Below are 545,890 nucleotides of genomic sequence, written 5' to 3'. Positions count from 1 at the left end.
GATTGTTCTCCCTTCAACAGAGCCACTGTGGCATACAATAAGCATAGAAGTAGGAGATTGTCTTTGTGATAGACTTGATTTTCAAATACTGAGAAAACATTTATTATATACATGTTATAGTATAAATGTATATAATGTGTTTATATGTGTGTGTGTTGTTTGGGGTTCAAACTGGTGATGCTCAAAGCTAGCTTCTGGTTTTGCCCTCAAGGATCATTCCTAGCAGGCTCATGGGACACTGGAATGTCAGAGATCAAACCCAGGTTGGCTATGTCAGCACTCTCCATGCTGTACTATCACTCACTTTATTTTACTTAAAATTTAAAAAAAATTTGTTTTGTTTTGGGGCCATGCCCAGCTGTGCTCAGTCTTTGAACTCAGGAATCACTCCTAACAGACCCAGGGGACCATCCAGGATGCCAGGGGTCGAACCTGGATTGGCAGTGTCAAGACAAGCACCCTTCATTTTCAAAAGTGAATGAGTTCATCATTTTTTGGTTTCTAGGTCACAACTAGTCATACTTAGGGGCTACTTCTGGGTCTGTGCTCAGGCCTTACACTGAGGAGTACCTGAGGTTGCTGTATGCAAGCTAAGTGCCTTAACCCCTATTTTGTCTCTCCGGCCCCGTTTTCTTTTCAACGACAGTTGGTTTTTGAATGAAGCATAATTGATGAATACAGTGATTGGTGACTCCTCGAGACTGGCCTCCAGGAGAGTATGGAGTTGCCCTACTGCTCTGCCGGATCTAACATTATATATAGCACCCTTGTTTGTGTACTCTCTGTCCCCAAATGCTCCAAAAAGTCAAATGTTCCAGAAGGGATATGCCACATCCTGAGTCTCGGGAAATGCAAATCAAACCGACTGTGTTCTAGCACGTTAGCTACACAGGAGGGCTGGGATACAACCTCAGAATCAAACCTGGGCAGTAGATGGAGCCATAGGAACCCTCACACACTGCTGGTAGAAAGGAGAAGTAGCTCCACGGACTGGAGCTCACACTTTTTGTGCTGGAGGATGGGGTCTGATCTCCTGTAGCACCAGGACTGACCCCTGGTGAGCACCCCGGCGGCAATAGCCTACAAGGAATACTGGGTGAGTCCCCACCTCCCAACAAATAAAGAAAAACACCCCCAAGTGCCCTTTACTCAGAGAAATAAAAATCTATGTCCATACAGGAACCGTTCAGAAAGATTCATTGTTCATTATTCATAGCAGTTCAAGATGGAGGAGTAATGGCAGAGGTTCTTTCTCCCTAGATTCTCAGGGGTCCCTCTACAGTCTTTGGGGAGCTCTCTTTAATGGTCTAACAAGACAAGCCCCCAGGAACTGATGCCTGGTGTCTCTGGTGCCTCTTCATGAAATCAATAGTCAGGCACAGAGGTCTTTTAATTTTTTTCCTTTTTGGGTCACACCTGGTGATGCACAGGAGTTCTTTCTGGCTCTGCATTTAGAAATTACCCCTGGCAGTGCTTGGGGGACCATATGGGATGCTGGGAATTGAACCCGGTCAGCTGCGTGCAAGGCAAATGCCCTACCCTCTGTGCTTACTTCATCAACAGTGCTTGCTGTTCAACTTTGATACTTTGTGTGCACTCCAGACATTGTCATTCACAAGAAACTGACCAACACTTAGTATTGTGGTAAATCTTTTGGTAAAAGGAGCAGGCTTTTCTCCACACCAAGCACAGTGAGACCTTTGTCCTGAAAGGGACCTACATGCCTGGTTGCATGTTTGGGAGCAAAAGATGTGGAAGTCCTTGGTTTGGTGAAAAACAGCAGGACCTTGAAGATAGGGACCCCAGGAATGGGACGCAAGCAAAACCGTAAGTCCTTGAGCATTTAAATAGTGATATTTGAGCATTGTGTAGGGAAAGAGGCTTGGCGCAGAGCCAGCTTTGTCTTGCTAGACCATTAAAGAGAGCTCCCCAAAGACTGTAGAGGGACCCCTGAGAATCTAGGGAGAAAGAACCTCTGCCATTACTGTTAGCTGTTAGCTAAGATTATTGAACCCTTTAGAGCCTTGGGAAACTTAAGGGCGTTAGGCTGCCCCTGGGCCCTGGAAAAGGGTGTGAGCAGAGACAATAAAGCAGCTGGTGGGAAATGGACACTGCTGAAGGAGGAGGTGTTGAAACATTATATGATTGAAACCCAATCATGAACAACCTTATAACTGTGTATCTCACTGTAATTCAATTTTATTTTTTATTTATTTATTTATTTATTTTCTGTTTGGGTCACACCCGGCAATGCACAGGGGTTATTCCTGGCTCGTGCACTCAGGAATCACTCCTGGCGGTGCTCGGGGGACTATATGGGATGCTGGGAATCGAACCCGGGTCGGCTGCGTGCAAGGCAAACACCCTACCCGCTGTGCTATCACTCCAGCCCCACTGTGATTCAATTTTAAAAGTAAATAAAAATCATTTAAAAAAATTAATAACGAAGAAGCAGGACAGGTACTATGAAGAACGAGAGAAGGAGATGAAGTTATCACTTTAGTGAGTAGGGCATTTGCCTTGCACACAGCCAGCCCAGATTCAATTCCCAGGATCCATATGGTTTCCCCAACCAGCCAGGAGTGATCTCTGAGTACAGAGCACCAGGAGTATGCCCTGAGCACATTTGGGTGTGGCCCTAAAACCAAAAATCAAAAAACCAAAATACCCTTAAAGTACATCTCAAAAAGAACAAGAGAGAGAAAAAAAAAAGGGATGGACAGGTATAAAGTACAGGAGAGCAAGAGCAGCACAATTAAGAGATCGAGCAGCTAGCTGCCACTGCCACCGCCACCAGAGAGACTAGTAGATGTCACTGTCCACTAGCTCAGAACAGGAAGGCAGAACTGCCCCTGTTAGGGTTAGCTTAGACAACTGCTCTCTTGCATGCCTGAGAGCCTTGCGGAAACCCTAAGAGCCTTAGGCTGTCCCTGTCCTCAAGAGAGCCCAAGGAACAATGAGCCTAGGAGAAAGCAAATGGGAACTGTATGTCAGCCAGAATGTGTGTGGCTCCAGTACCAAACGTTAGATTCCTCCCTCAGGGCTGTCTCTTCCCTAGGCTACTTCACCTTCTGAACCCAGAGACTCCCGGGCAGGTCTGACTGCTTCACAAACGGTAGAGAAGGCAGAATCCACAAATTCACTACTCAGCCCCCATAGTCCCAGAATCATGATCCCTATACTTGGTGTAGTTGAGAGTTTTGGGAGAGATGACCCTATGCAATTAGTGGAGTGACTCTGCGTACAGAGATGCCAAAGCTGGACGACTGTGGAGCGCTAAGGTTGATGGTGAGGATAAAATTAGTGAGCACAGTGCTGAGGAGCTGGGACACCTAGTTCTAACTTCCTTTCTTGTCATCAATTTTATGACTTGGGGAAGGGGCCTCACGTCTCAGCATATCATTTTTCTAATCTTTAAAGTAGGAGTTTGGACCCTGGAGAATCACCATCGCAAATGTTTGATGAATTGACTTAGATCAAAGCTGCCCTGTGGGTCTCCTGGAGACCCTGAACTAGAGGAAAAACTCGGGTAATTAGTCATTAATACCTCCATTTGGATTTTGATTCCATTTCCCTGATCATTAGTGACACAGAGTATTTTTCTCATATATCTTTTGACCACCTCTATGACTTCTTGAAGAGTTCTGTTCATATCTTCCTCCCATTTCTTTAGGGGGATGGTTTGTTTTCTACCAGTGCTTTATATGTATGTATATATATATATATACAGATATATATATATATATATATCTTTGATATCAATCCTTTATTTGCAGTGAAGAAGCTCTTGAATTTGATATAGCCCCATTTGCTTATCTTTGCACCCATTTACTTGGCCAATGGCATCAAATCATTGAAGATACATCTAGATTCAATGTCATGAAGTGTTCTACCTATGTTTTCCTCAACATAATGATCTATTGCAACCCTAAGCTTCAGATATTGTGGGGCTGGTGGCAGACCTCTGTCCATGGAGATAAAAGTGTGGCAGTAAGAGAACACTGAAGTAAACTTATATTTTGGATTTGCTTTCTCTTTTATTTTCTGTTTTTGTGTTTTGTTTTGGGGTCACACCCAGCAATGCTCCGGGGTTCCTCCTGGCTCTGCACTCAGGCATTACTACTGGTGGGTCCAGGGGACTATATGGGATGCTAGGGATTAAACATAGGTCGGCCTTGTGAAAGGCAAATGCCCTACTTGCTGTACTATTGCTCTGGCCCAAGATTTGCTTTCTTTTTGTTTCATTTTGTTTTGTTTGGGGGCCACACCTGGCAGTGCTCAGAGCTTTCCCTTGGCTCTGTGTTCAGGTATCACTCCTTGTGGCAAGGGGGATTGAACCTGGGTTGGTCTTGTGCGAGGCGAGCACTCTCTGTACTATTGTTCTGGCCCCCTGCTGCTTTCTTGTTTTAGCAACAGGTAGTCAGATAAGTATCTCTGGAAAAACTAGCTTCAAGCACTCTCCAGAAAATTTATACGTTTTTGAGTCCCATTGAGATGTCTTCCCTTCAGATTTCTATCTCTCTTATTTTGTTTTGGGGCCACACCTGGCTTTGCTTAGGGCTTAATCCTGGCTCTTCGCTCAGGAGTCACTCAGGAGTGTTGCTCAGAGGACCATATGGAATGCCAGGGATCAAACCCCGGGTAGCTGAGGGCAAGGCAAGTGCCCTACCTGCTGTACTATTTCTCCAGCCTCCAGCCTTCTCTTTGAGTTGTAGTTATTTGTATCAAGATGCTTTGACATGAGTCTGCCATTAATAAAAGTCTTTCAGAACCCATAAGAATAATTATCATCATAAAATAAAAGTGTATATTTGTGTTATATTAGCCAAAAACATTGCATGGGTGTCTGTTTTTGGCCACCAAATATCTGAAACCTAATTTCTGGCCAGGGACTGCAGATGTTCTGGAGAAATTCACCCTGGCTTCTCCACAGGTGTGATTATCATAGGTGGCACCTCCTCACTAACAGGTAAACAGGACACAGGGTCGGGTCTTATTATTTATTTATTTATTTATTTTTCTTTTTTGGGTCACACCTGGCAATGCACAGGGGTTACTCCTGGCTCTTCACTCAGGAGTTACTCTTGGCTGTGCTCAGAGGACCATATGGGATGCTGGGAATCGAACCTGGGTTGGCCACGTGCAAGGCAAATGCCCTACCGGCTGTGCTATCACTCCAGCCCCAGGGCTGGGTCTTTTATTATTTATTTATTTATTTTGCTTTTTGGGTCACACCCGGTGATGCACAGGGGTTACTTCTGGCTCTGCACTCAGTAATTACTCCTGGGAGTGCTCAGGGACCATATGGAATGCTGGGATTCGAACCCGGGTTGGCCTTGTGCAAGGCAAAATGCCCTACCCGCTGTGCTATCACTCCAGTCCCCAGGGCCGGGTCTTTTATATTGCTATCAAGCATGCATCAAGGCAGCAAGATTAATTACCTAAAAGGGGTAGAGGCCAAGACCTGAGACATCCCCACAGATCTATTTTGGTACTCTCTAGATCTGTACATGGACAAAGGACAGCAGGATGCTTTGTAGATCTTTGGGAGCATCAGCGTAGCAGTGACAGAGGGACTGTGGACCTGAGGGGTGGGGCCTGGATGGGGGCCCGGGGCGTAAACCTTGGTCCTCTTGCCTGGTGTTTTCACTGTCCCACTCACCACTAGGATCCTTGAGCTTCCTCTCAGCTTGTCTTCACTCCGGGCCAGGTGGCTGTTTGGTCAGCTCTCCTACTGCTCAGCTAAGTGCTTCTGTTCTGAAAATAGGTCATCTCTCAGGCAGCCTGAGGATTGACCTGGGGAGGACAATCACTTGCTAAGGAGCTTTTGCCATGAGGCGATCAATGTCAAGTTTAAAGGATGTTTCCCAGCACAGAATGCAGCGTCTCTGCTGATGCTCAGCCTTGCTCCTACTGGGTGAGGGTCCAGGCTCCAAGTAACTCAGGGTTCCCCCCGTCAGAGTCCCCCTGCCCGTCCACCAGGTCAGGGTGGACCAGTCTCTCCCCCATTCAGAACAGAAACCCACTTTTGGAGAGGTCACCTCCAAATGGCCACACATTCAGGCTTTACTCCACATGGAATCTTCTGATCACTGCCCTCTAAATATTGCTCTAAATATTGAGAAAGAGACCACTCTTTTCACAACTATTGTCTTGAGAATTATCCGGGATCTTGATTCTCTTCACAGAAGCCTTGAGCCTCTAAAAGGCTATGAAACATTCATTGAGGGAAAGGTTGAACTGCTCCGCATTTTTATGTACACTACGATCTGCAATTCCTCACAGAGGAATGGGGTGCCACAGGATTTTCCTTTTTCAAATGAACTCCAGAGGGAGCCAGAGAGACAGCACAGTGGGTAGGGCGCTGACCTTGCACACAACTGAGCTGGGTTCCATTGCTGCCATCCCATATGATCTCCTGAGCAAGCCAGGTGAGATCTCTGAGTGCAGGGCCTGGACTAGGCCCTGAACATTGTGAGGGGTGGCGCCCAAACAAACAAACAAACAAAAAAAAAATCAAATGAGCTCCAGGGAACTAGTTGCCTTTCTAGGAGCTAAACAAATTCTTTCCTTTTTCTAAGCTCTAGTAACTCAAGCCCCATATCCCTAACATAGCAGACAAAATATCAGTGATTAAGCACTACTTGTTGGGAAGAGTTAAGTGATTAGTTGTTGTGGGTATGAATGTGTTTTCATTGCTTGGACAGGTCCCTGGGTATAGTTTTCAGAGGCTGGTGGCTTCTCTGCCCATCTTGCTGCCCACAGGTGGTATTTGAAGGGGCACGGGCTCTCTTAGGGATGTGGATGGAGGATGTTGGTCCAGAGAGAGCAATACTTTCTGGGGATAATTTTCCTGGGCTTCCATCCATCTCTCTCCTTTTTGCAGGACAAATCTGGTGAGCAAGAAGAGCTTCTGTGAGACAGGAACTGGTGTTGCTCAAATCAGAAGAATTCAATTTTTCCATGAATTCACCTGAATATTTCTTCTCTTTGCTTTTCATTGTACCTTGTGCTGAGTCTCTCTGTAGGGCATTTGGAGTAAATGGACCACTGAGAGTCTCTGATGTGGATTGCTCACAGCTACCCTTGCCTCTCCTTGGTGACACTGGCACATCTGCTTTCTATTGCTAGGCAGCTGAACCCATCCTCCTGGGAACTGGTATAAATCCATGGGAAACACTACTGCAGGCCTCTCCTGAAAATGCCATTAGGCGGTGCCTGCCTTCTGCAGTTTATATCAGACGGTGCCTCTCCAGACACAGGAATACTTTACCTGTGAATCACAAGGTCCCCCAAAGTGTACCTCCCTTCCCCCTCTAAGGCCCTATAACTTTGCATCCAAGTAACTTGCTTTATTGGCAGCTTGTTGGAGATTGTGGAAGATTCTTATCCTAACCCCTGAGGGAGTGCTTTGGCTTCTGTTCCTTGCTGATGACCCTGACCTCCAGATTGAGGATGTAGATGTAGATGGACAGTTGCAGATGAGCTCTTGTGTTCCCATGAAACCCTGTGTGAGACTCAGTGTGGCCTCGGTAGTCTCTGTGAGGAAGGGGCTGGCCACTGACCTGGCTTTGTTCCCTGTTCTTCACTTCACTTTCAGCTCATCAAATAGCTGATCTCTTCTCTCTCATTGAAGGTCTTAGGGAACAGAAACTTTTGGTGGGGAACTGTCTGTAGTCACATTAATCATTTGGGAGGTTCTCTGCTTGTTGTCACTAATGTTAGATCAAGGAACATCAAACCCCCCAGCCTGTGTATGTCCCTGGACTTTTTGGACTTGGGTAAAGGTGGTGTATTTACCTCTGTCCCTGCATTGTATGTCAGGTCTTCAGACAGGATCTCACTCTACCCTTTGGCTCCTCTCCTTGCCTCTGACTTGCCTCGTGGGCACCAATTGAAACCCAGACTCCTCATTGAAACTGAAGGACAAGAGGAGCAGACTGAAGTGGAAATGGATCTGGGACTTGAGATGGAATCCCAGTGAGAGATAGGGGTTGAGATTGGTACAGGGCTAGATGAATTGGCTTCTCCTCTGGGCTGTGGTGGGTAAGAGTGTCTGGATCCTAGGGGTAGAGGGGAAAAAACAGACTATGCAAGGTTGTCTATACAAGGAAGTATTCCCCAAAGGAAAGCTCTGAGGACTGGAGGATAAGAAATAGCCCACCGTAAGTACATGATTGTAGAGAGGATGAGAGAATTGGCCTGAGCCTGCCAGATGAATTGTGATACTGAGAAACTTGAGTTGTTATTGTCTGTTAGTGTTGTCACAGAATTGGTCAATTTGAGTAGGCCTGTCTGGAGAAGAATTCATCAGCGCAGAGGACTGAAATGAGTCAATGTTAAATTACAGTCTGCTTATGATCAAAGTGTCATCAATGGTGGGTAAAGTTGAAAGTCATGGTTGAAAGTGGCAAATTTCCTAAGGAGTCGCTGTTTTTGAAAAAGTGCCATTAGGGTTGGAGCAATAGTACAGCTGTGTGAGTTCACAATGTGGGTGCATGATTCATTTGGTGGCTGAGAGCACCCTCCCCAGGCCTCCCCAGCAGAGAAACAAAGAGATGGGGGACCACAGACGAATGGTCAAAATGGCCTATTTAATGCAGAGCTGTTAGCATACTTACAGAACATCTGAAAGGTTTTCAAGGTATAGAACTACACGTAAGTGTGACTGACTGGTCATTTACAGAGGCAAATCATTTTGATGGTGGCAATTCTCTTTGGAGGATTAACTCAAGGAGACACTCTGTCTCCCATGGGAGAGATTTTCCCAGGGGAGGCAAGCAAGCATTATGTTGCTTTTCCCTTTCCCTAGTTACTAGTAAATATTAAAAATCAAATTTACTTCTTATTAGTATTTTCAGTTATTTGGATAAACACAGTTAGAGATCTAGATTCCAAAACCTAGTTCTCTGGGCTCTAAGGGCAAGCAAGGCTTTTACCATAAATCCCAGACTAAGACCTCAGGCTGGTTCAGCTTGTACTTTCCCATGGGGATCTTGTCTCTTAAGTCATAACGACTTGCATCAAGACCATACTTTAATGCTTTCTAGACTGTCTCATTTCGACGCTGGGGTAGCTTTGCTGCTCGCCCTGGGTCCATCCAGGTTCCACGTTGGGACTCCCCCTTTTGGGTTGTTAGGAACTATGGCAACTGAAGCCTGAGTTAAGTAATTATGATGGATGCCCAGGAGTAGATCTACTTCAGAGTTAATCAACTCCCAATATTAGGAGTACATCATTAACGGTCTTTCTGTGTTTAAGCAAAGAACATTTCTCTATAGTAAAATATGAAAAGGCTATAGGGGAAATAGAAAAGCAAGTAAAGCAAGTAATTCATTACAAATACAAAGCCCAGAATCACCAGAACGTTTGACTTATAACTAACCAAGACTGACTTGAGGACTCTAGTGACTAACACAAAGGAAAGGATCAAGATAAACTTGGGGGATTAGGGGTGTTTGCAAGAGCACTTTAAGTTTTTCTTGGGGGGGGGAAGGAAAAGGGGCAATTCACTGATGAAGCCTAAAGAATTTAGGGTTAATATCCAACACAGCAGGTAGGGCACTTGCACTGATCCAGGTTCAATTCTCAGCACCTCATATAGTCCCCTGTGCCTGTCAGGACTGATTCCTGATCCCTGAGTACAAAGCCTCCTGAGTCCTGGACACTGCCTGGTGCAGCCCCCCCACCAAAAAAAAATAGCAAACAAAGCCAAAAAGTGCAATCAGTGAATAAAGGTTGCTTAGGGACAAAGGATCCTTGAGATGGAAGAGAGGATCTGTTCTCAGAGCCTCATGTGGTGGTAGAGCTGGCAAGGCAAGGGGGCTTGGTGGGGAAAGGAGCACTAGGAATTGGGAAAGTGAGGAACTTTCCCCAAAATGCTGTGGTAGGAGATAGCAACTGAGCAGAGAATATGAGACAAAGCCCAGAAAAGGGATCAGTGGGTGATGTGGGAGAATGGAGAGAGGAGAGGTGGGCGGGAGGGGGGGGGGTGCGGGGAAGGGGAGGCTACACAGAGGAACAGATCCTGGAAAGTGAGCACCAGCTACATGAATGTCACATGCAGATCTCCTGTGAGCTGAATGGGGCAGATATGCACCTGTTACCTCAGCGGTTGATGTTAAAGGCAAGAAGGCAGTGTAGAAAAGTGAGAGCTGTAACACACACTGTACAGGTGTAAGCATCATTTTGGTTGGAATCCTGGCACTGCTGTTAGTGTGTTATGTTTTAATCTCTGCAGCTATAAAGCTGATATAAGGAACTCTGCTTACAAACGCAGTAAGTCACTCTAAAACATTGATGTTCCTCACATACTTCTGTAGTTTTTCCTAGACACAAATTTACTGTCATGAAAAACTTCACTTTCACTCCAAACACCCAACTTCCATAAGATTGACATGTTCTGGTGCTGGAGCAATAGTACAGCGGGTAGGGCATTTGCCTCGCATGCAGCCGACCTAGGTTCGATTCCCAGGATCCCATATGGTTCCCCAAACACCGCCAGGAGTCATTCCTGAGTGCATGAGCCAGGAGTAACTCCTGAGCATCACCAAGTGTGACCCAAAAAGAAAAAAAAAAGATTGACATGTTCTGGCCTCTCAGATATGGTTTTCTAGGAGATTGGGAACTCATGTGCTTTTAAACGCAACTCCACTTTTGGTATCATATGCTGGAAATGTTAGCATTGGAAAGCCATATCTGGGCAGGAGAGATCTTGGTAGACTAAATGAAAAAAAAAAGTGTGTCCTGTCCCCCAAAAAGAAACAAAACAAAATGCCATCACTTTGTCTCTTTTTCATGACAAAGAAACACCTCTATTCCACCCCTTATCACAAGGGGCTCCCCTCTCTATAGAATTTTATTTAGTCCCAAAGCTCTTTCCAATACCTTTGGCAATATAGCATATTCTCAGTCTTGTTCAGCACTTTTGTTTGATTAAATGTTGGTGAGAAAAGAAAGAATTCTTCCTGACACTGAACAATGAAAAATGAAACCAGTCTTGGGTTTTTTTTTTCTTTTTTGTTTTGCACCCCACCGTGGTGCTCAGGGACTACTTCTAGCTCTGTGCTCGAGGTTGCTCCCATAGTGCCTGGAGGACCATGCGGTGCCATGAATCTAAACTGAGTGTCAGATGTGCAAAGCCCATAAAACAATGTTCTTGGAGATCAGGGTTTTTCTAGATGTAATTTTCTTTGCACTCACAATTTTCCAAGAACCTGTGACCAAGTCCCTCAGTGGGAACAGGGAATGGAATTGGAACTGCTCTGTAGCAGAGGTTCTTAGTTGGGGACTGGCTGAGTGCGATGGCTTGTACTCCTACTCAGTCTTCCTCTAGTCAACCACATGTTAAACCTCTCTATGAGTATAGCCAGACGCTGCACACCAGTTCCAGTGGACACTAGTCATCTATCTGGGTCCCCCGACCTGGTGGACCCCTCATCACCCTGCCACAGTACCTGGCCCCGAGAGCAGTGTGGCACTGAGCACCTTGCCCTATCCACACATTGTTTCACAGCTCTGACTGCAGCCCTGTACAGAGATTTCCAAGCCTGAGCCCAGCCCTTGCCCATAATGCTACAATGCCCTCCACAGAGCCCTCATGCAGCTTAGGAGGGAGCACGTGCACAGGGCACCACAGAGCAGGAGCAAGGCTGGGCAAAGGCTCACGTGATGAAACAGCACCATGGTGTTCCATCCCAGGGCCCTCTGGGAGAGAGGTCCTCCCAGAAGAGGACTGGGGATGAGAAGAGAGGATTGCTGGGATTGCCTGGGTGACCTGTAAGGGCTAGAGGTTTCGCTCACCCCCAGACATTGTTGTTCACTGATGGTGCTGCCTCTAGCTGCGATTTCATGCCATCCTGAGGCTGCGGGGGGGGTGCGGAGGGCAGAGGACCCATCCCCAGCATACCCACTGATGCTGCTAGGGTCCAATGCCTCACAACTTACATGGGGCCCTGGTTGGAGGATGGCTCTGTGCCAGCGCTGGGGTGCAAGAGTTCAAAAGAGAAAGCAGAGAGGGATCTAGGAGGCCTTCTGTGCCCTGATCTTGGGCTCCACCCACTGTCACCCCTGCTGCAGTTTCTTTGTTTGGAGAAAGCCCCCAAATGAAGGAGAAATGCCTTTCAAAGGGAGAGCTATCTCTTACTGTGAGGACAGGCTCTAAAGCCAGCCAGTGTCCCAGAGCTGTTTCTGCCCGGCAGGGTGCTCGGGGAGTGTCACCAGTCCTTGTTGATTCCCGGCCCCCACTGTGTTGCTCTGTCCCCCACAAGATGTTGGGCAATTCTGATGCAGGCAAGTGGGGTGCTAGGTTCTGTGGGCTGGAACTCTGGTCCCTGTGCTTGCAAGGCCGGTGTCCTTGCCTGCAGAGCTCTCTAGCAACCACGATCAGATTTTTAAAGAGTTGCTGGACCTCTAGAGAAACTCATGGGTGATCGGTGGAAAAATTGCTTAAACTGTGTTTTGCCAAACAAAACCTCCTCTGTGTCTGATAGTGTGAGAACTGCCAGCAAAGCAACCCAGTATGGCATGGTGGCCCCAGAGCGGATCCCTGGAAATCTGACACCCACTGAAAGAAGGCTGGGCCTGAGCTCCAGGGCCTGAGTCTCTCCATATGAAGCCCCTTCACCCACCCCATCCCACAACAATACAAACCATGGAAACTGAAAGCAGCTGGAGGCTGCTGGGGCTGAGGGCAGGGCAGGGGTGCAGGGGTGACTGCCCCTTGGAACCTGGTATCCTCAGGGTAGTGAGAAGTTTGGGAACTAGACAGGGGGACATGGTTGCTCGACAGTGCGACTACAGTTCTGTTTGTTCTGGTTTCACCTCAATGAACCCCAAAGAAAGTCAAACCCATAAAAGTCATCCCTCTTGGGCTCAGCAGGCAGCCTCCTCTCCCCCTGGCAGGACCTGGCGGGGAGAACCCCTGACCAACTTCCCCACTGTGGGGTGAGCAGGTGGGGTCTGAAAGTCAGCCCAGCACAGGTGAAGGGCAGAGATGAGAGGTCCCTGGAGGGGGCAAGGGAAGTGGGTGCGGAGATGTGGCCAGGAAGGGCAAGACCCTGCACTGTGAGGTTTTCAGGCTGGCTGCCCGCAGGAGATCCCAAGAAGGATTCTCAGCTGTGAGAACTTGGTGGCAGCCTAGGGGATGATGCCCTGCTGTGGACAGTGCTGGATGTCCCAGGGTGTTCCCTGCATATCCAGTTCCTGCATATTCCCTGTAGCTCTGTTAGGTGAGGGTGACCTGGGGAGTCAGGTCCTGAGACATGTAAGGTCACTGCCTTTGAGGTGGGAGCACATTAATCTTGCCATGGCCTTCTTCTCTAGTCCCCTTTCTCCACCCAATTCTGAAGCCTGGAGCATCCCACCAGTGACCTGGAGAGCTGAGAGGGTATGAAATGTCTACTAAAACTCCCTAACCAAGCTGTTTTCTCCAAGTCAGATTGTACCAGCATATTCTTAGGGGTCACCTTGGGTCCTCCCTACAAGTCATCAACCAAGTTAGGAATTCTGTGAGTGTGTGAGGGGGTGGTTAGGGTGGGTAACAATATTGCCGCTGGAAAATAGATGTGAACTGTATATGGTTCCTGAGACCAGGGCCTTGGGCCACTGGGTGAAGCCATTCATCTCCCCTTTGGTTCCCATTGCTGGTAAGTTCATATTTTTTAATGAGAAAACTCAGGAAATGAGAGGATTCTGGATGACAACAAAAACCCAATCATGAATACCTTGTACAAGTAGGTTCTTGAATATTATGGGTGATAGGTTACCAATTGTAGCTGGATTCTTGAGTAAAAATAAAAACTGATGACAATTTTTGCCAGTAGTTAAGGAGAGACTTGCCAATGGGGTAGTGAGAACACACTACCACATTTTATTTTAATTTTATTTTTTATTTATTTTATTTTATTATTTTATTTTACCTCATTTTATTTTATTTGTAAAAATCATTATATAATATTGCTTTTTTTTCCTTTTTGGGTCACACCCGGCAATGCACAGGGGTCATTCCTGGCTCTGCACTCAGGAATTACTACTGGCAATGCTCAGGGGACCATATGGGATGCTGGGAATCTAACCCTGGTCGGCCGCGTGCAAGGCAAACGCCCTACCCACTGTGCTATCACTCCAGCCCCCACGATTGCTGTTTTGATGGGCAAAGTGAGCAGTGTCCAGATAAATTCCAAGAGTACCAGCAAAGATCATTGCTCACAGGTCATTTAATAGACTGCAAAAGAAAACAATCTTATCTGTAACCCAGGATCCATGGTGAACTATGTTTCAAACAATGGGCATAAATTTCACAATTTCCTAAAGAATTGGAAACTAGGAATAAATGGCAGAACGACAAAGTGGAAGGAAAATACTACACAAACGCTGTTCATTGATTATAGACACTCAAGACATCAAAGGATGTCTGTCCTATCCCAGAGCCACACTGTTTTGATAACTACAGCTTATACTTGCATTTGAAGTTGGAGAAAGAGAAGCCTCCCATCTTCTTTTTTCCTAGTATTGCTTTGGCATTTGGGGGCAGTGCCTATTATTCCATATGAAATTCAGGAGTGTTTGATCTATGTCTTTTAAAAATGTCTTGGGGGGAGAAATGCCTCCAGACCCTGCACCAGGCTGAGGCTCACCTGGGGCACCCTGGGAATGAATCTGTTGAAAAACTCAGGTATGTGAGTTTTGTGACCAAACTCTCTAAGGTCTCTCAGAGTTAGGGGTTGGGTGACCTCTCCCCATCCCCCTGTTCTTCCGGGAGCCTAGTAGTCACGCCCATGAACTGCCTCTGGGCCATATAAGCTCATTAACCGACCATAATCCAGAGACTCATAAATAAATCTCAAAAGAGACCAACAAGCTGTAGAGATGCTTCTGGACCCCACAGTCACCATTCAGTTAAAAATTTTACTCCTACCTCACTAATAAAAATAAATAAATAAATAAAAATTTAACTCCAACTTGTTAAAAATATTGGACTTTCTTGACTGTGATATCTCAAATTCTATACCACTAATATTCTAGGAGTAGCACACCACAATGGCTGGGATGTGAAGTAGAAGGTAACCCATCTTGACAGATAATATTAGCACACAAGGCTTAACCTGTAACAACACCTTAGTAACCTCTTATACAAGGGTCTAATGGCTCCAGGGTGAGATACAACAATCTTCACAGACTTTCTTCTAAGGAAAACGTTTTTTGATCATCTTTAGTGACTTATTCATGACAAGTAATATAAAATAAATTATTTAGGCTGTGCTATTAGGTTAGGTTTAGGTGGTGGTTAAGAAAATTGAAAATAATGGTGATGAGAAGGTGCAATGGTGGCAGGATTGGCACAGCAGGTAGGGTGTTTGTTTTGCACGTGGCCGACCTGGGTTTGATTCCTCCGTCCCTCTCAGAGAGCCTGGCAAGCTACCGAGAGTATCCTGCCCGCACGGCAGAGCCTGGCAAGCTCCCCGTGGCGTATTTGATATGCCAAAAACAGTAACAACAAGTCTCACAATGGAGACATTACTGGTGCTCACTCAAGCAAATCGATGAACAATGGGAGGACAGATACTGCTTTTGGCAGAAATGCGTCTGGTCCTGCAGTAGGTTACCGGTGCTGGGTCAACCCAGGTGGGAATAGGTTTCGTGCCTTGGCCTGTTCCCCCTGGCGGCCTGGTGGCCGCCATCCTCCAGAGGCCACTGGACAGTCAGGTTTGGGCCCGCAGTGACGAGACACTCAGGGCCTCACGGGATGGAGGTGGAGCCGGTCCTGTCCTCCCCACCCCAACGAGATCCCAGTTCATCGCCCACGAACGACCTCTCTGGCTCCTGATCAAGCTGCTTAATGGGAAACAAATCTTGAAACCCAGTGGCTTTTGGCAGAAATGCGTTGAACCCCACAGTAGGTTACTGTTGCTGGGCCACCCCAGAGGGGAAAGGGTGTTGTCACTCCACCTGCTCCCCCTTGGCGGCTCGGTGGCCACCATCCTCCAGAGGTCATTGGACAGTCAGGCTTGGGCCCACAGTGACGAAACTTGTTGGGCTTCATGGGATAGGGGTGGAGCCGGTCCTGTTCTCCCCGTCCCAATGAGATCCCAAGTCATCGCCCACAAACGGCCTCTCTGGCTCCTGATCAAGCTGCTTAATGGGAAACAAATCTTGAAACCCAGTGGCTTTTGGCAGAAATGCGTTGAACCCCACAGTAGGTTACTGTTGCTGGGCCACCCCAGAGGGGAAAGGGTGTTGTCACTCCACCTGCTCCCCCTTGGCGGTTCGGTGGCCACCATCCTCCAGAGGTTATTGGACAGTCAGGCTTGGGCCCACAGTGACGAAACTTGTTGGGCTTCATGGGATAGGGGTGGAGCCGGTCCTGTTCTCCCCGTCCCAATGAGATCCCAAGTCATCGCCCACAAACGGCCTCTCTGGCTCCTGATCAAGCTGCTTAATGGCCATGATCCCAGAGACTCAGAAACAAATCTCGAAACCTAGCAGCTTTTGGCAGAAACGCGTCCGGACCCCACAGTAGGTTACTGTTGCCGGGCCACCCCAGGAGGGAAAGGGTGCTGTCCCTCTGCCTGCTTCCCCCTGGCGGCTCGGTGGCCGTCATCCTTCCGAGGCCATTGGACAGTCAGGTTTGGGCCCACAGTGATGAGACATTTTGGGCCTCACAGGCTGGGGGTGGAGCCGGTCCTGTCCTCCCCACCCCAACGAAACCCCAAGTCATCGCTCACGAATGGCCTTTCTGGCTCCTGATCAAGCTGCTTAACGGCCATGATCCCAGAGACTCAGGAGCAAACCTTGGAACCCAGCAGGTTTTGGCAGAAATCCCTCCAGATTTAAGTGTTAAAATTTTGGAATTTCAAAAACGCACGGCCAATACTGCAGCCATATGACATCATATGTTATTCATAACCAGCAATAGAAAACAAATAATCTACTGTTGCCTTTTCAGCAGATCTGAGTGTTGGGGTAAAATCTCAAATAATAATGGTGGGTCTGGTGTCAAAATATTGAATGTGATCAAAGTAGAGAGAGAGTAATGTGGAAATCATCTGCCCCACAGGTAGGGGGAAGATGTGGGATGGGGGTATACTGGGGTTGTTGGGGGTGGAGAATACTGGTGAAGGTATGGGTGTTTCATTGTACGACCGAGACTAGACCCGAAAGCTTTGTAACTGCTCTCATGGTGATTCAATAAATAAAATTATAAAAAATAAAAAAAAGTAAGATGGAGTTCATGCACAATTCAATCAGCTAACCAGTGGCTGAATAAATAGCAGTACTCCTACATAAAAAAAAATGATTCTCTCTTCCATTTCATTATTTGCATATAAAAAGCAATGGGTTTTTGTTCATTGATTTTGTAGCCTGTCACTTTGTGGTAAGTCTACTGTTTCTTCTTCTTCTTCTTTTTTTTTCTCTTTCTTTTTGTTTGGTTCTGGGCCATATCTGGTAGTTTTTACACCTGGCTCTGTGCTTCAGGATCACTCCTGGCAGGCTTGGGGAACTATATGGGGTGCTACTGATCAAGATAAGTGCCTAGCTCTCTGTACTACCATTGCTCTGCCCTCCACTATTTCTATGAGTTTCTTTGTAGAGTCTTTTGGTTTTCTAAGTAGTATCATGTCATCTGTAAATGGTGAGTTTGACTCTTTTTCCGACATGAATGCCCTTAATAAGTTTGACTTCATTTTTTGATCTGTTGCTCTCTTGCCTTATTGCTATGGCAAGGACTTCCAGTACTGTATTGAATAGTAGTGGTAAGAGTGGGTAACGTTGTTTTGTGCCAAATATGAGAGGAAAAGCTTTTAGTTTTTCACCACTGAGTACAATGTTTGTTGTGAGCTTGTGGTAAATTGCTTTAATTATGTTGAAGAAAGTTCCTTCAATGCCCATTTTATTGAGAGTTTTTAATTATGAATGGGTGTTGGATCTTGCTAAATGTTTTCTCTGTGTCTATTGATAATGATCATATGACATTTATTTTACCTTGTATTGAAGGGTTGTGTACGTTGACTGACTGCATATTTTATACCATTCTTGCATTCCAGGATGACTTCCACTTGGTTGTGGTGAATGATGTTTTTGATAAACTGTAGAATTTTGTTGACTAATATTTTATGGAGGATTTTTTGCATCTATGTTCAACAGGAATATGGTCTATAGTTTTCCTTTTTTTAAATGATGTTTCTGTCTGCTTGTGGTGTCAGAGTTAGGTTTGCTTCATAGAAACTATTTGGGAAGATGGCCATTTCTTTAGCTTTCTGAAAGAACCTGAAAAGGATTGAGAGTAGGTCTTTTTAAGGTTTAGAGGGCCTAGGCTTTTATTTTGGGAAGATTTTTTATTACCTTTTTGATTACCTCGATAGCATTTAGTCTGTTCAGGTGTTCTGTTTCTTCTTGGTTCGACCTTTGGAGGTTATAGAAGTCCAAAAATTTATTCATTTCTTCTAGGTTTTTATGTTTCATAGCATAAAGATCATTTTTTCTTTTTCTTTTTGTGCCATACCTGGAAGTATTCAGGGCTTATTCCTGGCTCTACTCTCAGGGATCATTCCCGGTGAGCTTGGAGGACCATATGAGGGTACAGGGGATTGAACCCATGCCGACCACAATCAAGGCAAGCTCTCTACCTACTGTACTATCACTCTGGTCTGGCATAAAGATTATCGAAATAATTCCTGATAACCCTTAGAGTTTCTGTGCTATCTGTTTTTATGTCTCCCCTTTCATTTCTAATTTTATTTACTCTAAGGTTTTATTTTTGTGAGTTTGTCAATTTTGTTTATTTTGTTTTTAAAAGCAACTCTTGGTTTTGCTGAGCTTTTGGATTTGGGGTGGTTTGTTTTGTTTTTAGGCCACCTGGTAGTGTTCAGAGCTTACCTAGGTTGGCTGTATACAAGGCAATCACCCTACCCACTGTACTATAGTTCCAGCCCTTAAACACTGCTAGTGGAGTGATACCGCTAATCATAATTCAATAATTAATTCTACTCTAAATTTAGGGCTGGAGCGATAGCACAGCGGGTAGGGCGTTTGCCTTACAAGCGGCCAACATGGCCGACCCGAGTTCGATTCCTCCGCCCCTCTCGGAGAGCCCGGCAAGCTACCGAGAGTATTCGATATGCCAGACACAGTAACAGTAACTCTAAATTTAATTCTAATAATAATTCAATGATTCTAATCATAGCACTGCATTGTCCTCCCATTGTTCATCGATTTGCTCGAGCGGGCCCAGTAATGTCTCCATTTTTGAGACTTGTTGTTACTGTGTTTGGCATATTGAATAGCTTGCCAGGCTTTGCCGTGCGGGTGCAATAGTCTCAGTAGCTTGCTGGGCTCTCCGAGAGGGGCAGGGGAATCGAACCCGGCTCGGGTGGGCTGGCTGCATGCAAGGCAAACGCCCTACCTCTGTGCTATGGCTCCAAATTCTAATCATAATTCAATAATTATTCATCTCTATTATGCTTAGAGAACTTTAAATTTCACATGGCATGTTTTTAAATTCTAAAATCCTTTTATTTTGCCTTTTTTTTTGTGCCACACCTTGTACACTTAACAGGTAATTTTCTGGTATTTAAGGAGTACTTACCAAGGCTAGGATGTAAACACTACTACTTACTGAAGTTTGTTACTAGAGTAAAAAATAGCCCTCCAAATCCCAGAGACTTAAATGAACACTTCCCTCACAGGACATGTCAGGGGCTTGGGTGGTTGCTCTAGTTCTGTTCCATGGTCTCCATTATGAAATCTAGATGGACGGAGGTGTCCCAAGGTTGGATTGCTGTTCTGGGGAAGGAGAATAAGAGCCTCATTCACAATAAGCAATGGCTCTGAAACCTCCCAGATCCGTGCAGGTCATGATCGCTCAACTTCATCGATAAATATAGAGCCAGGAATAAGTGCTACCAGATATGGCCCAGAATGGGCACTGGTGGAGGGATGGGTACTTGATCAGCGTATGATGGAAACGTAATCATGAAAGTTTGCAAGTCTGTAACTGTATCTCATGGTAATTCATTAAAAATAAATAAAATTAAAGAAAATAAAGAAAGAAACAATAGACTTATAATACAAAGTGGCAGGCTACAAAATCAATGAATCAATGTGTAGCCCAAAAACAAAAAGGAAAAAAAAGAAAATCAAATACTTGGGAATCAATTTAACAAAAGAGGTGAAGGACTTATACAGGACAAACTAATAAATCACTATCTACAAGAAACAAAAGAGGACACAAGGAAATAAAAACACATCCACTCTTCACAGATGGGAGGGATCAATTTTGTGAAAATGGCAATCTTGCTTAGAGCACTACTCATATTCAGTGCAATTCCTATAAAAATACTCATGACATTTTGGGGAAATATTTTAATTAATTTTTATTTTTTTATAAAATTGTTATGATGATTTATTACACTCAATATTCCAGGCAACTGGAGGAGGCCCATGCACTCAATCTTCTGGGAGTCATCATACTCACTTTACAATGGGCTGTATTTCTGATCTGGTTTTGAGAGGCAAACATTGAAATCAGCCACCAGGATGACCTTCCCAAGTTACTTACCTTCTCAAATTGCATAAGTTACTATGTTACTTAAGGTACTTAACTTAGGCCTCCGTTTTACCATCTATAAAATGGAAGATAATGATACCAATATGGGAGGTTTATGGTGTTAAAAGAATCAAGTAAGTGGTGACATATAGAATAGACCTGGCACATGATATAATAAAAACTGTTCTCCTCTGGTAATTCTCACCTCACAAGTTGACTCATACAGCATCATCTTTATCTTTCCTGCTCTTTTGTTTCCTGCTGAATAACATCCTTAGCACTTACAAGTGTAGAGCAGAAATTCAAGGGCTCTGAGGTTGAGTAAGTACATCAACACTTGATACTGCCTTTGACCTTAGCAACTATGAGAGCTCAGGTGAATAGCTAAAGTTCTGGGTGCTTCAGTTTTTACTTCCTTAACATGGGATGGTCTTCCTGTCTCTCAGAGTTATTGTGAGGATTATATGAGATAATGTACACTGGTGGAGGGATGGGTTTTGGAACATAATCATGAACAACTTTGTCATGGGTGATTCATCACAGTGATTCACTAAAAAAAATCATCATCGTGATTCACAAAAAAAAAAAGAATATGAAATCATTAACTCAAAAGATTGTATTTGCCTATAAGCTATAAGCTCACTGCAGCTACTACAAAGTAACTAAGATTTGAAAATAACTAAGTGTCCCTTGTTAGATAATTGGATGAAGAATTATCATATACACACACATAATGATACCCTATTCCTTAAAAAAATGAAAATTTACTATTTTCAACAAATATGAAACTGGAAGGAATTCTGTGAAGCAAAATGGGTTTAAGGAGGGCCTGGGTATAGATCAATTAGTAGGGCACCTGGGTTGCAGGCATGAGTCCATGAGTTCAGTCTCCATCACCACCCCACATGTCATGTGTGATCTTAGCAAGATGGTATTTTCATTGTAATCCCATGTATCACAATAAAGTGTATAATCTCTGGCACATCTTAACAAATCATGTGCAAGCACCAGAACTAAAAGTATGTAACCCCTGCAAGAACCACAATGAAGTTTATAATTCCAGCCATTTAACAACAAAGGGACATAGAGGGAACATTTTTTTAAAAAAAGTGCAAAATGAGGAGCTGGAGAGATAGTACAGTGGGTAGGGCACTTACCTTGAATGTGGCTGACCTGGGTTTGATCCCTGGTATCCCATATGGTCCCTTAAGCACTGCCAGGAGTGATCCCTGTCTACAGGGATAACCTCTGAACATTGCTGGGTGTTGCTCAAAAACAAAAGTCAGAAAAATAAATACTGAAGGAGTTCCCCTATATGTGTGATATAAGGAAATAAAACTGATAAGCGTACAAAACAAAACAAAAAACCCTAAAAATACTAGGGCAAGGGGTATAACTCAGTGGTAGAGCCCTAGACTTGCATGTGTGACACCCTGACTTTGATCCTTAGGACTATAAAAATAAACAAACAAAAAAGCGCCAGTGGACATTGGCAACAAAACTGAGGGCACTAGATAGTGGGGGAGTCCAAAAAAGAATAGAAAGGACCTAATGAATGATTGTGTTACTTTTTTAATAAATAATTATTTTAATGCCTCGATCGTGGTTATAAGAGTGATTATTATTTATTGGAAGCTAGGGATTATACATGCTTTCATATCAATTTTATTTTTAAAAAGACCATAGAGGGGGCTGGAGAGATAGCGCAGCTGGTAGGGCATTTGCCTTGCACGCAGCCAACCCGGGTTCAATTTCCAGCATCCCATATGGTCCCCTGAGCACCATCAGGAGTAACTCCTGAGTGCAGAGCCAGAAGTAATCCCTGTGCATCGCCGGGTGTGACCCAAAAAAAGCAAAAAAAAAAAAAAAAAAAAGACCATAGAGGTTGATGTTCTTTGGTTGTATCTTGAATTAAATTAGGTCAAAGCTTCCTGAGGTGAGTTCTTGTACCAGGCTGCAGGACCAGGATTCAACCAGGAATCTACCCTGAAGCAGCCCCTTCCACTGGATCATTTTGCCAGCTGCTGTCATGAATGCTGATTCTTGAGGATCCTGATAGTCCAAGGGACTGCAAAGGTGAACTGTATAATTATGCAACACTTTCTTTGTCTAAGATGGGGACGCACTGAGGCAGCTGGCCAGAGACTGGAGTACATGCTTTACAAGCACTGTTGGGAGTGGTGATCAAACAATGTGGGGTTCCAGGTAGCACTTGGCCCCAGCATAAAACAGAACACTTAATTAAAACTTTAACTTCCGATAATGTCAAGGAGGGAAGAAAAATAAGCATTTCAGTTTTACTCACAAAAATGCAACCTTTCAGATTATTGTCAGTTAACATTAGTTCAAAAAGGGAAATTTTTTTTTTTTTTTTTGCTTTTTGGGTCACACCCGGTGATGCACAGAGGTTACTCCTGGCTCTGCACTCAGGAATCACCCTTGGCAGTGCTCAGGGGACCATATGGGATGCTGGGAATTGAATCTGGGTCAGCTGCTTGCAAGGCAAACACCCTACCAGCTGAGTTATTGCTCCAGTCCCCCCCATTTTTTTTGTGGTGCTAAAGATTAAACTTAATAACAAAATAGGAAACTAACACCCAAGAATGGTCGAGATTAGTACCAGGAATTTTACTCCATGACTTGGAGGCCAACCACACATACTAGGGGAAAAGGGAGCTCAGATGGAGAGCAGAACACCAAATAAAGGTGTTGGGAGGATCCTCCCAGGATGGGAGACGCATGCTGAAAGTAGACTATAGACCAAACATGATTGCCACTCAATGTTTCTTTTGCAAACCACAACACCCAAAAGGAGAGAGAGAACAGAGGGGAATGCCCTGCCACAGAGGCAGGGTGGGATGGGGGGATGGGGGGTGGGAGGGATACTGGGATCCGTGGTGGTGGGAAATGGGCACTGGTGGAGGGATGGGTATTTGATCATTGTATAATTGAAACCCAAGCACAAAAATGTGTAAGTCTGCTACTGTACCTCATGATGTCTCACTATTAAAAATTTTTTTAATAAAAAAACACAACTGAAAACAAAACAAAACAAAAAAGATTAAACTTAAGACCTCATATACAAGGCATGTGGTATACCACTGAACCACATCCTTGCCAAAACAAACAAAAAATACAGGGAAAAATTCTTAAATCTGGATGAACAAAACATATTGTTCTGTAATCAAAACATATTAAATATATCCATCCTCAATAATTTAGTCCCAAGTAGAAATTTCATAATTTTTAAAAGCCCAGTTTTTTTTTTCATAAACTACATTTTAAAATTCTCAGTTCCATGATAAATCTTTACTCTGGCATATTTGTCAAAGTCTTTAACTGTGTATCCTTTTGAACACAAAAAATGGAGTAAATTCTGACAGGACTTTAAATAACCATTATTAAAGTTTTTTTTTTCTCTTTTGGGAGGGCAGGAAGGGGTGATAGACCCAGAGATGCTCAGTGATTACTCTGTCCTGCCATGTGCAAAGCAAGTACATTAATCTCCAGCTCCTTAAAGTTCTTCTTATAATGTAATTGACATGGCAGTTTACTCAATTTTATGACATATAATGTTTAATTGCCCAATTAACCAACATGACAAAGATTTCAAAAGCAATTAAGAAACTTCTGTAGGGCCAGAGATAGAGATCAATGGGTTGAGTTCATGCTTTACATGCAGGTTTTTTTTTTGGGGTTTTTGGGCCATACCAGTGGTTCTCAGGGTTTATTCCTGATTTTGTGCTCGAGTGACCCCTGTTGGTTCTCAGGAGATGTATGTGAGATTTTGAGGATTTGAACCAAGTCATCAGGGCCACCACATGCAAGGCAAGTGCTTAATCCCATGGAGAACTCAGTTTGATCCCTGGTACCGTATAGTTCCCCGAGCATCCCTGAGAGTGACCTCTGTGCTATGAGTAGTTTCTCACTAACACTGGGGATGGTCCCAAAATGAAACAAATAAACAAAACAGAACTTCCCTCTAGTAAATAAAACTTACTTCTTTCAAAATCAAGATTTAGATTATTCTGATACCATATGATGTCTTCATTTTCTGGGTAGACTAACAATTTACAATGTACAAGATGATTGTGGTTTAATAATATTTTGGGATTGGGGATGTGATTCAAGTGGTAGAGGACATGCCTTGCAAATTTAAGCTCTGGGCTTAATAATTGGTACTGCGTGTCCTCTGCCCTGCTGTCTCCTGAGCATCACTAGGTATAGTTCTCATAACAATAAGAAAAAGAATATTTCACCCTATTAGTTAATGAGAGAATACAAAGGTTGATTTGATATTAAAATTTAACTTAAATAACTTAAATTTTTTTTTTAAATCTCCCAGATAGTGTTTAGGAGGCCTGGGGACTCCTGTCAGGGATTCTCAGCCAGTTGGGCTGGTGATTTAATCCAAGAGCTTGCAGATTCCATGCTTCTGGGGCCAGTGGTGATGCTCAGGGGTTTGCAGGGATACACCCAGTGATAGATTGAACCTGTATCTGGCACATGTTAGACATCGCCCCAATAGTTGTACTATCTCCCAGTCTCCCAATTAAAATAGTTATTAAATAGATTTATTTGTTCTGATATAGTTTGACACATATAATTCTTTTCCCTAAATTCCTTTCTCATAAACTTTTTTTTTTTTTTTTTTTGCTTTTTGAGTCACACCCAGCAATGCTCAGAGGTTACTCCTGACTCTGCACTCAGGAATTACTCCTGGCGGTGCTCAGGGAACCATATGGGATGTAAGGGATTGAACTCAGGTCAGCTGTATGCAAGGCAAACGCCCAACCCTCTGTACTATCGCTCCGGTCCCTCTCATAAACTTTCTTCCAGGCAGGGATGTGACTCAGTGATAGAGCATATAACTTCACAATTGAGAACTCTAGGGTTTGACTTTTGGCACTCTATTTTTTGGTTTTGATTCTTGGGCCACATTCTGCGGTGCTCAGGCCTTATTCCTGGCTCTGCTATCAGGGATCACTCCTGGTGGGCTTGGGGGATCATATGGGGTACTGGAGATCAAACCTGGGTCAGTCGTGTGTGAAGTGCTCTGCCTACTGTGCTATCTTTCTGGCTCACAATCTCTGGCACTTAAAAAAAATAACTTGGGGCTGGAGAGATAGCACAGCGGGTAGGGCATTTGCCTTGCATGTAGCCGACCCGGGTTCAATTCCCAGCATCCCATATGGTCCCGAGCACCATCAGGAGTAACTCCTGAGTGCAGAGCCAGGAGTAACCCCTGTGCATCACCGGGTGTGACCCAAAAAAGCAAAACAAAAAAACCCTTAAAATACCCTTCTTCTGGGCTGGAGCGATAGCACAGCGGGTAGGGTGTTTGCCTTGCACACAGCCACGTAGCCACCGAGTTCGATTCCTCCACCCCTCTTGGAGAGGCCGGCAAGCTACCGAGAGTATCTTGCCCGCATGGCAAAGCCTGGCAAGCTACCTGTGACATATTCGATATGCCAAACACAGTAACAAGAAGTCTCACAATGAAGACGTTACTGGGCCTGCTCGAGCAAATTGATGAACAACGGGAGGACCATGCTACAGTGCAGTGCTACCCTTCTTGTACATATTCAAATCTTTTCTTACTAGGCTCATTCATTTTGGTTCTCTCTTTTGGAAAATAATTTTATTTTTCTTTTATTTAAAAGAAATTCAGGGGCTGGAGCAATAGCACAGCAGGTAGGGCGTTTGCCTTGCACGCGGCTGACCCGGCTTCGATTCCCAGCATCCCATATGGTCCCCTGAGCACCCCAGGGGTGATTCCTGAGTGCAGAACCAGGAGTAACCCCTGTGCATCACCGGGTGTGACCCCAAAAAGCAAAAAAACAAAACAAAAAAATAAAAGAAATCCAATGTCTTTTAAAGGTAAAGGTAAAGGCCCCAATGTCTTTTATCCTTCCTTTTCTGGAAACACATTCCTTTCTCCTTTTATTCTTATTTATTTATTTTGTTTTATTTTGCTTTGGGGCCACTACTGGCTGTGTTCAGGGCTTACTTCTGGTTCAGTACTCAGAGATCACTTCTGGTGGAGCTCTGGGGACCATATGCAGGGCCAGGGATTGAACCTGGGTCTGTTGTGTGCAAGGCAAACACTTTACGGGCTCTACTATCTTTCTGGTTCCTCTTCTAATTTATTTTTATCTTTTTAAATTTAATTTTCATAAAGTTGTTCACATTAATTGATTACATTCAATATTCCAGCACCAATCCCACCACCATTACACCTTCCCATCACCATTATTTCAAATTTTCCTACCGTCATTCAAGCCAGGGCAAATGCTAGATAATTTATTTTCTGTGCTTATTATGAACATCATGGAATTTTAAAATTGTAAATGGTTAGGGTCCAGAGACATCTCTGTAGGGAGTTCATCTATTTTGAGATTCATTTGGGAGTCTCTGGATCAAGGCCGTTGATGTGCTGAGATGGCACCTGGAGGCAGATCCTGGGTGTGACAGCCAGGACCCCAAGTGGGCAGGGAGACAGGTAGGGACAGCCTGTCTCTGCTGCCGTCATGTGCCCTGGAGTCTTAGTCCTTGAACCCGCATACCTGGGTTTTTTTATTTGTTTTGGCTTTTTGGGTCACACTTGGCAATGATCAGTGGCTACTCCTGGCTCTGCACTCAGGAATTACTCTTGGTGGTGCTAGGGGGACCATATGGAATGCCAGGGATTGAATCCAGGTCAGCAATGTACAAGAAGGAAGCCCTACCCACTGTACTATTGCTCCAGTACCATACCTGGGTTTTGCTTCTGGAAGCTCATGGCTGCCAGGGTTTCATGTGGCGGAGCTGGTGGAGAGGGCACATCCGCTCCATCTGAGGTGCCCTGGTGGAATTATTTTTACCTTTTAAAAGTCTTTTCTTTTTCATGTGTATTTGTTTTATTTTTAAATCTTTCTGGAATTTGGGATCAGAAAGATAATACAAACAGGTAAGGTACTCTTCTTGTGGCCCACCCAGTTTCGAGCTATCACCCAAGCCAAGAAAAGTAATTTTTTTAATAACTTGTCATTTTTTTAATTTTTGGGTCACACCCAGCGATGCACAAGGGTTACTCCTGGCTCATGCACTCAGGAATCGCTCCTGGCAGTGCTTGGGGGACCATATGGGATGCTGGGAATCGAACCTGGGTTGGCTGCGTACAAGGCAAACGCCTACCCACTGTGTTATCACTCCAGCCCCCACGAAAAGTAATTTTAAATATTATTTAGTACTAGATTTTAAAATTTTATAGAGGCCTTTGCTGTATTCAGTCATATCAGAATACAGCATTTTTTTTTTCTTTTTGAGTCACAGCCAGCATTGCACAGGGGTTACTCCTGGCTCATGCACTCAGGAATTACTCCTGGTGGTGCTCAGGGGACCATATGGGATACTGGGAATCGAACCCACGTGGGCCGCGTGCGAGGCAAACACCCTACCTGCTGTGCTATTGCTCTGGCCCCAGAATACAGCATTTTATATGTGAAGCCCAGATAGAAGCAATAAAATAATGCTCCTGAGCAGTGCTCTGAATGTACTAGTGCTCACCTATGGTACTGGGGGTCACCAAGGAAACCCCAGTAGTGCCTGGGGGGGCATATGGTGCTGGGGATCAAAATCAGGTCTCTGTGCATGCAAGATATGCATCCCTGACTACAGAATTACCTTCCCAGCCTCCATAGTGTATTTTAATCAATTAGTTTTACCACCTCCCTTAATTATTTTTCAGGGCTTTAGGCCATATCTGGCTGTGTTGGCTCAGTGCTCAGGGGTCCCTGCAGAGGTGCTCCAGTGACTCTACAATGTGGAGGATCGAACCCAGGGCCTCTGCACAAATCATGCACTCCACACCTTTGACCATCTCCCAGGATCCTGCCACCATGATGTATTTTTAACTTTGTGTCCATAAAGCAACCTCTAAGGACACATATTTAGGGAAGAGGGAAAGAAAATCCTGAGATGGTCTGAGTTTAGTCTGAAGGGAGAATCCTTCCAGGTGAGAATGCAGGCTCACATCACTAGCTAGTTCTCAGATTTCTCCTGCAGAAAAAAACTGCTTTCTTCTTTGTCACCAGATTATAGCTGTAATCAGTTCATCTAAACAGAATCAGATAAGGTTATTGAATGGAGGACTGGGAGTGGGGGAAGGCTTATAGTACATTTCCAATAGTTGCCATAATAACAGACATGCATGTGTCCACACAGACTAAAACAAATTTTAATGAATGAGGGTCCCAAATTATGGGTAAGAGTCCTACCACTATTCCCGCTCCAAAACAGTCCTCAATAAAATTGCTCAGTGTTCTGCTTGTGAGGGAGGGGAAGAGAGTTTGGAGGCATGCACTCCGGGGTGACTTTTTTTTTTTTTTACTTATTTTCCAAGGAAAAATAAATATGTAATTGTGTTTACATAGTCAGAGTTGATCAACTTAGCCAAGGCATCTTTCTCTTGTCTGGAATTGTGTGAGAGGCATCCAGCAATGGGACAGGAAAGAGGAACAAGTGCCCAAGGTGAAGAGTCATGGCATCTACACAGGAGATACCAGAACAATTCTGGATCTGGGGCCTGGAATGAGGGCAAAATGGCAGAGAGTGCCTGCCTTGCAAGCATATGGTTATAAGGTTATAAGTTCCAGTCCCTGGTGTCCCATGTGTGATAAGCATGATCCAGGCAGTTCCATTTTAGGCCGACAGCACTGCTATCTCTTATTCCCAGTACCACCAGTGAGTTCCACACAGTCATGTGTGAGTAAGCACCACAAAAAGCTGGTGAGCAACACAGCTAAAAGATGTATGAGTATTGTGGTCACGGGAAGTCCATGACCTCTGGCAAGTAAGTGTATGAGCACATCCAGGGTCTCTGGAAAGCACCACATTCTTTTTTAATCCCCTAATTTTATTTTAAGATTTTATTGCACACTTACTAATTGAAATTAATTAAAATACAAGGTATCAATTTAAATGTGCTGGGAGCATTACAAAATAATTGGTTCATAGAACAAGTATTTACTTGCAACCAACATATTTCTTTCTCTTTTTTTTAAATTGAATAACCAGTAAATACACAGTTACAAAGTTGTTCATGATTGGGTTTCCGTTATACAAGGTTCCAACACCCTTCCCTTCACCAGTGTACATTTCCCACCACCAACTTCCCCTCTCGGCCTCCCCTGCCCCTCCTTCACCAGTCTGCCTCTATGGCAGGCACCTCTCTCTTGCTCTCTCTCTCTCTCTCTCTCTCTCTTTCTCTCTCTCTCTTTCTCTCACTGTGTGTCTCTCACCACCACATCCTTAACTTGTATGCTTCAGCTGAGAGTGTGGGTCCTGGTGAGCAAGTGTACAAACACTGCAGCTAAAGGAGTGCAAACCTCAGTGAGCTCCGTGGCCAGTTGTGCAAGGGCCACAACCCCATGTGCAACCTGGCCAGCACCACAGTTAAAAAGTGTGGGAATGGGCTGGAGCAATAGCACAGCTGGTAGGGCGTTGGCTTTGCATGTGGCCGACCCGCATTCGATTCCCAGGATCCCATACGGTCCCCGGAGCACTGCCAGGGGTAATTCCTGTGTGCAGAGCCAGGAGTAACCCCTGAGCATTGCTGGGTATGACCCAAAAACCAAAAAAAAAAAAAAAAGTGTGGGAACACCACTGTGGGGTGTGTGTGTGTGTGTGTGTGTGTGTGTGTGTGTGTACAATCCCCTGTCACTGCTGAAACCACAACAAAGGAAAAGAAAGGGGGAGGAAAGGAGGAAATAATAATTTTTAAAATTCTGGATCTGAGGTCAGTTTGTCACAGCAGAAATCACTCCTGGCTGGCACCTCAACATTTACAACCGTGCAGGTCAAGTTCTCCTGCTGCTTGAGGAGGTAACTGAGGGGCAGAGGAAGCAACTGGCAGCAGGCTGAATGATGGTGAATTCACATCCTGGAGAACTGTCTTGTCTGCTTTGCCAGAGATGCAGTTTATAAGGAAAAAATAGGAAGGAACATACACTTAGGCAGCACCAGTTGCAGGCTGGTAGCTGCCAGGGCAGTCAATAGTGCCATTGTGGTCTGGTCCTGGTGCTCTGCTGTCATCTAATGGGTTCCAGGTGAGTTCTAGTGGTGTTTCTGTTTTGCAATTCCTAAAGCCTTCCGATTAAGGGGTCTTATAATCATATTTAAAAATTTTCTACATGATGTTTTCCTTCTTGAGGATTTTGGGAGTAGGACAAGGGAAAAATAAATGTTCTTTGCATTTTAGCAGGTTCTGTCTGTGCTAGTTCAACAGCCCATGCCCAGAGGAGTTTGATTTCAGTTTTGTTCTTTATTCCATTTGGGAGGATTTTAGCCAGTCATCACTATCACTTCAAATCCTTTTTTTTTTTTACACCATTGTGAACATAGTCTACATACCTTTGTTCCCCCTCCAGCGTTGGGCTTTACTCATGCCAGGCATGCACTTTTAGCACTGAACCATATCCATTGGCCTCCTATGCGTCATTTGGATGTTTTCTTCCAGAACACCTCTCGGATCAGTAATTATAAAATTTCTTAACTCATTGTATGAGTATACTTTATTCACCTCATCTGCATTTGCTGTGCATCTCAGCTGTTTTTCATTTTTGGCTGTTACGCAACAGGAAGCACGAACATCTTGCGCAAGCTCTAGCTAATTCCCGGGAACGCACCGTCAAAAGCTCTGGTGCGGTTATAAGGACCCCGAACTCCGACTCCATCTCCCCGCCCACCGCCCTCGGTTCGCACCCGCCTCGCGGGACCGCGCCTCCTTCCCTCCCTCGGGGTAGTGTGGCGAGCGTCCGCCAGGGGGCAAGAGGGAGCCGCGAGGCGGGGCTAGACCACGCATGCGCACGGCGCGGGGAGCACGTGCGGAGGGCGGCCGGGACGGGAGGGGAAAGGTAGAAGGTGAAAGGTGAAGGGGCGGAGAGTTGCGCGGGCGCTGGGCCGTCGAGAAAGAGAGGGCGGGCGCCACGCACCGTACCGCGGCCGGGAGCGCGCACGCCGCGGCCCGTTCTCGCCGCTGCCGCCGCCGCCGCCGCCGCCCGGGCAACTGCTCCGGCCACAGGTACGCGCGTCCCCAGGGCGCCAGTCGGCGCGGCTAGCCGGGGCCTCCGGCGTGGAGGCGGGGGGGAGGGGTCCGGAATGGGGGCCGCGGGGGAGGGCCGCGCGGGCGTGGGCGCTGTCCAGCAGGAGCGCGGGCCGGAAAGGGGGCCGGGCCGCGGCGTCGCCACCCCCACCGGGCCGCGCCCCGCGTGGGAGCCCTGCGGCTGTGGGGGTCGCGGCGTGGCCCCGCGGTCTCGGCAGCGGCGGCCTGGGTTTCCCCGAGTGCCGAGCGGCGCCGCGGAGGCGACACTCGCTCCTCCCAGGGGGTCCCCGGTGGCTTCCAGGGTGCCGTTCTGCCCCAGCTCAGACTCGGCTCAGAGGGCTTTGCTCGCCCTCCGGGGGTCCGGGCTCGGGGGTGGGGGGGTTCTGGAGTCACGTGGGCACTCGCGCGGTTGGAGTTGCGGAAAGTTGGTCGGGCCAGGCGGAGGTGGTGTTGGCACTGGCGGGGGGGGGGGCTGTCAGGACCCCTCCCCTCCCTCCCCCCCGCGTTCGAGTCGCGCTGATGGGTGGTGACACTTGCGAGCGGCCCCGGGGGTTTGGGGGGGGGGGGCACGGGTTCTCCCGACGCGCTAGAATGGTCCTTGTGCCCGGGACCGTGGGATCTTTCACGGCGTGACCCTTTGATTGATCTGACCACGCGTTGATGGAGTTTGGTCGCTCACTGGCCGGCGACTCGAGTGAGGACCGAAGCTTCTGGTGAGCAGGTTAGCGCTGAGCCTGTCTGGTTACGCCGGAAAGAAGAGATTTTACGTGTTTCTGGGAGATGCCTCACTGATGAACTTCAACCCTCCCTCCGCCCACTCCAGTGTATTAATACAGCCTAGGCATTTTACGTATTTTGCACCATTCCCACCGGTCACATTGATGTTTAAAAAAAAAATCCAAATATATTTAAAATACCTTTCTATAGTTTCTTACGTAAAAAATGGAAAGAATTGTTTCTCGTTGATCTCAAACTGATTTCATTTGTGTGGTCTGTTGTTTCCTTGGTGTTTGTGGCAAGAACAGCACCTCAGCTGTGGCACTTGCCTAGCACGGGCCAAGCCCTCTGATTCCTGATACTGCTTGTGGTCTCCAGAGCACAAAGCTGGGAGTAGCCCCGAGCACTGCGGGGTGTGGCCCAAGTTTGAAACAAAATACAAAAAGCATCTCCAGTCATCCTCAGTTTACTTATCAGTGAGATAGGACACCCTCATTCCCATAATTTAAATTCGTTTACCATGAAGAGTTGGGTAAAAAGCATACTCCTAGTGTATGATTAGAAAATGGAAATATAGCAATTGAGGTGCACTGCCCCAGCTGGTGAACAAACCCATCTCTGTGAGGTTCCCTGCAGGTGCGATAGGCGTTGGGGTGCTCACACACATAGGAGTGTGTCTCAAGGACACTTAAATTCACGGGCGTTTGTTTACCTTCATTTGCTTGCCTCCTGCCTTAATTGTAGCCAACTCTGAGAAGTGCATCCATGGATTGTATCCTCACTCCTGCCGGTGGGAAGACTGCCTGTCCCCAGATAGAAACAGGGCTCCCAGGTTTATTCAGCTTGTACCTGGTGGATCCAAGTCTCCTGTCTGTTGGGCTCGGCCACCTGAACTGCTTCCTCTGTAACTTGCACCGTTCCTGAAATGGCCAATGAAACAAAGTCCAGATAGCTTCTTTTGCCACCTGAAGTAATCATTCAGAATAAAATATTTATTGAGATTTTGTGCTGTCTAGGTACTCTGCTCGGTGCACTAATAATAGCTTATCTCATTTGTCATAATAACCAGGGGAGATGACTGTTATCACCCCCTTAACTGATGAGTTTTCACGATCCTATCTGTCTGCCCCTGGATAACCTTGTTATGTTAGTTAGAGGCAGAGCTCAGTGCTTACCCCTGCTTATTTGTCAACAGAGTGCCTGCTTGATGCTCTTCTTGTACCTCCTGGCTTCACCATCTTTTCCATTGTCTGTTGACAAATGGGAGGTAGCACAAAGAGGCAGTAGGGGACAAGAGAGGAAGCAAACATCACAGACTTGAATTAGAAGGTGAAGCTCAGCAGGGTGGAGACAGTAGCTCGTCTAGAGTACTTGTGTCCTGCCTATAGCTAAGAGTGCTTTATGGGTCCTATGTGACCCATTCATGAGCTTGCGTTGTAGTCCAAAGACGGGTGTGTGTACTCATCTGGGGTGGACATGAATCTCAACAAACAAAACTTAATTATCAGGTTTACCTCAATTCTAGTTTTCATTGATTTATAATTTATACTGTGTATTATAGTAACATTTATAATTTATATAAAAATATACCTTTGTTGGAGATATGTGTTCAGATTTTTGGTATAGGGATCATGAGCCAAAAACATTTGAAAATCACTGGTTTCTCTTATATTTAGCATTTTCTGGGAGTGTGAAATATCTAAGATAATATGCCAGTTGTTTGTTTTATTTTGGACCTCCCAAGTAATGTTCATGGAGCACCCACTCCTGGCAGTCTGGACTGGAAGTTCAGTGCTCAGAGCTGAGACTGTGCAGCTGAGGCACTGTGGTGCCAGCATCACCAGGGCTATCTCCATGATGCTCAGGAAGCCATGGGTACCAGAGACTGAATTGGATCTGGCACATAACAAGGCATGTGCCCTAACCATGGGACTGTATCTCTGTCCTACCATTTGTTCCTGAGTTGGAAGTTAGTATGATAAAGGATCTGGTATTTCAATAGTTTGTATGTTCTAAGTAGATAGACCTCTACTTTCAAATTTGAAGCTATCATCATTTCTGTAGCCCTTCTGAAGTTTAAATTTTGTTTATCCCCTTTTGTTTTAGCCAGAGCAGCAAAATCATTAGTTATGCCAGGATGGCAGTTGTAGCTGTTTTCCAATGTTAAAGTATTTTCAAGTAATGTAAATGTTGAAATTCCAGAGGCACTTTGGTGTCACCTTTACAAGCTGGGTTTGATGTACTTAGTGACACTGTACTCTTCTCAATGAGCAGTTCCAGAATTCTGCCAGATTACGAAAAGTATTTCTCATCTTTCTGCTTATCATTTCACAATTAAAAAGAGATTAGTATCTTGACATGAGTTTGCATTAAAGTAATTGAATGGGTTTCGAGTGAGAAATGTTTTCCTGGGCTGGAGCAATATAGTGCAGCGGGTATGACGTTTGTCTTGCACGCAGAGGACCTGGGTTTGATCCCTGGCATCCTATATGGTCCCCTGAGCACTGCCAGAAGTGATTCTTGAGTGTAGAGCAAGGAGTAACTCCTGAGCATCACCACATGTGACCCAAGAAGGAAAAGCCAAAGCCAAAAAAAAGAAAAAATTTTCCTAACTAGATAGACATCTAGATAGACATTGCTTCATACCAGTGATCCTCAGAGCGAATTGAATCACATGGAGGCCGAGTTTGTTTCGGCTTTGGGGTCACATCTGCAGTGCTGGGGCTACTACTAGTTGGGTAACATTTGGAGTTAACTCCCCATGCAGAGCATGCACTCTAGCCTTCTGAGCTATTTCCCTGATCTTGGGAGAAGAGTGTTAACCCCACTTACAGAGAAGGGGGTCCTCTAGGTTAGAAGTAGGCCCTGCAATTTGAACTTTAAACAAGTGAGTCTCATGGGGCTGGAGCAGTAGCACAGCGGGTAGGGCATTTGCTTTGCATGCGGCTGACCTGAGTTTGATTCCTAGCATCCCGTATGGTCCCCTGTGCACTGACAGGAGTAATTCCTGAGTGCAGAGCCAGGAATAACCCCTGTGCAATGCCGGGTGTGACCCAAAAAGCAAAAATAAATAAATAAATAAAAATAAACAGGTGAGTCTCAAAACGTGGGGGGTGGGGAAACCATGAACATTCTATGGCCGAGAACCGTTCTCCTAGCTGGCCCACAGCGTTCACAGGGGAACGGAGAAACAGGGCCTCAGGATGGTTGGTAGACTGTATTTCTCTCTCCTCCCCAATGTAGTTTGATCTCTTACAGCACAGTAATTTCTTTTCCTTTCCCTGTCGTAGTCATCCCTTTTCCCTAGCCTCCTCCTTCTCATCCCCTTGTCCTTAGCTTCATTCTCTCTCTTCCCCTTACAGCACAGTTATAAGGAAATTATGAAATGTGGGGGTACACATAGGTGGGGTTGAACATTGTCATAACAACGAATAGATGTAAAGCCACTCCTTCAGGGGAAGCTCTAGGAGATTAGCTCAAGGACAAATCTCATCTGAGGGTTCAGCACTCTAGATTACTGGGAGATCTGCTCCAGGGTGGGATTCCATCTAGGGTATATTGCTTTCTCCTTTCCTCAGCTGCTAATCCATTTAATCAATCACAGTAAATTTATTTCTTACTAATATTTCTAGTCATTTTGTATAAACACAGTCAGAGATATATTAAGCTTAAAGGTTGGCTCTTTCTGGAGACATCTCACTATATATCCCAGAGTACAGTCCTCAGGCCGGGTTAGTCTTTCCTAAACCCCGAAGGGTCCTTATTCAGTTCTTTTTCGGTCATGACAGAGTTTGTTCCATGACCATGCTCTTATTATACTTATGGTGCTTGGCCTGCCCCCTTTCGATGCCAGGGTAGTTTACAGCCTGCCCTGGGTCCATCCAGTCCCTTCATCAGGACCCAGATTTTGGGGTTCTAGGAAGTAAGGGCAACTGAGGCTTAAGTCATGTAAATAGGATGGATGCCCAGGAGTAAATATTATTTGGAGTTAACTCCAAATGTTACAAAAGCATAGCATCAACTGTCTTCCTGTGTCTATACAAAAAGGATATTGCTAAAAAAAAAAACCCATGCAAATGACATAAAGGAAAGAGGAAAGCAGTATAGGATCATTAGTGCCTCATGGAATTGGGTGTGCCTCAGGGATTGTGGGAGTAACTTAATAAACTTAAGCTCCCTTCGGGAGGAGCAAGGACAACCCAGTGTTATCCAACAGTTACCAGGTACTACTGGCCTTGGGTACCATATTTTGAGAGCTCTGGCTCCATGCACTTAAAATCAGTGCTTGCCATGCTGTTAACAAGTGTGTGTGTGTGTGTGTGTGTGTGTGTATGAATATGCACACGTGCATACATGTGTAAGTGCCTGTCATGCTGTAGCTTACAGCTCTGTGTGAGTGTGTGTGTGTGGGGAGGAGGAGGGGTGGTTTGAAGGCTCCACTATTGTTCTGGCTCCTCATTGTAGTTTTTAAATATCTAGGGTTGGTAATATGGCTTTACTGGTAAGACCACCTGCTTTGTGTGAGACCCTGGATTCCATCCTTGGCACTGACAATTCTTTGTCAGTAATTTTTTGGGGGGCCACAATTGATCGTGCTCAGTCGTTACTCCTGGGCATGCATTCAGGAATCACTCATGGCAGAGCTCAGGGACTGTAAGGGGTTCCAGTTATTGAACCTGGGTTGACCCCATGCACAGCAAAAGCCATACTCATTGTACTATTACTCTGACCCCTGGAGAAATGTCTCCATTTCTCTGCCACTGCTTTATTCCCCTGCCTCTTTGAAATTAAATAGGTTTTTACAGCTGAGTTTCAAGTTTTCTGGATATTAATATTCTGGATACTCTGGATATTAATCCTTTGTCAAATATATTATTTGCAAATATTTTCTCCCATTCTGTCTTTTTGCACAGTTATTAGCATAAAATATTAGCATATTTTGATGGATATAGTCATACTTTTTTTTTTATATACAGTTGTCTGTTTTTCCTTTGTGGCCTTAACTTTTTGTGTTATATTCAAGAAATTATTGGCATGTTCAGTACGGTGAAGCTTTGCCTTGTATTTTCTATGAGTTTGAAGTGTTTTTGCTCTTATATTAAGTTCTTCGATCCATCTGTATTTACTCTTGCTAAATTTTATAAAAAGTTAAATTTTGAAAAGGTTTCTTTTTTAAAAATTAAAGTCAATTATATCAACAGCTCAGTAAATCCTCAATGACTTTAATAGCACCATTGTGAGATAGAACAATTTTCATTTACTGAACTGTTTTTTGATAATTCCACTTACCATCTCATTGTAACAAGCAATATAAAATAGATTATTTTGTGTTGCCTGCTGGGGGGCAAACTTGGGGGGGGGGTTGGTTGTATGGGAAGCCATGGACAGTAGTGGAGGGAAGGTCACATTGCTGGTGAGATTGGTATTGGAACAGTGAATGCCCGAAACAACTATCTTATGAACTGTTTCATAAACCACGGGTTTAAATAAAGTTAGAAAAAATAATAAAGTGGATGATGACATTCAAATATACACAAAAGCAGAGAGCAGTGAATTTGTGTGTGTCTGTGTAGTGTGTTTGCGATCCGTTGTCTGCAGTTAATCATGAATTCAGAGACCCTGTTTTTTTGTTGTTGTTGTTTTGTTACCTTTTGTTTTAAAAAGGTCCTCATGCATGATCCTCTTCTCATAAGTTAATTTTCATTTTCAATATTAGGTAATTTTTTAAATGGTAAAATAGATATATAACAGTATTTACCATTTATATGTGTATGATTGATTGTCATCAGTCAGATACAGTTCATAATGTATAAACATCACCACTCTCTTTTTTTGTTTACTTGAATTACCTTGAATTACAAAGTTACTCATGATTGAATGTTAGGCACCCTTTCAGAACTTTGTCTTCTTTTCAAACAGAAACTCTGTATCCATTAAAGAACTCTACTTTCTCCCCTCCACCCCCCCAACTTCCTGACAGCTGTCCTTTTACTTCTCCTGAATTGGCCTATTCTAGCTCCCTTTTATAGTAGAGGCATGCTATCTCTCATCTTTTGTGTCTGACTTACTTCTTTTTATGTTTTCGGTGTTTAATCATGTTGTAGCAAGTACCAGAAATTTGTTTCTCTTTCAAGCCAAATAACAACACTATCATTTCATCTCCCAGTGAACATTTGGGCTATTGTGAATAAAATACTGTTATGAGCATGAGCGTACAAACACTTGTTCATGTGTCTACTTTCAGTTCTTCAGGTATATTTCTAGGAGAGGAATTACTGGATCATTTGGTGATTCTGTTTTCTTTTATGAGGAACCATCAAACTATTTTCCACAGTGATGTGCAATTTTACATTCCCATTAGTAATGGATGATAGTTCCAGATTCATCCACATCCTTACCAACATGTATTCCATTGCTCTAAAAATAAGGGATAGGGCTGGAGTGATACATAGTATAGTGGATAGGGCACTTGCTTTGAGTGCAGCTGATTACATCCATTCTGCTTTTTGTTTGTTTCAGATCACATGTGACAGTGTTTGGGGCTACTCCCTGAGGAAGGTGTGGTGGGAGGTCACTCGCTGCATTGCTCATGGGACTAGGTTGCTTGAATCAAAACTGGCCTCATACATGCAAAACATGCACTGCCAGCACTTGAACCCATCTTCTAAACCCTGATACTTGTATTCCTGGGTGGCACTATAGCACTGTGCTCCTGTTGTTCATCGATTTGCTCGAGCGGGCACCAGTAATGTCTCCATTGTGAGACTTGTTACAGATTTTGGTATATCGAATATGCCATAGGTAGCTTGCCAGGCTCTGCTGTGTGGGCGGAATACTCTTGGTAGCTTGCTGGGCTCTCCAAGAGGGATGGATGACTCGAATCTGGGTCTGCCACATGCAAGGCAAACACCCTACCTGCTGTGCTATATTGCTCCAGCCTTATTCCTGAGTATTTAAAATTTTTTTTTTTTTTTTGCTTTTTGGGTCACACCTGGCGATGCACAGGGATTACTCCTGGGTCATGCACTCAGGAATTACTCCTGGCGGTGCTCGGGGGACCATATGGCATGCTGGGAATCGAACCCGGGTTGGCCGTGTGCAAGGCAAGCGCCCTACCCACTGTGCTATCGCTCCAGCCCCATAATTCTTGAGCACGGAGCCAGGAGAAAACCCTTAGCATTGCTTGGTGTGGGCCTTCCTCCCCCCCAAAAAACAGGGATGATGATGATGATGATGATGATGATGATGATGATGATGATGATGTAATGAACTTCTGGTTAAAACAAAAGATACAGTTTGGGAAGTCAGAAAAAGTTCTGATAATGGATGATGACTGTACAGCTCTATGAATATACTTAATGAACTTTAATGAACTTAAAACCACTTAAAATGGTTGGCATGACAAATACTATTTCATTTTTATTGTTGTGGAACCCAGACCCAGCAGTACTTGAAGGACCGTTTGGGATACCCTGCCAGGGCATGGGGAGTCATGCAGTGCTGGGGATCAAACTAAAACCCTCATACATGCAGGGTATGTGCTTCACCATCCCTAAAATGATGTTTCATTTTGTTTTGGGGCCACATCTGAGGGTGCTCAGGGCTTACTACTAACTGTGTGCTCGGGGACCCATATATAGTGCAGGACATCAAACCGGAGATGGCCATGTGCATAGTAAGCTCCTGTACTATCCCGCCCCCAAATGTCCAAATATCATTTTTTTAAATTTCATTTTAGGCATTGTAGCTTACTAAACTGTTATTCATAGGGTTTCATGCATGAAACATTCCAACACTACACCCTCTCCGCAGAGTTTCCATTTCCTCTGCCACTGGTCCAGTGTCTCTCCTCTTCCCTGTAGTAAGCTTCTAGCAGAAGACTTGTTCTTAGTCCCTGCTATGGTGATTTCAAGTGAGAAATCACACTGTGTTTGTCCTCTTCTAACCTCACTCAGCATACTTTCCAGATCCATCCGTGTAGCAGCAAATTGCATGATTTCACTTTTCCTTAAAGTGGAGTAGTATTCCATTTTGTATATGTAACATAGTTTCTTTATCTACTCATCTATTCTTGGACATTTGGGTTGTTTCCAGATTTTCACTGTCGCTGCCGTTGATTAGTGCTGCAGTGAACATAGGAGTATAAATGTCTTTTTAAAAGAGGGTTGTTGGGCCCTGGGGCTGGATGCCAAGAAGTAGAATTGCTGGGTTATCCATATGTTCAATTCCTAGTTTTTTGAGGAGTGACTATGTTGTATTCCCATCAGCAGTGGACATTCCCAGTTGACATTCCCACCAGCAGTGAATGAGGGTCCTCTTTTGTCTACATCCACGCCAACGCCAACACTGGTTGTTTTTGTTCTTTGTGATGTGTGCTGATCTCAGTGGTGTGAGATGATAGCTAATGTCAGTTTTTCACTTTGTAATTTACTATAAAAACAACTGTGTTGGGGCTGGAGAGCTAGCACAGCGGGTAGGGCATTGGCCTTGCACGCGGCCAACCCGGATTCGACTCCCAGCATCCCATATGGTCCCCTGAGCACCGCCAGGAGTAACTCCTGAGTGCAGAGCCAGGAGTAACTCCTGTGCATCACCAGGTGTGACCCAAAAAGCAAATACAAACAAACAAAAAAACAACTGTTTTCTATTGCTTATTGTAAACATTTAAACCTAAATGTTTGAAAGACTCTTAAATAGGTGAAAACAAAGTGTTTTATTATGAGTTGCTTGAGAATAGTCTTTATTTTGGGCTTATTCCTGGTCTAGGAATTGAAACCTGATGGTAACTCCTGAGACCTGGGTCATATGACATGATTGCCTCAAATCTTTCTCATTCATCTGTAAAACTAGGCTGTTGTTTTGGGTGAACCCTTCTCTCCAGTTCCAAAACTTTCTCTTCATTTGCATACTAAGTGTCTGAAGGACACGAACAATCCAGTCGCAGAAGATTTGGAAGAATTGTGTGGTCCTAGTGTTTGTCACGGTCCACTACTGCCCTGTTAGTTGGATATTGCTTAGGACCAGATGAAGATTCCAAAAAAGAAGCAATTAAAATTTGTAGTAACTCTTATTTTAAGGCAAGTACCCACTCCCACTCCTTTTAACTTTGGCAAAACATGGGGAATAGGCATCATGTAGATGTAATTTCCTTTCATCTGTAAGACCACACACATTGTGACTTGACAGGGACTTATAGCATTTAGAAAATTTGCAAGTCCAGCACATTACCTGGTGTGGAAGGAGTGTATGACTGCAGGTGAGCAGGATGGCCAACTTAGGTGGCAGGTGGGGCATAAAAGGGAGGGAGAGGGCTTTTTGGGAAAGGTGTGATTGGCAGTGGTAGGTGAAGTTTGCAGCCAGCTGCTGGGGTAACTGCCTGTTTCCCTGGAAAGGATATGTCTTACCTCTTGGCTCTCTGCTTTGTCTTTTTTCACTGATCAGTAACCTTTTTCCACACAGTTGTGTTTGGGGACCATGTCTTCTGCAGTGCTTGTATTAAAAGCAGTTAAGATAGTGATAAAGTAGAGATCAATTCATTACACACCATTGACGTGCTCCTGCCAGTCCGTGTTGGCATGAGACTGAGGATGCTGTCTCCCTGGACCAAAGTTCTTAACTTTGAAATGACAGGACTGCCTCCTTGGGACCCTGGGTCACTTACATCTCTGAGAGATTCTTTGCTCACATTCTTAGCTGTGGTTGTTTCAGTACTTTGTTAGACATCTCTGACCAGGTTTGGAGAGACAAACTTAATAATGTAGGTAACTGGTCTTATGGGAGAAAATCCTTAATGTGGATATTGAATTGTGAAGAGGATTGACATCATATGCATGGTTACTTCTGATGACTGTCATAGCCAATTAATCTAATTTGGTCTTCCTTTAATCTGGGTGTTGCTATGCAATCTCACCCGTTACTTTATTTATTTTTATTATTATTATTATTATTTTGCTTTTTTTTGGGATCACACCTGGCGATGCACAGGGGATACTCCTGGCTCTACACTCAGGAGTTACTCCTGGCAATGCTCAGGGGACCATATGGGATGCTGGGAATCGAACCCAGGTCAGCCACGTGCAAAGCAAGCACCCTACCCGCTCTGCTCTCTCTCCAGCCCCTCACCCGTTACTTTAAAATTGTCAGTAAAAAATCCTCCAGATCTTTTATTTACAGACAGCATATTCTCTGAAATCAGCTGTAGTTCTTTAACTGAAACTCTGTCCTTGTAAAAAGTATAGTTAACTTTTTTTTCTTGAAAACTATTTCAGTTTAATTTTGACCCTTACAGAAGTGTTGTCTATAGTCTTGATCACCAGTGCACTTTGCAGATCAGCTTTTCAGAAAACCTTTTTTCTCCTAATGAGGAATGGTTTGCACTGACATACTAATTCAGTGCAGTGACTTTCTGCTCAGCACCAGGGGAGATGTTGGGAACTGTTGGGAATCCAAGGGTGGCTCAATTCTTACCATCTCCTGAGAGAAGTCAGTGACAGGAGGATGAGTGAGATAGAACCACACAGCAACTGAAGCTCAGAAAAGAAGGTTGCTACTTCCACAAGAAAACTTTGTTCACTAAAATTTTGGTAAGAATGCATTCACCAGGCACAAAATTCAAAAGGTACTACAGAGTGTAATTGGGGACAGTTTCCCTTCTATATTGGTCCTGCTACCAAATTCTTTCCTCAGAGGCATAAGGTGTTACCAGTTCTCAAGTGTTGGTTCAGGGAGGTTCTGTGCCTAATTCAAACAAATACAGAGGGAGCTCTTTTCTCTGACGTTGAAGTAGACATTGTATCATTTGTGATAGTTTATTGTCAGTACATCACAATTTCCTTGTTTTCATCAAAATACTATTCCACAGTTAGCATGTACCTTATTTAACCAGAGCTGTTCTGAGGACCTTCCCTCTTTCCAAGAGGTGCTTTGCACAGCTTGTGGGTCTGACTGGCTTTCTGCTCTCTTTTTTAGGGAAAAAGAAATTTACTCAACAATATGTCTCTCCCCCAAACCCTCAGTTGTACCTCATGCTCCTGTTTCAAGCCATTGTCCCCCTGGGGGTGGTGTCTCCCACTTTGAAAGACTAGTTCAGTTCCTGGACTTGAGCTGTGACGCTGGGGCCACATCTAATGATAATCAGGGAGCTGGGAGGTTGGGGGCCTCTGCAAGCAGAGGACATCAGCCCTTGAGCCCTTGAACTCACTTCCCAGTCCCTGGAGTGGTTTTAATTTTGCTTTTGCAGACAATAGTAGTGTTAATGACCACACATGATCACATGCCTGGGTCACCTACTGAAGGCAGGAGTGCAGAGTTGATGTGTGTGTTCTTGCCAGGTAAACCTCCATCCTTTATGCCATTCTCTTCATTGCTGCTGTTGCTGTTGTAATGAGGAGGTGGCAGAGTCACACACTTGGTTATGGGGATTGCACATTACGTGTGGTGCCAGGAGTTACAAATGTCAGTGCAGCTGGGGTTAAACTTGGTGTGTGGGGTAGTGCTGGGGATTGAATTTGCAGGGGTTCTACCACTGAGCCTTCCCAGAGTTCTCCATGTGTTGTTTTTAAAAAATTCCCCCCCATGCCCCTCTTTTTTGTTTTGGGGACCAGGAATCTCACACACCCTTGGTTGCAGTGCTCACCTGGTCCTGCCAGAGCTGCATGTAGAGCTCCCCTGTGCTGTGCGGGTGCGGCCGGGCTTGCTGAGGATTGCTCTCTTAGTTGTGCTCATGTGTGTTCTCTGTGTGGTTCTCCTGGCCTCAGTAATCACACACTATTGTTGTAGTGCTCACACTTGCCTGATTGTGCTCTGGAGATTGCACCTCCTTTCTGTTTTGGGGCTTCCAGACTGTGATGCTGCAGGGACTGGCCAGTAGTTGTGGGCGACATTGGAGGTTGAACACATGCTTCATACCTTGAAAATGTGGAGGCTGTTTTCCACAGAGCCTGTAGAGTTTTCATCCACATCCCCACCTCAGCTAGGGATGGCACTGTCCCAGCATCCTCATCAGCGTTGTGGCACACTTTGGCCATTGCCAGTTTGATAAATGAAAAGAAATTTCTCTGTGTAGGCTTTTTCTCCCCCCCCACCCCCAAACTTTAGTTACTTTTGCAGAAAAACTGATAGAAAGTAAATACAGTTAGCACTCATGATACAAGGGGTAGTTTTACTGTTTACCACCTGTTGCTTCAAGGGTGAAAAAACATTTCCATTTTATTTCCCATGGAAAAAGCTGTTATCCTTTGTCTATTTTTCTGTTTCCATGCTTAAAAAAAACTTATTATAGGGTTGGAGCAGTAGCACAACAGGTAGGGTGTTTGCCTTGCACGCGACTGACCCGGCTTCTATTCCCAGCATCCCATATGGTCCCCTGAGCACCACCAGGGGTGATCCTGAGTGCAGAGCCAGAAGTAACCCCTGTGCATCGCTGGGTGTGACCCAAAAAGCAAAAACAGAACAAAACAAAACCCAACTTATTATAAAGTTAATTGGGAGTAGATGATACTGGGGTTAAGGCTCTATTTCTGCGCTTTTTTTTTTTTTTGTCATCTGGAGACAGGGTTGGGGACTACACCCAGAGGCACTAAGAGGTCACTCCAGGCAGTGATGCTAAGGTGACCACATACAATCCCTGGGATTAAACCAGGGTTGGCCACATGCTTGGCTGTACTTTCTCCCATGCCCACTCTCCACTGCCTGCATTAGCTCTGTATACTGCAGTGGACGGCCCAAGCAAGGTTGGTACAGTCATAGATGTTGTAATCCTTCAAGAATTGCATCATTGTCTGCTTAGTGTCTTCATTGGTTGCAGCAATAGCCCGGCCAAAGGTCCTTCCTCAGGTAGTAAGCCTTAAAGTCACTGTAATTCCTTAGTGGTTAGATCAAAAAGGTGGCATTCGGAGAAAGAAACACCTCTTGATAATGGAGTGAAGATCACCAGTGAAAGGAATATTATCAACATAAGCAAAATTCTGAAAGGTATGTTACTCTCCAAACGATACTTTTCCATTTTGCTGTGATAACAGTTCCAGGTGGTGTCCTGGAAGAGAAGCTGAGCCCTGCTCCCCACTCCCCTCCCCCAGCCCCAGTAGTGCTCAGGAGGCCTACAAGGCTCTTTCTGGATTCTCTGCCAGTTGAGGCCCTAGAGAACTGCTTGCCACTTTGGTCCTGTGTTGGTCAGCAGCCATCCTAACAGTGCTGAGGGCTTCTTAACTGGGGCTTTCACACTACCTCTTCAGTTGCAGTGAGTGCTTGCTAATATACCTGAGCGCTTTGGAGTTAGCAGTGAGCCATATTGAATTTCTGTTTGTCATCTGCAGCTTTGCCTCCTAGCAAGCATGTCTTTATCAACCCTGAATAACTTTGTATCTCTGGAATTCAAGGTGTTTCCATTATTAAAAATAAATAAGTTTTAAAAAGGAAGGAGAACCCGAAAACGCGGCATTGAGTGGGTGGTCTGCAGGATGAAAGTCCTTTGAGGCATCTTTTCAGAATAGGGTAGGGCTCATCCTGCTTCATGAGGAAGATCTATGGACAGCTGCTATCCACTCTTTTTAAAAAGGTGGTTTGGGGCCACACTCAGCAGTGCTCCGGGCTTACTCTGGGGTCTTTGCTCAGAATCAGTCCTGACAGGGCTCTGGGAACCATATGTGGTGTCGGGGATCAAACCGGTGTCAGCTGCATGCAAGGCACGCATCCTACACACTATACTATTTCTTTATGCACCCCCCCCAACCCACCTTGCTGGGAGGGCCACACCTGGGAGTGCTCAGGGCTTGCTTCTGACTTCGTGCTGGGGGTAACTCCTCGAGGTGCCCTAGGGACTGTATTTGGTGCTAGGATCAAACCAGGAGCGAGTATTTTATGAGGCAAGAGCCTTAACCCTATGTAAAGTTAGGTAATCTAGATAAAATAGACAGATTTCTCACATAGAAACAAGATTGACTCAAGAAATAGAAAACCTGAAGTATTTTATTAAGTAAAGAGATTCAGTTAATAATTAAAAATTTTCCCATAGTAAAGGCCTCAAATCAGATAGTTTTATCACAAATTCTGACAGACATTAAAATCTGGCACGTGTGGAGGTGCTTGGAGATTACCCCCGGGTGGTGCTGGTGTTTGGACCCAGGGTTCCAGTGTGCAAAGTATTTGCTCCAGCCCGTAGATCTATCTCCCTGACCCCTCTGCCAAACATTTAAAGATGATTTATTCTGAAACTTTTTTTTTTAAGGAGTGAGTACTTTTCAAGTCATTCCATGACCGTGAGATCAGCATTTCTCTGACGTAAATATCAAAGATAGCATGAAAAAAAATACTGCATGGGGTTGGAGATATAGTACTGTGGGTATAGTATTTGCCTTGCGTGCAGTTGACCCCAGTTCAATTCCCGACATCCCATATGGTCCCTCAGCACCTCCAGAAGTAATTCCTGCGTGTAGAGCCAGCAGTAATCCCTTAGCATCACCTGGTATGACCCAAAAAGCCAAAAAAGAGTACAGTATACCAGTATATTCCTTATTGATATAAGGAATATATAAACAAAGAAGTTCTTTTTTTTTCCTTTTTCACTCTATTTTATTATTATTTTTTTAAATTTTATTGAATCACCATGAGATAGTTATAGGCTTTCATGTTTGGGTTACAATCACACAATGATCAAACACCCATCCCTCCACCAGTGCTCATTCCCCACCACCAATATCCCTGGTATACCCCCCCTTCCCACCCTCCCCCTGCCTCCATGGCAGACAATTTTCCCCATACTCTCTTTTTACTTTTGGCATTGTTTTGCTATATAGCTACTGAGAGGCCATCATGTTTGGTCCTTTATCTATTTTCTGCACACATCTCCCATCTCGACCGATTCCTCCAGCCATCGTTTTCTTAGTGATCCCTTATGTATTCTAGTTGCCTTCTCCCCTTTGCTCATGAGGCAGGCTTCCAGCTGAGAAGCAGTCTACCTGTCCCTTAAACACAGAAGTCCTTGACAGAATATTTGCAAATTAAATCCAGCAGTATTTAATAGGATTATATCTAGAAGTGCAAAATTGGTGAAATGTAAGGGAAAAAAAATCAGTGAACCATTTAATATACCTTATTAGTCAAACAAATTAAAAAAGCCACATGATCAAAACACACACAACTCTTTTATGTTATAATAAACCAAAATCCCCACATTTCATAAAGTAGGACTGGGAGTGGCCTCAGCCTCATCAGGGCAGCTATGAAAAACTCCCCCTGGCTGCTTCAGCCGAGGACTGAATGAACACTCACCTTACAGGGTCAGGAAGAAGAATAGGAGCTTTCTTACCATAGCAGGTCGACATGTCCTAGCACTCCTAGCCAGGACGGTGATATAAGAACACGAAGAGGTGTCCAGATTGAAAAAGAAGCAGTGGAAACTAGGCCATCATCTTATGCATGTAGCCTAAGCAATAAACACACACACACATGCACGCACACACACACGTGCACACGCACGCACACACACACAGGGTCACTAGTCAATCAAAACTGTAAATTAAGAACCTCAGTATCAGAACATAACTATTGGAACACCTAAAAAAAAATGTAGCAATAAACAGATGCTAGCAAGGACACAAAGAAAATCTGTGCCATGTGGTGGAAATGTAAGACAGCACAGGCAGTCTCTGGGAAGTGCTTTGACAGCTTCTTTGAAAATTTAGACACACACACAAAAAAAAAAAAAGAAAAGAAAATTTAGACTTACTATACTACTCAGCAGGGGTTTTTTGGTTAGTGGGTTTGTGGTTTTTTTGTTTTTTGGGGAGTTTTGGTGCTTTTTTTTTTTTTTTTTTTTTTTTTTGGTTTTTGGCTTTTGGGCCACACCTGGCCATGCTCAGGAATCACTTCTAGCAGGCTCAGGAGACTGTATGTGAATCTGGGAATTGAACCCAAATTGCAAAGCAAGTACCCTATTCGCTGAACTATTTGCTTCTGCCCCCTACCCAGAAATTTTACTTCTAGGCATTTCTTCAGAGCAGTGGTGTGGCCATTAAACATCTGCAGGTCAGTTCAAATATGGCTGAAGCTTAGGGGAGAAGTTTCAGCAGATGAACCAGGGAAGCTTCGGGCAGAGCCTGGACTCTGTTTTTACATCTCTTACCCTGCTGTCTCCACTGCTATTGGCACATTTATTAAAAAAAAAAACAAAATTTGGGGGGAGGGGGCACACCTGGCAGTGCTCAGGAGCTTCATCTTTGTGGATCCAGGTGTGGTGCCAAGGATTCGTACCAGGGTCACAAGCCACCACAGCCTCATGCAAGGCAAGAAACCCTTTTGGTTGTTTCTTAATAGTGTGAGTTGGAGGTAGAGAATTTTTTTTTTTTTAATCTAGGAGCCTTTTGCTTTTTTTTTTTTTTTTTTTGAGTCACACCCAGCAATGCTCAGGGATTACTCCTGGTACAGTGGTTCGGTATTTGCCTGGTAATGTAGGACAGCTTGGGTTCAATTACATTAAAGGGGAGTGTGATGCTAGGAATTGAACTTTTGGCCTTGTGCGTGGCTTCAGAACCCTTTGAACTCTCCCTGGTCCCTGAAGAGACTTTAAAGTGGTGAAAGTTTGGTAAGTACAGAAACAAAATGGACCATCATCGTGGGGCTAGAGCAGTAGTGCAGTCCCTTAGCCTCCAGGACCTCCATTCTTTCCACATGTTGTGTCTGTTTAAGTTCCTGAAACTGTGAAGGAGATCCCATCTGAGGCATCCTAGAACTGTTGGGCTGTGTGAGAAAAATTGGTTTTTGGTTCATGTTGGGTAAATCTTGCTTTGAAATAACTACACTAAAATATTTGTGGAAGTAGAGATGGAAACCTGTTTTCTTGCAGGTTCAGGTAGGTAGGTAAGGTAAATGTAGTAGAATTTTTTTTTTTTTTTGCTTTTTGGGTCACACCCGGCGATGCACAGGGGTTATTCCTGGCTCATGTACTCAGGAATTACTCCTGGCGGTGCTCGGGGGACCGTATGGGATGCTGGGAATCGAACCCGGGTCAGCTGCATGCAAGGCAAACACCCTACCCACTGTGCTATTGCTCCAGCCCCAGTAGAATTTTTTTGTAATAAGTAATATTTATACTTATTAGGTTTCTGGATTACACCCGGTGCTCAGGGCTTGTGCCTGACTTTGTGCCCAGGGGTCACAGCTGTTGGACCATAGGCAGTGCTGGCTATATAACTGATGGACTGGGACCTCTTGGTTTTATAAAAATTCGAAAGAAATATCTTTTTTGTTTTGTTTTTAGAGCACGCCCAGTACTCAGTGGCTACTCCCAGATTCATGCTTAGAATTTGTTCCTGATGGTGCTCAAGGACTGTGCAGTATTAGAGATAACACCAAGGCCTCCTGTGTACAAAACATGCACTCCAGCTCTGACCCTTAGAATTTTTTTTAAAGCTCTGTTTTCCAGGTGCTGCAAAAATTTTCAGTTAATAAAGTTTGATGAAAGATAAATAGCAAAGTTCGTGTCAGAAAAATAAAAATGTGTTCATTGCAAATGCAAGAGAATAACTTTTTTCTCATCAGAAGTCCATATGTTAAGAACTGGGCTTTAGAGATCCATGTCATTGCGTACCTTGCCCCCTTCCTTCCCTCCCTCCCCCCCCCATGCATATACACTTAAGCATTGCTGATTTGTGGATTTGTGTGCAAAGACCAGAGGAGTTGGGGCTAGTAGGGTCAGGATTTCCTGGTGGTCTTGGTCTTGGGGACACTTAAGGGCAGAGTTGCATGGCTTATCAGAGGACCTGGGTGGTAAGCTGATAGCCATCAGTCTTCTAGGATCCTGTTGAGTGATCTCTGAAGGTGTGTGCCTCATTCCTGTTTGCTTCCTCCCTGGGGGCAGTTTGTAGGGTTGCAGAGTTTCTGGGCTTGCTTTGATCTGTTATTCTAGGGCAAGTTTGGCCAAAAGTTGAGTTACTGTGAACACTTCTACTCTTTGTCACCTGCTGGGTCTTCTGTGTTGTTTATTGGGTGGACCTGGGGTTCTGTGTATTTTCTTAGAATCTATTCTAGAAAGGTGCATAGTTCTTCGAGAAATTGTGCTTTCAGCAAGATGGAAGGCGGCAGCCATTTCTTACTGTGCATTGATTGTGGGTAGATTCCTTTTGCTTCTTATTTCTGGTCTAGACACTTTGCAGGAATTCTCCTTTTGGCCTGAATTTTCATCACTGAATGTAACTAAGCCAAGAGCATGAATTTAACAGAACAGAAATGGATTTAAACTTAGATTCCATTGGCGGTCTCAGGAAAAGAATTCTGGATTCCTAGACCTTTGGTGCAAGTTTTCAGTGATAAGTGTATTGGTTTAAGGGTTTTTTGCTTGTAAGTAATAGAAATTTACTTTAGCTAGCACATACAAAAGAGGATTTATTGAGAAATATAGGATGGCTTACTAAGAAGAGCTGATGATTTTGTCTTTTAAAGGCTGGATCGGGGGACAGAGTGATAGAACAGAGGTTAAGGTGCTTGCTTTGCACACAGATGATCTGGTTTCAATCCCTAGCATCCCATATCATACCCCAAGCACTCCTGTAACTCCTGAGTTCAGAGCTAGGAGTAACCCTGAGCGCCGCTGGTGTGGCAAAACAAACAAACCAACAAACTGTAATGACGTAAATAAAAGGGCTGAATCAGAGTAGTTTGTAATCTTGGGCCAGGAACTTCCTAGGGATAGGATGTGTACCACTATATCCAGTCCCTGCTTCTTGTGCTTAGAAGTCAAAGTTCATGGAGAGGCCCAACAGGCCTGGGGGTGTGTGGAGGCACTTTGACAGTCATTTCAAGCTAAGTGCTGTAGAGAGAGGTGTTTTCCCTAGACCAAATTAGGCTGTTGTTATTAACGACGGGAGCAGCTGCTGAAGTGTGCATGTATGGGGTTCTTTTTCCTCACATGTTCAGGAACAACTGCAGGGCCAGCATCTAACACTCCACTTAATACAGCTGCCAGAGTACATTTTGACTTGAATTTTATCTCAGGGGACTACGCTTTTTGGTATATTTAGGTTGAGGGTTGATTCTGCTAAACATACTTCAGAAAGAGAGAAAACACATTTGGCAGAGAGCAGCTGAAGGTGATGTGTTACACAGGGCTGTTTCTTGGTGCCACCTGTAAGAAAAATGCCCTTTAAAAATAGTTCCTACAGAAGAGGGTTGAGTGTTTCTTACAGAACCGTTGGCATATTTGATTTGAGTGATTTCAGGCTGCCCAGTACTAGGAGCAGGCTGAGGTCTGTGGGCGCACGTTGCTATCGATAGCTCCATGATGGCTCCAGACTTTGCCTGTGAACCTCCTGAAACACTTCCCAGCCCACACACTGCTACCTCCCCCGCACCCCCCAGTGTGCAGGGCCCAGTACTCTTGTTAATTGGCTTTTCTTCCTTCTTGCCAGGTACCTGCAGATGGTGTCCATTGTCAGTGCTGTCCAACGTTTGCCAGGCTGATCCATGGTCACTTTCCGGGATGGCAGCAAGTTGACTTCAGCTGAGGATGACCCTGACTGAAAGGCTGCGGGAGAAGATATCTCAGGCCTTCTATAACCATGGGCTGCTCTGTGCCTCCTACCCCATCCCCATTATCCTCTTCACGGGGCTTTGCATCTTAGCCTGCTGGTATGTGTCTTGGAGCTGGTCAGCCAGTGCCGTGGGACAGTAGGTTTTCTAGCTGACTGCTCGGTAGCCTTTAGTCTGTGTGTGCTGTTTACACGATGAATGGGAGGCTCATTGGAGCTGCTGAGTGGAGAGCTCTAGTCCTGAGCTGTGTAGCCACAGACCCTGAAATGGTCCAGACTGTCCCTGAGTGATGGAGCATATTTGTTCATGTCACTGGTAATCAATCTCAGAAAAAGATGTAGACACTTATAAGCAAAATGTGAGAAAATGGAATGGCATGTACCTCAAATGTTCCTCCGGAACTGTGTGGGTTTCCTCCCAGGATCTGGTTAAGAGCAGGAGTGTTGCACGCAGAGTATATGTGAATCATTCTCTGGACTACTTCTGACAGGCTGGTCCCAGGGGTTTGGTTCTCTTCTCTCCCTTTCTCTTGGGATTGGCCACTTTCCAGTGTCTTGCTGGTGCCTGGACCTGCTGTGCTTACCAGGATCTCTGATGAGAGTTATAGCAGCTTCCGTCCAGGACCCTGTCATGTGTCTTTCTAAAAATTTCTCTGAAGAAGTCAGCTTGTCTCAAAACCTTGTCTCAGCTGAAAGCGTTCTCTTTCATTCTTATTTCTGGAGCAGCTGCTAGAGGTAACTTGGGGTTTTGAATCACTCAGTTGCCTTCACTTTGGGTTGGTCCCCAGCCCTTCCCTCCAGTAAATTTTGTTTCTGGGACATCTCTTTGGTATGCATTTGCCCATGGGAATGTGGAAAGCAAATGTGAGGTGGATGACAATATTGAAGTAAGCATATTTTGTGTGGCAAAATAAATTGCAGAGGTAATGGTTTCCTTCCACAAAGGCCGCTCTAGCTGTCATTTTGGTCATTTTTGTCTTTTTGTCATTTGCTTTCTGGTTGGGGTAGCCAGCTGTGACCAGGCAGCTTCCGGAAGAGAATGTAGGATATGTGTCACTACTGCCTGGGTACAGTTTTGCCTTATCTTTGAGTAAATAATAACTTCGTGTGTTTAAAAAAGACTTCTTGGATTTATGGTATATGTATGAGGGTGGAGGGTGGTGAGGGGTGGTGTTCTTGTGAAAAACTTCATGGGGGGCTGGAGAGGTAGTACAGTGGGTAAGGCGTTTGCCTTGCACACGGCCGACCTGGGTTCGATTCCCAGCATCCCATATGGTCCCCTGAGCACCGCCAGGAGTAACTCCTGAGTAACCCCTGTGCATCGCCGGGTGTGACCCCCCCCCAAAAAAAGAAACCTTCATGGGGGATTGGAGACATAGTCCAGGGATTAAGGCATTTAACATGCATCCTTGTATGCAGCCAAACCTAGTTTAAAGCTCAGCAGTACATACGGTTCCCTGAGCACTGCCTGGAGTAATTCATGTTAACAGAATCAGGAGTAGACTGTGTGCACCTCTGGTTGTGGTCCAGAAATGAAAGAAAAACTTTATGAAATGACTAAAGTCTCAAGGAGGAGACTTCCTTGACTCGGGGTGAATTATGGGAAGGAAGGTTAGGGAAGAGTAGAAGTGTTAGTAACAGGGGCCAGAGCGATAGTACAGCAGGTAGGGTGTTTGGCTTGAATATGGCCAACCCAGGTTTAAGTTTGATCTCTGACAACCTATATGGTTCTCCAAGCCCTGCCAGTAGTGATCCCCGAGTACAGTCAGTAGTAACCCCTGAGCACTGCAGATTGTGGCCCAAATACTGCCTCTTCCCCAAGTGATTGTAACAGAGTGTTTAAGACTCAGAACAGGCCAGATGCTGCCTTACATCCCACAGATACTTCCCCTTAGATACTTGAGAAAGGGGTGGCGATGCTCAGGGTAGAATTGGAGGTAGAAAGGAAAGGATAATAACTAGTCTTCATTGGCCACCAACCTTATAGACCTTCGGGTGCTTTCTTACATTTCATCTGGTCACCTAACATCCTTGGAGGTGGTTGTTAATCCCTAGTTTGTTGTTCATTTTTTTTCTTTTTCCTTTTTGGGTCACACCCGGCACTGCACAGAGGTTACTCCTGGCTCATGCACTCAGGAGTCACTCCTGGGAGTGCTCGGGGGACCATATGGGATGCTGGGAATCAAACTTGGGTCAGCCGCGTGCAAGGCAAAACGCCCTACCCACTGTGCTATCGCTCCAGCCCCTGTTGTTCATTTTTAAGAGGGGAGATACCTGGTGGTGCCAGGGGCCACTAAGCGCCACACCCAGTAGTTCTGGAGGGGGCATATAGGGCCAGACTCAAACTCAGGGCCTTGCACATTCTGCCACTTGAACTGTACCCCCTTAGTTCCTTGAAGGACGGTAAGGGCAAGTTTAGTAGCAGAGCTAGTAAGTGGCAAGTGCTGTAAGTGGCAGATAAAAATCTGTCCTCCTTCTGCTTCTTCAACTTCTTTGAAGAGCACTGTTTGTTACTGGTACTTTTCACTGCAAGTTTGCTTCTTTAAACTAAAGGCCTGAGAAAGGGGACGCTGCAGCTGGGCCTGAAACAGAGCCAGAAAGACAGAACAGAGAGACCTTTTGAGAAGCACTGGCCTGACCTTTGTGACAAGAAGTTGAGGGGGAAACATGAAAATTTGATCTTGCTTCCATTATAACAAAAGTGGCTGTTCCACATGCCAGACATTGTACCAGAGCAATGTCTCCCTTTGAAAACACCAGTCTTAATGGGGGACAGACAGTGTGCACAGTAGAGATGACCCATCAGGAAGTACCGGAGAGACTTCTTGTGAGGTGGGCACCGAGCCACGCCCTGCAGGAAGCACACGGTGATGGCTGCCCCACCTCTGGTTCAGCTGCTGGTTGTGGCCAACTAGCACAGCACTCCCCAACCAAGACAGGGCAGCTCCTCCCAGAACTTGCTGTTTCTGTGAGCCTCATCCCCTAGTCCCACCCAGTTGCAGTCATATTTTCTTGGCTTTGCAGTCACCCTGTTTTTCTTTGATGAGAAAAGCTATCCTGTATTATCACAGACTTGGTGCTGCATACTTATTTTCCCAAACTGTCTTTTCTTTCAAAAAAACATTTTAAAAGAGAAAAAAAAAATTTGGTCAGGTTTTCTTGGGCCATTTCCAGTGGTGCTCAGGGCTTACTCCTATCTCTATGGTCGGGGGTCACTCTTGTCAGTGCTCTGGTGACGACTTGCTGTACTCGGCATCAAAACCAAGGTCAGCTGTTTGATGGCAAATGCCTTGACCTCTGTACTATCTCTCTGGCCTCTAAAAATGTTCTTCTTCTTCATCTTTTTTTTTTTAAAGGGTTGGAGTGTATGCTCTACTACAGGAGGCTTGGGATCAATCCCGAGAACCTCATGGTCCCCCCACCACTACCACTTGCAGGGCTGAAAGTGACCTTGAGCACTGTTCCAAGAAGTAGCCCCTGAATCCTGCAGTGTAAAGTCCTAAAACAAACGTCGTAGAATTTTTTAAAAATTGGGGAGATGGGTCACACCCAGTGGTGCTTGGGCGATTCTGTTGTGCCAGGGATCAGCCCCACGGTGTCAGGGTTCCAGCACGTGTGGCCTGCACTCCATAGACCTTTTTGCCATCTCCCTGGTGTGTGTGTGTGTGTGTGTGTGTGTGTGTGTGATGTTCACAGTTAATCCCAGGCTCACTCATGCAAGGAGAATATTCTACTGCTAAACTACATCGACCCTATTATGTGATCTTAAAGGACTTTTGTGGAGTGCGGGTAGGGTCCACACTAGGCAGTGCTCAGGGCACCTTGCAGTACCTGCAATTAATCCCAAGGCTCACAGTGTTTGCATAAGCTCCAGTTCTTTGAATTGTCTGAATCTAGAACAGACTTTCAGGTAGATGAAATGTCTCAGCCTCCAAAGATGATAGAAGTACTCTGAAAATCTGCAGGTTCTGGGATTTTGCAGGGGGGTACTTGAGGTGGGTAGAGCAGGGGCATGGACCTTGGTATCTTATTTATCCCAAAAGCTTGTCTGTTCCAAGCTGTTCTCGCTTTGTCAGAACCTCAAAGTGCAAAAGAAAGAAAACGGGGGTTGGAACCAAAGCATAGCAGGTAGGGTGCTTGCCTTGTACGCGGCTTACCCGGGTTCAGTCCCCCCAGTATCCCTTATAGTCCCCTGGGCACAGAGCCAGGAGTAAGCCCTGAGCACCGCAGGGTGTGGCCCCAAAAGCAAAAAACAACAAGAAAACAGGGTAATGGGCTGCTTTTTATTAGTGCTTGGGTTTCAGGTAATTGCTCACCTGTGACTGTTCTGGGACTGAGAGACTAGTTCAGCCTGAACCCCAAGGACTCCTGCTCTTACTCTCCATCTCCCATCTAATAGCCACCTGAGCTGTAGACCCCGCTCATCACTTCTGCCTCCCTGAGAGAGGGACTGACTGCTCTTTCCCCTGGGAAGTCTGATGAAACTTGTAGCAAGTCAGCACTGTAACAAAAGCTGCCTCTTTCCCTTTGCTAAAGGTTAGGAAGCCCAGTAGGTTTGCTGCAGGACCAAAGCCCAGCCACAAGGCCAGCGGTGCTGTGGCCCTGGAGCTGCCCTGGGAAGTGGGTGCTGGAGGGGTAAAGGAAGGGTGCCTGGTTATTTGGTTGGTGATTGAATCTTTGTGATTCTATAGCCTGATGCTTACTTATGGTTAAAGAGGGTAGATTTTCACTCAGAGAACGAGTTGCCATTCTGAATCTCTTAAAGAATGATAGCTTTGCAGCCGACTCCCTGGGTATTGGAGAGCAGAGCTGGCCCCTTTCCTTGTCCTCTTTTCTCTGGAGAACAGCGGTACCTCCAGCCTGAAGCTTCAAGCTCTTCCCCTCATCCACCCACGTCTCAGGTGTCCTGGGGATCACATGTCACATTTGGGTAGTGTGCATCAAGTAAGCTGTGGAAGAGACTCTTTACATATGATTTTCTTTCTGTGCCTGTGTGTCTGCTCTCTTGACACATTGATGTTCTCTTTCCATGTGTGAGAAAGCAGTCTGAGTAACTCAGGCCCTATGTGTTGCAGTTGCAGAACTGAGACCTGAATTAGCCTCAGCAGTCAGCTCACTGCAGCCAGAGGCTCCCTGCAGGCAGGAGTTCCCCTGGTCTCACAGAAAAGCTCTGCAAGGCCTGTGGATCAAAGACTGCTTGATCACCCTGGGTTTCCTCAAACAGCAAGCAGACAATCTCAGAAATATTCCCTTTCCTCTGGGGATGTGGCCCAGTGGTAGAGCACATGCTTTGTACATGAGTTCTTGGGTTTGTTCTCTGGTATGACAATAAATACATTAAAATAAATTATACAAAAATATATATGTACACACACATATACACATATATGACTGGATTGATAGCATAGTGGATAAAGCACCTGCTTTGCATGTGACCAACCCAGATTCTATCCCCGGCACCCATATGGTATCAAAGCCCCACCAGGAATGATCCCTGAATGCAGAACCGGGAGTAAGCCCTGAGAACCACCAGCTATTACCCAAAATCCAAAATAAATAAGGCAATTGTTCTCAACAGTAAGAGAGAAATTTTCCTTAAAAAGAGAGAAGAAAAGAAAACCCCTGATTTTTTTTCACGATTCCATACTTGATCTTGTGCTTGAGCATTTCCCATACCTGTTGTTCCAGGGAGGTGCCTCATGCAATGTCTTCTCTGAGTGTCAAGTCTGGGCTGTGTGTTCTGTCTGCCATGATCCTTGATCTCCCTATCATAGATAATGGGGGTGAAATGTAGAACCACAGAGACATCTACACCATGAAAATACAGGAACATGTACAGAAAGAGCAGGTACATGGACCCTTCTAGTTCATGTGTTTGCTTGGTCAAGGGCTTGCCCTGCAAAAATGCCCAGCACCTTCTCTGCCATCTCCAACTGCCTTTCTGAGCCCAGCTTCCTTTCTGCATTCAAGCCCTGTTAGATCAGCTTCTGATGGACAGTGGAACAGGGAGGGGCAGGCCAGGGGGAACCTGTCAGCAAGACCCTGTTCCAGGGAGGGGAACTACATGGGAGGCTCCATTCTGAGCTCTCCGCACATTGTTGCACTGGACTTCACATACACAAGTTCAGTTTAATGAGCATTGATTTGGGCTCTCTGTAAGGTGCTGAGGAGCATAAACCCCAGCCCCTGGGCCCTTCTGATCTCGGGTTCCTGTGAAACCCACCCCAGATAGAGCATCTGGTGGGTACATGATCAGCACACATTTCTCAGCTCTCTTCACTGTGCAGATGTGAAAGGGCATGCCCCCCTGTTCACGGGTTCCTTCTGTCAAGCAGATAGGTCCAAGTCTCTAGGATCCGGCAGAAGCTGCCGTGGGAGCATTGAGCAGGCCCAGACTGCCTTGGGCTGGGGGTGGAGGTGCTATGGACTGGAAACAGAAGCAGGACTGTGGCTAGAATTGGGAGGGCGGGGGACTGTTTTCGTGTGGGCGCTCCTGGACAAGGAGTACTTCTGACTTCAGTGGGAGGTACTGTGAACCTGTCCAGAAGGTGTGAAGTGCAATGGAAGGAACGGTGTGTGGTGCAGGGAGTTGTGCCATGGGCACTGAGAGAGGGCCTCCACAGCACCAACATCCACTTCAGCACTCCTACCTGAATGCAGAGTTGCTGGGTACTGCATATCTTCACTGTTTTTTTGGATTGTTTTCGGGTTGTTGGACCACCCACCTGATATTCCATGGACCCCTCGCAATAATTCTTGGCCAACCGGGCTGGTGATGCAAGGATGGGAAGATGCAGTGCCACTTGGGCCCCAAAGTGCCAGGGGTTACCTGAGCCACCCCACGGGTACTTGGGGATCTCCTAAGGCTGTACCCAGCAACGCTCAAGGAACCGTGTGGTACCAGGGATTGATTGGGGTCAGCCACATGCAAGGCATATGCCTTAACTTCCTTACAATTTCCACCCCTGCATTAATTTTTTTTTTTTAAATAGAGAGCAAGCCCAGTGCCCAGATGAAGTGGATGAGGCCTGCTGTGTTGAAAGTGGGGCCTTGCAATGCTAAGCTTGTACTCTACCACTTGAGCTTTCTCCCCTGGACGGTGCATATTTCAGACCTTGAGTCTCTATTATGTAGCTCTTTTTTTCCCCCTTGTTTTATATGATTTTTTAAAAATGTGAAAACCAGAACCTGGGATATGGCTCAGAGTGGTGCACATGCCTTGGGTTTGTTTTCCCAGTACCGAAGAAAAGCAGTTCAGCAGTATCTGATAGGACACCCTCATAACTCAGGCCTTGCAGGCAGAGGGGCACAAGTGAATCTCCAGCTTGCCCCACGTGCTAAGTGTAATCCAGGCAACACTGCTATTTGGGATCCCGCACACCTCAATCAAAAAGGCGTGTGCTCCCCAGGGCACCAAGTGTGTATGAACACAGCCAGATGTGCTGCCCCTGAAGAGGACTACAACCAAAAAGTGTGCTACAGTGGGTGTGCTTTTGTCTTGCACATAACTGACCTGAGTTCTATCTCCAGACCACATCTGGGCACCTGAATCTTGCCAGGTGTGATCCCTGAGCGCAGCCTGGGGTAAACCCTGAGCACAGCCAGGTGTGGTCTATCCCTCCCCTTCCCCAAAAAAAGCATCACAATAAGGGAAGTTGTGGGGGAATGAAAAACAATGTTTTGATATAGAAACTATTCTTAGCTCACAGAGCACACACACACACACACACACACACACACAAATGCGTTGTGGGCCCTGGTTTGCCAAGCCCTTCTTCGTGCAAATCACAGCATTAAGGGCGAGACCTGCCTTTAGGTCCCAGCACCTGTCAGCTGTCTCACTCAGGCAGCCCCAGGAAGACTCTCAGGCCAAGAATGCAATTTCTGGCACTTGGAATTTGAGCTAGCACACCTGGAAATAAGGTCAGAAGGGCTTGGGGAGGCACCCACAGTCTTTGGGGATGTGTTGGTTGACTCTGTGTGGGGAGCCAGAGCAGGCTCCGGCAGGGTGTGACAGCGGAAAGGTGTGTTGGCCTAGGGCTGGGGTGGAGTTGGGAGGAGATCTGAGTTGCATTTTCCTAACTAATTAGGAGACAAGGAAGTGATTTCAGGCTAGAAACTGAATCTAGCCCTGGAGTGATTTGCTAGACCAGACTCCAGGTGAGAGTTGAGGGTCGCTTTGGTTAAGTGGATAGTGCTGGGGTGAAGAGATGTGGGGTGAGGCTGGGTATATTTTGAAGATGGAGCCCCTTGGCATTTCTGAGGAGCAGATAAACAGCCTGAGAGGCTGGCGGGGTGGGGCAGAATCTGATTCCTTTCCCTCCACTGCTGTAAGATCTGGGCAGGCCAAAAGAAAATATGTCCCGGAAACAAGGTGTGCAGAAGCAATCTGAGGATGTGGAATCAATCACAAACTGCTTTTTTCTTTTAATTTCTGTAGTCCTTTCCCACCTGTGCCACACCTGGCAGAGCTCTGGCTTACTCCTGGTTCCGTAGCCAGGGATTGAGCCTGTTTCTGTAGGTGCAAAGCAAGTGTCTTAATTTGCCTGTGCTATCTCCCCAGCCCCAGTAGCCTTTACTTCTGACCTTGGAAAAGTGAATGTTGCCCTAGCCTTTCTTTTTAGCTTTCCACTAGTCTAGAATTTGGTAGCCATGGGAGGTATTTATTTATTGTGTTTGTGTAGACTCTTGTCTGTCTTTCTTTTTCCCATATTAAAAGAGAGATGTGATCACTTTGGTTTTGGGTCACCCAGATGGTACTTGGGAGCTACTCCTGGTATGGTGTAGGGGACTGCTCCAGACAGTGGTCATTCACGGTCAGATACCTGGGCTACGTGCATGCAAAGCACATGCTCCAGCTCAGCTCATAACTTTTAAACAAAACAGAAGTGCAATTGTATGGGGCCAGAGTGATCGTACAGTAGGTAGGGCACTTGCCTTGCTCACAGCTGGTCTGCGTTCAATCCCCAGTATCCCATATGGTCCCCTGAGCCCTGCCAGGAGTAATTCTTGAGCCAGAGTCAGGAGTAAGCCCTGAGCACCACTGGGTGGCCCAAACACCAACACCCCTTCCCCCCCCACCTCAAAGACAAATATGAGATGATAGACTGATAGGAAGAATTCATACTCTGGTGCCAAACTGCCTGTGGTTATGCACTGATTCTGTTCGCTCATTTTTGCTATTATTTCTGGGTGCTGTGTTCAGTTGTGTGAGGCTTGAGTGAGCAAAGGTGAAAGGAATCAACCGTTGGTGCTTGGCACCAGTACTTCTCAATAGGTTCTCAGTGGGGGTTAGAAACTGTTGCTACAAGCACAGACATAGGCAGGGCTACTGTCAGTGATAGGAACCATATGGTGGCAGATGAGGCACTTTTTTGTTCTTTTTTTTTTTTCTGGGGTCATACCTAGAGGTGCTCAGGGCTTACTCTTGCCTCTGTGCTCAGGGAATCACTCCTGACATAGTTCGGGAACCATACGAGGTACCCAGGGTTGAACCCAGATGGGTCATGTGCAAGGTAAGCCCCTAACCTCCTGTAGCTCTGGCCCCCAGAATGGAGCACTTTGGCAGCTCACAGTAGGAATGCTACTTTGTGCTACCAGACTTTGCATTGGCCTCAGGAGAAAGACTTCTGTGCAAGTGCCGCTTATAGATGGCCCCTCTGAGCTCTAAAGGCCCTGGGCTCTCTTTTTCTGTTTCTTGTCCTACCACAAGAAAAGAGAAAGGGAAGGGAAGAAAAGGAAAAATTACGTAGGCAAAGTGTTGTAGCAGCACAGAGCTGTAGAAGCAAGGGAGCTGTGTGCTGGGCAGAGCTGGAGACTGACCATGCTGATCAGCCGTTCAAGGCCTATGGACTTTTTCCTAAAAGATTTTATCCTGTGGGAGATTTCCCAAGAGATTTTATCCTCAGGAAGATTTCCCAAGAGATTTTATCCTCAGGGAGATTTCCTAAGAGATTTTATCCTGGGGGGATGCTGTTCTTTCCTTTCTGCCAGTTGAGCCTAGTCTGTTAGAACCCAGGGATGTTTTTAATATTTCAGATTTTGAGAAATGGCCTGCCTTCCATTTTGATCACTTTCTGCATGAAAAGAAAATGGTGAAGAAAATATTCTGCTGTAGTGACACCAAAGTTCCAGCAGTCTTAGCCCTGGGTTTGTTGTATTGCAGACCCAGGGCTAAGACTATTTCCCCCGCAGAACCTCAACCAGATTCAGGGAGAGCTTATGAAAGCAGCAAGAAGAAGCAACTCTTCACACACAGAACATTTTTAGGAAGAGTAGTGGTTGATTTGGTTGATTTCTTGAGTGCTGGATTATAGCTTAATGTTAGTGTCCTTATCTCAAACGTTTGAGTCTCTGGTTAAAGCCCTAGTATTCCCTCTTCACAAAATGTTTGATTTCTCCTTACAAGATGGAGACCAGAATAATATATATTTAAATATTTTAATTTATTTTATTTTTGCTTTTTTTTGGGGGGGGGGGAGTCACACTCAGCGATGCTCAGGGGTTACTGCTGGCTCAGCACTCAGGAATTACTCCTGGCAGTGCTTGGGGGACCATATGGGATGCTGGGGATCTAACCAGGGTCAGCCGCGTGCAGGGCAAACGCCCACCCCGCTGTACTATCACTCTGGCTATATATTTAAATTCTTGAAAGAAAAAAAAATGAGGGGGGGAAGGGGAAAAATCACTTACTGTATTTTTTCATTATTTTACAAAACAATCCTTTAATAATAAAGGAGATATTAAGAAATTCTGGATAGACAAAAGCTGAGGGAATTTGTTTCCAGTGGACCTTCCCTACAGAAAGGAGCAAAGGAAGTTCTTTAGGCTGACATTAAAGAACACTGAGAGGGAATAGAAAGGGCAAGGGAAGCATAGTAAGGGCTGGAAAGTTAGTATAGAGGTTAATGTGCTTGCCTTGCATTGTGTTGTTCACCAGAAGCAGCACATATAGTCCCTCAAGCACTGCCTGGTGAGGAGTTTGAGCACTGAGTCAGGAATAGCACCTGAGTGCCACAGGCGTGGCCCAAAAGCGCAATAAGAGGAGGGGAGTGGGGAGTAAAGGAAAGGAACACTAGTAAAGTCAAACATAGGAACAAGGGCAGCCGTACCGACCACACATACTAACCAGTACCTGATTTGCAACTTAATCTTCTCTGATTCAAAGGGAAATGTATTAAAATGATTTTTAATGTTATTGAGGGCTGGAGCGATAGTGCAGCGGTAGGGCGTTTGCCTTGTGCACAGCCAGCCCGGCTGAGCCGGGTTCGATTCCTCCGCCCCTCTCAGAGAGCCTGGCAAGCTACCGAGAGTATCTCGCCCGCACTGCAGAGCCTGGCACGCTACCCATGATGTATTCGATATGCCAAACACAGTAACAACAAGTCTCACAATAGAGATGTTACTGGGCCCGCTCGAGCAAATCGATGAACAGCGGGAGGACAGCTTGTTTGAATGTTATTGAACATACAACATTTAGTATATTTTATTTAATAAAAATTAAAAGAGAAAGACAAATATCTAAAGCAATAGTTGTATGCTATTAGGATAATTTTAGGTGTCTGATTTTAAAGTCAATGGTTCTTAGTTTTGTTTCCTTTTGGGGGGGAGGGGGTCACACATGGTGATACTCAAGGACTTACTCCTGGCCCTGTGCTCAAGAATCACTCCTGGTGGATTCCGGGACCGTATGGGGTGACTGAGTCGGGTTGTGAGCAAGGCAAGCTCCCTGCCCAACTGTGCTATTGCTCTTGCCTCCTAATGTCCTCCTTTTTTATGCCTGTTCAAATCTTCTATTGAGCGCTATAGCACATTATTCAGTCCAGGTGGTTACAAGTTGTGAATCATTATAATCCTCAAGGTAACCACTAAAAAGGTAAATTAAAGTATGTAGAGAAAGGAGTGGTCCAGCTTGTGACTTGGTGGCAGGCCTGGCTTATACGAAACCTTGGCTTGTTCCCAGCACTACAAAATAACTAAGTAAAATACAGTCAGGAAAGAAATCCAGATAGCATACTACAAAAAACAAGGAACCAAATTAAAAAAAAAAAAAACAGTGATGGAAGAACTGAGAAATAAAAATCACATAAAGCAGGGTCTGGAGCAATAGCACAGCGGGTAGGGTGTTTGCCTTGCACGTGGCCGACCCGAGTTGGATTCCCAGCATCCCATATGGTCCCCTGAGCACCGCCGGGGTAATTTCCTGAGCGCAGAGCCAGGAGTTACCCCTGTGCATCACCAGGTGTGACCCAAAATTTAAAAGAAAGCAAAAAAAAAATCATATAAAGCATATAGAAAACAACTAATGACATAGGTAAATTGTTCCGTATCAGTAACCATATAAAAGTTTAGCGTGTAAAATTCCTCAGTTGAAAGAGAGTGGGTATATTTAAAGAAGACAATCCACCTGTTTGTGGTCTGCAGGACACTTTAATTTTATTTTGGTTTTGGAGGTTTGGGGCCACACCCAGCAGTGCTCAGGGCTTACTCCTGGATCTGTGCTCAGGGATCACTCCTCGTTGGACCATATAAGCTGCAGGGATCTAACATGGGTTGACCATGTGCAAACACCCTAGTACACCCTGGCTGCTGAACTGTTGCTCCAGCCACAAGGGGCACTTTATTTATTGTTTTATTTTGTATTTTGGGTCATTGCTGGCACTACTCAGGGCTTACTCCTGGCTCTGAGTGCGAGGATCACTTTTGGCAAACTGTGGAAACCAAATGGGATGCCGAGGAATGAACCTGAGTTGGCTGCATTCAAGGCAAATGCCCTATCCTTGTACTATCTCTCCAGTCACCTAAACAGACACAGTTTTTAAAAAAATTTTATTTTTACTGGATCATCGTGAGATACACAGTTACAAAGTTGTTCATGATTTTCAGTAATACAGTGTTCCAACACCCTCAGGGACACTTGAGATACATACAGCTCTGAAGGTTGGAGCACAGGACTGGGAGAAAGTATAGATCTTAGGAACCTGCCTAGCATGCACCCCATGATTCAGTTCTCCACACCACGGGGCCCTCGAACATTTCCAGGTATGGCTTTGGAGGTCCCTGAGCACTGACAGGTGTGACCGCAGAGCCCTGAGCAGCATAGCATCTTGGACCTTTGCCTCCAACTCACAGCCAGATTGACAGTTGACAATGGGGTCTCAGACCTCCTGATCACTGCTTGCTTGGGATCTCCCTAAAAAAGATTGGAATACAAAGCAGTTGAATATTAAAAAGAGGGAAAAGAATGCTATATGCTGAACAGCAAATAAAAGAGTGCTGGGGTATTTATATAGCACTGTATAGCACTGTCCTCCTGTTGTTCATTGATTTGCTTGAGCGGGCACCAGTAATGTCTCCATTGTGACACTTGTTACTGTTTTTGGCATATCGAATACATCACGGTTAGCTTGCTAGGCTTTGCCGTGCGGGCGTGATATTTTTTAGTAGCTTGCCGGGTATTTATAATTAATTAATTTATTTTTCCTTTTTGGGTCACACTCAGCAATGCTCAGGGGTTACTCCTGGTGGTGCTTGAGGGACCATATGCGATGCCGGAGATTGAACCTGGGTCAGTTGCCTTCAAGGCAAATGCACTATCTGCTGTACTATCCCTCCCAGCACAGCAGATAACTTTAAGAAAGTCATGGCCACCAGAAGCCACAAAGAACATTAATTGATAGTGCATCATTATAGCAAGAAGCGATAACAAGGCCAGATAATCTCATCAATGGCCATGATCCAGAGACTCATTGTCCTCTCTCAGAAGAGAGCATAAAATGACATGCCATAGCCATGCTGCTGGACTCTGTGCCAGACTCTTTCTTTCTGGGCACCCCAGAGAGGGGTGAATAAGGTCCCTTCCCGCCCCAAGGGACCCAAACACTGCAGCTGAAATCCTCCAGAACTCAACCACCGCCATGCTCACGGCCACTCTCCACACGCTCCGGCCAAGCCTCACCCACAAGTAAACCTATTCCTGGACAACTCATAGCTCGCACCACTCATATTCTAGGAGTAGTGCACCACATTAGATGGGGTTTTAAGGAAGACGGTAACCTATCTTAGAGGAGAGTATATTTACACACACACACACACACACACACACACACACACACACACAGGCTGGAGCGATAGCACAGCAGGTATGGCATTTGCCTTGCAGCGGCCGGCCCGGCTGACCAGGGCTCGATTCCTCTGTCCCTCTTGGAGAGCCCAGCAAGCTACCAAGAGTATCTCACCTCCACAGCAAAGCCTGGCAAGCTACCTGTGATGTATTCGATATGCCAAACACAGTAACAAGTCTCACAATGGAGACGTTACTGGGCCCGCTCGAGCAAATCAATGAGCAACGGGAGGACAGTGGATAGACAGTGGATAGTGGATCTATACACACACACACACACAAGCACAAGCACATAAGGCTCAACCTTTAACAACATAATGGTAATCTCTTATAGAAGGGCTTAATGGCCCCTCGGTGAAATACAACAGTCTTCACACACTCTCCCCTAAAAAAAAGTTTTTGGAGCATTTTCAACGGTTTATTCATAACAAACAATACAAACTAAATTATTTCGGTTCTGCTTTGGAGCAGGGGTTGAGGCTCAGGATGGAAACATCCAAAATATGGTGGTGGAAAGGTGTAATGGTGGTGGGATTGGTGTTTGAATATTAAATGTAATCAAATATTGTGAAATAACTGTATAAAAATTAAATGTAAAAAAAAGAAGAGATAACAACTATAAACTTGTACACACAAGAAGCCCCAGACAATCTGAAGCAAAAATTGGGTAGGGTTGAAGTAAGAAACAGTGTGCAGTAATAGCTAGACTTCAGTCTCCCACTGTCAGTAATGGGTAGAAGAACCAAACCAGATCAGTAAGGAAATAATGGAACTTGGGCAACGTTCTTTGCCAGTTACAGTATCTTCAGAACACTGTAACCAAGAACATGGTACACTTCCTTCTCAGATTAGCACAGGACACTCCAGGATGGACACTGTGTTAGGTCACAGACAAGTCTATAACTTTGGGGGTAAGATGGGATCACTCTTGGCAGTACTTGGGGGACCATGTGCTGGGGATCAAACTGGGGTTAACTGTGTGCAAGGCAAGTGCTTTAACATTTGTGCTCTGTCTCTAGTCCATGTCTTGAATCTATTTATTTATTTAATTTTTGCTTTTTGGGTCACACCCGGCAATGCACAGAGGTTACTCCTGGCTCTGCGCTCAGGAATTACCCCTGGCGGTGCTCAGGGGACTATATGGGATGCTGGGAATCGAACCCAGGTTGGCCGCGTGCAAGGCAAACGCCCTACCCGCTGTGCTATTGCTCCAGCCCCTTGAATTTATTTTTAAAGATTAAAATAATATGAAAAATTTTAAAAATCGAACTAGAATGAATCTAAAGATCAGTAATGTTTACTGTGTGAAGAAAACTCGGAAATTCATGAATATGTGTAAATTAAAAATTGTTAAAAAATGTCAGTGTGTCAAAAAAGAAAATAGAAAACTTGAGATGTTGAACACTAGAACAGAGTATACCAAAGCTGATGTCATGCGGTAAAAATAGTACTAAGGGGAAATTTGTAGCTGTAAAAAAGTACTTGGTTATCACCTGTAGCACTGTTCCTGTCCTCCTGTTGTTTGCTCAAGCGGTCCCAGTAACGTCTCCATTGTGAGATTTGTTGTTACTGTGTTTGGTATATTGAATATGTCACGGGGAGCTTGCCAGGCTTTGCCGTGTGCGTGAGATACTCTTGGTAGCTTGCCGGGCTCTCCGAGAGGGGTGGATGAATCGAACTCTGGCAGGCCTGGCAGGCCGCATGCAAGGCAAACACCCAACCGCTGTGCTATCACTCCACTGTAAATCCATAAGGAGTTCACTTTATAAAAAACAAAACAAAACAAAAATAAAACAGTCTTCCAAATGTTTTGAATTGGTTGGTTTTCTAGAGAGGGAATTTGGAGCATGTGAAATTGCTGGTAGGAATATAAATTCTAACTACCTTGGGAGTTAGATCATTCTAACTCCTTCTCACAGTATACCCTATAGAAATGCTTCTACAGTGGCCACCAGAAGCCAAATCTAAGAATGATCATCATCTGTTTTTATTACTTCAAGCTGGAAACAGCCAGTGTTCTTCAGCATTGGGATAGATAAGTGTGACCTCTTCGTGCGTCAGTGGATGGAGAAGAATGACTTGTGACTGCATGCTCTGGTGCAGATTAATCTAGCCAAGATAATTTGTGAGAAACAGCCAGTCAGAAGGACTGGTATATCAGTGGAATTGGCTGATCTCTTTTATATGCCACTCAGAAACTTGGCAAAATTAATCACAGGGATAGACATTCTAATCGCGTGTTCAGTTGGAGGCAGGAGGGGAAGCAAGATCACTGTCTGAGGTCTTAGCTGTGTTTTCTAGCTTGAAATAGTGCTTTCACAGGTTTATCCTATTTAAAGATTCTTTGCTCTGTATGTGTCTTGTTCTACATAAAAGTTAATTATTTTATTTGTTCTGTATTTGTGGACAGTAATTAATAGTTTTCAGAGATTGTTCCTGGCTCAGTGCTCGGGTGAGGGGGGTCACTCCTGGCAGTGCTCTGGTGCTGGGGAAACCATGCAGTGTTGGGGATCAAACCCAGGTCTTCTGCCTGCAAAGCATGTGCTCAGCTCATTGACTCATAGTTCCTTAGCCCTAAAAGTTAGTTCTCAATTTTTAAGGTTCTAAAAGCAGCTTTCTGTGAAACAAAATGCATGTTTTTATAAGGCCAAGGTTTTCCTTAGCAGATGGAGTGTCCATTGACCGTGGTTGAGCATTGTAATGGAAATCAGGGCTTCTTAAACTTTTCCACTTGCAACCCCTTTCACTTAAGAAGTGCTACGCTGGTGAGCACTGCCAGAAACAGCTGGGGTGCATGGCATGTTTGAATTTTGTTTTTGTTTTTGTTTTTTGGGCATGCCCAGCATGCTTAGGGGTAACTCCTGGCTCAGCATTCAGGAATTACTCGTGGTGGTGCTCAGGGGACTATAATATGGAATGCTGGGGATCTAACCTGGGTCGGCTGCATGCAAGGCAAGTGCCTTAGCTGCTGTACTATTTCTCTAGCTCCTTATGTTTGAGTTTCAAAGGGAAAAAAAAATTGTAGTTTGTGCCACATCTGGTGGTGCTCAGGGATTACTCCTAGCTTTCTGCTCATGGACTCCTGGCTCTGCTCAGGGGAACCATATGTGGTGCCAGGGGTTGAACTGAGTTTGGCCATGTTGAAGGCAAGCTCCTTAATCCCTATACTATCTCTCTAGCTCCTGAATTAGTTTTGATCATTGTGTACTCAGAAACATTTCACTCTTGCCAGATTTCTTGAAGTTCCCACATTCAGTTATGTGACCCCATGACACCACAGCTCACAGTTTAAGAAGCTGGGGTATGAACCATGTTCTCAGTGTGTTGTACGCAGTTTTCATGATGCCCCTTTAAATTGGAACAGTTACCCTCTGTGGCAAAACCATTACAGTGAGACCAGTACCGTGGCTCAGTGGTAGAGCTCTTGACTTGCAGGTGGGACGCCCTGAGTTCATTTCTTGCTACTATAGAATCAAACAGAAAACAAATGAAAGCAAGCTAGCATGATGAGCTGTGAGAAACTGGTATAATGGACCCTGCATTTTCTGCATGAAAATAAAAGACCAGTAGAATCTGCACTGTTTGAAACATTGCTAACCTATAGTAGATTAGTTTATGTAACCAATCAGAGAAGGAATAAGTAGGAATAATTTAGAACAAACTGAATTGAGATCCTTCTGGATTTTTGTGCTTATTTATTGTTTTTGTTGGTGCCAGAGATCAAACCTGGGACTCCAGATACAAGGCATGAGCTTTGCTGCTGTGCCATATTACCATCTTACAGTTAATTTGAGACATTTGCTTTTTTCATGGGGTCTTTGTTTTTGTTTTTGGATCTTGCCTATTACATTTCTAGAACATTACATTTCTAATTTAGCTTGCTGAATTGCAAATTGAAGACTTGTAAACTTCATGACCAATAATAAGTTTGAAATTCTGACCTAGATGGCCTCTGCGTGTCCTTCTGGTTTATGTTTTGAGTCATTTGTCCACTTCTGCATCCTCCAAGCAACATGAAGTGAGTGGGGTCACCGTGGTTCTGGAGCCACTGTTACCTCAGCACAGACTTTCCCCCGCAGAGTCTAACTCTTCCCTCTTTTTTATTTATTCCAGTTACCCCCTGCTGAAACTCCCCTTGCCCGGAACAGGCCCTGTGGAATTCACCACCCCTGTGAAGGATTACTCGCCCCCGCCAGCGGCCCCTGACCACAGGCCAGGAGAGCCTAAAGAGCAGCCTGAGTGGGTGAGTGAGCAGTCACTGCACAGAGCCCGGTGCAGCAAGGACTGTGAGACAGAGTGGTGATTCTAGAATAGTTACACGTTGAGGAACGGTTTTGGAAAAGCATCACTGAAGGATGTGGTCCCCAGAGCTGTGACCAGCTGGTCTGGCTTCAGACCATGGGCTTTTCGCACACCATGCACAAATGCCAGGCAGTGTCCTAACTGACCATCTCCCTCTGCCCTGGGTGGCCAGGACAACCTCTGAGCATCCCTAGTGAAAGTTCTGTCATCACAGTCGCTGCACCATTTGATATTTGTAGGGGCAACTAAGTTTCTCATATTTCTTAAGTCCTGTTTTGTCCTTGGGCTGGAGCGATAGCACAGCGGGTAGGGCATTCGCCTTGCACGCAGCCAGCATGGCCGACCTGAGTTCAATTCCTCCGCCCCTCTTGGAGAGCCCGGCAAGCTACCGAGAGTATCTCGCCCGCACGGCAGAGCCTGGCAAACTACCTGTGGCGTATCCGATATGCCAAATACAGTAACAAGTCTCACGATGGAGATGTTACTGGGCCCGCTCGAGCAAATCGATGAATAACGGGAGGACTGTGACTGTGACTGTGATTTTACCCTTATAGTGCAGGCACCTAAATAGAATAGTTCTGGTTTGGTTTTGTTTTGGGAGAGTGGGAGTTGAGTGTCACACTCAGAAATGCTTAGGGGCTATTCCAAGTTGGTGCTATGCCAGGGATAGAATCTGGGGCTCCAGTATGCAAAGCATGTGCTCCAACCCCTGTTTTGTTTAGTTTTGTTTTAATTACTTACACAGTTAAGGAAGCTGGTGCCCAAGATTACGAGGTTACTCAGTTACTTAAAACTTCAGGTCTCCTAACCTGCTTCCTCTGACCAGTACTTCTCAACCTTTTTTCAACCATGGCCTTCATCTGCCCTGTTGCCCCCACCTCAATCTCCCCACAGCCCATCAATTGCCCTTTAGATGGTTTTGTGTTGTTGTTGGTTTTGTTTGTTTGTTTGTTTGTTTTGTATTTTAGTTTTTGGGCCACACCTGGCAATGCTTAGGGGTCAGTCCTGGCTCTGACTCAGGAACCACTCCTGGCAGTGCTCAGGGAGACCACATGGGATACTGGGGGTCGAATCCCAGTCAGGTGCACGCAAGGCAAGTGCCTTACCCACTGTACTATTGCTCCAGCCCCATGCCCCTCAGTTTGATGCCATGCCCTCCCCACCACATGTAATGTGATTTTTCACTTTGACTTCTTTGGGGTATCCTGGGCATGCACAGGGGATCATCTGAATTTCCCGGTTGAGAAACACTGTTCTCGCCAGCTGTCTCACAGCACAGGTGTAAATGAGGAAGAAACTGTCTCCAGTTGCAGGACTCAGGAGTAGGCTCTCACTCACTCGCTGTAACTAGAGCCCGGTTGGAGTCTCACAGCATGGCTAACCTGTCTCCGAGCCTTCAGCCTGCCTGCTGGTGGATGGCAGAGATTCCCTTCCCATGTGATGCTTTGCTGCTGCACTTGCTAAGTCTCTTACTGAAGGAGAGGAAGCCAAGGGTGGGAACAGTGCGTCTCTGACAGTCATTCACACTGCTTCCATTTTCCTTGTTGGGCATTGTAGACAGTAGGTAAACTTGGCTGTGCAGTTGCTGATCTAGATTTCCATCTGGTATGACACAGCTGTACGTGAAATCAGTGGGAAGTACACCCAGACTTCAGAGGGTTCTGTCCAGGAAGTCGGGTAACATGGCCTGGTGCTGGCAGAAAGTTCAGTACGTTCTTGTCCCAACTTGAGCATTAGCTCCCTCTGGGACCTTCTTGGCTCAGACTTTTTACCTTCACAGACTTCTCCATGTGGTTGTACTGCTTAATGGAACTAATGTTCCCAATTCCATTAAGGAAGCCCATTGGTAGATGTTTCGTGCCATTTGGAATTCAGAGAACCTGATGTGTAGTCCTGACTGTTGTCTTATTTGTTGCTGAGTTCTCTTAAGCTTCTCTACAACCTCAGTTTGCTGGGGTGATGGTAGTCAGTAGGTGCACAAAATAATTGAGGGCTAGGGATTTTCCCATTTTCTTCCTTTCTGGTGGGATCCCCATTCCCTGTAGGATAGACAGGAAAAAGAGGCTTTGCTGTGGTCACCTGGTATTGTGCAGCACAGTGGGTTACCTGTCTCACTACCATTCACGGACTATGATCACCGCAGAGGCAAAGGAAAGAATGCTCAGTTACGTGGAGCATGCAGTGTCTGGGGGTCACATCCACACCTGGCAGTGCTTGGGGATTCACGCGGACCGGCAGTTGAACCCGGGATCTCACATAGACAGGGCATTGCTTTGCCACTCAAGTCTCATTCTCAGCTCTCAGTTTCCCTTTTGATTTCCTGATAGTGGCTGTATTAACAATAGCCATCTTGCTAATAATTATTAGTTATATTATTTTGATTTGGTTTTGGTGTTTGGGTCACTCTTGGCGGTGCTCAGCGAAGGATCATACTGTGCCAGGGATTGAACCCTGTAGTATGTGAACTCAAGCTCTTGCCACCATTTTACCAGCTCTGTGTTCTTGCTTCATTCAGCCTGCATCTGTGTACATGCGGGGGGTGGGGGAGAGGGGGGGAGGGAGAGGAAGATGGAGAGAGGGAGAAAGAGATGAGAGTGAGCAGAAATACCTACCTGTATTCATCCCAGTCCTATGGGTGCTTTCTGCATGGCTTCACTGCTACTCTGAGAGTGAAAAACGATGGAAAAGTAGGAGGCTCAGGCATTGAGAGCACAGCACAAAGTGCTCTCTCTCTCTCTCTCTCTCTCTCCCCCCCCCACCCCCCGCATGTACACAGATGCAGGATGACTTAGCAGCTTTCCTTAGCTAAGCCATATGGTCCCTGTGGGACCCCTAGAATTTTCTAAGGGGCCACAGGTGAGCATCACATAAATAGGGAACCATGGCACAATATTAGGGAGCCAAGGGGCTGGAGAGATAGCACAGCGGGTAGGTGTTTGCCTTGTACGCAGCCGACCTGGGTTTGATTCCCAGCATCCGATATGGTCCCCTGAGCACCGCCAGGAGTAACTCCTGAGTGCAGAGCCAGGAGTAATCCCTGTGCATCGCCAGGTGTGACCCAAAAAGCAAAACAAACAAACAAACAAAAAAACAATATTAGGGAGCCAACCAGTAGGACAGGGGAGTGACAGGAAGAAAATGAAGTTGGAAGGGGGTCACAGTCAGACACAGGTTGAGAAGCAGTGACCTGGAGGACAGACGAAGCTATACCACCAAGTCTGACCACAAGGAGAAGACAGAAAGGTTAGTTTAAAAGTACAGCGGCTCTGGAGCGATAGTGCAGGCATGTAGGATGTTCATCTTGCATGTACCCAGCCTGGGTTCAGTCACCCCATATGGTCCCTCAAGTGCCACCAGGAGTCATCCCTGAGTGTAGAGTCAAGACTTTGTCTTGAATACAGCTGAGTGTGGTCCCAGAATTTAAAAAATTATTTTAAATGTAAAATAACTCTAGTGGGACCAGAGGCATAGTACAGCAGGGTGGGGGCTTGCCTTGCAGGTCGCCAACCCAGGTTAGTGTTGCAGTCCACAGGTGTTTCCCCACAGCTGAGTGCGGCCCCAAAACAGAGTGGAATAAGTGCAGTGGGGTCGGAGAGAGAGCTCTCAGGCATGCTCTGGCACTGCTAGGTCCCCTGAGCACCAGCAGCCAAACCACACAAAGCAAGCAAACAAAAGAGTAAGCTGTTTGGTTCTGAAGTATGTTGTTTCCGTTTTGAAATGGTCCAAATAGCCCTGGGGGTAGACTAGAGGCCCCAGACGCTGTCACCTCCAGGACTGGTTCCACTGCAGGCCCAAGGTTCTACTGCACGGGCTCTGGGAGCCCAAGGAGGGAGTTGGGGGTCAGGAGGGTCAAGGGTGGAGGGGGGGTGAAAGTCTGAAAGTCGCAGGTGTGCTGGGAGGGGCTCCTCGCTCCCCTGCTGTCCTTGGACTGTTTGGGGCTGGAGGACTCAGCCAGCGTGGCGGTCTCAGGCAGCCTGAGTGGGGCGGCCGTATCCCCGGCAGCGAGCTATAGAGCAGGAGACGCAGGAGGGGCAGCCTCGTGTGCTCGGAGCCCTCCCAGGGAGAGGGTTGTTTCAGGTGGTACTTCGTGCTCAGCGTCCTGGCTCCCGCCTCTGGGCCTCAGTGTCCCGCGGGGATCCATGGCCTGCTTTCCCTCTGCAGCTCGGGTGGCCTGTCCCGTGTCAGGGACGCTTAGGCTGTCCTGTCTACTGTCACGCCCCACGCAGCTGTCAGAGCCGCTCCCCGCCTCCTGCTCAGCTCTCAGTGCCACAGCAGGACCCCCACCTAGCCTCCCCGCCCTGGCTCTCGCCCCGCCACAGCCATTCTAGCCCTAGTTTGGGGGAGTGCGCGGTGCCACCCGGGCCTAGAGTGACCCTTCAGCTGTCCTCTGTGAAGCACCGTGGTCCCTCATGCACTGACTCCTCTATCCTTGAGGATACATGGCAGGCTCCAGCCAGGAGAGTGTGTGGTGTTTGCGCAGGTGACCTGAGTCCTTGCTGTGCCCTGCAGGACCGGGAACTGCAGCACCTTGCTGCCCGGGACTGTGGCACTCTATGAAGTGGGTGCCACGCTCTTGCTCACACTCTATCTTCACCTGTGTATGCCGAGTGCTCGTGTTGCTGTGGAGCGTGCATGTTGAGTGCTCAGGGGGATTGCCCCCCTTCACGAGACGGAAAGGAAGTTCAGAGAAGCCTGTGGGTTTCCAAGGGTCGGGGGTTGCTCAGAGGGCTGAGGGCTCAGAGGGCTCCGGGAGCCCTGGGCCAGCCCCCAGCGCTGCAGCGTCCCGCTCTCCAGGTGTGGCCCCAGAGCAAAAGAATCAGTAGAGTAAATCTGGGTCTTTTGCTCTTCAGGCACCACCGCCCGGCCAGTGCTTCCACTCAGGGGCCAGGCACCATCTTTTGGCAACCTGACAGGTTCTTATGGGGTTGGCAGGTATTTTTCATAAAAGGCTAAGTAATGGTTTAGGTTTTAGGAATCACACGGTCTCTGTTGAGCCCTGCAGTATGTGTGAGCATCAGTGGTCTGGTCGCACTCCTTAGTAGCTGTGTGCTGGTGCTTGTGGGTTAGTGACTGAAATGGGCCAGAGTGGGGGAGAGGAAGGGGGTCATTCAGGACCAGCAGCAGCTTGCACCTGCCCTCCTGTCTGCCAACTGGTCCCTGCTCTGCGTGGACAAAGCTCACTTTACCTTTTCTGAGTCCGGGCTTGTGTTTCCCTGTGCCAGGCTGACCTCTCTCTCCTGCTCCTTTCTTTGGCAGTACGTGGGTGCCCCTGTGGCCTATATCCAGCAAATATTTGTGAAGTCGTCAGTGTCTCCTTGGCACAAGAACTTGCTGGCAGTTGATGTGTTCCGCTCACCTCTGTCCCGGGCTTTCCAGCTGGTAGAGGAGATCCGCAACCACGTGCTGCGAGACAGGTACCCTGCTCGGGGACCCAGCCTCCGCGTTCACTCTCACCTGAGGCAGGAGCAACCTCCTGTGGGGCTTCATCGAGCCTATCAGAGGAGGAGGTGTGGTGGGCCAGCCTGCGGGCACACTTGGCTGCTACGGCCCACCCCAGGCTCTGAGGAGGCGCTCACTAAGGGCTCGATGTTCACGTCCACTGGGTGAATCACCTGCTCTCCTGAGCCCTATGAGGGGGCTACAGGGCAGTGAGGGGACCTCAGGCCCAGCCCAGGGGCTCTAGGAGGACACTGGCTTTGTACGTAGTCTCACTGCTAGATTTTAGCTAAGGTTTTGTCAAGCATTTCTGTGAAAGAAATGAACCCCATTAATTATCACCCTACCCCCTCTTCCCACTGACTTGACCAAAGGGTGAGTGGGTGGCATAGACTGCTCGCAGAACTCCTCTCCCTGAGGCTCTCTAGAGGTCAGCCAGCCATGTGGGGGGTGAGGGGAGGTGTTGGTTTTTGACCCAGGGGCCATCTTCCTGCTGCCCAGGCCCCAGCAGTGTCCAGGAAGGCCCATGCTGGTACATGCAGCAGGGGACTTCTCCTGTGTCCTGTGCAGTGCTGGGAGCAGGAGCCTGGAGGAGGTGTGCCTGCAGGTGACAGACCTGCTGCCAGGCCTCAGGAAGTTCCGGAATCTTCTCCCCGAGCATGGCTGCCTGCTGCTGTCCCCTGGGAACTTCTGGCAGAATGATCGGGAACGCTTTCATGCTGATCCAGACATCATCAGGACCATCCACCAGCATGAACCCAAAACCCTGCAGACCTCGGCGACGCTCAAAGGTATCCCAGGAACCTCCAGGACGATGCCCTCGAGCGGGCTTAGCCTTGTTTCCAGAGTGGGAGGCAGCGGGTGGAGCAGGGACAGTGGCTGCTCTGCCCTCACAGTGGCCGTGTGTGTGTGTGTGTGTGTTACTCCTGCAGACTTGCTGTTTGGCGTGCCCGGAAAGTACAGCGGGGTGAACCTGTACACACGGAAGAGGATGGTCTCCTACACTATCACTCTGGTCTTCCAGCGCTACCACACCAAGTAAGGGCCGCCGTGCTCTGCACTTCTGAATGGCCCAGAGTGGGCCCTGCTCTAGGGAGAGTGTCCAGATTGGGGCCAGAGCCAATAGGTAGGGCACTTGCCTTACCCGTGGCTGACCCAGGTTCAATCCCTGGCGCCATATGGTCCCCCAAGTACTGCCAGGAGTAATTCCTTACCACAGAGCCAGGAATAACCCCTGAGCACCACCAGGTGTGCATGCACCCTCCCCCAGAGAAACTGTCCAGACTGTCAATGCTCCCAACCCCAGAACTTGCGATATAAAAAATTAGTATTCTTGGGGCCAGAGAGTACAGGGTTAAGACACATGCCTTGCACACTCCAGCTCCGGCATGGTCCCTCAAGTCTCCCTAGAGATTGTTCCTAAGCACAGCACCAGGAATAAGCCCAGAGCACCTCTGGGTGTGACCCAAACACCCTCTCCATACCTGTTCACACAACCCCTCTTCACACACACACACACACACACACACACACACACACACACTCAGAAGAAGAGATTATGTCCCTCAGACTCAAGAGCACTGCTGCTCGTGTCTTAGCAGAGATGACCTGACAGCTGGGTAAGGGTTCACCCAGAGGCAATAGAGTTCTCAGTGGCACTGCAGACAGACCCTTGCCTCCCCACCCAGCTGTGCAGTCAGGCTCCTGAGCTAGCCTGACTGCTCTGTCACTGTCCCGATGCCCCAGGGGGAGTCTGTCAAGACACACCAGAGAAGCTTCCTCCAAGCCCTGCTGCATCCTCCTTCCAGAGTCTGTCTCTGGACCGAGAGGGACAGTCCATTTCCCCCATCACCCCTGACCAGGTTCCTGGACAGCCTGCGGGCCCGCCTGATGCTCCTGCACCCCAGCCCCAACTGCAGCCTCCGGGCGGAGAGCCTAGTCCACGTGCACTTCAAGGAGGAGATTGGCATCGCCGAGCTCATCCCCCTCGTGACCACCTACATCATCCTGTTTGCCTACATCTACTTCTCTACTCGTAGGTCCATGCTGGGGCTGGGCCCCTCTTGTGCCGCGTGCCTCTGGGGCCTTTTCAGGCACAGATAAGAGAATTCACCCGCTGGGCACAAGAGCCACCGTCCTTGGCTGAGTCTTGGGCTTAAGCAAGTCTAGGACTCCTCTTGCTTTTCCTGGGTTCGGGTTCCCAAAAATTGTGCCATGTCCTCACTGGGAAGTGTACAGGACTGCACTTTTGGTCAAACCAGGGGCTCCCCTTCATTATTGGGGTGCACTTTGCTCCTAGAGGACCTCTGTTAAGGGGGCCTGTTTTTGGCAGGGACTTCTTGGAGGAGCTACTGTCCTGATGTGTCCTCTCTCCCCTCCAGGCAAGATCGACATGGTCAAGTCCAAGTGGGGGCTGGCTCTAGCCGCTGTGGTCACGGTGCTCAGCTCGCTGCTCATGTCTGTGGGGCTCTGCACTCTCTTCGGCCTGACTCCCACCCTCAATGGCGGGTAGGTGTTGTTGTCCTGTGTACATGCACACACACACAGACACGCACACACACACCCCCCAGGTTCATTGGGCCATGGGCTCAGCTGTTAGGACACAGAGCCCTGTACTTTGGCATTTGACCTACCCTCATACTTGCTGTTATTGTGTCTTCACAGTTATTTCAATATTTCAGAGGTAGCATTTCTAAATTACCTGGTATGCACGTGGATATAAAATACACAGTGTTTATTTTGTATTAATATATATCATGTGTAATATATATTATATATAATAATACACATTGGGCTACACTAGCACATGACAGGGACAAATGGAGACATTACTGGCGCCCACTCGAGCAAATCGATGATTAACGGGAAGTCGTATCTGTGTGCCTATGGTCATGTTTTGCTTATATGGGGTGCACTGCATGCACATGTTGATATGTGATGCATATGTGTGTGCATATGTGTATTGTGGATGTATGTATTATATACATGAATGCTGCTCTTGTATGGCTTAAGCCACAGATGATTATGAGGTAGAAAAAAATTTTGTTTTATTATTAAAACATTTAAATACCCCATAAAACAGATCATTTTTAGAATAAGTCTTTTAAAAGACTTTTCACCTTTCCACAGTTTGTTTTCCCTGGCCCTTTCTCTCTAACATTCCTTCCCTGGTTTTTCCTCAACTCCAACTCAGCCCTGCCCACCTGTCTAAGAATCACTGTCATTCATGGAAGGTTCATGGAAGGGACTAAAATGTCTGTGTCTGGTTTCTGTTACATTTCTCTTGGGGCGGTGGGGGTTTGAGGTAAATACAGGACTTCCCAGGCAGTGCTCAGCCCAGGGCCCCCACTGGTTCTCAGCCAGCCTGGTTCGATGCAGGGGCTCAAGGATGTGGTGCTGCTTGGACCCAGCAGTGGCAGTGATTGCCCAGGCCATGCCAGCAGTCATGTTCCTAGGGGTTCTTGTGAGTCTGTACGGTGCCAGGGATCTGACCAGGCATACACTGGACATGTACCTAGCGGCTGTACTGTCTCCCAGCCCTTTTCCTTTCCTTGCTTCAACAGCAGCTGCTCCTTTCTTGCCCCAGGCGGTGTTCACTTTCCCACATTGCCCTTCGGAATCTCCCTTTCTTTCTCCACATAGGAGCCTGGCACCCTCTGTGACTCATCCCCCTCTCCAAGCCCTCGCTTAAGCCAGCAGACCGTGAGAGGAGGAGGGTTTCCTTAGAAAAGGCTGTTCCTGGGCCTCCCTCCCTCCTGTCAGCCTGGATGACAGTCTGGCCTGGGAAGCCAGGGGAGCTGCTGTAACCTGGTACCTGGGCAGCTAGAGATTTGCCTCACCTAATTCTACCTTCCCCACACCGAGTGTGCTAGTGGGTTGAAACAGGACAGACTTATGCCCTGGGAAGGCTTTGAAGCAGCTGAAAGTTGTGTGGAAGGAGGCTTATTGAGTGCTGGGCGAGAAGGTCAGATTTCTGCCCTGTGCATTGGCGGGGGGGGGGGGGGGGGGGTGGTCATTCATCAGGGGCCCAGGCTCTGAGAACCAGCTATATGTTGAGGACCTTCTTCAGCACTGTCTTCACCCTCTCCCTCTCTATCCTCAGCGAGATTTTCCCCTACCTTGTGGTAGTTATTGGGTTAGAGAACGTGTTGGTGCTCACCAAGTCAGTGGTCTCGACCCCAGTGGACCTTGAGGTGAAACTCCGCATCGCCCAAGGTAAGTGTGTTGTGTGTGCACGCTTGCTCATTCATTAAAACAAAGGAGAGTATGCTCTGAGGACTGTTCTTGGTCCTGGTTAGTATGTCAGAAAGATCAGACGAGGATCAGAGCGGTAGTACAATGGGTAGGACCTTTGCCTTGCATGTTGCAACCTGGGTTCGATCCCCGGCATCCCATATGGTCCCTTGAGCATCCCAGGAGTAATTCCTGAGTGCAGGAGTAACCCCTGAACATCACCAAGTGTGACCTAAAAAGCAAAAAAAGGGAAAAAGCAGATGAGACTTATCCAGGCTGGCACCTGGTGTCTTCTCTTTCCACCTCACCCCATTCCCTAGGCCCAGCCCCCTAGGACTAGCCACTCAAGAGAGGGTCCTCCTCAGCTGGCAGAAAAGCCCCCCTGTGGCCTCAGTTGCAGGAATTGTGGATCCTGTGAAGTGAAGGAACGAGCCTAGGCCTCAAAGTCACTCTTGCACATCCAGATCCTAAGCCTTACCTGTGAACATTGACGCTGGGGTGGGCCACTCATTGATTGCAGGCCTCTGTGCGCTTCTAGAACAACCTCACCCTAGATGTTCAGAGGAAAAGGAAAAATGTCTGGAAAATGGCTCTTCCACTCCAGTCAGTTAGGGCCCTCCATGTTGAGCCAAGTGACAGCCTACAGGAGTGTGCCCTGGGGAGGGTGTCAGAAAGAGCACGGTCGCTCTTGTCCCTCAGCCATTGTACTGCTCTGAGGGAGCTGTGCAGTGTGCAGAGGCTCACTGCTCTGGTGGGTTGTGCTTGGCTCTCGGCTTTGCTCATTTCAACCCTCACGAAGACTGCCCAGTACCCTGCAGGCTACCAGGGCAGCTTCGTGGAGCCCGAGCTTTGGCCATGTCCTGAAGGTGGCCTCAGAAGGCCGGTATCTTCCCCCAGAGCCAGCTACGACCACAGGGATGTGCGGTCCTGCAGCTGGAAGAGGCCAGGTATTGATCTATTCTTCTCTGTAGGTCTCAGTAATGAGAGCTGGTCCATCATGAAGAACATGGCCACAGAGCTGGGCATCATCCTCATTGGTTACTTCACCCTGGTGCCTGCCATCCAGGTAAGATCTGGGGCCTGCTGCCGAGCTCCCCAGCAGTGCCGTCATTGTACCAGCTGCAAGTGTGTGTGGACCATTCTGGGAGCTGTGGGCCAAATGGAATCGGGTCCCAGGATTTTCTCCCAGAGGCCTCGGCACACCCTGGGAACATGAGAACTGACCACCTCTGGGCTGCTCATGCTCCATACGGTGTGTCTGAGGTCTTGGTCCGTATCAGGAGAGGAACATGGAAATCTGAGCCAGAGCTTAGAGAGCAGAGGAAAACCCCGTTATCTTTTTAAGGGCAGAATTCCCTCCTCCTTCATCAGCCTTGTGTGGTTACTCATCAGAGGATTTTTTGAGAGCTCCGAAGGGATCAGGGTCAGGGATAGGGGCCTCCTCTCCAGAAGGTCAGCGGATTGGGGAGGGAGCACGTCCTCCATCCATCCTCGGCATCCAGGTGGGGGGGTTCTCTGCTGCCCCCTGGTGGGGAGAGAGGGAAAGGGGAGCACTGCCTCCACAGCCACAGGCAAATTGATATGGACACAAGCACGTGCACAGCCATTACCACGCCCCTGCCTGCCCTGCCCTCCTGTCAGAAGCAGATGCCAATGCAGATGCCCAGTGGGGCCCTGCAGCCAGGGAGCAGCTCTCCCAGGTGTTGGCTGCAAGGTCATGTGGCCTCATTTGCTCTCATTCCAGGAGTTCTGTCTCTTTGCTGTTGTGGGGCTGGTGTCTGACTTCTTCCTCCAGATGCTATTTTTCACCACAGTCCTGTCCATTGACATCCGCCGCATGGAGGTAGGTGGGGGCTGCCCCTTCTCCACAGCCCTGTGTGGGCAGCCTCCGGGCCAAGGCACTGACCACTGCACCCCCAACAGCTGGCGGACCTGAACAAGCGGTTGCCCCCTGAGGCCTGCCTGCCCCCGACTAAGCCGGTGGGGCGGCAGGCGCGCTTTGAGAGACAACTGGCTGTGCGACCTTCCACGCCCCACACCATCACACTGCAACCATCTTCCTTCCGAAACCTGAGGCTCCCCAAGCGGCTGCGTGTTGTCTACTTCCTGGCCAGAACTCGTCTGGCCCAGCGTCTCATCATGGTACTTTTCTCCCCAGCCCTCTGTGGGATTTTGCTCGGTTTCCCTGTAAATTCTGCACTTTGCCTTGGAGTTGGGGTGGGGCACACGGTATGTGTGTGTGGCAGGGGGTGGTGGGGGAGGTAAGAAAATGCCAGGAGCAGGACTGGTTACCCACCACAGAGGCCCCCACAGAACTAGGATAGGGGCTTCCCGGAACAACTAGGCACTGACCTCTGACCCGTGCTCACCAGTCCATCTGAAATGAAGGCTAGGGCAAGGAAGTGCTCTGGCCAGTCCAGCGGTGTGGCCCTGATCCAGGCCAGAAACCCCCCAAACCTGACCATGGGAAGGGAGTTGTGTCCCTCATTGATAGTTGGCCCGCATGGAAGGGGGAGGACTTCAGGATGCACAGGAAGAACAGATTGGGGCCTGTGTCCTCTTCCAGTCCCAGGCCTGAGGTCCACAGCTATTGGGGTGAGGGGTTCCTAGATCCCACTGAGCTCCTGATGCCCCCTGCAGGCTGGCACCGTGGTGTGGATTGGCATCCTCGTTTACACAGACCCAGCAGGGCTGCGCACTTACCTCGCTGCCCAGGTGACGGAGCAGAGCCCGCTGGGGGAGGCCGCCCTGGCTCCCGTTCCAGTGCCTGGTGGTGTGCTGCCTGCTGGCCCCCCGGCCCCTGCCTTCTCCATCTTCCCACCTGAGGCCCCTAAGATACCTGAGAACCAGACATTGGCAGGGGAGCTTCCAGAGCCTGGGGGGCCACCAGAGGGTGTCCACGACAGCCCAGTCCCAGAGGTGACCTGGGGGCTGGAGGATGAGGAACTTTGGAGGAAATTGTCCTTCCGCCATTGGCCAACACTCTTCAGCTACTACAACATCACACTGGCCAAGAGGTGAGTTGAGCAGTGTCAGCTGCCTCCACTTCCGTTGGTGTGCCAGCTCTGGGCCCATGCATCCTTTCCCTCAGATGGGAGACCCTCTGCTTTGAGTTCTACAGCCTTTCCATGTCATTAAAAACCCACTTGTGAGGCAGGCACCAGGGCTCCAAGCAGCTGCCAGCAGTGGCCCTGGATCCTTTTTCTGGGGGCTCCTGCTGGGGTGTGGGGGTGGACTCTTGTCTCCTCACCTCACCATGCTGGGAAGATGGTAGGAGGCAGGTTGGGATGTGGAGGCCGGAGCGGGGAGGGTCCTTCTGAGAGTTCCCCATCTGGTTCCAGGTATATCAGCCTCCTGCCTGTCATCCCAGTCACACTCCGCCTAAACCCCCGGGAGGCCCTGGAGGGGCGGCACCCTCAGGACAGCCGCAGCGCCTGGCCCCCTCTGGGACCCCAGCCTGGTGGGCTCTGGGAGGCCGGCCCCAAGGGTCCAGGCATGGCGCAGGCGCACAGAGACATCACCCTGTACAAGTAAGACCCACGGGGATGGGGTGGGGGCGGGCCAGGGCCTCGGTGTACTTCACGCTCCCACCTCACCCTGCGCAGGGTGGCAGCTCTTGGCCTGGCCGCAGGCATTGTGCTCGTGCTACTGCTGCTCTGCCTCTACCGGGTACTCTGCCCGCGCAACTACGGGCAGCCCGGGGCTGGGCCTGGCCGGCGGCGGCGCGGAGAACTGCCCTGCGATGACTATGGTTACACACCGCCAGAGACAGAGATCGTGCCGCTGGTACTGCGCGGACATCTTATGGTGAGCTGGGGTCCCCAGGGGCTGGCCACCAGCAGTGCCCTGCTCACACCCACACCTGCCCATGCCACCTCCACAGGACATCGAGTGTCTGGCCAGTGATGGCATGCTGCTGGTGAGCTGCTGCTTGGCCGGCCACGTCTGCGTGTGGGACGCTCAGACCGGGGACTGCCTTACGCGCATCCCACGCCCAGGGTAGGTGGAGGTGCCACCTGACTTCTTGCTCATCCCGCATCCTGTGCCTCCCCCCCCAACCCCCAATACTATCCATGCTTTTTGGGCCCCCAGCAGGCAGCGGCGGGACAGTGGCGTTGGCAGCGTGTTCGAGGCTCAGGAGAGCTGGGAACGGCTGTCAGATGGTGGGAAAGGTGGCCCAGAAGAAGCCGGCGATAGCCCTCTGCTGCGGCACCGCTCCCAGGACGCTGCTCCTCCTTCCCTCTTCGGGGACCAGCCAGACCTCACCTGCTTGATCGATACCAACTTTTCTGCGCAGCTACAGCCCCCCGACCCTGCCCAGCCTGAGCCCCGGCATCGGGTGGGCTGTGGCCGCACCTGTGACACCCCAGGCTATGACTTCAGCCGCCTGGTGCAGCGGGTGTACCAGGAGGAGGGGCTGGCTTCTGTCCACACCCCAAGCCTGCGTCCCCCTTCTCCTGGGCTCACAGCACCCCAAACCCTTGAGGATGAGGGGGGCTCTTCTCTTGAGAAGGGTTCCCTTCCCCTTACCTGGGCCCCCAGTGCAGATGGCTCCATCTGGAGCCTGGAGCTTCAGGGCAGTCTCATCGTGCTGGGACGGAGCAGTGGCCGGCTGGAGGTGGGCAGAGGGGCCGGAAGGGTGGGGCGGGGGGAGCTGGCCTTGGCTCATGGGCACTGGGCTTGTAGGTGTGGGATGCCATCGAGGGCATGATGCGCTGCAGCAGTGAAGAGGTCTCCTCGGGCATCACAGCCCTTGTCTTCCTGGACAGAAGGTGAGCCGCGTCTCCACTGCGACTCAGCTTCCCTCCTTTCATAGAGGGTAGAAGGCCTTAGAAGGCCAGTGCTGTGATGTGAGGGAGCACATATGAGGCTCACCCGCCTCATGAGTTCTAAGCCCCAGGCTTTATTAAGCCTGTCCTTCCCTGGGCAAGTCTCCGGGCTGTGGGGGTTCCTATCTTCACTCCCTTGGTGGTTTTTAGAGCCCCCATCTCTGGTGTTTGCTGGGAGCAGAGACCATGCAGTGGTTGGCCCTGAGACAGGGAGAGCCACTTTGCAGTGCTGTTCTCTTCCAGGATCGTGGCTGCCCGCCTCAATGGCTCCCTCGACTTCTTCTCCTTGGAGACGCACACAGCCCTTAGCCCGCTGCAGTTCCGAGGTCAGAGGGCCTGGGCTGGGAAGGGTCTGCAGCCACTGGGTGAAGTACAGGGCCTTCCTGCCTGCAAGGTGCTTCCAGAGACCCCTCATTTGGCTTGTTGTTCCTAGGACGGGGTAATTCCCCTACATCCCCCATGTACAGCAGTGGGGACACGGTGGCCTGTCGCCTGACACACACAGTACCCTGTGCACACCAGAAGCCCATCACAGCCCTGAAGGCTGCTGCGGGACGTCTTGTGACTGGAAGCCAAGATCATACCCTGAGAGTGAGTATCAGGGAGCGGAGCATTTGGGGGTCAGTCAGGGAAGGCTTGCATTGTCCTGAAAAGGATTCTGTGGCCCCCATGAGATTTGGGCAACCCCAGAAAGTAGCTCTTGTCTTGTTCTAGGTGTTCCGTCTGGAGGACTCGTGCTGCCTCTTTACCCTGCAGGGCCACTCAGGGGCCATCACGAGTGTGTACATAGACCAGGTAAGGGGCCAGGCGGGCTGCAGGGGGTGCCAGGTACCAGGCGGAGTGAAGACTCCCAAGCCCAGGACACAAGAACTGTCCTGTCATCAGTGACACAGCTTCCTTGGGACTGTCCCTCCAGACTATGGTGCTGGCCAGTGGAGGACAGGACGGAGCCATCTGCCTGTGGGACGTGCTGACAGGCAGCCGAGTCAGCCACATGTTTGCGCACCGTGGGGATATCACCTCTCTCACCTGTACCACCTCCTGCATCATCAGCAGCGGCCTGGATGACCTCATCAGCATCTGGGACCGCAGCACAGGCATTAAGCTCTACTCAATTCAGCAGGTAGGTGCCCCCCAACCCCCAGTATTCTCATGACTTAGAGTAGACTTCAGACACTTGAGCTCACCCTCTCCTTGCCTCCAGGACCTGGGCTGTGGTGCGAGCTTGGGGGTCATCTCAGACAACTTGCTGGTGACCGGCGGCCAGGGCTGTGTCTCCTTTTGGGACCTGAACTACGGGGACCTGTTACAGACAGTCTACCTGGGGAAGAGCAGCGAGGCCCAGCCTGCCCGCCAGATCCTGGTGCTGGACAATGCGGCTATCGTCTGCAACTTTGGCAGTGAGCTCAGTCTGGTGTACGTGCCCTCTGTGTTGGAGAAGCTGGACTGAGGGGGCTGTCCACACCCTCTGGGCTGCGGGGCTGCCCTGTGGCCATGCACTGGACTTAAACTTGGGGAGGAGCAGAGGCTTCAGGATGCTGCCTTGTGATTGTAATATTAAATTTTTTTTTTTTTTTAAAAACCTCATCTGTCAAGGACCTTTTGAGCCATTTGCATCTTCACAGTGTTTCCAAAATCTGGGAGCTGGGTTAGGCCGGCAAGATACCCGTGACGTATTAGATATGCCAAACATGGTAACAATCGTCACAATGGAGACGTTACTGGGCCCGCTCGAGCAAAACTGATGAAAAACGGAGGACAGTGACAGTGACCATCCAAATAAGGCTGCGACTAAGCCTTGCATTTAATTAGACCCTTCTCACTGGCTCCAGTGGCAGGAAATGAGATGGTTACAGGGGAGGGAAAGCTCAGTGAACCCTCAGCCATCTGACAGGGTGGCCTCTAAGACACGTACAGTGACGGTACACCATGTGAGGCAGCAATGGACAGACAGTGGCCACGAACAGGTTGGTTTATTACTTCAATAGCAAAGAGCTGAAAAATGTCATTTCCCACAAAGGAACAGAACCTGACCCCAGGCCTGTGATGCACCTCCACCCACATGAGTACAGGCTGGGCCAGGCAGGGCTGAAGGCAGCAGGAATGGGAGGAAGAGAATAAGCCCACGGCATAGGCCCAGCTGGGCATGAGTGAGCAGACCGGGAGATGTAGTGTAAGGACCAGGCAGGGAACCTGTTCAGGTCTTATTGAGTGTCCAGAGTGGGTCCAGAAGGCTCAGGGGATCATCGGTGGGCTGGGCAGCCCGCAGACCCTGCCCATTATGGGCCTGCAGAAAGTTCTGCTTGCTCATCCTCTGTTTCCCCCGCAAAGAGTTGTCCAAAGAGAAGGCCTCAGGAGTTAGGGAAGCCAGCAGCTCCAAGGATGAGGAGGGCGGCTCCAAATGGGGGGCCTCAGGAACTGGCTGTTCCTCCTCAGGTTGGGGGGTCTCAGGCAGGGGTGAAGAGAGCGGGGGAGGGGAGGAGGGTGGGAGCTGAGTAGACTCTGGAACACTGGCTGGTGGCAAACCTGGTGGCTCTACTGGGGCTGACAGGCTAGCAGCTGGACAATCCAAGCCTCCAGAAGGCCGGATGCTCAGTTTGGCGATGGTGGCCTGGATGGAGCTGATGGGCACATCCCCACCAAGGACCAGGTCCTGCGAGTCCTGAGGAAGGTGATTCTAAGAAGAAAGAGGAGGTGAAGAACAGGAGGGGATTCCACAAACCGGCCATCCCAGCAGTCACCATGCTTCCTTCCTCACCTTCTGGCTGCTGCCTGCGCCAGCCACGGGCCTGCATGGAGGGGGAACACCATGGCGCTGCAGGACCTGCTCCACATGTCTCACTACCGCCTCATGGCAGAACCGGAGGTGCAGCTGCAAAAGTACATTCAGCAAGGTCAGGGAGATGTGGCCTTGAGGGGTGGGCTCGGGCCTCCCACACCCGCCTGCTGCCCAGCCCCTCACTTTCTCCTGCAGCATGTGCTTCCTCTGCTGTCTCATGCGCCGCACTAGCTGAGGTAGCTCGGGGATCCCGTTTCCGGCCTCCACTTCCTGCACAGCTGCATAGAGCAGCGCAAAGGCTCCTGTGCGGCCCACTCCAGAGCTGCGGAGGAGAGGGGTGTGAGGTCAGGAGTCCCTGCATCCTACAGGAGCTCCCCTCAAGTGGTGCCCCCGTCCTTACCTGCAGTGTACAATGACCGGGGTGTGCAGGGGGCGCTGGTGCAGGTAATGTGAGTGCACCTCCTGGATGAAGCGCAGCAGGTTGCTGGGGCTGTCAGGCAGGCCTCTGCAGAGGTGAAAAGGAAGCAGGGGCTTGGGGCAGACTCAATCTGAGGCTCCCTCCCCCTCACTCCCTTGATCATTAAAGACCGTAGACGCACAACTCAGGCCAAGTGGAGAAGTGAAGATGCACGAGTGAGCGCTTGAGGCTTTGGTCCCGGAACTGCAAGCTCAGCACCCGTTCCACATGGGTGTCAGTGGTGCGGACGCTGCTCAGTGCAAGGCTCAAGGCGCCATGCACCATGGGTTGGCCTCTCTCCGTGGGGAAGTAGCGGGCCACCTTTTGCTGGGGGGCACACATGGAGCAGAGTTAGGGTGAGTCTTCTGGGGTCCCTCCCTCGCACCCAGCTCCCTCGTACCTTCTCCATCTCAGCTTCAGACACCAGCATGACAATGACGGACACTTTCTGCTCATGTACCATGAGCCAGAAGTCAGCTGCTGTACCAGGCAGGGGGGCCTGAGTGGCCACTAAGGGTGGACAGTACGGTGAGAGCCCCTCCACCATACTGGCATTGATATAGTCGTCCTTGCCAGAGCGCAGGACCACACGGTTACTGTCGTAGGGCATGACGTCCTGATGCCGGTTCTTCAGGGAGTAGCAGCGAGCAATGGCAATGGAGCGGCCCCGGGCATCCTGCTCCTGGGCCTCCTGCAGCTCCCTCCAGACAGTGTCCAGAGCCCCTGCATCACCCAGCTGGCCCCGGAAGGCCTCCAGCTCCTGCTGCAGCCGCTGCAGCCTCTCAGGGCGCTCATAGGGGTCCCGCTCAATGAGCCGCAGGGCCTGAGGCCGCCGACCTTCTGTGGCATCCACCTTGGTGGGCTGCAGCAGGGGCTGCCCTCCTCCAGGAGGCTGGGTGCCACCATGCTGGCTCTCAGGGCTGGAGGAGAGCAGGTCTGCAGTGGCTGCGCCCCGGCGCGGGCAAGATGGCGGCTCTGCAGCAGGGGCCCGTGGAGGGACCGGGCTGGGCCCCGGAGAGGGGGCAGGTGAAGGCACCAGGTGGGGGCTGGGGGAAGGCTGGCTGGCCGGTGGGGGGCCTCGAATGGAGAGAGGGGTTGCCTGGGGGCCTAGAGGCCTGGGCGAGGGGGCAGGGCCATAGGCCAGAGAGTGATGAGGAGGCTGAGGTGGCCCGGGACTGGGGAAAGGCAGTGCTCCTGAATGGGGGGGCAGTGGGTCCTGAGAGGGGCCAGGGTAGATCTGAGGGTGCACTGCAGGTGGTGGCTGCCCCAGGACACCAGGCTGAGGAGCAAAGGGATAGGGGGATTGTGTGGGCGTGAGTCCTGGGGCTTGGGGTGGATACAGATGTGGGTGCTGAAGTGGCAGAGGCTGCTGGTGGGGCTGGGGCCCAAAGGTAGCTTGTGGGATGTGAGGTTGAGGCTGAGGCCCCATCCTTGGTGCTGCAAAACCTGTAGGGATTCCAGGAGAAAAGTGCTGGGTCGGGGGAGCTGTGAGGGGCTGCTTGGGTCCTAGTGGGTAGGTGTAAGGAACAGGCAGAGGCTGTGGTGGCACAGGGAAGCAAGGCTGCGGGGGAGGGGCAGGGACTGGGTTTGCTTGTGGTGCCATGTGACTAGAAATGGGGGCCTGGATGCTATCTACTGTGGTGGTGGCTGGCCGAACCCCCAGAGCCAATTCAGGGCCTGAGAACTGGGAGGGTGGGGCTGAGGGCAGGCCTGCACTGGGCTGGGGGTGCCCAACCCTCCCGTAGGGGCCGCTCACCACACCATGTTGCGGGGAGGAACGGGGCACCAGGCCCAGCTCTGGTGTATAGCCGGGAGCTGAGTAGAGGGCAGGTCTAGGTGCCATGGCCATTGCAGGGTGCCCGGGGGCTGGAGGTACCCTAGGCTGCAGTATCTGGGCAGGGCCTGGGTAGGTACCAGGGGGTAAGGGGCCTGGGAGATAGTGGGGTCCTGGCCCTGCAGAGGTGGGGAAGGGACCAGGAGGAAAATGGAGGGGACCAGTCGTTCCCAGGAAGGTGTCAGGAGGCCGGGGGCCGGCCACCATGTCGGGGGGCAGGCTGCGCAGTTCCTCAGGCAGGTCTGTCTCCAGCGCGTCCCCCTCCTCCCTGCGAGGCAGCAGTGGCTTCGGGGCTGTGGGTCGGGGTGGCGGCTTCTTCTTCAACTCCCTGTGGAAGGAGCGGAGGAGGCAGTGAGCCTGCCCATCCCACCCCAGCCAGCCAGCCCCGTCCAAGGCAAGGCAGCTGCACCCACCTGTCCAGAATCTGCTGACGGGCAGCCTCGCGGGCCTGGCAGGTGGACTGTGCCCGCTCCAGGAGAGCCGCCACCTTGCTCTCCAAGTCGGCATAGAAGTCCTTGCCCTCCTGAGACTTCTTCATCAAATCCTCGTAGGCTTCATAGGAGGCCACCAGGGTCTGCAGTGTGGAATTCCATCTGGCAGGCAGAAGGGCAAGCAGGCAGGCAGTGAGCCGAGCTCAGCTTCAGCGGGACTCCGGGCACACCCCAGGCCAGACACTGACTTCTGATCCAGCTCGCTGAGCACCCGCCGCACGGCCGCGTACTGCACATTTGCCTCGGTCAGTGCCCGGAGAACGTTGTCCTGGGCAGCCAGATTCTGCTCCAGGTAGACCCTCAGCTGGTCATACTTCTTCAGCTGCTCCTCGAATAGTTTCTAAGGGACATGTTGGAGACACTCAGGCCTCACCACCTAAAACATGGAGCCCAGAACCAGAGCGCCCTGCCTAGTTCCCCTTACCTTCATCTCTGAGTGGTCCGCAGTGACCAGCGAGGCAGTGATGTCATCCTTCTGGATGAGCTCGCGCAGCTGCTGCTCCAGGGACACACGCTGGTCCCGCATCTCCTGCACCTTGGCCAAGATGCGCTTCAGGTTCTGTAGCACAGCCTTGTCCTCTGGGGGCAGGAGTGGTCTGTGAGGCTAGAGAAACCTCTAGTACCACATACCCTGAGGACTGGACAGGCAGAGCTCACCTGGGGTGAGGGCAGGGGTGGGCAGGGCGGCCCGGACCTGGTCGAGCGGCCCACTAAGCAGGCGGAGGTTGCCGACGTGCAGATTCATGGCACGGTGCAGCTCGCTGTTGGTGAAGGAGGCCTTCTCATGGACCTCCATGTACTTGGCCCATTCGCGCTTCACCTCTGCCAGCTCGGCCTTAGAGACCGCTGGGCTGGACCCTGCCTGGCCTAATGCTTCTTGCAACTTCTGGTCTAGCAGCTCATCCTCCTCTATCAGATCCCTGATGTCCTTCAGAGAGGCCTCTACATCCGTGAACACACCTGACAGCACTGTGGGGAAGGGAAACAGTTTCTCAGGTCTGTCAACACCCCGAATCAACAATGCCTACTACTTGTGTGCAGCCCACACTTCATTGGAGCAATTCAGAATCTGAGTGTAGTAAGAGAGGTGCCCTTTGGTCTCCCTGGACAGGGGACACCAAGAAAGCAGGGATCATCCATGCTTCCCCTCCACCTGTTTGTTCTTCCAGTCCTTACCTTGCATGGACTGGACGAGGTTCCTGACAGTGTCAGGCCGGACGCTAAGAGCCGCACACTTCTCCATGAGCTGCGGGGGGATGTGGTTGTAGGCATCAAGGTTGTCCACTGTCTCAGGATCCAGCTGCATTGAATCCATGAACTGGCTGTGGGGAGCAACAGAACCGTGGGGGTGCTGGGTACTAGCCCAGCTCCTTAGATGGAAAAGGAACTCCTGAGGGTGTATGCCTCGCCAGGAAAGCCAGATCTTGAGGTGTGAGAAGAGCAACTCAGCATCCCGACCTCTGCTACTAGGTGTGGCCTGGCCCCACAGAGCATGGTCAGGGCTCTGCTGACGCCAGGGTAAGAGAAAGGAGATACTTCTAAAGAATTGGGGTTCTACCACTTGCACATCAGCAGGGAGGGCAAATCCAGAAAGACATGGGAGTAGACATTTTGCTCCTGTTAAGGGTAGCACGGGGAGTTCTAGTGTGTACCTCCCACCACCAGCCCTCAACTTACTCCAAGACCTCATTTTTGTCCTCAATCTTGGCCAGCATCTCCCGAAGTAACTTGGCTTTCTCCTCACTGCAGGAGTGACAGAGCAGGTGCTGGAGTCTATGTCTCTTGAAGACATCCCAGGCCCGCTATGATTAGGGCAGGCCCACCTCTCCCACCCACCTGTACAGTGATGAGGCCTCATGGGCTGCCATGGGTACCAGTTTGGCGAAGATATCAGGGCCTGTAACAGCAGGGTCTGTAGGGTTTACTGGCAAGGGCTTCACCAGGGGCGCACCTGGGGATGGGGGAAAAAACATGGAGATGGAGAAAGACCTCAAAGAGATAGAGCACCTGCTCGGCATACACAAAGTTCTGAGTGATCCTAATCGCAGGGCTGCACCAGTGGGCTCTCAGTCTCACCAAGGGACTCAGATTCCTGAGCATTGCTGGAAGAACCCCCAACATTAGAAAAAAAATCGTGGAGACAGGCCCATGCAGATCTCTGGTCTGCACTCGTCTATCCCCTCAGCTTCCCCGCCCCCCCTCCAATCCTTAGCCTCAGACCTTTCACAGGTTGAAGGGTGTCCAATGCTGGGACAGCTTCATGGTAGATGAAGTCATTGTCTTTCTTGGCCGAATTGTACCTGGGATTAGAGGAGGTAGTGAGGAGTCTCACCAGTCACTGAGACCTAGCCTCCAATGTACCCATGGCACTGCCATCTTCCAAAATCCAGACAGAGGCTGAGACCCCAGTTGAGAAAGATGTAGGACCAAACCCATGAACTCACTTTCCCCCAATGACATCCATAGTGAAGCGAAGCGCATCCTGCACAGTGTCAGGCTGGCCCTGTGGGGTTCAGAGATGGGAAGCCTCAACACCACCCAAAAGCAGCACCAATACAGCCCTCAGCGATATAGTGCTTGGCTGTATTTCCTCCATTGTACTTCCTCCACATTACCTTGGCCAGCTTGATGGCTTCATTGAGCTTATCCAGGGCACTCTGGAAGTATGCAACCTGCAAAAGCAAAGTGGAAACCTAGTTCAATCTTCCTTCCTTGGGCCCCATTCCTTCTACCCCCCCCCCCCCCCCCCGCATCCTACCTCTGCCCTGCTGGGTCACCCATCAAACCCTTAGCAGACAAAATTCTGATAAGGCAGCTAAGCTCCAGGCTCAGTTCAAAACATAGTCAGTGGTACCTTGTTCTACCTTATGCCACTAACCAGCCCTGCACTCAGAAGAGAGCCTGCCATGCCTCAGAACTGTCTTTTAGGAGTTGAGGGCTACAACGTGGAACCCCACATGGGGCAGACTGGGTCCATAGTGGGGAAGGGACAGACTAGACTAGGAGCCCACTAACCAAGCTGGGACTAGTCATGCATCCCCCTCCTTGTCACAGCTCTCTTACCCGCTCTCCAAACTTCTGCTGTTCCTCAGCCTGCTTTCCCATGTGAAGCTGGGAAAAAAAGAGTCACCATTTACTCCCTATTCTGTGGCACTCAGCCCTGCCCAGACCTTGCAGCTACAGCATCCTCACATGAGCCACAGCCGCAAAGTAGTAAATCTTCATCTGCACGAGCTTCTTCCAGTCCTTCTGAATCCGGCCCAGCAGTGAGGCTGTGTCGGGGTTCTCCAAGGCCCGGCAAGCCTCCTTGTAGTAATCTACCACCTGGGAGTCAGGATGGGCTCAGTGTGAAGGGGGGAAGGAAAGCCAGGACTAAACAGAAGGTTTGTCCTCTGTCCCATGAGGATTATTATCTGCCCTGTCCCTACCTGGGCACTGATGCGGGCCACCAGAAAGCTCTTCCTATTGTCCAACATGGACTTCTCCAGAAGGCACTCCTGAGCTTGGCCCTAGGACAAAAAAACAGTTTGCTGCCCAATTCACACAATGGCCTACCTTCCCAGCAGCCAGGTTACAGAGCTCCCATTTCCCCTGCTATAAGAAGCAAAGCCATGCTTGATCCACTTGGGACTGCAGAAAATCCAAGGCACTGCTCCCTGGGCTCTCCCTACAATGACCCCATCAGCCACAATGACCCCTCCTCCCCTGGATTCAACATAGTTTCAACAAGGGTGCTCCTCACCAGCATGAGGTTGACATTGAGAGTGAGGATCTGACGGCTCATGTCAACACTGTAGGCCTGAGGGAAGTGCTCTCGGAGGTAGGCGAATGCTCCCGCAGCACACTGGAAGTGAGTACAGGAAACCTTCATGCCCTGGGGGGTGGGGGGGAGGTAGAGGCTGAATCAGAGTTACCTATGTCCATCTCGTGGTCAGTTCAATCCAGTACTGCAGGCTGAGATAATCAAGCACCTCCCAGTGTCGAATAGCCCACACTGAAGGTCTCCTCACCTCCTCAGACACCCGCTTGTCCATGGCCCCCAGCATGGAGTGCAGCGCTCCTGGGAAGGGAGAAGACCTGGGTCAGGGTCAACCAGCTGCTCCCCAGGGGGGTCTGAGTAAGCACATGTTCTATGCCTATGTCAAGGGTAAGGCAAGTGACAGAGCTGTCATCCATAACCGGGAAAACATATCTGAGAACTGGGACTATTGGTCAAGGCTGGGACAAGTAGGGAAGCTCAGAAAGTTCAAGCACCACAGCCCCCTGCTCTGCACCACAAGGAGGTATGGGGGGGATGTCCCTGTCCATAGCCCCAGTCTGGAGGTCTTGTGGGACAGCTACAGGGCTCTGAGGTGCCCCAGGCTTTCCAGTGTCAGGCTAAGGCATGGAGGTAGGGGGATGTCTCTAAGCAGCAGCACTATGACAGGTGGCCCAGCACAAAGGTGCCCAGCCTAGAAAAGAGAAACTGGCAGAGCTGTGAGCAAGGCAGGAGGGACCAGAGCCTAGGGGCCTCCCCTCTATGAGCCCACAGCCACTGCTACCCTGGCTGTGAGGCGGGTGATGAAGGCACTCGGGTTGCTCACCAAGGTTGTAGAGAATGCAGGCCTGCTCGTATTTGATGTCCTCATGGGCCACAGACTTGCCTGAGAAGATCTCTGTCCTGCAGACATGCCACCCAGTCACACTGAGGGAAGGGGCTGGCCAGGGCGGCCAGATGAGGGGGTCAGCTACCCCAGAATGGGCTAGAGGGAAGGAGACCTGGGGAGACCGCACCAAGCCACACCCCACACTGAGCAGCAAGGAGAGAAAGGGTTTTCCCAGGCATCCTCCATCCGATTCCTCAACCTTCCTCAGCTCTTACCAGGTGACAGGAACAGCAGCCTCTTGGCCTGAACCCATCGGGACGCGACTCTGCAGGTAGTGGAGCTGGCCCAGGTACTTTCGGAGGACACTGCAGCCCTCAAAGTCCCGTGGAACACGGACAGCATTCTGGAGGGCAGAGGGGAGAAGCGGGGCTGCCATTACTTGGAGTACTGGACAGACAGGCCTATCCACTCACACAAATGCCTGGAATATAAGAGACCACAGCCTCCATGGGATGCCGCTGAGCTACACCTGCTGTCCAAGAACCACAGCGTCACCAAACAGAACAGATACGTGTGTTCAAAAAGGCTACTCTGCACACTGGTGGGGTTTGCCTCCACTTACTGACATGTTTATTTATTTTTTCAAAAATGAGAATTCAATTTACAGGCATTAGCTTTTAGGGCTATCTCTTTAACATATGTTAGCATAGTAATTATCCCTGTTTTGATAAATAGAAACAATTTCCTTTAATCAGATCCAACATGCCTAGAGATCTCAAACTTTCCACCTCCATCCTGCAGGCCAGAGGTCCAGATGCAGCTTTTCCCCTGCTCCTGCTATCTGGCCAGACCCTCCACTCTTGTCAGTTTTTGCCCAGTTCTACTCATGGGTTTGTTTGTTTTTGTAAAAACTGCAAGAGCAGAATACCTGCAGGGGAAAACCTGTTTGTTATTGAAGCTTTCTGTTACTCAATTCAAAGAAACCTTTTTAATTACTTTAATCCAAAAGTTCCCAATCTTATTTGGCTTATCACCCCTTTTCAGGAAGAAAAAAAAAATACCCAGTGCCCCCTTGGAAATGTACCTTCTGTAAGTGAACAAACAGAAAGCACTCCCCATTGTACCCCCAAGGCTATCATCTAACACTTTCCTTAGGGTGCCTACATTTTTTTATGTCAGTTATTATTATTGTTCAGAAATTAGTTGTAGAAAGAACTGGTAACTTCAACCAAACCCCAAATGTATGGTAATAAAACCATTAGGAGTATACATAATAAATCATAACACTCCCCTAAATAGGCTTTCCACTGCTCACTGCTGCCCCTTGTCCTTTGTTATGCTGTTTCCAAGTCTTTCACAATGCAGCACACAGCAGAACAGTTTCTTTAGGTGTAGTACCCATGTTTACTCCAGTAAACATGGTTGTCTGATGAACCACTCACTACTGTCTAGGATGGCTGGGACAGGCCCTGCCCTCATTCAAGACTGCCAAATGAAACCACTCTGCCATGTCACACTCTCTGGACCCCTCATACTACTCAGTGGGCTTATTGGGGATTGGAAAAGGGGAAGCTAGCTCTTCAGTTCTCTTTATTGTCACCTGAGACTTTGTTTAATGCAACTCCTGTCACACTAGTTACTTTTTACTCAAGGAATTTTATTTAATATACCACATAACTTCACAGAAACTTTGTTGCTAAGTCCACAGGGCATGCAAGAATGCCCATATTAAGAAAGGATTCTGAAGCAAGTAATGCAACTCAGCAATAGAGCACTTGCCTTGCATATGTGATACTATGTGTACAATCCCCAGCACCCCAAAATAAATAGTTGACATATACTTGTTAACAGGATTAAATAACACATGAATGACTGGAACTCCAGCCCATACTTGAGTAGGGCTGGAGAGATAGCTCAACAGGCTAAGCACAATACTTGTGGGAGCCCAAGTTTCATCCCCAACACCATAAGCTCTACCAGGAGTAACTCCCAATCACAAGACCAGGATGTACTCTCGAAGCACTGTAGAGGAAGGCCCCAAAACACAACAAAGTAAAATTTCTATTTGGAAATTAAGCACTGCCCTCAGCTTAAAGCAAGAACAGACGAGGTTGAATTACTTCCAAATTATTATTATTTTAAAAGGTTAAGGTGCTTGCCTAGCATGCTATGGCTGCAGTCATAACCCTGGTTTGAAGTCCAGGACCACATCAGCTCCAGGAATGGTCCCTGTGCACCAATGGTAGGGTCCAAAAGGTAACAATGAGTTCAGGTGCACACACTCCGCTACGCTGCTACACTGGGGCAAGTAGATCCTATTCTCACTAATTCCCACAGAAACAATCCTATATGGATGTAGATATATTTACTGGTAAAAACCAAAAAAAAATTATGTTCTCCAAAAAGAGACTAATTAAATTACAATGCAATATAATGGTCAGAGGCCACTAAAAATACTATTGTTATATGTTCACTGATACCAAAGGATAGCCACAACATTAAGTGAAAGATGAAGGCTATAAATTAGTATAGGTGACATATAATCCTACTGTGGCTTTATAGGATAAATAAATATGACACATACTAGGGCCAGAGAGAAAGTACAAGTATTATGGTACCTGCTTTACATACAGCTGGCAGTTCAATCTCTGGCACCACATATGATCCCCCAATCCCCACCAGGAGTGATCCCTGAACACAGACCCAACACAGACCCAGGTACCATCTAAGCACAACCAACTATAGCCCAAAAACCAAAAACAAATACATAAATGTAAGAGCATATAAAGCTATATAACATATAACATGTCACATAGTATATAGACATATAACATATGTCACATAGTATAGAGTATGCTGTATATTACATAGTACTTAAATGCATATAATATAAATAAAAATAGCAAATATATAAATAAAAAATAAATATACACACAAATCACTGCGAAAGATTGTTTTGCTGTTTCTGAGATGCTATTACCTCACACATAAAAGCCTTGCACACTCCTGCTGAATGAGCATGTGTTGCATGTGTGACACTGTGGGATCCACACCGCAAAGAACCATAGTCCTACCTGTCGAAGCAGCTCCAGCTTCTTCAGTTCCTCATTGTAGGCTTCTGGGTTCTCTCCGTAATTCTTTAGAACAAACTAAAGAGAGAAAAGATTGTAAACCAAAGAGAGAGGAGATTCCCCTGTTGCCACCCTCTGAATCCTGAGCACTCACTAGTCAGGGCTTACAATCAAGAGGACCCATCTCCTGGATGGACCCTATGGGAAACTGAGGTTACTCCTCATGCTGCAGCCCTCTATGAAGTCAAGGCCTTTCCTAGTTCCAGACACCAGAGAACTTACACTGTCCTCCCGTTGTTCATCGATTTGCCGTATGGGCAAGATACTCTCGGTAGCTTGCCAGGCTCTCTGAGAGAGGAGGAAGAATCGAACCCAGGTTGGCCAGGCCGGCTGCGTGCAAGGCAAACGCCCTACCACTGTGCTATTGCTCCAGCCCTTTATTTCCTAGAGCCCACAAAAGCAGGGTCCCGATGAGGGACTGGATGGAACCAGGGCAAGCGGTAAGCTATGTGCTATTCTGGCATCAAGATGGGCCTGGCCAAAGCGCCATAATGCCTAACTATAAGAGCTTGGTCATGGACAAATGCTGTCATGATCCAAAATGTAATAACTAGATTTGGACCCTGCTAGGATTAGAAATGATTAATCTGGCCTGAGTGCTATAGTCTGAGTCTGTGGAAAGATGTTTCCAGGAGAGCTGCCCTACAAGCCTCAATGTTATCTCTTACTGTGTCCATACAAAAATAACTAGTATTAAGATGTTGATAGAGTTATTGTACTAAGGAAAAGAGAAAAACAACTTAAGGAGTATTTTGCCCTTGGGCAGAAAACTTATGGGGGGGGGGGGAAGAAAACTGTGGAGAATTCCCCACAGGATTACATTCTCAAAATTTCAAGAATTGGACCCTGGGGGCTGGAGCAATAGCACAGAAGGTAGAGCATTTGCCTTGCAGGCGGCCAACGGGTTTTGATTCCCAGCATCCCATATGGTCCCCTGAGCACCGCCAGGAGTAACTCCTGAGTGCAGAGCCAGGAGTAACCCCTGAGCATTGCCGGGTGTGACCCAAAAGAAAAAAAAAGAATGGGACCCTGGAGCTGAGGCAGCACAGGTACTAAGGTGCTTGCCTTGCATATGGCCGACCCAGGTTTGATGCCTGTTACCAGTGCTTGTCCGTTTCTTTGCTTGCAGAAGCCTGTATTCTCTGGGTGAACATGTACTTCTCTCTCTCTCTCCCCTCATGTGTTTCTAAGTAAGTTTCAATAAAAACTACATTGCTTCTCACACACACAAAATAATCATCTCTATCTGCAGCACCAAATATTACATTCCAGTCATGTGCTAGGCACTAAGTTGAGGGCCTAAAGAAAAAAAACCACTCAATCTTTACACAGTCCAAAGAGGTAAACATAGGGCTGGAGAGATAGCACAGCGGGAGGGGCGTTTGCCTTGCACGCAGCCGAGCCGGGTTCGGTTCCCAGCATCCCATATGGTCCCGAGCACTGCGAGGAGTAACTCCTGAGTGCAGAGCCAGGAGTAACCCCTGTGCATCACCAGGTGTGACCCAAAAAGCAAAAAAAAAAAAAAAACAAAACAAAAAACAAAGAGGTAAACATGATTGCCATTTTAAAGGTGATGAAATGAGGAAACTGAGACAGAAAGGCTGAGGCATTTGACAAGGTGACAGCACCACTAACCAATGAAATGACTGAACCCAGGCATCAAGACTCCAGAGTTCATGTTCTCAGCCACATATTAGACCAATCCCTTCTGACTTTTTTCCTTTTCTTTGAAGGGAACACACCTGGTTGTGCTCAGGGCTTACTTCTGCCTATGTGTCCAGGAATCACTTCTGGCAATGCTCACCGTATGGGATCAAACCCAGGCCAGCCTCGTGCCAGTACCTTTGTCGCTCTCTGTACCATCTCTCTAGCCCCTCCATTCTGATTTTTTTTAAGTAAAACAGATTTATTTGGAGGGTTTTTGAAGGGAAGGAACAGGGAAAGAGTGAGAGAGAGACAGAGACAGAGAGAGACAGAGAGGCTAACACACTCAAGAGAGAACGTGGGCTTCTCCAGGGGCAGAGAAAGCCCCTATACACATCCCAGCATTAGACATTAAAGTACACATCTCAAGAGGAGAGATGCGGGGCTGGAGTGATAGCACAACAGGTAGGGCCTTGCATGCGGCTGACCTGGGTTCGATTCCCAGCATCCCATATGGTCTCCCGAACACCGCCAGAAGTAATTCCTGAGTGCAGAGCCAGGAGTAACCCCTGTGTATTGCCGGGTGTGACCCCCCCAAAAAAGAAAAAAGGAGGGGAGATGCGGGCACCACATGTGCTCAGCCATGTGGGCACAAGCAGCACACGGGCTCAGGCAGCATATGCGCCTCCATTCTGATTTTAATTATTTATTTATTTATAGTAGATTTTTTTTGGGGGGGGCTCACACCTGGTGATGCACAGGGGTTACTTCTGGCTCTGCACTCAGGAATTACTCCTGGCGGTGCTCAGGGGACCATATGGGATGCTGGGAATCGAACTCGGGTCAGCCACGTGCATGACAAACGCCCTACCCACTGTACTATCACTCTAGCCCCCATTCTGATTTTTAAATACTGCTCTCAACCTAACTGTAAAGGCTAGAGAGACAGTTCACTAGGCTATCTTTGCATGCTTGAGGTTCAATCCCTGAGGGCACTTTCAGGAAGGACCCCTGAGCACAGAGCCTGGAGCACTTCAGGGTATGCCCCCCTACAAACATACACATACACACAAAACAAAAACAACTGAGGGGTTGGAGTGATAGTATAGCAGTGAGGCATTTGCCTTGCACATGGAAGACCTGGGTTTGATCCCTGGCACCCTATATAGTTCCCTGAGCCCCACCAAGAGTGACTCCTGAGAGCAGAGACAGGAGTAATCCCTGAGCACAAATGGGTGTAGCCCCCCCAAAAAAATTCTACAACAGTAACAGAAAACTAATCCCTAACCAATATACAGTTAATCAGAGAAGCAGTCAAAATATTTTCTAAAAAAAAATATTGGGCGATTTTGGGTCATATCTCGCAGTATTCATAGCTGACATTTAACTTGTGCTAGAAGGACTATGAGGTGCTGGAAATTAAGTTTCGGTCTCCCACATGTGTGCATATCCTCAGCCCACTGACCTCTCTACAGTCCAATATGTACTTTTTTTTTTTTTTGCTTTTTTGGGTCACACCTGGCGATGCACAGGGGTTACTCCTGGCTCATGCACTCAGGAATTCCTCCTGGCGGTGCTCGGGGGACCATATGGGATGCTGGGAATCAAACCCAGGTTGGTCGCGTGCAAGGCAAACGCCCTACCTGCTCTGCTATCACTCCAGCCCCTGTTCTAAATTCTTATAAAGAATCCTCTTTAGGGGGCTGGAGTGATAGCACAGCGGGTAGGGTGTTTGCCTTGCACGCAGCCAACCCGGGTTTGATTCCCAGCATGCCATATGGTCCCCCGAGTACCGCCAGGAAGAATTCCTGAGTGCAGAGCCAGGAGTTACACCTGTGCATCCCCGGGTGTGACCCATAAAGCAAAAAAAATAAGAATCCTCTATAACTGCTTATGCCCTGAACTGAGGAAAGACACTATGTGAAGAAGTGGCTTCCACCTATGATCTCTTTTTGCTTGAGAAATTTTTATGCAACCCAAGTATATAAAGTAGGTAAAGGTAAAGGCCCTCCCGTTGATCGTCGATTTGCTCGAGCGGGCCCAGTAACGTCTCCATTGGAGACTTTGTTGTTACTGTGTCTGGCATATCGAATACTCTCGGTAGCTTGCCGGGCTCTCCGAGAGGGGCGGAGGAATCGAACTCGGGTCGGCCATAGTTGGCCGCTTGTAAGGCGAACGCCCTACCCGCTGTGCTATTATACAAATCAAACATTTACTGACAACAAGTATTTCAGAATCTGAGGCTAGACCTAGCAATACTCAGGAGTCATTCTCTGGCAGTGGTTAGAGACTGTGAGGTACCAGGGATCAAACCCAAGTTTCCTACACATGAAGTATATGCTCAGCCCTCTGACCCATCTCTCAGTCCATAAACTTTAAAATAAATTTCACAATCCCCACATTTAATTAGGCAACCCTATATGGGATCATGATGCAGTTTAAGCAGCTAAGCTCTCAAGTAAGGGACAGAGACCAAATCAGTTTCTCTGTGGTCAGAGCTCTGCAGTTAAGAAAGAACACATGTGGCCAGGATCTGAAGCTCCCAACAGAGCCTGAGAAGGAAAGCCCAGCAGCAAAGCAGAAGAACGTGGACGCTGACATCATATACCAAGTGTAAATAAAAAAACATCAACAGGCCCCAGTATAAAAGGTTCTTAGAGGGTGGAAGAACCAAAGAACCTCCAGAGCCCAACCAGACTTTGGAGCAGTTAAGGATCCTTTTCAGAGGGAATAGGACCTAAGTTAATTCCATGCTGAGAGAATGTCCAGGAAGAAAAACCGAAGGGTGGAGGGGTAGGATGAATGTGGCACATAGGGAAAGGAAGTAGTTATGAGTGAAAAAATAGTAAAAGGGATGGGGCGAAGCTGGTAGGGTGCATGCCTTGCATGTGACAGACCAGGTTTGATCCCTGGCATCCCATATGGTTCTCCAAGTACTGTTAGCAATGATCCCTGAGATCAGAGCGAGGACTGAGCACTACCGTATGTGGCACAAAAACAAGATGGGGGTGGAGAGAGAGGGAGGCAGGGGGAGGGAGAGAAAGGGAGGGAGAGAGGGAGGGAGAAAGAGAGAGGGAGAGAGAGAGAGAGAGAGGGAGAGGGAGAGAGAGAGAGAGTGCAAGAGCAGAAACGCTATTTCCAGAGAGAATAACCAACACAGAATACCAAGATATCAATTCCTGGCGATGCCTCTGGGATGCTATGAGATCTGGGCTTGTTTTTTCATCTGTAAAATGGGATTAATCCTCTACAGGCACATAATAGAATTCACAGACAGACCTATCATATGGACTTGGGCTTATTTTTGTTTTTGCTTTCTGGATCACATCCAGTGATGCTCAGGGATTACTCCTGGCTCTACGATCACGATCACGACCATCCTGTTATTCATCGATTGCCTCGAGCAGACCCCAGTAACGTCTCCTTCGTCCTAGCCCTGAGATTTTTAAAAAAGTGCCATATTCAAGGCTCACGATCACGATCACGACCATCCTGTTATTCGTTGATTGCCTCGAGCAGGCCCCAGTAATGTCTCCTTCATCCTAGCCCTGAGATTTTTTAAAAAGTGCCATATTCAAGGCTCTTTCAGAGTTAGGAAAATGAGACCCATCATTGTTACTGGTATTTGGCATATTGGGTACGCCACGGGGAGTTTGCCACACTCTGCCGCGTGGCAGAGGAACATAGGCATGCGGGTCCCGGGACTGAGATCTCCAAGCCTACTCAGATCGGGGCTGAGCATCCTCCACCCAGATCCTCCAAATTCCAGTAGGCGGGGGTCACACCCACCAACTGGCCCCCTGGCGCCATGTAATCCCATCAACGGCCAAGACTCAGAGACTATAAAACCCAGCTCCCAGAAGAGAACAGCGCAGAGTCTCCTGCCCCCACACCTGGCTGTCCTCGCCGGGGCCCCCTGGAGGGGAGCGGGTTGAGTTTCCCTCCCCACCCCGACCAGGGCTCCGGCAGCTGAAGACCTCCAGAATCAGCCACCACCATGCTGAGACAACTCTCCGCACACATGAAGGTACTGGCAGAGGAACATAGGCATGCGGGTCCCGGGACTGAGATCTCCAAGCCTACTCGGATAGGGGCTGAGCATCCTCCACCCAGATCCTCCAAATTCCAGTAGGCGGGGGTCACACCCACCAACTGGCCCCCTGGCGCCGTGTAATCCCATCAACGGCCAAGACTCAGAGAGCACCCTGGCTCTACAGTCAGGAATTATTCTGAGTGTAGAATAATAGTTGGTGCCTGGGGGACTATATGGGATGCTGGGGATTGAATCTGGGTTGGCCACATGCAAGGCAAACACCCTACCTGCTGTACTATCTCTCTGGTTCCTTGGGCTATTTGCTAAACAGAGAAGGGCATTACCAGGCTAAAATAATGTTTCCAATAAGCCAAATCATGTGCATTAATACTTGATACTACATGAGGTATATTATTAGTTGTTACAGGTGAGAAAAGTTAGGAACAGATTCATTATGAAGTCATCTACAGCAGCTTAAGCATATACCTTTATGTAGACGAGGTGGGATCTAAGCCACACCCTGATTCCAATGTCTATGTTATTTCCATGATACTTGCCCATGTTACTGCCAGCTCTTTTACTATGCAACAAACAGCACAATAGTTTTATAAGTAGATAGGCTCGCTGGAAAAATTGTCAGTCCTAGGGTCAGAGATAAATAACAGCAGATTTAGAGCCAACTAGCACAGCAGTAGGGCGTTTGCCTTATAAGCGGCCAACATGGCCGACCCGAGTTCGATTCCTCCGCCCCTCTCGGAGAGCCCGGCAAGCTACCGAGAGTATCTCGCCCGCACGGCAGAGCCTGGCAAGCTCCCCGTGATGTATTCGATATGCCAAATACAGTAATAACAAGTCTCATGACGGAGACGTTACTGAGCCCGCTCGATCAAATCGATGAACAACGGGAGGACCGTGATACCGTGATACCTGATGTGGAAAAAACAGAAGATGAATGGTCTACAGGAGTCGTCTAGGGGTGGGAGTAGGGGGTGAAGTTAGAAAGGCAGACTTGATGAAAAATAGAAGCAGGTCTTAAAGAGCAGAAAGAGTCTCTGGAAGCTGGTGAGAAAGCAGGCTTTGAAAACTCAATTCAACTAGACTGGGGAAGGGCAGAGGCCAAGAAATCACCCAAGTGGCTTCCTTATGGTACATCTGCCCCTGATGATAAATTACTGTGTAGATCATGCATTAAAAGGTAAGCTCCACAAAGGCAGGAATCTTTGTCCTCACATACAGCCCTGATACCCATAACAAGCAGTCAGTATAATTAACCAAGCTATGGATGAACCCCTCAAGCTAAGTGAGCATAATTAAGCACAAGTGCAGTTGGTTTGGGACAGGTGTTTAGGACAGTGAATGGGAAGAATTTCAAACACTAACACTTATAGTCAAATCACTCACTAAAGAGGACCAGAGTCATCCTTCATTACTTTTCAGTGAGTCAGCATTCAGGCTTCAAAGTACATGTAAGAAGGTGTGGGGACAGCAGCATTTTCCCACCAAGAAATTGGGTGTCTTGGTATCCTGACCTAAAACTCAGCATCATAGAGCAAAAGCACCTTGCTGTTTTGGCTCTCTTTTGATGCTATTCCATAATTGAAGGCATGTCCATCAGGAGTGAATTCTGAAAATAATCATTATGAAAAGTTTCTCAGAAATCCAGTCCTCACAAAGAACACAACCCTTTATCTATCTAGAAAAACAATTCAATTCTCAAAACCAGCTCCTTGACAAGCCTTAGGCTGATAATTTCATACAATGCACACTTTTACATTAATGTCACCTCTAGATTTTAAAAATCTCCTCTACTTGCTTAGGAATTCCATGGGGCAGGAGGAAAACAGGGGGGAATCTTAATCTTCATCATCTGTAATACAGGGTTCCACATAGTGCTAGATAGGTTTCCTCAATAGGACCATTTTAACCCTGCTATCCTAATATAATTTCCCTTAGAGCAAAGCTACTCTTTATGTTTCTCAAAGCTCAGAACAGGGGTTAAAAAAGAAAGAGTCCCAGGTGTTGGAGCAATAGCACAGCGGGTAGGGTGTTTGCCTTGCACATGGCCGACCAGGGTTCGATTCCCAGCATCCCATATTGTCCCCCCAAGCACCTCCAGGAGTATTCCTGAGTGCATGAGCCAGGAGTAACCCTTGTGCATCACCGGGTGTGACTCAAAAAGAAAAAAAAAAGAGTCCTAGTGAAAGGAGATACAATGAGAGCTCTAGGACTGGGGAGAGTAGAAAAGGAAGTATGCCCAGGCAGCAGTGATTTTTTTGCAGTCCTCTCTGTAAGGAGTCCCAAGGTACCCAGAGGGAGTGGGCCACTTCAGAAACCAGTCTACCACAGACTGTTGTTCCTTTTCAGTGAGTTCCTACTTTTTTTAATTTTAGGGGCCTAGCTTTTTAATTTTAGGGGCGACAGGGGCTTACTCCTGGCAGTGCAGGGAGGGACCATATGAGGTACCAGGGACTGAACCATAAAGGCAGCATGCAAGCCTTAATCCTTGTCTCTCTTTGGTTCCCATGTCACAACTTTAACCTATCAAATGGAGCTATGTTTCCAAAATCCAAAGAAAAACAGCTGATTTCCAGATAGAACGCTTGTTGTCCACATAGCTAAACTGGCTTCGATCCCTGACACTCCATATGATCCTCTGAGCACTACCAGGAGTGATCCCTGGATGCAAAGGCAGCTGAGCACCACTAGATGTGGCCCAAAAAACAATAACAAGAAAGAAAACCAAAGACCTAAGTGGTAGTACAGCAGGTAGGGCATTTGTTTTGCACATGGATGACCCAGTTTCGATCCCTGGCATTCAATACAGTCCCCAAAGCACAGCCAAGAGTGACCCCTGAGCACTGCCGTGTGTAACCAAAAAAAAAAAAAAAAAGGTAAGGTAAAGGCCCTCCCGTTGATCATCGATTTGCTCGAGCGGGCCCAGTAACGTCTCCATTGGAGACTTTGTTGTTACTGTGTCTGGCATACCGAATACGTCACGGGGAGCTTGCCAGGCTCTGCCATGTGGGCGAGATACTCTCGGTAGCTTGCCGGGCTTTCCGAGAGGGGCAGAGGAATCGAACTCAGGTTGGCCATATTGGCTGCGTGCAAGGCAAACGCCCTACCGCTGTGCTATCGCTCCGGCCCGGAAAAAAAAAGAAGAAATAAAAACTGCTGATTTCTAGGAAATAACTTCTTCATGGGATACCATTTGAGGTCCAATAGCTGATAAGCAGATTCTTATGGAAGCCCAGGAGTTCTCAAGGAAGTCAGTGTTCACACTGAATCTTGGATCAGAGCATCAAAGAGTGAGTTCAAACAAAATATTTCCTAGGAGTTTCTGTGCTAAGAATTGCCCACCTTATTGCCATAATTTTCAGTAACTATTTCAACCATGGGCTGGAGCGATAGCACAGCGGGTAGGGAGTTTGCCTTGCATGCAGCTGATCCAGGTTTGATTCCTCCACCCCTCCAGAGAGCCTGGCAAGCTACCGAGAGTATCCCACCCACATGGTAAAGTCTGGCAAGTTGCCCGTGGCATATACGATATGCCAAAAACAGTAACAAGTCTCACAATGGACTGTGTTACTGGTGGCCGCTCGAGCAAATCAATGAACAATGGGAGGACAGTGATACAGTGATCTCAACCATCTCTAAATTTCCTCAATTGCATCCAACTGTTTGAAAAAACATTTTTCTGAATGCCACTGATGTAGAATGGACCCTGATTAGGATGTGAGTGTAGAGGTGACTTTTGGATAACTTATAATTGAACACGAAGGTAAAATGTAACACACAATCTCACCAGAAAAATGATAAACACAGGGATTCAGAAACTCTGGAGCCCCCTTGAGAGAAGAGTAGGCCATGTCCCTGCCCTGCCCAAACCCTGGCAGCCACAACCATATTTCACAGCTGCTACCATACCAATGGCCCAACTCCATTGCCTTATGACTAATCTTTGCAGAGATGTTAAACCGAAGAAAAATTCCAGATACACGGATATTCAGGCTGAGAACCTGAACAGGGTGCACAGCCTCCACTAACCTCTACATTCCATAGCTGCCACCATGTAAACTCATCCATCCGCCCAGTTTTACAGATCCTGGAGATACTAGAGTGCAAGGCCACTCCAATTCCACAATTCTGACACTGTAGTAGCACACCAAATCAGATGGAAAAGTAACATAAAAGTCAACTATGCTCAATAAACAAAAATAGTAACAGAAGGCTCAACTAGAACAAACAACTTCATAAACCCTCAAACTTAATGACCCCATAGTGAGATACAAAAATTTTCAGACTTTCTCTTACTGACATATTCTTTTGATAATTTCATTAGCTATTTAGCTGTAACAAGCAATAAAAAATAAATTATTTTGTGCCTGCTAAGGGGGTAGGAATCGAACTCGAATTGGCCATGCTGGCTGCGTGCAAGGCAAACGCCCTACCGCTGTGCTATCGCTCCAGCCCCTAAGCCTGGGGGTGGTTGGGAAAATGGGGATGATGGTAGAGGGAAGGTCACACTGTTGGTGGGACTGGTGTTGTAACAGTGCGTGCCCGAAACAATTGCATTATGAACAACTTTGTAAAGCATGGTGTTTAAATAAAAATAACTTTAAAAAAACAAAATACACACACACTGGGATTCGAAGAAGTGAAAGATTAAAAGAAATGATTGAAGAAGAGACAGAGTGGCCGCAGAGACAGTACAGTGGGTATGGTGCCTGCTTTGCAAGCAGTTGACCTAGGTTCGATCCCCAGCATACAGTATGGTTCCCTGAACCTGCCAAGAGTAATTCTTGAGTGCAGAACCAGGAATCAGTCCTGAGCACTGATAGGTGTGCCCCTGCCCCTCCATTCCAAAAGAGAGAGGAGAGAGAGAGAGAGAGAGAGAGAGAGAGAGTTTAAACTGTACCTTGAAAGAATCAAAATACAGAACTAAGAACAAAGAGATCAATGGTGGACACGACTTGCCTTACATGTAAGAGAGGTTCTGGCTTCAATCCGCAGCACCACAAACATATTAACAAAATATAGGATTAAAGCACTGTAGCACTGTCCTCCCATTGTTCATCGATTTGCTCAAGCAGGCACCAGTAACGTCTCCATTGTGAGATTTATTGTTACTGTGTTTAGCATATCGAATACGTCACAGGGAGCTTGCCAGTCTTTACCATGCAGGCAAGATACTCTCGGTAGCTTGCCAGGCTCTCCGAGAGGGGCAGAGGAATCAAACCCGGGTCGGCCAGGTTGGCCGTGTGCAAGGCAAACACCCTGCCATTGTGCTATCACTCAAGAGCCACATATTAGGGCCAGAAAGATAGTACTGCAGGTAAGATACTTGCCTTGCATGCAGCTGACCCGGGTTCGATCCCCAGCATCTGCTATGGTTCCCTAAACACCGCCTGGAGTGATTACTGAGTGCAGAGCCAGGAGTAAGCCCTGAGAACCGCCGGCTGTGTCTCCCCCTCACCCCACAAGTAAGAGAAAAGCCACATCCATACCAGGCAAACATGAGAGCTCTTCTATGCAGAAAGAATCACATGAAGGCATAGAGAGGAAACTCAGTAAATGAGAGCTAGAGGGTTCAATAGGTTAAGCTCATGCTTTGCATGTTAGAGGCCCCTGTTCAATCCCCAGGACTGCAGTCCCCCAAGCATCAATGGGAGCAACCAACCCCCAAGCACAAAGTCAAGCACCACCAGGTAGCCCCCCCCCACCCCGTCACTTTCCCCCAAATGAGAGAGAACAGTAAGTGGCCAGTTGTTAACAGTATCTGGGATAACTATCAGAAGTACACAGATCAATCACATAGACAGCAGGTACTCAAAAGAATGCTGGGGGGGAAAAAGCCTGAGTCTAAAACAGTCTAGCCTATTTTAGGCTTGAGTTCAAACCCCAGAACCACAGGGGATGGTTCTATGCCCCTGCCGAGCACGGCCCCCCCCTTTTTTTTCTTTTAAATGCTGAAAGAACTGGATTAAGTCAGAGAACTGTGAATGGTTAGGATTGAATTAGAAAACAAAGGAGTTGTTACATTCCAGAAAAAATGTCTAATTGTATGGCAGTGTCTATGGAGAAAAGGCCAAGTCTAGGAAAGAGGTTAACAACATTCTGGAATTTCAGATTAATCAAACTTCCTTCTTCGGAAAATGTGGAAAAAGAGGTGCGAATAGTTTAACCGATGGGCTCACAGGAATACAAATTGTTGGTGTGTGAATTAAGGCAGTGGCAGAGTAAGGAGAGAAAGTGAGAGAGCTTCCTGGCCAACTTCCAAGCCTGTTTTCTTTCTTCTCGCATCATTTTCTCAAGCATCTTGCTGAGTGATGCAGCCCTGTTGGGACTTCACTTTGGCAACCACCATGGGAAACCTACAAAGATCGCCAAAGTGCCAAAGCCTCCCCCACTGTTCCTTTCACTTTTGCCTTGACCCAACTTGTTACCAAGTCACCCATCCCAAGGCCACGGATGTCTCCAAGGGCAGCTGACGCCAATACTGCGCCTTGCAGATCCCTCACCTAGGTCAATTCTAAGTGGGCTTTAATTATTGCTGGTGTTTCTCTCCCTTCCCTGTGTTGTTGCTGGCACGACCCTAGGTGTGCGTGCACGCAGTTGGCCATGATACTCACGGGGGTCTTTCAATTTAGCTGTGCTCCCTAGAGTATGCAACATGGGGGGGGGGGGGAGCTGGGGACCAAACTCTGGGCCTCCTGCCTGGTTCCGTGAAGACGGGTCAACACAATGGCCGGCGAGGTCTCCCACGGCAGGCAGTGGATCCCCTCAGAGCAGTTAGGAAAAGCAGGAACCCACCCGGACGACACGAACTAGGGCTTGGGCCAAAGAACAAGGTTCATCTTGTTTTGCTGTTGCTGCTGCTGCTGCTGTTTTGTTTTCTGGGCAACACCCGACTGTGCTCGGGGCTTCCTCCTGGCTCGGGACGCAGGGTAGTAACCTAGCTGTCGGTGCTCACTCGGGGGCCCACATCGGGGGGCCGAGGACCGAGCCTGGGTCGGCGGCGTGCAAGGCAAACGGCCTAGCCGCTGTCCCGTCGCCCCAGCATACAGCTCTGGGTGTGGACCCCACAGAAGGTCCCAGACGCGGGGACCGGCCGTCCCTCTGGGTCTCCGGGCTCCCCGCAGCGCGGCGAAGACGCCACCCTGCGCGCCGGCCCCCCGAGGCCACGGTCAGGGCCGCCCACCGCGCGCCGGGGCGGTCCCGGCGCCAGGGGCGGGGCAGAACCGGGTCCGCAGCGTCGCCCCGCGGAAGTGGGGAGCTGCGGTGCCAGCTAAGAACGGTCCGGGCCACAAGTCGGGGAGCGGTTCCGAAGGGATGGGGGCCGGCCCGGGAGGAGGATTGGGGGGGGGAGGACCGCCGGCGGGTACGATGGGTGCGGGTGCGCCCGACCCACCGGAGCCCGCCGAGGCCCCTCCTGGCCTCACACGACCCTGCGACGGGGCCCGCGGCGCTGAGGGACGCCTCAGGGGGCGTCACGCGCGGGCAGACGACGGAGATACGCGGGCTGAGAGGAGGAAGTGGGAGGCGCCCACTCACCTTCTTCACGGCCGGCTGGAAGAGGAAGTCACCGGCTTCCTTCAGATCCAGCCAGATCATCGGCATGCGGGGAACGGCCTCCATGGCGGCTAGTGCCCACCGGCCACCCACCGCCGCTCCCCCTCGCTGCCCCGGGTGCTGCCTCAGCCGCGAGCCCCGCCCCGCCCCTCCGCGCCGGAAGTCACTGGTCACGCGAGGACGAAAAAAATGCCCCGCGGCCTGCTGGGAGATGTAGTCTCCGCTCCAGTGGCGGAGACTGAAGCACATGCTCAGTGCGGCGAATCGTCAGCCAGAGACGTGAGGGTTTCTGGGAGTCTTAGTCGGCAGCGAAAGGAATTCTGGGAGTCGTAGTCTTTTCTCCATTTATCTGCAAAGCTCTGCCCCTGCTGGTTTCCTCCTACTGAGCCAAGCAAACTTTGCGGCGTCGACTTCGGCCGCAAGGTGGCGCTCCTCCCCCAGGGGAAGAAGAGCATTGGCCAATTGGCCAACGCGCCCGTCCTTTGGTAGTCTGAGATAGTGTGGAGGATCAGACCAGGTGTGATTAGTAGGGATAACGTGGGGTCCTTCCCCGAAGAGGGAACTTGAAAATTTCTGGTAAGGGAGGGAGAAAGAGCCAAGAAGTAAGCAAGGTTCCTATCAAGTATCCTGAAGGCTTTCTAATTTAGGAACAGAGGCATGACTGATCCAAGGTAGGGCATTGCATAAGAGCCGGTCGCATCCTCTTGTGAAATGGGAAGAGAATACCTAGATGGAGGAGTCTAAGGTAAAACTTGAAGGTCCAAAGCAGTGTGGAATGGGGGTGAATATATATATCCACATGTGTGCCTCAGGATGCCCAGACTATCTGGATGTGGATCACAGAACAGGAAAAGTTGTTCCTTCTACAAGTGACTTGTACACCAGCCAGGTTTTTAAATAGAGTACGTATTTCCTAGCTTTAAAAATGAAAGAGCTGGACTGGAGAGATAGCACAGAGGGTAGGGCATTTGCCTTGCACGTGGCCGACCCGGGTTCGATTCCCAGCATCCCATATGGTCCCCTGAGCACCGCCAGGAGTAACTCCGGAGTGCAGAGCCAGGAGTAACCCCTGAGCATCGCCAGGTGTGACCCAAAAAGCAAAAATAAAATAAAAATGAAAGGGGGATAGAGAAATAGCATCGTCGTAAGGCCCCCTGGATAGTGCCAGGAGTAATCCCTGAGCACAGAGGACGGGAGAGATGGCTCAGTGGACTGGACACTTTGCATGCAGGAGGCCTGACTAGATCCCTGAGAATCTGCATTGTTCCTCATCAATGAGCAGGAGTATCCTTGAGTAACATCGGGTAAGGCCCCAACACCTAAAATAAATGGGAGGGGAAGGTGACGATCTCAGTCTTAGAGCACTTTCCCTGCCTCACACATGTGAGGCTTTGGAGACTCCTGCCAATGCCCAAAAACTCAAAATCTAAAAATACAATAAAATTCTACCTCTAAACATGGGCTGGAGTGATAGCACAGTGGGTAGGGAGTTTGCCTTGCACGCATCAGACCCAGGTTTGATTCCTCCACCCCTCTCAGAGAGCCCGACAAGCTACCGAGTGTGTCCCACCCACATGGCAGAGCCTGGCAGGCTCCCCATGGTGTATTCGATATGCCAAAAAAACAGTAACAACAAGTCTCACAATGGAGATGTTACTGGTGCCCGCTTGAGCAAATCGATGAACAACGGGAGGACAGTGCTATAGTGCTACCTCTAAACATAGTCACAGTTGAAATACAGGGAATTAGTACTTAAACATATGAATTCAGTGGCCAGAGTGATAGTGCAATGGGTAGGGCATTTGCCTTGCATGCGGCCAACCTGGGTTCAATCCCATATGGTCCCCCCAAATACCGCCAGGAGTAATTCCTGAGTGCAGAGCCAGGACTAACCCCTGAGCATTCACTGGGTGTGACCCAAAAGCCAAAAAAAAAAACCCATATGAATTCAGGGGGACCAGGTCAGTCCATATCATATATGGTATATGGTAACAGTTACCTGAACACAATCAGTGTGAGAGGCATCAAAGACCTGGAGATCTCCTAAGGGGACTTCAAATGCTGAGGCAAGGGGAGGAGATACCAGGAAGGATGTCTCTGGGAGAAGTGGTTCTCTCCTTGTGGAAACATTTCCTCCCAGAGAGTGAACTACCCTCCTAAAGTTTGTCTTGCACTGTTTTCTCACTGTGTTGATACCAGATAAGAATCATTGTCAGTGTGCTTATTTCCCCTGTTAAAATCTAAATCGAGGGACCAGCAAGGCACTTACTAACCTAGGTTTGACCCCCAGCACCACCAGGAGTTATCCCTGAGCACAGAGCCAGGAATAAACCCTGAGTACAGCTGGATATGGTCAACACACACATATACAAATATAGAGTAATCAAGACAAATTACTTTTTGGTTTTTGGGTCATAAGAGTGACCCATGGCTGTGCTCGTGTTATCGTAAATGATACTGGGGTTTTGGACCTGGGTTGGCTACATGCAAGGCAAAAGCCCTTAGAATGGAACAAAGAACCTGCAAGAGTCCAGCGTTTCTCCCTACTTACCCAGCTCCTGGAACAGCGTCCCCCCCTCCAGAGGGTTCCTTGGAGCTTTAGCTACTTTTCCTCCACAAAAAGCATCGCAAAAGTGTTTACAAATATGCCAGACATCAGGGTCTTCTGAGGCCCAGCCTCAAACCAGATCCTCTCTCTAGCTCTGCCAGCAGCTAACATCCAGGCTACAAAGTGGCATCAATACTGGGCTCTGGGTCCACAAAAGCCCAGCAGAGGGCTGGAGCAATAGTACAGCAGGTAAGGCATTTGCCTTGCATATGGCTGACCTGGGTTCAATCCTTGGCATCTCATATGGTCCCCTGAGCCCTGCCAGGAGTAATTTCTGAGTGCAGAGCCAGGAGTAACCCCTGTGCGTCTCCAGGTATAACCCCCCCGAAAAAAAATAATGAAATAATTTAGACTTGAAATAATGAGATTTGGCATTTAGTTTGTTATTTCTTTTCTTTTTTTTTTTTTTTTTGTTCTTTTTTTTGTTTTTGTTTTTGTTTTTTGGGCCAAACTCAGTGATGCTCTGGGGTTATCCCAGATTCTGCACTCAGGAATCACTCCTGGCAGTGCTCAGGGGGCCATACAGAATGTCAGGGATCAAATGCAGGTTGGCCCTGTGCAATGCAAGAGTCTTACCTGCTGAACTACTTCTCTGGCCCATTCTTTCTTTTGTATTATTCTTTCTCATTTTTCCCTTTTGCTCAAAACCAGGTTTAATTTGGGCCCTTGTGCTGGTATCTGTGAATGGAAGGAACCAAAGGAGGTTGTCCCTTCCTGCCTAGAACAAGACCTTTAGGTATAGATAAGGAAGGCCTTTAGGACCCCCCCCCCCCCAAGATAGGGCTTTGGGGGCTATCCAAACTCACTCTCGGAATTACCTGGCGCCAGGCAGTGAGAGCCGAGAGACTGGGTAGCACCTTCTGGGATACACAACCTGCTCTGTCAGGCTGGGGTTGATTTGTGGGGGATGCAGATGCCAAGACCTTCCAGGCCAGCATCTCTGGGTCTGTGGGCAATGGCACACATGAAGGTTCTGAAACATCAGGAGTGTGGCCACACCCCTATTTCCACTAATGAATGTAAGTAACTTATGAATGTTACTTGGGCAAGGGCAAGGGTTCCTGGACTCTGCCCCTTTGCTAATCACCCCATTACCCAAGGGGAAGTTGAGGCCCAGGAAGGGCAGAATCTTGCCCAAGGACTGACCCCTTTCTTCATGGTTCTCTGGCTTTGAAAAGGCTTTGACCGCAGTTATTTGCTCAGGGAAGCACAGGAGCTGCGTGACATTCTGAAGGAGTCACAGGTCTTGCCAGTTCTGTGTAAGGCATGGAAATGTTTGTGAAGAGAATCAACGGTTGTGGAATGGGGGTCCAGGGAGACTGCACAGGGGTCAGGGGCCCATGCTTTGCAAGTGCAGGAACTTTGTTTGATCCATCACCACATGGCCTCCCAAAATTTCAAGGTATAACCCGTGGACTCAGAACCACAGGGCCCAAGTGGTATATCTTCAGGTCTGAGCACTAAACCATGTACCCCCATTGGCCAACTGGCCCTCGGGTCTCCTGATCCCTGCTTGGGAGCACTTCCCCTCCACCATTTTTGTTTGTTTGGTTTTTTTGCCACACCCAGCTGTTTTCAAGGCTTATTCCTGGCTTTGTGCTCAGGGATTACTCCTGGTAGGCTCAGGGTGCTAGGTATTGAACCCAGGGTGGGGGGGTGAGGGGGATGGGGGCCACAGCTGGTGGTGTTCAGGGGCAATTCCTGGCTCTGTGCTCAGTGGTAAGCCCTGGCATTGCTCAGGATACCCTATGTGGTGGCAGAGATTTAAACAATGGCAAGGCGAGAACTGTAATCTCTGTATTATTTAGCCTGCTCCCCAACTTAAATTTTTTAAGGACCAGATCCCTGACACCACCCCACATTCCAAGGGTTTTTTGAGCACTGCAAATAAAGTATGCAACATCCAGTCGTTGCTATAGTAAGGGAAAATAATTTGTGGTTAGTAATGTAAAAGTCACACCTACCAACTGGCCCCCTGGCGCCGTGTAATCCCATCAGCGACCAAGACTCTGAGACTACAAAAACCAGCTCCCGGAGGAGAAGAGCGCAGTCTCCAGCCCCCGTGCCTGGCTATTCCTCGCCGGGGCCCTTGGAGGGGAGCGGGTTGAGCTTTCCTCCCCGACCTGGCCAGGGCCCCGGCAGTCGAAGACCTCCAGGACCAGCCACCACCATGCTGAGACCACTCTCCGCACACCTGAAGGTACCGGCAGAGGGACAAAGTCACGTGGGTTCCGGGGCCGAGATCTCCAAGCCTACTCGGATTGGAGTCGAGCATCCTCCACCCAGATCCTCCAAATTCCAGTGGGCGGGGGTCACACCCACCAACTGGCCCCCTGGCGCCGTGTAATCCCATCAGCGGCCAAGACCCTGAGACTATAAAAACCAGCTCCCGGAAACGCGCGGCCGTATTTGCAGCCGCGCGACATCTTATTATGACATCTCATTCCTACTTTGACAAACTGGCAGGCTACCGAATGTAGCCTGCCCACACGGCAGAGTCTGGCAAAGTCCCCGTGGCATACCCAATATGCCAAATACCAGTAACAATGATGGGTCTCATTCTCCTAAAGAGCCTTGAATATAATCTCAGGGCTAGGATGAAGGAGACGTTACTGGGGCCTGCTCGAGGCAATCGACGAACAGGATGATCTGTGATCTGTGATCTGTGAATGTAAAAGTCTCTTTCCAGCACCATAAAGAGAAAAGATTCACATTTTAGCGAACATTCTTACAGGCACTTTGTTAATAATACTTGTTGGGTATTGATAGCAGATGATTTTCCATGCAAGGAATTACACTTTATATTGAGGGTTATACTGGCATAGTCTGGCTTGGTCTGTGCAAGCTTTGTTTCCCCACCCCACACACACATTCCATTTCCTGTCCTCTCAACCATCGGTCTTTCCTGCAATTTAGAGAGTTATAAAATGTATATCAATTTGCGAATGGGAGAGTTTGGGAATGTCTCAAATGGTAGAGCATAGATCCCTTGAGTTTGATCCCGAGAACTACATGGATGGACCACTGGTGTGTCACCTATTTAAAAGGGTGTGTGTGTGTGTGTGTGTGTGTGTGTGTGTGTGTGTGTGTGAAATTACATCCACCACTGTTTCTTCCCTTTGTTACCAAGCATCCTGTGTTCTTAAGATTGATCCATCCAGTTGTTATGTGCTCATCTCGCATGTTGCTCTGTCTCAGGATTTCCCAACCTCCAGCCTTATTGACATTTGAGGCAAGACTATTCTTCACTGGGTTTTGGATTTGGGTTCTCCTGTACATTAAGGAAGGCCTAGCAGTATCTTGGCCTTAAGCCACTGGATGCCAGTTGTGGAAGTTTAAAACAAAAATCGCTCTAGAGGGCCAGAATGATAGTACAGTAGGTAGGGCACTCACCTTGTCCACAGCCGACCCAGGTTCAGTCCTTTTCTTGTTGGCACCACATATGGTCCCCTCAGCCTACCAGGAGTGATCTTTGAGCACAGAACCAGAAGTAAGTCCCCAGTACCAGCAGGTGTGTCCCCTCACAAAAAAAAAAAAAACAAGAAACACAACTCTAGATCTTGACAACTGTCTTGAGGAGGGGGTGAGGAACAAAACTTTACCAATTGATAACTACTGCTTAGCTACTGCAGGAAGGTTTACCATGTGCATTGCCCTCTTCTCTTTTTCCTTCTTCCCTGTGACGAGTACAAGACTAGCTCCTACCAGGCCAGTTACAGTAGAGCCTCCTTCCTCTGCTAAGCACCTATGATATGTAGGACCCCGATCACTCTGTGAATTTGTCTTCCAAAAAAGGATCAGACACAGGAGAATGTGCCACAGTGTGAAGCATATATAGTCTGAGACTAGTTTCCCACCATTCATCATGCCTGCATGCATTATAAAATGAAACTTGGGCTCCAGGTTACCCGTTGGGGCTAGGCAGGACTGTTCATGCTTTGATCCTTTCTCCTACTTCCGACTCCGACCTTTCCACATCTACCCTTAACTTTTAGAGGAAGAATCCTGCGCTGCTCAGTGCCTTGGTTTTCCCACCAGAGGGGTTCAGTGGGAGCACTGTCTAGTTGTTCTCCCACATTCTGAGTTTTCTTCAGAAGAGCAGGACAGGGCTGTAGTGGGTAAGGCTTGTCTTATATGCAGCAAACTTGGAGTTCGATCCCCAGCATCCCATAAGGTCCACAGAGTCCGCCAGGAATAATTTCTGAGTATTTTTATAAGGTTGTTCACAATAATTTATTACATTCAATATTCCAGTACCAATCCCACCACCATTATACCTTACTCACCACATTTACTTCAAATTTTCCCAAATGCCACCCAAGCCTCCCCCAATAGCAGGCCCTAAATTATTTTGTATTGCTTGTTATGAATAATTCTCTAAAAATGATCAAAAAAGTTTCCTTAAGGGGGGCGTTCCGGTCCGTCCTTCACGCCCTACCGAGGTCACCAGTTGCCCCCCGCGAGCGGCTCTCCAGCATGGCCACGGCCCCAGAAGCACAAGGACTTAATGCAGAACCCGGCAGCTTGGAGCAGAAAAGTGAACGGACTATGCGTTAATCCAGGCCATCAGGTCTGTCCGGAGGGGAAAGGGTGTTGCCCCAGTCGCCTTCTCCTCTCTGGAAAGAAAGATGGCGGCCGCATGGGAGCCTTGTGGACAGCAGGTATGAGCCGGGGAACTGGGGGGCGACTAAAACCTCATGGGAAGGGGGGCGTTTCGGTCCGCCCTTCACGCCCTACCGAGGCCACCAGTTGCCCCCCACTAGCGGCTCTCCAGCACGGCCACGACTCCAGAGCACAGAAACCAATTTCTTAACTATCTGACTTTCAGTAGAAATACTTCCAGGGTCAATAAGTAAAATAGCAGAAATCCAAAACCAACATATAATTCTTGAACCCAGCTGTAGAAAGCAAATCACTTCACAATGCTTTTTCAGCATGTCTGATTGGGGGGGGGGGGTAAACTCTAAATAATAGTGGTGAATCTTTTATTGAAACAATGAATCTAATCAAAGCAGATAGAGTGTTAACTAGAATTCATCTGCCCCACAGGGACTGGGAGGGGTGGGGGGTGGGGTTTTATTGGGGTTCTTCATGGTAAAAAATAAGTTTTGGTAAAGGGAAATGTGCTGGATATTTGCATGACTGAGACCTAAACCTGAAAGCTTTGTAACCTTTCCCATGGTGATTCAATAAAAAAAAAAAAAAAAAAGTTTCCTTAGAAGAAAGTGTGTGAAGATTGTTGTATCTCACCATGCAGTTATCAAGCCCTTGTATAAGAGATTACTAACATGCTATTACAGGCTGAGCCTTGTGTGCTAACATTATTTTAATTGAGATCCGTTGCCTTCTACCTTACATCCTATCCAATGTGTACTACATCAGTGGTATGTTGCGGCCGTGTGCTCCAGAAATTCTAAAATTTTAAATAAAGTAACACAGCTGGAGTTAAATTTTTAACTGGATGGTGACTTTGGGGTCTGAGGCATCTCTGAAACTTTTCTTTTTATCTCTTTAGAGATTTATCTGTGAGTCTCTGCATCATGGCCGGTTATGAAGCTTACATGGCATGGTGTTGGAGGCAGTTCCTGGGTGTGACTTCCAGGCTCCTGGATGAACAGGGTGATGGAGGGTTGCTTATCCCTGATTTCATGAGAGCCTGAAGATTTTGGTCACAAAGTCCACATACCTCAGTTTTTCAACAAATTCATTCATGGATGAGGCTGTGGAGATCGACTGTGAGCATGGTGGTGATTGCATTCCAGAGGTTTTTGGTTGCTTGGGCTCTGCTAGGGCAGGTGCGGGGACTCACACGTATATGAGGGCCAAACTCTTTCCTGAATTTTTAAAATTTATTTTAATTATACGTTTAAAAAAATTTACCCTGGTTCATATGTGGCCTGCTTACCTTGCCTGCAAGGAGTTCCAGAGAGAAGTGGCCAGTGAGACGGTGGAGGAGCTGCCACCCTCCAGCCATGTGGCACTGTGTGCCACAAAAGGTCAAATCAAATCTCACAATATTTTCAGAGTTAGGCATCTGGATTACTTTGTTTGTTTTTGGTTTCGAGGCATACCCAGTGTTGTTTGGGGGCTACTCCTGACTCTGGATTGGAGGCAGGGATCATTTCCAGGGGTACCTGGGAAAACTTGTGATGCCAAGGATCAGTCTGGGATTGGTCACATGCAAGGCAAGCAGCTTAGCACCCCGAATTATCTCTTTGTCCTGGGTCAGGACACCCAGGGTTTTAAAGACTGACAATCAATTTGTGAGTGAATGAGTGTGTGTGTGTGTGTGTGTGTGTGTGTGTGTGTGTGTGTGTGAGAGAGAGTGTGTATGTGTGCACCTATGCAGACTGGGGATCAAACTCAGATTCTCATACACGCAAAGCATTTGCTCTACCACTGACATTCCAGCCCAAATTTTACAAAAAAAAAAAAACAAAAAAAAAAACATATGTAGCACTGGAGATGGCAACCTGAGATAGCCTTAGATGGTACCACCTCTTGTGTACCTGCTGAGAAGCTATTATATACAGAGGCCATTGGTGCTGAGTACTTGTTTTGGGATCAAACCAGATCAACCAGGCCGAAATAGCTGGAGGTTCTAGATTGTCAGAACTGGAGGCAGCTGCCTCAAGGCCCTGTGGGAATGCTGAGGCCCAGAGTAAGGGTCGTGCCTACACTATGCCCAGCTCAGGGTTCTTGCCCCATTCCTAGACCTGGCCTATTGCCCAAATGTCGTTGCCTTTTAGTCAATGTTCTTTGGAAACATTGGTCAGTGTGGGGCCTCTTGCCCAGGAAATGGGAAATCCTGTCCAGGGTGGCACACAGACCAACATGTTGCCAACACCCCTTGGGCAAGTCCTAAGTAGGACTTAAAAGGGACTGCATGTAGGAACGGAGGGTAGATGGGACAATGGCAGAAGGTTGGCGGGTGCTCGTGCTCATAGTGGCCTTGGCAGCCATGGCCTGCGTGGCCCAATGCCATTCCAGCTATGAGGACATAGTCAACCAGGCCTTACAGATCTTCAACCATGGGCAGCACGGGAAGCCGCTCTTCGGCCTGCTGCAAACCTTCCCAGAGTCCACTTTGGTGAGTCTAATTGCCCCAGCCAGAGGAGCAAGACCAGCCTTGCAGCAACCAAGAGTATGGGCAGGAGAGGCTGTGGGCAGCAGCACCGAGTGTCCGGTGAATAGGAGCTGTTGTTACAATCATACTGTTTCATAAAGCCTCCCTTTAGGACTGGCAGCCAGATGGCAGGTAAACGCAGGGTTTGACCTAGGGATGAAATGTGGGTCTGGAGCTGGAGGAATATGCAAAAACAGTTTCAAAAGACAGACAAGAGTTAAGGGGTGTGACCTGTCCCTCTCCAGGGGGAGCCAGTGTCCCCTGCTCATCCACCCACCTTTACCTCTCTTCTTGCAGTTGGGATAAAAGGCAGACTCTTGCACTTCAACTGAATGGACCCCATACAGCTCTGAAATGCTGTTCTTTTGGGTGTTTGTTTGTTTGTTTGTTTGTTCTGGGGTATATTAATCCCAGCAGTGCTCAGGACTTATTCCTGGCTCTGTGCTCAGGGATCATTCCTGGTGGGGCTCAGGGATCTGTATGGGGTACCGGGGACTGAACCTGAGCTAGTCTTATGCAAGGCAAGTGCCCTACCTGCTATAATATCATTCTGGCCCTGAAGTGGCATTCTTTGAACAGTTTCCAAAAGCCCCTCATTCCATCAGGCTTGTCTGAGAGCTTTGGTTTGAGTAGAAAGAACAGACCTCTGCTTGGGCCTTTCCAGTTTATCACTGTCCTCTCTCTCTGCCCTGGAAGATGGAGGGTGGAAGAGAGATGATTAGAAACTTTCTCTTGCTTCTCTAGAATGCCACCAACAAGCACCTGTTCAGTTTCCGGGCTAAAGCGACCGTGTGCCAATCAAGCCAGTGGGGACAGGACCAGAACTGTGACTTTCAGGATAACGGGGTGAGCTGAAGAACCCCATCCCACCTCTGGGGAAATATGTGCCTCCCCCCCCCCCCCCGCTCCACCCCCCTGCCATGTGAGGTTTGACTGTGGAAGACCTTTTTGCTTATTTCATTGTTTGCTTTGCTTTGAGGGCCCATATCCAGTGTTGCTGAGGGGGTCTCCCAACTTTACGCTTCGGGTCACCCTTGGTGGCAAGTGATCAAACCCAAGTCCCTTGCATTCAAAGCATGAACTTAGCCCTGTTAGTTCCTACTTCCTCCAACCCTGGAAGGAAGCCTTATTAAAAGCGCCTTCACCCACTACCTGGAGAGATGGTTCAGAATGGTTCAGGTGCTTGAGTCTGATTCCCAGCACTGCAAGGCCTCCCAAGCTACCCTGGGTGTAGCCTGGTGCAGGGGTGGCACCTACAAACATTATTATTTTTCCTTGTTGCTTTTTCTTAATATAAATGATTGGAAGTCCTTGTTAGAAAAAGGAACACATGCCTTTTATTTTTAAGTACTAAATATAAAAGAGAAAGAACAAGTCAGGACCCTTAATCCATCTCAAGGTAGCTGCTTTTGGAGGGGTTTACTACTGACTCTACACTCAGGGATCATTCCTGGCGAGCTTGGGGACAATAGAGGTGCTACAGATTGAACTCGGATAGACCACATGCAAGGCAAGTGCCCTTGTCACTGTACTGTTACTCTGGCCCCACAAAGTGCTTTTTATTTATTTATTTATTTATTGGCTTTTTGGGTCACACCCGGCGACGCTCAGGGGTTACTCCTGGCTTTGCACTCAGGAATTACTCCTGGCAGTGCTCAGGGGACCATATGGGATGCTGGGAATCGAACCTGGGTTGGCCGTGTGCAAGGCAAATGCCCTACCCGCTGAGCTATCACTCCAGCCCAACAAAGTACTTTTTATAAAAATGAAGAAAATGTCATTTTATTGTAGCAGACTAAAAGGACATGGAGAAAGAAAATACAATAGAACAAAAGCTCCATCAGTCCCACTACCAAGGGACAGTCACCATTCCTGCTGATGGTTTGTCATCTGTCATTTTTTTATATATGCATTATTTTTTTCTTTTTGGGTCACACCCAGCGATGGACAGGGGTTACTCATGGCTCTCCACTCAGGAGTTACCCCTGGCGTTGCTCAGGGAACCATATGGGATGCTGGGAATCGAACCTGGGTCTGCCGTATGCAAGGCAGAAGCCTTACCCACTGAGCTATCGCTCCAGCCCCTATGCATTCAATTTTTTTTTTTTTTTACTTTTTGGGTCACACCTGTCGATGATGCACAGGGGTTACTCCTGGCTCTGCACTCAGGAATTACCCCTGGTGGTGCTCAGGGGACCATATGCGATGCTGGGACTCGAACCCGGGTTGGCCGCGTGCAAGGCAAACGCCCTACCCGCTGTGCTATTGCTCCAATGCATGTAATTTCAAACAAACCTAACTGCTCTGGGCGTGCTGACTTGTGAGGCCCTTTTCCAGTGAGTGACCACCTCCATCTGTCCTTGCTCTTCATGACTGCGCCTTACAGCCACAGTCAGGCTCTCCACGGGCTTTGGGGTGATGGCCAAGGTGCGCCTCTGGTCTGAGGAGGATGGGGAAGAGGCAATAGTGGGTCAGGGCGGGCGCATTCTCCAGAGCCAGGATTGCGGGGAACCAGGAGGAGACGTGGACACTGGGGACACTCCTATACCTGTGACCGTTCCCTCACAGGAGGAGCGAGTATGTACCGGCACCTTCTTGCTACCAGGCTCGAATATCCGCATCCTGATGGTCAACTGTGTCCCAGACCAAAGGTCACAGCTGGAGGTGAGTCTCGCACCCCAGGACATAAAGCCGCTACCCCAGTTCCCTCGACCACCACCCTTAGCTGCTTCACCTGTGTCTGTTTTCCTTCTGGCAGCTCTGCCTTAGTTTTTAAAGGATGGCCGAGGTGCCATGTCTGGGCCAATGACTTGGATGTGTGAGGTCTCAGTTTACTCATCTGGAAAATGGGACCCAAAAAGCCCTTCACAATGCAAATTGAAGGGTGGCGGGTGTGAAGTTTATGGAGTGCGGGGGCGATAGAGCTGGAGGATCACTAGGCCACTGGCAGGAGGGCAGGGAGTGGAGTCCAGGGATGGGAGCTGGGGCCAGGTTGGGAGGGACAGTCAAGGTTCTCAAGACATTGGCCCCACTCCTCATTCCACATTTGAGAAAACTGAACCCTCAGTGAAGTGTGCTGGTGGGTGAGTGGAATAGCCAGGAGAGGAGCCCTGGAGTCTGAATTCTCTGGGCTTTGAGAGAAAGTGGCCAGTGGGCACCACTTCCGGGCCCATCACTCACCTCACTGCCTGGAGTGTCAGTAGGGGCACAACAGAAACTTGGGGACACGATTGATGCTCCAGAACTACCCCCACAGGTTCCCCGGGTGAGACGTTCTGCGGGAGCCTCTGAGGAGCTGACAAGTAAGGACCTGCCACCTGCCATCAGGGACATGTACGAGAAGGCCAAGTACGATATCCTTATCAACATCCTGAGACATATCTAGGGCTGGCGAATGAGGACCTATGTTCCCACCATCTTCCATCCCTCAGGGCTCACTCCTGGCTCTGCACTCAGGAATAACTCCTAGAGGGACTTCCCGACCATAGGTGATGAGTCTGCTGTATGCATGTGCCTTACCTACTATACTATCTCTCCAACCCCAATCCATTCCGTTTTTTAATGAAAATTGTATTGGGCTATAATTGACACAATTGGACATATTCAGAATGTGCCTTTTGGAGAGTTCCACATAGTATGTACTGTGAAAAAAAAAAAACAATCACCACGGCTTGCTCTTGAGTCTGTGCTCTCCCTTGAACACACATCTGTATCTCTTTGCTTATTCCTTCTCTGGAGAAACCTGTGTTCTCTCTTGAACACATGCCGCTCTTTTCCTCTCCCCTCACATCTTTCTAAATAAGTTTCAATAAAAACTATCTTGCTTTGCAAAAAAAAAAAAATAATCACCACAATGAAGATAGTGGACACGGCCCTCATCCCCAAATTTCCTTTCACCCCCTACAGTCACAGGCCTGTCTCCCTCCTCCCCCTTTTACTCACTCCGGCTCTCCTTGGGTTACCTCTGGTTACACAGGTTCATTTGCATTTTCCAGAGCTTTAAATAAATGGAATCTACATAGACTAAATGTGTGTGTGTGTTTGTGTTGAAATCCTAACCCCCATAGGATGGTACTGGATGAACCAGTATAGAGTCCTCAGGACCCGGTTAGTGCTCTCGCCGACAAGACTGGGGAGCTCACCACCTTCCCCTTGGTTGGTTTTAGTTTATGAAATTCACTTTATTTTCTACTTTGCTGTTGTGAAGAGCAGGCTTACGTATGTCAGGTTGTAGTGCTAGCCGGATGTCATACCTCTTTAGTTATGGTGTGCAAGCGCGCACACGCACACACACACACAACCTTGGCTGTGGGGTGCATAGAAATTGCTCGTAGTCCCGCACCCTGCATCATGGCGCTGCGAGCCGCGTGGAGCGTGCGGGCAGCCGTCCGCTGCCTGCACGCCACGCGCGTCCGGGCCTGGGCCCCGCGGGCGGGTGCCGCGCGGACCCTGGGCGCTGGCGGGGCGCTGCGGGCCGTGCGAAAGTTCACAGACAAACATGAATGGATCACAACGGAAAACGGTATCGGAACAGTGGGAATCAGCAATTTTGCACAGGAAGCTTTGGGAGACGTCGTTTACTGTAGCCTGCCTGAAGTCGGGACGAAGCTCAACAAGCAAGATGAGTTTGGTGCTTTGGAAAGCGTGAAAGCTGCTAGTGAACTCTATTTGCCTTTATCAGGAGAAGTAACTGAAATTAATGAAGCTCTTGCAGAAAATCCAGGACTTGTCAATAAGTCTTGTTATGAAGATGGTTGGCTGATCAAGATGACACTGAGTAACCCTTCAGAACTAGCTGAACTGATGAGTGAAGAAGCGTATGAGAAATACATGAAATCTATTGAGGAGTGAAAATAAACCAGTATGAAAACACGTAAAAAAGAAAGAAATTGCTTGTAGTATTGGATTTCAGACCATAGAGCTACCAGGATTGTGCTTGGTGTGCGTGGTGATACCGGACATTGAACTTGTGGCCTTATGCTGGCACTGCTGGTACTAGTAACCCACTGAGCTAGGCCCCCCCCCCCGCCCAGGTCTCCCACTCTAACCCCTGACCCCCTTCCTTGGCCCTTTTGCCATGGAGGACATACAGTGTGGACTGCCTTCTAGAAGCCAGGAAGTGGGCTTTCACTAGACACATCTGTAATTCTGGTACACCCCAACCAAACGTGCACCCACACACTGCCACAGCAACAACAAAGGGAAGGGAAAGTAAAGAAGAAAAACAAAACGAGTCTATCCAGTTGTCTCTTCAACTGAACTGTTGGATCTAACAGAAGCAGATGTTCTACACAGAACCAAAGAGAGCGCTCTGCTTGCAATGAAAGGGCTGTTTGTCCCCAGATCTTCCATCCCTGGGGCCACACATCTTTTCTGCTATGGAAGCTGTCTGACTTGTCTCCCCAACAATTCCAATAGGAGACCAGGGTCCAAGACCCTGGGGAACCACTTGAGGGATCTGCATGGGAGGTAGGGATTGATCAGTAGCTTCACTATTTCACGCTTCTTGCTGTGCTAGCAATGGACAGTAGAGGGTGCAAGGGCGCAGCACGGAGATTAGCTAGGAGGCCATCACCGGGAAGGTGGGTGCAGAGAGAGAGAAGCAGAGATCACAGAACTTGGTCCAGATTTGGTCGATGGAGAAGATAGAGTCGAATGACTCATCCCTTGTTCCCTCCCAAGCCTACCCGAGATTAAGTGAGTAACAGGAGGATATGAGTACTATTGAGAGTGGGGACATCCAGTGGTGACATTGGGGCATATTCAGGTGAAGAGGTGACTCTGTGCCAACCCAAAGATAAGACCCCAGATGCCTTCCTCACATAGCAGAAAGGGTTGAGCTCTGAGTGAGGCCTCTTATCATTGGAGGTTAGAAAGAGGCAGAATGGGCACTGCAAGAGTGGATGGAGAACAGAGAGGATCTCTGAGGCAAGGAGAGGGGAGCCTCTGCAGACCAGGCAGGGCGTGCGGGGCAGGGGCTTGTGACGATTTAGCACCCTTAGGCTGTCACTGTAATCCCGCTGGTGGGCCAGAAGGAATGAAAGGCTTCCTTGGTAGGAAGCTTGTCACAGTGTGGTGAGCAGTGGTTAGCACAGGGAAGGGACCACTATGACAATGATAGAGGGAAGTGGTAACTGTGGATGAGGACTATGCTGAAAGGAGATAAAGTTATATGCATGATACCCTCTTGGTAACAGTACTGCTAACCACAGTGCCTAAAAGAAAAACGAAAAAAGGAAAAAGTGCCTGCCAGAGAGGCAGGCTAGGGGTGGGAGGGAAAATGGGGACTTTGGCAGAGGGAAGGACAACTCGTGAAGGAATGGGTGCTCAGACATTGTATGCCTGAAACTCAATGATGAATTTTGTAATTCATGGTGATTAAATTTAAAAAAGACATAATATCCAGGGGTTGGAGTGATGGCACAACGGGGAGGGCATTTGCCTTGCACATGGCTGACCCGGGTTCAATTCCCAGCATCCCATATGGTCCCCTGAGCACTGCCAGGAGTAATTCCTGAGTGCAGAGCCAGGAGTAACCCCTGTGCATTGCCGGGTGTGACCCAAAAAGCAAAAAAAAAAAATGAATCAGGTGCAGAAGAGAAAGACCAGTGGGTAAGGCACTTGCCTTGCATATGGCCGACCTGTGTTCAGTCCCTAACATCTCATATGGTCGCCTGAGTTCTACCAAGAATAATCCCTGAGAACAGACACAGGAGTAAGCCCTGAGCACTGCTAGATGTGGCCTCAAAATAAAACACAAAAATAAAACCACAAAACCGTATGAGTCAATACTATTTTAAGCATGTGACCCAAGTGATAATTCATTTTCATTTCATTTCATCATCCTGTTATTCGTCGATTGCCTCGAGCAGGCCCCAGTAACGTCTCTTTCATCCTAGCCCTGAGATTATATTCAGGGCTATTTAGGAGAATGAGACCCATCATTGTTACTGGTATTTGTCATATTTGGTATGCCACGGGGAGTTTGCCAGACTCTGCCCTGTGGGCAGGCTACATTCGATAGCCTGCAAGTTTGTCCAAAGTAGGAATGAGACAATAAGATGTCATTTAAAAAGTTTTGATAAGATGTCGCGCGGCCGCGAATGCGGCCGTGCGGTTCCGGGATCTGGATTTTATAGTCTCTGAGTCTTGGCCGCTGATGGGATTACACGGCGCCAGGGGGCCAGGTGGTGGGTTTGACCCCCGCCTACTGGAATTTGGAGGATCTGGGTGGAAGATGCTCGACTCCAATTCGAGTAGGCTTGGAGGTCTCGGCCCCGGAACCCGCGTGGCTTTGTCCCTCTGCCAGTACCTTCATGTGTGCGGAGAGATAATAAGTGATAATAAGTTGTTTTTTTTTTAAATGTTTTTTTTTAAATGTTTGCTTGAGAGAAAACCTGGGGCCATTGATGGAGAGGTGGGGTTATGTGGGAACACTGCATGCCTGAAACAGTATTGTAAACAACTATGTAAATCACAGGGTCTAAAAACAAAACCAAAGTGAGAATGCTAAGGAGGTGGGGAAGAAGGAAGAAGAACCTTGGTTCATGGGTGGAGGGAGACTGACACTGGTGGTGGATTTTGAGCTGGAACCTTGGATGCCCAAAACCTTGGTATTAACAGCTTTGTAAATGAGTCCCTAAACTGAAAAAATATAAGAACTTTTATAATGCGAAGAAACTACTAAGAAAACAAAGAAGGGCTGGAGAGAGATTAAAGGAGGTAAGGCATTTGCCTTTGCAAGAGCTATGTTGGCCATGATCCTGGTTCAAATCCTGACACCAAAGATGATTGGCCACTTGAGCACCAGGCAAAGAGCCAAAATAGTGCCCCCTGAGAACCCTGGGTATGCTCCCCCCAATAAAAACATCAAAGGAAAAAAATGAAAAGATAAACCATATTCCGGGAGCAGCAGAAAATATTTGTGAATCACAGACCTAAAAAAGAACTTGTATCCAGAATATGTCAAGAATTCTTACAAACTCATTAAGACATTTGGTCCAATTTTAAAATGGAAAATGTTTTAGTAGATATTTGATTTAATATACATGTCTAATAAGCACATGAAAAGATGCTCAAAACCATTAGTTGTTAGAGAAATGTTAGCTAAAAGCACAAGATATTACTTAAATCCACTAGAATGGCTAGAATCAAAATGAAAGACAATTCCATGAGTTGACTAAGATATAGAGAAGCCAGACCTTCAGACATGGCCGATGAGAGTGTAAATGGTACAGCTACTTTGAAAAAGTTGGTCAGTTTCTAAAAATGTTAAACATAAACTTAGTATATGGAATTACCCAGCATTTCTATTCCTAAATTCTATCCTAAAACAATATGGACATTCCTTCAAAAACTAGTAATTGAGCTTCCATATGACCCTGCAATACCACTTCTGGGAATATATCCTGAGGGTGCAAAAAAGCACAGTAGAAATGACATCTGCACCTGTATGTTCACTGCAGCACAGTTCACAATAGCCAGAATCTGGAAAAAACATGAGTGCCCGAGAACAGCCAACTAGTTAAAGAAACTTTGGTACCTCTGCACAATGGAATACTGCACAGCTGTTAGGAGAGATGAAGTTATGAAATTTGCTTATAAGTGGATGGACATGGAGAGTATCATGCTCAGTGAAATGAGTCAGAAAGAGAGGACAGACATAGAAGGACTGCACTCATTTGTGGAATATAAAATAACATGAGATGGACATCCAAGGACAGTAGATACAAGGGCCAGGAATGTTGCCCCCATAGCTAGAAGCCTGCCTCATGAGTTGGGGGAGAAGGCAGCTGGAATAAAGAAGGGATCACTAAATCAATGATGGTTGGGGCAATCGTTCAGGATGGGAGATGTATGCTGAAAGTAAAGAACCAAACATGATTACCTCTCAGTATCTGTATTGCAGACCATAATGCCCAAAAAATAGAGAAAGAGTATGGTGGAAATTGTCTGCCATGGAGGCAAGGTGAGGGTTGGAAAGAGGAGGTATACTGGGAACATTGGTGGTGGAGAATGTGCACTGGTGGAGGGATGGGTATTTGATCATTGCATGAATGAAACTCAAACATGAAAGCTTTGTAACTGTATCTCATGGTGATTCAATAATAAAAAATAAAAAATAAATCTCTATCCTAAAGGACTGAAATATAGCCAATATGTTCAGAAGGGTTTATACATAACAGTTCCAAAGTAGGAACAATCTAAATATCCATCAACTGCTGAGGGAGGGCAGGAAATGAATACATAACGTGACCTGTTCATATTGGGGAACACTGTTCAGTAAAGGGAACAAACCACCGATACATTCTACAACATGGATAACACAAAAACAGACACAAAGATTCCATAGGATATGTTTCTTGAATACTAAATATCTAGGAGGGACAAATTGTTGGGTGCTAAGGGTTAAGACAGAAAAAGACATGATGTGGGGTTGGGGTGATAGTACAGTGGGTAGGACACTTGTGTTGCCTGTGTTTGATCTTGATTTGATCCCCACATATGGTCCCCGGAGTCCCACCAGGAGAGATCCCTGAGTGCAGGGCCAGGAGTAAGCCCTGAGCACTTCCTAGTGTGGCCCCCAAACCAAAACAAAACAAAAAAAGAAAAGAAACGACAAGATGGGTGGTTTATAGCACCTTTAGATGAAAGATTGCTGTGTCTGAAGCTTAATGCTGCCCTAGTCGGGGATCCTTTCACTGTTCTATCTCTGCTCCCCCTTTTGGGCCCAAACCTGGAGATACTCAGGAGTCACTCAGGAAATCTCAGGGGTTACTCCCAGCTCTTAGGAATTAGTCCTGGCAGTGCTGGGGGATCATGTGAGATGTCAGTGATCGAACCCAGGTTGGCTGCATGCAAGGCAAGTGCCCAACCTGCTGTGCTATCTCTCCAGCCCCTTAGAGCCCCAGGTTAGATTCCCGAGCACAACCTGGTCCATCCAGCACTGGCAAAAGAAACCCTGAATACTGCTGGGTGTGACCCCAAACCCAAAACAAACAACTCCCCCTAAAATAAAAAAACAAATTAAATAAACCTACCGCCCTCCCCCCCCAAAAAAGAACCTACCATGGTGCTGTGACTATATTCAAGGTACAGGAGAGGAACTTATGCTAGACTCTGGGTGAGAGATAAACAGGTCAGTGACCTGGAATGAAAGTCAAGGACAAGGAGAGGGTGGGCACCAGGCTGACCTGAGATGCTATCCTGTTGGAAGAACGTCTGAGACCCCTGAGGAAGGCTAAGTGGGAAGAAGCAGCCTTCATGCTATGGAGCTAGGAATTTATCCACAACTGCAAACCTAGAAAAGGAGAATTAAATAGAGAAAGCTCCATTTGAGAGAAAAACAACTGTATGCCATTAGAGAGGGAATTAAGAACACTTAAGTCTGGGATAATTTTTCTGAGAACTATGTAATTCCCTTCTAATTGGTTGGTTACATAATATAGTACTGGGGCAGTAGTAAGAACTGGTTAGTACTTGGCTTTGGGTGGAAGAGGAGTGGGATATATTGCTAGGAGTTATGTCCCAAAATGATTTTAATTGTTATGCTAACGTCATTATCATAATCCCCTAAAATATCATTTAATTAAGGACACCAACATCTTCATAGGGTAAAGTTTATGAAGGCAGAATCCATATGCTATTAGGACTTAAAAAAAATTTTTTTAAAGAACTGAGATATACAAAGTTATTGATAGTTGAGTTTTAGGCATATAATATTTCAATGATGATCCCACTAACAATGTCAGCATCTCTCACCAGGGTTCCCAGCTTCCCTCTGCCCCCACCCCATTAGGTCCTGAGTAATTAGGAACCACAGTTTAGTGCTGACTATAGGATTAACTGCCAACATCTGTGCTGAGAAAGGTTGGGAGAACACATGCTCTGGTCCTGAGTCTGTAAAGGTATGCTCTTTTTTTTTTTTTTTTGCTTTTTGGGTCACACCCGTCGATGCACGGCTCCTGGCTCTGCACTCAGGAATTACTCCTGGCGGTGGTCAGGGGACCACATGGTGTGCTGGGGATCGAACACCCAGGTCTGCTTCGTGCAAGGCAAACAAACACCCTACTCGCTGTACTATATAGCTCCAGCCTCCCTGAGGCTGTAAAGGATCATTTTCTTCTGTGTGAACTGTATCTTGCTCTCCCTTGTAATGCTTGGGTGAAATGTATCTTGTTCTCCTTACATCTTTTTTTTTCTTTGTTGGGTCACACCCGCCGATGCTCAGGGGTTACTCCTGGCTTTGCATTCAGGAATCACTCCTGGCGGTGCTCGGGGGACCATACGGGATGCTGGGAATCGAACCTGGGTCGGCCGCGTGCAAGGCAAACGTCCTACCCGCTGTTCTATCGCTCCGGCCCCTCTCCTTACATCTTACTAGGATGTAGGAAAGTTGCTTTGTTTTTAATATAGACATAAGTACGAATGTCATTACTCTTGCAAGATTTTAATTGGCACTTTGGAATGTAGTGTTGAAGTATAAATACAACCTTAATATTTGAACCTTTAGTCAAGTGCGTTAGTCTCATGACTCTTTGTGATGAAATAAACTTCTGTCTTCCCCTTCTGTGTCTTGGCTGTTTCACTGAGTTATGATGAACTCAGGCTTAACTCAAGAGGGGAGAGAATTCAAAGGACCCCCCCAAAAAAGACAAGCAGGGTTAAAGACAAGCTCCAGCAAAAGTCACAGGGTTACTCTGGACCCAGGGGCTCAAGCAAGGAAGGGTAAATTACATGTGAAGGGCAGTTTTATAAGGGTCGGAGCAATATTACAGCAGGTAGGGCATTTGCCTTGGACACAGCCGACCCAGGTTTGATCCTTAGCACCTTATATGGTTCCTTGAACCTGTCTGGAGTGATTCCTAAGAGCACAGCCAGGAGTAAGTCCTGAGCACTGCCTGGTGTGGCAGTGTGTGGCACAAAAACAAAACAAGCAAAAAAGGTCTATTTTATAGGCATTCGGTCTTTTTCCTACAGGAGAACCTGCAGATAATCTGGCTTCCTCTCTGTCAGTGTAGAGATGTCTGTTTCTAATAATCCCAATGTTGCTTCTTTCCCTCATTGCATTCTGCTTCTCCAAGGCAGCAGACCTCCACACACTGCATCGAGATGGTTGGTCAGCTTCCCTGCAGCTCAAGATCAAAGAGCTTCCCTCGGAGAATAGATCATGAGAGTAAAAACCTGACCTTAATTCTTCTCAATACTGACAACTAACTGCTGAGTGAGCTGAGTGACTGAGCCCTTCTGAGGCAGTTTCTTTTTGCAGCAGAATGAGCTGCTGCTCTACCTATTCCCTGGGGATCACTAAGAGGACCAGTGAGCATCAACAAAGTTCGGCTGTGAAGTGTGCTTGGAAATGTGTATGCCAACATACCCTCCCAAAACTGGAAAAGAAAATCTGCCAGGCCAGGGATATGGCCCAGTGGTCAAGGATAAGCTTTGCATGTGTGAAAGCCTTGTGTCCAATCTCTGGGATCAATCCGAGGGCATTAATCACCAGTGGATGGTATACTGACTGGAAGCTAGCTGATTTGAGAATACATGACTGAGGAGTTTCCTAACATGACCATTGCTACACTCAGGGTGTAATCCCAGGAAGGCCGATCTGGAATGTGGCTACATTTGGGGAAGTGCAAACTGACACAGGAGTTCAGTTTCCACGCTTCAGGAACATGGGAACCATCAAGGAGAGTTGCCAGCATGGCAGTGCCTGAGTTGCACCTCAGCCCAAGGGAATACTTCTCTGGGGAAGACTCTACAAATAAATTTGTGCTTAAAATTTTCCAGTGACATTAGAGCTAAGCACTTCTGACAATATAAAAAGGAGCTGGTGGTTTTGGTTCCAGGCTGCCAATTCTTTTTTGGGGAGTGGAGGGGACTCACCCCAGGCAGTACTCAGGGCTTATTCGTGAGTTTGCTCAGGGGGTCATACCTAGTGGTACTGATTATTAAATCAGGGTTACATCAGAAGCAGCCACGTGCAAGGGCATATGTGGATTTAGCTCCTATACTATCTCTCCAGCCCCTGACCTACCACTTTCCAATATGGGATTCTTTTATAGTGGGAGAAGGAAATCAGAAAAACAAAGGAAATGAAATGGACAGGAACAGATAGACTAGCACACACATTAATGAAGCCTTTTCCTGTATTTTTCACCAGAGAGACTGACATCTCTCCAAAGACTGATTTTACATCAGGTTTTCCCCTTTATTTTGATAGGAACATTTTCACTTTGTTGAATATGTGTTTTGGGCTTACTCCTGGCTGTTCATTCAGGGATCATTCCTGGTGGGGCCATATCAGGTGTCAGGGATTGAACCCAGGCCTGCCCACTGTCCAGCTATCTGCCCACTATCTCTCCAGCTCATTGAGTATTTTTTTTTCACTGAATTACAACAAAAATATAATTTGCTTCTAAGATGTAAAAAATCAAGAAATGACAAAAAGGTTATCAGGAGTGTACTCTTTATTTATCTTTGGTTTCTTAACACAAAACACATGCGTTCTATAAATAAAAGGGAGTAAGAGTCTCTGGAAAACAATAAATTGGTGGTGGGGAGAATTTCTATCTAGTCACATTTCTTGTGGCCAAGTCAAAGGCTAGCCTTTAGTTCCAATCTTGGCTTTGATCTCAGCTGAAACCCAGAAAAGAAGGCTCTGTGTGATACCTAAGGAAAATGCCCCAGGACAGTGAATGTCACCATCCCCTGCTCAGAGCTGGGTTAGACTCCCAAGCACCATTGGGCACAGCTTTATTGCCTCCATGTCATAGCCTTGTCACAATACGCTTGGCTCTGTCCCTCTTTTTCATGGTGCTACTGGGAAGGCTCCAACAGGAAGAGGCCAAATCAACCATTTAGTCTTCCCCATCAGATTAAGGGACCAATGGCAGAATGTGAAAATAGCAGAGTTTGTTCACTTGTGCTCAGAGCCTAGATCAAAGCACTGAAGTCATTTTGGAAACACTGGTATCTGGTACAGTGATGTAACTTCTGTACCAGAAAGCGGGGGTGGGCTTAGACCCACTACAAGAGCAACATGTCAAGAGAAAATGATCTATTCATTCCCAAAGGCAAAAGCTGGGCCAACATCCTAAGAACCAGGGGTTGGCTCACTCAGCCCAAGTGATTCTTGAAACCTTCACAATCCAGGCTCATCAGTGCTGTTTCAAATTCACAAAAAGGGAATAATAATAGGAGAAGCACTGCTACACTCCTTTTTAAAGGAAATGAAGACCCCACATTCTTCCAAAGTCTAGCTTTGGGGGCAAATGGAGTAGGAGTGAGAAATGCCAGGGCTTCACCACGAGCCCAGCCTAAACTATCAAATTGTTAAGTCTTTTAAAATAAACATCATTTTCAAGTGCTTGGAGTAGAGGCCCAGATCCTAAGTGGCAGATTACAAAGGTTCTTCCTTCTGGACACATGGCGATTGCACTCACTGGTAAACCTCACAGGCCTGGGGTAGGACAGTTGTCCCGGGCACCACAGTGCCTTTGTCAACAGGCTTCCAGGCCATCCCAGGCAGGCAGCAATGACAGGAGATCAACAGGTGGAGACCGACACCCTAAAACACAGTCTTGTGCTACAGGAATTGTATCCTCTTTCAGTCTCTACTGGAAGTTCAGAAAACCAGATTTTGGCAGCAGCAGATCGAGGACAGTCCCACTGCCCAGTGCACTGGTCATAGGAAGTGTCTTCCCATTTGGTCCCCACGTTGCTACATCAAGATCCCATCTAGGAAGGTGGGAGGAGGAGCAAGGAATCTCTTTAAGAGGTCATTCATGAAGATCGGTGGAAGGAATATAAAATCGGTTCTGTACAGCAGCAAGAGATTCATTCAACCTTTAGTTTTTTTATGTCACAAAGTTAGCTTTACTTGAATGTAGAAGTCTACCTTTGCTGGTCAGTCTGCCAAGGGCCAGGAGGAGGGAGGCCAGACCCCTGGAATTGGCGAGTGGATGGAAGAATAGTGGACTGGCAGGGAAGACGAGGTTACTGGACCAAGCCAGTCAATGGCTGGCGGAAGGACCATGTCCCTGGTTAGGTTCTAGAGGTACAAATGGTCAGTGTGCTCCGGAAGTATCACCAGGAGGAAAGCTATCCAAGAATGGCAGACGGGCAAGTGACATTCTGGCCAGACTGGCTACTTCCTGCTGGTCAAGTAAGAAATGAGAATGGATGGGTGTGTATGTGTGTGTGTGTGTGTGTGATGGTGATGGGTATCACGGTGGCAGTGGGGGGGGGGGGGGGAGGGGCGGCCACAGGGATACCTGGAGCCTCTGGGGATGGTGGGGAGCTCCCACCTAGAAAAGTGGCAGTTTCGGTCAACTGGCGAAGCCTGTGATTAAAAAGTCCTCTGATGGCGGGTGTAAAGACAAACCCTGTGAGCACCTTGCTGCAGGACTAGATGAAGGGCACTGATCCCAGACACACCAGGGCTCAGAGGAGACCCCAAGTGCCACGCGAGGCCTCAGGACCTTGGGATCCGAATGAAGGAGCAAAATCTGCCCTTTTCATGTGGGGTGGCTTTTCATTTGAACAGGTTATTTATTTGCTGTTAGTGTCTTTTATGTTTTCTTCTTGACAAAAAAAAAAGTTCATTTATAAAAGCATCTCTTTCTTTAAAGTTTCTTTCAAGTGTTTCTTTGTGGAAATTTCCTTCTATATCTTTCAAGTATCTTATTCCATCTTCTGCTACTCCTGAATCAAATGAAAAAGACCTCACTGAAACCCCCAAATGAAACAAAGAAAAAGCAGGTTGCCCCTGTTTTTCATGCCATGGGAGCCAGGAGATGGCAAGAGGAGTTGGAGGACAGCCAGCCCACAGCTGTGGCTGCATCCTCACAGGCAGGTGGGCACCGGGCGTGTCCTGCCTGTCCCAGACACATCCCACTGTCTCCACCCGGGGCTAGGCCCCTGCAGTCACCCCACTGCCCAACACAACGGGGCTGGCGAAGAGCAGGCGAGGAGCGGCATCAGATGGATGGAAGGCTCTCTGCAGGTGGGCAGCCCGTAGTGCAGCAAAGGTGGGAACTGGACTTGGATGGAGCCTATGGAGGTGTAGACCAGCAAAGCTGTCCTGTGTCACCAGCTGCGGGACCCTGAGGGGCTTCTGTCCCACGCTGTACTTCTTGAGGACCTCGAGTGTGAAGGTCACCAGAGCAGCACAGTGAGGGAAAACTGGAGCACCTGGGAAGCTCAACCTCGGGTGAGTTCGCCTTTCCACCCCTCTTCTCCTGTACTGCCCCCTCGACGAGGGACCATGCCTGGGAGGAAGTGCCTGTTTGTACCAGATCCCTGCCCCACCGCATCCTCCCTCTTGGCCTTAGATGGTGAGGAGAGGGATGCAGCCGACCCCAACCCCGCCCTCATGACACGCCATGGGGGCCATAAATGTCCAGCGGTCCGTCTCTGGGTCATACATCTCCACAGAGCTGAGGTTGGATTGTCCATCGTAACCCCCGACTGCATAGAGGCGCCCACAGCTGGCCACCAGGGAGACCCGGCTCCGGCGCGTATGCATGGGGACGATCAGGCACCACTGGTCAGTCACGGAGCTGTACATCTCGGCAATGCTGAGGAACCCGGAGCCGTCGTAGCCCCCGCACACAAACATCTTGCTTCCCAGGGCGGCGGCCCCGTGCCGACAGCGCTTGTTGAGCATGGGGGCTGCGGGGTGCCAGGTGGCTGTGTGGTGGTTGTAGTGCTCCACCTGTAGGGGGGAGAGTGGCAGAGGGGTGGGGTGGTCAGCGTCCAGGCTCAGTCCATGGTGATAGCGACCTCCCAGAGTCCAGCAGGCTGAGGTGAGACTCCAAAGGAATGAGATCTGCCGGGAGTCTATTTTGGCTCTAGCTCTGATGCCCAGATTCCTCCGTAGTGTACCTGCTCTGGGGCTCCAGGGGACAGGGGAAGCCACCAGCTAACCTGACCTTTTTATGTTCCCATCTCAGGCAATGCCTGAAGGGGCTGCCTGAGGGAGCACCACTAAGGAGGGCCAGAACCGGGCCTTCTGAATGCTATGCAAAGTATGGCCTGGATCTAAGGAAATGCCACTTAATGGCTCTTAATGGTTTATTCATAAGAAAGGCAATTTCAAACCAAATACCAGAAGGATGCAACTGCGCAAATTCACCCCTCGAGTAACTGAGTGGGGGTCGAGGTCACACAGGACTTGGGCAGCATTATATTGGAGAACTGGGCAGGGTGGCAGGACTACCCTCTGCCTCTCCTCGGTTCCCAGGAGGATTTCAGACATGACCCCTCTCAATGCTGCTGCACCCAGGGACGGCATGGCTGACACCTGCTCAAAGAACTGCCTTTCTAAAGCGACTCTCAGGGGCGGAAGGAGTGTGTGCCCTTGGCCCAGGAAGAGCCCAGACTTACACTGTTGAAGATCTGCAAACCGTCGTGGCCACCTGACACATATATCCTGCCCTCAAATACCGTAACCCCAGCAGCACTGCGATTTGAGCTCATCGGCGTCACCACTGTCCACCTTCAGGAAAGAGCCAAAGTAGGAGGAAGCCATGAGATTCGGTGTTCCTGTCCTTCCAAGGCTTCTCAGAGGGGTTGGCTGAGTGGTGTCTGGACAACCTCCCCATCTTTGTTGGTCCCTCCCCATCGCCTTTGAGAACTGCTCTTGTCTGCCAGCACTCAGAGCCAGCAAGTTCCAAGCACAGTCTTTTATACATAGGTACCTCCCGTCTCCTGGTGTTGTTCTTGGGATCACCAGTTGTCTGGTCGTTGTGCTTTATTTATAAAGCTTGGCATGTTTAAGGCCTTGGCCCTTATCCTCTACATGCCTGTGATAACTATGTTCCCTTTATTTATTTGGTTTTGGGGCCATACTCCTGGCTCTGTGTTCAGGGATCACCCCTGGTGATGCTTGGGGGGAACCATATAGGATGCTGTGAATTGAACCTGGGTCAGCCATGTGCAAGGCAAGCCCCCTGGCCCCTGTCCTACTGCTCAGCCTCTAAGTTCCCTTTAGACAGTCTCCTAGTCATTGCCAATTCCCATCCCCGCACCACTGCTGTACTATGGCCTTATACCTGTATCGCTGTAGCAGCCTCCTTACAAGGTCTGGTGCTTAGACTGGTCTCATCCCTCCCCTGAAAGTACACCCTCACTACCCCCATGCCCAGCTCCTATGTCCTTCAAGGTACTGTCCCAAGTTCTTTACTCTGGTTCTCTACTTGGTTCTACTTCCTCTCCTGTCCTGCCCCACTACTCGGCTGTTTCTCCATCATCTCAAGCACTTATTTATCTCCGAGTCTTTCCTCCTGCACATCTCTCACTCTTTCTCCATAACGGGTCTTCTTTGGAAGACACCCTCCACTCCTGTGAGGCAATAAAGGCGCGCCCCACTTTGTACCCAAGTGCTTGAGACAATACGCCCCAGGGCAGGATGATCACATAAGCCCTTAGGCCGGGTGCTATTTTAGGATCTTAGATTACTCTGCTGGAGACACAGGAAGTTAGCTAAGTGCAGGGAATATTGGTTTAGAAGAATTCTAATAAATCTAGTTAAACTAATGGGCTTAATTTTGTTAAAGATTCAAATACCGAAACGAGAAATTTGAGTCCACCCTGCCAACATTTTTCAATGAGTGTTTCACAAACTAATTCTCTAAGATGGAGACAGATGGCATATAAAAGGAGACCAGCAAGTCCCTTTACCACTTATTTTCAGTCCTGAATTAAGAAAAGAGAAGGACTCTGGTGGTATTATTTATACATACCAGTGTTTTCTAAGCTTATATGGCTAGATCTGTACTTTTTTCCAATTCACATCCGATCTACCATAAGAAATGCTCTCTTTCTCTCTCTCTCTCTCTCTCCCACACACACACACACACACCTCCCCCTTCCTCCTCCACCCTGTTTTTTCAATAAAATGAGCTTAACTGGGGCTGGAAAGATAGCATATAGTGGGTAGGGTGTTTGCCTTGCAGGCTGCCAACCTGAGTTAAATCCCCAGCATTCTATATGGTTCCCTGAGCACTGTCAGGAGTGATATCTGTGTACAGAGTCAGGATTAACCCCTGAGCAACACCAGGTGTGGCCCAACCCCTCCACCGTTGCCTCTATCAAAACTGGGTTGATTTAGTTAGAAACTATAGACCATCATATAAAAATTCCTAAGCATTCATGTGGATTAGTTGTTTTTAAATTTTATTCAAGCATTCAGAGCCTGGATTAGTAAATACTAATTATGGTATTCTGAGTCTAGAAGGTGAGTATAAAGTTGGTGAGCGAGCTCGGGCTACTCAGGGGAGCCAAATTCTTACTTGTCTGTCTCAGGTGAGTATGTCTCCACGGAGTTGAGAGATGAGTTGCCATCGTAGCCCCCACAGACGTAGATCTGCCCGTCCAGCACAACGGTCCCCATGGCACTGAAATGAACAGAATGGTCAGTCCAGATGCGCAGTCTCTCGTGCTCATGGAGAAAGAAATCAACAGCCTCTCTTTAGAAAGATCTAAACCCCAGGTTCTGTGACTCAGCAAAAGCATCAACCTGCAGGACAAGGAACTGCCCTGTGGTGGTTCTGGCTTCCCACCCACTGCCCAGGGTTACATCGTCATCTCTTTTCAATCCCTGTGAGAAGAGAAGAAGTGTTCCTCTACCTTCCCAGGCTCAGGTCTAATTCACTGCTAAGGCTCAGGCTAAATTTTTCTCTCCTCAAAACTCAGCGAAATGAGTCTCTGAAAGCTCCAGGCCTGGGGAAGCTTCTTTATTGTGGTGCCTGGCCAACCCAGTCATTCACTCACTTTTTCCGTCATTTACCAGGTTTCCACTGCACACACATATGGCATGTGCCCTCATGTTCCCTCCGAGGGCACCAGGTTTAGTGCTTAGAGCTCTACAGTGCTATGATCTGATACTCAGAGGTACTGCCTGGTAAGTGGAGAACTCCTGGCCTTCATCAGTGCCAGCCAAACACATCAGAGTGGCACATTGTACGTAACGGGTCCTCAATGCAGTTACTGGTAACCATAATTTTTCCTCGCAACTCATCTTTTCATTATGCATGGCTCTTAATTTGCCTAAGTGGGTGTTGAACAGTTCCTGTTCATGGTGCACTTATTACATGTGTCAAATACTCCAGCCAGCTCCTATCCTCACCACACTCTGCATGGAAATATCTCTATAACCAACTATAAAGGCAAGTAGGTGCAGCCCAGGGAAGCTGGACCCACTTTTCAAAAACTGTCTAGAGAGAAGCACGCTGCAATTTAAATAAGACAAGTCCAGCCTGACTCCCATATTTTTCACAAGCTCTACTAATATCCAAGATCCAAGTCTGGTGTTATCATATAATCCTCCACAAAACCTCTTGAGAAACAAACAAAAGAGTGCCTAGTTGTCTGATTTGCAGTTTTCAAACAAATCTATGTGTCTAATAAGCAGGAAAACAAAGGATGCTGGTCTCATCACCACTCTTCAAATGTACACAGTGAATCAAACTGATCACACAATGACCCTGAAAGGGACACTGTAACTGACTCTTCCTAGACAAGCCTAAAAAGGACTTGCCTTGGAAGGACTGTGGCAAGATCATGACTTCACTACACATATTATTTGCTAAGTGAACCCAAGAAATAATACAGGAGGGCTCCAAAGTGATAGTGCGACAGCCATTCTCCTTGCATGCAGCTGACCAGGGTTGGATCTCTGGCATCTCATATGGTCCGCCAACCACCACCAGGAGTAATCTCTGAGTGCAAAGCCAAGAGTAATCCCTGAGCATCACCATTTATGGCCCCCAAACAAAAAAGAAATGGGTCCAACAATAGAAGAATTAAGAGCTGCCACAAAACTGTGAGATTAATCATCAAATAAGTCACAGATACAAAAGCAAAGAAAGAAGAGTTTAAAATGAGGATCATTGTGAACTAGACCCATGGGAGCAGCCTAGATGACTAGAAGGGAAAAAATGATGGCAAGAAGGAGGATGTCACGAACTAACAGGACAGAAATTCAAATAGGATGTCAGGAGAAAAGTGATTAGGAACATTTTAAAGCAGTCTGTAATTTACAAGGGATGGCATAGAACCAGGCCCATACTAGTAATAACAGGGCATTAATCACAGCAAGGAAAAGGAATGAATGCCCAGAAGACTCTCCTCCTGGCCCAGAGCACACATACAAGGAAAAGCAACTGATGGCAGTCAAAGGCATACAAGGCTGGGAATGTGGAGCAATAAATCACTCGAGGCCCCAGAAAGCTGCACAGTCTCCACAGAGCAGGACAGAAAGCACCTGAGGTAGAGATGGTGGAAAAAAAGATCCACAAGAAGAACAGACCTCACAAACAGATTACTTTCTTGCCCCAAAAACCTACTTGGATCCTTTATGAATCTTTTATTGTTTCAAAGACAGACACCTCCCAGCTCAAGGTCACAGACTTAATGCTGAGTGTGAAGAATGCTGAGTGTGAAGCACCCTTATCGTGATCATGACACTTTTACATAGCAGAGAACTTCCACAGACTCTTCTTCCTCACCACATGTGAAGTTACTTCATTCCTTTTCCCGCCATATCACCTAATCAGTAATAAAAACTAAGCATGGCCAGACAACATGGTGGTCTGCGAGGCAAATACTTAGACCACAGAATTATAAAGCTGAAAGCCCTTGAAGAACAACTGGTCTAGTGCCCCTTTCAAATAAAAAAAATTCATGAGTGTGCATGTGCGTGTGTGCGTGTGCACATGCATGAAATGGGATGAAAACCAGGGCCTCACATATATGGGGCAAATGCTTTACCACTGAGTTCTATCCCAAGCCCCTCTTTCCTCTTCTCAGTCTCAGGAAGATAAACATCAGAGTCAAGATATCATGAGGTCTCATGAGGTCTCACCAAGGGCAGAAGAGTGGAAGAACTGAACAAGTTCCATCCTTGAGAAGTGTCGGCCCTCTAACCCCACGCTCCCACCACCCAATCATGTGCCACAATTCCACCCATATCTGACAGAGGCAAAAATGTCACCTGCCACTTCAGCATTAAGAAAGCTAAATTTGAAGGTCCTCCCATTCCATTTCTTATTCAGAAAACATGAGCAGGCAAATGATGAAGAAAACAAGTATCTAGTCTGTGTTAAGTGACATATAAACTTGGTTACTTCCAATGACCTATGTGCTCACGCCTGGGGAATGTGTGATGACCTCAAGTAAAGAACTTTGATACTATGATTCATCTACTCCTGGCTGGAGATCTTGGGGGCTGGAGTGGGGAAGGGGGATAGGAAAGGAAATATCAAGGAAAATACCCTGGATTTCCTTTTATCACTAATAAAGTTAAATCTTCCTTATTCCCCAAATTTCAACTTTAATCCCACCTCTTCCCTGAAATCTTCCAGATGCTCCAATCCAGTTTCTCTCCCTCCTTGAATCTTCCATAATACACATTTCCAGTCCTTATCTGGCAATTAAAATAACAATACAACTTCCACATGTCCATGTCTTGACTCCCCAAGTTCCTCAAAGACAAGGCAGGCATTTAACGTTTAAGCAGATGGGGGCGTGCTCCCAGGAGGTGCCGGCAGAGGCTGGCCTGGCTTGCAGGAAATTCCTAGGCCAAAGCTGTTTTACTTTATTGTGTGCCCCTGCTTGTCTAGCATGGTGCTCCCCAGAGGCTCATGTGTATGCTCGTGCTGCACCAATCGCTTCCAGAATACCTTCTCTTGCTATTCATGCTTCCCACTCTGGTCCATGTGTCCGTCTCTGGGTTGTAGACCTCCACAGTGCTCAGCCGGAGTTGGCCGTCATAGCCCCCGATGGCATACAGCAGCCCATCCACCACAGCCACGCCGACGCGGCTGCGGGCTGTCGTCATGGGATGGCACTTCTCCCAGCGATTGGCGACAGGGTCGAACACTTCCACCACATTCAGGGAATCACCTGCATAAAAATTTGCTACTCAAATTAAAACAAATGAGACCGCTTGTTTAGATCACAGCTGATGGGCATCACTAACAAGACGCCAGATGCTCCTGACCCTTGTGGTTCTTCCCCCACCTGTTTGTCAGAAGGGCCCGCCAAGCAGTTTCGGCGAAGATAACCTCAAGCCTTACTCCTTAAGGACGATCAGAATCAGATGGGAGGCATTTCTGCAGAGGCCAGTTTCAAGTTCTAGCAAGGTATTCCACACGCTTCAAGCCAGAGAGGAAGGGGGATACATGGTCTCCCCAGGGCAGGAGACTTGCCCAGAGGAAAGGACATAAATCCCAACGCTGACCTTTCGCTCCCTAGATGGCCAGTGGCTTTCTCTCTCTGCCTTCAGTTCTCACATGTGAAATGGAGAGTTACGGAGACGCTGTCGTGAAGATTAAATCGATATAATAGGCAAAGCACCTAACAGCTCAAGAATATACCAAATGCTCAATAAACAGTAGTTATGATTGCAGATAACCCCCCTGCCTGTTAGACTCTGCTTTAAGGCACTAAAAGATCCTTGCCATCTGCCTACAACTATTAGTTGAACTTTTCTGAGTTGTTTGAAGTTAAGAAGAAGCAGCAAGTTCAGACCCACCTCAACACTAACTTTCGAATGAAAAACTAAACAAAACTCCAACAGCTCCTCACCCCCCACAAACCTGGACTAATGCTGAAGAAAGGCCTGGCCTTCCCAGCAGCCACGATGGCACCCTGAGCCCCCTCGTGCCCCAAGTAGGCAGGTGTCCCTGCTGCCCTCCCTATTGTACCTCTGCTGCCCTGCAGCAGTGTCAAGGTGGGTGCTGTCTGATGCAAGAGCTGTCATAACGCTGACTGTAAGGCATGTGTGCGTTTCCCAGGAGGAAGAAGGGGCAGAAGTGGAGGCCCTTCCGTATCTGGAGAGCCCTCCTAGTGGCGGTATTCTCAGAGCCAAGCTCACAGTTCCCTATGACTCAATGTGATGAGCCTGGTAAGAGAATCAGGTCACTGACTGCATCCTGTCCGGGCCATAGGAAATGCCAGACGGTGTGGGACAAGGTAAAAGAGTGCTGGCTCGGGAATTGGAGCCTGAGTTCTTGTTCTGTCAAAATACCCATGTGAACATAGGGCTCTGGACCTCCAATTTCCTCGCTGCAGGGTAAGGAGCTGAGGCCTTGGGGACTTGGCCAGGCCTCCTTGGCACCAACATTCTGATTCAATGACATGAAGAGCTGACTCCATAACTGTGGAGCAGTGACATACAGTGAAGAGGGAGGGGTGGTAACAGGGAGGGAAAGGAGAGAGGAGCAGGGTGAGCCTGGGTTGCTTGCTGCTCTTGATCCACAGAGCTGAGTCAGGGTGCTGCAAAGCGGAGTTGCAAGGTACCTGCTGAGTTGAGGCCCCCCACAGCATAGATCAGCCCAGTGATGGACGTGCAGCAGCGAGGCCGAGTTCTGAAAGCTGGCAGGTGCGGCCGGCGCTCGGGCATGAGGTGATAGTCTTTTGCTTCATCCACCAGGTCTCTGGAATAAGAAGCAAGACATTAAGACAGAAGGTGTCTTCCCCATAGGGGCCATGTTTGCATTTCTTTTGTTGGCTTCTGGGCCACACCTAGCAGTGCTCAGGGCTTACTCCTGGCTGTGCTCTGGGATCACTCCTGACAGGCTCAGAGACGACCTGGGGAGCCAGAGATCAAACTTGGGTCAGCCAGGTACACAGCAAGATCCCTACCTGCTGTATTATCTCTCCACCTCCACACCATATGCATTTCTCTTTGTGGGGAGGTCTTTTTGTTTGCTTTTTTTTTGGGGGGGGGGGGCTACATCTGGCAACCCTCAAAGCTCACAGTTGGCTCTGTGCTTAAGGATCACTCATGGCAGCACTTGGAGACCTACACGGGATGCCGGGGATCAAACCCAGGTTAACTGTGTGCAAGGCAAACGCCCTACCCACTGTATTACTGCTGCTGCCCCGAGAATGAGTACTCTCTGAAAGGCAGATGCCTGGTGGGAGGAAAACAGGGTGTTGGCTAAAACAGCTGACCCAGTGGAGGTTCAACCAGCCTGTATCCTGACGCCATCCGACCAGCTCTTCCTTTCCATCCCTATGGCTCATATCCTGCAATTAACTATCTCATGCCCAGAAGGTTGCAATAGAAACCAACACTGCAGACAGAGGATCCTGCCTCCTGCCCAGGCCCCTTCATAGTATATCCAATTTTTAAGAACCTTCAGTACCTATCCACTGACTACAGCATAAAGGTACAATTCTTCAACAGCACTCCTTAAACTGTTTATCACAGGAGCCTAGTAATACCTCCACCCCCTCCTAACACACAAGTTGCAATGTTTGCACCCAGGCACCAACTTCCTGCCAAACTAGGTGTGAATATGACAAGAAATTTGAGAGGGGTGAATATTTTTCTTTACTGTTCTACTTGCAATGCAGAACCACAAAATCTATCCCGGGTGGTACTCAAGGGGCCAGGCAGTGCTGGAGATTAAACTCAGGGCATCACATGTGCTAGGTATGTGTCCTTCCACTTGGGCCACATCTGCTTTGTTGCCTAGGTCAAGCTCTGCTTTGATAATGAATCTTCCAGAGGGCTGTCATTTTCTTTCTGTTTCAATTTGTTTTTGTTTTTGAGTCACACCTTGTGATGTTCAGAGCTAAGTGCTAGCTCTGCAATCAAGTATCACTTCTGGCAGGCTCAGGGGACCATGTGGAGTGCCAAGGGTCGAACCCAGGTAGGCTGCACGCAAGATGAACACCGTATCTGCTGTACTATGGCTCCAGACCTCAGGGCTTTCATTTTTCTGAGCTGTTTTGGTGGCTCTGTTGTACCATGTCATCTTTGGTTTCCTGTAAGTTTACTGGCTGTGTAAAATGAATGTGCCCCCCACTTGCCCATCACTGTAAACGGGCAAACCCACTTGAGGCCAGCACACTGACTAATGTTTATTTATTTATTTTTGTTTTTTTGGTCACACCCGGTGATGCACAGGGGTTACTCCTGACTCTGCATTCAGGAGTTACTCCTGGTGGTGCTCAGGGGACCATATGGGATGCTGGGAATCAAACCCGGGTTGGCCATGTGCAAGGCAAACGCCCTACCCACTGTGCTATCTCTCCAGCCCCTAACTAATGTTTACTGAAGAGAGCAAGAAAGGCCAGGGAGAGCTCAATGGTGTAGACTTTGCATGTAAGAGTTCTGGGTTTGATCCCTGACACTGAACGGTCCCCCAAGCACCACAGGTGGAGAGTGATCCCTGAGGACCTTCAGATGTGGCTCAAAACATAAACCCAAAAATGACAACAAGAAGGCAATAAGCCCCAGGAAGTTATCACAGCTATCAGTATGGACAGGGTCAGAGTGCACTGTAAAAACACAAGTTTATAGATAGCCCAATGAATGGAGATGCTGGAAAAAGTCCCCAAAAGCTTAGAGGGGGAAGCCACTTTTGCCTTGATGCCCCACCCTTTATCTGTCAGGGGTAATAATTGGGTTCTTCCAGTTCTAGACAGAAGCAGATCAACACGCAGGCCACAAATTAGGATGGATCGCTCCAGATCCTTCCTCCTCTGATTGGAACAGGTAACTTAAGTGGCCCAGTTGTCTTCTCTACCCACTCATCTGCAGCATTCTATATAGGCCCATTTGATGAAGGCAGGTAGATTACGGAAGGGCCTCTATTCTCCCCTCCCCCAATCATGGCAATGAAATTTCTGAGAAGTAATAAAGTCACCAGTCTTAAGTCTGACCCACCTTGTGGACACAGAAAGCAGATAAGACTTTCTTCAGCAGCATACCCTGAGGAGACTGGACCCCTCCCTACAGAAAGGGCCTGAAGGAAATTACTGGAGAACTCTCAGTTTCCTTCTTTGATTCCTTCCTTTAATCTGATTAACCCTCAGCTAGCCCAGACCAGAGAAGGTGGGACCCATCCTCCAGAGAAGATCCAGCAGGAACAAAGGTCAAGAAAAGAAGTTTCAAAGACCACTTCCAACTCTACCTCCTTGGAAACAACCCTTGCAACAGACTCTTATCTAGCTAGAAAGCCCCACCTGGGGTTGGTTTGGAAAAAACCTATAAAAGTCACCTTGAGCAAAGAATGGGAGCGCGTATGCTACCTGAGCTCATGTGCTTGTGCCCATGTGGCTGAGCACATATGGTGCCCCAATGTCCCCTTTTGAGATGTGTTCTTTTATGCTTTCTTATCTAATACTGGGGTATGTGCAGGAGCTCCTCCACTGTTTTGAGAAGCTGAAGTCTCTCTCTCTCTCTCTCTCTCTCTCTCTCTCTCTCTCTCTCTCTCTCTCTCTCTCTCTCTCCTCCCTCTCTAAAAACCCCCCAAAACCTCCAAATAAAATCTGTTTTACTTCACTGCTCGTCTACTCCTGAAATTATTTTCTGTGAGGCAAAACAAGAACCTGGTAATCCTGGGTAAGGCCTACGAATGACTTTCCTTTCCTGCAAAGAGCAATTCCTCATCCCAAACTGAGTCCACAGCTCCCTGAGAAATCCGTTGGCAGGGATCAAATCCCATGCTGAGGAGACCAAGTGGACATCAGGTGTGGCTTGACAGCCACCTGGTGGGGCTGGTTGGTGGGGGGGGGGGGGAGGCTCTATCCTGTGCCAAGTAGGGGCTCATTTTGATGTAGGCAGCTAGACAGGGAAAGGCCCTGGCAATGAAACCTAGGTCAACAAAACTTCTGGGAGGAAAATTCTAAGGCTGATCCACCCTGAGGTCTTTCGGAAAACAAAGACCTGATAAGACCTTCAGCAGAGGACCCTAAAGGAGACTGGACCCCTCCGCATGAAGTTCCTCAAACCCTTGGACCTCTCCCTTAATCTGATTAAGACTCCAGAACTTCCTGATCAAGACGACCTTCCAGACAACCAAGAAGAGCCTATAAAAGTCACCTTGAACAAAGGAGGGGCGCGCACATGCTGCTAGAGCCCTGTGCTGCTTGCGCCCATGTGGAGGAGTACATGCAGTGCCTGAGCACATGTGTCGCCCAGCACATGTGTCGCCTGCATCTTCCCTCTTGAGGTGTGTATGTATTTTCATGCTTTCCTATCTGATCCTATCTGATGCTGGGATGTGTGTAGGGGCTCTCTCAGCCCTTGGAAAAGCCCACATTCTCTCTGGAGCATGCTTCTCCCCTCCCCCCCACCCAAAAAAAAACCCTCCAAATAAAGTCTATTTACTTCACTGCTTGTCTACTCCTGAAATTCCTTTCTGTGAGGCAAGACAAGAACCCAGTAACGCTGGGTCCCAGATGGCAGAGGTGGATCGGGAGAAAGTGACCATCTCGCTCCTCCCCGCTTCACGTAAGTCACCCGTGGGGCCCACCGACATCAATTTCAAACTGTATCAGTCCTAGTCTTCCTAGCTGGGTCTCAGGGTAGCAGAAAGTGACCATCTCTCTCCCTCCCCGCCTCACATAAGCCAGCCAAGGAGGACCATCAACTTCACATTCACTCACCTGCATTTGTGGCAGCAACGCACCAGGTCCTCCTGTTGTACTCGGTCAGCCAGGAACTGCGGCCGGCAGAGGGGCAGGCGGATATTGGAAAGCAGCTCAGGAAGGCAGGGCCCTCTCTGGTCCCGGTCATATCGGACCCAGGCCAAAGCGGCTTCAAAGACCTGCCGTGATCAGGAGCAGAAGATCTAGGAGCAATTCCTACAACCCAATGGCTGCAACATCCCAGAACCCACCATCTCATCGTGGCCACACCTACACAGAGAGTTCCTTGGACTTACTAATTTTCCTCCCCTGTGTCTCCTGAACTTGCTGTTTTCTCTCCATTTCCCCAGCCATTCCATTTAGCCAGGTCTCCTGACCCAGCTGGAGAGAGGTGAGGTCATTTCTTCACAGCTTCTTAGTTCTCCCGGCTTCCTAATGAGAACCTACCAGTGGTTCCTTCTTCCTTTCTGCACAGCAACTGTCTGTTTAACTTCTGTCCTGGTGCTCCTTTACCCCCCTCCCCGACTCTCTCTCTACTTCCCAATATTTGAAGGCCTGGCTCCCAGTCCAAGTCCACCAAGGCTCCTCCAACCGCTTCAGCCACAGGATATCTCCCTTTACCACTGCAGTGAATGTGAGCTGCCCCAGGCAGAGGAATGGAGCACAAGGCCTTGCTCTGGAAATGAGCCCCTTTCCTCAAGTCACCGGGCCCCTGCTACCAAGCTCAGGGTTACTGGGGCTCAGTAACTGTCCTCCTGGAGCTCAGGGCTCTTCCTGCCGAAGCAGTTTCAGATAGATCAGGACTCTGAATTTCGAGTATCCTAAGCTGCTTGGCCATGGCCTCTGGTTAGCCTTCACGGCTGCCTGAAGCTGCTGCCTGTCAGTAGTGGTGTTTCCAGGGTTAAACTTCCCCTGCCCCTTGCAAGGCCCCTCACCAACACCTGCTCCAGGTGGCACGACTCACCATCTTCTCAGAACTCAAAGCAAACAAAATGGGTGGCCCTTAGGGCCAGGGATGCAGCTAGAGTGGCAGAACATATGCCCTGCTGAGTCTGCACCACGTGGCCCCTGGGGTACGGCTGAGTATAGCTCCGGAGGGCCCAGCAACACTGAATGAGAGTCCTGCTGGGTGACCTTGAACTCCAAAACATTGTGGGGACCCCCTTCCCCAAAACTAAATGAAAAAGGGTTATCCTTCCCTTCTCTCCTGCTACCAACACCCTACAGACTCATTTAGGCTTTTCTGAACCACCTCGGGAAGTCATCTTCCTTATCCTCAGAGGACCTTGCACAAGCTTCTTTGCTGACAGGTAATTTAGGCTCAAAGGACTAGTGCCGCAGCTGTGCATGTGGCGGCCCCAGGCTCAATGTCCTGCACTGCAAGGTTCCTGCCCCTTAGCACAGCCAGGAGCAGAATCCCCACCCACTCCACCCCAGCTAAGCTCTGAACTGGGAGTAGCCGGAGCATGGCTGGGTGTGGCCCCCAAACCTAAGTAAATAAAGAGATACTTAGCCCTCCACCCTACCCCAATTCCTCTCCCAGGCCCCGCCATAGCTCAGGCCTGGTTCCTCACCTTTCCTCCTGCATGGGAGCCTTGAGGTGTCAGGCAGCTGCACTGGTCCACGTGCCATGCTCTAATCCCACTCCCCTGAATCCCATCTCTAACCCGACCAAGCCTAGCTCTTTAAAACAACTCACCTCCACTCTGCACCTCCACCACGCTGGAAAATGCAGAGCAGTCTTGACACTGATGCCTACATCTCTGCCTGCTCCCTCTCCCGAGCTCTGTCCATCTACTCGCTCTCCTCTCTGAGAAGACTTGCTCACACCTCTTCACCTTTCCTAACACGACTTTCTTATCCTCACTCTCAGTTGAGGAAACAGTATTTGTGGGGCCTCCCGCCCCTTCCCTGCACCAAGCTCTTCCTCTCGAGGGTGGCAGGTTTGAACAGCCTTCGCTCCCCGCCCCCCCCCCCCCCCCGTCAAATATATACCCCTGTGCATTCAACAACTACCTTCCCTTTCTTCTACACTGCCACTTCTTCCCCACTCTCCTCCAGACAATTCCCATCGTATCATTTCTCTCCACCTTAGAGTCAATCTTCTCCTCTGGATTTTCCTTTCTAAATGCCCACCCCCACCCCCACGGCCCCAGTGCTCTGCTGGCTCTCAGAATAAGACTGTTGAGAAAGTTAGCTGTATTTATTTGGAAGTAAAAACAAACACAGCAGCATTGTTTCTACCAATAGGAAAAAGGCAAGAATCCTAACGTCCAAGTATGAAGGATGCAGGGAAAATAAAAATAACTGAATAGTGATTTAGAGCACGCTCAAGTGCAGTAGAGAGGGAGCTTTGCATGCACAAGATCTGGGTATGATCCCAGCACCAGCTGGTTCCCCAAACAGAGTGAGGGGTAGTCCTGGAGCATCGGAACCCCCTTCCAAATGAAACAAGTTTTCATGAAAATTGTTTTTCATATGCACACCCATAACACACAACAGGGGCACATAGGTCATGAGCTTTACTTTGTGGAAACATAACAGAAAGTGAAGGTTAGAGAGAGTGACTGACACTGGGTTGCCCACCCCTGGGCTCGACAGACCTGCTCCTCTGATCTGACATTCAGCTCATCCCGAGACACCAGCTCAAGCACATCTTCCAAGGGCAGCGCCAGGAACTCTTCCGACATGGACACCTCTACAAAGTGCTGGTGGATGAAGCTGTTGGCGGCGTCATACAGCACAGCACACATCATTGTCTCCGCAAACTGGCGCACACCTAGGCAGTTTTTTGGGTGAAGCCTTTTGGCATTAAAAAAATAGAGATGAAAAGAAAAGTTAGGGGAAAAAAGAAATTTTGAATAGTTGTTTTGAACTATCAGATGATTCTGAGTAGACACAGAACCTGAAGGAGGAAACAAACAAACGAAAAACCAACACCGTGCTTTGTCCTCAGCTTTGTTGAAAACTTCCCGTGTGACATCAGGTGCACCTCTCTGGAACTCAATTTGTAAAGCAAGATTCTTCTCAAAGGTTCTAGTCACTTGGGCCCAGTGCTCCATGCATCAAGGTACAATGTGCTACTTCGCAAGTCCTGGGAAGCAGCAATCGGGAGAAAACAGGAAAACCCGTTCGCTCTCCTTCAGCTGCTAACATTATTTATTTTTTAAAAACTTGGGGCTGGAGCAATAGCACAGCGGGTAGGGTGTTTGCCTTGCACGCGGCCGACCCGGGTTCAATTCCCAGCATCTGGCCATTATTAAAAAATGGAGAGAAAAGCATCCGGGGTGGTATCTGGTAAGAAGGTGTTATTTCAACGTTCCTTGGGACTCTTACTAATATGGCATCTGAGAAAATTCCAAACGAGCCTAACATGGTTCTGGAAATTTGGTGAGAGTAGCAGATCCTCGGGGATGAGCCTGTTCTCATTCTGATCATCTGTGGAATGAGGCAGTATTTATCATATTAAAGTTTCTCAGATTCGGGGCTGGAGCAATAGCACAGCGAGAAAGGCGTTTGCCTTGCACGCAGCCAACATGGCCGACCCAGGTTCGATTCCCAGCATCCCATATGTTCCCCCGAGCACCTCCAGGAGAAATTCCTGAGTGCATGAGCAAGGAGTAACTCCTGAGCATCGCCGGGTGTGACCCAAAAAGAAAAAAAAAAAATCTCAGATTCAATTTTCATTAGAATGCTTTCTCTCTTTCTTTGCCATGTTAATTTAAGATTATGGGCATGAGTTGTACTAAGCGATCAATATTCACCACTGCCCCGTGGCAGCAGACTCAGGGACTGAAAGAGCAAATCACCTCTGCAGCCTGGTTTTACACTGGTCTTGATTCTTCACAGATGTTGCTTCATTCCAGCCTCAACGGGCTCTGCCCACTGCTGTGGAAATCTATATGGATTTCCAAAGGCCAAGGAAACGTGGACACTGAACAATACCAAGGCAGCAGCACGGCCAGGAGCAATCATAGGCCTCAAGGTTAGCTGAGTCATTTGTCAAATAACACCTCCCTCCTGGAGCATTTACTGTGAATGAATAAGACTTGTAAAAGCATTGTATAGTTTGTGGTAGACAGGACAAACTTTCTCTGAATGTCTCATGTGTTTCACTTATCCCTACTACTCTGATATCAAGGCAAGACAGAAAATTCTGGGGCTAGAGTGATAGGATAGAAGGATTTGCCTTGCATGTGGCTGACTCGGGTTTGATCCCTGGCATCCTATGTGGTTCAGGCCCACCAGGAGTGCGTCCCGAGTTCAGAGCCAGAATATGCCCTGAGCACTGCCGGATGTGCCCTTCACTACCAAAAAAAGAATGAAAATACCATGGGAGAAAAGGAGAAAAATAAGGGGGAAATGCCACAAGCTGAAAATTGATAAATCCAAAGATGTGGGAGTGATCAATACTGTTGATTTCCATAAACTCCCTCTCATTTCAGGATTCCTGTACTTGATCATTGCCTATCTTTAGACTGGGCTTACCATAATGTTGAACATGGAAAAAAAAAAAGCACACCCTGGGGCCAGAGCCATAGTATAGCACATAGGGCACTTGCCTTGCACGTGGCCAACCGAAGTTCAAACCTGGCACCCTACATGGTCCTGAGTACCACCAGGAGTAATTCCTAAGTGCAGAGCCAGGAGTAACCCCTGTACACTTCTGGGTGTAGCTCAAAAAGAAAAACAAAACAAGATACACCCTGAATGTTCAGAACAAGGCTTTCACATCCAGTCGGACGGGATGGGGGAGAGACTATTAGTGAGGCATCTGGAGGTGCAGAAGGAGTAGAGAGAACAGGAGGAAAGGGGTAGAAGGGACAGAGGGGAAATAAACTCAAATAGCAAAGCGAGACACAATTTTCATTAACTACTCTATAATCGCCTTCCCTGCAAACTGTTATGCATGGAGGCCTTATAAGACAGAGTGCTTTATCAGGGGTGGGAAGCTGTTATTGGAAGTAAACTGTGATTTGAATTGCTACTCAAATTAAGTAATTTAAATTAAGCTGAATTAAGACAGTTCCTTGAATTAAGTAAATTGGAAAAGCATTTGCTATTACCTAAGAGAACAGTTTTGGCAACTGCTTTATGAGAATTTGTTTTCCCCACAGTGCCAGGGATTGAACCAGGTCTAATGCATGCTAGGGAGAGAAGCCTTTCTGGAAAAGATACTGCTCTAGCATTCTCCTGAAAACAAAAAGGCTTAAACACCTGAAAATTGCTGGGAAAAGGGTCCTGAAAAAAAAAAAATCAAACCCAACTGCAAAGAAAAACGAAGGCCAGCGTTTATAATTCAAGTGGTACAGCTTAGGATGTGCGAGGTCCTTAGTAGGATCCCTGGCACTCGGCAGGGATCTTCACAGCTCACAGAGTCCTTCCAGACTTAGGAGCTATGGGGAAAATCAGCAGGTTGAAGCTCTAGCAGAGCTACCTCAGCAGCAACTACTCTAAGTGATAATAGGGACCCAGCTTCTCTGGGGTAATAAGTCTTTCCCACTATCTCTCACAGTGATTTCTCTCAGGACATCACTAACTGAACCTTGAGACTAAAGGGTCCTTGTTCTTATCTTTTCAAGGGCATATAAGAAGGGAAGTGGGAGAATCCATCATACTTTGTAGCCGGGTTCAAGGAGAACAGAAGCAGTGATGGAAGCTATTTGAGAGGGAAATACGAACAATACAAATCTCTGGCAGGAAATAAAGACAGGAATAAGGTATGAGCTTAAGCTTCTGAAGGAGTGATGTCGGACTGAACGAAGAAAACATCAAAGACCGACTCAAAAACCAGACTTTTGGCTTCAGTACTTTTTCCTAAAATAAGAACTGTCCATATCTGAAAATCACCTTTTTATTTGCTTTTTGGGTCACAACTGACAATGCTCAGGGGTTACTCCTGGCTCTGCACTCAGGGAGGTGTTTAGGGTACCGTATGGGATGCTGGGAATCAAACCCAGATCAGCTGCATGCAAGGCAAATGCTGAACTAGGCTCCAGCCCCAAAAAATCACTTTTAGGTCAGCCTGGATCCAGGTTGTCAGTGATGATCTTAAAAGCCCCTAGGTGGAGCTGTTGTTCCCATGGTAGGAGTGGCTAACTATATCCAGTCCATAATGCCTACTAAATTCTCCCTCCAAGTTTTATGGTAACATTCACAGACAGAGATGAAATTCAGTTTGTGTCTTTAAGAAGCTCAAATATGAGACCTGAGTGATAGTACAGTGAGGCAAGGTTATTTGCCTAGCACACGATCGACCCCGGTTCACCAATTCCCAGTATCCCATATAGTCCCCTGTGCACGGATAGGAGTAATTCTTGAGTACAAAGCCAGAAATAGTCCCTGAGCATCACCAGGTGTGCCCCCTCCCCACGCCCAACAAAACAAAACAAAGAAGCTCATCTCTCAATAGGAGAGATGGTGAGTGTCCTGCACCTCAAATCCACAGGCTGCCTCTAGCGGCAGGGCCAAACCTGGCTCTATAGATGCATGTGCCCTCACTGCATGGCCTCCATCCACAAACCCACATCACCATGAAACTGCTCACTGTGCTCAGCAGAGGAGTAAACCGTGTGGAGATACTACCACCACCACTATTACAACTGGGTGCACACACAGCAGCACTCAGAGATGTCCACATCCACCACATAGGCAGGAAGTGGCAGGCGGGCTCCAGAGCTGAGTGGATGAGACTGGTGGAGTAGGAATGGGAGACAAGGAGGTCAGATCTCAGAGGGGATGAGGCTCGGGAGGCCTTATCTGAGGCGGGAGGAATGCAGGCTGGTTTTTAGGTCAGGCATCTTGTGATTAGAGAGAGGCTAAGCCTCAAAGGGCACCATGGACAGAGGGATGCTAGTCTGATTTCTCCCTGTCTAGACCGAACATGATTGCCACTCAATGCCTCTTTTGTAAACCACAGCACCCAAAAGGAGAGAGAGAACAAAAGGGAATGCCTTGCCACAGAGGCGGGGTGGGATGGGGGGATGGGGGGTGGGAGGGTTACTGGGATCATTGGTGGTGGAGAATGGGCACTGGTGGAGGGATGGGTACTCGATTATTGTATAACTGAAACCCAAGCACAAAAATTTGTAAGTCTACAACTGTACCTCATGGTGTACAGGGAAACCTAGACCTACTACTCATCCTGAACCTCTAAAATGATTTAACCTCTAAAGTAATTTAAAAGTGGCTTCTGCCTTATTATTACGAGTTGTGCTACTTGAGATGGAGAAAGAGGCTTATTTGTTCGGTCATCACAAAGTACCAGATATGGTAGAAGTCATAGCCATGGTTCTCTGACAAGCATACAATGTTCTACCAAGTGTTTGAAACAGAGAATTCCAGAGGATAAATTTTAGGAGGCTTCTTAGAGAGCTGAAGAAAAAGGGAGGTCAACAAATTCAAGGAGAGAATTAGGATCTAAACAAAGATGACTACAGAATAGTTAGAAAGCACTCAACAGAGGAGTTTGGTTTAGAAGTCAGGCAAATTAGGGCCTGGTCAGACTGGAAAGAGATCAAAAAATACATATCAGGTCAAGGAAGGGTTTAGACAGAGACCAGCAAAGCATGTTTTTTAAAGGTTCACCGCAAAGAATTAGGCGCAATACTGGATTTCAAGAAAGGTCATTTTCATAGAGTACCCATCCCAGCTCACTCCCTTTATAAAACTCAAAATGGTCCAGAGATACAGCAAGCGAGCAGCAGGGAATGGTCACCCTTGCCAACATCATACCACCTTACCGTTCTCGGAGGAACGTGCAGCAGGCGTCTTTGATGCTCTGTAGCTGCAGGAAGCTTGCGCCCATCAGCAATGACTGGACATTCTGCTGGTCAATGGCAAGGTGGCCATTGTAGGCAAAGTTGATCAGAGCCTCCAGGGCACTAGGAGAAAAAGGAAAGACGCTCTTCAAAGTTGGGTCTGAACTCACAGGAGACCAAGGCTGACTGACTTTACTGCCTGGAAAATGGGTGGGCTTTACTTTAAAGACTCAATCTTGCTTTTGGAGAATATATCTGGGTGGAATAATGACTTCCCCATAGTCAGAGACTCATTCCACTTGATCAATTTAATGTCCAAATAATTTTATTACAGAAAATTCTAAAAGGAGAAAGCAATCACTGAATGAGTGAATGCTGGTCATTTTGCTAGGCTTTTTTTTTTTTTTAATTTTTATTAGTGAAACACCATGAGTTAGAGTTGTAGACTTACAAATTTTTGTGCTTGGGTTTCAGTTATACAATGATCGAGTACCCGTTCCTCCACCAGTGTCCATTCTCCACCACCAATGAACCCAGTAGCCCTCCCACCCCCTTTCTCCCCATCCCTCCCCGCCTCTTGGCAGGGCATTCCCTTTTGTTCTCTCCTTTTGGGTGCTATGGTTTGCAAAAAAGGCATTGAGTGGCAATAATGTTCGGTCTATAGTCTACTTTCAGCATGTATCTCCCATCCTGGGAGGATCCTCCCAACTCCCTTTACTTGGTGCTCCCTTCTCTATCTGAGCTGGCTAGATAACTTTTAATCCCTATAAACCTGAATGCATCCACTGTATGGATATGATCACATAAAATTTAATATGCCCCTTCCCATATTGCTACATCGTATTCATAGTTATCACTTTCAGTGGCTGCTATGTAGCATTCCAAGTTGTAAACTTGCTATAATTTTTTCCTTTATTTTTCTTCTTTTGACCATACCCAGGTCAGTGCTTTGGGGCTGGGGATCCAACTAGAGCCTCCAGTATGTAAAGCAGGAACTCCAGCTTGCTGAACTATCTCTCTAGCCCCTACTTTTTTTCTAAGTAGGGATAACAGCTATTACTGTTTAATTGCCATCATAAGTAATATTTTTTATTATTTTCTTGGGATAAATTTCCAGAACATTATTTCCATTGTTTTCCTTGGCTTCCAATTTACAGTAAGAAAGAAATCAGGGCACAGAGTCATAGTGCAGCAGGTAGGGGCTTGCCTTGTATGCAGCTGATCTGGGTTCATTCCCCAGCATCCCATATGGTCCATCAGGCGCTACAAGGAGTAATTCCTGAGAGCAGAGCCAGGACTAACCCCTGAGCATTGCCAGGTGTGGCTGGGGGAGGGGGGGTTACAAATTAAATACCATCTATGGGCTTGGATGCAGCCTGACTCTGAGTGACACCATTACCTCCTGGTCTTATGCCACTTCATTCCATTCCAAAGTACTAAATGCATTCTCCCCTTAGGGTCTGAGCACTTGCTGCTCCCTTTGCATGAAGATCTGCTCTCCTAGACATCTCACTCTCTCACTTTCATTAAGGTCTCGGCGCAAATGAAACCTCTTTGCCACGGTCTCCTCTGATCACTCTGAAGTTGAAGAGCCCTCCACCATCAGCCACTTGCCCCTACTCTGCTCCAGTTTTCTCATGGGACTCTCTCTTCCCAGCTCTACCATGCATGGGTTTGTTCACTGCCAGATCACTATTAGAAAGCTGGCCCTAGGAAAAGAGTGCCTTCTGTCTTCACACTTGTTGTGACTCAGTGCCCACTGCAGCAAACATCTCAGGGGCTCAGTTGGTCACTGTTCAGTGAAACACCCAGACTGTGTACAGTGATCAGTGTGGCTCCTGAGACTTCAGAGAAGAGAGGGTGCAGCTGTCCCCAGAAACCAGCCCCTGCGGCTCTCCTCACAGGAAGCTGACTTGGAATGTCCACCTTGTAGTGGACAAAAACTGGACACAGTCACAACAGATATGGACTCCTCTCTATGAGCTGATCACCTCCAAAGGCCCCGAGGGGTCAACAGTCTCTTCAGTTTTTCCCCTCAGTTTTCACCATTATGAAATTATGAAGTTAGGTAACGCATGACAGATCACTGGGTAATGTTTCAGAGTCACTGGCCTCTTTATTATCTCTCCTCCCCCAAGAATATCAATGCCCTTAGTCAGCCTGTGTGGCCTGATTACTACTGCATTCCCACACCCAAAAAATGTCAGGTACAAAGGAGGTGAGCAGTGGAACCCTGGTTACAGCTTCGATTATTAACACACAACCTCAGTTCACAGATTTGCAGCAAAAAACATTTAAGTCACATAAACAAGTCTTTTTCCTTTCAAGGTTCAAAATGTCATACTAGGGAATATGGTTATATTGTCGTCCTAGAGAATCAGGAAAGCATTTCTATGAAGAGGATCTGGAAGTAACTCTAGATGAGAATATAATTAAAAATAAGTGCCTAAGTGATGTGATTTCAGCAGTCTCATTACTGTATCATGACCTAAAACTAGAGCAGAATTCTCAACTTTGTCATTAATGACATTTGGGGCTAATGATTCTTTGTTTGGAGGCTTTTTCTGGATACTGAAAGCTGCTTAAATGGAATATTCTGAGGTTTCATCTCTCTGGACTCAAATTTTCCCATCAACAGAATAACAATGTATTTGACACTTATCTTGTCCACATAGTAGCTATCAGTAACCAGTAGATTATCTAAATTAAATTAAATAGTCCTTAGACTTTAGTCCTACTAGTCACATTTCAAGTACTCAATACAGTGTAGCTAATCCCTATTATTTTGTCTGGTATCAAGAGAGTATTTCCATTACTGTAGCAAGTTCAAAAGGGCAACACTATTCTAGAATGATAAGAAGGGTGATAAATTAAGACACTTATTTGAAAATAAGTTTGCCAGTTAAAATGGCTAGCCCAGAAATTATACAGAATTATATACCATCATCTTCAAATCCAGTCTTAGTTTAGAGAAGTTGGGCTCTAGTTCCTATTAAGTGCATTACTCTAAGAGTAATAAAAATAGCATCAAAACTCCTCACTTTGGGGTTGGAGTGATGATACAGTGGTGAGGGCATTTGCCTTGCACATGGCTAACCTAGATTCGATTCCTGGTATCCCATAAGGTTCCTTGATCCTGCCAGGATTGATCTCTAAGCACAGAGCCTGAAGTAAACCCTGAGCACTGCTGGGTGTGCCCCCAATACTAAAAAACAAAGCAAAAGAACAAACGAACAAAAATAACACCAAACTCACATTGAACTCCTTAACTATCTCAGGTCTCTCGATCTGGTTTATCATTTTTTTTGGGGGGGTGGGGGGGGGGCATACCGGCTGTGCTCAGGGCTTCAGGGCTTACTCCTGGCTTTGTTCTCAGGGATCAGTCCTGGCAGGTCTCAGGAAGACCACATGTGGTGACAGGGATCAAATCTGGGTCAGCCATGTGCAAAGTAAGACAGCTAGACTGTTTCTCCAGTCCATCCAGCTGCAGTTCTGACTTGTTTATTACTCGCCTACTGTGTTCAAGAGCTGTGTGAGACACTGGTCTGCTGCAGGCCCACAGACAGCACCAAGCACAGGCTGATGCTATACCAGGAAAGCAGCTGGTAAAATCCCAGTGGAAGAATTTTGTACCTTGGGTCCATTCCTTGCATTACAATCTCATCCTGTTTGCACTCCATCATGTCATTTGTAAACATAGCATGGAAGTATGGGATTGAGGCTGCCAAGACGATCCGGTGAGCACTGAATTTGTGGTCTCCGATCTGTAGGCAAAGTGGAAAAAAAAGAAGAATATAAACATAAAATCCCAACCTGCTCCCTTCCACCACTTAGCCCCTGGACCACCATCCCAAGACTCTGGAAGGTATCCTAGTAGAGGACAGCTGAGACACAGGAAATCTTGAAGCACATTAACTTCAGTAAGTTCAGGTACAGTAGCATTGAAATGGCTGAGAATACTTTGTGACCTGGAGGCACCAGGCGATTGTTTTTACTCACACTTACCCCTCCAGACTCCTCCATCAGTTTAAACACCTGTTTCCTGTAAGGGCATCCCAACTCTAGTTTTATCAGAAGACAGGTGGAAGAAACACTGAGATTCCTGGAGCACCTACTGGAAGGTTCCTCAAGAAGAGGAAGTATATATTAACAGGAAGGAATGAAAACAAACAAGACCAGACTTGCAGAGGGGGCTCAGTTGAGGATCAAGGACAGAGTAGGTACAAATGTTGGGAAATTACTGGGCACCAACAGACTAAGGTAGCCAACAGGAGGCCAGAGTCCCTCTTAGGAAAATGGTCCTGGAAGCAGCCAACAGGGAGGGGGAGGCTATGGATGCAGGAGCTCTGTGCTGTGTGCCCCTCAGGGCTCAGTCCCAGGCTTGCAAGAGACTTTCATCAATTCGTATCAAACCTCACAGACACAGCTGTAGCCTGAGGAGCTCTAGAAAGTGTTTCCAACTCTCTGCCAAAAGGACATTCTCTTTTACAAGCTTTGCCATTTATAGCTCCAAGACACATAAATATTTCCACTTAAGAACTTTCTACTCTGGAGAAAGAGCAAAACAGTTTCTTTCCCTCACACAGTGCCAAGTCAGAACATCTCACGACCTGATGCTCAACTGTGAGCTTTGAAAATAGTCTCCCTGTCCCCTTACTGTCTCAAGTGACAAAAGTCGTCAGGTTTTGGGGCCACTGAGATAGTACAGTGGATGAGGCACTCGTTATATACATGGCCCATCAGGGTTTGATCCCTGGTAGCCCATGTGGTCCCCTGTGTAAACCCTGAGCACAGTCGGGTGTGGCCGCCAAAAAACAAAAACAAAGACAAATAAATAATGTAGAAAACCTTCACCTTCACAATTCCTTCTTACTTTTGACTAAAAGATGATGATAAGTAAGTCTCAATGATATAACATATTGATGTGATAAGAGAATACATTACAATATAATACATTACGATATAATCAACACAATGTCCATAGACAAACTTTCCTATTTTTTTAAGATTTCCTTTAGAAAAATTTGGCGGTGGGGGGTGGGGTACCCAGCAGATAGAACAGCAGTTAGGGCACATACTTCACATGCCCCATGGTTTTAATCCCCAGCACCACACAGTTTCCAAAGTATCACCTGTTGCAGTCCTAGAGCCCCTGAATACCATGACTGTGGCTCTGGAGGCTCCCAGGTAGCTCAGATAATCTCCTGGGCACCACAAGGCCTGAGCCGCATCATATCTTTAGGCCTTTGCAAGAGTTACCGGCCAGAATCACCAGTGGGTCCCCAGTGTCTAAGGAATGCTTGGGAGGCCCCCAAGGTTATACCGAGCAAAGGTACCAGAGATGAAACACAGAAATTGAGCCACATCAATCCATTAAGTCTCTAAAGATTCCTCTTTTAGAGAAAGCAACTCTTGGGTGCCAGAGATGTGGGCTGAAGTGGTAGAGCACATACCTGGCACATGTAAGGCCCTGGGTTTAATCCTCAGCACCATACGACTTCCAAGCACCACCATGTGTGGTCCCCAAAACAATAATAAAAAAAAATTGGGGCCATAGCAATAGTACAAGGCATTTGCCTTGCACGTGGCCGACCCAGGTTTGATCCCTGGCGTGTCATATGATCCACCGAGCACTGCCAGGTAGAGTGTAGAGTGTAGAGCCAGGAATAATCCCTAAGCATTGTATGTGTGTATGACCCAAAAAGTCAAAACAACAACAAAAACCTCAGTTTTGGGGCTGGAGTGATAGCACAGCAGGTAGGGCGTTTGCCTTGCACGCGACCGACCAGGGTTCGATTTCCAGCATCCCATATGGTGCCCTGAGCCCCGCCTGGAGTAATTCCTGAGTGAGGAGCCAGGAGTAACCTCTGTGCATTGCCAGGTGTGACCCAAAAAGCAAAAAAAAAAAAAAAAAAAGCTTCAGTTTTCCATGAATGCAATGTTCTAACACATGTCTCAAGATATAATGGTTAAATTTTTCTTTCTCTCTGCTTTTATTATTCCTGAGTTTTTTTCTGCCCCATTTGAATCACTCTTTATATGGGGGCTAGGTTTGTCAACTTGTGGACTTCACATTAGGCAAGAAACTTCCATTTTATGGAGAACACCTAGAAAAAGTCACTATGTACAGAACTTTTTCTCTGCAGCTAATTCTCAGAGAAGGATCTTCCATGATCTCACAGGGAAATGTCTGCATCAAAAAAGCCAGAAACCTGGGTTAGTGGAAGGTGGTCTCACCATTCACTAATTTGAACTCTGTTTAAAGCTCTTAGCTTCAGGCTTGCACCATAGTTCATTACCTCTCCAAGGGTTACGGTGTGCCTGAACTCACGGGATCTAGCTCACCAAGACTAAAACTCCTTGAGAGAAAAAGGAATGGGTTGCAGGCATCTAATAGCTTTCACACAGACTTTTAATTAATCTTCCTGTTTTCAGCATTTGGTTTTTCTCATTCTGGAGCCATTCCAGTGTTCTGCACTACAAATCCTCTTTCTTCTTGGTTTCTCCCCCAAGCAGCAGCTTTCAGTTCCTTTAAGCCCAATAATCCCATTACACATACTTCCCCACTCCAACATTCTACTGACCTCTCCTTTGCCAATATCTCTTCTCCCTCCTATTATTATCCTAATGGGAGGGAACAAAGGTTTAATCATAAATTCAGTTTGCTAAGTAAACCGGTTATGCACATTTCATCTAGAAAAGAAACAGAAGAAAAAAGAACAAGCTTCATGGGCATGAACTAGATTTTCTGTAAAGCTCTGTTAGGGGCTGGGGAGTTAGTTCAAAAGGCCAGGGCACATGACTATCATGCATGAAGGCCCAAGTTCAGTCCCTACTACTGCATGCCTCCAAGCCCCCACACCTCCAGTGTAGCCCTGGAGGCCCCCAGCAATGTTGGGTCCTGAATTGCCAGGACAACACTCAAATCCTTAAGCAGCGCTTAAGAGCGCCCCACTCTCACCTCCTCACCCCCCAAAAAAATTGTTCTCATCTAGAAGAGGGAGACCAAGATAGACAGGGATGTGGAAGATACATGTTCTGAGTACAAAGCAGAGCTGATTTGGGGAAAAAATCAAATAAGGGAGACACTAATTGTTTTCAAATCCTAGGAAAGCTATCGTATGCACGGGGCAGCTCTGTAAGTCACAGGGAGAACACAGCTTATATTTCTCACCAATAAGACACTATCATCTGAGACTGTTCACAGGCACCAGTCTAGTATGGGAATCCATACACAGTGGAACCCTAGACAAGAGACTCTGAGTTCCCGCCTGGTTAGTGGAGACTATGACTAAGCAAAAGGAACCAGAAGTTCTTAGCATCTCATCATTCACCTGATCTGATTCACCTGAATACACACAGATGCACAGATACACACACAGCTTCCTAGGAAAATGGGAAATTTTCCATTCCTGGTTCTTCCCTAGTGTTGTCTTTGGCTCAAAAGGGACAGTGAAGCATTGCAACACAAATTCTGTTCCCTAACACAGGCAGGTGGGGCTCAAGATTCCAACAGCTGCTTATTCAAGCAAGAAAAGCAGAAGAGCAAAATCTGAGCTAGGAGTAATCTGAGATGGGTGCTTCCAAAGAAAGCAAAAGACACACCCAAATTAGATTGTTCTCTGATGGAAAACATTTTGGCACTGTCAAAACATTTTCATAGTTAACCTCCAAGGAGTTCACAATGAACATAAATAGAACAGTAAGTGACCAGTTAAGTGCCCAATCCCTTTGACAGAATACCCTTGAGATGGGTGGGTTTAAAGTTAAGCTTTTTTTTTTTGCTTTTTTGCTTTTTGCTTTTCTTTTTTGTCACACCCGGCTATGCACAGGGGTTACTCCTGGTTCTGCACTCAGGAAATACTCCTGGCGGTGCTCAGGGGACCATTTGGGATGCTGGGAATCGAACCCGTGTCGGCTGCATGCAAGGCAAATGCCCTACCCGCTGTGCTATTGCTCCAGCCCCTAAAGTTAAGCTTTTAACTTTATAAATGTTTATAAAGAGATGTTGAAAGTGTATGACGTGGTAGCACTGTAGCACTGTCCTCCCATTGTTCATTGATTTGCTTGAGCGGGCCCAGGAACGTCTCCATTGCGAGACTTGTTGTTACTGTGTTTGGTATATCGAATATATAACAGGGAGCTTGCCAGTTTTGCTGTGCGGGTGAGATACTCTCAAGTAGCTTACTGGGCTCTCCTAGAGGGGTGGAGGAATCGAACCTGGGTCAGCTAGGCTGGCTGCATGCAAAGCAAACACCCTACCACTGTGCTATTGCTCCAGTGTGACATGATCATTACTCTTAATCTTACTGAGGCACAAGTTGTACCACAAAGGCTGCAAAGCTGGTGTACAAGAATAAACCCAAAAATAGAGTCAACGTAGATATGTATTATTATGGGAGGAGAAAAAAAAAGATGGGGGTTGGAGGGGACAGAGTAGTAGTACAGGGTACTTGCCTTCCATGTGTTTACCTTGGTTCGGACTTAACAGTGCTCCCTGAGCATTACCAGAGTGACTCCTGAGCCCAGAGCAGGTGTGTCCCAACCCCCCCTCCAAATAAAGTTTAAGAAAATAATTTCCTTGCTTTTGAGACACAGCAGTGGTGCTGGGAGTTACTCCCAGTTCAGTGCTTGGGGTTGCTCCAGGTGGTGCTTAGGAGACCAGGCAGTGCTAGGGATCAAACCTGTGTCTCCTGATGGAGAAGGAGAGTTAATACAGTGGATAGGGCATTTGCCTTGCATGTGGCCGACCTGAGTTCAATCCCTGGCATCCCACTTTCTAACAACCTCCCCGTCCCATCCCCCCCGCAAACCCCAGCACCATCAGGAGTAATTCCCGAGTACAGAGCTAGGAATAACCCCTGAGTATTGACATGTGTGGTTCTCCACCCTCCCCACAGCTACTCCCCGCCACACCCCACAAAAGGAGAAGCCCCTGAGTATGGCCACATGTTGCCCAAGTTCTTCTCCACAAAACAGAAAAAAGACTGCTGCATGGGAGCCATACCTGCTGGAGCTGCTGGAAGTAGGGTGGGGGTGAGTCATGCAAGGCATGATGAGTCCTCTAACACATTTTTAGCCCTAAAACTCCTTTATAAATCAGTAATTACAAGTTCTCTAATAATATGATAGATATCATGGTTGATAAGAACCAGTATTTTGGAGCTAAATTAATTGCTGCTTACTAGTTATATGACCTTGAACTACTTACTTAATCTGTTTCTCAACTTATGCATCTACAAAATGGGGTAAGAGCATTGTCTCCAGGATCACTGTACAGATTAAAATTAGCGAACATCTGTAAGGCGAAGTGTGTGCCAATATAAAGTGCTATGGAAGTGCTTATTAAATAAGTGTCTCACATTAGATCTTTTTTGGTTGAGGCATGGGATTTGGACCACATCTGATGGTGTTCAGGGGATTCTCCTGGCTCTATAGTCAGGAATTACTCCCCGGGGGCTCAGGGAACCATATGGGTGTTAGGAACTGAATCCAAGTTTGCTGCGTGCAAAGCAAATGTCTTTCACACTGTACTCTTTCTCCATCCTCTCAAATTAGCTAATTTTTATTTATATAAAATATATAACTTACAGATATCATTTTTAAGACCTTCAAAAAGAGGTCGGCAAAACTTATAGTTTGTGGGGGAAAATCTGACCTACCTCTTCTTCGTATACAGCCCAGGAGCAAAGCTGCAGATTTCACATTTTCAAATAGGAGAAAACTTCCAAAGACAACTAATAATACTTCATGACATGTGGAAACTGCATAAACTACAGGCTTCAGGGTCCATATGAATACTTATTGAAATACAGACTCTTCCATACATACAGTGTCAAAGGTGAGCAGCTATGACAGCCCAAAATATTTCAAAGCCTGAAATATTGACTCTCTCCCTCATTATGGAAACACATGCTTTAGAGTCACAGGAACAAATGTTATGAAGAGGAAGGTAAATGCGTTCTCTAGAAAGATGTTGAGATATTTAAGCATCTAAGACATCCTTCTCTCAAGGCCCACAATCACAGCTGACTTTCTGTTGTTTTTTTTTTTCACAGACTTTGCTGAATTAGTAACAACTGTCTGCATTTTGTGGAATTAAACACTAAGATAAATCACATCTTACGGGTAAGGTGTTTGCCTTGTACACAGCTGACCCAGGATCAATCCTTGGTACTCCATATGGTTCCAAGCAACACCAGTTAACCACCAGGAGTTAATTTTGATCCCCTGTAACACATCTGGTCCTTGAGCAACTTCAGGAGTGATTCCTGAGCACAGGGCTAGGGGTAGGGGAGTAGAAATACTCTGATCCTATAATGGTCATTTGTCAAAAATCAAAGAACATACAAGCACCGAGACAACAGAAGTGACTAGGTGTTAAAGTGCAAGCTCTGCATGTATGAGGCCCTGGATTCAATCCACAGTACCAAACGAAAATGACAAAAAGTAAACTCTGGGCTTTGGAGATAATGATGAGTTGATGTAGGATCACTGATGGTTACAAATGTGCCACTGGCTAAATGAAGAGTTCTTAGATATGATACCTAAGTGATAATCTGTTTTGGAGGAAGGGAGGCAGTGGAGGGGATGCTGGATAATCAAGACAACTGGTCATCTTATTTTAATTTATTTATTTTGCTTTTTGGGACCACAGCTGGCTGTGCACAGGGGTTACACCTTGCTCTGAACTCAGGAATTACTTCTGGCAGTGCACAGGGGACCATATGGGATGCTGGGGATGGAACCCGGGTCGGCTTCATACAAGGAAAGCTTCTGACTCCACTGTACTCCTGCTCTGAACCCCTGAATGACAGTCATTTTAAACCTCCCTTACAGGGGTATAGCCAATTAGGATGGGAATGGGTTTTTTATATAAACATAGGAGGCAAGACAGACAGATGCTGCATGAGCAGTCAGGCAGAGCTGAGTGACTGTGAAAAGAAAATGACAACAAAGATCAACAGAGACCTGTGGAGAGAAGCCAGGCCCAGTGGAGCTAGAGACTTCAAGACTGAGTGACAAGGGACTGAGCAGCAACAAGTGGCAACTAGACTTCTTGTCCCAGATGCATAGGTAGAGTGGCCAGGGATTCATGGAGACTTAGAGGAAGGTAAGGTCCTTGATTAAAACTTAAAAGCACAAATCAGCAAAAATAAAGAAAGTAAAACTTAAAGGCAGGGAAGTATTAGGGGTGTTACTCTTATTCTCTAAACTGAAGATTCAGCTGACTGAAGATAAAGATGGTAAATTATCATAACAATTTGTAGAGGGCTTGACTCCCAGTTTACCAGAAAAGTAAACAGGTCACACTACAGTTGCCTGGTCGGAGTGTTTCCAACATAATGACAGAAAGAAAAGGAGAGACGGTGTATTTTCTTCTTGAAAGCTGGTTCTCCAGTCCAGCAGCCCAGAACTTGGATGGAAAGATGCTCATCCAGCCTATTATAAGCCGAAATGATTAGTCCTACAAACTCATAGGGATGGGAAGCAGAGTAAGAATAATAAAACAGTCTGCCGGAGGGGAAAGGGTGTTGCCCCATTCGCCCTCTCCTCTCTGGAAAGAAAGATGGCGGCCACATGGGAGCCTTGTGGACAGCAGGTATGAGCCGGGGGAGTGGGGGCGACTAAAACCTCATGGGTCGGGGGGCGTTCCGGTCCGTCCTTCACGCCCTACCGAGGTCACAAGTCGCCCCCCGCGAGCGGCTCTCCAGCACGGCCATGGCCCCAGAAGCACAAGGACTTAATGCAGAACCCAGCAGCTTGGAGCAGAAAAGTGAACGGACTATGCGTTGATCCAGCCCATCAAGTCTGCCGGAGGGGAAAGGGTGTTGCCCCATTCGCCCTCTCCTCTCTGGAAAGAAAGATGGCAGCCACATGGGAGCCTTGTGGACAGCAGGTATGAGCCGGGAGTGTGGGGGCGACTAAAACCTCATGGGAAGGGGGGCGTTTCGCTCCGCCCTTCACGCCCTACCGAGGCCACCAGTTGCCCCCCACGAGCGGCTCTCCAGCACAGCCACGACTCCAGAACACAGAAACCAATTTCTTAACTATCTGACTTTCAGTAGAAATACTTCCAGGGTCAATAGGTAAAATAGCAGAAATCCAAAACCAACATTTAATTCTTGAACCCAGCTGTAGAAAGCAAATCACTTCACAATGCTTTTTCAGCATGTCTGATTTGGGGGGGGGGGGGGGAACTCTAAATAATAGTGGTGAATCTTTTATTGAAACAATCTAATCAAAGCGGATAGAGTGTTAACTAGAATTCATCTGCCTCACAGGGACGGGGAGGGGTGGGGGGTGGGGTTTTATTGGGGTTCTTCATGGGAAAAAATAAGTATTGGTAAAGGGAAATGTGTTTGATATTTGCATGACTGAGACATAAACCTGAAAGCTTTGTAACCTTTCCCACAGTGATTCAATAAATAAATAAAAAAAAAAAAAAAAAAAAAAAAAAAAAAAGAATAATAAAACATACTGGGTTCAGTCTGGGACACTGATAACATAATTTTAACACATTCTATCAAGGGGCTAGAGCCATAGTACAGTGGGTAAGGTGTTTGCCTTGTGCATGGCTGACCCAAGTTTGAACAGCACCAGAAGTAATCCTGAGCACTACTGGGTATGGCCCTAAGACAAACACCTCTCCGCCCCCCGAAAAACAACCAAAAATGCTCCCAAGCATACTGCCTAAAGCTTTCCATTGATAGATTCTGAATTTCTCTGCTGTGGGCCCCACTGGGTAAGTGACTCAAGAAGGGGGTGAGAGGAAGTGGCCGATCAGCAAGGATAAAAAAGAAAAATACCTAGGGCTGTGGTCTTATATAAAAAGCCAGCAAAGAGAAAATATTCAGGCCTCTCTGCATGTCTCCTCCATCTTCCCCTATCTCCCACCCATGCTCAGAAGGCAGAATGGGAGGAGAGGAGGATGGGTAGGTAGAGTTCTCAGAAAACACTGAGCAGCTTACTATCAACTGCACATAACTGCAGATGTACCTGTTCACATTCTGAGCATGAGAATTCAAGGAGTTTGGTCTATATCCTCTACAGCTGCACTTTCCACCATAAAACTCTGTGTCTTATTCATTCAAATATCATCCTATATGAGCTCTGTCATGCTTGGACATTGAATATGCTGTTTTCCAGGCTGGAAAATTTGTGTTTGTGTGTGTGTGTGTGTGTGTGTGTGTGTGTGTGTTTTGGGGACACAGCTGCCAAAGATTAAACTTGGGTCAGCTGTGCAAAAGGCTTATTTCTAGCTCTGTGCTCAGGGAGCACTCCTGACACAGCTCGGGACCATATGGAGTGTCAGGGATTGAACATGAGTCAGCTGCATACAAGGCAAATGCCCTACCCACCAGACTGTCACTTCAGTGCTAGAATTCTTCTTTCTACAGTTCTTGTTCAAGTCCTATTCTTCCTGCAAAGTACTAATCACATACTTTCAGGAAACTGTCACAAACTTTCTGAACTAGAAATGTCATTCCTTTGGTATTCCTTTAGTCCTCTGGTGATACCTTTGCAGTTGCACTGTGCCTTGTCTTATAATGACAGGTACCTATTTCCTTACTGACAGTTAAATGACAAAGACAGGGGCTCACTCCCACTCACAGCACCGTCCTTCATGCATCCAGTAGAGCATCACACACAATTAAACGTGATTTAATAAAATGCTGACTGAAGGAACATCTCAGGGCCCTTTAAAGCAAACAATATGGAACACTCGAAACATGACAAGAACTGTGCTATCTTAGATGGTTCATATGTTTCAGGGGTTCAACATCCAGAGGAAGAGAAAAACATTCAAACACATCTATGCTCTGTTCAGTTTTAAGAGGAGCAAGAAGTCTTGTAGCAGTGCTGATGGTACAATGGAAACAGTGAGTGTGAAAGGGTCAAAGTACAATGGAAGAGGGAGACATTTAATGCCCGTGAGGGGATCTGAGCAAACTGAGCAAACTGAGATGGTTTTCTCAAACAGAACTGCACACACATTGTGACAAGCCAGGGCAGAAGCCCGAAGACACCTGGAGTCTGTCAAATAGAAGCACATAGGTTGTCAAAGCGACTGACCACAGGACAAGGCTGAACAGACACAAATGTCAAGTGCTTTAGGCGCAAGAGGAAGGAGTATTTGGTTACTTCTTCCATGCCTGAGAAAATACAAGAGGGAGCTGTGACACTCAGGCAGGACTCAGCTGCTGGCGAACAGAGGGCATCAAGAGACGGCAGAAGTCAGAAACCTAGGGGAGAAAGGGAGAGATGGGCCAAGGCTGGAGGATCCTGGATATGAAGAACACAGCTGACTGTCCTCGAAAAGTCAACTCAATGGGACATCCTTAAGCATCCCCCGCTTCATCTCACAGATGGCAGGGATGGATTTCCGTGAGCATCTTAGAATAATCAGAGATCCGTTAAGTCAGCAATCCTTCCCCTAATCCTAGTGAAAACCAGCCACCACCTGCTGCTCCTGCAGTCCCACTGCCCTCTGGCTCTGCCCAGCTACCATGCTGATCTGAGAGTCTACAGACTACAGGAGGTAGGGAGGAACACTTTTTAAAACTACAAAGAGCTGAGTGGCTTCACTCCACTTCCTGGGCCCCTGGCAAGTTTCAATTCCTGTCTTTACTGTGAATAGATTTACTGCTGAATAGATTTTCCTTCAAAAACAAGTAATAATTGCTCGCCCTGGTCCTGGCTATAAGCTTGCAGTACCTCTCCTCAACGGAAGGGCAGAGTATAAGTGGAATGTAGTGTTCTCCTCATGAGCTATGGAAAATCCCATCTTTCTCTTGTGCTTTCCCAATTATTTCCTCATAAATAAGTGAGTACTTCCTGTTCATTTCCATTCATTCATTCACGAAGTGTTATTGAGCCAGACACCACCAAGTCAAAGAACTATTGGGGTTATAGTGATAGCACAGAGGGTAGGTACTTGCCTTGCCTGTGGTCTATCCAAGTTTGATCCCTGGCACCGATATAGGCCCCCAAGCCTTCCAGAAGTGATCCCTGAGCACAAAGTCAGGAATAAGCCCTGAGCACCACCAGGTGTGGTAAAAAATAATAATAATAATAATAATAATAATAATTAATTAATTAACTAGTAAAAACCCTTCCACTCTTCTCTTTGGTACTCTCATAATAACAGCTTCTTGCTGTTTCCCCAATATACCAATTCTGCTCCTGCCTCAGTGGTGTGTGCTGAGACTCCCTCCACAGAGATACTCTTCCCTCAGGCACACTCACAGGCGATGCCCTCACTTCCTTCAGATCACTACTTAAGAGGAGCTAGCTCTGGTCACTCTAACAAAAATAGGACTCTCAGGGCCTTGCCCCCTGCCCTATTTTTCTTCATAGTACTTATCCCAGACATTTCTTATCTATTCTTTTGTCTAGTGTCTGTCACGTCCTCTGCCACTAGAACATCAGCTCACACTCACAGAAGACTGGCCTGCTCTGCTCACTGCTGCATCTTTGGCCCCTGCAGCAGTGCCTGGCACCTGGAAGACCCTGATCTATCTGCTAAGTACACTTCCAAATGAAATGAAAGGGAAAGTCACTCATCCAGAGAACAGCATAATCTGAGCTGAGCCCAAAGAAAGACAATTCCATACGCAGCACAAAGATCACTCATTCCCAAAACAATCCGTAAGAATTATTTCATGGAGATTAACCAGCCACCAAAAGTATTTGGATGCCCCCCTATGGCTGAGATATCTGAGGCACCCCAGATGGGGGCAGGTCAGCCTAGTACTCACCCAAACAGAGCCCTGGCAGCCTCTCACTTCTATAAGCCAAAATCACGGCCAGGCCTCCAGTCAGACTCCACCACCTCGGATCCAAGTTCACCGAGAAATTAACCTGCCAAAAATTTAGGCTGCGGGTCCAAAGGGTTGGGCGTTTGCCTTGCATGCGGCCAACCTGGGTTCAATAAGGTTCATAAGGTTCATGACATTCCATAAGGTTCCCTGAATACCACCAGGAATAAGTCCTGAGTGCAGAACCAGGAATAACCCCTGAGCATCACTGGGTGTGACAAAAAGAAAAAAATCCTTAAAAACTTAGGCTATTGTCTCAAGAAGTGAAACCTCTTTCTTAACTCAGACAAGAACTGAGTGCTAAAAGTAGGTAAAGGGAAAAACATGATAACCTTTCAGTACCTGTGTTGCAAGCCATAATACCCCAAAGGAAAAAGATAAAACAAATGAGTAAGAGAAAGAAGAAAAGTGCCTCCCACAGAGACAGGCTGGGGGTGGGGTCCAGTGGCGGGAGGGAAACTGAGGACACTGGTGGTGGGTAATGTACACTGGTAAAGGGACAGGTGTTGAGACACTGTATGACTGAAACCTGACCATGAACAACTTTGTAACTGTGTTTCTGATGGTGATCCAATTAAAAAAATTATTTCAGGGATCTCTTTTATGATTCATAAGCAAGATGATGTCATGTTCATGCACCTGTGTGACAGGTGCCTTCATCAAATCCTGCTATGATATTAGCACATTACCCATCTAATGTGGAAGGAAGGAAGGAAGGAAGGAAGGAGGGAGGGAGGGAGGGAGGGAGGGAAGAATGGAGGGAGGAAAAGAGGGAGGGAGGGAGAGAGGAAGAAGATCTTGTGAGCCAGGGAGATGCCTCAAAGGGCTGGTGTGCATAATCTGCATGCTGGAGTCCTGGGTTCAAGCCCCAGCACCACTTGATACATGAGCACTGCCATTTGTAGTCCAAACAACCCCCCACTCCAAAAAATAAAAATAAAAATCTATCTCAGCTTGCCACTGAAGTTACAGAAACACTCAGGTAAAAGCTGAAAAAGATCTAGATTAAAAGTGAGCTAAGTACTTATTACTAAAAACACCTCAGTAAATATTTCAGCCACAGTCCCTTTCTTCATGGAATTTGTATTATAAATATAAAATTATTGTGAGAAACTGCACAAGATACATTAAAAAAAGAGAAAATAAGCCAAAACCATTCCAGAGTTTCAGTCCTCCAAAACTAGATGGATAGCGTGTCCTTTTCACAAAGGGGACAAAAGAAGGACTGGTTTAGAAGGAAAAGAGGACGAGAGCAGGACAGGAGGGAAGGCACTCGCCATACAGCAGCCAACACTGGTCCAACTCCCTGGCATCACAGAAGGTTCCCCAAGCATGCCCAGGAGCCTCGCCTGAGCTAAGAGTAGCCCCTCAGCACCCAGGCATGGCTTAAAAAACGAAACAAAAAAATTAAAAGGAAGGATGTAAAGTGGATTCATTTTAATGGACATAACAATTATGAAGATCACCAGGACAAACGGAAATACAGACACAGTACTTCTGAGCAAAGTAAGGGGTAGAAACAAATCTATGAAACTCATTTTTAGTCTGTATACTATGCCAGCATGCCTCTCCTCAGAAGACACGATGAATTCTGCTGGCTCTTGGAACAGCTCAGTCAAGATTACATGACACTTAGATTTACCCATGAACACAGTAAAAATAAGCATGCAAAGTGTGCACCAACTAAGTATGTTTCTCTTAGAGGAGATGTCTCCTTGCAGGTAATGGCTTGGGTGTTGAGAATCATACATGAGAACCACGTATTCTGTCACTGAGCTATTACACCATCCCTTAAGATCACTGATTATCTAAAGTGCAACTATACGGCTGAGGTAATACAATTTGGCTTTTGGAGGTGGGGGTATGGGGTAGGGGTGGAGGGCTGGGCCACAGGTGGTGGCACTGAAGTACAGGGGGGCTACTCTTGGATCTTGTTCAGGAGTGAAATTGGGGTTGCTCAGGATCCTATGTGGTGTCCGGGATTCGAACCAGGATCACAGTTTCTGCTGCCATGAAAACTAACTTACCTCCTGCACTAGCTCTCTAGCCCTGTGATTTGCTTGTAACAGTGAAGCAGCAAACTGTAACAGTTATAGGATAGAAACTATTACTCTTCAATAGCAAATGTTTCTGCTCAGTAGATTTGGAGACAAATTTGTTCTCAGTGTGTCTACAGTTACAAAATGCTGTGATCAGTCCTTTGAACCACTATTTCATAGACTAGCCCAAAGGCATTAAAAAGGTTAAAAACCACTGGTTTTGTTGTTGTTGTTTGTTTTGGGGGCCAGTAGTACTCAGTTTACTCCTGACTCTGAGATCAGGGATCATTCCTGGAGGGGCCCGGAACCTGGATTGGGTGTGTGCAAGGCAAATGCCCTACCCACTGTACTATCACTCCAGCCCCCAAAACCATGTTATAGGCAATCTCACTTGCCCAACTAGAAGCTTGAGGTAAAATACACACAACATAAAACTGCCCACTTTTTTGGTACAGTTGAGCGACTCTGGGTATATTAGCACTGTTGTGCTAATTTTACCATCCATCTCTAGAACTTATCCAACTTCCCAGACAGGAAACTCTAGAACATTACTAACCTGACTTACCCATTCCCCCGGACAAACTGGGCCATCATTCAGCTACCAATTCTCTACTTTGTTCATGGCCCTGAACCATGGGCAGGTCCACCAGAACAAAGAGCCGTCCCAGTCTCCTCTGGTCTGCCACTCTGCAAGCAGCTAAGCAAGCTCAGCTCCAACCAAGACAGAAAGGAGCACTGTGCCTTTTGTTCACAGCTTTAGAAATTCATCAGCTTCCCAGTCCAGCAAAGCTCCAAGTCTTTAAAGATGAAATGCAAAAATTGACAATCTTCCTCCTTCTTGAGCTATTCAGTTACAAATTACCCAAGTCTTGATTACCTTCGAAAGACAAAATACTTCATTTCTGGTTCATCTGTTCTCTTTAACAAGAGATGCTTCCAATTCCTAGAGTTCTGAAACTAGTAAATTACTATGAGGGGCAATAAGGAGATCATAACCTACTCCAAAAGCCTTGATCATCACAAAGGTTGTAAGCGCTCTTCTATAACCAACAGATTTGGCCCACACTTGTTTTTGTAAATGAAGTTTGGCTGGAACATGGCCATACCCATTTGTACTGCACTATGTACAGCTGCTTTGGGGCTACAACATCAGAGTTGAGTAGCTGCAACTGAAACTGTATGACCCACAAATCCTAAAATATTTACTATCTGGCTCTTTACGGGGAATGCTTGCCAACTGGTTCACACATCTTGGGTCACCCTCTCTTCTTCCCAGCTGGAAGCAAGTGATGAGCTGTTTAGATGGAAAAGGCCTTTCTAAGTTAACTGTGGGGAAGCTGGCTGGTTCCACACTAAAGATGCAAGAGAGAATCACCACTCTATAAATCACAAATGGGGACGCAAATACCAACTTGTGATTTAGGAGGGGCAAGGAACACCTCTTTAGAAAATCAAAGAGGTTTCATTTTCTATCAGTCTATAAGTTGAACCAGGGCGGCTGAGGGGCAAACAATGGAGTTCATATTGAAAATAAAGGAACGGGGGGCCACGGAGATGGTCCAACAGGCTGGAGCTTATGCTTTGCATGTAGGATGCTTGGGTTTGATCCTCACACCACAGGTCCCCCCAAACACTGCTGGGGAATGCCTCCTCCCAGCACAGAGTTGGAAATAGCTTCTGAGCACTACTAGGTATAAAGGGAGGAGAGGAGGAGAGGGGAGGGAAGGAGAGGGGGAAGAAAGAGGAAAGGAGAGAGGAAAGAGCCGGGGTACTAGTACAGCTGGTAGCTGCTTTGCATGTGGCCAACAAGGGTTTGATACCCAGCAGCCCATGTGTCCTATGACCAACGCAAGGAGTGATCCCTGAGTGAAGAGTCAGGAGTAAGCCCTGAATACCGCCAGGTGCAGACCAAAAACTAAAAAAGAAAAAAGAAAGAAAGGAAAGGGAAAGGGAAAGGGAGAGGGAAAGGGAAGCTTTCGTAAGAAGAATCCCCACAGGCTTTTTTCGGGGGGTGGGGGGGGAGCAGAGAGTTGGGGAAGAGGCTTTCAAGCTGTGCTGGGGTTACGAGAGCTACTCCCAAGGATCAAACACGGAGCCCTATTCATCTCAGGCATGTGATCCAGCCCTCTGTGCTATCTCCCTGACCCTAAAACAGGCTTTAAAAATCCCAGCTAGCCAAGCTCCAGAAGCCTTAAGGTGAATCCCATGAATGCTGTTCTTCTAACAACTGATTTTTTTCCCAAGCTATATCCAATGCTCTTTTCCTCACCCACATGTCAGCAGCATCATGCTCTCTCATTCATCTACTTGGTCCAAATTTAACTACTTTAACTCACAACATAACTTGAACAAGAATGCAAAACTGGCTTTCTAATGAATATAGAGTTATTACAAGTGTACTTTGAGGGTCCGGAGTGATAGTACAATGGGTAGAGCATTTGTCCTGCATGGCAGCTGACCCGGGTTCAATCCCCGAAATCCCATATAGTCCCCTAAGCACCTCCAGGAGTAATTCCTGAGTGCACAGCCAGGAGTAACCCCTGAACATTGCTGGGTGTGACCCAAAAAGAAAAAAAAAGTGTACTTCGAGATACATACACATGTGCTCAGAGGAGGTTCTAAGTGCTCATTAAAGAGGCAAAGCTGAAAATGAACACATCTCCCCAGAAAAAAGGTCAGCAGAAAACCCTAGGAATAAAGAATATTCAGAAGTACAAATTTTCCTATACAACACACATTTCAAGGTCCAAAGACTCAAGAGTTCACATGACCAGCAGAGCAGCAGTAAATGGCTACCTCTGTCTTCTCTCCTGAAACCGGCCAGTGATGCTGCATCCCCATTGCTTTGCATCACCTCTGCTGCGCTCATCTGACTCTGGAGATGCTGTGTGCTTCATACCATCAACAGAACAGGGGAGTTAATCGCACAGGATATCAAAGCGTCGCTTCTAGGAACAGCTGTGTTGGATCTCAGATAATATAGCTTTGTGCCTTGGGCATATCCCTTTATATCTCTAAGCCTCAGGGTTTTTTCATCTGTAAAATGAATGGCTTTGACAGATGTCCTCAATGGCTCTTTTAAATATGATCTCTCTAGATCTATAATTATAGCGATATAAGTCACTACACATAACACAAAAATGGCATGCATCAACAGGTCCTTACTTCACTTCCTGAGTAGGTCCTTCTCCACCTACTCTTTCATCATAAAATCAGCATGACAAAAAAGTTAAGCAAGATTCCAGATTCCAAGAGCTGGTTCTGAAGGACAGTGCGTGTGAATTATTCGAGTTCTAATTGCCTATGAATTCTAATTCTATTTGTGTAAATTATACTAATAATTTTATATATTTCTAATAAAACAAATTATTCTAATACTGGAGGAGGTAGTAGTACACTTGCTTTGCATGTGTTGAGTCTGAGTTCAATCACTGAGCAACACGAGGGGGAAAGGAAAGTAAGAAAATATTACAATATTCTGCCTTTCACATGGAACAGACATATCCTTCTGGAGGCTACACTCTTGAGATCTGGGTTGAAAGATCAGGGATCTTGGGAAAATTCTGGGAAGACTTATGCCAGGAGATCATTGAAGAACCATGTATTGAGGTTACAAAACTGTGTGTGTGTGTGTGTGTGTGTGTATGTGTGTGTGTGTGTGTGTGTGTGTGTGTGTGTGTGTGAGCAAGCTATAAGGGAAAGCCGCCTCTCCTACACTGATGGGTTAGTACAAAGTATGCAGGTTTGGTAGCCCCATTCAGCTCTCACAAATGAAAGAAAAAGACAAAGAGAATTTGAGGTAAAGGAAGAATAGGAATATGTAAATCAGACGGATCCAGATCTCATGAATTAGATTGTTCATGAAGATTGTTCACTGAATTTAAGAACTTTGCCCTATTTGTTGCTCCCAGATGACTGACAGATGCTTCTTTTGTTTTGGTGCCATAACCAACAGAGCTCAGATGTTTCTCCTGCCTCTGCACTCAGGAACTACTGGCAGGCTCGGAGGACCTTTTGGGATGCTGAGGATCAAATCTGGGTCAGCCAAATGCAAAGCAAGTTCCCTACCCACTGAATTATCACTCCAGCCCAATGATCACTGAGTTTTGATAGATCAAATGAAACAAGAGACTGATTATTGGAAAGACTTGGTGGATGTCAACCATGTATCATACAGCAGGTTATCAAGAGATTTTGTCTACTATGCTAATCTTTAAGATAAAATGATTAGGCCAATTTAGACTGGACAGGCAGTACCACAGGTAAAACACCTACCTTGCATGCAGATGTCCTGGGTTCAATATCTGCATCACATAAGGTCACCTCATAAGGTTTTATATTCTTTCTTCAAGTTATGTTGTGAATTAAAGCAGTTAAATTTGGACCCAAGTAGATGAATGAGAGCTTGATTATACCAGGAGTAATCCCTGAAAGATCATGCACTTTTCTGCTGGATTCATAATCCAAATGCAAAAAATGGGCTTCATGGGGATTGTGCTCAAGAGTGAATGCAAACTTTTGCACCCATACGTAAGCATGCAAGTTTTTCTGAAATTCTATTTTGATCTTGAACAAATCCCTCCCTCTTCTGGTCTTGGGTTCTCACCAATAAAATGAAGACTACTGGAAAATAAAGCAATGGCCTGCAAACCCTTCTTAAGACAATAAACATTACTAGACAATAAACATGGTCTAGATAAAACCATACAGAACTGGAGCAAAGAGATAGTACAGCCTTGCACATGGCAGATCTGAGTTCGAACCCTGGCACCCCGCAGGGTTCCCCGAGCACATTAGGAGTAAACCCTGAGCAGAGAATCAGGAGCACGACCTGACCACAACAGGTGCAGCCTCAGACAAAAAACAAAAAAAACCCTGCCCCTCCAAAAAAAAAAAAACACTTAAAACAATCCAGAATTCATCAGAAGCTACAACAAATTCAAAAGGGAATGTTTAACATAAAGTCTTTTTCTCCACTACCTTCAGACATCTCATGATTATATATATATATAATTATTATTATTATTCATTGAGAATATATTCCATGATTATTTTAAGTGTATTACTTAAGGTTATCTTCAACATTCTTTTTTTATATCCCCATTATATAGGTGACAATCTGTATTGCCTAACTTTTCACAACTGATAAGAGTTAAAATTTAAACCCAGATAGTTTGACCCCGTCTGTATTATTTTATCTCTCTGACTGACACTTGAGAAGTAGTGAGGAAAATTAAGTTGAAAGAGATAAGATTAGAAATCTTACCAAATTTGGAAGATGAAAAGCAGGAAAGTAATAGAATTGAGTAGTAACTCACTTGGATGAAGAATACTAAGCACCAAGTTGACAAGCCCTTGCAGAATCCCCCACCCCTAAAATCCAACTATTAGAAAAAGGTTTCCTATAAGGCCACAAGTGTTATTCAATAACCCATCCAAGACTCAGTGCTGGTCTGCAGTTGTAGAAAGGCAGAAAACCACTGGTCTACCTCCTTGGTTATAACTTCTGCTCCATGAACCAGTATACAGAACAAGTGCCTGTCTGCAGGTGCAAAAAAATGGTGAGCTCTGCTATAAAGCACAAGGGCTGAAAACAAGTAGTACAGGTCTCCTTCCTCAGGCAAGCTTCTCCTCTATCACTGCCCCCCAAAAAGAATGGAGGTTTATTCATTGGAGAGGATGGATTAGACTACACTCAAGTAATCAGGGCACCACTAGAGACGAGAACATGGCAACATTCAGTGGAATGAAGGGAAAGTCGGCACACGTTAGCAAGAGCCCCAGTCCCCTCCTTCCAGGAGGCATCTGAAAGGGTAAGTTCAGGCTTCTTCCACCTCAGCCCTCAGAAGTCTGATGGGAGAGCCTGGAACTCAAAGCAGATCCCACTAAAAGGCCAAGCCCATCCACTTTCAACAGTGGCTCTCAGCATGCAGCTCCAAACCAGGTTCAGCAGCATTAGGGACCTGTCAGAAATGTGAATTCTTGGGCCCAGGCCAAACCTACTGAGTAAGAAATTCTGGAGCGAGGCCCAACAATCAGTAGTTGAACAAGGCTGCCAAGTGATGCTAATGTACGCGGAAGTTTGAGAACCAATGCCCTTCAGGCAGACCCAGGTCAATAAAGCTTCTAAATAGCTTTTTAGAGCTTATCTGAAAAAACTGTCCAGATCCACCAGAAATTTAGAAAAGAGACTAAAAAAATTTTTTCAGAGCAGCACTGAGGGACAGTGAAATGAGGGGTCTGCCCCTCTCACCTCATTCTTCCCCCCTCTCCATCACTACAATGCCATTGGGCCACCCCTCGGATTCTACAGAATAGCTAGGGAACAATTTTAATTTCACAGATGCTCCAGAGACCAGTCCAGCTTCAGTCTGTACAGGTCTTTATATCCCAGATCTCTGAAATGAATACAGGGGATTAGATGGATGTTCTAGATAGGAAGTAGTTCTGATACCTACTCATATCCGAGAGAGAGAGAGAGAAAGAGAGAGAGAACGCATTTTAATGGGATGGGGTGGGGGGGAATGGAAACCCTGACCATTTTTATGCTTAAAGGGTATCTTGAAATGACCATGAACAAAAACTTCTCATTTATATTTTCTTTCTCTGCCTTCTTTAATCCAGCTTATTTTTCAAAATGCTTCCCCCCCCCACCCTCACCCCCATCTCGGCCACTTCTCTCCTGGAAAACAAACCTCCTTCCGGAGTCCGGAGTGCCAGACATTATGCAAAGAATACCGCAGATTTTCTTATTTAATCCTCCACCCTGCTAATAAGGGGAGTAAAGGATCACTTGGAATCATTTTCACATTGGAAAAGCGACACTTAAAGGCTGCAACTAGGAACGGACTCTACATCCTTCTATCTCCAAAGCCGCGCTCTTGACCATTCTACTCTACCGTTTGCAGACCGCCTGAATCAATTTGTGCCGAAGTCGCTTCTATAACTCTGTAGAAAATAACTTAAGAGACTACATCGTTTGGATTTAGTTGTTGTTCGGGTCTTAAAGGGGGGCGAGTGGGGTGCAGGGTCCTCTCCAGAGGCGGCGCGGGCGCGCGTCTAGCAGGCGCATCTCCTGGGCATCCTCCCCAGCAGACCCCAGCGCAGCTCCGAGAGGCAGGAAAGAATGCGGGGCGCAGCAGCCGGGTTGGGCGTGCCTAGCACGGTGCACGCACAGGTGAGGGAGAGCTCGCTCCCCGCCACCGGGACCTGATTTGTGCGGGGACGAGGGGTGTGCACTGGCCGCCGAAGAGCTGCCCACCTCAAGAGAGCTCCAGATCCGATTTAAAACGCGCCTCGGCGGCGAGATAGCCATCTCACAATCAAGGGCAAGCAATGACTCCGAGGTTGGGGAAACCGGCGCCTCTCGGGGCGCACAGCTAACTCGCAGCGGCACAAAGACAAGGTCCACGAGGGCGAGAAGAGAAGCTGCCGTGGGGCCCCTCGGAATGCAGAGGCGGACAAGTCCAGAACGGTGGTGGGGGGGGGGGGGGGGCGGGCACCCCGATTCCTCCAACTCCCAGGGCCGCGGCGGCGCACACCTCGGGTCGGAGAGGCTGCCCTCCGGGTGCCCACTCAGCCCCGACCCCGTCGGCCGCTCTTGCCGACTCTCTCTCCCTCCAGCCTCCTCTCCCCAGCCCGCTGCCGGCTGCACGTTCGTGCCCCTACCCACCCGCCCCTCTTTCCTCTCCATCCGGCGGCGCTCCCCCTCGGACCCTCGCGCCGTCCGGCCGGCCCCACCTTGAGGGTCACGTCGCACAGCTTGCCCTGCCGCCGGATCTCTTCCATGACGCCGTAGCCGCGACTCGGCAACTCGGACACGGAGAAATGCACCAGGTCCTCCAGCTCCTCCGCGCCGTCCTCCACCATCTTCCCCGGCCGCCGCGACTGCGCAGGCCTCGCCGGCCGGCTCCAAACTCACCAGGGCGGGGTGAGGGCGGGCGCCGGCCGCGGCGCGGAGGGCAGGGCAGGAGCCGCTTGAGCCTGCGCGGCCGCCGTAGTCACGGGCCCCGCCGCGCCGGAAGCCCTGCCGGTCCGCGGGCCGCCTCTGGGGCTGTCTTCCTGCCCTCGCACTGCCCGCTCTGGGCACCTCGCGCCTGCAGTTCCCACGGGCCTCCTGGAGGAATCGTTCCCATTTCCCGGTTTCGCGAGTCCGCCCCGAGCCTCCGAGCCTCTCCACAGAGGACCGCGGAGTTTCCTTCCGCCACCACCTGGGGACTTCCGGGATCTCCGGAAGCGGCCCGTTGCCATGGCGACTCTGTACACAGCCTGGCAGCCGAGCTTGCCGGGTTTCTGGAGCTGCGGCAACCGCTGTTGTAGCTCCGGGAGAGCGGCTGCCTCGGGAGCGGTGAGCAAGGGCCTCGTGTGGCTGAGGTTGGGAGAAGAGAGGCCGGGGAGGGGGGTGTGCCCGGTGCACGGCAGCTTCTGGGATTCGAATCCGGATTCATTAAGAGTCCGTTGGTTGGTTCCTTCTGTCTGTGAAACCCGGGCGGAGAAGAGCTCAGCATCGCGGTGCCCCCTTTCAGCCTGACAGCAGTCTAAGGTCTTCGGACCTAATGATCCCTGGTCCCATGAAGGTCCTACGTAGCTCTTGAGCCACGGAGAGCGCGAGGGTGGGGGGCAACGGTCTTCTGGATTCTTTTGCTCCCGTCGGCTTTCGAACTGAAGGAACTAGGGGATCGCTCGTCTGAGTCCTCGGCTTTGCAGCTGGGGTAAACCACTTCAGAAAACGATGCAGAAACGATTTCAAGATCTATTGCCTCCTGGGGCCTGCAGACAAGAGTCTGGCATGTTGGCAAGAGAAAGGGAAAAGGCCAGTTATGCCTGGATCTGAGTCTTGTTTAGCCCCCAGCCACGCCAGGCTGCTGTAGCTCTGGTTTGAGGGTTCTGCATTGAAAGTACTCTAGGGACCCACCTGGTGCCTGCAGCTAAATCAAAGACTTCATCTCTTTGGGGGCCAGAGTGATAGTCCGTCGAGTAGGGCGTTTGCCTTGCACGGAGCCGACCAGGGCTCCATCCTTGGTATACCATTTGGTCTCTCAGGCACCGCTAGGAGTAACCCCAGTGCATCAGTGGGGTGGAACCCAAAAAACAAAAAGGTCCTGAGAGAGGAATATTGTCCTAAAAGAGAAGGTGGGGTGAGGGAACCACCTAACTTTTTTTTTACCAGTACTGCCCCAAAACCAAGCACTCTCGTGGAAGGACTTGTGGGATCAGGGATTTGGAGGTGGGTGTGGAGGGAAAGTCATCATATGCTCCTTGGGACTCTCTCAGTAGTGACAGAAGATGGATGCACATGCGGACATTCAGCCACCCTCTGACTTTCAGCCATGACCATCACCACCAACCATTTCCTGAGCATCTGCTCTGTGCTGGGCACTGTTCTACAAACTGAGGGGGTATTCAAAAGACGTAAAGAATACAGTCCTGTCCCTCAAGCAGCGTGTAATTTAATTTGGGAGCTGAAACCCACTCAAATGATGCGGCGTAAGAATGGTAACAAGCATTATTTCAGTAAGTGCAAAGTGGCATGGAGGTCCCAAGTGTCTGACTTGCTTGGCGTAGATCTGATCCCTGGCATGCATGGAGCCAGGGATGTGAGCATTGGGAGGGGTTTGGGAAGCGCTGGGAGAGAAACTGCATGTGCATGTGCATGTGCATGTGGGCCCCCTGGAAATCAGAGACAGGAGCAGGCTCAGAGGGGAAAGAGGTACTTCCAGCTAGCCTGTGGGTGGCGGCTGGTGGAGGGGGGCCCTGAGAATATGCCCCCAGAACTTCCCTACTTCATGGTCCCTCTTAGGAACATTCAGTCAGTACCAGATCTTTTATTTCTTCTTATTTTTCAAGGGTGTGTTTGAGGGTTCTGGGGGGCACAATGCTTAGTGCCCTCAGGGGACACCTCTAGGCTATTCTTGGCCAAACAGGCTGGTGATTCGATTTAAGGGCTCGATGCAGTGCAATTCAGGCCCTGCATTGCCAGGAATTACCCAAGCCACCCCCGTGGTACTTAGAGATCTCCAGGGAGAAATCCAGAGATGCTCGGGGGACCTTGTGGGCTGTGGATGAAACCAGGGCCAGGTGCATGCAAACCATGTACCTTCCTATCTTTCTGGCCCCTGAGCAGCATCTTAACTGACCTGGGGAGGCAGAGAGGGCTTCTGACTGATGCTGGGGAATGATTCCCAGAGCTTTGGAGACTAAGGATAAGTGCTTGCTTGAGTGAAAATGAACTATTGATTTGAGATATTTTTGTCATTTTTATTTCTAGGACACTCAGCATACAAAAATTTTAGCCCTGTGGAGCCAGAGTGATAGTACTTGCTTACTTTGTGCACAGCCAACACAGGTTTGATCCCCAGTACTGCATATGATCCCCCAAGGCCTTCAAGAGTGATTGCAGAGCTCAGAGCCTGGAGTAATTCTGAGCACAGCTTCTTCTTCATCTTCATCTTCTTTGTTGTCTTCATCTTTGTCTTCTCCTCCTCCTCCTCTTCCTCTTCCTCCTCCTCCCCTGCTTCCTTGCCCTCCTCCCTCCCCTCCTTCTCCTTCTTTCTCCTTCCTTCATTCTTCTTCTTCTCCTCTTCCCCTTTCTCTTTCCCATCCTTCCCCCCCACCTTTTCCTCTTCTTCCTCTTTTTCTTGGTCTTTCTCCTCTTCCTCTTAGTCCTCTTTCTCCTCCTTCTCCTCCTTCTCTTCCTTCTCCTCCTCCTCCTTCTCCTCCTCCTCCTTCTCCTCCTCCTCCTCCTCCTCCTCCTCCTCCTCCTTCTCCTTCTTTCCCCCAAAACAGGTCGTGCTCAGGGATTAATCCTGACTCTGTACTCAGGAATTACTCCTGAAGGTACACAGGGGACCATACAGGGTGTTGGAGATTGAACACCAGTCAGGCTTTTGCAAGTAAAGCATCCTTCCTGCTGCAATATGGCTCCAGCCTCCGTAATCGTTTTTTAAAAATTAGAAGGTCTGAATGATCTCTAGCTGGAGAGACTTCCTGAACTATGGACATAGGGTGTGAACATACATTCACATTCTACAATGAGAAAATATAAAAGGAAGACGTTTGATTATTAGATTTGACAGTTGAAGGCTATAGTTTTATTTTGTTAAATAAACAAGTTATAGTTTTATTTTATCCACCTCATTGAAATTGTAAACTGAAAGGACAGTTTTATTTCTTTAAACCCTATTTAACTTGATCTATAAAGATGTGGTATTTTTTATGGGTGTGCCAGGACTAAAACCCAGGATCTCTGGCAGGTGAGATGGGCACTTGGTGTGCTTTTTTAAAAGGTGGAGAAGATAATGTAGTGGGGTAAGTCACCTCCCTATCCACAAAAGAGTGATTGTGCAGCAGTTAAGGAACATGCTCTAGGGGCTGGAGAGATAGCACAGTGGGTAGGGCGTTTGCCTTGCACGCGGCCAACAAGGGTTTGATCCCCAGCATCCCATCTGGTCCCCTGAGCACCGCCAGGGGTAACTCCTGAGTGCAGAGCCAGGAGTAACCCCTGTGCATCTCCGGGTGTGACCCAAAAAGAAAAAAAAAGGAACATTTTCTATATGCAGCCGACCCCTGGCGCCATGTATTCTTTTTTTTTAAATTTTTGGGTCACACCTGGTGATGCACAGGGGTTACTACTGGCTCTGCACTTAGGAATTACCCCTGGCGGTGCTCAGGGGACCATATGGGATGCTGGGAATACGAACCTGGGTCAGCCGTGTGTAAGGCAAACACCCTACCGCTGTGCTATTGCTCCAGGCCCTCACCATGTATTCTTTGGAACATTGCCAGGTGCGGTTCAGGTAATCCTCAGCATCACATCCTCAGTTTAACTGGGCTGTTGAACTACCAGCCCAGTTGGCCAAGAATTGCCAGAAATTGTCCCCAGTCCACCCTGAGCACTGCAAAGAGATCCCCATAAAAAATTGTGAAATAATTAACCATAATTAGAAATCTATTGTGCATTGTACATGACTCTTTTTGTATGCATCGGTTTTGAAAATTAGCTTTTTTGGGTTTTTCGTTTGTTTGTTTGATGACTAACTTTGGACTGGGATGTTGTTCAGTGGTAGAGTGTGTGGCTTGTATGTATGAAACCTTGGGTTTGAACCCTACCAACTTTGTTCCTCCCACCCCACAACACACAAATAATAAATCTTCTATCAGTTTACTTGCTAGAATACTTTACAATTGCATAAGTAAGCTATTTTTCCCTAATAACTGTTGATACTGCTATTTTCCAATTTGGAGATAAAATTAAATCAGTTCCTCTGCTTTATAGTTCTGCAAATCTTTTCGTATTTTGTTTTGTTTTGAGGTCATACCTAGCAATACTCAGGTGTTATTCCTGTCTCCGCACTCAGGAATCGCTCCTGGCAGTGCTCAGGGGATCATAGGGGATGCTCAGGATTGAAACCTGGTTGGCCGCATACAAGGCTAGAACCTTACCTGCTGTGCTATCTCTCTGGCCCCTTGTTTCCTTTTTTTTAAAAAAAAAAAAAGAAGAAGAAGAAGAAGATGGAAAAAAAAAACACGAAATCACTTTGGTGGTTATCTATTTTGAGTTCTAGAAGTTACCTTTAACTTCAACTTTTCTCTCCTGTCCCAATAAAGTACAGGTTATTTTAGGGCAAATGCCTCATTTTCTTATTGCACTGGTTCAGCCCTGACAAGGAGAGAAAAAAAAAGTATGAAAGCAGCTATTGTCCTATGCGCAGAGTGTGTCATCATTCAGACTTCGTTTGTATGTTTTGTTGTTATAGTTTTGGGGGCACTCCTGGCTCTGCCTTCAGGGATCATTCCTTATGGGGCTCAGGGATCATAAATGGTGCCAGGGATTGAACTTAGTGGGCTGGCCATTTGTAAGGCAAAGCTCCCTGCCTGCTGTACTGTCACTCCAGTCCTTACCAGGATTTTTAACATTCTTTATTTTCATAGTCTTGTAGAAGTGAAATTATTGAAACTTACAGACTTAAACTACTTGACGATGTTCAAATTGTGAAAGAAAATAAGAGGAAAGAGGGGGAAGAAGGAAAGATTGATTTTAGAAAATATATGTGAACAATTAGAAGTGTTTCATCTTGAAACAATTTTAAATTGTATCAAGTTCTCTTGCTCAGAAGTTACATAGTATATTTTTATAGATTTTTATTTTTTTCTCTTGCTTCACTAGATTTAGCACAATTGATGATTGCATATGGAGTTTATTTGGCTTCCTTTAGAGCTCTTGACATTTTCTCTTAACATTTAATCTATTGTAATGGATTGAGAGCAGTGAAAAAATCAGAGGGTTATTCTATTTAATAACCCTCTTTGCCTCTCCACTCTTAATGCTAGAGTCAAAATTTGCTGTCTAGTTCATATTAAATATTTTTACACAGACGAACAGCAGTGTGATTTGATCAATGAGGCCAATATTCAATGAAACAAGAAGTTTCTTAGTCACCATTGGAAGGTTATATAATTCCAAATTTAAATTTTTATGTGATACTTTAGATTTTAGAAATCAGTGATCCCCCTGCCCCCCACAATATACTAGTCTTCTTTGTAAAATCTCTACTAGTTGGTTTCGTTTGGGTGTTGAAGTGGGACGAGGATTGGGAGTAGGGAGATTAGAACCACTCTTAGAAGTGCTTTGGACTATTCCTGGTTTTTTGCTCAGGTAAGACTCCTGGTGATGTTCAGGGGACCATATGTAGTGCCCTGGATAGAACTAAGGTCAACTGCAAGCATGAATGCAAGAACCCTCTATCTCTTAGAACCTGTACTGTCTCGCCAACCCTGCTAGTTGTCCTTGACTTTGCTTGACTATTGATGGTATTTATTGTCCCTATCTTGGGGCTGGTTGGCCCAGCTTCTATTCCTCCGCCCCTCTCGGAGAGCCCAGCAAGCTACCGAGAGTATCTCACCCACACGGCAAAGCCTGGCAAGCACCCTGTGGCGTATTCGATATGCCAAACACAGTAACAACAAGTCTCGCAATGGAGACGTTACTGGGCCCGCTTGAGCAAATCGATGAACAATGGGAGGACAGACAGTGCTATTGTCCTTATCTTGAGAAAGTTTTTTCCATTATTGAATAGCTCTACCTAAGAGGAAGTCCATTCACTTAAATCTGCCCCCTTTTTTTTAAATCTATGAACTTTCATTCTATTCTATGAAGCCACATCATGGGGTCGGAGAGATAGTTTAAGGGTTAAGGCATTTGCCTTGCATTCAGCTGACTCTAGTTTTATCCCCAGCTCCACATATTGTTTCCTAAGCATTGCCGGGAGTGACTTATGAGCACAGAGCTAGGAGTAACTCCTGAAGAGCTGACGAGATAGTGCAGTAGGTAGGGCACTTTCCTTGTGATCATCCCCAACACTCCATGTGGTTCCTCAAGTGCCACTAGCTCAGGAATGAATAACGCCTCAGCAGTCTCGGAGAACAGCTGAGTATGTCCCTTCCCCCCCAAGAAAAGAAAAGAAATAACCCCTGAGCACCACCAGGTATGACCCCTAAACTAAAAGAACCCCAAGACCATAAAATATGAAGCTACATAAAAGATTAATTTAACATCATAGGGCAGGGGAGATGACTCAACGACTGGAGCACATGCTTTGCATGAGAGATGCCCAGATTCAGTCCTGGCACTGCATAGTCCCCTGAGCACTGAGCCAGAAGTATCCCCTGATCACCACCAGGTCTTGCCCCAAATAAACAAAATTATATATGGCAGTTGTCATGAGAATGCAAGTGAAGGAGTACAGATGTAAGTGTCTATCTAACCTAAAATGATGAGAATGCATTTAGGTTTTAGTAAAGGAAGAAGATATATGGGACTGTCTTGTGATTTTTTTCTCAGTGGAATGCCAGAGAAGAAAAACTATTTGATTATGGGTTGTATTAAATATAATGCTCAGGATCTGTAACTCATCAGTAGAGAACTTGCCTTGTATGTGTGAGGCCCTGGGTTCGATCCTTAGTACCACGGAGAGAAAAAAGAGATTCAAGTGTATTGCTAGGGAATATTTCTGATCTAAGTGCATCTAATGGAGGTAGAAGCAGAGACGTTTCATCTGAAGCAATATTTGTAAATGAAGAAAAGAAAATTCATTTAAATGCAATTTTATAGTAAGAAGTTTGGAGGAAAATATAATGAATGAGGCCAAGTCTAGGTGTACTTAATATAGAACATTCCTAAACTCCCCCAACAGCATTGTTTTTGCTTGGTATGTCAGTCTGTTAGGGTTATTGGTGGAAAATGGTGTAGACTGTTTAGCTACTTGTTGAAAGTAGGGTCTTATGGGTAATGCTCATGGACCATACTTCACTCTTTTATAAACTTTTTTTTGCTCTGTTTTTTGGGCCATGCTTGATGGTGCTCAGGGCTTTCTCCTGACTGTGTACTCCTTGAAGAGGACTATACGTGCTATCAGGAGCCCATGTTGACTACATGCAAGGCATTGTCTACTGTACTGTCTCTCTGGCACACTCTTTTCTCGTCTTGATGAATGACACCTTCCCTCTTGTCATTTGGTGATGACCATGAAAAATTTTACTGTCTTTTGCTTTTCAGGTAGGATGGGTACTAGGAAAAAAGTTCATGCCTTTGTTCGTGTCAAACCCACTGATGACTTTGCTCATGAAATGATCAGATATGGAGATGATAACAAAGTAAGTGCATTGTTTTGCCATGCCCTGCCTCAGCCCCTCTGTCCCAGCTCACTACAGTGTAATCCCCATTTGTACTCTTTTTTTTTTCTTTTTGGGTCACACCCGGCGATGCACAGGGGTTACTCCTGGCTCTGCACTCAGGAGTTACCCCTGGCGGTGCTCAGGGGACCATATGGGATGCTGGGAATCGAACCTGGGTCAGCTGCGTGCAAGGCAAATGCCCTACCCGCTGTGCTATTGCTCCAGCCCCTGTACTCTTTTTAAGGACCAAACCTTTACAAAATTGATAAAATTTTAGATGAACCCTAAAATCCATCAGGTCCAAATTGATACTTCACAGTGCCATTAAGGAAAGATCCTTTGTCATATTTTGGTTTTCGTTTGGGGGCCACTCCCAGTAGGACTATGGGGGCTCGCTGCCACATGCCATGCTGCAGATGAACCTGGGGTTGCTGCATGCAAAGCATATGCTCCAGCTCTCTGACCCATTTCCCTGACCCCCCAAAGATCTGACACCTTCCTCCTTCTCTTCATTGTTGTTGTAATGACCAAGCGGTCCATATACACCTGGCTATAGTGCTCCCTCAGTTAGTTGGTTTGCTCTCCATTAGTCCCATTCTTGAGTTGGGTTGCTCCCCCGGGGTATCATTTGCTACACTGGGGATCTCAGGTAGTAGAGCTTCCAGAATTGTGCTCAGTGCAGCAACAGCACGGGGACCTCTTTTACTCCTGCAGGACTGCTGCTCCAGGCCTGAGCTCTGGAGCTCTCAAACCCCCATTTTTAACTGTTAAGTTCTTCTGTTTGTTTGTTTACTTGCTTGTTTTTTTGAGTCTTACCCGGTGATGCTCAGGGATTACTCCTGGCTCTGCACTCAGGAATCACTCCCGGAAGTGCTCAGGGGACCATATGTGATGCCAGACATCAACCCCGGGTTGGGTACATGCAAGGAAAACCCCCTCCCCACTGTACTATCGCTCTGACCCCTTAATTGGTAAGTTTTACTGAAGCTGTGGGAGAACCTTTCACTGAGAAAGCCAGGAAGATTTGTCCATCCCCTTGCCCTCACCACTGTTCTGAAGACCCACCTGGAGCCTGTGACAAACTCAAGACAGCTCTCATGTGTTCAGCAAGTTCTTATTCAGCAAGTATACATTTATATGTGGGTTTACCCAGTTCCGCTGTAAGATTTGCTATAAAGGAAGAATTCCAGGACAAACTTCTAAAGCATCAAAAAAATCATAAAAAAGCAACCCTGCAAATGCTCCTCTGGACAGAGGATCCACAAGCACTAAGCAGAGTTATTTAATGGGTGGATGAACAAGCCTGACTATCTGGACTTCGTCTGTGCATTGGCTCTTGGACCAGGGCAGACACCATAAGATTCTAGTGAGAGTCTGTTTATATCCAAATTCTCCATTGTGAAGACTGGGTGTACTATTTATCTAACCCCAACTTCCCAAACCAGTGGAGACCAGCTATCACAATGCTTTCTTGAAGGAATCTAAACCTTAAAAAAGTTTTCATAAGTCTTTGCATCTAAAAACTTCTGACAAGGGACTGGAGAGATGGTACAGAGGTTGTGGTGATTGCCTGGCATGCAGCTAACCCTGGTTTAGCCCTTGGCACTACATATAGTGTCCCAACTACTGCCAAGAGTGATCTCTGAGCATGGAGCCCAGGAGTAAGCCCTGAATACCACCAGGTGTGGCACCAGACCCCCCAAATATGCTGACAGGCTGGGGGATATAGATCAGTGATAGAATACTTGACCTAACAAGTCAAGGAAAATTTTAACATAATGCTTGCATAATTCCAATATATTACTAATATATTTTAATCTTATGCTGGAGATATGACTCAGTGGTAGAATATAATGCCTTGTATGTCTGAGGTCCTAGATTTGATCCTTGCACCAGCCCCTAAAGAAGAAAAAAACCCAAAGGGGCTGGAGAGGACTGGAGACATAGACAGAGGGCTGAGTGCATGCTCTGAACGTGGGAGGTCAAGGTTCAATCCCTGCCACTTAATGGTCCCCTAACCACCAAGCTGGACGTAGCTTTTGAGCACAGCGAGGTGTGGCCCCGAAACAAAGGGGCTGGGACCATTGTTCAAAAGCATTGAACACAAGCCTTATATATAAGAGCTCTGGGTTTGATCTCTACTACACTGTCCCCTAAGCCTTTGCAGGAGTTGGGGACCCACCCCACACATACTTTCCCTGCACTAAATTCAAAAAGTGGCCCCCTTGGTTGGTTCTAATAGCACTGAATGACTGAGAGAAGACCAGAGCTGCTTACATGGCCATAATTTAATCCTCACGTTGGCACACTGTCTGGAAGCAGATGCTTGACTACTATGGGCAGCCTCACCTTCAGTTCCCAGGTCTGGGCTCAGACTCAGACGTCTATCACCAAGCTCACTTTCTCTTTAGCCTGCTTCAAGGCCTCTCAGTGCTGGAATAAATCTAAAGCTTATTTAATATAAATTTACCTGACCAATGTCATGAGAATACAAGTAAAGGAGTACAGATGTAAGTGTCTATCTAACCTAAAAATGCAGTTAGGTTTTAGTCATAGCTGGAAGAAAAAACAGAACCTGGCAAACTAGGCTGTGATGTACTAAAGCTAGTAAGTGTGGCTGTCTCCCCACTGACCCTTCTACTGGAAAGGTTGTTTGACTTTCTGACCCAGTAAGTCTTCAGAACATCAGCTTATACATGACTTTTTGTTCTTCCTAAAATTCATTTTCTCCTATTTTATCCAGGTCAGTCCATCAGTGTTCATGATTCTTTTTAACACCAATTCCCTTTTTGTTTATTTGTTTCTTTGTTTTTTGAACCACACTGTGTGCTCAGGGGTTACTCCTGGCTCTGTCTTCAGGAATTATTCCTGTGAAAGTGCTCAGCTCACCATATGGGATGGGGTCAAACCCAGGGCAAAAGCCCCACCTGCTGTACTATCATTCCAGTCCCTAACACCAATTTCCTAACACATTTTTTTCTTCCTTCTTTCCTCTGCCCTTACCTCCCTCCCTCCCTCCCTCCCCCAAAGAGCATTGATATTCACTTAAAGAAAGATTCTCGAAGAGGAGTTGTCAATAACCAGCAGACAGACTGGTCGTTTAAGCTGGATGGAGTGCTCCATGATGCCTCCCAGGACGTGGTATATGAGACGGTTGCAAAGGATGTGGTTTCTCAGGCACTCAATGGCTATAATGGTAATTTAGTTCATTAACCATTTGCCTTACATAAGAACCTGCACAGCCCTTCCTGGAGGAAGAGGCGCAAGTATTTTATGATGAATAAAATAAATTATAACCTCACTTACTAATACTTGTTGACTTATTTGTCTCCATGTTCTTATGTTATTATTTTCTTGGTGACATGGTGAATATAGCTTGATCCAGTGTCCTGGGATCCTAGCTTCATAGGAAGATTAAATGACCCCAGAGCTCGATAGGTCATGAAGATTCAAATGTCTTTTTTTAGCTCTCCTAAGTACTAATTTTTTAAGATAATCCTTAAAATGAACTTGAAGGAGTTTGAAATTTTTTCTCTCTTAACTGCCTGAGAAAATCTATTTCCGTTCATTATACCAGCACAGTTCATATATGTTCATGTGGAGGAATGAATACATATTCAGAAACTATATACATATGTAGTGAGTAGAATTTTATTTAACCAATTGAAAGCAGTTTTAGTTTTGAGAAGTGTTTGCCAGCAATTCAGTCTAAGATTATTTAAAAGTCTTAAAAAGATTTTAAAGTCTTTGGAAAGATTATGTCAGTTTTTTGACTTTGCCCACCTTGTGACTGCTGATAGAATGTTCCCCGTTTGCAAATGTAAGGCCTGGTGTTTAAAAATCTGTTGAGTGTGGGTGCCCAAATACTGTGAAGTTTCTTGTGCTAATACATAGCAGTGGTTCACCCTAAAGAAATATAACCTGGAAGATATCTAAGTCCCAGAGTGGGTTAAGGAACTTGGGTCCTTGGTACTATCAAACTATAAATGGACTCTGAGACCCAGATGAAGTGACTCGTGTTGGGTTAAGAGATACTATTTCTGACTCCAAGTTCAGAAGCCAAATTAGGGCCCCTTGTGTATAAACAGAGTAAACCTCGGATCTGTAGCATCATCTTTGGAGGGAAAACACTTTCCCATGACCCAGCATTCCCCAGCAATCTGAAGGTATTTTGTCTCTGGCAACCCAGGCCTGAGGATGAGCAGAAGGAAACTGGAGCTCCAGGAGATCAGTTTGTTTCAGGTCTCAGAGCCTAGAAGTGATGGTAGACTTTTAACATGTGAGAGGTTCAGGTCCAAGTTCCCAGAGAAGGTGATGGGACCAGATAGAGCCCTGATTATAAAATGATTCATTTCTGGAAGGGGCATGGGACAAACCAGCATCCTTTCCTATGGGAACTTGGCAGTCAACAAAGACTCATCACTGATAGAAATGTCCTCCCCATTCTCATCCATTCCTTGGGACTGTGAAAGCCTTTCCTTGGAGAGCTTAGCAGTTCAGTCGCTTAAAAGGGAGCTACAGTTCTTACTACCTCCTAATCTTTCTGGGAAAATTCCCAGTGTCTCTTCCCTAAGATTTCCTGTTCTTCTCAGAAGGTGGAGGGACAGATCCTCTGTTTGTAAAGGGACACAGATGCAGAGCAGCAGTCTGTGATCTCACCGTGTATGTCCCTGTATCCCTGCCCATGCACTCTCCATGGCAGGAATTCCTAATGTCCTTGGCAGTTCCTAACAGCCATCTTAAGCCAGGGCCCTAGCTCGCACTGGGCATGCGGGGGGATGGGAGAGCTATCCTTGGAGCTTTTTTCCTGGATGTCACCAAGATGTGTTTTGAAATGTTTGCAGGCACCATCATGTGTTATGGGCAGACAGGAGCTGGCAAGACATACACCATGACGGGAGCTACTGAGAATTACAAGCACCGAGGGATCCTCCCTCGTGCTCTACAGCAGGTAGAGAGTGGACTAGTGGGTGGGTTACCACACAGGTCTCTTACTGTTGCTGTAGCCAACTCCAGGCAAGCTGCTAGAGAGTGTGGGGTACTGGCCTCAAAGGAGTTGCATTCTGGAGGGGAGAGAGGACGTGTGTGTGTGAGTGTGTGTGTGTGTGTGTGTGTGTGACAGAGACAGAGAGACAGAGACAGAGAGGGAGACTTCAGGAAACGAAGTCAGGATTCAGATGGATCCACACCTTGTGCTGAGCCTGTTTCCTCATTTCTGAGAGGGGACTCAGACAGGCTGTTGGGCTTCCTGTTGCTTCCGTGGCCTCTGACCCTGTCATTGAGGATTTGGGGAGCCTACTCATGTTCCTTCCTGATTTGAGGATTTAATGAGGAGCACATGGGCCTGTGAAGCTCTTCCTCACTGGCCACCTCAAAGGAGCAGAAGGAAGAAGCCAAGGATGACACAGGCAGGACTGAATTAGCCCCAGGGAAGTGTGACTGAGGACACGCAGAAGGACCTTCCTTTGTTTGTATGTAGGAAGCACAGGGCTTTACCCTAAAAGTTTATTTTTTTTTTGTCTGTTTTGGGGCACACCCGGCCCTGCTCCAAGCTTACTCCTGACTCTGTGCTCAGGGATCACTCCTGGTGGGCTTGTTGATCAAACCTGAGTTCACCTGGCAATCCCTGGCCAGCCACATGCAAGTCAAGTGCCTTACCCACTCTACCCTATTTCCAGTCCTGAGAAATAAATATATTTAAAATTTTTTTGTTTTGGTTTGTTTTTATTTTTTTTAGACCACACCTGGTGGTGCTCAGGGCTTACTCCTGGTTCTGTGCTTACGGACCACTCCCAGTAGGACTTGGGTCACCATGTAGGGTATCAGGGATTGATTTCGGGTTAGCTGCATGCAAGGCAGGTGCCCTACCCACTGAACTATTGCTCCAGCCCCCAAAAGATATTTTATCTATTTATATTTCATAAAATTTACAGTTGAGGTTCAGGGAGATGACTCAAAAGACTGATGGGGGAAAAAAAAGACTGGTGGAGATGCTCTGTGTGTGGAAGCTCTGGGTTTGATCCCTGACACCACGTGCTTCCCTGAGCACTGCTTGGAGTCATCTCCATCCATCACTGTCTGTTTCTTACCCCAAAACCCAAATAAACTAAAGTAAATTAAAAATTTTCAGTTAAAAAAGTAGATTGATATATTTCAGTTGCTCCAAGGATACTTAAAAAACTGAAACCCAAGCACAAAAATTTGTAAGTCTACAAATGTATCTTATGGTGTTTTACTAATAAAAATTTAAAAAAAAAGTTTACCTGGAGTGGCCAGAGAAATAGTACAGTAGGGAAGGCGTTTGCCTTGCATCTGACTTCACTGGATTTAATCCGTGTCACCCCATAGAGTTTCCCAAGCACCGCCAGGAGTGATCCCTGAGCTTGGAGACAGCAGGAAACCTCAAACATTGCCAGGTGTGCCTCTTCCCCCCAAAAAAGTTTACCTGGAGCTAAAGAGAGAGCTCAGTGGACTGAGTGTGTGCTTTGTATGCCAGAAATCTGGGACCTGTCCCCAGTTCCAAATAGTCCTCTTAGCACTGCCAGGTGTTGCCCAAGAGCCAAAATAAATAAGTTTACCAATAATTGAATTTAGTACCAGATTTTATACAGAAACTAATTAAAACTTATTAACACTTAAAATTCAGTTCCTTATTTGCATGAGCCACATTTAAGTGTTTAGCAGAAACCTGTAGATAGTCGACATATCATTGCAGATCTAGACCAGATTCCTCACACTTACTTGGCTTATCACCTCCTGTCCAGAAAAAAAAAAATCACACCTTCCTGGAAATCTACCTTTTTAAAGGGACTGATCGCACGAAATTACTTACCATTCCCCCTTGGGTTGTTTTAGCATCCTACTTTAGGACAAACTGAGCTAGACTGTTAGAACTAAGTGGTACCTCAAGGATCATCCAGTCCGTCTCCTATGCCAGCCCGTCTCCTATGTAACAGATAAGAACATTATAAAATAGGCTGAGAAGATAGTGTGAAGGACTGGAGAGCTGGTGCAAGGTTCCAGATTCATTCCCCAGCACCATGGACCCTGCTGGTCAGTGACAGCAGTGTGGCCCTAGCACAGCCACGCTCGGCAACACAAACTCAAGTAGGTCAGATACCACTGTGAGTGGCCTCTGCAGCCCCTGACCACTGTTGAGAGCATCCTTCCCCCCACCAGTAAAAAGCAAGAAAAGAAAATTGTAGAGGGAGGGAAACTGTCCTAAAGCTACTCACTTCTAAGTCTGAGGAGGGTATTAAGTTCTAATTTGATTTCTTCCCTTAGTAGCTGAGTGACTACAGACATCATTTTATTGCATAAAACTTGTTTTAACCCTGTCCTGCTGTAATCTCATGAAATCTTGTAAGATGAAATAGTTGGTTTGAAAGAAGGTTTATTAGGGTGAGACCCCTAAGGGAAGAGACTTCCCTCCAGCATCCTTTTCATTCACCATGCCTCTGCCTCTTGGGGCTGTTTAAGAATAACTGATCCATGGGGCCTGGAGTGATAGCACAGCGGGTAGGGCGTTTGCCTTTCATGTGGCCGACCCAGGTTCTATTCCCAGTATCCCATATGGTCCCTCGAGCACCACCAGGAGTAATTTCAGAGTACATGAGCCAGGAGTAACTACCCCTGTGCATCACCAGTGTGACCCAAAAAAGCAAAAAAAGAAAAAAATAGCTGATCCAAGACCAGAGCCATAGTAGAGTGAGTAAGGTGCTTGCCTTGCACACAGCTGACACCAGGTTCAGTCCCTGTTATCTCATGTGGTCCCCGGAGCTCCAGCAGGAGTGATCCCTGAGCAGAGCCAGGAGAAAGCCCTGAGCACTGCTGGGAGTACCACACACACACACACACACACACAAAAGCTGATCTGTAAGCCCAGTATTGGAAAACTACGAGTTGATCATGATTATTTTTTGTGGGTTTTGGTTTTTGGTTTTGTTTTTTTGGTTTTGATTCACACCTGGTGGTGCTCAGGACTTACTCCCGGGTCTGTACTCAAGGATCATTCAGATCCATATGGGGTTCCAGAGATTGAACTAGGGTCATCCATGTGCAAGGCAATTGCTTTTCCCTCTGTACTATCATTTTGGCCACATACCATAAATAATAATTGTACCATGAACAAAATAATCATTGATGACTTTGTCACACCTGCCAGAATATACATCTTGATGTATCTTTCTGAAGCCAGAGCCCCACGAACACTAGCTGATCATTGGTATTCTGCTCTCTGTGAAAATTAATTTATCTCCCATCCAGGTTTTTCGGATGATTGAAGAACGCCCCACACATGCCATCACTGTGCGTGTTTCCTACCTGGAAATCTATAATGAGAGCCTGTTTGATCTCCTGTCCACTCTGCCCTATGTTGGACCCTCAGTCACACCAATGACCATCGTTGAAAATCCACAAGGGGTCTTCATTAAGGGCTTGTCAGTGCACCTCACGAGCCAGGAAGAGGATGCGTTCAGTCTCCTTTTTGAGGTGAGATGATTGAGTCTGTATTCCTTTCTACCTTCCCTTCCTTATTCCTCATTCCCCTGTCTGTCCCATCCTTCTCCTTCCTTATTATTTATTTATTCATTTTTACTTGCTTTGATAATCAATAAAAATTACTACATACTCATGTAGCAAGTTCAGATAGTACTGAAAGAATATAGGAATAAGGGGTTGGGGTGTGGCTTAAGCAGCAGAATGCATGCCTCACATGCATAGTGTCTCAGTGTGACCCCCAGAATGCATGACTCCCACCCTCCCCACTCACAGTACCACCAAAACTGGCCCTGCCTTCACCTCAGCACCACCAGGAGTAACCTCCCTCCACACACACACAACTCACAGCAAGAAAGAAAATTGGAATAAAAATTATTTTTTGTAACAAAAATGTAAAGGTAAAGGTAAAGGCCCTCCCGTTGATCGTCGATTTGCTCGAGCGGGCCCAGTAATGTCTCCATTGGAGACTTTGTTGTTACTGTGTCTGGCATATCGAATACTCTGGGTAGCTTGCCGGGCTCTCCGAGAGGGGCGGAGGAATCGAACTTGGGTCGGCCATGTTGGCCGCTTGTAAGGCGAATGCCCTACCGCTGTGCTATCGCTCCAGCCCAACAAAAATGTATTTTTAAAATTTCTTTTTTGTTACATGGTTGAAATTACGTCTCTTCCCCTGCCTAGTTATCATTAAATCTAGGCACTTGTGGTATCAAAAAATAAATATTAATATATTAGAAGAGAGCTTGTGAATCTATTTTTTTAAATCTCCAATGTATCTTATTCTTTTAAAGATCATGCAGATTGGACCAGAGTGATAGTACAGGGATTAAGGTGCTTGTCTTGCGTGTAGCTGGCCATGGTTTGATCCTTGGCACCACATGGTCCTCCAAGCATGTGAGGGAGTGACCTTCAGTACAGAGCCAGAAGGAGCCCCAAAGCACCACTGGGTGTGGGCCCCTCAACACTCACACACAAAAATATCATGGATATTGAACTTTTTTTTTATGTTATTGGGTCACACCAAAAACTTAGGAATTATTCCTAATGGTGCTTAGGGCATCATAAGGGGTTTTAGAGATCAAACCCAAGTCATGTGTGTGCAAAGCAAGTTCCTTACCCACTGTTCTATGACCCCTCAGCAATAATTTTAAGATTCTTTTTGTTTCGTTGTTTGGTTTTGTTGATTTTTAAATGTTGTTTGGGGGCATGCCTAGAACTACTTATTCCCTCCTCCCACAGGTCCTGGGGGCCATGCAGTGCCAGGGATTGGACCCAGGCCTCCCGCTTACAAAGCATATGCAACTAGTACTTCAATCCATCTCCTGCCTCTTTTTGAGTCACACCTGGAAATGCTCAGAGGTTACTCCTGACTCTGCATTTGGGAATTATTCTCTTGGTGGTGCTCAGGGGACCATACAGGATGCCAGTGATCCAATCCAGCTTGGCCGTGTGCAAGGCAAACACCCTACCTGCTGTGCTATCTCTGACCCCAGGATTCTTTTTTTTTTTTTTATGTCACTCTACATCTCAGTAAGTTATGCCAACTCACATCCCCTTTGTAGTAGGTTAAAAGTATGAGCCTGGACTCCAATTATTTTTCCTTTCTGCTAGATCATAAAGGAGGTTTGCCCAGAGGCCTGGCTGATTTCAGTGTTGTGAGCTCACTTGTATAACTGATGGTATAATTGAAATATCACCCAAAGGCCTTGCTATTTAAGTTTTCAAAATGTTACCTACATTTTTTCCCACTTCTTCAGGGAGAGACCAACAGGATTATCGCCTCCCATACGATGAACAAAAACTCTTCCAGGTCACACTGCATCTTTACCATCTATGTGGAGGTAATTGCAAGCTCTTTGAACTAGGGGCCTTTGCCCTTTAGGATCATCTCCCTGTGACAGTTGGATCTCTGTTTGGATGTTTCACAGGCCCATTCACGGACCTTATCGGACGAAAAGTACATCACCTCCAAAATTAACCTGGTGGACCTAGCAGGCTCAGAGAGGCTGGGGAAGTCTGGGGTAAGTGAGGGAAGCAGAAGGTTCCTTCTCAGTCATAGATGCAGCTCAGCAGTAGAGCAGTTACCTTGCATGTGTGAGGCCCAGGGGTTGATCCTTGGCACTGGGAAAAATAAATAAATAAGAAAAAGAAATTTTAAAAAGGAAAGTTCCTTCTCAACAGACAGTCATCAGGGCTGGAGCGAGAGTACAGTGGGTAGGGCATTTGCCTTGCATGTGGCTGACCTGGGTTCAATTTCCGGCATCCCATATGGTCCCTTGAGCAACGCCAGGAATGATTTCTGAGTGCAGAACCAGGGATAACCCCTGAGCATCGCAGGGTATGACCCAAAAAGCAAGCAAACAAACAAACAAACAAAAAAAAAAGTCAGTCATTAGCCTTGTTTCAGGCATAATTTTCCCCTGGGCTAGAGCGATAGTACAGTAGGTAGGGTGTTTGCCTTGCGTGAGGTCAACCCAGGTTAGATTCTCCAGCATCCCATTATGGTCCCCTGAGCACTGCCAGAGGTAATTCCTGAGTGCAGAGCCAGGAGTAACCCCTGAGCATAGCCAGGTGTGACGCCCCCCAAAAAAAAACAGGCATAGTTCCCTGTGCCTTTGCCCACGCCCACAACTCATCCCTCACTGGGGGTTAGTGAGCGGAGTCATGAGCCTGCTGCAGAGGGGTGGGAAGCTGGGCCCTGAGAGATAAATGCAGGATAGATGCTACACAGAGAAAGCCTCATCCTCAACCGTACTTTGTGAATATAAAGTGGGGTGATAGCTGCTATACTCTTAGCAAGATACCTGGTGCTCAGAAAGTGCACCAGAAATGTCCCATGCTAATGTTGGTATTTTTCCTGCAAGTCTGAATATTCACATGAGCTTTTACATGAACAGTTCATTTCAAATAAATTTTCATGAGTACATGCGTATATTTATTCATAAGATACTTATATGAGCATTCTTGTGCATATCTGTTTGTTTATATTTGTGTGAATACTTTTCCCTGTGTGTTTGGTACAATTTTACCTGTGTGTATTCATTTTCCTGTGAATATACTACACACACACACACACACACACACACACACACACACACACATATACTGCTTTTTGGTCCACACCTGGTGATTCTCAGGCGTTACATCTGTCCCTGTACTCAGGAACCACTCCTGGTAGTGCATGGGGGACCATATGGGATGTAGGGGAATCGACCCTGGTCGGCCTTTTTGCAGGGAAAGCACCCTACCCATATTATGCTGTCAGTCTGACCTTTCCTGTGAGTGAGTCTTAAGTGAGTGTTCTTATGAGCATTTGCGTTGCATATTCATATTCACTAGAATTTTTGTGTAAGCATTCCTGGGACTCTTCATGTCCCTACTATGAGACCAAGATGGAGTCAAGTTGAAGAGTCTAGTTCTCAGAAGGAGTTCCCCAACATGCTGTAGCACTCTGAGTGGAGCCACCTCTCCCCTTGCCCAAAGTGAACTGACCTTTGGTTTACAGTCTGAGGGCCGCGTCCAGAAGGAAGCCACCTATATCAACAAGTCCCTGTCATTCCTGGAGCAGGCCATCATTGCCCTCGGGGACCAGAAGCGGGACCACATCCCCTTCCGGCAGTGCAAGCTCACCCACGCCCTGAAGGACTCATTAGGTGAGGGTGTGGCGGTGTGGCTGGTGCCCAGGGAGGAGGGACAAGCTCTGCTGCCCCTGGTGAGAATGCAGGTACTCCCTCCTGCTGGCCTGGACTGCCCAAGCTTGTTCACAGCTGAAAGGCAGAACCAGATGTAGTGCCCTCCTCTTTCACAATGAGTCAGACTGTTCACTTCTCAGAGCCTTTGCTTCATCCTTTGTCTTCAGGCGTTAGGGAAATAAAAGGCTGGAATATGTGCCATGGATATATGAGACCTTGAGTTTGATCCCCAGCACTGTGTGCCACCACAGTCAAGTATAGTCTTTGTGGCCCCTGAGCACTACCAGTTGTGTCTCTGCTGACCCCCAGGGCCTGAGCCCCTAACCATCACTCAAACGCTGCCAGGCAAGATTTCTCCAGGAATGGAGAAACTCTAGCTGGGAAGGCAAATAAATAAATAAACAAATAAATAAAATATTTTAGAGCCTCTGGGTAGGAGGAGGCTTTCTCCCATGTCATCTCTTCCCAACAAAGGAACAGGGGGTATGAGTTTTTATCCTGTGTTCTTTGGCTTTCAAGTTGGTCCTGATGAGGATGTCTGACCATAAGTTGAGTTCCACTATAAGCAAGACTCTGGCCCACATCTCCCCTTGGCCAGCTGCCTGGCTGCCTTGCTCTCTCTCTCCTGTCCTGTTCCCCAGGCTCCTCTCAGGGACATCTCTCTCTCTCTCTCTTTTTTTTGTTTGTTTGTTTGTTTTGGGTCACACCCGGCAATGCTCAGGGGTTACTCCTGGCTCTGCACTCAGGAATTACACCTGGCGGTACTTGGGGGACCATATGGGATGCTGGGAATCGAACCCGGGGTCGGCCGGCCCCGTGCAAGGCAAACGCCCTACCCGCTGTGCTATCGCTCCAGCCCCCACATCTCTCTCTTTTGCCTGTGTCTTCTTTCCTCTCAGCCTCATCCAGGCCTGGGAATGTCTGCTTTGATTCTGTCCTATTCAGCACAGGTTTCTATACCAAAATACCCCAGGCCGGGTGGCTGTAACAACAGACTTTCTTTTCTCCCAGTTGCGGAGGTTTGAAACTCTAGACTAAGGTTGGCAGGGACAATTTTGGGAAAGAGTTCTCTTGCTGGGCTCCCAGTGACTGTCTTTTCTCATTGCATTATCACATGGCAGAGAGAAACTCTTTCTCTTTTTTTTTTTTTCAGTTTTTACTGGTTTTGTTTGTTTGTTTGTTTGTTTTGGGTCCTACTCAGCAGTGCTTGGGGCATACCCCTGGCTCATTGCATAAGGGGTGTTTGGGACACCACCGTATTATGCCTGCTTTGAACCTGGGCCTCTGGCATGCAAAGCTTGTGTTCAATCCTTTGAGCCATCTCTTGAGTTTTGTCTTTCTTCTTTTTTTTTTTAATTTTTATTAGTGAGACACCATGAGGTATAGTTGTAGACTTACAAATTTTTGTGCTTGGGTTTCAGTTATACAATGATCAAATACCCATCCCTCCACCAGTGCCCATTTCTCACCACCAAGGATCCCAGTATCCCTCCCACCCCCATCCTCCCCATCCCACCCTGGTTCTGTGGCAGGGCATTCCCTTTTCCTCTTTCTTCTTAAGGGCACTAATTCCATCCAGGGGAATCCATCCTCATGACATCATTCAAAGTTAATAATCCCTACCTCCAAGTAGCATTCCACTGGAGTTTAGGACTCATGAATATGATGGGGTAGGGAATCACGCATATTTAACCCATAACAAACCCTACCAGCATCAAAGGAATCTCTTGGCAGAAAGTCACCAGGCTCAGAGTACTTCTGTGTTGTGCTTTCTGCAGGGGGAAATTGCAATATGGTCCTGGTGACAAACATCTATGGAGAAGCTGCCCAGTTGGAGGAGACGGTATGTCAAGACTGTCAACAAGACCAAGTTGGTGTCCCCCCTAGTGGGCCAGGATTTCAGTGTGACTGGTCCTGAGCTGGCAAACCGGGCACATAAGCCATAGAGATTGTCAAGAGTGGAAGGGTCTGAGAAAATAAGTGTTGGGGGATGGAAGGGGGCAGCCAGGATGCAACTAAATACCAAGTCCTGGGAGTCAGAGCTGTATTGAGAAAGAGGCAGGGCAGGAGGCAGGCATAGTGTGGGGGTCTCTGTGAAGAGAAGAAACTGAGAAGCTGTGGGGACAGCATCCCTGACTCACTGGAGGCTGCTCTGGTGACGTGGGATTGAGAAGACAATGGATTCTCTGCTTGATAATCAGTCATGTTCAAAAACCTTCAAAGCACCCATGGTTTCCAGGCTGTGGTTATAGGTTCAGTATGAGCAGAGGGGTGTTATACATGTACATGGATAAGGCTTGGGGTCGAGGTAGTGGGTAGTGGGGGGGGGGGGAGGGTGAAACTGGTGGGAATGAGTCACATGTGGCCTTGACCCTCAGGATTCTCAAAGATGGCACTCAGTAATGTGAGAGGCCCAGATGGAGCACTCCATCAGGGAAAGGAGAAACATTTCCTGAAACTGGGGTGAAGAAGGTAGACACAGAGCTGGCTGGGGCAAGAAGAATGGAATGGGAGGGATGGAGATATTCCTGGCAGTCAGAGGTGGCTGTTCCGTGGGAGTCAGTTCCGTGGCAGGAACTCTGGTTGCTGCAGGAGAAAGGAACAAAAAATGGCTGGGATGGGGCTGGAGCGATAGTGCAACAGGTAGGGCATTTGCATTGCACGCGGCCAACCCAGGTTCGATTCCCAGTATCCCATATGGTCCCCTAAGCACTGCCGGGAGTAATTCCGGAGTGCAGAGCCAGGAGTAACCCCTGAGCACTGCTGGGTGTGACCCAAAAAGCAAAAAATAAATAAATAAATGATGGCTGGGACTGGGTGAGCCCTCCAGGTTGAGGCCTTGACTATTCCAGAAGGGTCTGGAGCTGTCACCTGTGCAGGGAGGACTATGGCCAGAGTTGTGAGTGAGAAAGATGAACCCAGTAGCAGAATCAGGTGATCTGAAAAAAAAAAACAAAACTCGAAAGTTGGGTTGAGGGGGTATTCGGGGGCGGTGGAGGACTGGAGAGATAGTGCAATGCCTTGCCTTGCATGTGGTCAACCCAGCATCACTTATGGTTTCCTGAGCACTGCCACTGAGCACCACCAAGAATAACCCCAAAACTGGGGAAGTAAACAACACAGGCGACCTAAGGAGGGCAGACACTTGAGAACCAGAGGCCAGAATAGGAGCCTGTTTTAGGACCAGGTGAGCTCACGTGGGAGAGACCAGGTGAGCCCCCACACAGTGTCCAGGTGAACCCACACGGCAGAGCCCAGACTGGGGCTCCCTCATTCCCCTGACAGAGCAGGGGCTGGGAAAGGTCTCCGCGGGCGTGCAGTCTTCATGATTTCTGGCCAGAGCAAGCTTCTAACTTCTGAGGAAGCACTCGGGTGTGAAACTGGTTATTTCCAGGAACCTGCAGCACTGCAGGCCAGAGGCTCCTGCAGGACCTCCTGCCTCCAGCGTTCAGAACAGTCCCAGCTTCCAGGGGGAGCTCTCCAGCTGCACGCCCAGGGCCCTGTGGGGGGGAGGCCAGGGAGAGGAGCACCAGCTGACGTTCAGACAGCATTCCCAGAGGAAGGCTGCAGGCAAATATTGGTCTCAAAGCATAACAAGGCATGGGTGAACCCCAAGAGGAACCATATGAAAATTGGGCCTCCTGGCTGCCTTGTTAAGAAAGATGTCCTCTCAGACAGGGAAGCTCTGTCCCTTCTGATCCCCGCCGCCAAGAGAATCACTGAGCGGGAAGCCATCCTCCTGGGACCTGTTATCCCCGGGGGTCTGTGCTCCGCACTGCTTGGGGTCTCACCCAGGCCTGCGCCCACAGAGCCCAGAGTTGCTACTGGAGTGGCCTAGTGGGACCAGAGCATACTGGGAGCGCGGAAGCTAATGATGTTCCTCTCCAAATGGTTTAAAACTTGTAAGCTGTGCCTGCCTTGCCAAGCGCTGCCCTGGGGCGGCCCCGCCTGTGTGTGTGGGGGGTGGGGGAGTTGCCACGTAGGAGTCTCAGCCCCACCTGCAGTTCTTTCTAGAGCAGAAGCGGCTGCTTTCATGCCATGGAAAAGCGACCCCCAACTGGAGTGAAAGGGCCTCTTCCGGAGGGTGGCAGAAGGCATGCAATGTGTCTGTTGCTACATCTCCCAGTGGCCCTGCAGGCAATGCTCCTTGACTTTATAGAGAAGATCTGAGGCCTGCCCAAGCCTGCATGGGTGGTCAGTGGCTCTTAGTCACCAGAACAGAGGCCTAAGGAAGGGCCCTGTTTGTTCCTCCCTGCAAGCCTCCTTCCCTGTCTCAGTGCTCCCAGTGAGTGAGGTATGGGCCCTGCCTCTTAACTCCCACACCCCACTGTCACACAGGTGCAACAGAATCTGTTGGCACTACTCAGGTGTCTGCCTCAGGGCCCTCGAGCTATTCTTTCCCTGACTAACTGTTCTTTCAGAGGAATTCAAACAGGACCCCAGACGTCACTGCATGGGATCAGGAGACCCTGTCCACACTGGAGCATGTCTCTGTGCGGTGACTCATCTCTCCTCGTGGACGCCTTTAACCTAGTTTCAAATATCTCTACTCATAAGGAACTGGTTGATGAACTCATACTGATGTAGAGTTCAAGAATGCACGTGTGTGTGTTTGTGTGTGTGTGTGTATGACAAACACACTCTCACAGTCTTTCTCTGTCTCACATTCTCTCTCTCACCCACCAGAAGACCGAGTTTGATTTGCGGCTATGCCACAGAGTAGCCTAGGTTTCCTGCTGGACTCCAGCTGCTTCCTCACTCAGGGTCAGCATTTCCTGTGTACCCACCTCTGGCTGGCACTGTGATTCCAGGCACTCACCACCCATCTCTTGTATTTTGCTTTTGGGTAACACCTGGCAATTCTCAGGGGTTACTCCTGGCTCTGCACTCAGAAATTATTCCTGGTGGTGCTCGGGGAACCAACCGTATGTGATGCTGGAGCTCAAACCCGGGTTGGTTGCATACAAGGAAAACCCCCTACCCTCTGTACCCCATAGCCTGTCTCTGTTCCACTACCAGCATCCTCTGGCACTCTTGTGGCACCTCTTATTATTTATTATTTAGTGGATCTCAGTCCCCACAAGGCATTTTCCTGCCAGTCACCTTTCTTCCCACTTGGGGCATGATTCCCCACCATCGGAATCCCCATTCTCTCCCTGGGTCTGGACAGACCTCTGCTCCAGCTGTGCCCATGGCCTCCCTCTCTCTCCACACAGGCCATCTTTTCTCTCAGCAGTTACAAGCATAGCTCAGGAACCAGAACGACTGGGCTGAATTCCTGCACTACCTCTGATCTGTTCTTTGTGGCCTTGGGTGTGTTTCTTCACCTCTTTGTGTCCACGTCATCATTGCCAACGAAGCTGACCACATGAATACCTCTTACTGGCTTGTGATGGCATTAATAATGTATTAATACTTGCTGTGGGGCTTAGAACAGAGCCTAACCTGCAGCAAGGACTGTGGAAGGCAGGGTTGGGCACTAGTCCATCTAGCCACTCTCTCACCCAGCAAGCTGAGGCCCTTCCGCTGATGGCCTGAGCAGGCCAGTCACAGATGGTCCACGCAGGGTGGGGCAGGAGAGCCATTAGTGCAGCCGAGCAGGGCTGAGGGAGCAGGGGCTCAGTACCCCATCCTGCCTGACATGGCCTCGAAGCTGAGTGGTATTGGGGTCCCAGAGGGTGGCTGATTCTGAGGGTAAGACCAGTAGCGGCCCGTGCGTGGAGGGAACAGTGAAGCCTTATTGGCCCAAATCCTGTGTAGTTTCCTCATGACCAACTAAGGCCGCAGGCAGAGTCCAGCTCAGAGAGGAAGCTGGACTTTGAAGAGAAAGTGGAAGATGAGATTGGGGGTGGGTTTAGGAGGAGAGAAAAGGGCCCTCGAGGCAGGGAGGATGATTGACCAAAGACCTGGTGTAAGAATCTGGCAATACTCAGGGGTTACTCCAGGCTCGGAGCTCGGGGTACCATATGGGATATGGGGTGCCAGAGAATTGAACCCAGGTCAGCTTTGTGCAAGGTGAGTGCTTTATCCACTGTACTATTTTTCCAGTCCCAAAGTTGGTGAGGTTTGAATGAAGAAATGGGTCCAGGTGTAGCCAGGCTGCAGTCTGCTCTGTCACTCCCTGCTTCTTCCACCCCACAGCCTCACCACTAAAAGCCCGTAATTAGTGTCCCTGGGGGCTGCTGCACTGTCAGAGACTCTGAGAAGCCTGTTCTTTGGGGGTCTCCCTTGTGTAGGGGGCGGCTTGTGAGGTCTGGCTTGTCTGTTTTTCAGCTGTCTTCACTACGCTTCGCCAGCAGAATGAAGTTAGTCACCACTGAGCCGGCCATCAACGAAAAGTATAATGCTGAGGTACTTGTGGGCAGATGTGTGTGTGTGTGTGTGTGTGTGTGTGTGTGTGTGTGTGTGTACTCGGTCACACTCAGTGGCTTTCTCTTCCTACCTCAATCAAAGGTCTTTTCCACTCTGAAGTAGGCCCGAGTCTTCAGAGTCTGGTGAATCCTCGGGGGCCACACAAAGGTGAGGTGAAAGGGCTGGGTCAGGCCACCACCCAGCTAATGCATGGGCTTAAGGCCTTTGAGTACCCTGGACATCTACGTGAGAGTCCCCAGAGCTCACAGTTCCAGAACTGATCACTGTGCAACACCTCTCAAAATTCAGATGTGTCACCACCACCGCTGCTCCAGGCTGAATGATCCCTCCTAGAGGGCAAGAGCTGCCCAATCAGAGGGAATGCTCAGGGAAATGTATATTAAAACCTTAGCTACCAACAGCCAACTTCTGAGTTCAGTCTGCTTTATCTGCTGTCAGACCAGAGCTGGATTCGTGTGTTTTCCCACTGTGTTGGCATGTCCCGAGTCATTTTCCTGTTTCTGCTTCCTCCAGTAGAATATTTTCCTGCCTTGAGAATAGGAAAATGTAGCAATTGCCCAGAATCTCTTTGCATAGAAATTGGTAGTACTACTTTGCTGAGGCCATTAAAAGCATCTGGATTATTCTAGCATGAAGCCACACCTTCCCTTTTTTTCCAGACTCATTTGTTTAAAGAAAAAAAAATAGAGAACTCGAATTCAGCTTTTTCTGATTGTATAATGCTCTGCAGAAGATATGATATATGAAATTTAAATGGGGGTTAGAGGAGAAACAGACAACTTCATATCAGTCAGTTTTGGAAATCATTTTAAAAACGGAGGCAAAGTTTAAAAACAAAAACAAAAAAACCTTAGTGGACTTCAGAACTCAAGTCAGCACAATCTAGATGTTTTTCTCACAAAGCAAAATAAAGGGGTGGATGTTTAGAAATGGGGCTGTTTATCTACTTTTGGCTGGCAGGTAATTGCCACAATCCCTTTGAAGAATATTCTGACATCTAATAAGTGAAAACTCATTCATTAAGGGCTGAGAATGTGGCTAAAGTTACCACTTGAGCAGAGCGCGTGCCTTGCATGTATGAGGCCTGGGTTCCAGCCCTGGCACTACATGCCACTTTCCCAGGCAGTGCTGGATGAGGCTGTCACAATGATGAAGGTAAAGGTAAAGGTAAAGGCCCTCCCGTTGATCGTCGATTTGCTCGAGTGGGCCCAGTAACGTCTCCATTGGAGACTTTGTTGTTACTGTTTGGCATATCGAATACTCTCAGTAGCTTGCCAGGCTCTCTGAGAGGGGCGGAGGAATCGAACTCGGGTCGGCCATGTTGGCCGCTTGTAAGGCGAACGCCCTACCCACTGTGCTATCGCTCCATAAAATAAAAATAAAAATGAAAGTAAAAACACATTCACCAGGGCCTGGGGAGATAGCTCAAAGGACTGAAGCTCATGCTTTGCAAGTAGGCATCCTAGATTCAATTCATAGTACTTCATAGCCTCTGAGTGACCCCAAAATACAAAACCGTGAATAGTTCCTGCCACCATTTGCAGACCACAAAACAAAATCTGAAACCAAGCAAAAAACACTATCCAGTAATTTGGATTTTTTCAGATGCTGGACAAGTGCTCTGTTTCTGAGATCCATCACTAGTTCAGTAATTCCTTTGTTTTTGCTGGGATGGGGAACAAGGTGGGGAGAGTGGGAAACACTTCCAGCTATGTTAAGGGCTTATACCTGGCTTTGTGCTCCTGGTGATACTCAGGGACCATAAATAGCACCAGGAATTGAACCAAGATTAGCTATATTCAAGGGAAATGTCCTAACCATTGTACTATCTCTCTGGCCCCCTGACCCACTAATTTTATTTTTTGGGGGGGTCACACCTGCAATGCACAAAGGTTACTTCTGGCTCTGCACTCAGGAATTACCCCTGGCGGTGCTCAGGGGACCATATGGGATGCTGGGAATCGAACCCGGGTTGGCCAAGCAAGGCAAACGCCCTACCCACTGTGCTATTGCTCCAGCCCCAGGCCCAGTAATTCTAATCCTAAAGCAAAACTGAACACTACATGTAAACTCTGAGAGTTAAAAAATAAAAATTAAATCAAAATGCATATGGGGGGCTGGAGCAATAGCACAGTGGGGAGGGCATTTGCCTTGCATGCGGCTGACCTGAGTTCGATTCCTGGCATCCCATATGGTCCCCTGAGTGCCGCCAGGAGTAATTCCTGAGTGCAGAGCCAGGAATAACCCCTGTGCATTGCTGGGTGTGACCCAAAAAGCAAAAAAAAAAAATGCACATGGAATCATAATTATTGGAGGTATGATCATATATGTGCCTTAAACTAATGACCATCCAGATTCCAGATCCAGGAGGAAAACAGTAGTCCCTGCTGCAGCGTGGGCTGGAGTCATGGTTTCCAGGCTGAGGAGGGAGTCAGCTGAGGCAGCCTTCTCATTCCTGGTTGGACAGCAGAATTGCCTAAAAGGCACATGGAGCTGTAGGTCACAGAGCCCCTTTCCAGAGATCCAGTTTCCACTGGGATAAAGCCTGGGGTTCACATTTCTGACATGTTCCAGAGACTGCTGTTGTTTTGGGGGGGTGCACTCAGTACTCTCTGAAACCATTTGGCATAGTAGTTCAGCGCCCGAGTATCTGGATTGGATTAGTTGGGAATGATGTTTTTTCCTTTATCGGTTATGGAGCCTCAGCAAGATCCTTACCCTTTCTAAGCCTCATTTTCTCCATTTGTAAGTCAGAGGAGTAGATGAATCTACTCTCAAAGAGTCTTTGTGGATGATGGGCAGAAACCTTTTAGCACAATGAGGTTGTGGAATGAATGCTCTGTAAATGTCACCTAGTATGACTCGCTGTTCAGATCGGCAGATTGGTAAATACCTTCAGTCTAGGGGAGTTCCCTAGTATCTGTGTAACAACTCTTAAAGTAGATTGTTGCCTGGGGCCAGAGCGATAGTACAATTGGTAGGGCATTTGCCTTTCATGTGGCCAAGCTAGGTTCAATCCCTGGCATCCCATGTGGTCCTCTGAGCCCCTCCAGGATCCCATGTGATCCCTGAGCTCAGAGTCAGGCATAAGTCCTGAGCACTGCTGGGCATGGCCCCAAAACAAAAAATAAAATAAAAATAAATAAGGGTGGAGCTCATGGTCCTTATTATAATTGTGAAAAGTTAGGAACATAGAAAATAGCCTTAGTTAGTAGGAGAATAGCTAAGTGAATTATGGAGAGAGGAATCCAGAGCTAGAACTGTGAGCTTGAATGAGATAACTTTTGAGAGGTTTTCTGGGCTGTCAGGGCTGACTGCAAGGCCAAAGACCACATTCCTGACCCCTGGTCCTCCAGGTCTCTATGCTGAGTTGCTCAGATGCTGTGTCTCGGGTTTTTTATTCATCTGTGAACTAGAAAGGTGGACACTAAACCCTTGTGACCTCCTGCTCCATCACTTTTACTCTGTGAGATGATGTATAAGTTGTGAGCCATAGAAATGAAGATAGTGTGGGCCCAGAGCGCTAGCACAGCAGGTAAGACGCTTGCCTTGTATGTGGCCAACATGAATTTGATCCCTGGTACCTTATGGTCCCTCAAGCCCGGCCATGGCTCTGAGTGCAGAGCCAGTAGTAACCTCTGAGCATTGCCCTGGTATGACCCAAAAACAAACAAAAAAAGGGAAGTTCACCAAAGAAAACCATTGTGGAGTATAGAGGGGCAGAGCAAGGACTTGAACCCTGCGCATGTGCCCTGTGTTCAGTCTTTGTATCCTCAAATACCCAGAAAAGCCAGGCTGACAGCTCTGTCACCCCTTCCTATGGACTGGTCACAACTTTGGTCACCAATGCCGACTCCAGCTCAAGAGCTCCCTCCAGTGGCTATCTTTGGTAACTAACAGGAAACCTTCAAAGACTCTTAGATGCAGTACACTTCCAGAGTGATGACTTAACAATTTTGCTTCCAAGGACTAGAGTGATAGTACAGTGGGTAGGGTACTTGCCTTGCACACATCTGACTTAGGTTCAATCCCCTGAACCTATGGTCCCCTGAGCCTCATCAGGAATAATCCCTAAGCTCAGACCCAAGAATAAACTCTGAGTACCACTGGTATGTCCCAAAACTAAACAGAAAGTTAATTATGCTTCCATAAAGTAGCATGTTTCCAGTCACCTAAATTTTAGGGATCAGTTATTGTTTGAAGGACTTAGTATACAAAGAGAAACACTTATCTCTGTCCTTAGAGAGTTGGCATTCTTCTGGGAGAGTGAGAAAGAAATCATAAATATAATTCATTCTTAAGTTCTAGATCTTTTTTTTAATTTTTTTTGCTTTTTGGGTCACACCCAGCAATGCTCAGGGGTTACTCCTGACTCTGCACTCAGGAATTACTCCTGGAGGTGCTTGGGGGACCAGCTGAGATGCCGGGAATTGAACCCGGTCAGTCGTGTACAAGGCAAATGCCCTATCTGTTGTACTATCACTCCAGTGCTGATCCTTCCATTTTTTGACTAGAGGTCATACAGATAGAAAACTGCTGGTGAAAATGTAATGCAAGGGTTAAGTTAGTTGCCTTGCATGTGGATGACCCCAGTTCAGTCCCTGTCACCACATATGGTTCCCTTGAGCACTGATACGAGTAATCCCCTGAGCACAGAGCCAGGAGTAAGCCCTGAACACCACTGGAGTGGCCCAAAACACAAAATAAAATGGAGGTTAGGAGGGGATTGCAACCTTGTGTAGGGTGATTGGGGGTGCCTCTTTTTTTTTTTTGCCTTTTGGGTCACACCTGGTAATTCAGAGGGATTACTCCTGGCTCTACACTCAGAAATTACTCCTGGCAGTGCTCAGGGGACCATATGGGCTCTGGGAATCGAACCTGCGTCGGTTACGTGCAAGGCAAATGCCCTACCCTCTGTGCTATCGCTCTAGCCCCAGGGGGTGCCCCTAATTTAGGAACTTATGAACAAATACTTGAAAGTTCTAGAGGAGTGAGCCATGGCAATGCCCAGGGTAAAGTATAGGCAGTGTGCTCGTTTGGTGGAAATGAGCTGGAGTAGAGAAGTAGGGAAGCTACTGTTCTTGGGAGCAGGCGGCTCAGTAGAGCCTCATAGATCACTGTGCCATCCTCCAGTGCCCCATAAGGATACAGGTGAAGAGTAAGACATTACTACAGCAGTGGGCAGAAGCAGAGAATCTGAGGTGGCAAATATGGTTATTGATGGGAAATGGTGACACTTGTATGTGTGAGGTGACTGGAAAGGATGGGGGTGGCAGGCACCAGGCAGAGGACGCATCCTGGAGGCATGGAGGGATGCTCTGAACCAGGAGGCCCTTTGCCCTGGAGGTGTGGAAATACCCTCTGTTCCCAGGACAGGGGAGTTGCAGATGACCCCATGCTGCCTGTGCTGACTATTCGCCATTCCTCTGCTGTAAACAGGCTCCCTCAGATCCTAGATTCACCCCACTTAGCAAAAATGCCAGTATTGGGGAAAGAATCACCCCTGTGCTTGAGTCACACCCCCTGGCTTGCCAGCTGTTTGGCCACAGGGTGGACAACTGTGGCCTAGAGAGGGAGAGGCAGAGTGGCCCCTCTGACTTTCTTCCGCTCCCCTTCCCCTCTGCTCCCCTGGCAGCGAATGGTCAAGAATTTGGAAAAGGAGCTGGCGCTGCTCAAGCAGGAACTAGCCATCCATGACAGCCTGGTAAGGCACGGGGCGGGGGCAGACCAGAAGGCTGGAGGGACCTGAAGAACCAGGGAAAGGAGGACAGAGGGGTCAGAGAAAGGAGCAAGGTGGTGGGGGCAGGGAGCAGAAGATCTGGGTGACTGTGGGGTTAGATAAGACAGAGGGCCAAGAAGAGACCACCGGTAGAGCAGATTGGAGCAGAGTGCTGGGAGTCGGGCATGTCTGGGGGGTGGGCAGGGCAACTGAAGGAGCAGAAGGATGTGGGCGGTCGGTAGTCTGTGGATGGGCCGAGAGGAGGGCCAGGTTGAGCTGGGTTGGGACAGCAGAGGGAGCCATGAAGGCAGTGAGTGGGGGGGTAGCCTGGGTCACTGTTCCGGGTGCACTGGCCCTCCCTCTCAGGGCCTGCACCCTGCAGTCTGGAGACTCAGCCAGCAGCACCTCTGCTTAGAGGTGCAGGACCCATAGGGAAGCACCTGCCTTATTCCCCTACCCAGGGGTTCCTCGAGGACCCCAGGAACCCGGCCACGAGGCGGGCCTTCTGCCAGGACTGGATGGCAAAGGGAGCATCTGCCCAGGGTGACTGGGACTTGTGCACAATCTCCCCACCCAGCTCCTCAGAATGGCCCTGCAGCCCCCATCCAGGCTTTGGTGCCTGGGGCTTGTCAGTATATTCTCGTCCTCCTCCCAGGCCAACCGGACGCTTGTGAGCTACGACCCCATGGATGAAATACAGATTGCAGAGATCAACTCGCAAGTGCGGAGATACCTGGAGGGAACGCTGGAGGAAATCGACGTAAGGACCCCTTCCTCTGACTTCCACCAGCCGCCACAGGTCTCCCTGCCCTGGGCACATCCTCTTCTCTCTGTGCCAACCTCAGGCCAAGTGGGCACAGGGAGAAGGAACATTACTTGAATGTCTGGCCCCGGGGGCCCTTCACGCACCAAGGCTTCAGCTTCCGCATCCAGGACTGCAGGGCTGTGAATGGATCCTCTGAATAGATGACTGCCTTCAGAAGCCTGAGCTACTTGCTCTGCCTCGTGTATTTCAGTGGCCTCAGCTGTGTGGCAGGGACAGGAAACCAGGCTGGCATTAGATGAGCTTATTAGCTCAGGTGCAGGCTAGGCTAGGCCAAGTGAGGATGATGGCCATAGTGAGTGGTTGTCTCCAGAGCAGAGCCACGGGCCTGTGTCGAGGAGGAGGAGACAGCAGCCATGCAGGGAGGGGCCCTCATGGGAGAGGGGGACTCTATATCTAGAGTTGGCCAGAGCCCCTCACCTAGGAGCTACAGGGCCAGGGGCCTCACTGCTACCACCAGCTTCCTGCTCTCTCCCTGTTGCCATCATTCCATGCAGAACTGGAATAACTGAAGGTGGTTTTCCCAGTGGGGGTGCCCCAGTACTGTAATAGGATCCCCAGGGGTAAAGCTTGTAGTCTATAGGACCAAGAGACAGGTGGGAGGCCTTCCTCTAGCTTACATATGTACAGGTCTGTACCTGTTCAGGACGGCTAACATTAGAACCTTTGGGAAGAGAACTGAGGACCAAAAATATATATAATTTTTTCATAGTATTTTTTATTTATTTTTGGTTTTGGGGCACACTCAGCGATGTTCAGAAGTTACTCTTAGCTCTACACTCAGGAATTACTCCTGGCAGTGCTCAGGGTACCATATGGGATGCTGGAGATGGAACCTGGGTCAGCTGTGTGTAAGACCAGTAAGACCACAACTCACTGCACTGTCACTCTGGCCCCTATTTTTCATAGTATTTTAAAGAACTAAACTCTTTTTTGTTTGGTTGGTTTTGGGGTCACACATGTCTGTGCTCAGGGTTTGTTTTGGGGCCACACTGGCTATGCTCAGGTTTTATTTCTATTGGTGTTTGGAGAACCAGATGCGGTACCAAGGATCAAACCAGTGTCAATTAGGTAAGGCAAGTACCTGAGCCCCTGTACTCTCTCTCTCTCCAGTCCAAGAACTACAGTCATTTTAGTTGTTTAGAAAAGGTGACTCAGGGGTTGGAAAGAGAGCACAGAGGTTCAGGTTTGTGCCTTACATAGGGCTGACGTAGTTCAATCCCTAGTACCACATGGTTGTCTACTTATTGCCAGGAGTGACCCCTAAGCACAGAGCCAGGAGTAGCCCCTGAGTATCCTTAGGTGTGGCCCCCCATAACAAAAGGTGATTTTTTTTTCTTTTTTGGGGAGTGGGGGCAGTGCACACCTGGAAATGCTTAGGGGTTGCTCCTGGCTCTGCAGTCAGGAGTCATTCCTAGCAATGCTTGAAATATTATGTGAGATACCAGGGATCGAACCTGGGTCAGTTGCGTGCAAGACAAGTGTTCTATCTACTACGCTGTCACTCTGACCGGGAAAGGTGATTTTCATAGCCTCGTTAACTAGTTTTAAAACCATTAATGGAGTGTTTCTCAGTTCTTGAGCAGGGTGTGCTTGCATCTTTGCTGAAGGCTGTCTGCAGATAGCACCTTTTTGAGACAGAAGTCCAAGTGCTACCCAAGAATTCTGGGGTCCCCAATATAAGACTCAGCTTCAGTCCTATGGTGACTGAGTTCTCCTCTCTGCTTGCTGTCTCTTCTCTAGGTAATCAGCCTCAGACAGATCCAGGAGGTATTTAACCAGTTCCGGGTGGTTCTGAGGTAAGGCAGGTTTTGAGGTGATGGCAGTCTTCCGTTCATGCTTTCTGTAATCTGAATGCCAAGCACACAGCCCCATCTCCTGGTGTGAGAGGCACCAGCTGATCAGAGTCCACAATAGATCCTTGTAGTCCCTGATTGCCTCTACCCTTGACTCTCAGATTCTCCTGCCCTTCTTGGCCCCCTGAGAAAGTGAAGAACACAGCCCCACCCCCCGTGGCTCAGAGAGGAAGCGGGCCCTGGTGGAGTTTCCTCATGCCAGCCTTCCTTGTGACCAGTATAAGCCATCATGCGTACATCCTTCCCCCAACCCCCATCTTCTCCTGTCCCTCTCGCTCTCCCCCACTCTACTCAGGAGACCTTTGTGGCTTCAGTGACTCTTGGGTGATATCAGAGAAGTGGGTCTGGAACAGTTCAGCAGCCATTGATAAAGATTGTTTTTGAAGCCAGCACATAAGAGTATCAACACCCCTTCAGATTTCTTGACTTTTGACTGCACAGTAGGTCCATGTCGTGCGTGTGCATGCATGTGTGCGTGCGTGCGTATGTGTGTGTGTGCTTGTTTTTGTTTTGGGACCACATCCAGCAGTGCTCGGGAGTTACTCCAGGCTCTGCATGCAAATATCAATCTGGTAGTTCTAAGGGGGCCATATGGGATGCTAGAATTCAAACTCGGTGGGCTGTGTGCAAGGCAAACACCCTACGTACTATACTGTCACTCCAGCCCCAATGTGTGAGCTTGTTTTGGCTGGTCTGGTACATGATGGAGGGTGAGGCTCCTATGAGGGTCACTCTTGAATGACACCCAGTTCCAGTGTTTGATTCTTGCCCTGGTGGGTTCAGCATGGCTCCAGGTGCAAACTATTCTCAATCTCTCTGTCCCAAGCCAACAGGAACAAGAAATAGAATCGGCTCTGCGCAGGAAGTACACCCTGATAGACAAGAATGACTTTGCAACCATTTCTGCTGTCCAAAAGGTAAGTACCTCTGGCTGACAGCACCCACTTTAGATTTGTCCATCCCTCCACCTCCCACCCATCCTTCTGGAAGGCAGTAAGTGTTCTGCATCCAAGAGGATCAAGGTGGCAAGAGATAAAAGTGACACCAGGATGAGCATGGGGTGACCCATGTGGATTTTCATAAGCTGGAGTTGTAACTAATAATAATACCAATTCCCGTAGTTAGGTTGGAAGGAAGCTTGAAGATCTTGTGGTTATGAATTAAGACCCTAGGCAGATGAGAGGCGTTGAGTTAGAAAGTGGGCAGAAAGTATCTGGTATGACAGCCTAAAGCTGGCAGCAGCCTCATCTCAATATGTGGCATGAACATGCCCACTGAGTCCTTTGCCCCCTATGCACGTGGGCCCCCAACCTTTCATCTAACCCACAGCTCTGTGACTGGCCTCTCTCTCTAGGCAGGACTAGTGGACGCTGATGGACACCTAGTAGGAGAGTCTGACGGGCAGAGCTTTGGACTCGGGGTCCTCCCTTTCAGCAAACCTGGGAAGAAATCCAAGTTAAAGAAGTCAATCAAAGAGCAGCTCACGTGAGTGACCTTCCCAGCTCTGCCTATTCCGGCCTGCGTGGCTGACCAAAGGAAGGCCATGAGTTCTGTCCCTCACTCTCCGTGCATCTGTGCTGCTGAGTGGTCACAGCAGATGTCCATGTGGTCACCGCCTGTGACATCTGTGGGATCCAGGCTGAGGCTGCCCACCCATTCTCCCCTGCACCAGGAGGTGAGAGTAAAGGACACTGAGGCTGGGGAGGGGCAGTCACTGCCAAAGCCAGCCTGCTGGTAGAGTGGTGGCGGCAAGGGAGAAGCTGGACTGGCCCGCACCCTCTGGCTCTTTCTGTGGAAACACCTCCTCACCAGGTTCCCTCTGCAGCCCACAGAAGGAATGTCACACGTCACTGAGAAACCCCAGTTCACCCCAGAGCAGGGTGGGAAGCGGGTCAGGTTTCCCTTCATGAGCCACTCTTGTCTGGTCCACTCAGTCATAAAGGTAAAGGTAAAGGTAAAGGCCCTCCCGTTGATCGTCGATTTGCTCGAGCGGGCCCAGTAACGTCTCCATTGGAGACTTTGTTGTTACTGTGTCTGGCATATCGAATACTCTCGGTAGCTTGCCGGGCTCTCCGAGAGGGGCGGAGGAATCGAACTCGGGTCGGCCATGTTGGCCGCTTGTAAGGCGAACGCCCTACCCGCTGTGCTATCGCTCCAGCCCAATATGACTGGTCCACTCAGTCATAGTGGGCAAAAATACACAGACCTGGGGCTGGAGCGATAGCACAGCAGTTAGGGCATTTGCCTTGCATGCGGCCAACCAGGGTTCGATTCCCAGCATTTCATATGGTCCCCCGAGTACCACCCGGAGTAATTCCTGAGTGCATGAGCCACTAGTAACCTCTGTGCATATTCGGGTATGACCCAAAAAGAAAGAAAAAAATACACCGGCCCTCCCACTCCACCCTCCTTTCACTCGGGGGATCCCTTCGCAGGTGGCGGGGTTTGTTTCCTCACCCCTTATGCCCCTTATGTGGAAATAGTAACTGCACCCCAGCTGTTGGGCTTTGTGAGCGACTCCGGCCCTTCTCTGTGAAAGACCCCCACGAGCGAGGGGATGCTGCTACCACTGCACAGTTGTTCTCACTTGGAACACGACAAACATGGCTGTGGGAAATTGCCGCATTCAGCACAGGATTGGGCAGCAGGAAGTGCCATGCCACTCAGCCCGCTTTGTCCTGACATCAGAGAGGTCATAGGTGAAGTGAGGCGAGGCTCCACAGGCCGTCCTAGGAAGAGGAAAGGGCTGCGGGTGCAGTCCCGCTCAGAATGGGGGAGCCTGCTGGCACCATGCAGGTCTAGGGGACAGAGCAGGGAGGAGCGTCTCTCCTGCGAGCTGGTGCAGGTGAGAGCAGAGACCTGTCGTCCTTTCCCGCTGGGCTGTGTACACCCTTTTGGGGAGTGCCCTGCATCTCCCTCTCAGGGATGCGTGTATGATTGACAGCATCCACGGGGATGCACCTGCCAACCTGGGACCCACCCTGAAGCCCACCTGCTCTCCCTCCGCCTGGAGATTGTCAGGAGTCTCCTGCTGAGACTGTAGGAAGCAAGAATATTCTCTCCAGCCCCATCTGCAGAATTTCGGGTGGGGCTCCTGGCCTTCCTAGGTGGGCGTGTGATTAGGGTGGGAACTGAGTAGGATGGGCTTCAGGGGCAGAGGGTGGGACAGGAGATGCCTCTCCATGTCTGGGGTATTTCCCTGCCTACCACCTAAGCTCAGGTCTCCTTGTTTCTCCTTCCAGCTCCTTGCCAAGAAAGGATGGTGCCAGCAGCCCTGTGAGTGGCAAGGACCTGGATGTTTCCCTCTCCAAGACCCAGCTGACCCCATCTTCGAAGGACACAGATGTCAAAGACACGCTTCTGAAGGACCGGGAGACCTCCAGCTTTGAGCCCCTTCCCGTGGAATCCCCAAAAGAGGAACAACGCCCAGTCAGGTGGCCATCTAACATTAGCTCCTGCGCTAGACTGACTCCAACCTTAATGTAGTTTTCAGGGCTGAGGACTAGAGAAACAGCTCTGTGGTCTGAAGCGCATGTTTTCCGTGCTGGAGGCCTGATTTTTATCCCCGGGATCACATGATGGTCCCCTAGCTCCACTCGGAGCAACTCCCAGACTCAGAACTGGGAGTAGCCCTTTGTACTGTTGGGTAGGCACCCCCCCCCCCCAAAAAAAAACAAAAACCAAGAGTATGATCTTAGCCTGTGAAGAGCTGCTGCAGATACCAGAGCACTAGCAGATAATAGGCCAAGGCTGGCAACACAGTCCAAAAAAAAGGGAATAAACATGGAGGTGGGGCTTGGGGAGGAGGGCCATGCTCTCTGTGTGGGAACCCTAAGCTAAATGGTACCACACACGGTGCCAGGGGCAACCCCTGAACCCCCAGCCCCAAAACACAAAAAGGAAGAACGTGATGACACTTGTACATGAGGGTCCCCCCTTAGGAGCTACCCATGGTGCATGACTCATTATACATAGAATCATTTAGACTTTCCAAACAGCAGTTATTCTAACAAATGTGTATGTTTTTGTTTGTTTGGTTTTTTTTTGGGGGGGTCACACCCAGTGAAGCACAGGTGCTACTCCTGGCTCATCTGGCTCATGCACTCAGGAATTACTCCTGGCAGTGCTTGGGGGACCATATGAGATGCTGGGAATTGTACCCGGGTTGGCCGCGTGCAAGGCAAATGCCCTACCTGCTGTGCTATTGCTCCAGCCCCTATGTTTTTAAAGAAGTAATGCATCCACAAGGACAGAGTCTCCATGTCTGAAATCCTTTTCTCTTGCTACCCAGCTCTATTCCCTGGTCAGTAATTAAGATTTTAGGAATCTATATTGAGGAAATAAATATATAGACCTAGATATATGCAAAAGACGTTTACTGCATCATTCATTAAAAAGTCCAAAAATGGGAGCCAGAGTGATTGTACAGTGGGTAGGGTGTTTGCCTTGTACATGGCCAACCCATCTTCAATCCCCATCACACCACCAGGAGTGATCCCAGAGTACAGATACAGGAGTAAGCTCTGAGTACCACTGGGTGTGGACCCCCCAAAAAGAAAAAGAGTCCCAAACCATCTTTTTTTGAAAGTACTTCCAATAGTCTCCATTAGGAAGAAAAAGGGACGTAGTGAATTATCTCTGCCCTGTAATTACAAGGATAGGTATGAGGAATTTTTTTCCCAGTCTATGAACATTTCCAAACATTCAGAGAAGTTGAAACAGGTATATAATAACACCCCAAAGGATTTTTCATAGCTTTTTTTTTTTTTTTCAAAAAAAGCTTCTGGGTAAAAAGAGAGAAAACTATAGATGCTTCGTGACCTCAGACATTTTAAAAATGTTTCAAGGAAATTCTTGGGGACTTCTGATGTGTTTTTTCACTCAGTGCTGTGGTGGCAGGATTCTAACCCAGGCTCCCATGCATGCATGGCAGGTGTTCAGGCACTGAGCTACCTCCTTGGTCTTGTTTTCTATTTTTCACAAATTTCCCTGTTTCCCCCATTATTCCTCAATTGTTCCGTGCACTGGGTGGCTGAGGGAATCATTTCTGCATGCTTTATCGCTCATCAGGAGTGGGTGATACCTCAGTAGTTGGGTCTCCACCCCCAGCAGCCCTCAAGAACAGAAATTAGGTGCTTGTGGCTCCAAGACAGCCTCGTTTCTCCTTCACCCTCCCCCATCTGCAGGCCCAGCACCCCACCCTCCAAGCCTGCGGCCTTTGAGGATTTCAAGAATGAGCGAGGTAGTGAGATCAACCGCATCTTTAAGGAAAACAAATCCATCCTGAATGAGCGGAGGAAAAGGGCCAGTGAGACCACACAGCGCATCAATGCCATCAAGCGGGAGATTGATGTGACCAAGGAGGCACTCAATTTCCAGAAGTCACTGCGGGAGAAGCAAGGTAAATGTGACGACAGGTTGACCTGGATGCCGTGGGATCAGGGTCCTTTTGACCACGCTGGGAGAAGCCAGTAGGGGATACTGGGTTGGAGCCTTTGTTTCTGGGTCATCACTTGGCTGTGGTGAACCCTGGGGAGCCAGAAGGCTTCCCTGTCAGGCGTCACATTGTATGATCTCAGACATAGGAAAGCTGGGTCCTAGCACGGTCTAGCCTGACTCTGATGGGTCAAGAGACCCAGGTGAGAGTTGAGACTGTGGGACAGAGTGCCAAGAATTTAGTCTCTCAGCCATACATTAGCCTGAAACTGACCCCCAGCTGGCCTGGCAACCCTTGACTCAGTGGACCCTCCAGCCCCAAGAGCAGGAGCCTCTGTATTGGGAGGATTCTCACCTCTTCCTGTCTCTTATTTTGTTTTGGTGTCACACTTGGCTGTGCTCAAGGCCTACTCCTGCATTCAGAGTTTGCTCCTAGTGGTGCTCAGGGGACCAAATGGGGTACCAGGGATCCAGGGCAACCATGTACAAGGCAAGTACCCAGCCCACTGTACTATCTCTTAAGTCCTTTCCAGGTCTGTGGGCTGGCGAGATGACTGAATGGGCTGAACCACACATTTTACATGCAGGAGTCCTGGATTCGACACCCAGCATTGCATGGTCAACAGAGCACTACCAGAGCACTCCTAAGCACAGAGCTGGGAGCAGCCGGAGAATCACTGGATGTGGTTCATAAACTAAACAAAACAAACATGAAAAGGGAAGAAAGATAGGTGTATTACCCACTGTTATTAATAAGAAACCTTGCGCATGTGTCTTGTACTTCTAGCTAGTGGTGCAAGTTTGTTATATCATTTACCAAAACAAGGAACATTCACCTAAAAAGAGTTATTGATGGGGCTTAAAATCAAAATAAGCATAGACCATGAGCCCTCTCTACCCTCACCTTGGCCTAAAAGTGCCGGGGTGGCACATGTGACCCAAGTCCCCTGTCCCCATGAGGTGTCTGCTGATAGTCTAGCTGCCTTATGCTCTCATGCCCCCACACACCCCAGCCCTTCCCCTGGTCTCATGTCTTCATTTTGCTTTGCCTGTACTGTCCCTTCTTTCAGGGATGAGTTCCGACTTAGGGGCCCATCTCCCCCAAACTCTTTATTCTCCCTGCAGGTGAGTATGAGAACAAGGGAATGATGATCATTGATGAGGAAGAGTTTCTGCTGATCCTGAAGCTGAAAGATCTGAAGAAGAAGTACAGGGAGGAATACCAGGACCTGCGCGACCTCAGGGCTGAGATCCAGTACTGCCAGCACCTGGTGGACCAGTGTCGCCATCGCCTGCTCACAGGTGCACCCTTGGGGAAGGTTGGCTGGCACCGAGGTCCTGGGAGGCATAAGGCAAGGCCGAGCCTGGGTTCAGGACATAGCTTCAGTGCTTCTTTCCGGTGGAGGCACGGCCAGCTAGGGCCTTCCAGTGTGAGGTTTCCAGAACACTGGATGGAGGATAGAGATGGGAACCGTATGAGATTCCGGGTCTGAAAGTGGAGCAGAGGGCAAGCCTGTGACAGGCTTCAAGCAGGCAGCCACATACACTGACCTTCACCTGCTTTCTCACACCTCACACTACTGTCTGTCTTCTCTCACAGAATTTGACATCTGGTACAACGAGTCCTTCTTCATCCCAGAGGACATACAAATGGCCCTGCGGCCCGGTGGCAACATCCGGCCAGGAATGGTGCCGCTGAACAGGGTTGTGTCTCTGGTGAGTGGCACAAAGGAAGTGCGTGAAGTACTGGCCTCTCCCACTGCTGGCACAAAGGTAGGCAGGTTTAGGCCTCCCTGTGTCAAGGACATGACATGGTCCGCTGCCGACTGCAGCCTCCCAGCTGGGGTGGTTCGCCCTGCCCAGCTGGCAGTTAAAGGGTGTCTTTGATGACACTAGCAAATGTGGCAGGCACACATGAGCTCTTCTGGTTTGGAAACTCGGCAAAGGGTTTGATGCCATGATGCCCACTGCAGGCCCTGCCAGGGTAGATCTGGACAGTGCCAGACCAAAGGACTGAGCTGAGCTCTGCTTCCCCAGGGAGAAGACGACCAGGACCGGTTCAGCCAGCTTCAGCAGGCAGTGCTACCTGAGGGCCCAGATTCTGCCACCTTCTACAATGCCAAACTCAAGACAGAACAAAAGGTAACTTGGGTGGGAAAGACCAGAGACCTTCCTGTACTCCAAGATCACACTTGCCACACACATTTTTAGAGGCAGAGGCCATGGTGCCTGCCTATAGCTATCCAGTCACCTGAGTCAGGGGCAACTTCTACATGAGCTAGCACCCTGATTCTGGGTTGGACCCAATCCAATGCTAAGCCAGCCCTAGTGACATTCACAGCTCAGGATGGGCCAGTGATGCTCTGAAGCCACTGGTGTTTGGGGAAGACCTTCTCGGTAGAGCCTGGTCTGCAGAGGTAACAGGGCACAGAGAAGCCCACAAGCAGCCCAGATAACTCTAGACCACCTTGGTCCTCATGGGCCAGCAGGTATTTTATTTTATTTGTTCTTATATGTTTTTGTTTTATTTTTAAATAAAGTTGTTTAAGATGATTTGTTGCATTCACTATTCCAACACCAATTCCACCACCACTGTACCTTCCCACTACCATTAGTTCCCATTTTCCTAGCTACCCCTGAAGTCTGCCCCTATAGCAGGCCCTGAATTCTATATTATATTGCTTGTCATAAATAATTTGCTAAAAATGATTAAAAAAAAAGCCTACTCAGATTGGAGTCGAGCATCCTCCACCCAGATCCTCCAAATTCCAGTAGGCGGGGGTCATACCCACCACCTGGCCCCCTGGCGCCGTGTAATCCCATCAACGGCCAAGACTCAGAGACTATAAAATCCAGCTCCCGGAACCTCGGCATTCGCGGCCTTGCGACATCTTATCAGGACATCTTTTATATGACATCTTATCTCATTCCTACTTTGGACAAACTTGCAAGCTATCAAATGTAGCCTGCCCACAGGGCAGAGTCTGGCAAACTCCCCGTGGCGTACCAAATATGCCAAATACCAGTAACAATGATGGGTCTCATTCTCCTAAAGAGCCTTGGATATAATCTCAGGGCTAGGATGAAGGAGACGTTACTGGGGCCTGCTCGAGGCAATCGACGAATAACAGGATGATGAAATGATGAAAAAATGATAAAAAAAATGTTTCTTAGAAGAAAGTGTGTGGGGGCTGGAGCTATAATACAGCCGGTAGGGCATTTGCCCTGTAGGCGGCCAACAAGGGTTTAATCCCCACATCCCATATGGTCCCCGACCGCCAGGAGTAATTCCTGAGTGTAGAGCCAGAAGTAACCCCTGAACATTACAGGGTGTGAGCCAAAAAGCGAAACAAACAAACAAACAAAAAAGAAAGTGTGTGAAGATTATTGCATTTCACCATGGAGGCTTTAAGAGATTACTAACATGTTGTTACCCATTAAGCCTTGTGTGTTTATTTCTTGTTAATTGAGATTGGGGGTGCCATGGAGTGGGGTGGGTGAGGCCCTTCCATGCCCCACGGAACCCAGCTCTGGCAGCTAAAACCCTCCAGAACTCAACCACCACCATGCTCACGGCTCCTCTCCACACACCGAGACTCACGCATAAGTAAACCTATCCCTGGACCTCACAGCTGCATTTGTGGTCACGCAACATCTCATACCTCACATCACTCATACTCCAAGAGTAGCGCATCACATTTGATGGGGTTTAAAGTAGAAGGCAACTAAACTTAGAGGGAAATATAATTTTACATATATATATAAGCACACAAGGATCAACCCTTAACAACATACTAGCAACCTCTTCTAGAAGGGCTTATTGGCCCCTGGATGAAATACAACAATCTTCACTCTCCTCTAAGGAAAAGTTTTTGGAGCATTTTCAGCAGTGTGTTCATAACAAACAATACAAAATAAATTATTTTGGTTCTGTTTTGGGGCAGGGGCTAGGGTTTGGAAGGAAACATCAAAAATGTGGTGGTGGGAAGGTGTAATGTTGGTGAAATTGGTGTTTGAATAAAGGTAAAGGTAAAGGCCCTCCCGTTGTTCGTCGATTTGCTCGAGCAGGCCCAGTAACGTCTCCGTTGGAGACTTTGTTGTTACTGTGTTTGGCATATCGAATACGTCGCGGGGAGCTTGCCAGGCTCTGCCGTGCGGGCAAGATACTCTCGGTAGCTTGCCGGGCTCTCCGAGAGGGGCGGAGGAATCGAACTCGGGTCGGCCATGTTGGCTGCGTGCAAGGCAAAGGCCCTACCGCTGTGCTAAAAAAAGCAAGCAAAGTACTACAATGAGAGATACCCATTAGGATGATTGATAATCAAAAAACAAACAAACCTAAAGCTACAAGAATGTGGAGTAATTTGATCCTTGTGTACTGTTGGTGGTAATGTAAAATGGCATATCCAATAAATGAAAGCAGCCCGGGGGCTAGAGAGATAGTACAGTGGGTGTGTGCTGCCTTGAATGCAGCTCGCCTGGGTTCAGTCCCCTTAAGCCCCAACAGATTCCAGAGTATAGTCAGGAGAAAGCCTTGAGCACTGCCAGGTGTAGCTCCCTAAATAAATAATAAATGAAGCTAGTCACTAAAAGACTATCATTCCCTGAACACTATTAAGAGTAGTCAAAATCAGTGACAAAATTGGATGGAGGTTGTCAGGGGCTTGGGAGTGAAGGGATGGAGAATTATTGTTTGATGTCTTAGAGTTTTTGCTTCACAAAATGAAAAGATTTATAGATAGTGATGATTGCACCCTGTGGAAGTATTTTTAATACACCCAGGTTCATGCTTAACTATTTTAAGTTTAGATGATGAATTTTGTCATAGATCTTTTAATCACTTTTTAAAAATTAAAAAAAAATTTTTATTAGTGAAACACCACGAGGTCCAGTTGTAGACTTACAAACTTTCATGCTTGGGTTTAGTTACACAATGATCAAGTACAATCCCTCCACCAGTGTCCATTCTCCACTACCAGTGATCCCAGTAGCCCTCTTTCCCCTCATCCCCCCACCCCACCCCGCCTGTGTGGCAGGGCATTCCCTTTTGCTTTCTCTTTCCTTTAGAGTGTTGTGGTTTGCAATAGAGGTATTGAGTGGCCACCGTGTTCAGTCTATAGTCTACTTTCAGCACTCATCTCGAATCCAGAGCGAATCCTCCAAACATCCTTTACTTGGTGTTCCCTTCCTTAGCTGAGCTTCCTTTTCCCCCAGCATGTGCTGCTGGCTTCCAGTCCATGGAGCAGACCTCCTGGTTAATCACTTTTAAAGTGGGGCGAGGGGAGGTGGTGGGAGGGGAAACTGGGGATATTGGTGGTGCGAAAGGTACTCTGGTGAAGACAAGGTGTTGGAACATTATATGACTGAAACTCAATCATGAACAGCTTTGTAACTGTATCTCACTATGAGTCAATTTTTAAAATATGCTTATCTTTAGTGGATTACTCTTAATGAGCAGTACCAAATAAATTATTTAGGATCTGCCTTTGGGACAGGCTAGGGTGGTAGTGGGAAAATTTGAAATAATGGTGGTGGTAATGTGTAATGGTGGTGGCTTTGGTGTTAGAATATTGAATGTAATAAATTATTGTGAACAACCTTAAATTTAAAATGCCAAAAAATAAATAAAGATGCTTAGCCCTGTGGAATTTTTTAAAAAAATGTTTAACAAAGAAGTGGGGCAAAACAGAATTAAAGCTTAATGTGGGAGCTAAAGTTTCCGTTCTCACTTTGTGGGAAACCTAGGGTTTATCTTATACCCTAATCTGTTTTTAGAATTTTCTTGTTATTTTGGTTTCAGTTCAGTTTTTCTGCTTGCTTACTGAGAGCCTGGATGTACAGAAAAGGGCAGGATTTGTGAATATCTTATTGATTTGCAGAGGGTGGGCCCTTCAGAGTACCAGGATCCCTACCCCCCACTGGAGACAGAACCCTCTTGTTTTCTTCTTGAATGTAATTCTTGTGAGAAAAATTTCAAGTGAGCCCTTGAAACATACATGCTTCCTTTTAAACATGCCTGCCACACCATTTTAAAATAGCTTTTCACACCTCCTTTAGAAAGAATGAAAGAGACTGAATGGAACATATTTCTCATGGAATTAGGGCTGGTGAGAAAGCAATGCAGTGTGAATATATGTGATGTGGTTGCTGAGTCCCAGTTGGGTCTGTCCCCCTTAATTAATTCCTGTTTTCTCCCCTTTCATCTGTCCAGCACAATTACTTGAAAGCCATCATGAGCTTCCAGCAGGGACATAGAAAATAGGGACTCCTCAAAGGACAAGACCACCGCAAGTCCTGCCTGCTCCGTTCACCTACCTGCCCAGCGCTCTGGCAACTGTCCCAAGGCCCTGCCCAGCCTAGAGAACAGTGGCCATCCATCCAGGTGGACCATCCTGCCTCCTCTTCACAGAACGCTTTTGCTTTCAGTTCACTGTCTTATATGTAAGGACAAGATAAACACAATTTTCTAGTTTGGACTTTTATTATTTTAAAAAAATTTTTTTGTTTTGGTTCTTGGGCCATACCCAAAGGTGGTCCAGGCTGACTCCTGGCTCTGCACTCAGGGTTCACTCCTGATGGTGCTCTGGGAACCACATGGGACGTGGGGGATTGAACATGGGTTGACACAAGGCAAGCACCTTACCTGTTGTACTATTGCTCTGGCCCCTCTGGTTTGGGCTTTTGGTACTTATCCAAGAGCTTTATTGTTATCTACTGTCCAAGAGGATGTCTTCCTAATGTGTGGGTTGTGTGAGAACTGAGTCTTCCCTCAAAAAGGAAAAAACAGCTTGTTCCAGCTTTTCTGGGCAGGGCCTTCACCCCAGTGAGTTTGTCTTCAGCATGAGTGGGTACAAGTGCTGCCTCGGCTCTCACAGCTCCCTGAGACCAGTGGTTCTCCTGTGGCACCTTCTCTGTGTCCTTCAGTGCATGCAGGCTGGAGATCTTCCTGCTTCAATAGCCAGGAGACAATTCATTCTACATGGAAATGGCTGAGAGGTAGATTTAATTTGGATGAGATGGTGATACAAGCCCAGAGTCTCACACATGAGCTACATCCCCAGCCCCTGACAGGCAGAGTTTTAGCTCAAATTAAGAAGCGACTAAAAAATGAGAGCAGACCTCCTATGAAGTTTTTTTTTTTTGGGGGGGGGTTGGTTTTGTTTTGGAGTCACACTTGGTGGTACTAAGGGCTTACTCCTGGCCTGCACTCTGGAATCACTCCTGGTGGGCTTGGGGGACCATATGAGGTGCAAGGGATTGAACTAGGGTCAGCTGCATGCAAGGCAAGCTCCCTAGCTACCCATGTACTAGCGCTCCAGCCTTTCCTGTGTAGCTTTAGGAGTGAGTACCCCAAGGAGGGTGCTGAGCCCGACAGCATGGCACATTGAACTAGTTGTTATCTACTCAAAACCCCGTGGAAAGAACTTTCCTTGAGGGCTCTGCTCACTCTTCTCTTCTGTCCCATTAATTTTCACTGACTTAATACATGATGGTCAAAAATGGTGCTTTTTAAAAAAAAGTGCAGGTTTGGGGTTCAGTGGGGCTCAGGAACTACTCTAGACATCATGCTAAAAGACCCTGCCCAGTGGTACTTGAGACATGGGATACTGGACTTCTGCACTCAAGCCCTTTGAGCTATCTCTTTGGCCCAGTGAAAGAGCTTTTAGAGATTCTTACTATGCCAAAGCAATTTTGAATCTCCACTTGCCCCAACCTCATTTCCCTAAAGAACATATAAGAGTGTGTCACTGACCAGCACTGGTGTCTCCGTATTTCCTTTGGTGGTAGCCAAACTGTCAGGTCTTGGTACTAGTGGAGGCCTTAGGCAACACGTCTGGTTCCTCCCATTTCAGCTGCTCCTCCTGTTAGGAAGACTTGTTTTGGGTTCAGAGGCCTTTGCAGAGTCTAAGAAAACAGGATGTAGCAAACAGGGGTGCATTGCCTGTTGAACTGCAGGAAGTAGTCATTCATAACAATACAAATCCTTCTCCCCTCCTTTCCCTATCTCTCGCTGGAGTGGCATGGCTCTCAGATGTGACAGCCAGTCCTGAGAGCTCACTGGCCAATGAGCTAGCTAGCTGGGATGGCAGCTGGTCACCTTTGTCTCTAGCTCATTCATCATTTCATTAGACCTCTTTGGTTAGTTTTGTTACCTGATACAAGTAATCATCAATCGTCAGGGTGGGCAGAGCCAGAAGAATAAGCCAGCATTAAACACAGGGGTCTCCTTCCGCACCAGATCCTCACAGACCAGTTGTTTCCAACACAACAGGGAGCTGGAGTACAGCGTGTCTACTCGGGGCCTGTTGTTCCAGAGGGAGAAAGATCACCTGAAGAAACTTCCAGCTTCTTCGACAGATAACCTGCAGACACTCCTGAGACAAACAGGATGTGGGCTAAGGGATAACTTTGAATTCTCAGGAAGGACAGGGAACTGCCAGGGGCTGAGACCTGAATTCCGGCAGGTGAATAAGCTGTGGCTGATGGGAGGGGGGAAGGTGTGTGAGTGGATTGCTGTTCTTGAGTGTCAGTGTTTACATAAGTACAAGAAATAAGATCAGCACCAGAGCAATAATACAGTGGGTACGGCGTTTGCCTTGCACTAGGCTGACCAAGATTCAATCCGCAGCATCCCATATGGTCCCCCAAGCACCGCCAGGAGTAATTCCTGAATGTAGAGCCAGGAGTAACCCCTGACCATCACCAGATTGCTTCAAAAGTCTTAACTAACTAACTAACTAAATAAATAAATAAAATTTAAGACCAGAGTAGAGGTTCCAAAATGTATTGGCCTACCACCCCCTTTTCCTAAATATATACTCAGCACTACTCTAGAAATCCACCTTTAAGTTAACAAAGTGAGCCCCAATTGTGTCATGGCTACAACCCCCTACCACCAGCATTATTCCATTACCCCTCTGGGAGTGGTAAATGCCCACCTTGGGAAAGAATACCTTAGACTATGCCCTGGAAGGACTTGGAAATTGGACCTTCTGAGTAAAGTGGTATCATTCTTGATGAAGAGGTGAGATAAAAAAATGTTTCCTCCCTGGGGGAAAAAAGCTTTGCCCAGGGATAAAGGGAAATAATCACTTAATCACTTAACTTCCTGTTAGTCATCAATTTGCTTGAGCGGGCGCCAGTAATGTCTCCATTTGTCCCTGTCACGTGCTAGTGTAGCCCAATGGCATCTGTTCGCTCTGGGAACATGAAGAGCCTCAAACCGATCGTTCATGATCTTGACGAAGAAGTCTGACCATCTGGTAGGTGGGCGGCCACGCGGTCTTTTGACATCCCGTGGAATCCAGTCGGTAACAGCTCTAGTCCAGCGGTCGTCTTTAAATCTCATTACGTGACCAGCCCATCTGATTTTCGACACCTTGGCAAATGAGACAGTGTCCCTGATTCTTGATCGTCGACGGATGTCAGAACTCTGGATTCTTTCTCTCATTTGAGTGAAACGTGATATTCCAAGCATAGCTCTTTCTATTCTTCTTTGGGAGACCTGAATAGCGTTCTCATCCTGTTTGCGTAGGGCCCAGGTCTCTGAGGCATATGTTAATGCAGGAAGAACAGTGGAATCGAAGAGATGTGCCCGGAGCTGGAGGTTCTTCGTCCTCTTAGTTATTTCTTAGACGTTCTTGAAGGCGTTCCAAGCCGCTCTCTTCCTCCTGCGCAGCTCGGGTGCCAGGTCATTTGTCATGTTGACCTAGGTACACATAGCTGTTGCATTCGGAGATGGTCATTCCGCTGAGAGCGAATGGGGCATCAGGAACGAGGCTGTTTCTCATAAACATTGTCTTCGTAAGATTCAGCTGTAGTCCTACCTTTCCACACTCACGGTCAAAGTCGGCCAGCAAAGGGAAATAGATTATTTGTTTTGTTTTGGTTTTGTCCTCCTACCCTGTCCCCCTGCTGTGCTCAGGCATTACTCCTGGCGCTGCTCAGGGACTATTCCTGGCAGGGTTGGGGGTTGGGGAAAGGGAACCATAAGTGGTGCTGGGGATTGAACTTGGGTCAGCTGCATTCAAAGCAAGTGCCTTACCTGCTGTTCTATTGCTCCAGTCCTAAAGAGAAATAGGTCCGTTGAGAATTTGTGATTTATGATCTTATTTTTTTGGTTTTATTTAGTTTGGGGGCCACATCTGGCTGTTCTCAGGGCTATGTAATCAGGTATCACTCCTCGCAGGGTTTTGGGGATCATTTGGGGTTACAGGGATGTAGCCCAGGTTACCAACATGTAAGGCAGCGCCTTAACTGCTGTATTATCTGTCCAGCCCATATTTGTGTTTCTAAATTACACTAAGTGTAGTTCAAGAACAACTAGGCTAAGAAATTAGCATTTTTCAAAAGTCCAGGCTGAAACAGTAGAATTTCTATTCCCCTCCCCCCTTAATTTATTGTAGAGCTAGAAATTGAACATAGGGTCTTATTCAGGCAGGGTTTATGTGATGCCACTTAGTTACAACCCCAATCTCTGGAATGAAAAATTTTAAATCTACTATGCGGGCCCTTTACCCACATAGCAGTCCCACAAAACCTCAGTAAACATGAGCTCCAAAGATTAAATACACACACAAGTACAGGCACATACCTCGCTGGAAGACCCAGTGGAAGCATGATTAACTTCTAAGAACTACAGATAACAAATATTGAATAAAGCTTATACAACAAAATATGTATGCCTTTGAGATAAAAGGCATACAAGCTAGATTTTTTTTTCTTTTTGGGTTATATCTGGCAATGCTCAGGGATACTCCTGGTTCTGCACTCGGGAATTACTCCTGGCATTGCTCGGGGTACCATATGGGATGCTGGGGATAGAACCTGGGTCAGCCGTGTGCAAGGCAAATGCCCTACCCGCATACTATCACTCTGGCCCCAAACTAGATTTTTTTTTTTAAAGCAGAATTTCTAGAAATGAAACACTTTTGTTCTGAAAGTTAAAATGAAGCCCAGAGGAAAGGCGCTGGCTTGCAGGGTGCCTGCCTGCCTTGTGAGCATATGGCCGTATCCAAATCCACTTGCACCAAGCACCATCCTGGCAGCTCTGTGCTTCAAGCCTGACAGCTCGGCTGTGTTTGTCCTCCCAGCACCACAAGCAACTTCCAGCCACTCTGTGTGTGAGCAGCCAGGTGTGTGTGAGCACCACAAAGAAGGGTGTGACCCTTGGCAAACACCACAACTGACGTGATGTGCCAGCCCCAAAGCCAGGAGCATGCAGCTGCAATAGCAACATCATGAACAGCCTGTTGGGGTGGGGAATAAAAACAGCAGAAAAATGAAAACGGCCGAGTAGAACAAGGGAAAGTTAATCTGGATCTGAGGAAATTGCCCAGAGGGCAACAAACACAAGGGGAGAGTGAGAGGAAATTGAAAGTGTGCAGGAGAGGCATGGCAGTCGGAAAGAGGAAACCCAGTGTCCCCCCCCCTCACAGATCCATAGAAGGTAACAGGGACATCATTGTCTTGGCGAACTCATTTAGGTGTGGCTTTAACCATCCCATGCGGATTCTCAGTTTTACATATCTTGCCTAGGCTGCTCTCCTAATCCCCAAACTCATACAGCTAACTGCTACTTGGCATCTCCACTTGAATGTCTATTAAGACATCAATGATCGTTCTGTTTAACGCAAAGCTACTTGCCCCCCACCCCTGCACCAACCTCCCTTTTCTTAATCCAATTTCTCAGAATGAAATCCTTGGCTTTGCATTTCACTTTGCTCTCTTCTCTCATACCCCTCAACAAATCTGTCAAATTTAATGGACTTTACCTTTCTTCTATTAACAGTGTAGTAGAAATGGTGAGATAGGCAGATTAGCAGTATAATAGAAGTTATTCCTTTTCCTGGATCTAGGCTGTGACACATTGCAGCACCTTTCTAAATGGTGACCTCACTTCCTTCATTGCTCTTGGTCTAGTTTCAGAAGAGCAACCTGGTTAATCCATTTGAAATATAAATCATATCTCACTTCTCAAGCTTTTGTTTGCTTGTTTTGACCCACACCTGGCAGTGCTCAGAGCAATCTCAGCTCAGGTGTGGTTCCCAGCGGTGCTCAGAGGACCACGTGGTGCCAGGGATGGAACCTGCAACTTCCACAAACAAAGGATGTACTTAGCCTTTTTTTTTTTTTATGTAGGAGTACTGCTATTTTTTTCAGCCACTGATTAAGCTGACTGAAGCAGGCATGAGCCCCACATTATTTTTAATTTTTTATTGAATATCCATGAGATAGACCATTACAATACTCCAGCTGCACCCCAGGGGTATTACTTGACTATCTCACTGGACCTGATTGCAGATAGGTGGACTATGCTATTATAAAGCAATATGATAGAGCCCAGCCTTGGGCTGACACATTTGTATTTAAATTGGAACTCCATACTTCATTGGCATGGGACCTAGGGCCAGTTGAACAGTTCCTCAGTCTTTCTTTCCCTTCATGTAATACAATAATGAATGACCCTGGAATTCTATGAAATGAAGGAATTAATGTATATCTAATGTACAGAGCCTAAACTGAAACCACCATAATAACAACAATAACTGTAATAATAATGAATGTGTAACATACCCAAAACAATGTCTCTAAATGGTGAGTTTACACAACACATATGCAAACACACACACATATAGTCACCATCACAAATATCCACACACACACACACACACACACACACACACATACTCAGAGCCAAGATTAGGACCTCCTTCTTTTCAAAATAAATTTTAAGTTTAAAAAGGCAGTATTCAGACTGAAATAGTCTCTCTCCAATCATAGTTTCTCAACTATGATGACTTTTTAAGATACTCCAAAAGTTGACTTAGTAGAAAGAAGGAGCTGCTAATAATATAATTAGTGCCACTTTGGGCAGTGTTACTGGCAGTCAAGTATCTTGGGTGAGGATACCAATAGTCCCACTACACGCCATGTCTGCCAGGCCCCCTGGGAACTTGACATCCTAGGCTGGGGGTAGTGTCTTTAACGGGTCAAATTCCCCAGAGGAAGGTGAACAGCCTACAAGTGGCTTTAAAATCTCGAAAACAGGGGGGTATGGTGCACCAGCAGGCCAATTGGTTCCTGTGAGGCGAGTGCATCAGCAGTCTCATAGCGCCTTCAGACTTCCAGATACCCCTTAATTGCTGCTGTGCCTTTGGACAGACCCCAAAAACTTGGGGCAAAGTTTACCAAGACAGTAAATGGCCAAAAGTTAGGTATGTAAGAGACACACTCACAAACCACCTCCGGCTCAGCTGTATAATTGGAGGCATGGCCTCTCTGGTTCCTGATTAACAGCCATGATCCCAGAGTCTCAGAAACAAATCTCGAAACCCAACAGCTTTTCGCAGAAATCTGTCCGGTCCCTGCAGTAGGTTACTGGTGCTGGGCCACCCTGGTGGTAATAGGTTTTGTGCCTTGGCCTGTTCCCCCTGGCGGCCGGGTGGCCATCATCCTCCAGAGGCCACTGGACAGTCAGGTTTGGGCCCGCAGTGACGAGACATGTGGGGCCTCACAGGATGGGGGTGGAGCTGGCCCTTTCCTCCCCGTCCCAATGAGACTCCGAGTCGCCGTCCACAAATGGCCTTTCTGGCTCCTGATCAAGCTACTTAACGGCCATGATCTCAGGGACACAGAAACAAATCTTGAAACCCAGCGGCTTTTGGCAGTAATGCATCTGGACCGTGCCGGGCCACCCCAGGGGGGAAAGGGTGCTGTCCCTCCACCTGCTCCCTGTTGGCGGCCTAGTGGCCGCCATCCTCCAGAGGCCATTGGACAGTTAGGTTTGGGCCCGCAGTGATGAGACACGCGAGGCCTCACAGGACGGGGGTGGAGCCGGTCCTTTCCTCCCCATCCCAACGAGACCCCGAGTCATCACCCACAAACAGTTTCTCTGGCTCCTGATCAAGCTGCTTAATGGTCATGATCTCAGAGACTGAGAAACAAATCTCGAAGCCTGGTGGCTTTTGGCAGAAATGGGTCCAGACCACGCAGTAGGTTACTGTCATCGGGCCACCCCAGAGGGAAAAAGATGTCCCTCCGCCTGCTCCCCCTAGGTGGCTCCGTTGCCACCATCCTCCAGAGGCCATTGGACAGTTAGGTTTGGACACGCAGTGACGAGACACGCAGGGCCTCACGGGATGGGGGTGAAGCTGGCCCTTTCCTCCCCACCCCAATGAGACCCTGAGACGCCGCCCATGAACGGCCTCTCTGGCTCCTGATCAAGCTGCTTCATGGCCATGATCCCAGAGACTCAGAAACAAATCTCGAAACCCAGTGGCTTTTGGCAGAAATGGGTCCGGTCCTTGCAGTAGTTTATTGGCACTGGGCCACCCCAGGTGGGAATAAGTTTCGTGCCTTGGCCTATTCCCCCTGGTGGCCTGGTGGCTGCCATCTTCCAGAGGCCTCTGAACAGTCAGGTTGGACCCTCAGTGATGAGACACATGGGGCCTCACGGGATGGGGGTGGAGCCGGCCCATTCCTCCCCATCCCAATGAGACCCTGAGTTGTCACCCACAAATGACCTCTCTGGCTCCTCATCAAGCTGCTTAATGGCCATGATCCCAGAGACTCAGAACCTAGCAGGTTTTGGCAAGAAATCCCTCCAGATTTAAGTGTTAAAATTTCGGAATTTCAAAATCGTGCAGCCACTACTGCAGCCACGCGACATCATATGTTATTCTTATCCAGCAATAGAAAACAAATTGTCTACTGTTGCCTTTTCGGCAGATCTGATTGTTGGGGTAAAATCCCAAATAATAATGGTGGGTGTGTGTCAAAATGTTTAATGTAATCAAAGTATAGAGAGAGTAATTTGGAAATCATCTGCCCCACAGGTAGGGGGAGGGCATAGGATGGCGGTATACTGGGGATTTTGGTGGTGGAGAAAGGGCACTGGTGAAGGTATGGGTGTTTCATTGTATGATCGAGACTTAAACCCGAAAGCTTTGTAGCTGCTCTCATGGTGATTAAATAAGTAAAATTATAAAAAATGGAAAAAATTAAGGTGGAGTTCATGCACAATTCAATCAGTCTAATCAGTGGCTGGTGGCCGAATAAATAGCAGTACTCCTACATAAAAATAATAAAATAAAATAAAATCTCGAAAACAGAATTCAGACAAGGAATAATCCCAGAAAGTAGGGACATTCGATATGAGAAGAGAAGTGCAAAGAGTGCAGACAATTCTGGTATTTCAGAAGGAAAACCTAGATAAGAGCTGTTCAGTGCTAGAATGGAAGTTCTTGGTGCAAGCAAGAGTGGGGAGTCGGGGGTGTAAGCAGTGTCTGAGAAGCACTGATCTAAGTCCATGTGACAGAAAGAATTTGAAAGCCTCTAGGTTCCTTCTAATAGAAATGTGATTCTCTGACTTCAGAGAAATAGTGCAGTGGGTACGGTACTTGCCTTGCACAAGGCCAACCTGGGTTCAGTCCTTGGCACTGCATAAGGTCCCCAGAGCCCCACCAGGAGTGTTCCTTGAGCACAGAGCCAGGAGTAAGTCACATGCATAGCTGAGTGTGGCCCAAAAACAAACAAAAAATAATATTCTATAAAAGCAGTTGTAAGTTATTTAACATGCTTGTTGAAAATAATTCAAAGGTCAGGAATGTGGCTTAGTAGAGCAGTTGCCTTGAATGTGTGAAGCCCTGGGTTCAATTCCCAACACCGGATGTTTTGCAGAGCACTATCAGGATTGATACCCTAAACTCCTAGACCTGGATTCATACTGAATGTGTGAGGCCCTGGGTTCAATTCCCAGCACTGCGTGTTCCCCAAAGTACTGTCAGGAGTGATCCCCTAAACTCCTGGGCCTGGGTTGATACTGCATAGTTCCCTAAGCAGTATAGCTATCATCTCCTGAGCAAATGCACTGGAAGTAGTCCCTGGGTACTGTCATGTGTGGCCTGAAAAAAAAAATTACCTTCAGATCCATGGACAAAAGTGGCCTTCCTTTGGCAGAGATTCCTTCCTTCCTTCCTTCCTTCCTTCCTTCCTTCCTTCCTTCCTTCCTTCCTTCTTTCCTCCCTCCCTCCCTCCCTCCCTCTTTCCCTCCCTTCCTCCCCTCTCCCTCCCTCCCTTCCTTCTTTCCTTCCCTTCTTCCCTCCTTTTGTCCTTCTTTTCTTCAATTGTTTTCAGGGCTTACTTCTGGCTCTGCCATCCTGGCAACTATCAGGTGCAACATACGGTGTACCAGGGATTTAATTGGAATCAGCCATGTGCAATGGAAAAACTTTACCCACTTTACTTTCTCTCTAGTCCTAGGCAGAGACATTTTCAATGTCTCCATAGCTTGCTGCTAGAAAGGGCATGTAACCTGTGTGGCCCTAGGGAAACTTGAAAACTTGTGTGTGACTTCTCTGCACTTTTCCCCAAATGTACCTTGGATCTGTTGCTCCTTTTCTGTATAAGAATCACAGGACTCCTTGGGGTCAAAGCAATTGTACAGTGGACAGGGCTCTTGTTTTGCACAGGGCTGATCTGGATTTGATCTCTGGCATCCCAAATGGTCCCTGGAGCCCTGACAGGAACGATCCCTTGAGCGCAGAATCAGAAGAAAGCCTTACACCGCTGGCGTGGCCCCCAAACAAAAACAAATGGACAGAAGAATCAAAGGATTCCTTAAAATAGGCTTAAATTCAACTATATTGACGTTTATCAGATTTAAAAGTTTGCCAGTTGATTTTCTTAAGTTTTCAAGTAAAATCACCAGTCATATTTTGTGCAGAAAATGTATAAATTTTCTTCCTATTTATAGATTTTAATTAATTTTTTGGGCTCTGTAGCACAGTGTTATCTAGCAGTGAACTTGTTTCTGGCATGAACGGAAAAGTTTACAATGTTCTATTGCTATGTTCTCCATAACTTTCTAATAAACGTTTCCATACTCAAAGAAATTTATTCTAATACTAGTTGATTAACTTTATATGTCAGTCATGAATGTTAGTGTTTTTATATTTATTGAGATAATCATATGAAAAAAATTTGGGGGGGGCACACCTGGCAATCAGGAGTTACTCCTGGCTTTGCACTCAGGAATGACGCCTTGAGGGTGCTTGGGGGACCAAACACCCTACCTTCTAAATATTGCTCCAGCCCCACTGTTTTTATTTTTTTACTTTTTTTATTTTGGGGCCATACCTGGTGAGGCTTAGAGTTACTTCTTGCTCTGTGCTCAGGAATCACTCCTGGCAGGGCACAGGGGACCATGAGTTGCCAGGGACTGAAAACTTGTCAGCAGTAAGGCTAACACCTACCTGCTGTACTATCTCTCTGGCCTTAGCCCATTCTTTAAACAGATATTTGAGTGACTTATTTCCTCTGTTTATTCAATCTTTATGAATCGTATGTTTTGTTGTGTTGGAGACTGAACCCATACCTTATACATACAAATTAAGTGCTCTACTGCTGAGCTACATCCCTGGCCCATGATTCTTCTTGATTCAAGTTGGCAATGTTTTATCTAAGAATATCATCCATTTCTTACCTTCAAAATAAAATTTTTGTTTGTTTGGGCTGGAGCAATAGCGCTGAGGGTAGGGCGTTTGCCTTGCATGCGGCTGACCCGGGTTCGATTCCTCCGTCCCTCTTGGAGAGCCCCGCAAGCTACCGAGAGTATCCTGCCTACACGGCAAAGCCTGGCAAGCTACCCGTGATGTATTCGATATGCCAAAAATAGTAACAAGTCTCACAATGGAGACATTACTGGTGACCGCTCAAGCAAATAGATGAACAATGGGAGTACAGTGCAGTAGTACAGTGTTTGGAGGCCTACAGTGGTGTTTAGAGGCTACTCCTGGCTCAGTGCTCAGAAGTCACTCCCAGTAGGGCACAAGGAACCATGCATTGCCAGAGATTAAACCCAGGTCTCAGGCTTGTAACACATTCACTTTAACTCTTCGAACTATCTTCCCAGTTCATTGCCTTTTATTTCCTTTTTTTTTTTTAAGAGGAAGAGAATTTGAGCACCCAACAGTGCTCAGTGGCTAGTTCAGGCTTTATGCTCAGGGGTCATTTCTGGTGGTGCTCATGGGACCTTATGTGATTCCATGATTCATACTGAGGTTGACCATATGCAAAGCAAATACCTTAAACCCTCTACCATTTCTCTGAACCCCCATAACATTTTTTTGGTTGGTTTGTTTTGGGGCCACACCCAGCAGTTCTGAAGGGAACGTATGGGGTGACAGGGATGAAAACCCAGTTTTGTGCAGGCAAGTGCCCTACCCACTGTAGTCTCTCTCCAGCCCCTAGGAACTTTTTGTTTTGGGGCCACACCTGCAATGCTGAGGGATTACTCCTGGCTCTGCACTCAAAAATTACTCCCAGTAGTGCTCAGGGGGACCATATGCAATAATGGCTGTGTGCAAGGCAAATACCCTTCCCACTGTACTATCTCGCCCCTCTGAACATTTTAAACTTTAATATACTATACCAATAAATTTGTTACATATCTGTGCTGTGCAGCTATTTCTAAACTTTTATTTTTAGCTATTATGACTGTCTAGAATCATGTGGATATTTTCCCCAAATGACAACACTAACATTTTTTATCCAAAGTGCACTTTCTGTCTCTTGCCACTCCCCCCCCACCTTTTTTTTTCTTTCTGGGGCACACCCGGCAATGCTCAATCCATTTTACTCCTGGCTCTGCACTCAGAAATTACTCCTGGTGGTGCTCAGGGGACCATATGGGATGCTGGGATCAAACCCGGGTCGTCGGCTGCATGCAAGGTAAACGCCCTACCCACTGTGCTATCACTCCAGCCCCGCCACTTCCCTTTTAAGGGGTGGTGATATTCTCTTGAATATACACCCTTGGACTTGGGTGGACCTTGTGATTGCTTCAATTAATGCAGTAGAAGTAATGATATATGACTAAGACCGGTCATAAAAATCAATATAGCTTCCATCTGGCTCCTTCTTTAGACACATACTGTTAGAAACACCATCATGCTTTGAGAGAGCCCTAGAGATGTGGAAAGGCCTAAAAGGAAGAACTGAGGACTTAGATTCTGAGTGTTGAGCTACTAGCCCAAAGGTTCCCAAACTTACTTGCCCCATTGCTCCCATTTTGGAAAAAAAATTAAGTCACTCAGGCTCCCCTTGAAAATATTTAAACAACAAACAGCAAAAATCAGCTCCCCTCAGTACCCCTCAGTGACATGGGAGGCTACCTCCTCCCTGGGTTGTTTGAACCTCCCCCCACCACCCCTGCCAGCCTCCTCCCGCCCAGGGGCAGTATCACCCACTTGGGAAACTGCTGGCCAACTGCCTGCACCCCTTGCGGGCAATGGGAGCCAGTCACCCTGAAAACAATCTCCTCGCTCTCAGTTGTTGTGCCACATACTGCCATGAGGATCAGAAACAAACACCCCTCATCTGAGTCCTGGCAAGACTGAAAATTAGCACAATAGATGATTATTCTTGTTTTGTTATGCAACAACTAGTAACTGATATAAGGGTAAATCTTTAAAGTAGCTTGGAATGAAAAGCGTACTGCTTCTGAATTTCGTTGTTTTATGTGAAAGCATTCTTTCCAGGCTTCCATGAGACCAGACTCCTGTTTGTTTAAGTTTACCTTTGCCCCTTTGCTGGCTTATCATTCTTTCTGACCTTCTGAACTATCAATACTGGAATACTGGTATACTGGTGTTCCCAAATGCTCAACCCTGGTTTTTTTTTGGTTCCCAAGCAATGCTCAGGGCCTGGAGGATGCTCAGTTGCTCAGTTCCAGGAACACTTGACCAACTGTGCTGGGTGGTTTATGCCTGGGGATCTGGTGATGCCTGGGGAAGCTCCAGGGCAATACCTCCTAGTGCTCAATGGCTCGGTGGTATCAGGGATCAAACTGGGGGCTTTGAGCATGTAGGACATGTGCTCCAACCACTTGAACCAGGTCCTTTTTTGTTTGAGGGCCACACCCGACAGTGCTTAGGGATCACTCCTGGCTCTGTACTCAGGGATATGTGGTGCTAGGGACAGAACCAGTGTCAGCTGTATGCAAGGCAAGCCTTACCCCTTATACTATTTCTCTGGCCCCAATAAATATGAATTTTATTTGAGGGGGTATTATAGGTGCAAACGATGGTGCTCAGGGGCTATTCCTCATTCTCTGCTGAGAAGTGAGCCATAGCAGCACTCCTGGGACCATATGTGGTGTGGGGACTCAAGCTAGGGTCGTGGTCACTACAGTCACATACAAGGCAAGTGCCTTACCTTCTTATCTCTTTGACCTCCCTTTCTTTTTTGAGAGAAAATGGATTATTTATTATCTATTTTTAATTGTTGCTTTTTAGTTTGGGGCCACATGTGGTGATGCGCATTATCTACTCCTGGCTCTGTGTTTGAAAGTTATTGCTGATGGTGCTTCAAGAAACCATGTGTTGCCAAGGATCACATCCAGGCCTTTGGCATGTAAAGCATGTATTCTGTTGAGCTCACTAGTCCCCAATTATTTTGTTTTTGGGCCACCTGCTGGCGGTACTCAGAGCTTACTCCCGACTCTGTGCTTGGGGATCATTTCTGGCAGGGCTCGAGGGATCATTTCGGGTACCAGGGAAAGAACCTCACTCATCCATGTGCAAGGCAAGCACCTTCCCTGCCATACTATATTCCCAGTCCTACAAGTGCTTTTTTAACCTTTTAAAGTGTTTTCCTTGGGGCTGGAGCAATAGCACAGCGGGTAGGGCGCTTGCCTTGCACGCGGCCGACCCTGGTTCAATTCCCAGCATCCCACATGGTCCCCTGAGCACTGCCAGGGGTAATTCCTGAGCGCAGAGCCAGGAGTAACCCCTGTGCATTGCCGGGTGTGACCCAAAAAGAAAAAAAAATAAAGTGTTTTCCCTGTGGGCAGAAGCAATAATATAAGGAGAGTATTTGACTTGCGTGCAGCTGACCTGGGTTCTATCCTTGGTATTCCACGTGCCCTGAGCACAGAACCAGGAGCAAGCCCGAGTAATGCTAGGTATAACCTCAAAATAGCTTCCCTTTTCTTGTGATTTCTTTGTGGACCTTAGCAGTACTTGGGAGCCTGGGATCACCATGGCTACACTTGGCAGTGCTTGAAGGATTGAACTCAGAACCTCATACAAGACAGACATAGATTACAGCCCTCTGAGCTATCTCCTCGGCCTTTTTTGATTTTTGTGTTTTGGGCCATACCCAGTGAGGCTCAGGGCTTACCCCTGGCTCTGTGTTCAGGGATCACTCCTGGCAGAACTGGGGTAACTATATGGGATGCCAGGGATTGGCACGTGCAAGGAAAGTGCCCTACCTGCTGTACTCCTGGCTCTGCACTCAGGGATCACTCCTGGCAGTGCTCAGGGGACCATATGGGATGTCAGGGATTGAACCCTGGTCAGCTGCATGCAAAACAAGTACCCTACCCTCTTTATTATCTCTCTGGCCCTTCAGTTTAGGTTCTTATTGTTTCATACTTACATTTTCTCCTTCATCTCCACCTAAAATTAAAAAAGCTCTCTCTGTCCAATGTTGAAAGTTCCCAATGACACAGGACTCTGCACTATCCTTTCACAGCCTAAAAGATAGCACTGACTGGACACTTCTCAATGAGTGACACTGGGCAAGAAGGTTTAATAATACAACATCTTCTGTGCTATGGGTGATACTCCTACTTTACAGTAAAAGTATGAAAAATTGAAAGCATGAAAAATTGCCATGTGCAACGTCACATAGCTAGAGAGTGGCAGGGCTGGTAACAGTGCCAGGTAGAACTCGTAATCGCTGCACTTCAAGGTCGCAAGTGCTGACTTGCACTGAAGGTTTACAGCTTCACAAATACCTAATTTAATCTTCACAACAGTGAGAGGACCTGCCCACACGGATAGTCTCATTTTACAGAAAGAAGCTAGACTCCAACCAGAGGTTTAACACGCCCTCCTGGCCCAGGATGCCTGCCTAAAGGCCCTAGGGGAGAAAAAAACCAACAGACTCCCAAGTGAGAAACCATGATAGTAAAACACCAACAGGCATCTACAACCAAAACTCTGTGGGGTTTTCTACTTGTGCAGGGAAGACAGGGGACCTAGCAAGGGGGTCTCTTTCATAAGGGCACTAATCCTGTTCATGAGGAATCCACCCTCAGGTCCACTGCCCTCAAAGACCAAGTAATGGGGTGGTGGCTGCATTTCTGCCTGAGAAAGGTGGGAGAGGGCACACATTCTGTCCCAAACCCGATCCCGAGCCACAGACAGACAGACACAGACACAGACACACACAGACACACAGACACACAGACACACAGACACACACACACACGGTTCTTTTTGGAACCCCCACACTTTCAAAATGACCACTTGGGGCCAGAGCGATCAACAGTACCGGGATAAGCACTAGCCTTGCATGCAGCCACGCCGGTTGTATCCTCAGCTCCACGCAGGGTCCCTGAGCCCTGAGCACGCCGGATGTGCCCTCCCCCCATCCCAAAGATCAATTACCATAAACTTTTCAACGCCCGAGAACTTAATCGCTTTAAGTCTCCTCCAAAAATACCTCTTCAAATACTCCTACTTCACGTCGGGTGGCGGGACGCCGCCCCGGGAGGGCCAGGACTCGGCAGGAGAAGGGCTGGGGTGTCCCGGCATTTGGCCTTAGGGGCGACCCCTCCCCCCCCTCCGCCAAGCCCCTGGCCGTCCCCCCCCCACCCCAATTCTCTTCCGGGTTCCCACTTCGGAGCGGGCGGGCGAGAAGAGGCCGCCGCAGGGGCTGGGCGGGCGTGGAGGAGAAAGAAAAGGCAGCGGCAGCGGGAGAGGCTCCGGGGACCCGGCGGCCGCGCTCCCTGCGAGCCCGGAGGCCCCGGGAAAGGGCTGTGCGCGCGAGCGGGCTCCGGGCTGCGGGGAGCGACGTCCTCCGGGGCGACGGGGCAGGAAGCCCGGCGTCCCGGCGGGCACCGGCGGCGGCGGTTCCCCTGGCGTCCGGGGCAAACCACCTCGGGGTGGGCCCGGCGCCGCCTCAGACCCCCCGACCCCCCGCGCCCCGACCTCCGTCAGGTCGGGGCCGGGGCCGGGCCGTTCGCGGCCTGGGGCCCGGGGCTTATTGTTCCGGGGAGCGGCCGCGCCGGGGACCCGCCGAGCGCCCCGGGCCGGCCGCCGCAGCCCGTGCGTGTCTCTTTAAGGGGCCGGGCCTGCGCGGCGGAGGGGCGGGCGGGGTGTGCGTCGCTCCCCGTGTGAGTGTGGGGGAGAGGGCGGCGGGCGGGCGCCGGAGGGAGGGAGGGAGGGCGCGAGCGAGCCAGCGACGCGGGCCGCCCCTGCCGCCGCCGCCGCCGCCGCCGCGGTCGGACCAGCGGCCTCCTCCCCACCCCTCTGTCCCCTCCCTCGCGTCACCCAGCCGCGGGGAGGGGGCTCGCGTCGCTGCCGGCCGCCGCTCCCGATGAAGCAGCTGCCGCCGCAGCCGCCTCCAAAGATGGGGGATTTCTACGACCCGGAGCACCCGACCCCTGAGTAAGTATCAGCTCCGTGGCCGCCTCCAGCCGAACCGAGGGCGGCGCGTCCTGACGGGTGGCGGCGCGAGAGTAACGGGCCGGTCCGCGGGGGACTCGCGCGGGCGCCGGGGGTGGGGGAGCAGGCCCGCGCCGCCGCCTCGGGTCGCCCGGGCCATTCGGCCGCGGGCCGGCGGTTGGGCCCGGCGTTGGCGCCGCTGCTCGCGTCGCCGCGGCGGTTGGACCAGGCCGGTGGGGGAGGGGCGGCCACGGCCTCAGCCGCCGCCGCCGCCGCCGCCACCGCCGCGTCCTCACGGTCCGCAGCGAGCCCGCCGGCCCGAGGCGCTCCGGGAGCCTCCGCGGACTCTCGGCGGCCGGCGCCGGCCCCTCTCTAGGCGAAGGAACTGAGTCCGAGGAGCCGCCGCCGCCCGACCTGGCGAGAGGGCGCCGGCGAGGCTAGGCCTCGAATCCCCGGGCTCGGGTGGAAGCCCAGCCCGTCGCCCGGCTTCCCAGTGACGGCGGCCCCGACCGGAAGGGCCTGGAGCGCGTCACCGGGCTCCGGGCCGCGGAGAGGCCCGCGCTGCCTGTCGGGTTTGGTTTTGCTTCCCCCGCTTCCCCCTGCCTGGAACTCAGTTCCAGCCTCGGAGGGTTTGCGACTGTTCTACGTTCCGCACCTTTGGCGCTGGGGTTTTGTAATGGTGGCGAGGTTTGTGCGGCCCGGCAGTTGAGGTGACACCGAGTTTGTTTTTCCGTCCGAAAATGAAAGCCTCCGGAGGGGCACGCATTCTTCGCCAGATCACGGAATTTGCACACTTTCGGACCCTACTTCCTTGGTAACCGGAACCTCTTGCCTTAAATGGATGACTTTCTTCTTGCGAAGACTAAGTTAAACCGAGAATCCTTTGCGGATTCTCTAAAGAGACTGGTTGAGAAAACTGAAGGGTAGTTCGTGCCCACTAGGACCTTTTGCAGCCTAGGACCTTTCCCCATTTCGCCTGAGGGCTACATAGCTGCTACTGTGTCTGCTTCCCGAGGAGAACTAGCACTCCAAAGTCTGGATTCACTTATTCCCTCCGCCTTCACGAGACTATTGTTTTAAACAGCTATTCCTTAATTCCTTTTGCTGGTATTGGTTGAAGACAGGACTGACGACTGCGCGACTCATTTCAGATTTAACGGTGGATAGAAGTTTCTGATGAAACGGTCACCTGTGCGACTAGGATGTGAGTCCAGGAGATTTGCTCTTTTGACCCTTTTTGCCTTGGCTCTTGTTGGGAACACTTAGCCAAACCTTTTCATCTTGGTTCAGAAATGTCTGAATCTCACTCGACAGTTGTAAGGTTCAATTGCAAATACACAAAAATACACAAAAAGATTCGATGGGTCTGTTGATAATTACCTCAACAGAGTAAGAAATAATTCAGCTTTTCTAAAGATCCAACTCCTACGTATAATAGTGAGTTGTCTCAGCATAGTGTTATCTTTTCATGGATTCTTTCATAAGTTAACGTTTTTCTTAGTAAATTGTTTCGATTTACTGCCCAATCATCAGTCCAGTTAAAATAACTCACAGACTTTGGGTTTCAGACTTGGAAAACCTCAAAAAATGTGTATCATGATCCAGCAAATCCTTATTGAGCTTGTTCTTTACAAAATAACTATGCCAGCCCCCAAATGGGCTAAGTATTAGTGCTACTTTCAGTTCCTTTGATCAGGTGGTTTGATGAAGTGGGGTTTTAAGGACCTTATTATTGCATTTTGGGGATATTATTTTTCATGCTACCTGGAAACTGAACTCAGATGTGCATCCTTAAGAGACATGAGGGGAAGGTGTTAATGTCTAATAAAAGGTCTCATAGTTTTCATTTTCATTTTGATTCCACAGTTTTGGATTTTTGACAGTGATTAAGTTCTGAAGTATATGTGTATATACTTGCACAGACTTAAAGAAGAATTATAAAATACTTTTGGTCAAATTACTTGTAACAACCGGAAGGGCTCTTGATATGCATCACCTGTTTTTCAGATGTGGAAACTGAAACTAGAGAAGAGAAATGACAACAAACCCAGAAATAGTATATATGTCAGTTATTGAATAAACCACTGGAGAGAGAAAGGCAGAATCGTGTAGGGTTAAAGAACTTGCTTCTTATTGCCAGGCAGACTTGGGTTTGAGCACTGGTTAAATCTTGGACCAGTAACTTCATCTCTCTGAACTTAGGTTTTTTCCATCTTTGAAATAGGTATTGTAATGATAGCAACCTCACATGGCTTTTGGGAGGACTGCGTGAGAGTAGTCTGAGCAGCATTTGGCACAGTGTGGCACGTATAAGTAGTTCTCAAACATGAAAAGATTTGAGTAGGCTTGTAGAAGAGGCATGACTAGCGGAAGGATCGACTAACTGCTCATTTTAGTTTAAAATAGTTCTTAGATACATGAAGTTAAGGCATAAAATGTAAATTCAGTTGATTGAAAAGACCACTGAATTCTGATATTCTTTATTTGTTTTTAAACACAGCTGTGAGACATAATTTTTCTATGGCAGGCAGAATTGTGTTTCAGATGGGATGCCTGTAATCAGTTGCGTATCTGCATTAGGTATCTATTGTCAAGCTGACTCAAGGGCAGGTGTTGAGGACACTACTCAGTAAACAAGTCTTAAGGAAAATCTTTTCTATTTTTGTAGTGCTAGGGTTCAAACCAAGGGCCTCATTCATGTAAAAAACAGTTCCTCTGCCATCAAGTTATATTTCTGGCTCCTCAAGGAACTTTGTTTTGGGGCTACACTCAGTGGTGCTGGAATGGGATGAAGGTACTCTGTATAGTGCTTCTGGGTCCTGGGGATTAAATTTGGGCTTCCTGCAAGCACAGCAGGAACTCTTTTTTGGTTTGTTTTTGTTTTGGGCCAGTTTTGGGCCATACTTGGCTGTGTACAGGGCTTACTTCTGATTTTGTATTCAGGGATCACTCCTGGTGGGTCTTGGAGGATCAAATCCTGGTCAGCCGCATACATACATGACAAATACTTTACCAAGAAAACTCTTTAGTGAAAGATAGGCAAGGCACATGCTTTACAAAGATATGCTATTCTTTGAAAATGATGGTATGTCTATTTTGTACCAAATGTGGACACATTAGGGGTGTGGTGTACAAAATAAATTTTTGGTTTTGTCTTTTGGGGCCACACCTCACAATGCTCAGGGGTTTCTCCTGACTCTGCACTGAGGAATCATTCCTGGCAGTGCTTGAGGGAAGGATGCTGGGGATCAGACCCCGGTTGGCCGCATGCAAGGCAAGTGCCCTACCTGCTGTACTATCTCTCCAACCCCCTAAAGTTTGCCCGCATGTGCACTATGATATGAGAATGTTCAGAGGTAAATACTTTGGAAAATGGAGAAAGGTAAAGGGGATTCAAAATTGTTGGGGAAGAGGATGCAATTTCAATTGCGTGAGCCTTTTGCTCCACCCCCCACCTTTCCTTTGTTGTCTTTGTTTCAGTGTCCTAGGGTTGCACACTTGTGGCTCTGGCATCGCACTCAACAAAGGGGGCAGTGCTCTGGGGAGGTGCTGGGGATTAAACCCGAGGTCTCACACCTGCAAGGCTGGCACTCTACTGCTGAGCCACATCCCTGGGCATAAGGTGAGCTTTCTGTTGTTATTGTTTGGGGGTCAGACCTGGCGATGCTCAGGGGTTACTCCTGGCACTGTACTCAGGACTCACTCACTCAGGGGACCATATGGGATGCTGGGAATCAAATCCAGGTTGGGCGCATGCAAGGCAAGCACCTTAGCCACTATACTATCTTTTCCACCCCAACGTGAGCTTTTATGAGAGTGATATTTGACAGTGAGAGTGGAGTGGCATGTTAATATCCAGAGGATGAAAGGAGCATTTTAAGTAGGAGCAATAGTTTTTTTTTTCATTTTTTATAATTTTATTTATTGAATCACCATGAGAGCAGTTACAAAGCTTTCGCAGGGCTCCTAAGTCTCGGTCATGCAATGAAACACCCGTACCTTCACCAGTGCCCATTCTCCACCCCCACCAACCCCAGTGTACCTCCGTCCCACACCCTCTCCCTACCTGTGGGGCAGATGGTTTCCACATTACTCTCTCTCTACTTTGATCACATTCAATATTTCGACACCAGACCCACCATTATTATCTGAGATTTTACCCCAACACTCAGATCTGCTGAAAAGGCAACAGTAGACAATTTGTGTTACTATTGCTGGTTATGAATAACATATGATGTTGAGTGGCTGCAGTAGGGCCATGTGGTTTTGAAATTCTGAAATTTTAACACTTAAATCTGGAGGGATTTCTGCCAAAAGCCACTGGGTTTCAAGATTTGCTCCTGAGTCTCTGGGATCATGGCCGTTGAGCAGCTTGATCAGGAGCCAGAGAGGCTGTTTGCGGGCGATAACTTGGGGTCTCATTGGGATGGGGAGACCAGGACCGGCTCCACACCCATCCTGTGAGGCCCAACAAGTTTCGTCACTGCGGGCCCAGGCCTGACTTGTCCAGTGGCCTCTGGAGGATGACGGCCACTGAGCCCCCAAGGGGGAGCAGGCAGAGGGACAACACCCTTTCCCCCTAGGGTGGCCCGGCGACAGTAACCTACTGTGTGATCCGGACGCATTTCTGCCAAAAGCTGCTGGGTTTCGAGATTTGTTTCTGAGTCTCTGGGATCATGGCCATTAAGCAGTTCAATCAGGAACCAGAGAGGCCATGCCTCCAATTATATAGCTGAGCCGGAGGTGGTTTGTGGGTGTTTCCCACATACCTAAATTTTGGCTGTTTACTTTCTTGGTAAACTTTGTCCCAAGTTTTTGGCGTCTGGCCAAAGGCACAGCAGCAATTTTGGGGTATCTGGAAGTCTGAAGGCGCCATCAGGCTGCTAATGCACTTGCCTCACAGGTACAGATTGACCTGCTGGAGGCACCATATCCCCTAGGAGCAATAGTTATGAGGCATTGAAGCCATAGTTTGTTCTGCCTTCTCTGTCTAGAATGGAATGAACAAAAAAAAAGTATAGTAAATTAGAACTGGGTGGGGTACAGATTTCAAAGGGCTCCTAAAACTTAGCTTCTTTTTGTTTCTTTGTGTATGTTTTGGGTCACATGGAACAGTGCTCAAGGCTTACTCCTGGCTCAGGAGACAATATGGGGTGCTGGGGATTGAGCCTGGGTTGACTGAATGCAAGGCAAAAATGTCCAGCCTTAGGCCTAGCTTAAACTGGTTCTCAACTGAGATTACATAACTGAATGTGGGAGTTGTGAAAAAAAAAGAAAGAAACTTAAGAAAATTGTTTTTGGGCCTGAGAGATAAAGGCGTTAAAGCACTTTCCATATGAGCTGCTGACCCTGATTGGATCCCTGGCACTGGATATGATTCTTTGTAAACAGCCAGAAGTGAAACCTGAGCACCACTGGGGGTATCCCCCAAAGCAGTAATAAAAATTATTTTAAAATTCTCTATGACTTATCAGTAAGTACTTGATTTGTGTTGTTACTTTTTCATATCTGTATAAACTTAGGGTTGCACAAAGGTGGTTGTTTTTTTGTTTTTTTTTTTTTGTTTTGTTTTTGCTTTTTTGGGCCACATATAGCAGTGCTCAGGGGTTATTCCTGGCTCTGCACTCAGGAATTAGTCCTGGTGGTGCTTGGGGGGATCATATGTGATACTGGGGATCGAACCTGAGTCAGCAATATGCAAGGCAAATGCCCTGTCTGCTGTACTATTTGTCCAGGTTACACAAAGTTTTAAGAAGTCCTGACCCATAGTGCCATTGTTAAAATTTTTTTCTGAGATATCAGTGAAGAAGTGGTGTGGTTTTCAGGAAGATTACTCAGTTTTCATGGGGAAACAACAGTAGAAACAGGAAGACTTGTAAGGAATCTAGTAATCTAGGAAAGGGATGCTGGTAGCAAAGGGGATAAGAACGTGTAAAAGAGTTGGAGTTTGAATTTTTTTGTTTTAGTTTTTAGGCCACACCCAACAATGGTCAGGGTTTACTCCTGGCTCTGCACTCAGTGATCACTCTTGTGATCACTCACTGTTCCATCTGGCTAGGCTCATCAAATCGTATGGGGTCCTGGAGACCAAACTTGGGACCACATGCAAGGCAAGCATCTTACCCGCTGTACTGTTTCTCCAGCCACAATATATTTTGAAGATCAAACCATTATGCTTGTTGATAGCTCAGATGTGTTTCGTGAGAGGGGAGTTAAAGGATAATTCCAAGGGGTTTGTTCTAAGCAATAGAAAGATACGGTTATTATCATCAGCTAAGATATGAATGTGAGAAGAACAGGTTTGGGAAATAGATCAAATTTACTTTTTGGCATGCTAAGTTTAAATTGTCTACTAGATACTTAGATTGAATTAATATCCAAGACTGGAGTTCAGGGCAGAGACCTGACCCAGAGATAAACGCTTTTAGATACCTCTCCCCCCCCCCCCCCTTTGTGTAGAAAGAAATGGACCCAGGAGGTGTGTTATAGAGCAGTGATTTTTCAGTCTTTTTATACCTGCTATTTGGCACTGGTTTGTGGAGCAGCAATTGAAAACCACTACTGTGGATGTTTTAACATGGCTAATTTCTATAAACTTAGGGTGAAAATCACTTCTTCAGTAACCTTTAGTTGGAAATTGAACCCAGGTTGACAGCACGGAAGGCAAGCTCCCTACCTGCTATACTATCTCTCTAGCCCCTTTACATTTCTTTTAATTACTAATGTAGATAGCAAACATCAGTTCTATTAACAGTACCTTTGATTTTAGTATTGGTATAAAAAACATTTTAGCAAAATATTTTAGTTATTGTAGATACCTAAAATTATATTCATTACATCGAAAGCGGGTAGGGCGTTTGCCTTGCACGCAGGTGACTCGGGTTTGATTCCTCCATCCCTCTCAGAGAGCCCGGCAAGCTACCGAGAGTATCTTGCCTGCACAGCAAAGCTTGGCAAGCTGCCTGTGACATATTCAATATGCCAAAAAACAGTAACAACAAGTTTCACAATTTGTTGTGAGATGTTACTGGTGCCCGCTCGAGCAAATTGATGAACCTTGGGAGGACAGTGCTACATCAAAATTACAGTAGATTTGATGATTCACCACTAAATTGTTATGAAGTGTTTATATTACAGCACATTTTCTTTTTTTTGTTTGTTTGTTTGTTTGTTTGTTTTGGGTTACACCCGGTGATGCACAGGAGTACTCCTGGTTCATGCACTCAGGAATTACTCCTGGAGGTGCTGGGGGACCATAATGGGATGCTGGGAATCGAACCTAGGTCGGCTGCGCACAAGGCAAATGTCCTACCCGCTGTGCTATTGCCCCAGCCTTGCACATTTTCATTTTGGGGGTGCTTGGGATGCTCCTGATTTGATATGGTGCTCAGGGGACCACATGGTGCTAGGACTTGAATCTGGAATCTCACTTGTGTGACTCCACATGGGAGGCAAGTTCTCTACTACTGAGCCATGTCTCTGGCCCCAACTTTTGGGTTTTCTTTTTTTTTTTTCCTTTTTGGGTCACACCTGGTGATGCACAGGGGTTACTCCTCGCTCTGCACTCAGGAGTTACTCCTCGCAGTGCTCGGGACCATATGGGATGCTGGGAACCGAACCCGGGTCAGCCGCGTGCAAGGCAAACGCCTTACCCGCTGTGCTATCTCTCCAGCCCCGGGTTTTCTTAATATCAAGTTTAATTTGGTCTTCTTTGTAACACGTATTCTGTTTTATGCATTTAAAAATAATAAGCTGGAAGGAATCCACAGCCTTCATCAGACTGCCAAAATGTTCCAGGGCACAAAAAAAGGTTAAACCCTTAGTTTTTAGTAGCTTTATAAACCTAGCTAAATCATGACCGTGTGCCTTCGGGTCCTTATTTATAAAGTAGGAATCATAATAGTATTTTTTGCAGAGGGTTTCATAAGGGAATACTTAAGATAGGACTGGCGTGGTGGTGCAGTGGTTAGGGCATTTGTCTTTGTATGTGGTCAACCCAGGTTTGATCCTTGGCACCCCATATGATCCCTTGAGCCCTCCAGGAATGATCCCTGAGCACAGAGCCAGGAGTCAGCCCTGAGAACCACCAGGTGTGTGCCAATTCCCCTCCTTTCCCCTTGCCCACCAATAAAAAGAATTAGGATAGTGTTAGCCTTTACTAGTATTGCATGAAAATGTATAGTTAGGAAGAATATTACTTATAATATACCATGGTAAAGGATAGTAAATTTGGCAAAAATAAATCTTAATAGCTGGGAGGTAATTTGAGCATACTCAAAATAACAAAGTAGTGATGATGCTCAGATTTCCATATTTCACCCTAGTTTTAGTGGGATAGAGATGCCATAGGAAGCCAATTAAAAGTATAATGTGACCAGATTCTACATTTGGTCTGAGTCTTTGTACTCAGTAAATTAGTGGGGAAATAAAAACGTTTTTAAGAGAAGGCTTTTTATTGATTGAGATATGGGTTCTCTTTTTTAGGCTGCTGAGGTACATAGCAAGCTAAAATAGTACTTGGTGTTTCCTGGTATGAAAATGATCTATAAAGTAATATTTTTTTTTTTGCTTTTTATATTTTTGGGGGGTCACACCCGGCGATGCACAGGGGTTACTCCTGGCTCTGCGCTCAGGAATTACTCCTGGCAGTGCTCAGGGGACCATATGGGATGCTGGGGATTGAACCTGGGTCGGCCGCGTGCAAGGCAAACGCCCTACCAGCTGTGCTATTGCTCCAGCCCCTAAAGTAGTATTTCTTAGCCTTTTTTCTAACACTGGCCTTCTTCTGATCTTGTTTGCTTCTTGTGGCTCCTTTTTTGTGGCATTTGGCTTCCTGGTCTTATATTGTGTCCCTCCTCATCCCACATTTATAGGGCATTCCCCTTTGGTTCCCTTGAAATAATCTGGGGCCGTATTGGAAGCCATATTGCCCTGGTTGAGAAATGATGGGTTTGAGACTACCTCTCCTGTATTCATGTCCTTCTTTGCTTGTACCTTTTCTAGATTTCTGGACTCACCATTCTTCTGTTGAAACATTGTATCTTTAGAAAGGTATTAAGCTTCTATTGATATTAGTTGTGTTTTCTCAATGTGTTTTTTCAAACTGCCAATATTTTTTTAATTAAGTCACCAGCTTAATTTAAAAAATAATTAAAAAAAATTAAGATACACAGCTGCAAAGCTGTTCATGATCAGGTTTCAGTCATACAATGATTCAACACCTATCCCTCCACAAGTGTCCATTCCCACCACCAACTGGGGTCCAGTTGCCAAGAAATGTTTTATAAGAGTGTCTTGTGAGTTGCATTTGCCTAATTTCTTTTGTGCTGCTTTCTGCTACTTTTCCCTGTATTAACTATTCTCCCATTAAAAAACCTGTGACTTTAAAAAACCGGGGCCACAAAGATAGTACAGTGGATAGGAACTTGCCTTGCACATGGCTGACCCAGGTTCAATCCCTGACATTCCATATGGTCCCGCATCTCCACCAGGAATAATTCCTGGCACAGAGCCAGGCATAAGTCTTGAGCACCGCTGGGTGTGACCCCAAAACCAGAAAGCTTCAAATGCTTTGGGCTGGAGATACAGTATAGAAGGGAAGGCACTTGTCTTGCGTGTAGCTGACTACTTCAAATTCAGTCACCACATACCATATACTGAGCACTGCCAGTGATCATTCCTGAGCACAGAGCCAGGAATAGCCCTTAAGCACAGGTGGGTGTCACCTAAATACCAAAACGAAAAAGAACAACCCTACAACCAGATGCATTATAATTTTCTCTGGGGTGAAGATTAAGGTTTGGACCATTATACTTTACTCTTTTACAGGTACTTAAAATTTTTCTTGACCTTTGGTATTTGGTGGTGGTCTTGGCAAAACCTGGACAGCCTGGGTTAAAGAATAAATTGACCAGCTTCATCATCATTTCTGTTCTTTCAGAGTAATATATTTTTTATTGTGGTAAGAACTATATTGTAAGATTCTGGAACGCAACTCATATTGGACACTAAGCTATTTATGCTTAGAATCATAAAAATCAGGTATAGAATTTTTTTTCTGAGAAATTCGCTCTTGATAGAGGTTGGTAGGGGAACAAAGTCTTTTAAAAAAAATTTCAAACTCGCTGGGAAGTTGTAGTAATAGTATGTTGAATCCCCATATCTTTTCATTAGAATCAGTAATCAAAATTTTGCCACATTTGCTTTATATTTTTTTACGTTTCTTTTTGTGTTTTTGTTTTTGAGCTACACCCAGAGATGTTTAGGGGTTATTCCTTCCTCTGCACTCATTACTCCTGATGGTGCTCCGGGAATCATATGGGATGTCTGGGATCAACCCCTTGTTGGATTTGTGTAAGGCAAGCACTATACCTGCTGTACTATCTCTCTGGCCCCATGCTTTATATTTCTATATTAAAAATATATTTTTTGCTTGTTTTGGTGTTTGGGACAAATCTAGTTGTGCTCAGGACTTGTTGCTAGCTCTGTACTCAGGGATCACTCCTGGTGGACTCAGGGGACCACATGGAATCTTGGGAATCAAACCCAGGTTGGCTGCATGAAAGGCAAGCACCCTACCTGCTGTACTCTCTCCAGCCCCTGGTAATATGTTTTAAGTTATATCTTGTTTTGTGTTTTGTGTTGGGGATCATTAAACTCCAAGGCATACAAACTACCACATAGTGAGCTATATTGCAGGGCAAATGATTTTTTAAATTACCAAAACAAATAATAATTGTTTTTGTTTGTTTCTTTTTGTGTCACACCTACAGGGGTTACTCCTGGCTCATACACAGGAATTACTCCTGGCGGTGCTTGGGGGACTATATGGGATGCTGGGATTTTTTTTTTTTCTTTTTGGGTCACACCCAGCGATGCACAGGGGTTACTCCTGGCTCTGCACTCAGGAGTTACTCCTGGCAGTGCTCAGGGGACCGTATGGGATGCTGGGAATCAAACAAGGGTCGGCTGCATGCAAGGCAAACGCCCTACCCGCTGTGCTATTGCTCCAGCCCCTGGGATGCTGGGAATTGAACCTGGGTCGGCCACATGCAGGGCAAACGAGCTACCTGCTGTGCTATTGCTCCAGCCCCACAAATAATAATTGAAAAAGGGTAAGGTAGCATCCATGTTTATAGAGGAATAGGTAAAAATTCTTCTTTAACGTCCTTTCCCTGCCTCCACCCTTCATTCCCACATCAAAGAAGTAATTATTAATTTCATGGTTTCTTTCAAGACCTTTTTTTAATTATAATTATTATTGTTTTGATTTGGGCCACACCTTGTGATGCTCAGGGGTAACTCCTGGCCGTGCTCCATATAGTATGCTAGAGATCAGACCCAGGTCAGCTGCATGCAAAGCACTTTATCTTCTGTTCAAATTTCATTATTATTCCTTCCCCTTTTATTGTTGATGGCAATGATCAGGGATTGCACATGTGCTAGATTATGCCACTCACATATTTAGTTGTGGTTTTCATTAGGAGTCGCATATCAGTGCTTGCCTGTTCAGCTCACTGAGTTTCACTCTCACTCAGCTGCTGTGTTTTATGTGCTTGCCAAAGTGTGTGCTCTTCCTTAAGGCACGCAAGTTATGGTTATGATGCTCAGGTTCACTACGGTGCTACACATATGCTCACCAGAGGTTCAGAGGTTGTACTTTCTGGCTGTGGCACTTACATATCTTTCTTTATTAAATTTCATTTATTTTTTATTGAATCACTGAGATAGACCCTTACAAAGCATAATTAGATTTCAGTCATACAGTATTCCAACACCCATCCCTCCACCAATGTACATTTCCCAGCACCAGTGTCCCCAGATTCCCTTCCATCAGCATGTAAACATATTTTAGTTGTCGTGCTTACAGGGACTATCCCCTCCCCTGGGGGGGGGTGGGTTTTTTTGAGGAGGAAGGCTGTGGCACTCCCCCCCCCTTCCCGCTTTTCAGATTTTGTTCTACATGCAACTTCTGGCTCTGCACTGAGGAATTACTACTGGTAGTGCTTGGGAAACCTTATGGGATGCTGGGGATTGAACCTGGGTCTGGCATGTGCAAAGCAAGCACCCTACCCCCTCTACTATCTCTCCGGCTCCAGGATTGTAACCCTCTTGATGGTATTTGCACACAATTACAGTGCAGCTTGAAATCATTTTGTACATTCTTGGTGCATGTGGGATACTGAAGATAAACTTAGACTTCAACACTTGCAGGGCCGGCACTCCAAGCCTCTATGTATTCCTGTGGGTCATCTTTGTTTAATGTTTTCACGTAGTGGTGTCATTTTACGGCACATATCATCCTGCCCTTTTTTTTTTAATGGAATATTTTTGGGGGGTTGGAGTGATAGTACATGGGTAGGGCATTTGCCTTGCATGCGACTGAACTGGGCTTGATCCCTGGCATCCCGTATGGTCTCTCAAGCACCACCAGTAGTAAATCCTGAGTGCAGAGCCAGGAGTATTGCCTGAGCATCAGCAGGTGTGATCCAAATAAAGGAACATTCAGATTTTTGTTTTTCATAATGGAGTTTAATTTTTGTTCTTTTTTGGGGGGTGGTGGTGGCAGGGGATTCTTCCCAGTAGGTTAGGAGCCACTCAGACTGCATCTGACAGTGCTCAGGAGGCCCCGTGTTGCTAGGGATCTAATCTGGGGACATGTACATTCCAGTCTTGTATTTCAGCCCTTTGAGCTATCTCCCTACCCCTGATTCTTCACTTTGTCTTAGTCCAATTGGTGAGGTAGTCCAAGTTAACATAATTTTAGGACTTTAACTCATTAAATTTTAGACAGATCGACAGGTCACATGTAGCATTGAGCTTTTATTATTATTATTATTATTATTTTGCTTTTTTGGGTCACACCTGGTCCAAACAGGGGTTCCTCCTGACTCTGCACTCAGGAATTACCCCTGACAGTGTTCAGGGGACCATATGGGATGCTGGGAATTGAACCCGGGATGACTGCGTGCAAGACAAACTCCCTACCCGCTATGCTATTGCTCCAATACAGCTTTTATTATTTATGAGAGAATGTGGGATGCTAAAGGGAAATCATTTCTCACTACTCATACTAAGAAATTGAAATTCTAATTTAATGATTCTCTGAGGTTTGTATTATTCAAGATCGACTTTAATTCTTTTTTTGGGGGTCAGATTTGGGCCATAGCTGGTAGTACTCAGAGTTCACTCCAGTAGTGCTAGGGATCACTCCTGGTGGTATTCAGGATTAAACCAGATTAAACCATTAAACCATATGCAAGACAAGTGCTTTTACCTCGGCACTATTTATCTAGTCCCTCAAGTTTATTTTAAAACAGACACATATCGCATATGGTCCTTTAAGCACTGCCAGGAGAGACCCCAAAGCACAAAGCATAAGCCCTGAGCACCACCAGGTATGGCCCAAAAACAAAATACACCAAAAAAAGGAAACTTATACTGAGTTTGGGTTTTTTTTTTGGTGGTTTTCCCCTCCCCTCCCCCCACTTTTTCTTCTTTTTTTTTTTTCTTTTCCACACCTGGCAAGGCTTTTGGGGGTCTACTTGGAATGCCAGGAATCGAACCCAAGTCAGCCTTGCGACTGTACTATCTCTCCAGCCCCCAATAAGGAAATTCAAAGCGTGACCTTAGCTCAACTGAAGTTTTCACTAGCAGTGTATACCTTCTTTCCATTTTCAGATCTCTCTTTTTTTCTTTTGCTTTTTGGGCCACACCCGGCGATGCACAGGGGTCACTCCTGGCTCTGCACTCAGGAATTACTCATGGTAGTGCTCAGGGGACTGTATGGGATCCTGGGACTTGAATCTGGGTTGGCCACATGCAAGGCAAATACCTGCTGTGCTATTTCTCTGTCCCACTCAGATCTCTCAATCTGTAATAGTCCCTTCTGTTTGCAGTATTTTGGAGACTGCTAATTATACAGGCTTCCTTTTCATAGTAGACTTACTGGTTACCTATTATATATTGTGTCAGGGTCGTGTATCAGGTTGTCTTAGTGATGTCAGAATTGATCAGTGGATTCTGGTGTAGTCAGTCTAATCTATCCATTACAGTTTTCCATCAGCCTTTTCACCTCCTGATTTTAGATGGCATTGATGATGATTATTCCCAGATACATTTCAGTAGCTTCATAAAATAGTGATTCTTTTTTCTTTTTATAATTTCATTAACTCTTATTTGCTGGATATTTACAAAAATATTTCTTTTCAATTCTTTAATATCCTGGGAATACATTTCATATAGAAAATGTAGGGGAGGGGCTGGAGTGATAGTACAGTGGGTAGGGTGTTTGCTTTGCATCCCATATAGTTCCCCGAGCTCTGCCAGGAGTAATTTCTGAGTGCAGAGCCAAGGAGTAACCCCTGAACATCGTCAGGTGTGACCCAAAAATAATTAAAAAAAAATATAGGGGAAATTTGGTTCTTTCCTTTGATAGTGAAGAAATGTTTTGTAATATACATATTTTGTATTTATATTACATTGTATGTATATGTATGTATATTTGTATGTGTATATATTCAAGACATTTCAAGTAATGTCTTGAAATATACATATATCACAGGTGACCATTGAGGATTCCCTACTGACATTCCTTTCATTGCTGCTGTCGTTTCAATGACCAGGAATTAACACACTTGATTGTGTTGCTCACACACTTGACTGTGGTGCTCACCAGGAGTTAATACATATTAATTGTAGTGTTGCATACATTTTGGCTGTAATGATTACTGAGTACCGCTCAGTTATGCTTGTCAAAGGTCATAATTTTAGTTATGATCCTAGCATACACCTGGCTGTTCTCTGGAGCGTTCACATTCTGTGGAGACACTGGGGTATCCTAAATAGAGTCTACTTGTCACATGTGACAGCAGCGGGAACAGAACTTACAACTTCAGTGTAGGTGCTTTCCCTCAGACCCGTCCAATGTAAATTTTATTTTTTAAATTGTGTTTTAGGCTACATCCAATGGTGCTCATGGATTACTTCTGACTCTGCACCTAGGAACCACTCCTGGTAGGGTTTTGGGGGACCTTAGGGTGGTGCTGGTTTGGGCATTTGCAAGGCAAGCACCTTACCCACTATACTGTCCTGGCCCTATTTACTTGGTTTTTAAGCCATACCAGTGGTGCTTAAGAGTGACCCTTGCTGTGCTTAGGAGACTGAATGTGGTGCCTGGAATATGAACCTGTTTGGAGGGATTCAAGGGCTCTCCAGTGTGAATATTTTTTTTGGGGGGGGTGGGGGATCACATGTGGAGGCTATCAGGACTTATTCCTGGCTTTGTGCTCAGGAATCATTCTGCTGTGGCTTCGGGGACCAATAGTTTATTATTAAACCCTCCAATGTAGATTTTTTTTATTTAGCTTATTAAAATTTGTATGTTTGCTGTACTTCTTCATGTTGCACTACTTTTTGTGTTCAGAAAGTCCCCTTCATGTCCTTTTGTACATTACTATAATGTAGTAATCTTTGATCATTTCTTGTCCATAGCTCCATAGTTCATTTGTATACTACCTCACTCTTGGAATCAGTTGTTGCTTCTGTGTGCATAGGTTTCTTTTAGTGGGAATTATATTTAGAGACCATAATTGAGAGACAAGTTAATGTTACTATGACTGTCACTGTCATTGTCACTGTCCTCTCGTTCATCGATTTGCTGGAGCGGGCCCAGTAACATCTCCGTTGTGAGACTTGTTGTTACTGTGTTTGGCATATTGAATACGTCAAGGGTAGCTTGCCAGGCTTTGCTGTGGGGGCAAGATACTCTCAGTAGCTTGCTAGGCTCTCCGAGAGGGGCAGAGGAATTGAACCTGAGTCGGCCAGGTTGGCCGCATGCAAGGTAAACACCCTACCTGCTGTGCTCTCGCTGCTATGACTACTGGGTTATAAATGTGCTTAAGCCTTTAGTAAAACGTTAAGGATATATTCTTTGTTAGTTTTTTTGGTGTTTATTATTATTATTATTATTAGAAAAACTAGTTTAGGGACCAGAGCAATAGAAGTGGGTAGGACACTTATCTCGCACATGATTGGCTGGGGTTTGATCCCTCGAGCCCCATATGGTTTCCTGAGCAACACCAGGAATAATCCCTGAGCATAGAGCCAGGAGTAAGGTCAGAGCACTGCCTGGTATGGCACCAAAACCAAAAGTGAAAAAAAAAACCCCAACAATAACAACCCCCCCCCCCCCAAATAACAAAAACCCCTCCAGTTCATACTCAACTTTCTTAATTTGTATCTTGAATTTTTGTTTCACAGCTTCTCTTTGAGGGCCAGAGAGTTGGTACAATGACTAGAGCGTTTGCCTTGTGCAAGACTGACCCAGGTTTGATCCCTGGAATCCCATATGATCCCCTGAGCACCATCAGGAACGATTCCTTAGTGCAGAGCCAGGAGTAATGTTACCTCTGAGAACTGCTGGATGCTTGTGGCCGAAAAAACCATCCAACCAAAAAAAGATCCCAGAACCCTTTTCTTTGAAGTTGAAAAACCTAATAGTAATGGGATATTTTGGTACATACGAGTTTTATCAATATAAAGTAGTAAAACTACTACATAGTTTAAAATTTAGGGTGTGGGAGAAGGTTGAGCCACTCTCAGGAGGTGCTTGGGGACCGTTCCAGACTTTGTTCTCAGGGGTTATTCTCTGTAGTGCTTGGGTGACCGTGTGTGGTGCAAGCACCACAAATCCTGTTCTGTCTCACTGATCCCGGTTTAATACTGTTTTTTGAGCCACATCTGGGAGTGCTCAGGGCTTACTCCTGACTCTGTGCTGAGGGATCACTCTCCCGGCAGGCCTTGGGGCACCATATGTGGTGCTGGGAATTGAACTCCAGTAGGCTGGATGCAGGACAAGTGCCCTTCCTATTGTCCTATTCCTCTGACATCCCTTCCTCTCCCAATTTTAAGATTTATTTTTTGCCCACGGGTTAAATTCCAGTAAGGAATATACTGACTGTCTATAGTTTTGTTTGCTTTAGCTATTCATTCTTTATGTTAATCACAACCCAGTTTGGTACAGTTCATATAGTTTGAATTTCTAGAAATAATTTTTTTACTTTGTCCCTTTAAAAATGCAACACTTTACACAATTCTTAAGTTCCTTTAATAAAAAGGTAGAGATAGTTTCCTGTTCTCTTTACTATTTATTAGTTTTTAATTTCTTGGTATCTTTGAATCTTTTTTGTTTGTTTGTTTTGCTTTTACATCGCTGGTTACACCCAGTGATGCTCAGGGGTTCCTCCTGGCTCATGCACTTAGGAATCACTCCTGGAAGTGCTCGGGGGACCAGATGGGATGCTGGGGATAGAACCCGGGTCAGCTGTGCGCAAGGCAAATGCCCTATCCGCTGTGCTACCTCTCCAGCCCCATTTCTTGTTATCTTTGGGAGTAACATTTAGCATTATGGACGGCTCCCAGCAGTGCTTGGAGGACCATGTGCTAGAGGTTGAATCTGGGCTCTAACATGGAAAGCTTGGGCTCAGCACTTTGAGCATTTCCTTTATCATTACCATTTCTTTTAATATGTAATATTTGTTTCATTTTGGCCAAGTCTTCTGTTTTACATTTTCTAAAGATAAGCATACTTAACATGTTGTATGTATCTTCCTTGTTTCACTCAACAGAATATTCTGATCATCATTCCAGAGTAATATACAGGGATCTTCATCATTAGTTGTAAAGTTGCATACTTTACAGTTATTCAGCAATATTTTTGTTTTGGTTTTGGAGTCATACCTAGCTGTACTCAGGACTTATTCTTGTCTGCACTCAGGGATCACTCCTGGACAGGACCTGGAGACCCTGTGGAGTACGGGGGATCAAACCCAGGTTGTCCATGTGCAAGGCAAATCTCTTCCTGCTGTACTATCCCTCAAACCCCATTTAGCCACTATTGATGGACAAATACATTATTTCTAGTCTTGCTGTCAGCTGAGTAACCTTTGCATTCCTCCTCCTTCCTTTGTTACTGTTGTGATGGTGTGGAGTTGGATCAGGTTTCAGTGCTCTTTGTATTCCTTTAGTTGTAGTGCTTATAATGTTTACTGGCCAGGGTCAAAAAAATTTTTTTGAGGAGGGGATACTTAACAGGTGCTGTACCCGTTTAGTTGCGCTTTCACACACCTGGCAGTGGTTAGCCAGAAATTGTTTGCTGCTGCCTTCAGGTATCACTGATAGCAGAACTGCTAGAATCATTTTCACTCGATTGAATTTTCAGTCAAACGGTAGGCATTCTAGAGCTAGGAGTTATCCCTGGATTCATCCTTTGAATTTTATATTAACCTTATGTTTTGCTCACGAAATGAGTATTTCGTACATCGTTTTTCACTCTGGTCCAGCATTATCATTGACACACCTTGCAAGACCTTGCAAGTGTTTCAGGGATTTTGTTTTGGGAATAAATATCTTTGCCTTGCTTTGTATTGTATTTGTGCTAGATGTGTAAACTTTCCCCAAAAACCAAGTAAATAGATGGTATTTTGTTTATATTTAAAGATTCGTTTCTCAAGAAAACTTCATTTTCAAAGAAAAAAAAAAACCATAAGAAATAAGACAAAAAAGAAATCAAAACAAAAGAAGAGTTCGTTTCAGTGTGGTTGTTTTTCTTTGGGGACTGGGGGGTTGTGTAACCAAAATCCAGGAACAAACCAAGCTCTCGGTATATTTTGATTTTGGTCTAAAAGAAATGTGTTGTTTTATTCACTGTTACCAAAATTAAACATAGTTCGTTTACATTTTTAATATTTATAATGGAAAAAACTTGTTTATGAAACATGAAAGAGTAAAATTATTCTCAGGAGCTTTTTTAATAACTCCAGAGCAAGCAGTTATTTATGAGAGGAGAATCTGAATTACTATCTTAAATGTATAAAGAGAAACCCAGTGTTTCTCATGTTAATTTAATCACATTTCCCTTTAAAAAATTTTTAAGATTATTTTTATTTATACATTTTTAAAGGTGGTTTTTAAGGAATTAATATATTTTCATGTTTCTCTTTAATATGTACAAGCTACTATAAAGAGTAGGACTGGCAAGCTGATTCAGTTATCCAGTCTGGTAAAATACAGGGTGGGTACAGGTTAAACTGGGTAAGTTTATAGCCCACTGTTCATCTATAATAAGCTGTCTCCCTCAGTTGGTAGTTCAGAAAGTTTTCAGTATAGTGGTATATTTCTTATAGAAAACTGTAGTTTTAAATTGGAAAAAGTAAAAATCTCCATTGACATTCAAATCTAGCTCCAAGGAGTTTCTTCTTTAATGCAGATACATGATCATCTGATTCTTCATTTAGACATTCTGTTACTCTTTTTCATGATAGCAGCCTATTCTGTTTCAAGGCAGATATTTATTAGTATGCTGAATCAAACTATTTTTCTTCAACATTTTACTCTTTGCAGCCATTTTCTGTAGGAGCAAATATTTGATAATACAAGAGCCAAGGGCTGTGCAGACCAGTTGAATACTTAGTTCTTCCATTAACTAGCTATACCACAGTGCTCCCGAGGCACATGGATTTCCATCGGGGCACTCCCAATGTGTTTATCTTTGACCTCTCCCTTATGTTCTTCATGCTCTATCTGTTAATTACAAATATCTCCAAATCAGACATGGTAACTTAGTAAGTCAAAACTTCTGTTAACTCTGGATTTTGATTATGTAAGTGAAATATTTGCTTTTCTCTGTCTTTTATGCCCTTTGATATTTTTATTTTAGAGCATTGTCTTTTTTGTTGGCTGGAGTGATAGCATAGCGGATAGGGCATTTGCCTTGCGTGCAGCCAACCCGGGCGACCCAGGTTTGATTCCTCTACCCCTCTTGGAGAGCCGGGCAAGCTACTGAGAGTATCTCGCCTGCATGGCAAAGCCTGGCAAGCTACCCGCGACGTATTTGATATGCCAAACACAGTAACAACAAGTCTCACAGTGGAGACGTTACTGGGCCCGCTCCAGCAAATCAATGAACAGTGGGAGGACAGTGACAGTGACAGTCCTTTTTGTATAGACACAGGAAGACAGTTAACGCTATTCTTTTGTAATATGGGAGTTAATTGACTGTGAATAATATTTACTCCTGGGCTTAAGCCTAAGTTGCCCTTAGACTGACCTTAGTTCCTTACACCCCAAAAGGTGAGTCCCATTGAGGGATTTGAATGGACCCGGGGCAAGCCATAAACTATGCTGGCTTTGAACATGGAATGTCCTAAGCGCCATAATAAGTATATTAAGTTAAGAGCATGGTCATGGAACAAACTCTGTCATGCCCCCAAAAGAAATAACTGAATAAGGACCCTATTGGGGTTAGAAAAAACTTCCCTGGCCTGAGAACTGTAGTCTGGGAAATACAGCAAGATGTCCCCAGGAAAAGCCACCATGAGTTCAGAGAGACCATTTTAAGCTTAATCTAGGGTGTAGATAAAAGTCTCTTAATGTGTTTATACAAAATGACTGGAAACATTATTAAGAAGTAAATTTAATATGATTGTAAAAATGGATTACCAGTAAAGGAAAGGAGAAAGCAATAGGTCCTTAGATGGTGTCTTGCCATTGGGCAGATCTCCTAGGAGTCTAGAGTATCGAAGCCCCAGGATGGACCTCCTTGGAGAATTTTCTCTGAGGAGGGGCTTTAACATCTGTTTATTGTTTGTGTTAATGTTCAACCACACCTATGTGTAATTGCTGCTCTCCCAACCCTTCACAATTTCTCTGAAATAATGCTGGTTGATTTGAATAGTGCCATTGGTAACCAGTCTATGAATCCGTTCCTTTGCCATCGGTGGGGTGGATGGTCATGGGCCTGGAATGCACCAGAGGATTCGTGTAACCGTGGGACAGTGACTCAGACAGCTGACGCTTTAAAAGGGACTTCTTGGGGCTGGAGCAATAGAGATAATAACATAGCAGGTAGGGTGTTTGCCTTGCACACGGCCAACCCAGGTTCGATTCCCAGCATCCCATATGGTCCCCCCCGAGCACCGCCAGGAGTAATTCCTGAGAGCAGAGCCAGGAGTAAAATGGATTGAGCATTGCCGGGTGTGACCCAAAAAGCAAAAAAACAAAACAAAACAAAAAAACAATAGTAATATGTTTGTTTTGTTTTGCTTTGAGGTTACAATTGGTGGTGCTCAGGCCTTACTCCTGGCTTTGCACTCAGGGATCACTCCTGGCAGGGATTGGGGTCCATATGTGGTTCTGGGGAATTAGACCCAGGTCAGCTGCATGCAAGGCAAGTGCTCTACCTCCTGTAATGTGTCTCTGACCACAGTAATGTTTTGTTTTTCAAGTCAGTGTGGCCTTTTTTTGTAACATCATGTAGCTCTCAAGCTAATAGTTTGGTGATGTGAAACAGTATATATATATATATTTCCCAATATTCAAAGAGACTATGGAATGAATACAAAGAATGTTTGAGAACCACTTGCTAATCCATAAAAGAAATGTTGCTCATGAAAAACAAGGCCCCTTGTTCCTTCCTACCCACTACTTGACATACTGTTTTACTTTTGATTTTTTTTTTTTGTTTTTTTTGTTTTTGGTGACACCCAATGATGCTCAGGGGTTACTCCTGGCTCTGCACTGAGGAATTACTTCTGGTGGTTTTTGGTGACCTTATGGGATGCTGGGGATTGAACCTGGGTTAGCCGCATGCAAGGCAGCACCCTATCTGCTGTGCTCAGGCCCCAGGTCCTCTCCCCCCCCCCCCCCCCCCCGGCCAATATTCTGATTTTGTTTTGTTTTTGGCCAAATCCACAAAATGCTTAGGGCTTACCCCTGCTTTTCCACTCAGGTCACTTCTAGCAGGGTTTGGGGGGGGGGGGGCATATGGGATGTTGAGGATAGAACCTGATTCACCTGTATGCAAGGCAAGCACGTTAACATGCTATACTTTCTCCAGTCCTTGTTTCATTTTTAATATGTGTCTTTGCCTGTGATATCTTTTTCCAAGGATCTCCCTTCGAATAAAATCTTCAAAAACTAATTTTTTAATTTGATTTTTTAATGGAATTGAAATGTTATAGATTTCAGATGTACAACACTAAAACTATATATTTTTACATTATGGTCACTACCAAAAACCTAGTTTTTTTTTTTTGTTTTTTCTTTTTTTGCTTTTTTTTTTTTGTCACACCCGGCGATGCTCAGGGGTTACTCCTGGTGGCGGTGCTCGGGGGACCATATGGGATGCTGGGAATCGAACCTGAGTCGGCCATCTTGGCTGCATGCAAGGCAAACGCCCTACCCGCTGTGCTGTCGCTCCAGCCCTAAAAGCCTAGTTTCTTTCCTCCACAGTACAGTACCTCTTTTTATCCAGCTTACCCACTCCATTATCCTTCCCTTCTGGTAACCAAGTTTTTTTCTAGAAGTTAGTTGCATTCCTATGTTTCCACTAAACTTACCTTCTCTTTTCTGTTATAATGTAGATATTTTTATTTAGATATTTACTCCGTTATGTTGCAGTTAACTTTTGTAACAAAATTGTATTTTGTATTTATAGAAATTACCATCTTCTTAAGGGCAGAGACTCTTGTATTCTTTTCTCAACCATTTATTTCTAGCACTTAGCATTTAACACAGTATGTGGTGTGATTTTCAATAAATATTTTTTATACTAAAGATAACGCAGACTCTGAAGGAATGGACTATTCAATGTTATGTGCCTATAGATTATTAATATTCTGATTTTTAAAGGAAAATTTTATTTCAATTGATTTTAAGTATTTATGATTTCTTTTTATTCTTTTGCATGCTTCCTTGGCTGGATGGCAATAGAGAAGAAGAAAATGAGGCAAGTATGCTTTTTTTTTTTTATTCAGTAATCATGGGATTGAAAGCATTAAAATTTAACTATTATTTTGGGTGTAAAATGACTAGTTTTTGCTTAATTTTATTTTTGGATCTACCACTGTCCTCTCCTTGTTCATCGATTTGCTCGAGCAGGCCCAGTAATGTCTCCGTTGTGAGACTTGTTATTGTGTTTGGCATATCGAATACGTCATCCATAGCTTGCCAGGCTCTCTGAAAGGGGTGGAGATACTGAACCCGGGTTGGTCCCGGTCGGCTGCATGTAAGGCACACACCCTACCGCTGTGCTATCGCTCCAGCCCTTTTGGATCTATAGTGAGTCTTTTTAGTGATAGATGATATTTATCTTAAATCATTATTTTTGTTTGGGTCTTCTTTGTTTTTGTTTTTGGGGACCACACCTGGCAGTGCTCAGGGACTTTTCCTGATTCTGCTAGGAACTTGTTAGTATAGAGTGGGGAAGCGGGTGATGGGGTGAGGTGTGTGTTTCCAGCAGTGCTAGAGCTACCCTGATGGTTTTAAAACTTATGAACTTAAAGAGTTGTAGGTAAAATAAAGGAATCTGGTACCTCTGGAGACCGCCATTAACTTTTCTTTATGTATTGAGTTTGCATAGAGGATTTAATTTGGAAAGTAGATTTTGTTTACTAGGAATATTGAAAGAGAGACTGGAGAGATGATAGTACAAGAGGTAAAGCACTTAATTGCCTTGTAGGCTGATGATGTGACCTAGTTCAAATCACAGAAACTGCATATGGTCTGCTAAGCACCTCTGGGAGAAAGCCCTAAGCACTGTCAGGTGTGGTTCCAGAACAAAAACTACTCAAATAGTGCTTTTCTCTGACAATATGTGAAAACATTTGCTTTCCTACTTGACTCTGTCCACTGTCCTCCCGTTGTTCATCGATTTGCTCGAGCGGGCCCAGTAACGTCTCCATTGTGAGACTTCTTGTTACTGTGTTTGGCATATTGAATACTCTCAGTAGCTTGCCAGGCTCTCTGAGAGGGGCGGAGGAATCGAACCCAGCTCGGCTGGGCTGGCTGCGCACAAGGCAAACGCCCTACCGCTGTGCTATCACTCCAGCCCAGAGCGATAGCACAGCGGTAGGGTGTGCCTTGCGTGCAGCCGGCCCAGCCGAGCCGGGTTTGATTCCTCTGCCTTCCTACTTGAACAATATATAATTGTGAAAAGAGATGCCAGAGCCTGGCAAGCTACCGAGAGTATCTTGCCCGCACGGGAAAGCCTGGCAAGCTACCCGTGATGTATTCCATATGCCAAAACACAGTAACAACAAGTCTCACAATGGAGATGTTGCTGGGCCCTCTTGAGATTTTATCATATTGAAAGAGAAATAGTTCTCTGTAATAGCCAGAGTTGTGATTAAAGAATGTTTCTAAAAAGTTAGAAAAGTGTCACAGCTGACATGTGTATAATTCTTTTAATTTGTATTTTATATATGTGTGTGTATATGTATATATATATTTTTCCTTTGGGGGGGGGCGGCCACACCTGATGGTGCTCAGGGATTACTTATGGTTCTGCGGTCAAGGATCGCTCCAGTGGTACTTGGGGAAGGGTACCATATGAGGTGCTGAGGTTCAAACCTGGTTTAGGTGGGTGGTAAGACAAGCACCATACCCACTGTGCTATTGCTTCAGCCCCAGATAAATCACCTTAACACTACTTTGTAGTTGTCTCACTTTTGATAGAATCAAACTAAATCAGCATTACAAAAGTATGTGGGGCCTACGCAGAGACCATGGTAATGAGTGTGACAGAGCTGGGTGATTTTCAGGAAGGCAAAAAGTTCAAGTCTTTATTTGGCTATTTCATCATAAAATGATGGGAGATTGTTTTTACCAGTGCTTTTCAAAATCTGGCAAGGTTGTCAGAATTCTCTGACTTTTTTTTTTCTCTCTTCCCCATGTGATGCTTTTTTAAAAATTAATTAATTTATTTTGGTGATGCTTGTTTTCAAAATCAAACCAAATTTCTTGTCCACCTTAGATCTGTTGAATCTGTATCTGGAATTTTGTCACAGATCTTTATTTTTACTAAACACTGATTCTGTATAATGCAAGGACATATGGTTGTAGAGCATAGGGTTGTAAGGATTTCACTTTTTTCCCCCCCACAAACAAAAGCAAACTATTTTTATTACTGAGACATTAACTATTGCTTTCTATCTGCATGAACTCTTTTGTCTTTTATATCGCATCTTTAGAGAGACCTCTGATATTTCTTGTGGGGCAGGAGTGGTGAGGCAGTATTGTAAAAAATCTGCCTGGAAGATAGTTATGAAAAGAGATTAAATTCTGAACTTAGTTTTGTACTTAGTACCTCCCCACATGGGGAGTTCTTTTTCTCTCTCTTCTACTTTTCAATAAACTTTTCTACTTTCAGAGGAAAACAAAAACCAGAGAGGTTAAGTTCTTTATGTAACACACTAGAATGGGAAAATATAGGTAATTGTAACCAGGGTGGGTACTAAATTCTCTATACTTATAAGTGTATTAAAAATTTCCATAATAAAGAGCTTTTAAATGATTACAGTTTTAGGGGAATTCATGCTATTTGTCACTAAAAAGGTCTTTTTATTTCCCTGACATTTGAAATTATGGTGGATTTTTTAAAGTGACTTGATTATAATAGTAACAGCTTGTTTTGTTCATTTATAGGCAAAGATTGAAAATGTGCAGAAAACAGGTTTCATCAAAGGACCAATGTTCAAAGGCGTTGCTTCTAGTCGGTTTTTACCCAAAGGAACCAAGACAAAAGTTAATTTGGAAGAACAGGGACGACAAAAGGTGTCATTCAGCTTTAGCCTTACAAAGAAGACTTTGCAGAATAGGTTTCTGACTGCACTTGGCAATGAAAAGCAAAATGATACTCCAAATTCCCCATCTGTACCTCTTCAAGTAGACTTAACCCCTAAAATTAAAATGGACGTTGGAGATAACTTATCTACTACAGAAGAATCTTCTCCACCAAAATCAAGGGTAGAATTGGGCAAAATTCATTTTAAGAAACATCTGCTTCATGTGACATCGAGGCCTCTGCTAGCTACCACAACAGCAGCGACATCTCCTTTTCCTCCCATAGTACCATTACCAGCAGAATCAACAACTATAGACTCACCACCCTCATCTCCACCTCCACCACCTCCACCCCCCCCAGCTACAACACCCTCACCACCAGCACCAGTAATAGAGCCAGTGGCTTTGCCACATACACCAGTAACAGTTCTGATGACAGCACCAGTAGATGTAGCAGCTAGAACTCTCAAGGAATCCCCTGTTACAGTTGTACCTGAATCTTCAGAAATGGACACTAAGCAGGACACTGTATCTAATAGTTCAGAGGAACACATAACTCAGAATTTGAATGAACAAGCAGATGCGCCTTTACAAAAAGAAGATTCCCATATTGGGAAGGAAGAAGAAATTCCAGATAGTTCTAAGAATAGTCTGGTCTCAAAAAAAACAGGTTCTAAGAAGAAATCCTCACAATCTGAAGGCACCTTTCTAGGTTCAGAATCTGATGAAGATTCTGTACGGACTTCCTCAAGTCAGAGATCACATGATTTAAAATTTTCAGCAAGCATTGAAAAGGAAAGAGATTCAAAAAAGAGCTCAGCACCTTTAAAAAGTGAGGATTTGGGGAAATCTTCACGATCTAAAACAGAGAGAGACGATAAATATTTTAACTACTCAAAACTTGAAAGAGATACTCGGTATATATCTTCTCGATGTAGATCAGAAAGAGAACGGAGGCGAAGCAGATCTCGCTCTAGATCTGAGAGAGGCTCCAGAGCTAGTTTATCCTATTCCAGGTCAGAAAGATCCCATTATTACGACTCTGATCGTCGCTACTACAGGAGTTCCCCTTACCGAGAGAGGGCACGTTATTCTCGGCCATATCCAGATAACAGGGCACGAGAGAGTTCTGACTCAGAAGATGAATATAAGAAAACATATTCTAGGCGCACCTCATCTCATTCCTCCTCTCACAGAGACCTGAGGACATCATCTCATTCTAAATCTGACCGGGATTGCAAAGCCGAGTCCTCTTACTTAGAGACAGAGAAAAGAGGAAAGTATTCTTCAAAATTAGAAAGAGAATCCAAAAGGACTTCAGAAAATGAAGCACTGAAGAGATGTTGTTCTCCCTCTAGTGAATTGGGATTTCGACGGGGGTCATCATATTCCAAGTATGATAACAGTGCTTCCCGTTATAAATCTGCTCCTTCAAAACCTGTACCCAAGCCTGATAAATTTAAAAATTCTTTCTGTTGTACAGAATTAAATGAGGAAACAAAACAGTCTCATTCTTTTAGTTTACAGACTCCTTGTTCAAAAGGTAGTGAATTAAGAATGATTAGTAAAAACCCTGAAAGAGAAAAGACTGGTTCTTCATCACCATCAAATCGATTAAATGATTCACCTACTTTTAAAAAGCTAGATGAATCACCTATTTTTAAGTCTGAATTTATAAGACATGATAGCCATGATAGTATTAAGGAATTTGACTCATCTAAAGTGAAAAATGATCAATTAAGAAGTTACTGTCCCATAGAATTAAATATAAATGGATCTCCTGGAACAGAATCTGATTTGGCAACATTTTGCACTTCCAAAACAGACACAGCTTTGATGTCTTCTGATGATAGTGTGACTGGATCGGAGGTATCCCCTTTGGTCAGAGCACGCATGCTTTCATCAAATGGATTTCAGAATATTAATAGATGTAAAGAAAAAGACTTGGATGATACTTGTACACAGTGTAGTAAGTCAGAAAACTCATTTAGGGAAACAGATCCTTCAGTGTCACCACACCAAGATAAACTGACATCTTTGCCACTAATAACCATAGATTATTCCAAAACAGTAAAAGAACCAGTTGATATTAGAGTTTCTTGTAAAACCAAAGATTCAGATATATATTGTACTTCAAATGACAGCAATCCTTTATGTCATTCCGAAGCTGAAAATCCTGATCTTTCAGTTGCAAAGATTTCTCCAAATAGCTTTATGAAAGTGCATTTGAAATCAAAAACAGTTACATGTGATAATAGAAATGTGACAGATCAGCACTCAAAATTTGTGGTTGAAGACAATGGACAGAGCATTGGTAGCACTACTTCAGCTTCAGTTAATCATTTTGATGATTTATGTCAACCCATAAATTCAGGAATTGCTTTGTCTCTTCCAAGTGTTTCACCAGGAGTAAAAATGGACAATTTAACTCTCTTGCAATGTGGAGAGAACATATCCTCAGTGATGGATGGTGTGCTGAATAAAAGCTCAGATTTTACAAAGCAAGCAGAGAAAGAAAAAATAGAAGTAGGTAGTGACCTTCCTGATTCAGCCAGGGTAGCTGTTTCCTGGGAAAATAGGCATAATTATGGGTTACCAGGGAAATGTGTACAGAAGACTCAAGAAGAGGGAAATTCCATAGTGCCTGATAGAAGAGGAAGACCAGAAATCTTGTTAGATGAAGATGGAAGAGAACATGCACATACTTCTGATGATTCACAAGTAGTATTTTCTTCCTGTGATTTAAATTTAACCATGGAAGACAGTGATGGTATAAATTACACTTTAAAATGTGATAGTAGTGGTCATGCTTCAGAGATTGTGTCTACCGTTCATGAAGATTTTTCTGGTTCTTCTGAAAGTTCAAGTGATGATAGTGATTCAGAAGATACAGATTCTGATGATAGCTGTATTCCAAGGAACCGTCTACAGTCAGTTGTGGTTGTGCCAAAGAATTCTACTTTGCCCATGGAAGAAACAAGTCCTTGTTCTTCCCGGAGCAGTCAAAGTTACAGACACTATTCAGACCACTGGGAAGATGAGAGATTGGAGTCAAGGAGACACTCGTATGAGGAAAAATTTGAGAGTACAGCAAGTAAAGCCTGTACTCAGACTGAGAAGTTTTTCCTTCATAAGGGAATGGAGAAGAACCCAGAAATTAGTTTTACACAATCCAGCAGAAAACAAATAGATAACCACTTGCCTGAAATTGTTCATCCTCAGAGTGATGGGGTTGATAGTACAAGTCACACAGATGTGAAATCTGATTCTCTAAGTCATCCAAGTGTTGAAGAAACAAACTCCAAGATAGCTTCAAGGCAACAGGAAGAGATGCCCGTTTATTCCTCTGATTTTCAAGATGTCACAAATAAGTCTCGGCAACAGACAGCTTTCCCTAACAGACCAGATAGCAGACTGGGAAAAACAGAAATGAGTTTTTCTTCCTCTTGTGAGATTTCCCAAATGGATAGCTTCCATGTGTCTGAAGAGCACAGGAACCTAGGGTGGGAGTTCTCTCAACAAGAAAAACCAACAACCACATACCAGCAGCCTGACAGTAGTTATGGAGTCTGTGGTGGACACAAGTATCAGCAAAGTGCAGAACAGTATGGTGGGACACGTACTTACTGGCAAGGCAACGGCTACTGGGATCCAAGATCAGCAGGCCGACCACCTGGAACTGGGATTGTATATGATCGAATTCAAGGGCAGGTGCCAGATTCCTTAACTGACGACCGTGAAGAGGAGGAGAATTGGAATCAGCGTAGTGGATCCCACTTTTCAAGCCAATCCAGTAAATTTTTTCTGTCCCTTCAGAAGGATAAGGGATCAGTACAAGCACCTGAAATAAGTAGTAATTCCATTAAGGACTCTCTGACAGTGAATGAAAAGAAAGATCTTTCAAAAAACTTAGAAAAAAGTGAAATGAAAGATAGAGGACCTCCTAAAAAAAGGAGGCAGGATTTGGAGTGTGAATCTGAAAGTGACAGTGAGCTTCAGGATAGAAAGAAAGTTAGAGTTGACGTAGAGCAGGGAGAGACAACAGTGTCCCCAGGCTCAGCATTAATTGGACCTTCTTGTGTCATGGAGGACTTCAGGGACCCACAGCGATGGAAGGAATGTGCCAAGCAAGGGAAGATGCCTTGTTACTTTGATCTGATTGAAGAAAATGTTTATTTAACAGAAAGGTAATTAATACTTAATTGACAAATCTTTACCTCTTATTAAAAAATACTAGTTTTGGTGTCTAGGTATATAACTCAGAGGGCTGAAGTGCATGCTTTACAGGAAGGAGCCCACAGCTTGGTCCTGGACATCAAATGGTTCCTTGAGTACCTCTGGGTTTGATTCCCATACTGAGCTGGAAGTAACCCTCAGTACTGCACACAAAAAATTAACCTTTCAGTACTTGACCATATTAGTTCAGTCACAGGAAATAATTATGCGATCAAATATAAATATAAAACACATGGGTATAATGAGTATATATGTTTAAATTTGTAGAATTCCTTTGCAGTTTTTTTTTTCTATAGAGAAGAGATGTTCTGGGACAGGAGCAATAGTACAATGGGTAGGGGTTTGATTCCCAGCATCCCATATGGTCCCCTGAGCATCGCCAGGAGTAATTCCTGAGTGCAGAGCCAGGAGTAACCCTGAGCATCTCCGGGTGTGACCCCAAAAAGAAAAAAAAAGAAGAAGGAGATATTCTCTTTTTGTGTCTCTTTTATTACCTCTCATACTAAAGGTATACTTTATGCCATCCTCATTTTTCTTAAACTCATATGTGAAGCAAGTCAGTCTTTAGTCAGATTTTTAGGTAAGCACATTCCTATGCTTATTAATGAATTATGTATTTAATTGATTTAAATGAATAGCACTGCACTGTACCACTGTTCATCGATATGCTTGAGCGGGCACCAGTAATATCTCCATTGTGAGACTTGTTACTGTTTCTAACATATCAGATACGCCACAGGGAGCTTGCCAGGCTCTGCTGTGCCGGCAGGATACTCTTGGTGGCTTGCTGGGCTCCCTGAGAGGAATGGAGGAATCGAACCCAGGTTGGCCACATGCAAGGCAAACGTCCTACCCGCTGTGCTGTTGCTCCAGCCAGTTCTTAAATGAGTAATTAAAAAAATTTTAATGGAAGCTATTATGACACTGTTTCATATTTTTATAAAGTACTATATATTACGGGTAGGGCGTTCGCCTTACACGCGGCCAACATGGCCGACCCGAGTTCGATTCCTCCGCCCCTCTCGGAGAGCCCGGCAAGCTACCGAGAGTATTGGATATGCCAGACACAGTAACAACAAAGTCTCCAATGGAGATGTTACTGGGCCCGCTCGAGCAAATCGATGATCAACAGGAGGGCCTTTACCTTTACCTTTACCTTATATATTACAGTTTATGGAACTATTATAGAACACATGTTCAAGATGGAAGTTAGGAGATTGAGGCAGCTACTTAGACTGTGCTTTCATTGTCCAGTATTTGAAGAGTAGTATTGGTTCCCTTATTTTAAGTTCTTATCAGTATTTTTTTAAATTTTAGGCTCCATGGTTTATATAAAACTGTAGGGTTCCATGAATATAACATTATAGCACCACATCTTTTCTCAGTGTATCTGCTTCCCTCAAGCATCCTCATCCCACACCTTGTGATAAGCTTCTCATTATGACCAGTTCTCAATTTGTGTTGCCTTTGAGCATTTGTTACTGCCCTAAATGTTTATTACATATTTATCTTTACATTAATCTTCACTTCCCTCTGAAAGAGATCTTATTTGACCAAACTTGTTGTTTTTAACCATTTTTTGTCAATGATCAAAAATAGTTTGACATAATGGCAAAGTAAAGATAGTATGGTTATTTTTGGTTGTTTTTTAGTTTTGTTTTTAATTCTGGTTAGAATTTTATGGGCTCAGTCACTTTTTTTTTTTTTTAATTAGTGAAACACCATGAGGTACAGTTGTAGACTTACAAACTTTCGTGCTTGGGTTTCAGTTATATAATGATTGAGTATCCTTCCCTCCATTAGTTGCCCATTCACCACCACCAGTGATCCCAGGAGCCCTCCCACCCCCATCCCATTCCCCCTCACCCCACCCCGCCTCTGTGGCTAGGCATTCCCTTTTGCTCTCTCTTTCCTTTAGTGTCTTGTGGTTTGCAATAGAGGTATTGAGTGGCCATCGTGTTCAGTCTATAGTTTACTTTCAGCATGCATCTTGCATCCCCAGCAAATCCTCAAAACATCCTTTATTTGGTGTTCCCTTCTCTATCTAGAGCTCAGTCACTTTTTAATAGCTTCCTTTCCCATCTCAGATCAGTTTGGGTTGAGAAATTTAGCCCTCTGAAATGTTTACTTGTAACTATATACTTTTATTATATAAATTATTTCACTTTCTTTTCAGCAAGATAACTGTAAAATATCATGGTGTTGTTACTGAAAGATTATCTAAAGCAGTATTTCTCAACTTTATGGCTCCTATATGCCTCTAGGGTATTCTTAGAGAACCACAGATGAGAAAGGTTTAAGTAGGGGTCTATGGCATGAGATTAGGGAGCTAAGCAGTAGGACTGGGGGCCACAGGAAGGAAACAAGGTTGGAGGGGGCCACATTGGGGAGAATATTGAGAAACACCAAAGGATTTAATTGCATTTAACTTGTAATTTAAAACTTTCAGCAAGATTTTTTTCCCCTCAGCTTCTATCTCAGCTATCATTTATTCATGTATGAGAATGAATTCTTTAATCAGCTCTTTCACTGTTTGATGGTTAGTTTTCCTATTTTCTCACGAGCCAGATATGGCTATTAACACTTGAAATTCTCAGAATTTGAGATTTAGTTTCCAGGAGCTATAAAGCTGCTGTCCTGTCTGGTCAAGGGCATGGGCTTTGACCCTCTCCTGTAAATACCCAATAAAATACTTTAATTTCTCCTCCCCTCAGCCTCCAAGAGGTTTAGCTGATCTGGAAACCCGGACTAGAGAATAAGTGCCCAGTACAAAATTCAAGACTTGAATTTGAATTTGCTATATCCTCTAATTTGCTTCTCATCTCTTTTTTTGCAACACAGTTCTTAGTATTTTCAGTTTCTGAAGTACTGAAAACTACTTTTTTAAAGTATTGACTAGAATTTTTACATAAAAAATTAACATTTGTTTGTGTGTATTACATATTACAAGATTTAATCAATTTTTATAAAATTTTATCCCATAGAAAGAAGAACAAATCCCATAGAGATATTAAGAGAATGCAGTGTGAATGCACACCTCTTTCTAAGGAGGAAAGAGCCCAAGGTGAAATAGCATGTGGGGAAGATTGTCTTAATCGACTCCTCATGATTGAATGGTAAGTAAGGTAGGATACCCAGTTATTTTATTAAATGCCCCTTATGTTAAAAATGTTAAAGGAGAGTTTGACCTCTCTTCTACATATTGTTGAGAGTATATGTGCAGTAAAAACAGCTGATGTTTAATATTAGATTTTCTTTGTTTTGGTGCATTAGATTATAATACACAATTGTAAGTGCTGTGTATAGGCATATTGTAAGTACTGTGTAAATTCACTTTATTATTGATACAAATATTGTAATAATTACTTTTTGTCCAGTCTTTCATCTCATGTGTGTTCAGGTCCCAAAAGGTAAAACTTAGAATTTTTAAGTTTTACTCCAAAAGGATATAAAACTCTAACAGGCTGGAGGGGTAGTACAGTGGGTAGGGTGCTTGCCTTGCATGTGAACAACCCTGGTCTGATCCCTGGCATCCCATATGGTCCCCCAAGCACCACCAGAATTGATTCCAGAGTATAGAACCAGAATTTACCCCTGTGCTTTACTGGGTATGGCCTAATATTGAAAAATAGCACAGCGGTAGGGCATTTGCCTTGCACGCAGCCAACATGGCCGACCCGAGTTCGATTCCTCCGCCCCTCTCGGAGAGCCCGGCCAGCTACCAAGAGGATCTCGCCCGCACGGCAGAGCCTGGCAAGCCACCCGTGACGTATTCGATATGCCAAACACAGTAACAACAAAGTCTCCAATGGAGACGTTTACTGGGTCCGCTCGAGCAAATCGACGATCAACGAGAGGACCTTTACCTCTTTACATACTCTTGTTCTAAACCTCAGTCCCTCTATTTTAAATCTCTCTTGGTAATTTTTTATACCTATAACAATGTCAGTAGGTATTTTTAATGTATAGAAATTTTAACAATATTTTTTTAACTTTGTCCCCGTAATATATCTATTAAATATATTTTGGTAACTTATTCTGTACATATAGAACTATCCTAATCTTTATCTTGGCTGTATTATGAATTCATAATAAGCTCGTAATTAATGATCTTCTGTTGATATACCTTGCTTTCTTTTTCTTCTCTTTGTTTGCCAGTTACCAATAACTTAATGTAAATAAGGTTATTTTGAAATCTTAAAAAATATGCAAAGGCCCGAGAGATAGTACAGAGAGTAAGGTACTTGACTGGCATGTAGCTAGCCTAGATTCAATCCCCAGCACCTATGATCACCGCCTAGTGGAACCCCCAGAAAAAGGAAAATATGCATTATAGATACTTTATGGGTGGCTAGCGAATTGGGGCACAACTATTTTTTCTAACAGTATCTTTACAACTAAAATGTATGCTACTTTTTATTAGCCTATGAAAAATATTTTTTTAAATATGAAAAAAATATTATGGTGATTTGTAGTGTTGGCACTTTTAATATTGAGGGGTTTTGTTTGTTTCTTTTTGGAAGGTGGATATTTGGACCATATAGTGCTCAGGGACTGTAACTAGCCCTGTGCTCAACAGTGACTCCTGGCCTTACTTGGGGACTACATGTTGTGCCAGAGATTCAGACTAGGTTGACTGCATGCAAGGCACGTGTCTTTCTTCCTGTACTATCTTTTCAACCCTTAATGAGGTTTTTTATTTCTCAAGTAAAACTTTAAAACAAAACCAGAGATTCTTGGTATTCCTTTATCTAAAAGGAAGAGATGACAGTTCACATGTAAAAAGAGATGTAAGAGCATTTCCCCTAGTCATTGCATTGTTCTTTTTCTGCCAACCTTTCTAAATATTATGAGGAAATTTTTTTTTTAAATTTTTAGTAGTGAAACACCATGAGGTACAGTTGTAGACTGATAAATTTTTGTGCTTGGGTTTCAATTATACAATGATCAAGTGAAAAAAAAATTTTGATGTTGTTTCTACATTGGGCTGGAGCGATAGCACAGTGGTAGGGCGTTTGCCTTGTGCACAGCCAGCCCAGCCAAGCTGGGTTCGACTCCTCTACCCCTCTCAGAGAGCCCGGCAAGGTACCGAGAGTATCTCTCCCGTACGGCAAAGCCTGGCAAGCTACCTGTGATGTATTTGATATACCAAACAGAGTAACAAGAAGTCTCAAAATGGAGACGTTACTGGGCCAGCTTGAGCAAAATCAATGAACAACAGGAGGACAGTGTTGTATAAGTTTTTAGTAGGTCTTAGAATTAGGCTCTAATTTAACCTAATTTTTCAACCCTTTCATATAATAAATAAATCAGCAACCTATCATCCCATTCTTCAGCAACTCACCTTTCTTATCAGTTACCCATAGCTTTTTCTTTAGTTATTCCTTAGCAGTTATTCTTAGCCCTTTCTTTGAATAGGTCTCACTTCCTATTTTTCACTCAAGCGGAGACTATATCTCTTCTTAGTTTTCCTTATCTCTACATATCCAAGAGTTTCTTCTTTAATCCTGATGCCTTCTGAAAGCTTTCCTTCACTACTTCCCCTAAGGTGATTGCTTTATCCTCTGAGCATCTGTGGAAATGTTATTTATTGCTGATTTGACAGTAATACTACTACTACTACTAATACTACTGTTGGAAATGATTAGAAATTTCTATTGTAGTGTTTCACAGTATTAAATGCTTTTGTTTTTGTACATGCTATATTTAGAATACTAAGATTCAGTGAGCATTTGCTTTTACTGTATTCTAGAATTTATTGAGGAATCTTGCCACTTTGTATTGTGTTTACTTTGAGCAACGAAATGTATAATGATTCTCAAAAAAAAAAAAAAGATAAAATAATTAAAAGATTAAATTGGGATTGGGAAGACAGCTTAAACCATTAGAGCAAACTTCTAGCACATTTGAGGCCTGGAATTGGATGCTGGGTGAAATTGCTTCCTGGTATGGCCCAAACACTGAGCTTTTTGATCCACATTGCCAGGGTAGAAGTTTATCAAACAAGGCCAGAAGTAGCATTGGCCAGCCAAAGACATTTTTGGGTTACCCTGTTGCCCTCTAGCACCACTGGGCCCAAGTGGTACTGCTGGTCAGTGAACTGACAGGTTGGTATCTCCAGGCTGAGAATCACCAAGATTGGACCCAGAGCCCTCTAGCAACCACTGAGAGTGGCCTCTATTAAAAGAAAGTTTAAATTAATGATTAATGCGGAGTATAAGAGGGGGTGTGTGACAGAAAACATGTTAATTCTACAGAATTGTCAGTACTATAAATTTAGGTATATCAGATATTCAGGAAGTGGGAGACAGAACTTTCTTGTGATGACCAGATGACATACCTGCTTTGTGGGTATCATCTGTTTAACATGTATTCAGTTCTAAAGAGTCTGTTCATATTGGAAGGAAAAACTGAGGAAGGCTCTTTTGGAGGTTTATCATACATGCTGATAATCATGTCATAAAGCTGTGGATAATTGTGGATAATACAAGTAATTATATAACACATTCTGCCAAACCTGTGTTTATTCTTTTGTTGCTTTAAAGAATTAATTTCACTATTTTCATCTTAGTTCTTCTCGATGTCCAAATGGGGATTATTGTTCCAATAGACGGTTTCAGAGAAAACAGCATGCAGATGTTGAAGTCATACTTACAGAAAAGAAAGGTTGGGGCTTGAGAGCTGCCAAGGATCTTCCTTCGTAAGTTATGTTTTGATCATTTTTCACTTTACTTTGTATTGTTGAAGATGTAGATACTTTGTAGGAAAATAATTTGTCTGTTACACTGAGTTAATAATAATTATTGTAAGGAATGACCACTTAGTAGCTAGTAAATATAAACAAAATTCACTTTACTTCAGGAAATAAAAAAAGTCATGTCTTTTGTCTATTATAGAGAACATTTTGTGGGGTGGAGTAATAGTTGCCGCGAGTATTGTGTTTACCTTGTAAGAAACCTATTTGGATTAGAATCCTGGCACCAAATGTTGTCCCTGAGCCCCACCAGGAGTTATTCCTGAGCACAGAGCCAGGAATAGGCCCTGAGTGTCACCCTGATCTACAGCAATAGTATAGCAAGTAGAGCACTTGCCTTGAATGCGCTGACATGGTTTTGATACCTGGCACCCCGAAGCTCTCCGTGAGTGATCCCTGGGTGCAGAGACAGGAATAAACACTGAGCACAGCCAGGTATGTCCCAAAAACAAAAAAAAGGAAATTTTGTCAACATTTGGACTAGGAAGGTTCTTCATTGCCTCTTAATTATATTTTCTTATGCTATTACCAAGTGTTTACTATAGACCCTCGGAATACCTGTGAACTGTAAAAAAGAGTGGGGACATAATCTGATTTGGGTTAAGTAAAAGAGGATAGTTACTAATAGATTATCTGGAAAATTAAAGCATACTTGATGTTAACTCAGTAAATATTTGTCGAATACCTAAATGCTACCCGTCACCTAACCCACAACACTTTTTTTCAAGCTCCCATAGTTTATTTCTTCTCCCTGCCACCCCACGTTTCTTAATAGTTGTTGATATTGTGATCACTGGAGATTACACATGCTTTTGGCTATGACAAGCACATGTTTTTAGCTGTGGTGCTAATTAGGGATCTCATGTTAGACTTATGCAAAGTATCATTCAGCCACCTCACTAACCTGTTATTATCAAATTGAGATAGCATTTCTAAGAAACAGAAATTCAGTTTCATCTAGTCAGTTTTAAGAACTGCATGATAAGCTTATGGATGTGAAAAGTCTAGCAATACTCTTATATTTCCTATATCACTAGGACTTTGAGACTTGTGTCTTAGTTGCTTCATCGAATCTAGACGTTTTTCCCCCCATCAAATCTAGATTTATGGGAATTGTTAATATCCTTCAGATTTTTTTCTGGTGTGAAATGTTAACTTTTCTTGGATGCTTTGATGATATTCTTAAGCTTTTGAAACCAGAGAACCAGTGCACTGGATAATCTGCTTGCTTGCTTCCTTGCTTGCTTGCTTTCTAATTTGTTTGTTTATTTATTTTTGCTTTTTGGGTCACACCCAGCGATGCACAGGGGTTACTCCTGGCTCTGCACTCAGGAATTACTCCTGGCGGTGCTCAGGGGACCATATGGGATGCTAGGAATCGAACCTGGGTTGGCCACATGCAACACAAACACCCTACCTTTTATGCTATCGCTTCAGCCCCCTAGTCTGCTTTCTTTACATGTGTGGCCTATCCAGGTACTGATTCTGAGCATGTGTCCCACTGTGTGTGGTCCAAAAACTAAAAAAGGAGAGAAATTTTTGAAAACAGATAATTTGAGAGCAGTGAGAGCAAAACATAATATTTTAATGTAATAAGAAAAAGTTTCAGGTTCAGGGAAGAAAATTTATTTTGGTAGGTTTGAAATGGAATTCTTTTTACCACTTACAAGGGAATAAGGCGTGTTTAGTATTCTTTATCATATTTATTCTACAAGTCTGAAGTAATTCTGCTTATTTTCAAGGGAGTAGACTAACCCTACAATTGGAGAATCTAACATAGATTCACAATTTTTTTTTCTTCTGGGAGTGGCCACACCAAATGGTTCTCAGGATTTTCTCTCAGCATGCTTTGAGATTGTTCCTGGTAGTGCCGAGGTCTGAACCTGTGCTGCCTGCATGTGAAGCATGCACTTTAGCCTGTTGAGCTATCTCTCTGACCCTATGAGGTCATATTTTATGGTCATTCAAGTACATTACTTTAAAAAAAAATAAGCTTTGGGCAAATTTCCCCCCCCCCCTTTGGCTTTTTGGTCACACCCAGTGATGCTCAGGGGTTTTTCTTGTCTCTGCTCTCAGGAATTTGGGGACCATATAAGATTTTGGGGATTGAACCCAGTCGCTGTATGCAAGGCAAGTCCCCTACCCTGCTGTATTATCTCTCCGACTCCTTCTAGGGGAATTTAAGTGTTGTGGTCCAGAGCTGATAGTACAGTGATTTGGATACTTGCCCTGCACGCAGCTGACCTGGGTTCAATTGCAGCATCGCATATAGTCCCCCGTGCACTGCCAATAGTTAATTTCTGAGTATAGAGGCAGAAATAAACCCTGAGCACTGTTGGGTATAGCCCCAAAAATAAAAAATAAATAAAACCAAAAAAAGGAATTTGTGTTGTATATAGAAAACAATTTAACCTTTTAGAAATATCTGCTATAACCAGATTTTTATTATTAAAACATAAATATGCTTCTGATAGATCAATATACAAATGACATGTTTACTATAAATTCCCCCCCCCCCCCCTTTTGGCTTTTGGGTCCACACCCAGTAGTGCTCAGGGGGTTACTTCTGGCTTTGCACTCAGGAATTACTCCTGGCGGTGCACAGGGGACCATATGGGGTTCTGGGGATCAAACTGTGGGTTGGATGCATGCAAGGCAAATGCCCTACCACTGTATTATTGTTCCATCCCTGAATTTCTTCTATTTAAAAATTAATATTGGGCTGGAGCAATAGCACAGCAGGTAGGGCATTTGCCTTGCATGTGGCCGACCTGGGTTCGATTCCAAGCATCCCATATGGTCCCATGAGCACCGCCAGGGGTAATTCCTGAGTGCAGAGCCAGGAGTAACCTCTGTGCATCACCAGGTGTGACCCAAAAAAAAATTAATATTGTTCCTCCTCCCCTTCCCTCTTCTCAGCTCCCCCTTCTACCCCTCTTCTCCTTCCTCTCTTTTCCCTCTCCCTCTCTCTCTCATTTTGTGCCACACTTGGCAATGCTCAGGTGTTAACTCCTGGATTACTCGGGGGATCTTGTGGGATGCTGGGGATTGAACCCCAGGTCAGTCTCATGGAAAGCAAACATCTGCTACACTACAGCTCTGGCCCCTCTTTTCTCATTTCTTTGTTTTCTAAACTAAGATACTTTAGTTTTTCAGTTTGCCAGTAAGTTTGTTTTTTTTCATGAGTTCATTGATGATATTAGTTTTGTAAACAGTGCTACACTGGAAAAAAATTCTTTGGAGGACCAGGTAGATAGTATAAATGTTAAGGAGCTTGCCTTGCGTGCAGCTGACTTGTTGCATCCCTCATCACTTACGGTTTGTGGAGCACCACCAGCAGTGACCTCTGAGCACAGAGCCAATTGTAGGTCCTCAGCATTGTGCCAGGTGTGGCCTATACCTCAACCACCACCACCGGCAAATTTCTTTTTTTTTCTTTCTCTCCTTTCTTTTTTTCCCTTCCTTCCTTCCTTCCCTTCCTTCCTTCCTTCCTTCCTTCCTTCCTTCCTTCCTTCCTTCCTTCCTTCCTTCATTTTTTTTTTATTAGTGAATCACCGTGGGGTATAGTTACAAACTTAGAAAATTTCGTGTTTGCATTAGTCATACAATGATCGTTTACCCAACCCTCCACTAGTGCCCCTTCTCCCCCACCAGTGTTTCCAGCATCCCTCCCACCACCCCAACGACCAAATTTCTTTGGTTACAATTAGGTGTGTTTATTTTGAAAGGATAAGTGAAAATTACCAGGTCATTTTGGGTCAGAACTTTGGGCCAAAACATAGTTAAACATCTGTCTACATGGAAATAGTAGTTGAAATCATTGCTGAGAATGAACTTCCGTAAAATAAAGAGAGGGGTAAGAGACTGAAAATTTCATATCTAAAATAGCAAAGAAATAGGTAATAAACTAAGGAAAGACATTTAAAGATGGCAACTGAGGTAACTTAAAGAAGTTGAGAGCAGTTAATCATATTTATTAATAGATACTAGAGAAAACTCAGAATGCAGAGAAATATGGTACATTTAACCTTTAATATCACTAGAGACCCTTGAGTAAATGATAGCAGCAGAACTGCTATATTTAAGTTGCCCTTTGGCCTAGAACATTAAGTTTCTAATTTTTCAGTATCTTCTGATTTAAGAAATGCTTCTCAGGCAAAATTACTGCTTGCATGATTAATAAACTAGACTTGAAAGTTTATTTTATTATCTAGATAATAAATGTTATCTAAAATTTTATTATTTAGATTTACTATTAAGTATATGCATTTGCTAGTGGCTTGCATAAATTATAAAAATTAGAACCAGCTTTATTTGAAAAGAATTAAGGAAAATTAACTTCTGTTTGGTATTAGCTACTTTACATATATTTTAATTTTATCTTGTGTAATTCAGAATGTATTTCTTTGCAGTATTTCTTTAAATTTATTGATTTTTTTCATAGTTTGTATTTTTTTGATAAAAAACCTATATGGGAAATACTATTATTTTCTTTCTGTGTTTCCAGGAACACCTTCGTTTTGGAATATTGTGGAGAGGTACTTGACCATAAAGAGTTCAAAGCCCGAGTAAAAGAATATGCACGAAATAAAAATATCCATTACTATTTCATGGCCCTCAAGAATGATGAGGTGAGCAGCATGGATGTGTTTGCTTTGATATGGAAATTGTTGAGTTTGAAAGGATCATTGATGCAGATTGATCTCTAAAATGCAGAGGGGTTGCAGGAGCAGTGACTTGTCCCTGTTTACCAAAAGGATGGACAGTGAGATTTACATATTTTAACTGAAAACGTACTTGTTTTTATGTTCTAGTTCTTAAAAATTATTGATGATGCCCCAATAACTTTTTTAAATCGGCTATGTTTATCATAATACAAATTAAGGGGAGAAAACTTTTTAATCATTTTTTAATAAGCCACTAAGAAATAGCAATATGTTGATACAGATAATATTTTTAAAAAATGAAAATTAGATATTTCCTTCGATAGCACAGAGGGTAGGGCGTTCGCCTTACAAGCGGCCAACATGGCCGACCCGAGTTCGATTCCTCCGTCCCTCTCGGAGAGCCCGGCAAGCTACCGAGAGTATTCGATATGCCAGACACAGTAACAACAAAGTCTCCAATGGAGACGTTACTGGGCCCGCTCGAGCAAATCGACGATCAACGGGAGGGCCTTTAGATATTTCCTTAGAAGTTGCATATTTTGCCGAGTGCTTTAATATCTTAATAAAATGTTGTTTATTTACATTTTTATATCTGCCTTTATATTCAGTCTGGAAATGCACGTTTTAGGAACCTACTGCCACAACCCTGCTGAATATAAATCAAGGTCGGCTTATCAAGAGATGATTTTTGTTTTGTTTTTGGCCACTCCTAGAAGTGCTTGGCAGAAACAGTTTGTTGCCAGTAATAATAGAACATGGACCTCCCACAGCCTGTTGACCTCTCTCCCTGGTCCTTAATCAAGGGTTCTAACAAGCTTTCCAGGGGATTTAGATATGCACTAAAATTTTAGAACTGGTGTGTCCTACACAGAAATGCAGGTGACTCCAGATTGAGTGCTCTAGCAGAAAAGGCATTTATTTTGCTTGATTTATTTTTTGGTTTGGGGGCCACACCCACATCCTGCAATCCTCAGGGCTTACTACTGGCTGAGTTCAGGGATCACTTCTTGCATGCTCACAGGATCATTTGGGGTGCCAGGGATTGAACCTGGGTAGGCCATGTGCAAGGTAAATGTCCTACTATCCTCTATACTGTCATGCTGCTGCCCCCTCCCCAGCATTTGCTCGAGCGGGCCCAGTAACGTCTCCATTGGAGACTTTGTTGTTACTGTGTCTGGCATATCGAATACTCTCGGTAGCTTGCCGGGCTCTCCGAGAGGGGCGGAGGAATCGAACTCGGGTCGGCCATGTTGGCCGCTTGTAAGGCGAACGCCCTACCCGCTGTGCTATCGCTCCAGCCCGGCATATCCACTTTAAAATGAATTTTCATATTTTTGAAGTGAGATTGAATTTAATATGTAAGATATCTAGAAGTAAGTGGAAGTGGCATTGAAGGTACAGAGATAATTTTACCCATAGGTAAAATATATAAAGTTGGTAGGTCTTGCAGAGCAAGTCATTGGTTACTTATCACTTAGATGTGTAAATATGAGAGTTCTTTAAAAGAAGGTGAATGGTAGGAAATATAGCCTTAAATTTTAAGCTTTTTCTTAAGTCTCACTTTTGACTTTCTTTCCCTAGATAATTGATGCTACTCAGAAAGGAAATTGCTCTCGTTTCATGAATCATAGCTGTGAACCAAACTGTGAGACTCAAAAAGTAAGTTGAGGTAGATGTGGACTTTAAGGGTTTTTTTTGTTTGTTCATTAATTTCAAATTTTGTATGAGAGATGTCCATGGGATAATATATATATACATATTTTTTTATGTAGGAGTACTCCTATTTATTCAGCCACTGATTAGCTGATTGAATTGGGCATGAACTCCACTTTACCTTTTTTTTTTCCAGTTTTTATAATTTTATTTATTGAGTCACGGTGAGAGCAGTTACAAAGCTTTCGGATTTAAGTCTCGATCATACAATGAAACACCCATACCTTCACCAGCGCCCATTCTCCACCCCCCAAAAACCCCAGTATACCTCCATCCCACACCCTTCCCCTACCTGTGGGGCACATGATTTCCACATTACTCTCTCTCTACTTTGATTACATTCAATATTTTGACAACAGACCCACCATTATTATTTGGGATTTTACCCCAACACTCAGATCTGCTGAAAAGGCAACAGTAGACAATTTGTTTTCTATTGCTGCTTATAAATGACATATGACGTTGCGCGGTTGCAGAGAGTGGCCCCGCGATTTCGAAATTTCAAAATTTTAACAATTAAACCTGGAGGGATTTCTGCCAAAATCTGCTGGGTACTGAGATTTATTCCTGAGTCAATTGGATCATGGCCATTAAGCAGCTTGATCAGGAGCCAGAAAGGCCAAGGGCCAGCACCCTTACCCCTGGAATGGGTCGGTGACAGTAATCTACTGTGTGATCCGGACGCATTTCTGCCAAAAGCCTCCGGGTTCTGAGATTTGTTTCTTGAGTCTCTGGGATCATGGCCGTTAAGCAGCTTGATCAGGAGCCAGAGAGGCTGTTTGTTGGTGGCGACTCGGGGTCTTGTTGGGACGGGGAGGAAATGGCCAGCTCCACCCCCATCCCATGACGCCCGACGTGTCTCATCACTGCGGGCCCAAACCTGACTGTCCAGTGGCCTCTGGAGGATGGTGGCTACTGGGCCGCCAGGGGGAACACGCCAAGGCATGAAACTTATTCCCTCCAGGGGTGGCCCAGCACCAGTAACCTACTGCAGGGACCGGACACATTTCTGCCAAAAGCCGTTGGGTTTTGAGATTTGTTTCTGAGTCTCTGGGATCAAGGCCGTTAAGGACTTTGATCAGGAACCAGAGAGGCCATGCCTTCAAGTATATAGCTGAGCTGGAGGTTGTTTGTGGGTGTGTCTCCCACATACCTAACTTTTGGCTGTTTACTTTCTTGGTAAACTTTGCCCCAAGTTTTTGGGGTCTGGCCAAAGGCAGAGCAGTAATTTTGGGATATCTAAAAGTCTGACGGTGCCATCAGGCTGCTGATGCACTCGCCTCACAGGTACAGATTGACCTGCTGGCGGCACCATACCCCGTCATGGGATTTTTTTTAATCTTTGCATATCAGCTGATGTTGTAGCATGGTTTGAGGGAGGTACAGAATGCACATATGCATGATCAACGGATCATACTTAAGAATCACAAAAGTATTTCTACAGATTTTATTTTTTGATTATTTTAATATTTTCCCCTACTTTATTGCTAAATATTAAATTTTGATTTGATTTGTTTTGGTATTTGGGCCATATTTGGTGGTGCTCAGTGTTGACTCCTAGCTCTGTGCTTAAGGTAATTCCTGGTGGTGCTAGGGGAGCTATATGTAGTGCAGGTGATTGAACCAGCATCAGCTGCGTGCAAAGCAAGTGCCTTAACCTTTATACTTTCTTTCTCTGGCCCATAAACATTTAATTTTGAAATAAGAACAGGTTATGAAATAGTGGTACAGGATTTCTGTGTAACATTCTTTACCTAACTTTCCCAAGTGTTCACATCATACATAAGCACAATATTATTAATCTAAAATTTATGTAGATACAAGGATAGCACTCAGCTCACTATGTAATTGCTTTGGCCCGGAGAACATGGTCTTAGAAAGTCTAACTTGTAAATATCTTCCCCATTTTAATTCTTGAGTATTAAAAGATGCTTCCCATTCTTTTCATAAACTCAGCCATATAACCACCACTTTATGAATTAAGCTTTTGCAATGTTTTCCTGGTTCTTAGTGCATGTTTTTAATACAAAGTGAAGTAGTATGTCTACCTGTAATAATCTGTTAATTGAAGCATTTATTAGTTGCCTGTTCTTGGAATGAATTGATTCTTTACTGTGTAGAATTGCACATTGAGATGTTATGATTGTTTCTTAGAGACAAATTAGAGGTAATATTCAATCTCGTAGTAGAGTACTTAAATATGTTCATTTTAAAAAGTCTTATTTTGTGTTTGGAAAATTTTTTCTTGTCTAAAGGAGCACATGCATAATTAATGCAGATATTAATGTTTTTAAAAATACGGAGTAGTTACTAATTTATTTTCTTTAAAAACAATATCTCAGTGGACCGTGAATGGACAGTTGAGAGTTGGATTTTTTACCACCAAACTGGTTCCTTCAGGCTCAGAGTTAACATTTGACTATCAGTTCCAAAGATATGGGTAAGTGTTATTTCCATTCTGAAGTATTGTTTCCATTCTGATTTGCACCTTCTGGGACAAGAATGCTGGGATATAGAGATAAATTTTGATGTGAATTAATGATGTTATGTATATCAGTTCTTAGCTATAATGTATTGTATTGATTTTGTGTTCTTTCTATATTCTGGCATTTCTGGCTACTACATAATTCTTTGACTTCTATGCTACCTTATTTATATTTATATGTTCTTAATAGTATTTTAAAAATTCATTACAAAAATTAATTACATAGTTAAAAGTGTAATAGTTAACTGTGCAAAGAGATCAGTATAATTTATTGATGTATCCATCATTTATCAATGTCATAATCTTGTCTTATCTAAGCCATATTATACTTTTTACCCCCTCTGAGTTTTGGGCCACATCTGGGTAATTCAGGGGTAACTTCTGGCTCTGCACTCAAGAATTATTCCTGGTGTGCTCAGGGGACCATATGAGATGCTGGGGATTGAACCTGCGTTGGCTACGTGCAAGTGCAAGCACCTTGCCCATTCTGTACTATCTCTCCAGCTCCTAAGCCATATTGTTAAATACTAATTTGCACCTAGTTCTGTCTACTAAGAAAAATAGACAGTACAATAGCAATGAATGCTTAATAGCATTTACATTGTGACCTTAAAAAATAATTTTCCACAAAAAAGAAAATGTCAAATTTGGGACAGGAATTGATTCGGGTATTAGTAAATTATCTTGTCATTTAGAAAAGTATATAAGGAGCTGATTTGATAGTACAGTGGGTAGGATGTTATCTTGTACATGGCAGACCTGGGTTTGATCCCTGGCATCCTCTGTGGTTCTCTGAGCCTGCCAAGAGGTTAATCCTGAGCACAGAGCCAGGAATAAGTCCTGGCCCGGTGAAAAGTGAAATATAATATGTATTACATTTATGTATTATTAATGTAATATATAATATATTATTAAATATATGTAGTCAGATTTGGGGCTGGAGAGAGTTCAGTGAGCTACAGCTCTTAACTTTTCATGAAGAACCAAGTTTGACCCTGACAACCACATGGTTCTCTGGGCACTGCCAGGAATCATTCCCAAGCCAAAAAACAAAAAATAGAATTAGCCCCTAAGGACTTCTGGGTGTGGCTTAAAAACAAACAGAATAGATTAGTTATCATTCTAAAGGGAGACTTTAAGAATCTCATAAGCTATTGCTTGCCATGAATGGAAGAGATCTTACTAATCTTTGTGCATCATTAAGAATACCTGATCATTGTATAACTGAAACCCAAGCACAAAAATTTGTAAGTCTACAACTGTACCTCAAGGTATTTCACTAATAAAAAATTTTAAAAAAGATGAGTAATATTTGCACTATTCAGAATACTCAGAATCTGAAAACAACCCAAGTGCCTGAGAATAGATGAGTGGATAAAGAAACTGCAGTACATGTAGACAGTGAACTGCTATGTAGCTGTTGGGGGTGGGGGGGTTATGTAATCGTTAAATTTACTTAAACATGGATGAACATGGAGAATGAAATGAGTCAGAAGGAGAGGGACAGACATAGAATGATTTTGCTCATATGCAAGATATAAAGAAGAAACACAGTAGGAGAATAATGTCCCAAGACAACAGAAATGAAGGCCAGGTAAATCAGTCCTTGGTTGGGAGCTTGCCACAGTGGGGCAGTGGTAGAGGACAGGAAAGGGACCACTAGATAATGATAGGGGAAGGGGGAAGTGATAACTCTGGACTAGAACTGGGTGCTGAAAGAAGGTAAAGTAATATGTGATACCCTTTCAGTAACAGTATTGCAAACCATAGTGCCTAAAAGGGGAAAATGGGAAAGAGAGAAGTCTGTGGAGATTGCCTTAGAGGCAAGCTCCCCGGGGTGGTGGGGGGGCGGGGGGGGGGGAGGACATTGGTGGTAGGAAATGTACACTGACTGGTGAAGGGATGACTGAAACTCAATCATGAACATCTTCGTAACTGTATCTTACGGTGATTCAGTTTAAAAAATAATAATATGGGACTAGAGCAGTAGTATAGTGGGTAGAGCATTTGCCTTGTATACAGTCGACCCAAGTTCCACCCCCAGCATTCCATATGGTCTTCTGTACACTGCCAGGAGCAGTTCCCAAAAACAGAGCAAGGAGTAACCCTGAGCATATCCATGTGTGCCCTCAAAACAAGACAAAACAAAAAAGAATAATAACTGCCGGGGCCAAAACAGTAGTACAGTGATTACAGTGAGTAGGGCATTTGTCTTAAACACAGCCAACTCCCTGGCACCCTACATGGTTCCTAAGCTTGCCAAGAGTGATCCCTGATTGCAAAGTCAGGAGTAAGCTCTGAGCACAGCTGGGTATACGTCTCTCCCCCCTTACACCACTCCCTACCCTTTAAAGAAAATAAAATAATTACAGTAGTTTGAAAAAATTGGGTTAACTCTGGACATTAACTGTCAGTCTTACAGTAATTTATTTGTTTATTTTGGGCCACAACTGGCAACGCTCAAGAGTAACTCCTGCTCTGCACTCATAAATTACTCCTGGCAGGCTTGGGGAACCATATGAGATCCTGGGGATTGAACCTCAGTTGGCTTTATGCAAGGCAAGCGCCCTACCCATTGTACTATTGCTCTAGCCTGGTATTTAAAAAAAAAAAAAGAAAAAGCCAGGGGGGTATGGTGCTGCCAGCAGGTCAACCTGTACCTCCAGGTGAGTGCATCAGCAGCTTGATTGTACCTTCAGGCTTCCTGATACTTCAAAATTGCTGCTGTGCCTTTGGCTGGACCCCAACACTTGGGACCAAGTTTACCAAGAAATTAAATGGCCAAAGGTTAGGTATGGGCGAACCACACCCACAAACCACCTCCAGCTCTGTGATACAAGCTCATACAAGCTTGGGAAACCCATAAATAAATAAATCTTGAGAGATATCAAACCACCATACCCACGGCCTGACTCCGCCCTCTCAGGATGGACCTCACCGATATATTATCTTCTGAAGATTTGAGTATGTGGGTTTTGTGACTGAAATCTCCAGTTTTCTCTAAGTTGGGATGGGCAACCTTCCCCCACTTCCCAGTACTCCTGGACACATTGGTAGTCACATCTACAAACCATCTCTGGCTCAGCTATACAAGCTCATTTATTGGTCTTGCTTCAGAGACCCATAAATGTCGAAAGAGATCAAAAACCGCGGTTAATCTCTGACCCATGCAAGTCTGGAGACTGGGGTAAATTGGAGGGGGGCTGGTTCGCCTGATAGCTTCCCAAGCAGAGCCTCCAACAGCCGCTTGCTTCCACAGTCCAAAGTTAACACCATACCCACAGCCTGATTTCATCTCAGGTTGCACCTCACCAAAATATAATCTGCTGAAAATTCAGGGATGCGGGTTTTGTGACTAATCTCCAGGCTTTCTCGGAGATGGGATGGGCTACTTTCCCCTACTTTCTAATATTCCTAGAAGCACTGGCAGTCACCTCCTACAGACCAACTCCAGTGCCACCATGTAAGCTCTCCTACAGGCATTGCTTCAGAGACCCATAAATCTCGAAAGAGATCAAAAGCTGCAGTTAATCTGGGACCCACACAAGGCTGAACAGACTGGGGTAAATCAGAGGTGGGGGCAGGTCACCCTGGTCACAACCCAAGCAGAGCCCCTAGCAGCTGCTTGCTTCCACAGTCCAAAATTGCTGCCATACCCGTGACCTGGCTCCACCATTTCGGGACAGATCTCACCAAGACATAATCTGCTGAAAATTCTGGTATGCGGGTTTTGAGACTGAAATCTCCAGGCTTTCTTGAAGTCGGGATGGGCTACCTCCCTCCTACCGGAAGCCTCGGCAGTCACATCCATACCCCAAAGCTGCCACCCAATTAAAAAGCTACTCCAGCCTTACCATCTTGATAAAAATACTGAATGCCCTGAACAAACACCGTGACCTCTTAACACCTGTATTGCAAACCATAATGCACAAAAGGAAAAGGATAGAGAGAGCAAGGAAAATACCTCCCATAGAGGGATGCTGCGGGGTGGGGGTGTTGAGGAATGGTGGTAGGGAAACAGGGAACACTGGTGGAGGTATGGTGCTGGATCATCGTATGACCGAAACCCAATTATGAACAGCTTTGTAATGGTCTATCTCACAGATATTCAATTAAAAACAAATTGTGTGGAGTTCATGCCCACTTCAATCAACTTAATCAATGTCTGAATAAATAGCAGTGCTCCTACATTTCAAAAAAGAGCAACATTAATTGTAGTTAAGAACAAACAGTGAATGATTTTGAAAACTAGTTTAATATTTTGTTTTTGTTTCGGGGACATAACTGGCAATGCTCAGGGCTTATTCCTCGCTCTATAGGGATCATTCCTGACGGGGCAGGGGACATATGGGGTGCCAGAGATTGACTCCAGGTCGGCTGCGTGCAAGACATGCACCCCTACCCCTGTGCACCCTCCTTTCCCTAGTTTAAAAATTTTAAAAAGACACCTGCCATGCTTTTCTAAAGAGAATTCTACTTTAGGTTAAAGTCGATGAAAGAAAGTTCTTTTCAAAGATTATTTTAGCTAATGAAGTAGTGATAATTACATGATTTTGTAACACCCCACATGAGCTAATGGGTCTAAGAATTGGTTATCAATGACAGTCAGCATCACATAAAGACAGCTATCTGCCTCCTGATGAAAAAAAGAGCTATACTACCTATGAGATTCTTTTTTTTTCTTTTTTTGCTTTTTTTACCGGTCACACCCGGTAATGCACAGGGCTTACTCCTGGCTCTGCACTCAGGAATTACTCCTGGCAGTGCTCAGGGGACCATATTATGGGATACTGGGAATTGAACCTGGGTTGGCCATGTGCAAGGCAAACACCCTACCCGGCTGTGCTATCACTTCAGCCCCAACCTATGAAGTATTCTTGTCAAAGAGTTTTTAGGGGAAAAAGAAACAGACTAGAAGTGACATAAGGACAGTGTTCTGAGATCTTAGGCACTTCTTTGGTGGTGAATATGGCAGTAACTTGTTCATTCAAAACCATAACTATTAACACTTGTAATCATGTTAACCTGAATCACATGGGGAAAATTTTTTTAATTTTAGAATTAGTTCTTGATTTATCTCAGGAAATATAGGTATAAACTCAACAAAATATGTACTCTGGGAAATTGTAGAAAAAATAACAGCTTTATTAATTATAAGAAAAAGAGGTGGGGACTGGAGCAGTATTACAACAGGTTGGTGTTTGCCATGATGCATCCGGCCTTGATTCAATCTCTGGCATCCCATTTAGGCCCCCTAAACCTGCCAGAAATTATCCCTGAGTGCAGAGTCAGGTGTAATCCCTGAGAGTATCACAGGGATCACCCAAAAACCAAAAAAGAAAGGAAGTTAACCTTTAGGTCAGGATACATTGTTATAGTTTAGGTTATTCTTTAGATCAGGATACATTGTTACAGTTAGATATACATGCTCTGACAGCACCTTTGGCACCTTTAAAATATTTTACAAAGAAAATTAGATAGCGGCCTTAGCAACAGCAGTTGCTGAGGATCCCTGAGCACTGCCAGGTATGGCCTCCCCCTAAAAAAAAATAGAAGCCAATGCAGTTGAAATGGTGGAAATATACCATATAGTTAAGAACTAGAGATCTACTTCCCACTGTACTATTGCTCCGGGTCCCATGTTGTTTCTTGGACCATACTCAATGGTATTCAGAGGTTATTCTTGGCTTTGTGCTCAGGAGTGTTTCTTGGCAGTGCTCGGTGTGTGTTACCAGGAGATTTGAACCTGGATTGTCCACATGTACCTTATCCTCCCTGTACTGTCTCTCTGGTCTCCTTTTATTGGGCATGTTTGGGTGGTTGCAAAGCCTGGAATTGAACCAAGACCTCAGACTTACAAGGCAAAGTGTTCTACTGCTGAACCACATCTCTGGCCCAAAAAGTCTAACTTCGTTTTGGGGACCATACCTGCTAAGGGGTTATTTCTGACTCTGTGCCCAGGGATCAGTCCTGAAAAGGCCCTGGGGACCATAGGGGTGTCTAGGATCAAACCCAGGCCATCATGTTCAAGGAAAGCCCCCTTCCTGTTGGACCATCTCTCCAGCCCCCAATAGTCTTAATTTTATTTTTTTTTTAATTGGACTACTCAGCCCTGGAGCGCTAGCACAGCGGATAGGGCATTTGCCTTGCATGCAGCCGACCCAGCTGACCTGAGTTCGAATCTCCTGCCCCTCTCGGAGAGCCTGGCAAGCTACCCAGAGTATCTAGCCTGCACGGCAAAGCCTGGCAAGCTACCCGTGACGTGTTCGATATGCCAAACACAGTAATAAGTCTCACCATGTTACTGGGCCCGCTCGAACAAATTGATGAACAATGGGAGGACAGTGACAGTGACAAATTGGACTACTATCTGAATTGTTAGCTTCTGATATAATCTGAGAGCACATAGTTTTCTGGATATTTTAATATCTTCTGCAACCATATGACAGGGATTTAATTTCTCTGTCTAGAGTTTGATATCAGATAAGGCATTGAAAGTGTTTAAGAACTTCTTATAATTTCTGTTGTTCTGCTTTGGGGTCACCCCTGGCAGTGCTCAGGGGTGACTTCTGGCTTTGCACTTATGCTCAGGGGATCATATCCAATGCCGGGGATCGAACCTGGATCTGCTGCATGAAAGACAAGCACCTTGCTATACTATTTCTCCAGCCCCTGTTCCATGCTTCTACTTAGCACTGAGGTTTTTTTGTATTAGAAATTAATCAGATGGTTATTATTCAGGACAACTGTCAAATAATAATTAAGATACGAGAGGAAGAGGTAGTAATGCACTTCCCTTGCATAGGATAGACCCAGGTTCAATCCCAGACACCATGTATACCCTGAGCACTGCCAGGAGTGATCCTTGAGGGCGAATCAGAAATAAGCCCAAGTCTTATCTGCTTTTCTCTCTTGATTTTTGGTGTTTGGGTCACACTTAATAGTACTCAGTGCTTGGAACTCGGAACTCCTGACTCTGCTGTCAAGGATCACTTGTGGCGGTGCTTGGGGGAACCATATGGGATGCTGGGATTGAACCAGGGTGTGCCACCCACATACAAGGCAAAAACGTCCTATCCATGAACTCTCGCTCCAGCCCCTCTTTTTTAAAAATCTGCTTTTCTTATCAACTCTTCAGGTGGTGAGTGTAAGGTTTAGTCCTGAGTAGGGCTGCTCGTATACTACATTTATGCTAAATTTATCATTTTACTTTTGGAATAGCCCTTAATGGGCTGTTTAGATAACTGGTTATAGAAAAAATAATTGTCACAAGGTCCATTGTAGACTTATGGTAGTTTTCTTTCCATTACTTTGTTTCTTTTCTTTTTTTTCTCTTTGGGTCACACCCAGCGATACACAGGGGTTCCTCCTGTCTCTGTGCTCAGGAATTACTTCTGGTACTTCTGGTGGTGCTTGGGGGACCATATGGGATACTGCAGATTGAACCCCAGTTGGCCACATGCAAGGCAAACACCTTACCTGCTGTACTATCGCTCCGGCCCCCTCTTTCTTTCTTTTCTTCTTTCTTTCTTTCTTTCTTTCTTTCTTTCTTTCTTTCTTTCTTTCCTCTTTTTCCTTTCTTAATTTTAATTGAGTCATAGTAAGAAACACAGTTACATTGTACAAAGTTGTTCATTATTGGATTTTAGTCATTTCATGTTTCAATAACCTGTTCCTTCAGCCATAAATTTTTCTTGACTGGTTAATTTTATTTCCCTAGTTACTATTTCTCTTTTACTTATATAATAACTTTAGTACTCACATATTCTGTAAGTATCCTGTACTACTGCATTTTATAATCTTTGTATAATCTATGTATAAGGCTTGCCTCCTTATCACAGTAAATAGCTCATAATCTCTGTATAGCTCCTTATAATAATATACTTTGTTCTGTTTGTCAAGCATTTACTTGTAAATAATTGTGGGATTATTTAAGCAGTTTTGTTACTGGATGTTATGTATATAATCTAATTGTTTCTACACATAAGGCATAAATTCTAATGAAATGGAAAAATTGCCCATTAACTTCTTGGCTAGTTTTCTCAGTAATAAAGAAATATTGGAAAAGAAATAACTTTTTTGTAGTACTGGGAGTTCAACTCAGGATCCTTGGGGCTAGAGAGACAGACAGTACAGCAGTTAGGGCATTTTACCTTGTACACGACTGACCCAGGATTGATGCCTAACACCCTCTCTGGTCCCCCAAGCCCATCAGGAGTGATCTCTCAGTATAGATTCAGGAGTAATCCATGAGTACCACCAGGTGTTCCCCACCCCTCAAAAAATCCACCCATGGGGCCGGAGTGATAGTACAGCAGATAGGGTGTTTGCCTTTCATGCGGCCAACTTGGGTTCGATTCCTGGTATTCCATATGGTCCCTCAAGCTAACCAGGAGTAATTCCTGAGTGTAGAGCCAGGAGTATTCTGGGTGTGACCCAAAAGGCCAAAAAAAAAAAAAACCCATCCCCCAAAACCAGAGTCTCATGCAAACAAGGCATATACTTTACCAAAGAAGAGATTTTCATTTTCTTTTTGGGCCACACCTGACATGCTAGGGATTTACTCGCAGCAGTGCTCAGGGGAATGGATGTTGCTGTAGAGCACATGTGACCCTCTCATTGATGGATCCTATTTATTTATTTATTTATTTTGGCGGGGAATACCTAATCGTTCAGGATTATTCCGGTCAATGATTGGAGTACGGTATGTGGTGCTGGGAATTCAATTTAGGTAAGGCAAGTGACTTACTCTATTCTATCTTCTCAGGCCCACCAATGGATATTTGTATCTTTTTGGTCTTTTTGTATCTTTTGTACTCTTGAGTCACTCCTGGCAGTGCTATGAGACAATATATAGTGCTGGAACTTGAACCCAGGTCAGCTGCAGGAGAGATAAGCACCTTACTTGCTGTAACTATGTCTCTGGGCCATAAGTTTTTTGTGGGGGAAGGCAGGACCCACACCCAGCAGTGCTTGACCTTACTCATGATTCTGCACTTGGAGATTTCTCCTGGTGGTGCTGGAAAACAATATGGGGTGTCGGAGATTGAACCCAGGTTGACTGCTTGCAAGGCAGTACTATTTCGCCAACCCCTGGACCATAATTTTTAAAAGAATTTTTACCTTTACCTTGTTACTCGGTAGCAAGTACGTTTGTTTTGTCTGGATTGACTTCTGTCTTGTGTGTAGTTGTTTTATGTCTACATTTTTATATGCTTAAATTTCACATAACTGATCACATTCATCTATGTTTTTGAACAGAAAAGAAGCTCAGAAATGTTTCTGTGGATCAGCTAATTGTCGGGGTTACCTGGGAGGAGAGAACAGAGTCAGCATCAGAGCAGCAGGAGGGAAAATGAAGAAGGATCGATCTCGTAAAAAGGATTCAGTAAGTGTTCCTTTCACATTTCGGCTTTTATAACAAATTTTAGGCATAAAGTGGCTTTTAGGTTGAATTTTGCAGTCAGTCTATTGCTAGGGAAATTCAGAACCACAATGAGATAGATATGGAAAGGAAGCATGTTTAGTTTTTTGGTTTTTGAATGCTCAAGGCACTGGGTAGTGCTAGGGATAAAACCTGGGCCTCCTACATAAAAAGCATATGCACTGTTCTTTTTTTTTTTTTTCGGGTCACACCCGGCAATGCACAGTGGTTACTCCTGGCGGTGCTCAGGGAACCATATAGGATGCTGGGAACTGAGCCCAGGTCGGCTGCGTGCAAGGCAAATGCCCTACCCGCTGTGCTATTGCTCCAGGTCCTGCACTGTCCATTTGAACTATCTCCCAACCTTGACTAATAATTTTATATCTGGTTCATAGATATTAAAATTTGGTACTAAAAGATTGGGATTATCTTGAAAATAGGACTTTTTTTTTCAAGCCAAGAACAAATTATATCTTAGTTAACTTTGATTTATTCATATAAATCATGAATTCATATTTATTAATCTAACCTACACTTTTAATATGGGTTGTCTTTTCTTTGGAATACTAAAGTTTGTAACTGTTCTTTGAAACTGTTCTGAAAACCCTCTTTGGCGTGTCCACCGTGTTTTGAGAGATTATAAAGAACCCAAGTGTGAGAATGGAAAAATCTCAGATTTTTTATTTTATTTTAATTTAGTATGTTAGGAAAGTAGTTGATGGCCTTGTTTTTTTAGCCTGGCTTACCCAAGTGCCTAATAGAGCTGAGAGGATTAGTGTTGCTAAATTACTAAAAGAGCTGGGACGAGGACTTTGTGTCTTAAATACTGCCTTTCCTCTTTTTTGAGGATATTTCACCATAATAAGTTTTTCTCAACCCAAATCATTTGTTGTGGTCTGTGGTAAAAATGCCCATTTTCCAGCCTGATCCCAGACCTTTGAACTCTGGGAAAGGAGGTAGGGAACTAGAGATGTTGGTAAGAAATTCCTCTATGATTCTTTTCCTTCCATTCCTGGGCTTTTCAGAAATCAGTTTTTATTTGGTACTATAAATGACAGTCTTTAGATAAGAAAACAGAAGACAGGATTGGAGGAGGTGATAAAAGTAATGATTAATAGATTATTGTTAAGCCCTGATTAATATTTTTGTTTCCAGTTCTTTGTTCTTAGTCTTACTAGTTTTTTAAAAATTTTGTTTTCTAGACAGAGTCTGAGGGGAAATGGTTTGAATCTGGGACCACTCTGGCTCAGTGCTTGGGGAATTATTCCTTCTGGTGCTGGGCTAGAGGAAGAGGATGTACTGGGGATTGAACAGTTCAGCTGCATAGTACCTCTACTATCTTTCTGTCTCCTAAATCTCATGATTCATTTTTTGTGGGGGGAGGGTAGGGGCGCGGGACAGACCTGAAAGTACTCGGGCGTCATTCCTGGTAGACTGGCTATATGGGGTACCAGTCATCCAAGCTGGGTCATCCATGTGCAAGGCAAACACCCTACCTGTTGTACTATCTCTTAGGCCAATCTCATAATTTTTAATACATGTCTAATTTGCTGTGTGATAGGTTTGAGGCTCTGCATGTTCCTAGAACGAGCAGATGCCATTGGGCTACGTTAGCACGCAACAGGGATGAATGGAGACGTTACTGGCACCCGCTCGAGTAAATCAATGAATAACGGGGTATCAAATGATCAAGTATAATTTGCATGTTCCTTTGTTTTGATTCTGACAATTGAACACAGGGCCTCATACATAAAAGGCAGGTAAGGAAGATGCTCTGCCATATTTAGTATCCATAGCCGTGCTTATATTTTGTTATGTTTGTTTTTGGAGGGGGAATTAGTAGATCATAGTTAATTCACGTTGAATACTAGGAAACATTTTCCTTTTTTTTTTCCCCCCACTTTCATCAAAATTGCTTTTATTGAAGGGGGTTTCTCCTCAGTTCTGCTCAGGACTCTGGGGATACTGCAGAGGGTTCACCAGGCCACACCCTTTGGTGCTATGGTGAGGGTGCCAGTGATCAAACTCAGGATCTGATGCATGAAAGGTGTGTTCAATCCCTTGAACTGTCTTCTTGGTCAAGGTTTCTTTTATTATTTTTTGTTTGTTTGTTTGTTTGTTTGGTTTTTGGGCCACACCTGGCAATGCTCAGGAGTGACTACTGGCTCTGCACTCAGGAATTAGTCCTGGAAGTGCTTGGGGGACCATATGGAATGTCCTGGGATTGAACCTGGGTTGGCTGCATGCAAGGTAAGCGCCTTAGCCCCCTTAACTTTTAAAAATCTTAAATTCACAAATTGTTATTTTTATTTTTAAGAAAATGTTGTGACCCGTATGGTCCTTAAGCACAGAACCCGTAGCAACCTGGTTGTGGCCCAAAATAGAAATCACGGAGGGGAAAAAGGAAAACATTAATGGCATTTTATCCTGCATCCCCTGTGTTAGACATTGATTATGCACTAATTTCTTGCTGTTATGATTACATCTATGTAATGCTTAAAGACAGGTGATTGATTGTCCGTGTTGAATATGTCATAAACTTGGTGATTACTTGATAGAGATATAATAGTACGTCTCTTAGTCACAAGTTTGTAATTTATAATTTGTAACATACAGACTGGAAATAATCTGAACTATTCAAAGTACAACAAACAAGTATCCAGATAATATATTTAGAGTTGATACTAATATTTAAAAAAAAAACACAAAAGAAAATTAAACAGCTGCCACAGATAGCTAAGTACTCAGTAAACACATGAAAATTTATTCAGCATCATTAATAATCGGGAATATTCACATATTCACAAGATAGGTACAAATTTAGTATAATGGCACACAAGAACAGCAGGTGATCTCGTGCGGTGCTGGCGTGGTGTAAATGGATTTAACAACTTGAAAAATTTTGGTGTTACTTAATAAAGATAAATGGATATATATAAGCCACTGGTTGCACTCTTGTGTATGGTATAGAACAAGAGGGAAACCTGCTACAGTATTTTATCAGGAGTCACAGCATTATTGCTTACATTAGGAAAAAATATAAACTCAAATATCCAGTGTGAGCATATATAAGTTATGTAAGTACTTTATTTAAAATTAAGAAAATGTAAGAACGATGGCTGTGGATAATGGTATGGGTAACTCAGGAGGTACGGTTAAATGAAAGAAAAAACATAATGAAAATAAAAAGTTGGTCCAAAACTGGAGAGCTAGTGCGATAGGTTAGGAAGGCTCTTGCCCTTGCATACAGCTCATCTGGGTTCTAAACCTGACACCACATATGGTCTTAAGCACACAGAGTGTTATTGCCCCCTCCCCCAATTTTTTGGTCCTATATGTTTTTATTTCAACATAACAGTTAAAAGAGACAAAATGAGGGGCTGGAGTGAGATACTACAGCAGGTAGGGTGCTTTATTTGCTTGGGGCTGACCCAGGCTCAATCACTCACACTCCATATGATTCTCCAAGCTCCGCGAGGAGTGATCCCTGAGCATAGAGCTAGGGAAAAAAAATAGAGTTTGGGGGTTTGTATATAGATAGTAAATCTCTCTCTCTCTCTCTGTCTCTCTCCCCCCCCACCTTTTACTGGCTCGCTTTCCTCATTTTTTATCTTAACAATTTCAAATCAACTTCTGTGAATTCAGTTCTGGTGACTTTTAAGTTTAACTACTCCCTTTTCGTAGCCTTTTACTTTTTAAAAAATATTAATATGGGGGACTGGAGTGATAGCACAGCCATTAGGACATTTGTTTAGGGGCCAGAGAGATAGTTCTGGGGTTATAGTGTTTGCCTTATGTGAAGCTGACCTCGGTTCCATCGCCAGCATCCACAAATACTACCAAGAGTGACCCCTGAGCTAAGAGTACTTCCTGGGTACTTATTTTCCCTCCCAGTATGATTAACTTGTTATTGTTCATTTTTATTTATTTACTTATTCTTTTTGGGTCACACCTGGCGGTGCTCAGGGGTTACTCCTGGCTCATGCACTCAGGAATTTCTCCTGGCAGTGCTCAGGGGACCATATGGGATGCTGGGAATCGAACCTGTGTCGGCCATGTTGGCTGTGTGCAAGGCAAACGACTTACTCGCTGTGCTATCGCTCCAGCCCCCATCATTTTTAAATGAATTAATTTTATTTCCCCTATAATAAATTCTTTTTATATTGCAACACAACTACAGAATAATCTGGAGTATATTGATTTTTTTTGCTAATTGTTACTTAAATGTAAGGTTTGAAATGTACAAAAGATATTTGTAAACTATAGCATAATTATATGCTATAGCATAATTTTATGACATTGGTGGTAAGAAATGTACACTGGTGAAGGGATGAATTTCGGAACATTATATAACTAAAACAATCATGACAAGTTTGTAACTGTAACTCATTGTGATTAGATTATTTTTAAAAAATTATATAATTATAAAATGAATACTTACTTTTCTCTGCTTCCATGTTCCTGTCTGTATCCCAGAGTTTACCACTATTTTGAATTTTGTGTCTTAATGCCCTATTTTGGTTTGTTTTGGGCACACCTAGTGATGTTCCAGGCTACTCCTCATTCTCTATTCAGGAGTCATACTCTGCAGCACTTAGGGGACCATGAGGCACCTGGGATTAAACCTGGACCTCATGCATGCAAATAATGTCCTCCAGCCTATTGAGCTATTTTTTCTGCCCTATTCTATTTTTTTTTAAATAACCATTTTCAGGGGACTATGAGGACAGCAGTTGTACTTTGATTCCTGGCAGTACCACACATGCCTAGTGCAAACCTGGCTAATTTTGCTGTTTGGGATTTCTCTGTAATCCAGAAAAGATTTTGAGGTGCATTACAATGGATTTATACACTATGTAATCTTCTCACCATCATTTGTTTATGTAGCATTGTAATTGTAAGATTGACATTACATTTAGCTATACCTGATTTCCTTTCACTCTCTCTGGTACTTAATTGTATCAACATCTCAGTTTATCCAACCTGACCACACTCATTCATTGCAGTTGTTTTTTGCTGTTGTTTTGAAAAGTTATTCAAACATTTTTGTGCATCTCTATATTCATGTAGTTTTCCTAGGATTTATCTATTTATTTATTTTGCTTTTTGGGCCACACCTAGTGATGCACAGCGGTCACTCCTGGCTCTACACTCAGGAATTATTCCTGGTAGTGCTCAGGGGACCATATGGGATGCTGGGAATAGAACCTGGGTTGGCCACGTGCAAGGCAAACGCCCTACCCGCTGTGCTATCACTCCAGCCCCTCCTAGGATTTATTCTTAGGTGTGCATTTGTTAGGTATAAGGGGTACAAATACTTTGCAAACTAATCTGTTTTTTTCTGAAATACTTTACGAATAGTGTAATTTGCTCTTTGGCAGTTACTTTTTGTTGTTTCTGTTTTCATTCACTGCAACATCTTTAGCCCTAATAATTATATTTGGGCTAGAGCAATAGCACAACAGGTAGGGCATTTGCCTTGCGTGCAGCCGACCCGGGTTCGATTCCTCCGTCCCTCTCTCAGAGCCTGTCAAGCTACCGAGACTATGCCGCCCGCGTGGCAGAACCTGGCAAGCATGCCAAAAACAGTAACAACAAGTCTCACAATGGAGACGTTACTGGTGCCCGTTTGAGCAAATCTATGAACAACAGGAGGACAGTGCAGTGCTATAGTGAATTATATTTGATATATAGTAAGTCTTGGTAAATACTTGGTGAGTAAATGAAATGTTTTTCAAATTGATCTCATGAAGGGCTGGAGAGATGTGTATAAGTAAGACACTTGACTTATGGTTGGCTTGGATTTGATCCTCATCACCACATATGGTCTCCTGAGCAATGCCAGGAGTGATTACTGAGCACAGAGCCTAGAGTAAGTCCTGAGCACTCTCTGGTGTGTCCCAGACCCACCCCACCCCAAAACAAATCAAATTGATCTCATGAGTTTATACTATATTTAGTGGCAAGTAAAAGTAGACGGTCTTTGTTTTTTTTTTTTTTATAGTCTTTGCCTAAACTTGGTATATTAATCAGATTTTCCCATATTTACCATAATAATTGTGATGTGGTTTCTTACTGTCTTCTCCTATTCAGGGGATTAGGGTTACACCTGGTAATGCTCAAGGCTTACTCTTGGCTCTGCACTCAGGAATCACTCCTGGCAGGACTAGAGGAACCATATGTGGTACCAAGGCTTGAACCTCAGTCAGCTGCATGTAAATGCCCTAACAGCTGTAGTGTTGCTCTGCCCCTCTCACTGTGTTCTTGTGTTTTTCTTACTTTAGATGGTATTGAGAATGATGTTGAGTGTCTTAGGTTGATTTTTAATTTAGTGGTTTGAAGGGTTAGGGAGATAGTTCGAAGAAGTATGTAGAGCACATGCTATGCCGGACTATATCTGATGGGGTTAGCCACATGCAAGGCAGGTGCCCTCTCTGACTCCACAAGATAATTTTTATTGAATGAAATTTACTTACATGTGAGGAGAGAGGAAGAGAGGAATACATGTTCAAGAGAACACAGGCTTGAAAGAGAAACCTAGAGCTCTAGGTTTGATTCCTTGCATGTTGTGGTTCCCTGAATACTTCCAGGAGCTGATAACCCAGGGATATCCCCCAAGCACCAGGACAAAAACTAAGTGTTAAAATTTGGTTCAGGGGCTGGAGCAATAGCACAGTGGGTAGGGCGTTTGCCTTGCATGCGACCGACCCGAGTTCGATTCCCAGCATCCCATATGGTCCCCTGAGTACCACCAGGGGTAATTCCTGAGTGCAGAGTAAGGAGTAACCCCTGTGCATCACCAGGTGTGACCCAAAAAACCAAAAAAAAAAATTGGTTCATTGAATTTTTTCTGTTGTTTTATAACCATATATTTTTCTCTGTTGTGGTAGGTGGATGGAGAGTTAGAAGCCCTGATGGAGAATGGTGAGGGTCTCTCTGATAAAAACCAGGTGCTCAGTTTATCCCGACTAATGGTTAGAATTGAAACTTTGGAGCAGAAACTTACCTGTCTGGAGCTTATACAGGTGAACAGTCTGATGATAACTTATTTTTTGTTTCTGAATTTAAGGTGGGATGTTTAATATAGAATTTAGAATGGAGAATACAAAAAAATAATTTTAATAAGTGATTTAGCTTTAAAGTGGTGTTTTGTCTGATTTTGAAAGCCATCTTTGTTTAATCAGAGAACATGGTGGATTTTTATGTTTGTAAAAATTCATGACACTTGATGTAGTTTGTTTTCTCATTAGCATGTCAGGCCATTTTTCACTCAAGGACTTCAGAGCACTGAATTTTAACTGTAATCTCTTTGTGACAGTTGCCAGAAGTTGGAAAATTAAAAAAAAATTGATTAAAAAGAAAAAAAGCTAAGCTAAGTAAAAACAGTATTTTGTATTAGTATCTGAACAGGAAAAATTGTTTAGAGAATAATTTTTATAAATAATTTTTCAGTAAAAATAGTGACTCAGATTTGTTTCTTAGTCTTTTGGAATTTTCATTATAAACAAGTTATTAATGTTTATACAGTTTTCTAAGATTTACAGTTTCCAAAGTTGTACAGTTTTAATAATGTTAAAGTTTGCTGTCTACTTAATAGTTTTACAGTTCTAGTTGAGATACAAAAATAGAATTTCTGCTTTTTTGTATATTAATATGATGAGACTCCTTAGTCCTTTTTGTAGGTCCTCTTTAATACTCTTTCTGGTATTGTCTCCCTGCCACGTCAATTTCTTGCATTCTAATTCCTTTCACCTGCGGAAGAACACACACTCACAATCTTGCCTGAAGTCCTTTCTGGAACGTCACGGACTGTCTTTGTTGTGGATCTGGATGGCAGAACTGGGTGACGGCCGGGAAAGTAACCAAAAGCTTCAGGAAGAGGTCAGTCCACATTCAACTTCCTGGTTTCTCGAGCCACTATTTTGTGTAGGCAGGAGGGTTTGTGATAATATTGATGATTATAAGTTCAGCATTGTGTATGCTGCTGATATAAAATAACTATCACCCTAATATTATTTCTGTATAAACTTTATATGCATTTTGTTAGCAGTGAGGTTATACCCATGGTTTCCCTTGTAGTATCTTTTGTTTTAGGGAGTGGTCCACACCCAGAGGTGCTCAGGACTTACTCCTGGCTCCATTCAGGAATCACTTCTGGTGGGGATCAAACCCGGATTGGCCACATGTGAGGCAAGTGCCCTGCTTGCTGCACTATTGTCCCATGATGTATCTTTTTAAGATTGGTATGACATGATTGGGAAGTGTGAGTGCAAGATATATTAAAAATCTAATTTGCAAATACAGTTCTAAATTTAGAGCTATAAATTTGTTCTAAAAATAGACTGAACTACATGAAACCTTAATTCTGAGGTTCTAAAGTTATTATTGAAATCTGGATGGCAAAAGAGTAGTTTGAAAGAAAGAAGAAATGTTTTTTCTTCAGCATCACAGAGGTGGCCCTGACTGGTAGTCCCCGACACTGCCAGGCCTGAAACATATCACAGCATCAGGTTCTGTATAAACCTCCAGCAATTGGCTGAGACTTGCTGGGGAGCCTCCTGAGTACTACTTGAGAGGCCCCCACCCTCCCAAAAAAAGGGCTTTTAAAAGTTCTGAGTGAATTTTTTTCATTGTCAGCATTGTAGGTGGATTTGTTATATTACCTTATCATGAAATAATGTTTTCTAATTTGATTGATTGGCAGTGCTGTTAGTGGAATCGTGTTGTTGATTACTTTCCCATTAAATACTGTTTTCTCTTTTCCTGAGTTTTAGGAACCGCACCTCACCTGACAGTGTATGGGGTGAAAAACATTGTGCTGGGGATCAAATCTGGGCCTGTTGCATGTGGAACATATGCTCTAGCTCACTGAGCTATCTTTCTGGCCCAAAAACTGTTTTCTAGTATGGCTTAATTTAGTTATTTTTAATAACAGTTTCTAATATTTCCCAAAATCATTTAATAATATGCTTCAAAAACAGAAACGTGAAAGTGGTTAAATAAATGATTGTGCTTGCCTTCATTATTCTCCCAGGAGTTTTGGTAATAATTGGGTATTGTGTAAGCCTTGGAGTTTCTGTAGAACTTTATAGGGGAGTACTTAGCTACTTTTTTTTTTTTAATTGCTCTGTTTTGGTTTTGGGCCACACCAGGCCGTGTTCAGAGATTATTCCTGGAAGTACATAGGGGACCGTATGGAACGCTAGGGATTGAATGTGGGTCAGCAGCATACAAGGCAAGCGCCTTACCTGCTTTACTCTCTCTCTCTGGCTTGGGAGTACTGTGCAAGAACTTTTTTAAATTGAAAACCCTAGGTTCCCCGCATATCATGAGGAGTACTGCCTGGGTACCATTGTGTGAATCCCGCTCCCCGCCCCTCCTTCAAAAAAATAGACCCAACAATTTTTGTTCTTTTTTAAAGAAAATAGTGTTATGACATTTAAACTCTTCTGTGGTGAGACTTTTGTTTTAATTTAATAAGTTTTTTTTTTTTTTTTTGCTTTGTTGGGTCACACCTGGCGATGCACAGGGGTTACTCCTGGCTCTGCAATCAGGAGTTACTCCTGGCAGTGCTCAGGGGACCATATGGGATGCTGGGAATCGAACCCAGGTCGGCTGCGTGCAAGGCAAACGCCCTACCCGCTGTGCTATCTCTCCAGCCCCAAGATTTTTTTTTAAAGCTCTCACTATTCAAGGCAGAAATTAGCTGAGCCTCATTTAGTGATTTGAAGTCACCTGATGTGTTTTATTTATTTTTAAAATTTTGTTTAACCAGATTATAAAGACTTTGGAACATTTACCAATTCCTACTAAAAATATGTTGGAGGAGAGCAAAGTACTTCCAATTATTCAACGTTGGTCTCAGACCAAGACTGCTGTTCCTCAGTTGAGTGAAGGAGATGGCTATTCCAGTGAAAATACATCTCGTGCTCATACACCACTTAACACTCCTGATCCTTCTGCCAAGCTAAACACAGAAGCTGAGACAGACACCCCAAAGAAGCTCATGTTTCGTAGACTTAAAATTATTAGTGAAAATAGCATGGACAGTGCAATATCTGATGCTACCAGTGAACTCGAAGGCAAGGATGGCAAAGATGATCTTGACCAGTTAGAACATGTTCCTGCAGAGGAAGAGGAAGAATTACAGTCACAACAGCTACTCACACAACAGCTGCCTGAATCTAAAGCCGATAGTGAAATGGCTGTGGAGACCAGCAAGTTACCGACATCTGAACAAGAGGTTGACACTGAAGTAGAGCCTAAAGAGAGCAATGGCACAAAACTGGAAGAACCTATTGTTGAGGAAACACCATCCCAAGATGAAGAGGAGGGTGTATCTGATGTGGAGAGTGAGAGAAGCCAGGAACAGCCAGATAAAACAGTAGATATAAGTGACCTGGCCACCAGGCTCCTAGACAGTTGGAAAGACTTAAAGGTAAGAAAGCTTTTTTTCTTTTGGTTAATTTTAACCTGAATTACTCAGGTTTAGAGTTACTGAGACCTTAAGTTGACTTACCTATTTTCTTAGTGATACATGGAATCCTGTTTTTCTTATTGACAGCCAATCATAAATGTGTCAAAATGCTCTATATCATGGCAAGAGATATCAGCCAAACTAATACACATTGTCAGTTAGAAAAGTGTTCATGACAAAAAAGTGTTCACAACAGTGAAATCAGTTATCCAAAGTGTTTTGTAATTGTAAAGGAATCTGAATAACATGTATGATGATTTATTTTTAAATACTACATAGAAGTCTGTGTAAGAAAAATATGAATGTTTAAATTAATTGGAATTTTTTTGAATATACTAAAAATTACTTAAATTAGAAAACCAGAGTAAGTTAATAATTTCTCACAAAAAGTAGGAGAATAATTTTTTCTCTTTTTTTTTTTTTTTGTGGGGGCCACACCCGGTCATGCTCAGGGCTTATTACTAGCTCTGTGCTCAGGGATCACTTCTTGTGGGGCTCAGGGAACCATATGTGATGACAGGGATTGAACCTGGGTCTACTGTGTGCAAGGCAAAAAGCACCCTACCTGTATTTTATTGCTCTGATCCTGATTTGGCTTTTTTTTTTTTTTTAATAGTACTGTTTTTTAGTGCTTATTTCTTTTTGGACGAAAGAGGAAAAAATAGGTCTGGGACCCTTCTATTAATATATAATCTCTTGTTAAAGAATGTAGCAAGATGTACAAGGTTTGTTTTGCAGAAAACCCAGTCTAGGTCTTGGGTAAATATAAAAGTGAATAAATGTATCAGCCTAGGAGCAATGTGGTACATTTTGATTGTAAGTAAACTGGAAATCAGTTCTTGAAGACCAGTGGGGGAACAGGTTACTTCTTAGCGTTGACTTTTTTCTGGCTGTTCTTTTTTCTGCAAGATGTAAAACAACCAGATAGACCAGCAGTACAGATATATTTGCAGCAAGATGAACACTTGAGTACTTTTACACCAATATAACCATAAAGTTTATCCCATTAATTGTACATTTTAACACATGAAACTGGCCTGAGTAAAATGAGTCATTTGTTGGGTGTGCACTGTGCTTATTTTCAGCATTCTTAATTTACTGTGTTGAGACCCTTCTTTAAGTACGGTACAGTTTAAGTTCCTACTTAACCCATTGACCTCTTACTCATGCTACTTTTTCATCACTTACTGAGCCTTATAAAAAAAAAAAATCTCACCTTTCGATGGTCAAGGAAGGATTCATCATAAATCTGCTGTGATAGAATATGTGAATATTGGAATTACAGTCAATGAAAAGAGAGATGCGTTATGGTCACTTGAAAGACCTTAATTTAAGGCCTTTTTCATGAGGACACAGGAATCCCTGGAAGAAGTCCTTTTTGTATTTGGAGACTGCTAATAGAGCATGTACAATGTCTGGGTCAGCAGGAAAGGAGGAAATAAAGACAAGAATACAAAACATAGTAAAGCCTTTTACATAGAAATATAGAGAGAATAGGGATGTAGAGCCAGTTCACATTTGTTTGATAGAACTCTAGATGATAATTTTTTTTTACTAAGACATAATCAAAATTTCTTATAAACCTCAAGTTCAGAGAAAGCTGATTTTTGTTTATATCATGGTAGCTTGTTTCTGTAATTATAAAGGTTGGAATTAGTCTTTCGGATATCCTTACCATAGTTAGATATAAGTGGTCATTTAAACTCATACTCTAGCCAAACATTTTTAGTTCTATAAAGTTATTTCTACCCCTTCTTGTTATCCTTTCTACTCCTGTGTAAAATATTATGCCAGTTGCACAGTACTATGTAACTTGATGATACTCTTGAATGTATGTTTAAGATTTCATTTCTTCTTACAACATATTCTTCTTAACCATCATACTTTGGATTTACCCAATTCTTAGTATTAAGGAAGCCATTAAATAAAATTTTCCTTCTTCAAATTTTAATTCGCTCTGGAATCATTATCCATCTAGAATTCACATGTGATAAATGTTTCTCCTTTTCTGAAGTGTGATGTTTGTTGCACATTGATGTTGAGATTCTTAATTTATCATTCTAATTAGTGTTTACCTTGATTCTTATTTCTGACTTCAATATGGTTGTCCTTACAAACAGATCAGAAGCTGTATTTGCATCTAACCAAAACAGTTGAAATTGGGAACCATAATTTGAACATGTATTAGTGAAACACATCGACTTCAATGACTATATATCCATACTGTATTGGCATTGATGAGAGTTAACTACTTCTGTCCGACTTTCACCTATGTGTTCGAGTAGACATTGGCAGAAAAGAAATTTACTCAACCAATCTTTATTAAGCACCTTTTGCCAAGTGCTATGTTAGTTGCTAATTCATTATCATTTTAAAAAAGCATTGATCTAAGATTATGGTCATGTTAGCCACTCCATGCTTCCCTGACCTCCTGGGATCACTGTAACAGTGTGGGATATGTGTTCCATTTGGCCTTTCTACTGGATGGACTGAAGAACTAAGAGTGCTTCAGATTCTTAATTTTGATTTTTCTGTGAAGGCAGATGATAGGGATCATCAGCAAATAAAAGAGGGTGGGAGGGAAGGGAATGAAGCTTCATGAATTACTCTTTGTCCTCCCACATCTGATGATGATCCCCTTTGTAACTTGAACCATTTCCATCTAGCTTCTCAGGGCAGCAAGGAGCTTGTTAACATCACCAGCTGACCATGTGTCTCCTTTTCTCAACTCCATTTTCAACTTCGTGCTGAAGAAAAACAAGAACCTAGCGTGCATTCTGTGAAGAAACAGGAAGATGGTTGGGAAGTTGGATGATGCATGAAAAATATAATAGGTGAAAAGAGGACAGAGGTGGTTAACTCACTGGCGCCGGCGTTATTTTGGTGCGTCCATTGCCGACAATGGATGTCGTTCCGGGAAAATCCCGACTCCTGGCGAGAAAGGATTAAGTGAGCTACTTTTTCTATACCTCTATACACAGGACCAATGCCTTGACTTCACAAGGCTTACACACCAGACTCCTAAAGTAGACCTCAACAAGATACATTACCTAGAACACTACACATGGCCATATATTCATTTTCACATTTACTGGACTATATTTTCAGCAGGGGCATGTGCATATATTTCTTTTTTGCAAGAGAAATTGTTGTACATCACTCCCCTGCTGAAAATATACCCTAGACTTTACAGGGCAAAACATCTGGTTACAAGTGAAGATTACTTTAACTTGACTGGAAAATCTTCATTCATTTGGATCATGAGAAGAAGAGGTAAGGTTCCCAAGAATTTGGCATCATCAGTTTCATTAAACACTTAGAGGTTGTGATGGCTAGTGATTCCAGAGCCTCTCTTATAAAATACTTAGGTTACAGGATATGAATCCCTGAGTTAAGTCTGAGTAGTAGAAATTTATACCTCAGCTAGATGATTTAGGGATGTTATATATATGGGTATGGGTGTGTGTGTGTGTATGATTTAGGGATATTTGTGTGTGTGTGTGTGTGTGTGTGTGTGTTCCTGGGGATCAAACCCAGGGTCTTATTTGTGCCTGGCAAGTGCTCTACATCTGAGCCACAACCCAAGCCCCGAGTTGAACTCTTCTTAATGGCTGTTCATGTTCTTTTTATCTTTATTTCATGACGTTATCATTAATTAAGGAAACATTTTCCTAGAAAGCTAGGCATTAAAGTCTACAGAAAAAAAAAATTAAAAACCTAATTTCCCAGCTATGCAATTCTGAGTCACTGCTTGGGATTTATGTTAATAATTGATATGATACATGAAGTCTGTTAAGCAGCATTTAAAAATGAAGTTAATGTGTTTCTGTAATAAATACCAAATCCTAAGTAGAGATTATTTTTGTATCCATAAAGATTTGTGTTAAAATTTTTCTTTAAATTTGGTCTTATTTTAAAGAATGCTGTTTTTAGAGTCCAGATAGATAGTACAGTGGGTAAGGCACCTTGCATGGGGCCAACCTGGGTTCAAAACCTGATATCTGGGCTGGAGCAATAGCACAGAGGGTGGGGCGTTTGCCTTGCACGCAGCCGACCTGGGTTCATTTCCCAGCATCCCAGTGGTCCCCAAGCACCGCCAAGAGTAGTTCCTGAGTGCATGAGCCAGGAGTAACCCCTGTGCATCACCGGTATGACCCAAAAAAGGAAAAGAAAAAAAAACCCTGACGTCCCATTTGGTCTGCTGACCCCCCCAGGAGTGATTCCTGAGTGCAGAACCAGGAGTGAGCCTGAGCACTTCCAGGTGTAACCCCAAAAACAAATTTTAAAAAGAATGCTATTTTACAGCCTGTTCCTTTGAATATATTTGTTTCTTGCTAAAAGACCAATGTGTTTCAAATATTTTCATCTAAATCAGGGGTTGCTCAAATCTTCCCCACTATCTTCTTATTTTTTTTTTAACTTGTTTCTATTAAGGCTGTTCCTAGTTTTGCTTGGCTTGGTGTGATGCTAGACTTGGAATTCTGAGGGCTAATAGGATTACAATCCATTGATGCCTCGGAAGCCATGTAGAGCTAAGGATTGAATGCAGGGTCTTGCACATGCCAGGCATGTTCTCTGCCACTGTGCTGCTCTGTAACCCCAGATTATTTTGTAACACAGCCATGCTTATTCATTTCTATGCATTTATCATGATTGCTTCTGTGTGGAATTGATAAGAGTTATTAAGTAGTTGATTCAGACTGGATGGCCAACATAGCCTGAAATATTTACTGTCTTATCCTTTATGAAAAAGGTTTGCCAGTATTTGATCTGAATGATAAAGTATATAATCTGGCTATTCCGATCATTCAGATTTTTAAGGAACTTGTTTGAGTGAGCTCTTAATTCTGTTACTCTGAAGATAAAAATGATTATGTCTTTATAGCCTGTGACATTAGTTTTTCTTTAAAGTCTTGTCTCTTGGGGCCACAGCTATAGTCCAGTAGTTAGGGTGTCTGTTTAGCATGCTGCCTACCCTGGTTTGATTCCTGGCAGCACATATGGTCACCCAAGTTTAGTCTGCATTGCCGGGTGTGGCCGAAAATCTTTTTGAATTAAGGGGGGAAAAAGATTGAAATAGTTTACATATACATAAAGGTAAAGGCCCTCCCGTTGATCGTTGATCGTCGATTTGCTCGAGCGGGCCCAGTAACATCTCCATTGGAGACTTTGTTGTTACTGTGTTTGGCATATCGAATACTCTCGGTAGCTTGCCGGGCTCTCCGAGAGGGGCGGAGGAATCGAACTCGGGTCGGCCATGTTGGCCACTTGTAAGGCGAACGCCCTACCACTGTGCTATCGCTCCAGCCCCATATACATAAATAAAACCTTTTTTTTTTTTTTGGTCGGTGCCACAGACCACACCTACTTCATATGTGCTTTACTCACTGAGCTATTTGCCTAGTCCCAGGAGAGGTTACGCATTATGTGATTACTGGGCTAGATATTTATGTAATCTCGTTCTTTCCTTAGCACTATGGTCAACTTAGTTGAATACCTGAGAGTAATAACTGATAACTTGAGACAGGAACTAGTAACCATAATTAAAATGCATTTTCCTTCTTAGTATAGTATTCTTCTTTTTGTTTGTTTCAAGTTTGGTTTCCATTGGGCCACACTCAGCTATGCTCAGAGCTTACTCCTGGCTCTGTGCTCAGAGCTCACTACTGGCAGGTCTCAGGGGACCATAGGGAATGCTGGGGATCAAACCCAGATCAGCTGTGTGCAAGGCAAGCCTCCTACCTGCTATACTATGACTTCAACCCCAATGTTACTATTCTTGGCAGGGACAGAGGGCACACTCAGCACAATGTTCAGGGCTTACTCATGTTGTACTCAGATCACTCCTGGTGGGCTTGGGAGACCGTATAGAGCGCCAGGGATCAAACACAGGCCAACTGTGTGCAAGGCAAGCACCCTGCCCACTTTATTGTGTCTGCCCTCTGTCTCCAGTATTCTTTTACTTATGACATGATTTCAAACTTAAAAATTGCAAGAATAGTTTTGTGTGTATTCTGCACTTAATACAAATCATAGTGAAAACTAGGAAAAATAGCCAAAAATAGTTTTTTTCCTGATGGTTTGCCTAATTTGTTTTAATTTATAATTGGGGGGTAGGGTAGTAAGGGTGACAGTGCTGAAGAACTATTCCTGTCTCTGCTCAGAAGTGCTCAGAGAACCATATATGGTATCAGGGATTGAACTAGGGTTAGCCGCATGCAAGCAAGCGCCTTAACCTCTATACTCTCTCTAATTATAATTCTTCTAAGTTTAAACAATGAGTTATGCTGTCTAGATAATAGATTATTATTTATTTAGACTTCATTTAGATTCTACTTATTTCTCCACTAAAGCAAAGTTTATTCGGGGAGCTCCATAATCTAAGATGAAGTGTAATAGTGAGTTGTATCTCTTTTATCTTCTTGTCTGAAATAGTTTAGTAGGTCTGAAATTTTCTTGTGTTCTGATTCTCTTCACACTTTTTTTGTCAGGAGTATTTAGTTGTGTTTTTCTCATACTTGATTTGTCCTAATACTGGCATTGTCATCTTTGACCACTTGGTTAAGATGGTTGTCTGTCAGATTTTTTAAAGTAATTTTTCCCTTTACAGTTAAAAAGTGCAGCAGTGATCCCTGTTTGGTAATATGTAAATATTGTTATTCTATCACTATCACCCCATTGTTCATCGAGTTGCTTGAGCAGGCGCCAGTAACGTCTTCCTTCGTCCCTGTCACGTGCTAGTGTAGCCCGATGGCATATTGGGGGCTCTTTCAGGGTCAGGGGAACGAGGACCATCATTGTTACTGTTTTTGGCATATCGAGTACGCCACGGGTAGCTTGCCAGGCTCTGCCGTGCAGGCGGGATACTCTCGGTAGCTTGCCGGGCTCTCTGAGAGGGATGGAGCTTTTGGGGCAATAATAAATTATTATTCACTAAATTTATTTATTAGTGTCAGCAGCCAATGATTTGCCTGAATCAGTTATAATTCAATGGTTACCAAATGATTTTCTAATATTTTATTTTTGTGGTTTTGGTTGGCATTGAAGAAAATTTATTTCTATCTCCCCTTGTGGTTGTTGTGATAACTGGGGCCACACACAGTTGTGATGCTGGGAGGAGTGGGGGTATCACACATTGTGGCATTGTATATGCACATTGTTTGCTTGCTGGGTGTTGCATTCTTTAATTGTGCTATTGTTTTTTGTTTTGGTTTTGATTTTTGGATCACACCCAGCAATGCTTAGGGCTTACTACCTGACTCTGCATTTAGGGTTTATTCCTGATGCGCTCAGGGGACCAAATAGAGTACCAGGTGAAACACATTGAAAACAAGCACCCTATTCACTCTACTATCTCTCCAGCCAGTAGTGCTGTTTCCACATTTTAATTGCAGACTGGGAAGTATGAACTTAATTTCAGTGTTTTTCAAGGGTTGTATACCTGACTGCCGTCTTTGTTTTTTTCCTTTCTTTAATTTTTTTTCTTGAATCACCATGGGATACACAGTTAAAACATTGTTTATGATTGCTCAAGTCTCAGTCATACAGTGTTCAACACCCGTTCCTTCACCAGGGCACATTTCTGCCACCAATGTCCTGTTTCCCTCCCACCTGTCCCACCCTGCCCCCACAGTCTGCATCTAGGACCAAATTCTCTCTCCCCTCTTTCCCACCCTCTCCCTCCCTACCTTCCTCTCTCTCTCTCTCTCTCTCCCTCTTTCCCTCTCTCCCTCATTTTCCTTTTTGGCGGTGTAGTTTGCATTACTATTACTGAAAGGGTATTGTACATATCACTTTTACTTCCTTTAAGCACTCAGTTTGTGTCCAGAGTGATCGTTTCCAACTATCACTGTCATCCTGTTGTTCATCGATTTCCTCCAGCAGGCACCAGTAACATCTCCTTCGTCCTAGCCCTGAGATTTTAGAAAGTGCCACATTCGAGGCTCTTTCAGGGTCAGGGGAATGAGGCCCGTCATTGTTACTGGGTTTTGGCATGTCGAATACACCATGGGGAGTTTGCCAGACTGCCGTGCGGGCAGGATACTCTCCGTAGCCTGCTGGGTTCTCCAAGAATAAGAACTAGATAATAAGATGCTTCCAGGAGCTGGGTTTTATAGTCTCTGGGTCTTGGCCATTGATGGGATAACACGGCGCCAGGGGCAGTTGGTGGTTGTAACACCTACCTACTGGAAGATGGGGGGTCTGGGTGGAGGAGTCCCCATCCCGATCCAAGCAGGCTTGGAGATCTCAGACCCAGGTTCTGCATGCCTGGGTTCCTCTGCCGATTCCTTCATGCGTGAGGTTCGTCCAACCATGTGGAGAGTGGTCTTAAGCATGGCTGTGGCTGGTTCCAGAGGTCTTTGGCTGCTGGAGCTCTGCTCAGGGTGGGAGGGAAACTCAAACCCTCCTCCCCAGAGGCCCCTGTGAGGACAGCCAGGCATGGGGGCAGGAGACAGCATCATTGTCATACTGGTCCCTTTTCTGTCCTAACTGCACTCCCCTTTCCCCTTGGTGGCAAGCATCCTACAGTGGGTCAGTCCTCCTGGCTCTTGTTTCTGCTGCCTGTGGGTATTATTTACATACTTTTTAAAAATACGTGTGTGTGTGTGTGTGTGTGCATGTACGTGTGCGTGTGTGTGTGTGTATTCTGCAAATGAGTGCAGTTCTTCTATGTTTGTCACTTTCTCTTTTCAATCAGCATGATACTCTCCATGTCCATTCATATATAATTTCATGACTTTGTTTTTTCTAACTACTGTGCTGTTAGTGTAGATGTATCATAGTCTCTTTTATCATTCATCTATTCTCGGGCAGTTGAGTTGTTTCCAGATTTTGGCTGTTGTTTCCAGATTTTGGCTGTTGTGAACAGTTTATCTGCAATGAACATAGGCTTGCAGATGGCTTTTCTGCATTGTGTTTTAGGGTATATTCCCAGGATCAGTGTTGCTGGATTGTATGGAATTTCGTTTTCTAGCTTTTTTGAGGAATGTCCATATTGTTTGCCAGAACGACTGGACCAATTGGCATTTCCGCTAACAGTGAATGAGAGTCCCTTTCTCTTCACATCCACACCAGCACTGTTTATTCTTTTTGATATGTGGCATCTCATTGTTGTTTTTGCATCTCCCTGAAAATAAATGATGTAGAACACTTTCTTACTTGCCGTTTGGCCATTAGTTTTTTTTGTTTTTTGTTTTTTGTTTTTTGTTTTTGAGGAAGCTTCTGTTCATCTCTTCTCATTTTTCCATAGGGTTGTATGTTTTGTTTGTGTTGTTTTTAAGTTCTACCAGTGCCTTATGTATCTTGGATATTAACTCCTTACCAGATGAGTGTTGGGTAAGTAATTTTCTCCATACTGTTACCTGTCTTTGTATTCTGTTTATTGTTTCCATTGAAACAATAAAAAAAAGAAGCAGAAACTTCTTAGTTTAATGTAGTTCCATTTGTTTATCTTTGCCTCTGCTTGCTTGTTCAGTGGTGTTTCATCTTACAGATGCCTTTAGGGGTTGGAGAAATAGTATAGCCGGTAGGGTGTTTGCCTTGCACACAGGCCGACCCAGGTTCGATCCTCAGCATCCCATATGGTCCCCCCAGCCACTGCCAGGAGTAATTTCTGAGTGCAGAGCCAGGAGTAACCCCTGAGCATCTCTGGGTATGACCCCAAAAAGCAAATAAATAAAGATAACTTTAGCTTCAATGTCATGGAGAGATCTGCCTATGTTTTCCTCTGTGTACCTTATGGATTCAGGTTTGATATCAAGGCCTTTAATCCGTTTTTATTTGATTTTTGTGCGTGGCATTAGAAAGAGGTCAGGGGGCTGGAGCAATAGCACAGTGGGTAGGACTTTGCCTTGCACACGGCCGACCCGGGTTCGATTCCCAGCATCCCATATGGTCCCCTGAGCATCACCAGGGATAATTCCTGAGTGCACAAGCCAGCAGTAACTCCTGTGTATCGCCAGGTGTGACCCAAAATGTAAAAAAAAAAAAAAAAAAAGAGGTCAGAGGTTTATTTTTTAATGTAGCTGGCCAGTTTTTCGAACACCACTTGTTGAAGAGGCTTTTCTTGCCCCACTTCATTCTTTTTTGGCTGCCATCTTTACATATTTTAGCCATAGTATTTGCATGCATTTGGTTGCTGTACTGTGGAACTTGCATACTTTGTGATGTCAGGATTCCCCAACGTACCACCAGTATTTGCTTCTACATGTTTTGATGTTGTGAAACAAACTTTGCATCATTCTTGCAAGTAGGTGCTTTGTCATTGAACCTTCTGGGCACCTTGGTAGGCTGTTGTGTGTGTTTGTGTTTAAGCAAAAACTTTTGTTGGGCTCATATTTAGTTTTGTATTCCTTGATCTAATTAGATTCAGGGACTTTTGTTTTATTTACTGGATTAGGATCTACCCATTCCATTTTTAAGTTTGATGTTTAAATGATTACTTGTAGCCAGTGGAAGACCCAATAAATTATATTCTCTATAATTTTAACATGTCTTCTTTTTTTCTTCCAACCTCATACATCATGCTGTTTTAGGCTTTTCTTCTACTTTGTCCTGAAATCTGCCATTTCTACAAGAAACTTTTGTTCTTTGTGTGGAAAATGATCATTAGAAACTAAGATCCAGGCTTTAACTGAAGTTGTTGCTAATGGGGGTATTGCTTGTAGGATTTGTCAGCAAAGTGTAAGCAGAACAAAACCAATTATGTATGGAACAGGGCGGGGTGGTATATAACTGTTAATTTGATACTGATTCTCTTCTGAATCTCTTCTGTACTTCTATGACTTTCATCTTTCCCAAGAAAGGTGATTCCTTGGTCATCTAAGTTTTCTTTTGCCCCGTTGTTAAATAGGTCACTTTGTTTTTTCTTTGAAAATTCCTTCCTTCCTCTTTTTCTTTCCAAGGGGTTGAAACCCGTAGTCTCACACATGCAAGTTATTTGTGCTTCCACTGAATCACATCGGTGGTCCCTCTTTGCCATTTTACTTATTTATATTTTACTTATTTTAAACACTGATTTACAAAGTTGTTCATAATACAGTTTTCTAGGCATTAAAAGTTCCAACATCAGTCCCACGTGCCATTGTGACTTTCCCTCCACCATTGTCCCCAGTTTCCCATCAAACCCCCCAAGCGCCCTCCCCACTGTACTATTGCTCCAGCCACCCCACTCCCCAGTAGCACTGTAGCATTGTCCTCCCATTGTTCATCGATTTGCTTGAGTGAGCACCAGTAACCATTGTGAGACTTGTTGTTACTGTTTTTGGCATATTGAATACGTCACAGGAGCTTGCCAGGCTCTGCCATGCGGGCGGAATGCTCTCGGTGTTTGCTGGGCTCTCTGAGAGGGACGGAGGAATAGAACCTGCGTCGGCCGCGTGCAAGGCAAATGCCATATGTGCTATTCTCTTGCTCCACCCCCAGTAAGTGCCTTAATTCCTTTAACATCTGTCTGGCTCAATAGTTTTAGTCTTTAAAAAATAATTTTTTTTTAATTTAGATGTTGTGATGTACAAAGTTGTTTAACAATAGGATTCAGGCATACAATGTTCTCATCTCTAATCCCACCACTCTGATCTGACTCCTCCACCAATTCCCTCCTACCCTCAGCTTGACTCTTTGACTGATGCAATTTTTAAGTTTAATGTACTTTGGGTCCCATACTTTCAGTAGTGTTGGGTTGTAGTGGCTCAGGCCCCTCCCTGACCCTTGCTTCCTGTGTTATTTCCAGACCTCCTCTTCTTGCTTCTCTCTTTCTTTGGCATTTTTGTTAATCTAGAGTGAATGTTTTGCCCATCTTTAATACCTTTTGTTCCCTAGATGTGTTATTTTACATACCACAGATTAGTGAGAATTTGTCCTTTGTCCAGTACTTGTCCTTGTCCTTCTGATCTGCTTTACTTAACATGAGACCCTCCAAATTGTATAATTTCATCATTCCTTGTGGCTGCATAGTATGTAGCTCCATTGTGTATGTATACCATACCCTCGTTATGTGCTCTTTTGTTGGACACCTGGATTGTTCTGGCTGTTGTACTAAGAGTTGCAGTAAACATAGTTGTGTATATGTTTTTTGTTGTTGTTGTTTTGGGGCCTACATTCAGCAGTGCTCGAAGTTTACTCCTGACTCTGTGTTCTATAATCACTGGGACCTTATGGATGCCAGGAATTGAACCTGAGTCATCCTCTTGCAAAGCAAGCACTATGTCTCTGGCCCCATATGGATTTTTTAATGTATGATTTTTTTTGTCTTGGGGGGTAGATACCAAGCATTAGGACTCCTGGGTCATATGGTAGCACTATTCATAGTTTTTTTGAGGAATCTCCATATTGCCTACAGTATTATCTTTTAATTTAAAACCACAGATTTATCAACAGAAATCTCTAGTAACATCACAGAGCCACTATTACTCAAAGAACCAAGTATTTATTTCTTTGTTTAATCTTTCCCAACAGCTTCTTTTATTAAGTGCATGAGTCACTTAAGATTGTCCATATATATTCATCTTTCTCTGTTCTCGTTCTTATTACATGAAATATCCTTTCCATCTTTCAAAAAACCTTTAGAGTTGTAGTTGCAGTTTGTTGTCCTTTTCTGTATTTGCAGTGGTAGTAATCATAACGGATTGCAAACTAAAACTATTGGCTTTCTCCATTAGGTTTTGTTTGTTTGTTTGTTTGTTTGGGTTTTTTTTGCTTTTTGGTTCACACTCGGTGATGCACAGGGGTTACTCCTGGTGGTGCTCAGGGATGCTGCGAATGTGCAAGGCAAACGCCATACCCTCTGTGCTATCGTTCCAGCCCTCGACCATTGGATTTTCTAAGGAAAATAACTATTTCTTTTTATTTATTTATTTATTTTGGGGGTGGTCATACCCAGCAATGCTCAGGGGTTACTCATGGATCTGCACTTAGAAATTACTCCTGGTGGTGCTCAGGGAACCTGTGGGATGCCGGGGATCAAATCCTGGTTGGCTGCAAGCAAGGCTAACGCCCTACTTGCTATAATATTGCTCCAACCCCACAATCACTATTCCTTAGTTATACTTTTATTATCATGGCAGAGCCTGGCAAGCTCTCCATGTAGTATTCGATATGCCAAAAGCAGTTACAAGTCTTACAATGGAGACGTTACTGGTGTCCGCTAGAGCAAATCGAGGAACTATGGGAGGACTGTGCTACAGTGCTATTTTTATTACAGTATTTTAAGGGAAAATTTTAGATTTGGAATTAACTTTCCTGGAAAACTGAAATTGGGGAAACATTTAATAATCATGACCTTAGGTCTTCAGTGATATCAGCATGAATATATTTTTGTCTATGCACACTATGGGCTAGAGATACCTTTGGAAGTAGAAACTTGAGTCAACTGTCACTTTTTGTGCTCCAGTGAATAAAATACTGTATGTGTATATATCTATATATATGTGCATGCATATACATATATGCACACGTACATAATATCCTAAATACTGAATAGGTCACCGATTGTATTAATTTTCCAAAGTTTTTCCATTGTTCACCCAAGAATTGTTAAGTCTTTTAAAAGTAGTATTATAGTGGCCAGAAAGATAGTAATGGGTAGGGATCTTCCTATATGGTCACCTGAGCACTTTCAGGATGATTCCTGATGCTGAGACAGTAGTAGGCCCTGAATATTACCAGTTTTAACAACAACAACTAAAAACAATAAAAATAGTGTTATGGGGCTGGAAAGATAAGATCACTAACCTTGTATGCAGCTAATCCAGGTACAGTCTCCAACATCACATATGGTCTCTGAGCACCACTGGGTGTAACCCAGAAACAAAAAAATTACTTGAACAGTTTCATTCAACAGGTAACTTAGCTTTCAGCCAATGTCACACTTCTCTTGGTGTGTTAGAGATAAAGCAAAAAAAAAAATGTATTTTAGCATTTAAGAATTTTAGCTTAGGCCTGAGTAGCACCACATCATTGGGTCCTAGCATCGAGCTATCAGACTACACTGTGTGGTCTTTTATATCCAGGAGTAGCCCTAAGTACCACCAAGGAGAGCCCTTCCAAAATCAGCAATAACAAAATTTTTATAAATTATATTGTTAGGGCCTTTTCAGCGTTGATAAGGAGAGGAGGAATTAAATCTGAATTTGCAGGCTCAGTTTTATATACAGGTTTGACTAGATTTTGGTCTTTGGGGAGCGAGGGAAGCACAGGGTACATCCTGTTATGTTCAGAGACCATATGGTAGGGGAGATTAAACCCAGACTCCCCATATGTGAAGCATGTGCTCCAGCCCTTTGAGCAATCTCCCTAGCCTCAACAGCTCTAAATGAGAGGGCAAAGTCGGTATCTCTCTAAGGCTTTCAGTCTAGATTAGTAGGTAGAACTTGTTTTCCCATAGTGTTAGACACACACTAATAATAACTTAGCTCTTTGTTTCTAATCAGTTGTAATTACCTACTTGTGAACACCAAAATGCCATTTCTGTTTATTAGCTGATCTCAGTTTCTGAATGGAATTAAAAATGAATTCTTTGGGGGTCAAGAAGAAAGTACAGTGGGCTGAGGACATGCTTTGTATGCAGGAGGCCCAGATTCGATCCCTGATGCCACATGGTCCCCCAAGCACCACCAAATGTGCTCCCAAAAGTAAAAAAAAAAAAAAAATTCGTATATGAGAAATAGTTCAAAGAACCTAAGTATGTGTTTCCATGAAATCAGTCCATATTTGATTCCCAGTGCCACATAGTCACCACCTGAGAACTAACATGTGATAACCTCTGAGCATAGTAGAAGCAGTGCTAAACACCCTTGCACATGACATGAGTTAAATGGATCAGACCTCATCCTTTAGGAATTTCATAGTTTAGTAAGAAAGTGAAGATAAATGTAATGATGTGGTTGAAAACATCACTATAGATATTAAGTATATAAATAGAAAGTGTGTTAAAATATATCAAGGGGGGCAGAGAGATAATAAAGCAGGTAGGGTGTTTGCCTTGCATGTGGCTCACCCGTTCAATCCCCGGCACCTCATACAGTTCCTCAGAACACCACCCAGAATGATTCCTGAGTGCAAATCTAGGAGTAATCCCTGAGCATCGCCAGGTGTGGCCCCCCAAAAAAACAAATCGCTCGTGTGTGTGTGTGTGTGTGTGTGTGTACGTACACATTTGGGGCCATGTGATAGTACAGTGGATAGGGCTTACCTTTGCATGTAGCTGACTCAGGCTTGATCTCCGGTATCCTATATGGTTCCCTGAGCCCCTCCAAGAAGTGATCCTTGAGTGCAGAGCCAGGAGTAAGTTCTGAGTACCACCACACATGTCCCAGAAACAAATCACAAAATTTGCTTATTTTAGGGCCAGAGAGATAAATCAGAAGGCGAAGTGTATGTTTGCATACAGTAGGTCCCGTGTATTCCCTTGCACCCCTGTGGGGAGTGATCCCCAAGCACTGCCCAGATGTTTTCCCTGAAAAATATTTCATTAACCACCACTGCTGAATCAGTACCTTAATTGAGATCTGTATAATGAATTAGCATACACATTTGTAATGAATACTTATGCCAAAACCTTATGCCAGAAAGACTAAATCTGTGTAATTCTCAGTAGATACCTTGAAATGTCTTAAATCTGTAATTCCCAGTAGATACCTTGAAATGTCTATTCTGAACATTCTTCAGGAATCAGCATGTCATCTTTTTCTTTGTGTCTTTTTTTTTCCTTTTGTTTTTCGACTTTCCAGTCATGCTGGGAGTGATCAGAGCCACATCACACAGTGTTCATGGGCCATGTGGTGTAGTGACAAGGATTCCAGTCCTTTGATCCATCTCCTTTGCCCAATATGTCATCTTTTTGGAAAACAAATTACAGTGCCAAATACACCAGTCAGTTTCAAGCCTTTTAAATTGTCTCTGTAGTGTGGGCAAATGCTGATAAGTAACATTACCCCACCCCCAAGTTTGGTAACCTCTCTGAGTAGTTAGCAAAGGATCCATACAGAGCTTAGATTGTCAGCTTTGATCTCCCTGTTTTTAGTGCTGGTTTTCTTATTCCCAGCTATATACCTAGACATCTGGACAACTTGAAGCATCTCTCTGTGGAGCAGGTAGTATGTTCTCTCAATAGGCAAAGCAGCCTGAGAGGAGAGGGAGCTCTGGAGCTCAACTGGCTCAAACTGAGATCAGACATAACCTCAAAATGGTCTCTCAAATTCTTCTCTTTGAAGTTTGAGTGAGATAATACAGTCAGTCAGTGGTCCTCAATCTTCTCTCAGCATCAGGATTACTGGGGAGCTTCTGAAAAATACACTTGCCTGAGAGACATGCCCAGAGTTTTAGACTCAATTTATCTTGGAATTACATTTCTATAAAAAGTTCTCTGAAATAGTCTAGTTATTCAGCCAGAGTCAGGAATCAGAGCTCTAATGGAAGTCCTATGTAGAAAAGGCTAGAAGGGTGGAGGATGCCACTTTGATACTTTTTAAGTCCCCCAAATGATTTTCCTTTCTTAAAATAATGCTGGTAAGTATATGTATATCATCTAATACTGCCTAGAAATTTATAGTGTTCTGAAATTAGATCATCTGCTATCACAATCTTGGCCGACTGTTAATCTTTTAAAGTTTTTCCACTGTTATATGAAGGCAATAGAACTTACCTCATGCGTGGTTTGGGAGCTCAGATAATTCTTTGGACAGCTTAGGAGATAGGCCAAAGGATAGAGCATGTGCTATTCATGTAGATTCTCTTAAATTCAATCTCTGGCACTGCATGGCCCTCTTGAAACTGCACTGATCAGCTGAGTGTCATGGGAAGTGGCCCCCAGGCATTGCTATTAAGAATGTTGAAATGCTTTGTATGCTACTTAGTTTGTATAAGATAGCCACACACTTAATAATGCCATGTTCATTAGATCATTTAGTTTATGTAATATTGAAGGAGGTTTTTTACCTGGGGGGGTGGCGCCCCAGGCAGTACTGAGGGCTTTCTCCTGGCTCTGCACTCAGGAATAACTCATAGTGAGCTCAGGGTACCATATGGAGTGCCTCAAATCAGACCCAGGTCGGCTATATGCAACACAAATGCCCAGCATTGAAGTACTATCATCCCTGTCTCCTTGAAGGAGTTTTAAAATCTACATTCATATAAATTGCCCTATATCATTGTGGTACATGTTTGTCTCTCTCTCTCTCTTTTTTTTGTTTGTTTGTTTTTGGGTCACACCCTGCAATGCACAGAGGTTACTCCTGGTTCATGCACTCAGGAATTAGTCCTGGCAGTGCTCGAGGAAACCATATGGGATGCTGGGAATCGAACCCGGGTGAGCCGTGTGCAAGGCAAATGCCCTACCCACTGTGCTATGGCTCCAGCCCCACATTTTTTTTAATGACAACTTATTAACATTTTAACCTTGCTTGGTTTTGTGTTATGTGGTAAGAAATGTTGAAATAAATTTCTTATTTTCCACAAATATCACTGGAACCAGCAATCATATGGAAAGAGTTTTTTGTCTTGTATAATTCCTAAGAAATTATGTTGCTGAATTGTAGGCATGGTCAGCATTTAAAGATTAGGAATCAGGGCAGTAGTTCAGAAAATGGTATGTTTTCCATGTGTTCATTCAACCTAACTTGGTTCTATCCCTGGCTTCCAAGCCCCACCAGGAATGATCCCTGAGTGCAGAACCAGGAATAATCAATCCCTGAGTACAATCAGGTGTGTTCCCCCTCCCCACCAAACATTACTTTAAAAGAGAGGGTTTCATATGAAATACCATTGAGACTATGGATTTACCATTTATTTACTTCGTGAGATGACTATATAAGTAAACATGGTGCCCAAGAGCTACTAGAGAGACTTGGTAGAATAAGGAATTGTTAGGAAGCAGAGCAGCGGGTTCTAGGTCTAGACTCATACTGCAAGAACAGGCACCTAAGACTTAAAGAGTTGGGGCTGACGTGATAGTACAGCGGGTAGGGTGTTTGCTTTACACACAGCCGACCTGGATTCGATTCCCAGCATCCCATATGGTCCCCTGAGCACCTCCAGGAGTAATTCCTGAATGCAAAGCCAGGAGTAACCCCTGTGCATCACCAGGTGTGACCCAAAAAGCCAAAAAAAAAAAAAAAGGCAAAGACTTGGAACCAGAGCAATAGTATGGCAGGATCAATCCCCAGCATCCCACATGGTCCCCCAAGTACTGCCAGGAAACTTAAATGCATAGCTTGCTCTGTGTGTGTGTGTGTGTGTGTGTGTGTGTGTGTGTGTGTGTGTTATAAAGGATTTTGATTTGAGCCATACCTTGAAGTGCTTAAATGCATAGTTTACTGTGGTGTGTGTGTGTGTGTGTGTGTGTGTGTGTGTGTGTGTGTGTGTGTGTGTTTTATAGAGGATTGAGGTCTGAGCCATACCTTGAGGTGCTCAAGAGACCATATGTGGTACCAGTTCAACCAGGGTTAAGAATAGGTTTTTTACGGTCACTGTTTGGTTTTTTTGTTTTGGTTTTTGGGCCACATCCAGCAATACTCAGCTTTACTCCTGGCACTGCATTCAACAGCTACTACTAGCAGGCTCAGGGGACCATATAGGGTACTGGAGATTGAGTCCAGTTTGTCATTGTGCAAGACAAATGCCCTATCTGTTGTACTGTCTTTCCCCATTTTTTAAAATTTATTTATTGAATCACCATGAGAAAAGTTACAAAGCTTTCCGGTTTAAGTCTCAAACACCCATCCCTTCACCAGTGCACATTTTTCACCACCAAGAACCCTAATATACCCCTCTTCTCACCCCTCTCGATGCCTGTGAGGCAGATGATTTCTATTTAACTCTCTCTCTACTTTGATTACATTCATTAATTCGACAAAAGATGCACCATTATTATTTGGAATTTCCTCCCAACAATCAGACCTGCTGAAAAGGCATTGTTAAAGAATTTGTTTTCTATTGCTGGTTATGCAGACCATATGACGTTGCACCGCTGCAATAGCAGCCGCGCGACTTTGGATTTCTGATATTTTACTAATTAAGTCTGGAGGGATTTCTGCCAAAAGTTGGATAATTACGAGATTGGTTTGTGTGCCTCTGGGGCCATGGTCGTGTTGGAGAGCCACTCGTGAGGGGCAACTTGTGTCCTCGGTAGGGCGTGAAGGACTTGCTGGTTCTGCCCCCCATCCCAGGAGGCTACAGTTGCCCCGTTACCATAACCATAGACAGGCTCATACCTGACTGTCCAATAAACTCTGAGGTGGCAGCCACCGTGCGGGCGGGGGGGGGGGGGGGGCGCGGAAGAGCCAGATACCCTTTCCCTCCCGGGGAGGGGGGTACAGCGCCATAGTTTAACGCATAGACCAGTTACATTTCTGCTGCAAGCTGCTGCTGAGTTCTGAATTAGGTCTTTGTGCCTCTGGGGCCATGCTGGCTCCCCAATTCTGGCCCCTACCCTCCACTTTACTTAAACACCATGGTTTACAAAATAGTTCATGATGGTTTGTTATAGGCATTCAGGATTCCAGCACCAATTCCACCACCACTATCACCTTCCCCCACCATTGTCTCCAATTTTCCCAACCACCCTTCAAGCCTGCCCCTAAAGCAGACCCACAATAATTTATTTTATACTGCTTACTCTGCCCCTCTTGGAGAGCCTGGCAAGCTACCGAGAGTATCTTGCCCGCACAGCAAAACCTGGCAAGCTACCAGTGACGTATTTGACATGCCAAAAACAGACAACAAGTCTCACAATTTGTTGTGACACATTACACAATGTGCCACTCGAGCAAATCGATGAACAACGGGAGGACAGTGCTACAGTGCTACTACCACAAAATGGCTAATGAAATGACTAGAAAAAGAAAAAAAACCTTAAGGGGCCAGAGTGATAGTACAAGAGGTAGGGCACTTGCTTTACACATAGCCGACCTGGGTTCATTCCCTAACATCCCATATATTCCCCTCAGCACAGCCAGCAGTAATTCCTGAGTGCAGAGCCATAAGTAACCCCTGAGCATCACCAGGTGTGACCCAAAAGAAACAAACAAACAAAATACTTAAGTAGAAAAGAGTTTGTGAAAATTGTTTTATCTCATCATGGGGACATTAGTCCTTGTCTGAGAGTTTACTAAACTGTTGCAAGTTAAACTTCTATTTTAGTTAAGGCTTTTTTTGTTAATCGAAGTTAGTAGGCGTCTACATTACATTCCCATCTAATCTGGTGTGCCCCTAATAGGATGTTAGTATAGAGTTTGGAGATGTCCAGTGACTGTGAATGCCGAAAATTTGGAATATTTAACTGGGCAGTCTGACCAGAGGTATGGTGGCAGCTGTTTGGATGTGAGTGCAGCTTTGGTTGGGTGGGAACTTGTCTCATCCCCTCCCAAGATCACCTGTAGGTCTCAGACAGGACGGGGTATCTGAAATTTTTGCAGCTATTTGATTTAATTATGAGTCTCTGGAACAGGGCCAGTAGATGAGCTTACATGGCAACAGCAGTGGGACTTGGGTTTGGCTACTGGGACTTCCAAAAGTATGGAAGTTGGGAGGGGTCACCCTTCACAAGACTCTGGGAAGGCCCGGAGTATTCCCAGCTCCCTATTCTTAAAAATAGTTTTGCCCTAGCAGGACATTGCTATTTTTAAAAGAATAATGATCTAATGTTTATGTTTCTTGGGAGGGGGGGGCACGACATTGTTTGGGGCACACCTGGCATTGCTCAAGTGCTTACTCCTAGCTTTGTTCAGGGATCACTTCTGAAGGCGCTTGAGGATCAGATGGGGTGCCTTGAATCTAACTCTGGTCAGATGCATGAAAAGCAAGCAGCTTCACTCCTGTACTATCTCTCTGGTCCCTATCTTTCCTTTTAAAAAATAACATCAGTACTGTGAATATAGCAAACTTGGTATCAGTAATTAATTGTCTTTATATGTATTTTTCTGAAATGGTGTTGTATAGTGGAGTTATTAGTGATCTTCCCTTAGTTACGGATGCAAGTGCAAATGTTTTTGTTTTTATGAATACTTTCATTAAAGAAAATTGATAATATCAGGATATATACAGAAGGCATATAGGAATTAAGACATCAGGAATTGTATGGAGAGATAAAGAGGGGTGAAGAGACAGATTTTAAGTTTAAGGATGCTTATTAACAGTGAAATAACTTTTGGGCAATATATTGCTTTGAGGGGCTAGAGTGATAGCACAGCAGGTAGGGTGTTTGCCTTGCACGCAGCTGACTTGGGTTCGATTCCCAGAATCGCCTATAGTCCACCGAGCACCACCAGGAGTAATTCCTGAGTGCATGAGCCAGGAGTCACCCCTGTGCATTGCTGGGTGTGACTCAAAAAGCAAATAAATAACAAATGAATAAATAAATTGCTTTGAATGCCAGTATATTCCTTCACATTCGTTGCCATATGAAAATCGGTTTGCTTCAAAGCAGTCACCTCTAACATTAATAACCTTTCTTTGTTTTGTTTTGGTAGGAGGTCTATCGAATTCCCAAGAAAAGTCAAACTGAAAAGGAGAACACAAGTAAGTATTCAAAGACATTCTGTATATGTAACTTTACAAATATTATTTTGAAAATAGAGATAACTGATAATTTTTTAAGCTATTTTGTGTTTTAAACCAGGTATGTAATTGGTTAAATATTTTGTGTAAGAGTTTGGAAACCATATTTGTTTTTAGTGAATTTTGCCAAAAATACCCCTTGTTTTAAAAAAAATGCCCCTTGTACTACCTGTGTTGCTTTTTCTAAAAGTTGGAGCCTTTAGATTTTTCTTCTATCTCTTTACTCCCCTGTAGCAGACATTCCTAAAACTGTACTTCTGGCATCTTTGTAAGCATCTTTATCTCAGTGTTTGTATTCACAGTCACGGTCACAGTTCTCCCCTCCCGTTGTTATCGATTTGCTCTAGCGGGCCCAGTAATGTCTCCATTGTGAGACTTGTTGTTACTGTGTTTGGCATATTAAATACATCCACGGGTAGCTTGCCAGGCTTTGCCATGCAGGCAAGATACTTTCGGTAGCTTGCTGGGCTCTCCAAGAGGGGTGCAGGAATCGAACTCGGGTTGGCCATGTTGGCTGCGTGCAAGGCAAATACCCTACCCACTGTGCTATCGCTCCAGCCCATTTCTATCTATCTCAATATTTTTATACAAAATTCTTTGTACAATTCATATTTCTGGGGAAGTGTAAAACATCTAATTTTTGAGGAATAAGTCATGACTTCTCAGGTTAAAAATTATTATTAAAGGTTATGTCAGTGTAATTTCTGGGCTTTGCCACTTATATTTTCAACATTCTTTTGTTTTGTTTTGTTTTGGGGTCACACCCAGAGATGCACAGGGGTTACTCCTGGCTCTGCACTCAGGAAAAACTATACTCCTGGTGGTGCTCAGGGAACCATATGGGATGCTGAGAATCGAACCTGGGTTGGCCGTGTGCAAGTCAGATGCCCTACCCGCTGTGCTATCGCTCCAGCCTCTTCAACATTCTTTTTTTTTGGGTGGGGGGTCACACCCAGTGATGCACAGGTGTTACTCCTGGCTCTGCACTCAGGAATTACAAGAGATTGAAGCAGTGGTAAAAATTATAGTTTTTTAATCCCCCCCCCTTTTTTTTTAATTGAATCACCATGAGATAGCCCATTACAAAGCTGTTTTTGATCAGGTTTCAGTCATACAGTGTTCCAGTACCTATCCCTCCACCAGTGTGCATTTCTCAGTACAGTTTTACTCTGACCACCCCCCAGCCTGCCTCTGTAGTAGGCCACTTTCTCTCTCTCTCTCTCTCTCTCTCTCTCTCTCCCCCCCCCCTCCCCTTCCCATGCTCCCACCTTTGTCATACTGGTCCTTTCTCTATCCATCCCCCCACAAACTTGTGTTAGTTTCCAACCATTGACTAGTATTCCTGGCCCCTGTTTTCCTGGGCCCTGTTTTGTTTGGCCTTTGGTATTAGTCTCATACCATTTTTTTTTTATATATACCACAAGTGAATGCAGTCATTCTATATCTGTCTTTCTCCTGACTTATTTCACTCAGCATAATGCATACCCATCCATATATATATGCAAATTTTATTACTTTTTTTGTTTTGTTTTGTATTTTGTTTTTGGGTCACACCTGGCCATGCATAGGGGTCACTCCTGGCTTGTGCACTAAGGAATTATTCCTGGTGGTGCTGAGGGGATCATATGGGATCTTGGGAATCGAACCCGGGTTGACTACATGCAAGGCAAACACCCTACCTGCTGTGCTATCGCTTCAGTCCCATGACTTCATTTTTTTCTAACAGCTCTGTGGTATACCCTTGTGTAGTTGTGCCACGTTTTCTTCATCCACTCCTCTGTTCTCGTGCACTCAGGTTATTTCCAGATTCTGGCTATTGTTAATAGGGTTGCAATGAACATAGAAGTACAGATAGTGTTTCTGCTGTTTGTTTTTGGTCCCCCAGGGTATATTCCCATATTCCCAGTGGTGGTATTGTGGGGGCAAATGGGAGCTCAATTTCTAGGTTTTTGAGGAATGTCCATATTGTTTTCCAAAAAGGCTGGACCAGTCAAAGGCTGGACCAGTCGGCATTCCCACCAGCAGTGATTCAGTTCCCTTTCTCCCTGCATCCACACTAGGACTTGTTCTTTTGGATGTTTTGGTCTCTTTAGCCCCTCTAGTACTGACCCACTGCAAATAGAGTGAATGTGCTAGCACAATGATTTTTTTTCCCCCAATATTTTGGGCCTGAAGAGTTTTATAGTATTATTTTTTTTCTCATTTTTTGGGCTGTACCCAGTGATGCTCAGGGTTTACTCCTGGCTCTGCACTCAAGAATTAATCCTGGTGTGGTTGAGGTACCATATGAGATGTCAGAGATCGAACACAGATCAGCCACATGCAAGGCAAATGCCGTACTTGCTATGCTATTGTTCCACCCGTAAATAATTTTTTATTGGGGGCAAGTGCACACCTGACAGTGCTCAGGGGCTATTCTTGACTCAGAACTCAGGGACCACATGTGGTACTGGTAATTCAAACACAGGGTCAGTACTTACATGGAAGCTAAGTACTAGTACCTTACCCCCATAGTGTCTAATCCGCTCCTAATTGTAAATCTTACCAGTTACTGCTTAAAGATTCCTAAAGTTATCTTTGCATCATTGTTATCTTGTGGGTAATTTGGGGGGGGGGGCGCACACATTAAATGGTGGTCCGATGCTATTCCTGGCTCTGCTGGCAGCTTGTTCCAGGAATCATGAAGTGCTGGGCAGTAAACCCAGACCTCATGCATGCAAAGAGTGTACTCAGCCCGTTATCTCTCAGGTCCTATCTTATTTTAATTAAATATAATTAAAATTAAAGAATTCAAATTATCTTTCACATTTTAATTCTACTGACTTGTGTTTTGATAGCTACATACCCTACATAGGGGAGCAAAGAATTTTTCCCATAAGAAGAGAATTTGAGGGGCTGGAGAGATAGTACAAGAGGTTTGGTGCTTACCTTGCACACAGCCAGTCTGAGTTCAATCCCTGAACCCCTTATGATCTCCCAAGCAGTGCCAGGAGTAATTCCTGGGTGCAGGGTCAGGAGTAATCCCTGAGCATTGCTGGGTGTGGCCCAACCCCCCCCCCCCCCCAAAAAAAAAATAGAGAATTTGTTGGGTCTAGAGAAATAGCACAGTGCCTATGGTGCTTTTCTTGCATGCCTGACCAAGGTTGAATTCCTGGCACCCCATATAGTCCTCTCCTTTGAACCTGCCAGTAGTGATTCCTGAGTGCAGGCCAGAAGTAACCTCTCTGAGTATTGCCAGGTTTAGTATCTTCCTCCCCAAAATTTGAACAGTGCTATTGACAAAGCCACTTGTCAACAGCACAGTGGTACCACTTAACAGAGTTGATCATTAGAAGATAACCCAAGTTATTAGCTCATTGAGTTAAAATCATTAGTAGAGTAAGCAAAGCTTAAATATCTGAGGGTTTTCTTCATCCCCAAACCTCTACTTCGATGTTTTATACATTTTTAGTCTTGTATAATCTTGTATCTCCTAGATTTATAGTAGATGGTTTATAATAAACCACTGTAATCTTCAGGAAGAAGCATTTTGAGTGCCAGATTCAATTTCTTCCATATGGAAACTCCTTTCTCAGTCTCTGGATTTAGGCTAAAGAAAAATTTACTATTTAAGCCTTCTTTCTATGTTAACTCTCAGTGTCAAACAGTTAAAAGCTTAGAACTTTTTATTGTTGTTAACACTTAGGACTTTCAAAAATCAGTACTTCCGGAAATAAAGTTCATTTGGCTTTAATAGAATATCAGAAAATGAGTTTGAATATATAAAGAACCTCATCCTCACATACTCCCAACATATAGGTATAGAACTTGAACATTTGGCATGACTTTTCTTAATTTACCACGATTTATTGAAAAGAAAATAGCCATATTTTAATCGGAATTTGAAGGGAGAACTATAATGTCTGTAGGCAGGTTTAGATAAAGACTTAAATTGAGAACTTGTGTGGAAAAAGGTATTGGAAAATATTCACAGATGAGACTTTAGAATTTAGCACTCACAAACCTACAAAATAGTTTTCAGGGGCCGGAGAGATAGTACAGTACATGGGGTGCTTGCCTTGCACATGGTTGACCTGAGTTCAATACCCAACACCATATATGCTCTCCTGAGCCCAGCCACTAGTAGTCTTTGAGAGCAATATAGGGAGGAAGCCCTGAAGCCCCGAGATGTATGAGGTCCAAACCATACCTTTCCACCCCCCAAAATATGTTTCACCTAAATTTAAGACTGAATTTGATGAGAGAAGTCTACATCATTTGTTGGCTAAACATTTCATTATATCAATATAGTGTCATGATGGAGGAAATTCTAAGTAAAATTTGTTAAACCCTTTTTCCTTAGTAATTGAACGAGGAAGGGATGCCATTGGCTTCAGAGATCAAACAGCTGCCCCAAAGACTCCTAATAGGTCCAGAGAGAGAGATTCTGACAAGCAAACTCAAAATAAAGAGAAAAGGAAACGAAGGGGTTCCCTTTCACCACCCTCTTCTGCTTATGAGCGGGGATCAAAAAGACCGGATGATAGGTAAGTGATCTATGTGAATTATTCTCTTCTGGGCAAGTCAGGAAGTGTCCAAGCCATACATTTCTGAGTTTGGGCGCCAAGGGCTTTGAAATAATTGTCTTTTCTTGATGAAGGAATGTAAAAATTCACTGGTAAATGCAAAGTCTCATTTCCTTTTTGACAGTAATAATATCAACAAAGACTTGTAGACTTAGGTTGCTTTAATAGTTATAATGAAAAGCCACAAAAGCCCTAGACTTTTGTGGTTTTCTGTTTCTGTTGCTAAGATTCATAATAGTATAAGTTCATTTATTTATGTTTATTGCTACATAATCTTTTGTTACCAAATGCTGTGTCTGGTTATTATTTATTATGGTGTTCATGTGCATGATTTTCTGTTGGGTATGAGCTTGATATTGCCTACTCAATTTTATATCATTTTTCTTCCATTTCATTTCTAAATGCTTAAGTGAGCTCTTTTTTCAATTAGGCCTGATGTTCGAAAAGTCTATCGTTTTTCAGTTTGTTTTGTTTCTTGTGCCATGCCTGGCTGTGCTTAGGACTTACTTCTAATAGTGGGATCACTCCTGACAGGTTTGGGGGAACTATATGGGGTGCTGGGGATCAAACCCAGGTTGGCGTTATGCTCGGTACACTCCCTACTGTCTGTACTATCTCTCCAGCCCCGTCAGACTATGTATTTCTTATTTGTATAAATAATATTCGGGGCACTAGTGATAGTGGTTAGATGTTTTTCTTGCACACGGCTGACCTGGTTTCAATCCCCTATATCCCATACGATCTCGTGAGCACTGCCAGGAGTAATTTCCGAGTGCAGAGTGAGGAGTAAATCCTGAGTAGCGCCAGGTGTGGCCAAAAAAGTCAAATAATAATTATAATTATAATTATAATAAATTAAAAAATATTGTCCGTGAAACTGAAGTAACTGGTTGTTGTTTTTTGTTTTGTTTTGTTTTGTTTCCCCCAGCAAAACATCTTGAAATTAGTTGCCATGTAATATTTTTGCCAAGAGTGCCAGAGAAGGACTGGAGCGATAGCTCCACCGGTAGGGCGTTTGCCTTGCACGTGGCCTACTCGGGTTTGATTCCGAACATCCCATCTGGTCCCCCAAGCACCGCCAGTAGTAATTCCTGAGTGCACGAGCCAGGAGTAACCCCTGTGCATCGCCGGGTATGACCCAAAAAGAAAAAAAGAGTGCCAGAGAGTTATACAATAGGCAGGGCAATTGCCTTCCATGTGACCTACCTTGTGTACTTGGTGTATCCCTAATCCAGCATAAGATTCCCAAGCACCTCCAGAAGTGATCTAGCTTAGAGCCAGGAGTAAGCCCTGAGCTAAGAGGTTTTTCCGAGATACGTTTGTGGGCCTTCACCAAATAGTTTTTTCAGTTCAGTTGTGTCTATTAGAACACCCAGATTCTTGTGGCCCTACAAGAAATACTTCAAAGTTGTCGCAGTGTGCTAGGCTTCTAAGTCAAGTATTGTACATGGTATTTCATAGGGAAGACTGTGTGATGATGTAGCACTATAGCACTATCATCTCATTGTTCATCGATTTGCTCGAACGGGCCCAGGAACATCTCCATTGAGACTTGTTGTTACTGTATTTGGCATATGAATACGTCACCAGCATGCCAGGCTTTCCGTGCGAGCAAGATACTCTTGGTAGCTTGCCGGGCTCTCCAAGAGGGGCGGAGGAATTGAACCTGGGTCTCCCGGGCCAGCCGCGTGCAAGGCAAATGCCCTACTGCTGTGCTGTTGCTCCAGCTCACGTGTGATGATAGCTCACCATATTTGTGTATGTGCATGTTCATGTTCACTTTGCTATCTTTTGTTTTGTTTGTGAGCCATACCCAGTAGTGCTCAGGTTTATTCCTGATTCTGCACTCAGGAATAACTTCTGGGGGACTCTAGGCACCATATGGGGTGCCACGGATCAAACCCAAGTCCACGGTGTGCATGGCATGCGCCTTACCTGCTGTACTAGCTCTCTGGCCCCTGATTTGGTTTTTATCCATACGTTTATAATGTCCATCAAATTCTGTATCTTTCGTTAATATATTTTCAGTTTTTTTTTTATTTCAGGTTTTGTAGTTATAGTAACTGCCCTTCAGTATAAAGATGAAATTGCGTAGAATAAATATTCCGTGTTTTTGAAGGTTTTTTTTTTGTTTTGTTTTTGGGTTGTTTTTTTTTTTTTTTCTTTTTGGGTCACACCCGGCGATGCACAGGGGTTACTCCTGGCTCTGCACTCAGGGGTTACTCCTGGTGGTGCTCAGGGGACCATATGGGATGCTGGGAATCGAACCCGGGTCAGCAGTTATTTTGATTATGATATTTAACTGTTGCCAGATTGGAGTTGTTGTGGTTTGTGGTTTTGTAATTAATAATAGCATTTTCAATTGTGATTTTGGGATAAAACTTTCTTTTGTTTTAAGTAGATGTACTGCTGTGTTATTAGCCACTGAGTAAACTGATTGAAGCAGGCACGAAGTCCACATTACTTTTTTAAAATTTTTAAATTTTTCGTAAAGTTCTTCACAATAGTTGTTTATATTCATTTATTTCAACACCAATCCCACCACCATTTCACCGCCCCACCACCATTACTTTGGATCTTCCCACCACCACCCCAGCGTGCCCCTTAGTGAGATGCTAAATAACTTATTGCTTGTCATGAATAGTATGAGGTATCACACCACCACTGGAATTCTAAAATTTTCAAGTATTTGTGGTCCAGCGACATATCTGTGACATGCTGTTCTCTTCCAAGATTCATTTGTGGGTCTCTGAAGCATGGTCATTAATGCGCTTAAATGGCACCAAGAAGCAGTTCCTGGGCATGACTGCCAGCAAATCGGAAGGGTGGGGAGATGAGGGGAAGTCACCCATCCCTGACACCTGGAAGCCTGGAGTTTTCAGTCATTGGTCCTGAATACCTGGGTTTTTCAGCAGATTCATTCTCGTGTGTGGGGGGCTCGGGACAAGCCTGTGAAGGTCTGCCATGAGCATGGCAGTGATTGAGTTCTGGAGGTTGCGACTTCCAGGGTTCATTTGAGGCAGATGGAGTGACACAAGTGCCCCCGTTTGAGGTACCCCTGTGAAATCAGCCTAGTGCGGGGTGGGGAGACATCTCTGCGACGTGCTGCTTTCTTCCGAGTCATTTGTGAGTCTCTGAATCATGGCCATTAATGCACTTAAATGGCCTGTTTTTGATTTCTTTCAAGATTTATTTATGGATCTCTGAAGCAAGGCCAATAAATGAGCCTGTATAGCTGAGTCGGAAGTGGTTTGAAGGCATGACTTCTACCTACCTAACTTTTGGCCATTTAATTTCTCAGGAAACTTGGTCCCAAGTTGCTGGGGTCTAGCCAGAGTTACAGTGGCAATTTTGGGATATTAGGAAGCCTGAAGGCACCATCAGGCTGATGATGCACTCTGCTACCAGCTGAGCAGCACTGTACCCTCTAGGATAAACTTTTTGTGTTTCTTTTTGCTTCTTTCTAGGTATGATACTCCAACTTCTAAAAAGAAAGTACGGATTAAAGACCGTAATAAGCTTTCTACAGAGGAACGTCGGAAGTTGTTTGAGCAAGAGGTGGCTCAGCGAGAGGCTCAGAAACAACAGCAGCAAATGCAGAACATGGGAATGACGTCTCCACTGCCTTATGATTCTCTTGGCTATAATGCCCCTCACCATCCCTTTGCTGGTTACCCACCTGGTTATCCCATGCAAGCCTATGTGGATCCCAGCAACCCCAATGCTGGAAAGGTGCTCTTGCCCACACCCAGCATGGACCCTGTATGTTCTCCTGCTCCTTATGATCATGCTCAGCCCTTGGTAGGACATTCTACAGAAGCCCTTGCTGCTCCTCCACCAGTGCCAGTGGTTTCACATGTAGCAGCCCCTGTGGAAGTTTCTAGTTCACAGTATGTGACTCAGAGTGATGGTGTGGTACACCAAGACTCCAGTGTTGCTGTCTTGCCAGTGCCAGCTCCAGGCCCAGTTCAGGGACAAAATTATGGAGTTTGGGATTCAAACCAACAGTCTGTTAGTGTACAGCAGCAGTATTCTCCTGCACAATCTCAAGCAACTATATATTACCAAGGACAGACTTGTCCAACTGTCTATGGTGTGACATCGCCCTATTCACAGACAACTCCACCAATTGTACAGGTAACTAAATTTGGAACCTTTCTTGTCTTACATACAGTCTGTTTATGGAATGATACATTTGATCCAAGGTGGAATTCCTGCAATTGATTGATAAATTTTGTATGCATTCATTTTCTGTTGTCTAACAATGTATTCAAAAACTTAGCTTAAGACAATTATTGATGCTAAAATGATAATACAGCATGTAGGGCATTTGCCTTGCATGTTGCTGACCATGGTTCGATTCCCGGCATCCCATATGGTCCTTCAAGTCAGGAGTGATTCCTGAGTTCAGAGCTAATTATAACCCCTAAACCTTGCCAGATGTGACCCCAAAACTTAAAAAAAAAAATGCCTAAGCCCTAGTGCCGCATACACCAAAGTGATCCTGACAGCCATGTGCTCTGGAATCCCTGTCAAGGGTGGGGGTGGGGTAAGCAAATGTGCAAAGCATCATTACCTTTGTATTCCTATCTCTCTTATCACCCATCATGGTAGAGCTGGGTAGGGAGCTTGCCTTGCATACCGCTTACTGATTTCAATCTCTGGTACCCCATATGGTTCCCTGATTTGCCAGGATGATCCCTGAGTGCAGGACCAGGAGGAGCAAGTCCTAAACACTGTCGAGTGTAGCCCAAAAACATTAATACACACAGAAATAAATGTAAATTGTTTGGAGAGACTGCAAGGCATGTTTTTGGAATACATTATAAAGTGTTTTTGTGATGAAGGTTTAATATACCCAGGTTTAAATTAGATTATCACACCAAATGACCTGCTTTAATTTCTAAAATCTTAACAGTATCTTTACATATATAAATGCATAATACATTTTGATGGCTATATAACATCTCATTTATTAATATTAAATGTTTATCCATTTTTGAAGTTGTTATTTAAATTAAAAGTTATTTCTAGTTAATAAGGATTACTTAGTGCATGCAGGCAGAGCACAATGGTTTGAACAATTGCATTCAAGTTTGCTGGGTAAGTTCTTTTTTTTTTTAATTTTTTAATTTTTATTAGTGAGACACTATGAGGTACAGTTGTAGACTTAAAAATTTTTGTGCTTGGGTTTCAATTATACAATGATCAAATACTCATCCCTCCACCAGTGCCCATTTCCCACCACCACGGATCCCAGTATCCCACCCCCGATCTCCCCCATCCCACCCTGCCTCTGTGGCCGGGCATTCCCTTTTGTTCTCTCTCTCCTTTTGGGTGTTGTGGTTTGCAAAAGAGGCATTGAGTGGCAATCATGTTTGGTCTATAGTCTACTTTCAGCATGCTTCTCCCATCCTGGGAGGATCCTCCCAACACCCTTTATTTGGTGTTCTATTCTCTATCTGAGCTTCCTTTTCCCCTTGCATGTGTGACTGGCCTCTAAGCCATGGAGCAAAATTCCTGGTACTAATCTCGGCCATTCTTGGGTGTTAGTCTCCTATTTTGTTACTTTATGTTCCCCAGATGAATGCAATCTTTCTATGTCTATCCCTCTCTTTCTGACTCATTTCGTGGGTAAGTTTTTTAAGCCACTAACTATCATCTAATATCAATAATTCAATAATTCCCCGAGCAACACCGGAGTAGCCTAGTTTCCTTCTTCCCCAAAACAAACTCAGTAGGGAAAAGAAGCAGAGATAAGTGGTCTTGAGAGCATGCTTTGTGTGTTAGGAGGCCCATGTTCCATTCCCTGGGGAACATGGTTCCTGAGGCATTTCCAGGAGCTTGTAAATACTGAGCCAGTAATACCTACCATCCCCACCCTAGACATTGATAGCTGTGACCAAATATAACAAAAGCAGATCTCCTCAGTAGAGACTTTGTTAGTCCTACAGTTGTTCTTGAAAAATAGAATCTGTGGGGCTGAAGAGATAGCACAGCGGGTAAGATGCTTGCTTTGAATGCAGCCAACCTGGGTTTGATCCATGGCATCTGATATGGTCACCTGAGCACTGCCTGGAGTAATTCCTATGTACATACACACATATGAACACACACTTTTTTTTATATAAAATGTAAGAATTTGCTCATGAGAATTGCAGATGGTTCAAGAAGAAAAGAAGTTTGGTATTCAGTACAATGTCTGGTGCTTAGCTTTGTGGGCTGGGAAGATTGTATTTCTGCTTTTAACCAAGATTACCAGTGCATATGTATTAACTAACCCCTCACTTGCATAGTAACTTGCCTCTTGTATTCACTTCTCAGTATACTTATTTCTGTGTATCAGGCCTCAATAGAAATTTTGGAAACTAATTTTTCAAATAAATTGGTGATTATGACATGTTTTATTTAGAATATATGTATTTTAAAAATGTTTATCACCTTAATTATGTGATAGATAAAAGGTAGTTTGGGGAGCAGGAATTGAGTTGAGAGATAATACTCAGTTCTTTATAATCATCTGTGTAGTACAGATTTCCCATCCTGTACCTTCAACATTGTTGAATATCCAACAATGAAAATTGATTTTTGGGCCCTCTCTGGCTCTTGGGGCTTTCTTCAGGCTCCATGTTCTAGAGTCACTTCTGGCAGGACTTGGGGGACCATATGTGGTCCTAGGCATTGCATGCACCCTTCCTGCTGTACTGAATTTCCAGCCCACATTTATATTATATACATTTTCGCTGATTTTTTAAATACTGTTCTGATTATACTAATTCTTTTGACAACCTTGAGTCTGGTTTATAATCTGTGTAGACTAAGCTGTTTCATATTATTGAATCAAATACTGTATTCCTTTTTCTTGTACCATCTAGTTGAAAGAATTGGCCAGAAATCTGTTGAGAGTATTGGCCTGTTTAAATTACCTAGATTGTGTATCATTTGATGTAATTGTTATATTTTTACTACTTTTTAGTGCTTCAAATTTTGCCTCATTGTATCTCAGTTCATAAGATAAAAATCTGTTTCCAGGGAGGGGCTGAAGAGATAGTATAGCAGGCAATTCTTTTGACATGACAAGGTGCTTGCCTTGCATGCAACAGGCCAAATTTCAATTCCCAGCTTCCCATATGGTCCCTTGTGTAATGCCTGACGTGGCCCAAGAAAACAATAAAGAAAAAAAATTATGAGGCTAGATGATATTACAGCAGGTAAGGTGCTTGCCCTATATTCAGCCAACCCAATTTCCATCCCCAGCATCTAATATAATCCCTCAAACCTGCCAAAACTGAGCACAGAGCCAAGAGTAACCATTAGTACAACCAAGTATGAGACTCTTCCTCTCCCACCCTCCTTTTTTTTTTTTTTGTTTTTGTTTTTACAGGAATGGGGAAGTAAGTTACTTAATTGCCTTGCACATAACCAACCAGATTTCAATCCCCAGCAGCAGGTATGGTCCCCTGAACACCACTGGGTGTGGCCCAGAAACCAGGCGGAAAAGAAAATCTAACCTACCTACAGAATACATAGATCTCTTTTAATTTCTTGGTAGTCATCACCTTTTTAAAACAAATTGTTTTTCAGGGCTCCTTACCATCTGGCCCAGCTGTTTTTCCATTAATGAGAAATAATTCTAGAATAGTTTTAAGTTCTAATCATCTAGTTAAAATTTCTGAGGTAACTCCAGTCCTCTGATGATCAGGACTGAAACGAGATCAGACCGTTAAAGTTCTTTTTTTGATCCTCCCGTCTTCACATTGGAAGCTAACCAGTTAGCTTTTCATCAAGACAGCATTTAGGAGATTGTGCCCCAACCCCTCAAAAAAAGGTTTTCTATGTTCTTCTGATAGAGTAAACTCGAAGCAAGTAAATGATAAGGGAATTATGGACTGAAGCAATAATACAGCCAATAGAACATACTGTTGGTAGAATTGATAGAACTTTGCATATGTAATGACCTGGATTTTATCCCTGCACCCCATAGGGTCCCTTGAGCCCCCCAGGAGTGATCTCTGAGTGCAGGGCCAGGAGTAAGGCCTGAGCATGGCAGGATATGGCAAGAATTAAAACAAAACATGAAAGCTTGTAACTGTCTCACAGTGATTCAATAAAATTTTAAAAAAAACAGTAAAATTAAAATTATTAGGGGAATTGTTAAAGAAACTTGTGGCTTTATTGTGGGACCACACCTGGTAATGCTCAGGACTACTCCTGGTTCAGTGTTCAGAAACATTGCTGGAGTAGTTCCAGGGACCGTGCAGTTCCAGGGATCAAGCTTGAGCGTCTACCATATGTAAAGCATGTGCCCCAGCATTTGGAGCTGTTTCCCCAGAGACCTCTGTATTTGAAACAAGAGATTACAGACTTATGCTCACCCTAGGACGTCAAGGGATTTCTGAGCCCCACTGGAAAATAAAAGAAGGCGTGCTCCCACTCTTTCCCTCTCCCCCCTTCTCCCTCTCCCTCTCCCCTCCCTCCCTCCCTCCCTTCTGCATGTATCTTTCAATAAGATCATGCCAATTTGAAATCAACTACTGATTTATTAGAGCCATAAAAGTAAATTAATACTTTTTTATTCGTTTTATTTTTCAGAGTTATGCCCAGCCAAGTCTTCAGTATATCCAGGGACAACAGATTTTCACAGCTCACCCACAAGGAGTTGTGGTACAGCCAGCTGCAGCTGTGACAACAATAGTTGCTCCAGGACAGCCTCAGACATTACAACCAGTAAGAAATACTGCCATTTATTAAACGTTTTTGTTTTCATTTGTTTTGTTTTGGGGCCACATCTGGCAGTGCTAAGGGCTTTCTCTGCACTCAGAAATCACTCTTGGTGGGCTCAGGGAACCATACGGTATGCTGGCGATTGAGCTGTGCAAGGCAAGCGCCTTACTCACTGTACTAGCTCTTCCACTCCACATTTTTTAAACTTTTTTTTTTTCCATTATTTTGGTTTGGACACCACAGCTAGTGGTGTTCAGGGACTGTTCCTAGCTCATTGCTGGCAGTGGCCGATGGCAGTGCTTAGACAGGGGAATCACACAGTGCTGGGGATCAAACCAGTGCATGTGTATCATCTTGTCATGTTGTCTACTGGCCTCACAGTGCTTAGGGACTATTCTGGCTGTGCTTAGGGTCATTCCTGGCTGTCCTCAGGAAACCATGTGATGCTGGGGATCTAACCCAGGCCACCTGCTTGCAAAACATGTGCACAAGCTTTTGAGATATCTGGCCTTAAATATGTTTTTTTTGCTGGGGCTGGGAAGGAGGACAATAGGGTGTGTTCATTGTAGTGGCAGTTTGGGTCACAAGATGATGGTGCTTGGCACTGTACTGGAGTTCAATGCAAGTTCCATCAAGGCAAGTATGTCAACCCTATGCTATCTCTAGTTTCCTAGATGTTTTTTTTTCTTTTTGGGTCATACTCAGCAATGCACAGGGGTTACTCCTGCCTCATGCACTCAGGAATTACTCCTGGCAGTGCTCAGGGGACCATATGGGATGCTGGGAATCAAACCTGGGTTGGCCATGTGCAAGGCAAACTCCCTACCCGCTGTGCAATCGCTCTAGCCCCTCCCTAGAATATTTTTATGTGACATGGAAGCTTCATGAAAAAACATTTCTTTATAGATGAGGATATGGCTCAGTGGTAGAATGCCTGTCTTACATGTGGAGAACCTGAGTTTAGTCCCTGCCACCATATTAGATAGAGGACTTTGTAGGCTAAATAGATGGATTTTCCACCACCACCCCCCCTCCCCCAACCTTCCTCTCATACTTATTTATTTTGGTGGGTCTTTTTTTGTTTGGCGCCCACACTTGGCAGTGCTCAGGGACTTCTGGGTCTCCACTCAGGATCACTCCTGGTGCTGCTCAGGGCACTGTATGTGGTACTGGGAATTGAACTAAAATTAGCTGCATGCAAGGCAAGTGCTTTACTCCCTTTTTTGTCTTTCAGCTCTCGATTGGAGGAATTTTTGAAGGAGGAGGGATGGGAGCCACAGTAGGCTGAGCTCAGGGGCTACTCCTATAAAGGTACTCAGGGATCACTCTCAAAGGATCTCTGGGAACTGAAACTGGGCCTTCAGCATGCTGAGCATGTGCTATCCCTTTGAGCATCTCTCCAGCTTCAGAATGGAGGAATTCAAGGAAGTCCGAAAAATGAACTGCTATATAAAGTAGTGATTAAGTTGGGGGAAGCACAAGCATGCTCAGGACGACCCATGTTCGATGTCTTTTGGCTTATATAAATTGACCAATTCTGGGGCCGGAGTGATAGAACAGTGGGTAGGGCATTTGCCTTGCACATGACCAACCCGGGCTCAATATCCAGCATTCTATATGGGCCCCCAAGCAACGCCTGCAGTAATTCCTGAGTGCAGAGCCAGGAGTAACCCCAGAGTATCGCCAAGTGTTATCCAAAAAGAAAAAAAAAGAAAAAAACAATTTCACATATGTATGTGTACATATATGTGTAATTATAGTTATTGTATTATTAGTCTGGGCCAGAGTGATAGCATAGCTAGTAGGGTGTTTGCCTTGCACGCAGCTAACCTGGGTTCAATTCCTCCGCCCCTCTCGAAGATTGCCCTGCAAGCTACCGAGAGTATTCTGCCTGCACGGCAAAGCCTGGCAAGCTGCCCGTGACGTATTCGATATGCCAAAACAGTAACAAGTCTCACAATGGAGACATTACTGGAGCCCACTTGAGCAATTCCATGAGCAATGGGAGGACAGTGCTATTATTAGTCTGGTGGGAGTGGGGCTGCTATAACAAAATACCATAGGTGGAGAAAAGACAAACTTATTCTGACAGTTCTGAAGTCTAGAAGTCTTAAGAACAAGGAGAAGGCAGGTTTTGTATCTTCTGAGACATCTCAGCTTGACTGAGGGATTTCTCTTCATTTATTCCTTTGTTGTATAAAAAGAAAGAGGTAGGGGGTATGGTGCCGCGAGCAGGTCAGTCTGTACCTGTGAGGCGAGTGCATCAGCAGCCTGATGGTGCCTTCAAACTTCAAAATTGCTACTGTGCCTTTGGCCAGACCCCAAAAACTTACGGCAAAGTTTACCAAGAAAGTAAACGGCCAAAAGTTAAGTATGTGGGAAACACACCCACAGACCAGCTCCAACTCAGCTATATAATTGGAGGCATGGCCTCTCTGGCTCCTGATGAAGCTGCTCAACAGCCATGATCCCAGAGACTCAAGAGCAAATCTCGAAACCCAGTGGCTTTTGGCAGAAGTCCCTCCAGATTTAAGTTTCAGAAATTCAAAATCACATGGCCCTACTACAACCATGTGACATCATATGTTATTCATAACCAGCAGTAGAACACAAATTGTCTACTGTTGACTTTTCAGCAGATCTGAGTGTTGGGGTAAAATCTCAATAATGGTGGGTCTGGTGTCGAAGTATTGAATGTGATCAAAGTAGAGAGAGAGTAATGTGGAAATCATCTGCCCCACAGGAAGGGGGAGGGTGTGGGATGGGGGTATACTGGGGTTTTTGGTGGTGGAGAATGGGCACTGGTGAAGGTACGGGTGTTTCATTGTATGACCGAGACTTAGACCCAAAAGCTTTGTAACTGCTCTCATGGTGATTCAATAAATAAAATTATAAAAAATGAAAAAAATAAGTAAGGTGGAGTTCATGTACAATTCAATCAGCTAATCAGTGGCTGAATAAATAGTAGTACTCCTACATTAAAAAAAAAAAAGGGTAACGGGGCTAGTGAGATAGTACAGCAGGTAAGGCACTGCCATCTGACCTAGGTTTGATTCCCTGCACCCCATTGGGTCCCCTCAGCCCACTACGAGTGATTCCTGAGTGCAGAACCAGTAGTCACCACTGAGCATGGTAGACTGTGGTCTCAAAGAAAAAATAAAAAGAGAAGAAGGGGCTGGGGGATGAGATAGCAGAGTGGGTTAAGCACTTGCTTTGCATGTGGCTGACATGGGTTCTATCCCTGGCACCCAATATGGTCCCCTGACCACCACCAGTAGTGATCCCCTGAGCAAAATGTCAGGTGTAAACCCTGGCCACAGCTGTATCTAAAACGAGAGACAGTGAGAAAGGGACTAGGAAAGCTCAGAGGGCTGCAATGTTTGCTTTGCATGTGTTTGATTTCCAACATCACCAGGGGTAAGCTTAAGTTGTCACCATCCCATCACCGGGTTCCCCTGGTGTGTTCAGGACCAATAGTTAATCCCCTGGTAAAATGAATAGGACAGGCTAGTAACTGGCAACAGGTGTCCCTATTCAGACACCATTTGTCACCGTCCTGCAGCAGCAATATTCCCTGGTGCATTCAGGACAGATGTACCTTCCCCTGAATGGTGGACGGAAGGACAGGTCACAGGTTGATAGCCAGCAGCATTTTTGTATTGAAATCAAATTGGGCTAATATAGGGAAAAAGAAGCTGCTCTCTGAAATGGGTGGGTGGGACCAGGTTTAACAGATAGGGGAAGTAGAACACAAGAAGTTAGACATAAACACTGACCATTAGGCATGCCCCAGTGGAATTGGGTGTTCCCTGGGAGCATTGTTGTGGGTATAATTCAGTTAACATAGCTCTTAGCTCAATCGCCCGGTGTCGAGCCTGAGCTGGTTGGAACTATGGAAGGATAAATGATTAACAACTAAAAATTTTGGGGAGATTGTGTCCCTTTTGGTACTGTCTTCCCCATCTCTGGAGTGCTGTCTCCAAAACCCTTTCTCCAGGAGAACCTCTGAGATTTACTCAAGAGGGTGGCATCACTCAGGCGGTTCAGAAGCAGCATTGTCTGGGAATCTAACATAAGTTGACTTTTTTTCCCTTTGATAAGCCAGATTCAGATAAGTCACTGATCAAGAACTTGTATGTGTTTCTTTTTAGCCTGAAATGGTTGTGACAAATAATCTCCTGGATTTGCCACCCCCATCTCCTCCCAAACCAAAAACCATTGTCTTACCTCCCAACTGGAAGACAGCGCGAGATCCAGAAGGGAAGATTTATTACTACCATGTGATCACAAGGTAAGCTATGCTGCTTGGGCATTCCTAAATCAGTCTTTTTGGTCAAAGAAGCTAACACCACAGCTAGAGATTTGTTACTGTTTTTCCACTGTGCTTAAGGACTGCTGGCTTTCCAGAATCACATCTAAGTGTTACATCATACTTCAGACTTGCATCCTTTTTAGACACACTTTGTATATTTTTAATGTGCAAAACTGTTGAAGACTCTTGACTTTATCAACATTGTTGACATCATGGATTATGGGCAGAGCTTTTCTTTTAAGGCTGATACCAGATGTGTTTGGCATTACTAGCCAAAAAAATATCAACAACTATTCAATTCTTTTGGTGTTTAGACCACAAACCTGAAGATGCTCAGGACTTTCTTCTGACTGCACTCAGATTATTCCTGGTGCTGTTCCGGAACCTTACGGAAGGCCAGGGATCAAACCCGGGTGGGCCGTGTGCCAGACAAGCACTGTACCTGCTGTACTGTCTCTCCAGCCCCTTAACAATTCAGTTCTGTCACTGCTTTACAGTAGTCACACTTATAAATGAATGGGCTCCAATAATATTTTTCTATAAAAGCAGGCTCTGAACTATATTTGGTTTACAGGCCATAGTTTGACTCCTTGATATTAAAATTTTTTTTTCTTAAATTGTGTGAAAATATATTTTAGATAAATAACTTTACACCAAATAAATGCTTTCTATGTAATTTATGCTATCCCTTTTCCATAATAAAAAAATAGAATTCTTTCTTATGGATACTTTTCCATCTCTTTTTCTAGGTTTTTTCTTAACTGTTTGCTAAATATTGGCTCTTCGTCTCCTGTTTTCATACTGAAATACCAGCTTTTTGTGGTTTTTGATTACAATAAGAGTTTTGAGCCCAGGGTCTGAATGATAGTACAGCAGGTAGGGCACTTGCCTTGCACACAGCTGGCTCATGTTCTCAGTCCTTGACATTTTTTATGGTTCCCTGAGTTTGCCAGGAGTGGCCCCGAGACAAAAGAATTTTTTTGAGCCCAGTTTTAATTAGTTCATTGATTAGAGCTACTTCAATTTTCACAATTAACCTGATAAACTGATTTATATTGGGACCAAAGAAATAAACTTGCCTTGTACATGGCCACCCTGTGTTCAACCCCCAGCACCCTTACATGGTCCCCCGAGCATTGCAGAGTATGGCCTCAAAACAACAAAAATAATTTATGTTGTGTCTAGTGTTGTGACTAAAGATTGGTGTGGTAGGAAAGTAGAAGAACTGTGGTGGTAGACTGGTAGAAGGCCATTGCTAACAGTTCTCTGAAACTATTTTTGTCCCCAGGAGATAGATTGCTTTTATTTTTTTTCTATAATAACTGACTAAAAGCAAGATACTTCTGGAGGGTGTTTTTTTTTTTTTTAATATTTGCATTTAATATTCAAAAACCAATCCCACCACCATTACACCTTCCAACCACCATTCATATTTGGGATGTTTCCATCCCAAGCCCCAATCCCTGTCCCAAAACACAACTGAAGTCATATATTTTGTATTGTTTGTTATGAAAAACTGCTGTAAATGCTACAAAAAAAGTATACATAGAGGAAATAGTATAAAGATTGCTCTATTTTGGCCGGGGCCATTAGCATATCCACCTTCTTATGTTGTTCAAGGTTGAGTGACGTGAACCTTCGTGTGTGTGTGTGTGTGTGTGTGTGTGTGTGTGTGTGTGTGTGTGTGTCCCTCTATGATTGGTTGCCCACTATTTGAACCCCATCAAATGTGTGGTAGATACTCTTGGAAAATGGGTAGGGAGTGTCTTGTGCAGTTTCAAATATGGCAGCATGATCCAGGAATACATTCACTCATGCGTGAGGCTGAGCCCGAGCATGTGGGGAGCGGCCTTGATCATGGCAGCGATTGGGTTGTGGATTATTTTGGCTGCCAAGGCTGGGTCCCTTGGGGCGGAAAGGTTTCCCACCCCGCTCTGGGGCCCCAAGTGAAACAGCCTGATGTAGGGTCCCGTGGCATGTCTAGGCAGGCTTCCTCTCTGAAACTTTTTGAGTCTTCATTGTGGGGCGGCAGGGCTTGGGAGGGAGTACATTCAGTGATGTTCAGGGATCATTCCTGGTGGTGCTCTGGGAATCATATACAGTACTGGGAATTGATCAGTCTCAAGTCAGACACTTACAAGGCAGGTGTCTTTCCAGCCCCAAGGTATTTTCAATAATTACCTTTAGAACATTCCCTGTGAAAGCCAACTTCATATTTCTGGTACAAGTTTTCTTTGTTAATTCATAGAACTTGCTTTTAGGGAAATAAAATCTTTGCTTGTTTGTTTTCAAAACAAATATAAAAATACAGTGTGTTGGGGCTGGAGCAATAGCACTGTAGGTAAGGCATTTGCTTGCACGCGGCTGACCAGGTTCGATTCCCAGCATCCCGTATGGTCCCCCGAGCACCGCCAGGAGTGATTCCTGAGTGCAGAACCAGGAGTAACCCCTGAGCATCGCCGGGTGTGACCCAACAAAAGCAAAAAAAAAAAAATACAGTGTGTTAACATGCCTAAGCCCTTCTTTTCTGGTCAGGTGAGAATAGTTTTAGCAGAGATTTTGACTTTTCAAACTGCACATATGATATTGGCCATTAAAACAGTTGAGTGGGGCTGGAGCGATAATACAATGGGTAGGGCATTTGCCTTGCATGTGGCCTACCTGGATTCGTTCCCAGCATCCTAATGGTCCCGAGTACCACCAGGAGTAATTTCTGAGTGCAAAGCCAGGAGGAACCCCTATGCATTGCTGGGTGTGACCCAAAAAGCGAAAAATAAATAAATAAACCAATTGAGGCACAACTACAAACAAGAAAACTTAAAGCAAGGAATAACTTTTTTCATTTTGAAGAGTGCATTGTGATTTATTTTAGTTTGTTCCAAGTACATGCTATGTATAATCACTGTTCATCTCTTTATTTGTTTTTTTGTTTGTTTGCTTTTTTAAATTTTTTGCTTTTTGGGTCACACCTGGCGATGTACAGGGGTTACTCCTGGCTCTGCGCTCAGGAATTACCGCTGGTGGTGCTCAGGGGACCATATGGGATGCTGGGAATCAAACCCAGGTAGGCTGTGTACAAGGCAAACGCCCTACCCACTGTGCTATTGCTCCAGCCCCTATCTCTTCATTTGTAAAGGGTGGTATTGGTACACATACTTCATCAACTTTTGTAAATTGTATTTTCAGGTCATTTCAAGCTCCTTAGGCCATAGAGATAGTACAGAAGGTCAGGTGCTTGCTTTGTATGCAGCCAACTCTGATTCAAATTCCTGGTACCATTTATTATCCTCTGAGGACCACCAGGAGTTATCGCTTAGCACAGAGCCAGAAGTAAGACCTGAACACTGTCAGGTGTGACCCCAAAACCAAAATAAACGAACCTGCTAAGAGAGAGACAAACTGTTTTGTTTTTAGTGCTGTGTTTAACAGTGAATGTTGCCAACTTGTTAATTGTAATAGATAATGGGTTAACCATTGTGAGAAGGAAGTGGGTATGTATCTGAAATAGAATCAATGTTACTGGGGAGATGTCAAAAAACATTTGTCTCAGGGACAGGAGAAATAGTAAGGGGGGGGTGCTGGACCAATAGCACAGCGGGTAGGGCGTTTGCCTTGCATGCGGCTGATCTGGGTTCGATTCCCAGCATCCCATATGGTCCCCCGAGCACCGCCAGGAGTAATCCCTGAGTGTATGAGCAAGGAGTAACCCCTGTGCAAAGCTGGCTGTGACCCAGAAAGCCAAAAAAAAAAAATAGTACAGGGAATAGGGAATTTGCCTTGCACACAGCCAACCAGAGTTTGATCTCCAGCATACCATAATGGTTCCATGAGCATCTCCAGGAATAATTCCTGGGTGCAGAGCCAGGAGTAAGCCCTGAACGTTGTCAGATGTGGCTAACCCCTACCACCACCATCACCAAAAAATGTTTGTCTCAGCGTCTGATTGATAGAGCAGTGGATAGGGTGCTTGCCTTGCACGTAACCAACCCAGGCTTGATCTTCAGCACCCCATATGGTCGCAAGGCCCTCCAGGAGTGATCCCTGAGTACCAAGCCAGAGGAATAAGCCCTGAGCATTGGAGCATTGTCAGGAGAGGTCGGGGGGAGGGGGAGATGAGAGAGAGAAAGAGAGAGAGGAGGGGAGGGGGGAGAGAAAGAGGCCACATGGAGCAGCCTTTTAATCTGTGCCTTGTTACATGATCTATTTTATGACACAGGAACAGAGATGCCTATGCTAGAGTTCTGTTTCTGGCGTGACAGCATGGCTGTTCTTACCTTCTAGGCAGACTCAGTGGGATCCTCCTACATGGGAAAGCCCCGGAGATGATGCCAGCCTTGAGCATGAAGCTGAGATGGACTTGGGAACGCCAACGTATGATGAAAACCCCATGAAGGTCGGTGTACTTTACATATGTGTATCTGATCATTTGGGAATCTGTGTCCTGTCATTTTGTAGAGCCAGCAAACACATGGTCTTGGGAATCTTACCTTCCTTATTCTAGATAGTCACACAGAAGTGCTTGAGGTTGCGGCCAGAGAGATAGTACAGCAGACAGGGCACTTTCCCTGCACATGGCTGATTCAGGTTCAATCCCTGAAACCCCTTATGGTCCCCTGAGCAATCAAGGGAGATCCCTGAGCTCAGTTCCAGACGTAAACCCTAAGTACAGCCAGGTGAAGGGGGGCAGGGGGGAAGTATTTGAGGGAGCCAGTACATCCAAATTAAAGGTTTGTTTTTGTTTTAATACCATATGAGAAGTATGGTATGAGAACAAAAAGTGTGGCGGGGAACAAAAACCTTTATGTTCAACTGCTCTGATTTCATCATATTCTGCTCTCTAGAAATAATACTGTTAACCTTTTAATGTAGGCTTTCTCAACAGGAAACCCTTTTGTTCCTCAGGTGGCATTTGGTAGTGTTTAGCAACATTTTTGGTTGTTGCTACTGAGAGGATGTTACTGGCTTCTGTTAGGTAGAGAGTGAACCAGAGAAATAGCACCGGTAGGGTGCTTTCCTTTCATGCAGCCAACCCAGATTTGATCCCCAGCATCTCATATCGTCTCCCCCAGCACCACAAGGAGTAATTCCTGAGCATTGCCAGATGTGGCAAAAAAAACTTTTAAGAATATGTAGAGAGGGGCTGGAGAGATAGCACAGCGGAGAGGCAAGAGTAGCACAGCGTTTGCCTTGCACGCGGCCCACCCGGGTTCGATTCCCAGCATTCCATATGGTCCCCTGAGCACTGCCAGGAGTAACCCCTGTGCATCGCCAGTTGTGACCCAAAAAGCAAAAAAAAAAAAAAAAAAAAAAAAGAATATAGAGAGACCGAGGAAGCCTTTAGCTTATAGTATATGTACAGCCTCCCAAACACAGCTGACTCAAAATGTCATTAATGCCAAGAAAGAGAAACTTTGCTTGGTGAAGGTTCTTTTAGACCTTTCTGGAAAACACATAAAAATACACAGATCTTTTCTCTTTCATTTTAGACACCAGTAGAATAAGTACTGATACTATAACTTTCTTTAATAAATATTCCTTCAGGGGTAGAGTGTACAGCAGGTTGGGCGCTTTTCTTGTATATGCGGCTGACTGGGGTGTGTTCCCCAAGGTCCTTTATGGTTTCCTGAGCACCACCAGGAATAATTCATGGGTGCAGAGCCAAGAGTAACCCCTGAACATGGCTGGGTTCGCCCAAACCAAACAAAAATGAAGAAAGTGGTAACCTTGCCTGAACAGGTCATAGGTTTGAGGTATCAGTCTTTGGGTCCCTATCACTGTCATCACATTAGTAGGATACCCAGACCTCAGACAACATAAATCTGACTTTTCCATATTTCTGCCCTGTTTAATAACCCTATATGCATTGAAATTACTTCCAAGGGGATTGAAAATGGAACAAGGTGACTGAAGATACAGTACAGCAGATAGGGCATTTGCTTTGCATATAGTCAGATGTTTAAAGTTTAATCCCCAGAATCACAAATGGTTCCATGAGCCCTGCCTGGAGTGATCATTGAGCACAGAGTCAGATGTAATTCCTTCCCCGCCCCCGCCCCCCCCCCCCCCCCACACACACACACACTCAAGAAAAAAAGAAAAATGATGATAAAATATGGGACTGGAGGTATAGTACAGCGGTAGGGTGTTTGCCTCACACATGTCTGACACCCCATATGGTATCCGAAGTCCCACCAGAAGTAAACCCTGAACACTGCTGTATGTCTCCCAGAAAAAAAAATGACCCAGGGGCCAGTGGGTGAGACACTTACCTTGCATATGACCGACCTGGGTTCTATCCCCAGCGCCCCGTATAGTCCCCTTAACACTGCAGTTGTGACCCCAAAACAAAATAAATTAATGATAAATTGGGCCTAGAATGTAGTACAGTGGATAAAGTGTTTGCTTGCCTTTAATCCCGAGCTCTGCATATGATCCCTTAAGCAATGTCCGGGGTAATTCCTAAGCACAGACCTTGCAGTAAGCTCTTGATATGATCCCCCTCCCCAACCCACCCCACAAAAAATGGGGCAGGGGCCCAAGAGGGTACAAGGGGTAAGGCATTGCCTTGCGCATGGCTGACTCTGATCTGACCCCTGGCATCAAGTAAGACCCGCACTGCTGAGTGTTCACCCATTCACCCATCTCATACCCCCACCCAGAAGTAAAATGTGGTCTGTTGAGATGTTAGACAACTGCAATTATTAATTGGTTAGGAAAGATAGGTAAATAAATTTTTAGCTATGAGAATCGGGTTAGGTTCTGGTTATGGAGACTGTGGTCTGAGAGGCAATGCTTTTAAAGTAGGTGAGTCAAAACACTCATGTATATCCTGAAGAGACTTAGACCCATTTGATAAAGTGAGATTAGTAGGGAGATATAATTGCATCATACTTGAGCAAGGTGACAGAAAGAACCAAGAGTAGCCATGTTGGTAATTGAGTCAAATATATTTGGTGGGCTTCGTTCAGGACTTAACTGGGTATGAAAAAAGTAAGGTAGCGTCCTCCCTTCTTTTTTTGCTTGAGTTGCTAATATTTGAGAGGAGATTGTCAGAAACCAGAGCCAAAATTCTGTCGATTAATTTGATTAATTTGCCCAATAAGAACAATGTAGTCATCAAGTGGAGCACGTGGGGGTGGGGGGTGGGGGAATTTAGAACTGCTCTACTGCTCTTGAAACTCACTGGTTCTTAGTGATGTCTTTTGGACCATAGTTCCAAGTTTTTGACAAATTCCTCTTCACTCTGAGTAGAGCAGATGGAGCTTGTGTCTTTTTGGATGGAGCTAGTTCAGACTTTTCAAAATACTATTTCAGAAAGTTGTTTCTAGAAAAATTATTTCTAGGAACTTTAAACATGTTTTGTTTTTAGGCCACACCTGTCGATTCCTGGCAGTGCTTGGGAGCCATATGGAATGCCAGAGATTGAACCCAGGCTGGTCACATGAAGGCAAACACTCTACGCACTGTACTATCACTCTAGCCCCTTAAGCATCTTTTTGTTCATTCCAGCTCCTGCCTCTTTGACAGGTTAAGGTGTATTTAGAACTTACCTGGAACCAAATAATGAAATGTTATTTTTCTTTTTGCTACCAAAGACACTAGTAACTTGAACATTTCAGAATTTTTTGAAGTAGTTTTGAGTTTGCTTGTTGGGCTTTTTTTTGGGGGGGTGGCTGAAGGGGGAGCTGTTGGTTTATTTTGGGGGTTTGGTTTGTTTTTTGGTATGGGTTATTTAGTTATTTAGGATTTCGGCTTTTGGAAGACCCCAACAGTTGCTCCAAGGTCGTCTTATGGCCCTGGCTTCGTGTTCAGAGAACCATATGATAGGGATCAAAATTGGAGTTCCTGCATACAAGGCACATACTCTAGCCTTTTGATTTGAGTGATTTCCCTAGCTCCTCTTTATGATTTTTTTTTCAAGGATCCTTCTTATCGTTGATGTACATGTGAATTGCAGATTTTAGTTTGTATCTTTTGTAGAGTTTCTGATAGCTGAGCTTTTGAATTCATGCTCTTCTGAAGATAAAGTCCTTCAATGAGCAGTGTAAAGTATGAAGTTTGTATTTGCTGCATTATACAGCCAGCATTGTATGGTTATCAGAGCTATCCAATAAACTTAATACTAAGCCAAAAGGACACAAACCTCTCCTTGGGTAATATGAAGATATTCAGGCCTTCTCTCATATAATACCTGGTCATATTGCAACCAGATTCCGTTTCTTAGGACTCAGATATTTTCAGCTGAAGACTGAGAAAAGGGTGAGCTTCCCTGGCTTTCCTCTAAGCCTTCTGCTGTTAGTTTTATTGTGGCTATCTGTCCACTGCTCAGCAAAATCCATTATGTACTAAATTTAGTAGCCCATGTGAGCCAATTTATAGAAAACATAAGCTTATTATTACTGAGGACTTGGGAACACATTACTTTTTTTGGGTGTTTTTGTTGTTTGTTTTTTGTGGGTTTTTTTTTTTTTTTTTTTTTTTGGTGGGGTGAGGGTTGTGTAGAGAATTGGAGGAGGTCACTCCTGGCAGTGCTGGGAGATCTAACATGGATTAGACACATGCATAGCAAGCACCATAACCCCAGTACTAGCTCGCTAGCTCTGTGGCCACTACAACATTGCTTGGGTGTTTTTTTTTTTTTTTTTTGGTTTGTTTTGTTTTTTTTGAAAGAGGCAGGCAGGCCACCCACAATGATACTCAGGGGTTACTCCTGGCCTGCATCCAGGAAGTATTCCTGGCAGTGCTTAGTGGAGCCATACGGAATGCCAAGTATTGACCCGGGTCAGCAAATGCCCTTCCCATGCACTATATCTCCAACCCTACGACATTGCTTCTTTTTTACAACTTAATGCCCATTCTTGTGAGCTCCTAGGATCTCAAGAAACCACTTATTGCTCAAGTAGGCAATCCCTTTCCCAAGAAATAGTCTGTTAAATTTTGGAGCCCATTGGTCAAAATCATTTTTGGTCAGAATTAATTTTAATCGGCAGTAGGTATTTGGGAAGGCTAACAATAATTCATTTTAGGTTGTGGAAATGTTAGCACTTTAAGGGACAGAGAGAAAAATAGAATGGGTAAGGCTTGCATATAGCTAACCCAGGTTCAATCCCCAGCACAACATGGTCCCCTGAGCACAGCCAATATGATCCCCAAATTGGCAGAGAGAACTGCTGCTTTTTGTTTGTTTGTTTGTTTTTTTGTTTAATGTAGGAGTATTGCTATTAGCCATTGATTGGCTGATTGAATAGGGTATGAACTCCACCTTATTTTTTTTTTTCTTTTTTATAAATGTTTCTATTGAATCAGCTTTCAGGTTTAAGTCTCAGTCATGCAATGATGAAACACCCGTCCCTTCACCAGTACCCATTTTCCACCACCAAAAATCCCAGTATACATCCCATCCCACACCCTCCCTCTACCTGTGGAGCAACATGATTTCTACATTACTCTCTCTCTACTTTGATTACGTTCAATATTTCAACACCAGACTCACCATTATTATTTGGGATTTTACCCCAGCAAACAGATATGCTGAAAAGGCAACAGTAGACAGTGTGTTTTCTGTTGCTGATTATGAATAAAATTTGGAATTCTGAAATTTTAACAACTAAATCTGGAGGGATTTCTGCCAAAACCTGCTGGGTTCCGAGATTTGTTCCTGAGTCTCTAGGATCATGGCCGTTAGGCTGCTTGATCAGGAGCTGGCAGAGGAATAGCACCCCTGCCCCCCTGGGTAGCCCAGTGCCAGTAACCTACTACCTACTGTGGCGTCTGGACACATTTCTGCCAGAAGCCGCTGGGTTTGAAGTTTTGCTTCTGAGTCTCTGGAATCCTGGCCATTAAGGAGCCTATTCAGGATCCAGAGAGGCCGTTTGTGGGCAGCGACTCGGGGTCTCATTGGGATGGGGAGGAAATGACCGGCTCCACCCCCATCACGTGCCATCCCGTGAGGCCCCGCATTTCTCATCACTGCGGGCCCAAACCTAACTGTCCAATGGCCTCTGGAGGGTGGTGGCCACCAATCCGCCAAGGGGGAGCAGGTAAAGGGACAGCACCCTTTTTCCCCTAGGGTGGCCCGGTGCAGGTAGCCTGTTGCGGGGACCGGACGCATTTCTGCCAAAAGAACCGCTGGGTTCTGAGATTTGTTTCTGAGTCTCTGGGATCATGGCTGTTAAGTGGTTTGATCAAGAACTAGAGAGGCCTTGCCTCCAATTACATAGCTGAGCCTTAGGTGGTTTGTGGGTATATCTCCCACATACCTAACTTTTGGCCATTTACTTTCTTGGTAAACTTGGCCCCAAGTTGTTGGGGTCTGGCCAAAGGCACAGAAGCAATTTAGGGGTATCTGGAAGTCTGAAGGCACCATCAGGCTGCTGATGCGCTCACCTCACCGGTACAGATTGACCTGCTGGTGGCACCATACCCCCTTGTTTGGGGGTTTTTTGGTTTGTTTTTTGTTTGAATCTGGTATGACCTCAAAATTTTCCATGATAGTGATTAAGTGCAGTGCAAGTGTCCAGAGTGCAATGGCTGCTGGCCTGTCACTTTGTGACAGTTACTGGCCAAGAGAAGCTTGGTGGCCTTCCTTCTGCCACTGTTGAAAGGGAGTATGGTAATACCCCTCAGTTTGTCATCATCTTAACAGTTTGACAGAGAATATCTTTCTTGTTAGCATCTACTCTTGTTCAGTGACTCCAGTGAACCTTGTCTTCTCATTTCCCTCCCCTTCCAGCTGCACCTCTACTCCCCATCTTGATTGCTCTTTATTCTTTTCATTCCTGAACTGGAGATAACAAACTTCCCAGGGACCTCCCTGCATATGCTCTACAATCTCAGTAGCTCTGCACTTGGAGGAAAAGTGATGAGAATCCAGTAGGTGTTTGAGGGGTTTGATGAGTTGTTGGATTGTTGTGGTCATTAGACCTTTGTTTTCAGTGGTGAAAGGTCTCCAACACAGAACATTTTACCATTGTCTGAGAACCCTGGAATGTCATAACCAGGAAAGGTGAAGCTTGTTGACAGGATGTCATCCAATCACTTTATACATTCATCTGCAGAAAAAGGTGACTGAAATAAATGGAAATGTACGATTACATTAAGGATGTAGCTTTGAACCGGAGGGAGAACAGGCCATAAGGCACTTTCTTTATGCACAACTGATTCCATTTTGATCCTCTACATCACTTGTGGTCCCTGAGCATAAGTGTTCATTTAAAAGGAAACAGAAAAGATGTAGCTATGTGTTAGGGTAGAGAATTAGAGCTTGGTTTGTGGGAAGGAGGCCAGAGTCAGAAGTATAGGATTGAAACATGAGCTGAGAGTGGTAACAGCCATCAGATTGACTCCAGACTATGTTCCCTAAAGAGCTTAATACCAAGAGTCGGGTATCCCAACTGGGAGAAAGAAAGAAAGGTTCTGTTCTGGAACAGCAGAGCATTGGTAACCTGATCTTCCATACCAAAACTTGTTTTCTTTTCCATTTCTAGACTTCAAAAAAGCCTAAGACAGCCGAAGCAGACACCTCCAGTGAGCTTGCTAAGAAAAGCAAAGAAGTTTTCAGAAAAGAGGTAGGTTGGATGGAGTGGATTCTAAGTGCCATGGACTTAATCTTGAGCCTTTTCTCTTCTTGTCCTAAGTATGAGCAACTATTTATAATAGTAGATTGCTCTGACGTTTGAGTATTTCCTTCTCTGATTGGATTGTGATGACACATTGGTATGATCCTTTACAACTAGATAAGAATTTCATATCCATTATCTCATTTCATCCCCCAAATAGTACTCTGGTCGGAAAGGTGTCATTCCAGGTAGACTGGTGGGAGGACTTTAAAGTTAAGGGAAGGCAAGTTTTTAGCAGGATATCTTCCAATTGAAATAAAAGTTCCAGTTCTCCCTGTTGAAACTCATTCAGGGGCTGCTCAAGGGATTAGAAAAATGCAGCTGTGATATATGCTATTAGGTGTGTATGTTTCCACTCACAGTTCATTAAACTACACGCCTGCCTCGTAGCATCCAGATTATAAACTCTCTAATAGCTCATTATGCATTAGAGGAAAGAGAGCTGTAAATAAATACTGGCAGGTTTGTGAAGAGTGTGCCACAGTAGGCTTGACAACTAGAGTGTGAGAAAGGACTCTTGGATCGGGTATAGGAATCAGGAGGGACATAGCTTCAAGTAGTAAAATATATAAAAGCGAGGGAAAGCATCCAACTAACATAAATGATACTATGCTGCTTTCTGTAGGATCAGAGTTAGCACTGCAGGATTTTAAGCTAGGTAAAATAAAATACCTATGTATATTTAGGGGAATGGATTGAAAGGAAAGAGTATAGAGACTAGGGACCACTGAAAAAAAAAACTGAAGTCCTTACTAGGGATAAAACTTAGTTCTTATTAGTGTGAAATTACTGTTTCAGCTCAACCACCAGCAGTTCTTTCTTTAGTGCTTACCTTGTTTTTTTTGTCTAAAGGCTCACTGAGTTTCAGGGATGGATAGACCCTTTTGAAGGTACTCCCAGACAAAGTGGCTTTTAGTGTCCTCCTTTTTCTCTTTGCCTCTTTGGATCTTAGTGCCATAATTGAGAGCCACCATATAGAATAGATAATACAGAAACTCAGGAAATTATATATTTAAAAGGAACCTATCCAGGATATTCCCTCAGCAATTGTCATAACAAGTGTTTACATCTGTTGCACATTGTTTGTCTGAATCAAATGAAGTGTGTAACACAAGAAAATCTAACCTTCAGTGACAGAAGGCCTGCATAATTCCTCAAGTGACTAAGCCTTCTAGGAGCACTGTAATGCCCTTTTTTCCCTGCCACAAGGAGCCACAGAACTCAGCTGCAGCCTCTTTATGCTAAAGTCGTGAAGATTTGTTAGCTATAAAATGGAGGATACTGTCATATTCAGAATTGAGGATTCTGCTGGTCTAAATCAGACTTGCTCAGTCAGTTCAGTAGTAATGTTGTATTCCTGGACCTGACCAGAATTCTGTCCAGAAGCCACATGAGTGTAGAAAAAGGAAAGTATTGCCTGCATACACCCCTTTCTGGTTATTTTGTTAGCAATTCTTGCCCTCTTTGAGCAGCATATTCTTTCTGTTGCAGATGTCCCAGTTCATTGTCCAGTGCCTGAACCCTTACCGGAAACCTGACTGCAAAGTGGGAAGAATTACTACCACTGAAGACTTCAAACATCTAGCTCGCAAGGTATTCCCTTCCTGCTGTGGTCTTGTTATATAATACCCTGAGCAAACTGCCTTTGGAGAAGATGACCCCTTTCATCATAGAAAGCTCAAGGACATTAGCCCAGCATTAGAACATTTATTTGTACATGTGAGGAGAACCTGGATTAATTCCTTGGCAGACACTGCAAAAAAAGAATAAAGTTTCCCTTGCCGTATGCCTAAGCTAGGAACGAGGGAAGATTTGGGAAGGGCAGACATCTGGTGGTGCTCAGGACTCCTGGCTCTGTGTCAGGGATCATCCATGGCTTGCCAGGAGACCCTCTGTGGTACTGGGTTTAGAACCTGGGCCAGGCATCTTACTCTCAGAACAGTTTCTTTGGCCCAAGTTGGAGCATAGTGATTTTCTAAGATGGGTTCAGAGCTAAGTTCCCCTGTCTGATGATCCCAGCCCAACCTGCCCAGACTACCATCTTTATTCGACTCTGTGTTGATGAGAAGCTCCCTGAAGCAAGGAACTGGCCTTCTTTTGTCATTATCTTTTCTTTTCTCACTGACTGTGGTCTTTCTTTCTTTGCCCTGAACAGCTGACTCATGGTGTTATGAATAAGGAGCTGAAGTACTGTAAGAACCCTGAGGACCTGGAGTGCAATGAGAATGTGAAACACAAAACTAAGGAGTACATTAAGAAGTACATGCAGAAGTTTGGGGTTGTTTATAAACCCAAAGAGGACACTGAATTAGAGTGACTTACGGGGCCAGGGAGGGATAACCAATGAGCAGGTTGGACTGACTCCAGCGAGAAGAAATCCTGCGGACCCCCTCTGACCCACCCCACTGTCAGGGTTGTGCTACTGATCACACACCACCCTGGGGGATTCAGACCTACAGATTTCAGTTGAAAGCCACAAAAATGAGCTCCCATCTACAATAAGTGATCCCTAGTCATGAGATGTTGGGGTATGGTTAGCGGCCATCAGAGGCAAGGGCTTAGGAGAGACCCTTCCCTCTAAAACCCTGGCCAGGCCCAAACCTCATCTCAAACCTGGGTCTCTTTGGCGGTGCTGTCAGCGCACAGACCCATGCGCATCCCCACCATGACCCCTTACCCTGATGAATTGTATTATATTTTAATGTATATGTGAATATATTGAAAATAATTTGTTTTTTCCTGGTTTTGTTTGTTTTTTGTTTTGCTTTTAGCCTCTATGTGCTAGGATCACAGGAAGACTTTGTAAGGACAGTTTAAGTTCTCCTGCAAGGTTTAATTTGTTATCATGTAAATATTCTAAAGCAGGCTGCCGTGTGGTTTTGGCCAGCCTTGTGCTATGTTGATAAGATTGATTTACTGCTTAAAATCACTTTACTTTATCCAATTTTTACTGAACTTTTTATGTAAAAAATAAAATCAATTAAAGAACTTGGCGTGTGTGCTCCCTAAAAGTTAGTCACAGGTTTGTATATCACTGGAAAGAGGAAAGATGGTGACTATGTGTCCGAAGTCTAAATTCTTGCAATTTCAAGTTAGATTTTACACAGATCTTATTCTTTCTATGTGCCCCTGTGACTGAGGCAAACACTTGACCGGAGACTGACACTTGGGGTTTTGTTTTGTTTTTGGTGTGGGGAGGGGTGGGCCACACTGACCCTGCTCAGGGGTTACTCCTGGTGGGGCTTAGTAGACCATATTTGATGCCTGGGATCAGATCTGGTTAGCTATGTGCAAGACAAATTCCTTAACCCCTGTACTCTCTCTGTCCAGCCCTGGCACAAGGTTTTTTTACTTTCTCTAATCAGTCAGGAGAAAGGCAGCAACTTTTCCTTTATATCTTCTAACAGGGCAGCGACACTGAACCTCTCTCTTCCCTCCAGATTTGAGCCTCCTGACCCCACTGAGATGCTCGTTTGCTATTTGCCCTGGGACACTAGATCAAAAATCCTGTAAAGGCGTGTAGTTCGCAGGTTGTGAGGAGTAAACACCTGGAGTTTAGGAGGCTCGGTAATTCATCTCATATCCTCATATTAAAACTTTTCTTTTTTTGAGACAGGAGCAGGTTTTTTTTTATTGTACATTGTAGAAATAGCCGTGAGTCCTGCTTAAAGGAAAACATTTTATTTTATCATTATTTTTTAAAACATTTACTTAATTTTTTAAATCTTTTTTAAACATCTATTTTAAAGCCACAATCATTATGCGACAAACAGCTTATCCAAATTGTTTTCCCAAGGTACTGCAAGTCTTCAAAATTATTAACAAAAGCACATACTGTCAAATGGATGAACCCAAGTTACTTAACCCTCTTACATTTTAGGGGTTTCTTGACTTACTGTTTGGTTTTTGGACCACCCTGGCAGTACTAAAAAACTATGATCAGGAGTGACTGCAGACTGCTCAAGGTACCATGTGCAGTGCTGGGGATTGAAACAGGGTTGTGCATATAAAGCAAGCAGCTTACCTCTTTTACTATCTGTCCAGCCCCACATTTAAAAAAATTATTATTAGAGAATTTTTGATATCAATTGCTTAAACAAATTAAATGTTGGGTGTGCTAGAGAGTAGGTAGTGTGCTTGCCTTGCAAATGGTAGACCCAAGTTTGATCCTGGGCATATCACATGATTCCTTGAGCCCTGCCAAGAGTGATCCCTGAGTGCAGAGCAGGGAGTAAGCCCTGAGCATAGTTGGGTGTGGCCCCCAAACCAAAAAATAGATAAAATGTTGGTCTGGCCAGAGAGGTAGTACAGCGGGTAAGGCACTTGACTTGCGTGCAGCTAGCTCAAGATCAATCCCCTGCACCCCATATGGTCCCCTTGAGCAATGTCAGGAGAGATCCTTAATCATATCAGCTGTGTACTTTCTTCCCCTTCCCCCAACCAAGAAAAAAGTTAGGCCGGAGATACAGTACAGGAGGTGAGACATTTCTCTTGCAGGTAGCTGCGGTGTCTGCAACCCCTAGCACCACACAGTGGTCCCCTGAGCACCCACTGATAGGTATGGTCCCAAATCCAAAATAGTAATAGAAAAAGCATTTCTCTTAGAGTAGATTTGCAGTCCAAGGATGTGGCCATATGTATCGCTGTTAGCAACAAAGTCCGACTCATGGTTTTGGCTCCAGATTTTCCAAGGAAATCTAACCAGCCTCCTGTTACAAGATGTTGACTGGCTGTCAACTTTCACGTACGACAAAGTTGAGGAATTCTAACATTGTACTGAATTTTTTAAATCTCCTTTTCACTCACCCTTAACACCTTCAAGCTCAAATAATTTCACATTCATTGCTAATCCATCTTTTCAAATCCCTGTGATCCACAAGTAAATGCAGTCTTCAGCACATTGGTCTGATTCTAGTTGACCTACCTCTGCACTTTCCTGGGTCATTTAATATGAAAGTGGCTGTAAACCTCCTCTTCCTTCTTTAGATTGTTTACAGAGCCAAGCAGCCAACCTTAGTAAACTTTTTGAGGAGTTGTCATAGCAACAGTCTGAGTCTGGTACTTAGGACAGTCCTAGTCACATCTCAAAACAGGGACAGGGTATTGAATGATTGTGCTTCTTAACCACTGGTGCTGGCAGATGGCAGGATGGTAGCCATTGTTCCTAGGCAGAATCTCTGGTAGCAATACCTTCTGAAGACACGATAACTAGTCTGCCTGCTCCCTTCAGCATGAATATAGACAGGGTGTCTGTTCTGATCTGCCCCTTTGTTGGGTAAGATGACCCACTTGTTCTTGAGTTGTGCGGAAATCAAGTAGGCAGCGGTAGAAGCAAGTTTGGAGTTCGCTCTCCAGAGTCTGGGCTGTGAATCTTACAAGGAGCCCTTTCTTCCCTTTTTCTCGTCTAGAGGTGATACTATTCGGGTCTATTCGGGTCTCTCAAAGAGGAATCGAAAGAACTATGCTTGGAATATCACGATTCACTCAAATGAGAGATAGAATCCGGAGTTCTGATCTTCGTCAACGCTCAAGAATCAGGGACGCTGTCTCATTTGCCAAGACATCAAAAATCAGATGGGCTGGACACGTAATGAGGTTTACAGACAACCGCTGGACTAGAGCCATTACTGATTGGATTCCACGAGACATCAAAAGATCACGTGGACGCCCACCTATAAGATGGTCAGACTTCTTCGTCAAGACCCTAAATGATCGGTTTGAGGCTCTACATGTTCCTAAAACGAACAGATACCATTGGTCTACACTAGCACGCAACCGGGATGAATGGAGACGTTACTGGCACCCGCTCGAATAAATCGATGAATAACGGGGATTAAGTGATTAAGTGAGGTGATACGGTCCTTCCTTGGTAACTAGTCCCAGGACCAGGCTAACTCCTGCCTCCCAAATAGAGGTGCAGGCATCCAGCCCCTCTTGATCACAGCACATCAGGAAAGTGATCTCAAATCCAAGACCCCCTCACTGATTACTTGGTCTTGGACCTCAGTACTATGTAGGAGTCTTGGGGTGGGTGGGAGGAGGGATGGGGATCTAGTACAGGTGCCATTCGGTTTACTGTTGTCCAGCTAAGGGAGCTAAAGATTTGCAAGCTAAAAGCTTGCTATCATGACTGAATACAGATGCACTGTACAAGCATCTTCTATGGGCACATGCTGCCTGTCTGCTCAGGTGCCCTTCCCTCTTCCTCAGGACTCAACTCTTTCTCTGGGCCACCCAACTGCTTCAAGGCCCAAAGAGTCACCACACAAGTCTAAAACAAAGTTGCCTTTAATACGGGGTACAAACAGAAAAGAGCAGCCGAGGAAGAGGAGAGGTGCAGAGGATCAGAGCAGGAACATTCTGCATTGTCAACTACCCTCAATATCCCTGTCCCAGAGGAAGGAAGAGAAAGGGGCAGTGAGTGGCAACTTGAAACTTTGTGGACTCCAAATCATGTGTCCTCAAAACAGGAAAGGCCAGTGAGAAGGAAGTAGGGGGGAGCACCAGAATAGCCCCCGGAGGGGCTGGGCAACAGAGTCAACGCTCATACCACAGAGCAGCCTTCAGCCGGGGAACTCAGAACCCGGACCACATCGTCCCGGCCCATGGCAGTCAGTGCGCACTCTAGCACCCTGAGGGTGGCACTGCTGCCTTTCTGGACAGCCCAGTCCCTCAGCAGGGTGTGGGCTGGCACCTGGCTCTGAGCCATAGTTGCCACAGCCTCAGTTGGGTAGCCCAGGCGGCCCGCCAGGCCCTGCCAGCCCGTCAGCTTCCTCTGTCACCTCCAGGAGCCGCTCCACTTCCTCCTGCTGCTGCCGAGGGAGATGAAGATAAAGTCTGCAGCCCAGCTCAGGATGCTGTCCTACAAGGGAACACAGTCTCAGAGGGGCTGAAGGGAAGTGCAGAATTAGGGTCTGAGGGACTGTAGAATAGACTGGGGCTCACCCTGGCTGGGGGCGCAGGGGTCCAGACTAATAGGAGCGTCCAGAAAGACACTGCTCTCTCCGTGCATCTGGCTCCCCACCTCTGCAGTCCGAGCTTTGGCCAGCTTCTGTTTGTGTTTATGTGAGCGCCAGCTGGGGGTTGGGGGAAAGGGGAGAGGAAAGAAGGATGCAAAGAGGTACCTGTCAACCAGTTCCCGACACAGCTGGCTGGGAGTCACCGTGGGGGGTGGAGGTGCCCCCGAGCTACCTACCACTTGAAGACTACATAGGAGAGCAGACCAAGGACCACAGTTGCCAGGAGGGCACAGTAGACTGGAATGATGCTACTTGAGGCTCCGGGAGGCTCAGGGGGGAATGAGGAGGTGGCATTGGGGGCTGGGGCTTCCCCTTCCCCTCCCCACAGTCCTCTGTCCTGCCCCGTCCATGTCTTATCTGCGAAGGAAAGGAGAGACAGGGTCAAGGGCAAGGAATCCAGGCCAGGGTCCCTGGGCACACTCAGGTTGAAAGCAAATCCCCGACCACGCAGCGTTAGAGGCTGACCCCAGGGCCTTGGCACAGTGACCTGCTTTCCTGTCCTTCCCCCACAGCCTCTCCTCCTCAAGCCACTCGTGAGACACCGAGCCTTCTCCTGGGCTTCCAGCGTCTGCGCCTGCCCTATAGCGGTCTCTGTCTGACAGAGGTGGGACTCCCCCGGGAATCCTTCCCTGCTGTCTCTCGGGTCCCTCCCTTTTCTGGCTCCTCTCTCTCCCTTGTCTATGATGGCGCTTGTTCCCCCCACACCTCTGAACTGTGAGAGCACCCTGATTCGTGTGGGGCCCCATGGTGGCCTCTGCACAGGAAACCCAGTACAGTTTTACATAATAGAGCTGAACTGGAAGGTAATAAATGCTGCTGCTCATTCCTGCCTGGAAGCCACTTGTCCCCCCAGACAAAGGACAGCAGAACCTGGCTGAGCTAGTTTGTGATTTACCCACACAGGGGGCTCCCCCAATCCATCCCAGTGTCTCACACCTGGACCGAGAGGTACTTACCCACACGGACCACGCCTGCCCCATGGCTGGAGTTGGGCGGCAGAGCTCTGTGGGCTGGCAGTGCTCCAAGAAGCTCCATCTCTAGGAGGCGGAATTGGGGGGTCAGAGGCAGCTCCCCGAGCGCCTGTGCTGGGAGACCTGAGTCCAGAAGAGTTGCGTACAGAGGCAGCCAGGAAATCCTTGGGCCTTACATGGGGCATCCCTGGTAGTGGGGTAGATCACTCCATCCTGATTCCCTCAGAGGATGGATACCCCTGCACGGCTCCCACTCTTGACCTAGTTCCTCTTGGTGAGGGGGGTGGGGAGGGCGCACAGGGGCACCCTAGTGACTACTGGCCAAAGCTAGAGGAGCAAGCTAGAGGGTGAGCTCAGGGCAGCTCTGTTGCAAAACAGCTAAAGTGGAAGGGTAATGAATGCTGCTGCTCACTTCTGCCCGGAGGCAACTTGTGCCCAGTTGAAAGCTACCCTGTCTCAAACCCAAGTATATTCAGGCAGAGCAGGGTAGTCAAGGGGACTCCACCCACCTCAGCCAGAGTCAAGCCCCAAATTTGGCTAAGGGACGCCCACAGAATTCCCAGACTCAGCCCAAGAACACAACACCCTGAATGTCCCAGGCCCCGCTCCCTGGAGTGCGCCTGCGCCCAGCGCTGCCTCCGGGTGCCCAGCCCTCCTCACCTCCTGCTTAAGAGTCTGGTCGGGAGGAGGCCTCAGGAGTCCCGAGAGGGTCCAGGGCGGGGCCTGTGGGCTCAGAGACTTGTGTTCTTTCTCATCTTGCAGTTCAGAGGCCTGAAGGCCAGGCCTGCTCATTCCCAGGTCCCCTTTGGACCCACATTGCTGACCTGGTTGAGTCTCACCACCTGAGGCTTGGGGTGGAGTTTTGGTGGAGAGGACAGAGGAGACCTGGCCGGGAGAAGCCCTCTGACTCCACACACAGACTTGGTCTCCCCGCCCCCACTCCAAACTCACTTCCTCGGGGCCTGCGCACAGGAAAGTGCACAACTGGCCGGAGCTGTGGCCCAAGGCTGCAGAGACCCTTGCCACGGGTGGGTATTTCGTGTCACTTACCACGGTGAGGAGCTCTTCCTGGATCCTGGCTGGCGGGTGACCCAGGCCGGCTTTTGTCTGCCAGACAGCCCGAGCACAGAGACGGGCACCTCTACCCCTCACCCGACTCCGGGCCCACAAAATATGCTCAGAGTGCCACACCCCGCACTCAGCAACTGTGCTGGCTGCCCACACACATCCCAGCACCGGCGCCTGTGCCGACAACGCCCACGGGGTGGGACTCGCGGTGGGTGATAGAGAAGCGGTCGGCGGCTCTGGGTCTAGGAAGATCGATCGGCCGGGGCTTCTGTCCCCAGTCCCCTCCTGACCTGCGGCGGTCGCCCCTCCACTGGTCCCGGGATCCGCTCTCCGCCAGCCTGCAGGGAGTTCGGACTCGGGCGGCGCGGGGCCGAGTCCGACGGTGCAGCAGCCTGGGGAGCGGCCCGGGTGTGGGCAGCCGGCGCGAGGGGCGCGGAGGGGCGGAGGGGCGGAAGGGTGCGGCGGGAGGGGCGTGAGGGGAGGGGTGCGGCGGGAGGGGCGGCTCTGCGGTCTCGCCCCCGCCCCGCGCAGGAACGCGCACACGTGCGCAGACACGGCGCCCGCCGGGGCAGGGCAGCCTGGCCCCGAGGGGCAGAGCTGGGCCCAGCTGGGGAAACTGAGCCCACGCAGAGCGGGGCAAAGGCGCCCTGGAGAAGAAACAGCCCCCCCCCTCGCGTGCCCCCCTCCCCCCCATGGGATGGTGACCTGGACGGGCTGAGACACGCGCGCACACAGAGGCGAAACGGCTACAAAACTAGGCCAGGTTTATTGCCGAGATTAGGAGAGCGGAGGGCCGCCTTTAGAGATTAAGGCACAGCCCGGCCCCTGTGCTCTGCCGGACGGGGAGAACCTGGGGGCCTGAACCCCCCAGTCCCGAACTGTGCAAAAAAGTGCTGGGTGCGGCCGCCAAGGCCGGTGCTGGGACTCTGGGCGACCCCTCTGCCGGCGAGGGGCGGGACTTCCCGGAGTGCTGCCGTCCACGAATCCCTGAGCGCGGCGGGGGTGGGGCCCCGCCCACCCCCTGAGTGCGGGCCAATGGTCTCGGCGTTCCTGCTGCCCCGGGGCGGGGCCTCCTGCAGCGGAGCCGCTGGGGGCGGAGCCTGAGAGGCCCGCTAGGGCAGGCGCTCAGCGGGCTTCTCCAGGTCTGTACTCTGTCTCCCCAGAGGACACTTGGGAAATGCGCCGCGAGGACCGCCACAGCTTGCGCGCGAACTGGCTGCTGCGCACCTGGTGGGAGCAGGGCGGGGTAGGGTTAGTTAAAGCCGTCGTTCCGCTCCCCGCGCCGTCTGAGGCCCACTCTCCCACCTCAAGCCTCACCTCGGAGGGCTGCCCCGCGCCCACCACGATAAGCTTGCCATCCTCCAGGCCAATGAGCACGTGGCTACGCTCCTTGGTCACTGCCACGCTGCGGATGGGCACCTTCATGGGCAGAGGAGGAGCGGCCGGGTGCAGCCTGCAGGGAGAGGGGGGCAATCATAGCTGCAAGGGAGCTCCACAACCCGCAGACCGGGGCTGCTGCTTTCATCCCCGCCCCTCTCCTCCGAAGGCCAGCCAGATGCAAACCCTGACACAGAAAGGGAACTTCCACAATGTGTGGCTGAGGGAACAAGCCTTGAAGAATTGTGCAGGGGGCCCACTAGTCTCCTCTGCCAACGGCCACCACCCTGAGGGGCCAAGAGCTCAGAAACGGAGGGGCTCACGTGTTGAGGTGTAGGATGTGCAGGGCACACTGGGCCGTGCCCAGCAGAACAAAGTCCTCCGTCACTGCCAGGGCCGTGGGTTGCTCCACCAGTGGCAGCGATGCCCGCAGCCTCCCATTCACGGAGTACAAGTGCAAGGAATAGGCGACCTGGAAGAACCAAGTGTCAGGAAGGAGAGGATGTCTACACAGCCTCTTGTGCAGTGCAGCGGGTGTCCCGTCCCATACCTGAGCTCCCAGACGCTCTCGGGCCGAGCTCTGTACCACAATCTGGCCCTCGGACCCCAGCGCCAGGTGGGAAACGGGGTCAGGCAACAAAGCCCCTGGCGGTCGGAGGGCTGCCACAAACTGTCCTCGGCGCACAGTGTGGATGATCACAGTGCCAACCTGGGGTGGGGGGTAGGTGAGGCAGCTTAGCAGCTGGCAGCAGGAGCCGTGCCCAGCAGACAGCCTCCCAGGGCACTGGCCTGCACGCACCTCAGATCCAGACACCGCCATGTCCAGTTCAGTGCTGATGGCCACACAGCTTACTGCAGCTTCATGCCCATACAGGACCTGCACAGGCTTGGATGCCAGCCCTACTGCCAGACCACCCTGTGGGAGCCAGTACTGGGTCAGGGCTGGTGGAGGCATCCTGCTGCCCTAGCCCCTGGACAAGAAGGCTAAGGGCCAGGAAAGGCAGAAGGAGGCTCAGAACTGCAACCCACAGCCCAGGGAGATGAAAGTGAGCAGAACTGGAGCACAGTGGGTGGAGGGGGGGTGGGAGGGAGCTGCAGGTCTGAACAAAGGGCCCTCAGAGCTGACCCCCACCCCTCTCCTGGGTACCTGCAGCAGTAGCCGCCACACCATGCACGTGGTGTCGCGGGAGCCGGAGATGAGGTAGATGCCACAGGTGTCCAGTGCGAGGCAGGTCACGACATCTGCATGGGGAGGGGAGGGCACAGCAGAAAAGACAGCTCGCACCCTCTCTGGCCAGGGGGATGCCCCCCGCGCACCCACCCCCACTCCCAGGCTACCTACCCAAGTGGTGGCGGAGCTGGCTCAGCAGCCTGCCCCGGGGCAGTGCCGTCACCCGGAGGCTGCCGTCCCAGTGGCCTCCACTGAACAGCAGCTTTCCGTCGGGGGCCACTGCCAGGGCGCGCCCGTTCACACCACTGCCGGGTGCCCAGGGGCCACTCAGTAGCCGCTGCATCCTGATCCGAACAGAGGGTTGGCAGGTGAGACACAGCAGACCCTGGCCTCAGAGCCTCTGACCCAAGCCTGTGGCTTGGCCAGAAGAGGACTCAGTACAGAGTACTTAGAACACCCCCACCCCCACCCCGGCCCTTTATCCTACTTGGGGTTGCTCATGTTAGGGTCTTTGCTGAAGCTGAAGTAGTTGCTTATATTGCGGTCATAGGGCAACCAGCTGTGGGTGCCCAACAGTCCATTGGCACTCACGGTCACCTACAGACAAAAGTGAGCAGAAGTAGATGGGGGCAGTGAGAGATGGGGTGGTGCTGAGGTGGGGTTCTGCCCAGTACACTTACCAACAGGTCTGGGGAGCTCTGGGTGATGAAGGAATGGGGCTGGCGGTGGGGCACCAGGGCCAGCACTAGGGGCACGCCCTCACTGATGACCTGCAGGGTGGGAGGCAGTCTGCTGAGTCCCCCTGCACGGCCTGCTCTCCCGCACCACCGCTGCCTCTGGCCTCAGAACAAGGCTACCAGTGAGGCATCTCAGCGGCCAATTTCCCTGGGAGATGCGCCTGAGATTTCCCTGGAGAGCAGCGTGTCCTCAGGAGGGCGCCTTGGGAAGCCGGGAATATCAAGCGTGGTCCTGGTATTGCTCCCCTCTCCCACAATTGTGAGCCCCCAGCCTGGGGCATCAGCACAGAAATCAGACCATTAGACCCAGGCCTGGGGGAACAGGGCAGGGCTTAGAGGCCCTGCCTTCAAGCATATGGCCAGGCAACTGTTCTAGAAACTCTGCTGTCTGCGATCCCCAGAGCCACAAATGATTCCTAGCCTCATTATACCCAGGTGTATGTGAGCAACACACACACACACACACACACACACACACACACGAGCATCACAACTAAAACCAATTGTGTAAGCACCATGGCCAGGAAGTCGGACCCCTGGTGAGCACCACAAACATAACTTGTGTGCCTCAACTTGGACCGCAAGCCCTGAGATCACTGTGCAAGCCCCACAACTAAAGGGGTGCAAACAACCCACGCAGAGCACCACAGTCAGCATGTGTGTAACCCTGTGGCACTGCAACAACAAAAAGGTCTTTTAAAAGTCTGGCCTGGAAGCATCTAGGACACAGACAGGAAGGAAGGTGAGGGAGAATGTCCAAGTTTAGGCAAGCCCTGAACTTTGTCTTTCCCTCTACTCCTGATACAGTTCTTGAATCCCCTCTTGATCTAGCCTTCAAGACGTTGAGAAGGACAGTAGGAGCAATTGTACAGAGGGTAGGGACCTTGCGCTTGCATGAGCCGACCCAGGTTTCATCCCCAGCATCCCATATGGTCCCCCGAGCACCGCTGGAATAATTCCCGAGTGCAGCCTCTGAGCACTGCCGGTGTGGACCACCAACCCCTCCCCCCCAGAAAAAAGAGAAAAAGAAAAGGACAATAGATTTGATGATTCTCACCTCTGCAAAGAAGGCCTTGAGCTGGTCCAGGTGCTGGAAAATGCTCGGTGAGTTTGTGTCCAGACGAGCAAGGCGCTGGGACACTTCCTCAGCAGAGAGCCGAGCTGGATGTGGTTCCTATGGGTGAGTGGCCGGTCAGCACTACACTCTGGGCATCCTGGCCCAGCCCTCCCTGCCAACCTCACCTTCAGCAGCTGACAGGGTGTCTGCCCAAAGTTCCTGATAATGCCTTCCAGAGCCTTCCGTTCCCGTTCATCTGCCACATGGTCTAAGTCCACTGCCCCTGGGGCGGGCAGACAGAGCAGTCAGGCCTCCCTCCTCATTGTACCGCCCCCCCCCCCCCCCAGCTGTACTCCACAGGGCCACGGGATTCTGCCTACCCTCGTAGGTGCAGTAGTAGAAGACGTTGAGGGCCTCTTCGGCTGCCCGCCCCCGCTGCTTGTACCCGAAGATGAGGTCAATCCACTCATGCAAGTGGGCAGACACATACTCGGACTCCTGGGGCAGGAGGGGCGGTCAGTGCAGGGACAGGACCCCAGTCCACCCTTCCCTGACCCCTGGCAGGCTGTGGGCCCTCCGCGGGTGCTCTCCTCTCACCAGGGCCCGGCGGTGCTGCTGGATGAAGTCCTCCGGGGAGCTGGCCCATGGGGGCAGCACCACGTCACCCACTTTCTCATTGGTCAGCTGGAGGCAGCCCAGGTCAAAGTCTAGCACAGAGAGCGGATCGGCTGTCTGCTGTGCCCTGCGCCCCCCGCACTCCCGCACCCCCATGCCTGCTCCTACTGTTCTGGTTCTGCAGGAAGTCAGGGAAGTAGAAGAATTCAGGAATGAGCTCCTTCACGTCCGCAGGGTTCTCCAGGCGGGTCTGCCAGGCCGCCGCGACCGAGTGGAACTGCCGGTCAGAGCAGTCAAACCTATGACGGGCAAGGGGAACAGTGAGGGAGGTGGGGTGGCAGGAGAAGGAAAGAGATGGAGGCCCCAGAGGGGCCACAGATATGGCTCAGCGGCAGAGTGCGTGTATTCCATACGAGAGGCCCTGGGTTCAATCCCCGGCACCAGGTGGGGAAGGGGGAGTCTCAGAGGGTCTAGGATGCCCAAGGACCTGCCGCTTTCTCTCATCTGCCCTGTCCTCCCTCCCCCGTCCCCTGATCCTGCTGCCCGCTTCCCCCTGGATGCACTCACCGGCCGCTCTGCAGCTGGACATGCAGGGAGGTGAAGGGTTCCACACGGATGAGGTAGTGCATCACGCCAGCCGCGTTCGAATAGTGGGTGCCATAGTGGAACTTGTCAATGGTGCCGGCCGGGTCCTCGAAGCTCTCATACCTGGGGCCACGAGGAAGGGCAGTCAGCAGAGCCCCACTCACCCTCTGCACCCCCAGGCCCAGCCCCACCTTCCAGACACTCACTTCTCCCGCACGAGTTGGGCGTGCTTGGGGTTCACCACACCGATGGGCTTGGACAGATCGCGGAAGACTGCGGGGTTGCTGAGGTCCAGGGTTGGGGACACGTAATCCTGGAGAACCCAGGGGAACTGTGCCCCCCCAGGCAGGAGCTGAGTGACCTGTGTGTCCTGAGACCATCCTACCCACCCTTGCAGGAGGGAGCACAGAGCTTCAGAGGGGAGGAGGTAGACCCGCTGAGGGGCTTCAGGGGAGCAGGAGGGACAGTCCTGGGAAGCATCTCCTTGGGGAGAAAGACGGGGTTATCTGTGGGGGTAGAGGCTCTCAGACAGCACCTCCTAGGGAAAGCTCAGGCCGGGCATGCCAACAGTGCCAGGGTTGGTGATATGGGGGCAGGGAAGGGTTGCCAGGGGCCCTCACCACGGGGTACTGAGACAAGTCATTGTAGGTCCTCCCTGCAATGGTGTTGAGCTGCATCAAGTACTCGAAGTTGGAGATCTCCCGCTGCACCCATTTCTGGAGGGCAAGTGCAAGCAAGAGGTGAGCAGTGTAAGTTCCCCACCCTTAGCTGCAGGCCCCTCTCGCTTGAGCTCTTACCTGAGTGAGGCCGGAGGCACGGAGCATCTCCTGGGGGGAACGGCAGCTAAGGTAGCCTTGGGCCGGGGGCCGCAGGCGCAGCAGCCATGAGTACACCTGGTTCCGAACCTGCGTGTGGGGCGGGGCGGGGCAGGGCGGGGTCCTGGAGCCCTGGGAAGGCGACGAGGCCGTGGCCCCCACCGCTTTGCAGGGGAAGTTGAGGAAGTAGTTGGCCTGGTCAATGAAGAAGAGCTCCAGTGCAGAACGTCTCAGGTTGAAGCGCCGCAAATGGACCTCCCGCAGCTGGGCCAGGGGCCGCCGGAAGTCGTGGCCGATGCCTGTGGGGACAGACAGCAGGTACAGGGCTCACTTGTCCCAGCTGGTCCTGGCCCTCGCATCCCAGCCGGCCTGCCCTCCCTCCAACCAGAGCACACCCTCCTCCGTCTCCACACGCTCAGCGCTGCCGTCGTAGAAACACACGTGCTGTGTGGTGACCTCCAGCAGCCCCGGGACCACGGCCACCACTGTGACCAGTTGGCACTCAGCTGACAGCACCAGCTTCTCGTGCTGCTCGTCCAGTTCCGCCGCCTCCATCCTAGGCACCAGACCGGCTTCAGACTCTAGGCTCTGGGGCCCCTTCCCACCATGCCAAGGCCGTGCTCTCCCAGTGCTGCTACATCAGGGGCGCTGTCCTCACCCAGTGGCGCTGCGGTCATCTTTCAGGCTTCCCTAACTCAAGCCCTCCCTGGGTGCCCCCTCTCAGCTATGTGCGTTTCTCCTGAGGTGCCCAGCCATGAAGGGCAGCGATCTGCTGTTCAACGTTTCTCCACCCGCAGCCCTGACTTGGATCAGTTGCTTTGGGGCCATCAGGCAGGAGGAAGAGGAAATGGACTGAATGGTTGGTCCCACGCAGGCACTCCCAGGTCCACTCACGCCGTCTCCAGGGCAGCTAGCTCCTCCTCGCCCAGCTGGTCGTCCTGCAGCTCCTCTGGGGAAGTGCTGACTTTGGCTTCTTTGGACACTGCCAGAGGCAGCGAGGCTTCCTCGGTGAGTGTCAGGGGGGCCTCACCTGCAGTGGGCCCAAAGGTGCTCCATCACGGCGTGGCCAGCCCGGACCAGGGAGGTTGGGAGGCGCCGACTCAGTCTCCTTCTTACCCAGGTTGTCCCGCAGGGCACTGGCTTCCAGGTGCGGGTTGAAGTGATGGTTGGGCACCAGTTTCAGTCGCATGCGGGAGTATGTCTCGGCGCTGGACAGCTTCCAGCGTGGGGTGGGAGGGTCCCTGCAGGGGTTCAGGGGCCGTCACAGACGAAGGCGGCGGCCTGGCCTGTTGACCTCCTCCTTCCCCGCCTTCCCCGCCTTCTGCGAAGTCTCAGCATCCCCAAAGGCAAGATGGGCATTTCCAGGTCCCTCCCCCGCAGCCCCGCCCGCCCCAGGCCACACCCACACCAGAATTTATCGCCCCGCCCACAAAAGCCCCGCCCACTTCAGAGACTAGCCCCGCCTGAGCCACGCCCACAAACAGACAGCCCCTCAGATCCTTAGCCCCGCCCTGCCCGAGGCCACGCCCACCTCAGAGCCCAGGCTCCACACGGACAGGACAGTTGTCGCCACAGCGCCCCCCAGTGGAGCAGGGCGGTGGCGTGCTGCGCCGCCTGCTGCTTCAGAGCCCCGGCGTAGCGCTGCGTCTCCAGGGGAACCCGCCGCTGGGCAGGTTCCAGCACCAGCTCCTGCGAGGGACAAAAGGAGAGGCAGGCGCTGGGGGCGGAGCTCGGCGTCCCGCAGCAGCCCTGTCCTGGTGTCCTGTCCCCGCCGGACGGCAGCTCCCGGGCCCGCCCCAGGACTGCACACCTGGAAGGCGCGACGGCTCCGTGCCCGCTCCCGCTGGCGCCGCTGCCCGCTGCTCATGAGCGTGTCGTAGCAGGCGTTCCAGAAGCCGGACATGAGGTCGTGGCTCTTGGCGTAGGTGTCCATTTCAAACTGCGACATGGTGGGCTGCACCTGAGGGTTGGGCAGGAGGCGAAATCCAGGGCTGGACGTGGGCCCCGGACCCATTCTTGCCCCTTTCTCTCCCCACGCCCCCACCTCCAGGCACCTGTTTGTCAATGAAGTGGCGCCATTCGCTGGTGCCACAAAAGGCCTGAAAGTCCTCGAAGAAGGTGGGACTGCCGTTGGTGGGCGGCAGGGAGGGCAGCCCCCTCTGCAGCCCCAGTGGCTGGTAGGCGCGGTCCAGCAGCGTGCGCACCAGCGGCACCAGCCAGGAGCAGCGCTCTGCGGCCGCGCTGGGGGACTTCTGGTCCTCCGGGGCTGGCTCTGAGTTGGCGGTGGTCAGCGCCCGCGCCAGCGCCGCCTCAAGCTTGGAGAGCACGTAGCAGGCCTCCTCCCGGCGCATGGGCTCCGCGGTCTGCAGCAGCGAGTGCAGCTTCACGTAAGCCTGGGCGTGCAACTGCGGCGGAAGGAGTTGCACGGTGAGCACCTCCGCGCCCGGAGCTCCCTACACCCGCCACCCTGCCCCTCACCCCGTGCTCACCTGTGGGTCCTCCAGCAAGATGTAGCCCAGCACCAGGCGCAGGCCGATCTGCGCCATCTCTCGAAGGTCCGCCGTGCCGTTGGTTAAGTGCGGCCAGGCTCCCAGGCGATCAAGCAGGCTGCACACGCCTTCGAAGAGCTGCCAGCAACACAGCGGGCACCAGGGCCATCATCACCAGAGGTGGCCAAGGTGCAGGAAAGGTTTGGGCTGGGGGCCAGGTAGGGTTTGCACAAAGCTCCCCTCTGACACCCCCTGTTGCACCCCCTCGCCCCCTCCCCCCAGTGCAGCCAGACATTGCCAGCCCCACACACGTGCCAGGGCACCATCCTACCTTCTCGCTCCATAGCTCCTGGTTTCCGTGGCCCTCCGCGCACAGGAAGTCCTGTAGCAGCCGGAGCAGCCACAGTGCCTGCTGGGTGAGGCAGGCCAGGCCCCCAAGGGCTGCCTCTTTGATGTCACTCAAAGCCGACTCCAGCATCATCTCCAAGAGGCTGGGGGTGGGCGAGAGGCCAGAGGTTCAGCCTGCTGCCTGCCTTGTCTGGACGCCCCTTGCCCTCCTGTGCTCCCCGGGGAACCCACCTGCGTTTGATGTAGTCTGGAGGGCGTATAAGCATGGCTGACGCCCCCAGCTGGGTGAGCACTGAGAAGACCTGGCCGCGCTCCCGCCAGGCGGCCTCGTCACTGCCCTCCACACCCCGCCACGTCACTGAGAACAGCACGTTGGTGAGCAGGTTACACAGCTCTTCCTCAGAGGTTTGCTGTGGGCACAAGGGAGGGTGCCATCACAGTCCCTCCCAGCCCCCACCGTCCCAGGAACCCACCCATCCACAAGAAGGGACAGCCAGAGACAGAGCATGCAGGTAACAGCCATCAGGGAGCTCCCACCATCACCTGAGTCCCAGGAAAGACCCAGAAAAGACCCTAAAGACGATGATAAGGCATTTACTAAATTTTTGGTTTTTTTTTTTTTTTTTGGCCTCACCCAGGGGTCCTCAAAGGTTACTCCTGGCTCTGCACTCAGGACCATTCCTGGTGGTGCTTGGGGGACTATGTGGAATGCCGAGGATCGAACCCAGGTCGACCACATGCAAGGCAAATGCCCTCCCCGCTATACTATGGCTCTGGCCCCTGCCATTTACTAATTCACCCCACAGCCCCCCAAGGTCTCTAGAACAATCTTTCGGGGTGATGCGGGGTAGAGCAGGGAGATAACTTCCCAGGCTGAGCGCATGCATGTGGGAAGCCCAGGTTTGATTCCCACACCACATGGCCCCCTGTGCACTGAGCCAGGAGTTGTCCTTGAGCACTACTGGATGTGACCCCAAAACCAAAATAACAGTCTTGGAGGGCTCAGTGGTAAAGTGCATGACTCACATGCATGAGACCCGAGTCTGATCCTCACCACCAAAAGAATATAAAAAATAAAAGGGCCAGAAAGATCGTTCAACAGGCTGAGGACATGCTTTGCCTGCAGGACATCCTGGTTCAATTCCTGGCACTGCCAGGAGTGAACCCTGAGTACCCCCAGGGTCGGGTCCCCAAAACAAAGCAAAACAAAAACAAACTTGGAATTCTTTGGAAGAATGCTACAGAACCCTCAGTCTCAGCAGCACATGCAGGACTTGGGAACTGCACTGTCCCCAGGCTGGTGAAGCTTCTGCCCTATAGTCTGTCTTGAGCCACCTCCCAAACCAGGCTGGCACCCTTGTGACTTGCCCTGTTGCCAGTGTGGGAGGAACACAGCTGCAGACTCACAGAACATGAGGGGCAGCACCTGGCGCCATCAGAAAGCGCCCACTTCCAGCAAGGCTACCCTGCTGGCCCCAGGTCCAAGCAGCAGAGGGCGGCCACTCACCTGCGGATTGCTGGTGTTCGAGGTATCATCCCCACTGACTGCAGGCTCCAGAATACTGCTGTCCTCCAGCACGTTGGACAAGCTGGAACTGTGGCGGCCAGGCACAGCCGGGAAGGGCCGGGGTCCATCCAGCGGGGAGGGTGTTCCGGGCTGGCTGGCCGGTGTGAGCGTCCCGCTGCTCCCGCCCGCAGTGCTGCTGGAGCCCACGCTGGCCCGCTCTAGGCCCAGGTCAAAGGATGTGCAGAAGGGGGAGAGAGCGTGGTAAAAGGTCTCAGGGTCGGGGCCGGGGACCTCCGAGGGCAGGAAGACATCCGAGGACTCGGGTGAGCCTGTAGGTGCCTTGGCAAGAGCAGACTCCGGGGACGTGGGCAGTTCGGGGGAGCAGGGCAGGGGACTGGCCACCGTGACGGCCTCCAGCACATACAGCCGGGTCAGCACGTCCTGCCAGCCGGCCTGTTGCGCCAGCAGCTGCACTATGTCCGGCTGTCTGTAGATGAGGCGGAAGAGCTGCAGGGGAAGGGCACAGGGTGTGAGGGACACACTCCCGGGCCCGTGCAGACCCCATCACACAAGCGGGCGAAGGTCAGTCCTGAGGTAAGAGCCTCTACACTGTGCCCCGCGCCCTGAGTTTTCACCTCCTGCACTCACCTGTCGACAAATGTCCAGACGGACACTGAGGTCAGCCTGAAGGGACAGCTGGATCACAGCCAACAGGTCTGAGAGGTTCAGCCCATCTGGAGAACAGCCGAGGGGGGTGTCTGAGACAGTGGCAGGGCTCAGGCAGGGGTGGAGGGGGGGCACGCATCTCCGTCCCACCGCTCAGCCTTGGCGCCTCACTGGTCCAGCCTCTCTTCCCATCTCCCTCTTTCCCTCCACCCGGCCTGCCTCACGGCCCCAAGCAGGTGGTACCTGCCCCCAGGAACAGCTTGTAAAGGCCCTGGCAGAGCTGGGGGGAGACGGTCCCCTCGGGCAGGCAGGTGACCAGACCCTCGAGCCCACAGTCTCGAAGCCGCAGCCGCTGGCGGCTTCGCTCGGGCAGGCGCTCATTCTGCTGCAGTCTGCGCAGGATCTGTGGGGACCAGGAGGGCGCTCGTGGAGGGGACCGAGGCAGGGCAGCAGGTGCAGGCTCCAAGAGAGGCCTGCGGCACCTCCCTGGTCCTCATGCGGTGTGGCAGTGTGTATGCCCGGCTCGGGCGTGGGCTGAGACCCTACCTTGCAGACTCGGTCAGGCAGCACAGGCAGTGGCCTGGGCCGCACCAGCAATGCCAGCAGCACCTCCAGGTTCCCCGGCTCCAACAGGAAGACGGTCAGAGATTCCTGTGCAGGTGAGGCCTGCAGCAGCGCCAAGACCAGGTCCAGGACGCCCACCACCTGGTGAGGGACAGGCCCACGCTGAATTGTCCCTGGGCCCCAAACACAGGACCCAGGGCCACCTCTTGCCCGAGTTTCACCCTCACCCACGTGGTGCCTACCTGGCCGTCATCACCTGCAGCAGCCAGAAAGTTCAGCAGGACCTGCATGTCCTCGACTGCGGGGTTCCGAACGAGGAACTCGTACGCCAGCCCCAGGAGCGACATCTGCATGGTGCGCAGGTCATCGGCCGCGAGGGGGCGCTCGTGCGACGGGCTGGACCCACCCCAGCACACACAGGCCGACAGGGGCAGGACAGGGACAATGAGCAGGTAAGCTAGGCACTGAGGGCAGAGGTCACCACATCATCCCCCGCCTCCTCGCAACCCGCCTTACCTGTAGTGGCTGCGCAGGGCGTCCAAGATGAACTGGATCCCGTACTTTTTCCGCAGCTTCTGCCTGTGCTCACGGATGATGCTGGACATGTACTGGATGTGGCCTGAATGGGTATCAGCAGGTGGGTCAAGCCCCTCCCGGCCTCCAGGGCAGGCCGTACCCCTGGTGTACTCCCCCAGGGCAGTGCCATGGTCCCTCAAAGACTCCAGTTCATCCCCGCAGATTCCCCACCGCGGGGTTGCTGCTTCTCTAACTCTCACCTCTACCTCCCACCCTCAGCCCGGTCCATACCCAGGCGCACATCAAAGTCACTGGAGGTCCAGAGGTGGAAGTTGAAGAGCAGGTGCTGGTAAAGCAGGTAGAGGAGGGGCCCACTGCCCTCGGTGGCCACCTGCTCCATCAGCAGCTGGGCAGACATGAGCACGTTCATGTCCATGGCCCAGCTGGGAACCTACGGAGGAACAAAGAGCCGTGGTACCCTTGCAGGGTCCTGTTGTTGGACCCGCCTGTGCTCTGCCTGGGCCAAGCAGACAGATAGACAGACAGACATTCAGCAGCTCACAACTTGTGCGGGCTCTCTGCTATCTGTTCTGTTTTGGGGCCACAGCCGGCAGTGTTCAGGAGTTACTCCTGGCTCTGCATTCAGGAATTATTCCGGATAGGGGAGTCTGTGTGGGATGCCGAGGGTCAAACCCAGGGTGACCCTGAGCAAGGCCAGTGACCTCCCCACTGTGCGATGGCCCTGGCCCTCTGTGGTCTCTGAAGGTGAACTCCTAGCATAATCCAGACCATGCAGGTACTTCTCCGGGACCCACCCCGACACCCCCCCCCCGGCCCAGTTTTCAAGGCCCCACTCAAATGCTACCTCCCTCAGGAGACTCCCTGACTGCAGGGGAGGGGGGAATCAGGTGCCCCCTCGCTCTCCTACAGGCCCCACCTTGCGCAGGAGGGCACCGAGGACGGCCGGCCCCTGACACTGCACCAGACTGTCCTGGTTGACGGCGTGGCCCTGCAGGAAGTTCCGCAGCATCAGCAGGAAGGCGGCCACCGCGTTCCTCTCCATCCGCTCCTCTGCCAGAAGGAGCAGAAGCCATCAGCCACTCTGGGGTCCCCGGCCTCCCAGCATGCCAAGGCTGCCGCAGCCCCAGCCCAGCCCGGGCCCCACAGGGACTGACCTGAGGACTTGCCCAGGGGGAGCAGCAGGCCGGAGCTGTTGTGGCCAGAAGTCAGTTCAGGCCCCACCAGGTCATGGGTTTCCGTGGGGCCCGCCTCGGCCTCTTGGGGCTGTGCAGCCACTTGCTCCAGCAGCGGCATCAGGGCCCCCATGCCCCCCACACAGTTCACCACATCCTGGAGACCGGGCACAGTGGTGAGGGCACGAGGGAGGCCCCAGGCGTTCTCTTCAGACCCCCCACCCCCCGCCCATGGCGTGGCCTGGGTGGGGAGGCACACACGGGCCCTCGCACCCACCTTCACGTCCCACGTCTCCACCCTGTGGCCTGTCAGGCGGCCGTCTAGCCCGTGGCCAGGGGACAGGTCCAGACAGATGTTGTTCTTACAGGCCTGGGGATAGACGGGGGTGAGCAGGCAGCAGGTGTCAGAGGGAGGAAGGGGCACCTGACGACGGGTGGGGGGGGAGGTGGAGGGGGGTTGGGAGGAGGGAGGGGGGTGAGTCCACTGGTTCCAGACCCAAGAAGTACCTGAGGTGAGTAATGGAGGAGCAGCTTGGTGCCCAGTTCGTGCAGTTCACCCTCGGGCTTGAAGGGGGCTGTCTCATTGGGCCCTAGGGAAGGACTGGGGGCTTTATACCGCGCCTCTGATATGCCCCACCCACAGCCACCACCCCGGACACCCACTCCGCTCCTGGACGCTGTTTCTGACCTGGGCGTCTCCTAGCTCTTGGGGTGACAGGGCTGGGGGGTAGGGCTGGGGAAGGGGCTGCGTACCCAGGGTGCACAGCGCCCGCAGGGATGTGGCAGGCAGGGCTTCGTGGAAGATGGCCACGGCCCCCAGCTCGCCCTCCAGGGAGGTGGGGCTGCCCCAGCGCGTGTCCTGCGTGCCTGCGAGGGTGGAGCTGATGTTGCCCTCCTGCAGGGGGGCCACCAGCCCTGACCCCCAGCCAAGCCCTGAGGTGGCTGGGACGGACTGGGAGCGGGTGAGGGAGGGGTGAGAGTGCGCCGGGGCGGCGGGCACTGGTGGCGTGGGCAGCCCAGTGGTGGTGGTGGTGGTGCGGTGCCCAGCGGAGCCGATGCAGCAGGAGGAGAAGGGCTGTGGGGCCAGGGGCGGGCATGGTCAGGTCACAGCACAACCTGGGCTGCCACCCGCACCAGCACTTCAGAGATGCCGCCCCCCCCCCCCCCACCTCCCACGCCTGCCCAGACTCCAGAGGATACCAAGGGAGTGGGCAAGGGGCTCCGGGTCCCACCTGCTCCCCTCCTCCCGGTCCCCCCAGCTCCCCGCATCCTGCCCAACCCTGCCCAACACACCTCACTGAGGCAGGGGCAGCGCAGGGGCGCCGTCTTGACCAGATGGCCATCTCTGTAGACGTGGACCAGGTTCTGGCTAAAGGGCCGGCGCCCAGGTACATGGACAATGGCCACACAGTGCTAGAAAGGAAGGTACTCCATCAGGCGGGAGACTGAGACTTGTACCCCACCACTGTTCACACACACACACACGCACACACATACACACATGCACACAGGAACACACACACATATGCACACAGCAGACACACAAGCACATGCACACGCACATTTTTGCACACATGCACACAGCGCGCGCGCGCACACACACACACACACACACACACACACACACACACACACTGTCCCCTGCCCTTGCCACAGAACAATGGAGGCTCACCCAAGCCGAGTCAGCAAAGGACACTTCAGGCAAGCTCATGGTCAGGTACTCCTTCCGGGTACACACGGCCACCACCAGTGTCCCAGCTGCCGTGAAGAAGGCCTCAAACCCTGAGCCGTTGCTGGTGAAGAAACTGGGGACAAGTCCTGGCGGTTACGCCCAGGCGCTCTCCTGCCATCCCTGCCTGGGCTGGCCCTGGGCAGACACTCACCTGTACAGCTGCTTTCGCTGCAGTGGCCGACCAGGGGCCAGGCCAGGCGCCGTGGCTGCAGGGTGCAGACAGAGCCAGGCATGGAAGGTGAAGGCCGGGCCCGGCCACCGCTGCACGGGGGGCACCATGATCCCTGCCATGCTGGGTGTGAGGTCAAAGTAGCGCAGGGCGCGTGCAGGCCCCTGGTGCCGGGCCATGCCCGATAATGCCCGAATGATGGCACCAGCGTGGCGGGCATTCCCGAACTCCAGCCCTGGTGGCGGGCGCAGCAAGCGACGCAGCTCCAGGGGCCTGAGCGACACGCGGCCCAGGGCCTGCAGCAGCACCAGCAGCTGCTCCTGGCAGCGGGTGCCCAGGGCAGCACCTGTGCCCAGTGTCTCCAACAGGCAGCCTACCAGGCCTGCCTGCACACAGGTGGCACGGCTGGCCGGGCAGCTGTCACAGAGCCACCAGAGGCGCTGCGCCAAGAAGAGCCGCAGCTCGGCCGTGGGCAGAGCCGGCAGCCACCGAGTCAGCACCAGCACCGGCTGTTCGTTGCGGATCGGGGGCGGCGGGCAGGCGCTGTGGTCACCCTCCACAGCCTGCGGGCAGAGAGACGGGGGTAGCTCCTAGGCTGATGGCGCGGGGCAGGCCACTCTGGCGCTGGCCACCACCTGCTCGCAGCCTTGCTGGAGCTCAGGGAAGTGGGAGGGGGGGCACGTGGGTGCCTGCCCTCACTAATGACAGACCCTCACTGAGCTCACTCACCCGGACCCCCTCACTCCTGCTGGCCTGAACCCCGCCTGCATGTTATCAGGATGATCCCCAACTTGCTAACAGCAGTGACTTCTGGGCCCCCCCGATGACGCTGACACAGTGGGCCAGTCATGCCATCCCCTGACACTCTGTGGCCAGACCCATGGAGCCCCCGGCACCCAGGGCCCTCACCATGTCGAGCAGTTCTTGCAGCAGCCGGTGGGTGGGGGGGCCGTGGCTCTGCAGAACCTCGTGCAGGTGAGAGTAGCCGATGCGCTCCTTAAACACTTCCTGTGTGATGGGGGAGAGGAAGGGGGAGTGAGCAAGCAGGTGAGTCCCGGCACACCTGCAGTCCCTGGGAACTCCGGAGGTGGGAGGCAGTACCAGCCCTCAGGACTCGGGTGTAAGGTCACCTCAGAGCACTGAAGCATGCACTTTGCGGGTTCGAGGCCCTGAGTCTGTGCTCTGGCACCACCCAGGCCCTGAGCACCAGTGAGTGGAGCCCAGCATCGCCAGGCCCGAACACAGACCCGTCAGGCCTGCACCGCCCCTGGAGGGAGGATCTTCAGAGTGGCTCCCGGACACCCCCGGAGAGGTCTCCCCCCACGAAAAAATAACCAACAAAGGCTGTGGACAGTCAGCCCCGGGTCTCCTCCTTCATCCAGCCTGACACTGGGTCCTCCCCAGCTCCTGGGATGGACCAATGACCACAGCCACCCCTGAGGGCAGGATGGTGCCTGCCCCAGCTCAGTGGTTCTGACAGCCAAGGCCAGGCGAGCCCCTGGACCAGTGGCCATCTGTCCCACTCCTCGCGCTCACCTTGGCAGAAGGCGAGCCACTCATGATGCAGGCCAGCACCCGGATGACGTGCACCGCGATGGCATCGGCATCCTGGTCCAGGACCTTGTTAGAGGAAGGAGCCGTCAGGAGAGGCAGGCGCCAGAGGCCATGAGTGAGGCCCCCATAGGAACAGGGGTGCCACGTAGGGAGCTGGGTCTGCTGGGGCCCTGGGAGCATGGCAACGGGGTACTGGGCACCAGGCCCTCTATTCCCAGCCCAAACGACTATGCAGAGGCCTGCTGCATGGCAGAAACCAGGAATGTACAGGGCCACATCAGGATCATCAACAGGGGGCTAGCCATAGCCCCCACCTTGTCAGGCCTCTGTCCGGCTCACCCCCACCCCAGCCAATCCCATGTGCAGGCAGATCAGTGAGTGCCCCTCACCCAGATGATTGTCGGGAGTCGGGGGCTCAGGGACAGTCAATCACAGCATGTGAGAACCAGAAGAACCTTCGAGACCTGAGTCCTATCCTGTCCCTTCTACCTGATTCAGGAGCTACGGAGGCCCCCATGGCCAGGCCCAGGGCTGGCTGCCTACCAGTGGCCCCCGGTGGGTGAGGGTTCAGGGGGCCCTGAAGAACTGGTGAGCAGTGGCCAGGCTATGCCTTGGCTCAGAGGGCTCCGGGTTCTGCCCAACCCCCCAAGGAGCTGCAGGAAGCCTTCTGCCCCCTCCAGGCCTCAGCTTCCTCATCTGTAAAAGCATGGGGTGGTAATCCTTGCCACATTTGCTGCTAGTGATGGATAGACACAGGTCCCTGGAGGTGTGCCCACACCCCAGGCTGCCTCCTACAGACAGTCAGGTAGGGGTCACAGCCTCCACTGCCACTGGTAGCTTCCCTGCACCCCAGGGCATGCCAGAACTTACTCAGGGAAGAAGCAGCCCAGGGCCTGATTTCCTCCCTGACTGACCCAGAACTTCCCACCCCCCATGACACTGGTATCGAAGGTTCCATCCAGCTCTAAACCAGCCCCCCATGATTGTATGCCAGTGCGGACCACTGGTGAGGCTGCCCAGGGAAGGACCCTGGGTAGGGACGTGGGGGACCCACCCTGGCGAGGCAGTGCCAGGCCATACCCGACCCTACGTTCATCACCCTGCCAGTGCAGAAAAGGCTCAGGAAGGAGCCAAAGGGGTGGGTGCCCAGGGTGGTACCTTCTGGACATCGGGCTCGGTCAGTAACCGGGTAGCCAGGTCACTGTCCCCCTCAGGGGGCGCCCGGGCCTGCAGGTACAGCTGTGGGAAGGGGGAGGCATGGGGTAGAGGAGGCAGAGAGAGAAGAGGAAGATGAGGTGAGTTACAGCCGGACCGAGACAGCTGCCAGGGCTCTGCCCAGAGAGAGGGGTGCATGCTGCACCCTGGGAGAGTGTCCTGCTAGCCACAGAAAGAGCAGGAGCTGTGAGGGACAAAGCAGCCATGTGTGCATGCAGGGAGAGGCTGGCCTCTCACCCCTCCAGCCTGCCCCCCTACATGGGGCTGTAGAAAAGGGAAACAAGGAGCCAAGCCCCACAACCCTGCATAGCAACCCTGGGGGGATTCCAGAGCTGCAGGGAGTTAGACCCAGGGGCGGCAGTGAGTCGGACCCAGGACCATGTCTCAGGCCCTTCCTCCCACCAGCCACGGGCCCCTCGGCCCATCCTGCCCAGGTGTGCGTGGCACAGCTCGGCAGCCACACACTAAGGTCCCTCGCCCTGGAGCCAGCCCCCCACTGGCGCCCACCTTGCTGTTCTGGATGAGACGGGTGAGATGCTCGAAGCAATTGTTGCTGAGGAAGGTGGCCTGGAGCACTGGCCGGTCCTCGCAGGCAAGCATCATGGGGATGGCGTCTGCAGAAGGGGCAAGGGTCAGGCCCCATCCAGTGCCCTCCCCTTCCAGCTAGCTTCAAGGGCTAGGCACGTGCTTGGCATGCAAGAGGTCGGGGCTCAATGTCCAGTCCCACATGGTCCCCTGAGCACTACTGTGAGTGTCCCCTGAGCATAGAGCACTGTCTATGCACTGTCAAGCACTGTCAGGTGTGGTGGCCCCAATAATTTTTTAAAATTCCCTTCAACCAAGGATAGAGTGATAGCACAGCGGGTAGGGCGTTTGCCTTGCACGCGGTCGACCCGGGTTCGATTCCCAGCATCCCATATGGTCCCCTGAGTACCACCAGGAGTGATTCCTGAGTGCATGAACCAGGAGTAACCCCTGTGCATCACCAGGTGTGACCCCCCCAAAAAAAAAATCCCTTCAACCCTGGAGCCGGAGTGATAGTACAGCGGGTAGGGAGCTTGCCTTGCATGCAGCCGACCCGGGTTTGATCCCCGGCATCCCATATGGTTCCCCAAGCACCGCCAGGAGTAATTCCTGAGTGCAGAGCCAGGAGTAACCCCTGGGTATGACCCACAAAGAAAAAAAAAAAACCTTCAACCTTTAATCATCTTCCTCACACTGCCTAATCCAGTCTTCTTCTTCCCAATGTACTCCACCTCCCAGTGCACAGACAGACCCCCTGTCACCCTCACCCTCTGAGCATGCCGATCTGGCCTCCCCTCCTGGCATGCAGACCTTCCCCCCCACCCCCGAGTGTGCCAACCCAGGTTCCTCTCCTGGTGCGCAGACCCACCGAGCATGCTGACCCGCAGGGCGACGAGGGACTCTTCACAGCCCGAGTTCGACCCGGTTGGCCAGTCGGCATTGAGGACACGGAAGTAACCCTCGAGCAGGGTGCGGAGCTCTGGGCCACGAGGGGGTGCCCGGCTGGCGTGCAGCACATGAACTGAACCCACCAGGGCCTCCAGAGCCAGTGGGAGGAGGCGGGGGTCCTGGGCAGGCCGCTGGCCCCAGCCACGCACCACATCCAGCAGGCCCTGCACGGAGCCGGCACTCACGGCCACCTGCCCGTTCTCCTGGGGGTGCGAGCAGAGATGGACAGTGAGTGTCTACTCACCTGACAGATGGCCCCAAGAACACCTCCCTTGGGCTCCCTGCACCCGTAGGCCTACCTTCCCCCCTGCGAGGACCGCGCAGAACAGGTGGATGAGACGCAGCAGCAGTGCCGGTGGCAAACGCCCCGCATCGTGCAGGCTGTCTGCAGGGAAGAACCGTACCACTCAGCTTCACGAAGCCGAGGCGCGGGTCTATGGTCCCAGGGTGCGTGGACAGGGGACAACCTCTGAGGGACCTCAGCTGGTCTGTGCCGAGGGGGGGGCATCTAAAATATATCATGGATGGATTTGGAGAAATAGTACAGTGGGTAGGGTGCTTGCCTTGCACCCGGCCGACCCGGGTTCGATCCCCAGCACCCCATATGGTCTCCAGATGGCTGCGGGGAGTGATCCGTGAGCACAGAGCCAGGAGTAAACCCAGAGGACCATTAGGTGTGACCCCCCCCCCCCACAAACAAAAATGATAATAAAATAAATCAATGGCTTTAAAGTGAGCTTCTGAGAGGAGATACAGCCCTTCTTTGGGGAGCTTGAAGATAGAGGTCTTCCCTGAGACCCTGAGATCCTGAGAACCTAATCAGTCCCTAACTGAGGGCCCCTGGGTGGACACATCTCACCCCCAACTCCACTTCCCCACAGACGCCGGGTCTGCAGTTTCTCAGGAGCAAATCTCAGGTCCTATGAGGATGTAGCTGCTGGAGGAGCCCCACTCTGGGACTTCCAGGACCCAGCAGTACTGTCCTAACCTGAACACCCAGGGCTTCTGCTGGGGCTCCCAGCCCCCGAGTGCCCTCCCCCACCCAATCTGCCCCACGCCAGCATGGAGCTTACGTGGAGGTGCGGGGTGGGGGCGCGGGGTGAGGGCAGGGCTGGCTTGACCCTGGCATGATGGGTCATGGTCCCGCTCCTGCGGGGAGAGCCTTTGAGGTGGGGTCTGAGAGAGCTGCAAGAGATGAGACGCTGCCGTGGGAATGAGGGCGCGATCTGACCCCAGTTCACCGGGCAAAGACCAGTGTTTCCAGAACAGCAGCCAGGCTAGGGGGACGTGGGCAGAGCACTCCATAGGGGCGTCTCCCTTCCCCCAGGCCTGCAGCTCACAGCGCACCCCAGAGACTCCCCCCCTTTTTTTTTTTTGCTTTTTTGGGTCATGCCTGGCGTTGCACAGGGGTTCCTCCTGGCTCTGCACTCAGGAATTATTCCTGGTGGTGCTCGGGGGACCATATGGGATGCTGGGGATCGAACCCGGATTTGCCGCTTACAAGGCAAATGCCCTACCCACTGTGCGATAGCTCCAGCCCCAACATTCCCCTTCTTAACATGCCGCTGCTCCCCTCCAGGCCTGCCCAGCCCAAGGAGAGGAGGGTCAGCAGTGTCCTGGGGGTGCTCCAGCAGTGAGTGGAGACACCTGGACACAGTGTCCTGAGGAGGGGCAGAGGCCAGCTGAGGCTACAGGGAACATTAAGAAGGCTCATATGACCCAGCAATTAATTGCACTTCTTGGCATCTACCCCAAGAGCAAAAAAAAAACTCTATTCAGAAAAGACATGTTTGCCCCTGTGTTCATTGCAGCACGATTCACAGTAGCCAAAATCTAGAAACAACCCCACTGTCCAAGAACAGATGACTGGATAAGGAAACTACAGTACGTGGACATAGGAGAATACGACTCCACTATAAGAAAAGGTGAAAGCATGCAATTTGCTGTGACGTTGTAAACCCCCTACAAAGCCAAATACAGAAGCCAGGGAGATGGCTCTCTGGCCTGAAGGGCACATGTCTCACCTGCCAAGGGTCCCGAGTTCAAGGCCCCCCTGACTCCACACCTCCTGGTGTAGTGTAGAAGGTCTCTGTGTCACGCCCAACCCAGCTGGGTCCCAGCACCACCATGATGCCCGACCCAAGCAATGAACTGTCTGAACTGAGTTTCAGTAACCCTCCTCAACTCCAGAGCACTGCTCGGGGGTTTAAAAAAAAAAAAAAAAGATGATCCTCATCAGACAGGTGCCAGGAAAAAAGGGGAAGGAAATTGTCGCCCCCCTCCCCCACCGGACAGATGCCTCCAAACGAGAAATTCCTCCTTCGGCCCAGACATGCCCTTTCTCTCCCCTCAAATTCCTGGGCGCCTCCCAGCCTCTGGCGTGCCACCACTAGAGGGGGTCCTGTCCTGCTGCGGGGGAAGGGGCGCGGGTGGGGGGGCGGGGCCCGACCTCTGAAGAAGGTGCTGAATTCTCCAGGCAGCGCCGCAGGACGGAACTTGTATTTGCTCTTCTCCTTGAGGGTGATGACTTCCCTGGGGGGGGGGGGGGGTGGAGAAGGGGGAGGGGTGCCAGATGAGGTCAGACTCTTCACCCTGCCTGGGTGATCCTGCACATAGGACCCCCAGCCTCCTTCAGTCCTGAGCCCCTCCTCTGCACGCCCCCATGGTCCCCTTCCCCCAGGGGTCAGCTCTCACCCGCTGTGATGGCGCCTCCAGGTCTGGTAGGGGTCAAACAGCCTCTCACAAAGAAGCAGCGCGTGCAGGCCCACCGTCTCCAGCAGCGTCCCTACACCCTCCTGCGGGGCCTCTGGCTGCTTCAGCTGCGGCGGGCAGGGGAGGGGGAGAGAGGGTCAGCTCGATCCTGGCACACCTCCCGGGCCCCTTCCTCACCCCACCCCCCATGCCTCGGTCACCACAGTCCTCCTCACCTCGGTCACCACGCGGGTGAGCAATGCCAGCACCCGGGGCACCAGCACCTGGCCCCAGCCTGCTTCCACATTCTCGGGTTTCCTGAGGAGGGAACGATGGAAAAGTGCCCTGGCCCGCCCGCCGCTGCCCCCCCCAGACCCCCGCTGCCCTCTTTGGGGGCACAGCAAGCCTCACCTGCAGAGGATGATGAACAGTTTCAGCCGCAGCAGCACCTGCTCCAGCTCCTCTGTGGCCAGCTGCTGGGCCAGCACCTGCAACGTGTCCAGCGGCAGCGGTGGCACCTCTAGCCCCGTCTCCTCTGGCCTGCGGGTGGCAGGGGGCAGTCACGGGGACCCCTGAATATCCCTCAACCTCCCTGCCCTGGCCCGGCCGGCCTCCGGGCTCCAGCCTCACCTGCGGGGCTCCAGTGAGGACAGAGAGACGCTCTTCTCGAAGGCACCCACAAACGCCTTCAGCCATTGCTGCAGGTAGCCCAGGTCCTTCTGCAGTGAAGGAGGGGCGGGGGACACGCCGGTGGACATGGCGGTGGGGATTGGAGACAGAGCAGTGGGGCCACAGACAGGGGGGACAGGAAGTTGCAAGGTTAGCACCCGAGGATGCTGTCCAGACTGACATCACTCCCATGACCCCACCTGCTTCCTCAGACTCTGTCTCTGTCCCCACCTCCCTGACCCCAGGGTACCAGGCACGCCTGACAGGGGCAGGGGAGGGGCTTAAGGGCACACAGGATGGGCTGCAGCTGATAGACACCCACACTGGTGCAGTGGCTGGAGGGCTCCCCAACCCCCAGCCACCTCCTCCCAAAGCCTCGGGCTCAGCTACCTTCTCCTAGCTCAGCGGCCACCACCTCCAGAAGGCCTTCCTGGACTGTGGATCAAGAGCCACTTGCTCCTCATCAGCCAGGCAGACCTGTGTGTCTCCAACGTACGCATGTCCCCAACAAGGACAGGCAGGAGACCCTACCTGGTGCTGGAAACTTCACCCACCCTGCCTAGTTACCTGGACCCCCGGACCCAGAGCTGGTTCCATGGGCAAGAGGGGTTGCGGCTGAACCCCCGTCTGGGCGACGCCAGGGAAAGTTCGGTACGAACGGGAAACCTCTCCCCTCCTGACCAGGCCTGGGCAGGAAGCGCAGAGTCACTGTGAGGGAGGGGGGCCGCTTCCTCCTGGCAGACCGCAGGGATGTGGGGGTGGGGGGGGCCAGGGGCACCCAGGGCCCTGCAAGAGAGGCTGTGAGGGGCCTGCCCAGCATCGGGAGGGGTGGGGCCCGGGACACAGATGGGCAGGGACACTGTGCTCTGGGTGGGGTTTGTGGGCCAGAAATTAATTTTAAAGGTGTGTGGGGTGAGTCGAAGGGAGGGTTGCTGAAGTCAAGGCTGGACTTGACCCCTGCTGCTGGGTGCCCTTGGTTCAAGAGAATCTCAGCTCCTTGACCTGGCTCTCATGCCTCAGGCCCAGGGGCAAGACACCTTCACACCTTTGTCCTGTCCTTCCCTGTCCTCACTGTCATGTCCCCATCCCCTGCCACCACTGGCCTCCAGGGACACAGCTTAGGGGCAGGAACCATAGTGTAGAGAGGAGGGCACTTGCCTTGCACGTGGCTGACCTGAGTTTGATCCCCAGGTCCTCAAATGGTCCTCCCTCCCCCCAACCCCGCCAGGAATGATCCCTGAGCACCATCGGGTGTCGCTCCTAAGCCCTCTAAAACCACAACAACACAACTTCTTGTCCAACACACACCTCCTGCTCCCTGCATTTGGGGGCCGGGCCCCTAAGAAGGCACCAACTAGCCTCCTTGTGGCCTGGGCGTGCGCTGTCACCCAGACGGGGCAGGTCCTTAACACTGCAACACCTCCCCTTCCCCTTCTTTTTTTTTTTTTTTTTTTGTGTTTTGGGTCAAACTGGGTGGTGTTCAGGGCTTACTCCTGCCTCTGCACTCAGGAATGACTGCTGGCAGTGCTCAGGGGATTATAATGAGTGTCGGGGATCAAACCTGGGTTGGCTGCATTCCAAGCAAGCACCCTACCTGCTGTACTATCACTCTGAACCCTACAAGACCCCTACTTGAATGTCTGTCCAGACCTGCCGACTCCTGCAGGCCCATTTTGTAAAGACAGAAGCAATCAAGGCAGCCTTTGTTTTTGTTTTGTTTGGGGGTCATGCCTAGTGGTGCTCAGGGCTTACTCCTGGTTCTGCACTTAGGAACGACTCTTGTCAGTGTTCAGGGGACCATATGGGGTGACAGGGATTGACTCGGGTTGACTGCGTGCAAGGCAAGCGCCCTCCCTATCTGCTGTACTATGACTCTGACCCTCAAGGCAGCCTTTGTGGGCCCCAGGACGGGGTGAGGGTGCTGAGGGAGAGCCACACTGGAGAAAGCGGCGTGCCCTCCTCTTCTTCCTGAGGGGCCTCAGCCTGGCTTAGACCTGGGCCCCACAGCTTGGGGCGACAGAAGTCAGAGGGGATGACTTGAGACAAGAGCACTTGCTGTAGGTGGTAGGGGGCGTGGCTATGTATCAGGGTACCCCACTCTTCTCAGGGGCCCTCCTCCAGCTCTGAGCAGGAATGCACAGGGCCAGTGGGGCGCACACTTGAGAACACACTCAGCACAGGGGTCTGGCTCTGTAGCTCCCGCCTGCATGCTCCACCCTGAGCCCGGGTTCTGCCTTGCTGCGCACAGAGAGAGAGATCTTGGGCACTGCCCAGGCTGGGCGTCCCAGCGAGGGGGGATGGGAGAATCATCGGGGAGTACATTGCTGGGGGCCCTAGGGTAGAGGTGGATGCAAGGTGAGGAGGTGCTCTGTGATACAGGTATGTCCTCCCAGTCGGGGCAGTGAGCGCCCCATCTCCTGGGACAGACAAACAGAAGTGGGACAGGGAGGGGTGGGGTCTGCTCAGGATGACCTGTCTGGGCATCTCCTCACTTCACCTCACCAGGAGGGCATGTCAAGAAGTCAGTGCGGAGGGCCTCCCCCCCTCCCAAGGGCGCTGGTTGGTTCACTACCTGGGGAGGGGCGGGAACGGGGTGACCCTCTGGTCTCTGTCACACTACAGGGCTGAACCTTGCTCGTGCCCTATCACTATGGAAACCAGGAATTTCCTCCCAGGGTCCCCATAGTAACCGACCCTGTTTCCATAGAGACCCCACACTTCCACATCAGCTCCCCAGTTGCCATAACAACCCCAGCGATTACCAGCCCCTCCCCCAGCACGCTGCTGGAGCTCCCTCTCCTCACCTCTGCCCCTCCCCCCTCCCCTGGTGGGGGATGGGGTGGGGGAGGGCTCCCGGGATCTACCGAGGTTTGGGGGGGCTCCATTATTCAGGAACCCACTCCACCTTCCTTCCCACCATGCGATTAGGGTACACTGAGGCACAGGAGGGGATGGTCTCGCCACGCTCCAGGCAGGAGAGTCCCCTATTCTAGGTGAGCGACTAGGGAGGATGCAGATCTGGCTGTCTCCCGGAACCCTGGAGCTCAGATCCTCAAAGGCATAGTGGAGGGGAAGCCTGCTCCCCCACCCCCCGCCTGTGACCCCATGTCTGGCCCCTTCCCCACACCGTGAGACCTTCACTGCTTCAGTCTGAAAACTCTGTGTCTTACTTTACATGATGCGACCCGCGTGGGTCTGTTCCCAGTCCCCTCGTCCTCTAGTCCTTTCCTTCATCCTCCCTGGGGAAGCTGTGGCACATGAGTCCACAGATGTGCCCCAATCCCTCTCCCTCCCCCACCCTCCCACCCCGCCACCCAATTCTCCTCACTCTCTGCCCCCTACCCTCTTGAAAAGGTGCTGAAGTTTGCTCCTATGGCTCAGTGCCTAGGGCCCCTCAGCTGCTGACCACCCTCCCCAAGGGTCCCAGGGAACCCTCCAGACAACACCTCCAGCTAATACCAGTGTCCTCTGGTCAGTACCTTCAGCCAACTCTGAGGAACGCCCAGCCCGCTGAGGGTTAGGGGTAAGATGAGGACCGCAGCAGAGGCCCTGCTTGGTCTGGGTGCACAGGGCAGGACGGTCTCCTCAACCAGAGGGAGAAGCTTTGTGCCAAGCAGACAGCTTGGCATCCTGGGATGCAGCCTCCCTGAGGTTCCCTGTGCCCAGGAACACCCCTCACTCAGGGAACCCCAGTTAGGCAGAAGATCTGCTGGTCTCGACCCCAAGCTAGTGTGCTGTCCTTGGTTCAACCCTGCCTTGGTTTCCCCCACGGAGCCCTGAGGAGCTGAGCCAGAGTGACGTCCCGCCAGGTGCTCTGGGAGCCTCGCATAGCACCTCCCTCACCCACAGCTCCAGGCCCACAGACCTAGACGGGTGGGTCTGAGCATAGGGTCCACAAGGGCAAAGGAGCGCAGAAAGTGGGGTGCTCTGTGGGGCGGACCTAGAACCCACAACTGGGGGAACAGGTTTGCCAGCTGATGTCAGCTCTCAGCGCTGAAGGGAGGGGCAGTATTGGGGATGCGTTCTGACAGGGAGGCTGGCCCGCCCAGGGGACTCCTACCGGCACTTTATCTGACTCCCTTAGGTGCGCACAGGGGGAACACGGCCCGCTGCAGTTGCTGGACCAGCCCCGAGGGTGGGGACGGTGTTCCGGGAGCGGAGGGAGCAGCAGGAAGGTAGCGCGGGGTGGCCTGAGCTTCCTCTCCCCAGCAGCCGGCCCCTCCCCGGCCGCTCACATCCTGGATTTGTTTGCCGGCCCCAGGCCGCCCCCTGCCTGCACAGGCTTCCAAGCCGGCCAGCAGCCCGCCTGTGCCAGGTACCTGCCCTGCAAAGGAGCCGGGCAGGGGAGGGACCAGCCCGGAGAGGGGCACCCGGCTCCCCAAGAATGTCCTCAGGATCTGGGAGCCCAAAGGAGCCTGCAGCAAGGTACCTGCCCAGCAGCATGCTACCCATAAAGACCCCCATGAACATCCCTCACTCAACACAAGGGGCCAGTACCACCCCTCCACACGCACACACACACACACACACACACACACACACACACACACACACACCTGCGACAGGTGAAGAAACTTAAACCATAATCTGTCCCCGGCCCCAAGGCTGATCAGAGGTGACGGGAGTGGAGGAGTGAGGAGTGTCTCCTGAATTTTTCACTTTCGTTCCTCACAAAGACCAATCCCCAGAGATGGGGACAGAAGGGCTGTGGCGGGGGCTGGGGGGGACCCGAGGACCCCAGTGGGGGCTGGGACAGGGGACACAGGAGCCTTCTCCATCCTGGCTAGCCTGCGATCAGGGCTGTGACAAGGCAAAGTGGGAAACAGAGGCTGAGGGCTCACAGCCCCCGTCCCACCCCTGCGACATTGCAGCTGTGGCCCTTACAGTCTCCCCATGTCTGGGTCCCCCGGACTGCTGGCCAGCTTCTCTGCAGACCTTGGCTTGAACTTCCCTCCTGTGTCCAGATTAGGGGCGCACAATAGTCCATTGTGCCCAGACACACCTGAGCCAGGAGCGTGATGCCAAGCAGGTGCAGAGTGGGAAGCGGGCGCTGCGTTAAGGGGGGCACACCCCTGGCATCCTGCTTTGCCTTGGGGGTCGTGTGGGATGTAAGAGTTTGCGGGACACCTGGGTCAGTTGTGGCTGCTTTCCCCTCCTGGGGTCACCTGAGGGAGTCGCTGAGCACGGGGGCGCTCTCCGTCCCTCTCAAACACCACCTGGCTCACAAACCGAAGCCCCTTCGCTGAAGCAGGCAGGCAAACCTCTTCCTCTGGCAGGACCCTGGGGTCCAGCGGCCCCAGCACAAGAGTCGCGGTGGGGCGGGGCCGCCTCGGGTCTGGCAGCTCCTCTTAACCAACTAGTTCCCTGGGGTGCGGCGGGGGTCCGAGTGGACCCCAGTCTGACAACGCAGTAAGGGGTCCCATTCCCTGCGCTCCGGCCGGGACCCCCAGAGCCCTGGCGGGCGGGTCCTGACTACCCCTCCGGAGCAGCAACCCCCGACGCAAGTTAACCCCCGTCCTCTTCCCTCTCGCCACCCCTCCCCCGCCTCAGTTTCCCCCCTCGGTGACAGGGGAAAGTGCCGGCCTCCCCCGGGATCGCCGAAGCCGCGCGGTTCCCACCCGAAAGGCGCAGGAAAGGGGCGCGCCCGCGAGGGGCGTCCCCCCAGGTGGACGCGCGCGAGGCGCGGGCGGGCCGGGGGCGCACGTGAGCGCGCCGAGCCGACGCGGCCGGGGTGGCGCGGGGCGCAGGTGCAGCGGGCGCGGGGCGCGCGGCCGGGGCGGGCTCACCTGCGCGTAGTACAGCAGCCACAACTCGTAGAGCCGCTCCGAGGCGGCCATGGCCCGGCCCGGCTCCGGCCCTGCTGCGAGCCACCTGCCGCCGCCGCCTCCTCCGCGCCGCCCGCCGGCTGCCTCCGGCCAGGCCCATGAGCGGGGAGCGTCACTCCGGGGCGGAGCGGCGAGGTACTACTGGGGGAAGTAGTACTGGCCCCCGCCGCTCTGGGCCACCCTGGTCCGCTCGCTCCTCCTCCTCCTTCTCCTTCTCCTCCTCCTCCTCCTCCTCCTCCTCCTCCCGGCCGGCCGCCGCCCGGCTTCCTGCACTTGGCGGCCGCCCCGCCTCTCCCGGGACCGTGCAAAGGGCGGGGACCCCGGCGGGAGGAGGAGCCTGAGGTCAGGGCGTCCCGGGGAGCACCCCTGCCGCCCGGCCCTCCGCAGTCTGCGCCCCCCACCGTTGTCTCGGCTAGGGCCGGTCCCAACCTTGGAGGTTTCCTGAGTATCCCTGGGTCTGGGTTTGCCCGGGACGCAGCCTGGCTGGCTGCACACATCATTAGTTTAAGGGACCGACCGGCTGTGGGAAGGGCCAGGGACGGTGGACCGCGTGCAGATGGCTAGGGTCTTTCCAGCAATATCCATGACGACCACTTGTAGCGCTTAGACCACGTGCCAGGTGCTATAACAAGTTCTCTGGGGGAAGTACCGAATACCGCGTCTTTGCTGCCACCGTATGAATTGGGATTGGGCGGGTAGGGGAGCTGGCCAGGGATCGGTGGACAAGCCTGAAACCCCTTCTGGGGAGCAGTGCCCTCCATGAGTCTGGTAGATCCCTTGGGAGGTTTAGGCAACCTTCTCCAGGATGTCGTCCTAGATGCTGCGGTGCAGGAACTCCAGCTCCAGGAACCGCACTTGTTTCATGATTTTGGAGATTTTTAATTAATCAATTAACTATTTGTTTTGTTTTGTTTTGGGTCACACCCGGTGGTGCTCAGGGCTTACTCTGCACTGAGGAATCACTCCTGGCAGGGCTTAGATGACCATAAGCGTTGCTGGAGATAGAACCCTGATCTGCTGCATGCAAGGCAAATGCCCTACCCGCTGTACTAACTCTCTCCAGCCCACCAAGTTATTTTCATGTTTTTCGTTTTTTTTTGCGCCACACCTCGTAATGTTCAAGGGTTATTCCTGGCTCAGTGCTCCAGAATTACTCCTGGTGGCTTGGGGACTATATGGCATGCCAGGGATTGAACTCAGATGGGCCGTGTTCAAGACAAACACCCAACTTGCTGTACCATCTCTCTAGCTCCAGGTTGGAGATTTTTTAAATCTCAAGAGGGTAAAGGTACAACGTTGCCTCACACCTGTTTTACAGATTAAAAAAAAATCGAGGTCCATGTGGATCAGATGGACACCAGCTGGGCTGGCAGGGACAGAGGAAACAGAAACACATGTCTGAGTGCACTTTGCTGGACTACTGTCATGCCTAATAAGGAGCACCTTTGCCCTCCTCCCCTTCTCTGCCAACCTGGGAAACGAGAGGAGCCTCTAGTGTTGGGCAGGGGCCAGGCCCATAGTTGAGGCTAGGGGATACGTTTGTGGGCACAGAGAGGTACCATCAATAACAAGAATTAACAGTCTAGTTAACCAGTTAACTAACAGGGAAGTTGAGTCTTCCCTCAACCTTGGAAAACCAATGGCTGTCTATCACTTCTATCTTCTGGTGTCCTCCTGGATTCTTGGCTGGTCCCTCCTATCTGGTTTGGCATCTGCCTTGTCCGTCCTACATCTGAACAGACATTTCCAGAGCCCCTACTACCTATGCACTAGGCTATGGCAGGCTACACACCCTATAAAGTGCCAACAGACTGTTTATCAGGTCAAATCTTTTTCTGCAGGTGGGTGCTTAACATTCTGCCACAGGGGGCTCTGGTGAGGGTTGGAAGGGAGGAATGGGCACCCAGCAACTGCCATCCAGAGAAGAGAGGCCCCATAAATACAGCAGCCTCGCTGAGTCCTTGGTGGTCTGTGTGTGGAGGGCAGGAGGGCATGGCCTCCTCTGCCATGGCAGGAGTAGGTGTGGCTTGGTGGACCCCAGTATATTGTCAGAAGCTCTTGACTCCTGCCAGAATGGTGTCTGGGTGCTCAGGGCATGCAGGAAATACGGCCCTGGCAGCTCCTGTGGAGGCCCCTCTGCAGCGCACCTGCTGCACCACAGGCTAAACCAGCTCAGCTTCAATCTTAGGAAGGAAGCTAAGGAATTTCTTCTTTTTCTGCTTTTTGGATCACACCTTTCAATGCACAGGGGTTACTCCTGGATCATGCACTCAGGAGTTACTCCGGCTCCCGGGAGAGGTGCTGGGGGGGGGGGGGGGAAACGGGACCATATGGGATGCTGGGAATCGAACCCGGGTTGGCTGCATGCAAGGCAAACGCCCTACCCGCTGTGCTATCGCTCCAGTCCCGCTAAGGGATTTCTTGGGGCCCTGGACGCACGTTGGGATCGCCTCTTCTCTAGGTTAGTCTGACACTGGATGCTTTGCCCCTCCAGGGGGTGCTGGAGAAAGGACCACCTATGAACCTAGAAGTTCAGCCAACTTCTATGATGCGCACCCTAACTGAGCCGAGTGGATGCAGAGAGCCAGGGCTGAAGTGCATCCAAGGAGCCACGGGAAGGGAGAGGCAAGTTTTTTCATTAGATCGAAATCAGAGTGGGGAGTTAGAGGCTTCTTGAAAACATTCGTGTCTTGAAGAATCAGGACAAAAGGACAAGGATGTCTCGCGACTTTACAAGGGGTTTGCAGTCCAGTCGGCACTGAATGAAGCTCTTAGGCAAAAAACAGAGATCGACGCACTCGATGTCCTTTCTCTCAGGTCTGATTACACTTGCTGCTTTCTCACCGATCGGCGTTGGATTAATCGAGCCTGAGACCATTTACCTTCGCCGGCTCCCGGGGGAGGCGGGAAGGGGCGTGCCCGACTCTAGCAGCTCAACACTGATTGGCCCTCGGGACTTTCCGGTCTCCCCCTTCCGTCCCTGGATTGGCTGTGAGGGGGCTCTATCAACTCCTAGGGCCTTGCTTATTGTTGGGACGGGAGAGAGAGGCGGGAGGGTCGGCGGCCAAGATGGCGGCTGCTGCTGCCGGTTTGGGCCGGCTGGAGGAGGAGGCGTTGCGGCGGAAAGAACGGCTGAAAGCCTTAAGAGAGAAAACCGGGCGCAAGGTGAGGGCTGCGGAACGGGAGTCGTGGGCGGGGGAGGCACCGTTCGGATCTGCAGTTGGGTCAGGAGGACAGGGGACGACTGAGGGAAAGCGGATGCCGAGGGCGCCTGTGCGCGCGCAGCCAGCGCATGCGCACACGGGCGGCACCCGCCTCCCGAGCCTGGGCTGGCCGAAGCGCATGCGCTGCGGGACAGCGCGCGCGGCCCCCTTTCGAGCCCTTGGAGTCTGGATTGTCGCGCTCGTGGGGTCGATGGCCACGCCCGCTTGCTGACACTCGTGGGTGTAAGGGATGGTTTGTGCGCACGCCGGAGCAGCGTTTTCCCCATGCCCCGCCCTGCAGCCTAAGCGCGCCCGCCCGCCTGCACTTTGGCAGGACTGCAGGGCCGAGCGCCGGTGCATGGTTCGGAAGATTTTTGCTACAAGCACCCAGAGGGCAAACGCCTTCCTAGCCCGGGGGAACCTCAAAGACAAAGGACAGACCCGGTTTTGATTGTTTTTTTCTCCCTCTTGACTGCTCGGGGGTATCCGACCTCCTAGTTAAGTTGCCAAACTTGGAAGCAGTTTTCTGTTCATTCGGACACCAAAATGCTCAGATTTCATTTCTATTTTGTTCCCCTTAAAAGAAAATAATTCTGCTGCAGCGGGTCGGACCCAGGGCCTCACACGTGCCATGCTAGGCAAGTGTGCTTCCGCTGAGCCCTAAAATCCGAGGATGAATTCAGTTCATTGTGTATATGCAAATCCTGACCCTGTCGTTTGGGGCTGTGGGACTTGGGATATGTTGCTTCCTCTCCGGGAGCGCCTGTTTCTTCATGTCTCCTCTGGAGGATAACAACCTCTACATGTTTATTCTCACTGGGTTATTTTGGGATCTAACAGGATAATGTGTGTGACGGGGGCCCTAGAGGTTATAGAGTTGCAGGAGTTGTTGGTTCTATTGTTGAATGGATGAAAGGTCTGTTCTCCGCTGTACAGAATGCAAAGGCTATTAAATATCTAGACCTTTGAGGCTGTGGCAGGATGGGTTGGGGGTGGGGAGAGTACGGACTCACACTTAACAACTTTAAAAAAGAAAAATCAAAGTTTGGGAGCCTGGAGAGATAGTACAGCAGGTAAGGCATCCCTTTTGGTCCTGGAATTCTGCCAGCAGTGATCCCTGAGTGCTGAGCTAGGAGTAAGCCCCGAGCACTGCCTGGTATGACCCCAAAGACAAAAAATAAAAGTTTAAAAATAAATTACAGGGGCCAGAGCCACAGTACAGCGGCTAGGGTGTTTGCCTTGCATGTGGCTGACCGGGGTTCAATCCCCAGCATCCTATATGGTCCTCAAGCACCACGGGAGTAATTCCTGAGCACAGAGCCAGGAGTAACCCCTGAGCATCGCTGGGAGTGACCCAAAAGAAAAAAAAATTACAGAATTCATCTCATCTCAAGACAGAGCCTGGCAAGCTCCCTGTGCAGTATTCAGTATGCTAAAAACAGTAACAAGTCTCAAGATGGAGACTACTAGTGCCCCCTCGAGCAAATCGATGAACAACAGGAGGACAGTGCTACAGTGACAGTGCTATTTATTTTTGTGATGGTGTTTTTTTTTTTTTGGGTCACACCTGGAGATGCACAGGGGTTACTCCTGGCTCATGCACTCAGGAATTACTCGTGGCGGTGCTCGGGGGACCATATATGATGCTGGTAATTGAACCTGGGTCCGCTGCATGCAAGGTAAATGCCCTACCTGCTGCTGTGCTATCACTTCAGCCCCAAGAGTTTGAAACTTTTGATGGTCCATTTCCCTGTCTATTACAATGCTTACAATGCTTTGTTCTTCCTGGAGCTTCTCTCAGTAGTGAGTCCAGCCTTCTCCCGGCCCCCATTGGCGCCTCTTACCAAGTCTCAATTCCTTTGTCCACAGTGGGTCTGGCAGTAATGCTTTTAGCAGCTTCAGGGCTAGTGACACTTAAACGTCTTCAAAATTCATCTAGTGACACTTAAACGTCTTCAAAATTCATCTAGTGACACTTAAACGTCTTCAAAATTCATCTGGGTTTCATTATGCATTGTCAGGGACTCCCTAACTACCTGCCTGCTTAACTCTCTTTTCCAATGGACTTGGGGTTTGAACCCAGGGCCTCACACAGGCAATGCCAAGTCATATCCCCGCCCATTTTTTTCCCCTTTCTACTTGACCCTGCCTGTGTCCTGTGGGAAATCAAAAGAGGAAGTAATAGAGTGAAAGTTCTTGCCAGATTGGCTTCTGCTTTTTTTTTTCTTTTTGGGTCACACCCCGCGATGCACAGGAGTTAACTCCTGGCTCTGCACTCAGGAATTACTCCTGGCAGTGCTCAGGGAACCATATGGGATGCTGGGAATCAAACCTGGGTTGGCCGCTTGCAAGGCAAATAAATGCCCTACCTGCTGTGCTATCACTCCAGCCCCTGGCTTCTGCTTTTGTTGGCACTCTGTCAAACAGTTGATTATCCTGCAGAGTGCTCAAGTTTTGCAATAGTTGATAGTCAGCTGTACTCTTGGCTTGGATTTAGAGTCCAGATCAAAATATAAAAGACAAGAGGGATACTGTAGGGTTAAGGTGCATGCCTGAGGGAGTTTGCTATGAGCTCCTGCATGGTACAGACCTGGTACAGACCCCACACAGACCTCATGTCTTGCATGCTGTCCCTGGCACCACATGTTCCCCTGAGCATCACCAAGTACAGCTCTGGAGGGCCCTGGCACTGTGGGGTGCCACTCCCAGACTGGCTCGGGTAATTTCTGCCCCTGCAAGACTGGAGCCTCTTCACATCCTCTAGCCTTCACATTGCACCTCTGGCCTTATTAGCTGAGAATTGCTGGGAGTGACCCCCAGGCCCCTTGAGTATCGCTTGGGAAGCACTAAATAAAAAACAAATGAATAGCAAGACAATATTCCAGGCCAGTTGCCATAGAAGGATGCAACAGGCTTTTTAAATTTTTTTGTTTTTTTAACTTTGGGCCATATCTTGCAGTACGGGGGGACCACTATACCTGGTAGTACTCAGGGGACCTTTTGGTGCATAGGATCAAACCCTGTCCTCATTCGTACAAAGGATTTGCTCCAATTCACATAGCTATTTTTCTGACCATTTATATTTTTTCTGTTTTCCTCCTGGCTCTGCATTGAGGGATCACTTCTGGCGGACTCAGGGGACCATGTGGGGTGTCAGGGATCAAATCCAGGTTGGCCGCGTGCTAGACAAGTGTCTTACCCACTATACTATTTCTCTAGTCTCATCTTTCTGGCCATTTATTTTATTTCTAAATTTATTTTTGGCCATACCTGGCGATGCTGAGGGGTTACTCTTGGCTTTGCACTCGGGAATTACTCTGTTGGTGCTTGGGCAGTATTGGGGGTACCATATGGGATGCCAGGGATCAAACCTGGGTGAGGCCTGTGCAAGGACTCTTGTCCCTTTTCTCGCCTTTTAATTATTTATTTAGGCTTTTGGGGTCACAACAGGTGATGCTCAGGGGTTACTCCTGGCTCTGCACTCAGGAATTCCTCCTGGCAGTGCTCAGGGAATGACATGGGATGCTGGGGATGGAACCTGGGTCTGCTGTGTGCAAGGCAAACTCCCTCCCCGCTGTACTATTGCGACGACCCCTCTCCTCCACTCCGCCCCCTTTTTAAAGAGTTAAAGAGATTCAAGTTCTGAGGGACAGAAAATATGGCCTGATTTTTTTCTTTGAGTTTCTGGTGGTGGTGGTGGTGGTGGTGGTGGTGGTGGTGGTGGTTAAAATGTGCGTCGCATAAACTGTCATTTTAGGGCCTAGGGAGATGGCTCAAAGGGTCAGAGAACCTGCTTTACGTGAGAGAGACCCAGGTTTGTAACCGGGCGGTGACGAGGGCTAACTCCTGGTTCTGCAATCAGGAATTCCTCCCGGTGGTGCATTGTATACCCTATGGAATGCCGGGAATTTTATCCTCTCTCTCTAGCCCCACATTTTGTTGATTTATTTAACTGTTCATGGGCACTGGATTGTTTCTACCCTTTGGCTCTTGTGAGAAATGAATGTACAGATGAATATTTGCATCCCCGTGTTCAGTAACTCAGAAGTGAAACTGGTGATCCTAGAGCAATATTATGCTAACTTTTTGAGGAACTGCCATGCTGATTTTCAAGGTGCTGATTTTGTTGTGCATTCCCTGCAGCAGTGCACCAAGCTTTAGTGTCTTCATGCCTAATACATGTTGTTTTGTTGATTCCAGCCGTCCTGGGGGTGTGAAGTGACTTCTTGCTGTGGTTCTGTTATGCCTATCCCTCTTTATCAGTCATGTGGCCCATATATCTGGCAGGGCCCTTCTCGGTACTTTTTTGGGAGAAATGTTGCATCAGGTTTTTTGCCTTTTTGTTTTTGTTTTTGTTTTTGTTTTTGGATCACACCCAGTGGTTTTCAGGGGTTACTCCTGGCTCTGCCTCAGGAATGACTCCTGGCAGTCAGTGCTCTGGGAACCATATGGGATGCCGGGGATTGAATCTGAGTCAGCCATGTGCAGAGCAAGTGCTCTGCTTGCTGTACTATTGCTCTGCCCATTTTTTTTTTTCCAATTGAATATGGTGGTGGTAGTGTGTAGTTACAGGAGTTCTTGAATATTCTAGCTAGTAACCCGGTTTCAGATACTTTCTTGTCCTTTTACTTTTCTTTCCTGATTAATGTCTTTTGATACATAAGGCTTACTTTGATTAACTTCAATTTATCTTTTTGGGGGGGTTAGAGTACAGCGGTTAGGGCAGTCGTCTGGCATCTGGCCAACTCTGGTCAGTTTCCAGCTCCCATGGTCTCCTGACTGCTAGGAGTATCCCTGAGCACCACTGGGAGTGGCCCCCAAACCCGCAATGTTTTTTTTTTTAAATCTTATATAACCAATATATCTACTTTACTTATCTTTTATACTTAGATATTTAATCCATTCTGATTATTTTTTGTGTGTAATATAATGTAAGAGTCCAGTACATTCTTTTCACTTGAACATCTACTTTTCCCAGTACCTTCCCCTGTTGGTCTTGGACTCTTGTTGAAATCATTTGACTATAAATGTGAAGGTTTATTTCTAGTCTCTCTTTTTAATTCCATTTTTTAAAATACATCTATCCTTGTGTTGTGCTAGCACCAAATTGTTTTTTTGTTTGTTTTCTTTTTTCCATGTTTCTTATTTGTTTTTTGGGCCATACTGGTGGTACTCAGGGCTTACTCCTTGCTCTGTGATGAGGGAACTATATGGGATGCCCCTGATTGAACCCAGGTCTGCTGTACGCAAGTGTCCTACTCGCTGTACTGTCTCTTTTGTCCCTTACATTTGTTTTAATTTTTATTTAGTTATTTTTGCTTTCTGGGTCTGGAGCGATAGCACAGCGGGTAAGGTGTTTGCCTTGCACGCGGCCGACATGGCCGACCCGAGTTTGATTCCTTGGCCCCTCTCAGAGAGCCCGGCAAGCTACCGAGAGTATCTCGCCCGCACAAATCCTGGCAAGCTCCCCGTGATATATTCAATATTTCAAAAACAGTAACAACAATTCTCACAATTTGTTGTGAGATGTTACTGGTACCCGCTCGAGCAAATCGATGAACAACGGGAGGACAGTGCTACAGTGCTTTTTGGGTCACACCCAGTGATGCTCAGGGGTTATGCCTGGCTCTGCACTCAGGAATTACTCCTGGCTGTGCTTGGGGGACCATATGGGATGCCGGGGATTGAACCCGGGTTGGCCATGTGCAAGGCGAACGCCCTACCAGCTGTACTATCACTCGGGCCCCCTTAAAGTTTGTTTTTTAGTTTTGTTGTGCATTTAGAAATCTGAAAGTGTGTCTTCCAACTTTGGTCTTTTTAGGATTGTTTTACTCTTCAGGATCCTTGAAATTTCATTTGAATTTTAAGATAGAGGGGGGTTTTGTAAGCCAAAAAAAAAAGTCATATTTTGATAGGCTTGCATTGACTCTGTTTTTGTTTGTTTTGTTACACCTGGTAATGCTCAGGGTTTACTCCTGGCTCTGTACTCAGGAATTGGAACGACCATATAGGATGCTGGGGATTGAACGAACGTGTTCAGGGCAAGTGCCTTACACACTGTACTGTCTCTCCAGCCCTGTCCCTGTATTTTTATAAGAAATTTCTATTGCATGTACTGATAATTTTACTTCTCTCCTGATTTGGATGCCTTTATTTCTTGGCCTTTGTCTTTTTTAGTTCTAGCTGGAGTTTCCAGTACCATGTTGAATAAAATGTTAAAAGGAGTCACCCTGGGGCTGGAGTGATAGCACAGGGGGTAGGGTGTTTATCTTGCATGCTGCTGACCTGGGTTCCATTCCTCCCATATTCCTGAGCTCCACCAGGATTAATTCCTGAGTGCATGAGCCAGGAGTAACCCCTGTGCATCGCCGGGTGTGACCCAAAAAGCAAAAAAGAAAAAGCAAAGGAGTCCTCCTTACTTTATTGCTGACTTTCAGTCTTTCACCGTTGAATTTGATATTTACAGTGTGTTTTTCATTTATGATGTCATCATGTGAGGAAGTTTTTTTTTTTACCTCGTTGAATGCTTTAGTTAGGAAAGGGAACTTTTTATCAATTTTTTTTAAACAAATTGAGATGATCATATGGTTTTTGCCCTTCATTCTATTATTGTATGATTTTGATTGGCTATTGTTGTTTTGAACCTACTTTACATTCCAGAGGGAAAATTTCTCTGTGGTTGTGGTGTATAAAAACCTTGATTTTTTTTTTATTTGAAAGTTGTTTTTCTTTTTCTTTTTTTTGGGGGGGAGCCACATCCTGTGGTTTTTAGGGCTTAATCCTGGCTCTTTGCCCATGGATCACTCCTGGGAAGACTGGGGACCATATGTGGTACCTGGGATTGAACTAGGGTCGGCAAGGCAAGTGCCTTAAATCCTAGACTATCTCAGCTCTGAATAAGCCTTTTATTTACCTGTTTATTTATGGTTTTTTGGGCCACAGCTTGCAGTGCTCAGGGGTTACTCCTCACTCTACACTCAGTAATCACTCCTGGCAGTGTTTAGGGGACTGTATTGGATGCCAGGGATCAAACCCAGGTTGGCCACATGGAAGGTAAGATAGTACCCACTGTACTGTCTCTCTGACCCCTGGATAAACCTGAACTCAGTTTTCTAGTATCTTGCTGGGGATTTTTGCATGAGTATTTGTAAAGGACTCTGGTCTGTAGTTTTCATGTATTGTTGTCTCTTGTGGTTGTTATCAGGGTAACATGTCACCTCACTAAAGAAGTTAGGTGATGCGGTACCACCAGCAGGTCAGCCATACTCACAGGGCGAGTGCATCAGCAACCTGATGGTGCCTTCAGGCTTCCTGATACTCTAGAGTTGCCGTGTGCCTCTGGCCAGACCCCAACAACTCAGAAATTAGTTTCCCGAGAAATTAAACAGCTGAAAGTTGTTTAATTTCTTAAATTAAAAGAAATTAAATTTCTTTTAACTTCTTAGGTCTGTGGAAGCCACAGCCACAAACCATCTCCAGCTTAGCTATATAAACTCATTTATCAGCCTTGCTTCAGAGGCCCATACATAATCTAGAAAGAGATCAAAAGCCGCAGTTAAACTCAGACCCGTGCAAGACCAAACAGACCTGGGTAAATTGGAGGGGGCACAGGTCAGCTGGGTGCCTGCCTTGGCAGAGCTGCCAGCAGCCCTCACAGTCCAAAATTGCCACCATGACCCCGGTCAGACTATTATTTCTAGACGGACCTCACCGAGATACAATCTGCTGAAAATTCGGGTATGTGGGTTTTGTGACTGAAATATCCAGGCTTTCTTGGGGTCAGGAGGGGCTGTCTCCCCCTACCTTTGTGTACTTCTGTAAGCCTTGAGTTATGTGTACACCCCAGACCTGCCATCGGATACAAAAATGCTCCAGCCTTACCACCTCCCCGATAAAAAATACTAAACGCCCTGAACAAACACCATGACCTGTATTGCAAACCATAATGCACAAAAGAAGAGAGCGGAAGAAGAAAAGTGCCTGCCATAGAGGCAGTCCGGGGGGTGGGGTTGTTAGAAAATGGTGGGAGGGAATTGGGGACATTGGAGGAGGAACACTGGTGGAGGGATGGGTGTTGGAGCATTGTGTGACTGAAACCCAATCAAATAGCTTTGTAATGGTCTATGTCACCAGTTTTTTAAGTTTAAAAATTTAAAAAAAAAATCTCTAAAGACAAAAAATAGAAGTTAGAAAGTGTTTCCTCCTTTAGGGACCAGGGAGATAGTACAGTGGGTAGGACGCTTGCCTTGCCCTGCCTTTGACTAACCCGGGTTCTATCCCCAGCATCCCATGTATCATCTCAGGAGACCAGGAGTGATTTCTGAGGGAAGAAGGGAAGAATAGCCCTTGAGCATTCTTTTTTTTTTTCTTTTTGAGTCACACCCTCCGATGCTCGGGGGTCACTCCTGGCTCTGCACTCAAGAATTAGTCCTGGCGGTGCTCAGGGAATCATATGGGATGCTGGGAATCGAACCTGGGTTGGCCTCATGCAAGGCGAATGCCCTACCTGCTGTGCTATCGCTCCAGCTACCTCGAGCATTCTTGAAGATTAAACCCAGTTATAGCAATCAGCATGCTAAAACAATTGGGTAATTGTTTTGGAGGGTCAATGTGCCCCCTCCAAAATAAAAAAAAAAAAACTGCTCCCTCCTTCAATTTTATGGAAAAATGTGAGAAGAATAGGTATTGATTTAATGCTTCCTTAAATATTTTGTGTAATGTACCAAAGAAACTGCCTCACCCTGAGCTTTGTTGGGAATGAGTGTTGATTACTTATTGAGTCTCATTATTTATGTCTTTTCTAATTTTTTATTCATGAGTCAGTTTAGGTATATTGTATGTTTCTAGGAATTTGTCCATTTCATCTAGGTTACCCAATTGCTCTGGCATGCTTCACAGTTCTGGCATCAGAAAGTTCATGGCTGTGAACTCATTTCTGGAAAATGTACATTTACAAGTCACATGGATCCTCCCCGAGAATCAAGAGCCCACGGGCCTTTAGAGTTCTCTTGCATTCCTTTTAGTTTTACTTGCATGCCACAGACTTGGTTCTTGTTTTGTTTGTTTTGTTTTGGGGCCACACCTGGCTGTGTTCTGGGCTTCTTTTGGGCTCTGCACTCAGGGATCACTCTGGCAAGCGTGAAGGACCATATGTGGTGCCAGGGATTAATTCCAGTTTGGCTGCATGCAAGACAAGTGCTCTGCCTGCTTTACCATCACTCAGGTCCACATTCTTAGTTCTTGACTCCTCAGACCTTTTCCTCTCCTGTCCTATTCTATTTTAGAAACATGGCCAGAGGAGAGGGGGAATGGGGGAGGGGAGGGGAGAATCCTGGAATTACTCAGGAAATACTGCTGGCAGGGCTCAGGGGACCATATAGGATGCCAGAGACCAAACCTGGGTCAGTTGTGTGCAAGGCCAGTGGCCTACCCACTATACTATACCACTCTGGCTCCAGATGAGAATGATTTTATTTTTATTTTGGGGTCACACCTGGCAATGCTCAGGGGTTATTTCTGGCTCTGCACTCGGGAATTACTCTGGCGGTGTTCAGAGGACCATATGGGATGCCTGGGATTGAACCCAGGTCTGTTGCATGCAAGGCGAAGGCCCTGTCTGCTGTACGATCGCTCCGGCCTTCAGATGAGAAATTTTTAAAACTATTTAGTTTCCGGGCAGCTGTCAGCTGTGGAGCAGAACGTAATCGCTTGGTTTCATTTGAGCAGCTGGAACCTGGAAATGGTCATTCTCTTTTTTTTTTCTTCCTGAAAGTTTTTGGCCTACACCCGATGGTGCTCAGGGGTTACTACCAGCTCTGCCCTCAGGGATAACTCTTGGCAGACTGGCAGGGGCAGGGGAGGCATATGTGGTGCTGGGGATCTGCAAGGCAAGCACCCTACCCACTCTGCTCTCTGATTTTCTCCTTTCCCTATCCAGCCCCTGGGTAATTCATTCTAAGCAACAGATGTCCTAATGCTCTCTGCAGGCCGGTCAAACAGGCTTTGGCGGCTACTGCAGTGAATAAAGCAGACAGAAGTCTCTATCCCAAAGAGTTTCTATTTAATTGAGACGACAGGTCAAGTAAACTGCAGCAAGTGTTATCAAGATGGTGCAGTTAGGAAAGAAAGTGATCAGCGCCGAGGCTCATTGGTTGAGCACATGCCTTGCATGTATGAAGCTCTGGATGGAGTCCTGGCACATGTTTACCCCTACCCTCCATGTGGTAAGGAGGGAATGAAGAGTGGAGAGTATGTGATCTCCCTCTTTTTCTCTGTAGCTTTGAGGATTCCGTTTGCTAATGTAAAATAATAGTGATTTTTTTTGTTTGTTTGTTTTGGTTCTGGGGCCATACCCAGTGGCGCTCAGGGCTTCTTCCTGACTCTGTGCTCAGGGATCACTCCTGGTGAGGCCTGCGGGACCAAATGGGGCATCAAGCCCGGGTTGGCCATGTGTCAGGCAAGTGCCCTACCTGCTGTACTATCTCTTAAGTCCCTTTTAAATTTTTTTTTCCTTTTTGTGGTGCCAGGGATCAAATCCTGGGCCTCCGACAAAAGATGTGAGCTTTTACCACTGAATCCCATCCCAGGCCCTTTACTCTCCCCAGTGCTTAAATGAGGCCCCGGGCTATTGGGCTATTCCAAAGATTGGTTTCATTTTGCAGCTCAGCCTCACACAGGGGCAGGGTGTGTCTATGAGAGGTAGGGCCCTGGGGGAGGCGGGGGAAGCACGGCCTCCTTCCTGCTGCAGATGGGAAGCAAGGAGCTAGTCTCTCAGGCTGCAGGGAGCACCTATAGGACGAGCCACCTTAGCCTGCTCCTGCCATGGGAGCCGGCCTGTGTGCTCCACAGAGCTGCCCCCTTACTGCTCTCCTGGTACTTGGTGGCAGACCTTTGCTTGGACGTCCAGTGTGCACCTGGTTTGATGAGAGGCATGATTTCAGGCATGAGGGTGATTCCTCTCTGGAATCACCGTCTGGGTGTTCTCTCTCTCTCTCTCTCTCTCTCTCTCTCTCTCTCTCTCTCTCTCTCTCTCACACACACACACACACACACATTCATACCACATACACACAACAAACCCCCCCCCGCTCCAGTCCCCCCACCCCGCACACACACCACACGCTCACCACACACCACACATACACACCATACCGCACACCACACACACTATAAACTTACAATTTCAGGGGCATGTGGAGGACTGGGCTGTGGGGTGATGGCAGGTGGAGAGAGAATTGGTGCCATGGGTTTCCGTGTATGACTCAGCAGTCGGGCTCGGTTGTGGCTGTGGCAGCTTTACCGAGAGTCCCCTGTTTGCCCACCGAGTGCAGCTCATCTGTGAGGACCAGGGCCGAGTCATGGAGCATGCAGCCCCAGATTCCAGCCCATGGAAGCCCCTGCGGGAAGGGGAATGCTGATGGCAAGGGAGGACTGAAGCAGCTGGAAAGGGGGTCCCGGGGAAGGGTTAAGGGGAAGGAGCAGGTTGGGCAGCGAGCAGTGGTTGGGGCTGGAAGCCTGCAGGAGCCCTTTTAGGTGTTGTCTTGACCCTTGTGCTTTGGTGCTCCAGTGAGTCAGGGCAGAGTTCAAGGCTGTGCCCTGGCCTCTCTGCTGTGCTGTCTGGCCATAGGAGGCCCCCCATCCTCCTCAGCAGCCCAAGGGAGGTGCCTGAAGGGACTGGCATAGCACAGACACTTGCGCTTGCCCGGGGACTTGCCGGGCATTTGGCCTCCACTGGCTGACGCTGCCCTGAGACAGAAGAAACTGTCCTCTGCACTCAGCCCGGAGATGAGGGCGTCACCACTGTCCATCCATGTCCTGCTCTGCCCACTGCCCCAGCTAGCCAGGAGCCACATGTGGCTTTTGAGCCCTTGTAATGTAGCTAATGCAAGGTTTTATTAGCCTAGCAATTGTATTCAATTTCAATTAATTTACGGTTAAACTGCCACGTACGTCCCAGGCAGTGTTTCTCTCTGGAGGACTTGCTCCTCCAGCCTCAGCTCTGAGGGAAGGTGTCCCTGCTTAAACTCCCTTTCCTAGAGCTGAGTGGGGACAGTGGAAACTCACGTGAGCTTCACCTCAGCCTTGGGAGCCTCCTGCTGGGACCAAGCCTGCAGACTTGTCTGTCTTCCGTAGTTGCCTAGTTTGGCTTCCTTGTGTGCACCCAGTGGGCTCAGAGGAGCGCGTTCGGGACATGGCTGGGATCCACACAGCCAGAGAGAGATGCAGGACTTGTGCCAGAGTAGCGGGGAGCACACTCATCCTGACTCGGGGAGAGGGAGCTGGAGGGGGAGCTAGCAAGAGCTGTAGGCTGCGGGCCCAGGAGGCAGTAAAGAGAATCCAGGGTTGTCCAGGTCCTGCCCATTCCTCTGGAAGTTGCTTTGATCCCCCATCCATGGGTCTCTTCCAGTGCCCAACAACCTGGTTGCCCAGTCAGCCAAGGAGGACACTGCCTCTGAGGTTGACAGTGTGAGTTTTGCCAACTGGACATCATAATGGCGGGGATTGACCCAGGACCTGGCACATGCAAAGCAGGTGCTCTGCTGCCCAGCTGCGTCCCTGGCCCTGGCTGTCAGAGTGTTTCTATGACAGCTTGTGATGGATATGATGCTCGTTTTCTCCTGGGATCGGCCCTTTGAGGGCTTATTAGATCAGAGACCTAAGACGGAAGAATCCATTTGTGATGCTTTGGGATTCTGTCAGCCTGAGATGATCTCTTAAATCATAGTATTCCTCATCTCCATTGTGAGAACCAGCAGCTCCCAGGAGGGGCTCATCTCTACCGAAATGAGCATCAGTGGGCCAGGGAGGAAGGTACAAAGGCTGAAGTGCAAGCTTTGCATGTCGGAGCCAGGATTTGGTCCCCAGCACTGTATGGTCTCTCGGGAACCACAAGGAGTGGCCCCCCAACCACCTTGCCCACAGTGGTGGAATGACATAAACGATAAATAGAGAAATTGGCATCAGTCTGCCCTGTGAGAGCTGCCTGGCCTCATGGAGAGCATGGGCTTTGGAGCCATGCGGTCTGGCTCAAATCTCAGCTCCATTTATCCCAGCCAGCAGGCCTAAGTGGATCTTGAAATCTCCTGGCCAAGCCTCTCCTTTGTGGAGCTGAGGCCTGACTTTAGAACTCACCATTAGTTTGAGGACAGAGAAAGATGTGTGTGGAGTGTCCCGCGCAAGGCAGTCCACACAGACCTCTGATGGCCACAATGCCTGGGTGGTTCTCAAGGCCCCTGTGCCGGGTGGCTGTGGGTGGAGCAGCTCTGTTTCCGGTGGACAACGAGATTTCGCCCTTCTAGTCTCATGACTTCACCCAGCCTGGCTCTCATTCTTTGAGGTCAGAATTCATTTTTAGTGCAGTGCTAGACTAGTGAGAGTTGTGTTTGCAGGGCCACAGCCAAGAGGGGCTGTGTCACCCCCCTAACGACTGGGGTCTCACAGAGAGTAAGATAAAGAACCTTGGGGGTGGGCGATATGTACTCACTGCAGCCACCCGCTGATGCCTCTGTGGAAACTGGATTGAGTCATCCCCCTGAGGGCCGTGACTTATCCTCCTGTGAAATGCAGGTGTTGGGCCAGTCCCAGGCGCTCACACACCCACCTGTGTGACCCGGAAGACACTTTGCAGTCTCTTTCCAGCCCCTCATCCTCCCTCCCCCTTCCCCCCCTCCCTACACACACACCAGAAAAAATTTCCCCAGAGGATTCCCCAGCTGACTCACTTTTCTTGAAGTCTCTCTTTGATCTGATCACTGTCGTGACATTCTGCCGTGGGAAATAGAAAAGTGCCTTCTCTTCTAGAACAGTAGTGCTGCAGGAGTATTTATTGAGCACCAGCTGTGTGCACAAGACTGCCCCCCTGGGGCTGGAGCGATAGCACAGCAGGTAGGACATTTGCCTTGGACGCGGCTGACCCAGGTTCGATTCCCAGCATCCCATGTGGTCCCCCGAGCAATGCCAGGAGTAATTCTGAGTGCAGAGCCAGGAGTAACCCCTGTGCATTGCCAGGTGTGACCCAAAAAGCAAAAAAAAAAAAACTAAAACAAAAATAAAAAAACAATACTGCCCCCCTGCTTCCACGGGCATCCAAGGGCGTCCAAGTCCATGGGAGAGTGGTGTGGGGTGGGGGGACCTGATTTGAGGGGCACACCCTGCTGTGCTCGGTTGCTTCTCCTGGCTCTGTTCGAGGGTTGCTCGTGGCAGTGCTTGGGGACCATGTGGCACAGGGGAGCACCTCAGTCCATGTTTGCTCTCCGGCCCCAGGGCAGAGTGGATTGGAAGGGGCAGTTGGGAGTGGGTGCTTGGGGCGGGGTGGGGGGGTGGGGGGGAGGCTTGCTTGCTTGCCTGGGGTAGGTATGAGACTTGGGGCTAGAGGAGGGTTCTGGAAACAACTTCCCCAGCAGTGACTCTAGTGACAGAGGGGGATTGTGTGTTCTTATTTTGCTTTGGGGGATTTGGGGGCCGCATTCAGTGATGCTCAGAGGCTACTCCTGGCTCTGTCTTGAGAATGGGATGTGGGGGGATATAGTAGAGGGGGCGGGCTGCATGCAAGGCCAGTCCCTGAACCCCTACGTGATCTCTCCAGCCCCCTGGGGAGGGAGGCTGGTGGGGCAGAGGAAGCCCCGTGAGGACTGGGCTGGTTTGGACAGGACCAGGCAAGCTGGGGCCAGTTGTTCAGGAGAATGTGTGGGGGAGAGGAACGTGCCCGTGAGGTCCAGGCTGGCAAGACTGGAGTGCAGCATGGTGGGCCTCCCTGGGCATCGGGCCCCCTCCCCATTGCTCTGGGGGTTTCCCCAGAGAGGAGGCACCAGAGGCAATCGCATCTGGGCCTTGGTTCTCGGGCTGCTGACTTCCTGCGCTCCCAAGTTGCACCTGTAGCTTCAGTCCTGGAGCCGTGCCCCTAAATGGCCTGGACAGATGGCCCCCTGCTTGGTCTCAGTCCCAGCACTGCAGCAAGTGCTGGCTTCCAGACTGGAGCAGGGGTGACCGGGTTGCTGGGAGGCCTGAAGAATGGGAAGGGTGGGGGATGGGGCCATCGAAGGGCCTGGCGGGTGGGAAGGACTCCTGTGCCTTTATTCTGAAAACCCCTGATTGCAAAACCTAGCAGCAGGACCCAGAGAGGCCCAAAGAAGATCACACAGGTTTGTCCCCTGGTGCCTGGCCCTAAGTCACGACGGGTGCTGGGATCCCACCCCCCGGACTAGGTTTTACAGGGTGAAGTTGGTGTGGCCCCTCTCCCCCCCATACTCTTGGAGCTGCTCAAGGGGAGCCGCTGCAGGGGGCTGCTGGGAAGAGGGTGAGTCTGACCTTAGGCCCCATCCACGTTCCGGGAGGAAGCTACTGGCCTGAGCGAGGGCTGCCTACTCCCTGCATGTCCCTTCGAGGCAGCCACATGGTGCTTCGGGCTCCTCCACAGATAGGAGCTGACCACAGGCAGCTGACACGTGGAGCAGGAGTCTGGACAGAAGGCCACCAGGCCTCACCTCTCTATTCCACTCGCCACTGACAGTGGTTCTGATGGGCAGGTTGTCAGAAAGCAGAAGGATCTGGAAATTCAGGCCAGCGTCTCATCTTCCTGTTGTTTTGGCAACGGAAAACTTACATGGTGGCTTGGATGTTGAAGCCCTAAGTTGTTTTCTCGGTCTCCAAGCACTAAGGATGGACTGCCCTCCTGGAATCCATGTTGCACACTCCAGGGTGTGCTTGGGGATATCTCATGTCTTCTAGACACAGTCTTCTCTAGAGTTTACTGATCCTCCCTCCCTCCCTTCCTCCCTTCTTTCCTTCCTTGCTTCCTTGCTTTTGGTTTTGGGCCACACTTGACGATGCTCAGGAGTTACCCCTGGCTCTGCACTCTGGAATTACTCTTTTATTCTTTTTTTTTTTTTTTTTTACTTTTTGGATCACACCCAGTGATGCTTAGGGGTTACTCCTGGCTCTGCACTCAGGAATCACTCCTCATGTGGCCCCGTGACTATATGGGGTTCTGGGATTAAACCTATATCAGACACATGCATGCAAGGCGAGAGCCTTATCTGTACTATTTCTCTAGCCCCTGGTTTTGGTTTTGAAAACCAGGGTGGTTCTCAGTTTCTTTCTTTCTTTCTTTCTTTCTTTTTCTTTTTCTTTTTCTTTTTCTTTTTTTTTTTTTATCCAGGCTCTGCACTCAAGATTGGTCTTGGGGGAGATACTGGGTGTTGAGGATCCAGCTCCATTTGGGCACATGCAAGGCAAGTGTCAACCTGCTGTGCTATTGTATTTCCAAATGGGCCACCAAAGATATTTGGACTGGGATTTGTTTGATTTGTAACAGAAAAAATTGTAGTAGAGAATTAAAAGGCAATTTATGTTTACTTCAGGGGCTGATGTGTTTCATCTTGGGATACAGAAGGACATCACGCCCAACCCTTGTAACTAGTTTCATTCCCCCCACCCCCCCCATGTCTCCATTGCAATGTATATTATCCGGGAAAAGGTACAGAAACAGCTGAAGAGAAGAGAGAGACTTCATTGGCATGAGAGCAACTGAGGTTGGGGAGTGCGTCCACCATCCCACTCAGCTGCCCAGGCTAGAGAACAGCTCCCAGAAGAGGGAATAGGGGTCTGGCCTCCTGCCCGTCAGAGGCAGTGATGTAATAGCTTATACAGATTCCAGTCACTTTTTAAGGAAGTTGACACATATTCATGAGGGAGAGACCGCTAAACGTGCAGTTAAGGAACGTGCAATGCACATGTGTCACATACCGAAAATGGCAGGGAAGTGTCATGGGGGTCTTTCATGGTGTGGTGATGAAGGAGACTCAGAGTCAGGAAGGGGCTCTACTGTCCAGTGTCCACTGGCAGCACAGTCTTGCCAGGGGCCAGGGCTCTGGTCTGTAGAAAACTTCCACCTTGGCCCAGCCAGAGCCTCGAAAGTCAGAAGGGCACCTTCCCCCCAGGAGACGTGGTCACAGCCTCCAAAGCCTCAGGCTGATTTAGCTTTTCCTGACCCTAGAGCCCTCCTAAATTTTGGAAGGCAGGAGAAGGGGCAAAGTTACACAAAGCTTTGATGATGCGTGTGTATTAAAAGCCCACTCCTCCCGCATATGCTGTGCCCACATCTCCTCACCCTTTCTCCTGTCTTCCCTGCACACAGTCCCAACCTCTCCAGATGGGGGCTCCTTCAACCACACCCACTTGCTTTACATCCCAGACTTGACCGCCCTCCCCACCCTGTGCCATGATTCCCGCCCCCCGCCCCACATCCCATCATGTTCCCTTTCCTTCCCCCAACCCTCTCTCACTCACACACACACACACACACACACACACACACAAAACACACACACTCTCTTTTCCTCTGTCTCTCAGCAGCCAGGAGACTGGGATGGGCCATTTCTAAGCAGTTGCAGAGATGGGGCATCCCTCAGTACAGCTTGGTGGCCCTTGGCTCTACAGCGCCCTTCCCTCAATCCCCCGCGCCCTGGGTGCCCTGGCTTTGGGTTTTGTTTTGGAGGGAAGCAACACCTTGTACACTTGAAAGAATTCCAAGAGGAAAAGCAGTCGCTGTGGTAACCATACCCCGTGGGGAGTGAAATCCACACTCAGGGCTATTTTCATTCAGGAGGCAGAGGAGCTGCTCTGTTCTTAGATGTGAATGGCTGGAGCAACACCTTTGTCATTTCATTTCAAGGGCACTGTCTCCCCCCCCCCCCCCCCCCCCCCCCCCGACATCTCTGCTCCCACCCTGCACCCTCCATGCTGTGCTCAGGGCATCAGGACCACTGATTTCCTGCAGTCTGAATCCAAAGGAGAAGCTCTGGGATTTGGTACCCAGGAAATAAAGTCATCTACTGAGACCAGACCTTTCCTGTCCTGCCTGCTTGTCCGACCCAGGCGGGTTCTGTCAATTCAGGGAATGGGTGAGAGGGAGCTCTGGGGAGCCTGGGCAAGTTACTAAATGCCACTGAGCCTATCAGCCACCCACAGTGGGTGTCACCGCCTGCCCTGTGGAGCGACCGCTGTCTATCAGGCCCCCAGAAGGGCCAGTGGAATGTGGTCAGGCGGGGCCGTAGGCCCCGGATCTGTCAGCTGACACAGTGAGGAGGTATGTCAGCTGTGGGGCCTTGGAGGGAGTGCTCGCTGCCTGAGTGGGGGGCGTAGCACGTGTACCTAGCAGGTTGCAGGGAGGAGCTTCGGAACCCACTGTGAGTTTTCTCTCTCTGCCAGACCCCGGGCATGACCCTGGGGCTTTGGGTCCCAGGCTGTGAAATCTCCGAGTCAGAGACTGGTCTGATGGAGGAACTCTGGGGGCAGGAGGAGTGAAGCAGGCAGGAGCACAACTGGCAGGTGTAGGCTGGTGGGGGTTGGCGAAGGGCATTTGTGGAAGGCCCAGACCCTTCTGGTTCCAGGTTCCCCATGTACGCTGGCCACTAGTCCTTTTTGACTTGTCTCCTGCTCGTGCTGTGCACGGGAGATATGCTGCTCTGATCTGCTCATGGGCACGGGCTGCATGTCTGCTGGCTGCACGGAGGGCCAACGGCTGCCCATGGGATTGTGCTGACGTCCCACATGGTGTGCCAGGCACTGGGCCTATCTGCCGCTGCTGCAGATTGGCCAACTTTGAGATGCCAAAGCACTTGCCTGAGCCCAGGGCACGTGTTACCAGTGCCCAGAGGTTGCTTCCTTGTGTGCAAGGAAGCTTGAGCATATGGTTAAATAAAACACATGCTTCGTCTCTAGAGGAAATATGTGTAGGTGAGGATGAAAAGACCTTGTTTAAGCAATATTTCCCCCCGCAAATAAATGTGCCAGTTCTGACTTGTAGTTTAAATTCGGTTTTAATTAGGATTTTATCACTTGTAGATCACACCAGAGAGGAGACGACGCTCTTACCTTGACTTCTCGGATTGTGACATTCCCGAGAAGCAGCTGATCAGAGGTTAAAATAGCTTCTGGTCTCCGAGGAGCTCTGGTGCACCCTGTAGCTTTGTAAACCTCTGCTTTGCCTACCACTTGGCTTGTAAAGAAATTGACTTTCCAGTTCTGGTGCCGACATGGGGGCCTTGGACAGTCTGTACTCCACCCTGTTGGGATGGAGGGGTGGAAAGAGACCTCCCTCAAGCCAATGGAGTGCCTTGGCTTGCTTGTTTCACAGCTGGCTTTTGTGAGGAGCTGGGGATTGGGGAGTTGGGGCCCAGTCCACAGGACACTTCCCTCCCTGTACCCAGTATGCCCATCTGCAGAGTGGGCATCAGAACCTTCACCAGGATTAATTCCCTGGGTGTCCCTGCCGGCCAGAGAACCTGTGAAACCTGAGACGACCTGAGTCCTTCAAGACTTACGATCCTGCAAGAACCTGATCCAGAGATTTTTAGAAATGGCGCTTCCCAGGTCACCATTCAGACTTAGGACACATAAGCAGGTCCTCAGACAATGTTGTTTAATTCAGAATTATGGACTGGGATTGCTTGTTTTTTCTCAGAGAAGGTGAAACAGAATGGTTGAACTAAAGGAAGACGTTACCTCAAGGCCCCTCTATGATTTGTTATGAGGCTATTGCTGTAGATGTTCTTATGAGCCAGGGGACGGGACTTCATCTTCGCAAGCAACACATCATCCAGCTTCTTTGTTTCAGAAAGGAGAGCCCGGCGCTAGGGAGATGGTTCATAGAGCTGGAGCTGCATGCTTTGCACATGGGGGCCCTAGGACCCTAGCCCAGCACCACATGGTTCCCCAAGCACCTTTTGGAGTAGCCTAACACCTCTGGGTGTGATTCCTACTCCGCAGAAGGAGAGCCAGTCTTGGAAGTACACAGATGGAAAGATGTTGAACGTTTCACAGGGGGAAATGACCATGCAACCACGGCTGCCTGTACACCTCGGCCCCTGCAGCTCACACCTCACACTCTTGCTGTTGCCATCCCTGGTGAGCTCAGGCGTGTGCAAGTACCACGAGGGGTGAAGTGTCTGCTGCGGTCCCCAGTCCTCCCCCGGGGTTCAAGGTGGAACCTTCACAAGCGAGGAGAGGCCCTAGAGAATAAATGCAAATTCTGGTCACTTTGTTTTCCGGCTCCAGGCTCTGTGATAGATTAGTCAGCTTAAAGTCAGAGGACCGGGCAGGCCCACTCTTGCTGAACACTCTCCCTGGGTCCCAGGTGGCCCTGTGAGTGATTGCTCTGAGAACACCTTCAGCAGCTCTTGATGGCCTCGTCGTATAGGTCACTTTCTCTCTTGGGCCAGCCTTTTCTAGCTATGTGCTCTGACTCACAGGGTCTCCAGTTGGGCCACATGTGACAGTGAGCCACGGAAGTGCTCAGACTCCCGGAACAGTCGGATTCTCAGGTCCTACTCTGGAAGTTTCTAATTTGGAAGGTTCTATTTATAGTCCTTTTCCCAGGCCAGGGAGCCTATCTAGTTCATCCTGTACTGGACGCTGTCGGTGGCCTTTGCCGCCCTCACGGTCTGTGGCCTTCTTACTTTCTTCATCTGGCTCTTAGACCCGTGAACGGATGTGGCCATCTTCCTCTGGCTACTGTGCAGAAAACAGAAAACTTGGGTTTAAAGCCGTGTAGTGTATTTTCAGATATGAGTCATGAGTCAGGCTCTAATGTGTTCTGAACAAATTTGTTTGGGCGAGCGGATAACACCTGATCCCCGAGACCCAGAGAAACCGAGCAGGCCCAGCACTAACCCTAACCTCCTGGGCGTAAGAAGATGGCCCTTTTGACCCGTATCCTGCTTGCTTGTTGCTGACCTCAACTAATAGCCCTTGCCCTTTCAGGTCTTTTCTGACTGTGCTTTCTAAAGGCCATGCTTTTTCCACCTCCCTGCCTGACCTAGACCTTCGCTAGCTTCTTGGTACGTGGGAGGTAGTCTGTGGCCTCTCTGCCCTCCCCAGCTGGCTTCTCCTACTACCCCCTGCCTCTTGGGTACCTCCACTTCCCTGGATCCTGTCCATGGGTGCAGGGCATCCGTTGCAGCACAGTGCTCCATTCCTCCCAGTTACCCCAGCGCTCCTCACCCTGCCCCCTCTGGGTGCCAGTTCAGGCTCCCCTTCCTGGGCAGCCCCACCCCACTTCCTGCTGCTCCACTTCCTGCCCTCCTGGTGGGTGACTTCAGGTTTTCTCTTCTGAGCTCTTAGTCACTTGGCCTGCAGCTTTCCCATCCACCCATGAACTCAGGAGCACTGGATGACTGCACTTACCTGTCTGCCTCGCCTGCACCTGAGCTCCCTGAGGCCGCTGTCAAGCCTTAGTCATGGTGTGGTCTTCCAGGCACCCAGTAACTATTCCGGTGAAGCAGTTGTTCGGGTGCTTGGATTTGGGAGCTGGCTGAGGGCTTCCTCAGAGAGAACCAGACCTGCCCTCCGGGGAGAACCCGGCGGTGGATTGAACAGCCCACAGTTGGCAGCCATGCCGGCTGGTGGGATGGGCTGTGGGTGACGGCTGTTAAGACCCATCAAGTTTCCAGGACCTCGGGTTGGGCCTGAGCTGGGAAGGGGTGTACAGGAACTTTCCATATGGACACATCTGCGTACGTCTGCCAGCTTGGAATGAGTCAGACACGTGATGTGGACAGCTGGTCCCCCGTGACCTGTTGCTAGCTGTCAGGAGCCAGCGTTTGTGTGAAAAGGCACCTGTACCCATGGTGCATGTGTGGAAGGACACATGTGATTTTGGGAACCCCTGGGAGGGCTGTAGCCCCTCTGCGAGTTACTCCCATCAGATCCAAGGGTAGTGAGAACACCGTAGCCAGGCGCCCCTCCCTCCTGGGCTCTGTGCCGAAACACCATCACCAGCCGAGGTTACGTAGAGGGGAGAGGGTCAGGGTCAGAGATTCAGGGGACTGATTCATCCTCCACAGTTGTCCAGCTGGCCCCCATGCCCCGATGGCTCTGGCCCTCCTCTTGAGGTGATAGGGAGTTCCGGGCCCACACTCCAGTACCTCTGGAGACTGTGCCTTCTGCATCCTGGCACTTTGTAGCTCACCTTCCTCCAGCAGTGACTTAGGGTGGCGAGGAAATCCTTCTGACTGTGTGTGCTGCTTAGCACGAAAGGAGGAATGGTGGTCGAGGTCTCTTCCTCTCTGCACAATCAGTTGTTTTATTATTTTTTTTCTTTCTATTTTTGGACCCATACCTGACAGTGCTCAGGGGTTACTCCTGACTCTTCACTCAGGAATTACTCCTGGCAGCACACAGGACCATATGGAATGCTGGGGCTCAAACCCAAGTCTGCCATGTGCAAGGCAAGTGCCCTACCCATTGTACTATCACTCTGGCCCCACAATTACACAATTAGTTGATTCTTTTTTTTTTTTCTTTGTGGGTCACACCCGGCTATGCCCAGTGATTCTTCCTGGCTCTGCACTCAGGAATCACTCCTGGCGGTACATCGGGGACCATATGGGATGCTGGGGATTGAACCCGGGTCAGCCGCGTGCAAGGCAAACGCCCTGCCCACTGTGCTATTGCTCCAGCCCCACAATTAGTTGAAATTCCTGCTCTGCCTGGAGAAGAAGGAGATCTGGTCTCCTGGGGCCACTCAGCCGGCTGTATGTTTGTGGGTCTCTGCTGGGCTCCATCCTGACTGCAGAGACGCTGGGTTGTGCAAGCCTGAATCTGCCCGCCCCTTCCCCGGCAGAGCTGGGGGCCTGCATTTGTTTTCAGGTGGAGAAAAGTCCATAGGCGCTGACTGGTGGAATCACTTAGCGACTGAGTCATTGTGAGGAGAGAATGAAGGGAAACAGGGAAGGTGCTGCTGCAGTGGTGCTGGGGTCCATGTGGCGGGATGGAGGCCGGGCTCCTGGTCGTGTGCCGGGGCAGCCTGCTGTCGTGGGATTAGTGAGGGGCTGCTGGCCTGGCTGCTGCCGGCAGGTCAGGCTCCTCTGGCCCTTTTATGAGAAGCATCGCTCTGTGTGCCTCTTCGTGTGGCTCTTACCTCCTGGGGAGGCCTTCCTGGAATTCCAGTTACTGTCTCCCAAACCACCCTGTCTGTGGCTCTGTCCTGTCTCTCGAGGATGCTGACATGCTTAGCAGGGCCACCTGCGAGTCTCCGGTGGGACCAAGAGTGCGGTCAGAGTGGGGGCTGGGGCTTGGACCTGACAGTCCCCCACCATGTGGCTCAATGTGGGTTCCTGAAGTGCATGGGCTGCCCCATCTGTCATTGGCTTCTTATTTGGGACTTGCTCCTGGATGCGCTTGGGGGACCTCGTGGCCGCGGTTGGATCCTAGCTCCACCGCATGCAAAGCCTGAGCCCCGCCCTCTGAGGAAGTGAGTCCAGGAGCCCCCTGAAAAGCTGTCTGCCCAGCTGCTGTTCTGACTGCGAAGGCCCAGGCCCAGCTCCCTGTGAAGCCTCTGTGGTTCCCAGCAATCAGCTGCTCTCCGCTTGCTTGGTGTGTGTGTGTGTGTGTGTTTGTGTGTGTGTGTGTGTGTGTGTGTGTGTGTGAGATGGGGGAGGGGCAGGTAAAAAAATGGGGAAACTAGAGCAAACATCTGGTGCCCCAAGAGGAGGCAGCAAGAGCCAGGGGTGAGTCAGCGCATTGCTGATGGACAGAGGACTTGGGCTACCCTTGATGCCTCGATGCCGGCAGACCTTTTCCCACGGTGGGTATTAGGTGGGGTCCAGCACCACACTTCGATCGGATCCAAGCTACCTTTAATCCTCAGGTATCCCTGCCGCGGTCGCGTCCCTTAACTCGGAAAGGAAAGGGAACCACGAGAGACACCCCACAACTTGCCTGGTGAGCTAGGGTTCACCCCTTCCCTCACCCTGCCTGTCCCAGAGCCTCCCACAGGGAGGGGCTGGCAGGAGTCTGGAGCGGTGCCCAGCAAACTGGGCCAGGCTCCCCGCCTGCCTGGTGTGACCCTCAGGCAGGGGGCCACTCCCTTTCAGCCCTCAAGATGCAGGACAGATTGTGGTGCGCGCCCGCCCCAGACCTGGGGACACCCCCCACTCACCCAGTGGTGCTGCCGTTCCTCCCCTTTTCTCCTCTGGGTCCTCGTCCCCTTGGGTGTGTAAAAAGCTCCAGCGTCCCCTCCACAGGACACGGTCACTGATTCCGCGTCCCGTCCGAGGCCCTGCTCAGGAACTGTCCCCAGCCCTGCTTTCTCCATTCCCTCCTCAACGTTCAGCACCGAGGCCTCCCACAAGCAGGACGGTCACTGTTTGCTGGCTAATAAAATGGCTGTTGGAGATTATCTCCTGGCACCCAGTTGCCCCCTGCTGCCACAGGACCAGGTGTGGCCCGGGCCCAGCTCCCCAGCCATCCCCTCGTGCCGCATCATCTGGCAGCAGGGACAGGGCGGACAGTGGGGGACCAACCTGGAGTGAGCCTCCTTTCTGCATGCTGAAGACACCGAGGGCGGCGTGGGTCCCTCGCTTGGCCTTGACTGCAGGGGCCTCGCCTCAGACCCTCAGTGCGAGGCCCCCTGCCACAGTCTTTCCCTCTGTCCCCTCCTTGCTGTCCTCTCCTTTGTCAAAGGCGCCTTCATTCTCCCCGTGAGGCACCGTCACAACCCCAGCTAGCTTGGACTCCTCCCTGTGCCCTGTAGCTTCCAGGCACCCCCGTGCAGGTCCCCCGCCACTGCCCTAGTTCCTGCTCCTATCTGCACTTCTTATCTCTGGCCGGCTTCCTCTTCTCCTGCCCCCACTCTTGGTCCTCTCTGTCTCACCCAGCTGCCTGCCTCTCCACCCCCACCCTCACCTCTGAGCTCTCCGAGATTCCTGCTCAAGCACCCAGAGGAGAATCGGCTCTCTGCCCTGCACGGATTGTCTGACACGCCTGACGTCTTGGCTCAGCCGACTTTATAACCCCGCTGTCTGCTTGCCACTGTGGGGACCAGGTGTGGCCGATAGGGCAGGAGCTTATCGCGTCCCGCTCAGACGCCAGCAGCGGGGCCCTGCCTGGGCCCTGCTCCTCCAGAGCCGCGGGCGCGCCCCTCCTCCCGTGCCTTTTCATTCAGTTCTGACTCTGCCAGGATGGATGCCAGTCTGATGGTCCCTGTGTTCGGAGAAGAGGAAACGGGCCTGCCCAAGGTCACTCGCAGGGCAGCGTGGAGCCTGGGGGCCAGGGCCTGATCCCTCCTCACACTCTGCCCTATGCTGCGCCTGCCCGCTGCTGGAGTCCCCACCTCCTGTGGGGCCGACAGTGGGCACAGGAGTCAGGGGGTTGCTGGCATCAAACCCAGTGCCAGGGTCTGCGCGTGAGAGGTTGGCACTGGGCACTACTGCTGCCCAGGAGGCTGAGGGCGCCCCCTAACCCCCATTGCGGTCTCCTGGCTTCGGCATGGAGGCGTGGTAGCGTTCAGCCCAACAGGAGTCAGGGGTTGCTGGCATCAAACCCAGTGCCAGGGTCTGCACGTGAGAGGTTGGCACTGGGCACTGGTGCTGCCCAGGAGGCTGAGGGCGCCCCCTAACCCCCATTGCAGTCTCCTGGCTTCGGCATGGAGGCGTGGTAGCGTTCAGCCCAGGGCTTATCTCTGCATCTTCCGGGCAGGCAGGCAGGCGAGGCAGTCTCTGACTGCCCTACCCCCAAGGCCCTGGAGATCAGCCTCTCTGCCCAGCAGGAAGTCCCTCCACCCAGCATGGGCTGTGTCAGGCTGCCCAGACACAGTGGAATGATGAAACCTGCAGGTTTGCCCTCCCGTCAGTCACTTCCTGCCCCCCTGTGCTAGGCCCGCCCCTGCCCATCCCTTTTTGACTGCCCCACTGTGGGCCCCAGTCAGAACTGGAAATGCTCCGACTGGGCTCTTTTGGGCGAGGGTGTGGGACTTTGTTCTCTCTCGACTGTTCAACAGAGGGCTGGGTCTGTGGACAATACCCCAGACACACTCGCGCCAGTGAAGCTTGTTTGCCCAGGCCCCGGTGGAGGGAGGAGGTGTCTGCAGCCCCGGGGGAGGAGTTGAGATTAGGAGTCCTGTGGACCCCTTGCCCGCCTCTCTTCCCTCTGGAGAGGAGGCCCAGGCTGCGGCTCCTGCACCGTGCCGCCACCCCCCCACGCCAGAGCCTGGTCCCCCCTTGCTCTGACCACTCTCCCCAGCACACACGCACGGGCAGCTGCAGGCCGGGCAGGTCCAGCAGGGTGTGGAGCAGCTGCACCCGTCTCCCTACCCTTCCAGGGCGCCGGCCCCCCTGCATCCTGTCACTGCCAGTTTCCCGCCTCTGTGCCCACCGGCACGGCCCGCCAGTGCCCTCATGCTGTTCTCACGCCTACAACGCTGTCCCCACGCACAGGGATCTGCTGCTGCTTTGTCAGTGTTAGCGAACCCCCACCCTCGGCCGCTTAGAATTGGGGTTGAAGAGCCCCGTCCTTCTTTGACAGCACTTTTCCGGATTTGGAAGCACGGGAAAAGCCTCCCATACTGCCTGCTGCTGTGCACAGGCCTGATCCTGTCCTGTGTGGCCCCTGAGGCTAGGGTTCTCACTTCCCTCGGGCGCCTGCCCCCAGGCACACACAGGGAACCGGGAGTGAGAGGGCCCCTCGGCTGCAATTTCGGTGGTTGATTGAACACCTCGTAGTAGTCCCACTTTCAGGTCGAAAGTACAGATTGATAGTCCCCCCACATCACCTTCCCGCAGCTCAGGAGGGGCCCTCCTAGGAGACTGAGGAGCAAACACGTCATTAGAACCCCAGGTCCTGGGACAGGGAGAGAGCTTCGCGTGGTGGAGGCCCCGGATTGGATCCCTGGCAGACAAACACATAGAAATACACCCCCCCCAAAAAAAAAAAACCCAGTAAGTCCTAAAGTTGATAAAGTTCTAGCCTAGCTGGTCACATAAAGGAGAAATGACACAAATTGTCACGGTCAGCGAGGTGACCAGCAGCAAAAGGATGAAGAAGACGATAAGCAGCAGCTTTACATTCGGTAACTTAGGTGAACGGGTATTATTTGGAAAACAGATTGCAGCACATATGCTGCCCGAGCCCATGTGCTGCTCGCGCCCGTGTGGCTAAGCACTCGCAGTGCCAGAGCACACGTGTTGCCTGCATCTCCCCTCCTGAGATGTGTACTTTCGTGCCTTCCAGTCTAATGCTGGGATGTGTGTGGGGGCTCTCTCTGCCCTGGGAGAAGACCAGGTTCTCTCTTGAGCACATTACTCTCCACTCTCTCCCGCTATCTCTTCCTCCCCTTCAAAACCTCCAAATAAAAACTGTAATTCAAAAAAAAAAAATACTGCTTCAAGAAGACACAAAATCAGGCCTGGGGAGATGGGGCAGGGGATTTAAGGCACATCCTGGCCTTGTCCCCAGCATCACATGGTTCCTTGAACATCACCAGGTATGGCCTTGGAGAGCCTCAGCCACCACCCGGTGCACCCCTGGGGACCCCCGAACACCCAGATACTCCCCAGCACTGCAGCCCCCCAAGCAGCACTTCATCCCTAGGCCAGCCCCGTGAGCCAACAAAGGAAAAACAAAACTTACAAAGCCCTGTAACCTCACAGAACTTCGGGCCAACATGGCTTCACCGAGGTCTTGCCAGACAGTTGAGGAAGAAGTAAAACCATCTTGCACAACCCTGCTTTGATCTGTACAAGTCTGTTCCTGGCAGAAGGCCCTCGAACATTAAGAGTCGGGCCATGTTTGGGGCAGGGTCCTTTGAGACCCCTGGAGCCTTGCCTCTTTCTCCTGGGTCCAGATCTGGGCCCAGATCTGGGGGTGGGGTGGGGCTGGGGTGGAGCTAGTCACAGAAACTAAGGGCCCTTGAGATGGGCAAGAACACAGTGGGAGGGGTCTGGGGCACCTTCATCCTGAACTGCAGCGCCTGTGGACCCGGCACCTGGGGCATATCTATTCCCCACCCTTCAGCTGGAGGGCTCCAGACTCTGCTGGGGTGGGCTGTGTGTGTGTGTGTGTGTGTGTGTGTGTGTGTGTGTGTGTGTGTGTGTCAGGGGGCGGGGGGGGGAGTTGTCTGCATGTGCTATGCGACACACATTCTACCATCATGGCTGGTTTGTGCCCTGCTCCTGGAACAGCACCCCAGGCTGGCTGGGGTCCCTTTCACTTCCAGGGTGGCTGGAGACGTGTTCACCTCTGGGCTGGCTGGGGAGCCCTTCACCTCTCCCCGTGGCTGGGGGCCCCTTCACTCTCGAGGCTGACTGGGGTCCCCATCACCTCTGGGCTAGCTGGGGACTCTTCACCTCTTCCCGCTGGCCCGGGACCCTTTCACCTCTCCGACTGCAGTGCCGAGGCAGCCCCTCCCCCTCCCGCCTGCCGCACCTACAGTGCCGCTTGTTCTGTGGGTTGTTTTCTCGTTTATTAATGAATAACTTGGTCTGTGTGAGGCCCTTGAGAGGCCTCTGGGGACTCAGGAGGGGGTGGCGCCACTGGCCTCCAAGTGCCCTCGCTCGAGGGCTGAGAAGGAGCAGGGCGCTGGCAGAGGACGGACTCCTGCGCCCTGAGGTTCTCACCCTCATGCCTCGCGTCCCTCCAGGAAGAAGAGGTTTTCCCGTGGTCTGGCGTAGCCCGGGTGGCGGTAGCCAACGTTACTGCCCAGAGCCCCCTGGCAGCTGTACCAGGGAAGGAGCTTCTGGTTTGAACGTCCAAGCCCCAGTTTGCATGATCGGTGTTTAGTCCAGGAGGGTGCGTACATGCATATGTTTCTGTTGGGCGTCTGGAAGGTTCTGCCCAGCAGCCCAGGAGAACTGCACTTGTTCTGTTAAGATTTGTACTTCGGTGCAGTGGAGCACTTGCTCTGCACATGTGAGGCCCTGGGTTTGATCCCTGCTGCACTGTTTGATCCTGGCTTAACAGTTTTGTCCTCAGGCCTGGGAGATAGGTCAAGTAGCAGAGCATAGGCCGAGCACGTATCCGACCCTCAGTTCAGTCCCACACTGCTGGTGTGTCCGGAAGCATCTGGTGGTCAGGCACATTCTACCAGGCTGAGCGTCACGGGGAGCAGCCCCTGTAAAAGAGAGAACAATTGTGGATAGGCTGTGCTTGGGGGGACTAGGAATGTAGCTTTAGTGCCGGCTCACTTGTCTTCCATGTGCGTGGCCTTGAATTCGGAAGTCCCCAGCACTGCGAAAGACAAGAAGTTTGTGCTCCACTCTCCCTTCCCCTTTGGCTGTCACCAAGCAGAGGCCTCTCTGCCCCAGGGTCTGCTGCCAAGCTTTCGGCACCTCAGCGGAGGTGTTGGCAGGGTCCTATTCAGGTCCAGGGTCCTGTCTGGACCTTTCTCCAGCAGCTCGCATGCCCGTCTGCCTGCCCTCTGGCTCCCAGAGCTGAGAGCACTGGCCAGAGCCCTCAGTGCACCCAAGCCGCCTTGTCCATCTCTGCCTGATGCTGCTTCAGCCACCTGACTGTCCTCAAACGCACCCCACTTCTGCTGGGTCAGTTCTCTCCAGGAATGCCCTTCCTCCCCCTCTCCCCATCCCAGCCCATCATTCCGTCCGTCCAGATTCTGCCACCCCTCAGCAGGAAGTAGTCTGTCCCCTCCCCAGCCAGGCCAGGTTGCTTTCCTGCGGCCTCATCTCCTGGGTCCCCTAGAGCCTGGGCTGCCCTGGGCCGCGAGCAGGGGAGGCCAGGAAGAGTCACCTGTTCCCCCAAAGAAGCTTCCAAGGACCAGGCTGCCGACTGACTTGTGTTCCCTTTCGGCTAGGGGCAGGGACAGCAGCCAAGGGCAGGGTCTATCTGGCTGCCCTTGGGGTCACCGGGACGAGCACTGCAGACAGGGACTCACATCAGATGCCAGTCTCAGGGTGCCAGCTGCCGGTGGCACAGCAGGTTTCCGGGAGGGGAAGCTCTGAGTCCCTCCTTTCCTTACACCGTCGACCTCAGCTCCAGCTCATTCTGCTCCTCATCACAGCTGCTTCCTGCTGGCAGGGACTCAGAAATGTCACAGTGACCGTCAAAGGCAGGTCACTGCCAGTGATGGCACATGGGCGGTATCGGCAGGGTCCTGTCCTGGAGCTGTTCCCCCCAGCCCTCACAGAGAGCGCTCACACACTTGTGCACAGCCCTCAGGCCCATCTGCCTGGGGGGCGGGGAGAGGCTAGCAGCAGTGAACGTGGTGTGGGGCACCTTGTCTGCTGCATGTAAACCCAGGGGCCATGTCCCTCCTGGAAGACAGGTTGCTCTATGTCAAGGTTGAGACCAACTTGCGTTGTTGTTTTTTTTTTTCCTTTTTGGGTCACACCCGGCGATGCACAGGAGTTACTCCTGGTACTGCACTCAGGAGTTACTCCTCGCGGTGCTCAGGGGACCATATGGGATGCTGGAAATCGAACCCAGGTCGGCCGCGTGCAAGGCAAACGCCCTACCCACTGTGCTATCTCTCCAGCCCCCCAACTTGTGTTCTTGAGTCTTGGAAAAAGGTGTGGAGATGGGCACAGTGGCCCCCAAGCCAGCTCCCCGCATGCTGTGGCCCCTCTGCCCTGCGCCCAAATGGACCCCCTGCAACTCCCAAGCTCTGTGACCCGAATGCATCTTGTTACGCGTTGGCATTTCTGGAGAAGCTCCGGTCTGGGAGCTGGCCCAAGCTTCTGTCGTGCCCCGGGCGGTGGGTGACCGCGTCTCCCTCCCCTGGCCCTGCTCCTCCAGCTCACAGAGTGGCTTCACCCAGATCCATGGAGATGGGCAGAGCTCACCCCAGATTCTGCAGGCGATTGGGAGGAGGAAGGTTCAGTGCCGTAGCAGGCCCTGCCTTGTTCGGAGGCTGCGGGTGTGCCACTTGGGGGTCACTGCCAGACCGACTGGCCTTGGGGGCAGTGAGAACTGGAGTGGGTGCCTTTGTCTGAGCAGGCTTTTCTCCCTTTCTCTCCACAGGACAAGGACGATGGGGAGCCAAAGACCAAGCAGCTCAGAGACGGAGAGGAGGAAGGCGAGAAGCACCGGTAATCCTCTGTTCCTCCAGGCCTGCTGGTTTCCGTGCCCGCCCCCTCTCCCCCCCCGCCCCCCCGCCCACAGTCCTCCCGAGGTCCTTCCTCTCCACCTGAATCTTCCCCGAAGCCTGCCCTGTGCCCTGTCCCTACCGGCTCCCTGGCCACCAGCATTTTCTTCCCTCTCCTTCGGCTCTTAGCTGCCTCCTCCCCCAGGCCTGGCCAGATCAGGCCCAACCTTACCTGGGTGTCAGGCCTGACCCGGGTCATCCATCTGGTCCTGTCCAGTCTCCTCCGGTTCCCTTACCTGCCTCTGGCGCTTTGGGGACTGTCATCGGACTCCCTTTGGCCTCCTCTCCGCCTGGACCGAGCAAGCTTCACGTGGACTCTGCTCACAGGCCCTGCCGCGTCTCAGCCCCTGCCCCTGCTTTAGCCACCGTCACACGGACAGTCCTTCTTGTGGGCATCTTCTGCCTGGTCCCCTGCGTTGCCTAGACCCAGCTCCTCTTCTCTCAGCCTACAGGCTGGAATTTCCACAGAGCTGCTTGGCATCGAAACCAGCTTAAGAAATGTCTTTCCAGGGGGCTGGAGCAATAGGACAGTGGGTAGAGCGTTTGCCTTGCACGCGGCCGACCCGGGTTCTATTCCCAGCATCCCATATGGTCCCCTGAGCACTGTCAGGAGTAATTCCTGAGTGCAGAGCCAGGAGTGAGCCCTGTGCATAGCCAGCTGTGATCCAAACAAACAAAAAAAAAGGAATGTCTTTCCAGACCAGTGGGTGGCATGGTGAGGAGCTGGAGGTTGCTCCGTGTGGGCTGGGGTGAGGGGCCTTCATGTGGCAGGGTCTGTGCCCGGTCAGTGCCAGCCCGGCCCCAGGAACATGGAGCTCAGCTGGGAGGAGGCTCATCTGTCAGGCACAGAGTCTGTGTGGCTTCTGCTCCTTGGCAGGGTCAGCTCTGCACCCTGGAGGGTGCTGCTCTGGGGAACCGGGTGGGCGTGTGGCAGCCTGCCTCGGCCGTGTGTCGCCCATGTAAGCCCCCATCTCTGCCTCCCTCCTCTGAGGAGACACAGCAGACAAGACGGGACCTTTGCAGATCCGCACCTGGACGCATGTGTAGACGACTTGATAGTTCATAGGTCTTTGTGGGGGCGGGGGGAGGTTTGAGCACAGCCTGTGGCGCTCAGGAGCCAAAGTCGTCTCTGTGCTCAGGGGCCACTCCTAGCAGTGCTCTGGAACATGGGGTGCGGGGATCACACCTGGTGCTCACACCCGGGCATCACACTCTGACCCCTGGAAGCCAAGTGCGGTCTCAGCCCGTCCTGCCTGGGACTGCTGATCCCCAGGGTGCACGCACTGTGTAGTCAGAGCAGCCGCCGAACCTGGCGCCTTCCTCCTGTTCTCGGAGATGCCACGGTTGCAGGTGGAGAAGCTGCTGATGCTGAAAGATGGCACAGGACCCTTGGCCCTGTATGCTGAGCTCTGCCAGGGGACCCCCACTGTCTTGTATCCTGAGCTCTGCTGGGGGACCCTCAACCCCTGTATTCTGAGTTCTGCTGGGGGACCCTTGCCCTTTGTCTGCTGGGCTCTGCTGTCTTGTGGGATCTTAGTGCCCCCCGGCCCCCCCTGTGACCTCAGGGGTCCTTCTTGGTGAGAGATGAAGACATTTGGTCTTTATTCCTTTGTCACATTCCCATAGCTGTGGGTGATGTGGGCACGGTTGTCAGTACCGTGTCTACCTTCTGTGGTGACTTCTGAAGGACCCTTTGCGGTTTTCTTATTGGCTCTGAGGGTCTCATGCCCTGGCTCCAGTTTTGTCTCATTTTTAGACTCGTTTTTTGCTGGATTTAGACTTGTTTTTTGTCTCCTCTCTGGTCCTTGTTGATGAGGAAGGGAAGGGGCACTGTGGATAGGGTCATGGCTTAGGGTGTAGAAGATTTGGGTGGTGACATGTGGTTGAATCTTAACCATGGTGTTGAGTGGAGAAAAAACAGAAACATACTAAATTTAGAAGCAGTGCAATTATATTATGCATCTGGTCTTCACTCAACACAAACTGACTTGATTAGAATTTCTTTATGATTTGGTATCAGTAAATGATTTGTATGCCTATATGCCAAGTGTTACATAAAACTTTTGTAGAAAGAAGCAAAACGGTCATGCGTGAAAATTAAGAAGCCTTGGTCTGGGCCAGAGTGACAGTACAGCAGGCAGAACCCTTGCCTTGCATCACGGCACTGCAGATGGTCCCCTGAGCACAGAGCCAGGAGTAAGCCCTGAGCACCAGCAGGTGGCACAACTCCAGCAAAAACCCTTCTCCAAGCCGTGTTTTGTTGTTGTTGTTTGGTTTTGCTTTTTGGGTCACACCCAGCGATGCTCAGGAGTTACTCCTGGCTCCGCACTCAGGAATTACTCCTGATGGTGCTCAGGGGACCATATGGGATGCTGGGAATCGAACCCGGGTCAGTTGTGTGCAAGGCAAACGCCCTACCCGCTGTACTATCCCTCCAGCCCCAATGATGAAAAGGTGTGCTGTAGCTTTGGGATCTCGTGAACCCTCTGGATCAGAATTTTCATTTTAATATTTCTGCAACTCTCCAGGACTGCCCATCCCTGGAGGGGAGCAGTCTTGCCAGGCTGTGGGGGAAGAACAGCCCATCTGAGAAGCTGGGAGCTGGCAGTCCAGGAAGCAGTTTCCAGAAAGGGGTGTTTCTCTCAGCTCCTGCCCGTTATTTTCACGCTGGCAGTCAGGCCGCCCTGGCAGGTGGTAGGGGAGGGGGATGCAGGCACGGTCAGGGGGCAGGCCTTATTGGGTGGCCCTCATGATCACTGCCTCCCGCCAGTGCGGCTCTCAGCTCTGCACCGGTAGTGACAGAAGTTCACCCTGGGGTGGGTGTCACAGGCTGCAGACCTCTTACATCTTCCTTTGAGATGGAAACATGTTCTCTGGCTACATGCGCACAGTGACCCCACCCGAGGCTCAGGCCTGGCCCAGTGCTGGCCCCAAGCCCTGGCGGTGGACAGGTGCCCCCCCCACCCCCTGCCCCAGGCTGGTGTCTGCCAGGGTGTCTCCATGACATCAGCCCCATGCCAGTGGTCACTGCCCACGCTTCCTGTGATGTCACTCCCCGCTAGGCCCCAGGGAGGCGTCCTGACTGTGGGCAGGGGGGCTGGTCGTGGCTCCCCAAATGACCCCGGAGGGAGGGTGGACACAGGGTGTGTAGGGTCCGTGTGGGAGCCGGCTTGCCTTGGGTGCCATCCAGGCAGGGGTGCCTGGTGCCCTCCCCTGGTACCGCCTGGATCTTGCCCCGCCCTTCAGGGCCCAAGCCCTCCCCAGGCATCCGTCCTCCCTGCTCTGGGTATGAGGGTGTGGAGGGAGCCAGGCTGCCCACGGGCCTCATGGCTGGGTGTGGAGGAGCCTCTGCGGGCCGGTTCTCAGCATGGCCCCCACCTGCCCTGCACCCTGCAGCCCCACTGAAGAGGCTCGGTTTGGCTAACTCAAGGGGCGGCGAGAAGCGGAAGCCTCTCCTGGACAGTGCAGAGCCCCCTGCTACAGGGATGGGGGGCTCAGCTGGGCCCCAGAGATTCAGCAGCCTGCCCAGCTCCCATCTGCCGGGCTTCTGGGGTACAACCCAGCGGCTGTCCGCCTTGGCTCCCCTCTTCCTTCTCAGTCTGAGTTGCACTTGAAGCTCCAGTGTTCGGGATGTCTATTCAGTCCGCCAGAGACTTAGGAGACACAGCTGACCCTGCGTTTAAGTCTGTCCTGTTGTGCGTGTGGTTCCCCACGTACTATATTGCAGCCCTCTCTCTCTCTCTCTCCCTCCCCCCTTTTCACTCTTCCTCCTCTCTCCTCTCACTCGCCTCTCACTTTCCTCCTTTCTCTCTGTCTCTCTGTCTCTGTCTCTCTGTGTCTGTCTGTCTGTCTGTCTGTCTGTCTCATGCTACAACTTAGATTGTCGTCTTTGCTTTTTTGGTATCTCAGCTGTCCCTGGTGCTTTAGTGCCCCTCAGCTTGGCGGATGGTGCCATGTTCAGCCAGCTCATTGAGGGAGCTCGGGCCGGTGCTTCGGAATCGTGGGCAGGCCTGGGTGACAGTGTCTGACAGCAGCTGGGCTAGGGCCAGAGTGAGAGAACACCAGACTGGCCCCTGCCTGGACGGCCCTTCACTGGCTGCCCCAACACCATCCCGCAAGGCCCTTGACACTTGTCTATCTCGGCCACTGGCGGCTGCACCAGAGCTACCTGTCCTGGATAGGAGGCAGACCCTGATGAGAGCATGGGCTCTGGCCTCCTCCCCTGCTGCATTCTTCCTGAAACCCCACCTGCTTCTCCTCTGGGAGCCCCTGTGACCTTGGGGGCAAGTAAGGGTCCTCGCAGTGTACTGGGAGTTTGGGGATCGGCCCACCTCCTGGGGTGATGTCGGGCAGTGGAAGCCGGCCCGGCGGCAGTTTCCCTTCAAGGACACCCTCGGGCCCAGAGAGTTGATCGAGCCACCAGGCCCTTGACCTCCGACCCCGCAGGACCCTGACCCCTCCATCAGACAGGACACTGCTCCCCCAGAGTCAGCTGGAGGAGGCCAGCAGGGCCAGCCCCGGGTAGAGACTTGGGTTTGGGACTCCCTTTTCTCAGGCCTTGGTCACGGGTGTGCGTCTCCAGGCTGCCTGCATCTGGCGTACGCCCAGCATCCCTTCGCCTTATGAAGAAGGAGTCTGGAGCAGCCCCCTGTGAGGTTTCCTGCTGGGAAGGGAGCGCTCCCCTTCACTGGTCCTGACCTCTGGGCCAGGCCAGGTCCTGTCTGGCTCTGGGCAGCGTGCCTTGTCTTCCAGGGGTTCTGTGTCCTCGCCCTCCCCCTCAGGATGGGAAGCCCAGGCAGGCTGGGGTGGGGGCAGTTGTTGACTGGACAGAGGTGAGGGAGCTTTATTGCCTGATCTGTCCTCTGTCCCAGAGTGAGGCCAAAGAGCCAGGAACGGTCTTCTGCCCTGGGCTTCCGGTGTAGAGCTGAAGCATCCCCCACGTGCAGGAGCCCAGATTTACTACCCATGCCCACGGTCGCCTGGGCACCAGAGATGCATCGGGTGTGGCCCCTGAACCAGAAGACAGAAGTTCTGCTCTTTCCTTTCCCCTTCCTTTCTGTTGATGTGACACGGAGGACTTGCACACGCTTGCTTGTAGTCCCTTGCAGTCTTGGAGTGTGGGGCATCACAGGGTCACATTTCCATGGTGTGCCCAGAGAGCACAGATGGCCGTGCCAGGGTCGCACATAGCTTATGGCAGGCATGCTTCCAGGATCAAGCTCCCTGCCTCACGCCTGCAAGGCAAGCACTGTACCATGAGCCATGTCTGGGCCACCAGGCCAGCCATCCTGTGTTCCAGATGAAAATGTTGTGCCCCTGAGTTGGAGGAATTGTGCGGCGGGGCTTATCCCCATTCCTGTGTGATACCTGGCGGCACCCCACGGCCCATGGCGCTGCCGCGTAGAGCTCTAGCAAGCTCCCACGCACGCCTGAGTACCCTGATGGCACCAGGGTCGGCACCGCAGGGCCCAAAGCCACCTCTTCCTCCAGCCCAAGCACTGAGCTGCTGGCCAGGTGGGCTGGGAATCATGGGGTTTCCCAAGGCCCCCGATCTCTGCTTGAAACCCCTCCCACGCCTCACATCACTGAGCTGCCACTGAACAAAAGCCTCCTTGCACAGCTTACTGTTTCCCTGGTCTATTCAGTTTATTTTGTAGTCGTTGTTTTGGGGGGCCACACCCGGTGGTGCTTGGCTTTGCACTCAGCAATCAGTCGTGACAGGCTCGGGGGACCCAGTGAGATGCCAGGGATCAAACCTGGGTCCACCGTGTTCAAGGCAAACACCCTACCCATGATACTATCTCTTAGACCCCCCTCCCCCCCCCCCCCCCCCCGTGTTCCATTCTGATCTCTCCTGGATCTCTAAGGAAATTCCCAGGTGCCCTGGCTGCCCCCCCATCCCCCCATATACATCACCTCATCTGTCATTCATGTTGGGGGCATGGGAGTGAGTCTCCCTTACAGGAGACCCCCATGCCGTCTCTGTTGCCATGGAGGCCTGCCAGGGGCTGCGGATCTGTCAGCACAGACCGGTCAGGGCTGCCCCCAGTGTGGCTCCTGACAGTCCGTGCAGGAAGGAGGGACCTTGGGCTCAGGGAGCAGACCCTGGGGAGCTGCTCTCCCCTGGCTGCTTTCCAGGCCCGGGGCAGGCCAGGGGTGGTGTAGAGCGCCGGGGGTTAACACAGCTCTGTGAGCTCAGACTTCCTCCGCTCAAGGTTTCACTTAGTCATTCTAGAACTCTGCCCCCAGGTTCATACTCCTGGAGCTACATTTTTTTCTGATCAAGTTCTGACCTCATTTCCTTCTTCCTTCCTGTGTCCCCCTCCTACCATTTGGCCCCCTAGTCTTATGTTGTGAGGCCCCCTGTTTACAAGATTTTAAAAAAATTTTTTTTTTTTGGCTGGGGGGGGGTGGGGTGGGGCTGGGGGGGGGAGGATGACAGACACACCCAGCTGCGCTCAGGAATTACCCCTGATGGGGCTCAGGGAGGAGGGATCCAACCTGTGCAAGGCCAACGCCCTCTCACTGGAGCTGTTGCTCCAGCAGTGCCTAGGGGATTTTTACCTGGGGCCCTTTGGAGTCTCCTGGGGCCCCTGGGGGCCTGGCCGAGAAGGAGAATTCTAGAGAATATCTGCTGCTGTTTGGTGCTGTTTGGAACATGCACTTTCCTTCTCTGCCCCAACTTTACACAGACCAGGTGTGAAGAAGGCCCCCAGGGGTGATTTCCCCAGAATCTCCCTGGCCAGCCTGTCCTTGGCACCTACCCTGTGGCTGCCTTGAAGAAGAGCTCACCCCATTTCCTCAGGCTTTTGACAACTCCCCAGTCCCCTGCGGAGGTGGTGGTGGGGGGCCGGACGTTTCCCTGGTTCAGAGAGCGGCTGGGAGCCTGTGGAGGGGGCAGCACCCTGCTTCGCACCAGCCCCCCTTCGGCGTCTTCCTTCCAGCCACCAGCCCCTGTCCTGACCTCCTTTGCCTGGGTCTCTGCAGGTGCAACTTGGAGCTTCCTGCATTGTTCCTGGAGCATGAAAAGGTCCTGAGACCCCCGGGCTAGGCTTAAAGCTCTTTCCCTGTTCTCTGAATTCCCTGCACCTGCCTGAGGACACTGTAGCTCATGCCCGGACACTGTAGCAACTGGGAGTAGGGGGGGGGGGGGGCTCTCACTTTCCACCCCAGCCTCTCCTCTCCTCTCCTCCCCCTGCCTGAGGGAGGGAAAAGGGGCAGAGCTGTGCCTGGTGGGGACATCTGGGGCAGGGTTCAGGGACTGCCTGCAGCATAGTTGGAAGCCTAATGCCAGGCAGGGCTGGCTGTGGACAGAAAGCAGGTTGTGGGGGCCAGCACTGTTGAAACCAGGATCGAGTGTTATTATTGGGGGTGGGGGCCCACCCTGTGGTGCCCAGGAGTATCCCTCTCTTCAGGGCCCACACCTGGCGGTCAGGGGTAAGGTGGGCATTTGAGGTGCCAGGGATCAGACCAGGGTCAGCTTTACTCCTGTGCTATCTCTCTAGCCCTGGACCACATTTGGACTTGGTGTGGGGACACTAGATGGTGGAGGGAGGGAGTGGATGCACCCCAGGGTGTGGGTGCTGCTCAGACAATGATGCCCACGTGATGAGGTCTGTGAGAGCCCAGGGCAGGAGAGTGCGAGGAGAGGGCAGGCTCAGAAGCTCTGGCCTCGTGGGCTTCTGTCTGAAGGCATTCTGTCCACCCTGGAGAACCCCTTCAGTGTTTTTGTGTTTGGTTTTTTTTTGGGGGGGGGGGCACATCTGGCTGTACTCAGGGCCTACTCCTGGCTCTGTGCGTAGGGATCACTCCTGGCGGGGTTACTGGGACCGTGCATGGTGCCGGAGATCAAAGCCAGGTTGTCTGTGTGCAAGGCAAGTGCCCTACCTGCTGTCCTGCCCTTCTGCCCCACCTTTCAGCATTTCCTAAAGAACAAACATCCATTTATGACAGACTCTTACTAAGTTTTGTCTGCACAAGTTTTTCAAGGCCGATTCACCTAGATTTTATCATGCTCGTGTGATATTGTTTTGACTTTCAGCTCTTCTCACCTCTCCATTGTCATGCTGGCCGTGGTTTCTTAGCTCTGCAGTCAGTTTAAGTTTCTCCTTAAATAGTGGGTGCCTTTGTCCAATTTAAGGCTTTCAGTTTGGTTTCATTGTTTGATATTTTGACAATGATTTATTTAGCTCTTCTTTAAAAAAAACCTTTGGAGACTCCAAAGGGCCCCAGGTAAAAATCCCCACAGGTGTTACATTTACATCACGTTCAGCTCTCGTACATTTGAGTATTGCTTGTGGGACTCTGATTTCAAATATTGGGTCTTTCCACCATGTTCCATCGGCCTCTTACACTCTTTCCTGTATTTCCAACTTTCCTTCCTCTGACCCTCCATTTGGATATTTTCCAGCCGCCTTACGGTTCACTAATCCCGTCTGCACTGCTCTTGGACCCATTTGCTGAGTTCTTAGTTTTGCTTATATTTTTAGCGGTAGAGCTTCCCTGTCATTTTATTTTGGAGATTTATTTTTGCTTCCAGCAAACAAATGCCTGGGAGTGTCCTGACCAATTTCAGGATGTGTGAGGAGGCTTTCACTCAGCTCTGTGCAGTTCCATTGCCGGGCTGATCTGCATCTCCATCCCTGTCGAGGGCCTATTTCCCTTCCACTTGCTCTGAGAATGGGGGTTACGAGGTGGATCCAGGACCCTGCTCCATGGCTGCCGATATTTTTGTCTCGTCCCATGCAGCTTCAGCAAACTCTACTTGTAAGTAGAAAAATACTCTCGGAGGTGGGGCCGGAGTGATAGTACAGCGGGTAGGGAGTTTGTTTTGCAAGTGGCCAACCTGGGTTCCACCCCCAGCATCCCTTACGGTCCCCCAAGCACCGCCAGGAATAAGCCCTGAGCACTGCTGTGTGTAGCCCAGAAGTTGGAAAAAAAGAAAATGCTGTCAGGGAAAGCAGTGCCCAGCCGGAGGCTCGCCAGGGCGTGTTCATTGCAGCCCCTGAAGTGTGGATTGCCCGGCTGCTTCTCTGAGGCCAGCAAATAGAGCCTAAAAACTCCGTCTTGCTGTCCAGGTTTTTGTTTGTTCATTTTTGTTCTGTGGCCACAAGGGTTTTGTTCAGGGGTCACCTGGTGGTACTCCAGGGACCTTGGAACTGCCGGGTATGTAAAGCATGTATTCTAGTCTGTCGCTCTCTGGAGCTCGTGGGGTGGGGGTGGGGGAAGGGGGTTGTTTGGTTGGTTGGTTTTGGGGGCCATACCCGCCCTTGCTCAGGGCTTACTCCTGGCTTCGTGCTCAGGGATCATTCCTGGCAGGGCTCAGGGTGCCATATAGGGTGTTGGGGACCGAACCTGGGTTGGCTGCATGCAAAGCACGTGCCCTACCCACTCCACTGTTGCTCTTGTTTCCCTCAGGGTGTTTTTTTTTTTAAGTGGTTTGTGGGGGACTGGTGGAAATGGCACTTATTCTTGGTCCAAGTGACAAAGACCAGCCCTAAGAGCAGAACCTAGAGTCCCCGACCTTTCCCAGAGAGTCTTACCCTTCGGTGATGGTGTTGGGGGACAGTCTTTTCACCAGCTCCCGCAGAGAGAGTCGGGGGAGCATATCACCCTAGTCTCCTCCCCCCTCCCCCTTAGCCCCTTGTCTGTGGCCACAGGGTCAAGTCCCTCAGCTCCCGGGACTCAGATGCTTCTGCCCATCGGCCTGTGCTGTTCCCACCTGTCAGTGCTCTCTGCCCCGTGCTGTCCAGCCTCTCTGTGTACCCTGCCCCTTCTTGTGGTCTGCCGAGCCTGGGGAGCAGGAGTCCAGAACTGTCCCCCGAGACCTCCCTCCCAGCAACCGACTCCCCTCCGAGCCCGTGCAGTTGTTGGTTTTCCCCTCACTCATCCCTGCAGTTTCCTTCCCACACCCACTTTCTCTTCCTCTTTTCTCCCCACTCTGTTGTGACCACAAGTTGTGCACCCATTCGCACCCCACTTTCTCTCAAAGAGCCTGCGGTGGTGACCAGACCATCCCCCGCTAGGGTTGGGGCTCAGGGGGGTGTCCCCCTCCTTGGCTGGCTGGGGCGGGCAGGTTTCTGCATGCAGCCGTGCTGCCACCAAGGGTCAGCCCGGCCCCAGCCGTCAGCTGGGGCCAAGAGCCAGGGACAGGACAGGTGGGCAGTCAGCTGTCATGTCCAGGGACAGCAGGCAGGTTCTACATGGTGGGCGCCACACTGGGAGGAGTGTGCAAGCCCCTGGCTTCAAGGGGGCCCTTGAAAGGGAAGAGTAGGGGGTTGGAGCAATAGCACAGCGGGAAGGGCGTTTGCCTTGCAGGCGGCCGACACGGGTTTGATTCCCAGCATCCCATATGGTCCCCTGAGCACCACGAGGGGTAATTCCTGAGTGCAGAGCCAGGAGTAATCCCTGTGCATCGAGTGGAGCAGGCTGCTGCCGCCTCCTGACAAGGACCCTGGCCCCTTCCCTCTCTCTGCGGGGCTCTTGGGGTCTGCACCAGTGGCACGTTCAGGTCCTCTTATTGGGTGTTGCCTGTGCTGTTGTCAAGGTCACTGCGTGGACTGTGGCTGCCCCATCCTTGCAGACATCCATGCCCACTCCCACAGCCCCTGTCGGCCAGCCCCAGGCACACGTGTGTGAGGACGCGGGAAGCAAGTACCGCTCTGACTTTCTCCTTCAGCGCAGCTCAGCCCGTGGCCACCGCGGGACCGTTCTGGGGAGCCAACTGACAACCCTGCCCAGACCAGGGCCTGAATGCTCGCTGCAGGCCAGCCTGCCCGGGAGGGTCCCAGCATACAGGCAGGGTCTCGAGGAGCCAGCCCGGCACCAGGTGGCAGATGGGGAGGGTGCAGAAGCTCAAAGAGGGACTCCAGTCACCAGGATGCTCCTGCCCCCACCTGTGTGGCTGTCACAGGCCTGAGCAGCGAGAGGTCAGGGTGTGAGGTCAGGGAGCCTGTGCCCGTGTCATCTCTGCCCTTCTTGGCCCTGGCAGAGAGCTCCGGCTGCGCAACTATGTCCCCGAGGATGAGGACCTGAAGAAGAGGAGGGTGCCCCAGGCCAAGCCCGTGGCAGGTGGGTTGCAGCTGTGGGGTGGCAGCGAAGGGCATTCGGCACTGAGGAGGCTGCTGTGCCTCTTCTGCCTGCTCACCTGGACCCTTTGGGCCCTGGAATGTCAGGATGAGTGGCCCTGTGACAGACTCCTGCCATCGGGGGGATTCCTCTGTGTGTATTTGGTGGGGGGGTGGGGAGTGGAGGGTGGTTCTTATTATGCACATCATCCCTGGCCAGTGCTGTTTTGATTCTTTTTGTTAGCACATTTTGTTGTTTGTTTGGGGGCCACACCTGCTGGTGGTGCTCAAGGGAACCACGTGGTACTGGGGACATCAGCACCCTAGACCTTTGAGTCCTCTCCTTGGCCCGCGGTTTTTGATTAGAGATCAGTGACTGTATCCCACATCCTTTCACTGTCTCTGCCAGTCACTCATGGCCTGGGCCCTGCTGGGTGGGGGCAGCAAGGCTAGACAGAGAAGAGGACCTCTGCCCGGGTCGGTCTCCACGATGGCTGGAGGGAGTTGAGGCAGGGTGGGGGCGCCCAGATCTTCCGCCTCTGTCCCCTCAGGGACACGGGGCACTCCCCCGGAACTGTTGGATTCTGGCCCAAACAGAGCCAGGTGGTGCCCAGGGCCCCCTGGCATCCTTCAGGGGGTCCTGGAGTGCACATCTGAGAGTGGGATGGGCTCAGCCAGTCCAGGACCCAAAGGATGACTTAGCTCAGGAAGCCCAGAGGCAATGGGAAGAGAAACCCTCGTGGCCTGTCACAAAACTGGGCCTGGGTAGATCCAGGCAGCCCACTCACCGCGTAGTTGGGGGCGCCACCGGCTTCCTGGCCGGGGTCTGGGGTCCATCTCTAGCTGGCGCCCTCTTGCCGCCTCTCCTTCACCCCAGGGTTGCCTGCAGCCTGAAGCTCAAGCCTTCCTCCATAGCTGCCTTTACCAGGGAGGGGGGGTTCCCCGTGCGGCTGGGGTGCAGTGGCCACACTTGTTGTCTTGCGCCCTCTAGTGGAGGAGAAGGTAAAGGAGCAGCTTGAGGCCGCCAAGCCAGAGCCTGTCATTGAGGAAGTGGTGAGTGTGGGTTACTGGGTCTCTGGCCTGGGGGGGGCGGAGGGGGGGCGGTCGGAAGCACGACTGCTCTTTTCCCCAACCTGCTCTCCCCAACTTCACTTCTGTATCACCTTCCTCCTTCCTCTTCCTCCCGTTCCTACCTCTGTTCCTTTTTACTACTCCGTCCAGTGCTGGGCCCCTTCATTTGTGTCTCTTTCCTTCCATCCCCCGCCCCCCTCCCCAGGACCTGGCGAACCTCGCACCCCGGAAGCCTGATTGGTGAGTGTTGCCGTGTCAGTCAGGTCCAGCCTCCTGTCAGCGCCTAACGGAGGGGCTGTCAGGGGTGGACCTCGCGGGGACGGGGTGAGTGTGCCCACAGAACCCTGGGCTGGAGACATTCAGCCTTGTGGAAATTCAGCCCTTGCTGGCAGGGCTGGGCTGAGCATGTGGCCTGCAGGATGCCCCCTGGGCCGGGCAGGTCAGTCTGCTAAGGGACCAGACCTGAGAGAGGCCCCTTGACAAAGCACAGGCCCTGGGCTCAGTGCCCTGGGGCCAGTGGGTCAGGGGTGCTGATGGGGGCTTTGGGAGATGGAGGAGGCTTTCCTGGCCTCCCGGCAGGGTTGTCCCCTCGGAAGACCGGGCCCACGGCCCCGCAGGCCACCCTTCAGTCTCGCCTTCCCCCACCTGCCTCCCTGCTTCAGGGACCTCAAGAGAGACGTGGCCAAGAAGCTGGAGAAGCTGGAGAAACGGACCCAGAGAGCCATCGCCGAGCTGATCCGTAAGTGTGGGCAGGTGGACCACACTTTGGGAGGCGGGGGGCAGGTGCCCATCAGAGCCCCCCTCTCCACCTGTCTTGTCTGCCCTGTGTGCAGGCGAGAGACTGAAAGGCCAGGAGGACAGTCTGGCCTCTGCAGTGGCTGCCCCTACCGAGCAGGAGGCCTGCGACTCCGACTGAGCACCACCCCCACTCGCCACCTCCCTTCGCCTCCCTGTGGGTTCAGGACAGGGACCCGCTGCCCGACTTTGTGAAGCCCCCCTGGGGGGCAACCTTCTGTCCTGTGAGTGCCCCTGCGCCGAGTCTGGGCTGCTCACTCTGTACATATGTATGTTTCCATTTTTTTTTTTTCTAAATAAAAACAAACCTGTGCAAATAGAAACAGGGAGAACTCTGTGTGTACAGTACCTGGGGTGCTCTGAGGTTTGGACCCCAAATCGGGGTGTCTGCCAAGGAGATGCACAGCAGGTCAGCTCTGTGCTGGGCGGGTGTCTGAAAGGCTGTGGGCTGCTTTCTTGTCTTTGGTCACTGCGGACACTGAGTGACAGAGACAGGGCCTGAGAGAGTTCCCGTGAGCCCCCACATGTCTAGGCCTTGGCGTATCCATGGGCTCCCACCATCTGTGGTCCTTCAGACGCCTGCTCCCAGTGGGGGAGCCTGAACGAAGAAGTGGCCTGTGCGGGGAGGAATGCGGGTCTGGGCGCCTCAGACTCCATCAGCCTCTGCCCAGCCCAGGGATCCTCCCTCCCACCAAGCTCGACTGGGGCTTCCCTGGAACAGGCTCCAGCACCAGTGACCTGAAACACCCCTAACACCGGGTCACTGAATAAAGAAGAAGAAGAAGAAGAAGAAGAAGAAGAAGAAGAAGAAGAAGAAGAAGAAGAAGAAGAAGGCCCTCCCGTTGATCATCGATTTGCTCGAGCGGGCCCAGTAACGTCACCATTGGAGACTTTGTTGTTACTGTGTCTGGCATACCGAATACTCTCGGTAGCTTGCCGGGCTCTCCGAGAGGGGCGGAGGAATCAAACTCGCGTCGGCCATGTTGGCCGCTTGTAAGGCAAACGCCCTACCCGCTGTGCTATCGCTCCAGCACTGAATAAAGATCGCAGAGAAATGTGTCAGTCCCACGGGGAGCTGGCCAGAACATCTGGAATACAGAGGCAAAGAGGTGAGGAAGGCGGCAGAAGGCTGAGGCCTGCCTTTTGCCTTGAGGAGATTTGACGTACCAGCGGAATCCTAGTCGATATTGGGGGGCTAAGAGAGCCCAGTACTTGTCTATAATGAGGGCCAGGGTAGGCGAGGTTAGAGGATAGTACCCTCTTGTCTGTGCTCCTGAAACTCCAGGGGGAGGCTGGCCTTGGCCTCATGGCCAGTAAAGCAGACAGAACCAGCCCTCGTGTTGGTGCTCACGGGAGAACCTCCCGTTCAAGGTGGTCTCAGACTCTTGAGTCTGAGAAGAAAACACAGATCCTACTTTGGACTTTTTCTCATTTCTCCTCCAGCCCCCACCTCCCCCAGTGAAGCTCCACGAATGATGAGCGGTTACAGGAAAGTTCCACAGATAACCATATTCCATCAGAGTGATCGAAAGCCTGGTGACCTTATACGTACCAGCAGTTGCTATACATTAGTGACTCTGAAACTCATCCGACAGTTCTTTGGATCGGACATTTGGGGTGGCTCGGCTGGGTGGGTCTACTTGGGTCTTGGGTAAGGGGGACACAGAGAAGATCTCACAACTGAGGGCTTGTCTGGGTCTTCTGAAGCTGCTCCCAGGGGCCACTGAAGGATAGAATGGACGTGACAGATCCATAAATGCTGTTCTGAAACATTTAAACAGCCGAGAACGTGGCTCAGTGGTAGAATCTGCCCTGGATTCAACCCCCAGCACCAACAAATACAAATGCTGACAGGGATCTTCAGACCAAAGGGACACAGTCCCAGATGGGCAACTGTGAGTTCACACAGTAAATTGTGGGGACTGCTGCTGCTAGGCTTATGTGTGTTCGGTGGCCCAGAGCCGCCTCCCAGCCTCCCCACCTCACCGGGGCTCCCTAAGAGAGACAGAGAGATGGCAAGATAGGGACCACAGTCTGATGATGAAAATGGCCCGTTTAATGCAGAGCTGCTAGCATACTTAGAGAACATCTGAAGGGGGGGGGGGGGGGGGTTGAGGTAAGGACATAGTTGTGATTGGTCATTTACATAAATAAACATTTGGCAGAGGAAGCTCTCTTGGGGAGATCAACTCAAGAAGACACTCTGTCTCTCAGGGACATCTACATTGTTTTTATCTTTCCTGCTAGTTGTGTAAGTTATCAATACTTGCAGTTGTTTGGATAAACACAGTAAGAGACAGAGATCCCAACACTTAGTTCTCTGGGCTCTAAGAGCAAGCAAGGCTTTTACCGTAAATCCCAGACTACATCCTCACGCCAGTTCAGCTTGTCCTTTCTCATGGGAGTCCTGTCTCTTAGGTTGTAACAGCTTGCATCAAGACTATGGATTTATGCTTTCTAGAATGTCCCGTTTCGATGCCGGATAGTTTTGCCACTCGCCCCCCGGGTTCATCCCAGTCCCACGGTGGGACCTTCTTTTTGGGATATTAGGGATTACAGCAACTGAGTCAAGTAATATGACAAATTAATTATGCTCAAGAGCAGGTATATTTCAGATTCAACCAACTCCCAAATATTAGGAGCAAAGCATAATGGTCTTTCTGTGTTTAACAAAAGAACATTGCTCTATAGTAAAATATAAAAATGGCTATAGGGAACATAGAAAGCAGGTACAGATATACAGCACTTCAGATACAAAGCAGTACAAATACAAAGTTCAGAATTATCAGAAAGTTTTGGCTTATAAGTAATCAAGACTGACTTGGGGAATTATGACAATGAGAGGTAAAATACAAGGGAAAGGTTAAGGATAAACTTCAACCAAATTAGGGATGCTAGCAAGAGCATGTTAAGCCTCTCTGGGCGGAAGAAAGGGGGCAATTCACTGATGAAGCCTAAAGCACTCAGAGTTGATATCCAACAGGCAACCTGAGATGTCAGAAGTCAGGAGGAAGAAGGAAACGTAAATAGGCACTGATCTTATAAAACGTATTTGTGGAGTAAAAGTAAAATAAGGGCAACTTAGAATACAACTTATTTACAACCCTAGCAAATAAGACGAGATAGGAGTGCTTGAATGACAGCCCTCTGCAAAGCTCACTGAAAAGAGAAAAAACTCAAAAGTCAAAGAGAAAGTATAGAACAAGTCTGTCAATCCCAGCCTCTCTCTAATTACAATTAATGCACTAGATGACTTTTTTTCATAGGGAAGGAGCACACCCAGCGGTGCTCTGTTTATGAGTGACCCTTGCAGTGCTCAGGGGACTGTATGGTGCCCAGGAGGACTGTATGGTGCCCAGGATTCAAACCAGGGTTACAGCCATTGTGGCCATATATAAGGCAGATGTTCCTCCTGTACTAGCTCTCCGGCCTAGATAGCTTTTAAAAAAAATCTCCCTGTATAGGGACTGGAGCGATAGCACAGTGGGTAGGGCATTTGCCTTGCACGCAGCTGACCCGGGTTCAATTCCTAGCATCCCATATGGTCCCCTCAGTAATTCCTGAGCGCAGAGCCAGGAGTAACCCCTGTGCATCTCTGGGTGTGACCCAGAAAGCAAAAAATAAATAGTTTAAAAAGTCTCCTGCCCCCACGCCTGGCTGTCCTCTCTGGGGCCCCTTGGAGGGGAGCAGGTTGAGCTTTCCTCCCCGCCCCGACCAGGGCTCCGGCAGCCGAAGACCTCCAGGACCAGCCACCACCATGCTGAGACCACTCTCCGCACACATGAAAGTACTGGCAGAGGGACAAAGCCACGCGGGTTCCGGGGCTGAGATCTCCAAGCCTACTCGGATTTGGGCCGAGCATCCTCCACCCAGATCCTCCAAATTCCAGTAGGCGGGGGTCACACCCACCACCTGGCCCCCTGGCGCCGTGTAATCCCATCAACGGCCAAGACTCAGAGACTATAAAAACCAGCTCCTGGAACCACACGGCCGCATTCGCGGCCACGCGACATCTTATTATGACATCTTATTATCTCACTCCTACTTTGGACAAACTGACAGGCTACCTAATGTAGCCTGCCCACACGGTAGAGTCTGGCAAATTGCCCGTGGCGTACCCAATATGCCAAATACCAGTAACAATAATGGGTCTCATTCTCCTAAAGAGCCTTGAATATAATCTCAGGGCTAGGAAGAAAGAGACGTTACTGGGGCCTGCTCGAGGCAATCGACGAATAACAGGATGATTTGTGATTTGTGAATTAAAATTAAAAAAGCTCCCCTTTATAGAGTCATTTATATAAGAAACTTCAGCCCTGGGGCCAGAGAGACAGTACAGTGGGTAGAGCATTTGCCTCCCATGCAGGTGGACTCGGGTTTGATCCTTGGCATCTCATATGGTCTCCTGAGCACCACCAGGAGTGATTCCTGAGCGCAGAGCTAAGAGTTAACCCCAAACCCTGAGCATTGCCAGATGTGACCCAAAACCCAAAAAAAATTTCAAAAAAGAAACTTCAGCCCCAGGAGGATTTAACAGCGGGTTCAGATAAGCTCGGCCAAGCACCAAGTCCCCCAAAGAAAGCAGAGACGAACAGGTTGGCGCAGGGAGTCAGGCGTCAGTCATGCTGGCCACCCTGATTTGTAGAGAGACAGCAGGCTGCCCGCCTGCTGCACTGGGAATGTCAAAAGCCAGGGACGCACGGTACCTGGCAGTGTGTACACCATCACTGTGTGCTCAGGACCCGCATCCTCACAGGGACCTAGTCAGCAGGGAAGTGAATCACGGGCCAGGCTGCTGGAGCTCAGAATCCGGGAGAAGCGGCGTGAGCCATTTAGATGGTCACACAAACAGGCTTACCTCAGCATCCAGGCCTGGGGTGACACCAGGCCCAAGCAGGTAGCATCCTCAGCACCAGGTGTGCGGCTCTTTGAGCCCTTACAGTCTTTTCTGGGTGTGAATGGCCAGAGTTCATTTTGGATCTTTTTTTTTTTCTCCTCCTCTTCCTCCTCCTCCTTTTTTCTCCTTTCCTCTTATTCCTCCTCCTTTCTTTTTCTCTTCACCCTCTTCCTTCTTCCTTCTTCCACTTCCTTCTTCCGTCTTCCTTCTTATTCTTCTTGAATTCAGATTTTTTTTTAAAGAGATAGGAAACTCAAAAAACTAGAAATGGAGCTCCCAGCAATACCAATATATCCCCAGCAATACCAATTCTGGGAATATAACCCGGATATGCAAAAAAGCATAGTAGAAATGACATCTGCACTTGTATGTTTATTGCAGCACTATTTACAATGGCCAGAATTTGGAAAAACCCCAAGTGCCCGAGAACAGATAACTGGCTAAAGAAACTTTGGTATGTGGAATAGTATGCAGCTGTTAGAAAAGATGAAACCTTGAAATTTGCAGATAAGTGGATCAACATGGAGAGTATCATGCTAAGTGAAATGAGTCAGAAAGAGAGGGACAGACACAGAATCACTGCACTCATTTGTGAAATATAAACATAATAGGAGACTAACACCTAAGAATAGTAGAGATAAAGGCCAGGAGGGTGGTCTCACAGCTTGGAAGCCAATCTCATGTGCTGGGAGAAAAGGCAAGAGGATGGAGAAGAGCCCTTTAAGCAAATGATGGTTGGAGGGATCATTCGGGATGGTAGATGTGTGCTGAAAGTAGGCTATGGACCAAACATGATGACTGCTTAGTGCCTCTGTTGCAAACCGTAACATCCAAAAGGAGAGAGAGAGAGACAGAGACAGAGACAGAGAGTAAGAGGGAATGTGTCTGCCACAAAGACAGGGTGGGAAGGGGTGGGAGTGGCAGGAGGGACACTGGGAACACTGGTGGTGGAGAATGGGCCCTGGTGGAAGAATGGGTACTCGAACACTGTTTGATTGAAATGTAATCACAAAAATTTGTACATCTGTAACTGTATCTCACGATGATTTTTATTTTAATAAAAAAGAGAGAGAAAAGGGGGAAAGGGCAGAAGTTTCCCATATTGGGATGGAGGGAGTGTTTCCTAAGCAGGATAACCCCACACCACCACCCATCACCGTTATGTGTGTGTGTGTGTGTGTGTGTGTGTGTGTACGCGCGCGCGCGCGCGGTCACACGCATATCGATGTAAATACTTTATCATTAAAATTGGGAAGAGAATCCATAGCCTAATTTAAAGAGTCTGAGTGTTTGATGGATTTTGCAGGGGTCAGGAGGTGTGGGTGGCGACTCCTTGAGGATGCTGGGGATACAGGTTCCCCCTGCCTGGCCAGCTGAGGAAACCAGGGCTCAGAGACTGCACACAGGAGATAGAAGGGTTTGTGTAACCTATTCTAGGTGTTTGGACTTTATTTAGTCACCATGAAATTACAAAGTTATTCATGATTGGATTTCAGTCATACGGTGTTTCAACACTGATACTTTCACCATAGTCCACTTCCGTCCACCAATGCCCCACCCCTACCCCCATTTGCATCCCACCCAGCAGTCTACTTCTAACAGAGGAGCTCGGAGGAAAGGCTTTTTAAACTGGGTACAGTGCCACCACATTGGAACTTGAGGTTCCCTGAGAACGGACGGGATGGGGGAAGGTGGGATTCAAGGATACCGGGTGAGCCAAGAAACAGTTTTGGGAAAACCAGTTGTTTCACTCAAGATGGAGACGTTCAGAAATGATGGAAGGACTGTCAGGGGTATTGTGGGACACCCTCCCACATACACCTGAAAAGCTGAGGTAAAGCGCACACCATCACAACTCACCAAGATGAAATAGTCATCGTCATAGCTTTATAATAGGGGTATTCTCACTTGCAGGGGGCACACCTGTTGGTGCTCCGGGGACCATAAATAAGTGATGCCAGGATTGAACAAAGAGTTGCAAGGCAAGTATCTCCAGGGTGAAATACACTCCTGAAGGACTTTCTCTCTGGCCCCTACCCAATTACTTTTTGACAAAAGCACAAAACTCAACTCAGGATAGTCTTCAGCTAATGGTGTTAGAACAATTAATTGGAGGGCAAAAAGAAAAAGAATCCCACCCTAAATTTCAGGCCTTATACAAAAATTAAGATGGGTCACAGACTTAAATGTGAAATGCAGGGCCAGAGAGATGGTTCAAAGGTCTGGAGCACATGATTTGCATGTGCAAGTCGTGGGTTCAGTCCTGGACACAGCATGATACCCCCCAACTAGTTCTGGGTGTGGCCCAAAAGACAAATAAATGTAAAATACAAATGTATTTAAAAAAAAAAACCCTGCAGGACCTAGTTCTTCTAGTGTGGGACTAGAAACAGTCTGGGGTGGCTGGGGAAGGATAAACTTGACAATGAAAGTTTTACTCTAACAAAGACCCAATTAAGAGATAAACACGGGTAAGGAAATGTTTGCATACCTGTTTTTAGACTATGTAAAGATTTCTCAAAGTCAATAGTCAAAAAGCAGGTCCATTAGAAAGTAGGCAGGCGAGGTAGAGGCCTTTTATGGAAGAGGAGATGCAGGCAAACACACGTATCAGTAGCCATTAAGAGTGAAAATTAAGGGGCTGGAGCAATAGCACAGCGGGTAGAGCATTTATTTGCCTTGCATGCGGTCGACCAGCGTTTGATTCCCAGCATCCCATTTGGTCCCCTGAGCACCGCCAGGGGTAATTCCTGAGTGCAGAGCCAAGGAGTAACCCCTGAGCATCGCCGGGTGTGACCCCCCCAAAAAAAGTGAAAATTATGGCTATGATGAGAAACTGAGAAACTAAAATCAAAAGCAGTGGTGGGGCGGGAGCTGAGACGTGGAGCCTGTTGCATGTAGCAGGGTTGACTTGCATGCCTGGTACTGCCTGGTTCCCAAGCACTGAGCCAGGAGTAGCCCCTGAGCACTGTTGGAGATGGCCCAGAAGAATAAGAAATATTGGCATTATCCGATGCTGCCACAGATGAGGACCCCTGTGCAAGCTCGCGTACCTTGCTGTGGCCCCAGCTTCTCGAGGTGCGGACTTTCACTAACCGAGGGGTGTGGCCACCCCAGGTCCTGCAGCAGTTGGCACCATTTCCCAGCAGCACGTGCTCACCATGTCTCGATTTTTTTTTTTTTTTTGGTGGGGGCACACCCAGCAGTGCTCGGTGACCCATGCGGTGCCTGGAATTGAATCCAGCCCTTCTGCACACAAAGCCTATGCTTGGAGCTACCGCATCTGTGCCGCCCTTAGTTGAGGTATGTGGTTGTTTGTTCAGACAACGCTGTTGCACACGTGTAAGGTGACAGTCTACACAGTGTAAACATGACACGCCTCAACAAGCCCAAGTCTTCATGCCGCTCGCCTTATTTTGATGTTTGTTTTACTGCAGATGTCTGGAATGCAGCCTGCAGCATCTCTGCAAGGTGTTTGCGTGCCTTAATAGCCCCAAGAATGATCCAGGCACTCAGGAAACCATGTGGCAGGTTTTGAAGCTAACCTTACAGTAACCAGGTAGCCGTCCTCCTGGGCACTCTTTCCAAGGAAATAAAAACTACCCACATTTAAACCTGTGCATCAATGTTTATAGGAACTATATTCATAACCACAAAATGCTGCATGCACTATTGCTTAATGAATGCTAGGTGGTTTGAATTTATTGTTTAGGATATGTCAGTTGAAAACAGCACAGGGCTGGAGGGATGGTACAGAGGCTAAGGAACTTGCCTTGCATTCTGCATTCAACTTGCCTTGCCATGACCTGGACCTGGTTACTAGAACCAGCAGGTGTGATCCCTAGGAACCAGGGGGTGTTCCCTCTCTGCCCCACCCCCAAAATCATAGATTTTTCCACTTAATGGAGATTGTCAGGTCATCATCAGATGAAGATCTAGGTTGTAATATAGTTTCCTTTCCTTTGGTTTGGATTTAAACTAGTACAGGATGCCAGGGATGTGATTCAATGGTAGAGCACACACCGCACATTTGTGGAGCTCTGGATTTAATCCCTGGCACCACCAAAATTAAAAAATAAAATATTACAGGTACATAGTAAATGACTTGCCAATAAATACAGCGATATATTAATGACGTGCAGCATGCCATTTATGAGGGCATTCATCACACAGTGAACGTTGGCGGGGAAAAGGTGTATTCTGTGAAACAGCAAACCGACCTCGAGACTGACTGCCTTTTGGTATGTTACATGGGAACATCCGTCCTCCAGAATGCTGCGGTCAGCAGTCAGAGGGCGCTGTCGGTATGCAGAGCTGCTGGATGGGTCACAGGGGTGTTGAGAAAAACAGCCCAAGACTCCACGCTGTTGTTTTCCTATCAGTAACATTCTTGTGATGGCAATCAGAGGGAAGGGGAAGCTGAGAAAGATACCTGCATTTTTGGTTTGTTGGAGGGGGGGGAACACCCAGGTCCTCAGGAGCTATTCACAGCTCTGTGCTCTATCTCAGACCCGCTAGGGAAATTCTTTTTTGTTTTGTTTCAGTTTTTGTTTTCTGGGGGTTATACCCAGAGGTGCTCTGGGTGACTCCTGGCAGTGCTCAGGGGACCACGGGTGCAGGGATTGAACCTGGAGCTCCTGCATGTACTTTATCTCTTTAGCCCCAAACATCCCCTTTATGTCATGTCCCACATTATGAATACTGGGTCGAGAGACAGCTCCGGGCCCTGGAGCTCTTGCTTGGCATTTGAGAGCCCTCGTTTCAATCCCTAGTACCGCATAGTCGCCCAGCACCATTGGGAGTGCTCCCTGAGCTTTGCTGGGCATGGCTCCAAAACCAATAAATACAATTTTTCAAGGACTGGAGAGAGAGAGAGTACAGAAGCTCTTGCCTTAAGGGCACACAGCTGTCACCATTTGATCCCCAACACCACATACATCCCCTGAGCACTGCCAGGAGTGATCCCTGGACACAGAGCCAGGAGTAAATCCAGAGCACTGCTGGATGTGACCCCCAAACGCAACACCCCTTCCCTCTTTTTTTTAAGTGATGGGGAAGCCTGGAGGAGAACTTCATCTGCAGCTGTGGTAGCGTGAAGCTGCAGGGTGGTGAGATGGAAAACACTCAGGCGCTGCCAATTTCCGTGCTGTAGGACCGCGTGCTCAGTGTGGGACCGTGCTCTGTGCTCTGTGGTGGAATATGGAGCCTTGAGGGAGACTTCCTGGCAAACAGTACATAGGTTTGCTCTGTGCTATCTTCTTATCTTCCTAAGACCATTTCAGAGTTGAAAGTTTAAAAATTAGGTCCAGAGAAACGGCTCAAAGGGCTAGAACCCATGCTTTGCAGGCAGGAGGTTTTGATTCCTGGCAACACATGGTCCCCTGAGCACTACTGGGAGCAACCCCTGGTTGCTACTGGGTGTGACCCTCCCTCCATCCAAAAAAAAAAATATTTCCAATGGTGAGCAAAGAAAGGGGTAAAATGGGCTGGAGCGATAGCACAGCAGGTAAGGGCGTTTGCCTTGCATGTGGCCGACACAGCCAACCCAAGTTCGATTCCTCTGCCCCCTCTCCGAGAGCCCAGCAAGTATCTCGCTGGCACAGCAAAGCCTGGCAAGCTACCCGTGACATATTCGATATGCCAAACACAGTAACAAGTCTCATAGTGTTACTGGGCCCACTTGAGCAAATCAATGAACAATGGGAGGACAAGTGACAGTGACAATGGAGTCAATAAAAGTTTTTTAAAAATAAAATGTATAATGGGGGTGGAGGTTGGGGAGCTATCTCAGAGGGCTGGAGTGTGTACATGCTCTGAGTTCAGTCTCCAGCACCAGAAGCCCCTGAGCACCTCCAAAACAGCCCTCGAGCTACTGCCCTCAGGATTAGCCACCTCCTTCCCAGCACTACCAGGGATGATCCCCCAAGTCTCACCAAAATGAAAAAATCAAATGCAATTTTTTTGTTTGTTTGTTTGCTTGCTTGGGGGCCATACCAGGAAATGCACAGGACTTGCTCCTGTCTGCTCTCAGGAATCACTCCTGGCCGTGCTTGGGGGACCATATGAGATGCTGGGCATTGAACCCAGGTCGGCTGCTTTCAAGGCAACTGCCCTGCCTGCTGCACTGTTGCTCTGGCCCCTAAGATGCAATTTTTATAAAGCATGCTGAGTTCGATTCCTCCGCCCCTCTCAGAGAGCCTGGCAAGCTACCGAGAGTATCTCGCCCGCACGGCAGGGCCTGGCAAGCTCCCCGTGACATATTCGATATGCCAAACACAGTAACAACGAAGTCTCCAATGGAGACGTTACTGGGCCCGCTAGAGCAAATCGACGATCAACGGGAGGGCCTTTACCTTACCTTGTGAGGACTTTTGGTTTGTGTTTTTGTGACCACTTCCAGCCCTGTGCTCAGGGGTGGCTCTGGGCAGTGCTGGATCCCGCACGCTGCAGTGTGGGGTCCAACCTGGGCCTCCTGCAGGCAGAGCTCTCTCTGGGCCCATGTGCTTTAGCATAAGACAGAACAAGGTTTAGAGAGAGAGAAAGAGAGAGAGGTGCCTGCCATAGAGGCAGGTGGGCAGTGTGGGGGAGAGGGAAACTGAGGACACTGGAGATGGGAAATGTACACTGGTGAAGGGACAAGTGTTGGAACATTTTATGACTGAACAACTTTGCTACCGTGTATCTCACTGTGAGGGCTGGAGCGATAGCACAGCGGTAGGGCGTTTGCCTTGCACGCAGCCAACATGGCCGACCCGAGTTCGATTCCTCCCCTCTCAGAGAGCCCAGCAAGCTACCGAGAATATCTCGCCTGCACGGCAAAGCCTGGCAAGTTACCTGTGTTGTATTCGATATGTGAAACACAGTAACAAGTCTCACAATGTTACTGGGCCCGCTCGAGCAAATTGATGAACAATGGGAGGACCGTGACTGTGATCTCACTGTGGTTCGTATATATATATATATATATATATATATATATATATATATATATAAAGAAAAAAGAAAGATAGAAGTAAGGCAGAAAAAGCATGGGGTTGGCGGCGGGGGGGCTCACAGCCTCATGGATCGAGAGCCTGGACTGTCCTCCATGGACAATATTTATTGCTTAGAACCAGACATCATCAGAAAATAAGCAACATTCTTCGGTCGAATGCCTAAACTACCTTAACCTATCCGGGCTAGACTTACACATCCCAGGGCCTTTGTTTATCGGAGTACACATCTTTGTAATGGGTTTTCTCTAACAGAGACTTCCAGGAGAGGGAGCAGAGAGAGACAGCTACAGGCCCCTCCCCCACCCCCAGGGCAGTATTCCTCATCCAGCACCAGCATCCTGGGCTGAAAGGGCCCAGAGACTGCCAGTCCTGTTCCTGTCTTTCTTCTTTATCTGAGCATCTAGTTCCCAACACTGTGAGCCCTGGGGCCTCCTGCCAGACCTGGAGTGTTCTGCAGCAGAGGTCAGCCTCTGTGCCTTGAGCAAGTCCCCCGTGATGCCATTGGGGCTGTGTGGGTTCTCATTTCAGGGGTGGGGACTTGGGGGGCAGAGAGGTGCAGCCCCTAAAGCTGTGAGAGAAAACTGCTGTATAGCCACATCCCGTGGGCCAGACATGTCAAGGTGGTCACTGTGGGCAGTGGTTACCACCACCACTGTTGCTCCCTGCCCCCGCCTCCACCAGACCAGCACCTGCTGGTCGAGAGAGCCCTGTGTCCATGCAGCTGCTCAGCACCTGTGGGGGATACCACTGTGTGTCCACTGTCTGGGGCTCTGTCCACCCCTTCAAGAACTGGGGTTCGGCCTTTCAGGAACTGACCGTTCTTCCTGGTGTCTCTGTGCTAAAATTCAAACCCCTTCCCTCAGGCCAGTGAAAAAGACCTCACTTTCCCAGGACTGTCCGGCCAGGCAGTGGGCACAGCGAGTGTGGGGGTCTGGGGCCTCAAGGGCCCCCTGTGCCCTCTCGGGCCACAGGTGAGGGGCACAGGACTTTCCCAGCTGCATCTCAGGGAACCCTAGGCTTTATTTTGCCACTGTCCTCACACGACCACTAGGGGGCAGCAGGAGAAGCTGCTGTGTCCGTGTCCCCAAAGGGTGCACCGCCTGCTATTCCCATTGTAGCCAGTACGTCACTGGTCACACACATCATCCCACCACATAAAGCACTCGCCCCTCTTCAGCAATAGCAGAGGGACTGCTATTAAGTGGCCTATAGCAGGGATGCACCCAGCAGTTGGGTTTTGGTCAACCCGACACCCAGAGCAATGAGTGGGGGAGAAGAGCCCCTCCCTGTGCCCCCCGACTGCCCTCTCAGTTGCAGGCACCAGACACTCCAGGAGGGGGAAATGCCAACCTGGGGACACCAGATCTGGGGGACCCTGCACGTGTGTGAGGCGCGTGCACGCAGAATGCCCAGGTATGTGGCCCACGGCACCTGGCCGTGACCTGGGTCCCTGGGCCAGGCCTGCTGTGGCATTCTCTGAGCCAACCTGAGTGTGTGACTGAGCCAAGCTCCCAGGATGTCAGCTGTCGGTGGCAGTAAGCAGTGCAGAGCAGAGTCGGGCACACGCTGGGTCCCAGGGCTGCTGACCTCCCTGGCCCAGGCCCGGCCTCAGAGCCTCTGGCAGCCGCAGGCCAGGCAGAAGCGTCCAGGCTGAGTTTCCCGGCCAGCCTGCCCTGTTCTATTTACTGGTTTTCTTTCAATGTTCCCATTACTCAGGCCTCCTCCAGTCGGCACTGAGACAGAAATAAATCACGCAAGGCAGCCCAGCCAGAGGCCGAGAATCTGATTCCCCCTCAAAGGCCAGAAGAGGCCCCTGGGGCACACATGCCAGACCACAGTGGCCCACACACTCCCCACAGCCACAAATGTGGCTGCACACATCCAAGCACACGCATGCACGTCTGCATTCAGTAGTGCTTCCACACACCCCATCCAGGTGTGCACATGAGGACACAGGTCCCCACTCACAGATGGGTCTTGGGCATTCCGCCCCAGCACCGATTTTGCACACATGTGCATGCATACACACACACATGCACACGCAAACACACCTATGTACACACATGCATACACACACACACACACACACTTAGACACACTCGGGTCACAGCCATCCTCGCTGCTGTGCCGAATGGGAGGGTGCGGTGGCCGCAGCCACACCGCCCCTCAGCAGCTCTGGAGAAGCCTGGCCTCCTGGGAACACAGGCCCAGGGTTGCCAGGGCTTCTGAATTTTTAAGAGAAGCTGGAAAGCTGAATTTTTATGTGAAATATCCTGATTTTTAAATGTTGGCTCACGATGTTGAAAATACTGGGCGGGCCAAACCAAACACACGTCTGGGCCAAATTCCACCCACAGGCGGCGTTTTCAGACCGTGGTTACTCACACACACACACACACACACACACACACAGACTTGCACACAAACATCCAAACAGATGACACTGGTACACACAATCACGCAAACCACAAGAGGCAGACACATACAAATGGACATTCTAACATACTGACAAACACTTGTATCCAAATAGGGCCCCCAAGAGACACATGTGCAAATAGACACCTCCACGAACAGCGACACATTGACATTACAGGCCCAAATACACGCGAGTCCACGTACACACACATGCGCGCTCACACACGCGCCCTTTCTCTCACCGATGCCCGTGTGCTTTGCTAGGACAGGTAGTGTGACCCGACACTACCTTGTGGAGAGGGCCAGGGTGTGGTCAACACCCAAGCTGCTCTAGCAGACATAAAGGTGAGAACAGGGCCGGTGCTGGGACAGGGGGCCCCAGGAGAGAGGAGTGGTCAGGCTAAGCGATTGGCATGGGCAGATGGGGGGCTGCTCACACCACACCTGGGGCGTGCCTGACCGCAGTTTAAGTCACTAAGCACCAGAAGGAAGCTCTGGTGGCCGTCAGGTCCCCCTGGGGAGCTGCTTCTTCCCCAGTGGCACCTTTCCCCGTGGGGAAGCAACGCCAGCCAAGCCCACAGTGTCCCCACCTGAAACCGAGACAAAACCTGGGGGCCATCCTAACAGGAAGCCGCTGGGGGCTCTGAGGCCCAGCCCTCTGCCAACACCAAGGCTGGGGGAGGCCTGAATGATGGGCCATCATGAACGGAGGAGACGACACCCAGCCCTGGCCCTGTCCTTGGCAGATGGGAGGCTGAGGGCAGAGGGGTGGCTGTAGGCCTGTGCTAGGTAGCTTGCGTAGACCATGGCCACTCTCGGCCCATCTTGCTGGGGCTGCTGGGGCCCAGCCCTTGGGCAGGTCAGTCCTGTCCTGGGTGCCCACCTGCCACCACTTGGCACATCTGTCCATAGAACCATGACATTGAAGAAAGGGGGCCTGTCACTGGGAGATGTCCTGGCCCCACACCCATCCAAGGGCAGCCTAGAGCCCTGTCCAGGCAAACCCAAGTCCAAGCAGGGGCTCACGAAGGCCAGGCTGGGGTGCTCGTGAGAAGCTGAGGCTTAGACGGCCAGGCCAAGCCCCTGCTGCTGCCCTGGGCCATGGTCGCCTCAGTTGGGATCTCTCCAGGAGTTCATGAAGGGTTCAGGAAGCAGACCCAAGCCCGCCTGGGCCGAGCTGCGCACAAACCCACTCCCTGGCCCTCGGGCTCACTCCCCCACCGACGTCTCCCAGCATCCAGCAAGGGGAAGACCCGTGTCCCCTCATACCTTCAGATGCACCGAGCAAGGCTGCAGCCTCAGCCCCCTGGATCATGACAGGGTCATGCCCCTTTGGCGCTCTCTGGCCTCAGCGCCAGCATTCTTTATGGGCTGCCCTGAACACCTCCTGGAGGAGGGCTGGCTTGTTTGTCCATGCTGGACATGTGAGGCCCCGCTCAGCCCTGGTACCTAAAGGAGTAGGGATGAGTAGAGGCGTCTCTCTAAGCCCTTAGCGCCCCCAGCCCCCTGCCCATCCCACTGGGAGGAAGCTTGGAACTTGTCCGGCGTCCCCTTTACATTTAGTTCTTCAGAGGTTCCCGGCAGGGGGGTGGTGGCAGCAGGGGCAGGAGTGGCACGGTCTGTTCCTGAGATCTAAGGGGGTCTTCAGACGTTCTGCTCCCCATGGCGGGTGAGAGGTGGCACTCACCATCTCACAGTCCCGAGGGTGGGGCAGCCCGCGAGGTGCCTGAATGCAGTGGCCTGGGGGAGCCCAGAAGTTGGGGTCTCGAGGTGTTCTCCCTCCCTCCCCCGCCCCGGCCCCCCGCGGCACGCCTGGTGTTTACATGTTCCCTGCGGCTTGGCTGGGCTGTGAGACCTTGCAGGGAGAAGTGACCACCTGGCCCCAGCCCCTGCTCAAGGCAAATGGCCCTGCCCGCCTGCCAGGCCCTCTGAGGGCTCCCACTTCCTCTGCCAGTACCTGGATGGCCGTGGGCTCCAAGTGGGGTGGTTGCGCTGTTCCCAAGGGTTCCAGATCGAGGGGAGGGAACCTGGCCCAACCTGGGGGGAACAACTTGGCGACCCAGCCCAAAGACGCCATCTAAAGGGCGGACCCTCCTATCCAAGGATAGACCTCCCGATGGGGCACAGCCCTCACTGGGGAGCATATGTCCTTGGATATGAGAAGGCTGGCTCCAGCCTGGGGACGCCCAACCCGAGACACAGCTCTCAGGGGTGCGTCTGTGGGACGGTGGGAGTGTGTGGGGGTACACGGCCATGTTCTGCTGGTGGGCGCTGAGGAACCGACTTCAGACACTGAGGCAGATGGGGTTCAGGCAGGATCTGGAGCTCTGGGCTCTGGCCCTGGAAGCTCCTGTCAGGGCGCTGGAGCAGCTGTGGGGCTGGCACTCAGCACTCCTTCCCGCCCAGTGTCTCATCAGGGGCCTTTTTCCTGGCAGCTCTCACGCCCCTGAGCAGCCCCCGCAGCTCCCTCGCTTGGGCTTCTGTATAGAGCAGAGATTCTTGAGGGCTGATACACTTTTTTTCTTTTTGGGTCACACCTGGAGATGCTCAGGGGTTGCTCCTGGCTCTGCGCTCAGGAATTACTCCTGGCAGTGCTTGGGGGACCATATGGGATGCTGGGAATCGAACCTGGGTCTGTCACATGCAGGGTAAACACCCAATCTGCTGTACTATCGCTCTGGCCCCTGATAACACTTTTAAGCTCCCTCTAGGACTGTTTCCTGGGAGCTGTTTGCTGGAATGATATGGGGATAGTAACAGCTTTGGGTGCAATGGGGAGCACTTTTGGTTTGCTAATTTAAAAGGCAGATTTCTGGGGGGGTGGGGGGTGGGCACTGGTTATTGATCCTCAGAAGTGGGTGCTAGTAGATTTTGAAACTTCAGCTCTGAAACTTCAGTGACTCCTGGGAGTTCCCTGATGCTCTGGCAGTGCTCAGGGCTGACTCCTGGTTCTGTGTTCAGGGCTGACTCCTGGCAGTGCTGAGGACCGAACCGGGTGAGACAAGTGACTTACCTGCTGTAAGTCTTTCAGTTCCAACGTTTTGGTTTTTGGGCCAAACTCCCCATGGTACTATGTGGTGCAAGACACAGCCCGCCACCTCAGCCTGTGGCCCTGTCTCCCAGGGCCACAGCAGACTGTTGCAGGAGGCGAGGGGCAGGGAGGGCCAGGCAGGGGCACCTGCATGTGCAAAGGCCCAGGATTGGGTTGTCGAGGTTTGAGGAAGGACTTTGCCAAGGCGGGGGGATGTGTGGGTGGGTGGGTTCTGTGTTGTTGAAGGCACAGAGTTGGGGGCGTGGGTCGGTGCCGGTGGGAAGGAGTTTGAAGTGAGGAGCAGGGCCAAGTTTTAGAGCCCTCTGGGCTCAGCCCTCTGCACCTACAGATCTGGAGTCAGAACCAAGAGCCCCGCCCGGCTCTGGAGAGGCTTCTTAGGCCTGGGGGCAGGCAGGAAGGGGGCTGTGGCAGGGCCCCAGGAGCCTGGTCCCCTGTGGGGTCGCATATGAGTTTGGTGAATGTCCAGTGCTGCACCTGTCAGAGGCAACAGCTGAGGCCCAAGACCCCCTAGGCCCCAGAGGTTGTGTGACCCTATGTTTACGAATAAACGTGGGACCCAGGCAACTCCCCCCCAGGGAGCCCCGTGAGGGCATGATCACTGCTCTGAAGTGCTCGGACTTATCCTGTAAGTTTCAGAACCAGCCTGGCCTGCCTCCCACTTCTCAGGAACAAATAATCAGTGTCTCCCTGGAAATCTACCCTTAAGTGAACAAACAGGAAGTGCCCCCCACCCCCACGGCACCCAAAGCTATCACTGTCCACAGGAGGCTTGGCTACCGGTGCCCCCAGCCCCAGGATTGGCTTAGGTACCTGGATGCCCCCTCTTGAGGTGAGAACCCCATCTCTCCTGACTCCGGGCCCTTCCCCTGCTGGAGTGAGCCCCCACCTCACCCCCAAGTTCACACCACACCACATCCTTTTCCCTTTTTTTTCCTTTTGTTTTTTTCTTTGTTTCTTCTCCCATTGTCTGTCCTCCTGGCCACAGCCCTGAGCAGGAAATTTTCCAGCCACCCATGCCTTGGTCCCTCCTGTCCCGAGGTCCAGCCTTGGTCACATGACCGTCTCCCACTCTTCTTGCAGCAGGGCCGGGGGCCGCTCGGGCCCAGAGGCCTCTTCGTCCAGTCCAGAGCAGGAGCCGTTGAGAAACCCATCGTCCTTGGGCGTAGCCAGGGCAGGGGGCGTGGTCTGGGGGGCCGGGGCCCCTGGTTTGGCCAGGCCAGGCAGCTGGGGGTGGCCGTTGGTGGTGGCGGCAGGCAGTAGGCGGGGGCTGAGGGGCAGGCCGAGGCCCGTGCGGGGGCCCACGTTGGTCACACTCGTGTGGGACACCATGGGGCCGTAGCTGTAGCTACTGCTTCCGCTGCGGGCCTTGCGCTTGAAGTCCAGGGCCAGTGTCCAGCGGCTCCAGGATTTCTTGATCTCAGCCTGCACCTGGAATGGCAGTAGGAGGGTGGGCGGTCAGGTGAGGCCTCAGTAGTACCCACATTCCTGTCCCTGTCACACCCAGCTCTGAACGGAAACAGAGGCACGACACTGTTACGGGGCAATTCCAAGGCCCGGTGAAACGCTGTCCCCCTCAGGTCACTGACACACCCAGGGAGGCCCCACTAGCCCCAGAGGCGGCTGAGCCCTGTGATCTGGAAAAATCCAGAAGCTGTCTATGGCCGAGATTCTAGACCCTGACAGACCCGGAGCGGGAACCCTCTGGCCAGACGAACCTCTTTGCTTTCACCAGGTCCTTCCTCCCGAAGGACCAAAGAATCAGGCAGAAGAACAGGGGGACAGGATCTGGGGCTCCCCGTTTCCCCCTGCCCTGTCCTGCCCCCGCCCACCTCCTCACCTCGCCGTTGCAGAAACAGTATATGATGGCGACAAAAAATCCCTGTGGGGAGAGATTTGTGGGTCAGGCCCCTGAGCCCGCCCCATGCCCAGCCCGCTGCCCCGCCAGACCCCACACCTGGAAGGAGTTGAAGAGCATCTCGTAGTGCATTTGGATTTGCCAGAGCGTCCCTGAGACCTCGGTGTAGGGCGTGGCGATGAAGACGATGTAGTGCACACCGAAGAGCGGCATGAGCACCAGCGTGGATTTGAGCAGCTTCCTGCACGGAAGGGCAGGGGTCAGCGCCCGGCCAGCCCCTCGACCACCGTACCCGCCGGGCCGCCATAGGGGGCCCAGCCTCTGGCTGCCAGCAGAAGATGGCACTGAGGGCCCTAGGCTCCAGGGGTCCTGGAGGGGAGCGCAGGTCACAGTCACACTGTCCCAGGGCCCCGTGCTCCTGTGGCCCTGTGCTGGCCGTCGGCCCCAGGGCACTCACCCCACTACCCCCAGCCCACTCAGGCTGCAGCTCATCCAGGCCCGGCCCACAAGAGCCCGTCAGAGGAGTTGGGCTGGCTCCCCTTCATGGGTGCCTGGGAACTGAGGCACAGGGTGGCTTGGGGAGATTGAGAGCCCATCCCCTGGCTCAGAGCCGGCCAGCTGGGTGGGCAGCCAGGATGGGTGTGGGGCCCTCCCCGGAGACGGTGTGGGGGGGTGGCGCCGTCACTCAGCCTGAGCCGGGCAGTGTGGCTCACCCACCGGTACTGCTGGCGCGTGTCACACCGGCCGGCGTTGGTCTCCCGCAGCTTGGTGGCGAGTACCCGGACGATGTTGATGAAGAGGATGAAGTTGAGCTGGGGTGAGGGAGGGCTGTGTTTCCAGGCTGCACCCCAGCAGGGTGGGGGCAAGGCGGGGACGCCCCCCTACTCCACCCAGCCTAGGCTGTTTGGCCACCCCATCTCTAGGGGACTCTAAGAAACTGTGTTTCCCTAGCAGAACTGGGATGGGGGATCACTGGTCCTTGGGCCCTGGTATTCTGATCCTGGGGTCCAGTGGGGGCCTCTAGAAGTTCCTATCAGCCAGGAAGGTCCCTGGAAGCCAGGGGTCACATGCCCACCCAGCCCTGTGGCCACCCCGCCCCGCTCACCACAATGGAGGCCAGGATGGGCACCTGGATGATCCACTTCTTGTTCCCAGAGCTCAGGTCCCAGCACCTGGGGGAGGTTGAGGCATCAGCCCCACCCTTGCTGGCCCCTCCCTGGGTCAGCCCCGCCCCTGCTGGCCCGGCCCTGTCCAGCCCATGCCAGCCCAGCGAGGCCCCCGAGCCAGGCTGCTCTGGCACAGACTGTGGGGCTCAGAGAACAGTATGGGGGTGCTCGAGTCAGAGGCTACCCTCAGTGGTCTCTCGGGAGCCACTTCACCACCCTGAGGAGGCACAGAGGGGACGCTGAGGAGGGTCCACTGGGCATTAGGATAGGGCTCTTCCCTTGTTTGCTTCCCACGGGAAGAGGGTGCAAAGGTGTTTCTGGTCTGAATCCAAACCCAGCCCCTTGAATCCAAACTTGCTCCACACATACCCAGTGTTGGCCAGCGTGGCCCTCACGCTGACCCACACAGCCACGAAGATGGCGGGCACACCTGTGGACACAGAGGGACAGTGTGTGAGGGACTGCCTGGCCGGGTTGGCCAGGATGGCTCGCTCCACCCTCCTCACTCCTCCCATCCCTGAGGTCCCTCAGCTGTCCCCTGTGCCTCCCCTCAGCCCTCTGCCCTCCCTCTATTCCATGGCTCTTACAGTGGCCAGGCGTGCCCATCAGGCCCTTTGACGACAAGGCAGCCTTAACTTCAGCCCCAGCCCAGATCCCATCACCAAGTGGCATCCTCCAGGATAGGAACACTACAGGGAGGAGGCATTTTTCTGTCCCAGGGCTGCCCTGTCCCCACCCAGTTCCAAAGGTCCTAAGGCCCACACATGAGGCGACTCAGGTGAGGACTGTCCTTCCAGGTGGGCTACCTGTCCAGGGGAACCAGGGCGGAGCCAGCTCAGGTGATACGAGCACCTCTCAGTAAGCTTTTCGCTGGGAAGGAGCTCCAGGTCCCCCTACACTCTGCTCATCTGAAGCACCGTGCTCCCTTGGGAGAATCAGGGCCTGGCCTGGCTCTATGGTGAGAGGAAGCTGCAACAGCCCCAGGCCACAGAGCTCTGTGTGTGCCCCAGCACTCTCTAGCACCCCGGCACTCTCTAGCATCAGAACCATCGTCAGATCCTGAGAGCAGGTTCAGGACATCCGAGTCTGACTTTCCATGGGGGCAGTGAGTGAGGTCTAGGTCCCCGGGGGTGGGCCAAGGGCAGGGAGGTGGTGAACAGACATCAGAGGGCTGCTGGGTGCTGAGTCTGGGAGGGCTGCAGCCACTGGGCCTACCCCTCGGCAGCCTGGCCCCTTGCCCCGGAGCCAGGCCAAGCTCGGGAGCTGCCAACAATAATGGACAATTATCAGTAATTCTATCCCAGAGCCCAGGGGTCAGAGCAGCCACCCATTCTGCAGGGGGTTGGATATGAGAGCCTGCAGGCTCAAGAGGCTGGGCCTGGGCAGGGTAGCTGCCACCCATTGAGGGGATGGGTGGGAAAATAGGAATGAAGAGACTCTAAGACCCCAACTCTTGCCATATCCTCTGACCTGACATCCCCTGTTTACCCTGACTTGAGCCTTATTGCTGGTGGGGTTTGTCTGTCTGTTTTGGGGCCACACCCAGCAATGCTCAGGGGTTACTCCTGGTTCTGCACTCAGGAATCAGATATGGTTGCCTGGCTATGTATAGGGGACCATATGGGATGCTGGGATTGAACCAGCAAGTGTTATACTATCACTTACATATGCTCTACTATATAGAGAGCATATATATGCTATGCTTATAAGCGCTGTGCTCCTGCTTCGAGTACAGGCCTACCCCTCTGGTACCATCTTTCCCTGAGCTAAGCCTAGTTCCAAGAGTTCCAACTCCCTCTCCTGGGCCCAAATCCGGGTCTGTCTGCCTCTAGCTGATCCCCAGCTCCAAGCCAGGGGTGACCGGCTCAGAGTCACAAAGGGTGGACAGGTCTGGGGCCAATGTACTGGGTGGGTCCTGAACCATCGAGTACTGCCTGACCCTGTTCTCCAGGGCCCCCCTCTCCTGCCCACACCTCACCACCCACCAAATCTGCGTACCCCAACCGAAGACTGTGAAGCCCCACAGGTACTTCTTCTCTGAGAAGAAGGCCATGAAGATGAGGCTGTGTAGGTACAGCCCCTCCACCAGGATCCAGTAGTAGTTGGTGGCCAGGAAATAAAGGAAGAAGGTCACCGCCACCCTGCAGCCCGCCTAGGAGAGCAGATAGTGTTAGCCACGGGTAGAGCCTGTGTCTGGGAACAGCAGGGCTGGCTGGGGATGTGGGGATGCTTGGAAGATGGAACAAGTGAGGCAAGCTGAAAAAAAGGGGCAGGCCAGGGCAGGCATGGGGAGGCGGGGAGGTGGGGTGGTTTGGAGAACGGGGCTGAGGCAGGAAATGGGACTGGCAGCAGGGCTGAAGGGTGTGAGGGGCACTGAGGTGGGTGTGGGTGGCAGGAGCTAATGGTCACAGGAGACAAGGATGCTGGGGCTGGGATGGAGTTGTAGGGCGCACACAAAGCCGGAGGTGAGCAGGTCTCCCGTGCCCCGACCCGAGAGGGCACTCACGTAGCCGGTGGTGGCGGCGGGTGGCGGAGGTGCCTGGGCGATGGTGCGCAGCTCCTCCTCCGTGAGACGCTCGGCCTCATCCAGCGTGGCACCCGAATAGAGCACCGCGTCCTTGACGAAGATGCTCACGGCGCGCAGCATAAAGGACAGGAACAGGTGCATGTGGATGTAGTTGCGAGTGCAGTGCAACCGCCTACAGGGCATGCAACGTCGCCATGGGTGGGCAGGAAGCGGGACCGTGAGTGGAACAAGCAGCAGGAGTGGGGGACCCAAAGAGGGGGCGTGGTTAGCAGCCAGCCCCAGCCCCGCCCTGCTCCCGCCCTACCTTCTTCCATCCTTCGGCTTCCATCAACCACCCCATGCCTGTGTCCTATCTCCTCCCTTCCCAGCACTCCCTCACTCCACCTCCTTGCACCCCTCACAACAAGTCATGCCCTGTCTCTCCTCCCGGCACGCCAGGCCTTTGATCCACCACCCTCTGCCCCCATCCTGCCTCCTCTCATCACGTTTCGTCACTGATCCGTCATGCCCTGCCCTGCCCCACCTCCTCCTATCACACATCACCGGAGCCACCATGCCCCACCCCGCCCCGCCTCCTCTGATCATGCTCCGCCCCTGATCCGCCATGCCCCGCCCCCACCCCACCTCCTCCTATCACACTCCACCCCTGACCCGCCATGCTCCGCTCTCACTCCACATCCTCCTATCACACCCCACCCTGAGCCATCATGCCCCGCCTCATCCCACCATGCCCCGCCCCAATCCACCATGGCACGCCTTCATCCCACCTCCTCCTATCACACCCCGCCTCTGATCTGTCATGCTCCGCCCTCACTCCACCTCCTCCTATCACACCCCACCCTGATCTGCCATGCTCCGCCCCATCCCACCCTGTCTCCTCCCACCATGCCCCGCCCTCATCCCACCTCCTCCTATCACACCACGCCTTTGAACTGCCATGCCCCGCCTCCTCCTACCATGCCCCACCCACCTAAAGTAAGCCAGGATGAGCACTGCCACGGTGAGGGAGGCCAGCGACACGGAGTAGCCCACGGTGTAGATCATGCCCAGGCGGTCAAACACCTCCTGTGACGGTGAGGAGACACCCTCAGGACCCTGAGACTTGAGTGTGTGCATCAGGTTATGGGGTATAGTCCAGGCTGAGGTTACTAGAGGAGTCAGCGTTAGGTCAGGGGTCACCATGGGGGTGGGGGGCACGGACGGCCTTATCCAGGCAGTTTGGTGAAGGCGAGGGCTCGTACCCGTTCACGAGTCTCATTGGTCAGGAACTTGACGCACTCGCTGTAGTTGGCCCATGTCCGGTTGTGCCCGGGCACTAACTCCCAGCTCCCGTTGCGGTCACAGCGCCGGTAGGCATGGCCTGCAGGTGTGGGGAAGGGGCAGGGCAGGCAGAACAGTCTGAGGGCCTGAAGCCCTGAGCTCTAAGGTCCCCCCTTCCCCTCCAATCCACCTTACCCTTGTGATTGAAGTCATAAATATAGTCAGGACAGGGCACCGCCACCACCTCGCCTGGTGCCCCCAGTGGCCAGCACAGGATGTGGTCCCACTCAGGAAGGCAGGGGCGCCCTGTGTCCAGAGAGACAATTGTGGGGGTCACCAGACCAGTTGGTGATGAGTGACCCAGCAGGATGAACATGCTTGTGTTGTCAGCTCTCAGGGAGAGATACACCCCAAGACCAGAGAATTCAGATGTTCCAGAATGTGACGACCCCTTCTGCCCTTTTGTATCTGTGCCCTAGTCTCTGTGGGCAGGTATCGCACTCACCCTACTTTCTGGATTGGCTGGCAGGGGTGAGGCGAGCGACTTGCTGAAGTGATCCAGCCCAGGGCCTTGCTTTCTCAAGTAACTTCCTCAGCCCCAGCCCCTTTTTCTCTTGTTTCCACTTTCCAGGGGCCGTGGAGTAGGGTAAGTTTCTAAGCTGACTCTACTGAGGATGAGTCTTGATGTGACCCTTGCCTGGTTCTGTGGTCAGGAGGCAGAGCTGGGCTTCCTGGGTCAACTGGATGCTCCATGAGGCACCTGTCCCCCTCCTTGCACCTCACTTCCTTCCCTGGGGAGCTGGGATTGACCACACCTGCCTGAGCTGGCGCCGTCTACCAAGGTCCTGCCTGAACACCTGCTGTCAGATTCCAGCAAAAGACGTAAGCCTCTAAATGTAGGTGGGTCTCAAGGCAGGGTGGCATGCTGTTCCATTTTGGGCCCCAGCCTCACAGCTCCTTGAAGGGTCCCCAGCCACTGAATTGTCCATGTGCCACCGCCTGCCCCCAGCCCCCTCCGGTCCCTCTCAGGGGTCCAACCACAGGACTCTCCAGCTACCCTGGAAAGCTGCCTTTCTGGTTGGACCCACCCCAGATTGGTGAAAGACTCTCTGTCCCGGGCACCATATTCCCAGCTCCGGCTGGCCAGGCCCACAATTCCCTCTGGTCCCTGGGGAGCCACAGGGTGACCACAGCCTCCCAGATGTGGCCCATCTGGAATCTGCTGCCCACCCAGCCGGTTCAAACCGGGCCTGTGGCTGCAGCCTGGGCTCCGTGTTTGTCTGTTCTCACCTCCCCGAGGGACAACAAAGCCCTGAGTCTCCCTCGCTCTCTTCTCCCTTTGTTGTCCCCCATGGCTGCCCCTTAGCTGCTCTGTAGGACCCACCTCACTCTGACTTGGTGACAAAAGGTTTAGGGCCCTCAGCTCTTGCTGCTCTGTCTCTCCCCAGTTCTGTCTGTATGTCTCTGGTTCCTTCTTGGCCCTGGGCCACAAGTTTCTATGTGTCTCTCTGTCTCCGCGAATCGATCCCTGTCCCTTTGTCTCCTGGGTTTTTTTTTTTTCCTCTTGGGTCATACCCAGAGATGCACAGGGGTTACTCCTGGCTCTGCACTCAGGAATTACTCCTGGCGGTGCTCCGGGGACCATATGAGATGTTGGGAATCAAAGCCAGGTCGGCCGCGTGCAAGGCAAACGCTCCAGCCCCCTCTCCTGGAGTTCTGTGTCATCTCTCTCTTTGAGGGGCTGTAGCCCTGGTTCACTCTTGCGGTGGTGGTGAATAAGATCCCTGCCACAGCTCCCAGGGGCTCAGCCCAGCCAGCTCACCTGCCTCCTTACCCCAGTGCCCAGTCTCCTCCCACGAGCCACCGGCTGGGGCCAGGGCTGTGGTCGAGCGGGTCTGCCACTGTTGCCGAGGGGTACATGGAAGCAGTAACGTACCTGGGCGTCTGCTGCCAGGCGGTGACTCCTTGTCCTCCTCGGACTCAGGGTAGGGTTTCCCGGATGTCTTCTCCTTCCTGGGTTTCCCTGATGTGGATGCGGATGTCCACCCCTTGTCGGGTTCCATTATGCTGGCTGGAGACATCAAGATAGGAATGGGTTTCAGTCCGGCCATAGCAGGTGGCCGGGTTACCCGCCTGCCTCAGACACTCCTCGGTACGGTGGAGGTTCTCCCCTAACCTGTGGACACCACAGGCTGTTGGGATGGCAGAGGTGACAGACCAGGAAGAAGGATATAGACGGTAAAGTGCTTGCCAAAAGCAGAAGTCACCGGAGGAGGGGATGGAGCCTGCTGACCAGGGCTTCAGGAGGGAGCGCACACCCTACAGGTGTGGGATCATTTAGTGGGCTGAGAGTGTGGGCAGAGGCGTCTCCCAGCCCAGGAGTCCCAGTCAGAGCCCGTGCAGGAGGCAAAGGCCCCACCAGGGGGCGCAAGGAGAAAGTAGACAGGGGTAATGGCAAACGGGAGACAAAACAGAATGCAGAAAGCCAGGCCCTACGCGCGGAAAACAGTTGCAAGACAGTCAGTCACGGGTGGGCCCCCAAGTCTACCTCTGTCATCCCTTGGCCTAGAGCACTAGAGTACGGGGATCACAGCTGCCATGAGGGAACCTGGAGTTTCTCCATCTGAGCTGGGAACTAGCGTGTCTGCCCTGGAGACAGCTTTGAGGTCCCTCTCCCTGAACTCCCAGCCTTCCCATGTCATGGCCTCAGTGGGATGCTCAGTGGGCATGCCCTGAAGCTGGCAAGGAATGGCAGTGCCCTCTGCCCCTGCTGTCCCCGAGGCGAGGGTCAACAAAATGGGCAGAGCGGGAGGAGAGGGCCTTCACTGTGAATAGAGCCGGGGGTGAGCCTCCAGGCTTCCATGAGCAAGAGGACTGGATTTACGGCCCAGAGTGAGGGGGCCTAGCTGAGCCTCCCCTGACCCTCCAGGCCCTGATGTGGCCGGGGACCAGGGAGTCGCTGTTGGAGCTGACATGGGTGGGCTGTGACTGCACAGGCTACGTGAGGCCACGTGCCACAGGGCAGGGGCCACAGTGTGCTGGCACCGGGTCGCTAAGCATCAGCAGGGAAAGCACCCACTGCAGGGTGCCAGCCGCCCTTGGCGGGGTGCTCGGTTGGGATTGGGGCTGCTTCCCGGCTGCTGAGATGAACCAGGTATCAGAGCCCTGGGTCGGGGTTAGTAAAGCCCTGCCTCTGCCTTCAGGAAGTGGACTCAATGAAGAAACCAGCTTGAGACAGCGTGTAGGGGAGAAGCTGTGAATGGGGGAGCTCCCAGTGCAACCTCATGGGGGCAGGGGTTCCTTCCCCGGGGGTCCACGACTGACCAAGTCAGGTACTCGCCCCTATTTCCTCTATTCCCTCTCCCCCTCCAGCCCCGGGGACCTTTGGTCTCCTGATGGTGGACAACTTCTGTCTTGCCCTCTGTGCAGGTGGCCTCCTTCTGGAACTCCCTTGCATATCTCCTCCTCCAGGAAGCTGTCCCAGCCCACCCCACTGGAGATGTCACCTGATCAATGCTCAGGATCCTAACTTCTCTCACCAGCTCTAACCCAATGGCGATGGCCGGGTGGTTGGAATGCAACTGTTTCAACACTCGTCCCCCCCCCCCCCCCCACACACACACCACATGCCCCCCAGGGAGGCTCAGCACATCTCTGAGTGCACTGACTCACTGCACCCTGGGTCCTCACTTTGACCTGGCTCCCCATGACCTGCTCTTACCAGGGCCTGGTACCCTTCACTTGACCTCCAGCCCCCCTCCACCCCTCCCACCTTCTCCTGGCCCCACCCCGCCGATGCAGGCCCCGCCCCGGCCCCGCCCCCACCTGGCCTCTGCTGGACTTCTTTGAGCTTCTTCTCACACTGGGCCTGGGCACGGTGCAGCAGGAAGATCTGCTCCTCTTTGGTCATGACGTCATCTGCGTCCACCTACCAAGCCAAAAGTCAGACCGCTGGCCTGGCGGGACTTCTCCGGACTCAGGGACAAGTCCCACAGCCACCTCGGCCTCCCTGACTCTGGAATGCGGGACATCTGCACTAACCAGCTCTGCTTTACTGTCCTCGGAAGGGTAGGGTGGCTGCCCTACCCGACCCGACCCGACCGGAGTGAGATGGGGGAGGGGGCTGTTCCCCTGCCTGTCCGCACGTAACCCAGGGGCCGTAGCCGCTATTCTCTGTGTAGCCCTTCCCCAGGGGCCATGGGAAGGGATGGAATGTCCCAGGATCCTGGCTGCCTGCTGGGGACCTGGGTGGGGAACAGGCTGCAGAGTGGGGAGCTCTGGGGAAATAGTCCCGACCTGGTTTCCTTCCACGTTCTGGTGTCCTGGGGGCCGGGGGGATCTTGGGAGTCACCGATTTCCGTCCTGCCCAGCCACTGTTTCCCCAGCAAATGCCCAGAGCCTCAGCCCCTCCCACTCCTGCAGTCCCCAGAGGGCCAGTATGGGGAGCCGCTGGCCAGTGGTGGGGTGGGCGGGGCACTCCCATGCGGGCTGTGGGTGAGAGTGCCCCAGCTTATCTGAAGCACCTCCTCCAGGTGGACCCTGTGCTCTGAGAACCAGCCCTCCCCCTCTGCCTGCAAAGCCCTTCCTTCCCTTCCTCTAACCATCACACCCTGGCACTGACTGCCGCCTAGGACTCAGGCAGGGGCCAGGGGTTTCATGGTGGGAAATTAGAGGCTGGTTATTAGAAGCTCAGGGGCTGGGGGGTGGGGGTGGGGGTGGGGTGGAGGAGTGTCTGAGGGTGGAGGCTGCGGCATCCGGGAACAGCTTACTGTGCCCAAGCCCAGGCACTCCCCTGAGTGGGACCCACAAGCAGTTAGTTAATGCATCCTCTCAGGTCCCCAGGACATGGCCATATCCCCAAAGACTTCTCAGTGTCAGGGCAGGGCTGTGCCTGCTTGGATGACACAGCAGGACACAGCCCCGTCCCCCCGGATTCTCCGCAGGCAAAGCTGCGTCCTCAAGATGTCCATGGACAGCCCTGGGGCTGGTCATCTGCGTAGGGTTTTGCAGGGCTGGAGAGCCAGGAGGAGGCTGGGAAGTAAAGAGGCCAGTGCGCGGAATGGGCGGACACTAGCGGGTGGGGGCGGGCTGCCGGCCTGCCTGCTGGTCAGGGAGCCTGGCTGAAGGGAGAAGTTAATTGACCGCGTCTCTTGGTGGCAGCGGCGAGGGCTTCCAGGGCCAAGGAGTCTCCGGTTCGGCCGGACTCGGGCTCTGCTGGTTTCACTTAACAGAGGCGGGCGCGTGTGCTGTGCGCAGGCATGTGAGCCGCCGGGCAGCCCGAGGGAGCCGTGCACATGGCTGGTGTGTGCACGGGCATGCGCCCTCTAGAGGCACGGGGACGTGGGGATGAGGAGGTATGCACATCTGGGAAGCGAGTCCGAGGTGTCTGGGAACCCGTGTGGGGCCACGCTTGTGCGTCCAGGAGCGTGAGGTGCCCTGCTAGGCGGTGTCCTGTCTGGGTGTCCGTGCGTCTCTGCCTCTGGAATCCACGCTGCACCCAAAGCCCCTGATTGCCCCCCAGGGAAGAGCAAACTCTCGTGTGCTCCATGCTGGCCAGAGCTCTCCCCCATCCATCTCCCAGCTAGGCTGAGCAGGCTGTCAGGCAGAAGGAGCTGCCCGGGGCTAGACTGAGAAAGGACAACTTGGGTCTGTTCCACGGCTCATGGGAAGTTCTCTTTGTGCCTCTGGCAATCAGGGTTCAGGATTTTTTTTTTTCTTTTTTGGATCACCTGGCGGAGCACAGGGGTTACTCCTGGCTTTGCACTTAGGAATTACTCCTGGCGGTGCTCAGGGGACCATATGGGATGCTGGGAATCAAACCTGGGTCGGCCGCTTGCAAAGCAAACACTCTACCCACTGTGCTATCGCTCCAGCCCAGGGTTCAGGATTTTGAGAACTCTAAGTTCTATGTATCTGCCACGTCCAACACTATTTCCTGTCATAGCACCGTACTGCTGCCACCACTGCACCTGGTGCCTCCCTCAATAACCACCACCACAGTCTCCACCATCACCCCCATCATCACCACCGTCCAATGGTACTACCTGCAGCATCACCAAGCAGCTGCAGCACTATTACCACCACGAGCACTTACGACCGTTACCAGATAGACCATGACCACCCTCCCACTGGGAGACCCTCAATCTCATCACCGTCCTCATCACCACCAGTGCAGCCCTGGGGCCTTTGTAGCAACCACCACCAGCACCACTGCTACCAAAGACATAGCACCATGGTAAATTACCACCAACCCCATAACTTCTCCCAGCACCTTTGCCATCTTTGAGTCCTTCCTCCCTTCCCACACATCCTTCCCCACTATCTCCTTTTTATTTTTTTGCCTCCATCCCTCTCAAGATAAATAATGCACCACAATTTCCCATATAAAGAGTGCCGGAGTGACTGACCAAGGCTTCCTTCAGTCTCCGAAGTTAGACAGATACACTACTCTTGCAATGGACAAAACGGCCCACGGGTGTGCATGTGGGGAGGGTCTTTGCTAATGGCTTAGAGTCGCCGCATGCAGTTATGGGTTGAAACTGCCCACGTGGTATACCTGGGTGAGACCAGAAGCTAACCACAGGCCCAGGGTGTTTGCCTGAGCACCCCCCTACTGCTGTTACCTTTACCCGCTACATGGCCAAGAGGTGACACCCCATCTTCTCTCATTTCCATGGTGAGCCTGGGAAGGCTCATTAACTTCCAGCACCCAATGGCCATCCTTCAATTGTCTGCAGAGACGATAGCTCCTTTCACCTCTCTGAACTGCAGGGCTCATTTATCTGTCTCCCACTCATGGCAGAAGTGCCCTTGTAGCCGGGGGGATTCGAGGAGAAGGAGGTGCTTCCCTGGGGAGCGGGGGGCGGGGCTCTGGACCAGGTGCATTCCACTTGCCCTGGCATGTAGCTCCCCTTCCTGGGATGCACCCCCACCCCTCCTTATCCAAGGAGATGCTGTGGCCACCACAGACGGGCTTTATGTTTCAGCGAAACTGCTTAACCCTATGCATTCCAGCCTTCCACCTATAAAATCAGGTTAGGACAGGACTTATTTTTTTGGAGGGGGTAACAAACCTGGGAGTGCTTGGAACCTGGAAGTGCTGGGGTCATTCCCAGTGGCGCTCAGGGGACTACGAGATGCTGGGGTGGAACCCAGGACTCCCACATGCAGACCATGTGCTCCAGTCCTTTGCACTTTCCCTGGCCCTCGTGACGGCACTTCTGTGAGGACTAAGGGAGGGGCTGCACAGAGAGCCTGGGGAGGGCTGGGCCCATGTAAGGCAGGTCGGCTGCTAGTCTCCTGTTTCCCCAGCAGCAAGTCAGGGCTGCCCCCTCCGGTCACTGCCAGGCAACATGGGGATCCTATGAGTGGCAGGAGGCTGCGGACCCAGAGTGGCAGGGCACGGGGTAGGCAGGTGTCCAGGTCCACACAGGAGGCCCCACGGAGGAGGGGAAGAGGGAGGAGGGGGGCTGCTGATGAGGTACATGGTGCTTTTCCCGGTGGCTGGGAAGCCCAGTGACTGGCTGCATTCTGGGCAACTTGCTCAGCTGGTGCTACGATTCAAGGTCACTGTAGGGCCCCCCAAGCTTGGACTGGGGGAGGGGTCAAACGGTCTATCCTCTGCCTGTGTTGAGAAGGATCATCAACGGGGAGTGAAGAGGGGACTAGGGGAATAGCCCTACTCTGACCGTCCTCCAGGCCTGGGGCTGCTGCCTCCCTCTCCCCTACACACGAGGGTCTTTGCCCAGCACCTGGGAATTCTCAGGCTCATATTTTAGATCCGGAGTTCATGGATCTTGGATCTCTGGTGAGAGGACAAAGGACCTGGGTTGTGAGCCGGGGATCCACACCCACCTCTTGGGGGGACCTGTCCAACCTTGGCACCATCACCAGATCTCCTGCACTCCACCTCTGGGAAGCTCTGGGTTACAGCCCAGTTTCCTCTCGCCTGCTTCAAGATGCTCCCACTGCACCCTACACTTCCCCCATTCACCTACACCCCTGCCCCCAAAACATACATGTGCATGATGCAGGGGTGGGGTGCTGGCCTAACTTGGCCCTGCACTGGGGGAACAATTAATCCACAGCCTGGGAGCTGGCACTGGGCAGGACACAGGTGGGGACTGTGGCCAGTGTGTTATTTACAAACACAGAAGCTGCTGTCCCAGCACCCCGAGGAGTATGTGGTCGGAGTCCCGGATGTGTTTCTCATTTCCTGAGTTCAGAAGCCACGACCAAGAAAAAAGCCATCTGCTCATCCCTCCCCCTGGGGTGGCTGGCGAGTCGCATCTTGGGGTTCTGTGCCCAAAGTGACTCCTCCCCACTGAGGGCATGGCAGAAGCTGGGGTTGGCAGGATGGTGGGATGCGGGTGAAGACAAATTGGGGTGGCAGTGTCCAGGCTGACGGCAGAGAAGTGAGGCACTCTGGGAGCCAGTTCCTTGCCATGGGGCCCAATTCCTCCCCTTCCTGCCAAATTCCACACATTTGGGGCCTGTTTTCCCAGGCAGGCCCCAATCCCCTGCTCTAGGGGAAACCATGCAGAAAGCCAGGGACCCTTTTTCAGCTGCTGACCTCGCTGTTCTGGCTCCTTCCTCTGTCCTCTGCCTGGACCAGCCTATGGCCCTGTGGCAGGTACTCTGCTCGCCTCTGGAAAAGGCACCTCTGCCTGGTGGGCATCCCTGGATGTGCTCAGACTCTGGCATATGACTGTTCCTCTGACTGCTGACTCCAGTCAGGAGTCCGGGGCTTTTGGTTGGGGAAGGGAGAATGTGTAGAAATAAGGGGTGCTTCCCAAGAATAGCCGAGATAAGTACCAGGAGGTTCACTCCATGGCTTGGAGGCCAGCCGCACATGCTGGGGGAGAAGGCAGCTCAGATAGAGAGGGGAGCACCAAGGAAAGGGTGTTGGGAGGATCCTCCCAGGATGAGAGATGCATGCTGAAAGTAGACTCTAGACTGAACATGATTGCCACTCAATGCCTCTTTGGCAAACCACAGCACCCAAAAGGAGAGAGAGAACAGAAGGGAATGCCCTGCCACAGAGGTGGGGTGGGGGGGGGGTGGAGAGTGGGAGGGATGCAGGGAGCATTGGAGGTGGGGAATGGGCACTGGTGGAGGGATGGGTATTCAATCACTGTATAACTGAAACCCAAGCACCAAAATTTCTAAGCCTACAACTGTACCTCATGGTGTTTCACTAATAAAAATTTAAAAAATAAGGGGTGCTTGCAAACGATGCTCAGGGGGCCTGGGGCCATTTCTGACAATTCTCAGCCAGCCAGGCTGGCAGCTCAATGCAAGGACCAGAGGACACAATGCTGCTGTTACCCCAGCAGTGCTTGGAGGCCTTCAGGGGTACACTGGGTGGTGCGTAGGGATCAAACTGAGGTTGGGTGCATGTAAGGACTGTATCCCTAACTCTCGTACTGTTTCTCCCGCCCCAGCACTCCTCACCCATCCTGGAACTCCACCAATGCCCCCTCACTTCCCACATCGTCCCCACCTGACAACAGGAAAAAGGGGGACTGTACCAGAAGCAAGTTCCGCTTGACCTGAAGTAACAGCCCCAGAGGAGGAGTGGGGAAGAAGGAGGAGGAAGTGAAGAGCAGGTTGGGGCCCCAGGTACCAGCCTCCGGAACCCTTTCCAGAGACTCCTGAAGTTTCGCTACACCAATCAACACCTTTGCAGGGCCTCTGAGAGAGATTCCCCTGCAGGGGCAATTTAGGGGTGTAAGTCAAAGTCAAGGTGATGGGGTAGGGGCAGCAGAATTCTAACGGGGCAGAGGAGAAGAGGAGAGCTACACCCAGAGGAAGGGAGTGAGAAGAGAGGGTTCCTCCGACGGGAGCAGGACACAGACCCCCCAGTGACCTCCTGGCCTTCCTGCACACTGGGACCTGGGCTGGCACCCCTCAATGTCTCCATGCCAGCTGGCTGGAGACTGCTGCCTGCCCGGTGTGCCGCCGTCTGTCCGGCTGGCCCACGCAGGCCGAGACGGGCTCCCTGCCGGGGACACTCCTGCCCGGCCGCCACCGCTGACAAGTGCTGATTTCTCCCTGCTGGCCGGCCCTCCTGAACAGGCGGTCTGTGTTCAGGCTGGGGAGGCTCCAACGCTGCTCACCTTGGCCAGCGCAGACGCCCCGGGACTGGCAGGGGGCTGGAGCCTGGATGGCAGAGCTGGCGGCTCGGACCAGGTGGGACCTGCCCTTGCGGCCTCTACCTGGGCTGAGGGACCCGCTGTGGCTAATCTGACCAGAGTCTGGTCAGCAGAATAGGATCTGGCCGGGTCTTGCCTCCGGCACAGGGCTGGCTCCAGACGTGGGGTTCTTACGCACTGGGAGGTTTTTGATGTTTTTTTTTTTTTTTTGTGACTGAGCAAAACTGCACCCTCTCCCCGTCACACTATTTTGCAGACAATTTTTGGGGTCTGCCAACCGCCCTCCCCCTTCCTTTTCCTGGGGACTCTCTGAAAGAGCTGCCTTCCTGATGTGGTGGCCGGACCAGGGAGTGTCCCCAGAAGGCCCACAACAGGAATCTGGGGGAGGCTGCTTGACGCCTCATTAAAACATTCCGAAGAAAACCCAAGATCCCGGGAGGGCTCGGCCCCCTCCTCCTGCCCTGTCCACAGGCAGGCGGTTCCCAGAGCTGGGGGCGCTGGAGATGGTGTTTAAGGGCAGGTGATATAAAAAGCTTCAACAAATCAATACAGAGAAGACAAATAACCCCTAGAAAATGGGTAATGGCTCTGAGCAAGCTCTTAGGAGGTGGACAAGAAACCAACTATAAAGACCAAAAGCTCCCGGTAAGTGGCAAATTAAAATGACAAAAGACACCATTTTTCACTGGTAAGAACAGTGAGGTCCAGTGGATGAGAGAGCGAGAGAGAGAGAGAGAGAGAGAGAGAGAGAGAGAGAGAGAGAGAGAGAGAGAGAGAGAGAGAGAGAGAGAGAGGGGGGGGTTGTGTGTGGGCAGGAGACCCACCTGGTCACTCCTGCTGCTCTGAGTGTGAACAGGACACGGGCATTTGAGGGTGAGATTTAGCCGTGCCAGTAAAATAACACCCGTGTGTGCTCTCAGAGCTAGCAGTGACAGATACCACCCTGCGGGGAAACGGTCACACAGAGACAACAGGGTTTTCCAAGGAGTGTCCCTGCAATGGTCTAGAATTACAAACATACAAATGAAAATTATTCAGAAATGCTCTAATTGTACATTCCTAGGAACTACTTAATGAATCCCAGGTTTTGGAATATTATGCAGCATTAAATAAAAAGATAAACTTATACTGACGTGAAGCTCTCCAAGACACCAGTTTTAAGTAGAAAAATGTACATGTACATGGCAGGGTGAGAGAGAGAGAGGGGAGAGAAAGAGAGACAGAGAGAGAGTTTGAGAGATAGATAGATAGAGAGAGAGAGAGAGAGAGGTTTAGGCATTTGCCTTGCATACAGTTGACCTGGTTATATCCCCAGCACTGTTTAAGGTCCCCTGAGCACCGCCAGGGATAAGCCCTGAGCACAGCTGGGTGTGGCAAAAAAAAAAAGAAAAAACAGCATAAGACAGAGTCCTATTGACACCAGTGATTTAAAAACAAAGCAAAAGCACAGATCATATCTAGATGGTTCCCAGAACATCTTTAGGAAACAAACAGAAAGAATTTGGGAGGCTTTTCGTGTTTCGGGGCCACATCTGGTCTTTGCTCAGGGAGAACTCCCAAGCAGAACTCGGGGAACCAGGCAGTTCCAGGTATCTAACCTGGGCCTCCAGCATGCAAAACATGCGCTCTGACCCCACCACCAGACTTTCAAAAAAAATTTTTTTTTCTGACTGGGGATATGGTTCCAAGGGCTAAAACTCAGAAACCAAAGAGCTAGTACAGTGGGTAGGGCACTTCCCTTGCACGTGGCAACCTGGGTTCAATCCCTGGAACGCCACATAGTCCCCTGAGACTTCCAGGAATGATTCTTGAGCTCAGAACCAGGAGTCAGCCTTAAGCACTGCTGGGGGTGCCCCCTCCCATAAAAGGGGGGAGGTGCTGGAGCTCATGACATGCATGTGTGAGGCCTGGGCTTGATCCTGGCACCTGCTGGGTGTGATCCAAAGACAAGGCAAAACAAAACAAAACAAAACAAAATCAAAGTCCAGGATGAGGCTGGAGAATAGTGAAGATGACCTCTATTTAATTTCTATTACTCGACTCTTTTAAAAGAATATTTCCAGGCACAAGTTATGAAATTAAAAACAAGCTAAAAGGAAAGGAACAGAAGCATTTTATTGAAGAAGACAAAGGGAAGCCAGAGCGGAGACTGGGGGCCTCAGCTGTGTTGGAGAGAGCTGGGGGCTGAAGTCGGGAGTTCGTGCGGCCACTGGGCTCATGCACACGCCTGGTTCTCTGGTGGGCGGGTGGCCAGGTGGACGAGGACTCTCTCGTGACCTAGCTTAGAGTTCAACACATTCTGGGGATCCTGGTGACCACGCCACCCCTCGCGCAGGCTGGGAGGGGACCCCGACACTCCCAGCCACCAGAGTCTGTCAAGTCTGATCCCGGGCATTCCCTCTGCACTCTAGCCCTGCCCCTCTGCTGCTCTCCAGCCTCTCCCCTGGTGCCTGGGAGGGTGTTCGTAGGATAAGGCATCCCAGGGACCGCCCCTTTGCCCCCCCCCCCCCCCCATTCACAATCTGGGCTCATTCCTTCCTCTGAACTTTACTCCCCGCTACAACCCCCAGCGACACTTGCTGCTCTGCTATGGTCCGCGTGGTACAGGATCCAGTCTCGGTCTCTCACAAGCAAAGCACGGCTCAGCCCCTTAGAACCCCCTCCCTGGTCCTGACATGCTTTGGTTCGTGGAGATGGGAGCCTGGTCCTGGAGCCAGCGAGGCAGACAGCATCCGGGTTTGGTGCCAGCATACTGCGGGTGCCAGTATCTGGTGGTTTGGTGCCAGAATACTGCTGGTGCCAGTATCTGGCGGCACCAGCTCAGAGCTGGGTGCAAGGGCAGTCCCTGGGGAAGGAAAGGGGCTGGCTGCTCTGTCTCTGGTGTTTCCAGCCAAGCCAAAGGGACTCATAGAGCACAGAGTGACCCTCTGACCATATCGCCTTTGGCCCTGAGGTTGGGTGTACTCAGGGCCTCATTAAGGCAGACCCAGCTGTGGCATCTTTGCTCCTTCCTCACCTGCAGCCTTGGACCAGGGCAGCCAGGCAAATTCTCAGCACGCGTCTCAGCCTCCCCAGAGATCTGGGTGGGGTCTTGGGGATCCGTATCCCCACATCCTATATATAGAGGCACACAGCTTGGCACTAATTGGCAGGCAGAAAATAGTGGTCTCATTGGCTATGTCTCGGGTCAGTTAAAAGGCAGGGACAACGGTGGAACCTGCCTCAGAGATGTTGGAACTGAACTAGTTAATAGGAGTTTATTGTTTTGCTTTTGTTTGGGGGCCACACCCAATGGTGCGCAGGGGGGCTACTCCAGGCTCTGTGTTCTGGGGTAGGGGTGCTCCTCCAGGTCCTCGGGGGACATGGTAGAAAGGCTCAAACCCAGACCTGCATGCAAAGAGTGTGCTCAGCTCATTGAACCATCTCTCCGGGTCCTAGTCAACACTTGATAAAGTGCCGAGAAACAAGGAGAAAGCATCCCAGAAATATTTATGAAAAGAAAAGCTAGAACACAACAGACCCTGGCACTCTGTATTCTTAAGTGCACACACACACACCCACACCCGGCACTCTTGCAAGCCATGTGCGAACAGACAAGGGGGCTCAGTACTCACAGAACCCCGAAGAGCCCTGTCCCGACAGACACCCAGGACACCAGCCCCTCTCCCTGCCTATGTCTCTGCAGGCCCACAGGCGGCCCGTCCACTCACCTCAGAGGGCCACTGGGAAGGGTCAGAGAGGACAGGGGGGGTCTAGGTCCTGACATTTACCCTGCACTCTGAACCCCTGTTTTCTTTTTTTATTGCGGGGATTGGGGGGCCCTCCCAGGGAACCATGCGGTGCTGGGGATCGAACACAGGGCTCCCGCATGCAGAGCACGCGTAGCCCTTTGACTCAGCTCCCAGCCCCAGAACCGCTGCGGTTCCAAATGTAAGTCTGTGTAGTGTGATGTTTCTAGGCCTGGGGAAGTCCCACGATGCAGAGCTCTCATCCCTAGACTTCTCTGCCTCAGACCAGGGAACTCAGGGCAAAAGTCTCTGTCTCACGGTGGTCTTTTGGCAGCCAGAAAAATGGAGGCATGGAGCGACCGGGCCCTGGGGAAGGCCTCGGGGAATCCAGGGACTCCAGGGCTCTGCGGGCAGGGAGCCGATCGGTGGGAGGCTGCCTGCCAGTCAGACTGTCTCTCTAGAAGGCAGATGCCTCACCTGGGATCCTGGAAATCAGACACATGGGCAGACGGCTTGCTCAGCAGCTCGAGGTCCCGAGGGGGGAGCCCGCACGCCCGTCCTCACATTAGGAAGGTGCTATCCTCCTGTCTCCAGCCCTGCCTCTTCCTTCTTGCTGCTCTGGCTCTATCCACTCCTGTGCTGGGGAGTTCTCAACCCCAAACTTCTTTGTCTTTCTTTTTTTCTCTTCCTTGCCTCATTTCCCTCAGGCTCTTTCCCCTCGGGGCCTCTTGGTCCCCCACTCTTAGTAGGATGCAGACTGCGGTGGGGAGATTGGTGTCTCCCATTTTCCAGGGGTTCCCACCCTCACCGGAGTGGTATTCTGTGATGTCTCAGGATCCGCTTGAGGACTCCCATGCCACGCTCCACTCACTTCCCAGGGCAAAGAGCTTCCATTCTGGGTAAAGCTGGGCACGAGTGCATGTCCATGCATGCATGTCCTCCTGAGGGCTGAAGGGGACCCCGGCATCCTGCCATCCAACATGGGTAATTCTGACCTCAGACCCACAGCCCTGTATGGCAGAGCGCAAACAAAACTTGCCGTCCAGAGCCCCCCGCCAGAGCCAATCTGAGGGACCCTACACCAGTCTTCTGCTTGACCACTCTGTCATCTTCCAGGGGTGTAGACCAGGCCAGCAGTACTCATAGAAGAAGAAGTTAAGGGTACCGCAACCAGATGTCCTGACCTGGGACCCCAAGCACAGCCTTCAGGAACAGGGAGATCTCAGGAAGTCACAGCCCTGGCACCTCCAGATAATGAGCTGGGATTGAGGATCCCCAGTTGGAGTGAACCTTCACCCAAGTTAGGTTACAAGCCTGGCACCCCAGAGGAAGCCCACAGCCCATCCTGGGGTGCGGGCAGGGGACCCCGAGAAGAGATCAGCCTGTCCTGCGGTGTGGGCAGGGGGACCCTCGGGAGAGCTCACAGCCTGTGCTGGGGTGCGGGCAGGGGACCCCAGAAGAGCTCACAGCCTGCGCTGGGGTGCGGGCAGGGGACCCCAGAAGAAAGCACAGCCCGTCCTGGGGTGTGGGCAGGGGGCTCTCAGGGAGAGCCCACAGCCCGTCCTGACGGGCGGCAGGGGGACCCCGAGAGAGCCCCCCACAGTCCTGGGGTACCGACAGGGGGACCCCAGAGAGAGCCCACAGCCCGTGCTGGGGTGCGGGCAGGACACTTACCAGCGCGTACGCGGAGGTGAGCACCGGGCAGCAGAGCAGGAGCGCCAGGCCGGGCGCGATCCGGGCGGCCCCCATCGCCACCGCCTAGGGCCCTGTCCCTCGGGGCAGCCGCCGTCGCCGGCCCTGGGGGGGTGGTGGTGGTGGTAGTGGGGTTCAGAGCTGCGTCAGGCGGGACGGCCCCGCCCACGCTCCGGCCTAGGGGACCCCGGCGGCCCGGCGGCCCGAGGCCCCGGGGCCCGGCGCGGGGCCCATGCGCCCAGGGCGAGCGAGCGGACGGGCGCAGAGCAGAGCGAGAGGGAGGGAGGAAGGGAGGCAGCCGGGGGCCGGGCGGGCGGCGGGCGGGCGCCGAGCGCTGCGGAGCTGCCCGTCTGCCTCGGAGCGGAGAAATCACATCCATATGGCCGGGCCCCCCGCCCCCGGCCCGCCTCCCACCCCCCGCCCCCCTCCGCGCCGCCTTTTCTTTCTTTCTTTCTTTCTTTCTTTTTTCCCTCTCCCCCTCTCTTTTGGGGAACTGGGAGCTGTGGCTTCGCCCCACGCCCAGTGGGGGGAGGGGCGGGGGAGGGGTTGGGGTCGTGGTCTGCAGGGGGCGAAGCGGGCTGTTATTTTTAGCTCCGCCGCGGGAGCAAATAGGGGGGCAAACTGGGCGGGGCGGAGCCGGGGTGGGGGGGCGCGCAGCCCGGCTCCGCGATCCCAACTTGGGAGCGACAACTTAAGTGCTCGGGCGCTCGGTCCCGTCCGGCGGGCGGTCGCCACCCGCGCGCCCCCTCCGCAGCATCCCGGGCCGGGCCCGGTCCCTCCGCCCGTCCGTCCGTCTGTCCGTCCGTCCGTCTGCGCGCCTGTCAGGCGGGCGCACGCTGCCGGCTCTCGGCCGCTTGCTCCTGCAGCAGCCCCAGCTCCATTTCGGTCACTCCCTGGCTCGCTCCCTCCCCTCCCCCTGCTCGCTCCCTCTCTACGAAAACATTTGCAAGTTTCCAAAAAAGCCACGGAGCCGAGCGGCGCGGGGCCGGCGGCTCCAGCAGCCCCGAAGAGGCGCCGCCGAGGGACCCCCGAGACGGCCCGGGCCTCCCCCCGTCCCCGCTGTCCTCCCGCTCCGCTCAGGCCCGGGGCCGCCCCGACCCCACTCCGGGCGCCGGTGCCCCCAACCCCGACTTACTCCGAGCGAGCCGCCGCGGCCCCCGCCTAGCCATGGATGTCGGGGACCCCCCGACAGCCTCCCCCGGACAGCGCCCCGTCCGCGGCCCCGGGGGGGCTTCATGGAGCGCTCGGGCTCCCCCAGCGCCGCCCGCCGCGCGCGCGTCCCTCGCCGGCGTCTGCCGCGCCCTCCCCCGCGCGCGCCGCGCCCGCCCCCGGCCCCCGCCCCCCGCCGCCCACCCGGGCGCGTGGACGGGCCGCGCCGGACCGTGCGGCGGCGGCCCCGGGTGTGCGTGTGACATCGGGCGGGGAACGTGGCGGCCGCTTCTCTCCCCCGCCCGGCACGGGTCGCTGTTTTTATTTTTCCAGCTCGCCGGGCCCCGGGGAGGGGGATGAGGGGGGTGGGGGCCCCCACCCCCGACCTCACGGGCCGGGCCGCTGCCCCGAAGGAGCCCCGCGCGCCCCGGGCCCCGCGCTGTCGGTTGGCCCGCGGGACTCCCCGCCCGGGGCTGCCGCTACCCCACCCGCCCCCACGCCCCGCAGCGGGCGCCTCCCTGGAGGGTCCGAGCGCGCGGCCCTGGACCCGCCCCGCCCCGCCCGCAGTGCGGGCAGGCTCGTCCCTCTCGCCCGCCCTCGGTCCCTCTCCGGGTCGGGCTCTCCGGGAGTCCCGACCCCTCCAGATGCCCGCCGGCTCCGCCCCTGGCTCCACCCCGGCGCCTCGAAGCTGCAAGACCCGTCCGGGGCTCTGCGGAGACTCCCACCCCCTCGAGCCCCCCACTAACCCTCGCCCAGCCCATCGCTGTCGTCTCCGCGGGTTCGAGTCCACCCGGGACTTGGGCGCAAAGGAAAGAGGAAACTCTGAGGGCAGGGGTCGGACAGGGGCAGAGCTTACGGGCTGGTACCCACTAGGGGCCTCGAACCCCTGCCTGCCACCGGGGCACCTGAGAAGGCCTGGGATACTTGAGACAGGGTAGGAAGAGGGGCAAAGTGACTGGGCCCCGGGGGCATGCATCTGAGCTGCAGGACAGTTTCTGCTGTGCCTCTTACCAATTGTGTGTCCTGGGCACGGCTGTCCCACTGTTCGGAAGTCAGTTTCCTCATCTGTAAAATGGGGAGTTGGGAAGTCGATTCAAAGGATTTTTTTTTCAGCTCCTCTATATCAGTGGTTGTCTGGGCCCAGAGCTCTGGAGGCTCCCCAGACGTGGTCTGTGGAAACAGAGTTCCTCAGAGCCCTGGGATTGGGAACACCGCCAATGTCCAGAAGCCCCCTCCTCTCCAGCTCACCCCCCACCACATCTCCATAGCCTCCTATGGCCACACTCTCCCCCAGGGTCCAGGGCATTCCTTGTTCTGGGGACTAAATGGTGTTGTTGGAGGCAGCCTCTCTCCCCGGGTTCACGCTCTGCCTCTCCCCTGCAGGGTCTCTGCCATCAATACTCTCTGCTTAGTTAGGACCGTCCTTCTTTAGGTCCCATCTGCTCCATTTGAGAGCTGGGGTCGGGGGAGGTGAAACCGCCCCATGTGGAGGGTGGGTTACTCGGGAGCAGGGACAGAAGCCCCGAGGCCCAGAGTGAGCATCTAATGAACGCTTGAGGGACTTAGGGGTTTTATTTTGTGTGGTCTCAGCTTCTGGTCTCTGTGCCCAAGTTGCTTCTGTTCTAACTTTTCGTGGTTCGATGACTGCTACCACCAAATAGGAAAAAGAACATCCATGGAGGGGTAGCGGGCCTTAGGAGATAGAACTAGGGGTTGACGGGAGTCCACCTCAGGTATGACAAGGCAAAGCTCAAGATCTAGTGTGTGTGTGGGGGAGCGGGGGGCACAATCATAGTTGCCTTTAATGGGCTGGAGATGAGCTGCAGAAGGGGCTCTGGTTTGCTTTGGGCCCCTTTAAGGCATTTCCTTTGCTTAAACTTGTGTACTTCAGCCTTGCGGAGTCCACTGCTGTGGGTGGGGCCATGGATCCCCTAAGTCACCCCCAGACCTCTGGTTAAAATACCACCATGAGTCTGTGGGTGTCACATATTAACTGGGAGCCAGCACCCCAGGGCCTGGCACAGCCAGTCTGTCCTTTTTTTGACAGCAACCCTGGGGCCCAGGTCAGTTTCAGGTCAGTTTCAATGGCATTAAGAAGGAGCTGGTGGAGGGTGTGTGTGTGTGTGTGTGTGTGTGTGTGTGTGAGAGAGAGAGAGAGAGAGAGAGAGAGAGAGAGAGAGAGAGAAAGAGAGAGAGAGAGAGAGTCCCTGTGGAGTCCCCTCTGATACCCAGGCTGGGGCCCAGGAGGAGGAAGAAGAGACAATGTCACTGGAGCTCAGGCTGATGCGGGTGCCCCAGCTGTTGCCACGCCACAACCACTAGAAGGGCTCCAGCCAAGGTACACAGGCCCTGGGCCCACGGTGGGTGCCAGACTCAAACAGGAAGGACGAGGGCCCGGCTCCGAGCCCTGCAGCCCAGCCTCGCTCAGAACCCCCATTGCTCCAGCCTGGGGCTCGCCCGAGAAGCTCACCCAAGAGAGCCTCCTCCATGCCTTACCCACCCTCCTAGCCTGAGTCCCCCAGTCAGCCCCAACCCCAGTCTCCACCCTATCCTCCACCGGAGCTTAACCACTAAGTGGAATTCTATCCCAGCCTGATCTCTAACCCCTGGCTGAACCCTGACCCCCACCAGAGCATCCCTGGAGCGGCAACTCTAGACCACTCTCTGATTCCAGGCCCCCTCTGGAAGCCTTTCAAGGCAAGGTAGGGGAGAGGATGGCCAGGCCGTAAGTGAACTGAGGTGCCACTTTTACAGCCGTTTCGGCTGCTCATAAACACCCCCTGCCCGGCTGAGTCACTGGGGGCTCCCGGGGCAGCGGGTCAGGCAGCCCCCTCCCCTGGAGCAGGAAACCTGGCCTTCTCACCTCTCCAGAGGGTGGAGGGAGGAAAGCGGGGGGCACAGGGGGTGCGGGGGGGGGGTGCTGGCAGTGTGGGCTTCCTGTCTCTGATCCCAAGGTCACAGGCCCCCTGCAGCAGGGACCCTATCGCAAACATGCCCCCTCCCATACCTTGTCTGTCCCCCAGCACAGGTACACACACATTCACCCAGCCTCATCCCTCCACCCTGCACCCCACTCCCCTGGACCCCGCTTACCTGGACCTCGCAAGGCCTTCTGAGAAGGGCCCGGAGCTACAGAGCCTGCTCAGGTTGGCTCCGGGGAGGCCATGGGTAGCCCTGGGCTGCCCGTGAGGGCCAGGCTGAGCAGGGCTGTTACTGTCAGCACAGGAAAAGGCCTGAGTCAGTTTTCACTGAAAAGAAAAATTAATTATTTTTTACCAAGCCCAGCACTTGCCTAGGACTTTGTCCCAGAGCCCTGGTGCGGGGCAGAGGCAGGTCCGAGTATACTAGTGTTCAGGCCACCCCACTAACCCCCATCTGTCTTCCAGGCTCCCACCTGCTCAGGTCCTCACGGGTGTGTGTGTGTGTGTGTTTGTGTGTGTGTGTGTGTGTGTGTGTGTGTGCTCCAGTGGTTCTTCCCTGGCCTGGCCAAGCCTCTCTTTAACTCTCCTTCTGTTTGTTTCGTGTCTCTGCCTGCCCTGGCCAGTCCTTTCCACGTCTGAGACTGTCCAGGTCATCAGGAGCTATGAGCACACCCTCTGTGGGTGACTTTATTTGGGTTTGGTCACTTGCAGAAATCTGAGGCTGAGTCTGACGCATATCTAGGGGACAGGCAGGAAACTGAGGCCCAGCGGGCTAGTCATCCAACCTGGGTCCTCAGCTAGGAGAAAGGTGAGGACCCTCGTGTCACCCAGCCTTTGTGCTGACCCCTATAGCCCCAGCGTCCCCCGTGTCCCATTCCTGGAACTAGCTGGGGAGCCTGCTCTCTGCCCTGCTCCCAGACACCACCCCTGGTCCGGGGCCTGTTGAAGCAGTTGGAGGTCACAGAGCAGGGGCCAGTGAACAGGGTGACCTCCTTCCATGGGTTTGTGTGACAAGCGGTCGTACAGTCAGAGCTGCACCTGAGGATAAAAACAGGCATAGAAGGAGGAGCGCCTGCACCACTCTGGGACTGAGCCCTCAGCCCTGGAGCCCCTGGCGGGAGACCGCCCACCTGCCTGAACCCAGCCTCCGCTGGTTTGTACCTGGGAGCTCCAGGCTGGGTCTGACAAGGTGTAATGATTCACGTGGCAGCCAACGCTCAGCACATTCCAGCCGTAGCCCCCAGAGTCCAGCACGTGAAGCCGCTGACCCCAAACCTCCCCCCAGCTGCTGGGGCATGTCCCTAGAGCCAACGTCGCCAGAGGTGACCCCTCCCCAGGCCAGGTTTCCCAGATTCCTGGGGAGGGGACCTGTCTTTGCCGTTTTCTAAATACTCTCTAGCTCTCAAACTAAAAAGAAACCAAAAAGACAGGGAGAGCGGTGGTCTAGAGGGTGGACTGAACGTGTAATTCCCCCCCCCCCAAAAAAAAAGGCTGTGTCCAATGTCCCACAGCATGTCCAGGCTCTGGCCCCTTGGCCCCGGGCTCTCCCCAGGTTTATTGAATTGAAGGGGACCTCAAGGATAACGGTTGTTCTGTGAGTAGGCACGGGGGCAGGGGAAGATGTGGTTGTGGGGGCAGGTGAGTGGACCTCAGAACAGTGGGCAGCTTGCTCAGGAAGGGCAAAAGTCTGCCTTCCATCGCTACCCACTGCTCCGTGCCCCTCCGGTCGTCTCCAAGGAGACTTTTCCTCTTCTGAGTGCCCCTCCCTGCCCTTCCCACTGTTCCCATCCTCAAGGGCCAAGGGGATAGGAGAGAGAGTGCCCTGACCTGAGAGTGTTCTGTGCTCGTGGCCTCAGTTTCCTAGTCTGTCATTGGCAAAAGGGCAGGGCAGTTCACACTTGGGTCTTGGGTGCAGACCGTGAAGGTCTGTGGCCCCGCCCCCTTCGCATCTCAGGGGTGACTGTGCATACCAGGCCCGGTCACTACAGTGGGCCCCAGCACAGGACTCTGAGGGGTGGGTCTGGCCCTCAGCTCCGGGGACAGGAAGTCGTATTTCGGTCCTGGGTCCTGGGGAAGGAGGACGGGGGAGAATGGGCGCTCAGACCCAGTCGTGTTTACTCGGGCCCGGCCCCCTCTGAGCTCAACAGCCCCATTCATTGGGAGCCCCATAAACCCTTTGGGGCTCCCTGAGGCTCCAAATGCCAGGACGCCGGGTCTGGCTGCCGCCTTCCAGTCCTGCGGGGGACCAGGGGCAGCAGGTGGGGCACGAATGCGGCAGGGCTGAGGGTGGCTCTCGGAGCCTCAGACACACTCGGCTTCCAGATCTTCGCATCTGGGGAATGGGGCCTGCACATGGCAGAACAGTTGAGGGCCATCCAGGGGTCTTCAAGGCCCCTTAGCATAGGCTCATGGGAACAAATATCCGCTCACCTGACTTTCTCGTGGAGACCCCCATTTTGGGTTGCTCATGATACGCCCCCGAGGGTGCGTGCCCTAATTGCCTGCCCCATGGGAATCCCTCCTCCTCTCTATCTCCACACCTGACAGCCTCACAGGGTCCCCCATATGTGCCAGCAGTCATTGAAAAGATGAGGATGAGGATGAGGTAGGACGCAAGTACTAAGCTCTGAGTCTGCTCTATTCTCGTGCTGGGGACCTGTGCCTCTGTGCGGGCCCCGCCAGCATGCTTCGTCTCTGCTGTGCAGACGTCGGTGAGAAGCATGGTGCTAGGGGCCTGAATCTACACCGCTTCAGGTGACCTTGAAATATTCTTTTTTTTTCTTTTTGGGTCACACCCAGCGATGCTTAGGGGTTACTCCTGGCTCTGCACTCAGGAATTATTCCTGGCAGTGCTCAGGGGACCATATGGGATGCTGGGAATCAAACCCAGGTTGGCCGCATGCAAGGCAAACGCCCTACCCGCTGTGCTATCACTCCAGCCCCGAAATATTCCTTCTTTTAGCCCAGGTTTCAGGTCCCCCTGCAAACTGGTGCGAGAGAGGTAATTCTCCCCTCTACATCCCACCCCCCTCCCCCCAGGTAGGGGTTCCCTCGTGGGGCTGCTGGTGGCAGGAGGGACAGGCTGGAGCAAAGCCCCCTCCCAGGTCCCTGGCTGCTGGGCTGCTAACTGTGTCCCGCTCTTCCCAGACGCCTTCCTGGTGGGGTGTGTGACTTCCCGCTCCAGCGGGTTGTAAAATCCCCAGAAGCTTGGTGGGTCCCTGTGGGGGAGGGGGTCTGCTCCTCGGAATCCCCCCTCCCAGGCATCTTTGACACGTGTTTCCGCCTCTCCCAGCATGGGCTCCCGTTGCTGCTATTTATAACCTTTAAGAGCTCCTGCCGACAGCAAAGTTTTCTTAAACTCAAAATATCACTGAGGTCCTGGGCACGCGTTCCAGAGCGGGCCGGGCCCTGTGGTTTGAGGGGACGAGGGGGCCAGCAGGAGGAGGTGACGGGGAGGGTTTTGCTCAGACACGGGTCCTGCTTAGCATGGTGGCACAGAGACCCTGGTGGTGGTGGTGGGGAGGGATGGGGGTGGGGGGGCTCCTGGGTCTTGACACTTGGTACTACTTGGCCTGGAGGGAGCCTCTATGTGGGTGGTCCTTGGGCAGGCAGGGCCATTCGAGGCCTCAGTTTCCTCTCGTTCTGATTGCCTCGGGGGGACACGAGCTGGGTGAGGCAATGAGCTGGCAGTGACACTGGGAGCATCTCGGGCCGGGACCAGAGCCGCGTGGGACTGATTCCCCAGCATCCAGCATGGAGCTGGGCCCTGAAGTGCACGGACGTTGGCTGAACTGGTCAGAAAGGGGAAGTTTATAAAACTGTGTGGAATGGTAATGTCCAGAGCGAGGCCACGGTGTGCCAGAGGTCACCAGCTATCCAGACCTAGTACTCCGGAGCCTTCCAACACCGAGGCCCTTGGAGTTACTGAGACTTGTGGAAGGGTGGAAGGGCCCTGGGCAGAGGATGGGGGGATCCCTGCTTTGAAGGAGGCTCAGAGATAAAAGGGGGGGCAAGTGCATGCCACTCAGGGAACTTCCTGTAGCCCCCATGCCTGGGGGTCACATCCCAGCAACTGTGTCTGGGCCCTTCTGCTCCCTCCAGGGGAGGAGACACTGCAGCCTGGTGCCCAGCTGGGGCACAGAGCTCTTAACCTTCACGTTCTCTGGAGGACATGAGTGGTTGAGAGCCCCTGCCTTCCACTGAGCCCCTTCCCTTTCTGCCCGAATGAGCTGGAATACAGTGTGCAGAGGACTGATTTTCAGGCCTTTGAGCATATCCGATCCCCATCAGCACTGTCCTCCTCCCACCCTTTTCTGGCCCAGCCTGGCACCCCCAACCTCCCCGGCTCAGGACTCCCCTTCATGGTTTAGACTCAGGCATGACCAAGAAGAGGGGTGTTGAACAAGGCCTTGCAGGAAGAAATCAAAGACAGAGAGAGAGAGAGAGAGAGAGAGAGAGAGAGAGAGAGAGAGAAACAGACAGACAGATAGTCAGACAGATAGACAGACAGAGACAGAGGTGAGATTTTTGGAAGGTCCTGCCTGACAAACCCTGTCCCATGTGCCCTCCTCTGCACTCTGTACCACTCATTGCTCAGACACGGCAGCACTTACCTGGTGCTGAGCTGGGCTGGACGACTTGGCAGCTCAGAGGATGGGGCACATCGGGCCCACCCCCACCTCCCATCTCCCCTCCCAGAGAGCTCCCTGCCAGACCAGAGTGAGCCGTCAGCTTTCCACTGTGACTTGTCCTTCCTTCTATGCATCTTGAGGACTCTTGTTTGCCCTTCAAATGTCCCCTCCTCTCCGAGGTCTTCCTGGGCCTGTAGCATTCCCCCACCCCCAGGCCCCTGGCAGGGTAAGATGTCAGGACTCCTGGATTCTTTATTGGAGGTGGCATATCCGGCAGTGTTCAGGGGCTACTCCTGGTTCTGTGCTTAGGAGCGCTCCCTCCCAGCAGTGCTCAGGGAACCGTATGTTGCTGAGCATGGTACCAGGGTCTCTCAAAGCAGGGGCTCTCTGGCCCTAGGACCCCTGATTCTTGCCTTAGACCTAAGAGCCTGTGGGCCCCAAGGGCAGAGCCTGGGGCTTCCCTGAGACCCCGCTGAGTCCTCCCTCTCTCAAAAAGCAACCCCTTGTCCTGCATCTCCGCATAGTCATTGCTTGGAATGTGGGGTTACAGCCCCCTCTCGTTTTGACCCCACTCCCCCACCCCCACCCCATGTCCCCCCGCCACTGCCAGCCTCAGTTTTCTCATCAGGAGAGAGAGAAGCGTAGGATCTCACAAGAACCCTTCTCTGACTCTGGATATTTCCCTGCCATATGTTCCCCTCCAGGGAATCTTAGGAGCACAAACTCTTCCATGGTACATTCCGGGCAAACCAGGGGGTGACCCAGGGAGGTTAGAGGTCAACAGGGCAAGTAGGAGGCGCAAGCATGGGAGGCCTGGGGCTGCGTGGAGGGCGGGCCCAGCGCTAGTGGGTGTCCTCAGTGCAAGGGAGGGGGAAGCTCAGCACATCCTTGGTCTGGACCTGAAGGTCGACTGGGCCCTGCCCCGCTGCCGGAGGTGGTGATGGCTCCTGGAAGCCACAATCAATGGAGCCTCTTAGTGGCTCCCGACCCCAAACTGCATGCACTGTGGTTAGAGGCCCGGCAGGGTTGGGGGCAGGCGTGCACTCTCCTTCCCTTGCTGCGGTTCCCACTGTTGCTTGTATACCTGCATGGAGGCAGGACCCCTCTTCAGACAGGTGGGGCTGGCTCTCGATGGGGGGGGGGGTACCAAAAGTTCCCTTGGCCTTCTGGTTCAGGCTTATGCACAGCCCTGGACTTGTGCAGGATTCCAGCCACTGTCCCTGGCAGACTCAGCCCCGTCTGGGTGCAGCTCAGGCCTCTAGCAGGCCCCGGGACCTGGGCAGGAAGCAGAGGCCTCTCCAGGTGAGGAGGAGATTGAGGTGAAGCATGCCCCAGGCCGACCACACTGTGAGGACGTGGCGGCCGCTGCTCCTGAGCAAACGCTGAGATCTCTGAAGGGGAGGACTCAGCAGTCAGTGAGGGGACCAGGACCAGAATGGGGTGCCTAGCTGACCCTGACAACTGACTCGAGCCAGCACCCTGATTACTTTGGTTGTTTTCTTTTCTTTTCTTTTCTTTTCTTTTCTTTTCTTTTCTTTTCTTTTCTTTTCTTTTCGCTTTTTTGGGTCATACCCGGCGATGCACAGGGGTTACTCCTGGCTCTGCACTCAGGAGTTACTCCTGACGGTGCTCAGGGGACCATATGGGATGCTGGGAATCGAACCCGGGTTGGCCGCGTGCAAGGCAAACGCCCTACCTGCTGTGCTATTGCTCCAGCCCCACCCTGATTACTTTGAATGGGAGATGTGTATCTCTTGACTTTCTTTCGTTTATTATTTTTTTGGGGGGTAGGGGGAGGGCCACATGTGGTAGTGTTCATGGGTCGCACTTAGCCCTGTGCTCAAGGGCCATGCCTGGCAGTGCTGGAAGATCTTGCAGTGTCAGGGTTCAAACCAGGGCTGCAGTGCCCATAGCTGCCACCCCTGCAAGAGCTGTAACCTTTGTACTAGCTCTCCGACCCTCCCGTATCTTTCTAGTGCTTCCCCCCACAGCCCCCTGCATACTCCTGAGACACATGCCTCAAGCTGTGTGGAGCACCTATGCGGAGCACCTCCTGTGGCCCCCTGGTGCTGAGCCTCCCACATTGTCTCCATCTTCTCCAGGCCCAGCCCCAGCAACCCCTGGGCTGCTGACTGTGAGGGCTCAGTCCACACCCCAGAGCCCCTCAGAGTCAGCCCCCAGGCCAGCCCGGTGAGGACTCGCTTGTCTGCAGTCCTCCCTCTTTCTCCTCTGCCTGTTCTGGGGTCCGGGAGCTGGGAAAGGAATGGGTTGGGAGCCTTCCAGAGAGCCCTTTCCCACGAGAGCCGAGCTCTGACCCCGGTTCTTATCGGGCCGGGCTGTGCCAAGAACAACACAGATGGTAAGGCTCGCAAGACCCAAACCTGGGGACACTGACCTCCGGAGGCCCAGCTGTTCTGTTGCAGCCTCTGTTTCCCTCCTGTGGCCAGAGGCAGAGGCAAGCGGGAAGGTTCCGAGCAGCTGGACACATGCCCTCAAGCTTGCGCATGCAGGTCCAGCCGGGCCGGGCAGGACTCCTGACTGCTCTGGCCTTTCTCTGCCTCTCATCCTTACCCGTTCCTTTCCTCGTCCCACCCTCAGCAGTCTGGGTTGTGATATGCTGGGGTTCACATTGTAAAGACATGCATACTTGCGAGGGTGCAGGAGTGATGGGACCACGCACAAGTGCCTGAACACACGTGTAAAAAGCTGGGTTGCGAGGTTTTGCAGGAGGATTTGGGTTTAAAGGTGGGTACCTGGGCATCTGCCAGACTGCCGGCCATGCTCCAGGGGACTGGCACTCCTGAGTGAGTGAGAGTGTGGGCACATGCGTGGCCACATACACAAGTCTGTGGGATTCCTGTTAGCCCCATGTGCAGAGCGCAGGGACTGGTGAGTTTTACCAGACAGAGGCAGACACACAGTGGGAGAGAGGTTAGTCCATCTGGGGTTCCCTCTGTGCATGTGATGTGTGTGCGCGCGCATGTGTGTGTGCACGTGTGTGCATGTATGTGTGTGTGTGCCCGTGTGTGTGCACGCTCGTGTGTGTGAGTGCCTCTGTGTGTGTGTGTGTATACATGCGTGTCCCTGTGTGTTGTATTTTAGACATAACCACACTGGCAGCGGGTGGGTATATAAATACCCACACAGGCAAAACAGGCAGGTACCGGAATTGACTGGAACTATTCCTGGCGGGGGGCTCGGGCCACTTTTACTGCAGCGTCCACACCCTGGGCCACAGTGCGTTTTTGTGTGGCCACTGGAGGCAAGGCCACAGCTGGTGTTGGGTGGGGTGGGTGGGGACAACCCTGGGTCTGGTGGGGCCACCACAGCTAGGTGGGGTCTGGAAGGGGACAGAAAGGGAGGCTGGCCAGCCACCATGGATGGAGTCTTCTGCTCTCCACAATGATGTCACCTCTTGGCCGTCCTGCCTCCGCCTCCACCACTGTCCCCTGCACTTCTGCCATTGTACCCTCTGCCCCCAGTTTCTTCCTTCGTGGCAGGCAGGAGCCCACCGACCCATTTTGAGGTATGGAGGTGCGTGAATGGGAGGCAGGAGGCATGTGTTATCCCCAGAGGGCGGGAACCCTGGCTCTCAGCGTTGGATGCTGGGGCCCCCTTTGTCTTCAACCCCCCGCATCCACCTCTCGCTCCTGTTTCTCAACCCAACCCCGTCTGTGTCTGTGGTTCCTCTCTGTCGCCGTTGGGGTCCCCATCTCCCATTTCTGGGCGATGGCCCCCGGGGCTCGGCCCCTCCTCCCAGCCAGCAGGAACTGTTTGCCTGGGACAGTCGGTCCATCCAGCCAAACAACCACCCAATTCAGCCGCCTCGTCTGACTGACGGTTTTTTTTTCCCCTGCTAAATTTACTTGCATTTGGGACTGAATTGGCCATTCAATAGAGGTTGTGTCCACATGCCCCCACGCGGCCCCATGCCAACAGATGAATCGGCTCGCAGGCAGACACGTCCTCAGGACCAGGAGGACCAGGCCACGTTGGTCCACACGGGGCCGCAGCTTCGGGAGACGCACAGAGCACAGGAGTGACCAAGGCCCACACCATTGTCAGGCGCTTTGGGGCTACCTGCGTGAGCCCCACCTCGCTGGTAGCACATGCTCACGCTCACAGCCTCGCACCCGACAGGAGGAAGCCACGGGCGGAAGAAGGCGCAGGCCCGGCCCCACCCACAGCCCAGGCTGACCTCAGGGCCCGCTCATCCACATCCTCCTCTGCCCTCACCTCATCTAGGTGGGGTATCTGGTCATCTCGGGCCACCGCGGAGCCCCTGCAAACCGTAATAGCAGCTCCTGGACCCTGATCCTAAAAGGGGACTCATTTTTTTTTCTTCCAAGGACAATAAATATTTACTCTTTGGGAACCTGCTGGTGGGAGAGTACAGGGTTTGGCCCAGCGGCGGGGAATGTCCAGGGTAGTTGAGCGAGGCCACCCGCCTGACTCAGGGGGAGGAAAGGGCCCCTCCAAAGGTCAGCCCAGTGGGCAGCGTGGCCAGCCAGCACTGGGGCTCTGCCTCTGCTCCTTCCCGATGACCCCGTGAAGGCCTTTATTCTCTCTGTGCCTGCGTCCCCTGGCCCCCTTGACCCTCCTGTCTCAGAGTCTTTCTCTCCACCCACCCCTGAGTGCTCTCAGGGTGCCTGGTCCCAATTCAATAACGGGTTCAGTGACGTGAGATGTGAGTAGATCAGCCATGCAGAGGGCAAGACCGATGCCCCCAGCTAGGGTCCACCTCTCACACTGGTTCTCGGAGAGCAAGCTTGGGCCCTTCTTCTAGAATGGGTCAAGCTTGACCAACGTGTCCCCACCAACCCTGTCCCCCATGAAGTCCCTAAAGGCTCTCGCTGCCCGCCCCTCCCTCGTGCTCAGTTTGGGCTCCCAAATATAGCGGCTGTGGCCACAGCCGGCCAGGACACCACAGCCCCAAGCGTCAGTCCTGGGCCGGGATCAGAGGGGCAGAAGCTGATTATAGGTCCCTGGGCCAAACCCAGGACTTGCCTGCCAGCCCGCTGGGCCCTGCCCCCCTCACCCCCAGAACCACAAGGTTGGAGCATCTGGTCCCCGTCAGCACAGTGGGCAGGGGAGGGGCCTGAGGGTTGTGTTTGGCCTGTGAGGACAGAGTTGCCTGTGTGTGGCGAGCGGGTGGTGAGGATGGGCTGGGACCCACGGGCAGGGACCGTCCCCTGCGCCCTGGATCACCTGGGCAGATGGGGAAACTGAGGTCAAGAGGAGCCCCGAGGAGCTGGGGGCGTGTGAACCCTCCAGCCTTCCCCTTTGGCGGCTCCTTCCCATCTCTCGAGCGTGGGGCTGTGTCTCTGGGAAGCCGGCCACATCCTGTTGGTGGCAAAGCAGCCCTGCTGGGAAGCCTTCCTGGGAGCCCCACTTCCAGCCGGGGTCCAGGGGGCCCAACTGTGTGTGTGCTCCTCGCCTCTCCACCTCCTTCTCCCCGCTCCGGGCCCCTGGGCCGCCTGACCCACCTTTAGCTAGAGTTGCAGTGCAGCTGGGCGGAGACTAGGGCCCTACGCGGGGTCCACTTTGTTGGGCAACCAGGCCCAGGGGAGTGGGTTGACAGCCATAGAGAGGTAAACCTGAGCCCTGGGGGTGAGCTCGGGCCCATGGGCCTGTCCACGACTGGACAGGGTCCCCAGGACCCACTGCATGGCAACGTTTGACCTACTTCTAAGGCTCTGGGTCTGGCCCAGGCCGCGTTCTCGACTCCTCCGGGAAGTGTGGGCCTGCGTCCCAGCCCAGAGGCCACGGGCCAGGAGGGGCGGTCTGGGGCGGGCCAGGGCGGTCTGTGGAGCCTGTGGCCAGGGGGACAAGGGTACACGGGGAGCCCAGTGCTCGCTCCCAGCCTCTGGTTCCTGGGCCTAACAGGCAACCGGGCCTCACCCTTCCTTCCCTCCCCTCACCCTTCCCTACCATGTGGCCACCATATTCTGAGCTGCCTCAATTGGCTCTGACAGGATGAGGGACATTCCTCATGCCCTTCTGAACATTACCAGGAAGGTCTGCCAAGCATTCCCATTCTGTTTGCCAAGAGTTTGCCCCCTGCCCCGCCCTTGTCTACACAGTTGGGCTGGCAGTGGCCGTGCCACGTGGAGGAGCTCCTGCAGGCCCTGTCCTGGGTCCTGGTGCCACTTGTGTGTGTGGGCCTGGCGTCCGGGGTCAGACTCTCTGGGACCTCGGCCTGGGCTCTGGGGTCTGGGTCTGCCATGCTGGATATGGGGGTGCTGGTCTCCAGGGCTGGCTCAGGGGCTGGCCTCTGGGTTCCAGATTCCCTGGCCTAAGTCTGAGGCCTGGGTTTGGGATTTCAGGTTCCAGATCCGCAGTCTGGGTCTCTGAGGTCTGGGAGCAGAGGGATGTGTCCCCAGGCAGCCTCTAGCCAGCTCCCTCCTCTCCTGGCGGGATCCTTCTGTTTCTGGGCTGGGATTCTGGGTACTGGGTCTGGGTTCCCCATCTGAAGGTCAGTTCCTGTCCCTTCTGCGCCCTCTGCTGGCTGATCACCACAGTGCAGCGAGCTGGGCTCAGCCTGCGGCTCCGGGACCCCTCCCACTGGGACAGGATCCTCCAACTATTGGGGGAGGGGGAGTGGTTTAAAGGGCAGCTAGGGTTGAGGTGAGCCTAGGGGCTGCTTCGGTCTGCATCTCTGTCCGGGGAGGCTCCTGCACTTGCCAGAACTTCTGCCAGTCGGCAGCAAATCCCTCCCCGTTCCCAGGTCCCTCTTGGCCTTCACCCTCACTCTCAGGAGTTCCTTCCGGTGGCGCTGAGAGAAACCAGCCAGGCCTGGGAGGGATTACTCATCCAGCATTTATTGAGCGCCTTCTGTCTACGAGGCTGTGGTCTGGATCCTGGGTCTGACAGTCGTGGATGAACAGAAGTCCTCCCACGCTGGCCGGCGACGTGCAGAGGGCCTGTGAGGGCCTGTGACTAGGGAGACCAGCTTGTTCTCAGGGCTGGGGATGGAGAGCCAGAGGAGTGAGTCTCAGGGAGCCTGTGGAGGCTTCTCAGAGGAGGCGACATCTCCCTCAGAGTGGGCCTGACAAGTACTGACAGCCGTGACGGGTGATGGGGCCGGGGTGGGGGTGGGAGGGAGGGATCCTGGGCTAACACCCGAGCCTGCAGAGAGCCTGAGGAGACTAGCCTGCTGGGGGCTGTCCTGCCTCTATCCAATCATCTGCTCTGTCAAAGTCCCCGCAGTCAGAGTCGGGAACAGCACCCTGGGTGGGGGGAGGGAGCAACGAAGCTGTCCCCAGAGGGCTCTGGAATGGGACACGTGTGGGTCTGCGTGGACGGGGCCACTGCTTGGACATGGGCACTCAGGAGCCGGAAGGGAAGGACCCAGGCCCTGGGTGCAGACTTGGCAGCCCCCCCCCCCCTCCCCGTGTCCTGCCAGCCGCTGGCTGGTCTGCAGGGTCTTCCTGAAGGCGGGAGCTCAGGCTGGCACCTTGGCCAGAAACAAGAGTCCTGCCTCCACGGGGCTGGTCTTTGCTGCCCACGTCCCAAGGCCCCCTCCCCCGAGCCCCTCCCCTGCCCATCTGCCTGCCCATCCTGGCCCTGCCCAGCAGGGGGCGGGGGTGTGGAGTGGTGCTGGGCACTGGAGGTAGGTCGGAGAAACATCCCAAGGGGTGAGGCAGGGGTCACTGTTGCTCCCAGGAAGCAGAGCTTCTGTAGAACAGACTGGGGCAGGCCAAGGCCACCCCAGCCTCTCTCTATGCCATGAGGAGTCACTGTGTCCCCCCATGCCCCAGTGCAGGCCACACCTGTCCTGTGCCTGAGGGAATGGGCTGAGCCTCTCCCTCACACCTCGGGGCCCAGTGCAGAGTCTAGTCACTCACTTCGCCTCGGCCCAGCAGAGGCAGTGTGGTTCCGAAGGGATGGGAGAAACGAGACGGGAGGTCTTGGGGGGCCTGTGGTTGGGGGCCCCTTGACCCACAGTGGGGCCGCATTCCTGGGCCTTACCTTCTCTTGTGGGCTGAGCCTGTGAGTGCCCGGAGGCCCTGGAGGAAATCCAGAGTGGGGTGTCGGGAGGGTCAGTTGGCCCGACCTCAGGCTGCCCGGAGGCCTCTTGTGTGTGGCCCCTCTGGCTGGCCTCTCCCCCTGCGGTATTTCTGGCTCTTCTATGGGGACCCTCCCCCACCCCTTTCTTAATACTGTTGCCAAACATCTGGAATAAAAGTGAAAAACTTGCCCTCCCCCAGCCCCGGATGTTGTCAGATTTCCAGATGCGAGTGATTCTGCCCTCCAGATGAGGGGAGGAATGTGCCGGGTCCCAGCGAGGAGGAGGAGGAGGAGGAGGAGGCCTGGCCCTAGCGCTGGACTTCAGGGGGCCCCCTCACTGCTCAGCAGAGTGAGAGGATGAGGAGGGCCTGGATGCAGGGGAAGGTGTGCGGGTGCCCCAGAGGAAGCCCCCCTCCCCTAGTCTCATCCTAGCCCCAGGAGGTCCCCTGGGGCTGGGAGGTGGGGCAGGGATCGCCTCTGAAGTTTCTATCAAAGGCTCCAGGCACTTAAAAATAACAAGGAACACCTCCTTCCACCCCGCATGCAGCACAGCCCGGGCAGGCTGAACCCCATGTGCTCACAAGATGTCCTCCCTCTCAGGTTTCGGTCCTGGGGGGGCCTCTGCACCTCATCTTTCCTCCCCGAGCTCCTCTCTAAGGGTGGCCCGGCCAGGCCTGTCGCTGCCAGTTGGGTGAGCACTAGAGTGGGGATGAATGGGGCTGAGCATCCTGCCCTGGAAAACAGTCCCCTGGCGTGTCTCAGCAGCCCTCTCGGGGACCACCACCGAAAGGGTCCAAGACACATGCGGCGTGGTGGCAGTGACACCCCAGAGTTTTCTGAAGGAGGGGGTAAAGTAGGGCGCCGACCTGGCATGCAGATGGCTGGAGTTCTGTCCCCAGCATCACACATGGTCCCCCAAACACCACCAGGAGTGACCCCTGAGCACAGAGCCAGGAGTCAGCCCTGAGCACAGCTGGGTGTGGCCCTAAACTAAAGACAAGATAATAAAATTAAATTAAAAAGAAACTGATGAAAAACGAGGAGCTCTGGCTGTGGCAAGCTAAAGGCAGGGGTGGGGGTGGGGGGCAGTGGCAGAGGTAGGGTGTGTGCAGGAAGCAGGGTCCAGGTGTCGGGAAAGGGGGGCTGCACAGAGATAGCACAGTGGGGAGGGTGCTTGTCTGGCACGAAGCAGACCTGGGTTGGATCCCCAGCATCCCATGTGGTCTCCCGAGCACCGCCAGGAGTGATCCTTGAGCACAGAGCCAGGAGTAACCCCTGAGTATTGCCAGGTGTGGCCCCCAAACAAACAAAAACCAAAGCAAAACAGCTGTGGGGGAGGGAACCTGGGTCACCCACTGGGGGATGAGGAAGAGGGGTGATAGGAAGTGATGGGGAGCCCAGAGCCTGGCCCAGGGCCTGGGGGGTGCTTGTGAGGGGCTTCGAGTGGCGGGTTGTGGCCGAGGCTAACTGTCGGCTTTGAGGGAGTCACATCCATTCTCCTGCCACTTGGGGTGTTCTGGAAACCCTTGACCCATTGCTGAGGCAGCAGCTGCCTGTTAGCCATGACCAGAGGCTCGCACAGACACATATAAACAAACACCCAGACACTCAGGCAGACGCAGGCAGACCCGGCTTTCGTGTAAACAGCCAACTCGGGCCCTGGGCGCCAGGGCGCAGGCAGCAGGACCACCCCGCCTCAGGCAGCACAGAATGACCCCCAGACAGCAACACACAGAGATATGCACAGACCTACCTGCCTGGAGACCCAGAGAACCCAAAGTACACAGCCGAGACACACATACACACACCACACATACACACACATCCCACCACCACACATACACACATACTCCCCCCACATACACACACCCCATACACAAACACAAACGCATCCCCCATACACATCCCCTCACACACATACACCCCCCCACAAACACACATACACACATGTACTCCAAATACACACCCTGCACACAAATACACATACACACACATACCACCACACATACATACATACACACTCCACACATACACATATACATCCCCCACATACACACCTCCCACACAAACACACATACACCCCCCCATACACACACCCACACACAAACACATATACACGCATACACATATACATTCCCCACATACACCTCCCCCCCACATACACACATACCACAAACCTCCACATATACACATACTCCACGCACAAATACACATACACACAACTATACACACCGCACATACACATACACACACCATCCCCCCACATGCACAAACCATACACAAACACACATACAGGCATATGCCTCCCCACATATACGCGCCCTATGCACACACACCACACAAACACACTCACATATCCCCCATACCACACCCTCCCATGTACATATACCCCACACACAAACACACATGCACACATCACACATACACACACACCACATACACACATGCACACACCCCACACACAAACATGCACACATATACACCACACAAACACACACACACACACACAGGACTTTCATGCCCTCTACACGGCCATGCAGACGCCTGGGAATTTGATGTCCCGATGAGAAGTTCAACTCAAGAGATGCCCTTAGCTGACCCCCACCCTCGGCCCCCGGCTCTGGGCACCGAACCTTCTGCACCTGTTCAATGTAATGAGCTACTGAGGGGTGGTGGGGACCCTTCGGTGCGTGTGCCCTGAATCTTGGCCTCTGAGCCCCTGTCCCCCACCCCTCCCGACAGGTGATTGGAAGGAACCAGAGTCCTGCCTCTGCCTACCCATTCCTGAACAATGCCCTCCCCAGGCCCCAAAATAGCACCTTCGCCTGGCCAATGCCCTTTTATGGCCCTGGCCCTATAGTGCTCGGAGGGGTGGGGCTGGGGTCAGGAGGCAGATAAAGGCTCAGAGCTCCCCCCACCCTGCATCAGGCCTTCTCCCTCCTCCAGCCTTGCTCCTCGCCACACCCCTCTCTGTACTCTCAGCGTCCATGGCCCCCAAAAAACCGGAACCCAAGAAGGAGGAGGCCAAGGCAGCTCCCAAGGCAGCTGCAGCTCCAGCCCCTGCGGCGGCCCCCGAGGCGGGTCTCGAGCCCGAGCTTCCCAAGGAACCCGAGTTTGATGCCTCCAAGATCAAGGTGGGTGTGTGTGGGGCCCGGGCTGTGCTGAAGGGGCACCCAGGTAAATGGCTCCCAGGAGAACCCGTCCAGGGCAGGCTGGGCCAGGCTCCAGAAGGAGGCACTGGGCTGCAGCGAGAGGCCTCTGTGCCAAGGTCAGCGATTCTGGCATCGGAGGGAGGAATGGGCTCAGACAGGAGACAGGACTCCCCCAGGACACCAGCCAGTGGGGACACCTGTCCCGTGATTTGGAAACTGACCTCTGCCCATCCCATACTTCCCCCTGGCCCTCACATGTTGGAGAAGCTGGAGTCGCCTGTACCCCCAACGCAGGATCTAGCTGTGGGCTCCTGAGTCCAAGCTGGGTCGCCTGGCATGGGTGGAGAGGGGTGGGGGAGGAGCAGCCCCAGGTTGGGGGTCACTCACTCTGTGGTGGTCCTGAACCCCAGGACTGATGGGGACTCGGCTTTCTTTCGGGTGGGAAAACGGAAGCCGTCTGGGTTGGCCATACAGGAAGCTGGGTGCAGGGTGGTGGATGGTGTCCCCGTCCCCCGTGCCCTGGCTGGGGACTCTCAGAGTCTAAACTGGGAGAAGCAACCCTGACTCCCACCTGTGGCATCTGCATAGCGGCACGCTCACTTGCCCTGCCCGCCTCTTCCTGCTCTTGGCTGGCCACTGGCCCTGCTGTCCTGGCGGCCTGCGAAGGGCCCTGGGGAGCCAGCGTGCTTCTCACGTTCCCATCTGCCATTGTGCAGTTGGAGAGCACTTCCTGGGGATACCCACCGCGTCTGTTCCCGCCTGGAGATGTCGGTTCGGATCCTGACTCCGCTCTATCCATCTCCTTTGCTCTGGGGTGGCACCAATCAGTGCTGGGGACTGAACCCAGGCCTCCCGCAGGCAAAACCTGTACACCAGCCTGTGAAGCTGTATCTCTCCGACTCTCCCTTGAGCCTTGGTTTTCTCAGCTGTGAAATGGGCCCATCGGCGTGTCCTCCTTGCAGGCTGCTGGAACCCAGTGGTCACAAATGCTCCCTGGGCTGACTCCCTGCCTGTCCTCACAGTGCCCTGTCCCCACCTTGTCCCTGGACCTGTCCCACAACCTCCTTGGTGAGGCTGCTATGCCCTGGCACTCCTGGCGACATTTGTCCAGTCTCACTGACCTGGACAGTGAGTAACACGCCTTGTTTGCCCACCCCTGCCTCTGACTTCGCTGAGACATGGGGAACCTAATTTCAGCTGGCTCCCGGGAGGCAGAGGGAACTCGGCTCTTTTCCTTCCACAGTGAGCTGGGCCCGAGAGCTGGGGGGACATTCATGGCAGGACTGGGGGGGGGGTCACAGGGGAGGGCCGGGGGGCCTCTGTGCTCTGGGGTGCACAATGGAGGTGGGTGGACCTCCAAGGGGGCCTCAGTAGGGACGACCCTTCCCCCAGGCTCCCTTCCCTCCAGTGACCTTGACCTTGGGGCAAGTGACTGCAGTGATAAAAATAGCTCTGGTATCAGTGAGGAGGGGGACGTCCGGGCCTTAGGTGGCCGTGAGCAGCCTCAGTGAACACTCAGCAGCCCTGCCTGTCCCCTGCACCTGCCCCCCAGTCTCCTGTTTCACTCTTGTGGACAGTCTTTCTCTCAGGGCTCCAGGCTTGGGGGCGGGGTGCTGGGGGGCTAAGTTCTGGTTGGATCTTTTGGCTTTGGGCACTTGAGGGGAGCTGTCGAAGAAGGCTGGACCTCTGGTCCCCTCTCACATTTACCCTTGTGGGGAGCGATCAGGCTACTGGGGGGTGGGCACACGCAGTGCACAGGCCCCCAGGTGAGAGGGGGATGCCTGGGAAGGTGGCAGAAAGTTTGTGGGGGTGGACTCTGGAGGTTGGCCATGGGGACAGTTGATGGCTTGAGGGGCCTGTGCAGGGGACCTGGCCGCACTTTGTCTCTGAGTCAGCACTTAATTTGGGGGGGATCTCTTTACAGATTGAATTTACACCCGAGCAGATTGAAGGTAAGTGATGACTGGGCTGGTGGGGTGAGTGAGGACGGGTGGGCTGGGGGTGGTGGGGGTGGGGGGGCGTGGCTGGGGGCCCTCTCCACTCACACCTTCTTCTGCAGAGTTCAAGGAGGCCTTCCTGCTGTTTGACCGCACGCCCAAGGGCGAGATGAAGATCACGTTCGGGCAATGTGGGGACGTCCTGCGGGCACTGGGCCAGAACCCCACGCAGGCCGAGGTGCTCCGCGTGCTGGGGAAGCCCAAACAGGAAGGTGAGTCTCGCTCAAGAGTCCCCACAGAACCCCTCCTGGGAGGCGGGGGTGACAGCGGGGGCATCTCTGTGCTGTGCACATGCTCTGTCCTTGCCGTGATCTCGGCCTTCTCTGGCACCAGTCACTGGGCTGGTCTGAGGATGGGCCGGGATCTCCTCCAGGGGCTGTCCTGGATTTCTCTGCTTCTTTGTCCTCTCAGTGTCTCTATTGGTCTAGGCCTGACCCTCTCGGCTCCTGAGGAGGGGTGAGGGGCAGGTCCAGACCTCAGGCCCCAAAATTCCTGGGCAAGGCTCTGATTGGCCAGTTTTCCTGGGAGGCGGGTACCACAGCCCTCAGTGCGTGTGTGCGTGCATGTGTGCTTGTGTGTGTGTGTGTGTGTGTGTGTGTGTGTGTGTGTGTGTGTGTATGGGGTAGGGGGAGGCATCTCAGAGGAACAGAGAGGGGCTGGGTGGAACCCACCAGGAGGCTGCGGGAATACCGGAAACAAGGTGCTCACTGCACCCTCCACCTCTGTCAAGTCCCTTGGCACAGGGACAGCTTTGCAAATGGCCAGTCGGGGTAGGGCGCTTCAGGAGCAGTCAGAGGATAATCACGCCTCCTTCACCCAGTCGAGTCTGGCTCTCGGGACCCTCTCTCCTCTCTCCACAGACCTCAACACCAAGATGATGGACTTCGACACGTTCCTGCCCATGCTGCAGCACATCGCCAAGAACAAGGACACTGGCACCTTCGAGGACTTTGTGGAGGGGCTACGGGTCTTCGACAAGGAGGGCAATGGCACCGTCATGGGCGCCGAGCTCCGCCATGTGCTGGCCACCCTGGGTGAGGGCCGCCCCTGTCCTGCACTGCCCGTCGAGCCTGCTGGGAGGGCCCGTGTGGTCACTCGATCACTATCCAGGCCCGTGTCTCTACTGCAGTGGAGAAAGAGTGACACCAAACAAGTGGGGAGCCAGGGCGGTTGGCGGGGGCTCAAGTCTGCTTGTTGGTGCAGACCACCGAGTTCCACCAAATCCTGGCACTTGGTGCCTTCTGGTCACTTCCTGGGACAGGAGTGACCAAGGTGCTCTCTGTGGCCTCTCGGACCTCCTGGCAGCCTGGGGGCCTGGGTACCTCCCATCCCCTCTAGGTACCTAGCTGGCGGGGGCATCCCCTTCTCAAAAGCACTTTTCCCTCAGCAAATAGTTACTGAGTTCCTGCTATGAGCCCAAACTTGAGTCTTGGGCTTATGGGAGTCAATGTGGTGGGGTGGGGGTGTAGGCCCACAAATGCATGGGCTCAGGAGCTTCCGGGAGCCAGTGCTGATGTCTCCTGGTCCATTCTGTCCTCATTCCCCCAGGTCTCCAGCTCCACTGTGGGTCCTTCCTTAGCGGAGTTTCCAGGGATGGAGGTGCCCTGAACCTGTCACGAATGGAGGGCATAGAGCTGGTGCCTAAGTACTGCTGTGGCAGAGTCCAGCCAGGGCCAGGCCTGGAGGTGGCCCCAGCCTGTAGCTTCCCCCACCCTCCCGTCTTGTCTCCCCAACTGGGCCTTGGAGCCGAGCCTGGTGGTCTCAGGATGGGGGAGCCAGGACCTCATGAGCAATGATGCTGTGCTGGTCCGAGGTGTGGGGCACCAGGGACGCAGACCCCCTGCCCCCCACCCTGAAAACTCCACTGCCCCTGCCCCCAGGTGAGCGGTTGACGGAAGACGAGGTGGAGAAACTCATGGCTGGACAGGAGGACTCCAACGGCTGCATCAACTATGAAGGTAGGCCCAGGGCACAGGGGTGCAGGGGCTTCTGGGATCCCTCAGGCACCCAGTGCCCACCCTGTGCCCTGCTCTCCTCCTCTTTGCAGCGTTCGTGAAGCACATCATGGCCAGCTAAGGTGCTCCCTCTCAAACTGCGGCCACCTCTGCCACCCTTGTCCTGCTCCCCTGCCCCGTGCCTGCTGCACCCAGCCCTGCCGCCACCGCCCTCTGCACCAGCCGAGCTCCCAGTCGTCCCCTGTTGCCCCTGGAGCCTGTGTCCTCAGGGAGAGGGCTGTGCTGGGGACAGACTACCTCCCACGTGTGAGACTGACACCAGTGGCCAGGGCAAGAGGGGAGCCCCTCTGGACTTCTCTGCTGGCTGCCATGCTCCCCTAGGACTGCACTGCCTGTGGCTGTACCCCTCCTCCTCACCGCTTCAGCAATAAACGGCTCCTTCCTTCCTTCCTTCCTTCCTTCCTTCCTTCCTTCCTTCCTTCCCTCCCTTCTATCCTTCATCTCTCTGGTTGACTCTTGGTTGACTTTCATAAAGTCTGTGGGACACATTTGGTGAGTCCCAGACAAAACAAGGGTAGTCATTCTTAAATATTTCATCAGAACTGTCCCATCTGGTGTACCAAAACTTTGAGCCTGTCTGAGGCAGTGGGGTCGAAGCTGGCTGGCCAGAAGGAGGCTGCAGTCCCTCTCTCGCTCCTCTCCTCTCCCCTCCTGCCCGAATAGGGCAGTGGGCAGTGGGCAGTGGGCAGTGGGCAGTGGGCTGGACATAGGGATGTTCCTTAGGAGCATTGTCTGAGTGCTCTCACTCCACAGCCAGCAATCTAGGGACCATGGACTTTGGCCACCCATGTCACAGAGAGGGAAACTGAGGCCCAGAGCAGAAAATGAATTTGGCCTGAGTCACTGGGAATGGCTGTCAGGGCAGGAGTAAACCTTGCCTCCAGGTAGTCAGATCCAAAGGGGTCGTGTAGACCCTGGCCTTACTCAGGTACCTGAAATGTGGCTCTGGGACAGCATCTGGGACTTCCAACAGGTCCCTTAGCTGCAGATTCTGGGGGTGGGCAACATGGTTTGTAACACCTATGGTGTTGGTGGGGAGGTGCACACCTCCTACAATCTCCTGCTATGTTGACTACAGCTGAATTGGGGGTCAGGACCCTCTATTTCCCTTAGAGCCCAGTGGGGAGAATGAGGGGAAGCTTCCTGGAGGAGGTGATTCCCACAGGTTTTATGGGGGAGGAGGGTCCATGCCCTGCAGGATGGTTGGGATTCTGGAGATGGAACTGAGAGGAGGAAAGGGAGTGTGTGTGTATGTGTATCATGTATGTGTATGTGCGTTATATGTGCTAAACCAATGCGAAGGTTTAGCAGGGACTGACATGTTAAATAATGAGCACTGTAGCACTGTCCTCCCGCTGTTCATCGATTTGCTCGAGCGGGCACCAGTAACGTCTCCATTGTGAGACTTGTTGTTACTGTTTTTGACATATCGAATACGTCGTGGGGAGCTTGCCAGGCTCTGCCACACGGGCAAGATACTCTTGGTAGCTTGCCGGGCTTTCTGAGAGGGGCGGAGGAATCGAACCCAGGTCGGCCGCATGCAAAGCAAACACCCTGCCCGCTATACTACCGCTCTGACCATCAATGATTATCTGAGAAGAGAGTATTTGGGACAAGATTTAATAAAGAGGAGATAATATTCAGAATATATGAAGAATTTCTAAGTGTGACAAAAAATAAAAAAGAGGCAAAGAAGTTGAAGAGACACTGCTTCTAAGGAGGTATATAAATGGCCAATAGGTACATAAAAAGTGCTCAGCATTGTCGATCATTAGAGAAATGCCTAACAGAACCACCATGAGGGGCTGGAGGGGCACAGTACAGCAGGTAAGGAACTTGCCTTGCATGTGGCTGACCTGGGTTTGGTCTTCAAACCTGCCAGAAGTGATTCCTGAGTGCAGAGTCAGGAATATCCTCATGAGCATCACCGGATGTGGCCCCCAAATCAAACCAAACCACCATGAAATACCATTTCCTTCCTAGTAGGAAAGTGAATGTGAAGAACAACAGGAAAGAATGAGGGTTGGTGTGCACGTGGGGATGTTGGAACATTGGGCCTGGGGTCAATGGTGGTACAAGAGCTGTCACAGAAGTGGTGCTGCAAGCCCTCAAGCTATGAAATGCATCGGTACCCTGTGCTTGAGTAGTTCCAGGCTGTAGATTTAACCCAGAGAACTGAAAGCAGGTTTGCACACCTGTGTCACATGGCCTGCTCCCAGCAGCCAAAGGTGAGTACCACCCAAGAGTCCCACAGCAGGCAAATGGATTGACCCCAAGTCCATGCAATGGAGCAGTCCTCAGCTCTCAGGAGGGAGAGCTCTGATATGTGATCTAACATGGGTGAAGCAGAGGGCATTACGCTGAGGGCAGTCAAAGGCTCAGACCCCACTTGCAGGAGGTTCCTGGAGCAGGCACATTCCCTGAGGGCAGAGCAGGGGAGGGAGAGGAGGTAAAGAACAGAAAAATAGGGGCCAGAGAGAGTACAGCAAGAACGGTGCTTGCCTTGTACATGGCTTACCCAGGTTTGATTCCCGATACCCTATACGGTTCCCCGAACTCCTTAATAGTGCATCTTGAATGCAGACCCAGGGATAAGCTTTGAGGACTTACAGGTGTGGTCCAAAAACCAAGAAAGAAAGAAAAACTGGAGAGGGTGTGTGTGTGTGTGTGTGTGTGTGTGTGTGTGTGTGTGTGTGTGTGTGTGTGTCTGTGTGTGTGTGTGTGTGTGTGTGTCTGTGTGTGTGTCTGTGTGTCTGTGTGAGTGTGAGTCTGTGTGTGTTTATCTCTGTGTGTCTGTGTGTGAGTGTGTCTCTGTGTTTGTGTGCCTGTATGTGAGTGTGTGTGTATGGGTGGTGGAGCTTTCCCAGGAGCAGGGCCTGACCACAGGTGTCTTCCAGGGAATGGCCTAGGGAGCAGGGAGGGCTGATGGGAAGGAAAGGGAAGCTTTGGGGCACATGAGGGTCAGCTAGCTCTGTGGACCATGGGAGATTGGGCTGGTGTTGCCAGGGGGTGGTGGGAAGACCTGATGAGGAAGGAAGCTGGACCAGGACCCACAGTCGCTAGGCATGACAGGGCTCCCAGGTGGTGTGACACAAACAGGGCACTCCGGCCTCTGCTCCAGAAGACCATGTGGGAATCTGAGGAGAGACAGGCTGAGGGCATGAATGCCTGCTAATGGGAGCAGAAAGCTGCAGCCACTTCACTTTGTGCACCGTGCCCAGGACCCACCATGCTCTCCTCTGAAAGTTGTCAGGGGCTTAGTTGTCAGTGGTTTCAGCACATTATTTTTTTTCTGTGGTGAGGGGCACACCCACCAGTGCTCAGGGCTTACTCCTGGCTCTGCACTCAGGAATTACTTTTTTTTTTTTTATGTAGGAGTACTGATATTTATTCAGCCATTGATTAAGCTGATTGAATTGGGCATGAACTCCACATTACTTTAAAAATTTTTTTAAATTGGATATCCATGAGATAGACCATTACAAATCTGTTCATAATTGGGCTTCAGTCATACAATGATCCAGCAGTGGGAAATGTACATCCCTCCACCAGTGTACATTTCCCACCACCAATGTCCCCCGTTTCCCCATCACCATCTCCCAACCCCCTACCCCCTACCCCCAGCGTCCCTCTATGGGAGGCACTTTCAGAAATTACTCTTGGCGATGCTTGGGGACCATATGGGATGTCAGAGATCGAACTTGGTTGGCCTCACGTAAGACAAGTACCCTATCCACTGTAGTATCATTCTGATCTGCAGGTTCCAGCACATTCTTGTTTTTTTTTTGTTTGTTTGTTTGTTTTGCTTTTTGGGTCACACCCAGCGATGCACAGGGGTTACTCCTGGTTATGCACTCAGGAATTAAACTCCTGACTGTACTCGGGGGACAATATGGGATACTGGGAATCAAACTCAGGTTGGCTGCATGCAAGGCACACGTCCTACCTGCTGTGCTATCACTCCAGCCCCTGCAGCACAGTCTTTCTGGAATTTTCTACTTGGGCTGAGGTCCTCCAGGATGGAAGTGGTCCTGCCCTGAAGTTCACATTGGGTCCCAAATCCCAGGAGGACCCTGTCCCCATCTTTCAAGAATGCTGTTTTCTGCATCGCCTCCCCTTATGCCCTCCCTCTCACAGTTCCCTCTAGCTCCTGGATGCTTCCACACACTAGATTTGGCAGTGGAAGGGGGCATCCCACACATCCTCCCAGGATACCCTGAGCCACCACCTGCCAGCCTTCATGTGTGGATGAGGGGGAGTGGGCCGGGTGGTGATGTGTTTGGGCCCATTCCTTGTCAGGGCTCAGACTTTGACTTTGTTCTCACTAGAGCCACACAGCCATGCCGGGGCCTTGACCTGTCACACGCAGCTGTGCCAACCATGTGCAGGTGTCATTGGGAGGCTGTGGGTCCCAGCATCGAAGCAGTTGGGGTGGAGGGACCTAGAGGGTGCCACTCAGCTGCAGGTGTGCAGGCAACCCTCACTCCACATTCTCCTCTTGCCTTGGTGGGAGTCAGGGGGACATGCCTCCATTTCTCTGTATCACTGCGCAAGTGTGTGGGTCTCTGTCCACCGTGCCTGAGTATCTGTGTCTGGGTGTGCCTGCACCTGTCCACATGTGTTCCTGTTTGTCTACCTGTACGTGTGCGTACGCGTGCGCATGTGTATCTGTGGCTGTCTGCATGCATGTGAGTGTGGACGTGCCCGGGGAGCTGCTGAGTCAGCGCTAGTACTGGGCGGGCGGCACTGCCAGCTAGACTGTGGCCTCCCCACAGTTGCATAAACACTGGTCCCAGCTCCCCCCTCGAGCAGGGTGGTCCAGCGTGTGACCCTGCAGCCTGGGATGGGAAGTGGCAAGGGCTTTGCCTTCCTGTGAGCTGGGTCCTCTTTAGGCCTCAGGAGCCGGGTCACGTGCTCCGTAAGGCTGGGTCAGGTCTGGGATCTCTCTCCCTCACGTTCTCCACATCTGGCCCGAGGCCTGCTCTCTGAGGCATCTCAAAAGTGACAGGACTAGTCATTTCTCTAGTTTTGGACCACGCAGACCTTGGGAGTGAGTGCGGCAGTCAGGAAACTGGAGATTAGGGAACAGGGTCAGAGTTCAGCCTCAGACCCTCAGAACAAGTCATCCGCCTCTTCTCTGACACCCACGGCTCTTGGCAGCTGACCACATCTTGCCTCCTCTCTCAGACACCCACCGTCAGAGTCCTGGGGTGAGCACAGGGACACGGTGCAGATGGTATGGGGTGGAGGGGGTGGGGCAGGAAGTCCAGAAATTCAGGCTGGGGTAGAGTGAAGTAGTGCCGGGTCTTGGAGAAATCCGACATTGGAGGAAAAGTTTTCCAGGTTGCATGGAGGGAAGAACCAGAGGGCGGGCATTGTGAGTGAATGTGTTAAAGGGCTGGGAGTGCACTCAGCTCAGAGTTGGTGTGGAGAAGAGGAGTCTCAGTAACGGAGGGTGGGAAATTGGGGCAGGGGCTTGTAGGGGCGGGCAGGAGTGGGAGGTAATGGGAACGTGGTGTGACAGGCAGCCCTCGCGTTGCCTACGTGGGTGTTTGGGGCTCTTCCAAAGGGCTCTGCTGCTGTCTGAGGCTTGGAGGGGAAGGGTCAAGGATGCCCTTCCCACGCTGGGTGAGCTGACCCACTCACCTTGGAGAAGGGCAGGAAAACCTGAAACCTTGAACCCAGTGACCTGGATCAGAAGCAGCTCCCTGGGCTGAGCCCTCCCTTGCCCAAATTTGGGGTTATTTGTCCCCCGCCCTGTCAAAGCCACACAATCCTGGTTTGCCCAGATGCTGACAGAGCACAGCTGGAATGTGGATTGTGTGTGAGTGTGTGTGCTTGAAGCCTCCCAGAGTCTATTGCCTAGTGGCACCCCCACCCCCCACCCCAGGGCCAGCAGCCTTGGATGGGGAAGAGCTTAGGGGGTTAGGATTGTCAGGGGATCCCGCCTGCCCTCCCTTCCCCAGCCTGGCTGAGCACCTCTGAGCTTCCGCCATTGCTTCCCCAGCTGTTGCCTTCTCTGGCCAAAGGATCCAGTATCTCACATAATTATAACTTGACTAGAATGGGTACATTGTGGCCTTTCATTCAGGATCTGGGGAAGTTGGAAGATTCTGGACTCCAGAGATGGAGGAAAAGAATGGCTGCTATGATGTCTTTGATCCTAACCAGCTTCCAGGTTTTTATACTTCAGTCCAGTTGAATATTGACACCTCCTTGTCCTCATTATTCCTGTGTCCTGGGAAGACAGGCTTCTGTCTTCCTTTCTTTCAGAACTTTCCCTATTTTATTCCCCTCTGGGTCTCTTTCCCTCCTCCTATGTAGGCTGGAAGTCATCACCAACTCTTGAGCCAACTGTGACAGGTAGTGAGCACCCTGCCCAAAGAGTGTGTAAGCAAAGGGAACCAATTCTAGTCAGGAAGCTTTGGTGGAAATTTTACTTGGTAGATATCTGACGTACACGGGTATCCTAAGCCGCAGGGCCTGAACCGTGATGATATCCAAGAAAGTTTTCATGAAACAAAAATAATGTCCCTGTTGTGTGTTTTTGGTAAAGCTCAATTTCAGCATCTTCGAGGTCTGGCTTTCTTCTGGATTTCTTTCTTTCTTTTTTTTTTCTGCCTTGATAATATCCTTCTGTTTATAAAACTATGATGATGGAAGCTGGTGATTGTTGTTTTCCATGTCTTTACTTGGCAGAACAAGACCTTACAAGTCAATTTTTGAGTTTTAAGGAAAGTTTACAGTTTGTAGCAGACATTTCTCTAAACCCTGAGAGATGCACCCTGAATGCAGCAGATCATTTCCTCATTTGAATCAATTTATCACTCATCTATTCCCACAACACCCATCCAAACATCCATCTATTTATTTCATTTGTCCATCCATTCATTCATTTCATTCATGCATCCATCCTTCATCCATTCATCCATCTCATCAACCATCCATCCATCCATCCATCCATCCATCCATCCATCCATCCATCCATCATCCATTCATTCATCCATCCATTTATCCATCTCACCATCCATCCATTTCATCATCCATTCAACAATCTATCCATCCATCCATCCACTCATCATGTAATGATGAAGTACCCACTGTCTCCTGGCATGCCATGACTTAGAGATACCTGGCACTGACAGTTGTGATGATGTAGGGACTCGCTAAGGCACTGCAGATGCTTTGGGACGAGCAGGCATAGGACAGGTCAGGGCAGAGGAGGTGGGGACAGAAGGTGAAGATGTTTCAACTGCCTTCATTGTGGTACCTGACACTGGAGATTCGAGTATCCCCAAACCAGTCGGTGCCCATACATGTCCATGCCTGTGAATCCTGCAGCTGGAGGCAGGCATCTGACATCATGGGGGTATGATGGTGGCCGCTGTTGCAGGAAGCAAACATTCACTGGTTTCAGTCTGCTCAGTCAGAGTGATCTGAGCACAGGGAAGCTGGGGGCCTCCCAGGAGCTTCAGGGGCTCCCTCTGCCTGATCTGGTCTAAGAGAAGGGACTCTTGCTGGGAACTCACGATTGGGTGCCATCAGATCCTACAGCTCTAGTCAGACAGCTTCCCAGCTCCCCAGGGCCCCAGGCTTGCTGTGAACAGGAGGAACCTTCCAGGGTCACACCACAGAGTGCCTCCCACATTATCTCCTGTGCACCTGAGGTTCCAGCCTCGACGTCCTCTACCTGGCTGTCGGGTCAGCATGAATATGACAGTTACTGCAGGTCAAGAGTGACTTCGCAATGCAGTCCCCGGTAGCCCCCAGGTTGCTTGCTCATTTGGTCTCCTGTTCCAGATTTCCCTGTGGTCAGAATCTGCCCCTGGGTAGAGGTCCTGATCCTTGGAGGCTGCCTCCAACCTCTAGCAGAGCTGAGGCCAGCCCTCATTTGGTTCAGAGTGAACCGAAGGATCACTTACCTGCTGTTCCCCCACCCAGCCTGTGCAAGGGGCGGGCGAGGTCAAGTGGAGAAACTCCTGCTCTGGCCAGGGCACCGTTCCCAGCTCTCCTGACCTGATGCCTTGGCCTGGGTTCCCAGCTGTCCTCGAATGGGCGGAGAAGGATCCCTCAGTCTGTGCACCTGGAAGGCACTGTGCAGTCCCAGACTTCAACGCTGGGCATGAATGGGCCTCACACACTTCAGTGAAACTCTGAAGAACCCAGCAGCAGGAAACTCACCTTGTATTGACACAACTGCGGGAAGCAGGACATAAGGGTGCGTGTGAATGGCAGGCAGTGGTGGAGGAGTGGGGAAAAGAGGAAGGACGACGGGGGTTGGGGGGAGAGAGCGAATGAGAAAAAGATAGAGAGGAAGAAAGAGAGAAGAGGAAGAGAGGAAGAGAGGAGGGAGAGACAAAGAGAAAGAGGGGGAGGGAGAGAAAGAGGGAAGAGAGAGAAAGAGAGGGAAGGAGAAAGAGTGTGTGAAGAGAGAGGGAGAGGGAGAGAAAGAGAAAGAGAGAGAGAGAGAAAGAGAGAGAGAGAGAGAGAGAAAAGCGAGCAGGAGATAAGACCTTTGCTTTATTTGGGATAGGGCTAGAGCGATAGCACAGCGGGTAGGGCGTTCGCCTTACAAGCGGCCAACATGGCCGACCCGAGTTCGATTCCTCCGCCCCTCTCGGAGAGCCCGGCAAGCTACCGAGAGTATTCGATATGCCAGACACAGTAACAACAAAGTCTCCAATGGAGACGTTACTGGGCCCGCTCGAGCAAATCGACGATCAACGGGAGGGCCTTTACCTTTACCTTTACCTTTATTTGGGACAGACTCTGGCCCAATCTCCAGCACTGAATATGGTTTCCTGAACACTGACAGAGGTCACTCTTGAGCAGAGTCTTGTACCCCAGTCACCTCTCGGTATGACCCTAAAACACCACCCCCCCTCCTGAAAAAGCAACAAAAAAACCAAACACAAACAAATAAACAAAGAAACAAAAAATCCTATCCAGGATCTCCTGTATTCTTGGGTCCTCAGGACTGTTCCTTCCAACAGCCCCTGGTGGGCCGGAAGACTTAGACGCCAGCCGTTCAATTTTCTAGATGGATTTCTTGCGCCAGGATGGGTCTTTCCTTCTAGGCTACTGACCAGTGGGGACTCAGTTTGCTGGGGTCCCGATCAGGGTGGGGTCCCTGAGAACTGTCTTATCATTTGCTCCAGGATGGGGGAGGCGAGGGCTGGCTCTGCATTGTAGAGGGGGTCCTCTGAGGGCACTTGGGGGACAGGTAGGCAGAGGGTTGAAAAGAGGCATGAGATTGTGTTTCAGGGGGAGGATAGGGAGCACGTGGGAGGAGCCAAGTCTGAGGGGGGCTAAGTTCAGGTGCAGATTATTGTGGGGGGGTCTCAACAGGGCATCCTGGGTTCCCCCCATATCCCCCGACACTCCCCCGTCCCTATCTCCTGGCCTCAGCTTCCCTTCCCTGACGGCACTGGGTATATGAAGCCTTTGGTGTTCTGAGCCTTGCAGAGGCCCCTTCTGGACTCTGAGCATTGGGTTGGGGGTGACTAGGGGAGGCGACAGCTGCTTTGAAATGTGGAGAATAATAAAGTGAGGAATGTCTGAGCTCAGGGGAAAAAAATAACCCCCGCCCGCAGGGCCTCCCACCCGACCGGGCGTAATGAATTAAACTCGGGGAGGCACGTTTCATGTGGGGGCGCCGGCTGGGGAAGCTAGAAGGCCCCTAATGAGAAACAGGGTCCTGGGTGGGGCCCCTGGAAGCTGGGAGGGCAGCACTACCCCTTGACCCTTGGGGAGTGTCCCTTACTCCTGGAGTCTTTCAGTCTCCCCAAGGGGCACTGTTCCAATTTGCACTGACCTCTGACCCCAGGTTGTGGCCCAGAGCTAATCCAGAAAGTCAGAAAGTGGAGAGGGATGGATTCACGTGGCACCACCTCCTCATTCTCTCCCTTTCCTCAATACCCCCTAAGTGGGTGCCACCTGCAGGCGGAGCCATGGGGCCAACGCTGGACAGTTAAACCTGCAGTAGCCTCTTTCCAGCAGCTGGCGGTTTAACCCCCAGGCCTCCTCTTGTTTCCAAGCTCTGTGCCTCCCCGCTTCCTCCTCCAGGCCCCATGAGGTCTCACCTTCCTTTGCATCCTACGTTCCTGGCCCCTGCTCACCAGCTGCCCTCACCTCCTCTTCCCTAGCTCCCCAGGGCTTACAGCTTGGCAGCAGATCCTCTCTCCACTTTCACCCTTACAGGGCACCAGCATTGGGAGCTTTCATGGACGTTCCCTCATCTCTTCTCTCTCACCAGTTTGTATAAGGCGCCTGCACCCTCAGGCTTTCCCTTCTTCCCATGAATGGACTTCCATCCATAACACCCCCCCCCCCCCCACCCCAGCCTGCTGCTCCCCCCTCCCCATCCCCAGGGATTTCTATTTCTACTACCCACCCCCTCTTTACTCAGCGAGACCTGGGGAACTGTGGGTAAATAAGTAACTGTTCTCAAAGGACCAAATTTTAACGAGGGCACGGAGGGAGGTGGAAGTAGGTAGAGGTGTTTCTGGAGATCCCCGAGGATGCTGGCCCCCCAGCCTCTGGAAGCTTGGGACAAGACTCCCACTTTACTTTTAAGAAGTCTGGCCAGGAACTTGGAGCTCCTTGAAATATTCTCCCCCACCCACTTTAATTAAAACCATTGTTTTTCAAGCACATGTTAATTAAAAAGCAAACATGTTTTGCTAAGTAATTTGGAAGCTCTGGTTATGCAAACCAGAGTCATCCCAGTTAAAAAAGTCCCTCACCCAGCTTGCCCCCGTGTCTTGGGAGCTGAGGGCCTCTGTGGCTTCGGGAGCTGCACAGCCCATTGGTATTGACCCCTCCGGTGCAGGCTCAGCCTGGTCTCTGCTCTGAGGCCTAGTGCGCATCACCAACCCTTTGCAATCGTGTGTGCGCTTCCAGTGCTGGGAGAAAGAGCTGGCCAGGCTGGCTCATAGAGTCACGGGCACCAGTGCACAGGTATGGTCCGTGGCTCAGAAGTGGGGTGAGGGCAGGGGGTGGGGGGGCATGGCAATCCTGTGAATCTAGTTAAGAATGCTGATAACACTGGTACTCAGGACTACCTCCCCTTCCCCCTTCCCTCTTCCCTCTGCCCCCGCCCCCCCCCCCCCCCCCCCCCCCCCCGGTCTTCATACAGCTGAACTACAGTTAGTCATAGCAGTCATAGTTACTTCTGAGGTCAAGGAGGGCCCAAGGTAGGGCGAGGTTGGTGGGTTGGGGACCCTCTGGCTGCTCAGCTCCAGCTGCCCTGCCCTGTGTGTCTGGAGATGCCGGCAGATTCGAGTCCCCACCCTGTTTCCTGGTCCTCAGGCCTGTGAGGTCCTTCATTCCTTGGTCAGTGTCCTCCAGGTCCTTTGCAGGGAACCTTAATCCCCCCAGACACTGGGTCAGTGTCCTCAACTCTGCTGCCAGCGCTAGGGGTCTCAATAAACTTTATGCCTCCTTCCCCTGCCCCGGTTTAAACCTGTTTGTTGGCTCTCTCAACTCAGAGCAGCTCAAGGTACTGAGATACATTCTCTGAACACAGGGCACCGGGGTTTGAGCCCCAGCACCCTATGAGCATTGCCAGGAACAGCTCATGGACACAGAATACTGCTAGGCGTGGCCCCAAAAGTGGGGAGGGAAAAAAAGAATCTGGTCATAGGAGTGTCCTTTTTGTGTGAGAGCTCTTGCCCTGGGCTGCTTGTCCCCAGGTGTCTGTGTGTATTCCTTTGTCCCTATATATCCCAGAGTCTCTCCCTCCTGAGGGAGAAAAGCACCTGAGGTGAGGTGGAGGGCAGGGGTGACCTGGAGTGACCAGATGTGTCCGAGGGTCCCCAGGCCACTATTGGGACCCCCAGAGGGTGGAGCTAAATTTCCGCACACACTTTCAGACCCAGACCCCCGGGCCACTGCAAGTCACAGCTTTTTATTGATTTATTTTTGTTTTTTGGGTCACACCCGGCAATGCACAGGGGTTATTCCTGGCTCTGCACTCAGGAATTACTCCTAGCAGTGCTCAGGGGACCATATGGGATGCTGGGAATCGAACTCAGGTCGGCCGCGTTCAAGGCAAACGCCCTACCCGCTGTGCTATCGCTCCAGCCCCTAATTTTTATTTTTGAGCCGCATCCATGGTTGCTCAGGAATTCCTCCTGGCAGAGGTCATGGGGACCGTATGGGGTGCCGGGGTTCGAATCCAGGCTGGCCACGTGCTAGGCAAGCACCCACTCGGCTGTACTGTAGCTGCAGACCCCGAAGTCCCAGCTTTTGGACCCAGGGCCGCTTTTCCCCGGCCTTACTCTGCGATTCTGTAAACCAGGAGGAGTAAAGAGCCCTCGAAACCCCCGGCGACAGGGCTCACACCCACAGCCCGGGAACAGCCACTGCTCCCGCTTGGGTCCGCCGCCCCCGACCGCCGCGCCCAGACCCCGGCCCTCGCGCGCCCCCTGCAGGCAGCGGCTCCGGGTCTGTCCCCGCCCACACCGGAAAGGGCGTGGCCGCCAGTCCCCGCCCGCTTTCTCTGGGGCTTCTCTGCCGCCCGAGTTCGGTGCTGGCCAGGGGCGGGCCGCAGGGGCTGCGGTTTCCCGTTCCCACTTCACCACCCCATCCACCCCGTGTGCTGTCTGAGGGTGTTCCTGAGGGTGTGCTGTCCAAAGCGTGGGGACCCCACCCCACGCCCCCCAGCTAGACGCCCCCTCCCCGGCCGTCAGACCGGGACTTGCGGCTCAAGCGTCCCCGTCGACTGGCCCTGGCCTCTCTTGTTCCTCTTGGAACAAACACTCTAGTTTCTACTGGGAAAGCAGCAGGGCCCTGACCACCGCCTGTTTTTAATAAGGAGCTGGTATTTCCCCGAAATCGCAGGCCCGTGGCTGACCTCACGGGGATGACGGCTGGACGCGGGCCAGGAGGCGGGAGCCGGCTCCCGGGTGAGCCCCTGACGCCTGGAGAAGTGGGGCAGAAAGGAGAGGCTCTGGTTTCTAGTCCCAGCCCAGCGGCGGCCGCCTCCAAAAATCTACCCAGCAGCTTGTCTGCTGAGCTGTGTGCTCTCGGCCAGGAATGCCCAGGCCTCTTCTCCCGGACCCTGCCCAGGCCTCCCCCTGCTGGACCCCTGGTCACCTTCTATGGTCCTGCCAACTCTCCTCTTTCCTCCCCTGGTGGATGGGGCACGGGCGGGGTTAGGGCTCCACGTGGACCTGGGGATCAGGGTGGGGGGTGGGAGGAAGGACCTGGAGGACTTACTAACTTCGGTGGGCCTTTAGGGGACTGTAGACGCCCACATTCTGAGCAGGGTGTCAACAGAGACTTTCTAGAGAAGGGGTCACGGTTAGCCAGGAGGTGCAGTTAGCCTGGTGAACATTTTGGGGTGTGGCAGAATCCTTAGGCTCTGAAGGGGTGCAGTGGGGGACAGGAGGGAGGAAAGTGGAACCAGACACTCGGTTTCCGGGGCTTCTCCAGTAGGGAGCCACTAGAGAGTCTCCTAGTTCCAGGCACTAGGAGACCGCCCTTCCGAACTGGCCCCAAACCCCTGCCGCAGAGTCAGAGGAGGCCATGGGGTCTAGTGGCAGGAACCAGGTGGCGGGAAAATTGTGTTTGTCTACTCTGGGGCTGCATTTTCCGAATGTTTGAGATTTTCCAGCTTCCCAGAGTGGCGGCTACAGTGACTAATACCCAGGTCTCACAGGGTGTCAGGCAACGCTCTAGGTGCTTACAAGCCTCAATGTATTCTATTCTCACTGCGCGTCTATGAATTCACCAGTCTAGATGTTCATCGAGCGCCTGTTGTGTTCCAGGTGCTGGGAAAAATAGGCAGAAATCCGCTCACATCTAGCTTACACACAGAAGGGAAGAGAGGCAATTCGCACATGAGTCAACCATGTAGTATGCAGCGTGGTGAGAAGTGCTGTGGAGGAAAGAGGAGGCGAGTAAAGGGTGGACTGGGAAGAGCAGGGATCACTGGTGCTGAGAGGGTGTCCTGTGAGAGCTAGTGAGGAGGTGGCACTTGAGAATAGATCAAAGCTGGCCGCCACCTCTTCGCTGAATGATGTCTTTCCCTCCGTCCCTCCGTCCCTTCCTTCTTTGCTTCCTTCCTTCCTTCATTCCTTGATGTGGGCAGACTCACTCTTGGCAATGCTGGGGATTAATTTGGTGCTGAGGATTGAAAGTGGGGGCTCCTCCATGCTATGTCTGAGCTGCAGTCCTTTGAGCTGTGTCCCAGACCTTAGCTGAGACTGTTTTCTACAGAAGAGCATTTGCAACAAATCTCCCTTTGATCTTCTCCTTAGTAGACCTAAGACCAACAGATTAAAAACAAATAAAAGGAATCCACTTCTCTTACTCTACTTTGAATGTCAAAATGTAATAAGAAGCCACACCCTCTCCAAATTAAAAATAAAAAAGGATGTATGTTCCCTCTGTCGATACCTACATAATAGTCTTGATTTTGGTGTTTTGGCCCATAGATCTGGTGTTACTCTCTGCCCTCTACTGAAGATGTTTACTGTGCTTTTTGCTAGAGACCCAGGAGTGTATAGAGGAAGTGAGCTGTGTGGATAACCAGGGGGACAGGGGGCAACAAATGCTGAAGAGGGCCCCTAAGGGGGATGGGATGTTGGCAGGGGGTGGGGGCGCTCCTGCTGAGTCCTATGTATTTTTTAAAGTATGTGTGTGTGGCTGTCATGAATAGAAAATCATTTCTTTTCAGTTGTATTTTCCCATTTGTTATGCTTCTGGGCCGGAGGTTATTGATTTGTGTATTCTTATCCTTTCCCCCAGTCTCTTAGTTAATTTTTTTTAAATAATTTATTTCTTTATTGAATCACTGTGGGAAAAGTTACAGAGCTTTCGGGTTTAGGTCTCAGTCATGTAAGTATGAAACACATTTCCCTTTACCAATACTTATTTTTAACCGTGAACCCCAATAGAACCCCACCTCCCACCCCTCCCAATTCCTGTGTGGCAGATGAGTTCTAATTAATACTCTATCTACTTTGACTAGATACTTTGTTTCGATAGAAGATGCACAATTATTGTTTAGAGTTTATGACCCCCCCCAATCAGATATGCTGAAACAGCGTTGTGAAATGATTTGCTTTCTACAGCTTGGTTTAAGAATAAAATGATGTCGCGTGGCCGCTATTGCGGCCGCGCGGTTTTGGGTTTCTGCTGTTTTGCTTATTAACCCTGGAAGTATTTCTATTAAAAATTAGATAGTTAAGAGATTGGTTTCTGTGCTCTGGAGTCGTGGCCGTGCCGGAAAGCCGCTGGTGGGGGGCAGCTGGCGACCTCGGTCGGGCGTGAAGGACGGCCCACAACACCCTCCTTCCCATGAGGCCCCTGCCGCCCCCCGCCCCCGGCTCAGACCTGCTGTCCACAAGGCTCCCGTGAGACCGCCATCTTTCTTTGCAGAGAGGAGCGGACAACACCCTTTCCCCTCTGGGCAGGCATGGTGGCGCGGTTTAACACATAGTCCATTTGCTTTTCTGCTCCAAGCGGGTGGCTCTCTGTGCTAAGTCCTTGTGCCTCCCGGGCCGTGGCCGTACCGGAGAGCCGCTCGTGGGGGGCAGCTGGTGACCTCGGTCGGGCGTGAAGGACGGCCCAGAACGCCCTCCTTCCCATGAGGCCCCTGCCGACCCCCGCCCCCGGCTCAGACCTGCTGTCCACAAGGCTCCCGTGCTGCCGCCATCTTTCTTTACCTCTTAGTTAATTTTTAAAATATTTTTTAGCAATTTTTCAGTAAATTCTCTGGAATTGTTTTAGAAGGCAATTATATATTCCACAAACGGTGCATTTTGTGTCATCCTGCCTGTATAGTTTAGTTTCTTCCTTTCTATCTACACCCTTTTCTTAACCTCCCTTCTCACCCTTCCTACCTCTTCTCTCCTTCCCCTGCCTTCCTCTTTTCTTCTGTCCCCCTTCTCCTACCCATTTTCCCTTCCTCTCCTTCCCTTCTCTACCTCCTTTTCCTCCTTCCCCTGCATTCCTCTTCTGAAACCTTTTCTTCCCCTCTCTGTTATTTGACTTTCCTCCTTTCCCTTGTTCACATTATCAAGAGAGCCTCAATGAGAGAATATCTGTCATGTACTTTGCTGGCATCTCTGGGGTCTGGGGCAGGCAGCTTGGTTCCCTGACTTGCCCTGGATGCAGATGTGGGGACTGGGAGATTATACCGCAAGTATTAGTCACAGTTATTTTTGCTACTTTTAGGAAGGCCCTCGAGAATCTGGAAAATCAAACCCTAGAGCAGACAGACAAAATCTTCCAGGGGAAGTAGATTGAATGTGCCAACTGGAAGGTGCTGTGAGACAAGGAGCAGAGCATGGCGAGAGCATAAAGGAGACTGGTAGAAGTTGTCCCCAGGCAGTCCATAGGCCAGCTGGCCTCTGGGGTATACCCAGGGTCCCAATTTCACCCTTTCTCTGTGCTCTGCCAGCCTCAGGATCAAGATCTGGATCTGGTTCCCATGGGCTTGCAGGAGGTTCTGCTCTAGGTCTTTGAACCCACTTGCGTCCATGCACTCCGGAAAGCCATTGCTCCCGAGGTGCTCGGAAGTTTTCCTGAATCTCACTGATGGACAATAAGACACCTCTTTCTCCTGATCCAACAACTGTGACCTTGCATGTGATGAAGGTGAAACCGGGCAAGGGAGTGTTTCACAAGTCACACCTCCCAGAGATTCCTAGTGAAAATGGAGGGCATAGAGAAGAGGACTCTGCCAGGGTCTTAAGACCCCTGTCACTCATTGGGCCCCTGTGTAGACACATAGCTGAGAACCCGCATCAACTTTCTGCTGCCATTCACTGTGTACAGTGGAAGGTCAACACTGTGTGCACTGCCATTTTTCCGTATTTACCGAATTGTGTGCTTACCTACAAGTCTGAAATGATTCTTAGAGGGCTAAGGTTGAGGCCTTAGCAAATTGATCTTTTCTTGAAACTGGCAGGAGAATCTGTTTTCTTCCCTCCCAATTTGTAAAGGTGAAAGACTTGTATTCCTTGACTTGTGAGCTTTTTCTCCATCTTCAAAAAATTCATCTTTCTGATTCATAGTCAGACCTGAATAGAGACAAGAAAAATTTCCCACAAGGAGCGGGAGGGATACTGGGATCAGTGGTGGTGGAGAATGGGCACTGGTGGAGGGATGGGTATTTGATCATTGTGTAACTGAAACTGAAGCACAAAAATTTGTAAATCTACAACTGTACCTCATGGTGTTTCACTAATAAAAATCTAAAAGAAAAAAAAATTTCCCACTCTTAAAGATCCCTGTGGGTAGATTGGTCTCACCCAGATAATGCAGAGTAAGATTTGTGTGTTAAGATCCTGAATATTAATTTATCTGCCAGTACCTTTTTAACCACCTATGTAATGTTACATTCATAGGTTTGGGGGATACGAACATGGGTCAGTCACTGTCACTGTCCTCCTGTTGTTCATCGATTTTCTCGAGCGGGCCCAGTAACGTCTCCATTGGAGACTGTGTTGTTACTGTGTTTGGCATATCGAATACATCACGGGGAGCTTGCCAGGCTCTGCCATGCGGGCGATATACTCTCGGTAGCTTGCCAGGCTCCCCGAGAGGGGTGGAGGAATCGAACTCGGGTTGGCCATGTTGGCTGCATGCAAGGTAAATGCCTACTCGCTGTGCTATCGCTCCAGCCCAATATTAATAATTAAGGTGTATAAATAAGGTATTTATGATAAAAACAATAAAGTTGTCTCTCGATTCTGTCCAGTCACTGTGTCTCCAAGTGACTTTTAAGGCATATCTTCATCTCATTACATTCAAAGTAATGGTTGAAACAAGATGATTCTCTTTTTTTCCCCTTCTGAATGAGTCTTCTCTGAAGCATGCAGCATTACAAGTCATTTGAGTCTACATGTATCTTTTTTGAGTCCCTCTTTAAATTCCCCCCCTTCTTCTCTTCCCTTTACTGTTGTGCTATGATGACCAGGAGTAGCACACATACTTGGTTGATGGTGGCACACTTGTTCTGGGGATCTTAAATGACAGTGACTCCCACATTGTCCTTGGCACTTGGGGCGATGGCAGAGAGAGAATTTCTGGCCTCATGCCTGCAAGGTAGTAACTCTACCATGGAGCCTTTCCCTGCACCCCCACCCTGTGCTTTAACTATTTGGGTATATACCTAAAAGTGGAATTTCTGATCATAAGGTAGTTGGTTTGGGGTTGCCCCCAAAGTAGTGCTCAAGAGTCCTAGAATTCCTCCTGGTGTAGTTAGCAAATGGCCAGATGGCTCATGGTATGGGCTGGTGAAGCTGTGGCCATCAGGGCCACATCTGGTGGTGCTCAGTGGCCTGTTGTGCTGGGGATTCCAGTTGGGTGCATGTGCCCCTGATCCCGACGCCATTTCCCTGGCCCCAATATAGTAATTATTAATTTTGTATGATTTCACTTTTTAAAAAAAACAACAAAATTATTACAACACATCATTTTCCTTTAAACCTCCTCCACCCTTTCCCCCATGTCCTACATTCTTCTCCTCAGGTAACCTATTTTTTTTTTTTTGCCAATGTCCACTGAATCATTTTAATTTTGTTTTGTCTATTCATTAGTTTTATTTCCTTACATTGCACGCATAGGCGGAATCATCTAATATTTGCACAATCCTCTCAAGTTTCTTCAAAATATTTTGCTGCAAAATTTTACCTTTCATTATAGCTGAAGAGTATGCTATTCCATACTTTTTTTTTTAAATGTATGAGTACTGCTATTTATTCAGCCATTGATTAAGCTGATTGAATTGGGCATGAACTACACACTATGTTTTAATTTTTTAAAAAAGTTTTCAATGGAATATCCATTACAAAACTATTCATAATTAGGTTTCAATCATACAATGATCCAGCGCCCATTCCTTGCACATGGCTGACCTGGGTTCTATTCCTCCGCCCTTCTTGGAGAGCCCGGAAAGCTACCAAGAGTATTCTGCTCCCACGGCAAAGCCTGGCAAGCTACTCGTAAGGTATTCGATATGCTAAAAACAGTAACAACAAATCTCACAATGGAGACATTACTGGTGCCCGCTCGAGAAAATCGATGAACAATGGGAGGACAGTGCTACAGGACAGTGCTACAGTGCTTGTTTTTTAGGGTGGAAAAATTATCTTTTTTGTGGGGGTGGGTGTGGTTTGGGCTATACCAGTGGTGCTCAGGAGCTGCCTCCTGGTGGTATTCAGAGAACCATATGGTGCTTGGGGGCCATATGGGGTGTTGGGAATTGAACTGGGGTTGAACACATGCAAGAAAAGTACCTTAAGCCCTATACCATATCTCTAGCTCCAAGATGGAGCAATTTCTGAACTATTATTAGACATTTCCAAAAAGAGGTTTTCAGTAAATAACCTCTCCAGTAGAGAAAAGAGAAGGGGAAAAAATAACCTACAGCCCTAAGAAGCTGCTCTGCTCAGGGTGGAGAAGTTTCTTGGCCTGAGTGGTGATGGGGAGGCATATACTTTGCTTCCTTTGCTCTTCACACTACTTCCTGAAAGCATCAGGCGAAGTGTTGTTTTCCTGCTGGATCAGACATTCTAAGAAATAGTCATATTTTATCTTGCACCTTTCACTGCTCAAATAATATCAATTCCATGTGGACATTCTAATCATTCTTTTCTAAAAGCATGACACTGGCTCGAAATCTTGTTAGACTGCCCAGTGCTTTGGATTGTCAGCCAGCAGCCCAAGACAATAGCCAACATTTTCTTTTTTTTTTTTTAAATTTTATTTATTTATTTATTTATTTTTACAGTTGTAGATTTACAATTTTTTGTGCTTGGGTTTCAATTATACAATGATCAGATACCCATCCCTCCACCAGTGCCCATTTTCCACCACCATGGATAATATCCCTCCCACCCCCATCCCCCCATCCCCCCTGTCTCTGTGGCAGGGCAATCCCCTGTGTTCTCTCTCTCCGTTTGGGTGTTGTGGTCTGCAAAAGAGGCATTGAGTGGCAAACATGTTCAGTCCATAGTCTACTTTCGACATGCATCTCCCCTCCTGGGAGGATCCTCCAAACATCCTTTGTTTGGTGCTCCCTTCTCTATCTGAACTGCCCTTTCCTCTAGGATACCCGGCTGGCCTCTAAGTTATGGAGTAATCCTCCTGGTGCTGATCTCAGCTATTCTTGGGTATTAATCTCATACTTTGTTACTTTATATCCCCCAGATGAATGCAATCTTTCTATGTCTATCCCTCTCTTTCTGACTCATTTCGCTTAGCATGATACTTTCCATATTGTACCACTTGTATGTAAATTTCATGACTTCATCTTTTCTAACAGCTACATAGTACTCCATTGTGTAGATGTACCAAAGTTTCTTTAACCAGTCATCTGTTCTTGGGCATTCAGGTTTCTTCCAGTTTCTGTATAGCCAACATTTTCTGCGCACCTTCCCCAACCCAAAGAAAGGCAGGGCGTTCAGCTGCCATGCCCTTGTCTTCTCATTGACTGCTGCCTCTGGAAAACCTGCGAACCAAGTGGTGGCCTGCCAAAACTCACTGTGATATCCTTTTTGATGTAAGCCATTCTCACAGTTGTAAAATGCTATCTCATGTGGTGGTTTTGATTTCTATTTTCCCAATAATAAGTGATAAGCATTTTTTCCACGTGCCTATAAGTCATCTGTATTTCCTCTTTGGAGAAGAGTCTATTTGAATCTTCTGTATAAGGAGTGGGTTGGTAGTTGGGTTTTTGTGTGTGTGTGTAGGAAAACATGTTATCTGAATGCAGATCTTCATGGTTCTGTGGATATTCCAGCCACAGAGATATACTTACTTGAGCTGTTAAAAGAGCTGTACCCCTGAAGAGCTCCATTGGTCGGCATAATAACCTTACGGACCATTCACAAGAACCCAGAGCAGGTTATAGGCTACTGTAACACCATAGTCAAGTGGAATTTAGCCCACCTATTCAAGGATATTTCAGGATACACAAGTCAATTATGAGATATATCACATTAACGAAAGGAAGGAAGAAACATTTGATCATATAAATAGACATTGAAAGAAACATCTGAAGATGAAACAGGTATTCATTATAAAAACTTTGCACAAAATGGGGATAGAAGAAACTCCCCTTGAGATAGTAAAGGCTGTGTATCACAAATTCACAGCTATTATCATACTCAGTTCTATAAAACTGAAAGCCTTCTTTCTAAGATCAGACACAAGACAGGATACCCATTTTTTTTGGAGGATTGCATCTGTGCTAAGAGCTCTTACTCCCAGTTCTATGCTCAGGGATCATTCTTTGTGGGGAGTTGGGGACTGGGGATTAAATTTGGATCATCTGCATGAAAGGCTCATGTCTTACTTACCGCTATCTCTCTGACCCCTGAGTGTCTGTTCTCAGGGGTAAAGGCCCTCCCGTTGTTCGTCGATTTGCTCGAGCGGGCCCAGTAACGTCTCCGTTGGAGACTTTGTTGTTACTGTGTTTGGCATATCGAATACGTCACAGGGAGCTTGCCAGGCTCTGCCATGCGGGCGAGATACTCTCGGTAGCTTGCCAGGCTCTCTGAGAGGGGTGGAAGAATCGAACTCGGGTCGGCCATGTTGGCTGCGTGCAAGGCAAACGCCCTACCGCTGTGCTATCACTGTTATAGTATTGGAAATCCTTGCAAAAAAAAAAATTGGGCAAGAAAGAGAAAAAAAAGGAATTCAAATTTGAAAATAAGAACTCAAATCATTACTATTTGCAGGTGGCATGATATTATATACAGAAAACCCTAATAATGCTATAAAAAACCTTGTAGAAACAATAAACCTATGCCTTAAATGGCACAATTCAAAATTGGCAAATATAACTCTATTGCATTTTAATACGCAAACAATGATATAATACAGAAGGAAAAGAAAGTAAAAACAGTCTCATTTACAACTGCATCCCAAAATACCAACTACCTGGGTATTGACAAAGGAGGTAAAATATTTGCATTAAAAAATGTAAAAGATCTGGGGGTATGGTTCTGCCAGCAGGTCATTCTGTACCTGTGAGGCGAGTGCATCAGCAGGCTGATGGTGCCTTCAGACTTCCAGATACCCCAAAATTGCTGCTGGGCCTTTAGCCAGACCCCAAAAACTTGGGGCAGAGTTTACCAAGAAAGTAAATGGCCAGAAGTTAGGTATGTGGGAAACACACCCACTAACCACCTCCGGCTCAGCTATATAATTGGAGGCATGGCCTCTCTGGTTCCTGATTGAACTGCTTAGCGGCCATGATCCCTGAGGCTCAGAAACAACTCTCGGAACCCAACGGCTTTTGGCAGAAATGCGTCCGGTCCCTGTAGTAGGTTACGGTTCTTCCTGGCGGTCCAGTGGCCACCATCTGCTAGAAGCCACTGGACAGTCAGGTTTGGGCTCACAGTGACAAGACACATCTGGTCTCATGGGGTGGGGATGGAGCCAGCCCTTTTTCCCCCATCCCAACGATACCCCGAGTCACTGCCCACAAACGGCCTCTCTGGCTCCTGATCAAGCCATTTAATGACCATGATCCCAGAGACTCAGAAACAAATCTCGGAACCTAGCAGCTTTTGGCAGAAATGCATTCAGACCTCACAGTAGGTTACTGTCACCAGCCACCTCAGGGAGGAAAGGGTGCTGTCCCCCCACCTGCTCCCCCTTGGCGGTTCGGTGGCCGCCATCCTCCAGAGGTCATTGGACAGTCAGGTTTGGGCCCTCAGTGACGAGACACACAGGACCTCAGGGGATGGGGGTGGAGCTGGCCCTTTTCTCCCCGTGCCAACAATACCCCGAGTTGCCGCCCACGAACGGCCTCTCTGGCTCCTGATTAACCTGCTTATCGTCCACGATCCCAGAGACTCAGGAACAAATCTTGAAACCCAGCAGGTTTTGGAAAAAATCCCTCCAGATTTAATTGTTAAAATTTTGGAATTTCAAAATCACGTGGCCACTACTGCAGTCACTCGACATCATATCTTATCATAACCAGCAATAGAAAACAATTGTCTAATGTTGCCTTTTCGGCAGATCTGAGTGTTGGGGTAAAATCTCAAATAATAATGGTGGGTCTGGGTTCGAGATAGTGAATGTGATCAAAGTAGAGAGAGAGTAATGTGGAAATCATCTGCCCCACAGGCAGGGGGAGGGTGTGGGATGGGGGTATACTGGGGTTTTTTGGGGTGGAGAATGGGCACTGGTGAAGGTACGGGTATTTCATTGTATGACTGAGACTTAAACCCGAAAGCTTTGTAACTGCTCTCATGGTGATTCAATAAATAAAATTAATAAAAAATAAAAAAATGTAAAAGATCACTTACAAAAAATAGTAAATGATAGAAAGAAATAAAAACATGTTCCTTGATAATAGATTGGAAGGGTTAAATTTAAAATGACTCTCCTACCCTAACATTATACAGTTTCAATGCAGTCCCCATCAGAATTCCCTTGTCATTCTTTAGGGATATAAAATACATACTGCTAACATTTCTCTGGAATAATAAAACTTCTTCAAAGTGTCAAAGCATTCCTAAGGGGGTGAAATGAGAGGAATTCCATTTATTAACTTTAAATTATACTATAAAGCTATAGTAATCAAACACAAAACCGCGTGGTACTAGAATAAAGGAAGACTCTCAGCACAATGAAATAGAATTGAGAACCCATAGATAAACCCTCATACACATAGACAGTTAACGTATGACAAGGGAGCGTGTATATGAGCCCTGTGGGAATGCCTGGTGAGCACTTCGGTAATGTGTACAAGTGCCCTAACTGAAAGTTAAGAAGTAAAAAATTTATGAAAACAGTGTAATAATCACAAATATCCTAGACAAATGTATCTAATAAGCCATTGATAGAGATTAAATTGAACCTAAGAAGTAGACATAAACAACAGTACAGCAAAAAAAAAGGGGAGAAAGATGAAATAGAGAACACATGGAGAGATGTTTGACTTAAACTTAATCATATTGATAATTACATTTAAGGCATATGTTTTGGATAATGTAATTAAGAAGACAGATTTTTTTTGACTGAAAAAAGGAAACCCAGCTATGTGCTGCTTAAAGAACATGCATTTTATATATAACTTAGGTTAAAAGTAAAAGGTTGGAAAAAGTCATACTATGCAAATGCCACTAGAAGGAAATATGTAGTGGCAATATTAACATCAGAAACATAGACTTCAGATGTCAGTAGACATGCCCGGGTAAAGGGATGGATATTAGAACATTATATGACTGAAACTCAATCATGAACAACTTTGTAATGGCATATCTCATGGTGATTCAATAAAAAAATTAAAAAAAAGAAAAAGTAGATTTTAGGAAAATAAATGTGATTATATGGAGAAATTTTACAAGGCTGAAAGGCATAATTGATCAAGGAGACATAAGAATCCTGTCTATATATGGGACTGCTGAATATTCAGTCACAGCTGAATAGACTGGAGTGCATGCTTTGTATACATGAGGCCTGGGTTCAGTCCCCAGCACTATATGGTTCACCAAGCATGAAGTGATCTCTGAGCACAGAGTAGTTTTGGAGAACCACCAGGGATGGCTCAAAAACAAATAAAGAATCCTGCATATAAGTGTATCTAATGATAGACTTTCAAAATCCATGAAGAGAAAACTGACAGAAATTAAAGGAGACAGGAAAATTCATAATTATAATTGGAGACTTTATCACTGCTCTCCCAATAATTGATAGAACAAGTCTTAAAAAAAGCAAAATAGGGCTGGAGTGATAGCACAGTGGGTAGGGCGTTTGCCTTGCATGTGGCCAACCCAGGTTCGATTCCCAGCATACCCTATGGTCCCCTGAGCACCGCCAGGGATAATTCCTGAGTGCAGAACCAGGAGTGACCCCAGTGCATCGCCGGGTGTGACCCAAAAAGCAAAAAAAAAAAAAAAAGCAAAATAAAATCAAGCAAAAAACTATAAGGGTGTTGAAGACTAGAGTAGCACTCTGAAGTAATTTGATTTCATTGATATTTAACCCAGTGATAGCACAGCGGTAGGGCATTTGCCTTGCATGCAGCCATCCTGGCCAAGCCGGGTTCGATTCCTCCGCCCCTCTTGGATAGCCTGGCAAGCTACCGAGAGTATTCAATATGCCAAACACAGTAACAAGAAGTCTCACAATGGAGATGTTACTGGGCCCGCTTGAGCAAATCAATGAACAATGGGAGGACAATATCAGAGACAGTATCAGTATCAGATATTTACAGGGGTAGGGCATTTGTCTTGCATGCAGCTGACCTGGGTTCAATTCCTCTGTCCCTCTTGGAAAGCCCGGCAAACTATTGAGAGTATTCTGCCCCCACGGCAAGGCCTGGCAAGCTCCCCGTGGCATATTCGATATGCCAAAAACAGTAACAAGTCTCACAATGGAGATGTTACTGGGGCCCGCTTGAGCAAATCGATGAACAATGGGAGGACAGTGCTACAGTGCTACAGTGATATTTATAGAGTCCTCCCATTGTTCATGGATATGCTCATGTGGGCCCAGTAACGTCTCCATTTTTTTTGAGACTTGATTTATAGAGTACTTGATCTATAAATGCGTGCTCTATAAATGCACCATGTATATTCAAGATTCTTATGTCTTCTCGATGGATTATGCCTAACAACTGCAAAATGCACATTGTTTTCAAGTGCACAAAGACTTTGAAGCAGGAAGAACCATATTCTGAGTCATAAAATATGTCTTGGTAAATGTGCAATGATTAATAACAGAGTATGGTCTCTCATGACAATGGAATGAAACAAATTGTAAAGGATAGATGGAAAACCCCAAATATCTAGAAATTAGACAAGAAAATTGTATTTATTTATTTATTTACCCCAGTTTATTTAAATACCGTGGTTAACAAAGTTGTTCGTGATGATTTAAACAAGAAAGTTTTAAAACAACATGCATCAAACAGAAATCACAAGAGAAATGAGAAAATATTCTGGATTAAATTATAGCAAAAATACAACATCAAATTCTGTGGAATGTAGCTGAAGCAGAGTTTAGATAAAAATTTCTAAATTTTTCTTAAATAGGGTTCTCCTATCTTCCTAGCCCATAGCTTTAAATGCTTATTTAGAAAAGAAGAATATTTTAAGTCCACTATCCAAACTGTGTCTTATGTGCTAGGGGAAAATGGGGTCAGGAAGATATTCCAAGAGGCTATGGTGGGGAGCTGGAGTGATTGTATAGTCAGTAAGCCATGCAGTCAACCCGGGTTTGATCCCTGGTACCCTATATGGTCCCCTGAGTATTTCCAGGGATGATCCCTGAGTGCAGAGCCAGGAGTAAGACCTGAACATCACCAGGTGTGCACCTCCCCACAATAAAAAAGATTAAAAAGTGACCTGGGCTCTTTCCCTAGCATCAGTTATTCCCTGGCACTGCAGGGAACTATGTCCAGGCAACTTGAAGGAAGCGGCCCTTGAGCACCACTGGGTTTGGCCCCAAACTGAAACAAAACAAAACAGAAACAACAACCCCACCACCACAACCCCTCACCCTATCCCACTCCAAACAAAAATCCCACCAAAACCCAACAGTAATCTAGAGAGAAAAAATAATCATTCCTAAATGAAGACCATGAAAGATACTTTTTAAAGCAGTGAAAATAAATAGTGATAGATTTTAAAAAGGAGTTATCAGGGGCTGGAAAGATAATAAACCAGATAGGGCTTCTCTCTTGCACATGGTTAGTCCAGGTTTGGTCCTTAGTACAGTCCCCAGAGCTCATCAGGACTGCTCCCTGAGCACAGAGTCAGGAATCTTCACAAGCCTTGTGCACCACAGGTGTGGCCCCCACACCAAAAAAAAATATATATATATATATATATATATATATATATATATATACCCATAAACATAAAAAGGAATTATCAGATATTTAGACCTCAGAATCATCTTAATTCTCTAAAGTTATAGAGATAAAGTTCTATAAAGTTCTAGAGATCTGTTTTACATCTTTTTTTTCTTTTCTTTTTTTTTTTTTTTTGCTTTTTGGGTATCACCTGGTAATGTACAGAGATCTCTCCTGGTTCTGCACTCAGGAATTATACCTGGCAGTGCTCAGGGGACCATATGCTCAGGGGATGCTGGGAATTGAACCCAGGTCAGCTGCATGCAAGGCAAATGCCCCACCTGCTGTGCTATCCCTCCAGGTCCTGTTTTACATCTTTTTGTTTGTTCAGGGCCACACGTGGCAGTGGTCAGGGCTTCTTCTGGCTTTGCGACCAGGGATCAATCCTGGTGGAACTCAGGGGACCTTGTGGGTTTCTAGGGATTGCACCCTAGTTGGCCATGTGCAAGTCAAGTGCCCTACCCACTATACTGTCCACTTTGTCCCTGGTTTATATCTTTTATCTCTAACAATGTTTATTGGTTTAAATATTTAAAAATAAGTATTGTATTATTTATTTAAAATAAAAATATAACATAAAAATAAAACATAAATAAAAATATTCATGTAGGCATATTTTCAATGAAAAAATATATTTTCTAAGCGAATAAATATTTAGTGTGAAGGGTGATATTGTTTGACAGGGTTCCAAATTTCATCATTGTCAAGCTTAATAGAAGACAGCTGGATTATCATTCTTTTCTGAAATTTATTCTTTTGGTTTAAGTATATGAGGAAAACCCAGTCTCACAAAAATATAAAGTTGGAAAGGTAAAGGTAAAAGGTAAAGGCCCTCCCGTTGATCGTCGATTTGCTCGAGCGGGCCCAGTAACGTCTCCATTGGAGACTTTGTTGTTACTGTGTCTGGCATATCGAATACTCTCGGTAGCTTGCCGGGCTCTCCGAGAGGGGCGGAGGAATCGAACTCGGGTCGGCCATGTTGTCCGCTTGTAAGGCGAACGCCCTACCACTGTGCTATCGCTCCAGCCCTGTTGGAAAAGGAAGTTGGAAAAGGAAGTTGGAAAAGGAAGGAATATTTTAGTTTTTTTTCATGTAATCATGGATTTTTTAGAGTTGATTTGCAGTAATTCTGGACAAGGGGGAGCTCATCAAATCCACTTGCCTGCTGAGTGCCTCTTCTGTGGTAGATGCTCATGGGTGGCATTGGAGTGGAGCAGAAAGAGCTGCACCCTCTGTCCACTCCCATAGACATATTCAGGCGCTTCTTCTCAGACCTTCAAACTGGCTTTTCCTGAACTTCTGACCAACTAGATATGCCACTCACCACTGCTCAGGGGTCTGTGTAGATTCTTTTTTTTTTTGGCTTTTTGTGTCACACCCGGCGATGCACAGGGGTTACTCCTGGCTCTGCGCTAAGGAATTACTCCTGGCGGTGCTCAGGGGACCATATGGGATGCTGGGAATCGAACCCGGGTCAGCTGTGTGCAGGACAAACGCCCTACCCACTGTACTACTGCTCCAGCCCAGTCTGTGTAGATTCTTATTCAAGCCACACCTACTTTTAGATCTAGTAAATGACCTACTATTTGAGGTACTATGCATATGATTTCTCCTCACTATTGTTTTCAGGATCACTCCTGAGTGACATTCTAGTGTAATGGAAATCTATTTTCACCTGGCACCAAGGTTATGAGCTCATCTGTGAACAGGCCTAAATTTCCCCCTCTTGAATGAACTGGTCTTAAGACACTCTCCATGAGCCTATGCATGTGACCTGAGACAGAGAAGCTTGCAAGCATAGAAGTAGGTGACATGAGGGTCCAGGTCACATCTGTATGCAATTTATTACTTAATGTCTCAACTCTGCAGTGATCCAATCTCAAATGCATTACTTCCATTACTGATTAATTTCTTCATCCAACTGAGGTGGGTGATTTGGTAAGTAGGACTAAACATCAATTTCTAGTAGGAGGATGCCAGTTTCATCACTTTCTTCCCATAGACTAAGTTAGATGAAGGCCTGGGAATCAGGGATTGCTTTACAAATTATAAGCAGTTTCTTTTCTGCTAACTGTATGGTGTTGCTTCAGAATCATAGGGGTTTGTGCAATGGTTCCAACTGAGACATAAACTCCTTACAGTGTTTTGACTTACCTCAGAAAGCCCTAACACCATGGGGATCTGTCACATCATATAACCTAAATGACAGGACTGACTCCATCAATCTCCTCCAACCCTTCCCTGTTGTTGTTGTTGTGATGACCAGGGGTTGCAGAACTTGGTTGCAGTGCTTATTGTGGGTTATACACTTTAGGTGGTCATTCTTTCACACACTTGGTTGTGCGGCATCAGAGATCACACCCTTTGTATGCCAGGATCACGGGAATTGTGGCAGACTCTTCTGGAACTGCACTCAGCTTGAGGGACTCTGCCAGGGATCAAACTTGCAGCCTCACACAGGCAGGGTTCTGCCACTGAACCACAGCCCTGCACCCCTGACTTCATCTATTGATAGAAGAAATCAAAACATTGTGGCCAGTTTTGTGAATTTAATACAAGATAATCTTCCCTTTATATTTGAAAATTAGTCACATTCTTTCGCCATGGAAGACTCAACAGTTGGAATGTAGACCTCTCTGGGAAGTGACATTTCTTTCTACTATAGGGCTGTTTCTAGGTATTTCCTGGGTAGGCTGGTAGGTTTATTTTATAAGAAACTGCCAACGTGGTTTCCATAGTGGGTATAATATTTTACATTCCTGGTGGTGGTGCCCTGTGGGTTGGTGAAAGAATTTTCCAAAGTCAGAAGTAAAAGAAGGCAATTTGGACTCACTCGGAAGTGTGGGCAGGTCTTGAAGGAGGGACCACTCTCTGAGTGGGTGGCAGGGCGTATCTTTTACAGGAAAGTGATGCCACATTTTTGGGGTTGTCTGATCAGAGAACAGGCCTATGCCCATCATTTGTAATCAAAGAGTCCCAATTATTTCTGTGACAAAGTTAATCTTAGTAACACTTGGTTAGTATAGCCTCTCTGTGCAAAAGTCACTTTTGAGGGGCTGGAGAACTAGTATAGGGGTTTAGGTGCTTGTTTTGCACACATCTGGCCCTGGTTGGAGTCCCAGTTTGATACCTAGTACTGTATATTGCTCCCTAAGCATCACCAGAAGTCATATCTAAGTACACAGCCAGGAGTAAACCCTTATGCACCATTGGCTTGACTCAAAAACAAAACCAATAGACAAATATACAAACAAAAAGAAACAGTGAAATAACAGAATGTATATAGGAATCATAAATAATAGCCTAAATGAAACTTTGTAGCTATATAACACAATAACTCAAGTGAAACATTAAAGTGAGGTTCAATAGCAAAAACATTCAATTAGATAATGTACTAAGCCAGCTTGAAGTCAGATTATTTGTATTTACCTAGTCAGAGGAACAAAATAAATAAATAATTGTGAAGAAAAACCAAAAGTTTATGGATCACTATCAAGTGAACCACTGTTAAACTGGGAATAAATATCCTGCGAGTCCCTGAAGGGAAAAAGAAAAGCGTAGGGATATTATTTAAGAAATAATGTCTACAGATTTTCCAAATATGAGGAGAGAAATGGAAATTCAGTGTCATGAAATCCAAAGAAATCAGATCAGCTGAGTTGGAGGAGGTCTTCACTAAAACATGAATATTGAGGCCAAAGAGATAGCACAGTGGATAAGGAGGTTACCTTGCATGCAGCTGACTGGCTTTGATGCCCAGCACCACATCTGGTTCCCTGGATATATCCAGAAGTGATTCCTAAACACAGAGCCAGGAGAAGCCCTAACCACTGCTTACTGTGGCCCTAAAATTAACGAACAAACCAACCAACCAAACACCCTCCACCAAAACAAAAACAAAGACAAACCAACCAAACAAATAACCAACTCATGGCTCTGAGCTCAGGGATCACTCCTGGTGAGCTGGGGGTGGGGAACAGGGGAAACCATATGAGGTGCAGGGAACTAAACCCTGCTCATACTATCTGTCCAGCCTTTTTTTTCTTTTTGGGTCACACTCAGCAATGTTCAGGGGTTACTCCCAGCTCTAGCTCTGCACTCCGAAGTTACTCTTGGCCGTGCTTGGGGGACCATATGGGATGCGGGGGATAAAACCCGGGTCGGCAGCATGCAAGGCAAACGCTCTACCCACTGTACTATCTCTCTGGGCCCCTCTCCAGCCCTTTCTTGATTCTTATTTCTTGTCAACATAAATCCTGTCTGTTACATACTCTTAGATGCTATATAATGTGAAGCCAGTTTCACATGCTGGGGAAAAGGCAGCTGGGATAGAGAAGGGACCACTGTGAAAATGATGCTTAGAGGGCTCCCTCGGAATGGAGATGCATGCTGAACCTTAACACCCGGAAGGAGAGAAAGAGTAAAAGGGAATGTGCCTGCCAGGGGGTGGTTCAGGAGAGGGGGGAGTGGGTGGGAGGGATACCGGGAACATTGGTGGTGGAGAATGGGCACTGGTGAAGGGATGTGTACTCCATCATTGTATGACTGAACCAAAAGTTTGTAAGTCTGTAACTGTATCTCACAGTGATTCATTTAAAAAAAAAATGAAAAAAAAAAACACCCCACCAAAATTACCATCCCACCCTTTTTAAGCTTATTGTTTTCATTTCCTGCTTATCCATTTTGTTTTTTCCTCCTTAGGGTCTAGGAGACCCTCGCAGCAGAGCTGGTGGTGGGTTATGGGACAGGACCCCAGGGCTAGGGGTGCTTTTCCCCAGTGGGGAGCTGAGGGCTCAGTTCCTGGCCAGGCGAATCAGCGCTGCTGAGTATGTTTTCCGCGTCTCCCCCAGCCCCTCGCCCTCTGCAGAGGTGCAGCCCTGAGCCTCGGACACCCGGAGCGCCAGCCCCGGTCCCTCTGCTTCTCGCTGGCCCGGCCTTGCTGCCAGTGGCAGTGGGCAGGGGTCTGGCCATGCGTCGGATTGGCCGTTCAGAACCGCGGTTTCACGTGGGCGAGGTCCGGGGCCCGTGGCCGGGGTCCCGTGATGCGGGGTGGCCTGGACCAGCGGGAGCGGGGGAGCAGGCTGGTCCACCCCACTTCCGGTCACGCCAGGGCAGGGCGGAAGCTGGCGCCAGGCTGGTGGAGACGTGGCCATGGCGAGCTGTCCCCGCAGTGGCGCTGGCCCCCTGGGCCTCGGGCTCTGCCTCTTGCTCCTTCAGGTCCCCCCGAGTAAGGCGGGCCTGGCAGGGTCGCTCAGCAGGCGGGGCGGAGTGGTGGGAGTGGGCAGTGTGGGGCCGGCCTGCGAGGCAGGGGAGGAGGCCATTGGGGTGACCCTGTCCTCATGCCTTCTCTGCTCAGGTGCGGGCTCCTCTGGACTGACCCCCGCAAGCCCAGAGAGGCCCTCACCTCCCACGCCCCCCAGCTCACCCAGGCCTCCAACACTGGCGGTAACTGCACAATCACCAGCTCCCCGAGGGGGAGGGTCCCAGCCGGTTCCCACACCGACCTCCCGGCCAGCTAGAATCAGATCTCTCCGCAGAGGCTCCCTTGGCTGGCAGCGGGCAGACGAGCTGCCCACACTCCTGGAAGGTGAGCAGCGGCCCCGCTGGAGATGGGAGGGTTGAGACCTCAGAGGAGCCCTGGCAGTGCCCTAGAGGTAGTGATGAGGTAGTGATGAGAGCAGAAGGGGTCCCATGGCTTCACCCCATGTCCCTTCCTTTCACCGAGCCAACCAGGATGTGGCCTCCGGGATGTGACCATGCCTGGTGAAAACTCCACCTTGGATAAAAAGTGGCCCTGGCAGGTGAGCTTGCAGACCAGCGGTGAGCACGTGTGTGGAGGCACGCTCATCGCCCCCCGGTGGGTGCTGACAGCTGCTCAGTGCGTATCTAGGTGAGTGCCCTGGCTGGATTTGGGCCCTGGTCAGGGGCTGAGCTGGCTTTAGTCCAGACTCTCCACAGAGCAGCTTCTTGCTCCTCTGCAAATAGTGCTCACAGCCCACTAGGCTTAATCAGTTGTGGAGACTCGAGAATTTGCCTATCTACCAAGTTCTGAGTACTGCCAGTCTGGGTTCTGACAAGAAGCAGCAGTGGCTGGAGTGTTCTGGGACCCACTGAGGAGATGTATTTTCCTGAGAGGGAAGAGTGAGGGCTGAATAATGGGTGAAGCCAGGCAGAGTGTCATGCGTGCAAGAGGGGGACCTTCTGAGATCTCTGTGAAGAGAATGTCCTTCTCCCCACAGCCTTCGGGAATACATGGTATTGCTGGGAGACACCAATAGATACGGTGTTCACACAGTAGCATTGTATGTTCCAGTTCAAGACATCATTCTCCATCACAACTTTGGCAATAGAACTATGCATGCTGACATTGCCCTGATACTTCTGAGTTTCCCTGTGAATTATACTTCATGGGTCCGGCCTGTGTGCCTTCCAGAATACGCTTATGAAGTCAAAACAAATTCCACATGCTGGATGACAGGATGGAGTATATTGGATAATCCTGGTGAGTCTGGAAGCAGAAAGCTGCTGGAGGGGAATCTGGGACAAGGCTCTGGGCAGGCCTGAATGCTAAGGGAGGGGCTGCGAGAACCTTCTCTAATAGGTGGGAGAAGGAGGAATATTTTTATTGGTATGTAGAATCTGGGGCTCCTGGTGCCAGGATGGGAGTATTGTCGAGGGTGGATTTCAGTTCTGGGGGTTGACCTGTCTACGGTGGAGTGTCCCTGTCTGAACAAGGTTGCCTTCTAGGAGGGAACCTCTCTTAGCCCCGAGTATAGGAGGAGCCAGGGCTAGCCTGTGACTGTAGGGCCTTCTATTTTGGGAAGGGGCTGAAAGGTTCTTGGGAGCACTCACCTGAGAGTCTTTGGTTCTGCTCTGCAGATAGCACCTGTCCTGATTACTATTGCAGCTCAGTGTGACAGGTACTTGGTTTGAGTTTCAGGAGATGAGGCTTTGCCTCTTAGAACTGGAGGTTTGTCCTCATCCTGTTGGTTTTGCTGCTTATCTGGTCCTCTCTCCTTGCTCCTTGGCTTTAATGGGGACAACAGAATGTGAATGCATGATGAAGACTTGGGGTGGATCCTGGGGCTCCTGTCCTGTCCTCCTTACCCACATCCTCACTTCTGTGTTGCCTCTCTGTATTTTCAGAAGCAATTCCAGTGGAGCTCCAGGAGAGTAAACAAACTGTTGTTCAAGACTGGACTTTCGTTTACATATTTGACAACACTCATACTATTGGTGAAGGGATGATCTGTACCAATAATGAAAAGAACTCTACCTGCTTTGTGAGTCAAGGGTCCCATGCTGCACTTACCTTGAAGTTGCTCTCACTCCGCCCACCCTGTCCCCACCCCGAGTCCTTTATTCCAGTGTAACAGAGTCAGGACCTCTTGCTTGCTCCTTTGTTACCCTTTAGATGAATTATGGCCTTAATAGGAGAATCTCTTGATGCTCTTCTGAGAGGGCTTGACCTGATCAAGGGAACAGATTCTGCTGCCTGTGGGGTAGGAAGGCTGCCAGGATGTTCTATGAGGAGCTGGTGGTACTCTTACTATCAGTGTCGTGAATTCCGCTGGTTGGCTTTTACTGAGACAGTGTAAAGTTGGCTTTTACTAAGACAGTTGGCTTTTACTAAGACAGTGGACTCAGGGACCCCAAAATTGCTATGTTTATAGATATCATAGCAAT

The 545,890-nt window shown here is 49.1% G+C and overlaps 11 protein-coding genes and 1 non-coding gene across 20 annotated transcripts; 7 read left to right on the top strand and 5 right to left on the bottom strand.

Moving 5' to 3' along the window:
- The first annotated feature begins 31,585 nt into the window (after nt 1-31,585).
- Nucleotides 31,586-86,360, top strand: SCAP (SREBF chaperone). 2 transcript variants are annotated; one of them, XM_056129165.1, is made up of 23 exons: nt 31,586-31,607; nt 51,746-51,965; nt 70,101-70,230; nt 75,546-75,703; nt 76,296-76,516; nt 76,658-76,763; nt 77,588-77,760; nt 78,107-78,233; nt 79,828-79,940; nt 80,930-81,024; nt 81,703-81,801; nt 81,882-82,100; nt 82,599-82,975; nt 83,300-83,488; nt 83,564-83,765; nt 83,842-83,957; nt 84,054-84,576; nt 84,645-84,730; nt 85,031-85,113; nt 85,221-85,378; nt 85,502-85,582; nt 85,704-85,910; nt 85,992-86,360. In XM_056129165.1, exons 2-23 carry the CDS (start codon nt 51,844-51,846, stop codon nt 86,235-86,237), a joined length of 3,831 nt encoding a protein of 1,276 aa, XP_055985140.1. In that variant the 5' UTR covers nt 31,586-31,607; nt 51,746-51,843; the 3' UTR covers nt 86,238-86,360. The 2 variants fall into 2 exon arrangements, with proteins under 2 accessions (XP_055985140.1, XP_055985139.1); XM_056129164.1 differs by having other exon boundaries at nt 84,051-84,576.
- A 381-nt stretch (nt 86,361-86,741) lies between these two features.
- Nucleotides 86,742-111,448, bottom strand: PTPN23 (protein tyrosine phosphatase non-receptor type 23). Its single transcript, XM_056129309.1, has 25 exons — nt 111,294-111,448; nt 98,009-98,083; nt 95,210-95,337; nt 94,932-95,008; nt 94,359-94,408; nt 94,091-94,222; nt 93,777-93,857; nt 93,541-93,672; nt 93,412-93,459; nt 92,964-93,020; nt 92,793-92,851; nt 92,569-92,648; nt 92,185-92,299; nt 92,026-92,091; nt 91,525-91,670; nt 91,006-91,317; nt 90,773-90,927; nt 90,537-90,688; nt 90,271-90,450; nt 88,424-90,185; nt 88,166-88,350; nt 87,967-88,071; nt 87,750-87,888; nt 87,546-87,659; nt 86,742-87,464 (listed from the first exon to the last, which is right to left on the bottom strand). The coding sequence occupies exons 1-25, from the start codon at nt 111,375-111,377 to the stop codon at nt 86,985-86,987; spliced, it is 4,914 nt and encodes a 1,637-aa protein (XP_055985284.1). The 5' UTR covers nt 111,378-111,448; the 3' UTR covers nt 86,742-86,984.
- Nucleotides 111,449-125,386: 13,938 nt separating this feature from the next.
- LOC130037685 (glycine cleavage system H protein, mitochondrial-like) lies at nt 125,387-125,897 on the top strand. The gene has a single exon (XM_056129595.1). The coding sequence runs from the start codon at nt 125,396-125,398 to the stop codon at nt 125,894-125,896; it is 501 nt and encodes a 166-aa protein (XP_055985570.1). The 5' UTR covers nt 125,387-125,395; the 3' UTR covers nt 125,897.
- An 11,176-nt stretch (nt 125,898-137,073) lies between these two features.
- KLHL18 (kelch like family member 18) lies at nt 137,074-183,041 on the bottom strand. Of its 3 annotated transcripts, none has more exons than XM_056129431.1 (10): nt 182,798-183,041; nt 160,831-160,961; nt 157,180-157,320; nt 152,041-152,239; nt 149,456-149,616; nt 145,352-145,488; nt 143,731-143,968; nt 140,341-140,445; nt 138,434-138,545; nt 137,074-137,762 (listed from the first exon to the last, which is right to left on the bottom strand). In XM_056129431.1, exons 1-10 carry the CDS (start codon nt 182,924-182,926, stop codon nt 137,376-137,378), a joined length of 1,740 nt encoding a protein of 579 aa, XP_055985406.1. In that variant the 5' UTR covers nt 182,927-183,041; the 3' UTR covers nt 137,074-137,375. The 3 variants fall into 3 exon arrangements, with proteins under 3 accessions (XP_055985406.1, XP_055985407.1, XP_055985408.1); XM_056129432.1 differs by having other exon boundaries at nt 143,731-143,953; XM_056129433.1 differs by lacking the exon at nt 138,434-138,545 and having other exon boundaries at nt 137,454-137,762.
- On the top strand, nt 173,613-173,717 carry LOC130037987 (small nucleolar RNA U13). The gene has a single exon (XR_008794556.1). It is a non-coding gene; the product is annotated as a small nucleolar RNA U13 (small nucleolar RNA).
- A 46-nt stretch (nt 183,042-183,087) lies between the features above and the next one.
- KIF9 (kinesin family member 9) lies at nt 183,088-229,602 on the top strand. 3 transcript variants are annotated; one of them, XM_056129429.1, is made up of 22 exons: nt 183,088-183,404; nt 184,331-184,552; nt 190,611-190,708; nt 193,760-193,925; nt 195,574-195,680; nt 198,995-199,219; nt 200,983-201,066; nt 201,154-201,246; nt 202,731-202,878; nt 204,696-204,760; nt 209,191-209,268; nt 214,925-214,993; nt 215,664-215,768; nt 217,575-217,630; nt 218,514-218,604; nt 219,042-219,172; nt 220,930-221,121; nt 222,874-223,088; nt 224,249-224,425; nt 224,724-224,839; nt 225,161-225,265; nt 229,332-229,602. In XM_056129429.1, the coding sequence occupies exons 2-22, from the start codon at nt 184,387-184,389 to the stop codon at nt 229,380-229,382; spliced, it is 2,538 nt and encodes an 845-aa protein (XP_055985404.1). In that variant the 5' UTR covers nt 183,088-183,404; nt 184,331-184,386; the 3' UTR covers nt 229,383-229,602. The 3 variants fall into 3 exon arrangements, with proteins under 3 accessions (XP_055985404.1, XP_055985405.1, XP_055985403.1); XM_056129428.1 differs by having other exon boundaries at nt 183,089-183,404; nt 184,331-184,570; XM_056129430.1 differs by lacking the exon at nt 184,331-184,552.
- A 16,778-nt stretch (nt 229,603-246,380) lies between these two features.
- On the top strand, nt 246,381-365,712 carry SETD2 (SET domain containing 2, histone lysine methyltransferase). Of its 2 annotated transcripts, XM_056128959.1 has the most exons (21): nt 246,381-246,579; nt 269,347-269,362; nt 272,059-276,383; nt 279,417-279,548; nt 283,004-283,132; nt 287,694-287,817; nt 289,435-289,512; nt 291,909-292,006; nt 301,313-301,439; nt 308,366-308,500; nt 309,237-309,356; nt 311,251-311,913; nt 333,417-333,465; nt 337,847-338,030; nt 341,537-342,206; nt 346,662-346,796; nt 350,945-351,084; nt 355,387-355,498; nt 362,592-362,672; nt 364,215-364,316; nt 364,879-365,712. In XM_056128959.1, the coding sequence occupies exons 1-21, from the start codon at nt 246,509-246,511 to the stop codon at nt 365,038-365,040; spliced, it is 7,653 nt and encodes a 2,550-aa protein (XP_055984934.1). In that variant the 5' UTR covers nt 246,381-246,508; the 3' UTR covers nt 365,041-365,712. The 2 variants fall into 2 exon arrangements, 1 of the variants encoding a protein (XP_055984934.1); XR_008794485.1 differs by lacking the exons at nt 341,537-342,206; nt 346,662-346,796; nt 350,945-351,084; ... (2 more) ...; nt 364,215-364,316; nt 364,879-365,712 and adding an exon at nt 314,619-314,901 and having other exon boundaries at nt 246,384-246,579; nt 337,847-337,931.
- Nucleotides 365,713-369,016: 3,304 nt separating this feature from the next.
- On the bottom strand, nt 369,017-370,813 carry LOC130037794 (death domain-containing membrane protein NRADD-like). Its single transcript, XM_056129715.1, is given in 5 exon segments — nt 369,017-369,493; nt 369,495-369,585; nt 369,669-369,799; nt 369,919-370,099; nt 370,699-370,813. Coding segments are annotated over 5 exon segments (708 nt in total). The 5' UTR covers nt 370,778-370,813; the 3' UTR covers nt 369,017-369,267.
- A 1,717-nt stretch (nt 370,814-372,530) lies between these two features.
- Nucleotides 372,531-400,937, bottom strand: NBEAL2 (neurobeachin like 2). Its single transcript, XM_056129427.1, has 54 exons — nt 400,711-400,937; nt 394,886-394,974; nt 394,667-394,795; nt 394,492-394,573; nt 394,259-394,383; nt 394,014-394,096; nt 391,864-391,949; nt 391,485-391,767; nt 390,599-390,705; nt 390,035-390,115; nt 388,859-388,942; nt 388,232-388,330; nt 387,305-387,885; nt 387,094-387,226; nt 386,715-386,834; nt 386,175-386,496; nt 385,929-386,011; nt 385,699-385,791; nt 385,404-385,578; nt 385,166-385,299; nt 384,520-384,679; nt 384,229-384,331; nt 383,955-384,108; nt 383,695-383,853; nt 383,392-383,551; nt 383,131-383,216; nt 382,483-382,989; nt 381,207-381,385; nt 380,959-381,118; nt 380,628-380,765; nt 380,193-380,543; nt 379,949-380,098; nt 379,670-379,827; nt 379,255-379,379; nt 379,033-379,168; nt 378,534-378,694; nt 378,121-378,437; nt 377,944-378,039; nt 377,530-377,654; nt 377,306-377,446; nt 376,907-377,037; nt 376,721-376,830; nt 376,504-376,621; nt 376,309-376,406; nt 376,124-376,240; nt 375,010-375,099; nt 374,817-374,926; nt 374,501-374,673; nt 374,306-374,400; nt 373,958-374,074; nt 373,709-373,867; nt 373,482-373,630; nt 373,099-373,234; nt 372,531-373,008 (listed from the first exon to the last, which is right to left on the bottom strand). Exons 1-54 carry the CDS (start codon nt 400,759-400,761, stop codon nt 372,907-372,909), a joined length of 8,211 nt encoding a protein of 2,736 aa, XP_055985402.1. The 5' UTR covers nt 400,762-400,937; the 3' UTR covers nt 372,531-372,906.
- A 2,865-nt stretch (nt 400,938-403,802) lies between these two features.
- CCDC12 (coiled-coil domain containing 12) lies at nt 403,803-448,046 on the top strand. Its single transcript, XM_056129601.1, has 7 exons — nt 403,803-403,914; nt 434,700-434,767; nt 445,814-445,893; nt 446,881-446,942; nt 447,166-447,200; nt 447,623-447,699; nt 447,794-448,046. Exons 1-7 carry the CDS (start codon nt 403,819-403,821, stop codon nt 447,874-447,876), a joined length of 501 nt encoding a protein of 166 aa, XP_055985576.1. The 5' UTR covers nt 403,803-403,818; the 3' UTR covers nt 447,877-448,046.
- Nucleotides 448,047-466,085: 18,039 nt separating this feature from the next.
- On the bottom strand, nt 466,086-488,783 carry PTH1R (parathyroid hormone 1 receptor). Of its 3 annotated transcripts, XM_056129378.1 has the most exons (15): nt 488,632-488,783; nt 487,479-487,601; nt 475,748-475,850; nt 473,859-473,993; nt 472,118-472,228; nt 471,904-472,022; nt 471,633-471,727; nt 470,642-470,834; nt 470,134-470,287; nt 468,505-468,565; nt 468,075-468,141; nt 467,687-467,781; nt 467,069-467,210; nt 466,952-466,993; nt 466,086-466,542 (listed from the first exon to the last, which is right to left on the bottom strand). In XM_056129378.1, exons 2-15 carry the CDS (start codon nt 487,551-487,553, stop codon nt 466,165-466,167), a joined length of 1,770 nt encoding a protein of 589 aa, XP_055985353.1. In that variant the 5' UTR covers nt 487,554-487,601; nt 488,632-488,783; the 3' UTR covers nt 466,086-466,164. The 3 variants fall into 3 exon arrangements, with proteins under 3 accessions (XP_055985353.1, XP_055985354.1, XP_055985355.1); XM_056129379.1 differs by lacking the exons at nt 475,748-475,850; nt 487,479-487,601; nt 488,632-488,783 and adding an exon at nt 474,471-474,561; XM_056129380.1 differs by lacking the exons at nt 475,748-475,850; nt 487,479-487,601; nt 488,632-488,783 and adding an exon at nt 474,099-474,167.
- Nucleotides 488,784-507,120: 18,337 nt separating this feature from the next.
- Nucleotides 507,121-511,761, top strand: MYL3 (myosin light chain 3). Its single transcript, XM_056129519.1, has 6 exons — nt 507,121-507,341; nt 509,284-509,311; nt 509,419-509,568; nt 510,217-510,390; nt 511,237-511,314; nt 511,404-511,761. Exons 1-6 carry the CDS (start codon nt 507,195-507,197, stop codon nt 511,430-511,432), a joined length of 606 nt encoding a protein of 201 aa, XP_055985494.1. The 5' UTR covers nt 507,121-507,194; the 3' UTR covers nt 511,433-511,761.
- Nucleotides 511,762-545,890: the final 34,129 nt, after the last annotated feature.

The sequence above is a fragment of the Sorex fumeus genome, unplaced genomic scaffold, assembly GCF_029834395.1.
Source record: "Sorex fumeus unplaced genomic scaffold, SorFum_2.1 ptg000072l, whole genome shotgun sequence".
Classification (NCBI taxonomy): Eukaryota; Metazoa; Chordata; class Mammalia; order Eulipotyphla; family Soricidae; genus Sorex; species Sorex fumeus.
This window is presented reverse-complemented; position numbering and strand designations above follow the sequence as displayed.

Excerpts from the sequence above, each read along its gene's own strand:
- PTH1R (XM_056129378.1), bottom strand. The coding sequence starts at position 487,553 with ATGGGGGCCGCCCGGATCGCGCCCGGCCTGGCGCTCCTGCTCTGCTGC. Across the intron at positions 470,288-470,641 it reads CCGCCGCCACCACCGGCTAC|GCGGGCTGCAGGGTGGCGGT; the intron begins GTGAGTGCCCTC and ends CTGCTCTCCTAG. Across the intron at positions 468,142-468,504 it reads GCCACGCTGGCCAACACTGG|GTGCTGGGACCTGAGCTCTG; the intron begins GTATGTGTGGAG and ends AACCTCCCCCAG.
- SETD2 (XM_056128959.1), top strand. The coding sequence starts at position 246,509 with ATGAAGCAGCTGCCGCCGCAGCCGCCTCCAAAGATGGGGGATTTCTAC. Across the intron at positions 276,384-279,416 it reads AATGTTTATTTAACAGAAAG|AAAGAAGAACAAATCCCATA; the intron begins GTAATTAATACT and ends TTTATCCCATAG. Across the intron at positions 351,085-355,386 it reads TACTACCATGTGATCACAAG|GCAGACTCAGTGGGATCCTC; the intron begins GTAAGCTATGCT and ends CTTACCTTCTAG.
- KIF9 (XM_056129428.1), top strand. The coding sequence starts at position 184,387 with ATGACCATCACCACCAACCATTTCCTGAGCATCTGCTCTGTGCTGGGC. Across the intron at positions 217,631-218,513 it reads CAGTTCCGGGTGGTTCTGAG|CCAACAGGAACAAGAAATAG; the intron begins GTAAGGCAGGTT and ends CTCTGTCCCAAG. Across the intron at positions 223,089-224,248 it reads GTCACTGCGGGAGAAGCAAG|GTGAGTATGAGAACAAGGGA; the intron begins GTAAATGTGACG and ends TTCTCCCTGCAG.
- PTPN23 (XM_056129309.1), bottom strand. The coding sequence starts at position 111,377 with ATGGAGGCCGTTCCCCGCATGCCGATGATCTGGCTGGATCTGAAGGAA. Across the intron at positions 98,084-111,293 it reads TCCAGCCGGCCGTGAAGAAG|TTTGTTCTAAAGAATTACGG; the intron begins GTGAGTGGGCGC and ends TTCTCTCTTTAG. Across the intron at positions 92,092-92,184 it reads GAGGCCTCATCACTGTACAG|TGAGGAGAAAGCCAAGTTAC; the intron begins GTGGGTGGGAGA and ends TCACTCCTGCAG.
- MYL3 (XM_056129519.1), top strand. The coding sequence starts at position 507,195 with ATGGCCCCCAAAAAACCGGAACCCAAGAAGGAGGAGGCCAAGGCAGCT. Across the intron at positions 507,342-509,283 it reads TTGATGCCTCCAAGATCAAG|ATTGAATTTACACCCGAGCA; the intron begins GTGGGTGTGTGT and ends ATCTCTTTACAG. Across the intron at positions 510,391-511,236 it reads CCATGTGCTGGCCACCCTGG|GTGAGCGGTTGACGGAAGAC; the intron begins GTGAGGGCCGCC and ends CCCTGCCCCCAG.
- SCAP (XM_056129164.1), top strand. The coding sequence starts at position 51,844 with ATGACCCTGACTGAAAGGCTGCGGGAGAAGATATCTCAGGCCTTCTAT. Across the intron at positions 79,941-80,929 it reads GAAACTCCGCATCGCCCAAG|GTCTCAGTAATGAGAGCTGG; the intron begins GTAAGTGTGTTG and ends TCTTCTCTGTAG. Across the intron at positions 83,766-83,841 it reads TACTGCGCGGACATCTTATG|GACATCGAGTGTCTGGCCAG; the intron begins GTGAGCTGGGGT and ends CCACCTCCACAG.
- CCDC12 (XM_056129601.1), top strand. The coding sequence starts at position 403,819 with ATGGCGGCTGCTGCTGCCGGTTTGGGCCGGCTGGAGGAGGAGGCGTTG. Across the intron at positions 403,915-434,699 it reads GAGAGAAAACCGGGCGCAAG|GACAAGGACGATGGGGAGCC; the intron begins GTGAGGGCTGCG and ends TTCTCTCCACAG. Across the intron at positions 434,768-445,813 it reads GAGGAAGGCGAGAAGCACCG|AGAGCTCCGGCTGCGCAACT; the intron begins GTAATCCTCTGT and ends TGGCCCTGGCAG.
- KLHL18 (XM_056129431.1), bottom strand. The coding sequence starts at position 182,926 with ATGGTGGAGGACGGCGCGGAGGAGCTGGAGGACCTGGTGCATTTCTCC. Across the intron at positions 143,969-145,351 it reads GGGGGGCCTCAACTCAGCAG|CAAATTTTTATGCAGGTGAT; the intron begins GTACCTTGCAAC and ends TAATTTGAGTAG. Across the intron at positions 140,446-143,730 it reads AGCATGAATAGCAAGAGAAG|TGCCATGGGGACCGTTGTGC; the intron begins GTATTCTGGAAG and ends TGTTCATTTCAG.
- LOC130037685 (XM_056129595.1), top strand. The coding sequence starts at position 125,396 with ATGGCGCTGCGAGCCGCGTGGAGCGTGCGGGCAGCCGTCCGCTGCCTG.
- NBEAL2 (XM_056129427.1), bottom strand. The coding sequence starts at position 400,761 with ATGGCCGCCTCGGAGCGGCTCTACGAGTTGTGGCTGCTGTACTACGCG. Across the intron at positions 379,380-379,669 it reads TGTGGAGCCTGGGCTCTGAG|GGACCCTCCCACCCCACGCT; the intron begins GTGGGCGTGGCC and ends GAACCCCTGCAG. Across the intron at positions 377,447-377,529 it reads GCCCAACTCGTGCGGGAGAA|GTATGAGAGCTTCGAGGACC; the intron begins GTGAGTGTCTGG and ends TCGTGGCCCCAG.